The 576,716-nt window shown below is 39.7% G+C and overlaps 3 protein-coding genes and 1 pseudogene across 15 annotated transcripts; 3 read left to right on the top strand and 1 right to left on the bottom strand.

Annotated features, from left to right (window-relative positions):
- The first annotated feature begins 24,101 nt into the window (after positions 1–24,101).
- Positions 24,102–64,543, top strand: KANK4 (KN motif and ankyrin repeat domains 4). 2 transcript variants are annotated; one of them, XM_067726371.1, is made up of 10 exons: positions 24,102–24,236; positions 29,713–29,800; positions 36,063–37,970; positions 39,275–39,386; positions 42,366–42,584; positions 44,055–44,142; positions 46,478–46,697; positions 53,408–53,550; positions 56,996–57,196; positions 62,644–64,543. In XM_067726371.1, the coding sequence occupies exons 2-10, from the start codon at positions 29,785–29,787 to the stop codon at positions 62,746–62,748; spliced, it is 3,012 nt and encodes a 1,003-aa protein (XP_067582472.1). In that variant the 5' UTR covers positions 24,102–24,236; positions 29,713–29,784; the 3' UTR covers positions 62,749–64,543. The 2 variants fall into 2 exon arrangements, with proteins under 2 accessions (XP_067582472.1, XP_067582473.1); XM_067726372.1 differs by having other exon boundaries at positions 24,204–24,240.
- Positions 64,544–133,366: 68,823 nt separating this feature from the next.
- On the bottom strand, positions 133,367–489,697 carry PATJ (PATJ crumbs cell polarity complex component). Of its 12 annotated transcripts, none has more exons than XM_067726362.1 (46): positions 489,554–489,697; positions 477,857–477,913; positions 477,592–477,758; positions 475,527–475,721; positions 474,071–474,210; positions 467,936–468,131; positions 465,814–465,942; positions 447,344–447,562; positions 445,036–445,138; positions 442,625–442,716; positions 440,781–440,922; positions 436,466–436,609; positions 432,963–433,039; positions 430,876–430,932; positions 411,216–411,350; positions 406,413–406,574; positions 403,041–403,172; positions 382,145–382,354; positions 378,138–378,254; positions 375,958–376,353; positions 370,839–370,962; positions 365,217–365,391; positions 354,259–354,330; positions 352,796–352,973; positions 339,254–339,364; positions 334,641–334,718; positions 330,574–330,673; positions 282,224–282,420; positions 252,847–252,938; positions 235,194–235,266; positions 225,870–225,950; positions 207,834–207,908; positions 202,544–202,658; positions 199,321–199,454; positions 179,794–179,877; positions 174,957–175,150; positions 172,280–172,427; positions 171,087–171,173; positions 167,355–167,460; positions 166,571–166,608; positions 163,354–163,476; positions 162,295–162,399; positions 143,022–143,128; positions 139,704–139,827; positions 135,717–135,774; positions 133,367–133,592 (listed from the first exon to the last, which is right to left on the bottom strand). In XM_067726362.1, exons 2-46 carry the CDS (start codon positions 477,876–477,878, stop codon positions 133,552–133,554), a joined length of 5,655 nt encoding a protein of 1,884 aa, XP_067582463.1. In that variant the 5' UTR covers positions 477,879–477,913; positions 489,554–489,697; the 3' UTR covers positions 133,367–133,551. The 12 variants fall into 12 exon arrangements, with proteins under 12 accessions (XP_067582463.1, XP_067582464.1, XP_067582459.1 ...); XM_067726363.1 differs by lacking the exon at positions 133,367–133,592 and adding an exon at positions 133,791–134,944; XM_067726358.1 differs by lacking the exon at positions 133,367–133,592 and having other exon boundaries at positions 133,791–135,774.
- On the top strand, positions 150,259–150,738 carry LOC137212466 (uncharacterized; annotated as a pseudogene).
- A 6,502-nt stretch (positions 489,698–496,199) lies between the features above and the next one.
- On the top strand, positions 496,200–551,200 carry TM2D1 (TM2 domain containing 1). Its single transcript, XM_067726357.1, has 7 exons — positions 496,200–496,410; positions 498,345–498,418; positions 508,345–508,453; positions 518,466–518,557; positions 533,683–533,756; positions 546,327–546,456; positions 548,352–551,200. The coding sequence occupies exons 1-6, from the start codon at positions 496,229–496,231 to the stop codon at positions 546,435–546,437; spliced, it is 642 nt and encodes a 213-aa protein (XP_067582458.1). The 5' UTR covers positions 496,200–496,228; the 3' UTR covers positions 546,438–546,456; positions 548,352–551,200.
- The last annotated feature ends 25,516 nt before the right edge of the window (positions 551,201–576,716 follow it).

Genomic DNA, 576,716 nt, shown 5'->3' with positions numbered 1-576,716 from the left:
AATTCAGAGGAGTCTGTGAACTTGGGTGGGGAAAATAATACATCTTTATTTAGCATTTTCTTCGATTATGAATGTAGGCAACAAACCACAGTGTATTTGCAGTATCTGTGACATTGTCACCAGTAGAAATCACGGATATTTTCATATCAAATTTCAGTTGCTGCATATATCTGGAACATGATTTATGCCCATCACAGCTTTGAAATTACAGCAGTTATTATACCTGCTGCTAGAGCTTATTATTTACTGCATTAATAAGGAACATATACTACTATATTACACACTCATTTGAAAAAGTAATAATTATATTTCAATGTAATTGGTTTTCTTTGTAGTCAAGCTATGTATTTTATTTTATATATTTTAAAACATTCTGAGAAAGGGTCCATAGACTTAATCAGTCTGCTAAAGAGGTCCATGGCACAAAAAGGGTTAAGACCCCCCCCCGAAAGTCAGTGAGCTTTAGTTCCCAATTTCCCACCGTCCCTCGCCCTAATCTTTCATATACCCATCTTCCTCTGTCCAATTAGTGCAAGACATTCTTGAGCAGTAGTAAATTTCATTTAATAGTTTGGCAAATTTGCAAAAGCACATAATTTGTAGTTTGGGTAGAAGGTTTTAACATATATCGAGAAGTAAATTTACAAATTACGGGCACACACGGGCAACTGGTTCGGTAACTCCTATCAGCCTGCAAACCCATCAGCTTCTGCGTTGATTGCCAATCCCATGCAAACCAGTCCAACGAAACAGCCACAGAATAGGCAGTTATGTTCTTGAGAGGTTAAGGAGCTTGTGTAGATTACGTGATGAATCACTTGATCAAATGCAAGCTAGAATCCTAGGAGGGAAGAGAACCACAGGGAAAAATAGCTTTGAAGTGGGTTCTGAAATGGCGGGAGTGAAAAGGAGGCTGAACGGAGGAGGGAGGGAGTCAGTGAGGATGTGGGGGAACTGGCCAGATGTTGATTTTGAGGAGGATGCCTGGAGAGATGAGAGCCCCCCCGGAGCAGCACTAGAATAGTGGTTAAATATAGCAGTGATATAATCTTTACCGAGTACCCAATAAGGGATAATTGCTATCATTCCCATTGTATTGGTGAGTAAAGTGAGGCTCCAAGAGGTTAAATACTTGCTCTAGGTCACAGAGGTATTAAATGGTGCAGCCAGGGGCTCAGCCCAGACCTGCCTGATCCCAGAACCCCGTGCTCTTAAAAACCATGATAGGCAACCACAGGAGAGTCTGTCTAGAAAAACTGTGGCTGCCAATTTGTTTTGGTAAGAAAGTGCTTACTATCCATTCCTGTCTTCCCCACCCTTCTCTCCAGCCTTTCTGCCTGTTCTCACACCTCCTTCCTTCCCCTCTCCACCCTGAATCCACTCACAGGCACACATGCTGCAGGAGTGAGGACAGGATAAAAATTAAGAGCGAAAGCTGTGGGGTCAGGCAGGATGGGGTCCTAACTCCGGCTCTGTCACCTGGCTCTGACCATGCCCATTACTCCAGAGGTAATGACGCGCCCTTCCTAAATTTGCATGTCCTCTCTCTAGTGCTTTGTTTTGGATAAGTGCCTCCACTCTTTGCTTACAGAGAGTCATCGTCCCCATCTTCTTCACACACACGGGCTGCTCTGGGAGGGCTTCCCTGAACCCCCCGCAAACCTGGCCCGTGGGCAGCAGGCATCACTCCTCTTAGTGGAGGATTCATGAGCATTACTCGGGAGGCTGTCCTCTCTTGGGTATAAGCTCCCGTCCTTATCCCCCGTGCTTAGTGCAGCATCTGGTGTGGAGTGCTTTTCAGTAGAGCCTTGATAAAAACCAATGAACAGTGTCCTTTCAGGCCCCCATTGCCCATCCTTGGCACCCATTCTGGGTCCCATCACCTAGAGTTTGTCTCTAGGAAACCTCACTGGTTACCTAGACACGGGCGCCTGCTCCAGTCTCACAGATGAGTATACTGAGGATAGGTGGCAGGTCCTGGTGGCCTGGGAGTAGGTAACTGAGCTGGAACGGGAACCCAGGCCTCTTGCACCAGCACGCTGCCTGGTCCTGACACTAATGCTGGGAGTGCCTCTTCCACACTGGTAAGCAGGCTGATACTTTTGCATCAGGGGACATACGTGGAGCACCTGGAATCACGTGCTTCCGCAGTTGCTCGCTTGCTCCACTCTTGTGCCTGCCTCGGGGCTAGCCTTCTGACCCACTCTTCTCTCTCATTCTAACCCCATGCCCTGGGCTTTGCCAGCTGCTGAATGGAGCCCTGTGTTAGCCGGGCCCGTGGGTGGCCACCTTCGGGTGATGCCCGGTGGTGCCAGAGGTTCTTGCCCTAAGAACTCTGCCCACAGGCAGAGCCGAGGCCTGAAATTCCTGGCATTAGAGTCATTTCATTCCTTTGGGTTACTTTGTCTTCTCCAGAGAGCTATTGTTAAAATGCAAATATGTTTGTATATGTCCATGACTCTCTCTCGCCCTGTCACAGCTCACCCTTCCCCCTCCCCATAACCTCAAGTCCGTTCTCTAGGAGGTCTGCGTCTTTATTCCTGCCTTACCCCTAGGTTCTTCATGACATTTTTTTTTTCTTAAATTCCATATATATGTGTTAGCATACGGTATTTGTCTTTTTCTTTCTGACTTACTTCACTCTGTATGACAGACTCTAGGTCTATCCACCTCATTACAAATAGCTCGATTTCGTTTCTTTTTATGGCTGAGTAATATTCCATTGTATATATGTGCCACATCTTCTTTATCCATTCATCCGATGATGGGCACTTAGGTTGTTTCCATCTCCGGGCTATTGTAAATAGAGCTGCAATGAACATTTTGGTACATGACTCTTTTTGAATTTCGGTTTTCTCAGGGTATATGCCCAGTAGTGGGATTGCTGGGTCATATGGTAGTTCTATTTGTAGCTTTTTAAGGAACCTCCATACTGTTCTCCATAGTGGCTGAACCAATTCACGGACATATACACACTAACAAACGTAGTAAGGTAGATAGCTGGTTGGAAGCAGCCGCATGGCACAGGGATATTGGCTTGGTGCTTTGTGACAGCCTGGAGGGGTGGGATAGGGAGGGTGGGAGGGAGGGAGACGCAAGAGGGAAGAGATATGGGAACATATGTATATGTATAACTGATTCACTTTGTTATAAAGCAGAAACTAACACACCATTGTAAAGCAATTATACCCCAATAAAGCTGTTAAAAAAAAATGCAAATATGTTACCCCACACGGTAACCTGTTACCCCAGTACTGTGGCCCCTTGGAAGAGAAGAATGTCTGGGCTTTGGTTAAGTCACACCACCTCCCTGGCCCTCAGTTTCTTATCTGTAAAATGGAGATAATAAGAGACTGCATTATGGGGTTACCCCAAGGACGAAATGAGATAGTGCACATGAAGCGCTGGACATATAATAAGTAGTCAATAAAATTAGCTCTTTTTTTCTTTTTAAAACTGTAGGATTATTTGGTCAGTTCTCTAGCTGAAGTTCTGGGTCTTCTTAGTTTGTTTATTTAAGTATTTTGTTTTAATGTCATCTCCTTTTGTTTTAAGATTTTTTTTCCTTTCTAATTATAAGATGGTTTTGACCTTCATCTTCTTACTTTTAAAATAGGGTAAAAGATCCTACCTTATTGGTTTATTGAGGATTTACGGAGCCTGAAGGGCTGACTGTGGATGCCGGGCCTGCCCAAGGCGCTCACAGAGAGCCTGCTCTCCTGAGCTAACCTGGAGGTGGGGATCGAAAGCCCTTGGGGAGTTGGGGGGAGGTTCTGGGTGGGTCCCAGGGAGGAAATAGGGGATGAGGAGGGAGGAGAAAGGGGAAATGAGGGGAACCCTGCTTCCTCTGCCCCAGCTGCTTGGATGTCGAGTCTGGGTGGGAGGGGACCTGGGAATCCTGCCCCACCCCTGGGAGAGGTTGGACCCTGTGACCCTTCCCCAGATCGTTTGCCTTCTAGGTGAGTTCTCTGAGGTTCTGAATTCCCTGTAGGAATGGTGTCCTTGGCCTCCCTCCCTAGCTTGACTTTGGTCGAGTAGTGGTGAGGAGCCTCTGGGGAAGACTCAGCCCCACCATCATCCATCATAACTGAAGTTATCCTTCCCAAGCAGAGCCTGACTAATGCAGAAGATCACATTCCCTAGAGCTGGAGGCCTGGAACAAAGAGTGGAGGTGAATGCTGGTTCCTGGCACCCCGCAGCCAAGCAGCAACCTGCCACCTGCCTGCCCGACTCTGGGGGTGGAGAAGAAGGGGGTGCAGTGGGAGTCTTCCCAGTCATCTGCTTTGGGGTGGAGCACAAAAGGGCCAGCGTCATTTTCACCCCAGAAGTGGGGCTTGGAGCCCTGCAGTTCATTATACCTCACGTTCGTTGATTGCCTATGGGCTGTTACTATCCTTTTTTCTCTCTTTCCCTCTTTCCTCCTTCCCTGCATCATTCCCTCCCTCCCTTCCCTCCTGCCATCCAATAAATACTGACTGATCACTTGCTCTGGGCCAGGTACCAGGCTAGATAAGGAGCTTTCAGCTCAACAGAGACAAGAATCAGATAGCTAATGACAGGATAGTTTGATGAGTGTGCTGACAGGTGTCCTTACAGGGTGCTGTGGGAACACAGAATGTGGGGGAGGGAGACCCATCCTGATTGGTGTGTAGAGAAGGGGAAGACACTGGTAGGTAAAGCATCTTGAGGGCTGAGCAGGAGTTACCAGTTGGAGAAGGAAGGAGTAGGATCCTGGGTAGCGGGAGCAGAAGGAAGTCCAGAAGATGCACAGCTAGAGGATATACAGAAAGCTCAAGAAGATCACTTATTCACTGAGTTTTGGTTATCTCTCCTGTAAAATGAGAATAGGACCAAAGTCATAGCTATCACACACACATATACACACAATCCTTCCTTCCTTTTTTCCAATGTATTTTATTTTTTACCGGAAAGATTTAACCATGTGGAAATAATGGCAATGAGAGGCAGAACGTGCAAAGTGCTGGAGTCAACGGAAATACGATGGCGGGTTATAGCTTTTTGGAGGATGGGCAATACTAATTAAGATTGATATTGAGAATTAGGAATTGTTGGCACAATTTAAGAAGATCCTGGAAGGGTGGGAAAGACTCTGGTAGAGAAGACAGAAAAGGGCATCTTAAGGGGCTGGTACAGTGAGCAAAGGCAAAGCGAGGTGTGGCTGCATTTGTCAGGGCCAGAGGAGTTGCGGGTGAGGCTGGAAAGGTGGGCTGAGACCACTTCGATGCCTAACTGGTGGGCACACGGGCAACATTTGGTGTGCATGTGGGTTTATTGGACCTGCGCACTGTTAAAAAAGAAAAAAAGAATTAAGTCGACATTAAAAGATCAGATTTTACATAAATCCACATTCCTGGCTTCTTTTGAAGAAAATCAGGTCTGGCAATACTAACCTTGAATTAATCCCCACATGGCAGCAGCTGGCTGGAAGGTGAGTGGTGGACATTCAGGATGTCACTGTAGCCCACAGTCACAGGTTGCATCTCCCACTGGCGAATTAGCTTGACTTCTCCACTGTTCAAATCACTCTCGAGTTAATACAGTTATGTTCAGAAAGCTCCTAATAAAATGCTAATACATTACAAGGAAGCAGAAAGAAAATTCTAAGCCATTAACATTGTAGTTCCTTTATTAGATTAGGGGATGAATTTTACTACTCCTTGGGTAAATTTTAACCGGGGAGTAGCAGTTAGGGGGAGAAAATGGGATGCTTGATGCATGATGGTTTGAGATGGAAACTCTAAGAAGTGAAGGGTGGGAGTGGACACCTGGAAAGATGAAGATGGCGGGGCCCTGTGGTGAGTCATTGTGCCCACTCCTCTCAGCTGTGGCGTCTGCCGTCTGCTGGGGAAGGACACCAAAACACCTGTCCTTTTAATTTATTTTATAAATAAAAATACTTATTGCATTGTAAGACATTTGCTACCTATTTTGTTGACTTTTAAGCTTAAAAAATTGGACTCTTGGGCTTCCCTGGTGGCGCAGTGGCTGAGAGTCCGCCTGCCGATGCAGGGGACGCGGGTTCGTGCCCTGGTCCGGGAAGATCCCACATGCTGCGGATCGGCTGGGCCCGTGAGCCATGGCCGCTGAGCCTGCGCGTCCGGAGCCTGTGCTCCGCAACGGGTGAGGCCACAACAGTGAGAGGCCCGCGTACCGCAAAAAAAAAAAAAAAAAAAAAAAAAATATTGGACTCTTGAAGGACAAGGTGAAATTTGTGTGGTTTTTTTAATTGATAAGGAAAATAATGGTAAGGAGAAAAGTTCTTCTATTTTTTGAATAATTTTTGGAGTGTGTGTGTATGTGTGAGTGGCTGGTCTTTTGAAAGGCTCAATAAACCTGACTGGGAAATTTTAAATTAATTATTTAAAATATTATACCAGTTAGTAGCAAACATTCAGAATAATATAAGAATGTATGAAGGAGTAAACCCCACAAACTGTCAAGAATTGGTGTTTAGGGCATATGGGAGAGTTTGGAGTGTATTGTTCTAGACTTGGCACTATACCTAAATGAGATATAGCTATATCCTTGCATAGACCTAGGTATACGCTCACATATATATCTGGATAGAAATTTTTTAATAAAAATGAGGTTTTGCATACTGTTCCGCTATGTTTTTCTCCTAATCCTCTATCTTGCACATATTACAGGTCATTACATCACCTCTGGGCCTATGTAAGGAGAGTACAATGAAAAAGACTGCTGGATAGAAAGGGCTAGTTTTGAGCTCTCCCTGCTCTCTTCCTAGCCTCAAGTACTCTCCTCTGTAAAATGGGGATAATTCTTCCTTCGTTAGAATTAGGGTTAAATTAGGGTTAAATAGAATGCAAATGTACTCAGCACAGCTTATTGGATATTGGGTGATCAGAGCCCATTATACCATCGAGAAAATGTTTTCACTCCTTGGATTCTTCATTCTCCACCCTTCATCCCGTTGGGAAAGGAGTGGTGGGGGGTTGGGGGGTGAGGGTGAATCTGGGGCAAATTACAGCTTTTCTCAATGGAGTTTAAAACCCTCTTTTCAGTGCTGAGTATCATTAAAATCTCGAGCAGTTCATTAACAGATGCATTCAGTTTTGTTTAGGACATTTTCTCCGGACCCACGTTTATTTATTCAGCTGCAGGAAAATTCCTGAAGTCAGGTATGTGAGCAGGAAGGTATGTCTGATAGAAAGGCTGTGACCTGTGCCTGCCCTTCGTAGAGGCGCCCTCTTGCCAGTGGGGAAAGTCTGCCCCTCTTAGTACAAGGGGGGATTCATACCTCATCTTTGCAAATGGCATCCCCTCCTGCTAGAACCTTCCCTTTTCCACTTCTCTCCTTCCCTTTCTGGTGCTAGAGTACCATGTTCTCTTTCTTTTGTGTAACACGTCTTTAACAAAGACCTCTTACTCCAATATCTCATTGAACCCTCCAACAAGTCAATAGATTTAGGTCCGTTATAATATGACAGATGAAGCAGCTGAGGCCCAGATGAGCTGTGATAGGAGTCAAACTCGCAGCAAAACTCGGACAGATCTGGATTTCTTGGCTCGCAAGCCATGCTAGTCGTGCTGTATCATGTTGCCTCCTTTTCTGATTGTTGGCAGGAAGCTCCTGAAAGGGAGGGCTACAGGAGGGCCCCTCGTTCTGGCCAGTGGGGAAGACTGTTTGGAATGCGTGAGGTTGTAGGGCTTAGGGTGCTGGGAGAGACTGGTGAGAGCAGACGAAGGGGACGGGTTTGGAGGTCACCCCAAGGTCAGTGGAGGGGGCAGCCGGGAGCTGGGGAGGTTGAGAATGGCCTGGTGCAGAGCTTGGACACCAAAAGGGAGGCTGGCCTTTGTGGTCACTGGCAGGTTTGTGGGCTTTTCCAACATTTGGTCTCATTTTGAATGTTCGGCCCTTTTTTTGCCTCAATTAGTAGCACGCTGTAAAACCCTCTCCCATACCCCACAGAGGAACCCTTTCCTAATTCAGGCCACGTCTCCCTGGGCCTCTATTTCCACATCCAACAAATCAAAACTTACCAGTTCTGTTTCCCATTCTCTCAGAGAACAGCTGAGAGAGCTATTCAGATAACCTTATTTGCTTTAATGAGCTGCTGGCAGGATACATTTATCTAGCACACGTGTAATATCACAGTAGCCTTACAGACCAGCTCTTCTCAATAGACACATAACGCGGGTCACATTTAAAACGTTCTAGCAGCACATTAAATAAAATAAAAAGGAAACGGGTGACATTAATAATATATTTTTATTTAACCCAATTTATCATTATTTTAACATTTTAACAAAAAAAAGAATGAGATTTTTTTCCATTGGTTTTCTCATCGTAAGTCTTCGAAATCCATTGCACATTTTACACTCACAGCACATTTTAATTCAGACGAGCCGCATTTCAAATGCTCAGTAGCCACATGTGTTGAATAGTTTGTGGCGATGGTTTTGGCCAGTGTAGTTATGAGGCTTCGTTCACTGTTAAACCGAGAAGGCTTATTTGGGGATGGGTAATGGGGTGCTTCTGGGCCCCTTTGTGATCAGGGTGTCTTTGGGCGGGACGGCCCATCAGCAGACCTTGGTTACAGCACATCGTGGCTGCTTGCCCTGTCCTCACCTTTGTGCTTGTTGTCATGGGTGACATGATGCTGAAAATATTCCCCTCGCCCACTGTGCCACCACCCACACTATTTGTGTCCTCCCTTGCCCTCTCCCGTCTTCCCCCTTGACACCTTTGACTTTTGTAAACCCCAATCCTAGATTTAACTCTACTGTGCCCTTTCTCTGATCCTGCCTTGGGACTGCTGGATTCATTTTAAATCCATGCCCTTTGACCTCAGCTGCTACTTGTCACCCTCACGTTTGTCTCAGTTGTCTCTCATCCCCCTCGCTGACTGTTGCAAACCTCACCTGCTCCCTTGAGCTCTCAAATCCATCCACACGTCCTCGTTCTCAGCACGGGGGCAGTTCCTCCCTTACTGAAAAGGTGGAGGTCATGTGGCTTGAGTGCTTTCATCTCCACCTCGCCGTTTCTCTTCATCTGTGCTCTTCTCTCCCTGGCCAGAGCCTTAAAAACCTTCCCTTCCCACCTCCAGAAACACTCTGCTTCAAACTGGCCATGAAGCTCTGACTTCAGATCCTTCAAATCTCAGGTCTGCCTACTGCTAACCTGGGTAAGTTGTTTAAGTGCTCTGTGCCTGGTTTCTTCATCGCAAAATACGACTAATATGACTCAGAAGATCGCCTAGTGCCTATGGTGGTGGCGAAGGTGAAATTCAGTTTCGTGGCATGTTTTAACACAGAGCCTGGAGTAAATGTTGACTCTTATGTCCCCTTCTCTTTCTGGTGTCTCAGTCCATCCCTCTCCCCTGGCTTCTCCCCTTGGCCTGCAAACACACTCCCTGTCCTAGCAGTTCACCTTATCCCTCCCTCCCTTGAGCGGCTGCCCGTCTCTCTCCTGAATTCCACTGAAGTATCGAAGAGTAGCCCCACCTGTTGCCTCTACCCTCTTGTCAGCCCCAGGCATCTTCCCCCTGCGCTACTGACACTGTGCTCACTGGTTTTCTCCACTCACCCTCCTTTGGATTTCTGGGCTGCGAGCCACACTGGTTCTTCTTCCCCGCCCCCCGCTCCCCGCTATGACTTTCCCCACACTCCTCTAATGTCGCTCTAGCTTCTCACTGCCCCCCTCACCTCTGCATGACTCTAGATGACTCTAGAATCTACACTCTCGTCTTCAGGCTTCTCCTCTGCCCCAGGCCCACCTTTTCTACTGTCTGCTGGGCCACCCTCACAGGATAAACCCCTCTCTGTGGGTGAACCCCTAGGCAGGCACACTCGTGCCCGAGGACACTAACAGTCCAGTCTCCTACTCTCAGATCTCTTCTCCCTCCTGACCTCCCTAACTCGGCTGTGGTTCCCGCCACTCTCTAGATACCCAGGTCTGAAACCCTGCAGTTTTTGACACTTCCTTCTCCTCCCAAATCCAGTGCCTGAACTAAAGTACAGAAAGTCCCCTACACATGAACCTTCAAGTGGTGAACTTTCAAAGGTGCAAACATGCCCCTGGATGCCAGCCGTTGTACTGTACTACTGTACTTTTCAAGGTACTGTACTGTAAAATTAAAAGTGTTTTCTTTTTTGTTTGTTTGTTTGTTTTTTATGTATTATTTTTGTGAAAAGTATTATAAACCTATTACAGTACAGTACTATACAGCCAATTGTGTTAGTTGGGTACCTAGGCTAACTTTGTTGGACTTAACGAACAAATTGGACTTCCAAACGTGCTCTTGGAATGGAACTTGTTCGTATGTAGGGGACTTACCATAAGTGTTTAGTAACCAAAGGTTATAATCAGTGAATCCCATTGGTGGCCAAGTCCTGCCCTTTTCTTACTTTCTCTCTAGTTCATCACTTTTCAATTCCCATTATAGGCCCTATGGTAAGCATTTGCTATACTGAAGTATATGATGAACAAATTCATCTGTTCAACCCTGTAAGGAAGAAGTTGTGTTTTTTTCTGTTTTATGTACGTGGACACTGGGGCTGGCAGAGTTTAGGGAATTTGCTAAACATATGCTGGTAAGCGGCAGAGCTGGGATTCGGACTCAAGCCTGCCTTTCTCCAAAGCCCACCTTCCTATTATGCTCTCTTGCCTCTAGCAGTTCCTGTACCAGGCTATGCTCTTTTCAGAATCGAATATGTATTGTGTATGTACATGAACACAACCTTCTGTGCCTGTATTGTTTGCGTGTTGGTGTTCTATATACCCTGCTGTTACCCAGGCTCATCGCCGGTTTATTTCAGAGTCTGTGCCTTGACCCTCAGTGTCAGCACTTGAAAGCCTTCACTGAGCCCAGGTCCCCACCATGAAACGCCAGAGCCTAGAAGTAGGAATGTGAACACATCTTCCAACAGGACATATGTTTCCCTTTCTTGGGTCTCAGGCTCCCCATCTGTAAAATGAGAGAGTTGCACAAGTTAATTGCAAGAGCCTGTCCTGCTCTTAGGCTCCATGAATCTGTTTCGTGTTTCTGCTTACCTGGGGCCTACTGTATGCTCAGCACATGATAGATGCTGTGGGCAATGCAGAGAGAGCACAGGAGGCATTGCCCCAGCTGTCAAGGAGCTGACAAAATTACTCCGGAAAACAAGCCAACATTCAGGAAACTACCAGCAGTATAAGACATTATGTAATTATGCCTGCAATCTCAGATTATTGAACCATTGGTGATGGTTCAATAAAGGAGAAGAAAAACTGCTGTTCTTTTAAAAGAAAAAAAAAATACATAAAAGGAGCCGTTAGTGAAAAGCATTGTCTGGCCAGACTTCTCGTCAGATTTGCGACTCTCTCTCCCCTCTCGAAATCAGTCCATAAATACTTACTGTCTACTGATGAGCCAGGCCCTTGGGACACACACACTCCCTCATTGCAGCCAGAGCTGTATCCCAAACCCAGCCTTCATCTGGTTCCTCTCCTGCTGAAGAACCTTTGTGGGTTTCCTACTCTATAGAATAAAATGAGCTGACTTCCAGCTCCTGCCTTCTCCCTCCTGGGCCCCCCAACCTGCATGCTAGGCCTGGTGCACTGGTCATTCCTCAAGCCCACTGTACCTGTTTTCATCTCTTGGCTAGAGGACTGCTTTACCCAGCCTGCCTAGTGAACTTCTGTGCATCCTTCAAAGCCCAGCTCAGATACCACACTGTGATGCTTTCGTGGTCTTCTATCATGCCTTTGCCCACCCCTATGACACCATGTGTCCTTGTTTAGGTCTCTACCTCCTGTTTTGAACCATGAGTTCCTTAAAGGGGCTTTATCCCCTGTCTTCATCATCCACGAAGCCACAGAACCTAGCCCTGAGCATGAACAATAGTTTCTGATGAATGGCTGATCTTTGAACAGGAAGCTCCCTTGCTTTCTCTCAAGCTGCTGGGCTGTTTAACTCCATGCCTCATGGCCTGCGAAGGAGACTGGATGGTTGAGAAAGCATCACTGTTTCCTCTTTCCACACAGTAGTGGGGACACACCGCCACAAGAGCCTCACTGTAGCCCTGGAGGGGGGACTTTCAAAATCAGCGGCCGCTGACACCATACCTAGCAGGGGCTGTGCTGAAGGAGGCCTTTGTGTTGGGCTTGGCAGGCAGGGGGCTCTGTGTTCCAGAGCACAAGTGTGTAAGTATGTCGGGCAGGCTCCGGGCTGCACACACCCGCCGAGGGCCTGGGCCCCTAACGGCTCCTGCCCTGGAAAGAAAAGGAGGCATTGTGTGCGCTGGCTGCGCTCCAAGGGAAATATTCCTGTTGTTCTTCTGTTTTGAACTGCTCCCTTTTTAAAGGGGAAAAGTCCAGAAGTGCAAATCTCTCTCCCACTCCAACACATCCTGTCCACCAATTCCAAATCATTTGCTGCCTTCGAAATATTAATCAATCTGCGAATCCATCAATTCATTCGTGTGACTGCTGTGTCTTCAAGGAGCACTGCTAGGGGTCAGCACTGTACTGGGCACGGGGGAGACAGCCCTTGTCCCTTTGAGGCTCAGTTCGGGATTGCTGGGTGTCCAGATCCTTGTGGACCCTGGCCCTGCTCCTTCTCTGGGGCTCGATGTCCCTCTGCAACTCAAGACTCTGCCTTGAGGCCTCTGCCCCTGCCTGTCCTCCACCTCCACGACCTGGCCCTGCATTGTATCACCTCCCAGAGGCACGTGTTATCAGGCCACCACCCTACCCTCACCCAGGCCTTTCAGGCAGGTGTGGTCAGAACCATGGCCCAGTCTGGACGGTTAGAAACTTAAGCAGGAAGACCTGATTCAACCCTCGCTCTGCCTTTCACTATCTTTGTGACTTGCACCAAGTTACTCAAGCCCTCTGGGCTTCGGCTTCCTAATCTGCAAACCAGAACAAATGATACCTGGCCTCACACACAGAGCCATTGGGAGGAGGAAATGGCACTGTACTGCCTGGCACCAGGCCTCTCCTGCCACACGGCAGCTCCCAATTAATAATAACCAAACAATGAACAACTATTGAGCACTTACTAGTCTCATCCTTCCCTCAGAAACAACAGCAACCACGGCTTCTGTTTGAGTGTTTTCTACATGCCAAGTTTTGTGTTAAGTCCAGGCATAGCGCCGTCAGAACAGCCTCTAAAGTGCTTGGTTCTTTCTTATACCCTTTCATAGCTGGGGAAACTGGCTCCGAGATAGAGTGACGTGGCCAAGGTCACACAGCTTGCAAGCACCGGAATGAGGAATTGTGCCTAGGTCTGTTGGACCCCTTCCCATCCCTTCCCAACCAGACAGATGCCCATCACAGGCCTGGCTTCTTGGTTCTGGGACCTGAAGCATCAGCATCTCCTGACAGCTCATTGGAAATGCAGATTCTCAGGCCCCGCCCCACACCCACTGAAGCAGCATCTACATTTTATCAAGATCTTTGGGCGCTGTGTGTGCATAATGCAATTTGAGAAGCACTGAACTGAGTTTCTAAAGTGTTTTTAAAAGTAAGTTAGAAAAGGACTTCTCAAACTATAGCATGCATAAAAATCTCCGGGAGGGCTCGTTAAAACACTGATTCCTGCCCCGGAGATTCTGATTTTTGTATCCATTGCTCCTTCCATTCTTATCTATTGCCTTCACTTCGTGGGTTCCTCGGTGTAGGTGTAGCGGATGTGAGTAGGATCCAGGCAAACTTCTGGCTCAAGTCTTGGCACAAGGATGCTCATGGGTTATGTATGCAGAGCCATTAAGGGAAATCTGGGCTGGACTTGGGGCCTGCACGGAGTCACTGGCAGCGGCATCCCTCTGCTTTGGGGGAAACTGCCCCACTGGCAGGGAGGTACATCTCTCTCCTGAGTTATACGAGGAAGGAGCCATGGGTCCCTGCAGCAGCCACACCACCCTCCCTGCCCCTTTGAACAACAAAGAAAGGAAATTAACTTGTAACCTCTTTGAACAACAAAGAAAGGAAATTAACTTGTAACCTAAAAGCCTGAAAAATACATCTTTCTAATGGAAAATTTGACAGAGCGATAGATCTGCAAAGAGCATTTTCTCTAAAATTCACATCTCTGTGACTTGACTGCTGCTATCTGGTTAAATAGCAATTAAACAGCTCAAGCCGCCTTGGAACTTTCAAAGATTATTTGAAAAGTAATTGTGTTGTATTGATTAAATAATTTTAAGTTAATCAGAAAGCCACTGCATTCCTTAGTCTATTCCTTTGCAAATAAATTTACCTTATTTATAGTCCTATTGCATGCCTCCCAAATGTTGTTTATATGTTGATAATCATCTGATATTTAACGAGCATGGCTGGTGATGGAATTTAACGGTAAATTAGTTCCTTTGCTAAATCCTGTCTCATTCCTTCTCTTTCTGTTCTGACTCCACTGGCAACTTACTTCATAGACAGTTGCAGAACTAGAACCTGAGAGACAGAGAACACCGTAGTTAAGAGGTTGGTCTCTGGAGTGAGACACACCTCAATTTGAATTCCAGTCCTGCAGCTGACTAGCCTGTGCCCTGAGCCTATCATCTGTGAAGAGGGTATAATAGTACCTACCCAGTATGATCATTGTGAAATTAAACGTCATCATTGTACAATACTGGAGAGTGTCTGGCTAACAATTATATCATTATTATAACAATATGCGTAGTCACTGTTATGATGATGCCACCTCAGTTTTCTAATCTGTAAAATGGGTGTGACGGGGAATAAAAGCATAAACACATGAGTATTCAAAACTTCTCTGCCCGTAGAGCCTTCGAGTAATTCCCTTCTAGGAAAATTTCTGGCATAGCTTGCTTGGCTGTTACCCCTCCACTATTATGCCGACTGGGGTCATCCAGTGATGGGAAAGCTCTGGACAAAGGGAGCCAATATTGGGATTGTGATGAGGATAGAGAGATGGCAGAGGATGGGTGCGTAGATGCCAGAGGTGAGGGAGTGAAGATCCGGGCAGAAGGGATTGCATAAGGGATGTTGGGGATCAGAGCACGCTGCTTCTGGAGCAGTTACTTTGCTGGAAATAGATACTGAGAGTAGCAGAGATAGGAAAGGAAAAATTGAAGACTTTTGCTTTGTGCTAAGAATGCACTTCCTCTTTTGTGTTTTCTCTAGAGACTGCAGTGAAGCTTTGGACTGCCTCCAATTCATTTTTTTCTACTTAAATGCTGTTTCTTTGAACACAACCCTGAGCTGTGGCTGGGCCATAAGGTGGCCATCTTTACCTCATTTACAGGGAAATCGTGATAGGACCATCCCAGGGCTGAGTGAGGATGGGTAAAGGACTCAGTACAGAAGACGTGCTTAATTGCCATTGGCAACTATTTCCATTGCTGTGCATCATACTTTGTCTGTTTCCAGAAGCTGCAAGCAAAGGTCACCATTAGGAGAATGAGCAGTTCTCTGGCTCTCTTTACCAACATCAGGCTATTATCCCACATATAAACTAGGGACACCAGCCACATTGTTTTCAAAGAAGCCATCAGTTTGGTGCTCTCCAATGCCTACTGCAGACCAGGGCCATCAGCATGAAATTTATAAAGGAAAGCAGGAGTCTAGAAAGCAGAATCTGACCTTGGCCCTGCTGTATGGTATGGGCAACTCATTGAGCTGCAGTTTCCCCATTAGTAAGTGAAGATAAGGTCCAAAGTCCTGTGTTATGTTTCCCTGCTCCCAACTGTAGATAATCAGCAGGACTGATTGAACATTCGCCACCTGCAAGGCCATGGGCTGGTGACCTAAAGGATACCCCAAAGCATGAAACAGGGGCCTCAACTTGAAAAAAAAAAAAGCCCTAAAATCTGGCTGGAAGAAAAGATGTGAGCAGGGAAAAGAATCTGAAAAAGAATACACACACACACACACATAACTGAATCATTTTGCTGTACACGTGAAACTAACACAACATTGTTAATCAACTCTACTTAAATAAAACAATAAAATAAAATATAAAAAAAGAAAGAAAAGATGTGAGCATCTTTATTTTTTTTATTGGAGTTACCTAATGAAAGCCTGCCTGTCCTCTGCTACCAATTCGCAACCACTATGGGGTGATACAAACATGGGATGTCAGTTTTGGAAACATCTTTTCTTAGTGACTTTACTCACATTAAAACAAAACAAGACAAAACCCAAACCACAATAGTGTATGACCTTCCTTGTATTGCCATGTGGTACACTGACAGCGAACCCTATCTCTAAGGGAATTTGAGGTTGATAGAAGTCTCTAGAGACCTTCGTCTCTCACTGCCTCTCTCTGGTTCATCTCTAAAGATGCCCGACCTTCCCTCAGTCGCATGCTGCTGAGGCTGAGTGTTCACCATCTTGTCTGACCCACATCACCTATGCCCGCTCCTCTCTGGACTGTGCTTGCTAGAGGGCCAGGCGGGGCCTTGTAAAATAATAATAAAAAGCTTTCCAACTTGCCTGAAAAATCTGGAAACATCACTGGCTTCACCCAGGTGTCTGGAGATGACTTATCAGGTTCGGTTTGGTTTAACTGACTTCCCTGCGCCAAGAAAAATCTTCCTCCCAACCCAGAAGGCAGATGCCACAGCCCACGCAAGCCCTAAAGTGTCTGCACCTGCAGCCGTGTTCCAAAGCCAGCCTGATGCCTGTGAAGGCTTCCGCTGGACTCTGACCGGGACCATGATGCTGGGACCAGGGGCTGCCCAAAGAGGGTGGGTGCAGGGGTGCCCCAAGGCAGAGGGTGTGTATGTGCTTACCCTTAAGATGCTTTCACTGAACTGACCCAGGAGGGAGGAGGGGAGGCTGAATTCCTTGGTTTACTCCAAGTTGTGGTTCCCAAGCTCTTTGGACTGTGGCCCAGTTCAACCAAGCAAAAGACCTTGTGGCCCACCGAGCCCACGGATTCCCACTTTCCGGTGAGAAAGAATTTGGTAATAACAAAGGATAAAGGGGAAGAGAAAAATAATCGAAATGGTCATGCAGCAAATCCTCAGGACACAGCAATCAACAGAAACTCCAGAGAGTAATTCTGCAAGTAATGTAAATTCATGGAATAGAGCAATTAAAAACCAAGCCGACGCTGATGCTGCAGCGTAGCAGTCCAGGGTCACAGTTGCAGACAATAGAACCGATTCTAGCAAGCTTACGTAAAAGAGGAATTTGTCAGAGGGTGTCAGGTCACTCCACCACCCTCCTCAGAATCACTTGCCTGCAGCCCTTCCTTTTCCAGGGCACTTTCTTCCAATCTGAGGTCTGGCCCGGGTGCCTCTGCCTGCTGAGTGCAGGTCCCACGACTGGGTCCTAGCTGTAAAGGAGTCTGGCACTATAAATTCTGTTTTCAACCTTGAGGAGGTGGAACTCCTAAGGAAGGAAATAACCCAGACATAGGAAGGGTGTTCACATGGCTCTGGGTAGCCCAAAATAGCAGGACAGATGTCTTTTGCAGTAATAACAAAGCACCCTTCCTGAGAATTGTGGGAATTCCTGCCCTAGTTCTGCAGTGTTGTTTACCAGTGGATGGAGGCCACACATTTTTATAGAACAGAGACTTAATATTCTCAGTAAACTCTAATAAACGAATTTTTGTTTATGAATGCCAAGGTTTATTAATTCTCAATAACTCATTACGTTCCTAATTCCTTATAAAAATGAAATCCCATGTATGAAGTTTCCTTTGAGGGTGATGAAAATGTTCTAAAATCTGATTGTGGACTTTTCAATAACTGATTCTGGGAATAGTCACATGCAAAAGAATGGAGCTGGCCTTTATCTTAAACCAAATGACCTCAAAATGGTTCAAAGTCCTAGACTTAAAAGCTAAAACTGTAAAGTTCTTAGAAGAAAACATTGAAGAAAATTTTTATGACATTGAATTTGGCAACAATTTCATGGATATGATACCAAAGCACAGGCAACAACAACAAAAATAGATAAATTGGACTTCATCAAATAACCTTTGTGCATCAAAGGACACTGTCAAGAAAGCAAAAAGACATACTACAGAATGGGAGAAAATATTTGCAAATCACGTATCTAATAATGGGTTAATATCCACAATATATAAAGAACTCTGACAACTCAACAACAACAAAAACAAACAACCCTATTCAAAAATGGACAAAGAACCGATTTGCAAGGCAGAAATGGAGACACAGATGTTGAGAACAAATGTGTAGACACCAAGGGGGGAAGCGGGGGCGGGTGTTGCTGGTGGTGGTGGTGGGATGGATTGGGAGATTGGGACTGACATAGATACACTAATATGTATAAAATAGATAACTAATAAGAACCTGCTGTATAAAAAAAAGTGACGGTGATTTTAGGGAAATTATTTTGTCTCCATTTTCTCATGTATGAAATTAAAACTAGGATCACTTAGATGATCTCATTAGATGGATGATGTTTACAGACAAATATCTGATACTTTTTCATCCTAATAAATAAGAACCAAACAAATTTTTTTAAAAAATGGACAAAGAACTTAGACATTTCTCCAAAGAAGATATACAGATGGTCAATAAGCACGTGAAAAGATGCTCAATAATCATTAGTCACTAGGGAAATACAAAACAAAACCACAATGAGATAATACTACACACCTACTATACTTACTAGTAAGTATATACTTATACTTACTATACTTACACACCTACTATACTTACTAGGATGTCTAAAATGATTTTTTTTAATGAGAAAATAACAAATGTTGGTGAAGCTATGGAGAAACTGGGATCTTCATGTATTACTGGTGGGAATGTAGAATGGTGCGGCTGTTTTGGAAATAGTTTGGCAGTTCCTCAGAAAGTTAAACATAGGGGACTTCCCTGGTGGTGCAGTGGTTAAGAATCCGCCTGCCAATGCATGGGACATGGGTTCGAGCCCTGGTCCGGGAAGATCCCACATCCTGCTGAGCAACTAAGCCTGTGCGCCACAACTACTGAGCCTGTGCTCTAGAGCCCGTGAGCCACAACTACTGAGCCCGCATGCCACAACTATTGAAGCCCATGTGCCTAGAGCCCGTGCTTCACAATGAGAGAAGCCACTGCAATGAGAAGCTCACGCACCGCAACGAAGAGTAGCTCCCGCTTGCCGCAACTAGAGAAAGCCCATGCGTAGCAACGAAGACCCAATGCAGCCAAATAAACAAATAAATAAGTAAATAAATTTATATATAAAAAAAAGTTGAACATAAAATTACCATATAACCCAGCAATTTCACTCCTAGATATATATCCAAAATAAATGAAAGCAGGAACTCAAACAGATACTTGCACAGCAATGTTCACAGCAGCATTATTTGCAATGGCCAAAAGATGGAAGCAACCCAAGTGTCAATTGATAGATAAATGAATAAACCAGATGTGATACTTACATATGATGGAATATCACTCAACCATAAAAAGAAATGAAAATTTTGATGTATGCTACAACTTGGATGGATCTTGAAAACATGCTAAGTGAAATAAGCCAGACATAGGAGGACCAATATTGCATAATTCCACTTATAGAAGGTACCTAGAATAGGTAAGTTTATAGAGACAGAAAGTAGAATAGATGTTACCAGGGCTGGGAGCAAAGGGGAATGGGGAGCTATTGTTTTATAGGTTACAGAGTTATGTTGGAGATGATGAAAACGTTTGGGGTATAGATGGTAGTGATGGTTACACAGCATTGTGAATACCACTGAATTCTACACCTACCAATGGTTAAAATGGTAAATTTTATGTTATGTATATTTTACCACAATTTAAAAAATTAGGTTGTGGCAATGTTTGCACAACTCTGAGTATATTACAGCTATTGAATTGTACAATTTGTATGGGTAAATTGTATGGTATATAGATTATATCTAAATAAGGCTGTTAAAAAATCCTTTCCAGCTCTAGCAGTCTCTATGATCTATCTATTAATCCGTTTATTTATTCATTAATTCAACATATTTTTGTTGCATTTCTACCACGCCAACAGTTAGGAATAAGGTGATAAATAAAATAAATGCAATCCCTAGCCTTTCCTTGCTTAAAAAACTGTGGGTTTTAAGAAGTAATCATAGCTAGCATTTACTGAGTGTTCATTACATACTGAGCATTGGCACAAGCACTTACTGTACCTTATCTCGTGCGGTTCTCACAACCGAGTCCTGAGCTGGGCTCTTCTTGAATAAGGAAATTTGCTCAAGGTCACACAGCCAGGATTTGAACCTGGTCTATCTTACCTTGAAATCTTTGCTCTTAATCATTCATCGTTATATGTGGTAGCTGGGTTCCAGCACCTGGAATTGGGGTATTCCCTGGAGACCTGCCCAGAGACCTGTCTGTCAGGCTGGCTGATCTAGTAGCATTACAGGGAGAGTTCAACTTGAGATGAAATGACCTCTAGGAGGGATTGGGTTTGGAAAATAAGGCCTAAGTCCATGGAATCTTGCACAGCCATTTATAGTAATCATTATAAAGCAGGTATATTTTCTAAGTGTTATGTGATTAGAATTTTAAATACAAAATTGAATTCAAAGTTGAATTTGTATCATTATGTTACTAGCTAATGTATCTATTATTTATTGAACACAGACTGCATACCAGCCTCTGTTCTAAGTTGTTGACATGTATTGTCATCTTATGTAATTCTCCTGACAGATCCATGGTGTGTAAGGCATATTACTATTCCTATTTTACCAGTGAGGCAGCTAAGGCACAGAGAGGTTAAATAATTTGTCCAAGGTTACGGAGTCACTGGCAGAGCTGGGATTCTAGCTTCTTGACTTGGAGTCCAGACTCTTAGCCACTCTAGAACGTGCTCTTCAATTATGTTAAAATATGCAAAATAGATGGACATGACTCTGCTGCGACTTTCTGCGGAGGGTGTGTCCCCTTATCACATTCTTATCAACCCTGAGGACCTTTCTTTTAAAAAATCTGTGTTTTCTAACTTGTAAGAGAGTCTGTGTCATACCATGGTTAAGAGCAGCACGTTACCTGGATTTGAATCTTGGCACTGATGGTCTCAGTAACTGGGCAACTGCTCTGAGCCTCGGCTTTGTCCTCAGATAATGGACATAACAATACTCCTTTATAGGGTCATTGTGGGAATTAAATTGGCTGGTTTTGGAATGGACCTATAGTGCCTGGTGCAGTGTAGGGTAAATAACTAGTATGGCATTTCGATGTTTTCTAGCATCTTTTTTATTATTAATTCATGCAGTTAAACTTTTCTTTTAATATTAACCATTGGTATTTCTTCTTTCCTGAATTGCCTGCTTGTGCCCCTTCATCATTTGTCTATTGGCATCTTTATTTAACAGAGTGTTTGAGTCAAAGACTAAGAGCATTCTGGAAGGGTCTAAGTGAAGGGAGGGATGAGGATTAGAGGTCTTTTTCCCCGTGGGCCTGATGCCTTTCTTTTTCTCCAAGGAGCATTTTTCACTGGTTAGTGCAGGCTCCTCTCTCCCTGCAACTGGCCCTGTTTCGTGCCTGAGAAATTTTCATCTGCCTTAAAGGGTCAATCATTTGAATAGCTCATTCCCACTGGACACCTACACCCACAGATCTCCCATGTGTGGTTTCTTTCTCTGTCCAGTGAAGTTGCATTTGGTCAGAATGGCTGTAACCAGTCTGCTCTGAGAGGCTGTTTCAGCAGCACGTGTACCTAAGCAGCGCACTGCTCCCCGGCGCTGCGTAATAGCTGACCTCCCTGAGCAAAGTGCAAAAGCCTCAGGGGCCGCTTAGATAAAGGGCACATTCTTCAGATAGTTCCACCTTTTCTCCCTCTTGCCTGGCGCCATCTTGCCTGAATTAGGTGGTCCACCTTTTTCCCATCATGGGCAGAAGGGACCTGGGCCATAAAAGTTGGAGGTTTCTAAATTGCGAAAGGAGTCAAACCTCCCCTCGGCTAAATGATTCCTGCCAAAAAAGTTCTGGTGGATAAGTGTGTTTGGTCCAGGAGAATTTTCTGGGTATATAGGTGGTAACATGAAATTGGCTACTAATATTAAGACATGTGCATGAGTGAGTTGTAAGGGTAGAGACATGCCAGTATCCCCGCATGGCAAGGGCCAGAGGCTATGGAGGGGATCGCCCCCAAAGAAGCTCAGACTCCCCTAGAGAAAGTTGTTGGTGTTTCTCATGGAGACCTTCCCTAAATGTGAGGTCACCTTCTGCCTGGACAGCACCAGCATTGAAGCTTACGTCCCGGAGTTTGTGTGTCTCCTGCATTCACCTGCATGCCCAGTTCAGGCTGCGTGGTTTAGAGGAAAGGGTATTAGACTGGGAGACAGAACATCTGGGTTTGAGTTGAGCCTTTGCCTTTTCTTAGCTTTATACCCTTGGGAACCAACTTTGTTTTTTCATCTGGAAGATGGTGGGTAACATTCTCGGTTCTGCTCACCTCCCTGCTTGACCATGGAGTTAATTGAGAGTACCGGGTAAGTGCAAAGACAGAAAAGACAGAAGAATCTCTCCACCTATTAGAGACATAGGCAGTCAGCACAGTGCCCGAACCTTCATCTCACATGGAGCTCAGAGAACTGAAAATGCTACCCATCTTCAGAAAGAGAGCTGAAGAAGGAGGGTTAGAGGGGTGTGTGTGTGTGTGTGTGTGTGTGTGTGTGTGTGTGTGTGTATCTTCTGTCCTGGCATCTGAGCCAAGCTGATCTATGGCACTGCTAGGGGCTAGTATTTCCTTCCCTCATTCTGCTTGCTGTCTTTTTCAATCTGATGAGAGGCCTGGCACCTGTTGGAAAGGAGAGGTGCTTTCTTGGTACCTAAGGGAGTATCTGGAGAGGTCACTTGTGTTTGGAGTCGTCGGTATTGTGGATAAGTTCAGTTTCACAAACTTTACTGAACATCTAGCCTGTGATCCTGGTCAGGGAGACACAGTGGCAGCAATTAGAATTTAGGTGACACCTGCGGCGGTTGAGGGCTGACAGGAGCAGTGTAAGCAGGAAGGCTGGCCACTGCACTTGGAGGGGATGCTGAGTGGAGCTTGGGGGACAGGCGGGAGCTGGCCAGTGTTCCTGGAAGAACGTTGGGTGTTTCAAGAAAGGCTCAGCTCTGCAAGGAAGCCTCTCACCATTTTGTCTTGGATAAGGAAGAACTTATCCTGCGAGAGGAAATGAGAAGGCTTACCTCTATCATATAGATAAAGCAGAGAGGAAAAGTGGGTGGCTAGAAGGTCACGGGACCTGGTGAAATGGAGAGTTCTTTTTCACTCAGCTTCCTGGTGAAATGTCTTATGCTTCTATCCGTTCTCTAGCCAATTCAGAGGGGATGGTCAATGATCATTTAGAATCTAACAGAAAGACAGTTTGCTCCTCAGTATATTTTAAAATATAACCTCAGAGTTCAAGGTACATTTCTGATTTTTTTTTAAAAATTCTGGTGGTTTGGTCTGTGTACTAGTTAAATACTTTTAGCAGTTGAGAAAAGTGAATGTTGGTGTTCCATCGTCTTGTTCATCACATCACCCCATGCCTTTCGGTAAATTTGTTAACCTCCGTCTTGAGCAAGATGCTCTGGAGTCTTCCAAGGAAAATAAGAAATTTGATCCAGTGTAGTGGGAAGAACACAGAATTCTACCCCCTGAAGTCTTCATTTGAATCCAGATTCACTCCTGGGTGAGCCAAGGGAATTCGCTGAGTCTGTCTCATTTTCTTCACCTGGACAATGGGGATGCTCAGCCCTGCCTGGCTGCCTTAAGCTGGTGTGAGGCTCTGGATGTGAAGTGTTTCCAATGTCCCGGGCTGGATGCAGTCAGCACTTCAGGGTGACACTCAGCTCTGGCATCAATTTCAGTGCGGGTTAGACAGGAATCTGCCCTCGCCTCTGAGAGCACATCTCAACAGGCAGTGTCTGTAAAGGTCAGAGCTGCTTCGACATGTCTTGCTGATGGGGCTTCATTTCCTAGGACAGCCTCGTTTGGCTAGAGCCACAGAAGGTCAAGGGGATAAGGTCCTTGCATCCTTTTGCTGAGCCTGCATACAGGAGCCCAGATGCTCTCCTGGCCCCGTTTTGATTGCACCCACCCCCTGTATCTCCTTCAGGTCTAGTAGTGCTGCTGGATCTGCAGAGCCTGGAGCCTCTGTGCCTGCACCTCACACCTGCCTCTGTTCCAAAGAGCTGTGGCTGCAGTGGGCTGGCTGAGACACTTCACGGCGCCTGCCTGGGATACTCTGGGACCGTCCTCCTCCACAGCTGCCTTCTCCCCGGCTCCTGCACCTGCCCTTCGGAAGTCACTGGTCTGCTCTGCAGTCAGAAGCCCTGCCTGGAGCTGGATCCTTACAGTAGGTACTTCCTTGCTTTTCTCTTTCTCCCAGAATTGGGTGCGTTTTGGTGCTGGGGCATCAGATTCACATAGCGGCAGGAAGCAGGAGCTGCCAGTCTGGCCCCGGGAACTCACCGGTCATTGTTTCTTCTAGCTCTGCCCCGACAGACTTGCAGTCACTGATTGATCAGGGCAGCGAGCAGTCTGGGGATCACTCACAGAAGCTTTGCTTGGCCGTGGGACCCAGGAGGCAGCCGGGGGGAGGACGTTTCTAAGGCAGAACCTGGAAGAAGGAGATGCACCACTGGAGGGTTTCAGCTCCTTAGGACGCTGAGTTCTCTTTAGGAGCAAATTTATTAATGAGCCACTCAGCTGCAGGGAAGGAGGGGGAAAAGCATAATTAATTATGACCCCCCCCCACACCCCAGATAAGCGCCTAGCTTTGGGGGAGTGTGCAGAGGAAGGCGTGCACCGTTTCAGCATCTTTAGATGCGTCCCTCTGAACTGGGAGCAGCTCTGGGAACTAACTTTCCGACTGAATGATTTGAGCTTTCTTCCTCTTTCTGCAAGATCCAGTATCAGGTTACTGAGCACTGAATTCCTTCCTGACCCCAGTTTCCTCTTCCCGGGAGCGAAAGGGAAGTCAGTATTTGCTTTTCCAGCAAGGTCACGGATCACCTGACCAAATCTTTAACAGCTGGGGAGCCAGTGCTGCTGTGCTGGACTCACGAGCCATCAGCTCGGGTCCAGCAGCAGAACCCCGCTTTCCGGGAGGAGGTGACTCCCCCCGCTCCAGGCTATGGCAGGGGGAGGATGCCAAGGGAAGGTAATGTGGTCCCAGCTTTCCTTCCGACGGTTTTCTCTTCTTCACGAAACTCCAGATTCAGCTGCTGCAGTGCAGGCAAAAATGACAGACACTTGCAGAAAAATGTGGGAACGGAGTTAATGAGATTGTGTTAATGTGTCATTTATCGAGCATGAGTTATCTCTTTGTTTCCTGGGTTGGTGGGAAATGAGCTGGCTGGAGAACTCGGTTGATGGAATCCTTTTCGGGAGTGCATCTCACTTCCCCAGTGCCTGGACTTCAGCCCTCTTAACGTTAAGCAGTGCCGTCAGATGCCTCTTGCTGTTTAGCACAGGGGACGTTCCCACTTGGAGGCATGGGGCCCTGGAGTGGGGAAATGGGAAGCTCTCATCATCTGGGGAGATCAGTATGAGGTATAAGTAATGTTTTTCCTCTCTTTCCGAAAGAGCGTTTTGTCTTTGCAAGAGGTCTTGCAGGGATTGACAGTTGGCTGTTTGGTGTGCTACCTGGCTAAATATTTGACTTTGTAAGGTTGAATTCTCCAAGAATTCTCATGGCAATAAGGCTGTGCTTTGAGCCAAGCTTTCTTTTTAAGGAAATCCAAGGTGCTATTTATTTTGGCATGCAGCCTGTTCTGGGATGAAATATGGCATTTTTATTATTGCAGAATAAAGAGAGGTTTGAAGAGGACAAACGTACAGAACTAGGTTTCAGTTTCAGGGCTAAGTAGAGGAAGGTTTCTTTGTATTTGGACTTGAGGTTAAAAGTGAGATTGAAAATGGCATCATAAAAAGAATAACTGGGGAGAGAGAGAGGGTAGGGGTATATATTGCCGGAGTTGGTCTGGCCCAGGGAAATCCACGCTCCTGGGCATGCACCCTGCTGGAACCGTTCCTAACGTGGCCTGGTAGTTACATATGGGCTAACACTGCTGTCTGCCCAGCAACTGCCTCTTTGGTGGATTTGTGCTGGCAGCCTCAGTCCTCACCTCTTCACTGCCCATTGGCTTTGAGAAGCAGTGTGGAGTGATGGAGTCACACAAACTGTCCTGCCCCTAATTAACTGGGTAACTTTAGATTGGCCACATAGCCTCTTTGTGTCTTTGTTCCTCATTTGGAACTTGAAGATGATCTGCCACATGTTAGGATGTAGCTGGGCAGTGGGTGAGGGTGACACGTGGCCACAGAAATGAGTCCTGTAGGAGTTCTGACCTTCGCAAGCTTAATAGGGGAGAAGAACTAGAGAAAGCTCCAGCTATGTATACTCAAAACATCTAGAATATGATGAGCTCACGAGAGAGGTTGGGACCTAATGGGGCATTCTTGATCCTGGGATAGGCCATAAACAAATGAAAAGTTACATAGCACCACCAGGTATTACAATTCTGAACACTGGGGATACGGCTTAACAGAACGAGTCATAAATTGCTTCTAAGTCAAAATTTTAAATGCTCCAGGAGGCTGCAAAATTCCATTTTAAAGGGAAATTGTGTCCAACAAAGCTATTTTTCATATTCTGTTGTATCGCAAACAAAGTAGCATGTGTCAATGTAGCATTTCGTCTTTGATTCCACTCCCCTAAACACATCAAACGTCCACCCACTCGCGCGAAGGACCCCGGGCCAAGGTGGAGAAGGCTGGGGTGCGTGGAGCTGGAAGTGGCATAACTTGGGCATGATAGTTCCCCCTTTCCTGCAGAGCCCTTTACAGTGAAATCTTGCTTGGCCCTCTCAGAGAGTTGGCGTATCAACTAATTAATTTCTGTAGCCTTGGAAAAATTCATTTTAGAAAAATTCAAGTCTAAGAGAACGATTAGAGGTCTCTATAGAGTTCTTTTTAATGAACTTTGACCCCAAGGGTGCTGCAGAATTATTTGAAGCTCTATGATCTGATATATGAAGGGCTGAACTGTAACTCTAACCAAGGGCAGTGGGTGTGATTGAACTCCCTGAGGTGACGGTGAGTTCGTGCAGCCAGAGGCCCATCTGCACCCAGGGGGCTGCCTCCTGCTTAGGAGAAGCTTTCTTGCTTGGTGTCCAGCCCCGGAGAAGCAGATCGCACTTTGGTCAGGAGGACTGACTTACAAAAGGAGCGGTTCTCCTGCTGCACGCCCGGAAGATGCATCACATGTACTGGGGGGAAAAGCAGAGAAGCATCGGAGTCAGAAACGTTTCCCCTCACAAAGAGAGCTGGGGATCAGTCACAGCACCAGTCTTGTTTACAGGGGTGGAAAAATGTTTACAAATCAGTTCTGTTCCCAGCACAGTCTTGGAGTCAACTAGACTTGAGAGCAAATCCTGCTCTAATACTTGCTTGTTATATGATTTGGGGCAGGCCTTCAAACTCTCTCAGCCTCAGTCTCCCTACCTGGAAAATGGGGACAATAATAATCCTCTTGGGGTTATGGTGAGACTTGCGCGTGGTAATTCGAGTGTGTCAAGTGCTCCGAGCTCTGCCTGTTATTCAGTGATGTTTTGAGGGGGGCGGAGGAAGGGAGCAGAAGGAGAGGAGAGGCCGTGATGATGGAGGGGCCATGTGTAGGATTTGCATCCTCACCTTTTTCTTCCCCAGTGTTCACCTTGAAGCTGCCGGGCCTCTCCTGCCTGCCAGCGCCTGGGAGGCCCCACACCTGGCTGCAGACTGCAGACCTGGGGCACTGAGATCGGCAGCTGTGTCCTCTGCCCAGGAACCCTCTCTTTCTTTTCTTTTTTTTTCCAATTGAGTTATAATTGACCTATAACATTGTGTTAGTTTCAGATGTCCAACGTAATGATTTGATATTTGTATATGTTGTGAAATGACGGCACAACATCCACTGTGTCCCACAGTTACAGGTTTCTTTCTTGTGACGAGAACTTTTAAGATCTACTCTCTTAGCAACTTTCAAAAACATAATACAGTATTGTTATCTATAGTCACCAGGCTGTACCTTACATCCCCAGGACTTTTTATCTTAAAACGGGCGATTTGTACCTTTTGATGCCCTTCACCCATTTTGCCCAGCCGTCACCCCCCAACCCCTGCCTCTGACAGCCACTGATCTGTTCTCTATATCTATGAGTTCTCTTTTGTTTAATAAAGATTTCACATACAGTGTTTGTCTTTGACTTATTTCACTTAGCATAATGCCCTTAGGGTCCGTGCGTGTTATCACGAATGGCAATATTTCCTTCTTTTTTATGACTGAGTAATATTCCATTATGTATATATACTATGTACCACATCTTCTTTATCCGTTCTTCCGTCAATGGACACTTAGGTTGTTTCAGAACCTCCTCTTTCTAACAAGGGCGACCCACCCTCACCCCTGATTAGAAGCTTCCATGCCTCTCCGCTGTCGGCCTCCTCAGTGGCCGCTTTTAGCCTCCAGGACCATCCACATTCACCCTCCTTCTCCCTAACTTCTTCTCTGCTCCAGTTCCAAACTCAAGTACTTGTTGCCACAAAGGTAAGTGAGGTATTTAGCGTCTGTGATCTTTCTGCAAGGAGTGTCTCTGCCTATAGAAACCCTGCCTGCCCTTCCAGGCTCTGCCACTCCTGCATAGGCAAAGGCCGCTGCGTGGAACGTGGTTATGGGGGAACCGAGACAGGAGCAGGGTGCTAGCTTTGGAGGCGGCAGCAACACTCCCAGAAAGAGGGTACACCAAACTTTCTGTCGGGCAGACTTCAGACTTCCTCTTATTTGGCAGGCCTGATATTTCCCAGGCCTCTTCCCTAGTTTGCTTGTTTTTTCCCCATTTTCCATCCCAGGTTGCTGGGGGCCACCCCTTGTCCTTCTCTCACTCCCACGTCCTCCCAACCTTTCCCTCATCCCTGGTACGCTTCTCTGATCTGGAGTGCGTGGTCGAGCACATTGGAATTCCTAAAACGACTCCGCTTCCACTGCTGCGGTGTCACAGATGATTTATTATTCTGATGTGTGTGGAGTTAAATCATAAAAACCAATTTCCTGGGTGATTTACTGGACTGGGGGCAGGATCCAGGGTGTTTACCATTTGAAGAAATAGTGCTGGAAAAGGATTGAAACTTTGGGGAGAATTTATGATCAAACCTCAAGGCACCCTAATTCAGAGTCAGGAGAGTACACTGCTTGCATAGTTACTGACGTCTTCTGGCTCCCAGGTTTGAGCTCCCCCTTGTTCTGCCCCTGGTTAGAAATCACCCCAGACTATTAGCTCCTAGTCAGTCCTTCCAATTAGCTCATCTTTTTCTTGAATCTGATTGGGATGTCACAGATCACTTATAGGTACTCTGATTCCAGCTTTTCCAAAAACGTGAATTATGATTCTTTTACCATGACGGGAAGTGAGTAGATTTCAGCTCTTGATATTATGGAAAGAGCACCATGCTGCTTGTCAGAGCCCTGGGTCCAGTTCCTTCACGAATGTGCTGAGAGGCCTTGCACAGAACAATTAACTTCTAAGCCTTAGTTTTCTCATCTGTCTAGTTGGACCAGAGGCTTCCTTTGGTGTCAACCACTGCTAACATTCCATGAAGACACACCCAAGATTATACTCTAGGAGTGTGTATAGGCTTTTAATTTCCCTCCTTGGAGAGCTACGACCACATGGGCACCCTGGGAGAAAGGCAAGGAGGGGTGTTACTTTTTTTTTTTTTCTTGGTGCTATGTTCCCTCCGTACTTATTCTAATTGTAATGAGACTCTCCACTTTTCCATCCTCTTTCTTTCAGAACACTCCAACAAATTTTGCAGGCTTATCGGAAGAAGAGTGCCCAAGAGACTGGCGGTCAGCATTCTCTAAGATGGAGAAGACAGACGGTAGGCAGGATCCCTTGTATTCCCTGTTCTACAGTGAGCACTTGGGTTGGAAAGAAATTATTACCATAAATCCTGGAAATAGCTCAGGGGAGGCCTATGGGAGACCGTCCCCAAATAGGCGGTGCTGGGAAACCCAAACTGTGTGTTTCAGACATGAACAAGAGAAGGTAGTAGGGAATGAAAATGAAGGCTTATGTTTATATTGGAGTTGTGTAATTTTTGTAGTGTTTCTCATCCCTTCCAAGCACCAAGAAGGGAGCAGGATGATCTCACTCATTAAGCTCTTTTTAGAGATGAGGAGCTAGAGGTCTAAAAAAGAGGCAAACGGGGCTTCCCTGGTGGCGCAGTGGTTGATAGTCCACCTGCCGATGCAGGGGACGCGGGTTCATGCCCCGGTCCGGGAAGATCCCACATGCCGCGGAGCGGCTGGGCCTGTAAGCCATGGCTGCTGAGCCTGCACGTCCGGAGCCTGTGCTCCACAACGGGAGAGGCCACAGCAGTGAGAGGCCCGCGTACTGCAAAAAAAAAAAAAAAAAAAAGAGGCACGATTTGGTAAAAGAGCCTACATTCATACCTGTGTGATTTTCCAAGGCATTTCACTTCTTTGAGCTTCACTTCCCTCCTATATCAGTTAGATTTGCTGTGTAACAAATCACTCAAAAATGTATTGACTTAAAGATATTTATTATTTCTTAAAAGATTCTGTGGGTTGGCTAAGCCATTATTCTGGGCTGGGCCAGCTTGACTGATCTCTGCTGGACTTGTTCACATGTCTGTGGTCTTCTGGGTGACTTGTCCTGATGGTTTAGAATGGTTACACTCACACGTCTGGTGGTTGACTCCATGTCACCTAGGGCATCGGTGATGATTTGGCCATGTGTCTTTTGTTGCCCAGCAGGCTAGTTGGGGTTTGTTCACATGATGACAGAAGGGTTCCAAGCACAGCAGGAACAGACAAACTCCAATATGCAAGCAACTTTCAAATCTCTGCATATGTCACATTTGCTGTTGACCAAGTCACAAGGCCAAGCCTAGGGTCAGTGTGGGAGGGAAGTACATAAGGGTGGGTTATAATGGTGGCTATTTTTGCAAACAGTCTGCCACACCTCGTCTATAAGCAGGTATTAATACCTACTTCGCAGGATTGGTAAAGGATTAAATGAGATAATGCATGTAAGCTTGTCGAGTAATAACTATCTAGCCCAACGAATGTCTCGATGACTGTTCCCCTTTCCCTTCCCAGGAAGTTTGCCAAGCATCATTGACTAGACCCCGATCCCCTGACTTCTAATGAAATGCTTTTTCCAGATTTACCAAATGTCAGGAAACAGGAGAGCCTATATGGCCCTTCACTGGGACAGGACTCAAGGACTGGACAGCAGCTCCAGCCCTGCCTTATCCTTCTTTCCAAATGCGGTTACCATATATTTCAAAAGTCTGCCTCTCTCCCCAGGGAGCTGCCTTTTCAGCGCTTCCCTGAATGTGGTCCCACAGAACACCAGCTAATTCCCTTAATGCCCCGGGGGCCTGTCATTCCTGCTTGCCTCATTTGTCCCCGCTCAGCATCCTTGACACGGCTGCTTTCCACGTGATCACCCACAACTAGCTAAGAAAGGCACCCCTCCCTTCAAGCACACACATCTCACAAAATAAAGGCAGAGGAGGGAAAAGACAGCTTCCACTGTCTTGGCCTTTTGAAGAGATTCATTTAATTCCCCTTCTTTCTGGTTGTAATTTTGGCCACTTTCTCTCTAGTTTCTGTTTTTCCCATTTCCTTCAGAAACTGAGTATAGGCTTTTGGACTTTTTTCCTCATTTTAAATGCCTCTGATGGGTTCCCTTACCTGCCCCCCACTTCACTTTTTCCCTCAGGGTAATGACTGTGGCCCCTTCCTCCTTCCCTTGTCTCCTTCTAATCCCTTTTCTACGCCTACCTGTAAGTCTTAGGCTCATGACTGTGTTTGCAGGTCCTTTCCAAGGGTCTAGTGATCTGGGGTGCTTTCAGACCGAGACTCTGTAGGGAATTCTAGGTAGCTCTGAGCCTCATATATCCTACTTTTTTCTTCTCCCCTGACTCGTTTTTCCCAGTTTCTCCAGAATTATTTTCTTGGACTCTCACTCCCCCTTGATGCTGTAGTCCTAACACAGAGTTAAATATTCAAGAAAGAGCACATTCTCCGTGAATCTCCTCCTGCCCCGTTCAGAGCTAGCCCATCCTCATCTTTTGGCCCCTTTGTTCAGTACCTATGCCATGTTCTCTACTGCGTCGGTGCTAATAATCACAACTCTGTGAGTTAGGTATTCTTATCACCACGTTACAAATGAAGAGACTGCGGCATAGGGAATTTAAATAATTTGCCCAGAATCACAGAGGCAGGAGGTAACAGAGGCAGGATTCAACTCCAGCCAGTTATGTGTTGGTTTGTCAGATCTGAAGTTCATTTTGAGCAGAGACAGTCCTCCTAATTAATTCTCACCCTGGCCCAATGCCTGGAATCCTGAGCTCCTGCATACCTATCACCAGGTAGAATTAAAAGGAGCAGAACTTAATGTGAGCATAGATCTCCCAGCATATCAGATCAAGCTCCCTCATTCAAGGTCCAGCATTCCTCTTGCACTGGGAGAAAGAGAAGGAATGCAGAACGGTGGGTGGCAGGCACAGCAGCACACTGTGTGTGTGTGTGTGTGTGTGTGTGTGAGAGAGAGAGAGAGAGAGAGAGAGAGAGAGAGTGTGAGAGAGAGAGACCCCATAGTGTAGCTTAGGAAAGCACCTATTAAACCCATCATCCTGGATAACTGCTCAGTTTCACAGACTTCTTTGATTCACCTCAGTCTCCCTTGTGGAATATTTTCCCTTGGAACCTGCTGTTCCTCATTTGATGCTATTATTGTATTTGTGCTCTGGACCTGCTCTCAGAGGCTGATGGGCAAATCAGTTCATTTCTACCGAATTGAGGCAATAGGCAGATAAATAATGCAGTCTCTCCTTTGGAGTGTTCTTTGCCTTCTGGATCATAAATCTGCTCCCTATTTAACTTTAGACAAATACCTCCTCTCTGATTTGGCTTGTTCCTATAATCCAGGAGGCTGCTGAACCGGCCAGTAGGCCTAAGAGTATAGCCAAGTGCAGCTGGGAAACTAACAGAGAACAATTGCTGTCATTGAGACTACCAGTGTGCCTCTTTGGGAGAAAGCAGGTTTGTAAAAAATCTTGTGGGTGAATGGAAACTTATTGGAGTTTTTTGGGTGCTGGAGGAGTGTTTACGCCTTATCTGCCTGGAGTCCAGGTATCTGCACAGAAGCTCTGGAACCCAACTTGGACCAACCCTGTGGATCTGCACCAATGTCTTGCTGTGTTCCCTGCTGAGGCTGTGACTTAGCTCACCCACAGGCCCTGCAACTTTACTTAGCACTGAGGCTGGTAGGGTCGATTGTGTCAGTGTTCAAGGGTTCAGCCTTTATGTGTCTACTTGGCTTCTTTAGTTCTTTGGAGATAACTGTACTTCCCTAAGTACAGTTCCTGTGCCCCAAGCATGTAGCACTGGCCAGAAGGATAGATCAGACAGGCAAGTAGGAAGAGCTCAGTCCAAATATGTCATCACTCTTAGGGAAAAAGCAGCCCTATATGTGCCCCAGGTAACGCCATCATTTGCACCTCTTCTTGAACCTGCCCCTTCCTTCCATTCCCTTAGCTTCTTTCACCTTGACCATGTCAGCAATCTCCCAACTGGTCTTCAGGCCTCTGGTTTGTTCTTCTTCTAATCCTCTGTAAGAATGCTCACTGTGAAATCACATTTGACCAAGTCACTCCCTTGTGTAAAACCCTTTGATGACTCCCACTGCCTAGAGAGTAAAGTCAAAGCTTGTTGGCATGCATACAAGTGGCTCCCTGATCTGGCTCTTGCTGACCTTTCCAATTTTGTCTTTTTCTACTCCACACTTTAAGTTCCAACCGTATCAACTGTGTTTACAGAACCCTGAATTACTGTGGATGGTCACACCTTAATGCATCTGCCCATCCTCTGACATATATCTGATCTGTCCTGGCTGTCTATTGCTGCATAACAAACCGCCCCAAAACTTAGTGGCTTAAAACAATCATGCCTTATTAACACAAGTTCAGCTGAGTGGTTCTCATTTGGAGTCCCTCCTGTCATTGAAATCAGATGATGGCTGAGGCTGGAGTCATCTGAAGTTCTTTTATTTATGCCTGGCACCTGGGCTAGGATGTCTGGAACAGCTCAGGCTGGCGAGGCATCTCTCACCGTCTCTTCACATGACCTCTCTCTGGAGCTACTTGGGCTTCCTCACAGTATGGCAGTCTCGGGGAAGTTGGACTCCTTATATGGCATCTGGCTTCCCCCTGAGTGTGCACTCTAAGAGACGCAGGTAGAACTTAGAGGCTTCTTATGACCTAGTCTTGGCATTCTCTCAGTGTCATTTCTGCCATTTTCTTTTGGTCAAAGCAGTCACAGGCCAGCTGAGATTCAAAAGCATAGAGAAATGGACCCCACCTCTCAATACAAGATTCCCTTGCCTGTCTAGAGAAGGTGGGAATTGATAATGGCCATCTTGGAGATAAACAGCTACAATGTCTTTCACCCTCTTGTATTCTCCTGGCAAACTGCTATTTATTCATTTAACACCCAGTTATATGTCGCTTTTATGAAGTCATCCCTCTCCAACCAAGGCAGAATTAGCCTCTAAGTCCAAGGAAGTTTTTCTGAGAAACTAGGAAAATAAGTCAAGAAGGAACACTGGTCCTTGAGCATGTATCTGTTACCATCCTTGTCACACTGCATTGTACCTGTTGGTGTTTCTCCTACTTGACCATACTTTTTTTTTGAGGGCAGAGCTATACCTGATTCATCTCTGTGTCCTTAAGATCTATCTTAGCAACCAACAGAGGTGCTCAATAAATAGTGGTTGAGGTAAGTGAACTCAATTACTGCTATATTGTCATTTTTTCCCCCAGGGCCTATTACTCTTGGAGTCAAGCAATAAGTCAGACACAAAGAATTTGCGGATCCCCTCCTATGTACCCAGCAAGTCAGCTTCCATCAGGGGGCTTCAGTTCTCTGTAATTTGGACTTCCACGGAGATAATAACTATAATATTGAGTGTGTATTGAATGTTCATCACGTGCTAGGCATTGTTCTAAGCACTTCATATGTATTAATCAGTCCTCACCATCTCATCTTACCTGTTATTATTGCTATCTTACGGATGATGAGACACAGGGAGGCTAAGTAATTTTCCCAAGGTCACAGAGCTGAAATACAGACCGGGCTCCAGGCTCTGTATTCTTGGCCTCTGTGCTCTCCACTAATGTCCTCTCCTGAACTCAACATTTTCAGAGCATGTTTGGCAGAATGTCACAGAGATCATAAAGGGTGTCACCTTAGGAACATGAAAACAACAAAGATGATTTAACCTGAGGAAGGCGCTAATTGGATTCAAATAATCAAAGGACTGACTTGTTCTCAGCATCCTCTGCTGGGGTCAGGATCAGTGGTGCCCTGGTGTGATGGAGAACTTTCTCATCGTGATATTCTCCTGATACTTTGGGCTGCTCTGAAAAATCATGAGTCCCATACCTCTTGGAGGAATGTTTGCCGATGTCCCTTTTGACATGGATTGTCCCATTTTCCTCCACCACCTTTTTTTCCAGTTTGTGAAAAAAGTGGTATTTCCTTACCTGGCATGAGTTTTTGAGAGTGAAACTTGTTTGTTAAGCACTACACAGTTTTCCAGTGGAAAAGAGCATAGGCTGTGCGTGATTATGGCTGCCCGTTCTGAGCTTCACGTACCTAGAGGCTCAGCCATCAGAGGAAGCTTAAATGATGCAGGAGGCACGGCTCCTTGATATCTCTGGATTTAGCAAGATTTACTAGGACCTATTTCAATAATGCAAGGTCCTTGTTTAATATCGAGACAATCGTGTATCTCATCCTTTGGAAACGTCCATATTCATAATTACCAATTAGTACCCTGATTTGGCAAATTCCTGGCCACAGTGGTAACTGAAATGCCATACTGCAAATTGGAAACTATTCCCTCTACCTATTTCCTTGGAGACATTGGCTAAGTCCACATTGATTTAATAACAGGATTTCTCAGCCCAGCCAAAAGACGGTGAGCATCTCAGCATAATTCAGAGGCTGGAACATTTAGGAGAACGCTTGTGCGAGAGATATTAGGTCTCACCGCCTGTCTTTCTCATTAACGTTGTGCTTCTTTTTCACATGTCTTATGTCTCCCAGCCAAAGACCAGTCCTCTCAGGGGGATGAAGAGAAAGACACTCCAAAGAGCCACCCCTACTCCGTGGAGACCCCATATGGCTTCCATTTAGACCTGGACTTCCTCAAGTATGTGGATGACATCGAGAAGGGAAACACCATCAAAAGGATTCCTATCCACAGACGGGCCAAGCAGGCCAAGTTTAGCACTTTGCCCCGAAACTTCAGCCTTCCCGACAGCGGCGCTCGCCCCCACGCTGCTCTTTCCCACCCGAACTGGCCCCCAGTGGTGCCAAGTAAGGTGTCGCTCGGGACAGAGGCGCGAGCCCAGCCACTGCCGCTCGGTGATCACCCCCAAGCCGCTGGCGGGAGCGAGGCGAGCTACCACCGGAAGGCCCTGCTGACGGAGACCGCCAGACAGCTGGAGGCTGAGGTCGCCTCCGGGACTGGACGGCCCCAGCTCTTGAGAGCATCCAGCATGCCGGCCACGCTGCTGCAGAACAGGGCCTCAGAGGACCCAAGCCTAAACTCGGGGCCCCCTACCCCGCCCGCCCTCCCCCCACTTCAGGGCGAAGGTGGTGTCTGTGATGGCGCCTTTGGTCCTGCGGAAGGATTTGCAGGTTTTTCCAACTCCACCCAGGGAGCGGCGGCCCAACTAGAAGTCAGAGAGTCTGGAGACCTGGTGCCAGGAATACCGGAGCTGATCCTGAAGGGGCCTGAGCCTCCAGAGGGTGAAGAAGCAGCTGCAAATCACCTCCCTTTCTCAAGTCCTCCTTTCTCATCACTTGTAGTTCTAGAGGATGCAGAAGACCAACAGGAAAGCAGACAAGCCGAGGTGGCGGTCACGCCCCCCGGTTCCCCAACATCAAGCCCCCCACCTCTGCCATCACCCGTCCCTGAGAATGAGCTCCCCCTCGAAGAAATCGAGCTCAACATCATCGAGATCCCACCGCCGCCACCTGTAGAAGTAGACGTGAGAAGCATCGGTATCCGGGTCACGGAGGAAAGCCTGGGCCTTACCTCCGTGGATCCTGGCAGCATCTCCAGCCTGAAGCAGCAGCTCTCGGGCCTCGAGGGCGAGTTGTCTGGAAGAACTGAGGAACTAGCCCAAGTCAGAGCTGCCCTCCAGCGGCAGGAGGAGGAAATCAAGGCTAGGGGGCAGAGGATTCGAGAGCTAGAGTGCACTGTAGCTCAACTGACAGAAAAGCTTAGCCACGAGAACACCAAAGATGCTCAGGGCCAGACTGATGCCATGGTCAACACTGACCCTCTGCACGGACTCTTGACCAGGGAGTCGTGTGACAAGAGCATTGGGGTCAACCTTATGGGCAGCACAAGATCTGAAAGCTGGGGGGCCTGGGGAAAGGGGAATGGCGTCCTGTGGAGGCAGGAGAGTCACAAATGGGGGGATCGGAGCCCAGCAGAATTTGTGTCACCATCCCAGCTGTCACTGCCACAGGGATCCAAGATGGTCCTCACCCCCTCTTTACATAGCTGCCTCTCCACTGAGCTCAGGATCGAAGAAGGACGCTCTGACCAGGAGGGAGGCCATCAGGTGGGAGTCGAGGGTCCAGTCAGGGGAGCAAGAGGCTCTCCAAGGAGCAGCGAGAGAAAGGCTCCCTCAGCAGGGAGGAAGGAGGCCGGTTCAGAGCTCCCGGGGAAGGAGCGCCCAGGAAGGCCACCGAGCTCGCCCACCACCGATGCCACTATTGGGCAGTACGTTAAGAAGATCCAGGAGCTCCTGCAGGAGCAGTGGAGCTGCCTGGAGCATGGGTACCCGGAGCTGGCCCATGCCATCAAGCAGCCCGCCTCCAAGCTCAGCAGCATTCAGAGCCAGCTGCAGAGCTCCCTCAACCTGCTGCTGTCCGCCTACTCGGCCCACGCTGCACCCCAGAGGGAGCCCCCGGGCCCCTCTTCCTCCCCGCCGACGGGTAAATCCTGGTGCCTGCGACGGGAAACCATTGCTCCTTGACGAGTCAAAGGGGAAAAGGGTTTTAATTGCATGCATATGTTTTTTTAAAAGGTTTAAGCACATCCAGGAACCCGGTGGAATAAAAACTGATCTCTGCGACAGTGGAGGCTTGGAACCTCTGCTCTTGTCCTTGCTCTAACGTTGGGACCGACTGCAGGGCCACCACATACAGCCGTTCACATAGCACAGGGCACAAAGATGCCAGAGGGTGAACGGGAGCTGAAACCCAGCCCACACTTGCCAAGCCTGCAGCACTGTGTGTCTGCCCAGAGAGGTGCCTCTTTCTCATTTGCATTGTGCAAAGGCGATGTCTAGGGTGGCTGGCTGTGAGTGCTTTAAACCTCTGCCTCCCTTAATTGTTTCTTGGGCTCTTGCATTCCTGTAGTCCTGCCCAGTTCTTGCACATTAAGAGGTTTTTTTGTAGCCTTGTTTTGGAGGATCATTATATTGAGAGCTGAGATATTTTACTGAATTATTTTCTCTCTCCCTCTCTCTCCCTCTGTGTCTGTGTGTGTGTGAGAGAGAGAGAGAGAGAGAGAAATTGGGCGATACATGTGGAAGTCGACCCTTTGGCGGAGCGGCTCTTCCTCCTACAACAGATCACACACTCTGGAGTTAAGTGGAACCATATTTTGCTTTGCTCAACGGGCAGCAGCGTGTGAGTCTGCTTCCTGCCGCAGCTCACAAATTGGCTGTTTTCTCGTTATTTCGGTGCTAGTTTTAGTCGTACTCATTGTGAATTGCCTCCTGTAACTTTGAGCCCAGCAAAGCCCAGCAAAAGAAGACTCGTGCTCTCGCTCGTGTGTTTTCCGCGGCTACCCCACATCACAAGTGTCATCTGGCTTGTGAGTCAGGAAGGACCGCTGGGGTGCCCTCGAGCAGAAGTGGGTGCCGGACCAGGGGTCGGGAGGCCCAAGTTCTACTCCTGCTCTGCCATTCCCTGAGCACACCTGAGCCTCAGTTTTCCCCAGACTGAGATAGGGACAACAGTGGCACTCACACCACATGGTTCAAGAATGCTCCAATAACTCTACTCTGTAATCCACACGTAGAGGGTTTGTGAACCGGAACAATTTGGCTGGCATTGACCAGAAGGTTGGGGCACCTCAAAGACCCTCAGTATATTTGAGTTAAATTATCTAGTTCCCTTTCTGCCCCTTCACACACCTTCAGCCCGTGTGCCCTCAAAGCAAGAGTCCCAGTTCTGCTGCATTCTGGGGCATCCCCAAGATCATGCTAACCTGTGATGTTGTGTCTGCCTAGAGATCTCCCCGTCGACCAGCCTTAAATCCATAATGAAAAAGAAAGACTATGGCTTCCGTGCAGGAGGTAATGGGACCAAAAAGAACCTTCAGTTTGTTGGGGTTAACGGTGGGTAAGCATCGCTCATGAAGCCCAGCCTACCCTCCACACTACCTCTCCTGCTGTTGTCCCGAGCACTCTCTTTTCCTAGGGGAAGCATCTGGTTTTCATTCTTCTTCAAGGGAATTAATCTCAACGGCCCTTTAAAACTCCCTCTCGGGTTTGCATGTGTTTGGCTTCTTGCCAGCTGTGGTAGTCTGTTGGATCCTGTGCTTTTAATATGTCTTGGCTTTGGTGTTCCCTGGGGCCAGGATTCTGGTGCCTTCTGCTAGTTTGGGGACACATGAGCCCTTTAAGGAAGGCGTTTAATCTGAACCATAACACTGAACCTAGGACAAATTCTTAATTTGTAGAACTTCAGATTTCATCCTTTTAATTTTTTCCTTCCTTTAACTAACTTTCGGCAAACCAGACCAAATTTTTTAGGATGAAGGAAAACGATCAATGTCTATTGACTCAGAACGTGAACCAGACCTTATATAGTGTAGAGAGTAAATCACTGGATTTAGAATATTTTCTAAGTCAGTCATTCAACAAACATTTATTAAGTACCGATGATGTGTTTGGTGGTAGGGATAAAAAAGTCAAATAAATCATTGTCCCTGCCTTTAACTCACAGTTTGGACATGGGCAGAGATAAGACAGAAGTAAAGGGAGAATGCTGACAGGGTGAGATGAACTCTAGTAGAGAAAGAAGTGGAGGATGGTGGGAAAGCCCAAAGCAGGAGCACCAGGCCCAGCCAGGGGTGGGCCCAGGAGGCTGCCCGGAACAGGTCAGAACCCCTGCTAATTTGGGTGAGACCAGAAGGAAGACACCCAATTCAGACAAGGGTGACGTCACTACTGTGGCAGGTTCTGTGAGGGAAACGTCAGACAGATTGAAATGCGATGTTATAGGAGGGTTGCTGTTCTTACGCCTGCTGACGCCAGACACTGTGGCCAGAGGAGAAACCATTTTTTTCTGAGCTTTCCCCAGTTTGTGGACAGAAAGCAGAATCAGACTAACCTCAAAGTCTAAAGCAGGTCCCGTCTCTCCCCTGCTTAAATACTTGCAAAAGTTCCAGGTTTGTTTTTTGTTTTTTTAATATTTATTTATTGGCTGCGTCGGGTCTTAGTTGCGGCACGGGCTCTTCCTTGCGCTATGCAGGCTCCAGGGCGCCTGTGCTGTGTAGTTGCGGCACACGGGCTCAGTTGCCCCATGGCACGTGGATTCTTAGTTCCCCAATGAGGGATCGAACTGGCGTCCCCTGGATTGCAAGATGGATTCTTAACCACTGGACCACCAGGGAAGTCCCCCAAAGTGCCAGCTTTGTACCAAAACCTGGAGGTCCATCTCGTGACTACAGCCGGCCTCATCCCCCATCACTGGCTCTGGGCTTTCTTCCCTTAAACATGCTCAGTCAGGCTATCTTGGGGCCTTTGCATTTGCTGTTTCCTCCACTTAAAGTTCTCTCCCAGAGATCCCTCAGTATCTGTCAGTCTGGTGCAGTGGTTCTCAACCTCGACTGCACCTTGGAAACCCTGGGGGAGCCTTAAAAATACTGACGCCTGGCTCCCCCTCCTGGAGGACTCTGGTTTAATTAGTCTCGGGTGCAGTACAGGTATCGGGAACTTTAAACACCCTCAGGTGATGCTAACATGCAGCCAACGTTAAAAACTTCTGCTCTAATGAAAGTAGCCCCTCCTCGCATCACGCTCTCCCATGGCCCGTTATTAGTTTACTCATTGCTCTTATCATTGTCTGAATATATTGTTTACGTCTTTATTTTCTGCCTTTCCCTACTTAGAGTTTAAGCTCAGTTACGATAGGGACTTTGGTTATAACATTTAGAACAGTGCCTGGCACATAGTAGGTATTCAATAAATGTCTGTTGAATGAATGAATGAACTTCCAGGTGGAGCTTTTATGAAGCAATTCTAAGATAAGAACTCTTTGGTAAACTTAATATGTCCCGTTTTCTTAATCACAAAAGCAAAATGTTGTGCCAAGCACAGTAGAGGAAGAAATATCTGGGGTTTGAACAAGACAGAATGTGAGCATACCAGGGAGCAGTCTGGGTTTGCAAATCCAGTGAGCACAGGGCCTTTACATAGGGACCACCATTCAGATAAAGGGCATGAGGGGGTTCAGTAGAAGCTGTGGCCACTGGTCTCCCCTGGTCTCTGTGGCAGTGCCAGTAGGCCAAGAACCCGAAATCTTCATCTTAACTGGAGCATCCTCCATCGGAGGTCTCCTGTTGACCATCAGCAGAGGGATCAATACATCTTCCAGAACTTTCCTCTCTGGTCTCTGGTCTGCCACCTCAATAGAGTTGCATATGACTGAACATAAGGATCATTGCTGGGGAGGGAAGGCCATTCAAGTGGCCCACGCCCTCACTTTTGCTGTTTTAAACCGTGGTTGAAACAGCAACTGAGAAAGGCAGGTGCTAGGTTCAAGTATCCCAACTGTTCACGTGTCCCATGGAACCCTGCCAGGAGTGAACACAGATGGTTCCTCCCTTGTCAGCTGTAAGCTGGGATAGAACAGGGCGGCCAAAGGGAGGCTTCACAGTCACCCAGAGATGTGAAGATTTGTTAGGCAATTCAGAGAACTCAGGGTGGGGGACGTTTGCCTAGATCTGGGTCTCTCTCAGGACAGGACATTAGGGTTCCAGAATCAAACTCTTCCATGAGAGCCTTGGATACCTGGATCATCTGAATGCATCGACCAGTTAGGCCATGGGCTGTTCCTGTGTTTGTTGCAAAGAGCTTAGTTAATTACCCTTTTCCCCAAATGGCCTCCAGCGTTAAAGGTACAGAGCTCTTAAAAGCATGTTCCTCTGACAGTAGGTTTCCTGGGAGTCCCCTTGCCCAGCACTGCAAGTGTAGAGAATGGAGGACGAGGTTAGCAAGCACGGAAGTGTCGTTTAAAGCCCACCGAGTTCTCATTAGTGTTGACACGAGCATCAGGCAGGAAGCACGGAACGAGTGACCTTGTCTCCTTTCCCAGCTATGAGACCACCTCGAGTGAGGAGACCAGCAGTGAGGACACCTCCCCAGAAGATTTGTCTGACAGCGAGGCCGAGAAGAAATGTGATGGCCCAGAATCTAGGCGGGGCAAGGATGCCCACCTCAGCTACAAGGCGGGGCAGGGCATTCCCGAGGGCACTCGTGACACAGACCAGCAAAGCGGGCCTGGGGAAGAGCTTCCCCATCCCAAGGCTGAGAGGTGAGTCAGATGGGGACAGATGGGGCACTTGATCCTCTGAGAAAGAGCAAGGGCATTTATTCACCCTTTCATCTGGTTGTTTGTTAATTCATTTATCTATCCATTCACCAATATTTATTGAGTTTCCAATCTATGCCAGGTACAGTGCATTGGTTAAACTAAACAGATCTAACTTCTGCCTTCATGGGATATACTGTCATAGACAGAGCTCTGCATATGAAGCTAATATGGCCTTAGCACTGAAAATGTGAAGGACTCTACAGGTATTCTCTTGATGTAATCCTTCTAACAATCTGTAAGGTAGAAATTATTATAAGCCCCACTTTACAGATGTGGAAACAGAGGCTTTGAGAAGTTAGTGACGCAGCTAGCAGAGATGGTGTTTCAACGCACGTCTTTTGTGATTCTCCCACCTGTTTTTCTGCCTCTCCCTTTGGCCATACTGACATAACCCTGTTTTTGAAAGTGATGACAGGTCACGTGGCATGATGAAGAGAGTACTGACTTTGGGGTTGGACACACTTGGATTCAAATCCTACGTCTGCCACGGTGTGTTTTAGCTGCGTTCGCCTCAGTTTCCTCATCTGTAAAATGCGGATAGTAGCAACCCGATAGATTTGATCTGAGGACTGGATGAGAAAAAGTAGGTCAAAAAGTATGCAAAATGCCTTCTGCGGTGCCTGCCACATAGTAGGCTCTTGATAAATGGGAGAAATGAGAATAACAAGTACCATTCATTATCGTTACCATCATCCCCAGCCTGGTTGCTGAAGGAGTGATGAGCAGTGAATGGCAGCTCATTGTCCAGCAGTGCCGCAGGGCTGCTCCGAAATAGCAGCGCTGTAAGGACGCGATGAGAGCGGAGCTTCTCGGTGACCAATGCCATTGACTCCCAACCTAGGCCTCTCAGTGCTGAGTCTGCCCTTATACTAGCACAGGAGGAGTGCGTATCATTGAGAGCGCCCCCAGCTTAATCGATTTTCATTTCATTGACTCAATTAGCACTTACTGTATCCTTCATGGAAGAGTAACCGGAAGAAATTTGCTGCTGTGCATTGAGTCCTTTGGATTTGTCAAGTCACTCAGGCAGAAAATGTTGGCTCCAAAGTCGGAAAGATAACTCTCCCTTTCCCAGCGTGTCAGGAATGGCATTTGGGCCCGTGGCCCCCAAAATGCTTTGGTGGTCTGCTCCTGCCCCCCGAAAACAGCAGGATCCAAGGGGCAATGCGCTTAGCTCACTCTTCAGAAGAGCTCAGAAGCCAAGCCTCCTTGTCAGGAGGCTGTGTTCACCCAGTATTTCTGAGGAATGCCCCTGACCCTGGGAAGTTGCCCAGTTTGGGTGTTTGAGTCGCTGAGAGGTAAAAGATGAGAGTGAAAGTCAAGGTAGGGGACTTTTTTTTTATCCACATGGAGACTGATATACTATATATATATATATACACATACATACATATATTTTTTTTTCTTTAGATATAAACCCTCAGAGGAATTCCTTAATGCCTGCCGGGCATTGAGCCAACATCTGCCAGAAACCGGGACGACCACTGACCAGCTCTTGGTACTCTGATTTTTCATCATCATATAAAGATTTCTATACTGTTTAAGTTTCACCTGGGTGACTTGGGTGCCGTGCCTGAGGCAGCGGTGTGGGTGTGCACGGGTCCCTGTCCGCTGGCTGTTCTCTCATTTGCCCAAACTCTGCTACCCAAGGTGATGGATTTTGCTGAGAAAGCGGAACCCATGCCTGTGCACAGGAACCAGGCCTGCGGCGCAGAGGCACTTACCAAGTGTTATTAGGCGTCCCAACCTGAATGTGTCATAGAACTTTTGTGGCTTAGGCTCAAAATTGCCTTGCAGTTTGAGAGAACCGTGAGTAGAGCGGAAAAGAGCGGGTGGAATGGGAACCGTGGTTCTATTCCCAGGACCGCTAGATAGCGGTGAGATATTGGGTGAGTCAGTTCAACGCTCAGGGCCGTGTTTTCCTCATTAATAAAAGGAAGGTGGTGGACCGCATGTCTCCACTACCCTCAAGCCCTGGCATTTCATTCTGTAGTCTTTACTGTTTTTCTTGAAAGTGCATCTATGGGTCAAGAGACCAAAAGCAAGAAAATACACCTGTTTGTTCCTTAACACCATCATGGACCATGGAGATTTAAACATGTAAGGATTAGTTTCTGCTGGAATCAAGAGATACTGGCACAGACACATTTTCCCAAGTCGTGAGAGCAACTGATAAGACCCAACGTGTAACAGCTTGTAAGCATTTTTAAAGCCCATTTTGTTCTCCTTTGCGGAAGAGCCTTAGGAGTAAAAACGATTGATTAGCCCATTTTCATGAGTATTTTATCTTCGCTGATTTGGCAAATAACTTGTTCCCAGATTGTTAAAGAACCAAGATGTGAGGTGGATGTTGATTAAAGCTCCTGCTTCTTATTCTTAAATGAATTACAGAGCTAAGTTGTTTCTTAGATCTTCATTTAAAATCTACCACTATGTTCCTTAATATTAGGAACTTTCTCCAGATTCTCCTGAAGACTCCATGGTAAAGGAGATATTCTGATATATAAGAAGTGTTTCAGCCACAAAAGTTTCCGCTGTTTCTGCCTAGAAGATCGATCGGAGGACATACAAACCTGACATCACACCCACTTTAGGATCAAAGCACAGGACACCCCCTCTCCACCTTAGAGACAAAGCTGGTTGTGCAAGGACCTCACTCTGTAGAGCATGGGAAGTTAGGGACCCAGCCGTTTTTTCACTGCCATTTTATAGACCAGACAGGAAAGATTCAGAAAGGTTATAGGACTTCCAAGGTCGCACAGCTGAGCCAGGACTTATGCCTGGCCCCTAGGGTGTAGTGACTCCTAATTCAGTGCCCTTTCCAGAATGAATATGGAATCATCTCTAATAGTCACAGCCTCATCGTTTCTCCTCCCCTTTAGAAAAATAATCTAGTCAGGTTCCATTTTAAACACTTAGGTCATGTCACATGCAGAGTTGGTATCATTTGCGTTCATGGTTATAAAGGAGCTGAATACTGCAGATGGTGCGGTCCTGCCATGGGTTGTTACACCATCTTCTCTGAAGGTCCTCGCAAAACTTAAAAGCCAAAAATAATTCAAGCACATCTGTTTGGGTTTTACTTCAAGCATAAATTGGGCATGTTGGGCTTCCCTGGTGGCGCAGTGGTTGAGAGTCCGCCTGCCAATGCAGGGGACGCGGGTTCGTGCCCCGGTCCGGGAAGATCCCACATGCCGCGGAGCGGCTGGGCCCGTGAGCCATGGCCGCTGAGCCTGCGCGTCCGGAGCCTGTGCTCCGCGACGGGAGAGGCCACAGCGGTGAGAGGCCCGCGTACCGCAAAAAAAAAATAAAATAAAATAAAATAAATAAATAAATAAATAAATTGGGCATGTTGTTTGTCTTAGCTTTCAGTGTGCATTTTTCCCAGTAGTAAAATGTTGTGACTTTCCAGCTATGCCTGTTAAAAACATGCACATGCCCTGGTGGAGTCTGGGCTAGGGTCACATAGGCTGGTGTAGATGCGTGAAAGAGGGGGTCATGGTTATCCTGTGCATATGGGGGATGTGATCGAAACGTACAGTAGACTCAAACTGTCCCCGAGTAATGTGCTGTGTTACTGGCTACTGTGTTGCTCTCCCAATCCTCCTGTCTACCTCATATGTGGGACCGATCCCACGGGTTCAAAGTGTGCTGCTGCATGGGGACCCCACTAGCTCTGAGCCCTCTAGGAGTTAATCACACGGAGATTTGGAGGGAGCTGAAGGGATAGAAGTGGAAGCATCCTAAGCTGACCTTTCCTAGTGGAAATTAACACCCCAGCTGGAGCACCCAGGTAGGTAACCTCCTGGAACTGGAATCTGTTGATCTTTCAGAAGCAGAGCTTAAATACCATCAGTCAAGAGTGGTTCCGGGTCTCCAGCCGGAAGTCATCCAGCCCTGCTGTGGTGGCCACCTACCTCCGCGGGGTCCAGCCTCACTCCCCACACTTGCTAAAGCTGCTTGTCAACCTGGCTGATGGCAATGGCAACACAGCTCTTCACTACAGCGTATCCCACTCCAGCTTCTCCATCGTGAGGCTGCTGCTGGAAACAGGTCAGAAATGGCTGCATCTGTGCCGCCTGGGTCCCTCTGTGACAGGCACTTCTTGTTCCCACTTCTTTCCAGGAGGGGATTCTTCACTGTTCTGAGTTCGTCCTGTGTTCTAGGAGCTGGGCTAGACCATTTTTTCCTTTATTATGTCATTTATTCTTCACAACACTCTTGTGATGTAGGTATTATTGTTCTCATGTTACAGTTGAGGAAACTGAGGCTGAGAGAGTTATAAAACTTGCTCAGGTCACAATGCTGGTAAGTGGTAGAGTCACACTTCATGTTCAGTTTGTCCAGCTCCAGATCTATACCACGCTGCCTCTAGGAAAGGTCACATTTTCCATCTTCATAAGTACCTTGTAACAAGAGTCATGACTCCATTTGATCAGTTTGACTCAATTGATTCATTCACCCTTCATCAGAGATTTGTGAACTACGTATGAGGTCCATACTGACTACCACCAGAGGTGCAAAGGTGAGCTAGTCCTCCTCCCCAGGAGCTTACAGCCTGACAGTCAGGATGGATGGCATGATGGCTCCCCAGAGAGAGGCGCAGAATGGGATTTCAGGGCTCAAAAGAAGTGAGATAATACCCTGTTTAGAGAGCAGGAAATGTGCACTGCAGCATGTAGGTTCTGGCAGACAGAGAAAAGTCCCAGGCCATTGAAGAAGAAAATGTCAGGAAGAAAGAAGATTGTCCACTGGGTCAAATACTGTACTGTAGTGTCCCTGAAGGATGATGCCTGGGGTTGGTTGGCAGATTTGGGAAGGGGTCACTGATGACTTCGGAAACAATTGTTTCAGGGGCCTGTTGGGAGGAAACCAGATTTCAGAAGTGAAAGGAGTGACGTTCATGGGCTAGGGAAGGCAGTGATGTAGCATGATAGCTGGAGGAAGCAGGAGAGGATGGGGAGAGTTATTTTTGAGTGAATGGGGATGGAGGAGACCTGAATATGTCTGTTGGCTGAGAAGAAGAATCCGAGAGAGACAGAGAGACAGAGAGAGACAGAGAGAGACAGAGAGAGAGAAAGGGGCAGACAGAGAGAGACAAAGAGAGACAGAGAGAGATTAAAGATACAAAGGAGAGAAGATGCTTGATGGAGCAAGGTTTTCGAGGAGCTGGAAAAACCTGGAATCCACAGCAGAGGCAGACGAGGTCAGCATAGGCAAGCTGCTGGGATATTTATTCCTCCGAGATGGAAGCAAAAGGAAGGGAGAGTGGGTGAAGGTCCAGAGGGATTTGAGGAGGAGAGAAGGGAAGTGAGCATTAGGTTCTTAATTGTTGGAAGTCTGGAGGAAGGGAAGACTCTTCCCTCTGGTGGAGAATCATTGCAAATGGCCTTGCTCGTCTTAGGGGCTGGAAAGGGTGGTTAATAGTCAAACAAAGAACTCTACGTCTGCTGAGACCACCTCACAGGGCTTAGAGTGGACTTTCTGCAGAGTGTGTGACAGCACCAAGCAGCCTAGGAGTGCCTGTGTGGACAGGCGGGGGATGGGACCGACTGAAGGTGTGTGGGTCCCAGTCGAATGTCATCAGTGAGCTTAGGAGGGCTGTATGAGGGATATATAGGAGGGTACCTACAAGAGGTATAAAACCGCAAATGATCTACACGGATTAGGCCCTCTGCTAAGCACCTGGCCCCTGAGATGTCATTTAATCGTCATAACGATCCTGTTATTAGGACGATTATTCCTGTTTTATAGGTGATGAAAGTGACACTCTGAAAAGTCAACATACTTGCTCTAGATCATGCAACGACTAAGTGTGTTGCTGGGATTTGAAGTCGATACCGTGGCAACCAGGAGTTAGAGCGCATGCTAGAACAGTACACCCTTACTTAGGAAGCTGGAGGGGGAGTTTAAACAGGCATCAGGAAGTCTGAAGTTTGGATCCAACAGCTTCCCCCCAACTTGTATCTTGTCCTCCCCACCCCCCCCCCCGCCCCTGCTTAAATCCCTCCCACGGCTTCGCCTTGCTCTTGGCCTTCAGGAATCCCAGATGGCCTGGGCCTGCCTGCCTTTGCTCTCTCCGCCACCACCATGCACCCTCCTTCCCTCCACTCCAGCCACGTGTGGGTCTCAAACTCACCACGCTCATTCCCTCCTTAGGACGTTTGCATTTTCTTTCCATCTGGATCCTTTACCCTGAAACTATTCTCATAACTGGCTTCTTCTCATCATTCAAGTCACAGCTCAGACGGCACCGCAGAAGGCTTCTTGGTGATCCGTCTGAAGTGGCTGTCGCATCTCCCTCTAGCAGTACACCAAGTTCTTCTTCAGGTGACCTTTGCTTGTCACTTCTCTCTGAGTCTAACAGAACGCAGTTAACCCGAGGGAGGCTCTTGTCTGTCCCCTTCCTTTCAGTATCCCCAGCACCTAGACCAGTTCCTGGCTCATGGTGGGTGTCGAGTGAAAATATCTGTTAGATGAACGAGTGGACGGATGATTCCTGGGAGCTAGGTTAAATCCCAGTAAACTTTCATTCTCCAAAATTCCATTAAGCAGACTTGAGGCTCCTTACCTGCATGGAAAGGTGATGTACATAATGACAGCCTGAAGTTCTTTCTGCATCATCAGACGAAGACGAAGTTACAATTCTAACATTCTTCAGGGATTCATGGATACCCTAAAAATGGTAGCTCTGTTGAGAAAGGCACATCATTAAAGGAGCATGCCTCTGGGTTGCATTTACTGTGTTCAATCTTAGGGCCTTTCATTATAGAAGGTGAATAACAACACCACCTACTGTTTGTTGAGTGCCTTCCCCAGCCCAGACACAGTGCAATACTGCCATATGCAGTCCTTGCGGGGATTGTGAAGCAGATATTTAATGCATTTTCCAAGTGAGACAACTGAGGCTCAGAGAGGTCAAGTTCTGTGGTCAAGGTCACAGAGCCAGTAGGTAACTAAGCCAGAATTCTAACCATGATCTGTCATCCTCCCAACCTGGGCATTTTTCTACTACCCGAAGCTAGGTTCCAGGGACACTGTGAGACCTTAGGCGCACCTATTATGTGCACAAAAACTCTAAAGATCCGTAATGTAGCACCTTCATCTCTAAGTAGCTCACAGGCTTGCAGCCTGTTAGAAGTCCTCTGGTTGGGCCAGGCCAGGCTGGAGAACAGACAGCCTTTGATTTGTTTGTTATAAATTTCTGCTGATGTTGTCTGAGGTCCAGTCAATACTCATCAACCCTAAAGTGGTTTGGAAGCTTTCCCCTTTAACATGCTGAAATAGCACAACAGCCACAAGCATAAAGAATGAAGGGGGCTGGGGAGACGGTCTGAAAGCGCCATTCCTTTCCCTCACTGTAGTCGGGGTGTTGAGGAGGGCAGATCTGTCCCACTCCAAACTGGGCTCCCTTCCCAGCCATTTGTGAAACATCTGGAAAGCACATTACAAACTGTAAAGGGCTGCACAGAAGTGACTCATCATTATTGAGAAGAGAGCCATGGGTGCACCTCCACCCCTTTAGTCCGTTGTGATCTGTCCTCTATTTCGCCAGGACGCCTCTGCAGAAGAAGAAGCTGGCCGAGTTGGAGGATGTTCAGTCAAGAGCCTTCTCCTCGCCTCCGGGGAGGTTGGTTTGCTCCCTGGAGCTGCTCAGAAACATCTGCTGTGAAAGCCAGGGGTCCTCAGCCCCTTTTCAGAGCCCCTGGGTAGGAGTTAGTTCTCACTCTACTGAGTTATAGGTCACGTTTCTGAAGAGAGTATAGAGAATCGTAACCTGAGGCTCATTTATGCATCTTAAAAGCAAACATAAAATAGTCACGGGGTAAAAATTTTAAAGTCATTAAGGTGGCAACGCAGATATTCCCGTCTTTATCAGAACAGAGTCGTGAGGCGATGCATGGAGTTATTATTCGGCTTTCATAGCCCAGCTTGTCATGACAGTGGTCAGAGAGGCTTCAGGCGAGGAAATTGCTGATACGTGAGCCCAACTGTATCCATTGGCATTCTGGTTCACTATGACACGTTTCTGAAAAATTGTTTGGGGTGGAGTGGAGGGAATGTCAAACAAATATTGTTGGGGTTTTTTTCCCTTGCACAGAACTTTTTTTTTACATCTTTATTGGAGTATAATTGGTTTACAATGGTGTGTTAGTTTCTGCTTTATAACAAAGTGAATCAGTTATACATATACATATGTTCCCATATCTCTTCCCTCTTGCGTCTCCCTCCCTCCCACCCTCCGTATCCCACCCCTCTAGGTGGTCACAAAGCACTGAGCTGATCTCCCTGTGCTATGCAGCTGCTTCCCACTAGCTATCTATTTTACGTTTGGTAGTGTATATATGTCCATGCCACTCTCTCACTTTGTCACAGCTTACCCTTCCACCTCCCCATATCCTCAAGTCCATTCTCTAGTAGGTCTGTGTCTTTATTCCTGTCTTACCCCTAGGTTCTTCATGACATTTTTCTTTTTTCTTAAATTCCATATATATATGTGTTAGCATACGGTATTTGTCTTTCTCTTTCTGACTTACTTCACTCTGTATGACAGACTCTAGGTCCATCCACCTCATTACAAATAGCTCAATTTCGTTTCTTTTTATGGCTGAGTAATACTCCATTGTATATATGTGCCACATCTTCTTTATCCATTCATCCGATGATGGACACTTAGGTTGTTTCCATCTCCAGGCTATCGTAAATAGAGCTGCAATGAACATTTTGGTACATGACTCTTTTTGAATTTCGGTTTTCTCAGGGTATATGCCCAGTAGTGGGATTGCTGGGTCATATGGTAGTTCTATTTGTAGTTTTTTAAGGAACCTCCATACTGTTCTCCATAGTGGCTGTACCAATTCACATTCCCACCAGCAGTGCAAGAGGGTTCCCTTTTCTCCACACCTTCTCCAGCATTTATTGTTTCTAGTTTTTTTGATGATGGCCATTCTGACTGGTGTGAGATGATATCTCATTGTAGTTTTGATTTGCATTTCTCTAATGATTAATGATGTTGAGCATTCTTTCACGTGTTTGTTGGCAGTCTGTATATCTTCTTTGGAGAAATGTCTATTTAGGTCTTCTGCCCATTTTTGGATTGGGTTGTTCGTTTTTTTGTTATTGAGCTGCATGAGCTGCTTGTAAATTTTGGAGATGAATCCTTTGTCAGTTGCTTCATTTGCAAATATTTTCTCCCATTCTGAGGGTTGTCTTTTGGTCTTGTTTATGGTTTCCTTTGCTGTGCAAAAGCTTTGCAGTTTCATTAGGTCCCATTTGTTTATTTTTGTTTTTATTTCCATTACTCTAGGAGGTGGGTCAGAAAGGATCTTGCTGTGATTTATATCATAGAGTGTTCTGCCTATGTTTTCCTCTAAGAGTTTGATAGTTTCTGGCCTTACATTTAGGTTTTTAATCCATTTTGAGCTTATTTTTGTGTATGGTGTTAGGGAGTGATCTAATCTCATACTTTTACATGTACCTGTCCAGTTTTCCCAGCACCACTTATTGAAGAGGCTGTCCTTTCTCCACTGTACATTCCTGCCTCCTTTATCAAAGATAAGTCCTTGCACAGAACTTGTAAGTAACCCTGACATTTTGTCGTAAACCAGATTTGTTACAATGAAGCTCTAAGTCTTCAAGAGCAAGTAGCAAGGATGTAAAGACAAAAATAACCTTCTGGACAATGATAGTAATAACAGCTAACACTTATTGAGTGTTTATTATGTGCTAGGCGCTGTTCTAAGTGCTTTTAATACATTAACTCATTAACTTTCACAGTAACCTTATAGGTCCTGTTATTATCCCCATTTTACAGAAGAAATGCTAAGAAAATCTCAGACTTGCCTTACTGAGATAGTTTTATTATTGTCCCAAAGAGACACGTAGATTTTTTGCATGAGCAACAGTACAGGGAAGATTTGGTTTTCCACACTGTACCGCCCTTATGAAGTGGGAGCCTTCAGACAACAGATAACAGGCTGAAGATCTCCTATGTCTCCTTTGGTGAGAAGGGATATGAATGCATATCCCCAGGGTTACAAAGCAGAAATTTCTTTTGAGTTCTCATTTAATACTTCATCTTAAAAATATGCCAGTGTTTCATTCTATTATGAAATGTGTATTCTTAATTGCTTTAATATAAAAATTTGTGGAGTGTTTTATTTTCCACTCTGCTTTTCAAATGAAAATGGTTATTCCCGGAAGATTTCCCATGTTTATCCTGGGGTGTTTTTCATGTCCCCTGGTCCATTGCACAAGATATCACTAGCCTTTGAAAAGACCTACAACCATAGACAGCTGCTTAAGAGTTACACATAGACATAGAACCAGACCTGAAATACACACCTGTGGGTGACGTGAGGCCATGTGAGTGATGGGCTCTAGCGCCGGATAGACCTGAGTCCTGGTCTCACTTCTCCTTCACTTGGGCAGTTGATATAGCTTCACTGACTTTCAGGGTCCTCATCTGTAAAATAGGAATAATGTTTGTCCTCCACTTTAGGAAATAAAGTCAAGGTCATTGGCCCCCTTGGCCACCTCTGACTCTCCTGTGGACCTTTCTTGCTGGGTATCCTCAGAAAACTTGTAAAGAAAAGTGGCCCCTGTTAAAGGCTGTTAAAAAATGTAGAACATAGATTCCACCACTGGGAAAGGATTGCTCTATCCTGTGGCCCTTTAACCAGCTGGCAGCATCCTGTTGAACAGGCTAAAGCCTGGCTTCCAGCCTCTCGGGAGCTGTTCCAGCTTTGGTGTTTCTCTTGCAGGCGTTTGCAACGTGGACCATCAGAACAAAGCTGGCTACACTGCCGTGATGATCACTCCCCTGGCTTCTGCAGAGACCGATGAAGACATGGCTGTTGTCTGGAAACTCTTACGAGAAGGAGATGTGAACATCCAAGCTACTCAGGTAGGAGGTGTGAACATGATCTCCTCTTTAATGAACACGGGCACCTCCCAGTTTTATTCTGCCACTGGGGTGAGAAACTCCATGCAGATCCATGTAGAATTTTTAACCCGAGAAGTCTGGGCCCTCCAAATGGCATCTGTCCGAAGACTGGACATTCAGTTTCCTCAGAGCCTCCTGAGACCCAGACAGGCTGGGACAGAGGTCATGAGCTGGTAATCTATGTCCCCGTCTGAAACTGGGCAAATTCCATCTGGGTCTGACTCCTCAAACCGAATGTTAGCACCTTGAGAAGGCGTTTGCTAGTTGTGCTCTAGAAAGCCCCTGCAGGAGATCCACCTCGATCATAAATTACAAAGCAGTCCAGAGGGTTGGGATGTCTCTGTTCAGCTTCTGGGCCCGTCCACTTGAGAACACAGAGTAGGGGTGTGGCCCTTAGCCAGTAGACAAAGCTCCATATGGAACAGTGGGCATTCCTCGAAAGGCCACTTGTCCATCTTTGACCAATAGAAGAACAAGCAGAGTGCATTCCACTCTCCATTTCCCCCCAGAGTGATCATCAGTGTAGCCTAACTCTCAAGAAGTGTAAAGGGGGCTTCCCTGGTGGCGCAGTGGTTGAGAGTCCACCTGCCAATGCAGGGGACACGGGTTCGTGCCCCAGTCCGGGAGGATCTCACATGCCGTGGAGCAGCTGGACCCGTGAGCCATGGCCGCCGCTGAGCGGCATGTCCGGAGTCTGTGATCTGCAACGGGAGAGGCCACAACAGTGAGGCCCGCGTACCGCAAAAAAAAAAAAAAAGAAGTGTAAAGGGTCTGAGTTTTTACTCTACCTTAAAGCTAACATGTGTCATGGATGCTGGCAGACGACCCAGGACTCTTGTGCAAGAGACAAAGGACAGTGTGTTACTGACAGCAGTAACAGTAGTCAGAGCATTGGTATTTATACCAGTTCCCCAAGTCCCAATTCCCACTTCGCACAGGGCGGTGTGAGGAGGGCCAAATCCCTGCACACAGAGTAGATTGTGTTACTGGGGAAGAACCCTGAGCTTAGGGAACCTGAATCTTTCATACTGGATAGTAAGCGTGTCTGCCCTCTGTTCTGGACGGGACACTGTCTCTAAGTTCCAACGCTGTTCATTGTACATTCATCCTTAAAAAGATAGTCTAGAACAAAAGGTCACATACTGCCTGACTCACTAAATATGCAGAAAGCCAAGAGACCCATAGAAAATAGAAAATTGTCTCCCAACCACCTGTTTAACTCTGCTCACCACCCCGACCCCAAAGTGATGGCAGACAGTAGCCTAACCTGATGGCAAAGTCTCTTTGCACATGTCACATACTAGCAATTCTATTGGTGGCAAGAAACAGACATTTGTAGCTTACTCTCTAGTTTTCAAAGTATCTTCACCCACCTACTCCATAGGACTCAGTAAAGCTGTTTTCATTTTAAATAATATGTTTTCCAGAAACATATCAAATCTTTTTTTTCTAAATTGGTCCTCTTGAAGGGGGAGTGCTCACTAATGATCAAAATCCATGCCCTTCTTATACAGGAGAAACCAATGCTCTAGGAGAGTAAGGGACCCATCCCAGGTCACCAAGGGAGGGATGGGAATTCGTAGTGCAGCTGCACCCTTCAGCACCCTCTGGGGCTTTACGTATGAGGGGAGCTGCAGGTACCAGGTTAAATAGGAGTGAGCTGGGAGGCCAGGAGTCTCCCGGGCTAAACTACTTATTTCTCTCTGTATCTCCAGGGTCAGCGCTGCACCGGGCCATAGCAGTGATCTGTAAATGGTGGTTGAAATAAATTGTATGGAGCCAGACCAGGAGGGAGGGGGCCCCAAGTCAGGCAGGAGGCAGACAGGAAGACATCTGCATATGTCATCTGGCATTAATACCACTCAAAGAGAGGGGTCTGGAGGGAAACCTATGGTCTGGTTAGTACAGTAAACAAGCATTACCTCAGGGCTGAGCATAAGCAAACCAAAGAGCAAACAAGCTTCTCTGGAAAGATCTGTCTGGGTTCCAGAGAAATGGGGAACCAGGACACCTAACGATGCATTCACACGTCCCAGGCGATGGTCAGACCTCATCTCTAATGCTCCTAAATGCAATAATAGCTGACGTGTACACAGCATCTGTGCCGCGCTCAGGCCTCACACCAGCCCCAGAAGGGAGGTAATGTCGTTAAGCATTCCTGCTTTACCAGATCAGGAAGAGTCACCGAGAGGTGAACTCGTCCAGATTCACATAAGTACAGAATGCGGCAAAGCCAGGATTTTTCTGATTGCAACCCCCTTTCTTTGCTCTAAGCCCCAGCCTTCCGGGCAGGGAAGCATAATCCATCAGTGACTGCAGATCGGAGCTTTAATCAGTGAACTCATCAGCCAACATATTTTACGTGTAAGACACTGTGTTCAGAGCCACAGGGGATCTGAGAGGAAAGAAACCAGTCCTTACCTCTTCTCACATCCCTACAAAGCCTGACAGTCAGAGAGACATGCCTGAGCTGCCTGGAACCCAGGAGAGAACCACGAGGGCAAAATATATAATCAAGTCGCATAAGAGGACTATGTATATACAGGAAAATCCAGGAAAAATGATGATCAATTTGTAATCAGAAAAGTTACTGCCACACATTTTTATATTTATACCCTTTATCTCATTTGATTTTCACAAAAGCCCTGTGAGGTATACAGGATGGATCATAATTATATTAATTTTTAAGAAAGAAAGACCAAGGTTCAGGGACACGAAGGGACGTGGCCAGGGTCACGCAGTAGGAAACAGCAGAACCAGAGCTTGGTCTTACTTTCTGACTCTAATCCGTTGCCATGTGCATTGATGATTACAGGGTTGTGAAAGATTGTTGTCAATGGCTGTGGATTAGAAATGACCACAGGACCATGTAAACAGAGAGCTTCTTGAGAAAAGAGGCTTCTGGGTATCATTCAACTGAAAATACCAGAGGTGTTCAGAGCAGCCCAAGACTTCCTGTAGGAAGTTAGGCTGGGGCGGGGAGTCAGAAGCCATGGTCCTGAAGTATTCAACCCTTCAGTTATTCCATCATTCAGCACTTATCAGCATGTACTTGGTGCTAGGCACTGGAGAGACAGAGATGAAAAAGACTTAGCTCCTGCCATCAAAGATGTCACAGTCTATGAGAAAGAGACAGGTTGACCGGTTGAAATGCCAAGTGGTAAATGCTGTGTTATGAACCCTGTGCCTGGGGTGTTAGTAGAGGGCTTTAGAGAGGATGCAGCATTTGACTCGTGTCTTGGAAGAGGAGTAGAAGTTTACCAGGCCAAGGACGACGTGTCCCTTACCACAGAGATTCAGGTCAACTGTCATTTTCCAGAGAAGTCTCTCCTGACTATACCCAGGCTGCGGAGGGGATCCTTCCCATCAGCCCCAGCCTCACCACGCCCCTGCTCTCTGTGTGCAGGGAGGCCAGACTGCGCTGATGCTGGGAGTCAGCCACGACCGGGAGGACATGGTCCAAGCGCTACTGAGCTGCCAGGCAGATGTCAACCTCCAGGACCATGATGGATCGTCAGCCCTTATGCTGGCCTGTCGCCATGGCAACGTCGACATGGTCCGGCTGCTCCTGGCACACCCGGCCTGTGACAGCAGCCTGACTGACAAGGTGAGACTTATAGGCAATTAACAAGTGGGTGTTCCACTTCCCTTCCTGAAAAGTACCTTGCCAGCCGGCAAAATTCAAGGGACCATATGGCACTAGGAACAGAATTGACTTCATAAGGCCGTTGTTGGATTTAAATGAGATGACCCATGTAAATGCTGGGAGACTTGGAGCTGAGAAACCCCAAACCCTAGCCTTTCACACCATGCTGAGGGATTGCGCTCAGGCCTGGTCTTGACCCTGAACCGCATCTGGTCATGGCAGCATGTGGGCTTTTGAGGCGGCAGCTTGAGTAGGGAGGCTATGCTGTCCATGGGGCTCCCAAAGGCGGGATGAAGGAACCAAGTACAAATTGTGTCCACTCTTGGACAGTGACCTACCTTACAGAGTGGCCCATTTCATCAAGCCACCCTGCTTGAAGTTGCATTGCCAGATACATGCTTCTTGTGAGGCGACGGCGTTGATGATGATGATGGTGATGATGGTGGTGGTCGTGGTGGTGACAGTGACGAGATAACAATAGTTATAAAAGCTAACCTGTATCACATGCTGGCTTGGTGCCAGGTACTGTACCAAGCAGTTACCACGGACTCTCTAGTTTAAATCCCGCAACAATCCTATTAGATTGACTCTGTTGCTCATGGGGGAACGGAGGCCCTGAGTGGTTAAGTAACATACCCAAGATCACACAGCTAGTGGAACCAGCTCCATCAAACTCCTAAGAACACTCCCAGGAACTAACTCTTTCCATGCATTACCTCACGAATCCTCTCAGTAATCCAGGGAGGTAGATACTGCCGTCCCCGTTTTGTATTGATAAGGAAGCAGAGGCCTAGAGCGGTTATACAGCCGTCATAAGGTCACAAGCTGCTGATTCTTGAAGCAAGAATTCGAGCCCAGGTCTGACTTAATGCTGACACTGTAATTTAATGCTTCAAACAGACTTCTCTGTACTTTCTTAACATCCACATTTCAAAAGGAACAAAGGCCTGAGGGGGGAAAGAGGGGCCCCTCCCCGCCCAGGGACAGCCCCTCTTACCAAGCCACATCTGAAAACGCCCTGCCACTGTCCCATCACTGATTCAAGCTGCTGGGTCCCTTGTACCGCACCCAGGCCCAGTATCTTCAGGTCCCACGAACTCCAGCTCTGCCCAAAGCCATTTCCGTGATCATTAGAGAGCACAGACCCTCTTGAAATGCTTGTGGGAACAGTGGTGGGCTCCGGAAGTAAGAGCCTCCTTTTCCAAATGTGATACAGTCAGATAAAGGCTCTATGTTAATGCGCTCCCTGCAGGGTCACCCTGGGGCAGAAGGAGGTGGCCCCTTAATCTGGGACAGACCCAGGGCCCTCTTAGGAGTGAGCAGTGCAATTGGCCAGGGGAGGCCTGAGAGGACAGGCCTGTGGGATGGGGGCAGGAGCTTTGGAAGTCCCTGGTTAGTGGGGGTCATCAGGCAGTGAGACTGAGTCTCCCGCCACAGATTAGAGAGCTCAGTAGCTGCTTTCAGTAGGTGGAGGTAGGGCTCTGTTGAACTTTGGACAGATCAAGTGATTGTTAGAAGCATGGACTTTATTTTTTTTTTAATTTTTTATTTTATTTTATTTTTTAATCAGTTATACATATACATATGTTCCCATATCTCTTCTCTCTTGCGTCTAGAAGCATGGACTTTAGAATGAAACACTCATGAGTTTGAAACAGCGTTCTGTGACTGTGTGCCTTTGGGCAGGTCACTTAACCATTCTGAGCCTCTGCATGCTCGTCTGTAAATGAGGATAGTAATAGACCAGACCTCAATACGGTACATTTGTAAAGCCCCTGTGTGACATCTAGGAGATACTCAGTTGATGGCAACTGTTATTGTTGGGAATTGGTGAACCACAACAGCAAATACGAGGCAGCCACCACGTGAATGAGTAGGGACCTGGGCATTTGCAGGCAGTGTCTGGAGGGAGTAGGGAGGATGAAGGTCTGGAGTTAGAGGAGCCATTCAGAGGAGGCTGGAGCCCAAAGGGAGAAGTACTCCCATCGGGGAGTGATTGCGCCCTCTAGGGGAGATTCAGCAGTGTCTGGAGACATCTTTATCTGTCATAAGTATGTGTGTGGGGCAGTCCTGGCATCTAGTGGGTAGAGGCCGGGGTAGCTGCTAAACATCCTACAAAGTACAGGAACAGTGAAGAATTACAGATTATCTGGCCCAACATGGCAGTAGTGCCTCCGCTGAGAAACCCTGGTATAGGTGAGTGCTGAAATCCAGGTGGGATGAAATGCTGTCCCAGTGAAGTGCTGGAGGTTGAGGACAGGCTGGTTGCAGTTTGGGGCAGCCTGAGAAGAAGGTACTAGGCAGCTAAACCGGAGATGGTAGCGGAAGCCTGTCTTAGGGGAAGGTGGAGAGCGTTAGGGGATGCCCAGTGAGCACAGGGGTGCCCAAGCGATACAGGTGGCAGGCCCACAGAAGTTTCTAGACCTTGCTCATGGCCCAATCACCTGCTGCCTGCTGGGGACAGGGTTGACTCAGGAGTCACACCCAAATTTCCCAAAGGTGACTTGGGTGAAAAGTTTCAGTGGGAGATGGGGACCGATGACTGGGTCTTGGCAAGCACCCAGCCCTGTGCCTCCAGCTTTGCATTGAAGGGTGGAGTCCAGCCCTTATCATGATCACCGTCTCGTTTCAGCGTTCACTTTCCTATGGAGACTTAGGTGCTCCCTTGGAAAACCGAAAGAGAAGTCATGTCCTGAAATTGGTTTCTCTCATCCTACCAACATGTAAAGGTTGCTATAAATACAGAACCCCCAGAGCAGCCCGCAAGGCACCTTCCCCACGTTTAGAAGGTGATTCGGGAAATTGGTCACCCAGTCTATTGGGACCCCCAGAGTGACGAGAACGAGGAGGTGGTGGTGAGACCTGATCCCTGGCCCCCAAGGCTTACCCTTTGAAGGACTTGTCTGGGCAGTGACTCCAAAGCATGCGTCAAAGCGAAAGCTTCTTGAAGGCATAGACTATGCCTTGCTCATCTTTGCCTGATGTGTGGTGGCTTCTTGGTGAGTTTTTGTCATATTGAGAGATAACCCCCTACCACACACACACACACACACACACACACACACACACCCTCACACACAAGGTGTGCTGGCTGCCTGACCCCTTCGGGCTCTCCGGGCCTGCAGTGCTGCCGAGCAGGGACTTGCCGTGCTTGGCTTCCACCGGAGCCGCGGGCCGAGGGCTTGTTCCCAGGGCTCGGGCAGAAGCATCTCGGGGGCACACCCTCCCTAGGTGGTCACTCTGGCCACACTTTCTGAAATGAATGGCGCCCCCCGCTTTCCACGTGTGTAGTTGAAGAGCCCACAGATGCAGGCTGTCATCTCCAGGTGGGCCCTGTTCAAGGGTGCAATGTCCCCTGGGACTGGCCCTGTGGCTCTTTCCCATAATAATGTTAATCACACTGTCTCCTTGTTTACGTGGAGCGTCAGGGTTGACAAAGTGCAGCAGGGGACAGGCCTAAATAAACCCAGGCCCCTCCGGTGGGGCTTTCGCAAGAATCTTCTGTGGAAAATCTTTGCTTTCTTCCAGACTTGGCCAATCTGAGAACATGCTCATTAAGATTTAGGGGCTCAGGTTCTTCATCAACTTGAAATGAATACTCTGTTATCATCCAGCATTCCCTCTTTCAACAGTGCTTATTGAGGGTTGACCAGACTACAGGCACGGAGCCAGGGGCTAGGCCAGCAGAACAGGCCAGATCCAGTGTCTGACCTTGTGGACACTGAGATTTATCAAATAACCCCACAAATACCAACTTACAAAGACGGGTAAAAGGCGGGTACAAGGAATCATGGGGCCTTTTCAGGGCAAGAACTTCATCTGTTTTGTGAAGCCTGTCTGCTGAAATGCCACTTCCTTCCTCTCCCCACCCCCTGCCCTCCCCCCATATACACAGGGTGGTCATCCCGTCCCTTGAGCTCACTCTGTTCCTTTGCTGGCTTGTTTGGCCTTCGGCCGTACATTATAGTTATTTACATGTGTGTGGAGCCCCGATGGCAGCTGGACTCCATCCTGGAGCACAGAGAAGAGACTGAAGGGTTTTTAGCTGAGCGTGAACACTTCCCACCTGCTTCTTTGGAGTTTCCACATTTTAGAAAGTAATTTCCCCCATCGGCAGTAGAGTGGAGAACACTCTAGCGGGGTCTTGGGTGGCCCCATGTGTCAAACCCATTCATATTTATACAGCAAAATGTAAAAGTATTGATACTTAAATGAGCTAAGTAAGGACCAGAGATAACCTCACGTTTTGCCTCAAAATGAGTTGCCTAAAAAGTGGTTTTCAGAGCTGTTTAGATGTCAGAATTCTGGGTTCGGGATTGAGCCCTCGGAGCTCAGCGTCCACTGCATCATGGCGGTCCTTCCCCTCATCTCTGGGTAGAGAATGGTTGGTGCTTCCTGCTGAGAGCTGCTCTGTTTGCAGCTTCTTTAGACAGCGGAATGGGAAGCTTCTTGCACAGCAGCCATGGTGAGAAAAGCAGCGTGGTATCACGCATCGGGAAGTAAAAATGAGTGTGTCCTTCTGGGCTGCAAGCCCACTTCAAAGAATTTGTCCTTAGGAAATAGGAATGGGAGGATGCTTTCTGCACTAAGTTTATCATGGTGAAGACTTGGAAACAACCTAAATCTCCAATAAAAGGAAAATAGTTCAGTAAATAATGGAATATTATACAGCCAGTAAGAAAAACCTTTATGTCCTGATGACTATGTAAGAGCAGGGAAAGTCTTAGAGCATATCATGGTGAGTTAAAAATAAAAGTACATGCAGAATTGATACACATTATCATTCCTCTATTTAAAAACCAACAACAGGGCTTCCCTGGTGGCACAGTGGTTGAGAGTCCGCCTGCCAATGCAGGGGACACGGGTTCATGCCCCGGTCCGGGAAGATCCCACATGCCGCGGAGCGGCTGGACCCGTGAGCCATGGCCGCTGAGCCTGTGCTTCTGGAGCCTGTGCTCCGCAACGGGAGAGGCCACAGCAGTGAGAGGCCTGCGTACCACAAAAAAACAACAAAAAAAAAAACAAAGAAAAAAACCACATTTGCACAGGAGAAAAGACTGGAGGGAAACTTACCGAAATCCTAACTCTCATTTAGGTCTGTGTAATGGAATAATGGAAGAGTTGTTTTCATTCCTCTGTTTTCCAATTTTTTAAAAAATGTATTAAAAACCAAGCAACACTTCTTTATTTTCATTGGCACAGATTTCCCAGGAGTGAATGATGTTTCCGTGGAAGGGGGCCCATTTCTCTGATCCTCATGCCATTTGAGTTTCCTCCTCTCCTCTGTGAATGGTTGGAATAGACTTCTATGTCCCATGCGTACCCCTTTCTCCCAACTCACCCTTCCTTTCTGCGGTGGGAGGCAAATGGGATAAAAATTTGTTTTTCCTTTTCTTTCTCCCCTGTAGGCTGGCCGAACGGCTTTGTCCATCGTTCTGAAATCGCCCGCCCATGTGGAAATTGCAGGGCTGCTACGGGCCCACGCGAAGCAGGGCAGGTCCCTGGGACCGTAGGGGCTGCAGAAGAGCTGGCAGCAGGGAACAGAAGGGGCCTTCTCTGGACTCCTCCCTCGCCCTCGGAGAGGGCACGGGTCATAGCCAGGGGGCCGCCCCGCAAGAGAAGAAACTATGTCAAATACGCACATACATTCCTCTTGTATAATTCTGCTCGTTAGGATGCTTTGTAGTTTTTGCCTCAGGCCAAGCCCCAAAACTGCGGGCTGCAGAGGGGTGCAAGGTACAAAGTGCATTGGTGTTGGCTAAAAAATCCCGGCTATCTTCAGCCTCGAGTTCCTTGCGACTACCCTTTGTAGCACCGTGCAGAGACCAGGCAGGCAGGAGCACAGTAGCAAAGCAATACTTTTCACGTGGAATTTTAAAGTGCGCCATCTTTCTGTTTTATAATCAATTATATATGAATATATCCCATTGAATATGCATGTCTAGAGAGGAGGGGGTGGGGAAGGGGTGGGATTTAAGCAGCTTCCCTGGCAGTCATTCTCTGTAGGACCCTAGGAGAATCACCACGCAGGCAGGTGAAACTGGACAAACCCCTCTGGGGCCTTTGTTTAGTTGGCGTTGACAGAGAAATCTGAAACTCAGACGAGGTAGGAAGAAGCACATTGGCATCAATGCCAGATATACGGTCTTGACCATTTCCGAGTCACCAAGTGGCTCTGCTTTGCTCTAGGGAATTGGAATTAATCAGGAAGTTATCCAATCCAGTGAAGCACACCACATGTATGTAGGCAGAGTTCAGTTACGTCAGCTCTTCTGAATCTGTGAAAGAAACAAATGAATCAGAGTGAGCATACTTCTTGGGATGGGTTTTTATCATCCAGAAGCCACCACTGTTCCTTTGTAGCAGTACCCGTGGACTCACGGTAATCCTGGCTCCTTTCCCCTCCACCCTTACGAGCAGACTATGAGCCTTCATGTGGCTCTGAGGTTTCTGAGGCTCCTAGCAGCAGAGCTTGTCAGCCTGCAGCAGGAATGTGGAAGCTGGGCTGGGCAGGGCCTGCTCTGCACTGACATATCTGTCTACTGGAAAGTTAGTTCTTAAACTTCCACAATCCCAGGGGCCCACATGTGCATGGCTTTGTCTATGAATTTGTTCTTTCTTAAAAATCTCTTATGCAAAAAAAATCTCTCATGTATAAAAAGGAAAGACATCAAAGCTGGGTGAGCCTCACCCTGGTAACTCAAAAGCTCGAGTTCTCATTTGACTCAGATATCAATTTGCTTGGTGCCCCTTGGGTGAGTCATGGAACCTTGGGTGAGTCACTGGGCCCCCTTTCATCATCTCTAAAAATGAAGATCATCATACAACGTTTGTCCTGGGGGTGCTGGGCAAGGAACAGCTGATGCAAGTTTTGGAATCCAATTTGTAATCCATAAAGACTGTCTGCTGAAATGGCACAGCAAACTTCAGTACAACTTTGTGATGCATGAGAGAGGCTCTAAGTCCCAGAGCAGGACAGTGATGTGTGATGGTGTTGCTCAGAGAGAATGCAGCAAATAATGATCTAAAATGCTTTAAGTGGGTTTATTTTGACTTCATAGCACATTTTAAGAGCAGAACCCCACATTAATAAATGTTCTAGCCGGGTGCTTCTCAAACTTTGACGTGCATACAAGTCACCTGGAGAGCTTGTTGGAACGCAGTCAGTCTGCGAGGGAAGGGGCTGGAGAGTCTACATTTCTAACCAGTTCCCAGGGGATGCTGACGCTGCAGGGCCACGCCACACGTGCAGTAGCAAGACTCTGGCCCATCCTGATCATTTATATATTAAAATGCTGCCTCTCGATATTCTGTCTCAAAGTTTCTTTGCATTTCTCTGCTCTCAGATCTTGGGAATTTGCAATGTGGGTCTTATTTTCTATTGTGTTTCTGCAGAGAGCAGTAAGGGGGTCCGTGTCCTGTGTTGCCAATTTAGGGTCTGTTTCTGCATCTCATATTGGAGTGGCAACTTTTATTTGGCCGTATTTCTTATAATTATCTCATTCGAATCCAGCTATAAAAAAATTGCTTATTGACCAGAGAAGGCAAACTGGTTTTCCTAGAGTTTGAAGCCACTGAGTCATTATCAGAAAGACTTTTCCCCCCTTTCTGAGATTTTAAATATTTCTTTTCATGTTGAGTTTGGAACGTGAATACATGAGCTCATCACTTAACCATTCCATTCCTTTGGAATGTCTGAGCCCAGAGCATGGTGAGATGAACAAGCACAGCCTGCCTCCCTGTCATTGTCGCTGCTCTAGAATTCATTCCACAAAAATCTGCTGAAACCGGCCCTGTGCCTGACACTGTTCCCAGCGCTGGCTTTTGGAAAGCAGCTGTGGTCCCCTCTAGAAAACCAGTGTCTAAGGTTACCATGATCCCAATCCCAGGCTTTCCAGGACTTGAAGCCAAGGTTCCACTGATTAATACATTTATCAAGTGTCTGACAGCACAGCCTCCAAGCAACATAAGTCAGGCTCACTGGAGACAGGAATTAAGCTCAGGCCTGGGGAGAGACCCACAGGTATTTTAGCTTCCCTCACTGCCTGCATGGGAGCTTGCAATCGGCTTTGGAAGACAGGACACATGTGCTAATAGTAAAGAATAAAACCAGACAACATAGTTTATTCCACAAATATTTCTGGAGTGCCCACTGTGTGCAAGTGCTGGGCTTGAATTAGAGACATCATAGTGACACAGTTCAGACGGCCACTTCATCTACTTGGGGAAACAGAATGTGAGAAGGAACCCTAGAACACTACAGGGGTACCAATAAAGGGCACTAGAGCGGGCCTTAGGAAGTCAAGGGAGGCTTCTAGAGAAAGAGGGGTCTAATTGAAAATGTAAAGATTAGTGGATGTTAGCCAGAAAAGGAAGAGTACTGAGAGGTGAGGAGAGGACAGAGTGTGTCAGGCAGAGAGACCAGTGTTGCCAAGGCTGAAAGATTTGAGGGCTGGCATTTGGGGACCTTCATTCAGTTTGATAGAACTGCCATGTAGAGTTTGAGAGGGATGCTGAGATCAAAGGGTGGATTTGGAAGAGATGAGACTGAAAATACCTGAGGACCAGATCAAAAAGGGCCTGAAATCTGTGATAACTCTTTGTTCTAAAGGCAATGAAAGTCTACTGATTTATGACTGAGAAATTCATTCACCTAACCTTCATTTAACACAGATTTGTAGGGACTTACTCCCTTCCAAGTCCTGTGTTTGGGGCTGGGGACATGCTGGTAGACAAGTTAGGCAAGGAACTCACAGTTTAGCAGGGAAGAAAGACAAACAAGTCCTCTTGGCCCAGAATGATGCACATTGCAACTGGGAAAGTACAAGGTGTGACGGGGACACATAGGTGGGACCCTCAGCCTAGTCGGAAGGTGGGGAGGGAGTCGAGGAAGGCTTCCCAAGGAATGTTTAAGCTCTCTGAAGGATGACTAGGCAGTAGCCAGGCAAAGAGGAGCTGAGGAAGCATGCATAGAGCCTCAAGACAAGGGAGAACACGGACTTGGAGCATTAGAAGAACTCCAGTGCTCCTGGAATAGAAAAAAGGAAGGATGGCAAGATGAGACCAGACAGAAAGCCACTGTAACAAGACTTGAAGGAAATAGGAATATAGTAAGCGATGCTCAGATTTACATTCCAGAAATAACACTAGAGTTCTGGGGGGCATGAGTGACATTTATTCAACAAACGTCTGTGGACTATCTATTCCGGGTCCTAGGTTCCAGAGTTCATGGTTTGGTGGAGGAGACAGACATAGGCTGACAGCAGCTATGCGATAGGATGAATAATGGAAGTCTGAGTCATGCTGAAGAGACTGACTCGGCCAGAGGGAGTCAGGGAAGCCTCCAGAGGAGGTGGCTTTTGAGCTAAGCCAGCAGGATGCCTAGGAGTTTGCCCAGGCATTCCAGATAGAACAGCGGGTGTAAAGATGTGGAGTGTGAAAGAGCACGGCCTGCTCTTTCAGAGTCATTTCACGATGACTTGGGTTTAGGGTGCACAGGGGAATGACTGGAGAGGAGATTTGAGAAGAAGGTCGGTGGACACATCTCACTTGTTGACATGTATGTTGACATTAGGGATTTGAACTTGAGCCTGTAACTTGAGGGGAAATCACAGAGTCCTTGGACACTCTGAAGCTCTCTTTGGAAAAACGCACATATGTGCCAAATATGCATGTAATTTCAGGGATTCAGAAATCTGCAGTTAAGATCTCACTGCTCTGGGCAGTGGGGAGCCACTGAGGAATTTCTAAACCGTGGAGCCACGTGATCAGATGTGCACTTTACAGGGGGAGGGTGGAAAGAGACTGGAGGCAAAAAGATCTGCTAAAAGTTCTCATAAGACACGAGGTATAAAGCCGTAAGTGTCGTTTGTCCTGGTGTCAGTAGGGATAAAGAATAGGGCCCTATGGGAAAGGCATCAGGGGTGGGCATGGGCCAGGATGTGATGACAAACTGGATGGTGGAGAATGCTCTAAAATGAGTGACAGGAAAATGATGGTGTCGCTGTCCCTAATATCTGTTCTTCCCATCATCCTTAGTAATAGAATCCCCAATTTTTAGCTGGACACATCACTACCCAGAGTAGAGACTCCATCTCCCAGCCTCCCTTACAGCTTGATGAGCCACGTAACTAAGTTCTGGCTACTAAGACGTGAGTGAAGCGATGTGTGCAAACTCTGGCTCCTGCATTTAAATGCATTTCTCCCTTCCCACTGGCTGGAAAGTGGTAGCGATACATCTTGATCAATGAAGATGAGGCCAGCTCTCTAGGGATCATAGAATAAGAAGTCAGAAAGAGCTTAGGCCCCCAACACTGTAAAGCCATCGAATCTGCCCCTGGTTGTTTATTCCTCATTTGATATGTGAGCAAGAAATCATTCTTTAGCTTGTTTACACCATTGCACATTTGCGATCTCTGTTGCAGGAGGAGCTGGACAAATGTACTCAGCATCCCATGGCAGTCTCAAGGGTCGAAAGCTGAGGTTATATGGGCTGGGAGAAAATATTTGCAAATGATATGACCCACAAGGGCTTAATTTCCAAAATATACAAATAGCTCTACAACTCAATAACAAAAAACAGAAAAACCAATTGAAAAATGGGCAGAAGACCTAAATAGACTTTTCTCCAAAGAAGACATACAGATGGCCAATACGGACATGTTAAGATGCTCATCATTGCTAATTATTAGAGAAATGCAAATCAAAACTACAATGAGGTACCACCTCACACCAGTCAGAATTGCCATCATTAAAAAGTCTACGAATAACAAATGCTGGAGAGGGTGTGGAGAAAAGGGAACCCTCTTACACTGTGGGTGGGAATATAAATTGGTGCAGCCACTGTGGAGAACAGTATGCAGGTTCCTCAAACATCTAAAAATAGAGTTGCCATATGATCCAGCAATCCCAATCCTGGGCATATATCCAGAGAAAACTATAATTCAAAAAGATGCATGCACCCTTATGTTCATAGCAGCATTATTTACAACAGGCAAGACATGGAAGCAACCTAAATGTACATTGACAGGTGAATGGATAAAGAAGATGTGGTATATACGTATATGTGTGTGTGTGTGTGTGTATATATATATATATATATATATATATATATATATATATATATATATATACACACACACACACACACACACACAATGGAATACTACTCAGGCATAGAAAAGAATGAAATAATGCCATCTACAGCAACATGGATGGACCTAGAGATTATCATCCTAAGTGAAGTAAGTCAGAAAGAGAAAGACAAATACCATATGATATCCCTTATATGTGGAATCTAAAATATGACACGAATGAAACTATCTAAGAAACAGAAACAGACTCACACACATAGAGAACAGATTTGTGGTTGCCAAGGGGGAGGGGGTGGGGGAGGGAAGGATTGAGAGTTTGGGATTAGCAGGTGCAAACTATTACATATAGGATGCATAAACAACAAGATCCTACTGTATAGCCCAAGGAACTACATTCAATATCTTGCGATAAACCATAATGGAAAAGAATATGAAAAAGAATACATATATGTAAAACTGAATCACTTTGCTGTACAGCAGAAATTAACACAACATTGTAAAGCAACTATGCTTCAATAAAATTAAAAAATACGAATAAATAAAGCTGAGGTTAGTGGATTTCAGGGGGAAAAGCTCAGGAAGGCCTTCAGAACGAGCATCCTCTCAATGGCTAAGTATAAAGGATATGTCCTCAAGATACAGGCCCCTGTTCCATGCCCACAGTAAAAACACCCCACCCACAGTCTTGCAGGTGAGGCCTCGTATCACTATAGCAGATTCCTAAACACGGGCTCTGGGCCACAGGGCAGCCAGTCCTTAAGCAAGACAGTGCCTTAAGCAAGACTGGCCTGGTGTGGAAATATAGGCAAGACCACTGAATTATCTGAGAAATTTGAATGAAGAAACATGTAGAGTTTTATCGACGAGTAGAAGGTCATGTTGGGGAGTGAGAAGAGAGAGAAGCTATGAGGTGGAGTGAGGTGTGAGGACAGGCAGAATTTGCACGCACAGAGGTCAAGCCAGGCAACAAGTATGAGCAACAGGGAGCTACGAGTAGAGAAGAGTTGGAGAGCAAAGTCTATCAAGTAGACACCTATGGCTTGTCTGCCAGGTCCTCCTGTCCTAGGAACCTCCCCTTCCCAGCCCCATCCAGCATCCACATGACTGTAGCAGGAGCAGCCTCGTTCCTACATGAAATCTTGGCCCCTGGCCACTGAAGGGTGGACAGTGGAACTGACTGGGCCAATCAGGCCTCCTCCAAGGAATTTTGGAGCTGGGATTTAGGAGAGAAATTCAGTCTCCTTCTGGGTGTCTGGGTTATAACATGTTGATCTCAGAAGCTGCTGGTGGCCAGGGTCAGCCTTGTGCACTGAGGAGAAAAAGGTGACTCTTCAGACAGAAAGACTGAAACAGACTTCCTGGCTTCACCAGAGCAGCGCTTGTTCCTTCCAAAGACCCCAGTAGACAACTACCCTACTTGCTTTCTTTCCCAGTCTCCCCTCGGGGCTGTGGAGCATGGTGGGAGGCTAGCCAGACCATGGTGTCTGGAATTGGCTGTCTCTGGTGCTGAAGCCCAGCTAGACCACTTGGCCACTCAGGCTCCTGATCTGTGAACTGGGGGATGATAGTTCCCCCTCTGTTCTCGTAAGAGGTTAATTAGATTAGGCATCCTCTTAACGCTTGGCCCCAGTGACAGAACTCAATATACAGAAGAGTACTTCCCCTTTCCACTGGCCATTTGATCTTTTCCTCTAGACCTGGCCCCATAAACATAGAAGCTTGCCTTCACTGACTACTTAGAAATACCCAGGCATCAGTCTTAAGGGTGTTGTATGAAATCATTTACTCTCACAATAACCCTTTGAGGTTGGCATTAATATTATCCTTGCTGAATATATGAAGAAACTGAAGCACAGAGAGGTTAAGTAACTCATCCAAGGCCACACAGCTACTAAATGGCAGATCTGGGATTTCAAGCAGTGGATTTGGCTCTGTGACTCCACTCCACCACCTGCCATATATCTGGAGCTCTCCTTGCTCCCTTGCCAGTGACCCAGGCTGGGGACGGGTGCCAAGCAGCAGTCAGTGGGTGACCTGCAGGTCCTGCTGGGTGGTTCCAAGACAGAGGAGACAAACAGGCAGAGTGTTTGGGACTGGAACAGCTGAGGGGTCAGGACCCCCAGGCACTCAGCATTCCTGGGGAAGAAAGCAGCCTTCTGTGCAGGGTACAGATAGTCTGAACTCACGTTGCCTCAATTGCCCCCTCAGTAGAGAACTCCCTATGATTCCAAATCAGTTCCTTCACCCCTTGTCCCATCCCAGAGAGGGGTGGTCCTGGAACAGAGGAGCCCAGCCAGTGATGGAGGGGATCCCACCTGCCTTCCTCTCCACCTCAACTCCACATCCAGACGCAGTGAAGCAAACAGAGCCACCCTACTGCTGAGTAGGGAGCGGGGAAATATTCTTCAATCCTCATTTGCCTTAGAAGTGAGGAAATTTCCACTCTTCTCCCCAGAAGGGAAAGCTATGAGAAGAAACTAGATACCCTCCTCCAGTGTCATTGCAGTCAGATCCGGAGCAGGATGGGAGCAAAGCCCAGGCCCTGTCTGTGCTCTGCCTGCCCACAGAGAGAATGCACGCAGGTCTGCTTTCCACCCCGCTGTTGGCTCAGCAGGACAGGCCTGGCCATGCCTCATTAGGGGACTGAGATTCTGATCACCAATTCCAGTGTGGGCGGTTTTCCCCTCATCTAAGCCATTCTTGCATACCAGCTGGGCATCCTACCTTTCAACTTAATTCCAATGTTATGTACCTGGAAACAACATCAGATTCCACAAGTTAAGGGCTCAGTCCCACAATACTGCCCTGCGCTTCAGTTGCCAATCACAAGCCCAAGCTGGCACCTGTGCTTTTGATGGACAGGCTATAGATTAGAGTTTCCCATGACCTCCTCCTTGGGTTTGATTAATTTTCTAGAGCAGCTCACAGAACTCACGGAAACACTTACTTACTAGGTCATGGGTTTATCATAAAAGGATATAACTCAGGAACAACCAGATGGAAGAGATGCATAGGGTAAGGTGTGGGAAAAGGGGGCAGAGCTTCCTCATCCTCCCAGAGCATGCAACTCTCTGCATTTCCACGTGTTCACCAACAGGAAAGCTCTCTGAACCCTGGTCCTTGGGTTTTTATGGAGGCTTCACTACACAGCCATGACTGATTAAATCACTGGCCACTGGTGATTGATCTCAATCTCCAGGCCCTCTCGCCTCCTTGGAGGTCAGAGGAGTGAGACTGAAAGTTCCAACCCTTTAATCCCATGGTCGGTTCTTCTGGTAATCAGTCCCCAACCTTAGGTGCTGTCCCAGGTCAGTCATCAACAAAACAAAAGACACCTTTATGGCTCTCATCGCTTAGGAGATTCCAAGGGTTTTAGGAACTCTGTGCCAGAAATGGGACAAAGTCCAGATATATATTTTTTATTATTAATCACAATATCACAGGGACACTGCAGGGGGCACTGTGGCTCTGCCTGTGACCAGAGTGAACCTGTGATTCTGGGCTCAGGTGTGAGATACTCGCTGTGTACATTTAAGCCACGTCCTTCTTTCCAACTGTGATCAGCAATAAAGTTGACATCTCTGGTGTCTCATCTCGCAGTGGTTTCCCAGCTTTGGAAATGAGAAAAGTAACGGTGTTTATTGTCCCCGAACTCCTCCCCCGGGTCCCCCACACTCCCTGGTCAGCACATTGATCCTGTGGATGAGGCCCAGCCTGGCCTTATTGGTGAAGTGGGGTGGAAAAGGGGGGGGGGCGGACACAGGCAGACGAAGGGATCTTGCCTGAAGGGGGCACTGCCAGACCCAAAGTCTGTCTGAGCCTGCAGTGATACTAGTCGCTTCACTTGCACAACTCCAGGGGGCGCCATCTCACTGCATTCTCATGAATATCACCTTCTGCTGTTGTGTCCAGGAGCTGCCATTCACAGATGGCACAATGGTGCCCCTGATAGGTCTGGAACAGGGTGCCCTGGGTCAGGGTGAGGTAGGACAGGACCTCACTGGGGGGAAATCTGGGGCATCCAGGTCTCACGGTTCAGAGGTCTGGTCAGGCAGGCAGGTGGACGGACATGCAAGTAAATAAGACCGTACCAAGGGGCAAGGTGTGCACACCAGGAGCCCATCCAGGAATCAGGAGGAGGGAGTCAGTGGTCCAAGGAGGGGCCCAGCCAGGGAGGATGGAGCGTGACAATTCAGGATGGCACAATTATAAAGCCTCCCGAGTGCCACCCCCAATCGACACGATCTAGGCTTAAAAGCACTCACAGCCCAGCAGGGAGCAGACATGGGGCCTGAGGGATCAGCTCAGCTGGGGCCTCTCTGCATCTCCTGGTGGCCCCAGGCACTTCTTGGCCTGTGGCAGCATAACTGCAGTCGCTGCCTCCACCTTCGCGTGGCCGCCTTCTCCCTGTGTGTGTCTTCACATCGTCTTCCTTCTGTGCATGTCTATCTCTGCGTCCAGATATCTTCTTTTAGGACTTCCCTGGTGGCACAGTGGTTAAGAATCTGCCTGCCAATGCAGGGGACACGAGTTCAAGCCCTGATCCGCGAACTTCCTACATTCCACAGAGTTACTAAGCCCATGCGCCACAACTACTGAGCCTGTGTGCCACAACTACTGAAGCTCACGTGCCTAGAGCCTGTGCTATGGAACAAGAGAAGCCACTGCAATGAGAAGCCTGCGCACAGCAACGAAGAGTAGCCCCCACTCGCCGCAACTAGGGAAAGCCCAAACCAGCAACAAAGACCCAATGCAGCCAAAAATAAACAAATAAATAAATTTATAAACAAAACACAACAAATTTTTTCTTTCATAAGGATGCCAGTCATGTTGGATTAGGGGCCCCCCTAAGTACCTTATTTTAACTGGATTACCTCTGTAAAGACTATTTCCAAATAAGGTCACATTCTGAAGTACTAGGGGTTAGGACTTCAATATATCTTTACTGGGGGAAAGGGGGACACGATTCAACACATATCACGTGCTTTTGTTCCTCTCTTCTTAAGATGCTCTTCCCTCTAGCTCTCACCCTTCCTCACAGCTAATGCCTAGCTTTTCTTAAAGTTGCAACCCAGTGTAAACTTCTCTGGGAAGCCTTCTGTGACCTCTGCCCCCAGCACCACTACAGATACCCACACAGCTGGAGGGATGGTGTGCAGCCCTGGTACACTCCACGTCAGTGCCACTCAAAGTGTGGCTAGGAACTTTACAGTAGTTTGACATTTTGCAATCAGTGGGCTTCTATTGTGTTTAATTTCATTTTCCAACTTATTCATTTTTATGGATGTTGTGGGTTGAATGGCGGTCCTCAAAGAGATGTCCTTGTCCTATTCCCTTGAAACCTATGAATGTGACCTTATTTGGAAAAAGAGTCTTTGCAGATGTAATTAAATTAGGATGGCAAGATGAGACCATCCTGGATTATCCAGGTGAACCCTAAACCCAATGTTGAGAGTCCTTAAAAGAGTCACACAGAGATGGAGGCAGAGATTAAAATGATGCGACCACAAGCCAAGGAGCACCTGGAGCCACAAGAAGCTGGAAGGAGCAAGAACTATCCTCCCCTAAAGCCCCCAAAGGAGTGTATCCCTGCCAATATCTTGGTTTCAGACTTCTGGTCTCCAGAACTGCAAGAGAATACATTTCTGTTGATTTAAGCTACTCAATTTGCGCTAATTTGTTGCAGCAGCCAAAGAACCTGAATACAATGGCATTTTACAAATGCATTGATCCACAGTAGATTTGGTAGGAAAAATCGATTCTTAACCACATATTGTTTAAGAAGCACTATTCTGCATAATATCATTGCACACGATACAATGTACTTTATCTGTTTAAATGTCTCTCTCCCGACTAAGCTGTAGACTGAAGGCAGACAGGGTGACTCCATATTTCTTCAGCTTTTAATTCCCATCGCCTAGCTTCTGAACTCACAAATAGACAATAATACATTGAATTTACATGTAGGCCCAGGCAGATCACCTAGGGCCATGTGTGTTGAACATAAGACTAGGGCCTTTGTCCTACTGGACCAGAGTCCCTCTAACCCATAACCTCTTTGTCTGAAGTCCGAATGGGTTCCAGAACTCGGGGAAGGCTGAGATGACAGATGAAATTGTCGTTGAATGCTGCCTTCCCCGCAAATAGCACCAGGACAACCTGTTGTTAAGACAAGACTGTGTTCATTCTTCTCTCAGTAAGATGGAGTCTTAGTAGTGTCTTGGAGAGGGGAAGGCAAAGTTAGGAGATCTACAAGGTTTTGGAGTCTGGTTTCAGAAGCTCTTTCAATGAGGGGCTTGATTAGGATTGGGTAAGGATCATGAATTACGAGTTTGAGATTGATGGCCACTAAGGGAAGCAGCAAGGGTTCAAAGAATCTTGGGGAGTAAATTGTCAGTTGATGTTTTCTGTTGAAGGGTTAAACAACTGAATGATCATTTCAATAGTTTCTTGGAAACTTCCAGGAGTAAACAACAGTTACTTCAACTTTCGTCCTCTGGGCAAGAGTTTCCTGAAATAGTCAACTTATGTTGAAGCAGAGAGTGGAATAGGAAAGTCAGGTTAATATAAATAGTTACTTTGTGGGTGTAGATGGTTTCACTTCTCTTGAGTCAGGTGGCCCAACTGACGGAGGAGAGCTCAGGGGATGCTCAGACCTGGTGGGCACAGACACATATCAATTGCTTATCAGGATGCTAAAAAATAATCTTGCAATGAGAAACTCCTGTCCCTCATAACCACATAGCAAAAAAACGTCATTTGTATGCACGCTCACTGTTCTCTTGGCATTGACTTTACGTCATTGATCCCAGGGGAAGCCCTTTGGTCTTTCTCCTCCATCTTCCCTCTCCTTCTGGCCCTGGCATAGCCTTGACTCAATCATGGGGCTAGACTAGGTGCCGAAAATCTGGTTAGGCTCCCCTTTCCTCCCAGAGCCCACCATGGCCAGTGTGAGCACTTGCTGGTAGGCCAGTCACATATGTCTGCATGGGTGACCTTTTCCACACCCCTCTGGAAGCAGGAGACCTGCCCAGCAGCTTCCAAAGTGATTATCCTATTGCAGACACCCGGAAAAATGAGCAGGCCTAGTGCGAGTGAATGCTGATGCATGTCGGAAAGGTCAAGCAATGCTGGCGGGCACACAGTCTCTGGCTGGGAAAGAGAGGCACGGCTGGCCCCAGACAAGAAGATCTAATTTCTAAGCAGGAAGAACATAGCTCCCTGTGATGGAACACCAGATCTGATTTGCCTAGAAATGTATTGGGAGTGGGAGGTGGGGAATGATAACTAACATTTATTGAGGGCCTGCAAGGCATTTTTTACACATCATTTCATGGGAAAGGTCAGCATATCCTCAATCTTAGCAAATTGAATAATATTTTCAGTACTCTAAGACAGACCTCTCTTTAAAAGAAATTTGTAGCAAATCTTCTCTAAAATGAAGGCTACGTCCCCTGTTTTTGTTTTGTCCTCTAGTGGACTTCTCTTTGACAAAAGCTGTTATCTGAAAAAAGGCACCAGTTAATATTTTCCGCTGAATACATGCTACCCAGATAGATAAGATTAAATTTGATCTCCCGGTCCCAACAACAGAAACCAAAATTGTCTAATATTTTGTTTGTTAATTGTGAATAACATGAAAAGATCTGAAGGGTGAAGAGCCCATTCTCTCCAGAACCTACGTCCCATCAGCGCTTCCATTCTGCTCTGTAACACTCACTAGTTTAGTATTAGCAATGAGGGCGCCCTCTAGATCGAGGAGTCTTCACCGAGGTTCGCCCCTCCTCCACCTGCTGGCAGCTTTTCGCCCTCGTGATTCCCTGTAGCTCAGCGTGGCTCTGCCCCTTGGCTCGTATGACTGCTCTCCCTGGTTCTCCTCTCCAGATCCCTATGCCAGGCTCCGCTCTTTAAATCCCTTTATATAAAGATTCATCCGCGACTCTTCCTCTCTTCCCCCCTCTCCCTTAGAACACTCAGAACTTCTATGATTACTTCCATGCGAACCACTTCCATCCTGCATGACTGCCCTGACCCCCTCGAGCTTCATTCATCCCACCTGACTTGAGTTCAGATCGTGCAGGTGTGTCTGGTGTCCTGCCCTGTTCACTGTGTCTGACACCCTGGTCCTGGCATCTGCCAGAACCCCTTCTGAGCTCATGGCATTCTACCCTAAAAGAGCCCATCAAGGGCTCCCCAGAGCCTATAGAAGTTCTCTAAACTTTAGCCTTGGATTCAAGAACCAGTGTTTTCTGGCTTCCAAACGTCTACCACCACCCTATTTGTCATACCCTCCAACTAGAAAATACCCCTATTCTTTCCCTACATCTGAGAACTACTTACAGTTTTTCCTCAGCTATTACAATCTTTTCATGCCCAATTTCTACATATTCAGATCTCACCTAGGGGTCTTATCTAGTCCTTTGGGTTTAAGGTTCCAAAATATCTTGGAAAGTATATACATCCCAAAAGGCCATCTCTAGTGGGTGTAATATCCTGGAAGGTCGATAGATGGCGCATGTCAGCTACCTCAGAGGAAAATCCAGGTACATTAACCGCCATTACAGAAAAAATACCTGAGGAGTCACCTCAATATCTCAAGAAGTTAGAAAAACAGTAAAATAAACCCAAAGAAATTAGAATAAGGAAGCAATAAAGTTAAAATCAGAAAATAATGATTAAGAAAACAAAGAAACAGATTTGTAAGTCTAAAAGCTGGATTACTGAACAATAAGGGTGTCCATAGCTAGCTTTAAAGAAGAAACAGAAGGAGGAGAAAGCACAAAAAACAAAATTAGGATAAAGGGAAACTTGCCCTATATACAGAGGAAATATAGATAGGTTTGAGACTATTGTATACTATTATAATTAATATATTTGAAAACCCAAATAAAATTGATGCTCTTTTATAAAAATATATATTACCAAAATCAGATTGGAAAGAGATGGAAAACCTAAAGAAGTTAATAACATGGAAGACATTAAGAAAATTCTTCTCAAAAACTCTAGTCCCAGATCATTTCACATGTCAATTTTTCAAATATTGAACAAACAGATATTTCTGTTGCTGTCTAAACTATTCAAGAGCAGAGACACATAGGAAACAATCTTAATTCATTTTTTAAAAGTAGATTAATAGTAGAAAAGTGGATTAATCTAGTAGCCTAATAAAGACAAAGCTACAAACTAATTTTACTTGTGATTAGAAATTAAAACTTTTTAAAAAAGTGTTAAAAAATATATATCTCCACATATAAATTATATGTATCAAATCAAACCTGAAATACATTAAAAGAATAACACACGAAGACCAAGTGGGGTTCATTTCAGGAATCAAGAAATTAACGATGGTTACATATTAGGAAATTTAAATATATAAATTAATTTTAAATAAGTAAAAAGAGCAAAACCATTATGAATGAACCTTTATGAATATTGAAAATGCATTTAGTAAAATTCCTACACCTATTTCTTATAAACCTCTTAATAAAATGAAAATGTAGAGGTATTTCCTTATCTTAAGGAAAACATTTCTCAAAGCCAGGATGTGTGGTTTTTTTTGCTTTTTTTGTTTTTTTTGTTTTTTGTTTTTTTTGCGGTACGCAGGCCTCTCACTGCTGTGGACTCTCCCGTTGCGGAGCACAGGCTCAGCAGCCATGGCTCACAGGCCCAGCCGCTCCGCGGCATGTGGGATCTTCCCGAACCGGGGCACAAACCCGTGTCCCCTGCATCGGCAGGCGGACTATCAACAACTGCGTCACCAGGGAAGCCCCAGGATGTGTTTAATGCTAAAACACTATAAGTATTTCTAATAAAGTCAGACACAAGAGGGGACCTGATAGTACCACCATTATTGGATATTATTCTAGAAGTTCCTGCTAATGCAACTGGACTGAATTAAAATGTAATTGCAAAGGACTGATGTAAAGTATGTAATTAATAGAAAGGAGGTTGAAAAACTGTCATTATTTACAGATCATATGACTGTACATCTAAAAAAAAAAGCAAACCCCAGAAACAGCTTAAATCTGCTACAAAAATAAAAGAGGTGAGTAAAGAGATTATTTACAAAATTAAAATTAAAAACAAATATTTTACTAAAAATAACTTCTATTAAAATTTTAGGTCAAGATGGTAGATTGGGCACATTCTAAAACACTCACTTCCTTGCCTAAAACATAGAAATGCTTTACAAAATATTATTTAAAATATTTGAATATTAAAATAGTTTAAGAATACATGTCTCAAAGGCAAGAAAAGGGGATTTCCTAGGTGCTGGATATATATAGAGCAGTAGCTGAGGGTGTACAGCCCTCAAAAGCACCAGGGACAGAGACAGGCTGTAGGAGCTGGGATTAAAATGCCCACAGGCCTGGCATTTAATAAAGACCTGGAGCTGGAGCCAGGACCAAGCTGCCTATCCACAAACGGGAATCTGAATGTCCTTCCACTCACCCAAGTTCTCAGCAAGAAGATAGAGTTAGTCCTACCAGACTGGAATCATGAAATTGGAATAGTCGGTCTGCACCACATACACGTGGGACTTGCATTCTCACAGTAGCAAAATCCAAGCCAATCCACTAACATAAAAATTTATCTAGAGTCAGGGAACCCAGAATAGGACCCAAGCAGAGGCAACCAAATGGAGTTGCCCCAAATGGAGACCCCCACAAGACAAGTCACATGAGTAGAAATCTCTTGGGCAAGAATTATACATGTGAGGAAGCCCAAGGCCATTTAAGGACAATCTACACACTCCCGAAGAAGTAAAGCTACTAGAACAATCTAAAAGAGAAATTAAAATACACTTGAGATGTGTGGATAAAGAGAGAACAGCACCGTTACGCATAAATAGGAGGTGACGCTCTACCAGCATGACTCAAGCCAGTAAGGCTTCCAGCCTTAGTCACTTGCTCTGCCAGAATCTGTTCTCTCCGACAATCTCCTAGACGAGATCCCCGTGGACCCACCTCCACGGCCCCACCTCCCCCTGCCCATTTGATGCGATTTCCCCCTTGGGATGCCTGGATGTCAAGGTGCCATCAGGCACTCCAACAGCACTTCCTAAATATGAGTTTCTAATAGAAGGGGTTGTGGAGGGACCTCAATCCATTTCTACCTAGAAGACGGTTGTTTCCTTAGGCCATGCTGGTCCCTCCATCCAGAGCTCAGCAGATGAAGGGATAGCTGGAAGGGGTAGCGGCCCTCATGGAAGCACAGAAAAAGTTCTATTACGCCCTTCCCTCAAGGCTGCCCAGGGCCTTTTCCATGGTGACTTGCTTCCAGATTTGTCTGCTGTTTTAAAATTCCAACTCAACTGCCGTCTTTTACATTTTGTTTATAAATCCAAACATAATTCAGTATGCAGAATAATTTGCATATATGAGCTTATTTAATTTGGGCGCACCTTTCTGCCTACCAGGAACTGGGAAGACAAACTTATTTTAATTTTCTAGAAAAATATACAATAGTAAACCTAGTGCCTAAAACCTAAGCGTCTGCCTTGCAAAATCAAGAACAGTGGCGTGGTATTATCCACTGACCTGGGGGAGCCACAGTTCTGCTCCCAGCACTGGCACAAGGATCCAGCTACGCAGGCTGGGCTCAGACTCACTGTGCCCAAGCACTTTCCAATTCCTGGGAACCCACAGCCAGGCAAAGCCTGCCTCACTCCAACTTTACTGAATTGGGGGCTTTCTGCTGGAAAATTGTCTCGTTGCTTTCATTCAAGCCCAGGATGTCCAGCGCCCCCGATGTCATGTGTGTGCTGCTGGGTCAGCTTGACCTTTCCAGCATTCATTAGCGTTCACCCCAGCCAGGCCTGCTGGTTTCCCTGACAAGCAGCAGGTTTGGAAAAGGTCACCAGTGTCCCCGCCTACAACTGCCTCATCGGGCACACAGAGTACACAGATTCTGCTGTGACACTTTACTCTGAGTGAATCTGATTTTAGTTTCTTGCTCTGGCTCCGTGAGATGGAATTAAGGCTAAGCCGGGAGGTGGGGAGAGGGGCAAAGACACAGAAGCTGTGAGGGGAGTACACAGTCTCACGAGTCAGGGACAAAGTCATTGCTCAAGAAAACTGAGCACTCCCTGGACCTCCCAGGTGGTCCAGGGGTTAAGACTCTGTATTCCAGTGCAGGAGGCATGGGTTCGATCCCTAGGCAGGGAGCTAAAATCCCACATGCCTCAGAGCCCCAAACACATAAAACAGAAGCAATATTGTAACAAATTCAAAAAAAACCTTTAAAAAGAGTCCACATCAAAAAAAATTTTTGTTTTAAATTGAGCACTCCCTAAAACACCTCAGAATTTTGATTTTCTCATGGAATTTGGAGAAATCAGATTGGGAGTGTAGGTGAGAGTATGGACTTTCCATTTTCAGAATCTACATTTTTAAGTGCTTCTCTAGGAAATTGATAGCTTGTCACTACCAAACCGCACTTGGCTGGCAGGCTTTTGGTTGGGCCAACTGACTCTCACCTGCCATCTCAGCAACTTGCCAGGTTGAGGCCAATCCTGACCTCAGGCAGCATTAAGAAGCTCCAGGCAAGTACCCTGCTGTCTAAAAGGGACCGTCAATCTTTCATGGCTTGCCAACGTTGCCCTTCCATTACTGATGCCAGGGAAGGGGAAATTTTCCTTCCACTCTTCTTGAGTTCTTATAGCTGGGCGATTAATAAAATTGACACAAGACAGATTCACGGGAGAAAAAGAAACAAATTTTATTTCATGCACATGGAAGTCTCACAGAAAAGGGACCTAAGAAGTGGCCAAAGTAGGCAGCTTTCAGACTTTTCAGACAGAGAAACAAATTTGTGAGGAATTGACAGGACAAAGAAACAGGCTTTGGGTGCTTAATTAGTGAAGAATCTGAACAGAGTTTGGACTTGGGATAGTAAATTAAAAGAGGTAACAAGGTGTGTTTATACAAGCTTCTCAGCTATGTATTCCCTATCTCTGGTGATAAGGGTGTCCTCTTACCTCCAGATGCAGGGAGTACACCTTTCCCATGGGAGGTTTATCTCTTGCTTTTCAGGGAGACAGAGGAGGGTCAGAGATTCCTTCTTGCATCGGCTGCTTCTCAAGCAACTCCAATTCAAAATAATCAATATGCCATTGTGGCAGATTTTGGGTGGCCCACGCCGAGCCCCAAGCCTGAGTATTTGCCTCCAGCCTGGGGCTTAAAGAGAATGAAAGGGCCGTATGGTCTCAGGCCTTCGGCTACAGGTACAGCTTCCTGGAGGGGGCAAAGCTGACTGCTAAGTGGGACATGACAACAAGGAGAATACTTCTGTGTGAGTGGGGACAGCAGACGGATAGGCAGAGGAAAAGAGAACACAGCACATACAGAGAACTGCTGGTCCCGAGAGGTTGTGAGACAGAAAGGGGGCAGGGCACAACCTTTAAAGAATGACATAGGGCTTCCCTGGTGGCACAGTGGTTGAGAGTCCGACTGCCGATGCAGGGGACGTGGGTTCGTGCCCCCGTCCGGGAAGATCCCACATGCCGCGGAGCGGCTGGGCCCGTGAGCCATGGCCACTGAGCCTGCGCATCCGGAGCCTGTGCTCCGCAACGGGAGAGGCCACAGTGGTGCGAGGCCTGCGTACCGAAAAAAAAAAAAAAAAGAATGACATAGCCGTTGAAGACCAACATAAACTGGTTAGAACCAACTAGGTCCAAGATGGCAGACAAGTCAGCTTCCACTAGACCTTGAGCCTCAACATACGCTCACTGTAACACATCGGCATGCTAAGTGCCACACCCACAGGCACCATGACAGTTCCAAGACCCACCATAAAAGGTCAAAAAGTGGGCGATGGCCCAATTCCTGGAAATCCCTGCCCTTTCCCTCAAATAACTGGAATACTCCCCCCACTCATTAGCCTATGAAATTACCCACCCCTATAAAACCTGACAACCCCGAACCCTGGCACCTCTTCCCTTCTGAGATGGCCCACACTCTGCCTATGGAGCGTGGATCTCCCTGAATAAAACCTCTTTCGCTTTACTATGGCTCATTCTTGAATTTCTTCCTGCGTGAAGCCAAGAACCCACAACTGGTGGGAATCCCAGGGACTCGCCTGAGACCTGGGATGTGACCATCCTCTCACGCCCGACTTTCGTTCCTGTAACAGCTGGATGGAGAAGTGCAGGGAGAGAAGGGAGAGACCGGGTAGTCTCTTTAAATCTCTGTTGTCTTAATTTTTAAACTTCCTTTGGCTGTCTCTTCAGCACATAATTTTTTAAATTTCCCTAATCAGAACATAAATTCTTGGATGGCAGAGCGTTTGACATATATCTTTCTTCCCAGAAGAGCCCTATCCTGTCTGGAGAGACCTATTGCCAGGCAGCCATGCCCAAATTTGGAATCATCAGAAGGATGAACACATAATGATAAAAGTCCTAAAGACCTGTAAGCTTTCTGTCCCTGGTGTACATGGGCTTGGTTTGGAACACAGAGGCTTCTGCTCTTAAGTCCCTGGCAGAGAAGAGAGGGGCGATCGGGAGAGAGAGGGGAGAGCCCCAAACCCCTCACTCTGGGTGACACAGCAAGGATATTGCTTTTGAGAGGTCATTTCTTATGTCAGAAGTTGCTGTGTTAATTTTTTGAAAATTTGGCAGCAGAGTTCAGAATTTTTCAAACAATGTGTTTGGAGAAATCCATGTGGTCTCAGGAACAATTTGATTCTCTGTTTTAATTTGGAGAGGATAAGAACAAAGCTTGCTCTAAGCATCTTCTGGGTCTTTGCCTCACAGTGTCAGAGCTGCTTCTGCCTTGGCACCTGTGAGAAAGAAGGGACTCCAGTTGGTCTGAAGAGAGAAATGTCCTGTGAGGATTGTCTCCACAGAGCAGGTAGATTCAAGAGAGCCTGTTCTGCAGAGGGCGGGACCATCATCGTGCTGTGAGCAAGTACTCTATTCCGGAAAAACAACACCGTGGAAAGGGTTATATTAATGTTTTGAATTTCATTGGCTTTGCAGCTCTATTTGTAATTCAGATGTAAGTCTGTTTCCATTTTATACTTGTATAGGAGCTGTAAGCCCAAGGGGTTTAAATATGCACAAAGCTCGGCATAGGTAACTTTATAACAGGAAATTTTATAAAAATCTTTTTCTTGAAAAGAAGTCAGGCGTGTGAGGCCTTTGGCGTTGAGGAGGTGGGGGCTGCTGATCAGACCTCATGACACGCTGTTGGTTTGGGGGCCTGAGTCTAGGTGGCCACCTGGCCCTACCTTGCATGCCCACGTTACCTCAACTTCACCTTTTCCAAGGCCCAAATACGACAACCATCTCTAGAGGCTGATAGGGAAGTGTGTGCCCATGCAGGTCCCCTCCAAGAGAGGCCTCGGTGGGGATCCTGGGGTGGATGGCCCGAGACTCATGGTCTCCTTGTAGCCAGAACCCTGGAGAAGCAGAATCTGGCCCCAAACTCTGGGCTGCCCACACATTGTACCTTTCAAATTCCATTGTGGTTTTTTTGGTGAAATAGCTGATAATGGCTTAGTTACAAGCAGCCTGATTTTGAGCAGTGATGGATCACAAAGGCTGGGCCCAATCTTCCAGGATCTGGTTGTGAAAGAAAAGCCATTTTCTGCAGAAAGCCATTTCCACTTAGAAATGGACCAGTGCCTCTCCAAAGATGTCCACATTTTCCCCTCTGTTTTAAATGTTCTTCCTCATCCCCCATCTGCCCCTCAGCAATATTTTAGTATAAAAGCTCCATAGGTTCAAACTTAGCTCCATCCAACTATCAATCGAATGCGGGCCTCCGGGCACAGTTATGGGGCTGGGGGTGGGGCGTGGGGGGCCGGGCCGGCTGGCAAGGAAGCATGCCAGGTCTTCCAGGAGCAGCTCGCACCCAACGCACTGTTACAAGTAATAAGCTAGCTCTTTATCCCCCCACAAGGATACATGAATAATAATCTCGTTTTTGTTCTTTTTGTTTTTGTTTTTCCTGTGACATCCAAGGCCTTTCTCTTTTCAAAAGCAGAGTATCTGTACTTACATTGTTACCAATCCTCCTGAGTAGGCCCTCAATAAAGGTCCTTCTGCCTGGTGTCCCTCCCGCCAATAGAATGGTTCGGTTCAGAAGCAAAGGAAAGTTTTAATCTTCCATCAAAGCACAGAGAGGTGGGAGCTCAAGCTCTAGAGAACACCCTCTCCCTGAGGCTGTGGGCGGGGCTGCTTTATAGAGATCTGGTTGGGGCAGGGGGAAGAGCTCTCGAGGGGCGGGCGCGGCACAGCCCATCATCACCATCTTGATCTGAGGCGTCATGGGCGTTGCTTCCACACACGCACATGGCCTGCAGAGCTGAGGTCTCTGTGCAGGTGTCTTGAACCAGGAACTCTGGTCTGAAGTGCTGGGTGCAAGGCCTCTGCACGCAGCCCTCCATGAGCAAGTGACACCAGATGAAGCATAGAGAAAAAGCTTAGACCTTATTTTATTACCAGATTCTATTTTTATTTCCCGGGAATTGTTAATAGGCTTTATTGGTGACAGCATCATTGATAAGATGAACTCAAAATCTCACTAGCATATAAAACTTACTAGCAATACCTACCCTCCCCAGTGTTACATACTAAGACCTCGATTTTTACAGCAGCCTAAACCCTGTTAGGTCAGGTCACACAGTGGCTCAGGGAAAAGCTGGGTAGCTGGTGGATGGAACTCCAGGAAATGAGGGTACTTCACAGCGCATTACCTTGAAGCATTCCGCTATTTCTAACTCTATTTCAGTTGAACTTTGTCCTTTTTAAAAAGTTATTTCTTTCTTACCATTTTCAGGACAAAAAAATTTATTGTGATATTACATATGTGTCATTATATTTGTATAATGTGTATACAATATATGACATATACAATGTCATTATATCTATATATTGTGTATAAGTTTGTGTACATCTTTTTGTCCTCTTAATCTCTAAACCTCTACCTTTGTTTTCTTACTCTCTTTTTACCTCTAAAGGTAAAAATAATTGGTTTGTATTTTAATTTAATTAAAGGTAAAAGGACTTTGTATCTTTTTTATGGAGTCTGCTTCCCCTAAGTTTTAACCACCTCCTTCTTCATCCTGCCTGATAAATTCTCATTTGATCCCCTATTTTAAAAAATTTACCACCTAAATCTTTGAGCATAGCTTTCCTCATGACATTCCCCTGAAATAAGCCCTCCAAAGCTCCCAGGTTCCAGTAAAGCAGAATGGCTCATCCCTAACTCTGAAGCAAGAGTAAAAATGGAGGCCCACTATCCTACCTAAACACCTAAAAACTATAAAGCTAACAAACTACTACAAATGTGCCTTCATAAAGACGTAGAATGCCAAGTTCAAATTCAGAGTTCTCAGATCCCTCACAGTTCCATATTAGAATCTGGAGACAGGGAGAGGGTCATCTCTGGCCCGCAGCCCATCTCTTTCTCTTCCTACCCCATGTTCATTCTTCAATTTGGAGGATGCTCATAATACACTGGCGGACATCCAGACTCATCCACACGTCTCCCCAAGCAGCTCCACTCAGAAAGTCAGCCCTCAGCCAACTTTAGGGCCCAGGGATGCTCACACCGGCTGTCTATGCTCCAGAGGTTAGGTGGGTGAGTGATTCTGGAAAGCCCTAACAGGGGGATCCATGCTGCTTGGCCTGGAAATTCTTAGAGCTTGGCTACACAGTGGGGGGAGGGGCAGACTCTCTATGTGGGCCTCTCCCTCAGCTCCTTGGACTCCTCCTGTGGGTGGGAGGAGGATCCAAGGGGTGAGGAGCTTTGGAGAACCCAGTGGGACAGGGATTTAGATTAGGGGGAGTTTTAGGACAGTGGTGGCCTCCAAGTTTGCTTGTGAACACACTGGGTCCTCTCTATACTTCTTCCTTGGGTAACTGTTTCCCTAGCCCTTGCTCTAAACACAAACTAAAATGAAACACAGGAGAGCAAGGGAACAAACACATAATCAAATACAACTCTAAAGTGAAGTAGAGAATGAGGGTAAAAGGAAAGAAGTGACTTAAAAGTACATTAAGAATAAGAAAAAGGTAAATATTGGTAAGAGAAACAAAATTCAAAAATTAGCACTGGAAACCCCAAGGAGATATGATAAAGGATATTAACATAAGTGATTCAAAGGCTAAAACCAATACAAGGAGTGAAAAACACAAAACTAGAGGGGATAAAAGATTTAGTGGGTAGAAAGATAAGACGACTGCCCCAGCTCTTTAGTCCTACAAGGAGAAATGAGAAAAGAGCACTTAAATTTATAAAAGTAAAAGCACAGTCTACAAGGAGATAAATGGGTGCAGTGCCTGAACATAATACCCAGTGAAATAAGGCCAACAGAACTGTTGTTATCTCAGTAGATGTCAACATTGAAAGTTATGTTACAAGGCACAACTTTTTTCTTATTAAAATGTGTTTTTAATTACAATAGTCCTCCCCCCCACCCCTTAATCCATGGTTTCTCTTTCCACGGTTTTAGTTACCCATGGTCAACCTCAATCCAAAAAGATTAAATGGAAGTTTCCAGAAATAAACAATTCATAAATTTTAAATCGCACACTGTTCTGAGTAACGTGATGAAATCTTGTGCGTCCTGCTCTGTCATACTCGGGACAAGAATCATCCCTTTGTCCAGTGTATCCTGTCTGTTAGCCACTTAGAAGCTGTCTAGGTTATCAGACAGCTGGCTGCAGTATTGCAATGCTTGTGTTCAAGGGACCCTATTTTATGTAATAATGTCCCCCAAATTAGAGTGGTGCTGCTGGCCATTTGGATACGCCAAAGAGAAGTCATAAAGTGCTTCCTTTAAGTGAAAAGGTGAAAGTTCCTGACTTAATAAGGAAAGGAAAAAAATCCATACGCTGAAGTTCCTAAGATCTACAGTAAGAACGAATCTTTTATCCATGTAATTGTAAAGAAGGAAAGAGAAATTTGTGCTAGTTTGGCTTTTGCACCTCAAATTACAAAAGTTATAGCCACAGTGCATGGTAAGTGCATAGTTAAGATGGTAAAGGCATTAAATTTGTACAATAAAATATTTGGAGAGAGAAAAAAACCACGATCATATAACTTTTATTACAGTGTATTGTTATTGTTCTCTTTTATTATTATTTACTGTGCCTAAATTATAAATTAAACTTTATCATATCAAAAAAACAATGCAGTTGATCCTTGAATAACGTAGGGGTTAGGGGCACCTCCACATATTCGAAAATCAAAGTATAACTTGTAGTCAAGCCCTCTCTATCTGCAGTTCCTCCGTATCCACAGCTCCACATCCACAGATTCAAACCAACGACGATTGTGCAGTACTGTAGTATTTATTACTGAAAAAAATGTATAGGTGTATAGGTGGATCCGTGCAGCTCAAACCTGTGTTGTTTAAGGGTTAAGTGTATATATAGGGTTTAGTACTGTTGTTACCAAACCAGGTCAATTTACCCACCTTGCAGCAAGCCAAAAGCTGAGATGCTGAGGTTTACAGCCCAGAGAGTTATTCACAAGGCAGCCAAGCAAGGAGAAGGTAGAAATAATTCTCAAACCCGCTCCTGAAGGCAAAGGAGTTGGGGTGTTTATGGGATACTCATGATGGTGTTAGGTGAGAGGAAAGGTGATTGGAGGCAGGAAAAAGGCGAGGGAATCAGTGTTCTGTGCAGGTGCCTCTGGGTTACAACTTCTGAATATTCAAAATGGAGGCTCTCAGCTGACCTGAGGGTGGAGTTTTCTAGTCTTTGGACACCTGCGCAGGCCCAGTTTTAGGTTTGGTGGTCCGAACAAGCCCCAGCTGGCTCAAACTGGGCAGGAATTGACTCCAGGTTCCTGTAAAACAATTGAGCTGCATGAATCTGGGAAGGCAATTTACAAGCAAAGGAGTTTTAACAAGCTGTTCCCTTATATATTGTTCTGGAAGACAAGTTCAAGAATTCCTATTTGTTATCAGCTTCTGTTAACTCTACGGGGCACAGTTTCACTATCTGCAGTTTCAGGCGCCCACTGGGGGTCTTGGAACGTATTGCACATGGATGAGGGGGACTACTGTACACCTTTGTTGGCAGGCAGAGGCCAGAAACTGGCCCTCTCAGTCAAGGCAATCTAAATCATTAACAGTTTTTGAAGATCATGTGGGTAATATTTAGCAAAAGCCATAACATGACCATGATTTTTGATCCATTCATTCCGTTCCCGCTAGACTGTCCTATGGTAGGAGTTCTGTGATGAAGGGGGTAGGGTTGAACAAAGGACACATGCTGATTGATGGGGAGGAAGAAATTTCCTCTACCCTTCTAGGTGCTTCTGGCTCTTCTAAGAATTAAATTGACATGAGACAGATTAACAGGAGAAAATGAAACAGAAGTTTAACAAACCTATTAGCAGGGCAGGAATAGAGACGCAGACATAGACAATGGACATGTGGACACAGTGCGGGGAAGGGAGAGTAGGATGAATTGGGAGATTAGGTTTGGCATATATACACTACTGTGTATAAAATAGATAGCTAGTGGGAACCTGCTGTATAGCACAGGGAGCTCAGCTCTGTGCTCTATGGTGACCTAGAAGGGTGGGATGGAGGTGGGGTGGGAGGGAGGTCCAAAAGAGAGGGGATATATGAATACATATAGCTGATTCGCTTCATTGTACAGCAGAAACTAACGCTGTACACTGTACAGCAACATTGTAAAGCAACTATACCCCAATTAAAAAAAAATTTAGTGATATGTATACATGAGAGAAACCCAGAAAAACTGAGTAACTCACCAAAATGGCCAAAACCATCACATTAAATATCATCTTCAGCTGAAGACAAAAGAGGATGTTAGGGGTATCGGATTGGGATTTCAAAGGCGAGGAAGGCAATTTACATGGAGAAGGAAAGCAAATATTTGGTAAACAAATGTTTGCTGGGCCCTTTGGAGACAGTGGGACACAGAGCAAAATTTTAACAGAATTTACTAGGTTCCTCCCTGTCTTCACACTTAGTTCACACTATAGTTTTATGTATGGTGACAGCTCCCTTCCTGGAATAGTTCCCCTATCCACAATTTTTTTTTTTTTTTTTTAATCCACGTAACTTGTGGGATCTTAGTTCCCTGACCAGAGATTGAACCTGTGCCCCCTGAAATGGAAGGGCAGAATCCAAACCACTGGACCTCCAGGGAATTACCCTCTATCTACATAAGGCAGTCAGAGGAAAAGTCAAAGTGAGACAGGAAGGGGGCAGGGCAAAACCTTTAAAAGAATGACATAGAGGGCTTCCCTGGTGGTGCAGTGGTTGAGAGTCTGCCTGCCGATGCAGGGGACACGGGTTCGTGCCCTGGTCCGGGAAGATCCCACATGCCGCGGAGCGGCTGGGCCCGTGAGCCATGGCCGCTGATCCTGTGCGTCCGGAGTCTGTGCTCTGCAATGGGAGAGGCCACAACAGTGAGAGGCCTGCGTACCGCAAAAAAAAAAAAAAAGAAAAAAAGAAAAGAACGACATAGACCTTGAAGACACAACATAAACTGGTTAGAACCAACTAGGCCCAAGATGGTGGACAAGTCAACTTCCACTAGACCTTGAGCCTCAGTATACACTCATTGTAATACACCAGCTGCTAAATGACACACCCACAGGCACCATGACAGTTCCAAGGCTGACCAAAAAAGGTCAAAAAGTGGGTGGTGACCCAATTCCTGGAAATCTCCGGCCCTTCTCCAAAATAGTTGGAATAATCGTCCCACTCATTAGCCTATGAAGGTACCCAGCCCATAAAAACTAACCACCCCACCTTTCGGGGCCTCTCGCTTTCTGAGACGGTCCACACTCTTCCTGTGGAACAGGTTTCTCACAAGGCTGCTCTCACTCTGAGACTGACCGCATTCTATCTATGTAAAGTGTATCTCTCTAAACAACCTGCTTTCACTTTACTATGTCTTGCTCTTGAATTCTTTCCTGAGCAAAGCCAAGGACCCATCCTTGGCAGCCTGTTCAGGGACTCACCAGAGATCTGGGATGTGACCATCCTCACTTGCCCCACTTTTTCCTGTAACAAAAGTTCTTCCTGGTCTTTTGGACCTTAAAAGTAATCAGCCTAAATTAATCCTCATGCCCAAAAGAGACATTTTGCGGTGGCACAATTTGCTCCCCTACACTATCCATAAAATTTTCTGTCTTTGTATTTATGTTGGTTAGAAACTTAAAACAATCAAATGTCCACAGGTAGAATAAAGATTTAACACATCATGGTGCATTTATTTGAGGAATTATGCAGCAATTAAAATTATGGTTATAAAGTCTTTTAATGAAAAGATACCATTTTCTTTATTTATTTATTATTTATTTAATTTATTTTTATTTATTTGTTTTTGGCTGCGTTGGGTCTTCACTGCTGCATGGAGGCTTTCTCCAGTTGCAACAAGTAGGGCCTACTCTTCGTTGTGGTGCACAGGCTTCTCACTGCGGTGGCTTCTCTTGTTGCGGAGCACGGGCTCTAGGCGTACAGCCTTCAGTAATTGTGGCACATGGGCTCAGTAGTTGTGGCTCGTGGGCTCCAGAGCACAGGCTCAGTAGTTGTGGCGCACGGGATTAATTGCTCGGTGGCATGTGGGATCTTCCCGAATCAGGGCTCAAACCTGTGTCCCCTGCATTGGCAGGCAGATTCTTAACCACTGTACCACCAGGGAAGTCCCAAGATACCATTTATTAAGGGACATATGAAAAAATAAAATTCACTATGCTCTAAAATTATACAAGGTATATAAGGCAAATCATTTTTTAAAAACTTAATGTTCTAATAACAGCTGTGATGTTTCGGTGGTAAATAAGGGGTTGTTCCCCCTTCCCTTTGTTACCTCCAAAACTGGGTTTGCCTCTTGGTGGATTTCGAGCAAAAAGACACAACGAAACAGAGGTCAGGAGAAGGAAGGGTATGTTACTTCCAGCAAATAAGGAGAACACCATGGATCTTTCCCAAAGCAGTGTCTCCAGGAAAAGCAAAATTCGGGAAGGTTTAAGTAAGGGTACATGCATATTCATGAAGGGGATTGGACAGAGGAGAATTCGGCATAGAATTGGGGCAAAGGTTGACAGAGTCCCAGGCTTTAGTTGATTGAAGTCACAAAGGTCAGGAAAGGTCAACATCACCATCTCTTAGGTTCCTATGGATCTAGTGGTTGACCTCTGGAGGGGGGTTAAAATTCCACAACAAAGCTCAGGAAAGTGCTTCAGGCTAATCTTTACCATTGAAACACAACTGGGAGTCTTTAAAACTAATCTGTTGTCTTTGCTATTTTTACTTCTCTTGCCTGGTAATAGTAGTTTGTTTTGTTCCCCTAAAATCATTGTTACTGAGACCTGTTTAAGGGCAAGCACTGTGGTCAGCCTTCGATCACAAAATGGCTTATGCCCTAAAATGGCTTCTCATATGTCAGAAAGATTTACCAGGTTCTTTTCCTCTGAGGACCCCCTACCCTATCTGCCTCCATTTCTTCAGATAAACCTTCTGAGCCTCCTCTATCCCCTTTCTACAGGTTCCCAGAGCACACAGTATTTCCCTTTATATAACTCGCAATTCCTTTTTTAATGCCTGGCTTTCCCACTACGACCATAAACTCTATGAGGTCAAGGAGTGCCTCTTAGAGTAAAGAAGATGTTCAGACCCTTGGTATTCAGTTAACATCTTCTGTTGTTGCAATGAAAAGAAAGATGGACATGATGGTCTCTAACAGGCTGGCCTTTGCTGCCTGCCTGGGGCGATTACCACATAAAAAGTTTAAACGTCTGCACACTCCCAAAGAAAAACTAACAATTAAACAGAAAGTCAAAAATGCAGATTTTTATACGATCTCTAAGCCCCAGCTATACCGATGGGACAGGAATTCTCTGCATGAGTCCATTCCTCTCTTCCCTGGGTTTTTCCAGGCTGCGCTATCTACCTGAAAGCCCTTCTTCTTGTCTTGCCCCAGCTAACTCTTAGGACCCTTCATGGCTTAGTGTGGATATCACGTCCTTTAAGTCTTCTTTGACTCCCGAGACTGTGCAAATTTGAGGGGAACAATGAATTTCTGAGAATGGATGCAAACCATTCAATGATGCTCAGACCCACAGGTACCTTCTAACTCTCTTCATAAGCTTGTAAAGTCCTTATAAAGACAAGGACACCTTGTGTGTGGGGATTTAGCCCCTAAGGTGTTCATATTTCTTTAAAACTCTGGAGGTAGTTGGGAATGTAAAATGGTACACCTGCTATATAAAACAGTACCGAGCTTCCGGAAAAAATTTTTTAATACAATTACTATATTAACCAGCAATCCCACCTCTAGGTAGATATCCAAAAAAATTCAAAACAGTATCTCAAAGAGATATTTACACAGTAATATTCATTGCACATTATTCATAGCTAAGAGATATAAATAACCCAAATGTCCATTGACAGATGGATAAAGAATATGTGGTATATTACCTATTCATTCAGTGGAATATCATGCAGTCTTGAAAAGGGAGATCCTGTCATATGCTACGATATGGATGAACTTCAAGGATACTTTACTAAGTGAATTAAGCCAGTTACAAAAGGATAAATACTGATGATGTCACTCATATGACATGTTTTTTATTTTACAAGCACAGTAAACAAAATTTATGGATGGGAAATGAATATTTTCCTTTTATCAAATCTACAACAATGGAGGCATTTGTGTGTGTGTGTGTGTGTGTGTGTGTGTGTGTGTGTATATATACATATAGTGTGTGTGTGTGTATATATATATGTACAATAGATACACATATATATATATTTAAGAATAACATTGTTGTATTTAAGCTAACAACCTTCTAGGTCATAAATGTAACCATTACTAAGAGTCTACACATACTTCACTGCACACAAAAACAGAGAAATTGACGGACCTGCAGTTTTCCTGAATGGCTTAAGCCTTTGGAAATGGAGAGGAGCAGGGCAGTGGGTGACTTGGACCTGGCAGAGGCAAATCTCTCCCCAAGATGGCACAGCTAGAAGTTATTTGGGTGGTTCTTTATTTTCACAATACTAGAACCACTCTGAACAAACTGGCAATACTCAGCAGAATTAAACATAAGCTTACTTTAGGAGCCAACAGAGGGACTCTCACACAGGTCCCTAAAGGGACAGGGGTGAGAATGGTCATCGGCAGCATTGTTTGTAGTGGTGGGAAGTTGGAGGCAGCTTGGTGTTCATCACTAGAGAAACTGATAAATAAAATATGGTGGGTGCATATGGTGAAATTCACGTTGGAAACAATGAATTCTACGTGCATGACAACCTGCACAGATCTTTTAATAAAGGATGTTGAGTATAAATTGTAGAAAATAAATGAGGTCTAAAGCATAATTCTATTTATATAAACTAAGGACATAATCATCCACAAAATAATATATTTTAGAAGAAAAACATATATCCAAGGACTTACGTGACACACATTAGAGTGGGTGAATTCTGAGGATGGGGAGTACAAGTGAGGACAGTGGATAAAAGTGGAAATGGAGAGGGACCTTGTGTAGACTTGATGATAGAGAAGCAGAGACTAAAGGATACTATCAACTGTTTACTTTTTACAGTAGAGATTCTTACCTCTCCCCCAGCCTTGGAAAAAAACCACCTTAATTACTATCCCCAAGTAAATCCCACAGGACAGGGAGGCTTGAGTTTGTGTGGCTATATCAATGTAAGCGTCCCTGTTGGAGGACGCTGCAGAAGTGCAGGCTTGTCTCTCAATCTAGTCACTGTAAATAAATGTGTCAGCAGACTCCTGTGGCTTGACCTCCTCCAATCCTTCACCTCTCATATCTACACAGGAATGGGTTATTAGTCTAGGGGACAGCACTAACTTGGGAGCTGACATGGGTTCATGACTACTATATTAAGTTTCCTAGAGCTGTCATAACAAAGTACCACAAACTAGGTGGCTTAAAACAAAAACACATTCTCTCACAACTCTGCAGGGTAGAAGTCTGACATCAAGGTATAGGCAGGATCATGCTCCCTCCAAAGGATCTATGGAAGGATCTTTCCTTGTCTCCTCTAGCTTCTGATGGTTGCCAGAAATACATGGTCTTTCTTGGCACGTAGATGCATCACTCCAACCTCTGCCTTGTCTTCATATAGCCTTCCCACTGTGTGTGTGCCTATGTCCTCTGTTTTCTTATAAAGACACCAGTCATTCATTAGAGGCCATTTCATCAAAGACAGACTACATTATATCGTGGAAGTGAAATGCACGTTAGTAAGTGAAAGAAGCCAATCTGAAATGGCTACATACTGAATGATTCCAACTATATGATATTCTGGAAAAGACAAATCTGTGGAGACAGTAAAAAGATCAGTCCTTCACAGGGACTGTGGGGAGAGGAATGAATAGGCAGAGCACAGAAGATTTTTAGGACAGTGAAACCATTCTGTATGGTACAATGGTGGATACATGTCACACATTTGCCAAAACTCAGAATGTATAACATGAAGAGTGAGCACTAGTGTAAACTAGAGACTTTGGGTGATAAGATGTATCATGTAAGTTCACTGCTTGTAACGAACGTGATTCTTGTGTAGGATGGGCTGTGCTTGTGTAGGGACTTGGAGTATATGGGAATTCTCTATACTTTTCACTCAATTTGCTGTAAACCTAAGCTGCTCTAAAAAATTAACTTTATTAATTTTTTAAGAATCAGTATATCTTACCTGCAAAGCTGAAGCCTGGAAAATGGAACTTTAGAGACTACAGTGAGCCCCCTACATACGAAACTTCAAGTTGCTAACTTTCAAAGATATGAACGTGTATTCACATGTCCAATCACGTAAGTTAGTTCACATGTGTTGTGTACATTGTCACGTGCATGCACCCTCTACAAGTGGTTGTGCTTTGTGTACTTTACTGTACAGTACTGTATAGAGTACAGTAGCACAGTATCTTTATTTCAAGCTAGATCTGCAAGAGGACGACTTCATTGAACTCCTTGCCATGCAACACAAGGACCTTACTAATGAAGACCTGATGGAACTGGAGGCCCAGAGAAAGGACGAAGAGAGACAAGAGGAAGAAGAAGTAACTGAAGAACCAAAGAGATTCATGACACAAGAAAAGGCAAGGGGATTTTCTTTATTTGAGGAGGCACAGGACCCGAACATAGAATGGTACATGAAGGTTGAAGCAGCCATTCAGAATGCAATCCAGTGCTACTGTGTCATACATGATGAGAGAAAAAAAGAGCTACTACTCAGACATCATGGGATTGTTTTTTCAAGCAAGCAGACAGAATCAAATCCTGCAAGGAAACAGAACCTGTGCCATCAATGTCAGGTATGAGTGAAATTGCAGCTTGCCCTCCACCACTTACTGCTGATGATCCTTCAGCTCTACTATCTCCAACCTCCTCTCCTTCCTCCAGTCAGTAACTCTTCTTGCCTGTTTACTCGATGCCAGTCCCTGTATGCCAGCTGTTGTACTGTACTACTGTACAATTCCAGGTACTGTACTGTAAGATTAAAAATGTTTTCTTTATTTTTTGTGTTTGTTTTTTATGTATTATTTGTGTGAAAAGTATTATAAACCCATTACAGTACAGTACTATATAGCTGATTGTGTTAGTTGGGTACCTAGGCTAACTTGGTTGGACTTATGAACAAATTGGACTTAACAATGTGCTCTCGGAATGGAACTCGTTTGTATGTAGGGAACTTACTCTATTACAAAAAGATTGTGATTAAAGCAATTATACCCCAATAAAGATGTTAAAAAAAAAAGATTGTGATGTAAGACTCATAGGAACAGCTAACACAACATTAATGTGAGGGCAAAGGAAAGATGTATACTTACAATCAAGAAGTTCAAAATTTCTCATTGCATAAAAACTGAACCAGGAAAAATTAAGAGAGCACAAAATTAAAAGATAAAGGTTTCTATGTTTGGTATTTAAATATTAAAAGATACAGTTATTTAAATTCTACAATAACTCATCAGCCAAAACTAAGGGAAATTTGAAAATACTGGATATCAATCATAATAATTACTTGTGGTAAAAGTGGTAAAATAAGGGAAATTTATAGACTTAAAATATTAGAAAAGTAGAATAGGTGAAAATTGAGTTAAATAGCGAGAGAAACAAACAAACAAAATGGACCCAGAAAGTTGAAAACATTGAACCTCTGGGTGGCATTGACCTAGCTAGAAAAAAATGTACAAATAAATAACACTATGAACAAAAAGGGGAGGCACAGATAAACAAAACATGAATATTATCAAACTTTCATAATTAAACTTGAAAATTGAGACACAACTTTTATCTTAGTAGTACCCAGACTCCTCTAGAGAACAGCAAAAAAGGGAATATTTCAATATGCTCCAGAAGGCTAGCTAACTTCAATAACAAACCAGAGGACCATGGAAAACAACTCAGAAATATGTAGAGATGCAAAAATCTTTTAAAAATAATAGCAAATCAAACTCAACAGTTATTTAAAAAGATACACCAAGATTGAGTTGGTTTATTCAAGAGTGCAAAGAGAGTCACTATGGAAAATAAGGGAGTTCCTAAAAAAATTAACTATAAAATTGTCATATGTTCCAGCAATTCCACTTCTGGGTATATACTCCAAAGAATTTAAAACAGGGACTAAGTTATTTATTTGTACACCCATGTTCACAGCAGCATTATTCACATTAGCCAAAAGGTGGAAGCAACCCAAGTGTCCTTCACAGGATGAATGGATAAGCAAAATGTGTTATATACGTACAATGTATTATTCAGCCTTAAAAAGGAAGGAAAATATGACACATGCTGCCACATTGATGAACCTTGAAGACATTATGCTAGTGAAATAAGCCAGTCACAAAAGGACAAGTATTGTGTGAGTCCACTTATATGAGGTACCTAAAATAGTCAACTTCAGAGAGAAAGAAAATAGAATGGTATTACCAGGGGCTGGGGGGAGGAGGGGAATAGGGAGATAGTGTTTAATGGGTAGAGTTTCAGTTTGGAAAGATGGAAAACTTGTGAGATGGGTGGTGGTGATGGTTTCATGAATGGGAATATATTTATTGCCACTGAACTGTATACTTAAAAATAGTTGTGGTAAATTTTGTGTTATGTATACTTTACCACATTGAAAAAATGCAAGAAGTTTAAAAGCAAATAATTTATAAACATAATTCACTACATTAAAAACCTATAGTGGTTATTAAAAAGTCTTAAATTTAGCATTCATTTATGATAAAATAACTCAATTTATGAGTGACGGGAAGTGAAGAAAAAATGTACACTAAAGATCTTAAGTTAGAGAAAAAGTCAAAAGAGAAAGCATAAAAATGACTACTAATAAAAAAGTGATCAGTATTAGTTTTATCCCTCTAAATGGAACAAACTATTTAAAAACAGGAGTTGTACCTGAAGCTGTCCAGGTGACTATGAGGAAGCGACAGGAAAAGTCCACTGGATAGCACTTTCAACAGGGCTCCAATACTTTAATGCCTTGGGGAATAAGGTGTTGTTCTACTTTAGCAGATGGAGAGAATTGTGTGCCCCTTATTTAGATCCTGGATTGAATAAATCAGTTGTTGAAGAGCAAGAAATTTTGAATATGGACTGAGTATTAAATATTAGGGAATATGATATTCCCTAATATTATTAACTGGGATAATAATATTGTGATTATTTGAGAAAACATCCTTATGTTTTAAGAGATAGGTACTGAAGTTTTTAAGGGTGAAATGGCATGATGTCTGGGATTTACTTTAAAATATTTCAGCAAGGGCTTCCCTGGTGGCGCAGTGGTTGAGAGTCCGCCTGCCGATGCAGAGGACATGGGTTCGTGCCCCGGTCCGGGAGGATCCCACATGCCGCGGAGTGGCTGGGCCCGTGAGCCATGGCCGCTGAGCCTGCGCGTCTGGAGCCTGTGCTCTGCAATGGGAGAGGCCACAACAGTGAGAGTCCCACGTACGGCAAAAAAAAAAAAAAAAATTCAGCAAAAAAAAAAAAATACATGAGGTAAATGAAGAAGATGCTTGTTCTTGAATCTGTGTGATGGGTATGAGAGTTTACTCTTTTGTATGCTTGAAAGTGCTCCTAACATTCATAAAAACTGAAAAATCATTAAGAAAAACCACTGAGCTCTCCCAATTGAAACACAGGTTTTACTGAACCAAACTTTGGTTTGCTCACCTGAGGCACAGCAAAGTCAATCTCCTGACACAGGGTTGTGATGAAGGAAAGTACAGCATTTATTTGCAGGGTGCCAAGCAAGAAGAATGGGCAACTAATGCTTAAAGGACCTGAACTCCCTGATGGCTTTCAGGCAAGTGTTTTTAAAGACTAAAATTAAGGATAAGGGTCTTAAGCATGTAATTAGCTCATGGATTCTTCTGATTGGTTGGGTGTTAAGCAACAAAGTGATATCTGGCATCTTGATCATCTCTCTTCTGGCTCCAACTTGTCTAGGTCTCCTTAGCTGTGGTCATCAGGTTTCATCATGGGGTCTTGGTTTCTGTAAAACAACTCAGAGATACGTTGCATCAGATTGTTATCTATATCCCTTGAGGAGGAACTAGGAGTCCCATGATTCTGTTTTATGGCTGAGCTTTTCTTGCTTGATTGCTTTTCCTTTGTTTCTGCATTTCCTCACTTCTGTAATCATTAACTGCTTGAATCTGCTCTTTAGAACTCTGGGAAGGCCTCAAAAACTCAAGCTTTTTCTACAAACAAGAAGTGGGGACAAGAGGGGATTATACCCAGGAAGGCCCTGCAGGTTCCTACTCCGTTTCAGTTCCCTCTTCTCTTCGATAATCCTCAATCCTGAGGGGAATGGGGCGACGACCGCTCTGGCTACTTCCTGCTGAACAGGGGCGATGTCAATTCTTCAGGATTAGAGGAGAGAAAGACTTGGACCTTGTTTTCAAAGAATTCTCAAGTCCCAGGCCTAGCATAAGTATTTTGCATTATGAACACATTATCTCTCTCTTTGACCACTTTGCCATAGCATCTGGACAAATATTTGAAAATTAATAAACACATTGAAAAGAGGATGATGATCAAATGGAGCCTTGGAACACTACTCAAAAGAGTCCCCCTATTCCAGATAGTACCCAGGAAAATAAGTCCTGGTGCATGTCCTCTTTACGTACATCCTGTAACCAGGTAGCCTTTTGAATTATTCTGTTGGCTCGGGTTTCAACTTCTCCAGAGGTATTGACGTATGTACAGCATGTGGTATGAGCCACTGCACATACTCCTCCTTGTTTTGCCAACAGGAAGTCAAGGGCTATTCTATTATCCAGGACCACTCGAGCCAATGAGTTCAAAGATGTTTGTTGGGCTGCAATACTTTTAGCTATGTCCTCAGCAATTTGCCCAATTGTGTCAGATAGGTTATGAATCATATCTCTATTGACATAAAGTCTGGAAGATGGTATGGAGCTGCCAAAAATAATTTGTCCTATATTGTCCTCATACCCTTCCAATATCTCTCTTTTAAGATGTGTGTTTGATTTAGAGAGGGAAGTGATGCTCTCCACGCTGTGCAAGGAGAAAGGGATCCTAAAATATCCCAGTAGGCATGACCCTTCAATTTCCCAGCTGTCTAAGCAGCGAAATGCCCATCCTTGAGTTGGTGAGTCACTCCCTGTGCCACAGACAAAGATATATCCTGGAGGGGAGCAAGTTATACCTCCCATGGTAGTGTCATCAATTCTTTCATTTTTGGGGAGTTCAGAGATTATGTTATCAAGCCAGGGGTCAGTGCCACTGCAAGCCTTCCATATTCCGTTTACATGATATCCAACTTGTCTGGCTTTCTTGCATAAATTCGTGTCATTTTTAGCCCTTACACATTTGTCAAGTGTACAATTCACGGGATTTTGGTCATCACATTTTTTCAGGAGAAAATCGAGGGAACGCGGGGGACCTGTAGTAACTTGCCCTCCAACGGAAATTACTTCAGACAGGTTGAAGCAAGGTGTTGGCATATTCTGAATTGCCTGAATTAGATTAACTTGGAATGTGAGGCCTGAAGGAGGAAGATTATAGTAGGTTATGGGTTCTGGCACAGTATAAAACTCAGTTACAGGGATCACAAATGGGACATAGTTTTCCTGGATGGTTTCAGATTTCAAATGACATATCCAACAATTACTTAAATTACTACTTCTGGCTAAACTCTGAGACAACCTAATGAGAGTATTTTCCTCCCAGGAAGCAGCAGACACCAGTGGGATGAGACAGTAAAGAAAAGCAAGAGGCATCATTAGAGTTCGGGCCAACAGCTTGTCTGGGAAAATAGCAGTAACCCTAAACTTTGGTATTAACCCTATTATCACAAGGGTTAAATTAAAATAGAGCAAGCGTTATGTAATATCACAACAAATTACAGGTTTGATTGACTGCAATATAATCACAGGTACAATGATTACACGAATCAAGAAGCAAGCAAAGGGATCTAAGCAAATAATAAATCAGAAAAATGCTCCAGCCAATTACAAATGTTATTATGAATGGCCACAAGTCATTCACTACTTATCTAAGATACTTTCTTTAATTTTAACTGAAGCCCCAGTCTAGACTTGTAGGAAGGAGCACTGGCTTTCAGTCAGCATTGTGGTTGTCTTTTCTGTAACTGCCGAGGACTGTGGACTTGTAGTTGGGTCAGAAGCCAGCTTCAACCGTATGCAGCAGATCCACGGCTTGACTCCTGTTGATTTAACAGATGAGCAAGTTACTAGCAGAACCTGGTAAGGCCCCACCCACCGTGGCTGGAGTTGGTTCTTTGGGGATACGTCCTTCCACATTATGAAGAGCACCCAGTCTCCAGGTCTAAAACATTTGAGGCACTTCTGTCTTTCTGGCATTGTTCCCTATTAGTCTTCCCTTGTTCACTCTGGATTCCTTGATCTTTCTCCTGTTTAACAGGCACCTCCTGCTTGAGGACCTTGGCATTGGCCACCTGATCCACTAGAGGCAGATGCCATTATCTGTGCTCTTCCTTCAGACACCCACCTGGTTGTATGTGCACCTGCTTTAAACGTTTCCTTAAATATTGCTGTCTGAATAAAGCTCACCCAACTACCCTATTTAAAACCACAAACCACTTCCTGCTTCCCAATATTGCTGACTCTGCTGTTTTTTTTTCTGTAGCACTTATCACCATGTAGTATGTCATATATTTTACTTATTTGCTCTGTTTATTATTTATTGCCTGTCTTCCATCCATTCCACCAGTACAAATTCCAAGAATGCAAGGATTTATATGTACTTGTTTTGCTTACATATCCCATTTGTAGAATGAATAAATGGATGATATTCCTGGCCAGAAAAATAAATAAATAAATCAATTAATTAATTAATAAAAATAAATAAATAAAACACTGGAGGGGGACATCTGTGGGAATCATCATTTTTTTTAGTAGCAAATTTAAGAACAGCATTTAAAACTAACCCCAGTGTTTGCACGTATCTTACAGTGTCTACTTCTTTTACCTTTTGGTCAGATGTCTGGCCACCAAACTGCTCAGAATAGAGGAAGGGTCTCCCATACAATATTTCATAAAGACTCACTTGCAGTCTACTTCTAGGACCCATTCTAATTCTAAGCAGTTCAACCAGCAACACTCTATCCCAGGTTAAATTAGTTTCTTGGCAGATTTTAGCTATCATCATTTTTAAGGTGTGGTTCTTGTCGATCAAGGCCTCCAAGATGCATGCAAATTCCATTATATTCCACATATTTTAGATACCTCCTGAATCACATTATCAACAAAGGCTCCTCCATTCTCACTCTGAATTGAGCTGGGTAGCCCAAATCTAGGAATTATCTCCTGGAGCAAGACCTTTACTACCTCTGAATTTTTTTCACTCTAGCAAAGGAATGCTTTTAGCCAGCCTATAAAGGTGTCCGTCATCACTAGTACATAGTGAAAGTTTCCTTTAACTTTGGGCATGACTGTAAAGCCTACTTGCCAAACTTCTCTCAGGCTCTCCCCTCTAACTTGGACTCCATGCAGGGTGGGGGAGTGCCAGTGCTGGAATTATTTTTAGCACAAATCTTACATTTTCGTAATATTCTTTGAATTGTCCTTTGCATATTTGGTCTTTAAATGTAGTCCTGAATCCACTGGATACCCATAATCGGTGCTCAGGTATATTGATCCAATTATTTCCTCCATTAGATATTCAGGAATTGAAAACACTCTTTGATCATTTACCATTTGATCCTAGAAGGGTAAAATCAAATCCCAATTCTGTGAACTTTCAAAGTTCTCAGGTGGGTATGTCAGGCTAAATTGGGTGAGGTGTATACTTAGGAACAGAACTATAACCAAAGGTGTTTTTGTCCTGGCTGTACTGGGCAATGCACCACTGCCATCTCCTTTGGCTTGAGCACTGTGTCTAGCAGTTTCAAAACTTCTTGAGGGCATGTTTGATTTCTTTTATTTCAGAAGTGAGCAATCTCTCTTTCCAAATTGCCCCATGTTCATTCACAACTAAAAAGGCATATTTTGAGTCAGTATAGATGTTAACTTTCTTATCTTCATTGAGATGTAAAGGTCAAGTAAGGGCAATAATTTTAACCTATTGGGCCAAGGTACCTGATTACAAAGCTTCTGCTGCTAGGATCTCCTGAAGGGTTACCTATGAGTATCTGGTCTTTTAGTGTTGGTGGTCCATGAAGCTACTTCCATCTGTGAACACCTCCAAGTCTGGATCTCGCCAACATTAATCAAGTCTGAGCAGCTGCTCAATGACCTGCATAAATCGTACATGGGCCTGCAAGCATGGGCCACCCAAAGGGGTGGGGAGCAGTGTGGCTGGGTTCAAGGAAGACACAGTCTTTTGAATCACATTAGGATTATCAAGTAAAATGGCCTGATATCCTCCCAGGTGGCCTGATGTGAGCCAATATCCATCCTTTTGTTCTAATGGTGGCAGCACATAGTGGGACAAAGGCACCCTGCTTGGCTGTTCTAGAGTGAAATCCTCTGCGTCTTGCAACAAATCTCGAGGAGCAGCTATGACACTCAAATATGTTGACCATCTCTGGATTATAATGTCCAAAGTCTTTGAGAAATAGGATACTGGGCATTTTGTGCTTCTCAGATTCTGCGTCAATGCCTCCAGTCTCACTACTTGTTTTTCATGTTTAAAAAGATCAAATGGCTTTTTCAAATCTGGCAAACCCAGAACAGGGGCAGTCAGTAGTTTTTTCTTCATTGTTTGGAAGGTCTTTGACATTCTCCCGTCCCCACTAAGGGCTTATTGTCAGCCCCTTTCAGGGCCTCATACAGTGGCTTACCTATTAACTTAAGTTGGGGATCCAAATGCAGCAGAATCCTGCCATTCCAGGAACCCACGCAACTGTCTTTGGGTGGTGGGCACCGTCACCCAGGCTACTGTCTGCCGGCAGTCCTGGAGCAAATTCCTCTGGCCTTTTGTCAGTTTGAATCCTAGATATTTCACAGATGGTTGGGAAATTTGGGCTTGTTTCCCTGAGACTTTATAGTGTCATTTGGCCAGAGAGTTTAAGTAGTCCCAGTGTTTTTACCAGAGTTCTTCACCTTGCTAGTTGTGAAGGTATCCACATATGTGAGCAGAGTTCCCTCCTGTAGCTGGAGCTCCATTACGTTTTTAGCTAGCACTTTCATGAACAACAGGGGGTGGGGTGGGGTTTAAAGTCCTTGCGATATTGTTCAGCAGTATTGTTGCTTGCTTTTGTTTTCTAGATTTTCCCATTCAAGTGCAAATGACTCTTGGGATTTAGGACTCCCAGGGACACAGAAAGAGACTCTGTTGAGCCTAGCACAGTGAACCAACAAATGTCTCCGAGTAAGACAATGAGCAGAATATAGGGATTTGGGACAACAGGGTGAATATCTTCCACTATCTGATTTATAGATTGTAGGTCCTTAAAGGCAGGATGGGAGCATTATATGGTGACAGGGGGCAAATAAGGTTGCATTTCAAACAGGCAATTATAAAAGCCTGGATCACTCTTTTGCTTGCTCCTTTAAGGGGTATTGCCTTAAGCTCAGAGCCTGAGTGTCTGGCTTCAGTTTCACCTTTACTCTACAGCCCTAATGGCTCTCCCTGGCCTACAGTAACCCATGGTCCCAGGCTTCCCTGCTGCAAGATGTCTTCAGGAATGAATGCTGGTGGTGACTCCTCCATACCTTAACAGAAGAGCGCTGCCTGCAAGGCACAGGCTTGTTCCGGGGGTACCTCTATATCCAGTTGTCCAGGTGTGAAAGTCAATTTAGTATTTTATTTACTTAATAAGTCTCACCCCAGCAATGGGACTGGGCACTCTGGCATGTACAAAAAGCTGTGTTTTAAGTTAGTACCTCAATCTGACAGTCTAGAGGTTGCACAAGCAGTTTTTGGAGAGGCTTCCTGGACACTCCTCTCGCCATTGCGCTTTTTTGGGTTAACTAGTTAATCAAGTGTCCAAAGCAGAGCAAGTGGCTCCAGTATCAATCAGAAAGTCAATTTGTTAGTTTCCCACGAATGGGTTACTGGAGGCTCCTCTTGGGAAGTGAGATGGAGCCTGTTTCCCCAAGCAGACTCCCTGCCAGGCCTTCCTCACTCTGTCACTTTTGTTTATCCACAGCATGAACAATGCATTTTCCTCCTCCTCCAGTTTCTTTTTTGAGCTGGGGCAAATTTCCTTCTTGGCTTACAATAGGCACTGCTGGGGACCCACTTTAACATGTCCCCTTTTGGGGTCTCCTTTCTGGGGGTCACCCTTCACTCTCCTGGGATCTTACCCTCTGCTCAGATGTCTTGTTCTCCCTTTCTCCCATGAGTGTCACCTCCAAAAAGGCCATCTGCTGCTTCATTTAACGGGTCTCTTTTTGGTCTGTATTTCCTCCCGACTGTGAAAAACTGAAAGCAATTTCTACCAAATGAGATATGGGCCGGCCAAAAAGCCCTTCTACGTTCTGCAGCTGGGGCAGTCTGAGCCGTAAGGTCTGATTAACCAACGTGAAATTCTCTGGATTATCGGCATCCACATCTATACTTTGGCAATACGCCCTATACATTCTCTCCAAAGACTCAGGGGTTCTCCTGTGGCAGTTGGCACACTCCTTGCACCTTATGAAACCTCCTGTGTTGGCTCTCTCTTTCGGAGCCCTGCTAAGATGCACTCCGTGTAATGCTCATTCTGAGCTTTATCTCATCTATGTCATTCTCATCCCTTCCTGGACCTGTGGTGGGAATTGCATTTGCTGCTGGTGCTTGGATGGGTTTGTTAGGGGCAGAAGCATGCATTCTATCTGCCTCTTCTCTAGCCTTTTCTATCACCATCCTCCTCTCTTCCTCAGCCCACAGGGTAGCTAGCAAACTCTGAACGTCAGCCCAATTTGGGCTGTGGGTTGCCAAGATGGAGAATAGATTTTCCATCCTGGTAGTGTCTTCCCAATAGGTTGGTATATTATTTTTCCAATTAAACAAATCTGAGGTTGAAAAGGGAGAGTGTATCCACATGAATCCTGCTGGCTGATCTTGGGCATTTATTCCTCCAATAGGAATCTGCCTCAGTGGGAAATGCTTTGCCTGAACAATAGTAGTTCCTTGGCCAAAATTGGTGCCTTGTCAGGTACAAGAAGGACACCAGTCTGTTTTCCTCAGCTCCTGCCAGAGCAGGTGAGGGTGAGTGGGCTACTGTGGAATATAGGAGCCTGGTGGTTGTTTCCCCATTCTGCCTACCATACAGGGGTAGTGGTGGCAGAACTCTAGGAGCATTTATTTGATGAATTAATTCCTTGTCTCTTGATTTCTGAGAACCTGGTAAAGCTTCTAATATCATCTTACTGGAAGAAATTCCTTTGTGTATCATAATTCTATGCATGATACATTTTTCTCTGAATAGGTTCACTTTGATACAATAGTATAAAGGCTCTTCCTAAGAAACATCATCCCATTTTCACATTATATACTATACTCCCCCTTCACAGCATAGTTCTAGTTGAAAGGTAGTGTCATAATTTAGAGAGATTTTGGGGGCCAGTGTTCTCCAGATCCTAAAGAGTACTGAGGCCAACGAATGTTACTATAGAACACCATTATTTTTTTCTTTTCAGAGGTGCATAACTAAGTTCTGCTGAATATACCCTAACAGGCTACAAGATGGAACAGAGCTCTGATTACCCATCTTTAGTTGTTCACAGCTCTTGCTGTCAAATATCAAGGAGGCCAGCAAGCAAACACACACAAGGCAGCTCTCAAGGTTACAGATTCCTTAGTCCAATACAGAAAATCCCCAAAATCAATGCCCTGCCACAGACAGAGCCAAGCGCCTAAAGAAAAATTACCCTGATTCCATCACACATGAGCTCTGCTATTTAGCAGAGACATCTCAAGCAAGTGCCTTGTTTCCTTCACCATGAAAGCACTGAGGACCATCGACACCCAGGTGGTGGCAGATGCTAAGGGCTGTCCCTGAGACAAAGGTGCTCAGAAAGCTGTTGGACAGAATCTTAGAGCCACCTGTGTCAGGGACCAATGTGCCACAGTCAAGACACCGAGCTGGGATTGTGGTCCTTTCATGGTCACCAAAATTGTTACATAATTGAACTCAGGTTCGCTTACAACAAAGTCAATCTATTGACACCAGGCTGTGGTGAAGGAAAAGTAAAGTGTTTATTTGCAGGGTGCCAAGCAAGGAATTCAGGTCCTTTGAGCACTAGCTACCTAGAATACTCCTTGCTTGGTGCCCTGCAAATAAATGCTGTTCTTTCCTTCACCACAACCCAGTGTCAGTAGATTGACTGCTGTGTGTTAGGTGAATGAACCCAAGTTCCGTTCAGTAACAAGACTGCTTTATATGTCCTACAAATACTATTAAAGCAAAATACCAAGGAAAACTGAAAATAAGGGCAAAGTTGTACAGATAAATGCTGACAAAAATAAAGCACAAAGAAGGTAGTACTGACCAATAAAGCATAATTCAGGTCAAGAGTATGAAATGAAGCAAAGAAAAAATTTTCAGTTACAGTAATCTCCAAATATAAATATCTTTGTGCTCCAAACAACATGGCTAAGACAAAGAAAAGACAAAAGGTTGCGATAAAAGTAGAAATTTAAAAGAAAGCTGTAAAGAATAAAATCAAAAACCAAGTAAGAATTTTCCTTAAAGAGAAGAAAATTACAATGTGCAAAGTTAAGCATGAAAAAGGACCCAGTGTGAGGATTTTAAAAGATAAATTTGCAAATGTATAGTAATATAGAAAAAAATCTAGATGAAATAAATATCCTAGCAAAACTGTAAAATAATCAAATATTGATCCAAAAAGTAAAAACAAACACAAAGTCCTCGTCAGATGAGTATATAGAAAAGTCAATAAAATGCTCAACATTTAATAAAAGGTTCCATGTCCAGAACTTTCCATTTAATCATATAGAACAGACAGTTTTCATTAAAGAGTTGTGAACTGCAAAAAAGCTAAAACAGGGAAGTATTTCACAGAAGAGAGAATAACAAATTCTAAATCACCACAAAAATCATTAACGTTTCTTATAGTAAAAGTTTATGTAAATTGATAAACTAAAATTTAAAAAAGAGGGAATTGGAAAGCAACGAATACTAAACCTGAAGAGTTGCCCAAACCCAGAAACTGTGGCTATAATTGAAATAAATAGGATCATTTTACCCATCTGGAGTGGGAATGGTTATAACGTTTCAGGAACTTGGAACACCTATTAAAATCAGAAACAATACATATACTCTCCCCTCGAGAATCTACACCAGGAGTAAAACCACCTAGACTTAACAGTACACAAAAAAAGTTTAGCACTGAGCTTTTTGTGACAAAAACTCAGAAATCAATGCCCTTTAATAAGAGAAGGATTGAGCCAAAGAAGCCCTATGCCCACTGAGGAGTCAGAGGTAGGTGACTATTAGTGACTATACCAGAGACACAATGCACTGGTTAGGGATGTCCTGGATATAGCAGAGGAAAAACAAGCTGCAGAGAATGCAGATAGGACAGTCCCGTTTTTGTAAGTAGACACAAAACCACAGAAATGAGAATGGGCAGTAAACAGATAAAAACATGCTCAGTTTTAGCAGTCAAGGGAATGCTAACAAAACTGGTTCCAGTGTTGGAGAAAGCTGATGATGGCCAGTTCTGGGCCAAATATCCCCCCTGTCCACCTTGAGAGGGGCAGCAGGAACTGTTAGACCTTTTGGGTAATTAAAATGTGAAAAGTATACAGTAATGTCAAACGCTGGGTGGTCACAGAGAGCGGGGTGGGAAGATGAACTGTTCTTTCTCTCGAGAAAAGGGAGTCCACAAAACCGCCAGCAAATTCAGAAAAAAAACACATCACACTAAGAACAGGCTGCCTATTCTGAAAAGTTAATTCAGCATAGAGGAAATGCAAGTAGATAATAAACATATGAAGTGATGGCAGTCACAAGCCAAGAAAATCAGAGCAAGCTGTTTTCCACCCCTGATTAAGGGGAAATTGGTTTATGGTGGCCCGGCCTTGCAGGAAGGCCAGGTGAGTCCCGGAATTGGAGACTACGAAACACAGCCAAATTCAATTTATGATTTGCTCCATTTGAGGCAGGAGACAGATGGGCCCCCAGGGCAAACGGCTGGAGATTCTTTCCCTGTGGACCGATACTCCAAGAGGAGAATAACAGGACAATTGAGAGAGGAGGCCGGGCCCTGCCCAGAGAGAAGATAAGAGACCACATATTTCTCATTCTTGAAGTCAGGAGACCTTCCTGGCTACACATGTGCAGAAAGGCTCCCTGGAGGTCAAAAGGGAGGGGGCTCCACCCCATAGTAAGTGATGCCAAGTCTCCCCATAGGCCTCTTTGGTGAAATCCGTCTTGGCTAAGAGATGTGCACACATACATGGGAGGATCCTGAGATATACCAAATAGGGACTTTGAACAAGGCAAATCAAAATGATTAGCCAAAGGAAACCCGGAAGAAATCTCCCATATAAGTGATTTAAACGGCCACAAGGGGGCGACTCTCTCTCTCTCTGTCTCTGAGTCCGCCCGTGTGTCTATCCACAGGTACTGTACTCTTTTTCCTCCTAATAAATACTTCACTTGTTTCACTACTTTCCGTCTTTGTGGAAATTCTTTTTCTGCAAAGCCAAAAGGGCCAGGGCCTTGTCACTGACCACTGGTCTAGTGGCTCGGGTTCGGTGCTGTCACCGCTGCGACCTGACCTCAATCTCTGGCAGGGGACTGAAACCCCGCTTCAAGCCACTGCAGGTTGAGGCCACCCGAGATCACATTTATTGCACACAATCACACACGCACCATAAGTTAGTCATGCAAGTAAGACAGAAGAGGGATCCGGAAGGAGGCAGCACTCATGAGTGGCGCCCCCAAACAACGGGTCTTAAGACTAGGGTGAGCAGGAAGTCACAGAGCCTCCAGCCGCACAGACTCAGTCCCCAGACAGGAGCCTTCCAGCTGCTCAGCCCAGTGGTCTCATTTGTAAGGAGCAGCCAGTAGGGAGTACCAGTTAAGCCCTGGGTGGGGCTGAGGGGGTCTTAACTACATCAGTAGCTCCTGTTCCAGTGATGTCTCTCCTTGGACCTTACCAAACAAATTCCGTACCCACATTAACACTCCTAAAATGCCACACTTAAACACTCACAGTCTAACATCGACTGTTTAACAATAATCATCATGGAGTTGCCCATTGGCCACTGTGACTCCATTTCGAACTACTTAACACAGCCTAAAGTCGTACAAGATGAGTAAGAATCACACGATTAAAAGGCACATCAAAACATTAACCACCCGCCAGCCCTCCCCACCCGCAATGCCTTGGGTGTGTGAATTGCTCAGCGTTTCTCACCCTTCCTGATTCCTGCCTCCAAATTTCGCCCTCCTGCTGTATTTTGTTAGAGCATAAAGCCGCACTCATCACCGCACTGATTAAAAGCCTCTTGTCAAGTACAAATTGGCACTTGCCATCTACCTCTACAAGGATCAAATCATGTGCTGCTGGAGCTGCTGACTTTCAACACCCCCTGAAAGGAGTTCAAGGTGGAGAGCTAACATGAGGCACTCTGTGCTCTGGGAAAAACTAGCAGAACAGATCTTCAGACACTTGTGTATTTTCAGGAGCTCATTTTATAAGCCCAATTCTTTCATCTCCTCATATCTAGAAAAGCACAAAAATCCTTCATGGTAACGTCTGCTCCTCATGACTAGCAGAAACTTTCTGCAAAAAAAATATGTGCTTGATTGCATGTACTCCCCCTTCGCCAAAATCACATATATACTGACCCTCCCCCGCTACCTCTTTGGAGCAGTGTCTCAGAGCTCTCTGGAATGCTGTCTTCTGGGCTGCAGTCCTCATGTTGCCACAAATAAAACTTAACTCGCAACTCTCACGTTGTGCCTTTATTTTAGGTCGACACTCCGGAGTCTTCCTAAATGCGAACCCCCTTTTGATGATCCTGAAGCCTGGCCTGAAACTGGCCAAGTTTGGTCCAGCTTAATTTAGGGATTCTGAACCCGGAGTGGATAGAATTTCAGGGTGTCTAGGATCTTGGGTAGGAAAGAGACCACATTTGTTTTCATACATATCTGAATGGAATTTAGCATGACACAGTTATCAAAACAATAATTTGAGATATAGAATATGTGAGCTTCTTAACCTATTATTTAACAAGATTGAGTGGCAGATCTAAACTATATTTGAATTTTGACTTAGAGTATAAAACTTTGTTTCACGATACCTGCAAAACTGTAATATGAAAATACCTGTGATTTCTAGTGTTGACAAAGTCATGGATTCTGCTAATAATATCAGACTACCAAAGTTCCAGTTTAAGGGTTCCCACCCTAGAATCATTCCTCATGTGTTCAGAAGGTCAATTCCCCTGATTTCACTGTAAAATATGTGTGTTCCCACACCCCTCTCCACTCCTCCAGTTACCAAGCCACTCAACTACCAAGTCTTAGCTGCTGCTAAAGAAAAACCACAGGCCCCGAATGGCATCACTTATGCTAAAGCCCAGAACACCAAACCTAGACTCAATACTTGACTTACTTGCAGTTTCCACCTTCCCCAGAAATGCAATCTTAGCCAACCAGTTTGGAATTTTCTGACTGGCACCAAAGAGGTCGTCTGTCATGTGGGTCCTCTCTATAGCCTGACCCCCAGAGGAAGAAGCAGTCTGCATGATAAAACTGACATTCCCTTCTCCTCAAAAGATGATCTGGCCTAAAAATAATCTTTTCTTTCCCTAATGGCTGCCTTGTCCCACCCTTCTTATTTAAAAACCTTCCATTTTGTGTAATTGCTGGGAGCACCCTTCTAGTTGCTAGATGGGATGCTGTCCAATTCAACCTTCAAATTGGTTGAATTTTCTTTTTTACCACTGCTCACCCACTGAGGGTCCTTGTCCTGGAAGGAGGATGAGTTCTCTGCAGAGCAGGACTTGGTCTCCCGTGCAGCTGCGTTCAGAGCCTAGAATTCAAGCAAAGTCCATGATACAGAATTCGAAATTTAAGGTTTAGTATGTAGAAAAGTACCCCATTTTGCACTCACACACACACACACAAAGATACTTCTCTAGCTATGTGTTTGCTTAAATTTATATGATTATAACAGTAAACATGTTATTCCTTTTGTTGTTTAAAAAAGAAGTCCAATCAATTGTTCTAACAATGAAGGAAATGCAGAAAAAGTTACTACTTCCAAATCTATCCCCAGTCAGAAATACTCTTAAGAAATACTTTGGAGATAAAGTTCAAGACCTCACATCTAGGGAATGGAGGAGAAGGTCCCCTAAGACCTAAAGCTCTCACTTATACCATTGCTTCCAAAAGACACTGTCAATTTCACCTCCCGACTCCGTTTTGAAAGTTAGTACCTAAGACCTTCCTCATTTCCTCCTGGTCTTCATTTTCTTCTCATGGCACTACTATTTTAATGTCCCCAGTTTCAGGGTAAGGGATGCCTAGGAAGGTGCCTTTCTCACGGGCCAGTGAGGGACAGAGCAGGTTGTAAAGCTAGGGGGCCCCAGGACAGCGCCCACCCCGTGCCCCACGCTTCTGCCAGCCTTACCTGGAGAGGGGCTCCAGCCTGAGATGCAGCCCTGAGCAAAGTGAGGAAGGAGGCTGGAGGACTGACCCAATCTTTTGCTGGCTCCTCCCTCCCCTTGCAGAGTGTGCAAGTTCCTAGGCCCAATCCCTTTTCAATCTGCACCCCTTCGCTGCCTCTCCGAACATCTCATGCAGGCCTGAAGCCACCGCTGACTTCCGATCCAGTAACCTCCTGAGCTCCACCTCCAGCTCCGATTCTCAGGTGCCTCCGGCTGAGCATGTCTGACGCTCACCCCACCGCCACGACTCCAGGCTCTTGAGGCAATAAAGGCACCACTAATTGCCCTGTTATTCAGACATAACCCCAGGTGTCAACCTTGATTTCTCTCCTTCCTTCAATCCCCACATTTAATCATTCCCAAACCCTTGGATTTGTCCACTTCTTTCTCTCTCCGTGGCTCTGTAACCATGCTGGACTCTGTGCGGCCTTCCAGAAGAGAACCCTCGCAACTTGTCCTCTGCTTTTGTTCCTCTCTGAAGTACCTAGATAACAGTATTTGATGCACATTTCCTGAACTGTTTTACAGATGCTAAAACCCACACCAAATGGAAGAAGTGGTCAACTTAAAAAAAATGCATAATGTGAGAATTGCGAGTTAAGTTTTATTTGGGGCAAAATGAGGGCTGCAGCCCAGGAGACAGCATCTCAGATAGCTCTGAGACATTGCTCAAAGAGGTAGGGAGGAAGGTCAGTATATGTGATTTTGGTGAAGGGGGAGTTCATGCAATCAAGCACATATTTTTGCAGAAGGTTTCTGCTAGTCATGAGGAGCAGATGTCACCATGAAGGATTTTAGTTCTTTTCCAAATATGAGGAGATGCAAGAATTGGGCTCATATAATCAGCTCCTGAGGGCTTCCCTGGTGGCGCAGTGATTAAGAATCCACCTGCCAATGCAGGGGACTTGGGTTCAAGCCCTGGTCTGAGAAGATCCCACATGCCACGGAGCAACTAAGCCTGGGAGCCACAACTACTGAGCCTGCGCGCCTAGAGCCCGTGCTCCGCAACAAGAGAAGCCACCGCAATGAGAAGCCCGCACACCGCAACGAAGAGTAGCCCCCGCTCACCACAACTAGAGAAAGCCCACACAGCAACAAGGACCCAACACAGCCAAAAATAAATAAATAAATAAATTTATTAAAAAAAAAATCAGCTCCTGAAAATATCTATCTGAAGACCTGTTCTGCCAGTTCTTTCTCAGAGCACAGAGTGCCTCGTGTTAGCTCTCCACATTGAACTCCTTTCAGGGAGGTGTTGAAAATCAGCAGCTCAGTAGCAGCATATGATTTAATCGTTGTAGAGGTAGATGGCAAGTGTCAATTTGTAGTTGATAGGGCCCCCTCATGGGCATAATTTCGACGATGCTTTGGGAGCCATTTCATGACCATTTCATCCCTCGGTGGTAGGAAGGCTCATTCCTAGGTCTAATGAAGATTTTTCTGATAGCCCACTCAATGTGCTATTACTAGACTAGACCTTGTAAACAATAGTCAAAGGTCTCTGGACCACCTCTCTTATTTACTAGTCTGTTATGATCCAGGAAACAATTCCCTCTTGTTGCATCTTCCCATATCTAGAGCTACACTACTGCAATCATTGATCTCACACAGAACCATATATTTTTGTCAGTGGCTCAGTCACACATTTGGTAATGCAAGAAACAACAATCTTGTAAAATGGGCAAAATACAAATAACATAGCTAATAACATTAATAGAGTTATAAGTAAATATTTAAGCCAAGAGCTTCCTACGCCAAACCAGTTTTTGAAGAGTTCGTCAAGACTAGGGAGTGGGTCCCTTAAGGCAGAAATCTGATTTTTCATATGCTTCATTAAACGTGTTACATTAGAGGATCCATCAGGTATGAAAACACAGCATTCGGTTTGAATTATGGCACAGGTGCCTCCCTGAGATGCTGTAAGGATGTCAAGGGCCATGCAGTCTTGTAGCACTGCTCTTCTCATCATGGAGACCTCAGAATTCAGTAAGCTAATAGCCTGGTAACTATCATTTAAAGGCTGTTGAGTGAATTTTGTTAAGGCTTCAATATGGCCAATTACATTCTCCAATCCTCTTGAAGGCACAAAAATTGTTGTTAAATGGTCATGCCATCATAATACAGATCTCTTGACCCATTGGGCTCGTACCAATGGTAGATTGGCTGGGGTCATCTCTAAATTGTTACGTATATGACCCTGACTCCAAGGGAATCCCAGGGTACATTTTCCTATCCATCCTGGGGTAAGCCAAGGCCATAAATTAGCACCACAAATCCACTGAGTTCCATTAGGCGCAACCCGGTGAATCTCTGATCCTCTGACCCAGTCAGTTCCATACTAATCACTGTCTCTAAGGGTAAGAATAGGTAGGCCTTGTTCATAAGGCACCCAGCCTAATTTCCTAATGTTACTAGGCTGATCATCCTTAGTATGATTCATTTGGTCCCAACATAGAGGAGTTTTTAAACTTAAATGACCATAGCCTGGTGTTAACCACATAAATCCATCCCATAACTGTGGGAGGTTTTATTCCTTGGCTGAAATTTGCTTGTTGCTCTGATCGAGCTTGAGTAACTTTCAAGGAGAATTCATATTTATGGCCAGAGTCAGAGCAGGTATTATTAATTGGCCAGGTGAAATTATCCCATCTAGTAACATCAGTAGTGGCCTGAACAGGACTATAAACTTTTTCTTTTAAAATAAATTTCCCAAGGGCCAACCAATCAGAACCTTGGAGGGAAGAAATTCACCAAGGTAACCCAGAAGTACTAGACACAGGTACTTGGCTACAAACCCAAGAATTGGATTGATTTTTAAAACTAGCATAGGATTATGCCCATGATAGAAAAATATTTGATTTATATGCAAACGTCCAGGAAGTCCAGAAAACATTATAAATGATCATACGACTCAGGTCCAGGATCTTGGGCTAGCTGTCTACTTCTGATGTCGTCTTCTTCTCGTCCTGGTGTGAGTGTAGTTTTTCCTCTGTTTGAGTGTTGCTTTAACGTGATTTTGAGGTCAGCCGTCCTCTTTATAGGCCAATCCAGTGCAGGGGCCCTTTGTGAGCGGAAATTAATCCAAGGGTCAATTCCCTTCGGTTTCACTGTGCCTGAGCAAGTTAAAAGTACCTGATAAGGGTCCTTCCATCTAGGTTGGAGATAGTCCTTTAAATTATGTCTTTTCCAGTATGCATAATCCCCTGGTTGCAGATCATGGAGCATCTGATCTTCATCCAAAGATAGATTACTGAGATAAGCTTCAGGAACAAACTTACAGTGTCCTTTTAATAATTCAATTAAACTTTACATTAATATAATGTAACAGTAAGGAACTATCCAGGAAGTGAGCCTTAGTAAATACAGACCTCCATTAACAAAACTGGGATTTAACATTCATTGAAACATCTTTTTCTCTCTAAAATTATCCTCATTTCTACCAAATATAACCAAATTAAGACTAATTTGTTTGCAAAATAAATCTGGTCTCAAAAACTTGGCCTTGGCACACCATTGTAAAGCAATTATACTCCAATAAAGATGTAAAAAAACCAAACCAAAAAAACAAAAAAACTTGGCCTGATGATTTATGTGACTATAATTGATCACATAGACTTTTTTGCTTTGCTGAAATTTTTATAAGGAGTCCCAGACTGAACTTTTGAAAGACTTTTCAGGGCTTGGAAAGTCACGACAAGGGCTTATCACAGATTTATCTAGGTGAATTCCTCCCATATTTAGGTGAATTCTTCCCTTTTCAAGGTTCCCGAAATACCTTGAGATTTCTGTACCTGTTAGTGAGGTAGCCTTCCTAATTTATCTGATAAAGCTGCTGGGAACCAAAGAGTTTCCAGTCTCTGGAGGGAGCAGATAGAGAGAAAAGATAAATGTTTCAATTCTGCTTACAAAGGTATAATTTACCAAATTACTGTAAGTCATAATTAGTTTGAGGGGAAGATTTCCTTAGACCTGGAAAACACAGATTTAAACCAGTAATTTTCCAGATAGACCATAAGAATTATAACCATATTCAGCAATTCATTCAGTCCTATGTAACTAATCCTTTTTGTTAACAGTTTTATGAAGCCATCAGGTTTCCCATTAGAATTCTTTGATTTCTTACCCAGTTCAGCATTATGGTCTGAAAGTCAGAAATTTGTATTTATCCAAAGGTCCTTTCTATAAATCTTCTTGAAGAGGAAGCATTTTTGCAAAGGCCTCAGAATAAAACCACAACTGTCTATAATAACAAAAGACTTAAGAAGGCACGTTTAAAATCTGATTAAATGCAATTAACTGAGAAACTTGGTTGCTGTTAAGACATACAACACTTTAAGATAATAACTAGAATTATGACTGATAACATTTTACCAGGACATATCAGAACTTTAGGAACGCTATATAATTTCTAGGATATCTATATTAGTAACATTTACCATACAATATAACCTAAGAAGATTTATGACTCATTTGACAATAGTTCCCATGTAATTTAACACACCAAATGAACCTAATTAGTTTAATATCTCTCTTTGGGATGTTTCAGGGGCCCCTTGAAGCATTCCAAAGTTAGCTAGAAGTCAAGAGGACTTCATTAGAATTTGATTTAGGAAGTTTTGTCAAAAAAAATATATCAAACGGGTTTAGAACATTCAGTCAGATAGGATCACAGGTCACTGTGAAACAATAGTTATTCACTTAGCTAAAGTAACAGTAAAAGATTTCAAAGGCAAACACAGAACAGGTCGCTTAAAAGGTAAAGAAACTTGAAATCTGTTATCAAAGGCATTTCAACATTTTAAGAAATCTTGTTCTCTAGAGAGAAAAAGCCAAATTCAAGTTTTGTACCAGCTTACTTTTAAAATTCATTTACTCAATTAATTTTAAACTTAGTCAATCCTGACCATGCACAAAATTCTTTTCTTGGGGTCCACTTTCCATAAACCTTTCATGACGTTCTGTACCATCACTTTATTTTTTTTCCATCCAGAAACAGATAGCTGTGAATCAGACCTATATCCTTTTCCTTTGATAAACTGCAATTCCATTCCTCATGTGTTCTTTACTGAAAACACATATCCTACTTTCCTTAAGCAACCATGAACTGTCCTCTATATCAGCACTCTGTAGATTGGTAAACATAAATCCAAATAATAATTTCTTGAAAAATGTGCTTTCTTATAGAAAATACCTCAGTGTGGCTCCAAACGTATTTATTAATAGTTCTAAACCTTTTGTTTCTCTGTAAAAGGAAGCCAATGTTCAGTAATTAATGTTTCAGTATCTTATTTTATCTGGGAATGACCTAACTGTTCAACAAACTTCCATCACTTAACTTAGCACAACTCTAGAATTTCAAGTTACTAAAATCTGGAGAGACTATTTTAGACAGACATTCCTAAGACAAAATTATTCTTAACAGAGTTTATCTAAAAATCTCTTATCTCATTTACATTTTCTTTCCTTAAAAGTTTCTTCACATCAAGTTACTTTCCTTGCTGACAAATTTGCTACAGATATAACAAGATTTTATTTAACTTATATTAGACCTAAGTGCAATAAAAGTATTACATTTAATGTTGATGACTCTAAAGACATGTCTATGTTAATTAGATCAACAAACTTAAACATTAATACCAGGTATTAATTTAATACTGAATATTTCCCAGTTCACATGAAACTGAAACTAATTCTGGCCATTTACCTCCTGCATTTTTTTTTGAGAATTTATATAAACAATTTCCTTTAGTCCAATTAAGTAGAACTCACAATTTAATTCTGATAATACCATCCAAAGGTAAAAACAAAAATAATGCACACATAAACATATAGACAGGCACAATGAAAGATCTCATAACTTCATTTTCTAAACTGTCATGAACCAGATATCACAATATAAAACTCACTAGTTGTAAATAACAGTTGGAATAAGTTAAAGAATTTTTTCTATCCTTTTTTTTTTCCCTTCAGTCTCAGGAATTAGAGATGATCTAGAAAAGATAAGTAATCCTTAGAGCTCTGGTCTCAAGGCACAGGGAGAGAAAATCAGGTTCTCCTAGTAGGACTTATTCCCTCAGGGTTAGAATTCTGAAGGATTTTTTTAAAATTTAATTTTATTTATTTATCTTCTCCTTCAAGCTAGCTTTCTCTACTGGTTGGGAATTAAACAGGGGTCGGTTAAACTTCAACTGGCATTGGGTAGTTAATTGGCACAATTGAAGGTTCATAATTGTTGTAGATAGCCCCTTTTCTTTCTTCTTCTTTTTTTTTTTTTAATTTTTTTTACGGTCTTGAAAAGTTGGTCAGCCAGTGTAACAAGGGTGTTTGTGTGTAATGTGGACCAACCTAGATTGTGTCTTTTGACTAGAGTAGCTAAATCCTCATCTAAGCCTTCTAGAAAGGCAGAGTTAAGCAAAGGATCATTTTAGTCATTAGAGAATGACTCAGGTGTCAAGCCAGAATATTGCTTGAAAGAGTTTTTCTAACCTTTCATAACAGTCCAGAATTTATTCATCCGATCTTTGCTTGCACTGTTGAATCTCTGTCCAGTGTACGGTTTGTTTGGGAAAAGCTCTGGGATAACTTCGAGTTATTTCTGAGCTAATTCCTTGCATTCAGTGTGAGCCTATGATTCAAAATCCACTAAGGGGTGTTTGTTTCTATTCTGCTTTCTTTATTCATTCCCTTGCTTTGCTTTCAGAAACTAACAGCTGTATTAATTGACATAGACCTGAAAACTGAGCTTATATCTCCGATGGTTAACTCCATCAGAGATATAAATCCCAATGGATCCTGACTTGGATTGGGAAATTCCTTAGCCACAGCTCTAAGTTCTGCTTGGGTCCAAGGTGTGTACATAAACACCAAGGATGGTTCATCTCTCCCTGTAATAGGTTTCTCCTTAAAGGGAACTATAATCACTTCTGATTTTTTATCCTCCTTTGCTGGGGAAAGGGGAGCAGCTGGAAGCAGAAGAGTTGGGAGAGAAGAGATAGCATCTGGGCCAGGCGGTTCAGATAGAAGGGAAAGACAGAGTCAGAGAGCGCTAGCAGACTTTTTTTCGTTTAGAAGCTCCTAGTACCAATCAAAGTAAGCATTCCAGTCGGCTTTTTCTAACTGTGTGCACAAAAATAGCAATTTTGGAATATCAGAAGACCCCAATTTGGCCATTTTAGGTTGAGATCTCCTTTAGTATAATTTCCCCAATTAAGTAGGTATTTGCAAGTATAAACCTGACTGAGGTGTTGGTCAGAGGCTGGTTCTCTGACGTCCCTAGTTTCTGTGTTTGAGAGGCTCTATTCTCCATTTTAAAGTTGAATTTTTCAGGGATAAAATTTACTAGTGAAACTGTGTGGTGGGCCCGTGTGCTGCTAGTGAGCTTAACTCCTCTAGGCATCACCCTGGGGTCATTTCAGCCCTCTTAAGTGTCTCGGTTTCTCCCTTGGGGGGTCTAAGACCACCGTGGGTGCTCGGATTGCTGAATGGCCAATTCTTATCCACGACCCCCAGTCGAGCAAGTGTTTTAATTAACGCGTGGATTTCCCTATGGGACCACTCACTGCACGGTATGAGGACTCTGCCTTCACCACTCCCGTATATTTCTCAGTCGCCTGAGAAAGCCGTAAGCTGCGGGAGGAGTCTTTTCCCTGTCCTTCGGAGCAAAAGCTCTCATGTAATATCTTCACTTTTATCCCGACAAATTCTATTAAGGCAGCTGAAATGAGGAAAAGCATCAGATCTGCCTCTTACCTAACCACTCAGCGCAGACCACTCAGTCTCCTGCAACTGAGCAAACCCCAATATCTTTCAGCCAAGCCCTACATGTACATTTTTCCAAACTGGAAAATGAGTGGATTGCATAGACTCCTGAGATTGCATAGACTCCTGGGATTGCATAGACTCCTGGGATTCGCAGTGTCTCTCGTGCGCCCCCGCGTGCCCATCTGCGCTTTCGCAGGCTGCCGCCGGCTGAGGTGTGCACGGAGTTGGACAAGAGCAAGTTTGGGTGCACTTGGCCCGGAGCCAGGATTTCATTTCCAGCCTCTGCAGGTGAAAGAGAATCAATGTGCCAGGGAAGCGAGTCTCCTGTCCTCACCAGCGTGCGACAAACCAAACACCTGGCAAAGCTACCTGGTTAGAATCTTCACATGTCACTAGAAAACGAGTGATCAAGGAAGGGTTTGAAAGGATTATAATTATACTGGTATTTCAACTATGGACATACATTTTCGAAGCTGTGGGAGAGAAGTCACAGTAGTGTTTCAAGCCCTTGATCCCCTGCTGTGCTCTCTAAGCCACATTTAATTAATTCATCTTTGTCGTGTCAAGCGATCACACATAATGGCTTTGTGAAGCCTGCGCTGTGGCTGCAGAACTTTCAGGCAAGGTCCACTGAGCAGTCAGGACACTTCCGGGAAGGGGATCGGGGAAGGGAGTCTTCTAGCCCCTAAGGAAACAGGGAGCCCCAGCCCCACTCTCTGCCTTGGTCGGAAACAAGCATGTTGTGGCTTTCCCAGTCCTGGAAACCAAACACTTCTGTTTAATTTGTGGGTTGGTACTGGTCTATCTGGCCCTGGGATCCGCATTCTATTTGGCAGCCAGAAAGGGAGTCTGTCCCAGAGCAGATAGGTAGGTGGCTTGGAAGAGACAATGCGATTTTTGCTTGTGCCCCCCCAATCCCCGAACCCGTTGTGTGACCTTGAGCATATTTCTAATTTACTTGGTTAGTTTCCACCTTCTGTAAACAGTGGGGAGACAACAATACCTATCCTGAAGGACTATGAAGGTTCACTGGGTTCCCCCCCGGGAATATTTTATTATGCAAAATTTCAAACATACAGTAGAGTTGAAAAATTTCACAGAGAACATCCACCACCAAGATTGTCGTTAACATTTTACTAAAATGTTTTATCACACAGCTGTCCATGTATCCGTCCATCTATTCACCCATAAATCCATCTTTTCAAAAATGCATTTCAAAGTAAATTGCAGAGAGATTAAAAAAAATTGTATCTGGCACAGTGCCTGGATATTTCCATTCAACAAGTATTTGAACACTTATGTTGTGCCAGTACTGTGCTAGGTGCTGGGGATACAAGTCTGAAAGACACTGTTTCTGTCCTCAAGGTGTTCAGAATTTGGCATGAACAGAGATGGGTTAACAGATACCAACTCTCCCATAGTTGACATGACAGGGGAAGCTCAGTGTGAACCCCAAGCAGAGGAGAGAGACTTATCCTGGTCTGTGAGGTCCGGGAAGTCTTTCTGGAGGAAGTGACATTTCAAAGGAGACTTTATGATAGCCTCTACAACTACTGTAATACAGTGTAATGCACACATAAACTAGCTTTACTCTACACCTCAGGGTGGTTAATTAACACTGAAGTTGTACCCATAGTGGAAATCTTATGTCCAAAGATGGAGAATTAGTATTTGAAACACCATATATTTCTGGAATGGCTTCAACAGCAATGGAAAGATGATATACTTCCAGAATGGCTTCAAATATCATCATCTAAAAACTACACTAAAGAGTGCATTCATTACCTAGGGTTAATTTTTAAGTTAATGAAATGAATGTGTACAAGTCTGTGGTTGGTAGGAGGATGGAAGAGGCACCCCCTCTCCCCTTGCTTAAACAGGACCTAGTGATCTAAAGCCCAACACCTTCAGGAAAGCCTTCTAGGTCTGGAACCCTCAGTTCTGCATGTCCCTTCCCACCTCCACCCCCTCCTCAGGAAGGGTTTATCTGGTGGGACAGAAAGTCTGAATGTTGTTGCAATTGCCTGGGACTGAAACTTTTCAAACCAGGTGTTTGTGGGAGGACCTAAAACATTTGTTCTTAACCCTGTCTGCACATTAGAATCCTCTGGGAAGCTTTAAAAAAAATGTCTTGGATCTCACCCTTTCTCCACCCAGTCCCCATTTAATTGGTCTGGGGTGTAGCCCAGGCATTGGGCACTTAAAATATCCCCAGGTGATTTTAATGTACAGCCAAAGTTCGGAACCATTGGCTTAAAAAGAGAAGGCAGCTCACCGAGCTTTCTGGACAGGTGGGGCTGGGTGTTGTGTTGCCCGCCGGATGAATGTTTATACAGGTGGCCAGCTCACAGACTTGTCTCAGTGTAACATACCTCAGATAGCAAGGCGTGAGGGAGGAGGCCTGTCTTCCTGTCTGCTGGTAACAGTTGGAGGCCGCTGATATTTACCAAAAAGAACTTCGCAATTGTAACTGACCACAGATCAGAAGGAAAAGGGAGGTGAGTGCTCCAGCCTAGCCGGTTCTCTAACTTTAGTGTGTATCAGAGTCAAATGGAGAGTCCATTAAAACACAGGGTGCTGGGCCTCACCCCAGAGATCCTGATTCAGTTGGTCCAGGGCAGAGCACACATTTGCATCCCTCCCAGGCAATGCTATTGATGCCTGTCAGTGGTTAAACCTTGAGCAGCATTGCTCGCTGTGCTAATGAACACTGTGTGCAAAGGCCTAAGGGCGAGAGAGCTTGGCTTATCCTGGGAGGTATTTGGTGTCACTAGTGTTAATACTATTGCTGGACATTTAGATAGAAACTAAATCATGAAGTGCCTCAAAAACATGCTGAGTTTGGACTTTACCCTCACTGCAATGAGAAGCTACCTAATTAGGTATGAATACCTAGGGGGTCCCTGGTGGCAGGGTGGCAGGGGCAAGGCCTCAGCTGTCTGCTCCTGGGCTTCTGGGAAGGTGATAGTGGTGATGGCAATGGCACCACAGCTGTGGACACCAGAGGGGCAGGAGGCAGAAAAGGGTTGAGAACAAGGACGGAGAACACTACCGTGCTTACTGTAAGGCAAGGCAGTCCCTGGAGGAGTTGCAGTTCAGTGTCCCATAATGTCTGTGATAGTTATTGTTATGTACCAACTTTGAGGGTGTTTTTGGATGACTAACATTTTTTGTTGTTGTTGTTCAACAAATATATATATATATAACATCTTTATTGGAGTATAATTGCTTTACAATGGTGTGTTAGCTTCTGCTGTATAACAAAGTGAATCAGCTATACATACATATATCCCCATATCCCCTCCCTCTTGCGTCTCCCTCCCACCCTCCTCATCCCACCCCTCTAGGTGGTCACAAAGCACGAAGCTGATCTCCCCGTGTGATGCAGCTGCTTCCCACTAGCTATCTATTTTACATTTGGTAGTGTATATATACCAATGCTACTCTCTCACTTCGTCCCAGCTTACATTTCCCCTTCCCCGTGTCCTCAAGTCCATTCTCTACGTCTGCGTCTTTATTCCTGTCCTGCCCCTAGGTTCTTCAGAACGTTTTTTTTGTTTTTTTTAGATTCCATATATATCTGTTAGCATATGGTATTTGTTTTTCTCTTTCTGACTTACTTCACTCTGTATGACAGACTCTAGGTCCATCCACCTCACTACAAATAACTCAATTTCTTTTCTTTTTATGGCTGAGTAATATTCCATTGTATATATGTGCCACATCTTTATCCACTCACCTGTTAATGGACACTTAGGTTGCTTCCATATCCTGGCTATTGTAAAGAGTGCTGCAGTGAACGTTGTGGTACATGACTCTTTTTTTTTAATATATATATATATATATAAATTTATTTATTTATTTATTTATTTTTGGCTGCGTTGGGTCTTCGTTTCTGTGCGTGGGCTTTCTCCAGTTGCGGCGAGCGGGGACCACTCTTCATCGCAGTGCGCGGGCCTCTCACTGTCGTGGCCTCTTCCGTTGCGGAGCACAGGCTCCACACGCGCAAGCTCAGTAGTTGTGGCTCACGGGCCTAGCCGCTTCGCGGCATGTGGGATCTTCCCGGACCGGGGCAAGAACCCGTGTCCTCTGCACTGGCAGGCGGATTCTTAGTCACTGCGCCACCAGGGAAGCCCCTCATGACTCTTTTTGAATTATGGTTTTCTCTGGGTATATGCCCAGTAGTGGGATTGCTGGGTCATATGGTAGTTCTATTTTAGTTTTTTAAGGAATTTCCATACGGTTCTCCATAGTGGCTGTATCAATTTACATGCCCACAAACAATGCAAGAGGGTTCCCTTTTCTCCAAACCCTCTCCAGTATTTATTGTTTGTAGATTTTTTGGCAATGGCCATTCTGACTGGTGTGAGGTGATATCTCATTGTAGTTTTGATTTGCATTTCTCTAATGATGAATGATGTTGAGCATCCTTTCCTGTGTTTATTGGTAATCTGTATATCTTCTTTGGAGAAATGTCTATTTAGTTCTTCTGCCCATTTTTGGATTGGGTTGTTTATTTCTTTGGTATTGAGCTGCATGAGCTGCTTGTATATTTTGGAGATTAATCCTTTGTCAGTTGCTTCATTTGCAAATATTTTCTCCAGTTCTGAGGGTTGTCTTTTTGTCTTGCTTACGGTTTCCTTTGCTGTGCAAAAGTTTTTGTTTCATTAGGTCCCATTTGTTTATTTTTGTTTTTATTTCCATTTCTCTAGGAGGTGGGTCAAAAAGGATCTTGCTGTGGTTTATGTCATAGTGTTTTGCCTATGTTTTCCTCTAAGAGTTTAATAGTGTCTGGCCTTACACTTTGGTTTTTAATCCATTTTGAGTTTATTTTTGTGTATGGTGTTAGGGAGTGTTCTAATTTCATTCTTTTACATGTAGCTGTCCAGTTTTCCCAGAACCACTTATTGAAGAGGCTGTCTTTTCTCCATTGTATATTCTTGCCTCCTTTATCAAAGATAAGGTGACTATATGTGCATGGGTTTATCTCTGGGCTTTCTATCCTGATCCATTGATCTATATGTCTGTTTTTGTGCCAGTACCATACTGTCTTGATTACTGTAGCTTTGTAGTATAGTCTGAAGTCAGGGAGCCTGATTCCTCCAGCTCCATTTTTCTTTCTCAAGATGGCTTTGGCTATTTGGGGTCTTTTGTGTTTCCATACAAATTGTGAAATTTTTTGTTCTAGTTCTGTGAAAAATGCCATTGGTAGTTTGCCAGGGATTGCACTGAATCTGTAGATTTCTTTGGGTAGTAGAGTCATTTTCACAATGTTGATTCTTCCAATACAAGAACATGGTATATCTCTCCATCTGTTACTATCATCTTTGATTTCTTTCATCAGTGTCTTACAGTTTTCTGCATACAGGTCTTTTGTCTCCTTAGGTAGGTTTATTCCTAGGTATTTTATTCTTTTTGTTGCAGTGGTAAACAGGAGTGTTTCCTTAATTTCTGTTTCAGATTTTTCATCATTAGTGTATAGGAATGCAAGAGATTTCTGTGCATTAATTTTGTATCCTGCTACTCTACCAAATTCATTGATTAGCTCTAGTAGTTTTCTGGTAGCATCTTTAAGATTCTCTATGTATAATATCATGTCATCTGCAAACAGTGACAGTTTGACTTCTTTTCCAATTTGGATTCCTTTTATTTCTTTTCCATCTCTGATATGCTATGGCTAAAACTTCTGAAACTATGTTGAATAATAGTGGTGAGAGTGGGTATCTTTGTCTTGTTCCTGATCTTAGAGGAAATGGTTTCAGTTTTTCACCATTGAGAATGATGTTGGCTGTGGGTTTGTCATATATGGCCTTTATTATGTTGATGTAAATTCCCTGTGTGCCTACTTTCTGAAGAGTTTTTATCATAAATGGGTGTTAAATTTTGTCAAAAGCTTTTTCTGCATCTATTGAGATTATTATATGGTTTCTATCCTTCAGTTTGTTAATATGGTGTATCACATTGATTGATTTGCTTATATTGAGGAATCCTTGCATTCCTGGGATAAACCCCACTTGATCATGCCGTATGATCCTTTTAATGTGCTGTTGGATTCTGTTTGCTAGTATTTTGTTGAGGATTTTTGCATTTATGTTCATTAGTGATATTGGCCTGTAGTTTTCTTTCTTTGTGACACCTCTGTCTGGTTTTGGTATCAGAGTGATGGTGGCCTCGTAGAATGAGTTTGGGAGTGTTCCTCCCACTGCTATATTTTGAAAGAGTTTGAGAAGGATAGGTGTTAGCTTTTCTCTAAATGTTTGATAGAATTCACCTGTGAAGCCATCTGGTCCTGGGCTTTTGTTTGTTGGAACATTTTTAATCATAGTTTCACTTTCAGTGCTTGTGATTGGTCTGTTTATATTTTCTATTTCTTCTTGTTCAGTCTCAGAAGGTTGTGCTTTTCTAAGAATTTGTCCATTTCTTCCAGGTTGTCCATTTTATTGGCATAGAGTTGCTTGTAGTAATCTCTCATGATTTTTTTGTATTTTTGCAGTGCCAGTTGTTACTTCTTCATTTCTAATTTTATTGATTTGAGTCTTCTCCCTTTTTTGCTTGATGATTCTGGCAGGTGGTTTATCAATTTTGTTTATCTTCTCAAAGAGCCAGCTTTTAGTTTTATTGATCTTTGCTATTGCTTCCTTCATTTATTTCTGATCTGATATTTATGGTTTCTTTCCTTCTGCTAACTTTGGGTTTTTTTTTGGTTGTTGTTGTTCTTTTTTCTCTAATTGCTTTAGGTGTAGGGTTAGGTTGTTAATTTGAGATATTTCTTGTTTCTTGAGGTAGGATTGTATTGTTATGAACTTCCCTTTTAAAACTGCTTTTGCTGCATCCCATAGGTTTTGTGTCATCATGTTTTCATTATCATTTGTTCTAGCTATTTTTTGATTTCCTCTTTGATTTCTTCAGTGATCTCTTGGTTATTTAGTAGTGTATTGTTTAGCCTCCTTGTGTTTGTATTTTTTACAGTTTTTTTTTCCTGTAATTGATATCTAGTCTCGTAGTGTTGTGGTCAGAAAAGATACTTGATATGATTTCAATTTTCTTAAAGTTACCAAGGCTTGATTTGTGACCCAAGATATGATCTATCCTGGAGAATGTTCCATGAGCACTTGAGAAGAAAGTGCATTCTGTTGTTTTTGGATGGAATGTCTTATAAATATTAAGTCCGTCTTGTCTAACGTGTCATTTAAAGCTTGTTCTGCCTTATTTATTTTCATTTTGGATGATCTGTCCATTGGTGAAAGTGGGGTGTTAAAGTTCCCTACTATTATTGTGTTACTGTCAATTTCCCCTTTTATGGCTGTTAGCATTTGCCTTATGTATTGAGGTGCTCCTATGGTGGTTACATAAATATTTACCATTGTTATATCTTCTTCTTGGATTGATCCCTTGATCATTATGTAGTGTCTTTCTTATCTCTTGTAATAGTCCTTATTTTAAAGTCTATTTTGTTTGATATGAGAATTGCTACTCCAGCTTTCTTTTGATTTCCATTTGCATGGAATGTCTTTTTCCATCCCCTCACTTTCAGTCTGTATGTGTCCCTAGGTCTGAAGTGGGTCTCTTGTAGACAGCATATATATGGGTCTTGTTTTTGTATCCATTCAGCCAGTCTATGTCTTTTGGTTGGAGCATTTCATCGATTTACATCTAAGGCAGTTATCGACATTTATGTTCCTGTTACCGTTTTCTTAATTGCTTTGGGTTTGTTATTGTAGGTCTTTTCCTTCTCTTGTGTTTCTTGCCTAGAGAAGTTCCTTTAGCTTTTGTTGTAAAGCTGGTTTAGTGGTGGTGAATTCTCTTAATTTTTGCTTGTCTGTAAAGGTTTTAATTTCTCCATCAAATCTGAATGAGATCCTTGCTGGGTAGAGTAATCTTGGTTGTAGGTTGTTCCCTTTCATCACTTTAAATATGTCCTGCCACTCTCTTCTGGCTTGCAGAGTTTTTGCTGAAAGATCAGCTGTTAACCTTATGGGGATTCCCTTGTATGTTATTTGTTGCTTTTCCCTTGCTGCTTTTAATATTGTTTCTTTGAATTTAATTTTTGATAGTTTGATTAATATGTGTCTTGGTGTGTTTCTCTTTTGATTTACCCTGTATGGGACTCTCTGTGCTTCCTGGTCTTGATTGACTATTTCCTTTCCCATGTTAGGGAAAATTTCAACTATAATCCCTTCAAATATTTTCTCAGACCCCTTTTTCTCTTGTTCTTCTGGCACCCCTATAATTCGAATGTTGGTGTGTTTAATGTTGTCCCAGAGGTCCCTGAGACTGCCCTCAATTCTTTTAATTCTTTTTTCTTTATTCTGCTCTGTGATAGTTATTTCCACTATTTTATCTTCCAGGTCACTTATCTGTTCTTCTGCCTCAGCCATTCTGCTACTGATTCCTTCTAGAGAATTTTTAATTTCATTTATTGTGTTTTTCATTGTTTGCTTGCTCTTTAGTTCTTCTAGGTCCTTGTTAAACATTTCTTGTATTTTCTCCATTCTATTTCCAAGGTTTTGGATTATCTTTACTATCATTACTCTGAATTCTTTTTCAGGCAGACTGCCTATTTCCTCCTCATTTGTTTGGTCTGGTGGGTTTTTACCTTGCTCCTTCATCTGCTGCATATTTCTCTGTCTTCTCATTTTGCTTAACTCACTCTGTTTGGGGTCTCCTTTTTGCAGGCTGTAGGTTTGTAGTTCCCATTGGCTTTGGTGTCTGCCCCCAGTGGGTAGGATGTTTCAGTGGCTTGTGTAGGCTTTCTCGTGGAGGAGGCTGGTGCCTGTGTTCTGGTGGGTGGAGCTGGATCTTGTCTTTTTGGTGGGCAGGGCTGCATCCGGTGGTATGTTTTGGGGTGTCTGTGAACTTAGTATGATTTTAGGCAGCCTCTCCACTAATGGGTGAGGTTGTGCTCCTGTCTTGCTATTTGCTTGGCATGGGGTGTCCAGCACTGGAGCTTGCTGGCCGTTGGGTGGTGCTGGGTCTTAGCGTTGAGATGGAGATCTGTGGGAGAGCTCCTGCCAATTGATATTACATGGGGCTGGGAGGTCTCTTGTGGTCCAGTGTCATGAACTTGGCTCTCCTACCTCAGAGGCTCAGGCCTGACACAAGGCCAGAGCACCAAGACCCTGCCAGCCACACGGCTGCTGGTCTTGGAGAGTCTTTTAGGGAAGGGGGGGGGGCTGCTGCAGCTCACCCTGGGGGCATAGACACTGGCAGCATCCATCCCTAGGAGCTGATTCTACCGTGAGGAAGGTGGTGCTGGCAGGCGCCATAGTGTGGAGACTAACATTTAAATCAGTAGACTTTGAGTCAGCAGATTGTCTTCTGTAACGTGGGTGGGCTTCATCCAATCAGTTGAAGGCCTGACTAGAACAAAAAGACTGGCCTCTCTGAGCAGGAGGAAATTCTCCTGCAGCCTTCAGACCTCATCAGCACCATCAGCTCTCCTGGGTTGTGAGCCTGCCAGCCCACACTGAAGATTTTGGACTTGCCAGCTTCCATAATTGCATAAGCCATTTCCTTACAATAAATCTCTTTCCACACACATCCTATTGGTTCTATTTCTCTGGAGAACCCTGACCAATAAAATGTCAGACAGGAAATTTCTGCTCCTAACCTTTACAAACAGATGAATCCCATCCCTCAGGGTGTGGGGGTCCTTGGAATCTGTTTTCAAACAGCTATCCTGAAGTTCCCAGGAAATAAAATGTTTCTGGAGTGGCTGGTACCCCTTACTCCATCACATTTCTTCTGCTCTCCCAGGAGAGGAAAGCAGGGCACGTGCCCAGTCAAGACATTAGGCAGGAGGGGCAGGTGACACTGCACCTGTCATCAGCTATGGCTGCCTTGAGAAGAATGCCTAAACTGCTATGGGAATTCCTCCCAGAATGTAGAGCTGTATGGGGAGTTGACAGACTGCATCTTCTTTGTCAACATCCAAAAGATACGTCTATTTTTCTTGGTCTCCTAGCCTTTATTTTTGTCTTGCAAGTGCCTTGTGTTGTGGAGCTAAGTTAGGGAGAACTGAAATAAGCTTTAAAAATTTGGGGCTAATTTAGAAGCCATGTGTGGGCGCTCTACGACAGTTTGCTAAATTGATGAATTTCCACCGAGATTTACTGAAGACTCTTCTGCCTGCAAATTAGCTGAATGGACTGGGCAAGCCACTTACTCCCTCTGCCATGTTTTTCCCACCTGTGAAATGAGAGTGGCATTGTGGCAAGCAGGACAGACTCCAATTCTGAGGCTGTCACAATTTCTAAAATCTGATTCTAGAAGGAGGATCAGAAAAAATATTTGCTCCTATATAGCTTTGCCCAGCACAGGTCCTGATACTTGACAGCATCATTTCAGGGACTCAAGACCAAAGCAGCTTCTTCCTCCTTAAAGTGACTGGAAATGGAAGCACTGCTCAGAATGGGTGCAGGTTACAGACTCTTACACACACACACACACACACACACACACAGAGAACTCTTCCAAATTTCAGTTTATCTTGGTGTTATGCAGAGAGTGAAATGTTTCTTTTTTCATCTTTACTTAAATATAGAGAATTTGAAGTTTGAGAGTCAAGCTGTCAAAAATTTTACATTTGCAGGAGGCTGACATAAAACTGGAACTATTACCTAAATTTAAAATTGTGTGTTCAAAAAAGTCTCACTATTCCGATTGACTTTAATAGGAAAACAGAAGTATAAATAAAGTATAAAATTGGGAAGAGGAATTGGGGACAAAAAGTTTCAGTTTCTTATAAAGTTTGAAAACCAACACTAAGGAAAGGCAATGTGGCTCCATCTCCCAAGATAAGATGGTGGGAGTCCTCATCCTGAAAAAGTGTGTTCCTGAAGAGGGATATCCTCCCTAGGTCACCTGCGAAGGGGTGGCTGTGGGCAGGGGTGGGAGAAGGAGCCCAAGGACTGAGTCAAATGGGCTGTCAATTCCAGAAACTGGGAGAAACCAAGGGGGCTTACTGGGATAGTGCTTCTTTAAGTGCAAAATGCTTACAGAAAATTGAATCATCATATTGTGAGAAACTGATTCTTATTACCATCTCAAATCCTTTTGATTAGATCAAGAATAAAGGACTTTTGCTTCTGTCCATGAATTAAGTGCTATGGGAATTGCCCTTAGCACCTGCTGTAGTAAACAATGGAAGAGTGGATATAATATATGAAAGAACAGTTTTCAGACATTGGACAACAGGTAGCACAGGATTTTAAAGCCCAAAAGAAGGGAAACAAGGGAAGGTCTACAAGTGCCCCAGTTTACTGCCTGGAGGCAGTACCCAGGCTACAACCCAGGGAAGGGGAACCAAATAGACTCCATGAGTTGCAGAGAGAGATCAAAATTCAGGGGGGCCATGGTGGGTGAGCTGTAAGGCAGAGTGCTGGCCAGGAGGGAGCTGCATGGAGTAGGAGCTTAGAGCCCTGCAGCTATAGAGGCCCTTAAGTCTTGGTTGGAATATGAATCTGCACATGCACGAGAGGGAACTCTTCAAGGAAAGAATCACCTGGAGTTCAGACAGGGCTGTGGATGGTTTCCACCTGTCAGAGTGGAAAGACCTCATGATATACAGGCATTGGATAGAAATTTCAGAATGCCTTAACAGTGGGACAAAATTAGCTCTAAAGGCTGCATTAGATCTGCCCTAGGAAAGCCTGAGAACAAGAGTTGAAAGGATCAAACTGATTATGAGTTAACATAACTGCATGCCAGAACAGTCCACTACCATTTAAAGGAATACAATGGAATCCATCACCCAACAACGTAAATTTTACAATGCTTGCATCCAATAAAAAATTATCAGACATGCGAAGCCAAAAGATAAGACCCATCCATAATCAGGAAAGAAAATTCAATCAACAGAACACTCTAGGAATAGCAAAGATGGAATACTATAGTAGAAAAGGGTCTTAACTACTATAGTCTTAAAATATATTCACGTATATAAAGCAGGGGCAAAGTATAGCCTGTGGGCCAAAGTTGGCTCACTGCCTGTGTGTGAAAATAAAGCTTTATTAGAACACAGCCAGCTTGTTCATTTATGTTTTGTCTACCGCTGCTTGCACGCTACAATGGCAAAGTTGAGTACTTATGACGAAGGTTACAAAGGCCTGAAAAGCCTAAAATATGTATTATCTGGTTCTTCACATCAAAAGTTTGTTAACCTCTGATGTAAAGGAAAACATGGCCATGAGGAGGGAAATGGAAGATATTTTAAAAAGACCCAAATAAAACATCTAAAGATGGGACATACAGAATTTGAAAAGTACACTGGATGAAATTAACATGAAGGTGAATGTGACCTAGTCCCTGTTTTCAAAGAAGTGTCTCATCTGGTGGGGGTGGGGGTGGGGCTGACTTCTCTGACAGTGGATGGGTGTGAAGAAGGGAAGAAAGGGAGTGTGGCTGGGTTAATAAAACAACAGTTTACAATTCCAAATTCCTGGAATGTACCAGGTTAAAATTGCTTGCCGAGGGTTGATGGTTATTGAACTGCCTTGCCTGGTTCCGGAGGTGGGCAGCAGGCGTATGGAGTTGGTATTACCCCCATCCAGCTATATCCCAGTGGCATGGCTGACAATGGAAGCCTTGGTTTCAGCTTTTTGATAACACAAGCTCTAGTTACACAAGCTCACAGCATTTTAATCAGTTACACACTTTGTTATCTGACTTGGGGCAACAATTCAGAGCTAAGCCACTCTCGGAAATATTTTCTTTTTAAAGGTCATTACTGATTGAAACCACTAATCTCCAGCACGTGTCTAATTTCAGACCATCTCCATAAATGGAATAAGAGGTTTATTGTTAATATTTATTTATGTAGTACTTACTATGATCCAGGCACTAGACTAAGAGTTCTACTTGGATTTTATTCATTATAGTGCTTTGAACTCTCCTCTCCCCCCTTTCTGATTGAAGAAACTAAATAACTTGGACAAGGTCACATGGCTACTATATCAAGATTCAAACTCAGGCAGTGTGATGCCAAGACTCACCTTCTGGACTGCTATACCGCCTCCTTTGAAAAGCATCTCTTCTAATGCCTGACAACACAGCAGCAATTAATACGAGACAGCTATTAATGGATCCTAGATATTAATAGGATACTAGACTTTGTGAAAAGTTGATTCTTTTTCTATTAGGGAACAAAATAGCTGATGAAAACACAAAACAAGATGCAGAAATTAAACTTTTTCATATATAATAAAACTCCATTTGCTCCTTGGTAACTACATTTATTTAGAATTTTTGGAAATATCTTATACATACAAACTTTCAGCAGTTTTATCTTTCCTGGTTTACTTCCCTCTCATGCTAACTCGAATAAATGGTATCATTACTATACTTAAATGGCCCAAATGATGAGGCTAAAACAATATATGTGGCTACGAGAGAACTACTCCTTTCACAAATTCCCATCTTCATATCCTCTTAGCTTGGTAAGTTCTGATGCAAAAAAAAAAAAATGTTTTAGGGAAGGCACTTATTTACTAGTCATGCAAGCAGAGACAGAACCAGTTATGAGAAGCAATAGTTATATCAATTTACTGCAGCAAGGAGTATAAAGCACTGCAATTCCTTTATCAAGAGACTTGTTGTAGCATGTCCTAAAAGGATAATGTGTAAAGAAACAAAACAATGATATGTTACTTCAAAATGTGTATTTAATGGCCATTCCATCAAAATCAAGCAGAATCACATTTCAAAAGTATATATATATATAACGTATGTATGTTTTTTTAAGGTGCATTTTCAAGTTTTATTTGGGCTTTATTTCTTCTTGGCTGCTTGAGGTGTTCTTGCAGATACAATTAACAGAGAACGTTCTGAGGCTGATAGGCTCTCATGCATTGAAAAATAATTTCTAACAACACTGCGTATCTCAGGATACATCAGACATTTCAAAAGCCATGTGTAAATTCAGAAAACTTAATACCAGTAATGAAAGACATTTTCAACATGAAATTTAGGCACTCTACGCTTTGGAATAGCCATAAAATATTCCAACAAGAGTTAATGCACTTTGTGATTACATCTACTGAAAGATAGTTCTCAATTAAAATCTATACTTATTAAATAACATTTTAAATTGGAGCCCATTACATTTTGATAATTATTGTGAACCATTTGCAGCATTGTGTTTTAGTTAAATAATGCCACACTACTTCTATTACCCATTCTGGTACTCATCTTTTGTGGTGCATTTTTTCACAGAAGAACCTATAACATTCATTGATAAGCATCTCCCCCCACCCTTTTCCTGCTAATACCTGAATAAGAAGGCCCCTAACCAACTTTAAAGGTATTCTTTTATTTTCTGCTGTAGTTGCTTTCTTAGCATGAACGCTTCAGCGAACGGGAGGCTGCCTGGAGACCAGGAAACAGTCTCCAGGGAGCCATCACTGATTCCTAGGCTCAGTCCACTTGTTCAGTCACTCTGTGGCTAAGTGCGCTGCTCCATCTACGTTCCTACACTGCGTGCTGCTCGACGGACAGGCACGGAGCCAAGCGGAGGGATACTCAAATTTGTCACTCCACTTTGCACAATGCCAAGGCCATCCAGACCTTGGCTGTCTTTAGTAAAAACTTGCTGACCTCTGCAGTGTGGTTCTGGGGCTTCCACCTCCTCGTCTGAAGCCTGAGGTGTGGGAATGACGCCTGCCTACTGAAATGCTGTTAACTCCAGATGAACTTCCCAGACTTGAGCATAACTTAGCATTGTTAGAATTCAGAACATGGATGCTAATTGTTCTTGCTGAGAAGAAGGTGCATTTTCTCAGTGGTATGCACTTATGTAGCTAAGAAAACAATTAGAAAGCCATTCAGAATTTTTAGATTACAGTCTGCAAATTGACTCATCATAATCACCAATGACTAACTTATAAAGATCTACCCAGAGAAATGAATTTGAGGCTTATTTGACGATAAGTCGTACAGAAAAGAGCACAGTAATTTCCCACAGGAGAATCTGGTATTTCATCATGGGCATCACTGCTAAGTTAATTACACTGCTAATGTTTTCTGGTGTATCTGAAGAGACAATTAGCATACGTAAATCATGAGTGAGATGACAAGTTGCTTAACATTTGTTTCTGTTCATTGGATGTGCTCTGGTTGCTGCTTAGCCTCCATGAGTCGGGACGGGGAGAGAAGGACATAAGGAATGAGAGGTTGTTAACTTCCATTTCAGCAAATATAATCAGAACCACTTACTACTAGTTGATAAACATTGATGTTAAATGCAAAATGCATAAGACTCAGCTGTTAGAAATTAACCTCACCAAGAGGTGAGAGAATCTGGGAAACATTAGATTGTCAACTTGGGAAATTCACGTGAAACCTAGGCCATCTCTCCCAAGCAGAGAGGTTGAGATGGTAAGAATGAAGGTGGGTTTTAGTTGAGGCTGCTTTGCATCCTCAGAACTTTGTCTTCCTATGGATATTCTACAACCACATCTATCTTGTGATCAGGACCCAAGGCTCAGGACAGCACAGTTAAGACTACAGTTCCTCTCTGGTGTTTTAGAATGGCCACAGCTTCCTCATGTGTAACACCTTCCAGAGTCTCACCATTAACAGCTAAAATCTGATCACCTCGCTTCAATCGGCCGTCATCTGCAGCTGCTCCCTGCAAACAAGAAACATTCCAGTTTAATCTAGGATGATGCAATTAATATTCAAATAATATTAACATGATGGTGTGCATATTAAAAGAAAAACTTTTAAAACTACCAATTAAAGTTATTTCTAGGTAATACTTTTAAATTAAGAAAACTAAGAAAAATGTAGGATATGTTATTTGAATAATGGTTGAATAGTAATCATAATTATGCATTGTTTACATAACATACTAGTAGAAATGTCCTGACGTTCACATTTCTTTTAATACCAGTAGGACCTTATTTCAATATTCAGTACTGAATGGAATTTGAATGTCATATCACGTCACATTCATGAATATGTAGCATACAAAGGCAGAACTGAATCTGGTATTAGCTTTATCCTCTAAATGGGTGAATTTTATGGTATGTGAACATATCTCAATAAAGCTGTTCTATATACATATATATATAAATATAAAAATACACAGAAGTGGAGCATTTCTAAAATTTTGTAATATATTCAATAGCTTCAACTTTACCTTTGATCCATCTAAATAGGTTTCTAAATGACTACTTTCATTACATATTCATTCATGCATGGCTCTTCAGAATGGCACAAAGCAAGTGAAACTTGGGCTTTTCTTCCTTCTAAAGCTGAGTATCAAAAACGCCATGATATTACTAGAAATACTTTGGACGAGTAAGGAAATAAAAGACCTAGAAAATGATTCACAGGAAGCTTTCTCCATCTGTTGGAGTAATTGTGAGAACTCCTTGAAAAGTTAGTGCCAAAAGAGTCCTCTAAATGATGTGGAACTACTGGGGAAATTAACCAAGGCCCGTGGGCACCTGGTCGCTGATGGCCTCCTGCAGAAGCCGAGCTAAGAGGCACTAACACTCCAGAGACCTGTGTCCTACAGCATGGAGGTCCTGAGGTGGTGGGTGAATTATCTAGAATTTCAAAGCCGTGAAAAGGATGGAATTCCTGTAAAAAGATGTAATAAAGAATATTCAAAACCAGGACTATACTGGGGGGAAAATACCAAGATTAAATAATTTGCAGCTTTGTTCAAAAAAATTTTTTTCTTTTAAGAAAGTGTGTTAACTGCACCGAAGACAGGATTAAACACGTAGTGCTAATGGATAAATCTAACTTGATTTTAATAAATTTTACATGCTGAGATTTAAGCGTTTCAGTTAACCTCAGATACCTGTGTAATTAGTTCTTTAAAGAGCACATTAAGCTCTTCAAGTTTTCATTTTCACTAATGCAAAAAAGGTCGATTTTTTGGCTTTCTAGGATGTGTACACTATTTCAGGTATTGCCGTGCTTGCCTGATAATTACACTGACCTGAATCTCCTCTCCTACGTTATTAATGTGGCATCTGTAGACTAAACAAGGGAAGGAAGAAATAAATGGCTCACAGAGAGGCCTCCATCTAGCTTGGAAACGTGGCCTTATCCACTTGCTGTGTCCTAGTTTGGTCACTTCGCCTTCCCTACGCTGTTATATAGGCTCTATTATCTATCTTTCGCCCTGTTCCAAGGATTAAGTGTACACGGTATTTACTCAATCATGGCGGTAGTATAATATGATGAAATGAATGATGATCAAACTCATGTTTTCAGATTTCACAGGCTCCAAAAAACTGCTCCCTCAATTTTCAGGGCTGTCGAAGTCTTTAGGCCAATCTCTTGTTGGCTTATGGTAAAATTCGGCTGCTGAAGGGACTAAGATCTAAAGTTGGCTTTGATTCTGAAGCTTCCAACCAAACACCTGAAAGAAAATGGAAGGTCCTGCCGGCCAGTTAATCAGACGGATTAAGCCTCGCAAATCCTGCACACCCTAAGTGTCTGTGATGCTTCCTACTTCTGGAGGGGAAGAAAAGACCTGGATGGGCCACAGTCATTTCTTAGTTGAGCAAGAGAACTGTTAAAAGATGCTTAGGACACCAAAAAGGTCACGTAATAATCCACACCCTGTGTCCAGCCTGTGGACATCTGAGGTCCAGAAACCTGAATCAGAGATAAACATTTTAAAGAATGTATGTTCAGTGTTTAAAAAAAAAAAAAGAAAACATATAGCTGCAGTTCCTAGATCAAAACTCCTATGGGGGGAATCTTTAGCTTAGTGGGGGCTCACTTTGCAGCCATTCCACTGTCATTATCTCCATAGCTGGCTCTTTTAAATGCAAAGTATAACAATCCTCCCAAAGAATCATGATCACAGCTACTTATGGTGTTATCCTAGGAAAAGGAGGGTCTGTAGGTGGTTTATCCACCTTGGGAATTATCAGACTGGGGCAGCACTGTCATCCAGAATGTTTCTGATCTGCCTTTCCTTTCCCTGTTCATCCATCATCAGGTCAACAGATGTGTGTATGGGAATAACATGCCCCCTTGACAGGCATCCTAGCAAGATGGAAACAGGTGTGTAAATCTGTAGCTGCTTGGGCTTCCCTGGTGGCGCAGTGGTTGAGGGTCCGCCTGCCGATGCAGGGGACACGGGTTCGTGCCCCGGTCCGGGAAGATCCCACATGCCGCGGAGCGGCTGGGCCCGTGAGCCATGGCCGCTGAGCCTGCGCGTCTGGAGCCTGTGCTCCGCAACGGGAGAGGCCACAACAGTGGGAAGCCCGCGTACCGCAAAAAAAAAAAAAAAAATCTGTAGCTGCCTAATGTGTTCCAAAAGCAAACGCCAAACGACTTGAGGCTTATGTCAGGTCACGGTTACACCCAATTAACAGGTGATAAGTTCTGCACAGGTAAAAGCAAACTTGTATATAGTGTATAGTACAGCCTTCTGGAAAGAGAAAGAATCTGTCTTATTTCTTCTGTGGAAGGCCTTTATTTCTTTAGGAAAATAAAGCACTAGGAGGCAATTGGATCAATTAATAAACAAATGATTGTGATAAAAGCAATGAAGAATGAAGTTGTAGTATCAAAACTAAATACTTTCAGAGATCTTAAAAGTTTATAACAAATTTAAATTCCAACTTTAATAATGAAATTAAAAACTTATCTAAGAGCTATCTAGTGGCAGCAGTAGAAACCTACACTATGACCTGTGTATTAAGTAGGATGAATTGGACTACTTAATTCTTGAAAGATACCGTTATCCACCCCTTTTTTTTTCTTTTTATAAATTTATTTATTTAATTTTTGTCTGCGTTGGGTCTTCGTTGCTGTGCGTGGGCTTTCCTCTAGTTGCGGCAAGCAGGGGCTACTCTTCGTTGCGGTGCACAGGCTTCTCATTGCGGTGGCTTCTCTTGTTGTGGAGCATAGGCTCTAGGCGCACGGGCTTCAGTGGTTGTGGCATGCGGGCTTAGTTGCTCTGCAGCATGTGGGATCTTCCCATACCAGGGCTCAAACCCATGTCCCCTGCATTGGCAGGCGGATTCTTAACCACTGCGCTGCCAGGGAAGTCCCCTGTTATCCAGTCTTAGTCTAACTCACTGGGTTAATCCTGCAAGTACTTGGCAGACTATTGGAAGAGAGAAATCACCTTCAGCTAAAGCATCCTGAGGTTGGGCAGCCATTAATGCTGCACTAATCGCAGGCTTGTACAAAGCTTTATGCCATGGCCCTCTGCAATATCTTAAAGTAGAAAGCTAAATCTTTGTTCTCGCAAGAACAATACCTCCAAGGCCAAAGAGCTCTTGCAAAGAGCATTGCCATATTCCTTACACTGGTTGTTGAAAGAAGACACTCTTTAAAATCTGTTAGCATCTACTTTTGTAAAAGGGTCTAAAGAATATTACACTTCTTGTGACTCCACTTTTATAAAAGAACACTTCTTGCACTAGTGTGGTGTGGGAATTTCCTGTAAGATGAAAATGAAACAAGCATACGTGCACACATTCAGGTATCACCCAAAGTAAAGCAAAGCAAAACACAAAAAAATCTCACCTAAGTTTTATTTAAAAAAAAAAAGTACAGTAAAAAGGAAAAAAATACCTTTGCAAATATAGTCTTGACATAAATTGGCAGGTCTCCATGGGGACTTCCATAACCCCCTACAATACTAAACCCCAATCCTTCAGAGCCTTTCTCCAAAGTAATAATCTTAGGTGGAGGTGTTCTGAAAACACAATGCACGCTGTTTAATTCAAGAATAGATATTGAGAGGGAATTTCATTTTAATGGAAGAACACAGATTTGAGAGAGACTTTCATACTGCGAAATGATGATGGTCAGTTTATCAAATCAAACTGTCAGAAAGCAATCTAGAAACTTATTTTTGAATTTCCTGTATCATGCCAATATTTTTGATGTTTTAGAGGTTTCTCTTTCATAAAACCCACTGTTTTTTAACTGCAAATAAAGTCATGATGCTGAAGTTGTCAAAGCACTCTTTTTTTTGCTTAGTTTTTAACTTTTTAACTTACTGTCTAAAGCTGAACGGAACTGTCTTTACATCTTTGAAGAACATGCATGGAGATGGAGAGGCGGGGTATCACCTGAGCTTGGTGTCCACTGCAGCCCACAGGTGGACCTCTGAACAGAACAGGTGACAGCAGCCCTAGAGCTCAGTAATGGCTGCTGTTATTCTGCCTGAATATCCTCGCTGCACCTGATCCCCACTTCCACTGAGTGTGGGAACTCATTCTTCAAAACCCACCTCCAATCTCCAATGCGATGCTTTCCTGACTCCCTTGGAAGCATTCACCCGCACCTTCTCTGTGCTCCCTTTGTTCTTGGTCCAGATTTCCATACAGCACTTGTCATACTGTATCATGATTTCTTAACCATCTTTCTCCTCTACCAGATTATCAACTCCTTAAGCCTCCGCCCTCTGGGCATTCCCAGCACCAAGCGCTGTGCCTATCACACCCTCAGAATCACGACTACGTAAATGAGAACTGAAATCCAGGAGAGAAGAGAGAAACCAAGGTGAAGCAAAATGGATAAAGACAATTTGTTTCAAATGTATAATTTAGATTTTCAAAGCTTTGTCCAGTGTGGAAGTCATCTCTCTCAGAAACAACATGGGTAAAAATTAGATTACACGCGTGGGCTCAAGGAGTTAAAGCTAAGCTTAACTAACGCCAATTTCTTCTTCCCATACGTGGTTGTCCAAAGCGTAAAGGCCTAAGGGAACTCTGGTACCTGGGCCCTGTCGTCTCATCGGCAGGAGGTTTACATGAGTATCCCGGCAGGGCCACTTGTTCTGCGGCAGCATGCACGTCCGAGAGGCAGAGCCGCCTGATATAAATGCAGCCATTCGTGTACTCAGAGAAATTTGCAAAACTGGGATATGAGCAACCTTTGAATATGCTGTTCTGTCTGACTAGAATATTCTTCCCTCTCCTCCTCCTCGATTTTGCCTGGCTTATTTTAAGCTTGATTTTCAGCTGCTTCCCACTGATACCAGTTGTTTGCTAATGCACCTGCTGGTGGTTTACAGCAGGCATCCACAGTAATTGCTGAACGTCTATACTGTATATATTATTACCTCTTTTAAATGCCACTCCTGGTTTTTCCAATTATCTAAAAACTCAGGTTAAGCATTAGTGCCTCCAAGTACCCGCCCTAGCTGAGTTATGCCTCTCTTCCATGGACTCTGTGCTTACTTCTCTCTCTCACTGAACTAAGCTCTCCAACACTTACTAACTCTTTTATAACCATGGATTTATGGGTCTGTTTTTCCAATCCTCTGGCAGTTCTATGAGGACTGGGGCAATGCCTTCACCTACGTTTCTAAGTTTGAGTCCTCAGGACCCAGCACCTGTAGTGTCTAGCCTTAGGAAGGCACTCAATAAATATCTGCTGAAATAATGAAGTATTATCCCCTGTGGCTGAATGGTAATGATGTCATGAATAAGGCTCTACGTTTCATCACTTTGTGGCCTTATAAGCACTCTCAGTAATAGGCCACCGGCTAGGCATGAACTTGATTCATGTCTCCTCTTTCAAACACAGCCAGCCCTATTGCCAAGGATACTGAAATGGGAACCTAGATGTCCAAGGCCATTGTTTTAGAGCTAGCCCCTGGGGGCCACCAAATCATTAGAGACCGTCATAATTGTACCTATCACAATTAGAGTCTGTTTTCTCCGGGAGAGGGAGGAATGCAGCTTCACTCTTCCACTGGCATTTATCTCACACTTCCAGTTAGTTTTAATTTACTTTCGCTTAGAAGACTAGTAAAAAAAAAAAAAAAAAAAAAAAAAAACTCCAAATGTTAACAGTGGTCAGATTATAAGTCATTTTTAAATTCTTTTATCCTAGTAGTTCCCAACCTGCCAGGAGCTGTGGAATCATAGCAAAGGACCCAAGATCACAGGGCATCTCGGTAGTTCCATGGACACGTTAAAGGATGCTAAGTGTATACTATTCTTCATATAAGGGTCCTGATTTCTTTTTTTTTTTTTAAATATATGGCCATTCTAGCCTGAAAATGTTATACTTTCATGTATTTGTCCCATTTTAATAGCAAGTGTTCATTACTTTCATAATGAGAAAAAAGTAAAATGAGCCTAGTTTAATATTCTTTCCTCAAGAAAGACAAACTCAAAGCTGTCATTTAAGTTAATGAGCAATCAGGAAAAAGTTGGGAATGGCTGTGACCATCAGATCCTTCCAATAAAGGGTTCGGATCAGCCAACAAACATTTATTGAGCACCAGCTAGTGACCAGGCACTGGTAGAGTTGAGACGAATAGCTTTGGGCAGCATTTCTCAAAGTGTGGGTCCTCGGCTTATCTGCAGCAACACTGTCCTGGAGAACCCACCCTAGACCACCTACTCAGAATCTCTGAGAATGGGCCAGAGGAATTAGCATATTTCAATATGCTGTTTGGGTTATTCTTATGGACATCCTAGTTTGAGAAACACTGCTTTAATGAGCAACTTTAACTGCAGTGACAGGTTTTAGTAAAAAATGCCAGCAAGCATGACGAGAAGATTTAACCTCAGAACAAGATTTTAGCTTAGAAAACTGAGGAAACCTGGTTCCTTGTGTAATGAAGAAGGGCGCATCTGGGCTACTAATCTGAGGCTTCTGAGGGGAGAGGGCACAGGCACCAGTTCCAGCGGCCAGGTGCGGTGTGTGCAGGCCCTGTGGTAAAAGTCTGTGAAGAACTCACGTGGTGGAGCAAAGCCTTGGGAGAAGTAGGGCAACCCTGTTGCTTTCTTGGAGATTCCCTAGGAGTCAGAAAGGGTAACGTGTACTTTCCCATTCCTGTCCTTTAGGGAGCACACTCTACAATCTGGAAAAGGTCTCACTGAGCTTTGCCCACACACATAAGAGGCACTCTGCATCTAGAATACTCACTCTGTGTCCTCCAGATGGTGCTTGGCAGCGGGTGAACCAAGGGGGTAGCCCGTAGACATGTTCTCAAGCTGAGTTGCTATGCCACTTATATTGGTATCTGCCACAACCTGGGCGGGGGAGCGGGGGGAGTCAGAACAAGACAATCCATTATAAGTCAGGGAAGAATTAGAGAAACCATACTCTATCCAATGGTCAGTTCTCAGTCCTATTTAATCTATCTACAGAATTTGACACAATGGATTACTCTTTCTCAAACTATTTTCTTCATTTGGCTTCTATGACACTACACTTTACTAGTTTCCTTTCCACCTTCTGGCCATTTTTTTCATAGCTCCCCAAACTCTATCAGAGTGCCACAGGGCTCACTCCTGGAGCTTCTTATCTTTCCATCTCAACATCCTCTTAGTTATCTCACTTCATACCTCTTTATGAATTTAAATATCATCTATGTAATGATAATTCCTGAATCTGTCTCTCCAGCACCACCTCTTACTTAACTCCAGACCTACACACCCAATCACCAATTTGACATCCCTAATGGGATACCCAGCAGGTATCTCAAATCTAACCTGTCCAGCACTGAGCCACTCCCCCACCCCTCCTCTGCTCCCTGGCCTTCCTCATCTCAGGTAATGCAGCTTCATTCTTCCAGTCTCAGCAAACACCTTGGTGTCATCCTTGACGACTCTTCCTTTCACAACCCACTTTCAATCCTCAAAAAATTCAACTGGTCTTTCTATAAAATCATCTCTTTTTCTCTCTCTCTCTCTCTCTCTTTTTTTCTATTCTTTGGCCATGCCACGTGGCATGTAGGATCTTAGTTCCCCGACCAGGGATCAAAACCATGCCCCCTGCAGTGGAAGCGAAGTGTCTTAACCACTGGACCTCCAGGGAAGTCTCTATAAAATCATCTCTTGCTTGGAGTTTTACAAAAGCCTCCTTACTCATCTCCCTGCTTCAGCCCCTCCCCTACTCAGTCTATAGCAGCTAGAATGTTCCTGTTAAAATACAGAAGATTATTTCAGTCCTCTGCTTAAAACCATCCAAGGCAAATCTGGAGCCCCCTGGATCACATGCTGAAGTTCTTAGATGGTCTATAAGGTCATCTGTAGGTGATCTGCCCAGTTATGTTTCCACTTTCGTCTCCAAACATTCTCCCCTGTGTTCACCCTGCTCCAGCCATACTGGCCCCTGGCTGTTCCTCTAACATGCCAGAGACATCTGCACCTTGGCGCTTTGTGAGTGCTGTGCATTCTGCCTGGAATTCTCTGCCCGCAGCTCCTTCACTTCCCTCAGGTCTTTACTCTGAAGTCACCCTCCTTGGCCACCCTAACTAAAAGTCCCACACCAACACCCCAGCCCAACATTTTATATTGTTTACAAAGAAACAACAGGCCCCTAGCACAAAAACAGACGCATAGATCAATGGAACAGAATAGAGAAACCAGAAATAAACCCACACACTTATGGTCAATTAATCTATGACAAAGGAGGCAAAAATATGCAATGGGGAAGAGGCAGTGTCTTCAATAAGTGATGCTGTGAAAACTGGACAAGAACATGTAAAAGAATGAAAGTAGAACATTTTTTTCACACCCCACATACAAAAATAAACTCAGAATGAATTAAAGACCTAAATGCAAGACTGGAAACCATAAAACTCCTAGAGGAAAACATAAGCAGTAAACTCATTGACATAAGTCTTAGCAATATTTTTTTGAATCTGTCTCCTCAGGCAAGGGAAACAAAAAGCAAAAATAAACAAATGGGAAGTAATTAAAAAGTTTTTGCACAGTGAAGGAAACCATCAACAAAATAAAAAAAAACAACCTACTGAATGAGATATCACCTCATACCTGTCAGGCTGGCTATTGTTCAAAAAACCACAAATAATAAATTGGTAAGGATGTGGAGAAAAGGGAACCCTAGTACACTGCTGGTTGGAATGTAAATTGGTGCAGCCGTAAAGGAAAATAGTACAGAACAACACAAGTGTCCATCAACAGATGAATGGATAAAGAAGGTGTGGTGGCTATATACAGTGGAAGATTACTCAGCCATAAAAAGAAATTTGCCATTTGCAACAACATGGATGGAACTGGAGGGAATTATGCTGAGTGGAGTAAGCAGACAGAGAAAAAACAAATACTGTATGTTTTCACTTACATGTGGAATCTAAAAGATAAAGTAAATGAATGGATATAACAAAACAGAAACAGACTCATAGATACAGAGAACAAACTAGTGGTTATCAGTGGGGAGAGGGAAGTGGGAAGGGGCAAGATAGGGGAAGGGGATTAAGAAGCACACTCTACTGGGTACAAAATAAATAAGATACAAGGATGTAATGTACAGCACAGGGAATATAGTTAATATTATATAATAACTTTAAATGGAGTATAATCCATAAAATATTGACGTACTATGTTGTACACCTGAAACTAATATAACACTGTAAATCAACTATACTTTAATTAAAAAATTAATTAAGAAGAAAAGAAAAAGAAACAGGCCCAAAATAGTCATGTATGCTAAGCCCTACTAGGAATTAACACCTAACCTAACTGCAGTTTCAGCCCCTCCTTGGAGTGGAATTTTAAAACAATCAGTCTGGAATTTCCTCATCAACACCAGTGAGGGGATCTGCTTGATAAGACCCCCTGCCTTCCCAGGAAGGGAAGGTGACCTTGCCTGAAATAATCCACTTTTTAACTTCCTTGTCCCACCTTCCGTCTCCCTATAAAAGCCTTCTATATTGTATAGATCCTTGGAGTTCCATTCTACTTGTTAAATGGGATGCTGCCCAATTCATGAATCATTGGATAAAGCCAAACAGATCTTCAAACTCACTCAGTTGCATTTTGTTTAACAACATCTTCCTTCCCCGCTTTATATTTCCTTCTTACTACCATTACTATCTAATTAATTATATATCTTGCCTTATTTATTGTCTTACCACTTCATATTAGAATGTGAGGGCATGAGTTTGTCTGTTTTATTCACTACTGTATGCCCCTTATGTAGAACATGTCTAGCATATAGTAGGTGTTCAATTAATATTTGGTGAATGAAAGAAAGAATATCTCTTACTTCCTATGATTTGCCTTTTAGAGGGTCCCAGACAAAAGTATAGAACAACCAACATTTAAACATTCACTTATATTTCTATTCTGCAAAAACATTCCAAAGAATTAAGAAGAAATATGGTATAGCTCTGACAGAATGAAGATCTGAAGTTCAGTTTTTGTCACTTAAATGATACTGTGGCTTGAGTTTCAGTTTCTTCATCTGTTAAAGAGGAATCATGAATAGCCTGCCTTGTCTGCTTATCCTGGAGTTGTCTTCCACCTCAACTAGTTATCAGAGATTCTTTCTCAAGAACTCCTGGTCTTCCCCTGCTTCTGATGAACAGTTCTTCCAGATAAGAGCACTCAAGTACAGAGTGAAGGGACTTAGCTTGACAACAATGCAAGACCTTGATTTGATTGCAGTTTCAGAATAAGCCGACAGAGGGCATGACTACCTAAATAGTTAAGCTTAGTTGCATCTATTAATAGAGTATTTAGACAAGGAAAGCCACAGACTGGCCCTGACCCCAGCCCTGGCTGGATCAGAACACATTTTGGGTGAAGCATCCTATTCTGGGGGAAAACATTTCTATCTATAAGTTTTAGGATCTTCTGGAAATACTATAATATAAAGAATGAACAAATTGGGGGAATATTTAGGATAAACAACAAAAAAGAAAACGATAGACTCTCCTCTGCACTTACCACCAGTTTGTTTTTTTTTTCCTCTCCTCCCCAGCAAATGTAGTGGAGGAGTTGTCTCTGCATGTGACCTATGTAATCCTACCTACTCTCAGCCTACATCATTTTCAAAACCCCACTCCATTCCAGTTTCCATCCCTGTTGCCAGACCCAGACTCCCATGACCCACTCTCCGGCTTTTCTCCTGCAGCTTCCATCTCTGCTATTCTACTCACCCCTCGTGGCTCAGTCCTGGCCCACTTCTCACTTGCACACTCAGGGTCTAGGTCACAGCATACACATTCCCACAGCTTTAAATTCCAACAACGTGCTAACAATTCCCAGCTTAGTCTGTTATATCCAATTGCCAACTCAACATCTGCATTTTAATATCTCAAAGCCTAATTAACACAACCGAATCCAAATTCTTGATCCAACAACCAAATCCCTTCTATTCATTTTCCCTCTAGGTTTCCTCTTCTTAAGAGATGGCACCTCCAGCTGCCTAATTAGAAACCCACTAGGTATTATATTGAAAATACCCGATTGTTGGCTGGTGACTGCCCAGGTGGAAAGGTACTAGAATGCCAACCTAACTGACGCTTATTCTGAATAATCTACCACCAAATCCTCTGAACTCTACCTCCAATATACTTCTCAAGTTTGTTTCCTTTTCATCTCTCTGGTGACCATCCTAATTCAATCAATCATCATCAGCTGTCTTTTACCTGGAATCCCCACTCACCCTCTTCTAATCTTCCACACAACAGCCAGTTATCTTTTAAAATATAAAATGGATAATGGCCCTCCCCTGCTTAAAACCTTTCAGTGGTCTTTCTTTGTACCTGGAATAAAATTAAGACTCCCTAACTATACATACAAATGTCCTTCCTAGCCTACCCCTCTAATCCCATCTATGTCTTCCACTCCACCCCACATTCCACAGTTCTTTCTGCATGGAGTCCCGCCCCCTCCCCTCCACCAAACCAGTTGGTCACTTCCATTATACAAGCCTTCTTTGATTACCCATGTTCAAATTAATTTCCCGTTTTCCTTTCTGTAGCACTCTAAGTATTCCTTACAAATCGTCATGATATGTATTTGTGTGACTGTTAGCTGTCTTTCCCACCCAATCACAGGATTCATGAGGATAAGGACAGCTTCTCAATGTGAAGGTGCCTGGCACACAACTGCTTAATAAGCTTTTGTGGAATGAATAAATGAATGAACCTAAAACCTTCCTAAGGAATAGGGCGTACAGAGTTCAATATTCTGAATTTCCATGGAACAGAGTGAGATTGATAGAGGTTACAAGGAGATTGGTTCTGGGTCTTTTTAAGAAGAAAAAATCTAATAACTAAGGCAGTTACAGAATGGAATGGCTCAACTTGTTAGGACATGAGCCCCCCACAAAGCAAGGACTCAGAGACTCAAAACTCTACCGATTTGGGATATGGTGAGGGGGATTCCTATACTTGATGGGAATCTGGACATGTACTCTCAGCTGTCCATGAACCAGACCATCTGTTATGGGGCTGAAGAAGAAAGTCAGTAAAATATTACTTTTTCTAAGATACCTTCAAAAGCCAAGACTTGATGGCAACCTGCTCCTTTCTTTACTGGCTCATTTATTCAACATATAACAGCACCATGATACTGAATATAAACTGAGCACTTCCTCTATGCTAAGCACTCTTCTGAGTCCCTACAGACGTAGGTACCATCATTATTCCCATACTACAGACAGAGGAACCTGGAGCAGAGAGGTTAAGTAACTTTCTCACGTTCAGCGAAGGAGTGAAGGCTGGATTCAAACCCATGCCATTTTACTCTAGAATCCTGTGCTCTTAATTGAATTCAGTGTGAGGCAAATCACCTAGTGAGAGGGTACAGATCTGGTCTTGGACCCTCACACCTAGAGATCTGCTTCACCCTGCATATAATGAAGTACAGTCTAGACATGGAGCTGGGAAGAAAGAGGGGCAGAGAGTCAAACAAGCAGCTGCAAGTACAGGTGATCTTCATGGCTGTGCTTGGCAACAGGCGGGAAAAACGCATCCCTCCCCCCAGTACTACAAGGAGAGGGGTTGGGAGGTAGGAGATATACACCCCATGGATGTTCTAGGAAGAAAGCTTTTGAATTTTAATAAACTTTCAGGAGTCCATATAAACTGTAAAACCAAAGCCATAGTTCTATTTGGGTAAAAATTAAATTTCTTTATCTAGCTAGAAAATGTAAAAACACTAATATAGCACCACCTTACAGAAAAACTCATATCCTTCTAAAATCTGAAGGCCTCTTGCTCTCCCCCAACCCTGAAATAAGATGGGCCTCACAATAACGGACAATATTAAAACCTAGGATCCCTGAGCTCCTGCCTATTTTGTAGGAGTGGAATACAAAGGGCTGGATGGGAAATGTGAAGCATTTTCACTGATAGTTTGGTCTTTTGCAGGGAAGCAAGGAGACAAACCCATCACCCCCAGGATAACTCTACAGCCCCAAGGCATTTGCATCAACCTTCTTGGTCTCAGAGTTGATTGGCCTTCCTAGGCATGACTTGTGAAAGGGGATAATCCGATCTTGGAAGGGCATGTTCAGCTGGATACAAGTTTGAGGAGACAGAGCTGTGGTCTAGGAGTCTTGGCTCAGCCCTGCTCTTTGCCCAGCAATACCGGGGACTAGGCTTGGAGGTGAGGCTGGGAGAGGTCTATTTCTGTGTTTGAGGAAGGGGGAAGGCAAAAAGGCTAATGGGAAGTTTGGTCACTTTTTTTTAAAGTAAATTTTGAACTACTGGGTGCAAACTTCTGTGGTAGGTTCTGAGGACATGGGTGGGAGCAGAGGAAACCCAGGGAAAGCAAATGTGTTCCCCACTCTCCCACAAGCAGGCTTGCCATTGCTGTCACCTAACAGGGGAGGCAGATACGGACGCCATTCTACACGGAGAGGGGAGGGACGGACAGGGATTCCTGGGGAAGGCAGACAGCCTTTGACGTCCTGAGGTGATGGTACTAAGGTCTGTGCAACTTGAAAGAGCCATGGTGTCTGGAGTCCTTCCACCCGGCGAGGACCAGCTCCATCTCATGAGATCCACAGCCTACGGTCTGGCTTTATTACGTCACTCAGATCAGCAGCCCTTCCTCTCATGCCTCATCCCCAGGGCCTGGAGGCAGCAGATGTTGCACCTTGCCTCCCAATCACCCTTCAAAATCACTGATTCACTGGTTCAAAAGCTGTGTAAGGCTATGTTCCTCCTCATTGTTGCACACAGCACTGCGACAGGAATCCCGAGAGGTTCTTCAAGGTGGAGACCTAGATATGGAACTGCTGGGTGATGGGGACGCATGCAGTAAACTAACAGAGCTTCTTGAGCTGCCACGTGATTCATCAGTTTAGACTCACCAGACGCTGACTGAAAGAACTTTGTTTTCTCCTATCTCCCCAACCTTGTTATGATCAAACATTTAATAAGTGCCTCCCTGAGCAGATGCAGGCTGCTGACCCAAAGGGAGAGGAGGAGACCTCTGCCCCTGAGAAGCAGGAGACTTGTGAAATGAAAGAAGGGAAGGAGTAAAGTTCTCCACGCCAGGGCGAGGCTTGTGAAAACAAGGATGGGAAAGAAGCCTTATCCTTTAAGCCTAAGGAACAAGAGACCTTTGGATCCCTGGAAGAAGACAAACCAATAAGCGTGTTTTCCCCTCCAAGTGAATTTTACCCTCCCTCTGTGTTTCCCCCTCCAACTGCACCTACCCCTCCCTCTGTGCTTCCCCTCCAACTGCACCTACCCCCTCCCTGTGTTTCCCCCTCCAACTGCACCTATCCCCTCCCTCTGTGCTTCCCCTCCAACTGCACCTACCCCCTCCCTCTGTGCTTCCCCCTTCAACTGCACCTACCCTTCACTCTGTTTCCTCCTCCAAATGAATTTCCCCCTCCCAGAGTGTTTCCCCTTCAATATTTAATTCCTTAAATTTTGTCTTCTCCTTGGAAAGGTATCTGTTCTGATATACTCTCTCGTGCCTTGGCTCCTTGTGGCATTTAATAATTTACGTTAAAAGCAAAACTAAGTTCAATCAGATGTATATGTTCTATAATAGAACCATGTATATTAGGTAAATTTTCTAATTGAGTAATAAAGCACAGGTCTTTATTGCATGGACCCTAGGAAGAGTACCTTTCCTTAAAAATAGGTTTGGGAAATTATGTTTTTAAGAATTGAGAAGTCAAAATATTGTCCAGGTAAGTAGGACATTACAGTGCATAAAAGCTTGAGCTCCTTGCTTAGAACTTTCCTGACTTGCTGGTCTTGCAAAGGAATGAGATTAGCTTTTAGATTTGTTAGGACCCAAATCTTGTAGTACAAAATACAAACTCAGCACTCACACCCAGCCTGCATCCTAAATCCATAGTGCAGATACGCTGGAAACAGACAGGAAGAACTGTCACGTTAAGGTGACCCCTGAGAAAGTTGGCATCTTAAGATGAGAGCACATTGCAGAACAATCAGAAAAACCTTGCTTTGTCCCCATGCCTGGCATTTGGTGTAACTTAATGAACTAGAAAGCATATCTGATTAAAGTTTTTATTTAGAATCTAGGGACACTGATTCTAGTGACATCAGAATATTTTGATCTTAATTATCTGTTTTCAGAATATAATGGTCTGAAGTGTCAAATGTTTTAAGTTTGGAGTGAAGTAAGAAAAACCAAAGTGACCTAGACACATCATCATCTAGTGGCACACACCTCAAATGCCACCTGGAAAACCACCACACTACTAGGATTTTAAAAGGAATTTTAGCATCCTCTGACTTCAAGACTATGTTATTATAATGAGCGTAATAAAGTATAACTTATTTAATGCTTAACATTTTCAATCCAGTATTTTTATTAAGTGCTACACCGCATTTAACCCTCACGGCAACCTTGAAAGAAAGAAGCCGTGATCCAGTTTCCTACAGGAAACTTAAGAGTTAAAAGGATTCAAGATGCACAACTTTCTGACACTAAACCTTTCATGTCCTTCAGAACTTACCCCAGGTCTTCACTTCAACTTTCAAACCTTTAGCTCTTGATCCTTTTCCCGAAGCTTACCACCCTTTTTCTGGCATCACTTGGCTTTCTACCCATCATGAACCCTCACAGATCATCTGGTCTTATCCCTAACTACATAATAAATCACCTAGAAAGCTTTAAAATAGCCCAGTGTTCAGGCCACATCCCAGACCAATTAATTCCATGGGGTGAGACCCAGGAACTGATACTAGAGTCAGTGATTTTACTGGGCAACCAAGGTTAAGAACTACTCACATGTTGTACCTTTATAGAGAGGGGATACAGGTGGGGAGAGACAGGTATTCCAGGCATAGAGAATAGCATGTGCAAATCTTTGTTCATCCCTAAAGAATGCACTACTCCAGTGGGTCTCAGGTTGCTCTCTAACTAGCAGCATCAGTACCACCTGGCAGCTTGTTATAAATGGAAATTCCTGGATCCATCCCAGTCCTACACAATAAGAAGCTCTGGGGGTGGGACCCAGCAGTTTGTCTGTTTAACGAGCCCTCCAGATAGTTCTGGAACATGCTGAGGTTTGAAAAGCATTTCTCTCAAATGTCAAAATATTTTCTTTATTCATGCTTAGAAAATGACCATCCTAGAAGGAAAGCCATCCGACTCAAACTCCCCTGAAAACCTTCTTATCCTCTTTTTCAGAGGTAAAAACATCTCCATCTTTTTATCTATGTCCTTTGCTCCCAACTACTCCCTTGCTCTCTACTGACTTGCCACAAACTTTAAAGAGAGAAATCAATTCTTTTAAAGATTGCTAGCGGGACTTCCCTGGCAGTGCAGGGGGTGCGGGTTTGATCCCTGGCCAGGGAGCTAAGACCCCACATGCCCCAAGGCCAAAAAACCAAAAAACATAGAACAGAAGCAATATCGTAAAAAATTCAATAAAGACTTTAAAAAGTGTCAACATAAAAAAAAGCTAAAACAAAGATTGCCAGCGATTTATCTGCCAGCTGCAATGACTTTCCCACGGTTTTATTTTCTTCTGCCTCATTCGTAAGTGTGCTATTTTTTAAAAAAATATTTCAATATCCCCAATTGTTTAATCTTGAGATATAGTTTGGTTTGAGGTAGTTATTTTACAAATTTCTATAAATTTGTTTTTTTAAAAAAATTTTTAATTTTATTTTTATACAGCAGGCTCTTATTAATCATCCATTTTATACACATCAGTGTATACATGTCAATCCCAATCGCCCAATTCATCCCATCACCGTCCCCACCCCCCTGCCGCTTTCCCCCCTTGGTGTCCATACGTTTGTTCTCTACATCTGTGTCTCAATTTCTGCCCTGCAAACTGGTTCATCTGTACCATTTTTCTAGGTCCCACATATATGTGTTAAGATACTATATTTGTTTTTCTCTGACTTACTTCACTCTGTATGACAGTCGCTACATCCATCCACGTCTCAACAAATGACCCAATTTCGTCCCTTTTTATGGCTGAGTAATATTCCATTGTATATATGTATCACATCTTCTTTATCCATTCATCTGTCAATGGACATTTAGGTTGCTTCTATGACCTGGCTACTGTAAATAGTGCTGCAATGAACATTGGGGTGCATGTGTCATTTTTTTGGGGGGGGTGGGGTTACGCGGGCCTCTCACTGTTGTGGCCTCTCCCATTGCAGAGCACAGGCTCCGGATGCGCAGGCTCAGCGGCCATGGCTCACGGGCCTAGCCGCTCCGCGGCATGTGGGATCTTCCCGAACTGGGGAACGAACCCATGTCCCCTGCATTGGCAGGCGGACTCTCAACCACTGTGCCACCAGGGAAGCCCGCATGTGTCTTTTTGAATTATGGTTTCCTCTGGGTATATGCCCAGTAGTGGGATGGCTGGGTCATACAGTAATTCTATTTTTAGTTGTTTAAGGAACCTCCATACTGTTCTCCATAGTGGCTGTATCAATTTACATTCCCACCAACAGTGCAAGAGGGTTCCCTTTTCTCCACACCCTCTCCAGCATTAGTTGTTTGTAGATTTTCTGATGATACCCATTCTAACTGGTGTGAGGTGACACCTCATTGTAGCTTTGATCTGCATTTCTCTAATAATTAGTGATGTTGAGCAGCTTTTCATGTGCCTCTTGGCCATCTGTATGTCTTCTTTGGAGAAATGTTTACTTAGGTCTTCTGCCCATTTTTGGATTGGGTTGTTTGTTTTTTTAATATTGAGCTGCATGAGCTGTTTATATATTTGGGAGATTAATCCTTTCTGCATTGATTCATTTGCAAATATTATCTCCCATTCTGAGGGTTGTCTTTTCATCTTGTTTATGGTTTCCTTTGCTGTGCAAAAGCTTTGAAGTTTCATTAGGTCCCATTTGTTTATTTTTGGTTTTATTTCCAATACTCTAGGAGGTGGATCAAAAAAGATCTTGCTGTGATTTATGTCAAAGAGTGTTCTTCCTATGTTTTCCTCTAAGAGTTTAATAGCATCTGGCCTTACATTTTGGTTTTTAATCCATTTCGAGTTTATTTTTGTGTATGGTGTTAGGGAGTGTTCTAATTTCATTCTTTTACATGTAGCTGTCCAGTTTTCCCAGCACCACTTATTGAAGAGACTGTCTTTTCTCCACTGTATACCCTTGCCTCCTTTGTCATAGATGAGTTGACCATAGGTGCATGTGTTTATCTCTGGGCTTTCTATCTTGTTCCATTGATCTATGTTTCTGTTTTTGTGCCAGTACCATATTTTGATTACTGTAGCTTTGTAGTATAGTCTGAAGTCAGGGAGCCTGATTCCTCCAGCTCCGTTTTTTTCCCTCAAGACTGCTTTGGCTATTCGGGGGCTGTTGTGGCTCCATAGAAATTTTAAGATTTTTTGTTCTAGTTCTGTAAAAGATGCCATTGGTAATTTCACAGGGATTGCATTGAATCTGTAAATTGCTTTGGGTAGTATAGTCATTTTCACAATATTGATTCTTCCAATCCAAGAACATGGTATATCTCTCCATCTGTTGGTATCATCTTTAATTTCTTTCATTAGTGTCTTATAGTTTTCTGCATACAGCTCTTTTGTCTCCCTAGGTAGGTTTATTCCCAGATATTTTATTCTTTTTGTTGCAATGGTAAATGGGAGTGTTTCCTTAATTTCTCTTTCAGATTTTTCATCATTAGTGTATAGGAATGCAAGAGATTTCTGTGCATTAATTTTGTATCCTGCAACTTTACCAAATTCATTGATTAGCTCTAATAGTTTTCTGGTAGCATCTTTAGGATTCTCTATGTATATAGTATGTCATCTGCAAACAGTGACAGTTTTACTTCTTTTTTTCCAATGTGTATTCCTTTTATTTCTTTTTCTTTTCTGATTGCTGTGGCTAGGACTTCCAAAACTATGTTGAATAACAGTGGTGAGAGTGGACATCCTTGTCTTGTTCCTGATCTTAGAGGAAATTGTTTCAGTTTTTCACCATTGAGAATGATGTTTGCTGTGGGTTTGTTGTATATGGCCTTTATGATGTTGAGGTAGGTTCCTTCCATGCCCACCTTCTGGAGAGCTTTTACCCATAAGTGGGTGTTGAATTTTGTCAAAAAACTTTTTCTTCATCTATCAAGATGATCATATGGTTTTTCTTCTTCAATTTGTTAATATGGTGTATCATTGATTGATTTGTGTATATTGAAGAATCCTTGCATCCCTGGGATAAATCCCACTTGATCATGGTGTATGATCCTTTTAATGTATTGTTGGATTCTGTTTGCTTGTATTTTGTTGAGGATTTTTGCATCTATATTCATCAGTGATATTGTTCTGTAATTTTTTTTTTTGTAGTATCTTTGTCTGGTTTTGTTATCAGGGTGATGGTGGCCTCATAGAATGAGTTGGGAGTGTTCCTTCCTCTGCAATTTTTTGGAAGAGTTTGAGAAAGATGAGTGTTAGCTCTTCTCTAAATGTTTGATAGAATTCACCTGTGCAGCCATCTGGTCCTGGACTTTTGTTTGTTGGAAGATTTTTAATCACAGTTTCAATTTCATTACTTGTGATCAGTCTGTTCATAGTTTCTAATTTTCCTGGTTCAGTCTTGGAAGGTTATACCTTTCTAAGAATTTGTCCATTTCTTCCAGGTTGTCCATTGTATTGGCATAGAGTTGCTTGTAGTAGTCTCTTAGGATGCTTTGTATTTCTGTGGTGTCTGTTGTAACTTCTCCTTTTTCATTTCTAATTTTATTGATTTAAATCTTCTCCCTCTTTTTCTTGATGAGTCTGGCTAATGGTTTATCAATTTTATCTTCTCAAAGAACCAGCTTTTAGTTTTATTGATCTTTGCTATTGTTTTCTTTGTTTCTATTTATTTCTGCTCTGATCTTTATAATTTCTTTCCTTCTGCTAACTTTGGGTTTTGTTTGTTCTTCTTTCTCTATTTCCTTTAGGTGTAAGGTTACATTGTTTATTTGAGATTTTTCTTGTTTCCTGAGGTAGGCTTGCATAGCTATAAACTTCCCTCTTAGAACTGCTTTTGCTGCATCCCATAGGTTTTGGATCGTCGTGTTTTCATTGTCATTTGTCTCTAGGTAGTTTTTGATTTCCTCTTTGATTTCTTCAGTGATCTCTTGGTTATTTAGTAATGTATTGTTTAGCCTCCATGTGTTTGTGTTTTTTATGATTTATTCCCTGTAATTGATTTCTAATCTCATAGCATTGTAGTCAGAAAAGATGCTTGATGTGATTTCAATTTTCTTAAATTTACTGAGGCTTGATTTGTGACCCAAGATGTGATCTATCCTGGAGAATGTTCCATGCACACTTGAGAAGAAAGTGTAATCTGCTTTTTGGATGGAATGTCCTATAAATATCAATTAAATCTATCTGGTCTATTGTGTCATTTAAAGTTTCTGTTTCCTTATTTATTCTTATTTTGGATGATCTGTCCATTGGTGTAAGTGAGGTATTTAAAGTCCCCCACTATTATTGTGTTACTGTCGATTTCTTTTTTTATAGCTGTTAGCAGTTGCCTTATATATTGAGGTGCTCCTATGTTGGGTGCATTTATATTTATATTTGTTACATCTTCTTCTTGGATTGATCCCTTGATCATTATGTACTGTCCTTCCTTGTCCCTTGTAACATTCTTTATTTTAAAGTCTATTTTATCTGCTATGAGTATTGCTACTCCAGCTTTCTTTTGATTTCCATTTGCACGGAATATCTTTTTCTATCCCCTCACTTTCAGTCTGTATGTGTCCCTAGGTCTGAAGTGGGTCTCTTGTAGACAGCATATATATGGGTCTTGCTTTTGTATCCATTCAGCCAGTCTATGTCTTTTGGTTGGAGCATTTAATCCATTCATGTTTAAGGTAATTTTCAATATGTATGTTCCTATGACCATTTTCTTAATTGTTTTGGGTTTGTTTTGGTAGGTCCTTTTCTTCTCTTGTGTTTCCCATTTAGAGAAGTTCCTTTAGCATTTGTTGTAAAGCTGGTTTGGTGGTGCTGAATTCTCTTAGCTTTCATTTGTCTGTACAGCTTTTGATATCTCCATCGAATCTGAATAAGATCCGTGCTGGGTAGAGTAATCTTTGTTGTAGGTTCTTCCCTTTCATCACTTTAAGTATATCATGCCACTCCCTTCTGGCTTGTAGAGTTTCTGTTAACCTTATGGGAGTTCCCTTGTATGTTATTTGTCATTTTTCCCTTGCTGCTTTCAATAATTTTTCTTTGCCTTTAATTTTTGCCAATTTGATTACTATGTGTCTCGGCGTGTTTCTGTTTGGGTTTATCCTGTATGGGACTCGCTGCACTTCCTGGACTTGGGTGGCTATTTTGTTTGCTGTGTTAGGGAAGTTTTTGACTATAATCTCTTCAAATATTTTCTCAGGTCCTTTCTCTCTTTCTTCTCCTTCTGGGACCCCTATAATGAGAATATTGTTGCATTTAATGTTGTCCCAGAGGTCTCTTAGGCTGTCTTCATTTCTTTTCATTCTTTTTTCTTTATTCTGTTCCACAGCAGTGAATTCCACCATTCTGTCTTCCAGGTCACTTATCCATTCTGCCTCAGCTATTCTGCTATTGATTCCTTCTAGGGTAGTTTTCATTTCAGTTATTGTATTGTTCATCTCTGTTTGTTTGTTCTTTAATTCTTCTAGGTGTTTGTTAAACATTTCTTGCATCTTCTCAATCTTTGCCTCCATTCTTTTTCCGAGGTCCTGGATCATCTTCACTATCATTATTCTGAATTCTTTTTCTGGAAGGTTGCCTATCTCCACTTCATTTAGTTGTTTTTCTGGGGTTTTATCTTGTTCCTTCACCTGGTACATAGCCCTCTGCCTTTTCATCTTGTGTATCTTTCTGTGAATGTAGTTTTTGTTCCACAGGCTGCAGGATTGTAGTTCTTCTTGCTTCTGCTTAAGTGTGCTATTCTTAAAATTCTTTTCTCCTTTAGGGTCTAGTACCTGTATTCTTAACTCCTGGTTCTTTTCTATTAGATTTTCCTAGTATATTTCCTTTTGTGTTCACATGATGAAAAATTAAGTATTACAGTACATGATAAAAAAAATTCAACACTCTCATTCCCTAGATACACATTGAACATTTCTCTTTTCAATTCTAGAGGTGTAAGCTAAATAATACACTTCATAAAACTATTTTGAAATTTATCATCTTGATGACATCAATAGACTCCCTATTCCAACAGATGAAAATTTAGCTTGCCAAAATCTTACACTTAATTTTTATGTTTTTAAGTTCTACTTCTTTCTTATGTTTCTTTAGATATACTTAAACCTTTGTAGTTTTAATGATCTCTGAAACTCTTATTTCAACTTTAAAGATTTAACGCTCTTATATTTTCCTCTCCACGAACACATCACAAACTCTCATGCTACTAATATTTCATGCATTACGATGTTTCGTTCTATCAGTTTTATTATGACTTATGTTTATATAAATGTTATTCATACTGAGCCAACTACTATACTAGGATTACATTTCTCTCTCTCTCTTTTTTTGGTATAAGTTTATTGTCCTCAAGGTCAATAATGATCTTATTTTGTTTAATTTGTATATACTTATCACTAATTCAGCCCCAAACTTTCCAATTTAATTGGATCTTAAACCTCCAATTCAGTTAAATGTACAAGGTAATCTATCTGTTCCTCTTTTTTCCCTCTAATTCAGAGGCGTTTCCCTTAGAGCTCTCTTCTCCTGCTCCGATTTGGACAAGTTGTTCTCTCTGCCTGCTGCACAGCTGTCCTGGGACTTCCATGTTCCTTAGTGTTGGAACCACCTGCTTCCCTCTCTCTTACTTTCCTCTTTTGTTGGAGTATATCCTAAAGTAATTTTCTCAGAAATATATTGCTGAAAAAGAGTCAGGTGACATTTGAATCTCTTGTTCTTTTGTAAGTAGCTTATACTTTTCTCTTTGAAAGTTTTAGAATGTAGTATACAGGTATTATTCTTCTTTTATTTATTTTGCTCACTGATTAATGGATCTTAAGTTAAATTTATTTCATTTCTTTTTTATTTTTCTGCTTTTCCTTTTTAAACTCCTGGTTGTTGGATATTGGACCTCCTGAATTAATCCTGTGTCTTATTTTTTCTCTTCCATTTTCTAAAGAGGGCGCACAAGAGAAGTCACTGTTTTCTCTATATTATCCTGAACATGACACATCTCTCTCTCCTAACCAGCAGTGGGGCCCTCTTACATCAGGTTTTTTGTGTTTGGGAGGGTGTCCCCAAGGACCTCCAAACTACTTTATAGACAGACCCTTAGTTAATCTCCCTGACTTCAGACTCTCTTCTCCTGTTCTCCCTAGTTGCTGCTGACTCCAAGCCTTGATCCTCTGTCTTTGTCTCCACTGTTTACATTCACTTATTCAACCAATATCTATGAAGTATAATGTGCCAGGCAGTGGGGATGTTGACCCCAAGAAGCCTCAGATGGCTTTATTTATCCTGTTTCCAGCACTGAAGTCTCCCCGAGTATTGGCAGCCCATTTCCTCTGCCTGCTGGATATCTCCACCTGGATGCCTCAAAATACAATGTTCTCTCCCAACATGCCCTTCCTATATTCCCTGGTTTAGTTAGTGCTGCCTCCATCCACATTCTACATTCTAAAATGTTTGGATCCAGAACAAGCCCCACAAGTTCATTTAGTGACAAAAATCCCTGATGTGCTCTTTTTATCTTCTATATTGTCAAAGAAAGAGGTAAAAACGAAATTTTCTAGAAGAGAGTCTGGGTTACCTTATTTTGTCCAAAAAAGGTTTTGTGGTAGTTCATAGACAAAAGCACTAAACCAGGCAAACTATCAGACTACAGAAGCAAATATAGTTGAGAACATTTGAAATGACCCCTATACCCAAATCAATCCCCACTGACCAATCTATAATTGACAGTAAGAAACCATCAGACTTTAAGGGCAGAAATATCTACTTCCTTACTATACCTAGCAATAGCAAGTTAAACTATGGGGAGAAGCTTCCAGAAGTTGTCTCCTCGACTCTCTTCCCCTTCTGCACCCTCCAGTCCACTGACCCAGACCTAATCTTCCCTGTGCCATCAGCACTTGCTGACCGCTTCCCATGTGCACCGACAATAAGTCTTTTCCACATCATCAGACACAACTATCTGACCTTCTCTACTACTCTGACAATGGGCTGGCTCACCTGATAATAAAAATGATTACCTACTGACAACTCAGCTGTGATAATTGTATTGCTGGTACCATTCCATGCACATTGTTTTAATTAAAGTGAATACGACTATGCAACTGAAAGGCATCTGTTGCAGGGCGTAAGAAATTTCCTGAGTTCTGTGTTTAAAGCCTTTGAGAGCACATGTGCTCCATACCCAGAGTTGTGTAGATCACAACTGTCAAAATCCCAAAGGATTCCATTTTTAACATCACCTGTTACAAAATGACACCACCAACTAATGTGATTAACACGAGAACATTTTGAAACCAAAAGTCATTTTCTTAAAATGCAGAAATAGGAAAAATAAGGAATCCCTTCAAAAGTATGTGAATAGTGGCAAATTTGGCTGAATGAAGGGTTAATTCTTCATGGGAGAGCATGAGTTCATTTCCACTTAAAGTACTTTACGTAATGTTACACTTTTACACTGTGTCTTCTCAATTCTTTGTGAAGAAGGTGGAGCTGAACAAATTATATTGGTATATAAAAATGTTAATAATACTAGATTCTGCTAAGGGAAACACTTTTTTTTTCTTGACATAGTTATCATTTGATAACTTCCTGGTAAAATTCTGTATAACTAATGGGCCACAGCTCTGCGATTGAAGAGTTGCACTTGTACGGCCTCTAGGGGTCAGCATAACTCGAAGGAAGAGCAAGGGCTGCAAACAAGAAAAAGCAAGGATTTGCAGGTTCTGAGGATGACGAAGCAGTGGAAGGTGGAACAAGAGGTAACCCCTGAGGATGAGGACAAAGGAAGTCGACTCTACAGCCAGTCCACACAGCGTTCCTGTTTGTGTTCAACAGAAACTTGGGGACCCAGATCACTGAATAACATGTTGCCTACCACATAAACTCCCTTGAAACAACTGGCAGTACTTTACGATTCCCTTCCCACGTACTGAAAGCCATTGACTTTTTCTTAAATGTCTGTTTCAGCACTTTGGACTTAGACATTTGAGATGTGAGAGTTAAGCACCACAAATTGGTCCTCCCTAAAGTTATGGTTTTTCAATTCGAACTGATTATTTAAAGGCTAGAATGATTGGAGGGGCTGGCTTGCCCTCTCTCTGAGATACGAAATGGTGGGTTTTATTTTTTTTACCTATAAACCATTTAATACTACCCCTGCAGAAGTATGGTGACTATAAACATACATTTTGGGGGGAACTCACTAACAAAACTTGCTGCCAGTACGCTGCCTCTCACTCACTACACGATATCAATCTCAGAGATACTCAAAGTGCTGAAATCGAAGGAGGGGTGATTAACAGCACACCTCGTTTTTACTTCCTGGTATATTTCCCTGTGCCTCTGGACAATACTCTTGGGGACCACAGCTGAAACATGATTGTCTGCCTTAGTTGATGACTACTATGTGGTAAGCATTTAGCAGTGTTGGCAATCATTTATGCTACAGGAGAAAGAGCATAGTTACTTTTCCCTTCCTTTAAAAGGAGTGCACTTGGGCAGTTCAGACACAGTTTTGGGGCATAAGAAAAGAAATCATTTTCTATTCCTTGCAAACTTTGATTTACAAAAGAACACCAGAAGCTAAAAGCCTTGTTGATTTATCATGTGAAGCAAAGGGTAATTTTTCTCCCCTTGTTATGCTTTCATATAATCATGTTCACTGCCTGTATGGGTGGCATTAAAGAATTTCTGAATACAAATAATAATTTCTTGCTTTCAACCTTCATAATTCACATCGGCAGGCACCCTGCTGGGCGGTGATGCCTCCTGCCAGTGATGCTCAATCTTTTTTGCACACCACTTATCTGCCTCTCGCAGCTGCGAGTTCCATTGATCGCAATACCTGCAGGATAATGCGCCCGTAGGCGTTCTTCAGCAGATTAACCACGTCCGCGTGAGACAGCCCATCCAAAGGTTGCCCATTAATGCTGACAATCCGATCTCCAACCTGGAGGTACAAAAGTGGGAGAAAAATCACGATCATTAAGAAAAATTAAATTTGAGAAGAATGCTTAAAATTCTTTGTAAGTCATATTTCCCATTTGTGGCTATTGTGAAGATTCTGTGTCTCTACTGTGTATGCGTGTTACAGAAGCATGAGGAAGTTTTATGGCTTTCCCCAAATACAGACCAATCAGAGAAACAAGAAAGGGGTCAGATTTGATTATTAAAAGGCCTTTTGTACCTTGGTAATGGTAGTGTTGCATACATCCATTTGCCAGTAATAGTGGGGTGTACAAATTACCTGTTCAATAAAGCTCTACCGAGGAAGCCAAATGTTTTTTGCTTTATTTTTTCTACCTAAGTTAAGATTAAGGAGCGATGGGGGAAAAAATTCATAAGGATGTTGATTATTATTATTATTTTTTTTGCGGTATGCGGGTCTCTCACTGTTGTGGCCTCTCCTGTTGCGGAGCACAGGCTCCGGATGTGCAGGCTCAGCGGCCATGGCTCACGGGCCCAGCCACTCCGCGGCATGTGGGATCTTCCCGGACCGGGGCACGAACCCGTGTCCCCTGCATCGGCAGGTGGACTCTCAACCATTGCGCCACCAGGGAAGCCCATGTTGATTCTTTTGGTGGAAGGAAGAGTCTAAGGTCAAATCTCTCAGGTGAAAATCAATTTTGGGTGGAATGAGGTGCTAAAAATGATATGGGAGGCTTTGCAAATGAGCTGCAATTTCTTCTATCATTGAGAAGCTTTGACACAAACGATACTACTTTTATATGTTCAGGGACATAATGAATTTCAGGTATAAACTTTCTCCAATGCATTTTGCCCTCAGTGTGGGTCTCTGATAGCTGCTGGAATTCCAGTTCTAAACACAGCGCCCCTGGCTGCCTCATCCTCTCCCACCCACCGCATCACATGCTGAGAGCACTTCACCATCCCCTTTGTTTACTTTAAGCTTCTGTGTACGTGCGGCCACACCGCTGGCCTGAATCATGGCAATAAATATTGGGATATCTCCTAAGGGACTTCCTTTTCCTCCAGCAATACTGATTCCAAGGGCATCGCTGAGCTCCTAAAAAACAAAGGAAAACAAGGCTTATATGTTTAACAAAGAGCCACAACCTGACTGTCCCCAGATAGCTGTTGAATAAAATCCCTCCTGATGCAGGAGGCTACGGTACCACAGGAGTTAACCATAGCGCCTCTGAAGTCAGAAAGACCAGTGTTTCAGCTCTTAATTAGCTGGAGTACTTAATTAGCTGGGGGTGCTAAAGAAGTTCCTTAACGTCTTAGAGCTTCCATCCCTACGCATAAAGAGGGAAGAAAACCACCTACCTCACAGTGTTGATCTGAGGATTAAATGAGGTGATATAGTGCAGTCCTGGCCCACAGAAAGGGCTCAGTAAAAGGCAACAGGAGGAGTAAAAACAAAAAAAACAAAGAAAGACAACCCTATGCTACTGCTCAGTTTAGTGGCCAATTTTGATGCAGAACTTGGCAAGTATGTCCTCATATGGTGTTTACAATTAAATTACTGCACATCTCATGCTCTTCTGGGTGTGAACAAACACACTTGGCTCTGAAAGAGCTGCAGGACTATGCTAGAACAAAGGATCTTTGAAGACACCCACTGTAGTGAGTACAGAGTTTGGAGAGAGAAGTAACATGCGACCGAAAATGTTCTCTGAGATTGAGATGAGGCCGTTTGTTCACTCCAGCCCTGGTGAAGAGGTTCTGGTCTTTGTGCAGGTTTCCCCCACATTTATATCCCAGGGTTAACATTTTAAAAATCACTAAAAGAATAAGTGACAAGTTCCAGTTTCAGCACGGTGGCATGCACACTCTATAGCATCTTTCTCCTACTGATGAAAATGAAGACCTCTTGTCAAAATTTAAAGTACAACTACCTAAGACTTCTGAAAAGTAAAGAAACTCAAAGAAATTGTGGTGGAGAGCCAAAACTTGGAGAAACGACAGCAGAGGGTGTATCTCCCCGTTGTTTTCCTGGCAGCTTTGTCCTGAAGACAAGACCCAGTCAAGGAGCTGTAAAGGTGGGGCAAACTGCTAAAACTTTGATGTTAACTCCCACCTTTCTGGTCAGAGGAACCAGGAAAAGGAGCCCTGATGGCTGGAGAATGAAGGAAGAAAGCTAGAGTAGAGAGAGTCAGAGAAGGGGATCCTGTCCCTCTGTGAGTGCATCCACAGAATTCTCAGGTTCAGTCTAAGCCACGCATATGAGGGACAGACCCACACTCGGGAACTGAACTGAGTTTTGAACTACCACTTACAAAAGGTGACATAACTTTCAGTCTGAGCCTAACTGGGTGGATGCCTGCTAAAACATAAACACCAGCATTCTTCAGAGTCTACACAGCAATAACATTCACCAGGGCTGGGAAAAACCCCTAAGTTACTCAACATGCAAAGAACCAGTAAAATGCGATCAATTTCTTGTTAAGTTTTTTCAAATATGCAGGACAGTTTAAAGCCAAGATGATACCATTGTCTGGTGGGGTTCTCAATTTATGTAGATGTAAACATATGACAACAATGACATAAATGTTAGGGGAGTGGTTGCAGAAAAGGGACCTACAGGGTTGCAAGGCTTCTGCAGTTTTACCTGACCACTTAAAAATATACACAGGTTAGTGTGTTTCAATTTCACCTCGATAAAGTTGGACAAAGGAAAAAGAACAAAATGACAGCAACTTTAATATTCTGTTTTCCAAAGTGTTTGTGTCTAGCTTCTATTTTCTGAATGCATCAATAGTAAAACCCTACATGCAAATGGTAAGATGCGTTTCATTATGAAGTTTCTGCTCGGACCGTATGTGGGAGAACAGGGTGGGTAGGAGCAGGCCTTTTTATAAAAGCCTGTAAAAACAAGCAGCTGAAATGACTAAGGAAACATAAAATGATATGTTATAAATCTTGGAATGAGGAGAAATTTATGGAATAATTTGGCTTTGTTCAAATCCATTGTGATGTTTCCTTAGTTTATCCATAATTATGCACATGTTGGTACATTTAACTTCCCCATACGAGGAACATTTGAGTTGCCACGCTGGTGGAAAGATACTGGGAACAAATAAGGCAGATTTAGTCAAAGCTGTAGTTAATAATAATGAATTCCTGGACATTCATGATGAACTAGGTACTATGCTAAGTATACTGTATGCATTACACCTCATTTAATCCACACAACAAGATTTACCTTGGGAGGCAAGGGTTATCACCCCCAATCTACAGATAAGCAAATTGAGGCTAAGTAACTTGACAAAGGTCATAGAGCTAATAAATGGTACAGTGTCTTTAAACACAGCTATAATTGAGTCCAGAGAACTAAGTTAAGCTGGATATCACTTTACTGAAGTTGATCCATGATTACAACAAGGTCATAATTTTTTTCACTATTGCTTGAATCCCAAATTTAATGGGATTAAGAATAAGGAAAATAGAACTGCTTGCCAATATTCTGGATATCACACAGGAGTCTGAAAAATCTCACAGGATTATCAGGAGTCTGAAAATCAGGATTTGACAACTTTATGAAATGAAATGCATTTTGCACAATCTTCTCAGGAGGGCAATTTGGCATTATATATAAAAGCCTTTAAACAAGTATGGATTCTGACTCAACAATTCATTTCTAAGAATTAATCCTAAAGAAATCACCCATGATATGAGCCAAAAAGAAAATACAAAGACATTCTGCTATAAAAGATGGCGAAAGTTGAGAAATATGCTAATTGTTTAATAAGAGGACATTGGTTAAGAAAAATTACAGCACATTCATACAATGGAATACTATGTAACTGACAAAAATCATACCATCTGCTGTCAAAAAATAGTTATTCACACGGCTAAAAGTCCATGCTTTAAAGTAAAAAAGACAAGCTACAAGAGTATGTCTAATGTAATACCATTTTTTGTTTTTTAAAACGTAAACACAGTGCACAAAATGAAGTGAATGTGGTGCCCCAAAAAGTTCACAGTGGTCATGTATGTGCTTTACTATATTTTCCTAAGACTGCTTGTGTTACATAGACCATATATTGCCTTCAGTAACTTAAAAGAACACACTAACAATCCAATATATTGTATTGAGGGAAATATGTACATATTATGCAACACAAATTAGAAAAAAAGCAAAATAACTGACTTACCCTGATTATCTCAATGGTCCTTAGTCCCACATCTGTGCCTATGAAGAAACAGCAAATTAACTTTTTAAAAGTAAGAGACAATATATTTAGGATATAATATTGTCCCATGAAAATGGTATCATTTTCTAGGTCTTTCAGGAGGGAATACTGAGGCAAGCAGGCATTATACCCTTTCTCAAAATTCAAACTGGTGACCATCAATCAGGGGCTATGTCCTCTATTTTAAACAAGTCCTCTCTGTTTGAGATAGATGTGGCCATAATCATTTGGTCTGACAAAAGCTGATGGCCTGTAGCAGCCGCTGCCTGGAATACGGTGATTAAATGGCTTGGAGGGTGAGCCATTTTTGTTTCACTGAACATTTTTCCACCTTAATCAATGATAACCTTACCCAAGGAAAGGCTTAAAAAGATGCCTTCCCCACCCCACCCATGACGGGATATGCACTTCTGACCTTCCTCGAGGGACCTGTCATTTTAAAATTTTCTCTCTGGAAATGGTTTTACTTTATGAAGTACTTTAGCTTTCTGCTTTTCTCTTTTTCATCTGTAAAGTTAAAGGCATATTCCAAAAACGAATCTCTATGGCTTTCCTTCCTTTAGAACAGGCCTTTCAGAAAGCTTGGGGCTTATGTGGCCACGTTCAAAGACTTAAAAATATTTTTGCTGTACACCTGAAACTAACACAACATTGTAAATCAACTATACTCCAATAAAAATTTAAAAAAAAATTTTTTAAATTGGGTAACAGGATCGTTTTGCTGAGGGTGTGTCTCAAGTAATACCTGAGTTTTGTGGGGAAGGATCCAAAGCTCTTTTTGCGCCGACCAGGTTTTGCAGGCTGGTGATAACAGGAGCAAGAGAAGGATGAAGGCTGCTGTGCTGACTCTGCTGAAAAGCAAACTCAGTGGTCAGTCTTAGAAATTCATATTTATTATTACTATTTTACTTACTGAAGTAACCATAACCATGTAATAGAAAATTCTGTGGAGGCCAGAAAAGAAAACAAAAATTACTCACACTCCCTCTCTATCACCCTAAACAATCCCATTTAACATTTGCTCCACTGCTTTCTCCGTTGTATGTGCTTTTATATGTGGTTTCAATCATCAAGGTAGAAAACGTGCAGTAATTTAAGCTTTTTGTGCTCCACATGAAATCAGAAACATTTTCCTAGCCTGTTACACTGTTTACATATGATCAGTTAATGCCACTAAGTGTCATTTGGGACTACAGGCAAAATTTATTTTCTTTTTATCTAAATTACTGATCTATTTTGCTAAAACAAATATAATAAAATCTAGATTTATAGGAACTTCATTAAATAGAAAGAACCCTGAACTGTAAGAAAAAGCAGTAAATATCAGGGGAATATATTAGTTTAGGAATATTAAAATTTTTTTTCCTCGAGTTGGTAATAATTCAGCTCAATCTGCTATACCTTCATTACTATCATTTTAAAATAAATCTAACGTTTATTTAAATAAATTTAGATAATGTATAGTCATGGTTGGCTAGTGGCTATTCAATGAAAATCATATGCAATGAAAATCATATGCACAGTGAAGGATCTTTCCAATGCAGAAAACAATGACACCACTAATGAATAAAGAATTTTTTCTACCGAATTCTCACGGTTACGCTTTAACTGCCTCAAAATTTTGAGGTAAACCTAAGACCATAATTATTACCTGAAAAATTATAATTTGATCCATTTCCTTAGTATGATGAAAGTTGTTTAATATTTTAACATTCCTTAAATATGAAAAATTTCAAATATACAGAAAAGTTGAATGAGACAGTAGACACACCACCTAGATTCCACAATTAATATTTTACTATTTTTTTTGTTACATATCTATTCATCACTCAGTTTGCCTTAAAAAAAAATTCATTTCAGAGTAAGTTACAGACATCAGTGCACTTCACAGTGGATATATATATATATATATATAAAAAGGAGTGTTTTTATATTTTTCCTGAAAGGATATGATTTAAATCAATGGTGCTATAATAGATAACTACTCAGAAATGAGGAAGTATAGCATATTATAACCTTTGCCTAAACAAAATCTCAGAACATTGTGTTTGTCAAGGCCTTTAGAAATATGAACTTTGCCTGGAGGTACTCCCTCAGTTATCTGAGGAAAAGATTTCTCAAGTGTTTTAACCATTATACATTTTCCTCTACAGAGTAAAGATACTCTTTCCTGGTTGGTAGGAAAACACTTTTTTAAAAAAGAGGCTTGGTAGCCCCATGGCTAGAAGATCTCTCTTAATGAACCCACTTTCTCTAGGCCAAGTCAACGAGTTAAAATTCTCCTAGACCCTCAAAAGGAGGCATCTGTCTCCCTATCTTATAATTGCCCAGAAGGAAATCCGTGCCCCTAGAGAGTCCTGACTGCTTTAAAAAGGTTTGGAGGGGAGATGTTTGGGAATGGGTTCCTCTTTTTCTCCATCTGGGTCATGGGCTGATATTCAATTCTTGAAGATGGGGGACACTTCTTTTACAGTCTGCTACAAGCCTTCTTCCCATTAGCTACATATCAGTAGAGACTTTCATTATCACCTAGGTCATAATTTTAAGGACAAAGTAAGGATAAAATATATTTTCTGCTTTGCTTAAAATTGAATTAAACGTCTACCCTCTGAAATAAAAATTCTGTGCAAAGAGGTTAAAGAAAAGTGTTTGATACTTCGTTCCAGGTTTCTGAAATATGACAGCTCACATTTACATAACAGATAAATGGTCATGGAGGGTTTTTGACCTTTAATAATAGAGCCTCTAAATTTGTTAGTTTTGTATTTAACCTGAGTGTAAACTTTATTCATCACTAAGATGCACATATACATTCCTCAAGGACAGAAGTCCAGTTCTACCTACCACTTCACCTGTCAGTCCAAAATTTTCTTAAAACACTGGAATTCCTTATAACCCCTTTGTGCCTTTGCCTATGCTACACCCTCTGTCTGGAATACCTTTTTTTTTTTTTCTGTGGTAAGCAGGCCTCTCACTGTTGTGGCCTCTCCCATTGCAGAGCACAGGCTCCGGACACGCAGGCTCAGCGGCCATGGCTCACGGTCCCAGCCGCTCCGCGGCATGTGGGATCTTCCCGGACTGGGGCACGAACCTGTGTCCCCTGCATCGGCAGGTGGACTCTCAACCACTGCGCCACCAGGGAAGCCCTGGGATACCTTTTCTCTCTTTTCAATCTATCAAACTCCTTTTGGAGTGAGACCCAACTGAACCCCTTCTGTGTTGCCCTCCCATACTCTCCAGGAAGAAAAATTTCATCTCCAGTATTGTTCATTCTGCATTCTAAACCCTATGTACAATAGGGCTTCAATGAAATCACTCAGGTTGAATCGTCCTTTAAGGAAGAAGCCAAGACAACTATTTTGCATCTCAAGTTCCCACTTTTGATACAAGTCCGGTCAGAGTCCTCACCAACTATTGACCTCTAGAATCCTAATGCACCACTGTCTCTTAGTACACATGATATTTGCTGCCCATTACATAAACCAGAAATGCAAAAAAAAAAAAAAGTTCCAAACCTAACATGATGTTTATTGGGTTTGATTGTTCTGATGATTATCTAAAAGAAGCCAGCTAATCTGTGAACCTCTCTGAACAATGTTGTTTTTTCTTCACTCATTTTCTAACACCAAAGAGGCAAAAGGGGCAGCTAACTTAATTCCAGAAGCACCTGTGTGCTAACCATAAAATCAGAACATCATCTAAACAAAGGCCTTGGAGTGGCTTTAAGGAAATTAGGAAGGAGACCAAAAGTCATGCTTTTAACCTCAGACAAAGGCCCATCTAACAACCCACAAAACGGATTGGGGGTCACATGTAAGTTTCTATAGTTTCATTATGTACCAAATGGGACTTAACATATCCTCTACTGTCTCGATTTTGTCAGCCACTACAATGAAAAAAAAAAATACAGTGAAATATACTTCATTGAAAAAAAGTGGCATTTACCTCAACCTTGCAAATAAACATGAGATGTTTGCTAACCCACAAAATATCACCCACTAAGGCCTCCCTCCCACAGGAGAAATAACCCCCCACTTTGCTCTCCCAGGAATATACCATTAATTGCTCTCAGCATGTGTGAGTGGCTATTCACAAGTTAACTTTATAGCAATATTTAATTGAATGAATAGAACAATGTTGTGCTAATGAGGGTCAAATTGCCACCAGATGTTACGTCTTTCTTTTTTAAATAAACACAACTGTGTACATGCAATGCCTAGGTAATATAGAACTAATAGTGGGAGAGAAAAGGTGTTCTAAGAAAACATTTGCAGGCAATAAAGGAGAGAAAAATCTAGGGATTAATGAATTCCCACCCCACCTTTCACTTTTTATTTCAAACACATTGAAGTACACCGAACTTGGTGTTGTGAATATGCTGTATATTACACATTGTTTCCAAACAATCATTTAGGAAATGGGGAACTTTCTCCCAATTGGGACAGGTGAGCCAGTCTAACGGGGAGCCATCAACAACCTGACTGTTCTGTGATGTCTTCCTCGAGGATGTCCAGGAACCAGCTCGGAGTCTTCCAATCTCTAGCTGCACAAGCCCCTGTGCACACTTGGGAAGACAAGAAAAGAACAGAGGTGAAAAACAGTAGGATTTGTGTTCTAAATTCTCATGGCAGTGCCTCCACTCATCTCTCTGCAGCCAAGAACTGTAAATGGCTGATGAAGGCTGCAGGTAGAAAGGAAATTCAGTGATCAAAAAAATCACACAAGGTCCCAAAAATTTATCAGCTCAATGCTATTCATCTCATGATTTTGCGACTTCTTTAAACACGTTAAAAGGAATACATTTCAATTCACCTCCTTTCTCTTCCTTTTCCCTTCTGATGAAAGTATTTGCGAGCAGTGAAATGATTAAGAAAAGTGGTGAAAAGGAGGACAGAAAAATCAAACACAGAGGTAATCTAATACAATTCCTCTGTTGAGTAGTAACTGATAGTTGACTATTTTAGGAAAGCAGGATTTTAAAATAAAATTCATTTATCTTTGCAAAAGCTCCTACAGCTATAGTATTTGTGAAACAGAATAAGATACACCTGGTTATAGCTGAATGGCAATTTACAAGGATTTTTATTAACCAGTTTCTTTCAAGGGAGGTAGGGTCCATGTGGCAAAGACACTTGGAAGGGAACCTTGAGCCTTAGCCTCTCGGCAACTTCAGTGAGAGACAGTTTGGGTGGCAGGAAAACCCCTCAAGTGCAGCTCTGAGATCTTGGGCACGCCCTTCTACTTTCTCAGACTTCACTGTGAGATGAAGGACTTGGTCTTTAACAATCTTTAATGTTCCTTCAAGCAATAAATGCTGGATTTGATGAATTCATGTTAATATAGCCCAAGAGGGAGGAGGATACATTTTGTGACTCCAGGAGAATCTGTCCCATCAAATGCATTTAGAGGACAATTGAGGATACTTGGAATTCTCACAAGTATGAAAAACTAGCTTAAATCCCCAAATAGGGTTCCCTTCAATCCTGTTAGTCAGTATAATAGCTTTCTTTTAGGGCTATTCCTGATTGGTTAAAATAATCAGGTATTAGGTCTCTAGTAAAAAATTAGAATCAGCATAAAATTCAACACATTTTATAAACAAGCCAGATTAGAACCGTTCCCGGTGGACTTGAGTTATACCAGCCACACAGAAAGCAGCTAGGGACTCACCTTGAGGATAGTGGCCACTGTTTCCTGGGAGGCACTTCTCATGTCCTCCCCATTCACAGATAAGATCTGGTCTCCCTGAATCAATCTCCCATCAAGGTCTGCAGCTCCACCTTTCACGATGTCAGAAATAAACACTCCACTTCCATTTCTGTGAATACCATAAAGCAGTGTAGTGGCACAACCTAATATTTCTATATTAAATCTGAGACTACTGATATTCTTCCCAAACGATAAACCTCAGAGTGCTTGCCCCTTAAATAGCTTATACCTATTTACGCTGCCCGTAATATTCACTTTCATTGGCCCAAGGGCATAATTTCTGCAAGAGGATAATTTTAGTGAAATAAAATGGAAATACACTTTAAAAAGTAGAATTAAGTACTATTAAAATGTACAGGTTATTTCCTTAGAGATCAGCTCAATTATTATCATATGATCTATTTCTAGTCTCTTTCTCACTCTCCCTCTCTTTCCCTGCCTTCATTACTTTAAGGTTTTAATTATGTTTATTTATTTGATGAACAAATAAATGTCTCAAAATTCAAGAGGTTAAAAAGGGGTGGGGGGGAAGTTCACCTCTCACCTCTGTTCACCTGTCCACAAGTTTCCCTCTCAGAGGTAACCAATGTTACTCATTTCTTGGGTATCTCCAAGAGATATTCTGTGTATACGTAAGCAAATGCATGTGGGTATAGTACACATGCTTGTAAATGGATATACATGCACATACACTCCTTTTTTCCCTCCAGTTTTGTTTTCTTTAACTTTGCTTTTTTCACTTAATACCTTAGTAACTGGTCTTTATTAGCACTTGGAGCTTCCTCAATGTTTTCTTTCTATGGCTACATACTATTCTATGAATGTTCCTTAATTTCATTTATTAGTAAACTATTGGTGGACATATATCAGTAGGTTATTTCCATTCTTTAGCTACTGCAAACTATGTGCAGTGAATAACATATCTACAAGCATATGGTTAGGATAAATTCCTAGTCGTGGAACTGCTAGGCAAAGAATTGTGAATTTTGAGAGCTTATACATCTTATCTTTTTTTTGTTTTTTAAAGATGAACTCATTCTAGCTCAGATGGGTTTTTGTTTTTTTACTTTATTTATTTATTATTTTTGGCCGCTTTGGGTCTTCCTTGCTGCACGTGGGCTTTCTCTAGTTGCAGTGAGCAGGGGCTACTCTTCGTTGCAGTGCATGGGCTTCTCACTGCAGTGGCTTCTCTTGTTGTGGAGCTCGGGTTCTGGGCACACAGGCTTCAGTAGTTGTGGCATGCGGGCTCAGAAGTTGTGGCGCACGGGCCGCAGCATGTGGGATCTTCCTGGACCAGGGCTTAGAACCTGTGTTCCCTGCATTAGCAGGCAGATTCTTAACCACTGTACCACCAGGGAAGTCCCTACATCTTATCTTTTATAATGAAACCTTTTGTGCTAAGGAATGTAAATGTTCCTTACAAACTCAATCTAAAATGCTGGTATCGTATGAAGATTATTTCATCAATCCACTACGAGACAATAAAGGAAAAACCATTACTCAAAATGGAATCTCTCCAGGCACGTGTATGCATCACAGCAAGAAAGGAAACTTCAACATGGGCTCTGTCAGTTGCTCTGTACCCAGATGTCCACTGAGTTTGCTTAGAAATATGAGTCTCAGCTCCTTTGTTTCATAATGCATTTCCAAATTGACGGTTTTATGGTGCTGAAGTAAAAAAGAGATCATGAGAGCACAGTACGTGGCGCAAAAATCAGTGCTCAAAAATGGTAGCTAGTATCTTAGTAACAGCTTGGACTGCTGGAAAAAACCACTAGGCTAGTCATCAGAGGTCTGTGAGGGCACATGACACAACATATGTAAAACCAACTTCAATTCTTCCTAAGAATATGTTTGGTGCCATTTAAGGCTATATTGGGGTGTCACATGAAAATCCTGCAGCCCTGTTGGAATAAATACACACTAGATATCTAAAGCCAGTAAACTGTGGAAGCTAGAATTGCAGTTTCAAAATCTTACTTACTTCTCTAACCTGTTAATATTATTCTGGAGTAATTACTGCAATTCCTATCACACGGGTAAGCAGCAAAGATCTCAAAAGAGTAGCCTAGCCACGAGGATCTACCTACATTTTTGCTGCAAGCTATTATTTTGGGGACATCTGTCTTAACAGAAAACTGTAGTCATGAAGAATCTATGTCTGTCGACTATGTCAACTCAGCTAGTCTCAGGAACTACCCAACTAGTTTAAGAGAGTACGAAATTAACATGGTACTCTATGGCAAAGCAATTTTCCTAACCCAACATTGTATATATAAATCTCTTTCTTGATATCAGCTGTTTCTTGGGTACGGTTGCTTTAATTAACCCCTGCAAGCCACACATCTAAGTAACTCCAAGTTGAAAGAACCTTAGAAACTCTATTCTTACTCTCCATGGGGATAAAAGTCTGAACAGTCTGGGTCGACTGGGCTTAGAGTTCTATCTTTATAGGACACATTTTTGGGCTTGCTCAGAAACATGACCTATCTCGTTCGAGTATTCATAAAAATGTTAATCTTAGAAATCATATCATTAGTTTATACTAAGCTTTATCTTTCAGTGTTTATAGGCTTTAGCCCCTAAAACTCCGAAGGAAGGAGGTCAATCAATCCTGACCTTCACAGCATTTCCTTACCGCTTCCCAACGATGCTCAGGCCCAGGCCTCGGCCAGCCTTCTTCTGCAGATCCACGGGGAAAACCTCCAAGTTCTCCTCATCCCTGTAGTACGCCTCGTCCCTATACACCACCAATCGCACCTTCTGGGGGGTCTGCCTCAGGGCCGTGATGGCTTCTTCGTGGCTGGCACTCCGCAGGTCAATCCCATTAACCTGGAATGATGGGCATCCAAGATGCGCTGCTGACAGCAGAGGCCTCTCTGTCTGGGGGAGCTCCTTGACCCAACCAGTGAAAAACCTCCAGAAATGTCCAGCCATTCCCAAAGCACACAGGGAGTGACCACTAGCAGTCATAGCTGCTTCAGATACAAAGGCCGTAATCCTTACACACCTCCACCCCAAATAAGCATAGAGGGTGGGTTAGTACGCATGATAATGCAATTTTAGGTGGCTGTGAACTTTACTGTGAACTCAACATGAGACAGCAGGGACTACTTGGCTCATTTAATTGAGGTCAAAGGGGAAATAAACATTAGTATTTGGTCAGCATTTCTTGGACTCAGTTTGCTGATTGAATTTGACATCCTCACTCTTAATTGCTAACATCGTGACTACTTCAGAACAGGCCAGAAGGAAATGAGGGACTGGTATTTCTGACAGCGTCAAAGACTCCCTGAAGTCCACTCATCTGAATCTGTATCTGAGTGAGCATAGACAGGACCATGCATTAGACAGCAGACTATACTGGAAGCAGCACTGAGTAAAACCATGGTCCCGCTTCTAGAAAATCATGTGAATTTGGGCAGGTCATGTAAACTCTGTGAGCTTCCATTTCCTTGTCTGTTAAATGGCAAAATCATAGCCAACTTATTTATTTACTTAATAAATGCTTGTGTATTAGCCCTTTATTAGAATTTCCTCATTCAATCTTACACTAACTGTCTGATACTATTACCATTTTACAGATGAGGAAACTGAAGCATGGAGAGGTTAAGTGACTTGACCAAGGTTACAAAGCTAGTACATGGAAGAGCCACAATTTGAACCCAGATTATCTTTCCACCCTTAGCTTCTGTACCATGCTGCCTCATCTTATTCTTAGAATGGGTTTTTGGAGCTCCCTGACACAGCAAAAATCAAGTATTGATGTTGGTAACTCAATGACACAAGGGGGAAATTAAGAGGCAGAGTAGCCTAGGCTCAAATGAAGGGAATCATGGGTCACTTCTTCAAGGTCCCAGCTAGGAAAAGAGCCAAACCAAGGGAAGGATGGGCCTAGGCCATGGCCAGGTGGATGACAGAGTTCTCTCAAGATGTTGGTTTCAGTCTGTGTTTTGGTCCATCCCTGGGTGCCCTGGGCAGGTCAAGCCTACCTCTGGACCTCCATTCCTTCATCTGTACAATGAGGGGCTGGTCTAAGGCTCTTCCAGTTCTAACATTCCAAAGACTCAGGACTCATGCATAAAGAATGGTTACAGAGAAGGGAGAAGAGAAGAATAAGCCCTTCTTGGAGAAGGTGACTTTTGAGCTATTATTTAAAGCTGATGCTATGAGTCAAGAAATTGTTTAAAAGCCTAATTTTCAAGCTGCTCTTTCTTTTCTGGTATATCTTGGTGGGTCTGTGAACTCAGATTAACTACACCCAGAATAACAGTGTTTAAGCAGGGGTTTTGGATATAGATGGAATTCGGTTTGAGTGCTGATTTTAACTTACTATGTGAAACCTTACATAGATTACTCAAGGCCAGCTTCAACTCTGTCTTCCACAAATTGGAGATAATAATAATAACAATAATCATAATATCCATGTAGTGTTGTGAAGATTAAATGAAATAAACCCTGGAGTACATTCGGCACAGGCCTTGGCATACAGTTAAGCTTGACAGAAGTTAGGAACTGATATTTTTAAAAGGAACTGAAGTAACTGCAGTCAGGGCTGTATTTTCTCAGTACCAGCATTCACTGTTACTTTAGGCGCACGAATGCACTTCAGGCCCACGAATGCGCTTTCATTGTTTGTGAGGTAAACCCACAGACCAAGGGGGAAAGAATGTCTCCAGAAAATGTGGCCTGAGCTGATTATTTTCCTGTATTCAAACAGATGGCACACAAGACCACTTCTGCTACTCAACTGAAAAAAAGTTACCTCCATGATTGAAGGTGAATTCTCTAAGCCTCTAAAATACCCTTTGAAAGGCCCTAACAATTATGCTTTTAATTAAAAGCACTGTCATGAACTCTAATATTACAAAAGCAATTCACACTAAATGCCAGCATCAAGATGTCTGCTCAGATCAAAGTGATCTGTTCCAAGTTCACAGTTTTCATTTTCTCCTCTGCTTATCAAGAGACACCATTAAATGTACCAATAATTGTAAGAGAAATATTGCTGTGTGGCTAGAATATCGTGCAGTGATGTATTACCTTAAGTGCCTTACATAAGCACCAGATGCATTATCTAGAACATTGATTGTAGAGGGGTAGGAGTGGTAATAGCAGGGTTCCCTATTTGAGAAGGGCCATAGGGAGCCCCAGTTGTCAATGGGAGTATATCATGTCCCTTGGCGAGGACAGGCATTCGGGGAAATGGGTGAAGTGCTGCTTTGGAAGGAAAGAATAACCAAACTAGGGCAGCAGTTCTTATTATTTTACCCCACAGGGAAAACCAGGCATTAGCCCTCTACTCTTTCTTCTCCCACTTGCACAAAAATAGAAGGGGATAACGGGAATATGTGTAGGGTAAGAGGAGGGTCTGAACCTTAAAAAAGAACCAGAAAGAAGACAGTCCATGTTAATCATAGAATCATAAATCTTACCAGACTAAAAAATTATTTGACTATATCTTTGTAAGCAAAACCTGGCTTGTCCTCATTTAACATGAGGATAGTATAAAACCATGGAAGGCCAGCCTGCACCAGGCAGACTCTCATGAGCAGAAAAGCCATTGTTTGGAAAAAGTACAGTCTCGAAATGTATCACCAAAGCTGGCCTGTCTTCTTCTCGAGGCAACCTGCAGGCCCCAGGCTGACTATGCCTCATTATGCATCTGTACACAGCAGCCACAAGTGGAACAAGTTCAAATGTGGAATCTAAACCTGCTTAGAAGGGAAACATGTTCCTTGACCAACCTGAGAGCTACATTTCTTAACTAAACACACAGTATGCTTTTGTGGACAAGATCCTGTCTGGGGCAAGAGAAGAGCCTGTCTGGCTATCTTTAATGAGAAGTGTAGTGTAGACCATCCATCCACACTGGGTAATACAATTCGGCCAGATGCCAGGAAATGGTTTAGTTGACCTTTCAAATTCTCCTTGCAGTTAAAACAAATTTGCTTTCTTCATGCTTATCTGTCCTGAGTGTTCACTTATACATGAATATATTTTTTGGAAGACAGCAGCTACAGCTGAGGGTCTATTCAATACAGATAGATAAATTAAATTTTTTTTCTTTTATTGAGGTATAACTGCTATAAAATAAACACTACATATTTAAAGATTTATACTGTGAATTTATGTGAATTTATACCTGTGCAAACATCGCCATAAACAAGAAATGCACATATTAGATTTAGGTCCACGTGTCCATTACAGAAAAATCTGTGGGCTTACAAATTATGTTAACTATCAAGACATGTATGCATCTGTACTCTTCTGAATACTCAATCTATTCCTCTATAAAGCCAATTATGATAGCACCAGTTAATTAGAAAATCTAGGGAGGAAAAAAAACCCCTCAAAACTCCTGACCACTAAAAAATGATGTTGTATGCTAAAACAGTCAAGTCCATTCCCAAAGAGGTTACATTTATTTTTCTAACCTCGTACACTTGCACCTTAATGAATGTGCTGGGAATATGTCCTAATCCAATGATGAAGCACAGTAAAGGCCTGCAGAGAAACCCTATAACTTGCCCTGAATTTAATTTGCATTCAGCCTGGCCTCTCCTTTAACCCTTTCTTGTCTATGTTTTCTACCTTTAATTATAACTCTGGTTTCATCTTGGGAGGCAGACTTGAACCACCAAAGGGAAAAATAAAATTCTATGATGTCATTCATAATGTGCTACATTAAAGCTGCAAAGCAAAAATGCACATGCCCACCATAAAATGTTAACTATTCAATTAAATTCATCCAATGAAAGAAATAAATGTTGCCTAAAGGTTTCACACCATTGAAAAAGCTCTTTAGTTCCACCTACCAGAATGCCTGGCATTGACTTTCCATTCATCCGTTTCCTAGTTCAGACACTGCCTGCCTTGGCTCTTTTTAAAAGGCTTTAATACCTTTGCTTAAATGAGAGTCCTTTTAAAAGAGTCAAGTTAAGCATTTCAATTTTTAATAAGTACCATATATCACCTAAAGGAAGAAGAGTCTACGTTTTCATCAGCTAGGAAACAAAGGTACCATGGCGTGGACCTCCATTTGACATAAATATACTTATTAGGGATAAGAAAATAATACTTAAAGCTGCAATAAAGTCTTTTAAAATATCAGGTTTGCATGTTTATGTGTGTGTCTATACATATGTGTTTTTAGAAGGGCATTTAGTAAGGTGGAGAGGCAAAAAGATCAAATTGCAATATTATACAGTTTCGTTTGATTATAGAACCTTTAGTTGTACTTTCCCCTTTAATTAAAGAAAGTTTTCACAGACAGATTTAGGTTGGTAATCTGTCATGATTCTAATGAGTTATTTGATGTACATCAAAAAAAGAATAAAGGACATGTTTTGTTACACTGGGAAAGAAATAATAAGGATATAGTTGACTAGAAGACAGTGAATAGGTAAACTGTGGATCAAGGTCACTAAAGGAACCATATTTGCTGGTATAAAATAGAATTCATAATCACATACCTCTAATATCTGGTCACCAGCCCAAAGTCTTCCATCTCGGGCTGCTGCCCCTTCTTCATAGACTTCATGTATAACTATAGCATCCTATAAAAAACAAATCCTTCTTAATTTTTAACAACCATAAATGCTTCCTTAAGCCAGCAACCAAACCATAGGCAGCAACCCATAGTTTGCTATTTGTTAATAAAGCCATATTTTATTTGACCTAAACAAAATACACAGTTTTGGTATATTCAGAGGTATAATCGATTTTTCCTAAATTTATTATTTCATTCTTTTAGGACTGGTTTTGCCTAATATTTCAAGTTAAACTTCCCCATGTGTTTTCCTGTTAACTGTGTACACTGCTGCTGCGTATACACTTGAGGTGAACGCTGTCTCATTCTTATTTACATTTGATGGTATATTTTGAAACATGGTTTCAAGTATTTATTGGTATTCAAGGATTTGGCATCGAAGTGTGGCCTGATGAAGGGGGTTGGTCAGGCCTCATTACTTGGGCAATGAAAGGTAAGAACTTAGGGGAATGAACTGGCCCTGGAGGACAGAGCATGGAGTAGGGGAAAGGGCATTCACAGACCTAAGTGTAAGACACTGTGGTTTCAAATCCTGACTCTGGGGCTTCCCTGGTGGCGTAGTGGTTGAGAGTCCGCCTGCCGATGCAGGGGACATGGGTTCGTGCCCCGGTCCGGGAAGATCCCACATGCCGCGGAGCGGCTGGGCCCGTGAGCTGTGGCCGCTGAGCCTGCGCGTCCGGAGCCTGTGCTCCGCAACGGGAGAGGCCACAACAGTGAGAGGCCCGCGTACCGCAAAAAAAGCAAAAACAAAAAACAAAAACACTGAAGGGCACTGAAATGACGGTGGTAATGGAGATGCTAGGTGTCTTGGCGGGCCACTGGAGAGGAAAAGCGCTTTTGAATGGAGACTAGAAACAGAGATCTGTGGGTCCCTGAGAAGTGAGGATTTGAGCCCTGCACTGCCCAGTGCCCTTCCATTCCCTGCCCCTCCAGCCCACACACAGGTTGCAAGACCCTGCAGACAATGGTCAAGGGCTGCGGCCTACAGGTGTAATGGATCCCACCTTGAAAGAAGTCCTGAGTCCCAAGCATTGAGGCCTGGAAGCGGCAGGACTTCGGATGTGAAGAGATCATGCAGGCCTGGGTAAGCATGGGCTTGGTGATTACCAGGGTGGACTGATGACAATGACCACAGGGGCCGCAGTGTTGGGGAGCTTTGAGACAGAACCAGAACCCTGAGAGCCAATGAACCTCCAAAATGACTGAGGTTGATTCCACCTCAGTCCAGAAGCGTGGAGTCTCAGAATTAGAATTAAATTGACTTGAAGTAAATAAATGAAATATTTCTTGCAAAAATATAAGATAGGTAAAGACCTCCAAACCAAACCTACTTTTCAAAAAAAAAGTTTCCTATACAAATGCTCTAGTAGAGAAACAACCAAAGAAAATCAGAGGTCTTTAACCAGATGACCCATCTGGATTCCAAATATCTTCCCAATAATAAATGCTTTCATTTGATCACCACACAGTTCTGAAAACATTCTTTATTATTACAGCAATTAGAGAGGCAGCTGCAAAGAGCCGGGAAGGGTTCCTTGATCCAGACAATTTACATTTCAGATTCTGTACCAGCAATAGATTTTAGACCATTCTTTGCTTTAACTCTGACTTATGAAATTTCCAGACCCAGGGAGCATTTATACCGCCAAGAGTTTGTTTCTCTGCACTGTTTCAGGGGAATGATTTCAAGGAAATTTGCTGGGTCAGTGGCTTCAGGCGATCCCCAAAACACTGCCAAGATGACACTAAGGGCCATTTTCATGAAGCTAGTTCAGGGAGAAATTAATGCAAGCTCCTGGTTACACCCTCTGTAATGCTGGTTTTCAAAGCCTGGTGGCCAAATGCCCCGTTTTCACTGAAGTTGGGAGAGTCAGACTGAACTTATGCTACACATGGCTTTTACAGAGCTGAATTTTCAGCATAAACTCCTTTGATCTTGAAACATTACAAAAGTCAAATGGGAAATTTCTCTTCGTTCATACTCAAAGGAAAAGACCCACTGGAGTTCTTAATCAGTAAAAGTAGCCTGAATCCAAAACTCTTAGATACTTTCTGGGTGCTCAATGAACTATCATACATAAAATAAATATACTGTTAATAGGCTCAAATAAATGCTGAATTCACTGCCAATGATCTGCTTTTGGTCCATGAGTCTTTCTAGATGGAAAACTCCATTTCTTTCTTTCCTTTTACTCGACTACAGTTGTGGCTTCTCTTAAAGTCATCAGTGAAAATACAAGAAAATGTGAGGCACTCTGACCTGTCAATAGAAGAAGGTCACATTTCTTACCATGTGCCCTCATGTGCTCAAAGTGCTCTATGAAACTGTGGTTCTGGACAGTTGCATTAACTGGGGGTGATAGAGGTGCGAGGTAGGGACCAAATTAGAAATGTGGGCTAGTGAATTGGGAAAAAAAAAAGATTTATTTTTCAAAACTTATATAGTTCATAGCATAGAACAGGATAGTAAAAATAGACACTGGTTTGGGATATTTTAGACATCTATTTGACAAGGCTATATTAAAATTTTACTTCTTTCTTGGTTTGAAAAAAATTGCGATTAGATGAAATAGTGGGTCATTGATGAAAGACTGACCTTTACTATTTCAAATAAAAATTTGGAGTTGATTATATACATGATTCTCATCTGCTCATTGTGTCCTCCTAATTTTAATGCTCTTGAGCTATTTATTCAAGCAAAGTTGCTTGTTAGGGACTTCCCTGGTGGTCCAGTGATAAAGAATCCGCCTTACAATGCAGGGGACGCTGGTTCGATCCCTGGTCAGGGAACTAAGATCCCACATGCCGCAAGGCAACTAAGCCTGTGTGCCACAACTACTGAGCATACATGCCTCAACTAGAGCCCACGTGCCAGAAACTACAGAGCCCACACACCCTGGAGCCTGCACACCACAACTAGAGAAGAGAAAACCTGTATGCCACAACTAGAGAGAAACCCCCGCACCACAGTGAAGAGCTCGCGTACGATAACGAAGAGCCCGCACGCCGCAAGGCAAGATCCCGCACGCCTCAACGAAGATCCCATGTGCTTCAACTAAGACCCGATGCAGCCAAAAATGAATTACATAAAGAAATAAATAATAAATCTTTTTTTAAAAAAGCTGCTTGTTGGCACAGTTTTGAGTGCCTTCTCCTCCACCAACTCCCTCCCACATTCATACCTGTGTGTATTTAAATAACACTCGGGCTTCCCTGGTGGCGCAGTGGTTGAGAATCTGCCTGCCAGGATTCGAGCCCTGGTCTGGGAAGATCCCAAATGCCGCGGAGCAACTGGGCCTGTGAGCCACAGCTACTGAGCCTGCGTGTCTGGAGGCTCAGACTAATAAGAAAGTAATTTCCTCTTGGTAGTTGTGTCGAGAGGCCGCGACAGTGAGAGGCCTGCGCACCGCGATGAAGAGTGGCCCCCACTTGCCGCAACTGGAGAAAGCCCTCGCACAGAAATGAAGACCCAACACAGCAAGAAAGAAAAGAAAAGGAAAGAAAAGGAAAGAAAAGAAAAGAAAAGAAAAGAAAAGAAAAGAAAAGAAAAGAAAGAAAGAAGCTTTCATTTAAAAAATATAAATAAATAAATAAATAACACTCCACCCTGGATAACTCAGTGACTCTGTCTACCAGTACCAATGACTTCTTTTAAAACGCATCTCTTCTAGAAGCGATCTATTAATCATTTCCCTGTGGGTAGGTTGCTGGCTTATGCTGAACAGGGGCTGTAGAGAGAAATGATTATGAGCTAGGCTTCTGGAATCAGACTTCTCAATCCAAATCCTGGCCCTGCTACTTCTGGCCATGGGAAGACTGTTAACCTCTCAGCTGCCCCATCTTTATATGGTTCTAACAATATTATCTACACATAAAGCTTCATGTACAGTGCCAGCACATAGTAAGGAAGCGATAACATCTCACTTATTTAACATCTCTGTGCCAAAGAGGCCACATACTGCCCATTGGTGCCATTTAGTCCTCATAACAACTAAGCAAGTTCAGTGTTATTAGTCTCGTGTACAGTTAGGGAAAAGGTGGTTCAGAAGGGTCAGATTTGACCAGGTCTTTGCAGCTACTAAGTAGAAAAGATGAAATTCCAGCTCAGGGCTGTTTAACACCAAAGCCTGTGTTCCTATCACTATTGCAAGCTTCTCATCTGCTTTAAATATTTTATTTTGCACTTGTATAAAGGTAAGTGCAAAATAAAACTTGGGATTTTCCATATGGCATCAATTCTGTTGAAATACTGTCTCCTCAGCTCCACAGCAAAAACCTTGAGGGCATGAGCCGATCATTTTATAGACAGTGAACAGACAAGTGTTGAAGTAAAAATTGAAGCCTTAGGCTTTAGAGGTGGGGTGATGATCTATGGGTCTCAGCTGCTAGTGTTGGTACCTGATTAGGGGTTTGCACGACACAAAGCATGATGGGGAGGCCCTCTCCCCACCATATATAAAGTCTTCCTTAATTCCACTTGTTATTCTTATCTCCTTCTTTCCTTCCTTTCACCTTTTCAGTCCTCTTTCTGTGTACCCATACGATTCACTGAATGATTTTTTTTCTACAGGAGCAGAAATAGAACAACATTATATACAAGTGATAAACTGATGTTTAAAATAAAAAGTGTTCAATCCAAGAAAACAGATTAATTTCTCCTAATGGCAGACCTCAGACTCATTTATAGATGAACAAGACTGACATATAATAAAAAAGTAATTTCCTCTTGGTAGTTGTGTGACTTTCACTGGGACAATAGGAATCTGAGTAAGATGGTCTGTTTACTTACCGCCTGAGGTAAGACCAATAGTGTCCCCTAGAAACTCTAAATTACTCATTTTACTTGCCAACTCTAGAGCCAGAGAAGAATTTGATCAGTGAGTTGGAGAGTTTCTCAAACAATGGGTTTTCCCTAAGCAGAAGGGTAAGGCAGGATTTCAGAGATGTAGGAAAATCTTCTGCTTAAAAACTTCTCCCTCACCAGTCTATATCTGAAACATGTTTAACTTGAAAAAAATTTCTTTATTCCACAATTAAGGACAAGTAAAAAAAAATAGAGAGCCAGGAAGAAGTAGCTGGCTAGCCAATTCATCATATTGTTTAAGGAACCACTGTCTTAATGTCCGCATTCCTAAAAGAATAAGTATTTATTTATTTTAAGATATAGATAAAATATGCACATGGTATTAGACTCAAAACAGTATACACTGAGAAGTTTCTCTCCAGCACCTGTCCTTCACTCAATTTCCCTAATCAGAAACATACAGTATTAAGTTTCTTGTGTATTTTTACAGAGTTGGTCTATATATCTATATTTGGAAAGTACTAAGGGCACCAAATACTTGAAGGTCGTGCCTTCTTTTATCTGCTACCTACTTTGTTTCATGAAATTCTACTGGAGCCAGGTAAGCATCACCTCTTCTATGAAACCTTCTTTGACCCTCTTCCCTGGTAGAGTGGATCAACCTGTCCTGTGGGTCACTACTATATCTTAGCATTATTGAACTCACAGTATCACGATAGCTTGTTCATGGATCTAGCTCCTATACCACCTCCTGCCCTCAGTGGAACCCTTCCAGACAGGAACTGTTCCCAACTCCTCCTTGTATCCTGGTGCTGAGCAGGATACGTGTTTGCTCATGTATCCTGCTCAATAAATGTTTACTAAATGATCATCAAGAAATTTGCTGGAGATAGAAAAAGGCATCAAAATGACCCAGAAAGAGGAAGCTGGCAGGGTTAGTATGTCATAATCTTACCGTAATCAAAACAAGTTTCTGATGGTAAAAGTGATATACAACCAAAATACCCATCACACATGGATATTAAATCCATCTGAATTTCCAGAGGATTTACTTTAGCTTGGAGAGCAATTTTAAAAGGCCAAGTATGAGGGATTAATTATCATGGAGCCCCACAAAAATCACAAACACCTCCAGGGGGATTTAAACTCTGAATTGCTGGAAAAGAATTTCACAACACGTGGTAATGTATCCTTAGACAGTGTCAGAGTCATCAGACACTTTAGCCCATCAATCACCATTTTCTTTACTGTTCAAGCTGCCAACAAGTAGATAAAGTAACTCATAAACACACCAACCATTCAGCAAAAGGAAATTTTATTGCTGTCACAATAGGCCTATAACACTTTAAGAAGCCATGTGTTAGAAAAATTAACTAAGGATGCTCCTGTGGACCGAAGGACACCAATAAGCAGTGTGGGTGAACTATTTCCACAGAAAGAGATTTTATAGTTTTCATTTCTAGATATTCAGTGGATTGTTTTAACAAGCATTTTAGGGCAAAACTTTGATAAAGAATTGTATAATAGACATAAAGGACTACGTATATATGGCTTAATTTTACTGCTTGAAGGCACATTTTACTTAATTTGGATTTTGCTCTGGAATTAAATCCAATTTTTGTCCTACTCATAAAAGCCCCCGCACCCACTCCTAAGGGACATTTTAACCATATAAAAGTTTCCCATTAAATTTCACATTTAGGTGGAAAACACACTTACTGATGATCCAAAGAGTGTTACATCCTGTTTTCCTGCTTTACAGGAAAAAAAATCCCTCCTAACAAGAAAGACCTATGAGGACTAAAAGAAGAATTTAAAATGTCATATATAAAATGGGCATTTTTTGTCCCTGTGGAAGAAACCGTGGTTCAGATCTGCAGCCTTACAGGATTAATGCTACTTTTAAACGTCATTTAATAAAGTTCCCTCTATGGCTGTCACTGCTCAGAAATCATACAGACATGTCTTCTATACAGTAGACCACTTTCTCAGCAGGAAAGCCAAACCAATGAGAGGTGATAATACAGTGGGGGTAGTAAAATGTGCAAACCAAAACTACATTCAACTCTACGCTGAAAAACACATGCAGATGCATTAAGTTACTGCTTTGTGATGTCTACTGCCATTAGACAGTTTAAAAAGAAAGTGTGGGTTACAACTGCTAAAGTATATCTCACTTTTAGCAAAGTTGAAGGGCTCCAAACTGTATTTATATAAATAAATGGAGTGTCTTAGAATATGTTTTTTTTTCTATCCCAAATCCTTTGTGACCACATCTTTAAAAACCTAGCTTCCCCATTATATTTCAATTAGAATGTGATTTGCACTTTGATGCAAAAAGTGGTTTGAAAAAAAAAAAAGGCAGTAGGGTGTGGAAGAAGGACCCAGGACTAGGAGTGAGAGGGGTTCAATTTTCTGACAGCTCTGCAGTAGCCAATTCTACAAGGGGTTCTGCATGAACCCCTTTGTTCATGATACTTATCATCATCAGTAAAGCACAGAGCTGAACTATGTGACTTCTAAAGACATTCTAGCTCCAAAACTTTAGACCTTGATGAACCCATACCGTGTGCACAGCAAAGCAGAGAAAGCCTCTGTTTTACACAGATGCTTAGGCCCCGCCTAGGAATAAGACCTCCTTCTATTATTATTTTTTTAAATTTATTTTACTTATTTATATTTGGCTGCGTTAGGTCTTCGTTCCTGCATGGGCTTTCTCTAGTTGTGGTGAGCGGGGGCTACTCTTTGTTGCGGTGTGTGAGGTTCTCATTTCAGTGGCTTCTCTCGTTGTGGAGCACGGGCTCTAGGTGCGCGGGATCAGCGGTTGTGGCACATGGGCTCAGTAGTTGTGGCTCGCAGGCACTAGAGCACAGGGTCAGTAGTTGTGGCACACGGGCTTAGTTGCTCCGCAGCATGTGGGATCTTCCCAGACCAGGGCTTGAACCCGTGTCCCCTGTATTGGCAGGCGGGTTCCTAACCACCGTGCCACCAGGGAAGCCCAAGACCTCCTTCCAAATGACAGACCAGAAGAATAGCAACTCTCATAGGCTAAGAGAGATCAGAAAGATATGGGGGCGGGGTCGGACTGTATTAGTTATCTTTTGCTGCAAAATGTAGTGGCTTAAAACCATTTGTTTGTTCATAATTCTGTAGGGTGGCACTCTGGGCTGGCCTCAGCAGGGCAGTTCTTGCGCTCTACGCTGTGTCAGTTGGGCTCTCCTGTGAGGTTGCAGTTAGGTTGGCGGGGGCCTCAGCTGGGATGGCTGGGTCCCTCTCCCTCCAAGTGCTCTCTCCGTATGGTGTATGTCATCCTCCAGGAGACCACTCCCGGCTTGTTCTCAAGGTGGCAGTATTTCAAGAGGACAAGAGCTAAGCTGTAAGGCCTCTCGAAGCCACACAATGCCACTTTCACTACTATTGGTCAAAGCAAGTCAATGGGTCAGCTCAGATTCGAGGAATCTGAAAAAACTGCACAAAATTTATGGTCAATTTTTTTTTTTTTTTGCAGTACACGGGCCTCTCACTGTTGTGGCCTCTCCCGTTGCGGAGCACAGGCTCTGGATGCGCAGGCTCAGTGGCCATGGCTCACAGGCCCAGCCACTCCGCGGCATGTGGGATCCTCCCGGACCGGGGCACGAACCCGTGTCCCCTGCATCAGCAGGCGGACTCTCAACCACTGCGCCACCAGGGAAGCCCTATGGTCAATTTTAATCTACTACAGACTTTATCAAGTCAGCCAGAGGAACCTTCCAGCCTGTCAACAATGGAAGGCAGCAACACATGGTGGGAATGGTACTGGCTATGGCCACATAAACCTGTGTTCAGATTTTAGCTCTGCCACTTATAGGTTTGTGATATTTCTATCACAACTTAATATTTCTATTAAGTTAACACTGTCGGAACCAGTGTTTCTGTCTCTGTAAAACAGAACTCAGAAATCCTACCTGTTAGAGTTTGAGGATGAAATAAGATTATATATGTAATGTCAAACAAAGTGTCAGCCAAAGAGATTTTAAATAACTGCTAATGAGGGCTCCCAATACATATATATCTAAGGTTTAAGAGGCACATGTGGCACATAAAGGAAGGAACACATATATGTCAGAGCGATCAAAATTCACAACTCTAAGGATGAATGACACCAGTCTTGGTCCATTTTTTTAATTTCTAATTTTCCTGTTACAATGCTGATCCTACAATATAACTGATTGCTTCTTTTCAAGAAAGATTATGCAACAAGGACATTTTAGGTTATTTTTTCTCAAGTCATGGACTGTTCAGGGCTAAGTCCAACAGACCATCCAGATGCCAACAAGATGTAAACCAGACTACAAGAGTCCTGTTCCCAGATATTTTGATTTTTCTGTTTCAATCAAGTTGAAACATATTGTTTGTGGATTCTGTATTTGCAAATTCCCCTGCTTCCCCAAATCAATGCTCTTGGTGCATTCACGGTAATTTGCAGACGTGAGCAGAGTGGTGAAAAATTTGAGTTGCTTGATTCACTTGTTCCTAGCTGAGGTAGAACAAGGCAACATTATGCTTTCTTGTTTCAGCTCTCATACTGGAAACAAGCTTCCCTTAAAGGGTCTTCTTAGTGCCACATGTTTCGCATTTTTGTGCTGTTATGTGCCTTACCGAGAAATTACATGTGGTAGACAACCTTCATTCGATTATGAGTCATAGAGCTGTTGGCCATTCAATGTTAATGAGTCAACAATACGTACTGAATAAAGTATCTTTAATCAGAAACACACATAAAACAAGGTTATATATTTATCATCGGCTAAAAATGTTGTGACCAGAGGTTTGGAGGAGGAATCTAACCCTGTCTTTCCTCTAGAAGCAATGGTTTAGTATTCATTAATTCAGTGTTTGCTGCAACTTTATATAACGTAATTACCATGAATAAGAACTGACTGTACTTCCTCTTGTTGCTTTTCCCTGGTGTTACCTGACTACAACAAAACTGGGAAACCTAATGTGAAAGCTGATAAAGGTAGAAATGCAGACATATGCTATCTGTAATAGAGATGGCAGGACTCATGTGGCCCAAGGCAGCTCTTGGCTGTCCTTGGTACACTGAGGCAGTGGGTTGATTAACCCAGGGTGAGAAGAATCAACACATTTTTCTTATGCTGTGGCATGTGTTATTATGCTTATACTCAATGTGTTTTGTGGATCTATATTTTTTGAACCAATTACAAGGGTAAAATGCAAAGATGATCCAAGACAAGTTGCAAAGTAGCTAATCTTCCCTACTTTCAGACCAAGAATCTTCTTCCCCTTCTTTGATGCAAAAAGTATTTGGCATACCCTCATCGATTCATAAGAAGCAAAAGGTTAAGAGGTTACTTTCAATATTTCATAAGAACATGCAGGACCCAAGGCAGAATGTAGTCAATAATTATCTTATTTCCTTTGTTCTAAGATGATTTTTTTCTCATTTAACAATTTTATAATTTGGAGTACATTTAATGTACTGCTTTCCCACCATGAATACAATAAGATTATTACTTAAGAAGAAGTATAGTATTTATCAAATTGATGTAGTTTTGCTTGCCAACCTCATAGACTGAATATATAATTGTTTCTGTTCAGAAAACCTGAAGGGGCTATAGTTATAGAAGGGAAGTCAGCAAGAGTCAAAGGACCTTATCTATCACACTTGGAATCACAGTTTTTAAAATCTGGATTCTCTATTCTGCTCCCTTTTAAACAGAGTTCACAACACAGATTTTCTAAGAATCTCAGAACACAGTCAAGACTCCAATTAATCCCCATAAAACTCTGCTACAAAAGAAACAGAGTCTCTATATATCCTAATCTCAATTTATTCATCTATTCTAATATGCTTGGGGTAGGGTATGAAGACTTGCACCTACCAAACACTTCAAAGAGAAGGAAAAGGGATCACAGTGTTCAGTACCTATAATTTTGGAATACTGAAATATTCTCACGTAATAAACTATAGATAACATAAATAAGCATTAAATCAGCAATAGACATAGAGGCTCTTTTGACATAAAAGTAAAAGTAAGGATTAGGGACTTCCCTGGTGGCGCAGTGGTTAGGAATCCGCCTGCCAATGCAGGAGACATGGGTTCAAGTCTTGTCCGAGAAGATCCCACATGTCGCGGAGCAACTAAGCCCGTGCATCACAAGAGCCTGCGCTCTAGAGCCTGTGAGCCACAACTACTGAAGCCCACACGCCTAGAGCCTGTGCTCCTCAACAAAGACAAGCCATCCCAATGAGAAGCCGGTGCACCCCAACGAAGAGTAGCCCCCGCTCGCCGCAACTAGGGAAAGCCTGTGTGCAGCAACAAAGACCCAACGCAGCCAAAAAAATAAATAAATAAATTTTTTTAAAAAGTAAGGATTAAATGATCAGTTACACAGGAAGCAATCTCTCTCTCTCTCTGTGTGTGTGTGTGTGTGTGTGTGTCAAAGCAATGGACTAGGTAAGCTTTCCTAAAACTCAAACTCAGGGATTGCAAATTCTTGCACACTATTTATATGTAACTAAAACGTGGAATGAAAATCACAGCAATAAAACAGCTAATATAAGAATTGCTCTGAGGGCTTCCCTGGTGGCACAGTGGTTAAGAATCCTCCTGCCAATGCAGGGGACACGGGTTTGAGCCCTGGTCCAGAAAGATCCCACATGCCGCGGAGCAACTAAGCCCGTGCGCCACAACTACTGATCCTGTGCTCTAGAGCCCATGAGCCACAACTACTGAGCCCACGTGCCACAATTACTGAAGCCCGCGTGCCTAGAGCCTGTGTTCCATAACAAGAGAAGCCACCGCAATGAGAAGCCCGCGCACCACAACGAAGAGTAGCCCCCGCCTGCCACAACTAGAGAAAGCCCGCGTGCAGCCACAAAGACCCAACGCGGCCAAAAAAAAAAAAATTGCTCTGAATATATAAAAATGTTTCACATTTTAAGACTTTGAAAAGCTTTCTCTTCAAGCTCAGAAAAGAAACTGTTTTATATTTACTTAAAATGGAGTTCCTCTGCCAAGTCTGATTTAGCAAAAAGTTGATACTTATCAATATGAATATTATTTTTCATACTGAAATATAGGTTTAAGGAAATGGGATAATATTTGCATTATAGTTTATAAGTCCCTATAGTTCCATCTGGTACTTATTTATCTAAATTTTACTCAGCTTGCATAATATTTTTGCTTACAGTCATATCCTTTAAGATCAGAAATGCCCAGATCTGGAAATTCAGAGGTACTATTTGTTAACATTCTTTCAGTGTGATTCATGGACTTTTTGCAAACTCTACTTTGATTTAAAATAAAACTAAGGTAATAAGATGTTTTGTATAAAAATACATGACTTAAGCAATAACAGTAAAAGGAACTTGGCTTTGGGGGTTTACACGCCAAAGCAAACCACGCTCCTCATGAAACAAACGACTGTGCAAAGTTCATTTGAAGGAGAACAGCAAGATAAAACACTTAATCAAATGTAAAATAGTTTTCTACTCTGCTTACTTTAAAAAATATCTAGTGCTTTAAGTTGCCACAGTCCTACAGTTAAATGGTCAGAAGCTGTAACAGCTAAACAATGGTATGTAGCATGGTGAAGTGTTAAATCAGGTCACCTCAGAACCTGACACATGGTTATAGCTAAAGGACAGATATTCTTCACGTCAATTTCTAGATGGAAGAACTTCACCACATAGTGTCCAAATGGGAGAGTCCTTCTATCTTGATGCTTCTTGCAAATGGACCTGCCCTAGAGAACTTCTGTTAAATAAGAATGAATTAAACTGGTACTAAATCAGGTGGTGAAAAAGTTACAGGTGTGCAACTTGGAGAGAAATGACAAGATTCTGAATATGACATTCCCAGGCCTTTTTAATACTACGAATATCTAAATTTTACAATCTATCCAGGGAATCCACTGACCTCATTTACAACAGGATGGTACCAAGAATATAAAGATAAAACAATTGCCCTAAGTCTAACTGTATTCCTCTTGCAAAGAGATAAGCTTGTCTCCGGACCCAGAAGAACACCAGTATAGCAACTAGGACTTATATTTATGAACTTTCCTTTCCAAAAGTGATAACAATTAATAGCTTCCCTAAAACAAAACAACAGAACAATAATTATGCCTTATTGTCTAGTTTAAAAAACTCAGGACTTTGAAGTTTTAAGAAATTTGTGAGATAGGAAGGCAAAGGGGGTGGGAGGAGAATGAATTTTCTTATACTATCATTTTGCAAAAGAGATTTATAAATGTAAATGTTGCTCCTTGATTAAAAAACAAAGTCTAATAATAATAATATCCTTGCAGAGTGGCTGCCTGCCTTTGTCAAAATATTTCCTGAGATGGGGCACTCACTATCTCCAGGCAGTTCATGCCATCTTTGCTCAGCTGATGTTTAGGAAGTTCTTCCTTAAAATAATGTGAAACCTGTTTTTCACTGGGCACCTTGGGAGCACCTGAATTGTTCTCATCCTTCATCCGCAAGAAGATAACCTTACATGCTTGCAGAAAGTCATTGTTGTCCTTCCTGGTCTTCCCTTTTCCAGTCTGTTCAATTCTTCCTGAGATAATGTGGTTCCAACAATGTTCTTGTCAACCACATAGTTATGCCCAGAAATGAACAGAATACTCTAGCTATAGCTAAAACCGGTCAGAGAAGCACTCCAGACAGATCTAACGGCATGTGCCAAAGCCTTGCATCAGGTGGGAACAAGGCTCATTAAAGGAACTGCAAAAGGCTGGCATGGCTGGAATTCAGAGTGAGTACAACGAGGCTGGTTAGAGTCATATTTTTAAGTGTGCAAGGCTCTATATGGGGTACCAAAGACACAAAATAAACAGGTCTGTTCTCAAGAAGCTTAGGGTCTGGTGGGTGAGATGGATAACTCCCTTTCCCAGGTGCAGGTTGACGACACAGAGTGGTAGTGCTAGAAAAGGGGTCCCAACAGTGCGGCTTTTGAGTCAGACTGTCTAATTAAACTCCAAACGGACCAACTGCTAGTATTGTGTCCTTGGAGAAGTTACCTCGCTTACCTGTGTCTCGGTTTCCTCACTTATAAAATGGGGATAACGCTACTACTTCTCCTATAGGATTGTTGTGAAGGTTAAATGAGATGATGTTTATCAATTATGTATTAAGAACAGTACCTGCGTCACTTTTTAAAAGTTTGATGCTGAAAAACAAATGGCTAATTATCTAGAAACAGAGTCATGTTTCTCAATATGCAGGAAACATACTAAAGACACACAGATGAAGGGAGCAAAGGATCTACTTTAAGACGAATGTTTAACGATAATTAATAATAACTGAACTCAGTGTAGACAGGCACTGAGAAAAGTCCTTAATATTCTTTATCTTAATTAATCTCCATGCCAACCTTCCAACCTTAAGAGGTAGATTTGGTGGTCATCACCACTGTTTTACAAAGGAAGAAGCAGATTTAACTCAGAAGGGTTAAGTCTCTTGTCCAAGGTCCCACCACAGTTAAAGATCTGGGATTCTGATACTGCAGAATCAGCATCATTACTCTGCTATGCTGCCTGTTAGGTTTAATAGAAACACTGTCTATAGTCTGGGACCTTTGACAATGGTACTCAGAGAAAGGAAAATGCAGAGTGAGGGTTCTGGAGCAACTCTCCTCATTCTTTCTTCACTTCATTTGCTCAATCCCAAGAACAGTTCAAGTCTGCCAATATGCTTAAATAAAACATTTAAGTTTTTCTTTCTCTTCTCTAGAATTCCCAAGACTGATACTAAAATAACCCCCATAAATGACACTGGAGACCTATATTTTAGTTCTTCTGAGGACACTGCAAATAAAACTTCTAATCAGTAAGCAAACATTTCTGAGAAGGGGGCACTGAGGGATTCCAGGACAGGTGTAAGAAATATGATGCAAGCATCATAAGAGGTAAGAGTCCATGGTCTTCCATTTGGCAGAATATGCCAAGTCTTCTGAGTCACAGGATTTCATGCAAATTACCACTCCACGACCAAACAGGGGGCGGAGGGAGACAGGATGAAAAGATGGCTAGATAGATGGATGGAAGGAAAATTTAAAAATATTAATTAATATACGATCTCTTTTATGTAATGTGCCTTATCTGGTTTCCTGGCTGCGTGCCTCCCTCAAATGCAATTGTTGAAATCCTAGTGCCCCTGCTCAAAGGAGGCAGGGTCTTTGAGAGGTGATAAGGTCATGAGGGCAAAGCCCTCATGAATGGGATGAGTTCCCTTATAAAAGAGGCCCCCTGGGCTTCCCTGGTGGCGCAGTGGTTGAGGGTCCGCCTGCCGATGCAGGGGACACGGGTTCGTGCCCCGGTCCGGGAAGATCCCACATGCCGCGGAGAGGCTGGGCCCGTGAGCCATGGCCGCTAAGCCTGCGCGTCCGGAGCCTGTGCTCCGCAACGGGAGAGGCCACAGCAGTGAGAGGCCCGCGTATCACCAAAAAAAAAAAAAAAAAAACGCAAAAAAGAAAAGAGGCCCCCTTGCAGAGCTCCCTTGCTCCTTTCACCATGGAAGGATACAAGAAACCTGCAACCCAGAAGAGGGCCTTCATCCGACCATGCTGGCACCCTGACCTTGGACTTCCAGCCTCCGGAACTGTGAGAAATAAATTTCTGTTGTTTGTAAGCCACTCAGTCTGTGGTATTTTGTTACAGCAGCCTGAACAGACTAAGACACCTGCTTATAAGAAACACATAAAAATTAGCCTGTATTAATTAAATCTAGAAAGTTCATACTACAGATTTACTTTTTTCCACTTTCCAGAGAAATTCCCTATTTTAACAGATTTTTCATTGGTTGATCCCCTATATAGACCACAAACATTAAAGGCAGTAGAATCAACTTAAATGAGTGTGTGAGCTCTTTAAGGGCAGGGTTATTTCATTCAATTTTGTATCCTCAGCACTAAGCAAAGGGCAGCCTTTGAGCAAACACATGCTTCCTATCAGAGGAGCCACACTCACCAAAAGCAGACCTGGGGATACATCATATGGTTAAAACAACAGAAGAAAAGGTTGTCACTGAGGATTGGGTCCAGGTGTGCTCCTCAACCTTCCCAAGGGGGTCACCCTCAGCATTACCTTGGTATTTTAAGAGGTCTATTTTAGATGACTGGGTGCAAATACAATGAGATGCTAAGTGAGATCTCCCTCTGTGATCTCAGAAACCACCTGTCTTGGATCCAGAGAAACTATTTATAGCAGATAGAACTTATGTGGTGTCAAGACCAAGTCCCAGAGGCTTAATTCCTCTAAAGATGGCAAAAAAATATCTGTTGGACACACAACAAAGAGGGCACAGAAACCCTAACTGGGCGTGGGGAAGGGGGGTGGTGGTTTGGGGCAAATGTTTAAGAAGGATCACCAGCCCTTAGAATGTGCTCTTTCCCAGCACCAGAGCTAAAATAAGGATGCATATCAGGATGCAAATAAGCAAGTGCAAAGGTGCTTCTGTCAGTGGATCTCAACATTGTCCACGATTTCCTTTAATATGCTCTCATCTTTGTTTGCTAACTTCCTGCTGGCTGGATGCACTCCCAGGACCCGATTGGATAAAGTGACCTGGAGTGTCAATTAGGCTATGTGTCCCATATCAGAATTTGGAGCCAGGCGGGGGGAAAAGGAAAAAAGAAAGACCCTCACTGTGGTAAACAGTGGTTTCATTTGTTAAAGCCCCTTCCACCCACCTCCTGTTCAGCCTCACCAAAATATCATGCCTATATATTGTGAGTCTAACTTACAGCTTTTGATGAGCTACCTGAGGTTAGGAAACAAAAGCTGTGTCTCATTTCTCATTTTTAAGTGGTGCTTCCAAGGACAATGGGATTTGCACTCTCAAAAGGCAGAACCATATATTATGAATCTCAAGACGCTCTTAAAGAATTTTTTTTGGCTGCCTCATGGTAGCAAGAGAAGCAGAGCATGGTATTTCTCAAACAGCCTCTCATGCAGGATGCAGAAGGTGATGTCAAGCAGTGGAAGCCCTCAAGCTGGTGGCCAGCAGCACAAATGTACACAGTATTAAAGACCCAAGAGCAGACAAGGCATATCTAACCAACCCACACAAAGCAAAAATCAAATCGATAACAACGAAAGGAAAAAAAACAATCAGCCAACAAACTCATTCAGCTAGGCCAGACATGCTGATTGAAGTCTTCCAATTCCCTCTGGGAAATCTAATGCTCTCTTATTTTAACCAGTTATTAAGAGACGTATATTTACAACAAATAAATCAGAGGGTGACTTTTTCTTTATGAAAGAATTCACTGAAGAATTTCCTTAAAGCGTAACTTCTCTGGTTCATTTCAAACAGAACTTTATACAAATTCAATTTATTTACTATTCAAGAACATCTCTTTGGGAAAATGAGGCAACAGGCTATGGGAGGCAGACATCTCTAATGTTCAAGGTCAACCAGCAGTCTCTGAAAACTACCCCGATGGCCTTCGCAGAACAATGATATATATGTATATACAGAAAATCTTCTACTGTTTACAAAGTCTCTGATCCTCACCACAACCAAGTGAGTTGGGATTATTGGGCTTACTTAGTATATGTGGAAACTGAGGCTTGGAGAAGGTACATGTCTTGTGCAGTTGCTTACCATGTACTAGGCACCAGGCTAAGGTCATCTCTTTGATCCTCCTGGTAACTCTACAAGGTGTTACAGTCCCCTTTAATAGATCAGGAAATTGAGAGGTTAAGGAACCTGCCCCAGCTGGGAATGGTAGAGAGGAAGTATGGCTGAGAGCTAAAGGAGAGGGATGGTCAGCCATCAGCTCCCAGATCAGCTGAGGAGAGATCATGGAGGCTGGAGAAGCAAGGGAAGATGTGGGGCGGGGGCTGGAGGAGGTACAGAATCTTGATGGGCGGGTAGGTGGTGCAAGAAGAGAGCAGTTTGAGGGGAGGTGAGAGAGTCTAAGAGGCTGGGATGCATGTGGGTCTGGGTACCACTGCTCTGGTCCTCTACTGGTGGTATATTACCTCCTGGTACAGTAGGAGCTTGCTGGATGGCTGAAGTGATTCTATGAACTGTTTGAAGGCCAGCTCACATATAATTAGAAGGCATTATTAAAAGCACAATTTGAAAATATAACCTAGACCAAACCACTTGAAGGGAAGCTTCTAAGGAAGAGTTTGCCCCTTTCCTCAATGACAAAAGCTGAACAGAGAGCATTCCAAGCCAGACAACAAACAAAGTAGAAAAGTTCTGGGACCTTAAGGAGCCAAAGACCCATGAAAGGGCTGGGAGCTAAAACTGGCTGAGCTGGCTGACTCCAGGTGTTCCCAGTTCCACCCAACCTGATGAAAACGTCACAGTGCACACTGGACGCTACACACAGCAGTTCCTGCCTGCACAGGCCAAGGCAGAGTAATTCAGGAAATAAATTATTCTAAACCCTGGAGAAAAGTTTTAACAATACTTTAATTGAGCTGAAGGAAATAAAATCCTTTAATAAATAAACACCAGCCTCTGTGCACATTCAGGTTCAGGTGGCTCACTAGTAGGGTCAAACTAAACATAGGTTTCTCTAGATCAGTCCGGATAGCGGGAGAGAGGGGGAACATGACAAGGAAACATGTAGAAGGCGGTAAGACCCTGGTTTCTGCAGCCTATGCTGTTCTTGAGTTGCCTAGTGCCTTAGGGGACTAATATTCATTACAGAAAAATAGAACAGGATTCCCTGCCCCCTCCAACAGTACTAACACAGAAACATATTTCTGTCAAAAATGGAAAGAATTATTTTGATACTATACTTGTTTTAACTGTAAATATGGCATATACAATTTAGTTCTTACCAAATAAAATGAGCAAAAGAAATACCAAAATGTTCATTTAAAAGCATATTCATTAGTAAGAGTGGTTGTCTCTAGGGGGAGGCCCTGGTTGGGATCGGGGGTGGGGCTGAAGGGCAAGGCTAGGGCAAAAGGATAGGAGGGAGATTTACCATTCACTTTATATCCTCTGTGTCAGTTTAGCTTTGAATAATGTGCATGTATTACTTATTCAAGTAATACATGCACATTGATTCATCACATTTTTGTAAATCAAAACCCAGGAACTTTTACATTTTAAGGGCACTGTTGATCAGTGACAATCAAAATACTGAATAATCAAAGATCCATAATTCAAGTAAAAATTAACGTTCTAGACCAATTAAAAAGAATTACGAGTAGACGTGAACATGGTCAAAATGAAGCCAAGCCGGGCTTCCCCGGTGGCGCAGTGGTTGAGAGTCCGCCTGCCGATGCAGGGGACACGGGTTCGTGCCCCGGTCCGGGAAGATCCCACGTGCCACGGAACGGCTGGGCCCGTGAGCCATGGCCGCTGAGCCTGCGCATCCGGAGCCTGTGCTCCGCAACGGGAGAGGCCACAACAGTGAGAGGCCCGCCTACTGCAATAAATAAATAAAATAAAGCCAAGCCTAAATTTGGGGAGTGGAGTAAGTGATGTACACTTTTATGTAGCAGTCCACTATATAATAATGATGATAATGATCATAATAACAGTAGTTCATATACTTACGTACTATGAAAAAGCGAAGTCTTCCACAGAAGTGACCCAAGGCCATAATAAGGCTCAGCATCTAACTCTGTGCCAGTGGATATAGTTCACTTCTAGAAACTTACCAAGGGTGTGTCTTTTCCTCCCACAATGCTGAGACCAAGCCCTGAACGCCCCTTGGATATTTCTATAATCATTTCCTGGCCAGGAACAATGGGACACGTGGCAGGGTCCACTGACATAGGAGCATGGAAACCACCTGAAGAAGGAGTGAACACAAGAATGACTGGCAAGTAGGAGATGCAGCTCAGCTTGCACACTCCACTGCTCGGGGAGTGCAGCGTTTACGTGTGTTTATCATTTCACTCTTTTCCTCCCAAGCACCATGAAGTGAAAAGCTGGGTCACTACTGCCCATTCACCCGGGGATGAAACATGACGGTCCTATGACACTTTTGAGATGAAAACAATAGCTACCACCAACCCACACGATCAACCATTTTAGTTATACTTGAAATTTTTAAAATCTTAATATATACCATGAAAACTGGTATGGAAAAATTTAAGTTGATTAAATGATTAAGTACATATAGGTAGATGTTATAATGAGAATAAAGACTGGTATAAATGCTGAGCTACAGTTATAAAATACTAATTAAGAAATAGTGCTTAAGTACTTTCAGTTAGAGCATATCATATGAATTAAAATGTATAAAGTATCTAATCAATGAAGTATGGCACAACTGAAAATAACATCACCTAAAAATGATCCCCAAATATAAATATACATAGTAAAAAATAAAAGTGTTATAAACACAACACTGTAGAATTAATTGCTGGGTCCATAACTGAAAAGCTTGTGAAAAGAGTTATTGCTCTTTTACTTTTAAAAATCATTGTTTTAGACTGGGATTTTCTAAAAACTGGGGGAAAAAAATATTAACACATATGCATCTTCAGTCAAACCTAGCCCACTGAAAAATCCAAACATTCAAAATGTTAGTTTCAAGAGACTCTTATACAAATAATATTTTCTAGAGAACGTCATCTTTTTTGATAACTGGTCTTGATCATCATGAGTACTGATTCTTACACAGTGATATAATTTGGTAAAGGTCTGATAATAAAGGGCCCCATCTGCTGGTCAGCTGCTGCTAGTGCACAGGGGCTAAGCTGAGATTCACAGACCTCTGTACAAGTTGGGGCCAGCACACTATGGCCCGAGGATCAAGAATGGTTTTTATTTCAGAAGGTTGAAAAACAAAAATCCAAGGAAAAATAACATTTCAACACATGTGAAAATTATAAGAAATTTAAATTTTAATGTCTCTAAATGAAGTTTTACTGGAACACAGCCCTGCTAATTCATTTACATTTAGTCTACGGCTGCTAACAGCAGAGCTGAGTAGCTGCAACAGAGAGACCACGTGGCCCGCAAGCCTTATATTTACTCCTTGACGCCTTACAGAAGAAGTTTGCTGACACTTGGTAGAAAACAAAAGAACACAGGCCCTAAATAAGCCTGTGAGGGCTCTGCTCTGACTCAGCGATAATCACTGTCTTCAGGACCAAAGGGCACAAGTTCCGGGGTGGTACAGAAGTGGATGTGAGTTCCCAAGAAGGAAATTAATAGTGGGTGCAGCTGAGGATCATTCGTCATCAGAAAAATGCACGTAATCATTATCCAGGAGGCTGTCTGAGGAATTAAAGAAACAATGTGCCTGAGGTGCCCAGCCCAGGGACTGGCACTGTGTGGCTTTCATACAGGTACCGCTCCTGACCACGTGGAATTTATTAATCGAATGGCCTCTTGTGTAACAACGACACAACCTCGCAACAATTTAAAAAGGCCATATCAGAAGGCTAGTAAATCGTAAACCTAATTTGACTCGAGATCTTTTGGCAACATACGTATTTCATGCTACATTGTTAACTAATTTCCAATAAAAACAATGTATGACAGTGTCATAGTTTCATGGATGCTTTAAATAGTTTATACTCCTTGTGTAAATCACTAGCTTAGTCTCTTGAGTGAGGAGAGAAAACATAGTAAGAGATACTGGAGGAGGCATTTCTTTCCCTCCTCTGCTTCTGCCTCTGGCTACCCTATAGCCAGTCCTGAGTCAGTCTTGGTATTTATTTCTCTCATAGAATCCGGCCCAAAGCCTGACTCCTACCAAGCCCCCAATCACTGTTTGGAAAGTGGATGGCTGAATGAATACAATTTCCACAGATTAAATTGTGGGATGATTAATTTCTGCTATAGAGGTAAAGATACGGGATATATATTATCAAAACTCAATTGGTCTACATTGGAGTCATCAAGCTTTTTTGGTAAGAGGCCACATGGTAAATATCTGGAACTTCACAGGCCATACAGGCTCTGGTGCCGCTACTCAACTCTACCCTTATGGTGTGAAAGCAGCCATAGACAATACCTAAACAAATGAGTATTCCAATAAAATTTTATTTATGGACACTGAAGTCTGAATTTCATATAATTTTCATGAAACATTCTTTTGATTTTTTTCAACCTTTTAAAAATGTGAAAACCATTTTTAGCTTGCAGACCATATAAAAACAGATGGTGGGCCAACTGTGACCCAGGGGTCATAGTTTGCTGACCACATCCATCAAGTATTTTAGTAAAAAATCTAGTGCTTTAGAATAATACCTGCTCATAAATTTTTTATGAGTTAATATTCATGAAAAAATATGTAAAATGCAGATACCATAAAGGTGTCAGGTCTGCTAAATTCATGCAGGGTTATGCTTTACCATTGGTGAGCATGTGTTTTAAATAGTCCTTCTTTTAAAACTGACTTACATTGCATAAAAGCAAAATGGAAATACTCATTATTCATTTTGAAGGTCTATTTTCAACCATTAGTCAGCATAATTCAATCCAGGAATTCAAAGAGAGAAAGTGATTATCAATTTCTTTAAGCACTGAAAATCAAGTCTTTAAATAGCTTACATCGACATACGCAAGGCTACAATTTGGTTCAATGTGATTTTTAAGAGACATTACTCATAAACTAAACACAATATTTTGGAGAGACTAGAGAATAATCTGCAAGACTCAGATTCAAGTAGCATTAACTGAGGGCCTTTTTTGTGCTACTACTTTTATATTCAATAAGTAATAGGCAATCCCACTAGTGGAGATGAGAAAAAATGATTTTGGAAGTAAAGTGACCTGCCCAAGTCCCAAAGCCCAGGAAGTAGAGCAGGGATGCCAGCCAGGCTTCCTGACTCTTGGTCCAGTGCTCTCTTCAGGACATCACAATCCCTTCTTTTTCTAAGGTTTGATGAGTGGATTCAATTCTGCTCAGAGAAAGATTCATACCATAGCCTGTGAAGTCTGCATCTGCTGAATGGTATGAAGATGGTGCTAAAGGGATCTCTTGTGAACTGAAGGAGACTTTCGTTGAATATTTTTGCTGTTTCATTTGGCTGCCGGCCTACAAACGAAAGGAAAATTAGATGAATGTCAGAGAGGAGAAAGGTAACAAGAGGAGAAGACTTTAAAATTGGTGTATTGTTACCAAAACAATGGTGCACTCCAATAATGCCTCTTGGAAATTTGGAGTTGGAGAGGTGGCATGGGGAAGTTAGGATGATTTTTGTCCCATTCCCCATGCTTCCCTATTTAACTTTATATCTAAAATGCTTCGGTGAAGGATGGATCAAGGAAGGGAAGAAGGATAGAAGCTATCTTTGTGGTTTGTGTATGAAGCTGGGGCCAGGAAGCATTTTTACATGATGAAATCAGTGTGAAGTCTGTATATCTGTGCTGTGCTTAGTGAAAAACATCTGTGCTGCAGATGTTCTCAGCACATGACACTGCCCAACTTTCCTGGACATATTAACATAGTCAAAGATGCCTGAGGTAGGTTAATTGAGCATTAGGGTTAGGAAGAGACAACAAACCCAGGTACATCATTACACTTCAATTCACCTAAAAGAATGCTTATTCACCTTTGATTCCCAGTGCCTGGAACATAGTAGGGCCTCAATAAATGTTTGATGAATGAATGAATGAATGCAGAGAGAAAAACTGAAGACATGGAAACTCAGAGTAGGAAATAAATCTGTAATTCATTGAAGGTACAGAGACCTTTGCTGTGCAAGCTTTGGAAAATTAACTTGTAATTCTGAATTTTTGTTGATAATATCTCTAATGAATATTAGTATTAGAAAACTAAGAAAAACCAAAAGGACTCCATGCTTGCTTAACAGGCAGTTAAGAAATATAGGTAGTGACCTGGCCTGCCTTCTGGATCTGTAGTTAGCCAGGAAACCCATCCCCAGCTGGAAGATACAGATAAAGAAACCAAGACACAAACGTCAAGTGACATCTGAAATCATACAGCTAATTAGAGGAAGAAGTAGGACTAAAAGTCGGCATTTGAAGAATGCTGCAAGTTTAAAGCGTTTATCAAACAGTTGCTAGGTTATGATTCTACTGATGTTCTTTTTTTTTCTCTGCAGTTTTTCTATCACCATCATTTAATAATGACCGTTCACTTATTTAAAAAGACTTTTTTGAATATATATTTTCAGTGATTTTAAAAAGAAGAAAGTGAAACAATGACAAACTAGGGGTTACTACGAGAAAACTGAACAATGGAACCACCTAAATATCCAATTACTCTAAAGACCACACTTCCCAGCCTCCTTGAAGCCAGACATGACCACAGACTAGTCTATGATCAATGGTATGTAAACAAACATGAACTGTACAATTTTCAGGTCATTTTCTCAAGGAGAACAATCTTGCCTTCCCCTTCTTTAGACGAAATGTGGATGCAATGGTAATAACTGGAGCAGCAGTCTTAGACCAAAAAAATGGATGCTACAGTTTGAGGATGGTAGAGTAATCAAATAATGGTACAGTAATCAGATAAGAGGTGCTTGGGTCCGTGACACCATGGAGATACCATGTCATCCTCAAACTGATCACAGCCACACCGTTAGGTAAAAGAGAAACTTCTTGCAGCAACTGAACATAATCTTAACTCACAGTACTTATGTCACCTTTCCTTTGTATAATCTCAAGAAAGAAAATTGATAATAAAGCTAAACGCCAGCTACAGAGCTCTTTTATGAAAAATGGTGTGAATTTTAAAACAGAAAAGCACAAGAGACAGTCATCACTACATCATGACTTTTATTAACAGCAGAGAATGTTTGTTGCTCATCTTTATTTCCCAGTTCATGTAGCATCCATTTCATTGTGCATACTAGGTAGGTTTCTAATAGATATGGGTTGAAAAAATACGGGAGTAGTCCATAGAAACCAAGTGAAACAAACATATGTTTAGAGGCAGACCACTTGTTGGTAGATGTGGTGATGGAGGAACATAGCTCCCACGACTCATCCATTGACATAAAACCAAACTACCAAGTATGAAAGATTAGAAAACTTGGATTTGTGGACTGTAACCTTTAAAAATTATGTAAAAAAAATTTTTTTAATTGGGTCATTTGTAAAGACGTGGATGGATCTAGAGACTATCATACTGAATGAAGTAAGTCAGAAAGAGAAAAACAAATGTCATATATTAACGCATATATGTGGAACCTAGAAAAATGGTACAGATGAACCAGTTTGCAGGGCAGAAATTGAGACACAGATGTAGAGAACAAACGTATGGACACCAAGGGGGGAAAGCGGCAGGGGTTGGGGGTGGTGATGTGATGAATTGGGCAATTGGGATTGACATGTATACACTGATGTGTATAAAATGGATAACTAATAAGAACCTGCTGTATAAAAAAAAAATTAAATAAATATTAAAATAGATAACTAATAAGAACCTGCTGTATAAAAAAGTAAATAAAATAAAATTCAAAAAAAATTTTTTTTAAAAAGAAGACAGTTTGGATTTGCTGTTGAATGTTACTGTATTTGAACATCAGAGTTGGAGTGGACTTTATAAGTCATCCAGCCTAACTAAACCAGGGGTTCTCAACCCTGTCTTCATAACAGAAACTGCTAGGGAGCCTTTAAAATTTATGAATGCTGGAACCCCCATTCTAGACCAAAGAAATTGGCACTAGGGGTGTGGAGCTCAGTCAAGTGTGTTTTTCTTTTGGGGGGGGTGTTTGTTTTTTTAAGTTGAAACTTATTTTTTAGTTAAATCATGGATTCTTAACACAAGATAAATGGGTTTCTAAGAGATTTATAGAGGGAATTCCAGGAACTATAAAACCGCTGCGGTTGTATCAAAGTTATACTTACCAGTGTTTTTCTGGGGAAAGAGTCTACACTTCATCAGATCTTCATGGTAAGAAAAAAAAATCACTACTCAAAAGAAGACAGACTGAGTTTTCTATTACTAATTAGCTGTGTGATCACAGGCAAGCCACTCAACCTCCTAAATGTCCTCATCTGTAAATTGGTGGTGATACCTCTACTAATGTTTTTATGTCCTTTGATAACATATTAATAAATGATCAGCTAGCTTCTGACTGAAAACCTTCAGGGATGAAAAATTCCATTTCCACAAGGAATCTCATTCCTTTTGTCATAGCTCAAATGGTTGGGAAGTTGTTTATGATGAGCTGACACAGCTTCACTGCAGATGTTGCCCAATGATCTCCGGGCCATTTCTCTTCTGCAGCTATAGAAAAGGGTAATAATCACTTTCTGAAAGGAGAATGAGTTAGATATTTAAGTGCTCACTTTTCAGCAGGGAAAAGAAAGGCCAGAGAATGTTTGGATTCACCCCAGTTCTAAAATTCTATGGTTATAAAATTTTAGAGATGTTTGATATATGTCTTGAGATAAGTGGCAGTATGTAAAGTACTAGCACATTAATACTATTTGCAAATATATTACATAAAGTAAAAAAAAATATGGTTCTAAATTTTTAAAAATTGCTTACAACTTTCAGTTGAAGTGAATTGTTTTCAGTTGAACCTTATTTTTAAGGTTCTTTCTACACCTACTTGTTTTTATTTAGGTTTTTAGCATATAATTTAGGATACTTTACAAAGGCATTTTCTTTTTTTTTTTTTAACATCTTTATTGGGGTATAATTGCTTTACAATGGTGTGTTAGTTTCTGCTTTATAACAAAGTGAATCAGTCATACATATACATATGTTCCCATATCTCTTCCCTCTTGCGTCTCCCTCCCTCCCACCCTCCCTATCCCACCCCTCCAGGCGGTCACAAAGCACCGAGCTGATATTCCTGTGCTATGCGACTACTTCCCACTAGCTATCTACCTTACGTTTGGTAGTGTATATATGTCCATGCCTCTCTCTCACTTTGTCACAGCTCACCCTTCCCCCTCCCCGTCTCCTCAAGTCCCTTCTCCAGTAGGTCTGTGTCTTTATTCCTGTCTTACCCCTAGGTTCTTCATGACATTTTTTTCCCTTAAATTCCATATATATGTGTTAGCATACGGTATTTGTCTTTCTCTTTCTGACTTACTTCACTCTGTATGACAGACTCTAGGTCTATCCACCTCATTACAAATAGCTCAATTTCGTTTCTTTTTATGGCTGAGTAATATTCCATTGTATATATGTGCCACATCTTCGTTATCCATTCATCCGATGATGGACACTTAGGTTGCTTCCATCTCCGGGCTATTGTAAATAGAGCTGCAATGAACATTTTGGTACATGACTCTTTTTGAATTATGGTTTTCTCAGGGTATATGCCCAGTAGTGGGATTGCTGGGTCATATGGTAGTTCTATTTGTAGTTTTTTAAGGAACCTCCATACTGTTCTCCATAGTGGCTGTACCAATTCACATTCCCACAAGCAGTGCAGGAGTGTTCCCTTTTCTCCACACCCTCTCTAGCATTTATTGTTTCTAGATTTTTTGATGATGGCCACTCTGACTGGTGTGAGATGATATCTCATTGTGGTTTTGATTTGCATTTCTCTAATGATTAATGATGTTGAGAATTCTTTCATGTGTCTGTTGGCAGTCTGTATATCTTCTTTGGAGAAATGTCTATTTAGGTCTTCTGCCCATTTTTGGATTGGGTTGTTTGTTTTTTTGTTATTGAGCTGCATGAGCTGCTTGTAAATTTTGGAAATTAATTACAAAGGCATTTTCTTTGGCAATGTTTGAAATATATATTTCCTGTAAGCTCTAGTAATCTATAGTTCCTTAAACATAAAAATAGTTAATATAGTAATAATATAAATTTTAGCAGCACAAAAAAAAGTTCAACGGCAAAAATAGGACAAAAATTCGACAGATAGAAATTTATAGTTTTTTAAGAAGAAAAACTATATAAATACAAGGAACACTTGTTATTGCATTTATAATTCTATAAAACTACAAACTCTCCTTCTTAAAATTTTTATTCATGACATTATGTAAGGCATGGGGCTCTCAGAATTTAGGTGCAAGTGTGTTTTCAGAGATGCCTCACTTTTAAACACCTGCTTAGGGTGTTGGTACAGGAAGACATACAAAGGATATTTCCACACATCCTGCACAGGATCGGTGATACAGTTGTGGGTTGACTTCAGGTTGAAAGACATACCTTAACTTCCTGCCAAGTAATAAAGGATCAGAATTCATTGCAACCATCTCCTTTTTTTCTGGAACCCATTTATAACACACACCATCCGAGTAGAGCAAACATAAAGGGTCAGTTACATACGCTGTCAGTTGGACATTCCAGTGCCTTCTGCTGACCTGCCACCACACCTTGACCAACCACTTGGGAGATGACTTCCTAAAATGTAAAAGATACAGCCAGTTATCGGTATTACAACTGTAGGCTCAACTGTACTCTCCAAATTCAGCAGTCAAGCACCATTTAATGGGGCTTGAAGCTACTACATAAATGACCAACACAGCAGGCAGGAGAGTTCTATTCATCCACCTGGACTAACTCTCAGAAAAGAACACAGGCTTGTCATTTCCAAATGCTTTTTTGCCCTTTCAGGTCTGTCAGGCTTTAAGCCTATCAGATATCTTTTGATGGTCATTTCAGCCAGAGTTTTTTCTTCTTGAACCTTTCAGGGTTCAAGTCCTGATATTAGAATTTCTTTCCCCTTAAAATATCCAATTAGAGGCAAAAATGTACACTCACTAAAGACACTGGGAGATAAAAGTTAGGCTGAACTCCATGGAGAAGTGCAGACTTCAGACTTAGGAGAGACGCAAACTATCAAAACACATGTGAAACTGATGCATAGTTAAAGGACAGTTAGTTGAAATAAATGATGACAGTGATAAATTGACCAGAACGCTTGTCTGCCTTCCACCATATCCCATCCTTTTTTACAGGCAATTTACAGGGGAAATTATTATATGATGGTTTACTCTAAGGCATGAACTCATGCATTTTACTTGGACAAGGCAGGGAACACAGAGAGAGACTGATCTGGATAGGATAGGAGAAAGGATGGGTTTACTTGGCCATTGGTAAATGTCTGAGAGACACCCAGGCAGAGGGTCTAGTACACAGTTGGCAGATAGGTAATCTATCTCAAGGTGAGAGGAAAGGTGTGACTTGTATAGTAGAGTGTTAGTTTGCTCCTAAACAGATTATGTGACATAAAAAGAATTTTAAAATTACCTCTTCCCTTAATTCTTCCCTGAGCCCCTGGGTGGTGCCCCTTCACAGCATGACCAATTTATTTTATCGCTATTTTTTGTAACATTATATATATTTAAAAATCTTATGTGTTTGTCTCTCACATACTAATATCATTGATTTTGTCTTATTTGTTTCTTAAACATATGGCAGAATAGAATATAAGCTTGATAAAGGGCTAGTGCTAAATGAATCAAAGTTCGGGAACTTAAATCTTAAATGCACCTGGATGGATTTCAGAGCCAGCCATGAAAGGAAGGGCACACAGTGAAGGTGACCCTGTGGCCTCTATTTTAAAGGATCACAGCTGAAAACAGAGAAGAAAGACATGGGAAAGTCAGTAAATGGTGCTCATGGGAATTTTCAGAATAAGCTCTAAACTACCTTATAAACAGAAACCACTGTTGTTGTTCCCTCTAGTGTGGATCAAATGGCCTTAGGAAGAGCAAAAAGTGCCTCTATTTGAAAATGATACTGCAGAGGTCTGCAATTCTACCTTTGTTTAAACCCAGATTAACCAGCAATGTGACAGAAGAGCTGACTTCCCCAGCTAAACACTTTAAAACCCAATTTGCATATGACACAGGGTACTACTAATTGTAGAACTTGTCCTCATCATTTGCACTTGTAAATGAAAAGGGCACTGGAATAGCAGCGAGAAAAATCTGGGTTCAGATTGGTTCCACTACTTACTAGCAGCAGTAGTGCTTAGAAACCTTCATTTCTCCCAACAGTGAGAATGCAGTAACCGCTACCTGAATGAAGCGTTGCCATCAAAGTTGAGTTCAACATATGCTTGCTGAGCACCTGCTCTGTGCTGTGAGAAGACTAATGGAGCCTTGCACTTATGACATGTACATATCTGGTGAGACAGAAACTAGAGAAATAATTATGGAAATATTGAACTACAACTGAATGATATATGTGTGAAGGTATGTGGCAGAGAACAGGTGCCCAAGAGGTATTAATTTCCTTCCCTTTCTCTTATCTTGTCCTCAAAAATGTGGAAGGATGAAATCAGAGCTCTGAAAAGCATCTGGCCCACCACAATGTCCCATCTCTTATACTGATAACCCTTAAACCTCTGGTCCAAGGGACGGAGCCAGTACATGATGGTGATAAAACAATCGCTAGAACTTACGGAGCATGGTTGCCAGTTACCAAGCCAGGTAGGTTACATTTTTTTTTTTTCCAATTTTCTGGATTTTTAAAAAATTTATTTATTTTTGGCTGCGTTGGATCTTCATTGCTGCATGCGGGTTTTCTCTAGTTGCAGCAAGCGGGGTCTACTCTTCGTTGCGGTGCGCAGTCTTCTCATTGCGGTGGCTTCTCTTGTTGCGGAGCATGGGCTCTAGACGCGCGGGCTTCGGTAGTTGTGGCACATGGGCTTAGTTGCTCCGCGGCATGTGGGGCCTTCCCAGACCAGGGCTCGAACCCATATCCCCTGCATTGGCAGGCAGATTCCAAACCACTGCACCACCAGGGAAGCCCAGGTTACATATTTTAGATATCGATGTACACTACAGACCTATGTGTTAGGTACTTCTATCATCCTCATTTTAGAGTTGAAGTAACGGAGGCACAGAGAATCCAAAGTATATGCCAGGGGGCTTCTCTGGTGGCGCAGTGGTTAAGAATCCACCTGCCAATGCAGGGGACATGGGTTTGAGCCCTGGTCCGGGAAGATCCCACATGCCACGGAGCAACTAAGCCCGTACACCACACTACTGAGCCTGAACTCTAGAGGCCGTGAGCCACAAGAACTGAGCCCATGCGCCACAAGTATTGAGCCTGTGTGCCACAACTACTGAAGCCCATGTGCCTAGAGCCCATGCTCCCAACAAGAGAAGCCACCACAATGAGAAGCCTGCGCACCGCAATGAAGAGTAGCCCCCGCTCGCCTCAACTAGAGAAAGCCCACACGCAGCAACAACGAAGACCCAACACGGCCAAAAGTAAAAATAAATAAAATTAAAATAAAATTTTAAAAAAAACAAAACAAAGTATACGCCAGGCCAGAACTTAACACAGACACATCTTGTTCCAAAGTCCCTGCCCTTAACCGAGGGGTAAACCACAGGGGCAGGGAAAGGCTCACTTCCTCCCAACAATTCATACAAGATTCCCAGGAGTTGGCCTCAACATAATGATTCCATTTTTAGATTCAACAAGTCGGAACAAGGCATGTCTGCTTATTTCGAGCCTGGGCAGGAAAAACAAAATTCATGGCACTTGACACTGCAGTGACCTTGGGTGAGTCACTTTCCTTCGTGTTTACAATTAAATTTAGAACTTACTAATCTCTCAGCTATTGCTCCAAGGGAGCTCTTAGTGCCTTCAAAGATGAGGTTCTGGGACATTTTAAGGTGTTGACTTTGCACAGGGGACCTCTAAATAAGAAGACTGAGGAAGGAGTGTGGAAAGATCTTCTCATTTCATGAAACATACTGATATGACACATTCTGTGTGCATTATGTTATAATCCTCAGCGCAGCACTATGAGCCGCTGAAAGAAAATGCTTGGCGGGCCAGGCAAATTACTCTGATCAAGAGAAGGAGCTTCAGAGGACTGGACATAAAAGGCAACACTGGGAATGTTCTTTATAATAGATAATAATGGATTGATATCCAGCTTACAATCACCAAAGCTGGCTGACTTCTGTCCCAAAGCTGGGTACTCAACATGTCTGTCTGTCTGGCCACGGTAACTGGTCCAAGTGTGGACACCTGAACCGCACAAGAACATCCTATAGATTTTCCACAGTGGACCCAAGGGCAGAGAGCCAGCCCCTTTCTGGCAGAGAGGCTTAGGAGCCATGGACAGCCATGCTCATACCGTGCTGAGGAAGCCAGTGTGAAGTAGAAGAGAGTCAGACAAATGTGCAGAGTCACCTCTGCCAGCACCAGGTCTCTGGTTCCAACTGTCCCTTCCTGCAATTATGTAAGAAGAACCTGTAGCCTATCAGTGAATTTCCCCTTCTGTCTATAAGATCAAGTTGAGGTTTTATCGCTTGCCACCAAGAGACTTCTGATTAAAATGAGGTGGAGCCCAGAAACGATCAGAATAACAAACTCACTGGAGTTGAGTCTGTAAATAGAGATGAAGTGAACTGAGTACAAGACAACAAACTAAAGAAAGCTGCTCAGCCTAAAAGTAGTCAAAGGACAACTTTTGCCTAGATCAGTCCCACCCTAATTCTTTTTTTTTTTTTCTGTGGTACGCGGGCCTCTCACTGCTGTGGCCTCTCCCATTGCAGGCTCAGCGGCCTTGGCTCAGGGGCCCAGCCGCTCCGCAGCATGTGGGATCTTCCGGGACCGGGGCACGAACCCGTGTCCCCTGCATCGGCAGGCGGACTCTCAACCACTGCGCCACCAGGGAAGCCCCCACCCTAATTCTTACTCACTCATCTACCCACCTGGATCAGGTGAAATCACATTAGCAAAAGCTCCCACAGCATCTTTACTTTCCCTTCAACAGTACTCATCAACACTAAGTCATTTATTTAAAGTCAGATTCAAGTCCAGGCTGTGACACTTATTAGTTGAGTGTCTCTGTGCCTCAGTTTCCTAATCCATAAAATGAGGATAATAATAGGCTTGATCTCATATAAAATATGAATTAATACACTTAGAATGATGCCTTTTGGAGCACATAGTAAATGCAGTGACAGAGTTAGCTGCCATTATTCTCAGCAGTTCTGGAAGCTTTCTGAAGGGAAGACTTATGTCTCACACTCACTGTGATATGCCCTGTGGCTTGCACAGTGCTGGGGATATAACAGGCCTTCAATATAAAGTCACTTATTTTCTGCTTTCTTTGAAAGATAAGATAATCAACATAGGTTTTAGGTTATATGATCTTAAAATTATGTCAGCAAATAAGCCCTTCCCAGAGAAGTGAAAACTTTACAGATGCAAAGAACATCGTAACATTTCTGAGAAGCTCTGGGATTCAGATCATGGGGCACCAAACATAGGTAAGAAAGTATGAGTTCAGGGCTCTGAGCTGTCACAACTAAGGGCTTCTCTGGGCCCATCATGCTTGCTGAATAATTATAAGATTACTTTCTCAATTTAGAACTATCTGGTAAGCAACAGCTTCCTTCTAGGCAAGATGAAATTCCAAGTTGAATAACAAGTCTCCACGGCAGGCCATTAAATTGGTTGGGAGTGAAAGAAAGCTAGCAGACGTCCAAGATGTGAATTTGTATTAAAAATGTGTACCTATATTTCTGCTGTCTTTGAGTTCATGAGGTTACTTTACTGGGTACCCTCACATCTCTATATTATCTTCATTATGATGCAGAGGGGAAGAGAATGGAAGGAAGAGCCAAAAGCTTTTCTCTCGTGACTTTCGTGAAGGAAGTAGACTTGACTGTAGATCTACTGTCTTTTTTTATGACTGGGAAAGGGAAATTTATCATGTAGGCAAATCTCAAGTGATTTTCAGAAATACAAGACATAAAGTACAATGAGCTGTGAAAAATGGCACATATTTCAATGTGATTGAACTCTGCCATTGGCAATGTGCACACTGTCACAAAAGAGAGGCCAGCGCTGACTCAGACACATTCTTCTGTAGGGAACGCCTACACTCCTGCTATAGATGCTATTTTCACATTGGATCTGAAATATTGGATTTGAAACAGAAAGTAATATTCACACAGTGGCATCGGCTTCCGTAGCTGAACCAGAAATCCTACAGTTCTTGATGGACAGCAAACTGGGGATAAAAATGGATTTTAAGCACACAGTTCAGGACCTTGTTTTAAAAATGAGCAGGAGGGCTTCCCTGGTGGCGCGGTGGTTGAGAGTCCGCCTGCCGATGCAGGGGACACGGGTTCGTGCCCCGGTCTGAGAAGATCCCACGTGCCGCGGAGCGGCTGGGCCCGTGAGCCATGGCCGCTGAGCCTGCGCGTCCGGAGCCTGTGCTCCGCAACGGGAGAGGCCACAGCAGTGAGAGGCCTGCGTACCGAAAAAAAAAAAAAAAAAAAAAAAAAATGAGCAGGATATTACACCTGAGAATTCCAGCCTGGATGTAAGACTTAACAAGAAGCCTGTAATCATCAGAAACACATTTTAAACTATTTTTTCCCCCAAACTTGGATGCCAGCACTTTAAAAACACTTAGGAATAATTTTTAATCAAGCACAGCAGTCAAAATTGATAAACTGAACCTGTATCAGAAGTCGTGTGGTATATTATTCCTTTAAAATTCTACACTGAACTCACTATCTTCTCCCATAGATGTTTTTTTTTTCTCTCTTTTTTTAAATTAGTGACAGTATCAGCCTCCCAGTTAACAGGTTTAAAATCACAGCCAGGGACTTCCCTGGTGGCGCGTTGGTTAAGAATCCGCCTGCCAATGCAGGGGACATGTGTTCGAGCCCTGGTCTGGGAAGATCCCACATGCTGTGGAGCAATTAAGCCCGTGCGTCACAACTACTGAGCCCGCGTGCTGCAACTACTGAAGCCTGCTCACCTAGAGTCCATGCTCCGCAACAAGAGAAGTCACCGCAATGAGAAGCCCTCGCGTGACAACAAAGAATAGCCCCCGCTCGCTGCAACTAGAGAAAACCCACACACAGCAACGAAGACCCAACACAGCCAAAAATAAATAAATTACTTAATAAATAAATAAATAAAACCACAGGCAGCCTTTATTAATCTCTGTCTTTGCCTGCTTTCATCTAATCATTTCCAAAGTACTCCTGATTCTAGGATCACAACATGAAGCAAAATAGATTTTTCTTAGACTTTGGGATTTCAAAGACCAGAAATTTTTCAAAAGGACTTTGAGGTTATAGAGTTACCTTTTTTTCTGGCCAGGTAATTGAGAGCAAGGGAATATTAGGTTGGAGTATATGAATTTGCTAATTTATGAGTCAAGAAATGGTCAAATATCAGCGATTTAAGAGGGGTCAACCTATTAGAGTCCTCTCCCCACAACTATCACCATATATTACCACCACAATGTCATGTAGGAAGAGCCATTTTAACACGAAAAAGTTAGGTAGGACACACTCTTAAAGGACAGTCTTTTAAATTGAATAAACTTAGCTTTATGAAGAACTCTCCACATGGCTATTATTTTTCATATTTCCCACTGACCAGTGAGAACCGTCACAGATCCACATGGGTCTAATTAATAACTCTTTAGTATTATCTGGACAAAGAAGAAAGCTTGGACTTTGGTGTCTGACAGTGGTCATGTCCTGGTTTTTCTACTTATAGGTTACAAGCTCTATGACAAATTAGACTTCCTAAACTTCAGCTTCTTTATGGGTTAATACCAAATACCTCTTGGAGAGGCAGTCTGGCACGAGTCAGGCATGTAAGGTTATGAGTCAAACATAAGGTTTTGAATCCTTACTGTGGCACTTACTGCCCCTAAGCCTTTGAGCAAGTGCATCAACTGGAATACTCAGGTCCCTCGTCTGCCAAATGGAGGGAATAATGCTCCATGATGGGGAGGATGGAGATAATACACTGTGTTCAGTTCCTAACAAATGATAAGTGCTCAATAAATGGTGGATGGTATTATTATTACTATTGTTACTACTACTGTTTTTGTTGGGATAAATAAGATAATCTTTTAAAGTGCCTACTACAGGGACAGGTACCTAATAAGTAGTCATTAAATAATGGTTTCGGGCTTCCCTGGTGGCTCAGTGGTTGAGAGTCCGCCTGCCGATGCAGGGGACACGGGTTCGTGCCCCGGTCCGGGAAGATCCCACGTGCCGCGGAGCGGCTGGGCCTGTGAGCCATGGCCGCTGAGCCTGCGCGTCCGGAGCCTGTGCTCCGCAACGGGAGAGGCCACAACAGTGAGAGCACCACGTACCGCAAAAAAATAAATAAATAAAATAAAATAAAATAAAATAAATAAATAACAGTTTCCTCTCTTCCAGAGACACCTAAAACTCAGTAGACAAGAAGGAACAAATCATCCTTCCCCACAAACCTGCTTTTCCTCCTGGTTTTTTGGTTTGTTTGTTTTTTGTTTTGTTTTGGCCACTCCAAGTGGCTTGCGGGATCTTAGTTCCCTGGCCAGGGACTGAACCCGGGTCCACAGCAGTGAAAGCGCCAAGTCCTAACCATTGAACCACCAGGGAATTCCCTTCCTCCTCATTATTTTATCAGTGAATGGCATCAACCAACCAGGCAGTCAGCCAGCTACCCATGATGTAATCCGAGAATCCTTGCCTCACCCTGCCTCTTCTTCAACTTTGACATTCACACAATCATCAAGTCTACCAATTCTAACTCCTGTATTTATTGAAAATCTGCACTCACTGACAGACCCCCTAGTTTAGGTCACTGTCAACTTTCATCTCATTTCCTCTAGCAGCTTTTTAAACTCCCTGCCTTCAGTTTTGACATCTGGTAGCAGATTCTTCACAGGGAGCTCAAAAGGATCTTATCAACAGGCTAATCTCATCATTATAATCCCCCTATAAAAACCATTCCAAAGGCTTCTGTTGGTATAAAGACCTTTCTCCTGGTCCACAAGGCCCTCCACTACCCAGTTCCTGTCTACTGCTCGGCTTTCACCTTCTGCCAGGCCCACCTGCATGGCCACAGCTAGTAGACCTGGGATGCAGCCGCAGGTACTCACAGGTGATGGGGATGATGTAGGTACTCAAGTACTTACAGGTGATGGGGAAGCAGGCATTCTCTAAGCAGGGGTTAGAGAATGGTGGAAAGGTAGGGACTGAAATAAACTATAAGTACATAGTTGATGAAAGGGGCAGCTTGGAATGCTGGTCTGTTTTCAGTAGAAAATAGAAACCAGGATTTTTAATGTAAAAATCTCCTGACAACCAGTTTGTAACCTTTGCATTAGACCTAATGTGGTGAACTCCTAGATGAAAGATGTCTTATTTATCTTTACATTCCTAGAGCTTGATACATCACAAGTTCTCGGGAAATGTGTACTGAATAACGAGAGTTCTAGCACACGCTGATTTTATATAGACAAAATCTGGTGTTAACAATAGCTACAGTTACTGAGCCCTTACTGCATTCCAAGCACTATTAAGAGTTTCACGTGCAAAATCACACTTCATCTTCACAGAAAATAGGAGGGTCTCCTCCTCCCCCATTTTTGGGTGGAGAAATGAAGGCAGACAGGATAAGTCACTTTCTAGGTCAGAGCTAGTGACGGCAGGGGGGATGTTTATGTCCATTCAGATATCAGAGCCCACGATTTATATCTGACAGCCTTTTTCATCTGAGAAAGCAAGTACTATCAGACCATTTGGAGATACAGGTATTATTTGTAACTTAACACTGATTTTTCAGTAAGTACGTTTGAAAACTTTATGTGGATCAAGTGTATGAAGGGAAAGAGTAAAAAGTGTTCCTAAAATGTTGCTATTCTGGCTGGTGGGGACTCAAATGGTAAAACGCACTGTCAGCTGCCGCGTGAATTTCCATGTCACAGCCCGTTTAAGTTAATGATAGTTAATTCAGAAACAATTCATGCTTCCCCAGGCATCTTGCTACCCTGTAAATTCTAAAATCTCCACAAAGAAACTACAGGTTGAATGCCACCTCGAGCTGACTGGAATACTCTCATTTTTCTATTGTTGCCCTAAGGGTCAGAAATTACGTTTCATAATGAAAGACAACAGTAAAGACAAACACGGCAGACTGTGTGAAAAAACCTAAACATTTTGAAAAATTTTGAAAAGTCTAAATGTTCTTGAGGCTGCTGCACACGAAGTAGGTCTGTAATGACAGGGATCACTTGATACAGACTGCATGCACTGTTGCTAAGCAGTGTCATAGAGTGGGGCTAGAATGACGGGCACATCTGCTGGGGGCATTTCCTAGCAAGGTTATCTTGGGCTGCTGGCCAAGCCTTGGGATGATGCTTGTTCTCAAGACCCAGATGGTGTAACAACTGCCATTTTAATAGCTCCAAACCTGCGTTCAGAGGAAAGCTTTAAAGCACGTGTCCAGCAGAAGGTTTGCATACTGGGAGCAAGAAAGGTAAATTCTCTGACTGGCAACTGTCTGTGGAACTTACCAGGTAAACGCATATATTACCTTGCTGTTTATTTTATTATAATTTTTGCAAAGACAGAATATGAGAATATATCCTGCCACCGCCATCTCTTGCAGACTGCCGTTGCCTCTGCCGCAGTAAACTCCCAGGGAGCCCATCAGTATCCACTCTGGCCCCTGTCCAACCTGATCGCTACATTACAGCTACAGTTTAGAGTCACCTCCGAAAGGCCTCCATGGCTTCCCACTACCGTTAGCATAGAGTCCATCTCATCAGCGTGGCCTGGCCCCTGTCAACCACTCCAGTTTAGTTCCCATCTCACCAGTTCTGGCGACCGTGAACATTCAGAATTTCAGTTCCCCAAACTCCCGGAGGCTCTAAGGTTGCCCAGCTCCCTCCTTTGTTTCTTCTTTGCCCCACTGCCTGGTAGCGCCAGCTTCTTCAGATCTCAGTTCAGTTTTCACTGGGAGAGCCCTCCCTGATAAGGTCAAAGCCCCCTATTCTGTGCTCTCTTAGCACCAAGCGCCTCTAGTTCTTAGCTTTTATCAAAGTTGAGATTTCAAGCTATATGTAACATTACACGATGTCACTCTCCCATGAAGACTGTAAGCAACACAAGAAGAGAGACTATGTCTGTTTACCTTTGGTAGCATCTTCCCAGGAACTAGCACAGAGTGTAGCAACAGGCTGAACACAGGAATTTATAAGGTAAAGTCAAGCTTTAATTGTGATGGACAAAGAAGTGGGGCTTTTTTTCTTGAGTGCAGATTATATTAAACACTTGCAAAAAGATTCCAAAATGTGGAGAGACTACATTAAAAGTTCCTCGCATAGGATCATATTATAGTTCTTTAACAGAATCACAGAATTTCCAGTGTAGAGGTTACCTAGAATCAAATTTCTGATTTGGTTTCAGTTTGTGGATTGTCTATATTCTGTCTTCCCCTCTTTCTTCTTCCTCCTGTAATTTTTTAAAACATCTTTACTGAGATATAATTAACATATCATAACATCCATCCATCTAAAGTGTACAATACAATGGTTTTACCATTCAGAATTATACAAGTGTCATCACAATTGAAGTTTAGAGCATTTCATAATCTCTGAAAGAAAGCTTGTACCCATTAGGGTCACTTTCTATCCCCCAGTCATAGGCAACCACTAATTTACTTTCTGTCTCTATAGATTTTGGTTCTGTTTTTTTTTTGGGGGGGGTAACATCTGGCTTTTTATTGATTCAATCAATACATTGGGAATTTAGTAGCAAGTTAATGGCAACCACTTACAAAATCTGTTTTTCTACTTTTAAAATAAGCTGTCTTAAACAATCTACAGCAACCTGAAATCACAAGAACACACATGAGTGGCTGAAGCACTTCTGCTGTTATGTCTGTGGCAAGCTTATTAGTAATTTCCTAACAAGTCTTCTAGTGCAAAGTGCACATAATCATTTGGAACCTCCATTACCATATTTGGCTCTCAGTTTCCCCTATAAATAATGGTGCTTAAATGTAAGAAATTGAAGTAAAACTGGGCAAGTGTGCCCATATTAACAGAATTACCGTATGACCCAGCAGTTTTACTCCTAGGTACATACCCAAGAGAAATGAAAATACACATCACACAAGAACTTGTGCACAACTGTTTACAGCAGCATTATTAATAATAGCCCTATTAATAGGAGTGAAGCCATGCTGCAGATTTTGATTCTTATAGTATCATGTATCGGTACTTCTTTATCTTTCATTGCTAAATAATATTCTACTGTATGGATAGACCATATTTTACTTATTCGTTCATCCATTGGTGGACATTTAGGTTGTTTCCATTTGGGGCCTATTATTAATAATGCTTCTGTAAACAATTGTTTACAAGTTTTTGTGTGATGTGTATTTTCACTTCTCTTGGGTATATACCTAGGAGTAAAACTGCTAGGTCTTATGGTAATTCTGTTAATATTTTGAGGAACTGCAAACTGTTTTCCAAACTGGCTGTAGCAGCAATGTATGAGAGTTCCAATCTCTCCATATCCTTGTCAGCACTTACATTATCTGTGTATTTGATTATAATCTCCTAGCAGGTATGAAGTGGTACCTCATTGTGGTTTTGATGTGCATTTCTCTAATGGTTAATGAGGTTGACCATCTTTTTATGTGCTTATTGGCCATTTGTATGGAGAAATGCCTGTTCAGATCCCTACCCATCTTTTAATTGAGTTATTTGTCCTTTTATTATTTTGTTGTAAGCTAGTAGCTCTGAAATTATTTTACTGGCTATTAGTATCTATAACAACATGGAGGAGGAGACAGACAAGAACCAAAGAAAACATAAATTGGTTTTACATCAAGGCAGAAAACTATAGAATCAGACAAGGTTAGAGATCCAAAGGTGGCAGCAAGAACAGAGGTTAGATATTTATAAGAACAACACAGGGGCTTCCCTGGTGGCGCAGTGGTTGAGAGTCCGCCTGCCAATGCAGGGGACACGGGTTCGTGCCCCGGTCCGGGAAGATCCCACATGCCGCGGAGTGGCTGGGCCCGTGAGCCATGGCCGCTGAGCCTGCGCGTCCGGAGCCTGTGCTCCGCAACGGGAGAAGCCACAACAGTGAGAGGCCCACGTACCGGAAAAAAAAAAAAAGGAACAACACAGTACTACCTCTTCCTTTCCTTCTCTTGCTCCTTCCTCCCCACCTAAATACTGAGCTTCTAAAGACAGCAAGCTGATGTGAACACCTGTCCTTGAACATCTCAAGCCCTTTAAGAAGTGCTAATAGTTTTGCTCATCACTGAATCCCCTGTACATAACGTTGTCTGACATGCAAGAGATACTCAATTAATATCTGTTGTTTGAACAAATAGATCACACGGTGATACTTCTGACAGTCCAAGAAAGGCTGTCTATGTGAACTGCACAATGAAGAGAAGATGGGGTTTAGAGGCAAAGAGAACTGGGTTTGAGTCCCAGCCATAGCACCCACCAGCTGTGAGACCTTAGGAACAGACTTGACATCTCCTAGCCTCAGTACCTTATCAGTAAAGTAGGGCTAAAAACATGTGCATCATTGGGTTAAATAAGATAACCAGTATGAAAATGCCTGGCACAGCTTAGCTTCTTGAAACGTTTAGTTTCCTTCATTTTATGAAACGTCGGTTTGGAGGCCTATATCACTTCATTTACCAATCTGAAAGGTAAATTTCAGGATCTACCCGTTTCTATGTTATAATTTTCTATCTTGGAGTTCAAGGTTTAGGGAATGAAAATCACAAAGTTCAGATCCCAGTGTAACTCTCTTGCTGTCCCTTGACTTCAGTTTTGTTCTATATCTGTATCTCTCCGAGAAGCAGTACCGCATAGTGGTTTAGAGTGCAGCCTCCAGCCTCACAGTGCATGGACCTGGATCCTGGCTTCACCGGGTGATTATTTAGGCAACTTACTTAACATTTCAGTATCTCAGTTTCCTCATCTCTTAAATGGAGATAATACTAGTACTAACTTCATAGGATTGTTATGTGAATGATGTTAGAATAATGCCTGGCACACAGGCATTCAATAGATGCTATCTATTATCAGCAGTTGCATTTTGGGGTTTGAAAAACTTCACTTCAGTTTTCCAAGTTACACGTAATGCTTCACTCAGAACAGCTAATCCTCATCTGGCGGACGCTTAATGCTTTAATCAGCATAACATCATCATCATCATTAACAACAACTCCCCCTTACACAGTCATTCCGGGTACTCTGGCATGGTTCTACCTAGTACTTTATAGTTATTAACTCCTTTCTCTCACAATAACCTTTTGTTTCTTTCTCCCATTTTATAGATGCAAAAATTGAGGCACAGAGAGGTTAAGCTGTTTGCCTAAGGTTATATGGCTAGTAAATGGTGGAACCAGGATTTGAATCTAAGTAGAATGGCTCCAATCTTTGCACGCTTAATAATTTAGCTATACTGCCCCAAAAGAGTGTATTATATTAACACAGATATCCCCAGCATGATAAAAACATAGGTTTATACCCAAAAGATTAAAATACTTATTTTAGGGATTCATGCTCTTCTATGTCAAGATACCAGGGAGACAAGGACCCTTCAGGATGAGGTGCAGCTCTTCTAATTTCTAGTTTTGTGGTCTTTCACTAAGCAGCTTGAGATCTCATCTGTAAGTCAGTGATTAAATAACTCCTGCCCTACTTCTTACATAGGGTTATTTTGGGGATAAAATTGAATAAAATTATGAACTAATATCATGTTAGAAAAAATAGATATTAAAATATTTAAGCTAACGAGATAATAGGTGAGGCAGTTTTGCAAATTGCAAAGCTCTGTGCAAAAATTTTTTTTTAAGTTCCTTTCAAAAGGCTTAAAAAACAGTCTTAACAGGCTCTCACCTAGACTTCTGAAATAGATTCCAGACACTTCCCTGTCTCCAGTCTCTCACAATTGGAATCTATGCTTCACCAACCATCACCTGATCAGTTGTCTAAAAACAAGTCATTCTCCTTTCAAAAAATATTTTAGAGAAATCTAATATCTACTGAAGTTATTATAAACTCCTTGGCTGTGAATCTGGGGACTCCTGAGATATGGACGAAAGCCAATCATCACTGGACAGTGGAAATAAGCACTGGAATATATGTAAACTCATGGCTTAGTCTAGCTCGGAAAACAGGTAATCTTGGAGAAGCACTTTAATAGCCCTTTGGAGTATAGTTTCTCATAGGTAGCGCCTTGTATATATGTGTATCCATGTAGTTAAGGAGACATTTATTGAGCACTGAACATAAAAAGATGAATATGTTAATCTATAATTCAAAGCATACAGTCCCTTCAGTTGATTCTACTGTTCAACTTCTATCTGATGCTACTGTTCAACTTTGCACACTGTACATCACCCACACTGTTTGATTCACCTGGTGAACCCCTCAGTAGTCAATCGCTTTCTCATCTTTAAAGGTTCACCTTAAAGGCCAAGAGTCTAAGAAACCGTCCTTAATCCCTGAACGAGACGGTTTTCCTTTCACTTTTGAACTCCTGTAACATTTTTTTTCTCTCTCTTTAATACACTTCTGCCTGGTCTGATTTTCCAGGTACAAATTCTGTTATCCTCACTGACGCTTGAGGGTAAGCTGCTTAAGAGCAAGACCTGTGCTTTTCTCCTGGTCTCTCCTGTAGGGGCCAGCAGTGTCTGATGAGATATATGCTCCCACAGGAAGCAAGAAATTCAACCTTTAAAGGGTTAGAGCTTACTGTTTCCAACGGACATAAACTAAGGTAACAGGAGTCAAGGCCCATACAGATCACATGCTGTCCTCTGACGAGGTGCATCAGCAACCATCCTAGAACGGTGCAGCAAAGCAGGGGAGCTGGTGCCAAACTCATAACAGAAACAAGCAAATGACGACTAGTGATGAGGAACTGTTATTAATACAGTTGACCCTTAAACTACATTGGTTTGAACCATGTGGGTCCACTTACACACGGATTTTTTTCAATAGTAAATACAATAATACTACACAATCCGCCATCTGAGGTTGGTTGGAGCCGTGGATGTGGAGGAACCCAGAACACAGGGGGCCTTATAAGCTATACATGGATTTTCCACTGTGCAGGTCAGCATCCCTAACCAATGCATTTTTCAAGGGTCAACTGTACTTTATGATGAGACAGTAATGAATATGTTAGGTTGAGCCAGATGAAATTTTTACCCCAAGAACAGCAATTTCATGATTTAATATAATTTGCTAATTTATGCATTATCTATCTCCCTTCCCCCATCTACCCATGAATGAGTCTCCATGAAGGCACGCGTTCTGGTACATTTTGTTCCCTACTGTATCTCCAGTGCCTGGAACATAGTGTCATTTGGCAAATATTTTCTGAATTAATGCATGAACTTGCTAAGCACCAACTATGTACCTTATACTCTACTACATGTTTATACTTTATTGCCTATTTGTTTCTCATAACATCCTGGTCACTCCCATCCTTCAGATGAGTAAACTGAGGCTTGGTGAGGTCTAACTTGCTCAAGTTAGACACACTCTTAAGCAATGCTAGGCCACTTATATTTATATTTATGCTATAAAAGTTCAAATTTGGCTATCTTTCCTCAGTTGACTAGACCATGGATATTCTATTGGAAATGGTGACAAAGAAATTGTAGAATACCAAAAAGAGAAGGAGGTGGGGGGGGGGGAGAAAGAAAAATACCAGTCAATGGGTTTGGGGAAGCTTTTATTCTATTAAAATGCAGTATGAAAGAATCTAAACATTATCCTTAGTCTTTGAGGTCCTCTGCCTGAGGGTAGGGCTCTCCAATTATTTTGGCACTTGGAGCCCCATCACTGGTGTTGCCTTCTTGGGAACAGAGGGTGGATGACGGGTGGCTTTTGCCTGCAGCCTGTAAGTGAGCCTCTGTGGGACTACCTGCCTCTCCCAACAAGCAAGGGAGTGTTCTCACTCTTTTTACCATTTCCTCTGTGGATGAAATCAGGGGCCTCTACTTGCAAAGTCCTGTTGCTTTAAAAGATTTTTCCTTAATCTATCTTTGGAGAAACAGTGCCAAAAAGAACCAGTTAGTAGGGTTTTTAAAATTTTTTTTTTAATTAATTAATTAATTTATTTTTGGCTGCGTTGGGTCTTCATTGCTGCGCTCGGGCTTTTCTAGTTGCGGTGAGCGGGGGCTACTCTTTGTTACAGTGTGCGGGCTTCTCATTGCGGTGGCATCCCTTGTTGCGGAGCACGGGCTCTAGGCGTGTGGGCTTCAGTAGTTGCGGCACGTGGGCTCAGTAGTTGTGGCTCGTGGGCTCTAGAGCGCAGGCTCAGTAGTTGTGGCGCACGGGCTTAGTTGCTCCGCGGCTTGTGGGATCTTCCCGGACCAGGGCTCGAACCCGCGTCCACTGCGTTGGCAGGCGGATTCTTAACCACTGCACCAACAGGGAAGTCTCAGTAGTATTTTTAAATGAACGAAGGAGCTGGAGTTTGAAATTCGTTGATGTTCCTCATTCCTCTTCAGTGCAAAGATGCAGTTTGTCTTTTGGAAAGGGAACAGTGTAACTTTGGCACGTCTTGTTCAAGAACAATGGTCATAATCTGTTGGTCCCACTATTCTTGATGCCTCACATAGGGTTTGTATAAGAGCGGACCATTATAATTTCCACTCTTGCCTAAATGTCCTTTTCCTTCAGCCTGAAAGAATCAGTTCATTTTCTAGGATATGGAATCTAAGCCAGTCCTGATATATATAAAAGTTGAAAGAAGATAAATGGATGATTTTTCAAACTCCCTGAAGTAAAATGAACAACTCTGTGCTGTCATAAAATCACAGTGACCCACCTAAGTGATTAATTCTTTGAGACTCATAAGATATTTTGAAACAGAGGGGAAAAAAAAGCCCACATTTCTTTCTAGAACTTGCAGGCTAACCCTGGAAGTGCTAGGCTGCAAAACAGAAAGGTAGATTATGAGCAAAGGCTTGGGAGTCAGACCGAATGAGATCAATCTCCAGGTCTAGAACATACTAGTGAGTGGCTTTTCGCAAGTTAGTTAACATATCTAAGCAACCCTTCAGTTTCCACACACGTAAAAGAAAAATATCGCCACCCACAGCTGTGAGGATCAGAAAATGAATGTAGAACACAGGACAGCACGCGGTACCCAGTAAAAGTTCCATAAATATTAAATAACAAGATATGAAACGTTAGGACACATAAGGAGGAAGAGTTCTCTAAAACTGCCTCTCTCCTAATGCTCTAGCCCTTGGGTAAGTTTAAGTATCTTTTATTATGAACACAGGAATCCATTTAACATCTCTTTTCGTGCCTCTAGAACTAATTCAGCACCACCCTAGCCTTAAAGAAACCCAATATTAAACAAGATTTAAAAGAGATTGCTTCTTTAGTCCCAGACAGCACAATTCAAATATGAAGAAAGTAGGAGAATACACTGTTCTTTGGGTCATTTGCTATATGGAATAGCTTCCCCTGTCTCAGAGCTCAAGATTCCTAGAGAAGCAAACACAACTGATCCAAAATATATACAGTTCATCCCTAAAAAGAACATTGGATGAAACACCCAGTATTCTCACCAGTTTGGAGCTTTCACTTTTAGGCAATTGTTTGATACAAGCTTCGAGACTGCTGTCTTCCTCACTGGTGCCACTCTGATCCTATGAGACATTAAAAAGAAAATGGCAAAGATGTCATTCTTCACTCGCACTGACTTGAACTGTAGTACAGATACTCAATCATAGTTGCTTGTTTTATTGTTGTAGTGGATATTGTTTCTTCTTTTCTTCCTTTCCAGTAGGTCTTTTTTTTTCCCCCCCCATGGTATCTACAATAACCTGTTGCTCAGAGATACACCTTAGAGAAAGCTGATTCCTACTCTCCGCCCCAAGAGAAGGCCTGATTGCCTTAAGGCTACTCTTATTCTTTTTGCCAATGATTTTGTCAGGAATGGGTACGTGATCCAGTTCTGGTCAATGAGACACCAAGAGAGGTTTGCTGGACCTTCTGGAAAGGTCCTTCATAGATCTTAAAAGAACCACAAGAAGTCCCCATACCTCCCAAGTTAACAAGAGAGCATGAAGTGCAAATAGCCATGGGCAGCCATCCCACAACCAGAAGGAAAGCAGCCTGTGAATGACAGAGCAGAGGCAGAGATGGAAGAACTGGTTCTCTGATGACAAAATGGGGCCACTGGACCAACCAAACCTGAAGCCCAGCCTTATTCTTAGCAATCTTCTAAGGAGAGCTAATCTACTTACTTATTTTTTCAGTCAGTCTGAGTTAGCTGCTCGGTTCCCTCCAGCCAAAACTTTCTCAGACGTTTGTTTATCTTCTGCACAAGGTTAAACTGTTTGATGGGAGACTATGTTTATCTTGTTTATTTGTGAAACTCAGGTACCTAGCACCCTGCCTGGCACATGGAAAACACTTGATAAATACTGGCCGAACCAATAAATGCAGTACTTGCTTTCTTGATGACTTTTTTCCTGCGGATTCCTAAAAATATTTATTTAATGTAAATGAGACATCTGGTAATAATAAGCCACATTAAAATTCCAAAACACATTAGGCATCTCCTCAATTGAATTATGATATATTATAGTTACTTTCTTTGCTTTCTGAGGACACATAGAGGAGAATAAGGATAATAAATGGAGTATTTGCATTGTATTTATATGGATTTTTATTTTCAAACATCACCATCTGGGATTAGTACAAATTCAGGTGGGGTTGTTAGTAGAGAAATGGTTTTGATTTTGAGACATTAAATCTGGTAATTTAAGAAGTGCAAATTAAAGCAAAGATACAGCATTTTTTCATCTATCAAATGGACAAAAGAATAGAAAGATAACATTCAGTATTGATAACGTTGTAGGGAAACAGGAATTTTCACACACCATTGAAAAATGTAAATTAGCAAAATCTTTTCAGAAAAAAGCCCCATACATCATGTAGATATAAATGCAGGGAAAATACGTGCAAGCACATAGAACAAACTTTTTAAGTTGCATACTTCTGGAGAGTAGGACGAGGGATTAGGGAGTTTTTGCGTTAGTTATTTCTACAGTGTTCAATTATAGAAGAGTTAGTGTGTATTACTGCATGTTAAAAACAATAAAGGAGAGACACGAGAAATATCTAGAAGGAAAAAAATCCAAGAAAGTAAGTAGCATGGGCTTTAGAATTGGTCAGATCTGAACTCAAATCTCAACTTTGACATTAGAATTAGAATTATGAGATTTTCTGCAAATTACTTTCTAAATCTGAGTACAGTTGACCCTAATGTGAGGATTAGGGGCACAGATCCTCCCCACAGTTGAAAATCTGTGTATAATTTATAGCTGGCCCTCTGTATCTGTGGTCCCTTGGCATCCAACCGCAGATTGGGTAGTACTGTAGTATTTACTATCGAAAGAAATCTGCATATAGGTGGATCCATACAGGTAAACCATGTTTTACAAGGGTCAACTTGTGCTTGTTTCTAAAGTACAGATAAAAATATCAAATTAAAAATACTACCCCATCAGGTTGCCTTGAAGATTAATGCACTAACATGTAAAATGTCTATCAGCACACTAGGTACAGTTAATTTTGTTTCTAGCTTTTTGTTGAGACAGGTTCTTTGTCCATGACCTGTTTCATGTAGTCACCATAAAAAGGCTAAATAAGTGTGTACCACTGTGATCCCAATTCAAGGATGATAAAAATGATACATTTAAAATAACCTGTTAAAGAACTCCTAGCCAGTAAGAGGCGGATCCAGGATTCACAGCTAGGTAAGAGTACCATCAAAGGCCATGCTCTTGGTAACTATGCTCCAGGCCCTAAGTAAATGATTCTCTTGTTTCTCTCTTATTCTTTCTTTTCAGTACTCAGTGTTGGTAACTAATCTTATGGAAGACAGGATTCATAATCTTAAAAAAAAAAAAATCACTGTCATTAGACCACGGTTTTAACAAAAAGCATTTTAGCATTTGTTAACCAGAAAATTTCAGTAGATACATCCTCCTCTCCATGAATTTTGGGTAATCAAGAAATTACCATATAATATAAACATGCCGAAGTTAAAAAACAAAGCTTGAAAATATATAGATTTTCAGTGTTTTAGACAGTGGGTAAGTTCTAGAGACAGAAAAATTCTGAAGAAACAAATTATACTTTTAAAAATCAGTATATAATAGATGAAAAACCTTTAATGCCTTGATTACTTAGTATGTCTAGTTCTGTAAGCTGTGGGAAGCCCTGAAGAGGCCCTGGGGAGGCTATGCTATCTAACTGGAGGATATAATGGAAACAATGCTTGTAACTGTAGCACTGGATTGTAAAACAAATCCACAGGTGGCTTCTCTAGTAACACTGCAAATGGCCAACTCCTCTGTCCCAGATGAGAGGAGCTTTTTCACCAGGATGGTGGTTAGCTGATGCCATTCAACTAATTAAATATATGTCTCCTTGGGGAAAGGAAAGTGATGTTTAAAAAATCAGAGAAGTCGTTACAGTTCTCAGCAAAGTGAGTAAAAGAGATGAGATCTTCTTGGTCTTTATAAAATGAATACAAAAGAGGGAAAGAAAAGAGCTGTTTGATGCTTTAACTTAGAAAATTTAAGAAAACATGGGGAAGGCAGTCTAGGTTACACATGATCTACAGATCCTTTAAGATCTGAATAAAAACAAAAAAAGAATACCCTTTACATCTACATCCACAGAATTTATCATACAAAGCCATGTCTCAAATGCCCCTTACTCCATAAATCCTTTCCTTCTTCTTAGCTGGAAGATGTCTCTTCTTCCTCTAAGCTTACCTAACAGTTTACCTGAATTCCTTATGTCACATACATCATCTCATTTGTATCCTAATTATGTATGTACAGAATTGATCTCCGTGATGAGATGGAAAGATGCCTGACACTGCCATCTGAGCCTCATTCATCTCCTTGGTCTGATTCATTTTTATATTCATCCTAGGTCTGTCTCATTTCAAAGTTGATGCTCTTTTTAACTGTACCTTGAGACCCTTCTAAAGCATTTCTTCTGTTTTTAGTTACTTGTTTAGTCTGAGATAGCTCCATAAGGAGGGTTTAAAGTCAAAATCTAGATGGAGAGAAGAGTCAGGTAAAAAGGAAGCTGGACTTGAAAGAGGTTAGTGATAATGTATTTACTTTCCTAGGAGAGCCAACGTTTATAAAAGAGTTTTCACGCTTAAATGAAGCACTGAACAAAAACAATGTGGGTTCTGTTCTGAGAACAGAATGGCTCATATATATAAAATACCCTGCTGACTAGAAGCTTAAAAAACAGGAATCAGTCAGATGGAAAGGGAAAAACAGGTCAGCAGGCATGATTTCCAAAGCACAATTGCATCATGGTGGTTTGAAGACCATCTGGCTGATGGACGGTGGCCCACTGACACCCAAGATGATTCAGCTAATCTGGATGGCTGGGTTCCCTTCCTCTGTTGCTGATCTTCAAACCACCTGTCCAAAGCTGCCAGCCCAGCCAAGGCTGCTCAAAGAGAATGACCTTTCCTCATGAAGACTGTGGTCAGTACATTCCACAGTGAATTACGCTTTACAGATGAATGAAAGGAAAAGGCATGGCTCATGATTGTACATTGAACACAGACTTTACCGCCTTCTCCCCCACAAAAGGACTGATAAGAAATGCTACTCAATCCCTACTGAGAAGTCTCTTCCAAACCCTCTGAAAGTTTTAAACTTCCTCTGCTGGGTTCCTCCAACATCTTCAACATAAGGTGGTAATAAATTTTATTTTATTTTCGTGCTACTTTATTGTTTTCATACCCAGTATTTGTCTACAGTTTTCTCCAACTAGACAGTGAGAACGTTGACAGTAGGAATTTAGGTTTTACTTGAGAGTGGGCTATAAATAAAAGTTAAATTAGTTAAGGATGTTATTGTGGTTTGGAAAAACACTTCTGATCAGATAAATATTCCATAGTGTGGTTCCCTACCCTCTCTCCTCATTTAACATGACAAAAGAGTAAATACAACTGTTTTCCTTTTAAGATTTTACTAAGCAAAATTAATAACAAAAAACCCCCAGCAACTATACCTCTCTGACATAATTGAAAATTCTTTTTCAAAATAAAACTTATGTTGGTTTAAATTTTGTCATCCCCATATGTCGTAAAACCGACACTCTCTTCAAAAAACCACAAAATGGGGCTTCCCTGGTGGCGCAGTGGTTGAAAGTCCGCCTGCCGATGCAGGGGACACGGGTTCGTGCCCCGGTCCGGGAAGATCCCACATGCCACGGAGCAGCTGGGCCCGTGAGCCATGGCTACTGAGCCTGCGCGTCCGGAGCCTGTGCTCCGCAACGGGAGAGGCCACAACAGTGAGAGGCCGGCGTAACCACCCCCGCCCCGGCAAAAAAAAAAAAAAAAAATCACAAAATGATTTATTAGTTTCATTGCCAGCCTAAGTTCACAAATATTTCTTTCTGCAAAGTCATGTTTACTTGATGTGACAAATTAAATTTCTTTCTCCTACTCCCAATTATCAGCATATCTTCAAGGCTATTCAGAATTCCAGAAAGGCAATGCACAATTAAAGATAAAATGGAAATTATGCTAATAGGAATCCTTGGGTAATCAACCTCTCCATTCTGTATGAGGCCTGCTCCATTTCACTTAGTATTCAAAAAAACCCAACTTCTGAAAAAAGAAAAAAATGACCATTCTTACTTCTATAAAGATATTCTAAAAGATTCAGCCTGCCTTGTCGAGTAATGGAATAAATATCTTGCCTCCCAAGTATACTTGAGCCCTCGTACCTCTCAGGAGATACCATAGCAGTAACTTCCTAATTGGGTTTCCAACTTCAAGACATTTTTGACTTTGCTATTACACTAATCTACGTGAAGTAGAGCCCTGATCACACAATTTCATTATTCAAAATGCCTTCAACAGCTCCAAGTGCCTAATGCGTGACATCCAAACCTTCCGAGATTTAAATTCAAGATTCTCTCATTTGACCTCAATTTATTTTTCCAACCCCATCTTCTATTACTCTCTTTCACATACCCATTATATTCTTCTCCCCATCCCACACCCAGATTTTTCTTACTTCTGTGCTTTTGTTTGTGCTATTCCTACATTCTTATCTAACCGTATTCATATTTTAAAATACAATATATCCATCAGAAATAGCTGTTCCACTAGGAAATACTATTCACCTTCTGTGAACTCCTCCTAAAGCTTTATCTCTTAGGACACCTTGTTTTAGTAACATACATGTCTTATTTCCCCTATAAGACTACAAGCTCTTGAGGGTAAAGACTATGTGCAATTAATCTTTTTACGTTTTGCAAAGCAGGTATTTGGTAAATAATGGCAGAATGAACTGAATCAATAAGAAGTAAGTATGCAACCGTAAAATCAAGGATACAGCAGAAAAGCCATTCACTTATTCCACAAGTATTTATTAAGCAAGTACTATATGCTAAGCACTGAGGACTCAGTGGTCAGGAGGACAGTAAGTCTGGCCCTATAAAAGCATACAATTTAGTGTGGTGTTTACAGTCCTACATTATTAAAACATGGAGATAACGAGGGAAGGAAAAGTGACAGAATCCTAGTTCATAACCCCATTTAGAAATGGGTCCCTCTTTTTCTACAGGCCCAAGTGATATCACATACAGGCCAAAGGGCAATTTTCACTTTTTAAATGAATCATGAGTATTATTTAACTACGAAGAGAGTAAAGATTATTAAAGGGAACAGTGTAGGATGAAGTTGGTCATAAGAATAGTATCTCACATTTTTGAGCACTTGTATTTCAGGCGCTACACTTATTAATCTGTATACGTTATTTTATTCATTTTGAGTCATAGCAAACTTGGAGGAGGCTTCCAAAAAGCAATCCTCCATGGACTTAGTGGTTATGAATTAACAAAGAGGAAGTGGGGAGGCAACCCAAGTGGAAGAAACAATAGGAACAAAGGCATAAGGGGGAAAATCAACAGATGTATGTGGAGCGCACAGCACGTTAATACACTGTAATGCTGAATAACACAGCTGCCTCTGGGCATATGCGTATGCTACATAGCCGCTCTAGACCCCAATCTCTTCTGTAAAGTGGAAATAAAAATACTGTCTCTCAGAGGTATGGATGTAAATAGGACTTGGGACAATGCATCCAAGATAGTGGACACAGTAGATACTGTATTCAATCATCCTTTTCTAAGTTGCTGTCCTGTCAGCAGAAAGGCAGCGGAAACCAGCTGGCTGGGTATAAACTAGAGAAAATACACGGTTAATACTAGAAGTCACTCCTGACAGAAAGTAAACAAAAGAAACCAAACAGGACCCCAGAAATGGTCTTCTCAAACTAAATGCTGACACCAACCTACACCTTTACTCACTCTAAAACACAAAAGCGGGATCTCATAGCAGATTTACAATTCGATGCCAGGCTAGTTTTGCTGCTCACTGCACTGAGAAAAAATATGGGCAATGAAAGAAAAATTCAGTTCCAAGTGGATGCTATTTTGATGGGAACATTCATAACTAACAGTACTATAGAAAAAATTATTCTAAAATACTGACCCCCACCCATCCAAAACAAAAAGGATTTATATGACATTCTATAAATGCAAAAGAATTAGGAATTAAGTACTAACACTTATTGGGGAGCTACCATGTGCCCGGCACAAGATAGCTAGATCTAGATAGATATAGATATCTTCTCCTCTCCCTCTCTCATTTAATCTTAACAACCTTACGAAGTAGGAACTATTGTTATCTCCCTACAGTAGGAATTATTGTTATCTCCCTACAGATAAGTGGGGACAGAAGTTACTGTAACTATCCAAGTTCACATGTCTGGTGTATGGCTGTGCTAGGATTTGAACTGAAGTAGCACCCCTCTGGGGCCCCTCATTTCCACCACTGCTAACTGCCTACTCTGGTCTCAGTTAGAATGAAAATACCCAGTGCCAGCAAAGCTGTGGCTAAATGGCTATCAGTGGGGAGCCAACATCACTACAATCTTTTCTGATAGTAACTAGTAAATACAGATTAAAATTTCGAACTTGTGTAGTTTTTGCCTCAGCAATTGTACATTGGGGAAATCTACGCTATAGAAATAAAAGCACCAGTACCAAATGACTGACATACACATGTGTGCAGGTGCGCACATCACACATGTATATTTTGGTATTCTTTTACTGGCAAAAAATTGGAAAGTAATCTGAATGTCTGTCAATTGGAAAAAATATATAATACAGCATATTAAATATGACTATTAGATTAAGCAAAATAAAGCACCTTTTCTCTTTTTAATGAATAGAATCTATTCCAGAAGAATGCAGAATATGCACCTCAAACTTAACCAGTCTACAATGACCTCTTAATTTCTGCCTAAATGTAAATGGTACCACCATCTACCTAGTTGCTCAAGCCAAAAATCTAGGTCTATCCACGATTCTCTAGTTCCCTTCGGCTCCCACATTTAATCAAGTCTGATTCAACATCCAAAACATCAAGAATCATCAACTCACTTTTCTTTGCTTCCAACCCCAAAACCTCATCTAACCACAATCAGGTCTTGCCTGGGCTTCTGCCGTCTAGTGTATTACTTTTACCTTCCTTTAGTCCATTCTCCACCTGGTAGACTATATTATCAGGTCACCTCACTCCCCTGTTAAAAACCTTCCAGTGGCTTCTACTGCACACAGACTAAAACCTGAACTTCTTACTCTGACTCACAAAGCTCCTCTCTCCCGCCCACGTCACATTCCCTCCCTCTCTCTTGCATTTTATCCCACTACTCTCCAGGGCTCCCAATATGCGCCCCCAGCTTATTCTTGCTTGAGAGCTATTTTTGTCCTCTCTGCAGAGAAAGCTCTTCCCCCTTATTTTTGCATGTCTGGCTCCTTCTTATCATTTTGATCTTGTTTAAATTTCACCTTGTCCAAGAGGCTTTCCCTGTAACCAATCAAAGTAGTCACAAGCCACATTCCCTATTTTAATTATCTGTAAGACACTGAACACTACTGATAATTCTCTTAGTTTATTTATGCATTCGCTAGTTAATTTCCTCATTAGAAGGTAAGCTGAACCATGTCAGGGAGACTTATCTGTTTTATTCATGCCTATTTCTTTAAATACCCAAAATAGTACCTGGCGCGTAATATGCATTCATCGAATACTTGTTGAATGGAAAGAATAAGTATCACATGATCAAATATTTACTAAAAGAGACGCTATTCAAATAGTTTATTTTTGTTATAGAAGCAAAGGAAAAAGTATAGAAAGATACTAAACAATAAAACTTAACTTGAGGAGGTACGGAAAGGAAAATAAAATTTTCTAATAACTGCATTGTTTGATTAGTTTTAATAAATGCGTATTTTAGGGAATTAAAAATAATTTAATAAGTAAAAAATGAGAAGAGAATGTAACGTTCCTCAGCTGGGAATCCCTCAGCTGATTATTTATAGAGCCAGCTACCTATCTATCTACCCATCCATCTCTAGAAGCATATTACTATGTTAGCAATCTTGTTGTACTAGTAATTTCTTCATCAATAGATGAAAATATTTAAAGACACCAGCAATCATAGTACTAAAGTGTTTTTAAACCACAAAGAAAGGTACGATTCAGTCATTAAAAAAGAGAATTTTCTAATAAATTCTGAAATGCCTAGTTAGGACAAATTGCATATCTAGAATGAACCTTAAGGAACTTTGAAAAAGGCAGTACTCATATGGTTAAGTTCTAATGTGTTTGTTTAACATTGTTATATTACTTTACAATCAGTGCCTCAAATACTTCCTATTTTCATTAGGGAAATACCCTAGCTAATAAATTCTGAGTTTGGAATACCAGATACTGAAAATCCATGTAATTCATTCACTAAGCTAATTAGCAGTCATCTTACCTCAGTAGAAGATGGGGAACTTGATGGTAATGGAAAGGGAGTAACGGCCATCTGATTGACCGCATCTTCATTTCTGTGGATGTTAAAATAGGCAGAATCAGCACACAGTAAAAGGCAGTATCAGTACACGGTAAACGCTAAGTTCTTGGCTCAAATTAGAATCACTTCCTCAGTTCTCAGTTGAAAATGCACTCACAGCACCACAGAATTAAAAAAAAAATGTAAATATACACTGGTTTTGAGCATGCAAAGCCACTAGGTACAAAAACAGATGTATTACTCAAGGGATACCAAGATACAATTATTAGTGACAAAGAGTGATGATGCTACAAGTTGGCCAACTTCTGCTTAGTAAGTCAGGTGCTGCAGAGGATACTTTTGGAAAGGCATCAACTCTTTCAACACCGAGGAGTATAAATTTTTCATATGGGGTGTGCAACCTCTAGGCCCCATTAATGTCTGAAGCATTTTGTTCTTTGAACTGGAAAGGTTCCCAGCCTCCTCATTTGGCTTCTAAATTTGTTCTGCCAGATGAAGGATGATGGGATGTATATGACAGTTCCCGCATGGGCGGACTGTGTGAGAAGGAGTCTAATTGGAGCACAGGAGGTGGGAGCTAAAACTTCATTACCAGGAAGACAGGCACAGAACAGCTCCTAGAATACCAGTTCTGGTGATTTGGGCTATTTCCACTATGTTACTAGCAAATGGTAGGTAAGCAGTGGTTCTGTGGGAAATCTATCCTTTACTGTTCATTCGTGACACACAACCAAAATAGTTATCTCAAGATTTATGTGAAGTTGGACTTTAGGTTTCACAATATAAACCAAAGAAGCTTCTTACTGGTGTGCAAAGATTTAAGACTGTTCACAGATCTCTTGTCCAGTGTACATAGGATAGCCACTATCTGACTTAGGAGGGCACTCAAATCCATTTTATCCCATTTTATTTTTTATGTCTCACCAATTGGAAAAAGATCCATCAGTCGATGTCTTTCCTACTTTGAGGCTTTAATCATATCACTGCCTTTACCTGAAATGCCTTTCTTTTTAAAATTTATACCCCACTCATCCTTCTCCTCCAGTGTGAGTTCAATAACCTCAACGACATGAATTATTCCCTTGAGTTCAAAGACTATATATTGATGTCTTCCAAATTCACAGTTAGCCTGCATCTTTTTCTGAGCCTAGGATCTGCATATCCAACTCCCACTTTACATCTCCACTAGATGTCTTAGATGCATCTCAAATAAAATAAAGCTCTTTATCCCGCTCAGTTCCCAGAGGGTTCCACAGTCAACTTCCTCTCCACCTTAGTAAATATCAACAGTATTCACCCAGTTGTTTAACCAGGAACCTAAAAGTCATTCTTGAAACCTCTCACTGCTCAATTGTATACCTAATCCATCAAGAAGTCTTATTGATCCCATCTTCAAAACGTATCTTGAATCTTTGCACTTCTTTCCTTCCTATCCTAGTACAAGTGATCATCATTTCTCACCTGAATTAATATATTTAAGAACATCCTATTTGGTCTCCCTACTTACACTCTTCATCCTCTGTTCAATCCATTCTTCACCCAGCAGTTATTATGGTTCTAAAACATAAATCTGATTATATTTCTTTCTCCTGCTTAAAATCCTCCTATGGCTCCTTACTGCACTTAGGATCAAGTTCAAAATTGTTAGGGAGGCTATAAGGCCTTGAGCAATCTGGCCCCAGCTCCCACCTCTGGCCTTTTCTTGTTCCCCCTTCTCTTCCTCACTCTGATCCAACCCAATTACACAGGCCTCCTCTCCATTTCTCAGCTGAGCCAAGCTCCATCCACCTCATGGCCTTCTCTCATCTTCTCTTCTGCTCTGCATGCTTCATGCCCAAATCTTTTGTCTGATTTTTTCCTATTTCTCCTTCATAGCTCACCATAAATGTCATTTCCTGAAACAAGCTTTCCAGGACCTCCACTATATGCTCACAGCACCTGTCAATGATCATAAATCTGTTTTCTTTCAAAATGTACCTGATTTGTACGCACACCTGCTTCAAATCTGTCTTCCCCTCAAATGTAAGCACTCCAAGGACAGAACTCATGTCCTTCCTACTCTCTATTACATCATCTAGGGCAAACACATTGCCTGGAAAATAGTCTGTACTTAACATAGTTATTTTTAAAAATGTAATGATCACTCACTTCATTAAAGAGACAGAGGCAGTTTCAGTTCTAGAACTACCATTAAACTAGCTGTGGGATTTGGGGGAAATCACTTCCAAGAGAATCCGTCTCCTGATCTCTTAAGTAATAAGTAGGTTGAACTGTAAGAATTCTAAGTTGATAAAAATTCTTGTGGAATAAGGCAGAGTATAAATTAAGAGATGAAGTCTAGGTACCATTTCTTGCTCTAACCTTCTTAAATCCTTAGATTATCTAGCACGCCAGCCAAACCAAAGCAAAGGGAGAAAAACTAAAATCACAAAGTGACACAGAGCATGAAGAACATGTCTGTTTCTTCTGACATTATTATAGATTCCCTGAGCATGCACTATTATGTTAAGAGATGGCTATAGTTTTTCAGGGAGTACAATCCATTCCTCAGCAATTTGCTCATACACAGAAGAAGTAATCAATTACCCATGGGTAAGTAACAGCATCTTCCCAGTGGTAATTCCCTTTCCCATTCAATCTCCCCCATGGAATAACACAATAGAGCTCAGCTCTAGCTTAGAGCTGAAAGCCAATAGGACATATCTGCTCCAGATTCAGAGCCCGTGGGGCAGAGCGTATTTGGCAGTAATTAAGCAGATGGCTTTTCATATCTCTTTCAAAGGTTACCGGCATTAAAAAACGTAGCTACACGTAAATTCTTATTGAGAAATTATGATTAGCTGGACCAAGTTATCCCTTCATAATTTAACAATTTTCCCCAAATTAGTATGACTTTACTGGCCTTTAAAGTCCATATTAATTTTTTAAAAACAGAACAGTACAGAAAACCTCAGTGGAGTGAAGAAAGCTGCTATAAAAATTTACAGTTCATAATCCGTTATAATCCACTAGTGAGTGAGTGTTCACACACCTCGGCATTAAGCAAGTGGAGACCTGACAGGGCAGCAATTTTAAAGAGAAAGAAATGGGAAGAGGGAAATCAAAGGAGAGAAGATAATTACACTTCACACAAACAGTTAACCTGAAAGACTTCTGGGGACCCTCTGACCCCTCAGAGTCCATGATTCTCATAAGGAATGAAATCTGTTTGCTTCATAATTAACCTTTTCTTCCCAGTACAATCAACATAAGTTTCTTAGGTCCTGGTGCCCCACACGGTATACAATCAGGAATTGTAATTGTTTGTTGGTGTTTTTGTAATTCTTTTTAACAGCTGTTGGGAGAGAGAGAGTGGAATTCTACCATGGATAAATGTGAGGTTTCCAGGGTACCTTGGAACACTGTATAGGTATGTCCTTATCACTGGACTTGCTGTGCTCTATTAAGATTATTTGTGGGCTCCCCTGGTGGCGCAGTGGTTGAGAGTCCGCCTGCCAATGCAGGGGACACGGGTTCGTGCCCCGGTCCGGGAAGATCCCACATGCCGCGGAGCGGCTGGGCCCGTGAGCCATGGCCGCTGAGCCTGCGCGTCCGGAGCCTGTGCTCCGCAACGGGAGAGGCCACGACAGCAAGAGGCCCGCGTACCGCAAAAAAAAAAAAAAAAAAAAAAAAAGGATTATTTGTGCTGCTCTTTCTCCCTCTCTAAACACAGAGATGGGATCTTATTTCTTTATATCCCCAGCTTGTAGCAGGATACCTCAGCGAGAGTAGGTGTACTATAAATGTCTGTTGAGTGAAAGGGGTCTTAACAAAGCAGGAAAAAGATATGAAGTAGAACTATCAAGAGTGTGCTCTATGCTTTCCAAGCTACTTCACGAGTTAGAGAAGATGTGCTGCCTGCAGTCAGCCAGCTATTGGTATTTACCACATTAATGGACATTTCTCGGAGTGTCTGCCCAGCTCACAGTGATTACATGGATGGGCTATACTGTGTAACACCGACAGCTGGCCTCAACCCCAGTGGATGTAGGGGGCAGATGCCAGCCACATTTTGAGCCCATCAGTTCTCTCTCCCAGGGACTCAAAATCTAGAACAGACTCATAGAGATCAAGAGTGTGGTATCTAGACAATACTAATGGAAATGCTCAAGGCTAAACAGGGGCTTCAGAACTCCCTTCTGCTGACGTCTCTGAAGTCACCCTACTTCCTTCTTTTCAGAGTCTTAGCTGTATGGCTTCTTCTTAAGAGTCCACAAGATATCCCTGTATTCTTACAATACATTCTCCTTTTAATTTAAGCTGGCTAGAGTTTACTTCAATTGGTAATTGAAGTAACTTCTAATTACTTCAATTAGAGTTTACTTCAATAATATAGCTCTGATTTCATTTTGAATATATTCATTTGTTTAACAAATATTTATACTATGAATACAAAAATGAATAAAACATGATTCCTGCCTTTGATGATATTAGCAATTAGTGAGGAACACAGCTAGGGTAAACAGACAATCACAATAGTGGAATTTCTATCTAGGGACTGTCAATTTAGTTTTTCTCCAAAAGGATGCTAGAACACACCCAATTCAGTTTTTTTGTTTGTAGAATATTTATATTTATGACAAAGACACACTCTGGATCCACATTTCAATTCAATCTTGTTATAAAAATATATTCATATTGGTAAAAATCGTGCAAAACATGTGTTAGGCAGAATTCTAAGAAGGCTCCCAAGATTCCTGCTCCCTGGTTTACAGGTTGTGAGTAGGATGAATTCCCTTCCATGATTAGGTTAAATTATACAGCATAGCTGACCTTAAGATAAAGGCAGATTACCAGGTTGGGCAAGACCTAATCACACGGGCCCTTTAAATCTGGAGATTTCACTTCTTAGAGCCTCATTGTCCTGATCTCTGAAATTAGTAGGTTGACCTACATGAATTTTAAGGAATGCCTGGAGGTCAGAGATAGAAAGTCAGAGATTAGAAGTACCATCTCTGGCTTGAGCATGAAAGGGGCCTCATGGTAAAGGATGTGAATGGCCTCTAAAAGCTAAGAAAAGTCTCCATCTAAGAACCAACAAGGAAATAGACTTTAACAAGAATGAGCTTGGAAGTAGATTTTTACCCAAGGCTCCAGAAAAGCGCTCAGCCTGGCCAACATCTTGATTTCTGTCTCATGATATCCTAAGCAGAGAGCCCAGCCCCTCTGTGCCAGACTTCTGACCTACAGAACTGTCAGCTAATACACGGGTGTTGTTCTAAGCCATTATATTTGTGGTAGTTTGTTACACAGCAAGAGAAAAATAATAGCTAACAAAACTTTTTGATTTGGAAAACACGATCACCAGAAACATAACTTTTGAGTTCTTACCATGTATTGCTGTTTTGATGCTTTTTATGTGTTAACTCATTTAACCTTCATAACAATTCTACGTAGTAGTTATAATTATTTTCTTCATTTTACACAGAGGTTAAGCTACCTGACCAAAGGCACAAAGCTAATAAATAGCAAGCTCAGATTAAAATCCAGCCATCTGGCTTCAAAACCTACTCTTTTAACTATTATATTACAGTGTTTTCCATTTCAATAGCCTGACCCAAAGCCACAAATATCTTCTCTCATATATGCAAGCTAATATCCCCAGATCCATCTTGGGGAAAAGTTCTACTAGGTCACAATTTACTCTTTTTTTTTTCTTGCGGTATGCGGGCCTCTCACTGTTGTGGCCTCTCCCGTTGTGGAGCACAGGCTCCGGATGCGCAGGCTCAGCGGCCATGACCCATGGGCCCATCCGCTCCGCGGCATGTGGGATCCTCCCGAACCGGGGCACGAACCCGCGTCCCCTGCATCGGCAGGCGGACTCTCAACCACTGCGCCACCAGGGAAGCCCTGTCACAATTTACTCTTAAAGCTATTTCACAATTTTCCTCAGGGTAAAGATGCATGCAGGGTTCTAAGTTTGCGCACTCTGACTCGATCAACTTTTCATAATTAAGTTCGGAGTATCACAGCTACATTACTCATCCCTCAAATAAATATAATGACTGTAAAATGCTTTAAAATACTCATTGTGCTTGATAGTGCAGGTAGGATGGTGAATAGTGTGATGGGGTGTAATTCCCTCAGTACTCTTCTCTGACAGTGAGTAGGGCTGTTCCTAAATCCTCTGGCTGGTAGTTTTCTTCACCTTTAAAGTTGAGCCAGTTCTCCATTAACTACGTTTCCTTTTCTGCCTTGGTGATCATGGAAACACAGGCTGAGATGGAACCTCTGTTGCCTGGGTACCTAACTGACCATAGGGAGCAGAGAGGCCCCCTTGCTGAGCCCCGGTAGACCTGTACAATGAGAAAGAAAGAAACCCTGTGTCGTTTTAAGCGACTGACATTTGGGCTGTTAGTTAATGTTTGAAGCATTATTGAGTCTATCCTGACTCAAAGATGTTCTAAACAAGTTTATTCTATAATAATTTTTTTCCGAAAAGTCATGCTTGTACCTTAATCAGAATAGCTAAAAACTGGAAACAACCCAAATGTCCACCTTCAGGAGAATGGATCAAAAAATTGTGGTATCTTCATAGATTGGAATATTCCTCAGTAATTAAAGGAACTATTGATATATAGGACAACAAGGATAAATCTCAAAAAAATTATGTAAAATGAAAGAAACCAGACACAGAATGATAGATCTTGCTTGATTCTATTTACACGAAGCTCAAGAATAGTTAAAACTAATCTGTGGTGACAGAAATCAGACGTGTTGGCTCTGCAGGGAGGGACTGACTGGAAAGGAGCACCAGGAAGCTTTCCGGGTGAATGAATTTCTTACATTTTTGTTTTGGGTGATGGCTACACAGGTGTATGCTTTGTATTATCAAAACTCAACAAACTGAACACTTAAAATCTATTGCATTGAGTATAAATCATACTCCAGTTTAAAAATGAATTCATGATTATATAATGTGTAAGACGTCTATGTGCTCTTCTGGAAAGAAATCCAGTCCTAAGCAGACCTAGGTAAATGTACAGTTCCATCTGCAGTTCTACCAGTAAGATGTAAGCAAGATACTATGCAACTTTTAAAAAATCTTGCTTCTTAATCTATAAAATTAGGATAATATCTTCTAACAGAATTGAGAGATAACATAAATGTCATAACACTAAAGCATAGGAACAATAGTTAACATTTAATGTTTTATGATGTTCAGTCTCAGATGCTTACATTTTCAGGTGCTAAGTCCTCAGTTACTCTTGATTCATTCACCCATCAACTCTTAGACCCAAAGAAAGCATTCAGTCTAAAGGTCTCATTCTAAAGATTTCATTCTTTTTTCTCTTTTCTTCTAGTTCAATGTCCCCATCCTAATTCATGCACTTTTCACATCGTCTATACTGTGACAACAGCTTTCTCTGTGTCTCAGTCAATCCAAATCACTCCCGTCTCAACTGTGAAATCCCCTCTCTGTGACCAAGCCTGCAAATGCACTCTGAATAACCCAACATCATAGAGTTCCCTCTACGGGTGTTAGTTTTGCCTGATGTATAGTTATTTATCTGCATGTATTGGAAGTTCTTGAATAACTTCTTACTTAACTCCGTGGTCTTATATAGTATCTGAGATACAGTAGGTACTCAATAAATACTTGAATTAAATTTGTTCATGCAGTTTAGACTTAATTTTTTCCTATGTAGATCTACCCAGGTAGCATTAACTAGCTCTTGCTGTACCACTGTCACAACAGCAATCTCTCTCTCTTCTGAATTTCTAAACTACTAACATGGCTTTTCTCAGCAACTTCTTTCTAGTCTTCTAAGAATACTTCACTGCATTCTTAGAAGCACATACATGTCACATACAGGGATTTGTTGATAAAACCCTTTATGTTTATTCCTTACCCATCAAAGTTGTAACCATAATTAAGTTGTAGTAAGAGATTTCAATAACATGTTATTTAAAGCATCAGTCCAATAATTATTGACTAATTCCTTAGGATTAAATATGAGATTCTCTCTCTGATGTAAACTCTAAAAGAATGCTACAAATTGTGGTTAAAAGAAAGATTAGTGAGATATGAGGAGAACATACTTATCTTCAGGAAAGCACACAGAGCCCATGACAACAGTTTCTGAATGAGGAAAAAAAAAAGACATCTGATGTAATGGGCTGTGTGTATGTGTGTGTGTGTGTATTTGTAGAATTCCACAATTTTTCATTTATCAGGGTCTGAGATATCTCCAAGGAGAATTTCTCCTTCTTTTAAAAGTGAAAGTGTGTTTCATCCTAAAATTTATACGGAATAGCCAAAACAATCTTGAAAAAGAAGAACAAAGTTGGAGGTCTCACCCTTCCTGATTTCGCAATGTACTACAATGCTATAGCAATCAAAACAATGTTGTATTAGCTTAAGAACAGACATATAGACCAATGGAATAGAATAGAAAGCCCTGAAATAAACCCTCAGTGTAGGGTCAAATGATTTCAACAAGGGTGCCAAGACCATTCAATGGGGGAAAGGATGATCTTTTCAACAAATTGTACAGGGAAACCTGGATATCCACATGCAAAAGAATGAAGTTGGATCCTTCCCCTATACCACATACAGAAATTAACTCAAAATAGATCAAAGACTTGAACATAAGAGCTAAAACTATAAAACTGTTAAAGAAAACATAGGGGACAAACTTCATGACATTGGATTTGGCAATGATATCTTGGATTTGACACCAAAAGCCCAAGCAACAACAAATAGATAAATTGGACTATATTAAAATGAAAAACTTCCGTGGATCAAAGGACACAATCAACAGAGTGAAAGGCAACCTATGGAATGGGAGAAAACTTTTGCAAATCGTATATCTGATAATGAGTTAATATCCAGAATACGTAAAGAATTCCTGCCACTCAACAACAAAACAAACAACCTGATTAAAAAACAGGAAAAAGACTTGAAAAGACACAAATGGCCAATAAACACATCAAAAAATGCTCAATATCACTAATCATCAGAGAAATGCACATCAAAACCACAATGAGATACCATCTCATACCCAATAGGATAAGTACTATCAAAAAAATGGAAAACAATAAGAGTTGGTGAGGTTGTAGAGAAACTGGAACCCTTGTCCACTGTTGGTAGGAATGTAATATGGTGTAGCTGCTATGGAAACTATAGTGGTTCTTCAAAAAACTGAAAATAGAATTGCCATATAATTCAGCAATTCCACTTCCGGGTATATATGGAAAAGAATTGAGAGTCTCAAACAGACATTTGTACACTCATGTTCATACTAACATTATTCACAATAGTCAAAAGGTAGAAGCAACCCAAGTGTTTCTCAACAGATGAATGGATAAACATACAATGGAATATCATTCAATTTTAAAAAGGAAGGCAATTCTGACACATGTTACAACATGGATGAACCTTGAAAACATTATGGTAAGCGAAATAAGCCAGTAACAAAAGGACAAATACTGTATGAGTCCACTTTTATGAGATACCTAGTGTAGTTAAATTGAGAGAGAGAAAGTAGAAAGATAGTTGCCAGGAGCTTGGAGGTGGGTGCGGAGAGGACAGAATGGGGTATTATTTGTCAATGAGTATAGAGTTGCAGTTCTGCAAGATGTAAAAAGTTTTGGAGATAGATGGTGGTGATGGCTGTACAACAATGTGAATATACTTAATTCTACTTTAACTGTACACTTAAAAATGGTTAATAAGGTAGATTTTATGTTATGCATATTTTACCACAATTTAAAAAATTAACTAAGACCAAACAAAGTACAAGTGTGATGAGAATACATTTGAATTATTTAGAATATCACTTAAAACCATTTTGTCTTCAGGACTGCTCTGGTCTTACCACTTGGAAATTCACTTTCACTAAACCCATAAATCTTATTTTATGTCCACAAAACAGCATTATATCAAAAGTAGAAGTTATGTGCCTGAATTCAACCAGGAGTACTGAGTACGTTGATTTAATTTTTTGCAACCTGTTCTAAAATGATTATAACTACAATCTAGTGGCTAGCACATTGTTTAGGTGTACACATACAAAAAGCTGAATAAATGAACACATGAACACAACTAAACAGGCCTAGATAATTTTTTCTGACTGTATTATCAATAAATACAGTGATGTGAGACACCTGAAAATAAACTCTACATTTGCTATATTAATTGGAACATGACATTGAATTAACATTCAGCCAGGAAACCTCCATGTAAATGAACCAGAAGTAACATATAAAACAAAGCAAATCATTATATCTCAGTGGGAGCAAAACTCCTTCCTGAAAAGATTCCAGGAGGTATTTCTAACTATATGAATACACTAAATAGTTTCCAATTTCCAACTGGAAAAACCACCAAAATAGCTAAATATGCTGAATCTGAAATAAATGCCTAGTGAGTGGAATTATGAACTCCATTTACGGCATTCCTAACAATGTCAATCACTAACTGAGGGCTGCTGGGAGTGACTCAGCATCTAGACCCACATTTTACAAAGGTGGCCCCAGGTAAGTTCTAAATAATGGCTGCAATTTGTACAGAGAAAAGTTGACTCATAAAATATTTGGCAGTGAAGGTTGGCAGGAGAGTTAATATGGGGAGCTTTAGGACTGGATGGGATAAACGACAGCCTACCAAGTTTCTCATAGAGACTCTTTCTAAAGCTAGTACAGTAGATATCCACAGCCATTCTCCTCTTTATTCCGGCTGGCAAAGCCCAAATGTTGTTCAGATATCCAGCCCTCACTGGAAGGCCATGTGCTAGGAAAGGTGACTCTTCCTGCAGGTATAAGTCTGGGAAAAATCTTGCCTGATTTCTCTGAAATCATCGTGGTAATCTCATTTCAAGAGCCAATGGCAATGGAAACCTGTCATACTGGAGATCCTCAGTAGAGACTTGTTCAGAGGTCTTGTGCTCTGCTAAAGAAGTCTGAAAAATAAAACCTTCTCAGGATCAAGGCTTAGAGCCTACATGTGACAAGCATATGTGCAGAGAGAACTCGCTCTGGTTGCTCATGATTTGTTCAGAGAGCTCTACTTTTAGCATCCTTCCCATTCATTAGGATTCTTTGGCAGCAAGCAATAGAAATGAATTTAGGCCACCTTAAGCAAAAGGTAATTTATTAGAGGGATATTGGAATCTTACAAAACATAGGCAGGCTATATGATCAGACTTGGAACAGACCAGGAACTAAGAGACTTCCAGAGGACAAGGAAGCAGGATGCAGAATGATGTCATAGCAGGAGCCTCTGATCAAGGCCCTGTGGCTCCATGAATAAACACCATACATACAAAGTCACTCACATTACTTGCTTCCTGTTCTAAGCCTAAGGTATCATACTGTCCAAACTTAGGTTGCATGACCACCCACGGGCCACACCTTGGCAGTGAAAGAGAGATCTATTTCAGCGCCTACAGAGGGAGACAGGTATCTAGATTTACTGTTTTTACCGTTCCATCATACTATATACATTGTGTGCATGTGTGTGTGTGTTTGGGGGAGAGGAGTCTATCAAAGGAAACAGGCATTCTACTGTGTAGACAGGTGTAAAAATACTGCCAAAAAAAAAATAAATCCCATCATCCCTGTGACTATCACAACTAGCTGTTTCTGAGTGCCAAAAGAAGTGAAACAAATATAGTCATGATTCCCACAAGCTGGTGTTAAGAAATAGGAGCAGCAAAGAAAAAGTTAGCAATTCTATTCATGCAATAATAACAGTGGTTTTCAAAGATACTTCACAAGTCATACAAGAAAGATGGTCTTGTTTGGTAGCAGCACTTTACCTAATTGACTAAATTCATCTGAATTCACGAATGGCCCTGTAAAATATTTGGTTACTTCAGACTACCTAGCTACAGCCACCCTCAAAAGAGAAAAATTTACGGCTACTGTGGATATGCAAAAGAATATGTCATAGGCTGTCAAGATGTTTCCAGAAATGTATGCCCCGATGGAATGATAACTGGATTAAATATACAGCTTCCCAAGGTTACCACAGTCTGTCAAAGGGAGCAATATATAAATTCCAATGTTTTTGACAAAAGATCAAAACACAAAACACTCTAATTTCACCTTGTTCTTGAACCAAAAGTCTTATAAATTCTACTTATGAATTTAAAATTACTATTTAAAATGGATAGTACAGGAAACAAGTATGGAAGAAATAAGCAAGAGTCAGCATTTCAGAGCACCTGAGAGACTTATATGGCTCTACCACACGGTCCAACTAAACAAAGAAACAGAAGAGCCTTGAAACTACAGGAGAGTCTCTACTTCCTACAACTGCTAACATGGTTCAGTGCTAATGACAGGCCTCCTCCTCAAAACTTCTTGTCATATATGCCCTGGATGATATTTTATTGTGCACTTGAAAAGGGGCCTTGCATTCTTTAATGGTCTATGAGAGTGAGAAAGATGCTTGCTTACAGAAATCAAATCAAATGACACACATAGCTGTGTTCATCCAATGATACTTTCCTAAAGAAGGACTGCTTTTCTTCTAGAAGTAATGTTCAGGTATATTGGGCATAACATCCAATTCTAGAAATCTTTGGGTTTCTATACATACTATGACTTTGCTTACTTATCCTTCTGGTCTGAGGTTAAACGTCTTTCTCTGTGACACCCTCCCACAGGCTTCAAAGACCAGGTTAGATGTGTCTCTTATATGTTCCTATAGTATCACAGCATTTACACCACTGGATAAGGTACTGGACTGTTTTACTCTCTGTGTCCTCTCTTAGAGCAGAGACTGTGTTCTCTGTGTCACTCGCTCCACAACACTTGCACAAGTAGGCACTGTGCAAATACTTGTCAAACAAATGCATGAATGTTTCTTAAGTCAAATTCATACTTGTTCCCACAATCTTTTTTCCCTCCTATTAATCAAAACTAGATGTAAAGAATCAAGAGCACAATAAAGGTCTTAAAAACAGGCATTCAATTTGTTTATTCAGATGGACTTACTCTGACATTCACATTAATTTCAAATCAACTTCATCTTTTAGGGATGTGGCTAGAGGATAACAGGCCACACCATATTTTTAATTATAAAAACAAGACATGTTCAGTGGATACAGTAAGGTGGATCCCATGGCGAGTCCACTTTCACTTGTTAGGGCTTGACAGCTAGCACTAAATCTTTCCAAGGGTTTCAGTTTCATTTGGCCTCCTTTAGCCCCAGCAGTTTTTAACAGGACACATTTTCCACATGTAATTAAGTAATGGAGAGTGAGTTGTTATACATGACATTTAATTTTCGATAGTGGGGGAAGGTATGACAAGAGCTGCAGGCAAGATCATTCGTCTTCTTGGATCCCTGCACTGCCAAATACAGCAATTCATTCTTGATCGTATTAATACAGTGTTCCTCCCGTACTGAAATCGGAGCGCTTGTGTAGAGGGGCTCATGTAGAACAGGAAAACTCACAGAATTGAATGTATGGTACACAGTAAGCCCCCAGATTGTAATATATATCTAGATGATCTAGAGTAGAATAATTTAGTATACCAGAGTCTATATGTGCCATTGGGCACAATTACATGATTACAGGATTGTCCAAAATCTAGCAATGTAGGGAGCTAAGGGCAAAAAGTGATTATGTAAGTCATATATACACAGCAGCAACTTGCTAATTTTCCTTGATGACTCACACACCCCTTTTGTGAATTATAGATCAATTAGTATATGAATAAAGACAAGTGTTAAAAGACTATAAGGACGTGATCACACAAATGTACATCACTACAGACTAAAGACCCTAGTTAATTAAAATGTTGCCTGCAGCATATTTTAACAGCTTTCTGTGATTACTACTAATCATTCTCCCAAACCTGTGGCCAGTTCCCATTTTTATCTCAATTGTCAATAAATTTGAAAAAGAGTTGCTCAGGTATAAAAGCCAAAATTTTCCGTACAATGGAAATGCACAGGGAATCACTAATTTCAACTAAGGAAGGAAATACTGCCAAAGAAAAGCACTAATCAAAGAAATACAATTTATAAAAATCAGTTTTTAAAGTAACATTATATCACACAAAGCAGTTATGCCGTTTTAAGGAAAAGTACAATTGCGTCTGTTGTACTGAGATGATTTAAGTGCTAAATTCCTGAAACTTGGTAACAAATCAGTATTTAATTGTTTCAGGATTTGGTTCCAAACTAGGCAAAATTAGAGTTCTTGTAACAACAGCCTGAAAGAGGTAATTTATAGGCAGAGGCTGAAAGATGTATCTAAATGAGTAATGAACTAGACAATCAGCCTGAAGAAGTGAGGATGATGTGTTGGATAGCACCTCAAATGCACAGGTTACTACACACGAATAGGACACCAATCTACCATGATACCCTTATTGGTGATGTAAAGAGCTGATGAGCAATAAAGTATTTTCTTTTTTGATTTCCTTAAGTGCTTTAAATTCCGACCCTACTTGATATCACTTACCTCAGTAAAATCTATTATAATACATTTTATTGACATGGGGATTAATTGATGTTAATTAGAGTTCTCTTTATACAGTCCTCAATTAAAGAGTGTTCCACTCCTTGTTGGAGGATCAGGTCATCATTTAAAAAAGAAGACCACGGAGAAGAAACAGAAGCAGAAGCAGCAGCAGCTCAACAACAGGAGACAGGGAAATAAAAAGCATTTTAGGCAGGCTGTGTCCTTGTCTCTTATTCTAACATTTGCCAGAAATGGTTGTATATAATGTCCGTACCTATCTCTTCCAGGGCTTAATCATTATGATGTGAATTAAAGCATTCTAAAACTGTGAATGCGCTTCACTCAAAAATTGGTCAAGATTCTGGAATGAGACAAAGTATATATGAGAAGTGGTTCTTCTTTTCACCCCTCCTCTTCCCTTCTCCCTAACTGCTTCTTTCCTTCTCTTTTACCTCTGTCCTCCCTCCCTCCCCACCTTCTTCTGCCATCAACATCATCTCCAGCATCTTCATCACTATAGCAGCCACCATTGTTGAGTCCATATTGCCAGGCAATTTACATGTATAAATACATTAGACATGTATAAATACATTATAAATATAGAGATAGCTACATTATCCCCATACTAAAGCTCAGGAAATGGACCAAGCTCACAAATCTGGGATATCACAGAGTAGGTTTCAAGCCCAGGCAGGGTGAACTGCGGTTTCTTTTTTTAATCACTAAGCCTTAGAGTTCAGTCTTGTTTTAGAAAACAAGGTAAGAGTTCTTAGTCAAATGACTAGTTCCTTCCCTATGGAAACTGAAGCATGAATTAATTAATAAAATGCTGGCACACAAATTATTAGATACATATCTATTGAATAAAACAAAAGGTTGTAAGCAGTGTGTACATCTCTCTTGATACAATTCAAGCTCATTTCCCTTTAGATAGTCTAAAAGTGGATATGATAGATTGTTCAGAATCAAGCCCACATCATTTTCCCCCCTATAGAAGAAGATATAGAAAATATCCCTAAGTTAGATTATTTGAGAAAGTAGTAGGGAGAGGGACTAAAGTATGAGGAATTTTGTAAAATATGAGTTATATGTCTATATGCATTTTTGAATCCACAAAATAAGTCAAACTAACTTACTATGATTGTTGCCTTTGGAGAATAAATAATCTGGATTGCTCAGTAGGAGCTGAAAGGAAATTTATTCAATAAAGCTTTCTGAATGCCCACTATGGGCTAGGCACTATAATGTAATGACCATGTAAGAAAGGCTCATAATCAGATGACATATTTTGAATGTAGTTTGATCCTTCTAAGTTTCTTAAAATCACTTCCAGTAAATAAGTATTCAGCAGCATCCTCAATCACGCTTACACCATTAATTTCCTGAACAAATTTTTTTCTTGATTCTGAACAATCAAAATTGAAACCACCAGACACTAAATTAATGGGAGTATATTACTATTATTAAAATTCTACTCAGCTTTCTCTTCTGTACTCTAAATAATTTCAGTTCGTTTAACCTTTCTTTCTTGAAGGAGGGGGGTTCTATTTCCCAACTACTTAATTGCATTAAATGATTTCCTTTGGATCCTACTCAATTTTCTTTTGCTCTCTTTAAAATGGGATGACACGGCATGAGTCATAAAGGCCCCACAAATGCTGAAGAGGTAACAGTAATGTTTATCATTAATAATGTCCCTTGCAGCAGTTGCCACCATGTGCCAAGCACTGATGTGCAAACTCTACTGAGTGCTATGTAACGTCTTCTCATGTGATCCTCACACAGCTTCACACAAAGTTCTAAAGCCTAAATGGCTTCACCTCTTTACTTGTATGCACTTCTCTTGATGGACATCTTAAATTTTTGAGGGGCTGACCTTTCCTCAAGTCTGTTCATGTTTTCATCATCTAACTCTAATTTTGTAACCTCTGGCAACAGCAAGGGCCAAGAAACCCCAAAAAAGAGATTGGTGTCTGACAGAGGACTTCAAGGTGAGTAAGCCAGAGGTGGTCGTCTTAATAAATACATAAAGACAGATGAGAGGAGGAAGGTTTCTCCCCCTAGAAAAAAGGGTAAAAACCCCTGGAAATCCAGAAAGTGTTACTGAGCAAGAGAAAAGGGCATCGATGTAGGATTTCTTCAGGAGCAAAGCACCAACGCCTGTGAGGCTGAAGTGATGGCATGGAAAGGAATATTTCAATCACCTACATTAGTGCCCATATCTGGGAATAAAACTCCCCCTTAATCCCAGCCATCTTCTGGGAGTGGATGGGTCTTACTAACAGGTAACTATAGAGAAGGGGGAGAAAAACAATGATCATCACCATCATAAAGGACCAGCTAACATTTTTTCAAGCCTTTACTCCATGCTGGACACTGTGGTAAGCATTTCTAATTTTTGAAACACCACAATGAGTGAGGTAAGTGCTTTATAGCCCCCATTTTACAGATAATAACTGAGGCCCAAAGCAAAAAGAAACAGCATGACTGTTAACATACAGGGTTAGTTACATCCCCAAGAATAATTCAGACTCATCTGTCATTTCAGTCCAATAACAGGGAATCAAGCTTCCTTCCACTGCTGGTGATGGCCACCACCAATGAGGAGTCCCAATTCTGACTCATTTAAGCCAAAAGGGCTCAGTCAGCTAGCAGATGAGGTGCGGGCAAATGTGGAGCCCCAAACGGACCACACGACTCCAGACAGCAGAGCTCACATCTCCTCCCCTCTGTATTTCTCACCAGCACTCTTAATATGAAGCTTCTAAAATTTTCCTGGGTTCTTTTTTTCCTGCATATTCTTTGATGAAGGCATTAATGATTCAGCAAATTACCAAATGATGGTGACAGTAGGATGAGAAGCTAGAATATTCTATCATATTTATAAAGAGGATAATCAGGAAGAATTTTTTTTAATGGAAATAAAAGTACAAGCCTCAATGACCACTTCTATCACGTGAAACGTAAGTAACAAGAACACATCACAATCGAAACGATCTATACTTTTCTCGAAGTGACAGTCACAAGAGGGAAATATATTTTTAGAATACAGTGATTTTGTTAAACAAACGAAAGATGAAATAGTCTTACACAAATGATAACATCTCAAGAGGTGATCTTAAGTTTTAGAAAACCAGATGTATCTATCCTACCTGATGAAAACAAGCTTGACCTTTGACGGGGCAGTCTTAATAATGGCAGATGCATTTTGATGACTTCTTCCATACAGGATCTGATTGTTTATCTGTGGGGTAAAAAATCAAATGCACTTGTAAAATTGTAATATATATATATTTTGTATGAAAATATATATGTATATATACATGTATACAAGTATATGTGTATGTACTTGGAATTAAAAAATGAAGTTCATTCATTTTTAAGTAGGTAGATGTAGGACTCTTTAATGCTAAAAATCTTAACATTCTTCACAGTATAGATTCAAACACTAATTCTAAGCAGCTGCTAAAATCTCTTAAATTCTAATTTGAATGCAGTTAATAAAGAACATACAGTTTTTGACCCTTTTGCTAAACTTGACAGCAGCAGTTGAGCTAGATGCAAAAACCTTATGATAGATATTTCATTTCCTACAGCTTTTCCAGACTCCTAAAAAATGCGGAAAACAGACCAAACTGTGGTATTCATCAGAGCTCTGGAGTGTCCATTACATATGATTCTGTAAACGTGTCAAGGTTATTACATAGCATAAATTTTGTTACTCCAGAGGATGTAAATATTACATCCCCATTTTAAGTCAAATATTAGAGCAATTGCACTGAAACATTTTACTGTACCCAATCAATGAGGCATCCACTCTTATCCAAGATGTGGTGGGATTTTTAATTTGATTGAATTCACCTAAATATGACCTAAAAACATTTATATTCTAAATTTTTTCACTCCAGATTTTCCCACTGCTAAAGTATGATGATAGTCATAATCAATCTTTTATTTTATTTCAGCCATTTGATAAGAGCTCACACAGTTTTGGCTTTTTCTCTCTTGTCTCTTCAATAAGTAATGATCTATGTCATACTGTCCCTTTTTAACTGAGGCCTTGATAATTTCTATTATTTAAGGGATAGTATAGAACACTATATAAGGAATAGTAAAAAGGAATTTATGCTTTATGCAATTAGCATCTAATTTGTCTGTCCTTGATGTCTCTGAACTTTTGCATTTGAAGACATCTGGAAAAGGTATCATTTTTGTCATAACAGCTATAATGAGAAAGTATTTGGAAATAAACACTTCAAAGGATGGAATGAAAATATAATATTTTTAACTGTCTAAAATGAAGCTCATCCACCACCTCAAAGTGATAAAGCTGGTACTCCTATCACAGGCTACTGCAAAGACTAAATTTGAACCACTGCTTCACTATGCCTCTCATTTTATCAGCTTTTGTTCTTCACCAAGATAATCAATCTCCCAGAAATCCACTGATCTCCACACTGTCATTTCTCTGCGTCTCAGTTTCTTCTTCTTTAAAAGGAATCTAAGCACCTATTTCATAAAACTATTGTGAGAATTAAATAATGTCTTTAAATTTTATTTACAGTAATCTTGATACCCAAATGATTTTTAATTTTTATGTGTTAAAACTACTCATTTTTCTGTTAAGATTTCTGCCTTTTTAACATGATGTATTTAAAAATGTGCCCACCCTCTGTACGGTACTATGATGATGGATACATGCCATTATACATTTGTCCAAACCTACAGAATGTACAACACCCAGAGTGAGCGCTAATGTAAACTTACGGACTTCGAGTGATTACGATGGGTCAATATAGGTTCATCAGTTGTAACGAATGCACCACTCTGGAAGCGGATGTTGGTAATGAGGGAGGCTGTGCATGTTTGGGGATAGGGGGGTCCCTAGGAAATCTCTTTACCTTCCTCTCAATTTTCCTGCTCTAAAAAAAAAAATCATTTTTTAAGCGCCCACCCTCTAGATAACATATTTTCTCCTAATACTTTTATGGTTTTATTTTTCTTATATTTACATCTTCTTACCTAATTTAGTTATAAGGGAAATAGTTAGTCATGTAGTCATTAAGAGTGATGTGAAAAAGCATACTTAATGACATAAGAAATATCAAAAATGTATTAAGTGACAAAGCCTGGCTACAACATAGTATGTCTAGCATGATCACCTTTTTTGCTAACCATAGTTTTCAATCTCTTTAACGGATAATGAACTGCAAATCAGAAAGTTTAAATCACAATTTTAAAATGAGACGATGCATGGACTATGCTTGATCCAACGCCTGGCACTCAGGTGATTATGTGTGAATATCTTCCCCACAGTGCCTGGCCTCTGCTTTAAGAAAGTCTTTCCTAAACCACGACCTATCAAACCTTCTTGTCTTTGAATTCTATGGCACTAGGTTTAAAATAATTCCTCTTATTCCATTTGCACCTCACCTGCATGGTAAAGTCAACCCCTGTCAGGTGGAAAGCATCCATGCAGGCATATAACATTTATTGAACAGAGCTAAACTCCTTGAGGGCAGGAACTGGTGTCCTTTTCTTGGTATTCCCCACCCTTCATACACAGCTTGCATACAATGGTGCTCAGTGAGGATGCACTGAATCACAGAGCCCTGAATGGAAGTAACACTTCCATTAATCAACTGCTGGTATGCTTTCTCTGAGGTGGGCTCCAGCTTTCAAAGTGATTGAAGTTTAAAAAAAAAAAAAAAGTTTTTTTGGTTAGCAAAAGCTTGAGCATATAGAAAATTGAGCTGTTTCATGTTTATGGATATGCCTGTCTTTTAGCTGTGATGCTCCATTTTGATAGAATAGAATCCATGGCAGTATTATTCTAAGAGGAAAAAAATCATAGCCCAAATGAAGAAAGCAAGTCATTAATTTCAATTTACCTAAGAGTAAAGCTAAAGTTATAAGTCTTTCCTGGTGCTGTTTCTGAATATTCAGAGGCCCTGGCAGTAGAAAGGCGAGGCAGCTTGCTTGCTGGCAATGTTTTTTCCAGTGCCAACAACTGTGGCATTTACTGCTAAGGCAGCTGCTCCCTGCCAATGATCAGGGGCCTCTAGAGAGACTCTGCTACTCAGTGGAAAACTGGGAACAGAACAGGAAACTCAAGATAGAGTGAAACCTTATTTTACTGGATTAAATCTAAAAGGAAAAATGCAGATCTCCGGATAAAAATAATCCAAGACAAAGTCTCTTTTCTGGCTTCAGAAATGTCACATTAGCAGCCCTCTGAGTTTCAGGAGAGGAAGATCTCTTCTGTGTTTTCTTAGATCTTATTGTATACAAAACAATTTCACTATTTAAACAAAAGGTATATAGCTTCCAATGACATAAGCAGGTTTTTTATATTTCTTCATTTCTAAGGACACCCATTCCAGAGAAAATTCAGTAAGTAATTAGAAAGAATATGATGCATTTTATGCAAATTAACTTCAGACTGTCACTTTTCCTATTTCTGAGAAGGTGCTGTTTTCTGAGGGCACTATTGTTTAAACAACAGATGGAGGACGTCTTCTAAGTATAGCATAGACAGAAAGAAAGCATATTGTACCTCCTGGAAGTTTTTCAGGTTAATTCTAATTAATAATAACTACCAGCCACTGAGTGCTTTCTCCATGCCAAACACTCTGCAAAGCTCTTGACGCATAGGATCTCAGTTAAATCTCAGAATAACCAGGTGTTATGTACTTTCACCAGATTATGAAACTGGTACTCCAAGACCTTGAGTAATTTGCCCAAGGTGATTTAGCTATTAGTTGAAAACCCTGTTTTCCTAAGGCACACCTAGAGGTATTATCATCCGTATGGTGCACATAAAAATCAGCTGATTTCGGGCTTCCCTGGTGGTGCAGTGGTTGACAGTCCGCCTGCCGATGCAGGGGACACAGGTTCGTGCCCCGGTCCAGGAAGATCCCACATGCCGCGGAGCCACTGGGCCCGTGAGCCATGGCCGCTGAGCCTGCGTGTCCGGAGCCTGTGCTACGCAACGGGAGAGGCCACAACAGTGAGAGGGCCGCGTATCACAAAAAAAAAAAAAAAAAAAAAAAATCAGCTGATTTCTAAAGTCATCTTTGTAAAGGTGTCTATTAAATAAACTCTGAGCTGAACACCTACCATCTTAGGTCCTGGAATTTTGAGATACACAAGTCAGAATCAAGCATTTTACCACAATGCATAGAGGCAAGACCTGATAGGCTTTTGAAATCCCTAATGCAGTATGCAGTTCTGTAAGACTGCACCTTTCCTTTTGAGCAAACAAGCTACACCCTGAACAGTAATATATACTTATTTCACTTTTGCTTCATTATACAAATAGACAAAGATTGACTAACTTTTAAGTATTTTTCTGACCCAAGCCAAAGGAAAACAGTTAAAATATTTCATCCTTTCAGAATATGTGATCACTCAGATTATCTAGAGATTGGAAAACACATTATTATTTTCCATATACTTCCAGTAAACTGAGAATTAGAGAAACTAAGTGCTTGCCCAAAGTTTCTCCTTTCAAAGGCAACTCAATGATATACAGAAAAAATAATAAATTATTTAGGTATATCCTTATCTTTGATACTATCTAATAATTGCAAGAAGAACTATCCTTAGTCCTGACTTGTTATTCCAACTCCCCCCAAATAGTCTATTTATTATCTTAAAATCTGAGATGTACAACTCTTCCATTAAAGGGTAACCATATATTCTAAGTCTGGGACAGTCCAGTTTATGCACGTTGTTCCCATTATTTATAACGCTCCCTCTCAAAAGTAACCAAGTTTGGGTGATAAATAATATCTTTTCCCACGTTCACCCAGCCATGACTATGGGAGGTGTATTTTATGATACTCCATCTTGATTTCCATATTACTAAATGAGAAAAGATGTAGTAGAGACTTTGGGGATTGTTGCTAGCACACAACCACTTCCTTTGCCAGGGATGGTCCTTCCAACCTTCCCATCACAAACGCCATCCATAATGGTTGACAGCCAAGTTAGTATTGTTTGTCGTGCCACTCCAGGCTGAAGCTGGAGGACATATGACACAGACTGGGACCATCAAGATTCTCTCTTTTCTGGGGGTTTAAAGGAGCTTTATATACTTTATATACTTTCTGTATGAAGGAGCTTTTTATACTCTTGATCTACAATTCTGGTTTTCTTATCTGTGTTTGGCTTCCTCTTCTGATTACTGACAAAAAAAGGCCTTTCTGAGATCCTCCACAAGGTCAGTAACTTCTATCTCAGCTCTATGATCTCTGGTCCCGAATGACACTAATATTTTATCATGGGTAAGTTAGCTCATCTTTTCCTAAGTTCTGAATTTCCAACTGAATGAAATGTCATTCAGGAGCAACTTATAGCAGTTCTACATACTGAAGACAATAGCTCCAAATAAGAAACATCTGTATTTGGAAAACTTACATCATATTATAATGGGTTTTCACTTTGATCCATATTTCCCCTCAGGGGTTGGTTTCTGCTACTCAGGGCAGGGGGGGCAACAAAAAACACAAAACACTGATTTGAGGTAATCCCTCTATATTCAGGTACAGAGATGGAATATTTAATTGCAATATTTTATAGTTTGTAGAAGAAGTAGAATTAGGTTAATCCAGCAATGATTCAGCAAAAGTAAACAGATATAAATCCTTTTGTTACACTACATAAACTTTCACTTTAGAAGTCCTTAATGAGATTTGTTTCAATAAAATTAATTATTCAAAAATATCATGAAGAGGTAGCTTTTCAACTATTCTTAATTTTCCATAGTTAAACTGAACATGAATATAAATTTATGCTGGAGAGCAGCTCAATTAAATCTACTCAAAAATGTACCAAATTGGAAGTAAAAGATAATTAACTTAAGCTTAAATTAGAAATATTAATTCTACAAAAATTAAAATTTAGTTCAAGCAACAGATTTGCCTGAGGTTTGAATATGTTAAAATATATTATGCTCAAAAACACACCCTTGGCCCATGCTTTTATTAAATAGGATGATTTATTATGAACAGTAATAAATTATTATTAAAAAATTGAGTTAGAATTCAGGTAACTGAAATTGCTGATGAAATCTGAGAGTCTTCCCTAATTCACTTGTAAATATATTCTAAACTTTACATTTCAAGACATTAGAATCTACAGGTTAACGTTTTTCTTAAATTAACTCTCACTGACTACAACACACATGTAGAGAAATAAAAAACAAATCATAAGTTTTATAACTTGATGGATCTTCTTACACTTTATTTTTTAATCTAAAAATTCCAAGGACTTCCCTGGTGGTGCAGTGGTTAAGAATCCTCCTGCCAATGCAGGGGACGTGGGTTCGAGCCCTGGTCCAGGAAGATCCCACATGCCATGGAACCAAGCCCGTGTGCCACAACTACTGAGCCTGTGGCCCACAACTACTGAGCCCACGTGCCTAGAGCCCATGCTTCGCAACAAGAGAAGCCACCACAATGAGAAGCCACCACAATGAGAAGCCTGCACACCTCAACAAAGAGTAGCCCCCACTCACTGCAACTAGAGAAAGCCCACGAGCAGCAACAAAGACCCAATGCAACCAAAAAAAAAAAAAATTTAATTACAATTCCACTTCTAAGAATTTATCCTAAAAAGATTAAAAATCAAGGTGTGGGCTTCCCTGGTGGCACAGTGGTTGAGAGTCTGCCTGCCGATGCAGGGGACACAGGTTCGTGCCCCGGTCTGGGAAGATCCCACATGTCACGGAGCGGCTGGGCCCATGAACCATGGCCGCTGAGCCTGTGCGTCCGGGGTCTATGCTCCACAGTGGGAAAGGTCACAACAGTGACAGGCCAGCGTACCGCAAAAAAAAAAAAAAAAAAAGAAAGAAATCAAGGTGTCAAAATGCCTATCGTGGCTATAACTTATAATGGAAAAACATAGAAAAAACTATACATTTATCAACAAAACGTTTATTATAGTTGTCTTAATACATCAATAAATGGAAAACTGTGCTATTAAAAGGTGAAGGAGGGCTTCCCTGGTAGCGCAGTGGTTGACAGTCTGCCTGCCGATGCAGGGGACACGGGTTCGTGCCCCGGTCCGGGAGGGTCCCACATGCCGCAGAGCGGCTGGGCCCGTGAGCCATGGCCGCTGAGTCTGCGTGTCCAGAGCCTGTGCTCCACAATGGGAGAGGCCACAACAGTGAGAGGCCCGCGTACCGCCAAAAAAAAAAAAAAAAAAAAAAAAAGGTGGAGGATGATACAGATCTAAATCCACTGCCATAAAAAGATAACATTATTGAGTGCAAAAAGTAAGTGACAAAATACAATGTAATCTATTTTTCACATTGTTTTCATTTATGTAAAAGCTTCTGAGTCTAAAGAAAGCTCTATGAGTATCTCTACTAAATATCAACAATGATGGTATCTTTGGTGGGATTTAAGGTGATTTCCATTTTGTTTTTTTTATATTGATATTTTATGACTACTTTGTAACAATACCATTTATAAATGTTCACAACATACAAGGCATATACACTACACACAAACATACATATATGCCTTAAATACATTATTTCACACAAATCAGTAGAGGAATGCATTATTACCTCATTATACAGATGGAGAAACTGGGGATTAATGAGTTTAAGGAATTTGACCAATATATTTACAGCCAGTATTTATAACCAAATCTGTTTAAGTCCAAAAGCCTTTCCTATTAATAATTAGAAACCATTATTAAGGATATGGGGATGTAGGGGGAAAGCCATAGGGTAAGTAACTTATTTTTGATCCTATGCAATTTTAAATCCAATTAACAGGGCTTCACAAAATAGAATCCCCAGACCAAGAACTACTCCAGTAAAAGTATAATAGCTATGTGTTATATCTATCAATTTATTCACTTATTCAGCAGTCATTGTGCAACTGATGAGGAAACAGGAATTTTCATTACCATCATCACCACAGCTGCCATGTACTGAGCACCAACTATGTTCCAGATACCCATTCTCTGAAAGTCACTTTACTAGTATTATTTTTATTTAGTCAGATTTGGCTCCTGCACTCAAGCACATGGAACTCTAATAAGTGACATAGTCTTGGAAACAAATAACCGCATTGCTGTATGATGGATGTAGGCATAAAGCAAAACGTGATCATCTCTTCTTGGAGATGGGTGGGTGGGTCTAGAGGAGTAGACAGAAGCTTAGCAGGCACAGATTTAACTGAGTGGCAGGAAGGGCACTGGCACTGGGGAAAAGTTATTTTCATATATGAAAAGATATGTACAGAGCAACAGCCAGCTCTACCCAACACCAGTCCCTCCCATCAAGAAACTTGTACAAGGGCTTCCCTGGTGGCGCAGTGGTTGAGAGTCCGCCTGCCGATGCAGGGGACACGGGGTCGTGCCCCAGTCTAGGAAGATCCCACACGCCATGGAGCGGCTGGGCCCGTGAGCCATGGCCGCTGAGCCTGCGCATCCGGAGCTTGTGCTCTGCAACGGGAGAGGCCAAACAGTGAGAGGCCCGGGTACCGCAAGAAAAAAAGAAACTTGTACAAGACTCTTAGATAGCCTCATCCACCAGAGGTCAGACAGCAGAAGCAAGAAGTACTACAATCCTGCAGCCCATGGAACGAAAACCACATTCACAGAAGGACAGACAAGATGACAAGGCAGAGGGCTATGTACCAGATGAAGGAACAAGATAAAACCCCAGAAAAACAACTAAATGAAGTGGAGATAGGCAACCTTCCAGAAAAAGAATTCAGAATAACGACAGTGAAGATGATCCAGGACCTCGGAAAAAGAATGGAGACAAAGATCAAGAAGATGCAAGAGGGCTTCCTTGGTGGCACAGTGGTTGAGAATCTGCCTGCCAATGCAGGGAACACGGATTTGGGCCTGGTCTGTGAGGATCCCACATGCCGCGAAGCAACTAGGCCCATGAGCCACAACTACTGAGCCTGTGTGTCTGGAGCTTGTGCTCCACAACAAGAGAGGCCGTGACAGTGAGAGGCCCGCACACCACAATGAAGAGTGGCCCCCGCTTGCCACAACTAGAGAAAGCCCTCGAACAGAAACGAAGACCCAACACAGCCAAAAATAAATAAATAAATAAATTTAAAAAAAGAAGATGCAAGAAATGTTTAAAAAAGACCTAGAAGAATTAAAGAACAAACAAACAGAGATGAACAATACAATAACTGAAATGAAAACTACCCTAGAGGAATCAATAGCAGAATAACTGAGGCAGAAGGATGGATAAATGACCTAGAAGACAGAACGGTGGAATTCACTGCTGCGGAACAGAATAAAGAAAAAAGAATGAAAAGAAATGAAGACAGCCGAAGAGAGCTCTCAGACAACATTAAATGCAACAACATTTGCAATATAGTGGTCGCAGAAGGAGAAGAGAGAGAAAGGACCCAGGTAAACATTGGAAGAGATTATAGTTGAAAACTTCCCTAACATGGGAAAGGAAATAGCCACCCAAATCCAGGAAGTGCAGAGAGTCCCATACAGGATAAACCCAAGGAGAAACAGGCCAAGACACATAGTAATCAAATTGGCAAAAATTAAAGACAAAGAAAAATAATTGAAAGCAGCAAGGGAAAAATGACAAGTAACATACAAGGGAACTCTCATAAGGTTAACAGCTGATTTCTCAGCTGAAACTCTACAAGCCAGAAGGGAGTGGCATGACATATTTAAAGTGATGAAAGGGAAGAACCTGCAACCAAGATTACTCTACCCAGCAAAGATCTCATCCAGATTCGATGGAGAAATCAAAAGCTTTACAGACAGGCAAAAGCTAAAAGAATTCAGCACCACCAAACCAGCTCTACAACAAATGCTAAAGGAACTTCTCTAAGTGGGAAGCACAAGAGAAGAAAAGGACCTACAAAAACAAACCCAAAACAACTAAGAAAATGGTAACAGGAACATACATATTGATAATTACCTTAAATGTGAATGGATTAAATGCTCCAACCAAAAGACACAGACTCACTGAATGGATACAAAAACAAGACCCATATATATGCTGTCTACAGGAGACCCACTTCAGACCCAGGGACACATGCACACTGAAAGTGAGGGGATGGAAAAAGATATTCCATTCAAATGGAAATCAAAAGAAAGCTGGAGTAGCAATACTCATATCAGATAAAATAGACTTTAAAATAAAGAATGTTACAAGAGACAAGGAAGGACACTACATAATGATCAAGGGATCAATCCAAGAAGAAGATATAACAATTATAAATATAAAAGCACTCAACACAGGAGAACCTCAATACATAAGGCAGCCGCTAACAGCTATAAAAGAGGATATCGACAATAACACAATGATATTGGGGGACTTTAACACCTCACTTACATCAATGGACAGATCATCCAAACAGAAAATTCCTAAGGAAACAGAAGCTTTAAATGACACAATAGACCAGATAGATTTAATTGATATTTATAGGACATTCCATCCAAAAACAGCAGATTACACTTTCTTCTCAAGTGCGCACAGGACATTCTCCAGGATAGATCACATCTTGGGTCACAAATCAAGCCTCAGTAAATCTAAGAAAACTGAAATCATATCAAGCATCTCTTCTGACTGCAACGCTATGACATTAGAAATCAACCACAGGGGAAAAAAAGTAAAAAACACATACACATGGAGGCTAAACAATACGTTACTAATAACCAAGAGATCATGGAAGAAATCAAAGAGGAAATCAAAAAATACCTAGAGGCAAATGACAATGAAAATATGGTGATCCAAAACCTATGGGACGCAGCCAAAGCAGTCATAAGAGGGAAGTTTATAGCTATACAAGCCTACCTCAAGAAACAAGAAAAATCCCAAATAAACAATCTAACCTTACACCTAAAGGAGCTAGAGAAAGAAGAACAAACAAAAACCTAAGTTAGCAGAAGGAAAGAAATCATAAAGATCAGAGCACAAAACAATGAAATAGAAACAAAGAAAACATAGCAAAGATCAATAAAAGTAAAAGCTGGTTCTTTGAGAAGATAAAATTGATAAACCATTAGCCACACTTATCAAGAAAAAGAGGGAGAGGACTCAAATCAATAAAATTAGAAGTGAAAAAGGAGAAGTTACAAGAGACACTGCAGAAATACAAAGCATCCTAAGACTACTACAAGCAACTCTATGCCAATAAAATAGACACAACCTGGAAGAAATGGACAAATTCTTAGAAAGGTATAAACTTCCAAGACTGAACCAGGAAGAAGTGGGAAATATGAACAGAACAATAACAAGTAATGAAATTGAAACTATGATTAAAAATCTTCCAACAAACAAAAGTCCAGGACCAGGTGGCTTCACAGGCGAATTCAATCAAACATTTAGAGAAGAGCTAACACCCATCCTTCTCAAACTCTTCCAAAAAATTGCAGAGGAAGGAACATTCCCAAACTCATTCTACAAGGCCACCATCACCCTGATACCAAAACCAGACAAAGAAACTACAAAAAAAGAAAATTACAGACCAATATCACTGATGAATATAGATGCAAAAATCCTCAACAAAATACTAGCAAACAGAATCCAACAACACACTAAAAGGATCATACACCATGATCAAGTGGGATTTATGCCAGGGATGTAGGGATTCTTCAATATATGCAAACCAATCAATGTGACACACCATATTAACAAACTGAAGAAGAAAAACCATATGATCATCTCAATAGAGGCAGAAAAAGCTTTTGACAAAATTCTACACCCATTTATGATAAAAACTCTCCAGAAGGTGGGCATAGAGGGAAACTACCTCAACATAATAAGGCTATATATGACAAACCCACAGTCAACATCATTCTCAATGGTGAAAAACTGAAACCATTTCCTCTAAGATCAGGAACAAGACAAGGGTGTCCACTCTCACCACTCTTATTCAACATAGTTTTGGAAGTCCTAGCCACAACAATCAGAGAAGAAATAAAAGGAATACAAACTGGAAAAGAAGTAGTAAAACTGTCACTGCTTGCAGATGACATGATACTATACATAGAGAATCCTAAAGATGTCACCAGAAAACTAGAGCTAATCAATGAATTTGGTAAAGTTTCAGGATACAAAATTAATGCACAGAAATCTCTTGCATTCTTATATACTAATAATGAAAAATCTGAAAGAGAAATTAAGGAAACACTCCCATTTACCACTGCAACAAAAAGAATAAAATACTTAGGAATTAACCTACCTAGGGAGACAAAAGACCTGTATGCAGAAAACTATAAGACACTGATGAAAGAAATTAAAGATGATACCAACAGATGGAGAGATATACCATGTTCTTGGGTTGGAAGAAACAATATTGTGAAAATGACTATACTATGCAAAGCCATCAATACGTTCAGTGCAATCCCTATCAAATTACCAATGGCATTTTTTACAGAACTAGAACAAAAAATCTTAAAATTTGTATGGAGACACAAAAGACCCTGAATAGCCAAAGTGGTCTTGAGAGAAAAAAATGGAGCTGGAGGAATCAGACTCCCTGACTTCAGACTATAGTACAAAGCTACAGTAATCAAGACAATATGGTACTGGCACAAAAACAGAAATATAGATCAAAAGAACAGGATAGAAAGCCCAGAGATAAACCCACGCACCTATGGTCAACTCATCTATGACAAAGGAGGCAAGGATATACAATGGAGAAAAGATAGTCTCTTCAATAAGTGGTACTGGGAAAACTGGACAGCTAAATGTAAAAGAATGAAATTAGAACACTCCCTAACTCCATACACGAAAATAAACCCAAAATGGATTAGAGACCTAAATGTAAGACCGGACACTATAAAACTCTTAGAGGAAAACATAGGAAGAACACTCTTTGCCACAAATGACAGCAAGATCTTTTCTGATCCACCTCCTAGAGTAATGGAAATAAAAACAAAAATAAACAAATGGTTCCTAATGAAACTTCAAAGCTTTTGCACAGCAAAGGAAACCATAAACAAGACGAAAGGACAACCCTCAGAATGGGAGAAAATATTTGCAAATGAATCAACCAACAAAGGGGTAATCTTCAAAATATATAAACAGCTCATGCAGCTCAATATTAAAAAAACAAACAACCCAATCCAAAAGTGGGCAGAAGACCTAAATAGACATTTCTCCAAAGAAGACATACAGATGGTGATGAAGCACATGAAAAGCTGCTCAACATCACTAATTATTAGAGAAATGCAAATCAAAACTACAATGAGGTATCACCTCACACCAGTTAGAATGGGCATCACCAGAAAATCTACAGACAACAAATACTGGAGAGGGTATGGAGAAAATGGAACCCTCTTGCACTGTTGGTAGGAATGTAAATTGATACAGCCACTATGGAGAACAGTACGGAGGTTCCTTAAAAAACTAAAAATAGAACTACCATATGACCCAGCAATCCCACTACTGGGCATATACCCAGAGAAAACCATAATTCAAAAATACACATGCACCCTATTTTCATTGCAGCACTATTTACAATAGCCAGGTCATGGAAGCAACCTAAATGCCCATCGAGAGATGAATGGATAAAGAAGATGTGGTACATATATATAATGAAATATTACTCAGCCATAAAAAGGAATGAAATTGAGTCATTTGTAGAGACGTGAATGGATCTAGAGACTGTCATACAGAGTGAAGTAAGTCAGATAGAGAAAAACAAATATCGTATATTAACGCATACATGTGGAACCTAGAAAAATAGTACAGATGAACCGGTTTGCAGGTCAGAAATTGAGATACAGATGTAGAGAACAAACGTATGGACACCAAGGTGGGGGGAAGTGGTGGTGGTGGTGTGTGTGTGTGTGTGTGTGTGTGTGTGTGTGTGGTGAATTGGGAGATTGGGATTGACATGTGTACACTAATACGTATAAAATGGATAACTAATAAGAACCTGCTGTATAAAAAAATAAATAAAATTAAATTAAAAAAAAAAGATATGTAGGTAGGAAACTGCAGCTCTCTTCCTAGGAGCCACAGGTATAGCTTTGGGGGGCAGAGTATAGACTAACAGAATAAAGATACCCAGATCCTGTTCAAAGAAGACTTTGTAGAATATTTTCCCTTTCCAAAAATCTTGGGCACCAGCCCCCATGAAAAACAATCCTCACTTTCCAAACCTCTGCCTTCAGTTCTGCACATCGGAGAAATGAAGGGAAGAAAGAGGCACCAAGGCAGAGATGGAACAGGGAAGATGACTGAAACTCACATGAAAACAAAATTTCACTATAACAAAAAGGTATTTCTGGATAAATTTTCACATTAATTTTTTTCTCGAAAGACAAAATAATATACTTCAACCTCTAATAACTTAATAGTTGTGTAAAAGAGGTTTTAAGAACTAAATTTAATAAACAGTGTTGAAATAAGGTCTTCTGCAACTTCATTTATTTCTTGTGAAATACATTGTTCCCAAAGGAACACATTAATTTACAAGGTTTAAGCGTGAGGGATGTATTTTCTCTCAAACAAAATGAATTAAACTGAAATACCTTCTGAAGGCAAAGTATGAGTATGCAGCTCACATCTCTCCAAATTTGATATATTAGGAAAATAGTAAGATATTCCTTTGAATTCTAAACCCTGACACTATTGAAAAATATCAACTTCAAGGAAGTGAGCAGAGAAATATGTTCTTATGTTGCTCTGATTCTTAGTGTTTCTGTGGAAATAGCCCCAACTGCTATAGGTTGGTTCACTTGACCAAATGAAATAGGGTGTCTGTGGAGTTTCCTATTACATGCAGGGAATAGAAAGGAATAAGTGAATGGAGTCATAAGTATAATCTACCTCTGAACAGCTCATTAATATTGCAGAGGAATCATGCTTTCCTAGGAGGTTGAGGCATTACAGCCTACCTCTATTAATGGTATTGTTACTCAAATAAGTAAATAAGATCTCAGGTGAATAGTGACCTGGAATTCCTCTTCTAAGAACATCGATACATACTAGGAGTCAAGACTTCCCCCCAGACTAGTAAGACTCAGATTAATAGTTGCTTCTTTCAAACAAATGATCTGATTAGCACTCTACTCCAATTCCCTCTGCTACCAGAATTTTTTTCTCTTGACTTCAAAACATTTTTCTTGCTGTGTCTACAGCCACAAAATCAGTCATCAAAGGACCTTATCAAAGTCCCCAACTCTCCTCCTTCAAGCCACAGTTTCTTTTTTTTTTTTTTCGTTTTTTAAACACAAGTCTCATCAGCGAATCAGTGTTGTAGAGGCAGGATTCCATCATACACATTTTATCGCTTTTGAAGCATACCTCATACAGAGTGCTCCTGTACTTTTTTAACGAGGACACTGAGACTCACAAGCTCAGTAACTAGTGCAAGGGTTCTAGGTGAGGTAGTGGCAGAGTTCACAATCCAAACTCAAGTCTTCCGATCCCAAAGCCTCTTTCTAGTGAGGATGCAGCCTTTGGTATGGGTGAAATGTACATTCAACTTGATGCCATGGGACTCCTGCTACTTTACTTAATACTCATCTTAATCACCCATATGCCATCCCCAACCACCTCCCTCCTTGTCCAAAATAATTCCCAGCACCCAATTCTCATTCTAAACTCTGTACAGTGGTGAAGGCCTAGAAAAATCCAGTTCAAGTGTCAACTTTAAAAACTCTGTCTCACCAGAGTATAGGACTATCTTCTCAGTCACTTCCTTATGTGTATGATATATGTGTGAAGAATTTTTTCAATGAAAAAAACTGCACCTGGCAGGTTGGCTAAGGTCTGATTATATTCAATGTTTTGCCAGATTTGGGGGGTGGGAAACACTCTCTCACATACTGGTAGTGGGGTGGAAAATTTGTATAACACTAAAGAAAGATGATTTGATATATTTATGCCACAGGAATTGCACAAAGACATATACACCAGTATGTTATAGTATTATTTGTACTGATATGGAAAATGATACATCATTCATTAAAAAAGGTATGTACAATATGATTCTATTTGTGGTTATTAACTATAAAATCTATATTTGCACAAATGTGTATGAGCATGCATGAGACCAGTAGGAAGGATGGTAAACTGACAGTGGTTTCTTCTGGAGGAGTAGTATTACAGAGGAAAAAGAGGGAAGATTATTACTTTTACCTGTACAATTACAATTTTTTATGATTACATGTTACTTTAAAAACATGTCAAAAAGTTAAGTTTCTCTAAGTTAAAAAAGAGAAAAACAACAATAAGAAGCAAAACCTTTACAACAACTCAGTACGTTAGGGAATCCATTAGAGTTTTTTCTATTTTTTAGTATTTGCTAACCTAATACTTTTGACTCGTAGCCAGAAACAAGGATGGGCAATAAAATTTAGTCAAAATAATTTTAAATTATATTTAAATATTGTGCAAAATTTTGAGCCTTCAGCTCTCCTGCCCTCATTTTTCCAGCCACAGCCCCTATGTCTAGATCAGTCCTGCTTCTCTTGGCATTTAGAGTAAATGGATGGAGACAGAGACTCAAAATGAAGGGCAGGAAGTACTATGGACCATGTAGGGATCTCTCCTTTGTCCTTTGCAGATTCAAGGACACATTCAATGCTACTTGAATTGGTTGTCGAAATTGCTAGTCCCATCACTGAGTACACCATTTTATTTCATGCAACTGGTACGGAATCTGAACTGAGGAGCAAATGGTTATATTTTCTACAGTGAGGTTACAGAGGTTCCTGGTATTTTGTCAGTGTTCTATAAGAAGAGCAAAAATTCACATCTAGACTCCTGATTACATTTATACCATATATCAATTAGGTAACTTACAAAAAGCACACCTAGGCCTTCAACATCAGAGATTCTCATCTAGTAGGCTGGGGTGAAGGGTTGTTATTTAGGTGAAACTGTCCCATGATTCTGATACACAACCTCAGTTGAGAGCAACTTATATAGTTAAAGAGATTTATTTTGCAAACCTTTTGAGAAGGGATTTACAGCTTTCTTTTTTTTTTTTTGCTTTACAGCTTTTATGTTCCCCAGAATAGAGATAAGAAATACCTTAGGCTAAATTATATGCTGAAATTTGAGAAGCAAAAATTTAGATCCCAGAATCACAAAACATTAAGTTTGAAAGTTTCTCGATGATATTATTGACTCTCCTTCTAGTTAAGTGATGATCAGAGATTAAGGGACTTATACAAGAAAGAGAGTTACTTAAAAATATATCTAGTACTAGAAGCCATCTCTCATAAAAAAAAAAAGGTACATTTTCAACAAATAATAACTAATAATATCTGTTTCTCCATTCTGTAATCTTTACCATTGAATTTCAAGCCAATTACCTAAAGTTAAAAAATTTTAAAATAAAAACCCTCTATATTAAGAAGAGATATCAGATCTAAAGGTGTTTTTTTCTTTTTAAAAATTTTATTTATTTATTTTTGGCTGAGTTGGGTCTTCATTGCTGCGCGCGGGATTCCTCTAGCTGTGGCAAGCAGGGGCTACTCTTTGTTGCAGTACGCGGGCTTCTCATTGTGGTGGCTTCTCTTGTTGCGGAGCATGGGCTCTAGGCTCACAGGCTTCAGTAGTTGTGGCACGTGGGCTCCATAGTTGTAGCTCGCGGGCTCTAGAGTGCAGGCTCAGTAGTTGTGGCATGCAGGCTTAGTTGCTCCGCGGCATGTGGGATCTTTCTGGACGAGGGCTCGAACCCGTGTCCCCTGCATTGGCAGGCGATTTTTATTTAGGATAATAACAAAAATAATTTCATAAGCTTATGCTAAAACAGTTGAGCTAGGTCTTAAAAATGCCAAAGTATACTGAATAAAATACATGGGCAAAAGAATGGAATGAGAGAAATGCACATCTGTACTGAGAACTTATTTAAATGGTTCAATGTAGTGGGATCATAGAATGATGAAGTAGTGGCAGAAGCTGGAAAGGTAGGTTAAAGATATCTTTTTTTTTTTTTTTTTTTTGTGGTATGCAGGCCTCTCCCGTTGCGGAGCACAGGCTCCGGACACGCAGGCTCAGCGGCCATGGCTCACGGGCCCAGCCGCTCCACGGCATGTGGGATCCTCCTGGATCTGGGCACGAACCCATGCCCCCTGCATCAGCAGGCAGACTCTCAACTACTGCGCCACCAGGGAAGCCCTAAAGATATCTTTTGAAAGACTTTGAATATTATGGTAAAGAGTTTTGACTATCCCACAAGTGTGTCCTTTTGTGTTATATTTAAATATCATTTTAAAACATGCACAAATAAGTTAAATAGGTGCAGAAAAAGTAATTGACAAAAAAAAATGTCAAATTGTGATTTAAAAAGGAAAAAGAGGAGGAGAGGTTGGGGAAGGAGGAGGGAAAGGAATGAAACGCAGGCAGGAAGGAAAGAAGGAAAAATAAAAGATCATAAAGATTGAAAAGGAAGAAATAAAACTCCCTATACACAGATGGCACGATTGTTTACCTCTAGAAAATGCTAAGATAGCCATAAAAACTACTACAATAAGTTAGTTAAGCATGATTATAGGATACAAGGTCAATATACAGATATATGAAAATCAATTGTATTTCTATATATGTACTAGCAATAAGAGAACTGGAGAATATAAAATACATAAGAATACACTTAACTGAAAATGGAAAGGTTCTACACCAAAATTTATGCAACACTGCAGATAAGTAATTAAATGGAGAGATATCACGTTCATAATTTGGAAGACTCAGTATTGTTAAGATGTCTAGTGCTTCTAAATTAAACTATAGATTCAATATAATCTCAATAAAAATTCTAGTTGGCTTTTTTTTAAAATAAAAATTTACAAGTTGGCTCTAAGATTCACATGGAAATTCAAATGACCTAGAGTAGCCAAAATCAATTTTGATGAATAAGAACAAAGTGAAGTATGGACAAAATTATTGAAATAATTCAAAAAGACACATTCACCCCTATGTTCATAGCAGTACTATTCACAATAGCCAAAACATGGAAACAACCTAAATGTCCATCAACAGATGAATGGATAAAGAAGATGTGGCACATATATATAAAATGGAATACTACTCAGCCATAAAAAATTCCAAAGTAATGCCATTTGCAGCAACATGGATGCAACGAGAGATTATCATACTAAGTAAAGTAAGTCAGAAACAGAAAGACAAACACCATATAATATCACTTAAATGTGGAATCTAAAATATGACATGAATGAACCTATCTACAAAACAGAAACAGAGTCACAGACATAGAAATCAGACTTGTAGTTGCCAAGGGGGGTGGGGGAGGGAGAGGGATGGACTGAGAATTTGGGGTTGGTACATGCAAACTCTTACATTTAGAATAATAAATGGATAAACAACATTTGTCCTACTGTACAGCACAGGGAACTATATCCATTCTCTTGGGATAAACCATAATGGAAAGGAATATTTAAAAAAGAATGTACCTATGTGTAAAACTGAGTCACTCTGCTGTACAGCAGAGATTGGCATAATATTGTAAATCAACTATACTTCAATAAAAATAATTCAATAAATAAATAATTTAAAAGAAAACAACAAAGTCAAGTATCACCTCAAATCTGTCAGAATGGCTATCATCAAATAGAACACAAATAACAAACATTGGCAAGGATGTGGAGAAAATGGAACCCTCAAATACTGTTGGTGGGAATGTAAACTGGTGCAGCCACCATGGAAAATCATACGTAGATTTCTCGAAAAACCTAAAATAGAATTACTATATGACCCAGCAGTTCCACTCCTGGGTATATACCTGAAAGAAACAAAACACTAATCTGAAAAGATACATACACCCGAATGTTCATAGTAGCACTATTTACAACTGCCAAGATATGGAAGCAACCTAAGTGTCCATCAACAGATGAATGGAAAAGAAGATGTGATATATATACACAATGGAATACTATTCAACCATAAAGAAAAGAAATTTTGCCATTTGCAGCAACATGGATGGACATGGATGGTATCATGCTAAGTGAAATAAGTCAGAGAGACAAATATGGTATGATATCACTTATATGTGGAATCTAAAGGATACAACAAACTAGTAAATATAACAAAAAAGAAGTGCACTCACAGATATAGAAAACAAACTAGTGGTTACCAGTGGGGAGAGGGAAAGGGGGGGGTGATATGGAGATAGGGGATTAAGAGGTACAAACTATTAGGTATAAAATAAGCTACTGGGCTCCCCTGGTGGCGCAGTGGTTGAGAATCCGCCTGCTGATTCAGGGGACATGGTTTCGAGCCCTGGCCCGGGAGGATCCCACATGCTGCAGAGCAACTAAGCCTGTGCGCCACAACTACTGAGCCTGCGCTCTAGAGCTTACATGCCACAACTACTGAAGCCCACGTGCCTGGAGCCTGTTCTCTGCAACAAGAGAAGCCACCGCAATGAGAAGCCCGTGCACCACAACGAAGAGTAGCCCCCACTCACCTCAACCGGAGAAAGCCTGCGCGCAACAAGGACCCAACGCAGCCAAAAATTAAAAATAAAATAAAATAAGCTACCAGTATATATTACACAGCACAGTGAATATAGCCAGTACTTTATATAATAACTATAGAGTATAACCTTTAAAACTGTGAATCATTATATTGTACACCTGTACGTATGTAATATTTTACAATCGACTATAATTTTACATCAACTATAAAAAATTTTAAAAAAGAACAAAGGATTTAGCACAACCTGAATTAAAGACTTGCTATAAAGATACATTTTAATCAAGGCAATGCAGTAATGGCATAAATGATAAACAGATTAATAGAAGAGAACTGAGAGCCTGAAAATATACGTATAGTTACATGGTCATCTCATTCTTGACAAAGGTGCAAAGGAATTCGATGGGAAAGAAAAGTCTTTCACAAATGGTGCCGAAACAACTGGATATTCAGCTGGGGAAAAAATAAGCCCCATCCCCTATCTCACACCACATACACAGAATAACTCAAGCTGAATCATAGAACTAAATATAAAAGCTAAAATTATAAAGCCTATATAGGACAATAGTGTTGCAACCTGAAGGATGGCAAAGATTCTTAGCTAGGACAACAACTATAAAAGAAAAAAATGAATGAAGATTTTATCAAAACTAAGAACTTCTATACATATAAAGATACCATTAAGAATATAAGTAGGCAAGCCACAGATTGAGAAAAGATCCATAAACCATATATCTGATAAAGAACTAGTATCCAGAATATATTCCAGAATATATAAGGAACTCCTACATTCAATTCAATTATAAAAAGACAAATAATTAAAAATGAGGAGAAGAATTGATACTCCACAAAAGTTTCTGGGGAGATGGAAATGATAGGTGTTTGGGTTATAGAGGTGTACACAGTCGTCAAAATTGTACAGATAAAATCTGTGCATTTCATTTTATGTAAATTATAACACACATACATATACACACAGGACTATAAAAATAATATTTTCTGAGTAGGGGTGGGTATATGGAGGTACAGGTGATATACAAATGACAGTATTGGTAATTGTTGATCAATGTGATGGCTAACAAGAGAATTTCATTATGTTATTCTGTTTATTTTGTAGATTAAAAAAAACCCTCCATAATAAAGCTTTTTTAAAAGGGCAGAAAACATATAAGGGTATACCTCCCCAGTTAACATTTTCCCATACCTTTTGATTTTTAATACTCAAACTTCATAGAATCTACATCTCTCTCAATACAATATTTTTCAATAAATGCTTATAAAGGAAAAATTTATATCTATACTCCCAATACAAAGCAAAAGATTTTAAACAAAACATTGTGAGGGAAAAAGTCAGAGCTGTATTTCAAGTACAGGATCACAGGAAGATATTTTGAGACACAAACTCAGTGTCAACAAGGAGGATGTACAGCTTAGATGCTGGCAGAGTTAACAGAAGCCATGTTACTGCATACAAAGCAACTGTGTGTTAGCATCATATTATTTTGTGATTCTGAAGCAATATCAGACACTTTACATCTTAACATAATTACGTGTTACCTACATACAATATCTTTACTGTGTCTTAGTTGCATTTTAGGAAACTGATGTCTGGTCTGGGGTTGACATGTAATGCATAATTTTTCCTGACTTAATGAGAAATTGGCATATGCTTACTGCTTTGGGTGGAACACCTGCTTTTCTGGTTGGATTACTGATTTTAGGCCTGTCTCTTAAAAACTATAATTAAAACACACATACAGGACCCATGTTTGTGATGAGTTCAAGCAGGTGTTTGATACTGTTAGTAAGTCAAACTTGGAATAAGAATTTCATTAACACTTTTCTTTCAGGCTTTGTGTCTTAAGATTGCATGGTGACTGTAAGAAATTTCTATTGTGCAAATAAAGCAAAATACAGAAATAAATTATATGATGAGGCTGACATAAGGAAACACTCTTCCATAACCGAAGAGCATGTCTTTCCAGCCTGCATTTCAGTATGACAATGAGTGGGGCTGGAAGGGAGTGGGCAAGAAATTGGAAAAAGGAGAGACCAGAGGCCTGGACAACTATCCCAATATGTCATGTAAGGGTCCGAGGGAAAACTGCATTAAGGAGAGTCTTGAGAGGCACTGCTGAAATCCACTGATTCCTTCCAAATGGCATGTTTCTTCCCCTGCATACATTCCTATGCTTATTTTTTTATAATCTTCCACCGTAATTGAGTTCCTTCGAATATCCTCATTTTTACTTTCTCTTTCATGCCACTTTCTCGCCATGATTTTAAGACAACGTGGCTCACTGTAGCGATCCCATAAAAAGCTTTTGGGGAGCAATAACGAGGACTGCAATAATAAAAATTAAGTGATTGCCGTTCCTCCAAAAGATCAGTAACAAAATAGATTTTTAGCCTAAATATTTCAGCAGCATAAAGATAATGACATGTGACCGAATAATTCAAAACACTTCCCCCGACAAGCCAAAGACAGAAACAGAAATGGCCAAGAGTAGAGCTCAAAGACTTCACTCCGGGAAACACAGAAAAGAATCAGGCCAAACTATATGAGCAAGGTTTTCCATAATATTTCCTACGGCCTGAAATAAAATCTGAACTCTATAATGGCACTGAAGGGGAAAGCTCTCAACTTGGGCAAGAACAATCTCAAAACAAAAAAAACATTCTTCTTCTTCTTTGGTTCTTAAGAGATGCCTATAACTTCACTGACTGCATTCTTCTTTTAATGAATCCAAGTGGCATTAAATTTGAAGATAAAAAGACTAACAGGGTATTGCACTGTGAGAAACGATCTCAGTTTTTTTTTTTTTTAGTTTTTAATAGAAAATTTATTTGTTTATTTTATCTTTTTTTTCTTTTGGCCGCGCTGCACGGCAGGTGGGGTCCTAGTTCCCCAGACCAGGGATCGAACCCGCGCCCCCTGCAGTAGAAACGTGGAGTCTTAACCGCTGCACCACCAAGTCCTATCTCAGATATTTTAAACTGGCATTGGATTAACTGCATTAATCTAAATCTACCAAAACTACAAAATGATGAGAAATTCACTGGTTATTGTCTAGAATCATTATCAATCCAGAACTAAACTCAAGAACATAGCCTTTAGAGCCAGAAAAGCCAGTGTCTACATGTTGATTCTGCCCCTCAAGTTTCAGTTTCCTTATCTGTAAAATGGGTATTAAAATAGCACCTACTTTTGTTATAAAAGAGAATGCATGTAAAGAATTTAGCACTGCCTAGCAAATAGTAAGTGTTCAATGTTAGCTCAATTCCCAATAGAGCTCCCCTACCCGTGATTTCTTTTAATAATCTCATCTTTTTGTAACTCAAATTGAATGTAATGCAATGGATTACTTAGGGAAGATGATTCAGCAAAACGCAGACAGCTATTGGTTATAATGCTGTAATGACCAGGGAGACTGCACTTGGAAGAAAGGAAAAATGTATACACATCAGGGGTCCCAGGACAGTTTTCTGTGTGAGGCTGACCACTCAGCCAGCACCACATTCTTCTTTTGACTTTCAGAGCTGTGAATTAGGCTGGAGACTATTTTGAGAGTCAGAAAATGGGGTGACTTTAGCTTTGTATATAGGAAGGTCATATTCAGGACCTGCTCATGGTTTTTGTCAGGTTTGATCAACTCATTTTTTAGCAGCTTTATTGAGATATAATAGACATACAATAAATCACTTATTTAAAATGTAAAATTTGATATGTTTTGACACCACGGACACAATAAAAAAATTTGGTCAATCAATTTATTTTTGCACTTTTAGCTATTATAAACCTATTTTGTTAATAAAACATAGGAAAAATAATTTTATTGCAATTTTGAAATCCTTTACTGTTCTTTCTTCTCCTCAAACTAGTGTTTCCACAATGGAATATTTTATTCCATGAGGTCTCTTGGGGAATAATTACTTCATTAAGAAGCGTACTTTATAAAATTACATCCATGTATGGTAATCTAAAAGAGCCAATCTAAGATGATAGAAACGTTTGACTGTAAATTAGAATCTTATCTATGGATGCCTAAGAGCTGGTGATTTATTCACTACTGTAGTGTACTTCTAAATCGCATCTAAGTCTTCCAAATATAATTCACTGGCAACAAGCAGAGAGTGAAGGCTCAACCTTTGGGACTGGTGTGGTGGCAGGGACCCTCAGACAGGAGTTTTGTCTTAAAGCAGCTACAGCTACCTGGGTCAGTCATTTAATTTTTACGGTTTCAGTTTTTTCCTCTTATAAAATAAGTATTACTAGACAAAAAGATCTGAGTTTACCTGTAGTTCTAGGTCTTTATCCCTGGCAAATATGGAAAGTATTCATACTTTTAATTTTTAATGGTTCTTAAATAAACCTATTATACACGCGCAAAATTAACAAGATTTAATTTAGACTATGCCGCAGGTAAATATTATAAAGGGAACGAACTTCCTCCTCTGTCTTGAAGGGTGTGGGAGCCAGACATGCTAGCCCCATCCACTGTGCACTTCTTGTGCCACCACACTGTTCCTTCTGGCTGCCTCTGTCACCTGACAAGTCACACCAATTCCCCACAGGGCGCGATCAGCTCTCTATCCCCACACTTTCACTGTAGGGAAGACTATAAATAAATCCTATATTCATATGAAAGCACCATGCCCAGGCCTGTGTATTTTCTGGGACTAATTGCTGAGGGAAAGCCAATAATCTACTGAAAGTCTCATTCCAGTCTACATGGTAATTATATGTTAATGCCTTTTGAAATTAATTCAGAACCCCTACACCAGCATCACACTAAAGGGGAAAGAAGCTGAGATTTAATCACATTGTCTTCTGGGAGCTCAATGTAAGATTTCTTTTATACATGAGTCATAAATCGACAGAACTCGCGGACTGCTCTAGCACTGTAACGATGCAGTCCCACAGCAACAAAACTGCTGGCGGGTGTCATGCCAAAAATCAGTCACGGATGGGGCTCGAGTAGAGATGCAGAGTTTCTCACTTCAGAGAAGCTACAGTGTATGTTTGACCATTCTCGTTTCTACTTTCTATAAATTAGCCTCATCTGAGGGTCTAAAAGTAGTTAGATCAACTATAAATAAAAGAAGCTGTGAGCAAAGTAATAACATAATGATAAAACAAAAGCAATTATGAGAAACAACATGAGCACAATGGTGGAGTTGGAAGAATAATGAAGACATGGATAACTTTACCTCATTTGACAAAATTAAATGGAGTGTGAATGGGTAAGCAAATACAAAAGGTTTGCTCTAGCCCAGAAATCTCGTAAGCATAATCTAAAAGCCCATTGTAAATGCCTCCTTCGTGATGCAGTGTCCTTCTGCAATCTAATACACTGCTTATCCAAAGAACAACTATTGTAACACTGCTTCCAGCTTTCCTGGTACTCATCGTTAAATCGATGTCTTATTCTCAGTTCAGAAGCACACTGGATTTGATATTATGCTATATACAAATTCTTCACATATCATAGAGAAATGATTGAAAGTTTTTCTCAGCCCTAAATAAACCAGAAAAAATATTTCCCACATGAGTTTTTTCCTTTCATCCCTGACCTAGAGCCAGAAGCATATGAGAAGATGACTTATAACTGCATAAGAATTCAGTATGTGCACTGTTCTACTCTCTCAGCTTTTCAATATGCTGCATGGAGCTATGGAAGAAAAAGAAGGTGGCTTCCCTCTGGAACATACTTTCATAGACAAATGTATTAATATAAACAAGCTAAAAGGAACCAAAATACACAAATCCACATGAAAATATTATTTTATAAATATTATCATCTGAAATTCATTATGGTATTACCAGGTGCCAGATACTGTGGCAAAACTTGACATATCTTCTCTCATTAATTCTCATAACATCCTCTGAGGTTGAGGCTATACCATCACTAGACTGTAAGCTCTATGAGAACAGGACCATGGATTTTGTTCACCAATGAAAAAATCGCACCGTGTTCACATACTTCTTCCTACACAACAGATGCACAGTAAAGTTCTTGCTGAATAAATGAAGAATGTCCAATTGATAAAGGAGGTAACTGAGGGTTAGAGAAAATAAATAACTAGCCAAAGGTCTGTGATGCTAGAATCTGTGTTCCAACATATTTTATTTTATTTTATTTTATTTAAATAAGAGACTCAGTGGAGAGTGCAGGGCGATTAACTTATTACCATATTTAATCTTGTTCTTTTCATCTCTGAACAAAGATGAAGTTACTGAATAGCAACAAAAGACCAAATCCAGAAAGTCAAAGGAAGGAATAGGAGGGCCCTGAAATAGCAAGATGTTAATATTCTTTTTCAGTCAGGAGAGCTCTTCTAGCCTCTAGCCTAGAAAACAAATACCTAAAGTTTCTGTCTTTAAGGAAGGAAATGTGATCTAATTAACAGTCAACCACGTGCCATGTACTTTAAGCCCCTTCTGAAATGCAACTAATAACTGAAAGAACTGGGATAAGATAAAGTAGGGGGCTTCCCTGGTGGCACAGTGGTTGAGAGTCCGCCTGCCAGATGCAGGGGATATGGGTTCATGCCCTGGTCTGGGAAGATCCCACATGCCGCGGAGCGGCTGGGCCCGTGAGCCACGGCCGCTGAGCCTGCGCGTCCGGAGCCTGTGCTCCGCAGCGGGAGAAGCCACAACACAACAGTGAGAGGCCCGCGTACCGCAAAAAGAAAAAAAAAAAAAAAAAAGATAAAGTAGGTCTTCCTAGTCCAGTGCTTACTGCCCTGCATACTTTTCTGTATGGTCTGTAAAACACTCTCAGTGCAGCCACAGCTCATCTGTTACCTCTATCTAATAAAATGTCAGACAGAGAAATAAAATACCAGCTCTCCTGTTGGTCTGGATCACATCGGCCATTCCATCTTGAGTCTTGAGAGAATAGAACTAGAGAGAGAATAGAACTAGAATCTTCATGTTCCAAAGTATAGCTTTTGGAACATTTCCATGTACCACATGAGACAGGAAGTACGTGTTTAGGTACATATAATACAAGAGAATGATTTAATATACATGATTTCCTAAAGCCTAGGGCATCATAAATCAGGATTCTCGTGGATCTAAACAGATTGGGTTTGGTTGAAGCACCATGGGGAACGCGGTATACTTCAGTGGCTAGAGCATAGTTCTTGGAGCCTGGCAAGCCTGGGTTCTTAGTAACTTATTTCTGTAAGTTACTTATGCAGTTTTCTTATCCACAGAATGGGGATAACAACAGTACATACCATATAGGGCTCTTAAGAATACTGAATACAAATGTGCGAGCACATAGGTAAAATGCTAGGAATAACTCAGTAAATTAGCTTTTACTTTCATCTTATTACCACCACTATCACTTCAGTTTCGTTTATGAAGAAATCTCTAAACATGAGCCAAAGGAAATGAACGTGAAGCAATGAATTATATTGGTTAATACACACTGTCACCTTTGATTTTTATTTACATAATGATTATGCTAATCAGTGCTACTACCCCATGTGGGTCCCTTTCATGATGCTATATTACAAAAGAACAAGCAAAGAAAAGTAATTCCATAAGTGACTTCTTTGTGAAAACAGGTTTTAGATGGGGAGAAACTACTGGGGCTTAGAAGACAGAGGGCGATACTAGCGTCCCCACAGTTGTGTCTGATCAGCTTTAGCTGTAGATATTATTAGGCAAGTCACACTGTGGATGACTATGAATTCTATTCTGAGTCTGAAGAGGAAACTGTAAAATGAAAAATTAGTAAAGCCCTCATTTTAAGTAAGCAGTCTGACACTCGGTACCTCTGTGATTCAGCTCCCCCAAATGTCCAAGTGTTGGAGCATTTTATCCAAGAGGCCTTAGAGCACGCTGGTTAACAAGGAGCTAAGAAGTCAAACTGCCTGATACTGAATCCCAGCACCTCATTTACTTTGTGACTTCAGCAGTAAAGCTATGTCTGGTACCAAGTACAGATTGCTCTTGTTACGATTGTTTTTATAATTTTTTTTTTCATTTTTGTTATGCGACAATCTTTTTATGTCTCTTTTCTTCCTCGAGAATGTGAGCTATTTGAATGAAGGGACTGGATGTATTCATCTCTTTGTGTTCAGTCTTAAGAGACGCTCAAAAAACTGTTAGCTGAATGAGGAACAGGCAAACAAATATCAAACTAAGATAAATTCAGAGCAGAAGCCCTGACTTTAAGCTTAGAAAATGAGGATAACCTTTTCAGACTACTGATGAACTCATCCAGAGCAGTAGCAGAGGATCAGTCATCTTCTGAACTTCTCTTATCTTTCTCCTATTCCTAAATAAGAAATCTTATTCCTTAACCTGTGGCCTTAACCACATCACCAACTTCACAGATATTAACCAATCCTTGACAACCAGTTCATAAAGTTTTGTCGGCTATAACACCTTCACAAAAAACTGACAACAATAACAAAAAGAAATGTCATACTTAACGGTTAATTCAGAAGCTGAAGAGGATTTTGATAAACACTAGTAACATCAGATTAATCACAAATTAGTTTTGAACCTTTTGGAATTTATATTTAAAAACAAGCCCTATTCTTTTAATGTGTTTCCATGAGATTTTACTTAAGGACCCCTAAATTATTTTGTGAGATTAGTTTTTTTGTTTTTGTTTGTTTTGGTTTTGGTTTGGTTTTTGGCCATGCCACACAGCATGCAGTTCCCTGACCAGGGATCGAACCTGTGCTCCCTGCAGTGGAAGCATTAAGTCTTAACCACTGGACCGCCAGGCAAGTCCCTGTGAGATTAGTTTTTACTCAAGCAGCAAACAGCAACTGTAAGCAACAATATGATTTTTGTTCTCGCTTAGGAAAATGATAATAAATAGTTGACAAAAATGTAATTTATAACATTCTTCCCCTTCACTTCATTTTCCTATACAATATCCTCTATACCCCTTCATCTCACCAGAACAGAAACTCAGGATATATGCCCCTAGATGGATGGACATATTAGATACAGAGTATATATAAATATATGGATGGATTTTGCCCTTATGTGATCATTATAATGAAAGTAACTGGACAGATTTTATTAGAAGAATCAAATGAGCCTAATAGGAAAAAAAAAAAAAAAAAGAATATATGCCCCTCACCTCCAACAGTTCATCTCCAATACGCATTCGCCCGTCCGTGGCAGCGGGTCCTTCGGGGTTAATTCCCACCACAAATATGCTCATGCGTGACCTGTCTTTGTTACCAGCAAGGCTGAGTCCAAGTCCATTCTTATCCTTTTCAAGTTCAATAATGTGCAATTCTCCAGGCAGGTCTGCATATCTTTGCCTGATTTTTTCTATTAAAAAAAAAAAAAGGTAAAAAAAATTTAAATAGAGCACTTGAATCTATATTAGCAAGATACTGGCATTTCCCCATCTTTGATGATGCCTCTACAAAGAACTGTCCCTTCTTGAGAGCGAAGTACTTGATGTCATTCAAAGCCTTATATATAGGTTACAGTTAAAAATTATTTTATCTCCATCTAACAAGGTTGGCTCACCCATAAAACCTTCCCTGATTGTTCAGGTTCACACTGGCCTAGACTTTCTACATATTATTTTCTTACCTAAGAGAGTCAACACAATGTGGTGGAAACCCTAGCCTCCCTGCACTACCCCGCCACCCCCCAACTTCCAAAAAAAGAAAAAGGGAAACAAAGAATATATACTGATCACCAGCTGTGTTAACAAGCAAAGTGTTTGGTCTTGGAGATATCGTGCTGAACAAAACAGACATGGTTCTATTCTCATGGACTTGCAGTCCAGTAGGAAAGAAAATCAACAATTAATTCTAAATAATTACATTTCTTTAAAGTATACAAAGGGTACAAAACAATATTGGGTGCTATGTGAGTAAAAACAAGGGGAACTAAGGATGTTGATTTACTTGTCAGATCTGAATTCAATACACAAATCTACCACTTACTCAATGTCCAATAATTAATACATTATATTACCTCTATGGAATTCCACTTTTTTCCTCTTTAAAATGGGTATGATAATACCCACTTCATGGAAGTTGGGTAAATTAAATAAAATACACGTTAAAGAACTTAACGGCTCATGACTTACAGGTATTTTATAATTCTTTTATTTGATCTTCTGTCTCACCTTGCAATCTCCACTTTATGCTCTAAATTACCTATTTTAGGATTTGGCTGGTTATACTTCACTTGTGTCGATTCTGTGCAACGAAACCACACTGGCAGGTCAGTGTTGGGAATGATACTGCTTTAGACATGCCTTGTACCCCACACAGCACCAGCTCAGGCCAGGTGTGCTGCCAGGGCTCAGAGGTTTGCTGACTAATCCATCGTGTGATGTAATCATCTTATCAGCTGAATAACCAAGCAGTAGCTTGTGACTATTCTGAAACTCTCTACGCTCTAACACTTGACTTAAGTTCATTGTCCTTAGAAGGAACCTTCCAAGTTGAAAACTTAACTTGAATAATTAGTGTTAAGGGGTAGGGGAAGGAAGACAGCCTAGTGCATTTCATCACTTTACCAGATATAACACTGCCTTATAAGAGAAGATAAATTTAAACCCATAAAAGCTATTTTATGCAAAAATTTATATTGAAAGAATGATAAATGACTGCTTATTTATTCATTTATTTATTTTTTAATGACTGCTTATTTTATAAAGAGGTTAAATCTGCCGGCTTTACAAGGAATTTGAAGAGAATCTTAAAGAACTTTCACTGATAATGCTTATTATTAATAATAAAGAACACATTTAGCGAAATACAATAAAACAAAGAAATTGCAATGTAATAAAACTGTCCTCTAATTAGAAATAAAATTATTCATATCAACACTGAAGTAAATAAACTCGAAGTATTTTTGTTGGTCAACTACTAAGAACAAGCCACTATGTGGGTACCTTAACAGAGCATACAAAACACATGGTACCCTCAAGATGCTTTTACAGCAAAATAGGGGAAGCAAACAAATACAACAAATATTAAACAACTACAGTTATGTAAATAGAAATTCCAACCACTACAAGTGCTGGTCACTGAATAAATACTAAATGATTAGTGAATTAGGTCAGTGAATAAACATTAAATTAATTGCACTAGAAATAATTGCTTTTAGAGTTCTAAGAATTGATATGGCTAGAAGAGATTTTATGGAAGAAGCAGAATTTGAGAATGTTTTTTTCTCTTATTTTTTAAATTAAAGTATAGTTGACATACAATATTATATTAGCTTCAGGTGTACAACACAGTGATTCAACATTTATATACATTACAAATTGATCACCATAATAAGTCTGGTAACCACCTGTCACCACACAAAGATATTACAATATTATTGACCATATTCCCTATGCTGTACATTGCGTCCCATGACTTACTTATAACTGGAAGTTCGTACCTCTTAATCCCCTTCACCTATTTTGCCCAACCACCACCCACCTCTGGCAACCACCAGTTTATTCTCTGTATCTATGAGTCTGCTTCTGTTTTATTTAGTTTGTTCATTTGTTTTATTTTTTAGATTCCACGTTTATGGGAAATCATACAGTATTTATCTTTCTCTATCTGACTTGGTGTAATACCTTCCAGGTCCACCTGTGTTGTCACAAATGGCAAGATCTTCTTTTTTATGGCTGAGTAGTATTCCACTGTGTATATATATACCACACCTCTTTTACCCATTCATCTATGGATGGACACTTAGGTTGTTTGGCTATTGTAAATAATGCTTCTATGAACACTGGGTTGTGTATATCTTTTCGAGTTACTGTTTTCAGTGTTTACATAAACAAGAAGGGTTTTGAATAAGGTACAGAGTTTGGTTATGTGAAGAAGAGTCCTGGTAGATGTAATGACAAGGGGAAAAGCATCTATGCAGGTGGGTGAGGAAGAGAACGTGAAAGCCCATCTGGCTTTGAACGGAAAATTGTTTGGGTTAGTGGGTGGGTGACAAGAAATAAGAGTACAAGGTTAAAAGATTAATTGACAGTTTGTTTACAGAAATAATATTCCAGGGCTTCCCTGGTGGTGCAGTGGTTAAGAATCCGCCTGCCAATGCAGGGGACATGGGTTTGAGCCCTGGTCCGGGAAGATCCCACATGCTATGGAGCAACTAAGCCTGTGCACCACAACTACTGAGACTGTGCTCTAGAGCCCGTGAGCCACAACTACTGAGCCCGTGTGCCACAACTACTGAAGCCCGCGCACCTAGAGCCCGTGCTCCACAACAAGAAAAGCCACGGCAGTGAGAAGCCCACACAATGAAGAGTAGCCTCCGCTTGCTGCTACTAGAGAAAGCCCGCATGCAGCAACAAAGACCCAATGAAGCCAAAAATAAATAAATTTTAAAAAAAAGAAATAATATTCCAGTTTATGGACTCTGCAGAAGTGCCTTGAGGTACTCTGGGGATGGGGCCTTGGGGGGACACTCGATTTAAGACCTGTTCTCCCAGATTCAACCAGAGCAGTTATACTTTCACCTGTATTGTTTACAGGATTTATAGGGTAAGATGGTTAAGAAATGATACCACAGTTAATGAAACAAATAAAACAAAATTTTAACGCATACTTCTCAGAAAATAATAAAGCAGCAAAAGATTAAAAAAAAAAGAAACTGAAGACTAACAACATAATAAGCTCAAGGTATTATATGTAAGAGACTGTGACATATGACAGACAGAAAGTACACATTTTGGGGGAGGCACACACAGAACAATTACAGAAACAGACTGTGTATTGGATCATAAAAGAAACTTCAATATGTCTCAAAAAAATCAATATCATACAGGCTGTGCCTTTGGACATAGTGCAATAAAACTATGAAAAACTATAATGACAAAAAATAACTTTAGGGCTTCCCTGGTGGCACAGTGGTTGGGAGTCCACCTGCCGATGCAGTGGGCATAGTTCGTGCCCCGGTCCGGGAGGATCCCGCGTGCCGTGGAGCGGCTGGGCCCGTGAGCCATGGCCGCTGAGCCTGCGCGTCCAGAGCTTGTGCTCCGTGGCGGGAGAGGCCGCAACAGTGAGAGGCCCGCGTACCGCAAAAATAAATAAAATAAAATAACTTTAAAGCTCTCTTGTGTTTGACATAAATTAATAGTTAATAATAAATTAATGTTAGTATTAACATAAAGATATTTTCAAAATAGTGCTGAATGAAATGGGGAAAAAACAGAATGGGGTCAACATCATTATGTAATAATATTTATGCGAATTAACATTCTGCACAAAAACCACAACACATATTTTGCAAGTGCACATACAAAAACACAAATATTTAACACATTAGTATGGTTAATTATACTGGGTGTAAACAGACAGGAATACAAGGGAGCAAAGAAAACCAAACAAGGACTCTCAGATGGCCAGTGATGGTAACATGCTATGAAGGATTATATTTAGTGCAATCTTCTGCCCCTGGGGACTGAAAAAAAGAATGAGCTGAGAAAGGTTTTAGTGTTAAATTAATATAAAAAGACTTCCAGGTTCCAAAATGTGTCTGACTTGTTCAACCTTCAGAGAAAAAAAATAACCTTTATGGCCATTAACTATACATTCAACTGCTTAGACATGTAAATGATTAATGACACGAGGGATCCTCCTTTGGTAAAATGTGGCTCTATCACAAATGATGAACAACTCAAATTGCGCTACCAAAGGTGAATCTCTATCAATGCATTCTTGTGGCTGAATAGAAACAGCAAGGGCTAAAGGGTCAGAATTTGGTTCAAGTCCTAGCTGAGGCACTTAACACCACTGGTTCCTTGGACCAAATACTGAACCTCTACTAACTTATTTGTAAAATAAGGTTGTTACCTTAAAATGGATGTTAACTAAAAATTCCTAGGACATACGGTCCAAATGTTAGGGGAACAACACAACCATGATTTCATTTTCATCATTTAGTTATATTGAGGTTTTAAGTTAAAATTGGTGACAAAGCAACTTTTTTCTTCTTTAACCTTGTCTATCTTGAGGAAAACTGAGACTTGTGAAAGGAAACAGTGGTTCCCCATGATGGCATGAAGGAAGCAGGCACACAGTCCTCCAGTGGGAATCAGGAGGGGAAGGGGCTCTAGCATCATTATTCCCCGGATTCCCTTCTTTGAGTTACTTATATTGAGGAGTCCCAAGGACAACTTCTTGAGGAGCAAAGGAACAACAACACTGTTTCAAGTGATTGTCCCATGGTTCATAGGTCATTGAGGTGGCTTTAAAATTGTGTGCCAGCCAAGTGTGGAATTAAAACCCTTTCCACAGTTTCAGTTTGGGAAGATGAAAAAGTTTTGGAGGTAGATGGTGGTCACAGTTGCACAACAATGTGAATGTACTTAATGCCACTGAACTGTACGCTTAAAAGTAGTTAAGGGGCTTCCCTGGTGGCGCAGTGGCAGAGAGTCCGCCTGCCGATTCAGGGGACACGTGTACGTGCCCTGGTCCGGGAAGATCCCACATGCCGCGAGTGGCTGGGCCCGTGAGCCATGGCAGCTGAGCCTGCGTGTCTGGAGCCTGTGCTCCGCAACGGGAGAGGCCACAACGGTGAGAGGCCCGCATACCGGAAAAAAAAAAAAAAAGTAGTTAAAATGGTGTATTTGTTATGTATATTTTATGACAATTATTTTAAAAAAAACAAAAACAAGACCCTATCTCTAGGCTTAAAAGACCCTTCAAAAAATTGGTTCCCTTATCAACATTCCACCAAGGGACTAAGTTGTAGATTTGTTACCCCAAACTTTTGAAACCTCCAGCCCTATTTTTCTGGCCAATTGTTTTGTTATGACACTGGCATATTCCCATTTTTTCAATTAACAAATATTGATTGAATCCAAATTCATGTCAGGCTTGTGATGTGAAGGGCACACTACTGAATTTGTTTTCAAGAACCTTAAAATCTATCATTGAAGACAAGCATACATATCAATAATTCTAATTCAGAGAGAGAAAAACTATGAGAAAAATACCAGCAGCTGAAGTCACCCATCCATTTCACTGTGTCGTCAGGAAAACCAATTAATGTCTGCAAACTACACTGAATATCATAGATACTCTAGCCAACTCGCATTCTACTGGTCATATATAACTTCTCCTGCATAATGCTCAAAACTCATTTTAGCTGACATTTCCAATAATCCTGCATCCAACTTCTTCCAACTTTATTTACCTAAACATGGGTTATTCAGCTTTCCTTGACTTTTAAAATTATCTTTTTTTTTTTTTTTAAATAGGAGAAGGGGGTAAGCTCAACAAAACAGAGCTCAGCAAAGAAGCAAATCCTAGGACAATTAAGAGCTGAGTATCCTTGAATAGTTATGAAGTTTCAGTAATAATTTATTGGGGACCTGCTAAGTTGCAGAAACTGCACTAAAATCGTCCAATAAATTTTCTCCATTTATGCTAAAAATCCACCCTATCAGGTAGAAATTATCATCACTGCATCTAGATGTGGGAAATAAGACTCGGACCTTGCCAAAGGTCACCCAGCTAGAAACTGATATAATAAGGATGCAAACCCAGTTTTGTCTGTCTTCACAGTACTATCTGAAAGTATCTTTTTAGATTTCTGCTTTCTTTCTATTGCCCTATCCTATAATATAAACTCCACGAAGTTCCTTGTACATGTAGCACACTGCTGTCTTCTGCACTTAACAGTGCCTGACATATATTAGGTGGTTAACATATACAATATACACCTGTTGGAAGCATAGACAGATGATTTCTAAGGTCTTCTTCAATTGCTCTGCCTACATTTCTGCCAAAACCCCAAACAATGCTACATAAAAGCCATCTGAGACCTAAAACCATTAGACACATGCAATTTGTTTCAAAGACAATGCATTCTTTCAGTTAAAGGAAGTAGAAAAATGGTTTGTTTCTTCTTTGGATTTGTATTCAAAAGTAACAAAATCCATTAGGACTATGTATACAATATATTTTAAAAATCAACTCTATTAAACTGAAGAAACTCAAAAAGCAAAGAGATTGATACTTTATCTTTTCTTTCTTTCTCTCTCTCTCTTTTTTTTTTTTTTTTTGGTGCATCATGAAACAGGAAGAGCAGTAAGACAATAAAAATGCCAGATACCACATATATACAATGGAATATTACTCAGCCATAAAAAGAAATGAAATTGAGTTATTTGCAGTGAGGTGGATGGACCGAGAGTCTGTCATACAGAGTGAAGTAAGTCAGAAAGCGAAAAACAAATACTGTATGCTAACACATATATGGAATCTAAAAAAAAAAAAAATGGTTCTGAAGAACCTAGGGGCAGGACAGGAATAAAGACGCAGACCTAGAGAATGGACTTGAGGACACAGAGAGGGGGAAGCATAAGCTGGGACGAAGTGAGAGTGGCATGGACATATATACACTACCAAATGTAAAACAGATGGCTAGTAGGAAGCAGCCGCATAGCACAGGGAGATCAGCTCAGTTCTTTGTGAGCACCTAGAAGGGTGGGATAGGGAGGGTGGGAGGGAGACGCAAGAGGGAGGGGATATGGGGATATATGTATACGTATAGCTGATTCACTTTGTCATACAGCAGAAACTAACACAGCATTGTAAAGCAATTATACCCCAATAAAGATGTTAAAAAATAATAATAATATATGTTAGTAACGAAGACAACTTTGCATTCCAGTTTCAATATGATGTAGAAGCAGAGTGCAGAGGATTTTTAGAACAGCGAAAGTACTCTGTGTGATACTATACTGATACATACATGTCATTATACATTTTTCCAAACTCTTAGAATATACAACACCAAGAGTGAATGCTAAGGTAAACTACTGACTTTGGGTGAATATGATGCGTCAATCTGGGTTAATCAATTGTGACAAATGTACCACTTTGGTGGGAGATTTTTATGACAGTGGAGGCTATGTATGTGTAGGGCAGGGGGTATATGGAAAATTCTGTACCTCCTTTTCAATTTTGCTATGAACCTAAACTACTCTAAAAAAATGAAGTCTTAAGAAAATGTTGTGGACAAGTATTTTATTTGTAAGTGTAACAAAGGAGATTGTGGTCATGCACACACAAAAAATGCCAAATGCTCTGTAACACATATGATCATTAATTTTCAGTTAAATTTGTATTATGATTTTCAGGCCTCAGAATCTGAGTTATCCTACAATGTTGATTCAAACCCATAACTACAAGGGACTTGAAAGATGACAGGTCCAGCTCTTCAGATAAATTAAATGCCACGTTTTCACCATATCATAAAACCAGAGACTTTTAAATCAAGCGAAAGAAACTAAGGTATCGTGTAAAGCTACCTTCTCTTACAGCACGCACCGCCTCCCCAATTTATAAACAAAAATAAGACTGAAGAAATGAATATAATGCTATAATGCTAATTTATAGCTAGAAACTAAGGTCTTCTAGTTTGTAGTTCAATTTTTCTTTACCAAATCATGTTAAATTTCCCCAATAACACCTCAAAGAACAAAAATGATTTCCAATTTTTCCCTCAGTAAAAGAAGCTATCTTTAGAATTCTCATATTATCGTTTATCTCCTTACATGAAAAAAAACATTTCGCAGTTCATCATGTCATTGAATCCTTCCCATCTTTGTAAACACCTCCTTTTGCAGGTGAGTGGACTGACAGAGAGTTAAGGTGATTTGGCCAGTGTTTGGGCCAGGTCTGCTGAACCTAAGAGCTTTGTACTCTCACATCACAGCTATCTCTTAGACTGGTAGAATTTTCAATAATAAGTTCACTTAGGGGAACTCAAAACAGTGGTTCCCAGGCTTAGTCTCCTTAGATCACCTGCCAGGCTGGCTACCTAAAAATTACCCTTAGAGCCTACAAAACAGAATCATGACTGGGCTCCACCAGCAGATCCTGAGCCAGTAAGTCTGGGGAAAAATTTAGAAACAGGGTAAAGTTTTCTTTGTAACAAGGTCCTTAGATTATTCTCACGGGCAGCTGGGTCTGTAAATAACAGACTAATCTCCCATGCAATGCAAAAACTTTTTTCTACAGCGGACATGACAGTCAACCATAAAGTTCACAGATACCAAATTTAAGGCAGCCTTTAAATATGCCTGACACAAAACTAATCTGATATGGAGATTATATCTGGCTCCATAATCATACCTCAGGATTAAATAAGAGATTTATCTTGACTATACAATAGATGACTTTGAAATCTCAATCTCAGTCTTTCTCCCTCTATCTCCCTTCCTCCTAGGCTGCACCTCTCCTTCTCCAATTTCAGATGTTTTCCGTAACTTCCATTACCAATTGCTTCTACTCTGTGGGTATAAAAAAAAAGGTGATCTAGAATTTCAAAAGGGGAGAAGGAAAACAAAATTAGTGTGTGCGGGGAAAGCAGACCTGAATTCTCATCTTTGGAAAAATCAAGACACCACAAGCAAGTTTGCTCACTCAGCATTTAAGAGAGAAATCATAGCTGAGGTCATCCTGTGCATGGCTGAGTCAGCACAAACTGCTCTACAGCCTCAGACATGTGATCCCACTACAGGGGAAACCCACACTGCCTGGCATTTGCTCTAAGAGCTGCAGGGAGTTGTTTCCATGGCAACCAGTGAGTGAGGAAAAGGATATGTGGGGGGAAAAGGTATAAAGAGAACAATTTTCCTAAAACTTATTTTGATTTCACTAAAAAAAATTGAAGAGGTGGGTAAAGAGTAAAATAATACTACTATTAAAAATAATAAAATAATATTTGAAGCCAATGAGTTTCTTCTCTAAAATTAAGAAAAAAAAATACAAAGAACCCATACTTTGTTTCCTATACACAAACACCCGCCCCCCTCCACACACACACACAAATCATGTAAGTACTAGCTTTTAGTAACATACCTGTTACCGGTATTTCCTAGGAATATTTGTAACAAACAGCCAACCTTTATATTGACTTTCATTGACTTCCACAGTGTGTTAGTCACGTGGTAGTAGTTCCTATCCCAAATAACCTAGATGCCTTCCATTTCTAAATACAGAGATTAGGAGATAAGTAACCCACTTCTTTTGGCACCAGGCTTTACTGAAGTACCTCTGAATGAACATCAGACTAGAATAACTAGAGAGGGAGAACAGTCTTTTGACTCAGCTGAATAGGCACACTTGCTTTAAACATGGATTTTCCAGCCCTGTGACAATGTTATCTGAAGAAAGGAATCCCAATTTGCTCATAATTCTGTATCAAAGCATCAGTGTTTCTCCTTGTCCACAAAAGCCAATAAGATTTCTGCAGTATGGTCTCAGGGTGTTTTCGTATCATCATAGGATATCAGGTGTTGCTAAGTAACGGAGCCTTTCTCCCAAGAAAGAAACAATTCAAGTCAATGCCCAGTGTTTTAATAACAAATGTTCAACGCACCAGAATAATGACCCAATACAATTTTAGAAGAATTTAGTTACCTGGTCTGTTTCCAAACAACACAAAATAATTTAATACAGAGGAAATACTTAAATATGTTTCTTATACATTAAATACAACCTTTCCACTTTTAAATAATCAGGTTATGAGAAGCATCTCTTAATCTAATTTTCTTACACAGTAACCAACTTTCAGTTCTCTGTTAGTACATGCAGATTTAAGAAGTAAAAACATATGGAAAAAAACTCATAACCAATCAGAAGAAACAGCACGTGAACTCTAGCAGGAAGGAGCAAATCTCAAGTGAAATTCCAGACCAAATAAAGAAAATAATGAAAATGTGTCAGCGTAAAGAAACCATATTTGACGTGACAAATAAACAAACTTTCCTCTTAAATATAGATGTTTTTGCCAGTATATAAATTTGATAATATCATGTGGACCTACACTTAGAAATTAATTGAGACACAAAACATGAGAACTACAGTTAAGTATGAAAATAACAGCTAGACATTGTTCTAAGCACTTTACTATAGTTTAACTCATTTAATTTTTATGAAAACCCTGTAATATAGGTATTATTATCCCCAAATTTACAGATGAGGAAACAAAGGCACAGAGAGGATAGGTAACCTGCACAGTAACACAGCTAGTGAGTGGTAAAATAGGGATCTGAAACTAAAGACTTCGGCTCTGGAGTCAATAATCTCAGGTGAGAGTCAGGGCTAGAATTAAACAAAAAGTATATACAGAACTCGGAAGGAAAACAGAGAAGTTAAGTCATTTCCTTCCTTTCATTCACAAAAATTCAATCCATTTTAGATACAAGAATGGAAAAGGAAAGCAACCATAATTTTAAAGTGACATAATTCAGGCTGTCAATTGGAACAAGAATCATTACAATTATTTCCTTAAGAGACCATAGTGTGAGAAAAAAAATACTCGATAGTGAAAATCGAAAATGTTCCCATTAGATGAAACAAAATTCAAATGAAGCAATATGCAATGAGCAAATTTTAAACATAAGGCACTGTATTAATATCAATTGAACTTTCTCTGTTAGACACTATGTTGATCCCTTTGTGTATGTGGTATTATGAAATATAGTCCTCAAGACATCCATTCTCAGTAAATTGGATAAACAAATTGTGGCATGTCCATACAGTGGAACTTTATTCAATAATGAAAACAAACAAGTACTGCTATAGGCAACAACATGTTTGAATATTAGAAACATACTGTTGAGTGAAAGAAACCAAGAAAGGAAAGTGTATACACCACACGATTCCATTTTTATCAAATTTAAAAACAGGCAAAGCTAATCTATGGTTTTAGAAGTCAAGACAGTGACAGTGTTGACCTTTGGGGAAGAGAGAAGAAACTGAATCAAAGGGGGGCATGAAGTGATTCTGGGTGGTAGTAATGTTCTGTTTGGTGGGAAGAGACTTAATAAAATAATGTAATGTGAGAATCTTGTTTGAATTCTGATTTGAACAAGCCAACTACATTTTGAGACAATAAAGAACTATGATTATGGATTATATATTAGATAAAACCAAACAAGTATTGGGTTATACTGTGTGTATATGTATTGTATATATACACAATTATACATATTGTATAATATACATTGCACAATATTATAGTTGTACTTTTAGAGATGTATATGTATGAATGAAATGACAAATCTGAGAATGGTTTTAAACTATTTCAATAAAGAAAAATAAATGATAGGTAAAACAAATACTACAGCAAAACTTGGTTAATTACTAAGTCCAGGAGAACAATATATGGGAATTCACTCACTGTTCTCCTTCAGGTTTGCAAATGTTTGAAAATTTTCACAACTACAAGAAAAGCAAAATAAAACCCTCCTAACAATCCTATAAGGTATAATCATCCCATCTTACAGATGATGAAACTGAGGATCATGGAGGTTATGGAACTTGCCCAAACTCGCATTTAGGGATTGGCAGACCTAGAGTTCAGATTCAGGTCTGCCTCACTCCAAATCCCATATGCTTACCCACCACATAAGAAAGATCGAGAAGCATGTTGTGTCCACATGTGGTACAGTGGCAAAAGTGAACTCTGAAACCTGCCTCAGTCCTTTTGGAATTCATGATTTAGGGGGAGACCTAGAACACACACAGGCAATCCCCATAGTCTAGCCTTTGGAAGATTAATTTGCAGCAGTACACATAGGACAACTTGAAGAGGAGAGATGAGAAAAGAGGAAGACCAAGAGAAAGACTATTAAAAAAAAAATGGTGGAGAAAAAATTAGAATTCAGCTCGCATGTGGTGGTAGGAAATAATTCGAAAGAAAAAATCAATAAGGCTTATGAACTGTTTGGATATCTGAGGTAAAGGAAGGTTAAGAGGAACAAGGAAAACTAAGGTCCGATCCTTGAAGACAAGGAGTGAGGCACAAGGAGGTGACGATTTAGTTTAAATGGGCTGGTTTGTGGTATCAACAACAGAGAGCAGCTGAATTCGGCCTGGAGCTCAAGAATGAATGGGAAGTAAGCCTGGAACTGCTGCTAGATAAGGCAGAGAGGGACGAAACACTTTGAGCGCTCTTTGAGGATGAAGTAGCACTCAACTCTGGGGAGGATGGCTCAGAGGAGAGGAATGGGGAACCTGACCATTTAGGAGGCCATTACTATGCAACCCAAGAGTGATAGGAAATGGATATAAACTGGGTTAAGGTGCCAGCTGGAATAGAAAAGGGAACTTAAGGAATCAGAGAAAGGAGCGACTCCACTCTATTCATTCCTAAAGAAAAAAAAATATATTGAATGCCTGCTCTGGGCCAGGCCTTAGGCTACCTGCTAAGGATAAAAGGGTGAATTAAAAGAGAAAGGAATAAAGACTGAATTAGGTACCATCAAAAGCATAAGAAATTCCAAATATGATTGGGCTGTTTCTTTCCGTCACTTAACAGCAGGCAAAGAAAGATCCTGTAATTGCTATCTAAACTCTTAAGAAACACATTTAGTTTGGAGAAGGAAACAAACCAGAACAGGGCATTCATGATCAAGGACACCAAGGATGAGAGAGGTCAATTGGAAACAAACAGCAAAACCAGGAATGGAATCCAAAGTCCTCATTAATTAGGCCAGATTCTCTATTCTAAGTCTCAGATACTGGGGCAATTAGGCCAGGTTTAAACTGAAGTTGTAGGTGGGCTATCTTTGCCTCTCATTTTCACAAATCTCATCCCAATTCCTTATTTCATGCTATGATAAAACTGACCAGTCTGCTAAATCCCTCTGATAATGAGGGATGTGGGGCAAGGCAATCATTCAGGGAGGCAGATGCAGTTGACAAATGATCTATCTACAAAGGCAAAGTGCAAGCTCACTGACTACCTTTAGGCTTAAAATATAAAATGAAATTAGCATGCAGGAAAGTTAATACACCCTAATTAAGGAAGATGGTTACATTTGCACCCATGCTCAAACATATAGGTTCACATCATCAGTCTTTTTTTTTTAACATCTTTATTAGAGTATTATTGTTTTACAACGGTGTGTCAGTTTCTGCTTTATAACAAAGTGAATCAGTTATACATATACATATGTCCCCATATCTCCTCCCTCTTGCGTTTCCCTCCCACCCTTCCTATCCCACCCCTCTAGGTGGTCACAAAGCACTGAGCTGATCTCCCTGTGCTACGCGGCTGCTTCCCACTAGCTATCTATTTTACATTTGGTAGTGTATATATGTCCATGCTACTCTCTCACTTTGTCCCAGCTTACCCTTCCCCCTCCCCATATCCTCAAGTCCAATCTCTAGTAGGTCTGCATCTTTATTCCCGTCTTGCCCCTAGGTTCTTCTGACCATTTTTTTTCTTTTTTTTTTTTAGATTCCATATATATGTGTTAGCATACGGTATTTGTTTTTCTCTTTCTGACTTACTTCACACTGTATGACAGTCTCTAGGTCCATTCACCTCATTACAAATAACTGTTTCGTTCCTTTTTATGGCTGAGTAATATTCCATTGTATATATGTGCCACATCTTCTTTATCCATTCATCCGATGATGGACACTTAGGTTGCTTCCATCTCCTGGCTATTGTAAATAGAACTGCAATGAACATTTTGGTACATGACTCTTTTTGAATTATGGTTTTCTCAGGGTATATGCCCAGTAGTGGGATTGCTGGGTCGTATGGTAGTTCTATTTGTAGTTTTTTAAGGAACCTTCGTACTGTTCTCCATAGTGGCTGGATCACACATCATCAGTCTTGATGGATATGCCCAGTGAGACCTTTCTGCAACAGCACCATTACACCCAAACCAGTGTTTCCCAAAGTGTGGTCCACAGATCACCCAAGGTAGTTGTGTATAAAATGCAGTTGACTGGGCTCCATGTCACATCTACAAAATCTAAGTCTTGTGATACAGCCAAGGAGTCATCACTTTTTTTTTTATAAACATATCTCTATGTAATTCTTAAACACATTAAAGAAAAATGTCTAAAAACCAAGAGAAGTCTCCAACCAAGCTCAAAACGCCTTAATGACCCTTAGAGATGCTGGAAAACAAGGTATAAAAAGAGATTGTTACTGACCTCAGATTTTTACTAAGTCTTGAGACAAATCAGTAATGTTTTGATTTTGAAAACAGCACTGAGAAAAGCCAAAAGTAATTTAAAAATAAGTCTGTAAACAATAAATTCTGGAGAGGGTGTGGAGAAAAGGGAAACCCTCTTGCTCTGTTTGTGGGAATGTAAATTGATACAGCCACTAGGGAGAACAGTATGGAGGTTCCTTAAAAAACTAAAAACAGAACTACCATATTACCCAGCAATCCCACTACTGGACATATACCCAGAGAAAAACATAATTCAAAGAGACACATGCACCCCAATGTTCACTGCAGCACTATTTACAATAGCCAGGACAGGGAAGCAACCTAAATACCCATCAACAGAGGAATGGATAAAGAAGATATGGTACATATATGCAGTGGAATATTACTCAGCCATAAAAAGGAACGAAATTGGTTCATTTGTAGAGATGTGGATTCACCTAGAGACTGCCATACAGAGTGAAGTAAGTCAGAAAGAGAAAAACAAATATTAACGCATATAGGTGGAATCTAGAAAAATGGTATAGATGATTTTATTTGCAAAGCAGAAATAGAGACAGAGACATAGAGAACAAACGTATGGATACACGGGGGAAAGAAGGGTGGGATGAATTGGGAGATTGGGATTGACATATATATACTGATACTATGTAAAAAATAGATAACTAATGAGAACCTACTGTATAGCACAGGGAACTCTACTCATTGCTCTGTGGCAACCTAAATGGGAAGGAAATCCAAAAAAGAGGGGATAAATGTATATGTATAGCTGATTCACTTTGCTGTACAGTAAAAACTAACACAACATTGTAAAGCAACTATACTCCAATAAAAATTAATTTTAAAAAAAGCACTCTTGGGTTTCCCTGGTGGCGCAGTGGTTGAGAGTCCACCTGCCGATGCAGGGGACACGGGTTCGTGCCCCAGTCCGGGAATATCCCACATGCCGCGGAGCGGCTGGGCCCGTGAGCCATGGCCGCTGGGCCTGCGTGTCTGGAGCCTGTGCTCCGCAACGGGAGAGACCACAACAGTGAGAGGCCTGCATACCGCAAAAAAAAAAAAAAAAAAAAAAAAAGCACTCTTTACAATCATTTGTTGTACATTTTAAATATCAAGAGAACATAGAATATGGTTCTTTAATCACTATAAAAGCTCAGAGTTGCAAGTTCATTATGGTTATAGCATGGTAGAACTGTGTTAGAGTTGGGCTGATTTTGCTTCTTGGTCGTTACCTAGTCATGCAATAATGCTCAACAAAAGTTCCACACTGGCAACAGATCACAGTGATCAACAGTGGCACTGACAGCATTAAAGTGTTTAATAATATTTTCTGGGGGGGGGGGCAATGGGTTTCCAATAATTAAAGCAAACTGTAGTAGAATGCAGAAAAAGGGATATAACAAAGTATTTGCCAAGTTTACCTGGCCCCCTTAGGAACTGATACTTTGGAAGCAAATTTCCCTCTGCTTACCTGCTTAGGAAACCATCTGGTTATGTTTGCCCAAGGCCCTGTACATACATATTAGTTCCAATAACCATCAGAGCAAGATTCAGGGAAGAAGTGGAATTCTAGCTGAGATTTGACAGTATTTTGTGTAGGTGTCTTCAGTTGTTTATTGTTTGTGCCCTCTGCTATCATAAGGGGAGAAACTACCTATTTTGTCGAGTTAGAGTTACTGGCCCAGAGGAGGTGCAGCATAAACGTATGAATAAATTATGGAAACACAAACTTACAAATTCTTCATTATCTGAATTAGTCAAGAAACAGGTTATTTAGGTTAATCAAAATTTCTAATAAACACACTTTTATTTTCCCTAAGAATTAAACTGTAATAAAAGACTCCAAAATTAAGCTGAGAACAACTTTTTTGGGTAATTCATGTTTTAATATTATTAGAAACACTATCTTTTAGGTATATGGAGCCAGAGTCAATCAAAAAACAAGTACACAAGCTTTAGAAAGATCTTCACATGGTGAAGTCAAAAAAGAAGTACTGTTCGAATTCCACTAATGCCACATTGCATCTGTTGACCTTCTGCAAGTCACTCAACTTCACATTCCCATCTTTAAAAAAAGAACAATCACTTGTCCCATGAATTTGAGAAGGTAGAATTAAAGAGTACATATAAAGTGGCTAGCTTAATGTAATAGTAGGAATTGTACCTTTGTTCCCTAACCAGCTACAACTTTCCTCCCTTAGCTCTTGCAGTTGGAGAGCTCCTTAAAGTACCACACAAACCAGTTTTAATTACATAGCATTGCTTTCTAAAATTATTATCATTGTCTTTATTTTAAAAATAAAGAAACAGGCTAAGAGAGTTTAAGTAACAGGCATAAGGTTGCAAAGTACATTGTATATTTTAATATTTAATTTTTAAATAATGACAAGATAGTATCCCATGACACTTTCAGAGGTTTTATGAGAAAGAAGACTAATTCTATAATTTGTCATAATGATTTATACATAATTAATTTTGCTCATGTAATTTTAAACAATAGCAAAACTTTTGTTTAAAAATTTCATCCCAGGGGCTTCCCTGGTGGCGCAGTGGTTGAGAGTCCGCCTGCCAATGCAGGGGACACGGGTTCGCGCCCCGGTCCGGGAAGATCCCACATGCCGCGGAGCGGCTGGGCCCGTGAGCCGTGGCCGCTGAGCCTGCGCGTCCACAACGGGAGAGGCCACAGCAGTGAGAGCCCCGCGTACCGCAAAAAAAAAAAAAAAAAAAAAAAAAAAATTTCATCCCAGAGCATGTCAGATGCTGTGATGTTTTAAACAGAGTTTAGGCAAAGAAACCAGTCACTAGAAAGATTTCACTTACTTCTGCAATAGGCTGATAGCATATTCACATTCGTTTCCAAGTCCAAGAGGAGAGGCAACATGGTGTAGTGGAGAGAAAAATCAGACCTTGGGTTAAGAACCTGGACTCTGCTTTCTTTCTTTTTTTTTTTCCCTTTGGCTGTGCCGCACAGCCTGTGGGACTTAGTTCCCTGACCAGGGATTGAACCCAGGCCCTTGGCAGCAAAAGCGAGGAGTCCTAACCACTGGACCGCCAGGGAATTCCCAGGACTCTACTTTCTAACCATGAAATCTTGGGCGAATCACTTACCTTTGTCCAGCCTCAGTCTGGTCATGAGTTAAATGAAAATAATCTTGCCTGCCTTAACTGTCTCACAGTATCTTTAAAATGATCAAATAAAGAGTACTTGTGAAACTACCCTAAAAAAGTGTCATCCTCTAAAATAATGTAAAGAAGTTTTAGCTCTTAAAGTTTTTAGCTTTGAAGCTCTTGTTAATAAAGATTTATTGACAAAAAGGGAACACTGTCCTGATTAAATTCTTACGTCAATGACTACTAAACCAGGTGACTGAAAATTTCATCAGTGTCTTGTAGTTCTGCAGTTTGGACAATGAATACTTTGATGGTGGTATCTTCTGAACAGTTCAAAATTTTCCTGATTAAAAGGTAACTCCTTACTGGGGAGGGTGAGATAAATGTGTAGAGCACAGAGAATTTTTTAGGGAAGTGAAACTATTCTGTGTGATACTATAATGATGGATACATGTCATCATACATTTGCCCAAAGCCAGAGAATGCACAACTCCAGGAGTGAACCCTAATGTAAATTACAGACTTTGTGTGATAATGACATGTCAGTGTAGGTTCATCAATTGTAACAAATGTTATCACTCTGGTGGAGGATGTTGATAGTGCAGGAAGTTGTACGTGGAGGGGGGGCATGGGTCATGCAGGAAGCATATGGTAACTGTTAACTTCCTGCTCAATTATGCTGTGAACCTAAAACTGCTCTGAATTAAAAAGTCTTAAACAAATACATACAAAAGTATTTTATCAAAAACTACAAAAGTTCTAGAAGAAAACACAAGGGAAAGCTTCATGACTCTGGATTTGTCAATGACTTCTTGGATATAACACCAAAAGCACAGGTAACAAAAACAAAAATAGACAAATGGCACTGCATCAAAATTTAAAACTTTTGTTCATCAAAGGACACAATCAACAATCTGGAAAGGCAAGCTATGAAATGGGAGAAAATATTTGCAAATCATAAATCTGATAAGGGATTCATATTCAGAATATATAAAGAACTCCTACAACCCAACAACAAGAAATTAAATAACCCAGTTTAAAAATGGACAAAGGACTTGAATAGACTTTTCTCCAAAGATGATACACAAATGGCCAACGAGCATATGAAAAGATGTTCGACATCACCAATCATCTCAGAGAACTGAAAATCAAACCTACAATGAAATATCACTTCACACCCATTAGGATGGTTACTATCAAAAACCACAAATAAGAAGTGTCAGCAAGGATGTGAATAAGTTGGAAGCCTGTCCACTGTCGGTGGGACTGTAAAATGGAGCAACCGATATGGAAAACAGTACAGAGCTTCTTCAAAAACTTAAAAATAAAACTACCATATGATCCAACAATCCCACTCCTGCCAGAAGGATTTAAACTAGAGTACTGAAGAGATATTTGTATACCCATGTTCGTAGCAGCACTATACACAATACTTTTTTACTACAATAAAAAATAAATAAATAAGATAGTCTATTTTTTAAAAAAAGTTAGCCTGTGAAAATTTATTCAAGGTTATGTTGTGATCGAGATCTGCATTTGCCAAAACAACACCTGAGATTTAGGAAGGAAACCACATAAATATTCTGTAGGAAAGCTGCTGATGAAAGGAAGCATGTATTCCACATACCTGAAGACGCCAACAAAAAAGTTTAAGTTCTAGGATTTCCCCGGTGTTGCAGTGGTTAAGAATCCGCCTGCCAATGCAGGGGGCACAGGTGTGATCCCTGGTCTGGGAAGTTCCCACATGCCACAGAACAACTAAGCCCGTGCGCCACAACTACTGAGCCTGAGCCTTAAAGCCTGCGAGCCACAATAAGAGAAGCCACTGCAGTAAGACGCCCGCGCACCGCAAGGAAGAGCAGCCCCCGCTCGCCGCAATTAGAGAAAGCCCGCGCACAGCAATGAAGACCCAACACAGCCATAAGTAAATAAATAAATAAATTTAAAACCAAAAAGATTAAGTTCTAAAAAACTGGTAGCTAAGATGATTATAAAAAATACAGGAAAGATACCAGAGACTGTCAAAATAAACTGACAACATTTGCCATTCATCTCCTTCCCACAGAGGAATTGATACCTGTTTCTTTCTCTGGTGCTGGTATTTCTGCACCATTTTATACTTTACCCCTTGGGCTTTGATATCTTTTTGGCTCTTTTTCAGGCAGTGAAGATGATAACATGAAAAAGGAACTGTTTCAAGCATTGTAGCCAGTCTGTTCCCATGTGTCTCGTCTTTAGACTGATCACACTCTGAAAGCAGCTGACAGAACCTGGATGGGATCTTGCACGTCACTGAGCAATTGCCTTCTCACAAGATAAAAGATAAATGAGAGGGGACAGACCTGCTAAGTAAGAAACAAGAATAATAGAAAAGTAAAAGCAATGGCACAGGAGGAAAGCAAGCAAGGAAACATCTGCTGAAGACTAATCTAAAATCTCTTAAGAGCAATTCTGAACTCAAATTTATAACAATAACAAACGCTGCCCTTTGAGGGACAGTTACCTCCAAATAAATGGTCTTGTTTAACACTTTGATTGTCCTTTCTAGAAATAAGAGGCACTGAAACTTGGGGGGATTAATTGAACTGCCCAAAAACATTAGCTAGCAAAGGGCAGAGTCAATATTTTAACATAAATCACTATCTCTTTTATAAATTATAAACCACCATGTTTCTTTAAAAGGTAATATGAAACTGTATCTAATACTCAACTTTTTTCTAATGTGTAGTCAAGTCAACCCTATAAAGAGCAGGTACTGAATGCTTGTTAAAGTTTCTTTCCTTGAACAGGAAGTTCAACTCTTCAGAGATAATTTAAGGTAAAATTAGTAATACAAAAAATATCAAAAGTTTAGAAAAAAATTCTAAAAAAATAGATTTTAGGACTAAAAGGAGAGTTCTTAATTTAGCATAGCCAGCTAAAAATAAAATGACCCCTTATATTTTCGATAGCCTTATTAACACAGGGTAGTCCACAACACATGAAAAAGCTCAGTAAATACTCCTGTGGAGCTCCATTTTCTGCCATGCTCCCTTGCAGGATGCACCCTAGTCATGGCTCCTCTGTCTTTCCATGCCTTAGGGACTTTGCACAATGCTCAGAGAAGCATTCTATGACTCCTCAGGCAGGATTTCCTTTTCTTATTTCCAAGGTACTTTGAGCCTTCCTCTATCAAAGCTCTCCCTCCACTGTGAAAACTGACTGACTTCATCTTCCTCATAGGACTGGGGCTCCTTGAGAACCAGACCTGTGTTTGACTCATTTTTGTACCCAACACCTATCATGGAATCTGACACATAGCACTCAGTTAAATGATTAATACTTGACTTTCAGCCTCAAAGAACTTAAGGATGAGAGACTGAGTATTTTCTCAGGTTTGTCTTTCCTGGCAATTCACTTTTGCTTAAATCTTGATGGAGTTCTTTGGCCCTAAGAGATTATCATTCAAAAATAAAGACAGGGCTTCCCTGGTGGCACAGTGGTTGCGAGTCCGCCTGCCGATGCAGGGGACACGGGTTCGTGCCCCGGTCCGGGAAGATCCCACATGCCGCGGAGAGGCTGGACCCATGAGCCATGGCCGCTGAGCCTGCGCGTCCGGAGCCTGTGCTATGCAACGGAGAGGCCACAACAGTGAGAGGCTCGCATACCGCAAAATAAATAAATAAATAAATAAATAAATAAAGACAATGGGGCACTGGCAGGAGAAAATCCAAGCGACCTGGTACAAAGGGCACCGAAAATGCACTTTAAACCCTATAAAACAGTTTCCTGGGTGAATTCTCAGGTGAGCGCTCCTGGGGAGCTGGCATCTTCCTGTGTCACTCTCCCAAACTCTCCTGGTACAAATCCCTGGTACTCTGACTATGCAAAGCAATGCCTCCTCAGTAAATTGGGCAATAAAACCTAGTGACTAAGAGTGTGGGCTCTGGAATCAGACTGTGCATTCCGATCCTGCTTCTGTCACTTGCAGTTGGGAAACCTTGGGCTGCTTAACCTCCTACTTCTCTCAGTCACCTCATGCATAAAGTGAAAATAATTATGGTAACCACGTGTTTGAGCCGTTTGGGGGACTATGTAAGATAATGCATTTGAAGCATAACACAACACCTGGTCCTACTTCCCACTTTCACTCCACTTTCTTTACTTTGCAGAATCCCAGAGCGTCCCACATCTGCAATTTTTCCACATGAAAATAAGGCTACCTATAGCCCACAGACTGCTGTGCCCTTTCTACTCCTCAATTTCTGCCCTTGTCACTAGTTTACTCTGCCCCTGGTCAACTGAACTCCTTAACTCCCAGGTCCCCAATTCTATCCCATGAGATAGAAGAATAGAAAAAAAAAGTTTCCATTGACTGACATGCAGAGGGGGTGGCGGTGGGGGGTTGCACTCTCAGAACCACTGGGTTCACTTAAATAATTATGTGACTTTTAGCTTAGAGCTATCAAAAACAGTTATGATGAACACAGACGATAATAACGACTAATTATACTCCAATGCAAATAATATTTACTGAGAATGAGTTTTACATTAGGCACTGAAACAGGCTCCTTCATATATGTTTTATTCATTTAATCCTCAAACTAATATTCAAGGTAGGCATTAGCTGTGTATATTGAAGAAGAATAACCTGAAGTCCAGAAAGTTTAAGTGGCTTGACTGAGACAGCACAACTAGAGAGGGATTGAGCTCAAATTTGAATACAGATCTTCTGACTCTATATAAAAAGGTGCTTTTGATTACACTATATGGGTTTTTTAATTCCAAAGATAAGAGTGAGTTAAATTTATGTATTTTTCTTGATTAGAATCAGTAATATAAAAGTGAACTTAGCTTAGGTCTCCAGTACGAAGTATAAAGGCTGAAAATTATGCTTACTCATTCACTCACTCGAAAAAGTTTTCAGTGATACTTATCACTTGACAAGCATGGTGCTAGGTGCTGATGGACCGTGGAGACCCGGCCTGGAAAGTTATCACCTAGTGGAAGAGAAAGAATTAATCTAATAATCATAAGACAAACTCAGGTAAAAGGTATAAAGAAAAAGCATCACAGGGCATGTATAGTAAAAGTATCTGTATCTGAACTGGACATCAAGGAGGTCTTCCTTAAGGAAGTAAGGTCTGAGTTAAGAGAATGGAGAAAGTATTATTAGGCAGGGGAAAACTGTGTGCAAAGGTTCTGAGGCAAGGAAGAGGATGGCGTTCTGGAGGAACTACCACTACAGGGGGAACCCAGAGGGTAAGGGGCACAGAAGACATCAGGGGGATGTGTAAAGAGATCGGGGCAAGACCATGAGAACCCTTAGACAATTACAATGGGAAGTCACCGAACTGGGGGCAGGGATTGTCAGCCAAACAGGATGAATGACTTATCTACGAAGGTATCCAAATGAAGAACCATGTCATAAGTGAAAGTGAAAGCTTTCTTAAAGACTACAGTTAAATTAAATATAAAAAACACTATAATGTTAACTTCCAAAGAAGCAGGCAAATGTAGATTTTGCAGCAGACAAAAAACAAACAAACAACAACAAACAAACGAACGGAAGAAGAAAAAAGGAAAAAAGAATTCACCAGCACAGCACGTTTTAATACTCAGGGAAAGATATAAAACCCTATTTATACATATAACCACAGAGTAGAGGTTTTTAAATTTTTTTAAATTATAAAATTAAGTTTTCTAATATCCTATTCATTTTTATAGGATTCTAAGGATATATAATCAGATGATCAGGTAGTGTATGTAAGTAGGGGGTTTATACAGGATTTGCTTTTAGCTCTAACTTACCAACTCCCTTAAGAGTAAATGCTACCTTATTTTCTTTTCAAATTACAACTTAGGCAGAATTTAAATACCTTTTCTATATGTCAAAGAAATCTCTGGAAGTTTCAATCAGCCAATATATCACATTTTTATATTACTGGCTATTTTAAGAATAGTCAAGAACACATAAGAAATCATATTGCTTTTTAATATACCTTAATATAAACTATAATAAACAATAATGAAATACATATTACCTTTAGAAATCATTATATTAGAATAAACAACATTCAACTAAAATCATAAACCTTTAGAAATAGCTCCAAGAGATATAAAATACTATACAGGCCAGGGACTTCCCTAGCAGTGCAGTGGTTAAGACTCCGTGCTTCCAATGCAGGGGGCACGGGTTCAATCCATAGTTGGGGAACTAAGATCCCACAGGCTGTGTGCAGCATGGCCAAAAAAGAAAAAAATCTACAGCCAATGTGGATGAGGACTAACACCTGATTATAAAATAAATTATAGAACCACAAAAATGAAAGCTTTAAAAAACATACTATACAGGCCAAAATTTTCACTCTCTTCTAGTTTGTATAGATAAGTACAAGCAAGCAAATAAACACATTTTAAAAAGGGATAAGGTATGCTGCTTTTCATTCTATTCTTAAAGCTCTTCAAGTACTAAGTAGAAAGTATATTTGGGTTGCATTCTACAAATATGAAAGTGTGCAGAGGAAACATAATATTATACCATAGACTCTTCCCTGCTCTGATTTCCAAAGTTTTAAATCTATAACGTACACATAAAATGATGGTTAAGGCCAGAATGGAACAGAAAAGAAGTTATTATAAGGCTGATGGGGCAGAAGAGTGAAGGTGCTGGGCTCTCTCTGAGGTGTCCACAGGCCTAAGGTCTTTAGTTTCTCTTGTGAAACTGAAAGAGGTGCTTTGCATCTTACCTAAGGTTAAACGCTCCACCTCTCCCGCACTGCCTGGGCACTGCTCTTAAAGGTTCCTTCTGATGGTCCTCAGGGGTCTTGTGCCAGGCCTTTACACTCGCTCCCTGACCATCACAGCTGATCTCACAGCTTTGATCACTGACTCACACCGATAACTCCCTTTACACCTTGAACTACTCTAGGCTCTCAGGACAACTCTCAATAAATGCTTGTTGAATAACTGAATGCAAGCATCACTTATCTTCTAAGAAGAGTTCTACTTACACTAGCTTATGGCTTTCTCTCCATATTTCCTAGAATATTAAAAAACCCTCACCATTAAAAACTCTGTTAATAAGGTCTGATATCCATTATTCCTTTCTTTTTGAATAACAGAAGCAAATACTTTTAGCTATTTGTCTAGAATAAAAATAACATTTCTCAGCCTCATTTGTAGCTAGTTGTACTACTAAGCTCTGGATAATGAAATATAAGCTGTAAGTGTAACTTTCTAGAAATTATCATTAAAAGGAAGAAGGTTGCCCTTCCCTTCTCTTTTCTCCTTCCTGGCAGCTGGAATGAGCTCTGATAGCTGAAGTTAGTGTCCCCCAGGCCCTGAAGTGATGCACCGAATGGAGCTCCCACATTGAAGAGCAACAACAGGAAAGGAGCTTGGGTCCAAGACACCAGGCAGTGCCCATTTCCAGATGCAGACCTGTGAGAAAAATAAACTTCTTTCCTCTAGAATAACTGTTATTTGGGGGGTTTCTTTGCTCACAGTTGGAACTTCATACAGACTAATGTATCTTCTAAGTAGTTCTCTATCTTCTTTCATTGTAAACTATCAAGTTAATTCTCCTTTAACATTATGGTCAGAAGATTTTTTCTCGGCCTTAATAGCTTTAACAGTCCTCTCCTGACTATAAGCACAAGTCTCTCCTCATCCCAAGCCCTGCAGCATCACACCACAAACCTTATCCAATTCCTCTACACATGCAGGTTGATTTGCCTTGTAACTGCTTTGTCAACTGTAAAATTGTTTTGTACCAGTAACTCAAAACTAAACTCCAGACAGGGTATTTGAAATGAATATTTCAAGAAGAGAAAAATATTAAAAAAATAGAATATAGTCAATGCCCAAACCCTTTTCATTCACATGCCTTCTGAATAATTTTACATATTCTGATGTTTACCCATTCACTCGTTCAGTTAAGATTTATTGAGTGTCCTTTGTCCAAGGCATGGACAAGACATCCTGAATTAAACGTACATCAAGACATGCTATTCTCTTGAAGCTATAAATACATGAATAACCATATATGAATAACTATAATATCACTGTAGGTTGTGAAAATAAACGTGAAATAAGAGAAGAACCAATAGAAATAGCTATAGAAGACAACACTTTCAGCAGAGACGATCAGGAAAGGTTTCCCAACAAGAAGAAAAGACAGTAAGTAGGGTTTGAGCTTTGGTGTGAAAGGCTGCTTGCTGTCCAATTAAATAGAGTCTGCTGTATTCATATTTCTTGGATCTTTAGTTTTTCTACCTCTTTTGCTGTCAGGTTGATACTTTTTATTTGTGAATCCTGCAATCAGCAGGCCTGTCTAAAGTCTCTTTGCCAAGTAGTTTTTGTCTCATTCTATATGAATGCAAAATATGATAGGTTGTAAGTTAAAATTTTATCTGCAAATTGGTAGCTAACAAGATCTTCAAGTCACGGATTCATTTTTGAGTACAGAAAATGAGCTGAGTGCAAATGTACTCATATTCATTTTGGCCTCTGGAAACCACTTCTAATCATTTCTTTCATGGCTTTGTGCTTAGGCTAGGAATCGTCAGGATGCCAGAAAGCTAAGTTTCAGAAACTTTAGTGACAGAACCATCCATGTTTCATTGTACAGTATGTGCACTGCACAAGAGTGCCCAAGACAGTAAGTAGAGGTTGATTTCTGATCCGTGCACCACTCATGGAGTTCCCATCCTGTGAGAGATTGTATACAAAGTATTAAGGGGTTCCTTTTTCCTTTGCTCAAAGGCCTTCACCTTGCTAAGTCATCTGCCTGCTTCTAAGCCAGTGTTTTCCCAAAAGGAAGGGCTATTCCCAATTCACACAAAGGCATACAGAGTTCTAGATGTTCCACATGACAGGAAAGAGAACTTTAGTCTTCTTTTCAGGCCCATTTTGAGAGCTTAACCATATCCTTGGACCCTCATTTATCTTTCCATCTTTTTTCATCTGAATGTTTAGGTATTGCTAACAAGATATCAATGCTTCCATCTTTAACTCTGCCCCCTTCAGTGAAGATCCATCCTGTTAAAACCAAAACATCAGAAATCAGTGTCTCCCCCATCTGGAACTGTGAATGAAACCAAGAACACTGAGAAAAATGCTCCATAAAATTACCTTTTCTAGAGTACTAATTGGCATCAAGATTTGGAGACATTTTTAAAGAATCAAGAGGTATGTGAAATGTTCTCCATAAAAATTATACTAAAACAATTTTTTATGATGAGCTTAGATTTATATAATAGGATGGCACAAGGGAAAGGATGATCACGATGATAAAAACTACCATGTGCAGGATATCTGCTCCATGCAGGCAGGATGCTATGCATTTTATATACATGATGTCACTTAGTCTTATAAACAATCCAATGAGGTAGGTGCATTTGTCTTCAGTTTATAGTTAAGGAAAGAGTTTCAGAGAGATTAATAATGAGTTGGGACTAAAATTATGACGCTCCAAATCCCAGGTTCTCAACCACTAACTTATGGGTTATATAAAATTATATATGGTCGAAGATATTAGACTTTCATAACAATATACAACTAACATTGATATTGAATAAATAACTTCAAAACATTATTATTTCACAGAACATTAAGCAATTATTACGTGCAAAGGACTATGTTGGGACCCTAATGACAGAAGCACCATTTACCAGAAGAATTAGGGCCATGTTTTAACTGCAAGTTAATTTAAGGTTTGTACAGTTGACTTTTTTACAGCATGGGAAAAATCTAAATAACTAACTTGGTTGACAAAATTTATGCCATCAAGTACAGAGAGTTAGAAATAGTGAGTATATCACCAATTGTATCTATAAGATAAAAATATAACACAATAAGCATGTAAACAATTTTTTCACAGTTAGAGTGTACCACAGTAAAGTTAACTTTCAATCTTGCACAAAGGAAAAATAATGTACAAATACATATTTTTTATATGTAGCTAACTTTTTCAGAGTGCTTACCGGTTAAAAATCAGCACATTAAAAACTTTATATATTTTATGCCATATAATCACCAGGCAAAACATATGGGGTAGGTGTTATCATCCTCATTTATAAAAAAGGAAATCAAAGCTCAAACAATTTTGTAATAAGTAATTTGCTCAAGGCTACACAGGTAGCAAGCTGTAAGGCAGGATTTGAATCCACACCTGATTCAAAGCTTTAACTTCTATGGAGTAAGTTGAGGTTTGGCAAACTTTCTGGAAAGAGCTAGACAGTAAAAATTTTATGCTTTGTGGGCCATGTGTCTCTGTTACAACTGATCAACTCTGCTGGGTTTTGTATTTCAAAAGTGCTAGAGACAGTATATAAATAAATGGGTACGTCTGTGTTCCAATAAAACTTTATTTACAGAAAAATGCAGCAGGCCAAATCTGGTGCAAGGCTATAGTTTGCTGAATCCTGGAATAAATGATTAATTTAAAATTAGCTCACCCTGCACCAAAGCTTTGCTGGTTACAAAATGGAAAAGTTGCTACTTTTTCCTGCTTGACCAGGAAACTATTCTGTTACTTGCCCTGAACACATTACAATGCATAAATCATATTACCGATTTATTCAGAAACCACTGAAGAAGCAAACACGATGGATTGATCAATTAAAAGAAAAAAAGACTGACAGTAGGAAAATAAACTGGTCCGCTCATTACTCTTGTGCCCATCCTAAGAACTTCTTTATGATTATTAAAAAAATTTTTTCAAGAAAATCCATTGTTCCACTGGGTGAAAATGTCCTTTTCTTATATACTATCATTGCACTATGCGGCCCATAAAAAGAACCTTCTAGTAATACATGTAGATGGTAGAATTATTTCATTTTCTTTAGTGATTCACGGTTCCAGGAGAATGCCCACTTTACAAATTGCATAGATCTGGCCATTCTTTCATGCATATTCATTAGGTTACATGCAAAAATGGCTTTTCTACATCAGTTCAAAAAGCATTTACTGAACATCAACAATGACCTAAGCATTGGCTATGGAGGAGATTAACACCTAAACACCTAATCTCAACACAGCACTGTAAATGCATTAAGAGCCATATTCATATGGGGCAAGTGATATTATTTAAGCACAAACTGAATGAAATAAGAGCACACGCATATTATGAAGGTTATAGACTCCATAGGAACTGAAGAGTTGGAAGTTAGTTTTTGTAGGTTCTGTGATCTGTGAAAACACAGATTATCTATCTGCCAAAAACAAGCCTTCTTGAAGAACAATCAAAACAGGAGACTAAACAACTTGCAAAGTATTATATAAATGTGCCTTGGCAATCAATCAAATGCAACGTCTGTCATTTGAGGAACCAAAGCATTTAACTTAATTTTGCACAGAAGCAGAGAGCTATTGTCAGAGATTTCGCATGGCATGGATGAACAGCCATAACCAATATAATTTTGTTTGTTATTAGACTATCACTATGTACGTGTTTTATCCCTGCAGGTATAATCAAAATGTTTCCAAGAAACATCAGATATATCCAAGGAAACACCTAGATGGGAAGCTCGTAAACTGTCCATTAAATGTAAATTTTTTTTTTTTAACCTTTTAAACCTCATGATATTTTGCTTCATGAAGCTAAAAAATGCTACCCTCTCATTCCCAGCGCGCTTTTATATCTGTATTGGCTTTTGAAAGACTTGAGAGAGCAAATATTGAAAACCTGAAACAGGTACAGGCAACACTGAACCAAAACCCAAATGCAATTCAAAACATTTACCAAAATGCTAATACATTCCCATCTCACCTAGGATGAACATGAAAATACTGAACGACTCATAAATTTTTTAAAATTTCATCTAAACATCTGATTAACCTTACTTACCCATTCCCTTCTTGTCAGCATCAGGAGACTTGCTATTTCTTCTCCAAATGTAGAAATTTTTCAGTAATGGAAAAGAAATTTGTTTACGCTGAGAAGCCTGATTCATGCCGTGCTGTGTGTGATACCATGGTGAGGTATACCCTGAAGACTAATGGCACGCCTCCATTACTGTATTTTTCCCCAATTCAGCTTCATTTGGTTTGTGACTTTTTCTTTTAAATTGGAACTTTCAACATTAAAATGTGGTTTGCTGAAGAATACAATAAACATTTTTAAGAATTTGGAACTTCTTTTTTATTTTTTTTAGAATTCTAATTACATGTCTTTTGCCCAATCACTGAAAAGAATGATAGTAATCAATTTGTCTTTGCCAATGCAATGGGTTACTTGAGAAGATCCTCGAAAATATGTAAAGTTAAAACTTGTTGGGCTTCCCTGGTGGCGCAGTGGTTGAGAGTCCGCCTGCTGATGCAGAGGACACAGGTTCGTGCCCCGGTCCGGGAAGATCCCACATGCCGTGGAGCGGCTGGGCCCGTGAGCCATGGCCACGGGCCCAGCCGCCTGCACGTCCGGAGCCTGTGCTCCGCAGCGGGAGAGGCCACAACAGTGAGAGGCCCGCGTACCACAAAAAAAAAACCAACCAACAAACAAAAACTTGTTAAAAGTACAGGATTTGCACTTCATCTATAAAATGAGACTTCGGAAAAGAAACTCATAAAAGTATATGGATTGAAGAAAATAATATATGTAAAGCATTCAGAACAGTGCCTAGAACTTAAGTATGCAAAAAAAAGTAAATAAATAAAATGAAATTTTATGTCACCATTCTGAAATGTAGTCTCCATGGGTTAGCTATCACTATAATTCACACTTCAGAAAACAGCAAATTCTTGTGCTTTAAGTTTTAGCACTCTTATTCCTCTAACATCTGATCTTGATTCACCCATTCTGCTTTCCTGCGTGTATCCCCTCTTGGTACAGATCGTCTTTGCCCTCTCCCTCCTACGCACCTGGCTTGGAATACTTCTTCGCCTTTTAGTGGACTCTCAAGTCTGCAGCTGCCACACTCCTGCCAATCCTACCCACTTCTCAAGCTCAGTCTCTTCCTGAGGGCCTTCCAATACACCTGCTTCTGCACCTATCCACATTTTCTTTTTTTAGGAAGATCATAAACTTCTTGAGGGCAGAGATCAGATTAGTGTGTTTCTCCCCATAGGCTTAGGACTGAATTGGGCTCCATAATTTTTTAATGTTATATCATCATAGTAACTGAGGTTATGTCATACTTCTACCAACCCATGGATAAACCACTCCAAGCCTTCTTTTAAAAAGAGTTTTACTATCTATAAAATGGGAATAATAAGACTAACTGACTTGGGCTATGTTCAGAATATACAAAATGAATCCTTCACACTATGTAAATATCTTAAGAGTCTTGACATATCGTAAATGTAAAGGAAAAGAGATAAATGTGACATAAAAAAAAACACACATAACATAACTATCTAAAGAGAATATAATAGAAACCTAAGAGTAATATTTCTTAGCTTCCCTCCCCATTATATTCACCAAAACAGAGGCAGTCTCTCAAGGAAATAACTTTAAATACTACTTAATTTTTGACACACTCTCTCTCTAATTAAAATTATAATACTTTCTTTGTTCAACACTGGATCGATTAAAAGGATGAGTATATAACCTAAATTCATATATACAAACTTGAAATATTTTAAAGCAACGTGAAACCACTGATATCAAAGCAGCACAAACCCATTTAAAATAACGTTTCTACGTAAGTACAAAAGAAAAAGTAAATTCTCTACAGACTGAGGCCTCATCCTTTATTTATCATCCTAGGTATAACTTTTTGTAGAACATGTCAAAAGAGACATGAAATAGAAAGATGCTTTTGAAATTAACTGAATGCTGAGCAGTGAAAGTAATATAAAGACTATTACAAAGCAGTAAAATACTTTGGAGTTAAAAGTGTATACAGAAATAGGAACCTTTAATAAATGCTGAATATATTTATTATGAAAATCAAGAACAGTTAATCCTGGGCAGGAACCCTGGAAAAGTAACACATATAACACAAACATATGTCTATTTATAAGACATATTTATAGTGAATAACATTCTTTAAAAATTGAGTTATATATTTTTTGAATAAAATGCAAAAGACACAGAAATTCCTACTGACTAGATGTACTCTATTCGATTTCTGGAAAACCCACTGTGGGGAATCCCGAGGGTTCTACTGGGGTTTATGAAGCCTGGACAGTGGCAACTTCACAATGATGAGATAGAAATTAAGGAAATTATCAGGGATAGCAGGTTACACTGAGAAAACTAAAGCACTCATGTATTTTCAATCTGGAGAAATAAGAGTTTGGGATTAACATATACACACTACTATATATAAAATAGATCATCAACAAGGACCTACTGCATAGCACAGGGAACTCTACTCAATATTCCATAATAACCTAAATGGGAAAAAAATTTGAAAAGGAACAGATATATGTATATGTATAACTGAATCACTTTGCTGTATACCTGAAATTAACACAACATTGTAAATCAACTGTACTCCAATATAAAATAAAAATTTTAAAAAAATGAAATAAAGAAACATCCTAAAACAAAAGGAAAATGAACAAACTGCTCTAGGGACTCTGATGAAAAGCAGGGAGGGTCCACAGATATTCAGGATCATTCCTACAGCTGCCTTGTCAATACAAGTTTGAGAAATAGTATTAAAAAGATGACATTTAGATACTTGAAAGGAATTCCAACTACAGAATGGGAAGAAACACACTATGGACAGTTGTCACTACAAGGAATCTGTGACGCATCCATTTAAGAGCTATAACCTTTCCTCTAAACCAAAATCACAAAATTGGATACTAAATAGCTCAGGACTTCAACACTAAATTATATTTTAGACAAAAGAAAAGTTATGGCTCAGTTATTCTGACAGCATAGCCAGGAATAAGGCTTGCTAGCTTACATCAGGAATATAGCACGTATCCTGCTGTTGCAGTAGAAATAACCTAATTTGCATGTGCACTGCTGAAAAGAAAAAGGCTACAATGTAATGTCTAATGTTTTGAGTTTACAACTGCCTCCCTTAGGCGATAAACGCTTAGACAAGAAGACCCCTATTATGTCTAAACAGTCCATATCTTACTTGGATAAAAAAAGGAGCTCTGATATTAATAAATTAATTTTCAAAAGTCAGGACAAAAGCATACACTAAAGAGAGCATGTTACTGCATGTAATTATATTACCAACCTAGCAATGGCTCCAAGAACCATATGCTAACAAGGAAGTTCCTGATAATACTTCCAAGTGCTAAGCCCCCACCCCTATGAATTTGAATTTGTACGTTTCGATGAATGGGACCTCAATCACAATTAGCAAATAATACTTATTTAAGGTGCTAGCTTACAATTAAGAAAAAGCAGCCTTCTGTTTACTACTGGGATTTCTTAATGATATTTTGCTTTTATCTATAACAAAATGCTGAATGATCAGCTTTTTAAAAATTAATCAGAATAACCTTGTTCTAATGTAAAGCATCCCCTCTGATTATGGTGAAGTCACAAATAACAACAACAATAATTAATGTCCACAAGATCTACTTCTCAGTTACAATTCTGAGAGGATACTGCATGAACACAGTGTTAAGAATTTTGGCACTGAAACTACTAGTATATTCCTGACAGTCTGACAAATTGTTCCACTTTTCAAAAACATTATAGGGACGATTCCAGTTACAACACACATGAAAGGAAATTTTTAAAGGTTTGTTTCTAATAGACAATTGCTTTGCACATGCATATGTACCCTCACTCTCTGACTGAAGATAAATGCCTTAGCTTGCGGTTGTTCAAACCTTTAAAACAACATTCTGCATCAACACCAAAACGGCTGAAGACTGCATTCCAAAAGACCCCAGATCACAGAGGCACAGATCTCTTACCTGGGAAACCCCCTTGGACCATTGCTGCACCCGTGTTCCCTTCAGGGTATCTGCATTCCTGATAAACATTCAGTGCTGGAAGCAGCTCAAATCCTCACCACGGACTCTGTGCTCTCTCTTCTGTCGACCTTGGGCCTATTTTCTTTTCCCCCTCAGATTTTATTCTCCTTCAGGGCAAGTTGTCAGTCTATTTCTATCACGAGAAGCAATCAATTAAGCTAATTTCCAGCTACCCCTCAAGCTAACAGTCACATCTGTCAAGCAGGTGAGCTGCCTAGGAAAGTCTGCCGGGAGAAGCAAAATCCCGGGTTTCCAACATCTGACCCTCGGATGCTTCACGCTGTCGACTGTGGCACTCGGTTACCCTGTTCGCATCAGGATGATAGCTCTATTCCAGAGCAGGAGGCAATATAAACGCAACCATTTATTTTGTGGCCAGCTTCAATTAATATCATTTTAATGACCCGGTTTTCCTGCTGAGAAATAGTTCTTCACATTAGTTGCATCTTTCTAATGCAGATTAAAAGGAAACAGCAGTCGATTTAGCCTTTCTGAAGTGAAGGGAAGAGTCGGTCATCAACTTTCTCCTATTGCTCACAGCACCGAATCATTTTTATAACAAAGAAACTGGTGAACCACATTGAACACGCATATCCCCTAGCGAGATTCATTTGTGTCTCAGTAACATTCTAAACGTGCAGTAAAGATTCTATTTAAGCAGTCAAGTCTTCAAGTTAGCTTTCTGAGGAAAAAAAAAAATTATGGGGGAAAAAAAAAACCCAGAAGCTTCAGAGAAATCACTAGAGAAATGGTTGAGGTTTCTTCAACTTCACTTAAAATGCTACACTGCATCGCCTGTCCCACCCCAACTCCAGCAGACCTTAATAGAATCATATAACCAACCGCAATTGCTTCAGGATTACCTTTCTATCAATCACTACAGTATCTTCTGACCTTTCTTTGTAAAATGTGGAATAAGAAGTCATCTATCTGATCACTGATTAAATAAATGGATGGGTAATATAAGGTCAAGAACACCTGAACATAATTTAAATGGTTTTCAAGAGATCTTAAAACAATACATTTCTTTAATTATAGTTCCCATAAATGCATCCAAATTATTTCAAGGACTGAAGCTTCAGAAGTTTTCAGAATAAAAAATCAACTGAAATAGAAAGCAGTATTCACCAGTCTCCAATTATGGGGCTAGAATAAGAATTCTACTTATTTTACTTAATTATAAAGAGGAGGGTCCAGAAAAGGATAATTAATTATAGGAAATGAGAAAAATAATTTATAGAAAACAGAAAAATTAAATTTTAGCTTTTATGTCTTAATCTTTCCCATCCTACTTTGCAGTGTCAAAAAAAAAAAGAGAGAGCAAATACATTCATATATTTAGCAGTAAAATGAACATGGAAAGACCACTAGAAGCCACTAATGAACGCTGTTTGCTTATGAGGTGAGTATTCTTAACATTCTTTAAATCCTTGGTAATAACTGCTGTTGACTGTAGTGACATCTATAGGCCAGGTAGAGATCAACTACAGAGCCCACAAGGAAACGAACAAAAAAATTTTTTTAAACAGAAAGAATGACTAGTTGATCAACAAATCTTCATTAATCATGAGTATACTTCATGTTAAAAATTAGCATGGGGACTTCCCTGGTGGCACAGCGGTTAAGAATCTGCCTACCAATGCAGGGGACGTGGGTTCGAGCCTTGGTCCAGGAAGATGCCACATGCCGCAGAGCAACTAAGTCCATGCGCCACAACTACTGAGCCCGCGCTCTAGAACCCACGAGCCACAACTACTGAAGCCCACGTGCCTAAAGCCTGTGCTCTGCAACAAGAGAAGCCACCGCAATGAGAAGCCCACACACCACAGCAAAGAGTAGCCGCTGCTCGCCGCAGCTAGAGAAAGCCCGCGCACAGCAATGAAGACCCAGCACAGCCAAAATAATAATAACAAATAAATAAATAATTTTAAAAATTAGCATGGTGCACATAGGAAGGCACTGAAGGGAGAGCCTAAATGTGGCCTGGAAATAAGACCTAGATTCCAGTACTGACCTCAACAATAACTAATTCTGTGACCCGGGGCAAATTAATTGCTCTGGGTCTTAGGATTCTGGACTGTAAAATTAGTTAGACCAGTTGAACTTGATGGTTCTTAAACGCCATCACCATCAAGGAACCCACTGATTAAGATACCTCTGCTCCCTTCTTTATAGTAATTTGCTATTTGTTTGCCCTCTTCCTTTAACAGAGACCTTTTTATAATTACTAAGTTTTAACTATCCTTTACAGACGTGGTTCTTTAGTATAAGATGATGCTTAACTTTGAAATAATTTTAACGGCTTTATTTAGTATAATTTACACAACATAAAATTCACTCAAGCACACAATTCAATGTTTTTAGTAAACTTATAGAGCTGTGCAACCATCACCACAATCCAGTTTCAGAACATTCTACTAAAAAATTCCTTCAAGCCCAAACACAACTCAAACTCTAGGCAACCACTGGCCTGCTTTCTGTCCTAAAAATTTGTTTATTTTATAGAAATGTAATCATATAGTATGTAGTCTTCTGCATCAGGCTTCCTTTACTTAGGATAATGAGCATGTATCAGTATTTTGCTCCTTTTTATTACTGAAGAGTATATTCCACGGTATATGGATATACAACATTTTGTTTCTCCATTCACCAGTTGACGGACATTTGGCGATTTGCAGTTCTTGGCTTCTATGAATGATGTTGCTGTGAACATTCATGTAGGAGTCTTTGCGTGGACATAGGTTTTCATCTTAGGTGTATACCTGGAAGTAGAATTGCTGGGTTCTATGGTAAACTTATGTTCAACTTTTTAAGAAAGTGTCAAACCATTTTCCAAAGTGGCTGTATCAATTTACATTTCCACCAGCAGTGTATGAGGGTTCTAGCTGTATGTCTGTTTTTTTTAACTAAAATCCTTCTGGTGGATGTGTAGTGGCTTAACTTGCATTTCCCTAATAAATTAATGATGCTGAGCACCTTTTCGAGTGCTTATTAGCCATTTATATATCTTCTTTGGTGAAATGTCATTTCAAGTTTTGCCCATTTTTAAAAATTGGGTTGCTTGTTTTCTTATTACTGAGCTGTACGACAAAATGCTTTTTTTCTTCCAAATAAACATATTTTGTTATACAAAATTCAAGTGGATCAAATAAATAGTAGAAGCTTCTTCTCAAAACTCCCCTCTCGAAGCAGTTTGGCCTGCATGCTTCTGGACTTTTTTCGATGAAAAAATACTAGGGATTCTATAAAGTTCAGCTTTGGCCTTAGAATTTGACTGAAATCTGCGATTTGGCTTTGCTTCCAGAAGGCCAAAGATCTGAGAGACACTTGGGTATCATTCAGGCACCTCTGAACCAGTGATAGATCAATAATCCTGGGGCAACATGGATTAACAATAAAAAACTATGTATTAATGGCAGTGATTCAAACAAGGCTATTCACTAGAATAGAAATGCTAGGTTCGCATTCTTGATGTAAGTTGGAATGAAAAATTTCTTTATATGCTTGACATGTTGAAATTTTATCAGCTTACCAAAGTATAAATGTTTGTTTACTATTACAAGAGTAAAATACCACAAATAAAGATAAGGATAAAAGCTGATTTTTGTATTAAAATTATTGAATTTTTTAAAAGGTTAAGTAGAAAAATATATTGACAGTTATATGAATATTGAGCATTACCTCTACAAAGATTATAACCTTTGTGAATCAACAAATGTTGATATTGTTGATTTTTAAAATATTTAAATACTACAAAGCATGAGATTAAATTATGTCATAAACTTTGTAGGATTGTTCAGCAAACTAGCACTCATATTAAACAAAGTAACCTTTAAAACTGTATTTTTAGGGACTTCCCTGGTGGCGCACTGGTTAAGAATCTGCCTGCCAATGCAGAGGACACGGATTCAATCCCTGGTCCAGGAAGATCCCACATGCCGCGGAGCAACTAAGCCCATGCACCACAACTACTGAGCCTGCACTCTAGAGCTCGAGAGCCACAACTACTGAGCCCATGTGTGACAACTACTGAAGCCCGCGTGCCTAGAGCCCATGCTCCGCAACAAGAAAAGCCTCCGCAATGAGAAGCTCGCGCACCTCAAGGAAGAGTAGCCCCTGATCGCCGCAACTAGAGAAAGTCCGCACGCAGCAACGAAAGACCCAATGCAGCCAAAAATAAATAAATAAATTTATTTTAAAAATAAATAAATAAAAGTTGTATTTTTAGTTTTTAAATTCTATTTGACCATGAATTTTAAAAAAAATTTATTGAAGTATAGTTGATTTACAATATTCTATTAGTTTCAGGTGTACAACATAGTGATTCAATATTCTTATAGATTATACTCTACTTAAAGTTAATAAAAATACTGGCTATATTTCCTGTGCTGTACAGTATATCCTTGTAACAGCTTATTTATTTTATATCTATTAGTTTGTACCTCTTAATACCCTACCCTTATCTTTCCTCTCCCCACTGGGAACCACTAGTTTGTTGTCTATATCTGTGAGTCTGTTTCTGTTTTGTTATATTCATTCATTTTGGACCATGAATTTTTCTCAAAAATTTCTCCTGTGTATTCTTCCCACACTGTGAGGAATGAAATGAAAGTAAAATGCCAACCTCACCACACTGAAATTCCATGGGAAGGAAAAATTACAACATCAGAAATAAATCCTTCTATGATAATTCCACCTTTGGTCCAGGGAAAATAAAGAATAAGATGACAAAAAGTATCAAAGAAAAATGAAGTACTCCAAAATATCTTTCTCTTCTAATGACCTCCATTGAAAGTGAAAGTATAACATGTCACAATGGTCAACAATGATCAAGGAACCGTCAGTAGTAGACAGTGTTAATAAAGTAATGTTCAGACATAATAATGTTAAACTTCAAAAGACTGATTTCTAAAATTAAAAAAACTTATAAAAACTTCTGGATAAAATTTTTAATATATACTTATGCCAGAATTTCATTCTGTAATGGCAATATTTGGCAAACACTGAAGAATGTTGTATTGATAATAATAAAAGGTAGCAGCTAACATTCTGGAGTATCTCCTATGTATGTGTCACTTCCCATATAAGCATGTTATATACATCATTTCTTCCAGTCTCTCACAAGCACCCAGTGAAAGGAGTACTATTATCATCCCCATCTTACGAATGAGGAAACTAAGGGAAAGATATGCAACTTGTTCCAGGTCAAATGGCTAGAAATGCTTAGAGATTTTATAGTATGTATTAATTTCATATAACATGTACTGATCTAATTGCTACTAGTGAAAATTGCAGCAGCAAACTTCTTTGTAGGTATATGTACACACAGACACACATTCACATGGGCAACAAATTCCTTAAGATATATCACTGGAAGTTAGATTATTCAAAGAATATGCACATTTAAATTTTTTATATGTGCCGCCAAATGAGTCTCTAGAAAGAGATAACATGAATTCAAATTCCTATCAACAGTATAAAAGAACTCCTTTTTTCTACAACCTCTCCAACAATGAGCAACAGTAATTTTTAAAATCTTAAGTAATTTGATGGGATAAAAAAATCTGATTTTTTATTAATTTTCATATCCCTCATTGTTAGTGAGGCTGAACACTTTTTGTACTTGTTGCTCAAATCTATTACACAATGGTTGATATTTGCTTGTTTTTCTGTTGTTTTTCTATTGTTGTTCTATTGTTTCTATTATTTTCTATTTCTATTGTTGTTCTATTGTCCTCTGAATATATATGTATACAAAAATATGGGTGTATATATTTTAATTTTTATATAAGCCAGCTTACTATTTTCTTTTACAGTGTTATTATAATAATATGGAAACCCTTTCCCTGTACCAAGAGTATATTTTTTAAAATCTTAGACTTTCTATAAGACACCTGGGTCTATTTCAGGATTATTTCAAATGCAAATACTAAACTGATTTAATTACTGTAGTTTTAAAGAATATTTCTAATCTGAAGTGCTACTGGTACTCTGAGCAGGAGAATTCTTTACTGTACAAGATTATCCCATAAAATGCAGTGCCCTTGGCACCTCAACTAATAAATAACAGTAGAATATCCCATCCATTTAGACCAGGGGACACTTGGCAATGTGTGAAGGCATTTTTGGTTGTCACAACTGGGGTGGGAGGAAGAGGCTACTAGCGTCTAGTGAGTAGAGATCAAGGATGCTGTTAAACATCCTACAAGGCAAGGGTCAGTCCCCCACAGCAAAGAATTAAAGGTTAAAATGTCAGTAATCAAGGTTGAGAAAAACTGTTTCAGACAGGTCAAAACTCTCCCACTCATTTCTAAAAGCTCCAGATTGAGTTTGAAAAACACCAGTTTAGAATATATTCAGATACTAGGGAAGTATGTGTCCCCCTCCTCTCAATATTTTTCTTTTCCAAAATTGACTAGCATTTCATTTCCAAATCAGTGTTCAATGAAATTCTCATATTTAAGAAAAATGCCTATACACTCTTAGGATTTAGATTCGAATTACCTTAAATGGGCTTCAGGACTTGCACTAAATAGGCAAAATGATGCCTATTTAAAATTGTGTGTGCGGGGCGGCGGGGGGGGGCGGGGAGGGGTTGTGGGTGACAATGTTTCTGTGTATCTGCATACATATTTCTTGAGGGTAGGTTTATAGCTTTTATCACATTGCCAAACAGTAAATGACTCAAAAGTTATGGGTCATTGCCATGATTTGCATTTCTAATTGTATTATTACTGGGTTTTTAAAAAGTTTCTCTGTTATTTCTATTAGGAAATTTCTATCACATTTCCTAAGTAGATAATACTGATTAGAAGATTTTTTTCATATGCACAATTAATATATAGCCTGACTTACTCTTGCTAAAAGATTATTTTAGGTTTTGAATTTTTGAGATTGACAACTGTATTATCTGTGAATAATATTGTTTTTCTCTTTCTGGTTTTGTTTTTTTGTTTGTTTTTTGAGCTGGGAAGAAGAGGTGATCTTACTGCACTGCTAGATTCTTGAGGACAGTGGGACTAGCAGGCAGCTTTGTCTTCTTCCAAATTTAAATGCAGTTTTGGGGGCATTTTTTGTAAGAGGAAGAGAGGTTTGGGACAGGTTCCCCAGACCACTCCATGGGAACACAGGAAGATTATTTATGAAGTCTTTTTAAAAAATTAAAATATGAGTTTGTGTATTTTATACATGAATGTAAGGAATTTTTGAATAAATACGGTAAAGAAGAGTGACGTCCAATGAGCAGGGTTTGGGGGGTGGCTGATAGTGGTGATGGTTCAACAACTCTAAATATACGACAAGCTACTGAATTGGACACTTTAAGTAGATGTATGGTAATGTGGATTATATCTCAATAAAGTTGCTGTTTTTTAAAAAGCTCTAAACTTACACATAGTGTGACTCTGAGCGATTTGCTAATAAGTCACATTTCAGAAGGTCTTAGCTAGTATCCTATCCTTAAAAACAACTGAAATAAAAACAAAAAGAATTAAAGTAAAACACAAAGATGCAAGGTATCTGTAATCTAATTTTTATCTGCATGGTGTGGTTCATGGGCTAATTTTATTATGTTTCATAACCCAAATATATTTCTTATACCAAATATTATATTATGACATATAATTGGGGGGAGGGAGGAATCTGAGCAAAATGCCATAAAGATGTATCACTGTCATAATTAAACCAGATCCTTATTGAGGAAAAAAAAAAGGTGGAAAAACAAAATACCTCAGGAGAGTATGCTATTCTGGAATTAAAGGATAAAAAAAAGGGCTTTAAGAGACCGTCCGCATGAGGTTCCATTCACATCTCTGTTACAGCACTAAAAAGCCAGGTGTCAAATAAGTCAATTATATTCTGAATTCCGAGGATTTTTTTAATAGACATTAAGAGACATGTCTGGGCTTCCCTGGTGGCGCAGTGGTTGAGAGTCTGCCTGCCGATGCAGGGGACACGGGTTCGTGCCCCGGTCTGGGAAGATTCCACATGCCGTGGAGCGGCTGGGCCCGTGAGCCATGGCCGCTGAGCCTGCGCGTCCGGAACCCGCGTGTCCGGAGCCTGTGCTCCGCAGCGGGAGAGGCCACAACAGTGAGAGGCCCGCATACCGCAAAAAAAAAAAGAGACATATCTATTGTATGATTCTCATTGCTTCACTCTCTTATGTTACAGAAAGTCATTCCAAACCTTCTGCTCCCTGCAGTTTAAAACCATAATTGAAAGAGTGAACGCCAACAGGTTAGAATCACCCAAGTGACATAAAAGTATTTAACTTCTGGGATCGAAGGTGAACAAAGCAAGACTTTCTGGAGACTGTGGCAAATCCCCCTGGGGATCGAAACTTTTTGATAAAGTAATGGGTGGCATTTGAGAAAGAGATGTCAAGCTGCTCTGGACAGAATGCTCTGAAACTGCGATGGTACAGTTCAGGAGAAAGGGTACCTCCGAGGCACCAGGAGCACACCCGGGTTTTCAGTGCACCCCCATGTAACTATGTGAGTCACCTACCTTCTTTCATTAATTTGCCCCAAATACTGAATTGCTATAATGTGCCAGGCCAAAACAGAGGGTAACTAGCCTCATGGAACTTAGAGATTTGGTGGGGGAGACAGATTAATCTAATAAATATATAAATAATTACATTTTGTTAATACGATGAAAGAAAAATACAGGAATAAGTATTAGAAGAAGGAGTCGGGCAAGGTTTTCCAAATAATGTGACATGAAGCTGAAATCAGCAGAAGAGATATCTCCTTTCAAAGGCTCTTCTGAGAATGCACTTAAAGATCTGGGGAGAATTTATGGAGAATTTAGTAACTACTACCATATAGTTACTAAAATTGTGGTAATAAAAATACAAAGGAAACTACAAATATGAGAAGAGATTGGGAAAGAAGATTCATCTACATTTGTTGATCCATTGTAGAAAGAACGATAAGAAAGATATGGCATCTTTCCAACAGCCAACTGAAAATTTGGGTCAGGATATCAGAGTGAGTTTAAGGCCAGAAACAAAGATTAGAAAGTCACCATGTGATAGTGAACTGAGTGATCATTTCATGCACTCAATGATCTTAAACCTCTGACAGGGCAATCAAGCTTTAAATTTAGGTATTAAAGACTATACCATAAAGTAAAAAGTTCTGCACCACTGATATCTCCCTTTGACAAATCCTGCAGGTCTGACAATAGTAGTTTGGTCAACAGCTAAGCGTTTATGTGGATATTGTTTCTTAATTTTTAACTGTTTCATAATTCTTAATTAAAGTTCAAGAAATTTTCATTATTAAGATGGTTGTAAGACTTCTCATGGAAATTAGACACTAGAATGCCATATGTTCAACTATGCAAGATGAGTGATCTATAATATAAATGCCTGTTATGTAACACCCTGCCTATACGGGTATACGTGGGAGACGTCACGTGTTCAGTTCCAGATCACTGCAATAAAGTGAGTCACACCAATCTTTTGGTTTCCCAATGCATATAAAAGTTATGTTTACACTACACCGCAATCTACGAAGTAAGCAATAGCATTATGTCTAAAAAGCAATGTACATACTTTAATTAAAAAACACTTTATTGCTAAAAAATGCTAACTATCATCTGACAATGCAGGGCTGCCACAAACCAATTAGTAAGAGACACAATCATTTGTGAAGGGCAATCAAGCGAATCACAATAAAAGGAGGCATGTCTGCATTGGCTGTAACACTGAATTCTCACAACCTGAACAATAACTCCCTTGGTTATTTTACCAAGTATCCTCTTTCTGTTCTTTCTCAGCAACCCCATGTTGCTAAGTTCAGCGGTTACTATTTTGTCTCCAACCTCTCGGAATCATTCCACAGTTGACCACTGAGGTTCAGTGACAGAACCTTTCTTGAAACACATTCTCTTAAACTACTTAATTCTACAATCTCCTCAGAGTATTCTGATGCTAGGATGCTCTTATGCTAGGCATGTGCTGGGTTCCCTTCTTGCTGCTGTCTACACACACTTCTCTACCTCACCTGCTCCCGAGTTTAATACCATCCAGATCAGCAGTTTTCAGAAGGTCGGCCCTGAATCAGAAGTATCAGCGTCACCTAGAAATGCAAATTACTGGGTGCTCCCAGATGTAAGAACTTAGAAACTGGGGGTAGGGGACAGCAATCAGTGTTTGAACAAGCTCAACAGGTGCTTCTGAGGTACACTGAAGTTTGAAAACCACAGATTTGTGGTTTTCATAAGGCAGGTTGTGACTAATTAGTCGATCAAGAAAAAAAACGAGTTGCAAACAGCATTTTAAAAAGTGAAAGAAAATAGTACAGAGGGAATTCCCTGGTGGTCCAGTGGTTAGGACTCAGCGCTTTCAATGCCATGGGCCCAGGTTCTAACCCCTGGTCAGGGAACTAAGATCCGACAAGCCACGTGGTGCGGCCAAAAAAAAAAATAGTATAGAAAAAGAATAATTTCTTCATATGTTATAAAGGTAAGTTATATTTCATGAAACTTTTGTTTCAGTTATATACGCATGTTAGTGTGTGTGTCCGTGTGTACGTGCACATCTATATTCGGTTGTTAAATAAAATATATATTACTGTGGATCACAGTCTGAAAAAAAATCTGATCGATATGATGACTAGAAAGGTCAGCTCTGTGGTTCCTTCTTGTCACTTGGGTCCTACCTTGCTTGGCCTTCCTTACCCATTCCACTTAATGTTGCCTCCTCCAAGGGATTTATTCTCACACTACCTTGCTTTATTTAGTTATTTACAGTACTTATCAATATTTAAACTATCTTATTGTTTATAAGCTTTCTCCCCCTCTAGAATATAAGTTAATGAGAGATCTTGTTCCCGACACCTAAAACAGTGTCTGCCCACCTAAAATACCCACTCAATAAATATTTCTTGACCAGATGAACTTTGTAAATGAGTAACTTGCCAAAGCTCACCTAAGTTAGATTAAACTACACTTTAGAATCATGAGTATCTCACGTCGGTGATCTCTCTAACATAATCATCACTTCCCGGTAGGCCTACAGCTTGGATTCCAGCCTTCCACTTCCTAGTCCTGGACCATAGGAAAGTTACGTAATCATACTTTCACCACTGTAAAAAGAAATGCTTAGTTTTGGGACAATAAGAATCTGATAAAACAGTGAACGAATTTGCTTTTAGTTTTGGAAAGATGAGCGGAGTATTCATTTAATAAGAGTTTAGGAGCAAAGAAAAATTCACCAGATCCATATCAGGAGAAATACAGGAAAGCTAGAGGCTTTAGGTTCACCTACATTTTAAATGTGAACCATCTCATAGCTCCATACGGTTCAAACCCTTCTGGAGAAGGTTAACAGATAATTCAATGGGAAGGGAAAAAATAGGGAGCAAAATGAATGGGAAGTCATATTCACAGCCCAGATTTGCTGGAGAATTTGTGAAATGTCATAGTTAGGAGATGAATTTGATACTAGAAGTCTATACAGTAAGTCCCCTACATATGAACCTTCAAGCTGCCAGCTTTCAAAGATGTGAACGTGCATTTGCATGTCCAATCACGTAAGTTAGTTCACGTGTGTTGTGTACACTGTCACGTGTGTGCATCCTCCACAAGTGGTTGTGCTTTTGTGTACTTTACTGAAAGGTACTGTATAGACTACAGTAGTACAGTATCTGTATTTCAAACTAGATCTGTAAGAGGACGACTTCTTTGAATTCCTTGCTGTGAAACACAAGGAGTTTACTAATGAAGACCTGATGGAATTGGAGGCCCAGAGAAAGGATGAAGAGAGACAAGAGGAAGAAGTAACTGAAGAACCGAAGAGATTCACGACGCAGGAAATGGCAAGGAGATTTTCTTTATTTGAGGAGGCACTGTTAGTTTTGATGCACAGGACCCGAACGTAGAATGGTACACGAAGGTTGCAACAGTTGTTCAGAATGCAATCCAGTGCTACTGTGTCATCTATGACGAGAAAAAAAGAGCTACTACCCAGACATCACTGGATCTTTTTTCAAGAGGTTAGATAGAATTGAATCAAGAGGTTAGATAGAATTGAATCCAGCAAGGAACCAGAACCTGTGCCGTCAACATAAGGGCTGAGTGAAATTGCAGCTTGCCCTCTGTCTCCTATCGCTGACGATCCTTCAGCTCTACCATCTCCCACCTCTTCTCCCTCCTCCAGTCAGTAACTCTTCTTGCCTGTTCACTCGATGCCAGCCCCTGTATGCCGGCTGTTGTACTGTACTACTGTACTTTTCAAGGTACTGTACTGTAAGATTAAAAATGTTTATTTTTTGTGTTTGTTTTTTATGTATTATTTGTGTGAAAAGTATTATAAACCTATTACAGTACAGTACTTTATAAGCTGATTGTTTTAGTTGGGTACCTAGGCTAACTTTGCTGTACTTAACGAACAAATTGGACTTAACGAATGTGCTCTGAGAATGGAACTCATTTGTATGTAGGGGACTTACTGTATCAGCTTTCAGTGTAAATCAATGTCCTTCCTGAACCCCTCTAACGCTGTGAATGTGTGCTGTGAACACACATGAACACATGGTCTTGGAACTCCGGGGAACTGCTCTGCTTATCTAATGGTATCAAAGTGATATTCACTAGATAACCCCAAGTCACTTTGTTCCTATTTCTGGGATAGTAATGTTTTAAGTAATGAGAAGAGTAGATGACAGACAGTACCAACTCTGGAGTCAGAGTGCCTGGATTTAAACTCCATGTCCACTATTTATTAGCTGTGTAATTTTTGACATATTCCTTAATTTCTCTGAGCCTGTTTCTTTATTTGTACATTTAGAGACCTCACAAAGTTATTACGTTGATAGAGTTATTAACACATATGAAGACCTGGCACATGGTAAACCAGAGTGTTTACTAGGTATCACAATCTTTATACTAAGTTCTTTAAATGCTTTCTCCTCTAATGCTCATAGCGATCCTGTGAGGCAGATTATTATAAGACATCCCCTCTCCTCCATATTGATAGGAAAGTGTGAGCCATGAAGAGGTTAAGAAACTTATCCATGTATTCACAACTAAGTGGTAGAGCTAGGATTAGAATGTAATCTTAGTCACATGCTTAAACCAGGTTTCCTAACAACCATGCAAATATAGGCATTCTAGTATCCCAGAAATTATGAATAATCAACAAGCTATTTCCACTCTGCTGCAGCTGCCCTAATAACTATATCAAAACAAGGGATTACATTACACAAACACACACATGTATCAATCGTATCCATCACGTGTTGCTCTTCCAAAGAGGTTGAGAACCAAGGCACTGCAAGTACCTTTATGAAATTTTGTTTCCATGCCTTTGTATCCTCCCTTCCAGGCTGGTGACCCCACAGAGAAAACAAGGAGCTATGTTTCATTTATCTCACAAAAGACTCACTTGGCACTGTTAGTGAAAAGCAGTTGGTTTTCAACAGAGATTGTTGAACAAATAAAAATGCATGAGAAAGCATTCTGTAAAATCACAAAGTACAAACCAAGTTTTTATAAAGTCAACTTAATTGTTATATAGTTATATTTATTTTTATATTTCATTTATCTATTACTATATTTAGAAAAATATAAAGTTATAGTCAACTTTATAATACTTGTTGAAGATTCACAATACGCCAGGCTAAAGTCCTTATCGCCTTATTTTAATCTTCATCACAACCCCTTTGAAGTAGGTACCATTATTTTCATAGAAGAGGGCATGCTTAAGGTCACACATTAGGAAGTAGTGGAGCCAGAATTTTAACTCTTTCAATTTCTGTATCAGACTCCTTTTCTATATTATAGAAAGAAAAATATTATTTTAAAATATGTAAATTTCAAAAACCATGAAATTCACCCATTCAAATGTATAATCCTGTAGGTTTCAGTATAGCCACAAATTGTGCAACCATCATCACAATCTAATTTTAGAACATTTTCATCATCCCCAAAATAAATTCCACACACAACAGCAATCAGATCTAAACTACATATACTTTACATACATAAAAGATATGTAAATTATTTTAAATAAAGCCTCCATTAAATATATGTGTGAATGTATATTTGATACAACTAATGTAAAAGGATGTCATGAAATGACATCTAAAGGAAAAATTATGACTTCGTTGGCCCTCTGTAATTTTGCATTGGCAATATCACCATCCACTTGAGTAGGGCACATAATCAAGGCCTAAAATCTACATTCAACTCTTATTACTATGGGTCAAACTCCAATTTCAAGGACTTCTTAGCATTTGTGTAATCATAACCAAATAGAAGACTAGGAGGGAATGTACATAAAAGTTTACCACCCAGCTGCCTTTGATACTCACTCTGTTATATTAGTGTCAAAGACAAAAACTTAGGAAAATAAAGTCACAGAAGTTTTGGAGACGTAAACTTTCTTTTTCAGCAAGATATGTTCATGCACATTTTCTAAGAAGCTATACCACTGTATTTGACAATTTACAACAATCATTAAAGCATAATATAATAAATTCTGCATCCACCCCAAATAATGAAAAGGAACTCACTGTTGGTAAATGCATATTCTTCTTCAGTTTCATCACTGTCATCAGATGGAGCTTTATAAGGAGGCGGCAGTTTCATTGGAGGTGGAGCAGTTCCTCGCCTCTGAAGATGCAAAATTTGAGAGAAGCGTTAATTGTCTTTGTATAACCTCCTCCTCAATGACAAACAGGATAAAAAAGATAATCTGTAAATATTTTACTCTATCCAACTTCCATCACATCACTAGGATTGTAAAATAAATACAATTCATTCTCTTATGTTTACGTTATTATGTAAAAGTGACTCTGTGATGTAAACACACCAATACAGAAAACAGGAATTCAAAGGCACAGCTTTTAAGACTGTTAACCTGCCCAGAAGAATGAGTTCCTTTCTCCAGTGAGAAAGTCAATTATATGTACTTTCTTTACACTGTTGAGGCTTAGTTTTCTTTATTTCTGACCAAATAACTCAAATGAAAAACATTTCAAAATTAAGTCTAAATGTAAAAACTACCTAACGTGTTAATCCTACAATTATTTAAACTTTTTATTCAACTGTAGAAGGTACAGATTTCATTCTTTAAAAACTACTTGAAATACCAAGATTTTCTAACCAAAGAGGTATTCATCTACAACTTATAAAGAGTCAACACACATTTTAATGTTTTAAAAAAGAAAGAGAAAGCTTTATGATGAATATTTTTTGTATTTCTGCATAAGTATTCTTTAAATTTACACACCAAATGATACAGCACATCAATATTTGGTTCAAATAGGCTTAATTAAAGTAGACTTTATGATCAGATTACCTTCACAGAATGTTGACATTTTCTTGAACGCTGGGAAAAATAAAACATGCCCAACTATGGAGAGATCCAAGCTGCTGGAAAGAATGGGAGCCGATACACACAAGCACTCCACAAAAGCCAAAATAACCAGATTAAGATTTGTTTTGCTACAGGATTTCAATAAAGCAATTATTCTTTATAGGACAAAGCCACTAATGGCAGGATACACTTCAGTAAATGGACAATGACTGGTCCATTACAGAAAGCAGGCATGTAATAAATTCCTCCAAAATAGAAAACAATATTTGGGATCCATAAAGAAAAACACACACTCAAATTTATTTAAGATAATGTCTAACCAAAACAGTACTTTGTACATTTATAGAAAATCCAAAAATCAATAAAATGCAAGAGTGATGAAGGAAGAGAAGATGCCAAATACAAAGTACTTGTTAAGCAACAAAAGAATTCAGAAATGTGATCATGGTGTCTCTTTAATTCTTGTTTGAAAAAACTTAAAAGTGAGTTAAATGAAGAATAATAAAGGCAAATGAATTTTCAGCAAACGTTTTCCTCAGACCAGATCATTCTAAGTGAAAGACAATGCTCAGAACAAGGACAGCCAGCTTTTAAAATAGTATTAAGAGGGCTTCCCTGGTGGTGCAGTGGTTGAGAGTCCATCTGCCGTTGCAGGGGACACGGGTTCGTGCCCCGGTCCGGGAAGATCCCACATGCCGCGGAGCGGCTGGGCCCGTGAGCCATGGCCACAGAGCCTGCACGTCCGGAGCCTGTGCTCTGCAACGGGAGAGGCCACAACAGTGAGAGGCCCGCGTATGGCCAAAAAAAAAAAGAGGACCTTAGAAGGAAATTTATGGTCTGAAATGACTATTTTAGAAAAAAAGAATGGTTAAAAATTAATAAATTTTACAACTATCTAAAGATTATTAGGTGGGGGGAAGGAAATAAACCCAAATAAGACAATATAAAAATGAGAACAAAATTAATTAAGCAGAATAAAGATATAACAGAGAAGACTAACAGCTCAAAACTTAATTCTTCAAAATGAGGAATTAAATGAAAAATTACTTTCAAGATTAATAAAAAATAAACTATATTCATAATGAAAAAGAACTACTTTGAAGAGAACACAGATAATACACATTAAGAGAATAAACAACTTTATACCAACAAATGCAAAAATTAGGTGATATCAATATTCCTAGAAAAGAGTCAGTAATCACAACTGACTCTAAAAGGAACAGAAAATCTGAATAGCTCAGTAACACAGGCCCTTGATGGCTTCATAAGCTAATCTGACCAAACATGTAAGGCATGGATAATCAGTATCTTACACAAACTCTCAGAGAACTGAAAAGAAGAAGTACTCCTACTATTCATTTTAGTAGTCTTCTATAACCAAAACCAGACAGGATAGTATATAAACGGAAAATTCCAGGCCAAACTTGTTCAAAATCACAGATGTAAAAATTCTAAAAGGAATAATACTAGCAAACGGGCAAAAAAGATCATGACCAAATTAATTTAAGATTGGTTTAACATTACAGAATCTATTAATATAATTCACCACATTAAGGAATTCAAGGAGAAAAAAAAATCACATACAAATTATTTCAGTGAATGTAGATAATACATTTGATAAAATTCAATGTCAATCCCATTCGTGATAAAAATTCTTAGCAAAATAAGAATGAAAGGGAATACTTCCATAACCAAAGGATAATCTATAAAAACTTACAGCACACATCATATTTAATGGTTAAATATTGAAAGCAATTTCCTAACTACCAGGAGGTAAAACAATAAGAATGTTAGCTCTTATTACCTCCATTAAACACCACAGAGGTGTTAGCAGATATAATAAAGCAAGGGATAAAATACTGGAAAGGGAAGAAGAAAACTGCCTTTATCCAAAGTGGTTATTATTATCCATATAGAAAATTCAGAAATGAAAATCTACATAGTACTAGAGTTTGGGATTCATATTCTTATTAAAAATTATATATATATATATATATGTATATGTGAAGTACATACACCAAGACACTAAAAGCTTCTACATAAAATATTTAATAAGTTTATCTTTAGGTGGTGGGTTTATGAGAGATTTTAACTTTTTTATTTTAGCATTTTGGTTTTCCCAGTGTCCTGAACCAGATTATTTTGTAAAAGAATAAGAGAATAATGTTACAAGATGTCAAAAGATATGTAAAATTCAATTTCATATCTACATACTAGCAACAGAAAATGCAATTTAAAAATATTTAAAAGCAACACAAAATATAAGGATTTCTAGGAATAAACCAAAGATTTACAATGCCTTTCTGAAGAAAATGATAACAATTAATTGTAAGAAATAAAAGAGGAAGTTAATAAATAGAAAGACATACCAGGTTAATGGTTAAGAAGGCTCAATATCATAAAGATGTAAATTCTTTACAATTTATAGATCTGACACAACTCCAGTCAAAATTGTCAAAGAGATTTTTTGGTAGAATTTGACAAGCTAATTATAAAATTAAGTGGAAAAGAAAAAGGACACAAATAGGTAATACACTTCTAAAGAAAAAGAAATATGTAAAGGAGATTGCTCTACTAGAAAACAAGATTTATTATTAGACTTTAATAATTTAGGCAGGGCAGCATTTGTGCTGTGATAAACAAATGGAACAAAGAGAAAGCTCAGAAACAATCTTCCCCTGATAACCTGAGATATGATAGAGGTTGTGGTGCAAAGGAGGGCCTATTTAAAAGAGTGGGATAATTATTTAGCTTTATGGGGAAAAATGAAAATCTATCCTACCTGACACCATACCCTAAGATAAACTTTATATCAACTAATTCTACTAGAATAGAGGTGGGGAAACAGGAGTGGAGGATTAACTGTGATTGACAGTAAGAAACGTTTTCTCAGGAGAGATGACCTTTGACCTGCTCCTTCGAGAATGAAAAGGAAGAGCAATGTGGAAAATGGACTTCCAGGCTGAGGGAGCAGCAAGATCAAAGTCTGAGAAACTTTCTGGGAATAGACAGACAACCAGCCCAGCTGAACAGGAAAGACAGAGAAAGATGATGATGGCTTACTGGTGCGTCATGACACTTTTACACCTATACTCCACTAGGCCTTCATCCAGGCCAGAATCAGTCATGTTCACAGAAGGGAAATATTATAACTACAGTACTTCTATCCTGATACTCATCAAAAAAACACTTACTAATTGCAGCTCAGATATGCAAAAAGAAACCAGAAACATTTTTTAAAAGCTTGCGAGGTTAGGTTACCTTTTCTTTTTTTTCTTGGGTGTCTTGGTCCTCGTTATTAGTGATCTTTTTGGCCTTGTTATGTGCACTAGGAATGACCTACCACCACAAAAACAAGGAAGGGGGAAAAGGAAAACATTTAAATGTCACAATCATTACGTGGCTTTAATTTTTTTAAAAAACAATTAAAATCCTACTTAACTCTCTAACTTCGCCTAAAAGTAAAGACACGAGAAGTACAATTCAAGGCAAGCAATACTACTTGGGAAATCTAACAAGCTATAAAACCCAAAATGTGCGTGCGTGCGTGCGTGCGTGCGTGCGTGTGTGTGTGTGTGTGTGTGTGTGTGTAGCATCCAGGGGCAATAAATTCACAGGCTTGTGTAGATCCAGAAAGTGAAGATGAAGACTAAGAAGGTCACAATACTTACTGTCATCCAAACATCTCATTTTGCGAAATACACTTTTAAGGGTAAGCAAAGTTAATTCCTAGAACGCTGAATCCAACATTTATTTCATAGATCTACCTTATTCATCACTGTACCCCAGTTCAAGTATGATATCTAGCACACTGTGCACATTCAATAAATATTTCACTATCACTGCTAGCATATAAATAAATTACAAAGCTATTTACACTCCTGGATAAAAGGTCAATGAGAGCTGGAATTTAGTGTTATTTATCACTATAACCCTGTTGCTCAGAAAAAGCCTAATACATAGTAGTGTTGAATAAATGTTTATAAATGAGTCAAACAGTTCAATTTCATAGAAATAATTTTAATTCTTAATGGTGCCAACATCATAGATTACTTTTTGACTCATTTCTTTTTGTAAAAGTATCTATAAAACATCTTAGGAAAATACAAAACTGTTAGTGATTTTTTTTAAAAGGATCCTTAAATAGTTAACACAAATAATGTTGGCATGAAATCTGATGACAGACATGCAAATTAAAAGGAAAAATAAATATTCTTTCTCAGAAAATTAAAGGAACTTCCTGCCTAGGGATAATTTAGAAAACAAAACCAAAAAAAAACCACTTCTCTCTAAAGGCAATTTAAGGGACTTCCCTGGCAGTCCAGTGGTTAAGACTTCACCTTCCAATGCAGGGGGTGAGGGTTCAATCCCTGGTCAGGGAGCTAAGATCCAACATGCTTCATGGCCAAAAAATCAAAACAAAAAACAGAAGCAATATTGTAACAAATTCAATAAAGACTTTAAATATGGTCCACATCAAAAAAAATCTTTAAAAAAATAAAAAAATAAAGGCAATTTAAGATTAATTCTTCTTTACTTTTAACTTAGAGTCTAAGGAAATTAATTTTGGAATAAATAAAGTCTCAGGAATGTTTCACTTAAGTAAAAACCAACAGTAGTGATAAAGCAACATGTTTTTGGTGCTTCCTATGTAAATAGACACTGTACTTAATATTTATTTCTCTATTTATTTATTTTTAATATCTATTTGGCTGCGCCAGGTCTTAGTTGCGGCACACAGGATGTTCTATGCAGCATGCGGGATCAGTTGTGGCATGCGGACTCCTTTAGTTGCAGCAAGACAGATCTAGTTTCCCGACCAGGGATCGAACCTGGGCCCCCTGCACTGGGAGTGTGGAGTCTTAGCCACTGGACCATCAGGGAAGTTCTCTGCTTGATATATACAACAACCTAAGTCAGAGTTCAAAAACTAGTGGGTCTACAGGTATATGTTTCTTGTCCTAAAGAATTTTAAAACAGGAGCTTCCCTTGTGGCGCAGTGGTTAAGAATCCACCTGCCAATGCAGGGTACATGGGTTCGAGCCCTGGTCCGGGAAGATCCCACGTGCTGTGGAGCAACTAAGCCCGTGCACCACAACTACTGAGCCTGCGCTCTAGAGGCCACGAGCCACAACTACTGAGCCCGCGTGCCACAACTACTGAAGCCCACGCGCCTAGAGCCTGTGCTCTGCAACAAGAGAAGCCACTGCGATGAGAAGCCCATGCACCGCAACAAAGAGTAGCCCCCGCTCACAGCAACTAGAGCAAGCCCACACGCAGCAACGAAGACCCAACGCAGCCATAGATAAATAAATAAATAGAATTTTAAAACAAATACTTTGTCTCTCTAGAAAGTTATAACATCTGCCTACACTGGACCTACTTTCTCCTCTGAAAAAAACAGCTGAAACTGAATGGCAGAAGCTTCGTGATGGGACAAAATGTTAGCTGCCATTCACAAAGTTTGCAATGTTTGCTTTTCAAAGAGCAGAGAAATATCTTTCTGTATGCATACCATTAGCAAAATTTGGAAGACAAAAGGCCCACCAAAAAGACTATATCTTTAAGAAAAGTAGGACAGCACATGTTTCTTATGAAAGTAAAAAATATATTTCTATACGACTAATACACAAAATGTACACGTGTCCAAAAAATTTAGGTGCCATTATGAAACAATGACATTAGGGAAATACAAATGGAATACAGGAAAAAATAAAACGACACATGATAATAAATTTAATGAACTGAAGGCATGATGCCAATTTCAAAAGGGTTTGTTTTTTAATATATAAAACAAAAACCCTAATGCTACTGTGAAATGCAATTTTAACTGGAAAAAGTTACCTTGGCATAAAAACTTTCTATAGAGGTGTACAGTATAAATCATGAATTTTGCTCTCAAATAAGCATTTACCAAGTAAATCTAAGCAGATACACACATTTCTTTCTAGCAGGCTGAAAAAATAGTTGAGAAATTCAGGAGGAAAAGCTTAAAAAAGTAATGTGTTGTTGATCCTCCTAAACCACCTGCTAAAAGCACAAATATAAAAAAATAAAATACAACTCAAAAAAAAGGTACAAATATAAACACCACTGCTCAATTCATGGTGTTGATGAGAATTTCCATGTAACCAAGGCATGTTTAGACACAGAGCCTTGATGGAAATGACTTATTTGGGGGTTTTGAAGAAAGTCTCAAAGTTTAATGTAAATTGATCAAGAATAATTAAGAATTTGGCTATATTTTCTATTCCTGTGATGACCAATATAACTTGCAAGAATAAGTAAGCCGAAGAGAGCACCATTTGGCAAAGATTTGAAATTTGATTCCTTTCATTTCCTTATTCAACTGGAATCACTTTGTTCTTAAAAAAAAAAAAAAAAAGGAACAAATCATGGACATTAGTATCATCTCCATCCCTTGGCTAGAATCACAGATAGTTCAATGCTTGATGAACCCAATGCACAATGTAACAGTCTGTGATGCTGCCTGAGGGTTAAGTAACTTGAACATCGGGCGATGCTGAAGACATTTTCCCTTTTTTGAACAGTTGAAAGAAATTGTACTGTTTATGTCCTCCAAATGAAAATTTCAACCTCAGCTCACCAACAAAGGCTGGATTAAAATCTTGGCCATTTTGGCTGACTTTATAACCTATTAAAATGCTCTGAATATTTTTCAGAGGGGCATTTGCAAGTGGCCACATAAATGTATAATCTGATTGGTTCATTCTCACTCAAAACTATTTCTTTGGAAGTGTCATTTGGCAGGGAATAATCTGGCCAATTTTCCTACAGAATTCAGTTTCCAGAAATACAAGTGATGGCCTCAATGACTTTCTCAATATTATAAGAGTTAAAAGGTGGATTCCAAGAAATCTAGAATTTCAAGTTGTATAAAAATGTGAAGACCTTATTCAGTTTACCTCTCTCAATTAGTCTTGATGGTATAAATGGAGCACTAAGACTAGAAGGGACTGTGCTGCAGTGCAGTGCACCACAGCAGAGCTGCCCAGGTGGGGTGAAGCTGCAACCCACTGTGTGCAGGCAGGCTACAAGCGTGCTGAAATAGCATGTTGATGCCTTCGCCCTTGGGACAGCCAGACATCTGTTTACACAGTTTGCCATACAAATATTATTTTCTGTATTCCCTGACATAAAAAAAGGTTGAAAGGCACTGCATTAGCGAGTTGAAAAGCAAATTTTTAAAAAATATGCAGTTTTTCTACTGTTCATAAGTGTCTATGTTTTGAACAGCTGTCTTCCATTACAAAATAAAGAAAAATAAACATTGCTTCCAGGTACAGGGCTTACGGGGCTGCATATTGCAATATAAAATACACATCCTGCCACTAACATCTGTGTATCAGAGTTCTAATTCCATACCAAATAAGTAATTTATTATAGAAAAAAAATTCTATGATTAAATACTGCTCTTTGCGAATTCAGAATCTTTGACAGAACATACAACAATGCAACACGTCTGAATTTTTACATACCTGTAAAAATACCATTTGGTGGTCCCTCTAGAATGTTTTTAACCCTGACCTACTCTGTATTCAAAGTATTTTATAAACAAAGTAACTGGTTCAGAAAGGTTAGGTAACTTGCCTCCAAATTAGCAAAAATGGTAAACAGGCAATCAAGGAATCAAAAATGGGTCTGTTAGACTCCACTGCACACTGGAGTAACTCAAATTTGACCAGGAAATCAAAATCAGAGGAAAAAAGGGAAAATTGAGGTTAATAACTAAATTTTAATGAAGTTAATGCTTCCTTTACGTAATAGTAGAATAAGAGTAAAAATATATTGAAAAATACTTCGAGGCAAAACCTTGGTCCACAGATATAGAGAATATTTTTTAAGTAGCTTACTCTTGGAGTGGATGACAAGCTCTGAACAACAAACACCACAGGGTTTCCTGCATTCTTAATGGCCTCAACCGCTTCTCTGTGAGAGGCATTCTGCAAATCTACTCCAGACACCTAAAAGCACAGAAGCAATTTATTTCAATTAGAAGGGCAGCAGATCTTGTGGATAGGTTAATTCAAAGTTCATGCGTATTATCTAGTTACAAGAAGAGCCAGAGTCGAATGAATTATACCAAAGCCAGAAAAAAATAAGATTGACCCAAACAAGCTTTGCTGTTTTAGGAGATCATGTTTAAGGATATTAATGTTTCACCTTCAAGAAAAGTAAATAAGGTAGATATCTTAATAACAATGGCCCTGATTAAATATAATTATCCAAAATAGGTAGCTCAGTCAGTAACAGAACCTTAAAAAGCTTCTGAACTTGTAATGTCACCTCTGCCACTAACACAGTACACAATTCTGAGTGAGGGCAGGGGGTGGGGATCTCTCTGGACTCACCTTCTCTCAAGTAAACTGAGATGACATTTTAAGCAAATTGCCCATTATCACAGTTGAGAAGCTGAACATTTCTCAAATTATATCAAAAAAGAAGTATGAAAACACCCATAGGTTCTTTCTAAAAGAGTTCTGTGTTCAACAAATTTGAGTATGTGGAATCTAGAAAAATGGTAGAGATGAACTTATTTGCAAAGCAGAAATCGAGTCACAGATGTAGAGAACAAATTTACAGTTACCAAGGGGGGAAGGGAGGGGGGTTGGATGAATTGGGATATTGGGACTGACATATATACACTACTATGCATAAAATAGATAACTAATGAGAACCTACTGTATAGCACAGGGAACTCTACTCAATGCTCTGTGGTGATCTAAATGGGAAGGAAATCTAAAAAAGAGTGGATATATGTATACATATAACTGATTCACTTTGCTGTACAGCAAGAAACTAACCAACATTGTAAAGCAACTATACTCCAATAAAAATTAATTTTAAAAACTGGGGCAAGTGTAAACATCTCCTTATTATATAAATCTGGGAGAACATAACTTGTGAACATGCCCATAATCTCAAAGAGCATTCCGTATTTATCAAACATATTTACAAGAACCAACTTTTGAAACTGATAATGTAAGGAAGCCTTGGTAAAAGTTGAGGTGGTTTACAGTCAGTTGATAGCGACAATTGGTGAATATTGTTTTGCCTTAAGGGGATCAAAGAAATAGGAATGTAAGTGAAGAGGGATGTGGGATCAAGTTTGGTTTTTGTTTTTAAGATGGGATAGATTACAGTAATAATGATGCAGTGGAGAGGAAAAATGAAGGGTAGAGAGGAGTGATGACCGTGGAAGCAAATCCTTGGACAGTGAAGAGGGAATGACTTCCACTGTACAAGTTAGACTGGCTCTGGATAGAAGAAACATAAATAGTTCATTTGCTGTGCCAAATACAGTCAGAAAAAAGCTTTGGTATGCAGTGGGAGCAAGGGGAAACTCTCTTTTGACTGCTTCTATTTTCTCAATGAAATAAGAAACAAGGAACTTAGAGATTAAGACTGTGGCAGGAGGTATAGGAGGTTTGAAGTAGTTACCTCTGAAAGTAGAAGAATGGAACAACTCGGGAAATATTACAGGGCTACAGGGCAGAATTAAAGACCCACTTGAGGGGGTGGTCATGAATTTAAAATGAGACCAGATAGCATGGGTGGTTATTTTCTCCAGCCGTGCTAGAGATCTGAAATAAGCAAAAAGTTGCACTTAACTAGGATGTGGTTGGTTCTCCCAGGCAAGTTCAGTGAAAGGAAAGAGGATCAAAGGAGTTGGAAGTATATGCAAGGGAGTGATAGGATGATAAGTCACTGAATTTGAGCAGAGTGAGGAAGAAAGTGAGCATGCCAGAAGCCGAGAGACAGAAGCGAGGGTCCTAAGGTAGGAGATACGAGCCCAGTGTGTTAGAGGGGTTTAAAGCCAGGTTGAGTCTAAAGTACAGAGAAAGAGGAGAGAGCGGAAAGAGGTGAGGCCAGGGAGGCAGCCGAAGCCACCTGCAAAATCCAAAAGGCCATGGCAAGAACTTTGGCTTTTTATTCTAATAGGTATCAATGAAGATTTTAATGCTCTGTGAAAGCTCTTTTCCCATATGAGTTGAGGAAGGATACAAATAATAGTAAATGAAAAAAATACAGACAAAAATTAAAGTGACACATAAAAGCTGTCACAACAGTTTGATGAAGCTTCTTTCAAATAACCTGATCCCCAAAATATTCCACAGTAAGAGAAGGAGAGGCTATATGAGAACTACTTCCTCCTCTAGTAATAATCAGTTTTTGTTTCCCTAACAGAGATTTCCACATTGCTAAATGCGAATCACCGAAGTCGGGTAGGTAGGAAAAAAACAGTATTCTGTCATATTACAACACAAAAATAATCTTAGTTTTTCTCAGCTTTAAAATTATAACTTAACAGTATGTTCATTCACACAGATGAAGACCCATTTCTAAAAATTACATTAAATTCTAACTTCCTAGTTTAAAAAACTCTTCTTTATACGGACCTAAACCTTTCATGCAATTGTTTCAAGACAAAGAGAAATGATTATTAAACTTCACTAACAAAACAAACAAGTAATGCTTTTCATAGAAAAAAGTAAACAAATGACTCATTATGCTTCACAAAATATGTATTAGAGTGTAACATTTCAGGGCTGTTGTGAATTTGAAGAAATATAAATTATTAAATATGAGATAAAACAGTGGACTCTTATTAGTATGTGTATGAGCGATGATGATTAAATGAGAGAATACTTTATATTCAACTGAGCACAGAGAAAGATGAGAAAAAGAAACAAAATTCAAAAAGATTTAAAAAGTAAACAATCCAATTAGAAAACAGGCAAAAACACAAACAAACATTTCACCAAAGAGGGTATTGGATGGCAATCAAGTACATGAAAAGTTCTTTCTCATTAGCCATTAGGGAACCGCAAATTAAAACAACAATGATATCACTATATACCTATCAAGAATGGCTAAAATTAAAAACAGTGACAACACCAAATGTTGATGAGGATGCAGAGAAACTGAATCACTCATACATTGCTGGTGGAAATACAAACTAGTACAGCCATTCTGGAAAATAGTTTGACAGTTTCTTAAAACTAAAAATGAACTTAACATACAACCCAGCAATTACACTCTTGGGCATCTATCCCAGAGACACAAAGACTTATTTTCACTCAGGAACTTGTATACAAATGTTTATAGGATCTTTATTCATAATAGCCAAGAACTGGAAACTACCAAAGTGTCTTTCAATGGGTGAATGGTTAAACGGTGGTACCTCCATACCATGGAATACTACTACTCATCCATAAAAAGGGATGAACGAGGAGGCGCCTTCAAGTTGGGAGAGGAGTAAGACGCGGAGATCACCTTCCTCCCCACAAATATATCAAAACTACATCTACATGTGAAACAACCCTTACAGAACACCTACTGAACACTGGCAGAAAACCTCAGACTTCCCAAAAGGCAAGAAACTCCCCACGTACCTGGGTAGGGCAAAAGAAAAAAGAATAAACAGAGACAAAAGAATAGGGACGAGACCTGCACCACTGGGAGGGAGCTGTGAAGGAGGAAAAGTTTCCACACACTGGGAAGCTCCTTCACCGGTGGAGATGGGGGCTGGGCAGAGGGGAAGCTTCAGAGCCAAGGAGGAGAGCGCAGGAACAGGGGTGCAGAGCGCAAAGCGGAGAGATTCCCGTACAGAGGATCGGTGCTGACCGGCACTCACCAGCCCGAGAGGCTTGTCTGCTCAGCCGCCGGGGCGGGCGGGGGCTGGGAGCTGAGGCTCGGGTTTCGGAGGTCGGATCCCAGGGAGAGGACTGGGGTTGGCTGAGTGAACACGGCCTGAAGGGGGCTAGTGCGCCACAGCTAGACGGGAGGGAGTCCGGGAAAAAGTCTGGAACTGCCTAAGAGGCAAGAGGCAATTTTTTTCGGGGTGCACAAGGAGACGGGATTCAGAGCACCGCCTAAATGAGCTCCAGAGACGGGCATGAGCTGTGGCTATCAGCGTGGACCCCAGAGATAGGCATGAGACGCTAAAGCTGCTCCTGCAGCCAGCAAGAATCCTGTGTGCAAGCACAGGTCACTATCCACACCTCCCCTCCTGGGAGCCTGTGCCGCCCACCACTGCCAGGATCCTGAGATCCAGGGACAACTTCCACGGGAGAACATATGGAACGCCGCAGGCTGTTGCAACATCACATCGGCCTCTGCCACGGCAGGCTCACCCCGCATTCTGTACCCCTCCGTCCCCCCGACTGAGTGAGCCAGAGTTCCCCAATCAACTGCTACTTTAACCCTGTCCTGTCTGGGCAGGGAACAGATGCCCTCAGGCGACCTACACACAGAGGCGGGGTCAAATCCAAAGCTGAACCCCAGGAGCTATGCAAACAAAGAAGGGTAAGGGAAATCTCTCCCAGCAGCCTCAGGAGCAGCAGATTAAATCTCCACAATAAACGTGATATACCCTATATCTCTGGAATACCTGAATAGACAACGAATCATCCCAAAATTCAGGCAGTGGACGTTAGGAGCAACTGTAGCCTTAGGGTTTGCTTTCTGCGTCTAATTTGTTTCTGGTTTTACGTTTATCTTGGTTTAGTATTTACAGCTAATTACCAATAGTAGATTTCTTTTATTGATTGGGCTGCTCTCTTCCTTTTTATATATATATATTTTTTTCTTTTTCCTTTTTCTCTTTTTGTGAGTGTATATGTGTATGCTTCTTTGTGTGATTTAGTCTGTATAGCTTTGCTTTTCCCATTTGCCTAGGGTTCTGTCTGTACGTGTTTTTGGTTTTTTGTTTTTTTTGTTAGTATAGTGTTTAGCGCTTGTTATCATTGGTAGATTTGTTTCTTGGTTTGGTTGCTCTCTCTCTTTCTTAATTACTTTTTATTTTTTAAATTGTTAGTAATTTTTATTTTAATAACTATATTTTCTTTTCTTTCTTTCTTTTTTTTCTCCCTTTTCTTCTGAGCCATGTGGCTGACAGGGTCTTGGTGCTCTGGCCAGGTGTCAAGCCTGAGCCTCTGAGGTGGGAGAGCCGAGTTGAGGACACTGGTCCACCACAGACCTCCCGGCCCCACATAATATCAAATGGCAAACGCGCTCCCAGAGATCTCCATCTCAATGCTAAGACCCAGCTCCACTCAACGACCAGCAAGCTACAGTGCTGGACATCCTATGTCAAACAACTAGCAAGACAGGAACACAACCCCACCCATTAGCAGAGAGGCAGCTAAAATCATACTAAGGTCATAGACACCCCAAAACACACCACCAGACGTGGTCCTGCCCACCAGAAAGACAAGATCCAACCTTATCCACCAGAACACAGGCACAAGTACCCTCCACCAGGAAACCTACACAACCCACTGAACCAACCTTACCCACTGTGAGAACACCAAAAACAACGGGAACTACAAACCTGCAGCCTGTGAAAAGGAGACCCCAAACACAGTAAGTTAAGAAAAATGAGAAGGCAGAGAAATACACAGCAGATGAAGGAGCAAGGGGAAAACCCACTGGACCAAACAAATGAAGAGGAAAGACGCAGTCGACCTGAAAAAGCATTCAGAGTAATCATAGTAAAGATGATCAAAAACCTTGGAAACATAATGGAGAAAATAAAAGAAATGTTTACAAAGACCTCGAAGAACTAAAGAGCAAACGAACAATGATGAACAACACAAAAAATGAAATTAAAAACTCTCTGGAAGGAATCAATAGCAGAATAACTGAGGCATAAGAATGGATAAGTGACCTGGAAGATAAAATAGTGAAAATAAATACTGCAGAGCAGAATAAAGAAAAAAGAATGAAAAGAATTGAGGACAGTCTCGGAGACGGCTGGGACAACATTAAACTCACCAACATTCGAATTACAGGGCTCCCAGAAGAAGAAGAGAAAAAAAAAGGACTGAGAAAATATATGAAGAGATTAGAGTTGAAAATTACTCTAATATGGGAAAGGAAATACTCAAGTCCAGGAAGCACAGAGAGTCCCATACATAATAAATCCAAGGAGAAACATGCCAAGACACATATTAATCAAACTATCAAAAATTAAATACCAAGAAAAAATATTAAAAGCAGCAAGGGAAAAGCAACAAATAACACACAAGGGAATCCCCATAATGTTAACAGCTGATCTTTCAGCAGAAACTCTCCAAGCCAGAAGAGAGTGGCAGGACATATTTAAAGTCATTAAAGGGAAACACCTATAACCAAGATCACTTGACCCAGCAAGGATCTCGTTCAGACTTGCCAGAGAAATTAAAACATTTACAGACAAGCAAAAACTACGAGAATCCAGCACCACCAAATGAGCTTTACAACAAATGCTAAAGGAACTTCTCTAGGCAGGAAACACAAAAGAAGGAAAAGATCTACAATAACAAACCCAAAACAATTAAGAAAATGGTAAAAGGAACATACATATTGATAACTGCCTTAAATGTAAATGAATTAAATACTCCAACCAAATGACACAGACTGGCTGAATGGATACTAAAACAAGACCCATATATATGCTGTCTACAAGAGACCCACTTCAGATCTAGGGACACATACAGACTGAAAGTGAGGGGATGGAAAAAGATATTCCATGCAAATGAAAATCAAAAGAAAGCTGGAGCAGCAATTCAAATATCAGACAAAATAGACTTCAAAATAAAGACTATTACAACAGACAAAGAAGGACACTACATAATGATGAAGGGATCAATCCAAGAAGAAGGTATAACAATTGTAAATATTTATGCACCCAGCATAGGAGCACCTCAATACATAAGGCAAATGCTAACAGCCATAAAAGGGGAAATCAACAGTAACACAGTCATAGTAGCGGACTTTAACACCCCACTCTCACCAATAGACAGATCAACCAAAATGAAAATAAATAAGGAAGATTTAAATGATACATTAAACAAGATGGACTTAATTGATATTTACAGGACATTCCATCCAAAAACAACAGAATACACTTTCTTCTCAAGTGCTCATGGAACATTCTTCAGGACAGATCATATCTTGGATCACAAATCAAGCCTTGGTAAATTTAAGGAAACTGAAATCGTATCAAGTATCTTCACGGACCACAACGCTATGAGAGTAGATATAATTACAGGAAAAAATCTGTATAAAATACAAACACATAGAGGCTAAACAATACACTACAAAATAACCAAGGGATCATTGAAGAAATCAAAGAGGAAATCAAAAAATACCTAGAAACAAATGAAAATGAAAACACAAAGACCCAAAACTTACGGGAAGCAGCAAAAGCAGTTCTAACAGGGAAGTTTACAGCAATACAATCCAACCTCAAGAAACAAGAAACATCTCAAATAAACAACCTAACCTTACACCTAAAGCAATTTGAGAAAGGAGAACAAAAAACCCATAGTTAGCAGAAGGAAAGAAATCATAAAAATCAGATCAGAAATAAATGAAAAAGAAATGAAGGAAACGATACCAAAGATCAATAAAAGTAAAAGCTGGTTCTTTGAGAAGATAAACAAAATTGAAATACCATTAGCCAGACTCATCAAGAAAAAAAGGGAGAAGACTCGCATAAATAGAATTAGAACTGAAAAAGAAGTAACAACTGACTGCAGAAATACAAAGGATCATGAGCAATTACTACAAGCAACTATGTGCTTATTGGACAACCAAGAAAAAATGCACAAATTCTTAGGAAAGCACAACTTTCTGAGACTGGAAGGAAGAAATAGAAAATATAAGCAGACCAATCACAAGCACTGAAATTGAAACTGGAATTAAAAATCTTCCAACAAACAAAAGCCCAGGACCAGATGGCTTCACAGGCAAATTCTATCAAACATTTACAGAAGAACTAACACCTATCCTTCTGAAACTCTTCCAAAATATAACAGAGGAAGGAAAACTCCCAAACTCAACCTACGAGGCCACCATCACCCTGATACCAAAACCAGACAAAGACGTCACAAAACAAGAAAACTATAAGCCAGTATCACTGATGAACATAGATGCAAAAATCCTCAACAAAATACTGGCAAACGGAATCCAACAGCACAATAAAAGGATCATACACCATGATCAAGTGAGGTTTATCCCAGGAATGCAAGGATTCTTCAATATATGAAAATTAATCAATGTGATACACCATATTAACAAATTGAAGGATAAAAACCATATGATCATCTCAATAGATGCAGAAAAAGCTTTTGACAAAATTCAACACCCATTTATGAAAAAAACCCTCTAGAAAGTAGGCATAGAGGGAACTTACCTCAACATAATAAAGGCCATATATGTGAAACCTACAGCCAACATCATTCTCAATTGTGAAAAACTGAAACCATTTCCATTAAGATCACGAACAAGACAAGGTTGCCCACTCTCTCCACTGTTATGCAAAATAGATTTGGAAGTTTTAAGCACAGCAATCAGAGAAGAAAAGAAATAAAAGTAATCCAAATTGGAAAAGAAGTAAAACTGTCACTGTTTGCAGATGACACGATACTATACATAGAGAATCCTAAAGACTCTACCAGAAAACTACTAGAGCTAATCAATGAATTTGGTAAAGTAGCAGGATACAAAATTAATGCACAGAAATCTCTCGCATTCCTATACACTAATGATGAAAAATCTTAAAGAGAAACTAAGGAAACAGTCCCATTAACTAGTGCAACAGAAAGAATAAAATACTTAGGAATAAATCTACCTAAGGAGACAAAAGACCTGTATGCAGAAAACTATAAGACACTGATGAAAGAAATTAAAGATGATATAGACAGATGGAGAGATATACCATGTTCTTGGATTGGAAGAATCAACATTCTGAAAATGACTATACTACCCAAAGCAATTTACAGATTCAATGCAATCCCTATCAAACTACCAATGTAATTTTCCCAAAACTAGAACGAAAAATTTCACAATTTGTATCGAAACACAAAAGACCCCGAATAGCCAAAGCAATCTTGAGAAACAAAAATGGAGCTGGAGGAATCAGGCTTCCTGACTTCAGACTACACTACAAAGCTACAGTAATCAAGACAGCATTGTGCTGGCACAAAAACAGAAATATAGATCAATGGAACAGGATACAGAGCCCAGAGAAAAACCCATGCACATATGGTCACCTTATCTTTGATAGAGGAGGCAGGAATGTACAGTGGAGAAAGGACAGCCTCTTCAATAAGTGGTGCTGGGAAAACTGGACAGGTACATGTAAAAGTATGAGATTAGAACACTCCTTAACACCATATAGAAAAATAAACTCAAAATGGATTAAAGACCTAAATCTAAGGCCAGACACTGTAAAACTCTTAGAGGAAAACATAGGCAGAACACTCTGACATAAATCACAGCAAGATCCTTTTTGACCCACCTCCTAGAGGAGTGGAAGTAAAAATAAAAGTAAACAAATAGGACCTAAGGAAACTTAAAAGCTTTTGCACAGCAAAGGAAACCATAAACAAGACCAAAACACAACCCTCAGAATGAGAGAAAATATTTGCGAATGGAGCCACTGACAAAGGATTAGTCTCCAAAATATACAAGCAGCTCATGCAGCTCAATATCAAATAAACAAACAACCCAATCCAAAAATGGGCAGAAGACCTAAATAGACATTTCTCCAAAGAAGATATAGATTGCAAAGAAACACATGAAAGGATGCTCAACATTACTAATCATTAGAGAAATGCATTCAAAACTACAATGAGGTATCACCTCACACTGGTCAGAATGGCCATCATCAAAAAATCTACAAACAATAAATGCTGGAGAGTGTGTGGAGAAAACAGAAACCTCTTGCACTGTTGGTGGGAATGTAAATTGATATAGCCACTATGGAGAACAGTATGGAGGTTCTTTAAAAAACTAAAAATAGGGCTTCCCTGGTGGCACAGTGGTTAAGAATCCACCTGCAATGCAGGAGACACGGGTTCGAGACCTGGTCTGGGAAGATCCCACATGCCGCGGAGCAACTAAGCCCATGTGCCACAACTAATGAGCCTGCGATCTAGAGCCCGTACCCACAACTACTGAGCCCATGTGCCACAACTACTGAAGCCTGTGGGCCACAGAGTCTGTGCTCTGCAACAAGAGAAGCCACTGCAATGAGACACCTGCGCACTGCAATGAAGAGTAGCCCCCTCTCACTGCAACTAGAGAAAGCCCACGTGCAGCAACAAAGAGCCAACCCAGCCAAAAATAAATAAAATTAATTAATTTAAAAATAAAAAGTATAGGGCTTCCCTGGTGGCGCACTGGTTGAGAGTCCGCCTGCCAATGCAAGGGACACGGGTTCGTGCCCCAGTCTGGGAAGATCCCACATGCCGCGGAGCGGCTAGGCCCGTGAGCCATGGTCACTGAGCCTGCGCGCCCGGAGCCTGTGCTCCGCAACGGGAGAGGCCACAACAGTGAGAGGCCCGCATACCGCAAAAAAAATTTTTTTAAAATAAATAAAAAATAAAAAGTATAACTACCATATGACCCAGCAATCCCACTACTGGGCATATACCCTGAGCAAACCATACGTCAAAAAGAGTCATGTACACTATGTCCATTGCAACACTATTTACAATAGCCAGAACATGGAAGCAACCTAAGTGTCCATCGAGAGATGAATGGATAAAGAAGATGTGGCACATATATATACAATGGAATATTACTCAGCCATAAAGAATCGAAATTGAGTTATTTGTAGTGAGGTGGATGGACCTAGAGACTGTCATACAGAGTGAAGTAAGTCAGAAAGAGAAAAACAAATACTGTATGCTAACACATATATATGGAATCTAAAAAAACAAACAATGGTTCTGAAGAATTTAGGGGCAGGACAGGAATAAAGACACGGACATATAGAATGGACTTCAGGACACAAGGAGGGGGAACGGTAAGCTGGGACAAAATGAGAGAGTGGCAGGGACATATATACACTTTCAAATGTAAAATAGGTAGCTAGTGGGAAGCAGCCGCATAGCACAGGGAGATCAGCTCGGTGCTTGTGACCACGTGGAGGGATGAGATAGGGATGGTGGGAGGGATACGCAAGAGGGAGGAGATATGGGGATATATGTATATATATAGCTGATTCACTTTGTCATACAGCAGAAACAAACACACCATTTTAAAGCAATTATACTCCAATAAAGATGTTAAGAATAAATAAAGTTTTTAAAAGCGATGAACTATTGATAGACACAAGAAATTGAATGAACTTCAATGAAATTACGCTGAGTGAAGAAAACCAATGTCAAAAAAGATACAGGGCTTCCCTGGTGGTGCAGTGGTTGAGAGTCCGCCTGCCGATGCAGGGGATGTGGGTTCATGCCCCGGTCCGGGAAGATCCCACATGCCGAGGAGCAGCTGGGCCCGTGAGCCATGGCCGCTGAGCCTGCGCATCCGGAGCCTGTGCTCCGCAACGGGAGAGGCCACAACAGTGAGAGGCCCGCGTACCGCAAAAAAAAAGATACAAAATGCATAATTCCATTTATGTAACAATTTGTAAAATAACATAAGTATAAATATGGAGAAACAGAATAGTGGTGGCCAGAGGCTAGGGATGGGGGTGGAGGGGATGGGAGAGGAGTGGCTATAAAGGGGTCAGACAAGGGAGTCTTGTGGTGATGATTCAATTGAGTTTCTCGATTGCTGTGTGGGTTATGCAAGGCTACACATGTGATAAAACTGTAGAGCTATAATCACACACACACAAATGGTACATGTATAACTCGTGAAATCTTAATAAGGTCTATGAATTGTGCCAATATCAGTATTTTGATTTTGCTATTGAACTACAGTTGTATAAGATGTTAACACTGGGTGAGGCTGAGGGAAGGGTAAGCGGGACTTCCTTGTACATTTGTTTGCAACGTCCTATGAACCTACAGCTATTTCAAAATATAAAGAAAAATATATAATTTTAAATATGTCTTTTGTTCTAAGTTTCAAATGTATCAGTAATCAAAATAAAAATTAAATGATTCTTATTTATTAGAAGAAGATACTCAATTTAGATTTTTAAAAGGCAGTATCCAGTTATTATTTGCTTAAAATACAACTAAAACAAAATCACAAATAAGGGTGAAAAAGAAGGAAAGAAAAAAAAACAATGTACCATGCAAATGCTAAGTAAAAGAAACCACACCTGCCCCAGAAGCCAGAATAATCCTTTTCAAAAATGTACGCGTTCAGAATTCTCTAATGGACTCTCATCCGTTCAGAGTAGACAACCTTCTAATCTCTATATGATGTGGCTTCCCATTACCTCTCAGACCTTTTCTCTTTCACCCTCTCTCTTGTTCACTCTACCTATATTAGCAGTGCTGGATTTCTTTCTGTTCCTTCAACACATCCAGGCAAGCTCCCACCTCAGAGCTTTCACACTTCAGTTCACTCTGTCTGGAGCCCTCTTCCCCCATGTGTCCATATTGCTCAGTCTCTCATTTCTTATATTTGTCCCAATATCATCTTCCATAACAAATCTATTCATTGCAACTACTGCCGTCACCACACATCATTCCTTATCCTCCTCCCTGTCATTTTTCTCCATAGTTACTTATAACAATCTAACATTCTATATATTACTTATTTTGTGCATTGTCTATCTACCCCGCTGTCGTATAAACGCCATAAGGGAAGGGATTTTTGGTCATTTGCTTCATTGCCATATCCCTAGTATGTTTAAAAATTTTTTTTTAATTTCACAAACAAATATAACCTCAAGTTTGTATACACAGAGTAGTTTTATGCAATTCTTTGATTTAATCCTCACAATGATTCTATGGATTTTGAAATCTCATTTCCATTTTATTTGGAAACTGAAAATAGGTTTCATAATTTGTCCAAGAACAAGGAAAAAACAAACAGGACAATCTAGACTTTAACCCATGATCTCCAGAGCTCTTTTCATTCTTTCAGAGCTAAAACACCACAGCTGATGTTTAGCATCATAAAGCATGAATCACCAAGCAGATTCTGGGATTTAAAATATTCAATATGATGTCATCCAATAAACCTAATGCAAAGAAATGTATCAGATTCAGACCTCTTAGTGTCTTGATGTGCCCTTAAAACTCCACTCTGCAAAGCCTGCCATGTATAAAGGATGGATTCACCTCTCCCCCAATACAGTCTTCCACTTTCAGGGTCAACTCTGGGAGGACAGCACGGCTATCCCACTGACATATACAATTCAGAGTCTGTTAAAGACTGTGGGAGAAGCATGATGTCCCCCATCTGCCTCATTCTGTCAAATTGTGTTTTTTCAGTCAGCCGAGGCTTTTTGTTTTATCATTTTATATGCTATCAACTCAGCTTTAGAATCCCATTAAATTGTGCAAACATGCAAACTAAAGCATCTGAATAAAATACACCAATTGTACACACATATACCCCAACACATAAAGGAAGGACTTCCGGTTAAATGATCATTTTACTGTCTTACAGTACATTTCAAACAAAAACAAAATTTTAACACTATTTACCTCAAGTATTTTATCTCCAGTTTTAAGAGCATTTGTTTTTCCTGCTGGACTGTCTTCCAAAACTTGTTTGATAAATATACCCTTAAGCTCTTCTCCATTCTTCAGGCGTTTTATAACAGTTTGTCCACCAACAATACTAATACCAAGAGATACATCTGGTTCTCTAAAAATCTCAACACTGTAAAAACAAAAAAACAAAATTCACTCATGAACAAGGTAATCTGTTGTACTGTCACTGTGTTTTATGTGTACCATATCCTTGTGACTCATATCCTAATAAATATATTTTCACAAATGTTATAGAAGTTATACCTAGCTCCAAAATTATAAGGTTCTATCAATAATTCATGGCATATGTGAAAGTGTAAATTCTGAAAAAGATTTCCAAAACAACAAATACAACTCTTAATATTGAGAGATTTAGCAAGGACTTAATGTTCTCATCTCCCACCACCATATATTTTCTGTGATGAGTCCCTTTCATCTATATCATAACATTAGCAAAGAATGAATTAAGGAAATAACTAATGGATGGGAAAAAAAAAACAAGAAAGTTACAGGTATCATTTTGGCAAAAAGCAGAAACCTTTAGAAAAAAATAAACTTGCCACTGACAGGCTCACTGCCCATACTGCTTTTCCCAGTCACCCGTTTTAACCTGTGGTTCTCTACATGGAGGACAGATTTAATAGTTCCAAAGGTTGGAAAGTTTTTCTCTTCTTCCTACATCCACATCATTTTCATAAAGTATAGAATAAAACTTGCCCCTCAAAATATTATGAATTTTGTTCAAACTGCACAGACATGGCCAATAATTAATTCCAAAAAGTAATTCAGAAAACAGCTCCCAAGAGTTTTTAAGACAAAACTCAAAAGTGCAAGAAAAGAACAATTTGGGTGGCATGGTGGAATTAATAATGCATGAAGATAGAGACAGCAGCTAAAGGAAGACTTTTATAACCTTAATAAAGTGCAGCCCTGGTGACTACCTAAAACCGTGAGAGTATCCAAGGGAGCATGGGCCCAACACACTCTGTTAGTGCAAACGAGGCATAAACTTGGACTAACACAAGAGGAGGAGGGTGCTATGTGACAGAAGCCTTAACTATTGTTGTTTGAAAAAAAGAGCTTCTTTACTGCATTCAAGGCAGGCCTACCTGCTTTGCTTAGTGATACAGTGAGAAAGTATACTTAATCCATCACAGATGGACATTTGTAAGTTGTTTCTCTGAAAGAGTACGACAAAGATTTTCCTAATATTGGTTTCAGTCATTTTGCCTGGCTAAAAATCTCTAGATAAGACAAAATGAAACTAAAATTTAGGCCAGCGTACGTGTGAACTATGTTCACAACTACGTGTGAACATTCTCATTAGAGAATGACTGAATGACACTATGAAGTTAAAGAAAAGAGCAACTAATTGCTTTGTCCTATTGAGAAAGCCAATAATGTCATCAACATACATTCTTGGTGGTCCCCAGTGGCTGAAGTTTGGAGTTTCTTCTCCTTCACCTTCTTCTCTCTCAGGTAATTCACTGAGGAGAAAAAAAGGAAAAAACACACACACATATAACTTACAACACACTTATTATTAAAGATTCTTGAAAAGTTTTACATTACACAATCTATATGTAGTTAAATTGTTCATAATTTCTAAGCTTTAAAAATATTTACATCAGGGCTTCCCTGGTGGCGCAGTGGTTGGGAGTTTGCCTGCCGATGCAGGGGACACGGGTTTGTGCCCCGGTCCAGGAAGATCCCACAGGCCGCGGGGCGGCTGGGCCCGTGAGCCATGGCTGCTGGGCCTGCGCGTCCGGAGCCTGTGCTCCGCAACGGGAGAGGCCACAGCAGTGAGAGGCCCGCGTACCGCAAAAAAAAAAATTTACATCAATAATTAACTATCCATACAAAGATATATTGCTTTAGCATTCAACTTAACAAATATCTACCCAGCACCAGAAAATCATTGATTATAAACACTTTTATTGTTGACACTCTAGATGTTATTTTCTAAAAATCTGTGTTTGAATTTGTATGATTTCACATGTTTCTATAACAGCATTTAAATATTATAAAATATATTTTTTAAAATTTGGTGTGATTGACCAGCTAATAGTCCAGTATAAACTTACACAAACTGCTGAAATGATTAAACAGTCAGTAAACATGATCGTTCTTTCTAGATTTTTCTGTCTCTCTAACCCTAAATAATTTCCCTGTCATCTGTATTCCATAAATATCTTGTGTAGCTACACAGCACTTTTCAGTTTACAGAGATTTCTTAAACAATGTGATTCTGTCACCTACCACCACCATACTTTCACCCATCAAGTTATGTTAATATGGAACTGCCTAGCGGGATACTGTAAAATGCTGAATTACAGAGTAGTTATAAAAGTAACGTTATCTAATAGGGTAGAGACACTACCATCTATTATCTGGAAGAGGAGTCAGGATTTCTAAGCTCCAGTCCAACCTGAACCACAAAATAGGTGTGTGCCTTTGGACCACCAAATGAAATGGCTTATGTGATACTGTCAGTTGTATTACTCTACACAAAAATGTAGGGAATACCTCTTCCATTTCATTTTCACAAAAACCCTGTGAAGTAAGCACAACAGGTCATATTACTATATTTTCCCCATGAGGCTCAGATGTACTACACAATCTCTCCACAGTATCCGAATCTTTCTTTCAGCATGAAGTTTCAATGCTCCATTCTCCTCTGAACTCTCAAATAAGTCCTATAAAAAGTATAAAACTCCAGCTACTTGCCACTCTACAACTTTCCAGGATATAATGGTTTAAGGCTGTGTGAAAAGGAGAAAGTGAAAAAATTTGGACAATCTAAAAATCAGTTAAGGAATTGAGATCATTAGGGATCACTGACATCTCACCCACTGCAGACAGCCTTCTTGCCTTAGCCAGTCTATTTTCTATGATTAAAAGCATCATAGAATTCAAGGAAAAACAATTTGGCAGATACTTGCCAGTTACTTATCTAATGTCTTCTCTCCCCATCTTCCTTACCCAACAACATAACCCCCCTTTATTCCAGGTGGCACTATGCCCAGCTTTAAAAAAATAAATTTTCTGGACTTCCCTTCAGCTAATGATAACTGTGTGCCATAGCTCTGATCAGCAACAAGGAAGCAAAAGTCCCCAGATGAGATTTCCAGGAAAACTCACTAAATGGAGGGAGAATCAGCTGACAGGGAGCTTTTTGCTCTATACTCTTCCCCTTCTTCTTGCCTAGAAGGCAGAGGTGATTATTGGTGGTGAAGCATTCACCTTAAAATCATGAAGAAACCATGAGGGCTAAAGCAATACATTGACGACAGCAGAGCAGAAAGAAGATGTCTAAGACCCTGACAGGGCTTCTTCAGGACTTTTTTACATGAAAAAAATTAAGCCCTAGTTGAGTTAAGCCATACTAAAAGTGTGTGTGGGGAGATGGGGGCAGGGGATTCAGTTTATAAGCAGCTAAATGCCATCGCTAAATGATACACACGATTCCACCAATTTAAGTGAAGTCTTCACTTTATCATATCACATTATTATTCTTGGCACGTATGCATATATGTTCATTGGATAATTGTAATCGTAGCATAAACTTTCATATTTTGATTATCTTATAATAGTAACAAGGATTAAATGAGATACGACTGGCATTTAACTGAGGCTCAACCAATATGTATTTCCTTAACAATTTTTTCACTTGAATTTAAATCAAAAATTTCCCCAAGATTATCATAATCTTCATCATTTCTTATTTAATAGCATCTTAATCCATGGTATTGATGTAATTTGTCTGCTATCCCAAAATACGATGCACTTAGGTTATGTCTTATTTATATGGAATATAGACATTAATGCAAGGAATACCTTCATGCTCTGTTGTATTTTAATATTCTCCTTTAAGTACATATTAATTGAAGTAAGATTGAAAGCTAAAAACAAACCAACACTGAAACCTTCCTCCTCTCCATTTTCTACTTTTCTGTACCCTAGTTGTGACAGGTGTGATAATATGAAATAAATATTTGGTCCTTGTCCCTGGTTCCTGCCACAGAGCTTCTAAAACCCTTGGAGTTTTCCAAACAACAGGGGTGACAGGAGCATTTTTTGTTATTCATAACAAGCCCCTCTCAACCGTACCTGAGTTGATGTTAATAAAGTGTCTCTAGGTAGGACTACAGACAGTTTCAGGATGGGGGTTGATTGCCAGAGAAGCAACTGTGTGATTAGAGTTAGAACTTTCAGCCCTATCCCCACCTCTGGGAAGGGGAAAGGGGCTAGAGATGGAGCTCAGTCACCAATGGCCAATGATGTAATCAATCATGCCTGCATAATGGAGCCGCCATAAACCACCCCCTCACCACCACCCCGGCCCCTCCAAGCAACAGGGTTGAGAGAGCCTGCAGGTTGGAGGACACATTAAAGTGCTGGGAGGGTAATGTGACCCAAGAGAGCATGGAAGCTCTTGCATCCCACACACCCCCTTCCCTGGCTTATGCATCTCTTCCACTTGGCTATTCCAGAGTTGCACCCTTTGTAATAAACCAGTAATAGTGAAGCACTTTCCTGAGTTCTGTGAGCCATCCTAGCAAATTCTCAAACCTTAGGAAGGTGTTATGGGAACCCTCAATTTATAGCCACTTGGTCAGAAGTAGAGTTGGCAACCTGGAATTTGTGACTGGCATCAGAGGTTGGGGCAGTCTTACGGTAGTTAGACTAACTACCAGGTAGTTATGTCAGAATTGAAATGAATTTTAGGGTACACAGTGTCCAGAGAATCAGAGAATTGGTTGTTGGGTGGAGGAAAAAACTCATACATTTGGTCAGCAGTTTGTGAACAAAGAGAGTTCATGATAGGTATTAAGAAAAAAAAAGTATTATTATTATGGCACATGTATAATATCATTATAAGAATTAAATTCTTAAATTTAAAATTACCTAAAATAGAATGGAAACCAAGCTTTAACATTAGTATGGGCTATATGCTTTTCTATTAAAAAAATTAAAATAAAAAATATCCTAAACTGCTGGCTTTCACATACAATATTAAGCAAAGGGGGAAAAATTTTGTCTAAAATATGGACAATTTTAGTTTTCTTTAAGAAAATGTATGACAAAAGGATTTATTCTGTTAGAAGAGACTTTTTCAAAGCATATTATCCTTTTTCAGGAAATTGATAAACACATATTTTGTTTACATTACTTCATACCTAAAGAGGAATAAAACTTTCAAAAACATAGTGTGATTAGTTTTAGAAATAAAGTCACAGGAGACAAGCAACTATACAAAATAATGTAGTCACTTTACACTGATAAATGCATATACCTTTCAACCCAAATTGAAATTTAACGGAGAAAGTAAAATACTTTTACTGCACATATTAAGGTGTAAATTTGCACAAATGTACTTGAATCTTTCACAAGAGAATTCTAACCTCTAATTTTATAATTTGCACTTTGATTAGACATGGTCAATAGCTCAATCAGTTAGAATCTCAAATCTTAAAATAACTGAACTTTTGCCTTTTACATTTAACCAGACTTTTATAACCACTTTTTCCCTAAAGGAATTAACCATCTAATAGAAACAATGCTTTTTATTTTTAGTTCAGTCCTTTATAACAAATGCCCAAAGTTATAATTCATTACAGATTTGGGAGGAAAGATGGAGTGCCCCATTAATGAACAAGTGGATATTAATAGTAAGACTTCATCATAATATACAATGTCTTTGAGAATAAAATTTTCAACATTATACAAAAATCAGATGAATCTAGATGGCCAAGGTGACCTTTCCTTTATTTTTCCACAAATGATAAAATTTTATTGTAGAAAAAGCATCCCAAATATAGGATTTCGTAAACACTGGTAGGTGAACAAGTGCAACTTTAAAAGTAAATACAAAGTAAAGAGGCAAAACCTACAAGCATTTTGCCTTTATGAGAAAATGTACTGTTCTCCTGCAGAGGTGATCCCACCCAGAGCACGAATGTGGCTCCACCTCCCATAAAGGCATCAGGTTTGCTTTCTGAACTATGCCCAGTTTAACAATTTCAAAATGATGGCAAGAATATACCTTTTTTTCATGTGAAACTTCTATACACTAAACCATATGAGGGTCAAGCAAACTTGGCACCCCAAAATGATGTAAGCAGGAAGGGTTATGGTTGTACCTATCTCAAGATTTCTTTTTCCTCTTAAAATATAGATTCTATATGGCAATTTTCTGTGACACACCACAGGGAATGTGAGCATTTGGAACCAGGCAGAATAGGCACTAGTGTTTTCCAAACTAGTAGGGCTAGTTATACAAATGTTACACTATGACTTTGAAATTACAAAGCAAATTATTACCTGATACCAGCATACATAAAAAATTAGGCATTCTTGTACATGAAAGTTTAAAATGACACAGACATGGTGCTCAATAAAAGAAGCCATATACAAAAAGGTACCTACTGCATGATAACATTTACATGAGTTCTAGAACAGAAAAAATAATTTACAGTATTAGAAGTCAGGGGCAAGAGGGAACTTTCTGGGTGGATGGAAATGTTCAATATCTTGATTGGGGTGTTGGTAACATGAATGTATACATTTATCAAAATTTAAAAAATTGTCCTGTAAACTTGCGTTTAAGACATTTGCTAAGAAATAGAAGTTTAGGGCTTCCCTGGTGGCGCAGTGATTGGGAATCTGCCTGCCAATGCAGGGGACACGGGTTCAAGCCCTCGTCCGGGAAGATCCCACATGCCGCGGAGCAACTAAGCCTGTGTGCCACAACTGCTGAGCCTGCATTCTGGAGCCCACGAGCTGCAACTACTGAAGCTCTTGAGCCTGGAGCCTGTGCTCCGCTACAAGAGAAGCCACGGCAGGGAGAAGCCTGTGCGCCGCAGTGAAGAGTGGCCCCCGCTCGTCACAACTGGAGAAAGCCCGCGCACAGCAGCGAAGACCCAACACAGCCAAAAATAAATAAATAAAATAAATAAAAAATTAAAAAAAGAAATAGAAGTTTAAGCCATAAAGGGTAAGTTACTTCCTTAGGTCTCTCCCTTTTCTCTTCTGACCTGTAGAGCCTGGGTGAGCAATCAAATATCTAATTATATTTTCATAGGCATTAATGTAATATTCCTATGTGCCTCTTGTCCTAATTTCTCACATTCATCTTCACCTGCAGTGACTGGCGTCTGCAACAGCATGCAACAGCATGGTAAAAACAGGAAAGTGTCACATACATGAGGCCACAAACTCCTTGGAAACTTCCCCTTTTTACTCCCAACTCAAACATTCCAGAGTAGTCCTCTCTCAAATGAACACATTTATTCTCTCCCTTACTCTCAGTCTTCTACCAGTATTCTGAATTTACACATAGTTTTTGGCAGTAGCACTCAAAGGTAAAACTATTAGATACTCACCGTTTACTTAGAAGGCACTAAATGCCAGGCAGTGCTGGGGACTTAAAATAGCACATTAACTCACTTAATCCTTTCCCCAGCTATGATGCTCTGCCTCCTATTTCACCTCCCACTGTTCAAAACAAAGTATCCAATACCTGAAAGTATTTCTTTTCATTTGCATTGTATTATACCTACAACATGATTTTTTTTTTTCAATTTAGAATTTTTTTTTCACCTTTCACCTCAAGTTCATCATCCTACCAGGCTTTAGCCTCTGACACTTTCCTTGTTTTACTTACTGTGACTTGATTCTATTTTATTTCTTTAAAAAAAAAAACAAAAAACCTCTACAATCTCCTTGAGTGTTTTAATAAACTCAGCAACAATGAATACCCTAGATACACCTCAGGGCCCATGATCCTATCACTGTCATCCAGCATCACTGCCAGCCGCCTTTCATTAAACATTTACTATGTTCAAGGCATTATACGAAGCCCTTTATATTCACTCTAACTGAACCTTAGAACTACCTACTTTACAAGTGAGGAAATACAGACACAAGGGAAACCCTCTCAGGCTCACGAAGTCATAAATAAAAAAGAGCATATTTGAACAGCACCAAAATATATCTATACTGCAAATCTCCTATTAGTCTGAGAAATTCCATGCCCGCCACTGATGGGCACACCCATGTCTTCAGGCAGCAGGTGATGACAGAAGTGAGTTAGAAAAAGACTAAAACAAGGTGAATTCTGAAAACTTGATCTCAAGTGACGTTATGAAGAAAGAAGGATACTCAGAACAAGATCACTTAGATCCCTCTCAGAGTTATCATGCTCTGCCTGCCCACCGTCCTCCCTTCCTAGAGATCCCCAGTTTCAGGGTGCATCTAACCTCTTAACATCAGTCCTGCCTCCAAAGGTAAGGAGAAATTGTCTTGATGCAAAAGCACAGTGCACACTGAATAACTCTGCTGGGCCCTACACAAAAATTATTGCAAAGAAGAAACTGTAAAAGAACATATAGCATTTAGCACTAGATGACACCCTGATGATCTGAAAGACTATATTCTGAAAAGAATCTATGCATTACTCAGGAAGTCTCCTGAGTAGCAATAAATATTCACCTATGAACCTAACTCCATGGGGCATATCCTGAAAGATTAAAATGGGGAGTATGATTTACAGGAACTCTTCTGAAGCCCGCTGAGATTTAAATGTATCCTACATCTATGACAGCAAGCCAAAAAAACAGCATTCAAATGCAAGACTGATCTCCCAAGACAAAGATTAGGCTGGAGCCCTTAAATGTCTGCGCCAGCACAAGAAAACAGCCTGTCAAAGTACTCACTTCAGGAGTAAAGTGTTATCTGCTCTCTCTGAAGCTGGGACAATTGAGTAAGACACCACTGATAGAATGTTTCACTTTCTGCAGAAGGAAGGAGGGGGTGGGCTTGGAAATTTGTCTAAATCTTTTCCAATCTACAGTTACAGTTCTATAGCCTGAAAAGCAGCCTCATTTCTGAATTCTTTGGCCAGATTCAATTATTAACACTCAGCACAAGAGAAATTTAAAAAATAAAAGTGTCTCATTTGAAAAGTAATTTGATCACATAAAAAAGTGGAAACATGTTCCTAACTCCTCCAGCACTTCCACTGCCAAGGCTTTCTCTTAAAAAAACAAACCCTAGGGGCTTCCGGTCTTCTCTGGTGGCGCAGTGGTTGAGAGTCCGCCTGCCGATGCAGGGGACGCGGGTTCGTGCCCTGGTCCGGAAGGATCCCACGCGCCGCAGAGCGGCTGGGCCCGTGGGCCGTGGCCGCTGGGCCTGCGCGTCTGGGGTCTGTGCTGCGCAGCGGGAGAGGCCGCAGAGGTGGGAAGCCCGCATACCGCAAAAAACAAAAAAACAAAACAAAACAAAAAACCCTGGGGCTTCCCTGGTGGCGCAGTGGTTGAGAACCTGCCTGCTAATGCAGGGCACATGGGTTCGAGCCCTGGCCTGGGAAGATCCCACATGCCGCGTAGCAACTAGGCCCGTAAGCCACAACTACTGAACCTGCACGTCTGGAGCCTGTGCTCCGCAACAAGAGAGGCCGCGATAGTGAGAGGCCCGCGCACCGCGATGAAGAGTGGCCCCCACTTGCCACAACTAGAAAAAGCCCTCGCACAGAAACGAAGATCCAACACAGCCAAAAATAAATAAATTAATTAATTAATTAAAGTACCCTTAATTTTTAAAAAAAGTATTAAAAAACAAACCCTGGCTGTTTGACACTGCGTTCCGTTCCTCTGGGAGCTGCTTAGATCCCTCGCATGAGGACCCTGGGCCTGTCAGCTCCTCCCCTCTATACCCTGGTCCAGGTCTGCTGAGTGAAAAGCCACCGGATTCCTCCAACTAGTTGGGCCTATGGGTCTTCCCTTTCCACTCAGAGATGAGCTACACAGAAGCCAGACAACTTTTTACTGAAGTTCTATCTAAAACTCTAGGCAAAGGCCACAGGTCGCTGAACAGAGAAGTGATATAAGTCTGAGACACTTCATATAACACAAAATCTTTCTTGGACTAAGGTTTCAATAAAAGCATTAAGATTCTTTTCCCATATAGGTTATTACAGAACATTGAGTAGAGTTTCCTGGGCTATATAGTAGGTCCCTATTAGTTATCTATTCTATGCATATGTTAATACCAGTCTCCCAATTTATCACTTCCCCCTCAACGTTTCCCCTTTGGTAACCATAAGTTTGATTTCAAGATCTGTGAGTCTGTTTCTGTTTTGTAAATAAGTTCATTTGTATCATTTTTTAAATTAGATTCCACAAATAAGTGATATCCTATGATATTTGTCTTTCTCTGTCTGACTTACTTTACTTAGGACGATATATATCTATATATGTATAACTGATTCACCTGTTGTACACCTGAAACTAACACAACATTGTAAGTGAGCTATACTCCAATAAAAATAAATAAATAAATAAAGCAATAAGGCCAATTAATCCCACCCCTTTCTCATCTCTGTTATGCTTTGCAACACCTCCAACTCCTTCGTTTGCCTCTCCTGTCCTGTACTCACAGTGCTACACGGTTCTGGTGTTTCTTTCAGAGGTTCTTCTGTTCCCATACCCCCCCAAGGCCCCCCCCCCAGCCAAACTACCTGTCACACTCCAAGGAATCTCCTTGAATTGTAAAGAAGCCACCCCACATGCTAACTTCTTCCCTCAGTGTTCTCTCAACCTCCTCTGTTCTCTCAACAGCTTCCGCTTCTCTGCCATGGATGCCACACTTGAGTGGGTGACACTCACTCTCTCACTCCCTGCCAAGCTGGGAAAACGGAGTCAATATTTTTCTAAATTCCTTCTCACCACTAGGCCATTACTCTCCTACCCTTGTTTCTAAAGCTAATCTCTACTCTCACACCTCTCCTTTTATGGCCCACTTGACTAGCACCCCATCATTCTGAGTAAATAACCTTTCTCCTAAATGACAGAAAAAAAAAATCAAGGTCATTGGACAAGAACCTCCTTGGATTCCAGTCCTCAAGGTACTAATAGTACTGCATTTGTACCTTCCTTTCATTCCTGGCACCTGTGTCCATGCAGGAGATGAGCTTCCTCCTATCAAACTATTAGAAGTTAATCTCTCTAGGTGTGCAGTGTCCTCTCCCTCCACCCTCTCCAGGGACTACACTTAATCACCCACTTTCTAGCATCTACATATTCCTTTTCTGGATCTTTCACAATCTATGTGTGTGTGCATGTGTGTGTGTGTATGTGTATATATATATATATGTAGATGCATATATAGATGCATATGTAGATGTATATATATATATCTGCCCCCTTGTCGCATTTCCACAGTGCCCTTCAGTTGTCTAGGTAACATGTGTTCTTTCTGCCTCTTTTCATGATCAGGTTCCTCAAAACATTACTCTGCTCTTACTTTGTCCAATATCTGACCTGTTCAATTCTCAACTCACTACTCTCTGATTTCCACTCTAATGAAACTGTTCTAAGTTTACCAAGGGCAACCATGTGATCAAGCCCCACGAAAACTCTTCCATTTTATCTACCTTGACCTCTCCGTAGCATGTAACAATAGTCTGCAATGATCCTTTTGTTAAAATGCTCTCTTCCCTTGGTTTCGATATCAACCTCTAGTTCATCAATTTCCTTCTACCTTTTGTTCATTCCACTTCATTATTTTCTTCCTCAGTTCATGCCCTTAATATTGCTGCTTTGCAGGACTCCAATTTTGGCCCTGTTCTTTTATCACTTGAGCCTCCCCTGGATGACTATTCAAATCCAGAAGTTTCACCTACACTTGATCTTGTTCCCAATTATCCATATCAGGATAGACCACAACACTAGTCCCCAGAGTCATGTATTTAATTAACTCCATTTCACTTTATTGTCCTATGGATACCTGAACCCTCAACATGTCCCAAACAGAACTCATCATTTTCCTCTTCAACCTGTTCATGCTCTTATAATCTTATGCCAAAGAATTAATGGTCCCACTATCCATCTAGTTGCCCCATTCAGACACACAGATCGTCCTCCTACTCCTTCTCACTCCCAGCATGTTATCAGTCACCAATTCCTACAGCTGCTCTAACTCTTAAGTCCAGTCCCTCCCTAATTTGTCCTTGAGTACTTCTTGCTTGAGTTGTTAAATTCTTAATTAACCTTCCATTCTCTAAGTAAATACTCCCATAATCTATTTTGCAGACAACTGCAAGAATACAAAATTGTATATATATAAAAGAAATTATATATATGGTACAATTTTAAGTATGTGAAATTCTCACAGTAATTGTTTTGTATGGTGGGTTTTATTCATAATATTTCCTTGCATTTTCCAAATGTTCCACCATAATCATGCCCGGTTGTTTTCGTTTTTTTTTTAAACATCTTTATTGGAGTATAATTGCTTTACAATGTTTTTTTTTTAATAGAAGCAAAAAGAAAGCTATTTTACAATGTGAAAACAAAGAGAAATAATATCATACCATGCATCAGTGGCATGTCTAGAAGACAACATTCCTATGTATGCCGAGGCCTTGGAAACAGCTAGAGCCCTGGGGAGCTGGTATAGAGGCAAGTCTTCTTGCTCCCTTGTTTGAGCCACAGCAGGAAGTTCAACAAGCAAGCCAGGACCTTGAACATCACTTGGAATCATCATGCCTAAAGAGTAAACCCAGATGATAGTGAGCACACGATATACTCATTCATTCTTCATTATACTCATTCATTCTTCATTAATTCAATAAATAGTCATGGATATCTACTACAGGCAGGCCCCTTCCAGAGAGAAGACTTATTTATACTAAACTAAATAAGTAAAACATTTAATATGTCAGATGGTGACAGTACTATGGTAAAAAAAATTCTGCAAGGAAGGGGGATAGGGGTTGCTCAGTGAAAGAGGGTTACAATTTTAAGCATGGTCTCACTGAAAAGATGTTATTTTAGCAATATGAATCTTTTATCAAAAGAATCCCCCTTATAAGTCAGAAAGAGAAAGACAAATACTATATGATATCACTTATATGTGGAATCTAAAAAATACAACAAACTAGTGAATAAAACAAAAAAGAAACAGACTTACAGATACAGAGAACAATCTAGTGGTTACCAGTGGGGAGAGGGAAGTGGGGAAGGGTAATATAGGGGTAGGGAGAAAAAAAAGTTATTATGGGCTTATATGAAATCATGTATGTGAAACGTCTGAAAATCATAAAGCACTGCAGAATTTAAAGAATCTTTCATTCAATTAAGAATCCCCTCTACGATGGTATTCTTACTTTACTAAATTTTCCCTTTATCAACCTAGGCTGTCTCAATTACAGGCATACTGACATTTCACTGATTAAAAAAAAATAATTCCACAGAATAACAAATAACCAAATAAAAACACTTACATTTTTAAAGGGGCTTTGTTTATAAATTCCAGGATTCTTTTCCATTTGTTACCTTATTTAATTCTCACATTAAACTATGAGTTAGAAAAGATAATAGCAACCATATTTTATAGGTGGGGAATTCCAGGTCAAGGAATTTTTACTAATTAGAATGAACAAATTGGGACTTCCCTGGAGGTCCAATGGTTAAGACTCCATGCTTCCACTGCAGGGGGCATGGGTCTGATCCCTGGTCAGGGAACTAAGATCCCGCATGCCACGTGGCACAGCCAAAACAAAAAAGAATGTACAAATTTACCTGACACATCACCTGTGTCATTTTCCCATTTACTGAAAAAAGGAGTAAAAAGAGCAGAGCTGTGCATGCAGTCCTACAGCACATGTTTAGAGACCTGCACCCAGACTGGCATAAACCCATTAATTACTCTTAAGATATACCTCAGTATCCATTATATCTCATCCATTATAAATTCCCAGCCAATCTTTCTTCATCATGTTATACAAATATAATGAATAGTGAATCAAATGCCTCCCTTAAATCCATACATTTATGGTATATTTTTGAGACTTGGCTCATCAGAATATTGGAAATGATCACTAAGAGATATAGACACTCTTCTAAACCTTTTCCTATAAGCATCACCTAAACTTTCCCTTTCTTCATATTGAACAAATTTTCTAGTAAACTCACTTCTACTTCTGCTTTTTGTCTTGTCTAGACACACTGGAATCAGGATCTAATCAGCAGAGAATCTGAAGAGGGGGTGAAAGTAACTGTAATGCTCAGGTGGTATTAAAGGAAGTCTCCGGTACCTCAGACATGCTTCACTCCCATCCCCTGGGCCTACATTCCTGCACAGTCAAATCCATACCAGTGCCGCACTGCTCTAGCTTTGCCTGTGTCTACCTTCTCCCCCTTGAGAAGGAGCCAGGGATGGGATGGAAATTCTGGCACGAATGGCCTAACACAGGAGTTGAAAGAACAGAGAACCGGCTCTATTTGCAGAGCTATTTCCCATCCAGCTATGCTGCTAAAGCAGCCTATTAAATTGCGGCACTGGGTTTCATAGGTTGCTTCAGTTTCTTTAAAACTTTTCATTACCTGCTCCACACAAGGCTGCCCATACCCTTTGCCCACTCCTCCTCCACGGACACCTTGGCAGTGCTCAGATACACATCTCTCCTCTCTCACCGTGCTTGACACAGGCAGACTTACAGAGCTGTTCATCAAGTGCACCACGGTACCCGGGAGCCCATAAAATAAATCGCATCCTTCGGGGCCTATGCAGTTGTTAGGTAACAGCCACAACAGAAGCACACAGGTTAGGTAAACAGGGAAGTTTACTTATTTACTTTTTTAAATATTTATTTATTTATTTGACTGCATCGGGTCTTAGCTGCGGGATCTTCATTGCGGTATGCGCAATCTTTCATTGCGGCACACGGGTTCCTTTCTAGTTGTGGTGCGCGGGCTCTAGAGCGTGCAGGCTTAGTTGCCTCGTGGCACATGAGATCTTAGTTCCCCAACCGGGGATCGAACCTGCAACCCCTGCTTTGGAAAGCGATTCTTAACCACTGGACCACGAAAGAAGTCCCCAGGGAAGTTTAAAAAAAAGGTTCCTAGACAAATGGAAGTTAAAGCTTATAGGAGAGAAATGGGGGAAATTTCCAAAAGGTTTATACTTAGTGAGGTGCAGGAATAGAAAGATAAACAAAATAAAGGCAAGAAGAATGCAAGTAGAGAAGAGAGGGCGTTACGGCACAACTAAGCAACTGGAAAAAAACAAGTAGGGAATCGGTATGCTTTTAAATCACCACACAGGAGCAGCACATCACCTTCTCATTCAAGAAATATTTCTTGAGCACCCACTATGGTAACATAATCAGGCATAAGCCTTGACCTCCAGAAGCTCATGGTTATAGACAGGCATGCAAATACGCGAGTGTGCCTGACGCTGTGTGCAATGACAGAAATTCATCCAGGTTCACTGGAGGCCCATTCCAGGCTGGGCCAGTCAAAGACTGGGAAACAGAACTACTTTCTGTCTGAAATCTTCTGAAATCTCTTAACACTAAATGTATTACTGATTTGACATTTATCTTGTATGCTTTACATTATTAATTATGCTAATTTCTAGGTTTAGTTTCACAGCCCGTGAAGGGCATAGGCTCTTAGAGGAAACCTACTTTTAGATTAAGTACAGGGTCAAAAATAGCCCTTTACACATAGGTTCTCAAAAATAATTTTTAATGTAATTGCTCATAAGTAAATCTAAAATTGTCTGTTACTAACAGAGTGGTCAAAGGGCTACAGACGTGAAAGAGGCCTCACAGAACACTTAGCCCAATTCCATCATTTTACAGCTGAAGAAGTGGAGGGGCTTGGAGAAGCGGGAGGCTCGCCTGGTGACACAGCAGGTTAATGGCTTAGTACTCAGGGGCCTGGGACTGAAATTATACTGACTCTGTACCAATAATTTCTTAGTCCGCCCATGGTTAGCACTAACCCAAGTACTCACGCCTGCCACACAGCATTCTGGCAGCTCTCAAAAATTTTTCCAAACAGCATGTCGTTATGAACACTCTTCTAGTGAGGACAGGCCTAAGGTATACAAGTGTAGCTTAATTCCTAAAGCTATAATCTCCAAAACTAAATTCCCAGGGCCTTGTCAAATATTAGATTAAGGCAGTATGGTGGGTTGAATGGTGGCCCAACTAAAATATGTATATCTCTGCCACAGAACCTATAAATGAGAACTTATATGGAGAAAAGGGCTTTGCAGATGTAATTAAATTAAGTATCTTGAAATGAGACCATCCTGATTATCCAAGTGGGCCCTAAATCCAACAGCAGGTGTCCTTATAAGAGAGAGAAGAGAAGACATGGATAGGGAGAAGGGGAGAGGGCCACGTGAGGACGGAGGCAGAAATTAGAATGATGCAGCCGCAAGCCAAAGGACGCTGGAGCCACCTGAAGCTGGACAAGGAAAAGAACAGATTCTTCCCTAGAGCTCTCAGAAGGAGCACAGAATCTTCATTTAGGACTTCTGGACTCCAGAACAGTGAGAGAATTAACTTCTGCTGTTGTAAGCCACCGAGTTTGTGGCTCTTTGTGACAACAGCCCTAGGAAACTCATACAGGCAGCAGAAGGCAGAGGAAATAACTTTGGAGTCACTTAGATGATATCCAGAGCAGGGCTCAGAGGAAGATTAAATCATCCCATGAGGACAAAAGCCCTTTCCCTATCTTTTTCCCAACTCCACTGCCCTTCCTCACAAACACCCACCCCATATTTCTAGTCTATTCCTTTCAATCCTGATAGTATAAAACAGTGAATGGTTCTCAACCAGGGCAATTTTGTCTCCCAAGGGACATTTGCCAATGTCTGAAAACATTTTGATTTTGATCATGACTGGGAATACCACTGAATCTAGGGTTAGAAGGCAGGGAGGCTGCGAACATCTTACAATGCACAGGTAAGCCCTCTACAACAGAATTATGTGGCCCAAAATAGTGCTTATATGGCTATAAAGTGTCAACTGTAATCAAACAGATATGGACCATTAATTCATTTATGAATTCATTTGTGCCATAAATCTCTAAGTATTTAATAGTCAGAGGATACAGAAATGTGGTGAATTTAAAAAAAAAATAGTATACCAGGGGAGTTTTGGTGAAAAATCCCATTTTTCTCCTAGTCACAATCAGTTATACATTATGAAAAATTGAATAGACTCATTTAATCTTAGATACTCAAAATCGACTATCCTAATTTTCTTTTTAAATTAACCATTCATGATGTGTTCTGACCTGCAGGGAACTGGCAACTGTTATCATCTCATAGATGCCTTCAATCTTTAACCACATTAAGAATTCCATTCTTTAGATTTTTACCTGACAGAATGTTGAATTCATAAAAAACAGTTATATAACTTTTCTATAGCTATCTCTCTCTCCTAATAGCATATTACCATACAACACAAAAACTGCCCACAGAGAAAGACTTTTCCTATAAGTAGAGTCAAAACAGGTGAAGGACAGCATAAATCCTGAACAATGGCTCTATAAATCCCAATGCTATGAAAGAACTTACCAGGTTCACCTAAGGATCTTAATATTACGACATTAAATATTGCAGTGTTAGATGAGGAAAGATTATTTTTTAAAGTCAAGTTTTCAAAAATATATAAGAATCAATATGGGAAGAGGCAAGGAGAAGCACTATACTTTTAGGATTCTTTAATGGAAACTAAGTTATTAATGTACCAAAATTGACTGTAATATATGGCTATAAAAATGTTTCATAAATGTTTAAAATATGTCTCTCTTTATTAATATTTAACAACCCCATTCAATGAGCTAACAGTATCACTTAATAGCATCAGAGATTTTAATATATATTACTAGAGACTTATTTCAGATTTGGCATAAGGCAGTAGTTTTAGTTTTAATCCATGAAGCTAATAAAAAGCAAAATGAGGCAGGGAAAATGCAGCTCTCTCAGAAAACAGAATCTGAAAGCTCTAAGTTGAAATATGACTCACGTTATTTTTCCAGATATTTTGAAGCAGATTAATTAATAAGCAGATTTCAATTCAAAACATTATAATGAATGAAAATGTGACAGTAAAATTCATCATATATACCAATAAAACTGAAAGATTGCAAAATAATGTAATTTGTGTTTATGAGAAACGAAAATCACAAACCTAAATCCAGACTACTTTCCGTTAACGAATTAAGATTTTCCAGATCATCAAATCTGCTTTGTTGACTGTTTCCTTCAGCTGAGGGTATGGAGGATAGGGAATCGATGCCAAAGTTTTCTTTCATCTCAAGAGGAAGAAAACAGAAATGCATTAGTACTTTATGACAAAATGTGGAACACCATAATGTTGTTCAATCCAGATCATAATGATAGCGGAAAACTGGCCCTGCAAACAAGCCTTCTCAAGTAACGGTTTATACTGTGGTAAGCAGTAACAAATGTTAGTAACTTAATATCTGTAAGAGTATAGGCTAGTAAAATCTGTTTTTTCCAAACAGTGGATTTTTTACCAAAAAAAAAATTGTTTTATAAACATTAATAAGTAGATTTAAATAAACATTCACCAAGGCAGAGGAATAAAAGATCTATCAAGTTAAGCAAGGTCAACAGTTGATACTCATTATGTCCTGGATCATGCTGGATCACAACTTAAATAGCTTCATTGCTGATCTGGAAACACCTAGTGAATTTTCATAGCTCTAAGCCTTTGCTCTGCCCTCCCTGACACTCTTATCTGCCTAGTGAACAACCTGTTCCCCAAACCTAAAACCTACAGGTAAGCACAGTCAAAAGTTATTACACTTTCCTTGTCTTCCTTTTACACACGTCTTTTACGGTTTTCCAAAGTTACAATCTTCCAGAACATACAATTTTCATTGATGTATTTTATTATGATATTTAAAAAGCATTTATATGCATGAAATTAAATGACAACATTATGGTCACCGTAGGCATTTACCTTAACTCATTTAAGGTGAATAACACTATGTTATTCTCTATTGTTGGAAATTTAGGTTGTTCGAAACAAAAAAATGAATTATATTTTTTACAACAGTCCATGTTTTTTCATGGTTATACTGGTCATACGTCAATGATAAGAAAAGGACCTCTCATAAACTGATGTACCAAATACTGCTAGGTTTTATCAAATAGATTATGAATATAATTGAGTATATAACTGTATCAGATACCCAAAGAAGGTTACAGTACAAAGAATTCAACTCAAATATTAAAAAAGAGGTGAGAAAGGAAATATGACTACTTAGTTGCCTAGAATAAAATAAGAAGAACTTATTAGAGAAGGGAGTCAGGAGGAGATGGCAGCCACTGACTACTTAAAAAGAAGAAATTTTACAACAATTTTTGAACTGTCTGGATTTTTTTTTTAAGTGAATGGCAATTATGGAACTGAGGAATAAGAATTGATGCCTAAATCTGAGATTTCAATACAGCGGGTATGAAAGGTTAAATCTTTAGAAAAATCAATTCAGTTTTTTTCTAAATAGAGAAAAAAATAAAAACATAAAATTATTCTCAGGTAACTAATCCTCAGGCAAAAAGAATCAGATATTTTTAAAAAGGGCAAAGGACTTAGACATTTCTCCAAAGGATATTTGAAGATCGCCAATAAGCATATGAAAAGCTGCTCAAGGTCACTAATAGAGAAATACAAATCAAAACCACAGTGAGCTATCACTTCACACCTATTTAAAAAACAGAAAACAAGTGTTGGTGAGCATGTAGAGAAATTAGAAAACTTGTACATTGCCAGCAGAAATGAAAATGGTACCGTTTCTATGGAAAACAGTACAATGATTCCTAAAAAAATTAAACAGAATTACATATGATCTTGCAATTTCACTTCTGGGTGTAAAGCACCCAAAATCTGGTTTTTGAACAAATATTTGTATACCAGTGTCCACAGCAGCATTGTTCACAATAGCCAAAGATAGAAACAGTCCAGATGTCCATCAGCTGATGAATGAGTAAACAAAAGGTGGTATATATACCTTCAGTGGAATGTTATTCAGCCTCAAAAAGTGAGAAAACGCTGACACGATATATGTATGAACCTTGAAGACATCATGCTAAGTGAAATAAGCCAGACACAAAAGGATAAATATTGTATGATTCCGCTTACATGAGGTGCTTTGAGTAGTCAAATTTTGAGAGACAGAAAGTAGAATTGTGGTTGGTTGCCAGAGGAGGAGGGAAGGTGAGAATGAGAAGTTATTGCTTAGTGTGTACAGAGTTTCAATTTGGGAAGATGAAAAAGTTCTGGAGATGGATGGTGGTAATGGTTGTACAATAGTGTGAGTGTATTAATGCCACAGGAACTATAAGCCTAAAAATGCTTAAAAGGTCAACTTTATGTAATGTGTATTTTATCACAATTAAAAATAAAGAACCAGATCTATAAATCTTGATGGCTTCACCCTTCAACTAAAATGGAGTAACAGGGTGGTAGAGAATGATAAACTTATACGTCGTTGGGTACTATTTCCACTCCACAAATATAGCTATATCTGTAACCCAAAATGGATATTACAATGAAGACAGAAGTGATAATTAATGTTCCTCTACCTTTTTGGAGGGCACCCTCTAAATAGAAGAGCATTGGGAATTACATATTTGTAAGGTATTTCACTGTGTTTTTAAAATCCACCCACTCAGGGCTTATTATATTAGATAATAAAGTATCGTCACTGGATCCACCATAATGAGAGAAAGGCAAATAAAGATCCAAGCCCATCCTGATCATGTGGGTACAGCTGTTACAGGGGATCAGAATATTCCACCCAGAAATATGCCACTTTGGCATAAGGATTATTTTGAACTGAAGAAAAAGAGTGAACTCAGAAAAGCTTTCTATCCTCCCCTGATTCTCAATCACCAGAGACAACTCTAGACTCTTCAGCTCAGAGATGGCACTAAGAGAGATGTACATGACAAACCTTACTACAACAATCCTTATCTTCCATCAATTCCCCCCCATATATTTCCCTTCCCACAGTCTGCTGACCCTAAAAGCCCAAATCCCTTTTCCTTTGTCTTGTTACTTCTCTACAAATTCACTGTTCTTTGTTAAGATGCTGTATAAGCCCAAGTTCTAACCCCTCCTTTCAGTGAATCATCACTGAGTTTCTCCTGTGTATATGCATGATGCAGGTGTTAATAAATGGTTTTTCTTTTCTTAACCTGTCTTTTGTCAGTTTAATTTCCAGGGCCTCAGCCAGAAGAACCTAGGAGGGTAGAGGAAAAAGGGTTTTTCCTCCCATACATTGTCATCACTGCTGGGTGTGGGGAAGGGAGGAAAAGAGCTAATGACCATATATCCGGGCAAAACTCTAATTCAAAAAGATACATGAACCCCTATGTTCACAGCAGCACTATTCACAGTAGCCAAGACATGGAAACAACCTAAATGTCTATCAACAGATGAATGGATAGAGAAGATGTGGCATATATATACAATGGAATGTTAGTCAGCCATAAAAAAGAATGAAATAATGCCATCTGCAGCAACATGGATGGACCTAGAGATTATCATACTAAGTGAACTAAGTCAGAAAGAGAAAGACAAATACCGTATGATATCACTTATATGTGGAATCTAAAATATGACACAAATGAACCTATCTACGAAACAGAAACAGAATCACGGACATAGAGAACAGACTCGTGGTTGCCAAAGGGGAGGGGTTTGGGGGAGAGATGGAGTAGAAGGCGGGGGTTAGCAGACATAAGCTTTTATATATAGAATGGGTAAACAACAAGGTCCCACTGTATAGCACAGAGAACTAGAGTCAATATCTTATGATGATATTTTATATTCTTTTCCATAATGGAAAAGAATATTTAAAAAATGTGTATATGGGCTTCCCTGGTGGCGCAGTGGTTGAGAGTCCGCCTGCCGATGCAGGGGACACAGGGTCGTGCCCCGGTCCAGGAAGATCCCACATGCCGCGGAGCGGCTGGGCCCGTAAGCCATGGCCGTGAGCCATGGCCGCTGAGCCTGTGCATCCGGAGCCTGTGCTCCGCAACGGGAGAGGCCACAACAGTGAGAGGCCCGCGTACCGCAAAAAAAAAAAAAAAATAGAAAAATTCATTTTTATGGAAGAAAACACCATAACAAGGCAGTATTTATGAATATTCAATAATCTGCAATTACTAACTTGCTCCATATAACTATTGTTTGAGGTCAAGCACTTACAGACATAGGAGTGGGACTGGCAGAAGTAGAAAGAACCAATGTCAGTGGCAACATACCAGGTGATTCGATGTCACCTCTTCCCACATTAGTCACATAATCCCAAATATCTGTTCGCTTGTAGACTGCCCAGAGTCCACTACCAGGGGTAATCCTCTGGGGTTCCTTAAATATATAAATACAGCATCTTGCATAGCAGAGGGACCCACAGGCATTTGCAAAAAGGATAAATGTAGGAAGATCTAAGGGAGGCAAGGAAAAAATCCAGCTCTATCTGCCTGTGAGAGAGCAAATGAAGGCTACTTTGCACATCACTGCAGGGAAGTTGCTGACTCAGTGAGGAGGGCACCGTACTGCACCTGAACACACTGCTATGTACCCCATACAAAAACTTTCTTTTCATTTGCTTGGAAGTTAATTTGGGGAAAGAAATAAACAAACAAAAATAAAACATTAAAAATATCCCTAATGAAAGATTCCAACTGGTGACCAGTTAACTCTAATTTGATTTTTAAAAAAACTTATTGGTGATTTAATAGCAAGGGCAAACCTATTAAAATATAATGCTTTCCTGCAAAGTTGTCAACAGGTAGTATCACAAATGTAAAGATAATCTTCTAGAGTTCAGTGACTTTCTATTTAGTATCATATATAATACAGAGAACAGTGTGGATAAGCAAGTCAGAAACAACAATAAATCTTTAATCAATTTTGCCTTGATTTTCCTTGACAAATACGTGATGTGAGAAATACAGAGCTGTGTCTCCCTGAGAGAATTTTTTTTAAAAAAAATCACAAATGGCAAAAGAACTCTTCCTTGAAATCGGTAATTAGGAGAAAAACATCACTAAAACATCAAGGTAAAAAAAATAAAACCCACCATAAAAGCAAGGCAACTACAGCTTATTGACTCCAGCCAGAAGTTACATAATACAGAAATGATGAGGTTTGCTTAAAGCAACACACTGTATGGTACATTTTGGAAAAAATGATTAATGATGAAAAGATCCATTGAATTTTGTTCAGGGGGAGTCAGGGAGGATGTGGAAGATGTGTTCTAATCCCTTACCATCTTTTCAGTGCTATAGCCACACTGCTGCATCTCCTGGGAATACACGCTCATCATGGACCTGGCTTCTTGAGGCTCAGGCAGTTCACAATCCCGGTACCACTGTGTACCAAAGTGAAGCTCCTTCATGGATGGAACAGGAGCAGCCTCTTGAATGTGAGATGAGGGATACGATTCCATGGACTGAAAGTGGTTTTGATAGAGCTCATATTCTTCATCAACAAGCATTTCTCTTTCTTCACCCATTTCCTGCAATCTAGGCGCCATAAATTCAAGCATTTCCCAGGCCTCCTTACTATCGTCTATCTCTTTTTGTTGGGACTGGAAAGCCTTTCCCAAATCTAGAAATGGCTCATCCACAAGCTCTTCTTTAAAATAGGGCTCATCTCTAAATCCCTGTGAATAAAAATTGTAAAAAAAAAAACCTTTAAACTACGTCTGTATTAAAGCTGCACCCTACACATTAACTGGAAAATTAACCGCTGACATAACTGCAACGACGGTATTACATGACAATGCATGGTTAACCTGACAGCTCTCCATTACAAATGAGAAGAAATACAATCTCACTGCCACACAAGCCTCAAGCCTCAACCCTGAAAAGAAACAAACGACAAGAGGCAAAAATCTGCCTTTGGCAAGGTGACTGACTAGTCTGAAAGGTTCACTATACATCAACTGCCTTAAAATTTTCAGTCAGAAATAGGAATTTTGTTAAATTGCTACATTGAATATTTAACTCCTGCATCTCATATAAAAACTAATACATAAACATGGATGCGCTTCCTACTATCACTTAAGAAAGCAAAGACTTAAAAGGTCAGGATTTTCAGGTTTATGTAACTAAAAAGAAATTAATGGTTATTTGAATGTCTACAAAACATTCTCTATAAACTGAAGATATGGGGAATATGTCTCAACTACTTTGAGTATGACTCTTTTATAATATACCACTTAATAGAAATTTATTTTCGCATCTGCATTAATAATATAAAACAAAAGGAATGAATACAGTATGCTCTTCAATTAATTCATACTTCACTAATCAGAAAAGCAAGTACATAAAACTGAAGCTAGACAGTCATGCATGAGCAGAAACTCTGTTGAGTTCCTAGGTAACGCTTGAGGAATATATGGATCTGCTGAGCCTTTGACCTAACTCCAAGGCACCTTAGGGTGCTGGGCACAATGAGGCCCAATTCCCTCTAAGGGATCAACGACATTTCCTATTTTAAGTCCTATTCATTAAGTATCAATAAATGCAAATTCCTGAAATGAATCTACTCCTTCCCATTGCTTCCTCACTTGCAGCTAGACAACATTGCAGTGACACTTTTAAATTAATATACTATACCAAATACTGTAATCTAGTTATTTCAAAAAAAGAAAAAAAACTGCATTTAGAAGGCATATTTAAACATGTCACACAGTTATGAAACTGTAACAAAAAATGTTTAAACTACAAAAATATAATGGACATTATAGGACTACATATCAGTTTTAGACACTGTCAACAAACTATGTAAAGAATATCAAAAGACAGTTGTTATCAAGTAAAGCAAAACCATATTCTAACTCAAGAAGCAAAATAAACACAATTCATTTTAAGAATAAAAAGGGAAAAGCTTCAAAATATACTTTCTAATATTAAAGCATAAAGTAAGGTTTGACTAAATAACTCTTTTCTTTAGAAAGTATTCAATAAGAAGCTCTGTATAGCTCTTATTCTACAGCATTTTTTTTTAATGCAGGTCTATTTTCAAAAATATGTTCTACCCTCAAAATTTTAAGAGTATATTAGTGATATAAAATGAGGTACGTTTGTTCTTTGAAAATGCCTTATACCTGGGCTATGTCATTTATGGAGGCAATGTGATACAAGAGAGAAAAGATTTCAGTTTAAAAAAAATTAATAGGGACTTCCCTGGTGGTCCAGGGGTTAAGAATCTGCACTTCCACTGCAGGGGACACGGGTTTGACCCCGGTCAGGGATCTAAGATCCAGCGTGTCACGCACTGCAGCCATAAATAAATAAATAAATAAATACCTGCGATTAAAAAAATTAATAAGGGGGGGATTATTTGATTTGTATCTATTTAGCCAAGAAATGAGAGCGAGAACAAGCTTTTGTCTTCTTTATAATAGCAACTGTTTACTTGGGAAATAAATGTACTAAATACCTTGGGTGCTTCAAGTATTAAAGATGAATTTATATAGTGAACTGTTCCTGAAATGTCAGTCTTGTCTTCATTATTGTTTGAATGTAAAATATGATTTTCTTCCTCTTTATCACCTTCCTGAAAATAGAAGCACTTTTAATTTTTAATTATTTTAGCATGACTGAAGAACTGTTTTTGTCAACCATGAAACTTTTTTTTTATTGAGTTCTAATTGACATAAAACATTATATTAGTTTTAAGTGTACAACATAATGATTTGGCAGATGTATATGTTGCAAAATAATCACCACGATAAGTTTAGTTAATAACTCAAATTTCAAATATACAATACAGTGTTGTTAACTATAGTCACCATGCTATACCTTACATCCTTAGGACTTATAACTGGAGATTTGTATCTTTTGACCACCTTAACCTATTTTGCCCACCCCCAGCCCCCAACTCTGGCAACCAAAGAAGTACTTTTGTAATGAAGAAAATATCTTAGTTTCAAACGCTTTTCAGATTAATTCTTATCTTTCCATTAAATGCAAGTACACAATAAAATTTATGTAAATTGTTTTATTAGACCAAATTTTTCTTTAATAACCAAAAAAAGCCATGTTCAGGTCAAAGCTTCTCAAACTTTTTATTCTTTTTAGGTATTCCTTAAAGAAAAAATCACTTTCCCAGGAAGAGACCTTAATATTAAGAAACACCTAAGTTTATACAGGGTGATACTCAAAATATTTAACAATGGTACAGGGTAGCCACTCTCCGTCAGAAGAGAGACAATCATCACGGTTCCTACCAGCTCAGCATCAGTCCTAGGTAATAATACAGCTACAATTTATCAAGTCCTAGCTATATATCAAAATCTATGGTAAACACTTTTACGTGCTTTGTCTCAGCTTAATCTTTACAGCAATTCTATTAGGTCAGGATTTTTATATTTACATGAAAATAACATCAAATAGATATATATCTCACAGGCACAGGTTTTAGCACTTTAAATATATCAATTCATTTAATATATTTATTAATATATTAATACATATTCTAAGAAGTAGGTGCTCTTATTAACCTCATTTTACAGATGAGTAACACAGGCACAGTAATTTGCTCAAAGGTACATAACTAGTCAGTTACACACCCAGAATGTGAGCCCTGGCTGTCTGGCTCTAGAGCCTGTGATCTCGGCTACCATGATCTGTGATCCCAAGTGGGAGCTGGTGAGGTTAAATAACTGGCCCAAGGACACACAGCTTTGCAAATCACAGAACTAAGCAAAATCCCACAGATGTCTGGCTCAAGAACTCCATTGCCAGCTCTGTCCTGTGCGTTCTGAAGATACAATGTACTTTTTAAAGTCAGTTCACTCATTTTTTATCTGTGACATCTGAGGTGAGTTTGTGGAAAAGAGAAAGTCAAGTCACATTTCTGGTTAACATGAAACTATACAGATAATAACTTTCTACATAAGACTATAATGCAAGATTATAGAATACCTATATTATATAGATAGTATATATCTATATGGTACAAGACTTAATAAAAAAGAATTCTATTCTCCTGTTACATATTCATAGTCTTTTTGCTCCAACTTGACTTTTGACCGTCTTATTCATACTCTCTCTCCGGTTCTCCTGAGGACTGAGCAAATGCTCAGCAAACATTAAGTGATGAGATAAGTGGCCACCAACTGGACCATGAGAGAGAGAGACAGAGAAATAGAGAGACCTCAGAGAATATCCATGCATCACTATTTACAGCTCACAGACAGTTTTGCTAAAAGAACCCAGATGTTAAAGAAGGAATTACTTAGAAATTTTTAGTGGAATCATCACTAAGTCTTGAAAGTGACCTTTTCTCGAATTCCTTCACTGGCCTCCCAACTCCCCAGCATCCTGGCAGCCTTCTACTCACTGAGGGAAGCCTAGGCAAAGGTCCACCTCACAATTACGGCGTTCCAAAATCCTCTCAGAGCAAGGCTCCAAGGTCCTGAGGTTTGTGCAGCTCTACCTCTGCCAGAAATAGCACAGGAATCCACAGCCAGTTGTTACTAAGTTCTGTTCTTTACACTGCCTGAGACTTCCTTCAATTGCTTCAAAGTAAAGTCACACTGCTTAGGTCCTATAGATCATGAATAGTTGGGACTTTCTCTGGTAACCCAAATAATCAGGCAAATAATCATCAGGGAAAATCTAGACAAAGCTCTTGCCACAATCCAAAATACCAAGATGAGGTCCCATAAAAATATTAAGTTTCCCCTCCTTAATTTGTCCAAAAATCAAACTGGGTATCTCATGGTATATACTGACTATGGCAACACTCACACCCCAAATACACAGTATAAAGTCAAGAACTTGACTTAGCTATGTGCTATATTCCATTTCAAAATGTTTAAAGTATCTGATAGGTGTAATATATAGATCTTGATGTATAATATGTGAAGAATAATAAAGTAATATATGAAGGTCACGTGAGGTTCCCCAATGCAAAAATACTATGTGTAATACATGACTCTATCTATGTCTATAAATGAACATATGTAACAATATCTATATAGACAGATCTCTATCTATATACCTATTTATCTATATGAACACTTGTAGTGTGCTAATATATTTCACAGAATAAAAGAATTTTAGAGTTAAGAAAGATCTTATGAATTCTCTAGTCTTTTTTAGTCTTTTCAGAAATGAAAAAGTAGGCTCAGAAAAGTGCTGTACCTATGATCGAATTACTGGTATAGTGCTTCTCAAAGGGCAAAACTTCTGCATCAGAACTACGCCAGTGACTCACTGAAGAGGCAGATTCCTGAACAGCACACGAGAATCACTAAGTCAGAATCTCCGAGAGTAGGACCTGGGAAACTGCATTTTAACCATCTCCAAGGTGATTCTTACGTCTATCACATATCATTGAATTTGAGACCCACTGGGCTAACTTGTAGCAAAGTTAGAAACAGAGCCCAGATTTCTTGAAATCCAGTCCAACACTCTACTACAACCATGCTATCTGTTTCAGACATGCGGCATGAAACTAAACTTGTGACAACAAATTAGAATAGGAACATATAGCATTGTGGCTAAGAGTACAGGGTCTGAAGCCACTCTGCTGAGTTTATATTCCAACTCTCCCCCTTACTAGTTATATTACCTTGCATAAGTTACTCAGCTCTGTGTCTTGACTAACTCAATACATAGTAGTGGTAATAAGAGGATTACCTCCTCTTAAAGTTCCTGTGATGACTAAATTAGTGCATGTAAAGAGCTTAAAATACTGAGTGACATATATAAGCACTCAATAATACTTTAATGCCACTTGAAAATTATCATCAAGTATTTTTTTTACATTGGGGAACCTCAATAGCACCATAACTAATAATACTTCAGTCAGAAAGAGTGATCTAGGGAAGTTGCAGGAAAAAAGAAAAAGAAAAAGAAAAACAAACAGTGATCTGACATAGCACATGAGATTAAACAATAAGATGACTTCAGGATGGCTTGACCATATCGGAGTTTAGATGCTCGGGGTTACAAGGCACATTGATGGTCAGAAAAGCATAATAAAATCTTACTGAGATATGGTTAACTAGATTTCAACTTACCAAGCCATCTCAACATCATGCCCAAATGAAAGTTAAAACACATAAACATACTTATTTTAATTTATAACATAAGGAATGTAATGAGAACTTAGAAGTCTGTGTTAAAAGTATAAAGATAAAAGTAGTAGCAGTAGGACTAGTAATGTTGGCAGCTAGCACTGATGTAGTAATGTGCTAATAAGCACTTAACAAATATCATCTTTAATCCTCAAAATCCTATGGGGTAGACATTTTTTTTCTGAAAATTAAGGACGTTAAGAAACTTGCACAGACACATGTATAGTAAGCAGTGGAACAGGGATTCGAAGCCAGGTGTATTTGTCTGCAAAATCCATGTTCTTAACTACTGATACTATCAATATCCTATAATGATATAGTATTATCATTTCCTATATTAACGAAATTCGACACTTACCACCAAAGGCTTACAGATGCCAAGGTGTACAATGCCTGGTGGCACAGCTTTCAACACTTCCACAGCTTCAGCAAGTGTGGTGTTGTCCAAACAGTATTCATTGACTGAGACCAGGCGGTCTCCAGGTAATAGTTCTCTGCCTCTTTCTGCCACACCATCTGCCACCAGGGAGCGAATCACAATCACTGATCTTGTGGGATCTAAGGGGTCCTAAGGATCAAGCAAAAAAGAAAGATGAGTCAGTTCCCTAAAAACAAATATATAGCCTTAAGACAAGTATGTGGACAGTTATACCTCTGCGATACTGTGGGTTTGGTTCCAGACAACTACAATAAAGCGAATATTACAATAAAGTGAGTCACATAAGTTTTTTGGTTTCCCCAGTGCATATAACAGTTATGTTTACACTATACTGTAGTCTACAAAGTGTGCAATAACATTATGTCTAAAAAAACAATGTCATACCTTAATTTAAAAATATCTTATTACTAAAAAATGCTAACCATCATCTAATAACACAGGGTTGCTGCAAACCTTCAATCTGTAAAAAATGCAATATCTGCGAAGTGCAAATAAAGATAAGCACAATAGAAAAGGGTATGTCTGACTCATGAATCTCATTTGACTATTTACGTTATGTGTCCAGTATTCTGGTAGTATTCTTCCAAAAACAAAATCTATTAAAATATCACTCTAGGGCTTCCCTGGTGGCGCAGTGGTTGAGAGTCCGCCTGCCAATGCAGCGGACACGGGTTCGTGCCCCGGTGCGGGAAGATCCCACATGCCGCGGAGCGGCTGGGCCCGTGAGCCATGGCCGCTGAGCCTGCGCGTCCGGAGCCTGTGCTCCACAACGGGAGAGGCCACAACAGTGAGAGGCCCGCGTACCGCAAAAAAAAAAAAAAAAAATTACTCTATACATACACACAAATATCAGCTTGTATCAAGATAAAGACATAACCTTAACAACTTCAGTTGCATGTCTGAGTGCTCAATACATATAAATTTCTTTTTTAAAGTTTTGATGATCGATATTTTGTTGGACCACAAGAGATCTGGGGAGAGTTGGAAAAGAATCTCTGACATCCTTAAGCACAGTCATACTATGGACCGAAGACAAGCCCATCTATTATTGCGCTTGGGCAATAAGTAGGCTCCAAAAGCAGTGTACTATGGGAAATGATACTGCATTCTTAGGCATTTCACCAGTATAAAATCTTCTTGCTAAATCACTTAAGTTCCAAAAACACATGGAAACCATGGCATATACCACTGCCTTTAAAAAGTATGTTTAAAAATAACATAACCTAAAATTATGACATGGTATAGGTACCCCTAGGTGAGAATTATTCTAATACAGAGGAACTGAGTATTAATTCATGAACAAAATCATTGTGCAAACCCCTCTCATCCACTGGGAGGGCCCCATATTTCTCTTCATTAAGCACGGAAGATAACACTGACACTCTATAAATACATTTGGCTAATAAAAACCAATTTATAGCCACACTATTATTTTTTATTTTATTCACCCAACACTGATATATAGCACTTACTATGTGTCAGGCTCTGTTCTAAGTGCTTGACAATCAGTAATTCAGCTAATCCTTACAACAAATTCCAGGATGTGGGTAGATTTATTGTCTGTATTTTACAAATGAGGAAGCTGAAGGTCAGAAAGTTAAGGAAACTTGCCAAGATCACCCAGCTGGTGAGTGGCAGAGCCAGGATTCAAACTCAGTCTGGCTCCTAAGCCCTTCTCTTAACCATTGTGCTCTGCACCATAATAATAATCAGAACAAATTGGAAATAAAGAGTTATGAATGGAAAAGAAACATCCATGTGGAAATCTTACGGTTGAGTAGCATCTCTTATTTGTCCTAATGGTGGAGGTATATGATACAATTACTAAACCTCAAACTTCGTAAGGGAGAGAAAAAAAATAAATCTCACCCTTAACATCACTCGCTTGGTTTGTCTATTTTGCTCCTACTGTTTCATTATGTACATACTGTTCCATAAAGGCAAAATGTAGTAGCACGAGATTCTACTACTGTTAGTTTCTATTAAACCCTTCCTGAGAAAGTAGAAACTACCACGTTTTGTGTTAGAATGGTAAGACTTTGGAATTAGTAAAGTGAGAATTTGCCAAGTTCCAGGCTATGTCTGTTTGAAGTGGCTGATGGTTCTTCTGAAGGTTTCTGCTGCAGTTTTCTATACCTCTATGTTGTAGACATCAAGGCTTATTTTCAATACTGCATGGAATCTTAACCAAATATACCATATTTAAATCAACAAAGGCTATAGAGCAAATTCCTTGAAAAATGCCTTCAAACAACTTATTTTACTTTCCTTAACTAAATCTTGCTTTTCCACTACCAAGTCAAGAGATTCTTGGTAAATTTCTAACATGCTCTGTTGTAATAACACCACATACTAATAAAGAGGATTGAAAGTAAAAACAGTCATGGGAACTCACTAATAAAGTACCGTGTTAAACTATAATTACACCAATATTTTCAAGTAGAGGGAGCTATTGCATAGGAAGAGAACAATAAGGGACCCCCCCCCAAAAAAAAGAGTACAGTGGGATATCAGCAGCGATCAGTGCAGTAATATAAAAGAGCTGTCTATTTTGTCACCAGCAACCATGAATCACAACACACTTTTTCATTCTGAAATATGAAACCATTACATTTGAAGTTTGACACACTAATAAATAAGCTGTACAATTATGTCCTTCATTTAGGCTGTCAGGTTCTGATGGAAGGTTTTTTTATTGGGGGGGAAGGGAAACTATAAAATAGCTTATTCCCTTCATGAAATGCAGAGAAAGCAGCTAGCATTACTTCATATTAGTAATTACTAAACTTTCTTAGAGAAAACTGCAACAGTGAAATACACCAAAAGCAAATAAATGATTTCACTGGGTGGGTGTGAGCCATCTCTGCAGTTTCATATAACACCTAAGCAAAAAGTACTATTTTTTTACCCAAATAAATAGTGAATTGGTTTTCAAAATGCAACCAGTTGAAATGATAATTAGAAACATTTCAAAGAAAGATTACCAGGAAATAATGGCAATAGAAAATAGATTAATAGATTTCCCTTATTATAGAAAAATCATGGTGAGCATTTATTTATACAAAATGCAACCTTCTTTAGACCGCAAACTAGTACCAGGTGTGCCTGCTTACTAAAATTTATTCAGGCTTGGGCTTCCTAGTTATTCTAAACACTAAATCCAATCTACCATCCCTTTTCCTGGAGGAAAAAAGCCAACGGCAGCTTCTTTGTCACTTAAAAAAAGACAAACCACCCACTACTGAAGATACCCCATTATGGATAATTACCACTGCATTTTCTATGATGACTTTTCTGACCAGGTAATCTCTCACGTAGCTAAATGGAGTTGCTTTAATGAGTAACAGTCATTTCCTTTCATGGTCATCACATGTAGTAGCCACCCTATGGAAGAACAGCAGCTGCTACTGCCTACCAGGGCGGCTACTATTCTTGAGGCTTTGCCACATACGACATGCTTAAAAACCAGGCTGCTTCTCATCAGAAAAGTCTGTTTTCTGAAAATGTAGTCTATAATATCATACCCATGTTAAATCCAACAAAATGTTATAAAGATATTTCTCGAGACCTCTACCCAACTTCTAGACCCTATCCAGATTTTTACAAGTCCCCATCAGTTTTTATCAACTTTTACCATAATTTTAAAATCTCTAATTTTTCTTGTTTTGGTAAACAACACTGTAAGGAACATTGTATTCAAGAATCAAGATGTTGTTTTAGACTAAACAGCCAACAGGGGGTACTAAGTACCAACCACAGAACACAAGATATATCATCTTTTACTATTCAAGCCATTCTCCTCTTCTGAAAGATGTTTTTTCCTATTTATTCAAAATCCTTATATTCTTACACATGTTCTAACAGTATCCTGTATGTCTGCTTTAACTCAACCATTTATGAAAGTCATTCCCTATAGCTCTTAAAAACTCCTACAATCCATTAGGCACAGCCAACTTTCATCAGAATGCTACGTGGGAAGACAGGAGCTCTAAACCTGAATTCTCCTCGCTACTTAGCTATGAAATCCGAAGAGAACCAATCGAACTGCTCTGTCTCACAGGTGAATAAAATGCCTGAAGAAAAGCTCACATGAGGATTTTTGAGGTCTCTTGAAGTGATACTAATGTTTGATAGTTATTATAAACACAGGAAGTTTCAATGTTGGGGGAAATCCAAGGTGACAAACAGACTTCTCTCCTCCCATAGTCCCTGAGTGGCACTGCCATACACCCAAGCACTCACTCGCTCTCTCTCACCTTTTCACTGGGTTGCTGGCTAAGGCATGTCAACTGACCTTCTGTCTCTTCTATCCGATCCTTTCTCTCCATTCCTGCCTCATTATTCCTCTCCTATGCAACTGCTTCAGTCTTCCCAAAGGTCTACCTGTCTCCAATCTTACCCTCTTCAGTCTATTGTCTACAGAGAGAAAATAATGATTTTTAAAGATAAAAATGGGATTGCAATTCCTCCCCTGTATAAAATATTTCAGTGACACCCACTGTCTTCATGATAAAGTGCTCTTTGGCAGAAAAATTCCTTCAGATCTGCAGTTTAGTCTCATCTCCCCTTGCTCTTCCCACATGTACCACTGCTCACCCCCAATCTGCCCCACACATTGTCCCAACAATCCAGAACTACTGAAGTTCAGGACTGTGGAAGGCTTTGGTATGCTTCACGATATTCTACAAACCATTCCATCTGCCAGGAATGTTCTTCCTGCCACTTATCTGTATCTTTGCCACCAGAGTCAACTCACATGTTTCCTCCAATGAGAAGTTTTCCCTGACTTCCCGAAGAAGACTCAAGCACTTTCTACTCTGTGGTTATCTCTAAACCTAAAAAAAGACCTTCCATTATAGCATTTGTCATAATATAGTTTCCTCACTGTCCTTGACCTTTTAGAATAAGTTAGGCCCTCCTGCTAGATGTATACACAGCAATGTTGCATTTTTCCTATTACAACTTTTTTGACATTCTACTGAAATTATTTTAACCATCTTCCCTACTAAAACTAAGCTTCATGAGAGCAAGGATATGTTTGCTTATTTGCTACTTTATTTCCAGGGCCGACTACAGTGCCTGCCACAGAGAAGGGACTGAATAATAGCTGAAATATCAAATGACTGAATCTATTTAGGTTCTCTCTCCTTGCTGGACTATAAGTACACCTATAAGGCAAAGGCTACATCCCGTCATATGTGAATAACAACAACAACTGTTAACACTTACTGAGGTCTTGCCATGCCAGGCATGACCTAAATATCTTACTTCATTGAACCTATTTAATTAATCCTCACACCAACATGAGATAGGTTCCATTATTATCCCTAATTTCCAGATGAGAAAACTAAGGCAGAGGAAAATTAAATAACTTAACCAAAACACACAGTTGATAAGTAGTACAACCAGAATTTAAACCAGCCAGTTAAGCCCCAGAGTTCATGCTGTTAGCCACTATGTCATGCAGCTTCTTAAGGTATTTGCTAAATGAATGAATATTGAAAGAAGGCAAATTGTTAGAATATATATTTATTACCTTGCCAAAGTGTATAAAACTGAGTCCCTAAAGTACCATACTTGGCCACTAGAGGTTTATATGTTGGTACCTAGTTGATGAAAGTTAGAACAGAATGTGCAGCGTGCCTCCATGGACAGCTAAAACATGCATTTGTTTGCCAGGTTTTAATTCACACTTAACGTTCTCAAGAATCCATTCCTTTGGTGTCCTTTGGACACCTTCACATGAACACATACAAACATGTGACAACCCTTATTCCCAAATGGATGGAATTCAAAGTTCAGAAGTGTCTATAAAATGTATTATATGAAAAAAAAATGTATTATATGAATATTTGTGTACATTCCCACAGACCAAAGAGACGAAGGTTCACATAAACTAAAGCACAGTACAGCGGTGTCACCTGGGGCAGAGAGGTGGTTCAGTTGAAACTGGGCTCTCTCAGAGGCAAGGATATCAACCAGAAGACGTAGAGAGCTCTAGTCTCAAAGCTGCTCCAAAACTAAAACTACAAATACAGGTAAGCAACCATGGCAAACTCAGTGGAAAGGCATGAAGCAGAAAATGTTACATAAAGAGGAGACAGAGGAAATGAACATGAAGTGCTCACATGTAATAAACTGGCCAATGCCTCAGTAAAAGGCATTCTTTAAAATAAGAGGAATATGAGACATACACCAAGGACAATTCTGACATTCAACATTTATATGTTTGCAGTATTACTCCAATAAAGGAAAACAAAAATCAAGGTGTTACGAGGACTTGACTACATGGATTCAAAATAAAGGATAACTGGGACTTCCCTGGCGGTCCGGTGGTTAAGACTCCACGCTTCCACTACAGGGGGTGTGGGTTCGATCTCTGGTCAGGGAACTAAGATCCCGCATGCCGCATGGCACAGCCAAAAAATAAAGATAAAAAATTTTTTAAACTAAAATTTAAAAAAATAAAGACAAACAAAAAATAAAATAAAGGATAACTTTCGGGTTGTTCTTGTTTTAAAAATCTATTCTATCACCCAAACTTTTAAAAACGTTAAATAATGGAATAAGAGGACTTCCCTGGTGGCACAGTGGTTAAGAATCCACCTGCCAATGCAGGGGACACGGGTTCGATCCCTGGTCCAGGAAGATCCCACATGCCTCGGAGCAACTAAGCCCGTGTGCCACAACTACTTAGCCTGCACTCTAGAGTCCACAAGTCACAACTACTGAAGCCCAAGTGTCAAGAGCCCGTGCTCCGCAACAAGAGAAGCCACCACAATGAGAAACCCGTGCACCACAACGAAGAGAAGTCCCTGCCTGCAGCAACTAGAGAAAGCCCACACGCAACAATGAAGACCCAATGCAGCCAAAAATATTTTTAATAAATTAATTAATTTTTAAAAAGGCTTATTTTCACTTTAAAAAAAAATAATGGAATAAGAATGTAGTGACCACAATAGGATGGCAAAGAGATAGACAATAGTTTATTTCAGATAAAAACTTGGGTACAAATTATTTACCTTTGATAATGTTGACACTTATTGACAAGTGAGTACAATAAAACAAAGTTGGCCTACAGTAAACTCATGAGAGGAAATACGGTTCATTCATACAGCCTTAATTCTATGTCATTAAAGTTCTGTGCTGTTAGACAGCTCACCACACCAAAATACCTGCTCTCCTGTATTGCAGGAGTCCTTCCCCAAAGTGAAATGATTCCAAAGAATGACTAGACAAACAACTTCAAACAACTGTGAAACAGAAAGCGCTCTACAAATCAGATCTCCTAACCAATGAATTCAATGTTGTGGTGACATTATTACAGAACTGGGCTACTGAGCTTCACTCCACAAACAGTTATTCACATTAGTGTGAGGAATTGTGTTTCAAAGATAATTTGAAAGATCTACATAAATTTCTGGACAACGTGAGGCAGCTAGCACATACTATTTGATAAGAGAATGGCTCCAACTGAATAATGGTCAACTGAGAGAAAACTATGAAAGCAGCAAAGAGCCCAATATAACAAAACTTACCATTTTTACCGTGTATTTTTGAATTTTATTTTATTTTTTATACAGCAGGTTCTTATTACATTTTAACCATTTTTAAGCGTACAGTTCACTGGCAAGTACATTCACATTGTTGTACTACCGTCACCACTTTTTTTTTTTTTTTTTTGGCTGCGCTGCGCAGCTTGCAGGATCTTAGTTCCCCGACCAGGGATTGAACCCAGGCCACCGCAGAGAAAGCGCCAAGTCCTAACTGCTGGACTGCCAGGGAATTCCCCCATTTCACTATTCATCTCCAGAAATTTTTCATCCTCCCATACTGAAACTCTGTATTCATTAAGTGAGTCCCCATTTCCCCCCAACGACTATTTTGCTTTCTGTCTCTATGAATTTGTTCTAGGTTTGAAGAGTATACTCTTAAATGTGGCAATTACTTTTTGAACTAAAGAGTAGTAAGTTAAAATCTAAATGAATTAACAGCTAAATAATTTTTAAAATAAGATCCCAAGGAAGTTACTGAAATGGAGAACACAGAAAGAAACCATTAAGTTTAAAAGGGAGACAGCTAGCTATTTCATCCTGGAGGTAGGCAGAAGAAGGAATTGAGTACAAAGAAGAGCAAAGCAAATGTTCTTTTACACACACACACACAGAGACGTACACATGTTAAGGAAAAAACAATGATCTGCAGAAGGACTGATGCACAGCTGGCATGAATTAAAATGTCCACTGTGAACGATGTCAGTCAGAAAACAGGAATCCAAAGATTTTTCTAAAAAGAAGAAAATATACATAAGAGAGAGAGACAAGGAAGACAGCCATTCAATCCACTAGTGGTAGGATGGGTGTCGATTAGAAGTCAAGGAACAAGTTTTGAGCCCCCAGCCTGACTCTGTACAGTTTCACAAGTTCTTCATTTTTCTGAGTCAGTTTCTTCAGTTGTAAAATGAGAAAGTTGGATACATGACAGTTGTGATCTGTTCCCCTAACTCCAAAATTCTGTAACTAGATTTGACAGAATATCTTGAGTCAAATTTCTACCAAAACATTCACAAAACCACTATAAAAAGTAGGGAATGACAGAAGTTAATTCAAAACACAGCATCAGCAATGAAAAAGACTACACTTTGGTCACAAACATGGTATAATTTTAGTTAGTGATATCTTTTAAGAACTCATAAAAATGCCACTAACTACACAGTATCTAACTTCTGAGTATTCTACCATCAAAACAAAAGATATTACAAAATATATACATGTACTCTTTTTCATGAAAGGAATATTAAAACAACTTTTTTTTTGCCATTTTTAGACAGCAACAAAGACAAGTCAGAGACTATTACTTGAATTTAAATCACTAGAATAGTTCTGGTTTAAGAATGCAGGATGTAATTATTTATACTAAAACACCATCTTCTGATTTGACCAACAAGCTAACCATTTACTTTTAGGAAAGAGAAATAAATGTATTTATAGTGAATGCAAGGCAATAAGTAAATGATTCTAATGAATAATGACTAAGCTATCTTATCAGAATCTAACCCCATTTTTTACTATTTTATAATATAGCCAAGTTTTACACAAATCATACCAAGTACCACACCACCATCACGTTCAAAGTAAGTGCCCACAAAATACTTTCAGTGCACTCAAGATAAATTGAACTGATATGGTTCCTAGCTCCTTGTGTCTTATTACTTCCTTAATACTATCAGACATTAAGAATAGATTTTTCCACACATCATACATAGAATGAAACAGTCTCTGAGTAGCACAGTAAGTACAGCACACAAGACAATTAAAGGTGCAATGGAGGGCTTCCCTGGTGGCACAGTGGTTAAGAACCCACCTGCCAATGCAGGGGACACAGGCTCGAGCCCTGGTCCGGGAAGATCCCACATGCCGTGGAGCAACTAAGCCCACGCCACAACTACTGAGCCTGTGCTTTAGAGCCCACGAGCCACAACTACTGAGCCCACATGCCACAACTACTGAAGCCTGCACACCTAGAGCCCGTGCTCCACAACAAGAGAAGCCACTACAATGAGAAGCCTGCACACCACAACAGAGTACCCCCGCTCGCCGCAACTAGAAAAGCCCATGCACAGCAATGAAGACCCAACACAGCCAAAAATAAATAAATTTAAATAAATAAAATTTTAAAAGTACAATGGAATAAAAGGTGCACAGAGAAACCTGCTAAAAGATCAAAATATAGTCTAAAATGGAGGAAAAAATACATAAGCTTGCACATAATTTTATTCTGTATAATTTCATACTTTAAAAATCTATTTTAAACATCATAATAATATAATTGGTTCAAGCACAGGCCCACGACTTTCTCTCATCCCCTTCTAGTCTCCTAGTTGACATTCTCCTTGGATACTAAACATTATCTTTGGATGTTTCATCTCCTGAAAATTTTATGTCATGCTGTAATTGTTTACGTACTTACTGTTCACTCCTGGTCCAGGACTTTCGCTAGTTGTGAGGAAAACAAAACAAAACAAACCACACAATTGTCCTTTATCTCAAAGTCCCATCACCTGGCTGAAATGGCTGGGGTTCCATCAGGCTGATGGTAGTACTCAAGGACAAAGTCACACTCTCTATTAAAATTACATTAGTTGAAATGTGAATATACCCAACACGACCAAACTATGCACTTAAAAATTAAGATGGTAAATTCTGTGTTATGTGTATTTTACCCAAAAAAATTGTAAGAAGAAAATGAATTTATAAATAAGAAATATCCCATTATCTTCCAGAAAAAAACTATATTAGTTGAAAGTTATTATGATGATGCAAGGAAAGTATAGACACACAAAACTTTTAAAAGCTTTTTAAATATTAGTTCTGGAATTTATTTTAATTTTCCAAAGAAATCACTCTCAACTTAAGCTAAACAGTTACAAATACCAGCTGAGCGAGTTCCCTGGTGGCGCAGTGGTTGAGAATCTGCCTGCCAACGCAGGGGACACGGGTTCAAGCCCTGGTCCGGGAAGATCCCACAAGCCACGGAGCAACTGAGCCGGTGTGCCACAACTACTGAGCCTGTGCTCTAGAGCCCGCGAGCCACAGCTACCGAGCCCTTGTGCCACAACTACTGAAGCCTGCGTGCCTAGAACCCATGCTCCACCACAAGAGAAGCCACCGCAATAAGAAGCACGTGCACCGTAATAAAGAGTAGCCCCTGCTCACCGCAACTAGAGAAAGCCCACGTGCAACAACCAAGACCCAATGCAGCCAAAAATGAATTAAAAAAAAAAAAAAACCAGCTGAGTGGTACTGTTCAAGTTGTTTAATCTCTGAGACTCGAGTTTCTCATTGTAAGTGGAAATAACAATAATACAGATTTTGTAAAGTTGTTAAAAGCATTAAATGAGATAAGGCATGATAAGTACTTGGAAAGCCCATAGTAATGACTCCATAAGTGCTTTTACTCTTATTCTTGCTATTACTCCTTCTGTTTCTGTTACTATGAAGATAATGGAAAAGAATTTGATAGGACATATGTGTTTGAGGAGTTAATTCAACTGAGCATGTGTAATTTAGACCAACAGTGCTATCAATTGCTAAACCATCCCTGATATTACACATAAGTGTTAACACATGACAATGAAGTGCTGACCCTCTACTCTCCAGATACGTGCCTCTGCACCTGAAGAGAGGCTCAAAGCAGCATGGTGTCCTCAGTTCTCACTCCCCCTTAAAGCCGACACTAAGGGACAGGAGCCATCTCTACACCGGAAACTCCTCTGACAACCACGGCCGTATCAAGGACATAGGACGTGCTTCATTCTTCTGAAAAGATTCTGTGACTTTTTTTTTTTTTCAATCCTTGAAAGGGCAAGGAATACTCTGTGATACGTAGCACACAAAATGCAGAACAAAACTTTTCCAGCTTTGAAACTGCACAGGAAAAAGGCTAAGGAGTCCTGCTGGGAAATGTAAGGTAAAATACACATAGTTTCTACTCTCTGGCAGTGAAAAGGCCATCAGGTCTCTACAGAGCTTTGACTAGGTGGGAGAGGTTAAGGCAAGGGACCATAAGGATTCAGGAAAATATGAAGTAAATTTTTTAGAACTGTAGTAAGTGTTTCTCTCTGGAAAGATAATCAGAAATTTTTATCCTCTTTCACTAGAGCCACAATTATGAAGAATCAGTGTTGTTTCTGGTCTGTACTTCCACTCTACGTGACCACAGACTTAGGAGCCCAGTTCCACTACTTAACAATTGGATAATCCTGAGCAAATTCCTTAACCTCTTATCATCAGGTTCCTCATCTATAAAATGAAGATGATTATAGGACCTACCTCATGAGGTTGTAGAGATAATTAAACCAGTGTGTGTGAGCAGTACATAATTACTAGCTATTATTATCATGGGAAATGGTGGTCATATTTTATAAATGTTAGAACCGAAAATTTCTCAAAGGATTTTTCATTAAAAGGAATAAAATATGAAAGCTTAGATAGATTAATATTAAACAGTTCACAGCTACTAAAGAAAGTCAAGACATAAAATCAGGGCCAAGTTATCAATTCCAGGACACTTCCGTTCCTGGAATGTCCACTACCTGTTTGTGTGCAAGTCATGCCTCAGTTCCCCATCAGGACTCTCTGGGTCTTAAGAATCAATCAACACGAAATCTCGTAGTCTTACTTCTACCACCGCTAAAATCATAATGTATTATAGAGAGTTGTTCCCAAGTCTGTTTCATCTATTATATTTTAACATATGCTTATTTATCCACTGTCTCTCTACTCCGAATTGAATTTAAATTCCATGAGGACACAGGGTCTATTGTCTATTTTGTTTATTGCTATATTCCCAGTGTCTGGAACAGTGCCTGACACAGAAGATGCCCAATATACATTTGTTAAATATACACTTGAAAGGTAGTATATCTTTTCATCTTTAATCCCGCATACTAGCTCGCAAGTGAACAATAATTTTTTGGAAGGAAATAATGAATAACAGGTATAGCAAGTCTGTGCTCAGATTCTATTTTTAAAAATCATCATCATCATCATCATCATCATTTTTCAGTAACTAGTAACACATTATTTTATGCCCAGAAAAGGGCATTTATATACATCTTTTATTTAGTCTTTATAACTTTATAAGGAAAGTATTATTTCTATTTTAGAGATTATTATATAAGAAAGACTAATAGGCTTGTCCAAAGTCCAAGTAGGGTGTCACAGCCAGAAGGCAAATCCTGGTCCTTTCTGACTCTCTGTTCAAAGTGCCATATTGGTGAACAAAATATCTGATTAAAATAAAACAGAGGGAAGAGCTGAAAGGGGAACCTGAGCCCTAGAAAGTGGTGTGTCCAGATCAGGCAGCCAATCTCCTTTCATGCATCGTTAACAAATTAGGCCTTTGGTACCAGAAGGAGGCAACACCACTTCCTGGCGCTCACTGGGGAAAGCAGGGCCCCTCTGGATCACTGCCTGGCTCCAAATGACACCCACAAACAGGTCAGAACCGTACAAAAAACCACGCCTTAGGAAAACAGGCTCTCAATACCTGTCGGTGGATCTGATTCCATCTTTCTGCCGTACTCTAGGAAGGGCTATGACTTTCATTTACTAGCACGGTTCTCAACGCTGACACCAGAATCCAGTGGGAACTTTCAAAACACACCCACACCTAGAGATAGAGGAACACGGGTGATGAAACACCTCTGGAGACTGTTTCCTCTTTAGACCAACTCCTTTTATTAAAAAAAAAAAAAAGTTATTGTTCTGTTTTTCCTTACATGGGAGACAGATGCCTAGCCGGCCTGACATTCACTAACTTCCTGGAATATCCTGAGCATTTCATAGGAGAGACAGAAGTACCGGTATTGCAGTATACTTGAGCACCTTTATGCCTATATTTTAGCTCTCCATGGTCGTTTCACAAACACTAGTATATACTGTTTGGCCAGCTCTGGAATACTCACTAAAGGTAATATAACAAATATATCATTTTCAGACTCTCCTCCTCAGCAATGCCTTCTAGTGTGATGCAGAAACAGTCCTTACGAAACATTTGTGAAAAGGAGAGCTACCCTAGGAGAAAGCACCACCCGGCTGACAAGCATTTGCCGCTTGCCCTCTATTCTTTCTCTCCCCTCATTAGACACAATGGGATTTTTTTGCCAAATTCGTATTCCAGAGGAGCCATGAAATTCCCTCAAAGTTCAACATCAGGCCTGACTTAAGATCTCTGAGGCCTCCTGCTAATATCATCCCCCTGCAGCTGCCTCGCTAAGGAGAGCTTTTGATCTGTACTATCTGGATTTCAAGCTGATATACACACAGCCTCTTTGATCTCTTATTAAGTGGCTTCTGGTCTCCTGATGCCTTTAGTCTTGCTGCACCGCGGTGTTTGGAAGTCAGTCATCATCCTACAAACTCCACACACCAGGAGCGGGCCCCCTTCATTCACCCACTTCGCAGGCTTGAAAAGCAACCTTTAAGCCATGAGAGAATTTCCCCGGTAGCCACAATCAATCCAGTCCATGAACACACTACTAAGAATTATTTTTCAAATGAAGCAGCTTAAAATGATTTAAAGGATACAGAACTTTCCCATAGAGGGAAAGGAAGCAAATCCTCTGTGAAAAGAAATCTTCAGCCCAGTTGGCACTGGAGCTTACAGTACTTTGATGTTAATAAAAATAAATGTGGATAGGATTCAGGGATGGGCAAAGATTGGGACTTTATCAGTCCCAAGTTCCATTAAACAAAAGTGACCTTTAAATGCAGCTGTGTGGTTTGTACAGAATATATTTCCAAGAACACAGATACTGCCATTAGTAGCAGACTGACTACATTTTGCTCAGTACCGATATCTTAATCATACACGGATGAACTGGAACCAGAGCTCCTTTAAAACAAAAAAGAAGAAGAAAAAGAAGAAGATAAAAGCAGCAACAAAAGAAAAGAACAGATACTGGTGGCCATGTTATGAGATCCCATGAGCATTAAAGTGGAACTATATCATAACTTACAATATATTACTGTCCTGTAGATCTTAGATTCTGAACCCAACTTAATAATGTTAATAATATAGGTACTACTACATGTTAAAATTATATCAATACCTATCAAATTCTATATCCCAGATTCTATAAACTAATCAGTTGGCATGAACGTAAAGATACTGGGCTTCCACAAGTTACTAAAGACTATATAATGATAGTAGCATTCACCCAAAATCTCATATCTTGTGGCAAAATTAGAGTCCTTAATTTCTTCCATTTTTAAACTCAATCTTCTGATAAAGAAGATTAAAACTGGTGGAAAAAATAGGAATAGATTTTGGGGCACTAATATCATAGTCTTAATATAAACAGTTTATGCCCTCTCTTAACTATAAAGGTCAATAAATTAATTACTGACAATATAAAGTTGAAACAAAGTTGATAGTTGTATATTGCTATCACTTAATCTGTCTATATCATGGAAAACCATTAGCAAATCCATGAATTATGCACTTACTTACACTTTATTTTTCAGGAGAAGTATCTAAACAAGGAAATTACATAAGAAGGCAACAATTTTAAGTAGTCTAAATACATGAGTCTCACAAACATTTATGTGCAAGCAGTTTGGTAAAAATGTACCAAAATTTCAAAGATAAATGCTCTTTTGATGAGCAATTCCTCTTCTAGGAAGTTATCACAAGATTTATTCGTACCTTTTTATAAAAGAGTATGACAAGGATATCCAATACAGCCTCATTTGAAATACCCACCAACTGGGTACAGGAGCTTGGTTAAATAAATTATTGTACAACAACAATAATATACTATGCAGTCATTAAAAAGAACTAGCTAGCTCTATAAATACCACAATGAAAGAACATATAATTGAGGGGAAAAAAGCAATATGCTGAAAGCGTGTATGACATATTCCATTTATGTATTAAAAAATAAACAACCAGCAAACTACCACTTATATAATCATGTCTGTATAAAATATCTCTGGGATGATAGACAAGAAAAACAGGAGTTTTTATCTGGGAGATAAAAAATGAGGGATTATGGTCAGAGGTAGATATACTCATCACAGGATACCATTATGTACCTTTGAATTTTTATGCCCTATGTATATATTACTTATTTTTAAAGCATTTCTAATGTGCACAGAAAGTCATTCTGTTGCACATGATAAGAAAAAAGTCAACTCAAACCACATGCATGAAACGTATACACTCCCTTCATATGATGTTTAAAAATCTTTTAAGCAGAATTCCATTTAACAGAGTAGTCAGGCAGAAACTGCACACTAGGTTCTTCTCACAAATACTGAGGCATAACATATCCAAGACTCAGCAATACTGCAATTTTTTATATTCATACTATTTAAGTTTTATAACCCATTTCTTCTAAGAAAAATTCATCACTGTTAATTTTTATAGGGAGGAATATTTTCACTATTATTTTTAATCAGCCATCTTTTGCCTTTGGTCTTTCAAACAGCTTTTTAAAGTGTTACTAAGAGTATTTATATATGAATCACCTCTCAATGGCTGTGCTATTATGCTTTCTATTTTTATCTCTCTCAGTGTCTGAGATAAACCCAAAGCCTTTCAAAAATATCTGCTTTGACAAAAATTGAGTTCAGTCCCCATATCGGGAAGGGAGAGAACTGAGGAATGGGATGTGGGAGGGAGGAGAATTACTGGTTAATAAATTTTACCTGCTAAATCACTGAAATTCAAAAGTATCAAGAATGGCAATATCATGGCTAATGTTCAAAAACTGGATAACGTTAAACATTTCCAGTGAATTATAATCATGAGGGGTTATTCAAAGTTCAACATAAATCAAAACACCAGAAAATAATCCACTTGCGATGTTTAACTTAAAAGGTCAAATGAAGGTAAAATCCACATAGTTAAAAATTTATTTCAAGCTTTTTGGTAGGAATTAAAAATTACAGACTATCAGACTACCTAATAATTGCTTCATTACTGAACATTAGCCCACAACAAATTACTTGCACTAATTTAGGACTCAAATTTGTAATTATTTTCATTTAAAGCAATAAACACTAGCTCTTACACAGTGCATATAAGCAAACTATATTAATTTTTAATACTTACTAAACTTTCATATAAGCATTTGAAAATGAGATAGTATCTAGCAGCTTGTCTTTAAGATATGAAATTGTTCTGCAAGCTGACAAAACAGGAAGATCTGCTGCAATAAATTTATTACAGGGACTCACTGTAATAAAATACCCAAGGAAATACCACTCATAAGTAAAGAAGCAGTATGTGTGGTGGTTAAAAGCCTAGATTCTGGCAGCTGACTGCTTGAGTTCAAACTCTATTTCTGCCATATACTAGCTGTGTGAATTTGGATGAGTTAATTAACCTCTCTGTGCCTCAGGTTCCTCACTTCTAAAATGAGGATAATGATAGTACATATTTCATATGGTTCTTGTGAGGAAAACATTAAGTAATTAGAAGAGTGCCTAGCAAACAGCAGACACTCACTATATGTTAGCTATTATTGGATTTGTATTAATTATTTGGATTAATATTAGGATTAGTATCAATATGAGCATTAGTGATATTCCAAGGAATAAAGACATTACACATAAATAATGGGGAATCAAGACAAAGATAACTAGGGCACAGTATGTAATCATACCTAGAAACTGGCAAAAAACTATACTAATAAAAGTTATAACCAAATTTCTGAAGAGTTCTATATTGCTTAGAAACAGAGTACACAATTAAGCCATAATAGTCATGCTTTTGACAAACTATGCACACCTCTGTTTTCTATGATATGATCTTATAAGGCATGACGTTACAGTGACCAAGGACTCTTCTAATATGGTATACTTACAGGGCCAGATTTTAACGAGCCATGACATGAAGCAATGCCTAGGCACAGTTGAGACTAACAAATATCCTACCTCCTTTCAAATCACAGCCAAAAAAGCTACAATCACTTCACCCTAAAATTTAATGAGACTAACAACCTGAATCATATTTACTAAGTCTTCCCTGTCGCTTTCTCCTCTTCCTTTCCCCCAGTTTATTTAAAATGCCTTTCATGAAAATGAATTGCCACACATTCCTCTTTGGCCATACGACTGAGCTGTAGAACTGTATATCAGATTCAGCTCTTTCATTGCAGGTACAGAGACCTGCTTATTTTCTCTGCTCAACTACACAATTTCCATCACTGGTGGATCACTGAATCCCCTATCCAGACTGCCATCCCATCGTTCCATGGCCAATTCAAGATCCTTTATGTTCTCACTCATTTCTTCCTAAAGCTTGGCTCAATTTACGTAAAAAGCAAATTTCTGGCCAATAATCCACAAATGGGTAATTCACATATGGCTCATCAAGAGTTGGCTGCATTTTAGAACGTAATTTTACAATTAAATTTAGACTTCACTAAACATCTACTAATTAAAAGCATCTACTTATTAATTTTCCTAATCTAACTAGTTAAAAATTGATAGAACACAAACATATTGTAGTATGGCTCCATCTTTGAGGACAATATCAAGACTTTTTGTGTTTATTTTCTAAATTAGATTATTACTAATAATACATTTCCATAATAATCTAACATTTCCCACTTCTTCACATGTTAATTTACTTAAACCATAGTAATCCTTTGAGCTAAACATTATTATCCCCATTTTATAGATGAAGAAATTGTAAAAGCACCTACAAAATATATATTGTGTATAATTTTGTCAGGCTCTTGACAGAGTTCTTATTTTTCTAGAGAAAAACTCAGTAGTGAGAAAAGTGGTTAACTGAAATTAAAATACCAAAGTAAATTTTCAATCTCTTCAATACTGCTAATACAGGTCCTTTATAACCTGGAAACTCTCCCACTATACTAAAATCTTTTCGCTGTGGCTAAGATGTTTCTACAGCACTTCTTATACAAACTATTCTAAGCTTGGGGGTGAGCGTGAAGCTCTGCATCAGCCTTATTCAGATGCCTAATAAATTCATACAAGAAGCATCAAATTCAATAATAACCAGGAACGTGGCCTTTCATGGCTTCTGCTAAAACTTCACCTGGCCTTGAAAAAAATATTTCTGAACTTTAGAATTTATTACCTAATTACAACAAGAGGTGGTATAACCAATTAATTAACTTGCCCAAAACCAAATTTTAAATTGTGTTTACGTGTCATCTAAATGTCACGGGGATAACAGTTCTACATACCACTGACAAATGGTGAAAACGTGCTGTGTACAACTATAAGTGTATTTAAGATTGACTTAAGAAAAACATTCAGTTTAAGACTGAATGTTTTTCCTTCCAAGATTTAGCTGCAGAAATAAATAAGCTGAGTCCTTTAATGTAAATCAAAGTAGCATTTAGAAAATGAAGTTTTTTTCTATCAGTTCTCCAATAAGCACAAAAGCAAGAAGAATATCTAACACTTCTTTTGCAGCAAAATTACTTCATATAATCTGTGCAGAAATAAACATCAGTATGTGTGATGGTGATTGTGAGGAAGATGGGATAGGGGGACATCTAGAATTTTACAAATAAAAATAAGATCCAAAAAAAACCAAAGGTATGTTACAATGCATATATATATATATTTTTTTTAAGTGTAAAACTCAGAACTGATAAAGGAATTTTTCTCTTAAGCAGGGATTACACTGTTAAAGACTATCAAGTTTTTCTTTCCATCTTTTACTGAACTTTTTGTTTATCTTTTTAATTTCTGAAGCACTTCTCTAACATGTACAATATTCAAAATATAAAACTTGCAGATAATGTTTTTTTAAGAGGGTAAGAGCAATCATTATGATATATTTATAAGAATGCAAAAACATATAGATTCCAATGATAATGAAAATGTAGCTGAATATCTAAAACCACATCTGAAAGTGTTTTCTAAACTAAATCCCAGTTTTCAACATGTTAACAAAAAAAACCCACTGAATATGTTCATTTAGTCCCAATTAATTTTGGCTAACCTAAACTTTATTCAATCATTCTGCAAATGTTTATCAATCACCTACTATGTGCTAGGTAATAGAGCAACACTGGAGAGGGGAAAAAAAGTATCAATACATGCCATTTGCTTTATATTTATATGCCCTAATAGTTAACCAATACATAAACTTCCAGAATCTTACAGTATTAATATTTCTTGAAAAAGATATTTCCCAAAATATGCATTTTTTGGAATCAACAACTCATAATTCAATAATATTCCAAAGAGAACTTCCAATAACGAAGAGGGTTATCTGGCACAGAAATATGCCAGCAAAAATAAAATAGATATAATCTATTTCAGTAATCTTAAAGCACACTGCCAAAATATGGAATTTAATGTTCTTACATAATGCTCAAAGTATTTTTCTTTCAATCTATTCCTGATTGCCTTATTAAAAAAAATTGATTTTTATATCACTTGGCATTTTATGTGCTTTGATAGAGTACATTTTGCTTTATTAAACCACAGTGTCTTTAGGCAGCACTAATGTATTAAAATATGCATCTTAAAAGTGAAGAGATTTCTTGCCAACAGTTTTAATTCCCCATGATAGTCAGATGGTCTAAAAATACTTTAACTGGTAAACTGGTATAACATATAGATGTCTTGCTGTGACCTTTCACATTGCCACCCCCAAACCAAATGCATCAGTAACTTTACCGTAGTTATAATTGGGGTACATATAAACACATAAATATTATACGTTCTATATTAAATATAAATATAAACTTCACCAAGAACATTTCTACTCAGTTACACTCATTGAGATTAATAGGTGAGCAAAACTATAAAAACCTTCACGTTAAGGGAAGGGAGAAGAGAGTGAGAATTGGGAATGACTGCTAATATGTATGGGGTTTCTTTTTTGGGGTGATGAAAATGTTCTTAAATTAGACTGTGGTGATGGTTGCACAACTCCAAATATACTGAAAACAACCGAACTGTATGCTTTAAATGAGTGAACTTTATGGTATGTGAAATATACCTCAATAAAGCTGGAGGAAAAAATCCTCCATATAAAAAAGTTCATCAAGTTCCAGTCTCTAAAAGCATCCATGGGTATAAAACTATTCCTTCCCTTATGTCCACTTATTACATCATCTATCATTTTATTCACTAAGGGAGCTATCAATTGTAATGGTAACAATGGAAATTATAACACCCCACCTTTGGACAGTAGCATTATACATCAAATAATTCAGTTTTGCCTAAGTCAGTGGATGTCTTAAACAATTACTACTTCATATAACTTTAATACAAACTAATTGCTCCAAAAAGCTCTGAACAGGTTCTTATACCTGGTAATCCAAAATGCTGAATCCCAAGCCTTTATGATCTTTTACTAGTTCAACAATCTTGACTTCAGGAGACCACAGGGCTAATTCCCCATCATCATCTTCTTCAGTATTGACATCTATATTGTGGTCAGCCTGAAATACCAAAGAACATAAATGCTTCAATACACTGTCCTTTCAAGTTTGAAAAGAATTAATGTATCAGGAATCTCATAGTTTCTTCTCAAAATGAGGATACTCTTTGGCATGCATAGTTTTTCTTTTTAATCTTTTTAAAAGGGGCATGCACTGGGGCACATATACTTTAGTGTAAAACCTTCATGAAAATTCAAGCACTTAAAAAAACAGGTTGTTCATACAGTTTTTTTTTTTTTTTTTTTTACGTTAAAGTGTCTGTTTCATTCAAAGTATTAACACTGACCTCTTATACTAAAATGAGTTCTGTCATCCCAGTAGAAGCATAAAAGGAAAAATACGCAATTTAAGAAGATATGAAAACATCACACAAAATCAAAGCTTTTAAGATATTTAAGTAGCAATACCTGAATTCATAATTACAGTGAGAGACAGACAGAAAGACACCGACACAGAGGCCAGGACAGGACAGAGAGATACCACTTCTGTTGGCTCCTAGTTTTCAAGAAAAACTTTACTAGAAAAATAAGGTGAAAAAAAATCCAAGTCTTTGGAAATCATGTAAGTCTAAAAACAGGTAAAAATCAGAGTTGAAATAATGAAAACCTGATCTTGGAGGAAGGAGGTCAACACAACTACTCAGTACACAGATCCTCAGCTGCTTTCCCTGACTCCACACCCGCACATCCCCTATTCCAAGCTCCCTCCTTTCAGGGAAAAGAGTCACTGACACATGGAATTCTAGGAAGCTAAACGACAGACGGTCAATGAGTCGACTACGCAGAAGGAGAATAGCTGCTCCAACCTTCTGCTTTTATACTATTTATAGTGTTGGATTATATTCATGTGATTTATCTTCCCCAAACACTCTGAACTTCCATCTGAGGCTCAAGAATTATCTTCTTTTTCTTTGTGGCCCTAACAATTAACAAAATGCCTGGCTTCTAGGCTAGAATGGTGTGGGCTGCCATAGAGTTTACCATGGTTATCCCCTCAACCCGCAACAGTGCGCAGCTTATAGTAGGCGCTCATAAATGTTTGTTCAATACATAATGAATCAATCACCCACCTTTGAGTGGCCTTCCCTTGAAACTCTTTTTAAATAAAGCTATAGACTAAATAATAGTCTTTAAGAAGTCTACTTCTAAAAACTTTGAACGATCTTAGTAAATAAAATGGAAGTAAATAAAATAAAATGATGTACTTCCTATGAATATAATTTTGAGTGACCTGTATAAGAAAACCCATTTAACGGAATCAAAGCTGGCAGATGTGGCAGGCAGAGGGACCCCTCTATTATGGAAGAGTAAGGCACCATAGCTAATACAAAAACATCGTGAAATGAGGGCTGGACCAGATCTCAAACTGTCCCTGCAGGACATGGTGGATTAAATCTAAACATGGGAACGATTTCCTGGTTCTTGAATTACAGAACTTGAAATTAGTGGGAACGTTCTGGATCAATAAACATCTGTTTATATCAGTCTGATGTGAGGAACTGATAGATTTAAAAAGAAAACACATACTTTCCAATAAAAAGTAAAGTTACAATGGTAATACAATACGATTGATGTTCTACTGAGGCATTTAATACCTTTACTGATTAATAAGCATTAGAATTTTGTCTGAGCTGCTTAACAATATAGGGTCTAAGAGCCTAAGATCATATTGAGATAAATGAAAAAAGAGAGACAGAAAAGAGAGCCAGGATTTTAAGAAACCACATATAATTTTAAAACCCAAGTTTATAGAAATTTCAAGGCATCCAACATATATAAGATATTATACTCCAACCAGAAATATATCACTTTGATACAATCAATTCTGCATAAATCCTGTATTTACAGAATAGAAAGCAATCAACTAATGGGCAGCAAGGATGACATTGAGCATAATTCAAAGCTGTTGTTTACCCATTGTGGTAAAGTATGACAGATGGGAGCACAGAGTCAGCAAGCGGAGTTGGTGATTTACACACCCTGTAAGATTAGATTAACGGCATTTTTATCAATAGAGGTAAGCTATCACCCACATTTAATTTTAGTAAAGATTGCAAGAATCATAAAAGTGTGGCATTTGAGTCCCTTCCTTGAAACATGTTTACCAAAGATAAGCATTAAAAAAAATTATCAATCAACAATCAATAATTTACTAAGCACTTTGTATATGTGCAGTAAAGAATAAAAACACCAAGAGATACAAAATAATTCTAAGATTTGGCCTCTGCCCACAGGAGCAGACAGTCCTCTTGGAAAAACAAACTTAATATACACTGAAGTATCTGTGACTACAGGACAGTGCTACACTCTTGTATTTTAGGAAATCACAAAAAAGGACAGGTGGACAGGAGGAGTTGAGAACAGCCACAGCTAATTTTTACTGAGCACCGTCCTTATGCAAGGCATTGTGCTAAGAACTTTGCACACATTACTTCATTTCCTTCTCTCACCACAGATGAGGTAAGTACAATAAGTATCTTCATTTTTCAGAGGAAGAAGATCAACAGAAAGTCAAGTTATTTGCTCAATCATTCAAATCATTAAGTGGCAGAGGCAACATTAGGGTCTATGTACCTTGAAAATCAGACCGTAGGTAAGCAAAAGGGAAGCCCCTGTGTATCAAAACTGGTGTTAATGGAATTATAATCTAAAAGAGTCTGGAAAAGTGACATAAAAGTTACAAAAACATAACTTAGAAAAGCATGTGCTTAAATCTGTTTTCATAATTACAATGCTCTTTAAAAAAAAAAAAAAAAAAAAAAAAACTACCGGGAGCACAGAGAGTGTTACTTTATTCTCTGACCTTCTGAAGGCTCTTACAGCAATTTTTACTCATTTCAAAATTGGTCATAGATCTTCATGTTTTTAAAGCTCTGAAAAAGGGAAGCCCATTAGCTATTCAATACTTACCAACATCTTAAACTTGTTAAGATGAACTGAGTTGAACTGGGAGCCAAAAGTAAGGAGCTCAGATAATTACTAAAAAAAGGTTTTCTAAAATCAAAGTGCATGCACATTAATGTTACCAACCTTTCAAGTTACCAAAAAAAAGAGTAAAGTTTCATGACATTAAAGAATAGTAACAATTTGAAAAGCTATGCATTGTTGCCTTTGAGAGCTACTGTTGTCAAACAAAAGAGGAAGGTTTTTCCCTCCCCCTTCATATCACAATACACTCTCAGGACATCCCTGATGAAGGGGCATGCCTATGGGAACCACAGTGCGAGTATTCATTTAGTACCTCCATTTCAGGAAGAGAGGTTTCAGTGGTCCTTGGTTCATCTACAGAGGCTTCATCATCAAACAACCGTCGACAGCAAACCAAGGTAAAGGGGGGCGGCACTTCTTTAAGAAAGGAGACTGCTTCTCGGCGAGATTTCCCGTAGAGCTGCACTCCATTGACCTAGAAAGATAAGGGATAAGTCAGAATTGAGGAGGCCCCAAATGAAAAAAAAAACAAAAATCTCTTGCTTACGTCAATCTATCAAAGTGAAAACAGGATAATCGTTTTATTTTCCCTGTAAACAAAGGGCCTAAATTTAATCATTTTAGTAGTACAAAAAAACAGAAATCCCTAAAATTTATAAAAATTAAGGCTAAAGTTTTACTGAAATTGGGTGAATAAAGTACAAAATGTGCTCAGAGTACAACTATTACTGGGTATGTGATTTGCCTAATTTTTCACACCTCCCTGCTTTGTCCTTTCTATACCACAATGTTGTTATTCTCTCATCTACTCCCCATCTCTCCTTAAACACACTAAATATCAATGATAGCCTTCTTAAGACCGCTTTTTTTTGCTTTTCATTTTGTAAGCATATCAATAGAGATATTAACACTAATTTTTAAGGCTGTTAAAAACTGCTCAACTTACAATGTGTAGGTAACAAAATCTAGGATACTTGGCCGTCAAAATTTAGCATCAGTTCACAATTTTCTTTCACATCCCATAAACTCTTAATACCATCCTAGAAAAATCACCTCTGTAGAAAAGAAATACACATAACTTTGCCTCAGATCCATTCTTACGTACTCTGCTGACACAGCCATCAAGTGTAAGAAGTGTGTCAGATTTTCAAATTGTTTTATACAAGGTTCCCACATGTTTAGAAAAACAAAAAGATAATCAACTATTCCTTATTAACGATTAATGCTTATCACCAAAAGATTATCTAAATTTCATGTTATATATAGTACATAGTAACAATTCTTTGCACCAAAGATGATTTAGAAACGTCTATTCTAATTTTTTATATATATGACTTTAGCTCAAGGAGCTCTCTCATCTGTCTGCCACTCCCAAAAAGCTGAGGCATAAACACAATCCAGGCAACAAATAATCTTTTCACTTCTGACTCCTACCTTCCTGGCAGGGTTCAGCAGCATTATTAGTTTTAAAAGTATTTCCGGTCTGGCCTTAATTTCTGACAGGTGCAATGCTAATGTCCAGATAACTGGCAGGGTTGACTTTCCTGGGAGGAACGTTTCCACTAAATCTGTCAAAATTGCTCAGAGAATAAGAGCACAGTGGGTTTTTGGAAGCATCCCATCAACAGTGGTCTGAGCCCAGAGTCATTCATCCCTTGGAACCACTCTCACCTGTAACATACCCAGCACTTAGCCATCAGACCAGACATAATCTGCCTGCCTTTTAATTATTTACAAAGAAATCACCACATAGTAAAGAGGCCCACATGTGTTTCAGGGAGCTAGTCCTAAAAAGTAAACATTGTCTCCCAGGACTTTATGACTGAGGAAGGAGTCCAGCAGATAGCAAGTTCAGCAGCACATGAAAGGTTCTTCCTGGAAGAACTGCAAGTCAATCTTCACACAAAAATGGGGAGGGAGGTACTTGCCACTGGTCACACCATGTCCATGGTGCCAACCAGTGCCATGAGCACAGAAAGTTCTAAAATCAACCAAATGGGGAGTGACATACTGAAAATAAAGCAAGCGGATAGATACAATCAAAGCAGGAATGCTACTCACGCACAAGTATTTTAGCTTCTGTTTCACATTACTTCAACAAATTTGAAAATCACTTTTCAGGTTTTTATCTTGGTGTACATTTAAATATTTATTTAGCTCATTATTTATTCATTTGAATTGTCTCCAATTATTATAGCAATGCCTGGTAGTCCCCCTCACCACTCTATATGGCTAAAGGGATTGGTCACATTTCCCATTAGCAACTCCTATCTAAGGGGATTTATGGCTGCTGTAAATAGCTGCTCTGGGCTGAGACTTGGCACAATGTTCTAACCCTGAAGCATATTTGTGTTCCTAGTTTTAAGCTCTAAGGAGTACATAAGACAGACAGACAGACAGACAGACAGACAGACACACACACACACACACACACACACACAGTTCAGGAGTTTATTTGGCTAACTTTACAGAGACTTTTTAATTTCTGTATTCAGTTGCTCAGAAGCAGCCAATTTTTTTTAACATCTTTATTGGAATATAATTGCTTTACATTGTTGTGTTAGTTTCTGCTGTATAACAAAGCAAATCAGCTATGCATATACATATATCCCCATATCCCCTCCCACTTGCGTCTCCCTCCCTCCCTCCCTATGCCACCCCTCTAGGTGGTCACAAAGCACCATGCTGATCTCCCTATGCTATGTGGCTGGAAGAAGCCAATTTTTATTTTAGAGTTCACAATATTTTTCTAGACTCTTCAAACCTCTTAAGTACTGTCAAGTCTCAATTATTCAGACTTTGTGACTAGAAAGCTCATACACATGTATTCATCTGCAAAGTACATAATACTAGACAAGTATTGTCCCACTACTTCATTCAATCCCCATTCAATCCTATCCTATAAAGGTTGCTTATGTCTTTTCATGGTGGTCATGTTGCCAGTATCTCACAGTGAGATAATGTGTAAAGCATTATCTTCACATGGACAATATTCCATTAGATCCTCACAAACATAGAGTAAAGTAGGCATTTACTGATGAAGAAAATGTTCTCAAAAAAACTGACATGCTAGGACATACAGTTCAGCTGTGGCAAACTCAGAACCAAAAGCAGCTCTGACTTGCAAACCTGTGCTTCTTTCCCCATCCCAAGTTCTTTCACTAGAAATCTATACTTGTGAATTCAACCAGTCTTCATGCTACCTCATTACATCACATTCTATTACAAGGGAGAAGGCCCATGGAATTCCAATCTCGGCTAAGGCACAAAGGACTCAGCTGATGGCTGAGATCACCTACACTTGCTCTACTCAGATCCAGCCAACATTTCTTTATCACCTACCAGGTACTAGTAGCGAATTATACTTAATGTTACTGAGCTGTAGACTAAAAATGCTTTAAATGATACAGTTTATGTTATGTTTATTTACCACAAAAAAGTAAACTAAACTGGTTTTTACTCATATTTCCATATCTCTCAAATAAATATATCTCATTTCTCAATACCTAATAGCTACATGTTATGGCAATGTTTTCCAAATGGTCTCCAATCTGCAGATTATCATGTGTGGCACCACAAAGTCATGTCATATACTCTGCAAATAAGAAGAGAAAGACATGATTCGGCACCAAAAAACCCGTAAGTGACAGCGTAAATTCTAGGGCATTAATCCACAATAAGCATTCCAATATCGTTACTTGAACACCTCTAAAAATAAGCCATTTACTACATCTTAAAACAGGACCTGGCCTCCCATGCTTATGATAAAATTTGCCAATAGTCACAGCATTTTTCTCTCCGACCTCAAAATTCAACTCGGAATTCTCAACATACTCCTCCAGGTGACTGAACACTACTTAAAAAACCCAACAAGAAACCTATTTGCTATTCTTGCCATCCCACTTTAAGCAAATATAAATTTTAGAAAGAAATCTCTACTTCAAGGCCCATGGGATTCTAATCTTGGCTCAAGCAACTAGGTTGACTCTATTAAACCCAACCCAGGACTTCCTGTGGATCTAACACTTGAGAGAACCCTCTTCTACACAGCCTTCTCAAAGTTGGACCATTCCGTGTATCTTTTTTAGAAGCTTAGAAAGTAGTGTGATGTATTGAAAAACCAGTGAAATGGGAGTTAGAAAACATGAACTAAAGTCATCACTCTACCAGTGTATAAAGTTAGGGGAAATCAATGTCTTGTTTTCTTATCTGTAAAATTAAGGGTTGTTGCTTGGTTTGTCTGCTGTGTTGGCTATAGAACTTTCCAATCTAACAAAATCTCTCAAGGCAGTCATGTCACAGCAGAAGTGCTCTAGAATTGCTCTGACTGAAGAGAGGCTGAGAAGCCTGAGTGAGCCCGGTAGAGGCTGCCATCATGGCGGGGAGGGAGTCCCAAGGAGACAGTCTGAAAGCTAGTCAGTAACACATAAGCCTGAGGTTATCCAGCTCTAATCCTTACTAGAAATAACCAACAAAACCTGCAAATAAATATGACTACATGTTCCAAACAAGGGTCAGGGGTTAGATTCTTAAAAAGAATTTTGAAGAAAAAAATACTAATTATGCTCACACACTAAAACAGGACATTAGCATCTTTCTCAGTTAATCATTTAAATAAGCACTCAAAAGGACATCTCAGGAGTCCCAAAAGATGGGGAAAATGAACTGAAAGTACGTTATCTACTTCACTTATCATTACATAAGTTGTTAGTATTTTTCCTCATCTTTATTTTATTTTTCCCAGCTTTACTGAAATATAATTGACATATAACATGTAAAAGTTTAAGGTGTACAGTGTGATGATTTGATATATATATTGTGAAATCATTACCACAATGAGGTTAGTTAACACTTCTATCACCTCACATAGTTACCATAGTTTGTGTGTGTGTGTGTCTGTTTATGTGTGTGGTAAGAACACTTAAGATCTACTCTTTCAGCAACTTTCAAGTACACAACACAGTTTTGTTAAGTACAGTCACCAATTATTTTCCAATATAAGTAGCTCACATTACATTGGTATTGATGATGTAACTCTGTGGATTTCTGGTGAGAACACATTCTCCTACAACTTAAAAATTCCTGCCCTGTGTCTTTTTCCCCTCAAAAATTTTACCTCAAGGAGCTCATCTTCTGGCTGTAGGAGGTTCAGTGTATCAAGAGGACCACCTGGAGCAATCGAAGAGATATAATGGTGCCCATCAAAGGAATCCACCTCCATGCCAAGCCTCAGAGTGTGAATGGGCAGCAGCTGCAACAAAACACAGAACAGTAATATAAACACAACAAGGACACATCTGGCTGTTAATCCTCTATCAAGTATTTTTTTGACACAGAAGCCCCATCCCCTGAATCAGATCACCAAAATCCCAAAAGAGACAATAAGGGGAAAACTAGCCTCAAGTAAAACATGAAGTCATTTGTCATCTTGTTCTCACTCTTGTCCACTCAGATTCCTTGGGAATGGAGAGACAGACGTACAAAGTCTCCAGTTCTAAGCTCCAAACTTCCTATAGTTCCCAGTATGTATTCTGTGTTCCACTTTTCTGCAGGGTTTCCCATCCCTCAGGACATCTAGTTCCTTTATATTAACTAAGTTTCACTCACACTTCAATACTAAAGCAGTATCACTTCCAGGAAGCCCTTCCTGATATCTGAGCTAATCTGCTTCCATCTGCAGTCCAAGATCACACTGTACACATCCCCATCACAGCTCACAATACACTGCTTTTAAAATTCCTATTTTCTGGGCTTCCCTGGTGGCGCAGTGGTTGGGAGTCCACCTGCCGATGCAGGGGACACGGGTTCGTGGCCCGGTCCAGGAAGATCCCACATGCCGCGGAGCGGCTGGGCCCGTAAGCCATGGCCGCTGGACCTGCACGTCCAGAGCCTGTGCTCCGCAACGGGAGAGGCCACAACAGTGAGAGGACCGCATACTACAAAAAAAAAAAAAAAAAATTCCTATTTTCTTAACTGCCCCCCGACTGCTTGAGGGTATCTTTTCTCTCTATAGCCTCAGGCCCTAGAATAGTACCCAGCATCTGAACACGGGCTCATTACATGTTATCTGAACTAATCCATGAAAGATGGTACCTCTTTCAAGATGTCTTTTTCCATCTCACCAGCTTAAGAGAGAACAATTTCTGATTTGGGGGAGGTATGGGTGTATAATAAGAAAGGCAATCATTATTCCACTCTAGGATTGGTTCTGTTGACTTAGAAGGATTCATATAGGTTCAGATATGAGCCAAGCATTAAGAAATTCCAGCCAATGTCAAGGTAAAAAGATGAGTGTCTTAGTGTTGTTGGCTCTAAAAGTCAAAGGCATTCACCAAACTCCATTCCCCTGATTTTCAAAATTGGAATTAATGATTTCTCATTGTGGATATATAAACTCAAACATGGTAAATGATACTACAATAGTCTGTTTATCCAAAATACCAGGCCCATCTCTAACTGTATATTTGCTAAGGAGAAAACCCTACACAAGGTGGCAATGCATCCACAACATGGCTCTTTCCCTATTTCCTTTCCTCTGCGATCACTTATCCTGGAGCTTGTCACCTCCCCTTAGTCATCTGCTCTGAGTCCTCAGAGTTCCACAGGCCTGGCTTCAGACAACACCTGGGGCTCATTTCCATCCCACTACAGACAAACAGACAAATGTGAAGTGGCAAGGCATCCAGCTGACTAAGGCCTCAATGGCTTAAAACAGGCAGGAGGGATTCCTGGCCTTGGGCTAATTTTCTGAAAATTAAGTGCTCTTGACCACCAAGCACTTCAGGATCTACAGCCATCTCTGGCAATAAGATATTCTAGCAACGCGAGGGTAAGACTGCTTTTACTCTTGTTGCCTCTCTGTGATCTCTTTATTTCTCACTGTTGCCACCTCATTCTGTTTAGTCATTGTACCAAATCCTGTATATCAAGCTAGGAGACATTAGGATCAGTTTCTTTGGCACCAAAAGGTGAATAAAAACTCTGAGAAATGTTTCTGTAATAACACTTTACCCATCCGTCTCTGCCAACTCTCTTCCTTCCTTTGTTTATGAGCCAAACACTAGGGCAGGGAGTGGTCAGTGGGTCCACCTGTAGGTCATCCCCAGTGCTGTGCTAAAGTATGCTTGCAAGAGCAGATTTTTCAATTTTCAGGAATTCTGCAAGCCAGTTGTTAATGACAGCCATTATTAAATATGAAATTATAAGATTACAATTAAATAAATAATATTAAAAATAAATGTAGTGGGCTTCCCTGGTGGCGCAGTGGTTGGGAGTCCGCCTGCCGATGCAGGGGACACGGGTTCGTGGCCCGGTCCAGGAAGATCCCACATGCCGTGGAGCGGCTGGGCCCATAAGCCATGGCCACTGGACCTGTGCGTCCGGAGCCTGTGCTCCGCAATGGGAGAGGCCACAACGGTGAGAGGCCCGCGTACCACAAAAAATAATAATAATAATAAAAAAATAAATGTAGTAAGTACTGAAAATCCATCGCTTCCTAATTATTTTGACCACATTTTATCTATGTTCTTGAAGTGACTTTTATCTGTTATACATGTATGGTGGAAACACTCTCTATCTAAGAATTTAGGGAATACCAAAGGGATGAACAACTGAAAAAGACAGATGAAATGGTTGATTTGTCTAGCGCTAAATGCAGGTAGGTCAGGTAACAATATAGTCCTGCTCCCATGGAGAAACCTGCATCAATGAAGTGCAACTGTGAATCATTACCTAACTCAGTGTTCACTGCTGTCATTTTGGTTGCTTGAAATCTGCCACGGTGGAACTATTTATACCACGGGTATTGGTAAATGCTACAAATTAGGGTTGCCTTTTTTTCTTTTTTTTTGAGGGCTAGACATTTCCCAGCATATCACTGATCTACAATCTAGTTTGGACATGATACCCAGCATATATTTATAGAGTGTAAAACTATGTGCACGGATTTGAGCTTTGGGCTGGAATTACAGGATGAAAAAAAGAAACAGTTTCTACCCTCTGGAAGTAACATCTAGGATGGAAGACAGACAATATAAACAAGCAAGAGAGCGAGAAGAGACAAGCAAAACAAATAAGCCAATAAACAATGCACCAACAAACAAGTGAAAGATAAACCCCAAGTTACCAACTGTGATAAGTGCTATGAAGGAGCTAATCAGGGTCAGGACATCAGACACAACTGTGGAGGCTGTTTGAAAAGTTGGTCAGAGTAGGTTTCACAGAGATGGGGACATTTAAGGTGAGAACATATATATATGGAATATAAAAGAAAAAAACATGGTCATGAAGAACCTAGGGGCAAGACGGGAATAAAGATGCAGACCTACTAGAGAATGGACTTGAGGATACGGGGAGGGGGAAGGGTAAGCCGGGACGAAGTGACAGAGTGGCATGGACATATATACACTACCAAATGTAAAATAGATAGCTAGCGGGAAGCAGCCGCATAGCACAGGGAGATCAGCTCGGTGCTTTGTGACCACCTAGAGGGGTGGGATAGGGAGGGTGGGAGGGAGGGAGACGCAAGAGGGAAGAGATATGGAAACATATGTATAACTGATTCACTTTGTTATAAAGCAGAAACTAACACACCATTATAAAGCAATTATACTCCAATAGGGCTCCCCTGGTGGCGCAGTGGTTGAGAATCCGTCTGCTAATGCAGGGGACACGGGTTCGAGCCCTGGTCTGGGAAGATCCCACATACCATGGAGCAACTAGGCCCGTGAGCCACAACTACTGAGCCTGCGCGTCTGGAGCCTGTGCCCCGCAACAAGAGAGGCCGTGATAGTGAGAGGCCCGCGCACCGCGATGAAGAGTGGCTCCCGCTTGCCACAACTAGAGAAAGCCCTCGCACAGAAATGAAGACCCAACACAGCCAAAAATAAATAAGTAAATAAATAAAAAGCCAAGTATTTGAAGCCCTTTAAAAAAAAATTATACTCCAATAAAGATGTTAAAAAAAGATGCAGATGGAAAATAAGCATATGAAAAGTAATAATTAAAAATTTTTTTTTAATTAAGGGGAAAAAGTTCATCTCTACTGATATAAAGTGAACAAAGATTAAAAAAAAAAAAGAGTGAGTCAGCCCTACAAAGAGCCTGCTTGGGGACTGCTTGTGGGAGGTTAGTGAAAAAGGTAATTGCAAAATTTTTGGTTTGAGCAACTGAGTAGATGGTAGCAATTTCTGCATCGAAATAAGTGCCCAAATTAAAAGACATTGCTGTACACACAATTTTCTACTTATATAATAGCACGTCCTCATAAAAAAATAAAAGGATTAAGGAGGGAACTGATCCCAGTCTCCCCTGCCAGCCCCTTACTAATCAATCCTGCTCTATTCCCCACATCTATGGAACAGCTGATGTCAGGAACAGGTTGGAGCACTGAAGAGCAGCAGAGGCTCACCCATGGAATCCCTTGCGCACCAGATACAGGATGCCCTTCTAGGCTATTCCCCCCGATATCTAAAACACCACATGCTCCCTAGAAATGTGCGCCATGAATGGAACACACGTGCCCCATCTTCAATCACACTGAACAAATAAACCAGAAATGATGTTTACAAAATCTGTCAATCTAAAAGACGCCTACCTAATATTCATTCTGCATCTAAATCTGAATACAGCTGGGTTTCTGAGACTTCATGTTACATGACTGCAGGTTTCTCTGTGGGAGCAGGACTGTTTAATTACCTGTCCCAGCTGCATTTTGCAACTAAACAAATCAACCGTTTCATCTGTCTCTTTCGGTTTTCCACTCTTTCGGAATTCTGAGAGCAGAAAGGGCTAAAATGACAGGAGTGGGTGCAACAGACAGATGACTGATGCCTTCACACACAGAGCACGTTATGCTTTTTGATGCTTATTCAATATGCTTTGCAAGGGGTCCTATTTAAATCTACAAAGTTAATGAGAAGCGGGATTTTCATGATCCTGATGTGACAAGTAAAGGATACAAGGAAATATATCCAAGGAAAGTGTGACCACTGTGTGATTTACTATCAGCACTAAAATGATGAAGATCAAATGAGATCAAGAAAGCTACAGGAGGACATCCCTGACAGCACAGTGGTTAAAAATCTGCCTGCCAATGCAGGCAACACAGGTTCGAGCCCTGGTTTGGGAAGATCCCACATGCCATGGAGCAACTAAGCCCGAGCGCCACAACTACTGAAGCCCATGCACCTAGAGCCTGTGCTCTGCAACGAGAGGCCACTGCAATGAGAAGCACGCACAGTGCAAGGAAGAGTAGCCCTCGTTCGCCACAACTAGAGAGGGCCCACGTGCAGCAACAAAGACTCAACGCAGCCAAAATAAATAAATTTATTCATTTATTTTTTTAAAAAACAAAGAACGCTAGAGGCCTTGAACCTATGAGTGGAGAGACCTGTCAGGAAACAAGCTGCAGCTCATTCATTTCACTAGAAGCTCTACTTTTAGGTCCCTCTAACAAGATATCAAAATGCTCAAGTAGGAATATAAATGATGTTGCTTCAGGGGGAAAAAAACTTCCGGAGAGGAATAGCTATGTCAGTGGGATGGGGGAGGATGCTTCCAAAAAATCTGAACAAAAAATAAAACACAACAGAAAGAACCCTATAACTGGTTCTTAAAACACACACACACACACACACACACACACACACACACATCCTCTCTGTCTCTCTCTCTGTCAATGGAGATATTAAATAATCATTTAAGTTTAAAGATTAGGTACAAAGAGTTACTACATTTACCACAAATAAAAAACAAACTTTTCAAGAATGAGGCTACAACTTTTAAACTAATGGTAAAACACAGGATAGTACCCTCAAAAGTTAGGTATGTTCACGCAGAGGTTATGCAAGACAATCAAACAATCTAGTAAAGCTTGATTTATATTAGTTTTTCTCACCCAACTAAAATTTTATTTCTGGGAAATTCCCTGGTGGTCCAGTGGTTAGGACTCCACGCTTTCACTGCTGAGGGCCCAGGTCCAGTTCCTGGTGGGGGAACTAGATCCCACAAGCCTCAAGGCACATCCAAAAAAAAATAAAAATAAAATTTTAATTCTGAATGTTTAAAAAACACACATTACGGGCTTCCCTGGTGGCACAGTGGTTGAGAGTCTGCCTGCCGATGCAGGGGACACGGGTTTGGGACACGGGTTTGTGCCCCGGTCCGGGAAGATCCCACATGCCGCGGAGCGGCTGGGCCCGTGAGCTATGGCCACTTAGCCTGTGCGTCCGGAGCCTGTGCTCCGCAACGGGAGAGGCCACAACAGTGAGAGGCCTGCGTACCGCAAAAAACTAAAAAAAAAATAAAACACACATTACACACTCTGTTGTACAGAAATATCTTGAAGGATCGCTTCAGCTACCTAACACCAAGGTCAAGCATCAGTTGTCATTTTTTCATTTCGGATATCATTGATGTTACCTGTCTGGCCCATGTGATACTTGAGCTTTTTTTTTTTAACATCTTTAATGGAGTATAATTGCTTTACAATGGTGTGTTAGTTGCTACTGTATAACAAAGTGCATCAGCTATACGTATATATATATCCCCATGTCTCCTCCCTCTTGCGTCTCCCTCCCATCCTCCCTATCCCACCCCTCTAGGTGGTCACAAAGCACCGAGCTGATCTCCCTGTGCCATGCGGCTGCTTCCCACTAGCTATCTATTTTACATTTGAGAGTGTATATTATGTCCATGCCACTCTCTCACTTCGTCCCAGCTTACCCTTCCCCCTTCCTGTGTCTTCAAGTCCATTCTCTATGTCTGCATCTTTATTCCTGTCCTACCCCTAGGTTCCTCAGAACCTTTTTTTTTTTCTTTTAGATTCCATACATATGTGTTAGCATACGGTATTTGTTCTTTTTCTGACCTACTTCACTCTGTATAACAGTCTCTAGGTCCATCCACCTCACTACAAATGATTCAATTTAGTTTCTTTTTATGGCTGAGTAATATTTCATTGTATATATGTGCCACATCCTTTTATCCATTCATCTGTCGATGGACACCTAGGTTGCTTCCATGTCCTGGATAATGTAAATAGTGCTGCAATGAACACTGTGTTACATAACTCTTTTTGAATTATGGTTTTCTCAGGGTATATGCCCAGTAGTGGGAATGCTGAGTCATATGGTAGCTCTATTTTTAGCTTCTTAAGGAACCTCCATACTGTTCTCCACAGTGATTGTAGCAATTTACATTCCCACCAACAGTGCAAGAGGATTCCCCCACACCCTCTCCAGCATTTACTGTTTGTATATTTCTTGATGATACCCATTCTGACTGGTGTGAGGTGATACCTCATTCTTTTTTTGAATTTATTTAATTTATTCATTTTTTGCTGCATCGGGTCTTCACTGCTTCACGCAGGCTTTCTCTAGTTGCAGCGAGAGGGGTCTACTCTTCGTTGCAGTGCATGGGCTTCTCACTGCTGTGGCTTCTCTTGTTGCAGATCACGGGTTCTAGGTGCACGGGCTTCAGTAGTTGTGGCATGCCGGCTCAGTAGTTGTGGCTCGCAGGCTCTAGAGCACAGGCTCAGTAGTTGTGGTGAACGGGCTTAGTTGATCCGAGGCATGTGGGATCTTCCCAGACCAGGGCTCGAACCTGTTTCCCCTGGATTGGCAGGCAGATTCTTAACCACTGCTCCACCAGGGAAGCTCGAGGTGATACCTCATTGTAGTTTTGATTTGCATTGCTCTAGTGATTAGTGATGTTGAGCATCTTTTCATGTGTTTGTTGACAATCTGTATATCTTCTTTGGAGAAATGTCTATTTAGGTCTTCTGCCCATTTTTGGATTGGGTTGTTTGTTTCTTTGATATTGAGCTGCATGAGCTGCTTGTATATTTTAGAGACTAATCCTTTGTCAGTGGCTATGTTTGCAAGTATTTTCTCTCATTCTGAGGGCTGTCTTTTCATCTTGTTTATGGTTTACTTTGCTATGCAAAAGCTTTTAAGTTTCATTAGGTCCCATTTGTTTATTTTTGTTTTTACTTCCACTTCTCTAGGAGGTGGGTCAAAAAGGATCTTGCTGTGATTTATGTCAGAGTGTTCTGCCTATGTTTTCCTCTAAGAGTTTTATAGTCTCTGGCCTTACATTTAGGTCTTTAATCCATTTTGAGTTTACTTTTGTGTATGGTGTTAGGGAGTGTTCTAATTTCATTCTTCTACATGTAGCTGTCCAGTTTTCTCAGCATCACTTATTGAAGAGGCTGTCTTTTCTCCATTGTATATTCTTGCCTCCTTTCTCAAAGATTAGGTAACCATTGGTGCGTGGATTTATCTATGGGCTTTCTATCCTGTTCCACTGATCTATAGTTCTGTTTTTGTGCCAATACCATACTGTCTTGATTACTGTAGCTTTGTAGTACAGTCTGAAGTCACGGAGCCTGATTCCTCCAGCTCCAATTTCCTTTCTCAAGATTGCTTTGGCTATTCGGGGTCTTTTGGGTCTGTCTCCATACAAACTGGGCAATTTTTTTGTTCTAGTTCTGCAAAAAATGCCATTGGTAGTTTCATAGGGATTGCACTGAATCTGTAGATTGCTTTGGGTAGTATAGTCATTTTTACAATGTTCATTCTTCCAATCCAAGAACATGGTATATCGCTCCACCTGTTTGTATCATCTTTAATTCTTTCATCACTGTCTTATAGTTTTCGGCATACAGGTCTTTTGTCTCCTTAGATAGGTTTATTCCTAGGTATTTTATTCCTTTTGTTGCAATGGTAAATGCGAGTGTTTCCTTAATTTCTTTTTCAACATTAGTGTATAGGAATGCAAGAGATTTCTGTGCATTACTTTTGTATCCTGCTACTTTACCAAATTCATTGTTTAGCTCTAGTAGTTTTCTGGTAGCATCTTTAGGATTCTCTATGTATAGTATCATGTCATCTGCAAACAGTGACAGGTTTACTTCTTCTTTCCCTGTTTGCATTCCTTTTATTTCTTTTCTTCTCTGATTGCTGTGGATAAAACTTCCAAATCTATCTTGCATAACAGTGGTGAGAGTGGGCAACCTTGTCTTGTTCCTGATCTTACTGGAAATGATTTCAGTTTTTCACCATTGAGAATGATGTTGGCTGTGGGTTTCTCACTTATGGCCTTTATTATGTTGAGGTAAGTTCCCTCTATGTCTACTTTCTGGAGGGTTTTTATCATACATGGTGTTGAATTTTGTCAAAAGCTTTTTCTGCATCTATTGAGATGATCATATGCTTTTTCTCCTTCAATTTGTTAATATGGTGTATCACATTGATTGATTTGCATATATTGAAGAATCCTTGCATTCCTGGGATAAACCCCATTTGATCATGGTGTATGATCCTTTTAATGTGCTGTTGGATTCTGTTTGCTGGTATTTTGTTGAGGATTTTTGCATCTATGTTCATCAGTGATACTGGCTTGTCAGTTTCTTGTTTTGTGATATCTTTGTCTGGTTTTGGTATCAGGGTGATGATGGCCTCGTAGGTTGAGTTTGGGAGTGTTCCCCCCTCTGCTATATTTTGGAAGAGTTTGAGAAGGATAGGTATCAGCTCTTCTGTAAATATTTGATAGAATTTGCCTGTGAAGCCATCTGGTCCTGGGATTTTGTTTGTTGGAAGATTTTTAATCCCAGTTTCAATTTCAGTGCTTGTGATTGGTCTGTTTATATTTTCTATGTCTTCCTGGTTCAGCCTCAGAAGGTTGTGCTTTCCTAAGAATTTGTCCATTTCTTCCTGGTTGTCCAATAAGCATATAGTTGCTTGTAGTAATGACTCATGATCTTTTGTATTTCTGCAGTGTCACTTGTTACTTCTCCTTTTTCATTTCTAATTCTATTGAGTTGAGTCTTCTCCCTTTTTTTCTTGATGAGTCTGGCTAATGGTTTATCAATTTTGTTTATCTTCTCAAAGAACCAGCTTTTAGTTTTATTGATATTTGCTATCATTTCCTTCATTTCTTTTTCATTTATTTCTGATCTGATCTTTATGATTTCTTCTGTTAACTTTGGGATTTTTTGTTCTTCTTTCTCAACTTGATTTAGGTGTAAGGTTAGGTTGTTTATTTGAGATGTTTCTTGTTTCTTGAGGTAGGATTGTATTGCTATAAACTTCCCTCTTAGAACTGCTTTTGTTCCATCCCATAGGTTTTGGGTCGTCGTGTTTTCATTGTCATTTGTTTCTAGGTATTTTTTTATTTCCTCTTTGATCCCTTCAGTGATCTCTTGGTTATTAGTGCATTATTTAACCTCCATGTGTTTGTATTTTTTTACGGTGTTTTTCCTGTAATTGATATCTAGTCTCATAGCATTGTGGTCGGAAAAGATACTTGATACAATTTCAATTATCTTAAATTTACCAAAGCTTGATTTGTGACCCAAGATATGGTCTATCCTGGAGAATGTTCCATGAGCACTTGAGAAGAAAGTGTATTCTGTTGGTTTTGGACGGAATGTCATTTAAATATCAATTAAGTCCGTCTGTTTAATGTGTCATTTAAAGCTTGTGTTTCCTTATTTATTTTCATTTTGGATGATCTGTCCATTGGTGAAAGTGGGGTGTTAAAGTCCCCTACTATGATTGTTACTGTCAATTTCCCCTTTTATGGCTTTTAGCATTTACCTTATGCATTGAGGTGCCCCTATGTTGGGTGCATAAATATTTACAATTGTTATATCTTCCTCTTGGATTAATCCCTTGATCATTATGTAGTGTCCTTCTTTGTCTCTTGTAATAGTCTTTATTTTAAAGTCTATTTTGTCTGATATGAGACTTGCTACTCCAGCTGTCTTTTGATTTCCATTTGTATGGAATATCTTTTTCCATCCCCTCACTTTCAGTCTGTATGTGTCCCTAGGTCTGAAGTGGGTCTCCTGTAGACAGCATATATACGGGTCTTATTTTTGTATCCATTCAGTCAGTCTATGTCTTTTGGTTGGAGCATTTAATGCATTTACACTTAAGGTAGTTATCAATATGTATGTTCATATTACCATTTGCTTAGTTGTTTTGGGTGTGTTTTTCCTTCTTTTGTGTTTCCTGCCTAGAGAAGTTCCTTTAGCATTTGTTGTAAAGCTGGTTTGGTGGTGCTGAATTCTCTTAGCTTTTGCTTGTCTGTAAAGGTTTTAATTTCTCTGTCGAATCTGAATGAGATCCTTGCCGGGTAGAGTAATCTTGGTTGTAGGTTTTTCCCTTTCATCACTTTAAATATGTCCTGCCACTCCCTTCTGGCTTGCAGAGTTTCTGCTGAAAGATCAGCTGTTAACCTTATGGGGATTCCCTTGTATGTTATTTTTTTGCTTTTCCCTTGCTGCTTTTAATATGTTTTCTTTGTATTTAATTTTTGATAGTTTGATTAATATGTGTCTTGGCGTGTTTCCCCTTGGATTTATCCTGTATGGGACTCTCTGAGCTTCCTGGACTTGATTGACTATTTCCTCTCCCATATTAGGGAAGTTTTCAATTATAATCTCTTCAAATATTTTCTCAGTCCTTTTGATTTCTCTTCTTCTTCTGGGACTCCTATAGTTCGAATATGGGTGCTTTTAATGTTGTCCCTGAGTTCTCTAAGACGGTTCTCAATTCTTTTCATTATTTTTTCTTTATTCTGCTCTGCGGTTGTTATTTCCACTATTTTATCTTCCAGGTCACTTATCTGTTCTTCCGCCTCAGGTATTCTGCTATTGATTCCTTCTAGAGAATTTTTAATTTCATTATTGTGTTGTTCATCATTGTTTGTTTGCTCTTTAGTTCTTCTAGGTCCTCGTTAAACATTTCTTGTATTTTCTCCATTCTATTTCCAAGATTTTGGATCATCTTTACTATGATTACTCTGAATTCTTTTTCAGGTAGACTGCCTATTTCCTCTTCATTTGTTTGGTCTGGTGGGTTTTTACCTTGCTCCTTCACCTGCTGTTTGTTTCTCTGTCTTCTCATTTTGCTTGAGTTACTGTATCTGGGGTCTCCTTTTCACAGGCTGCAGGTTCATAGTTCCTATTATTTTTGGTGTCTGCCCCCAGTGGTAAGGTTGGTTCACTGGGTGTGTAGGCTTCCTGGTGGAGGGGACTGGTGCCTGTGTTCTGGATGAGGCTGGATCTTGTCTTTCTGGTGGGCAGGACCGCAGCCAGTGGTGCGTTTTGGAGTGTCTGTGAACTTACTATGATTTTAGGCAGCCTCTCTGCTAATGGGTGGGGTTGTGTTCCTGTCTTGCTAGTTGTTTGGCATAGCATGTCCAGCACTGTGGCTTGCTGGTCATTGAGAGGAGCTGGGTCTTAGCACTGAGATGGAGATCTCTGGGTGAGCTTTCACCATTTGGTATTATGTGAGGCTGGGAAGTCTCTGGTGGAGCAATGTCCTGAACTCAGCTCTCCCACCTCAGAGGGTCAGGCCTGACACCTGGCTGGAGCACCAAGATCCTGTCAGCCACACGGCATGGGAGATGTTCCCAAATTTTAGGAGTCAACCTGAGAATGAGGAGAAAAAGAATGGAGAGAGCTGGGTATGGTAACAACAGTCCTTTAAGAGAAGCTGACGGAAGCCTCTAGCATCATCACAGAAGTATAGCACTGCAAGGATTACTGAAGCAGAGGCACTTTACAAACCTGTTGCATAATCCTCAGGTTTCTCTGAGTACAGCATTTTCATTTTCTCATTCTTCCCATTAAAATTCTATCCTCTTCATTCACAAAGGTGGGCATTATCTCCAACAAATGAAAAATAATAACAACTTTTGAGATCACTTCAGGTCTCTTGTTTCTACACAGAAGCATCTTCAGGTATTGCTAAGGAAACATCCTGGTACAGTCCTTTTCCGTGGGGCTCTGAGACAGTCTTCTTTGTGCGATTCTCAATCTTTGGCAGGTGGCTGATGAAAGAGCCTTCAGGCAGAAATCAGAATAAACTACCTTAAGGTTCAAGCCATCACACCCCTGCACAGCCTTTGGACCAGAGCTCCATTCCCCAACCTGGCCAGGCCTCTGGAGCTAGGCACCGCTTCACTGTGACTCTGAGCAGGGAAGGTAGGGGGACTGGTGTCACACTGAGGAGGTTTGGGATTTGCTTGATAGGTGACGTGAGCCACACTCGTCACAGAGAACTCTGAGACCCCAGGATGTGGGCAGCGACAGCAGCCCTGACTTTCTCTTTCCAGGATTCCCCTGCCGGCTCCCTGAGAGCTCCTTAGATCCCTACTTGAGCTTCTGACACCTAACCTAACACTTTGCACTTATGACTCTTTCTCTACCTTTCCTCATTGTATTTCCTCCACCTGGAATATCCACTGTTCTTATTTCTCCAATAAGAGTATATAGTTCATCCTCCCAATAAGCCTCCTTCATCTGTCTTGAGGAAGGAACCCCTCCCTCCTTGAATACAGTTGACCATTTATAATTCAGGGTTAGAGGCACTGACCCTCCACAGTCAAAAATCTGGGTATAACTTATAGTCAGCCCTCCATATCTGAGGTTCCTCCGTATCTGAGGATGGTGTAGTACTGTAGTATCTACTACTGAAAAAAATCTGTGTATAAGTGCACCCATGCAGTCCAAACCCATGTTGTTCAAGGGTCAACTGTACATATAAGGCATGTTAGCAATACCAGAACAGTAATTCTCAATGAAGCGAGGCAAGGAAGCAATCACAGTTTCCTTTAGAAACCTCACCCCAAACCTACAGAATCAGAATATTAGTCAGGAGGAACAAAATAGGGCATGTGTATTTTGAAAAGGCTCCTCTGATATTTCTGAAAAGCCATCTGCCCTAGTGGATAACCACTGTCACTACAGTTATTTGATTCTGTATCTTATGTTCTCCACTCAAAAGAGAGACCAGAAAAGTATAAAATTATACACTGAAGAATTGGTGACTGTGGTTGGTTGCCACTGGGGAGGAGAACAAAGGGACTGGGGTGGGAGGGAAACTTATTTTTTGCAGTACTTCTTTTTGTAACTTTTAAATTTTGTGTCTTGTCCATGTATTATCTATTCAAAAGGAAAAACATAAAGAATGGCACAGACTTAAGAGTCAGATAACACTGATTTGCTTCCTAAATTTTGTCACTTACTAGCTGTGTATGATCTTGGGCAAGTCACTTTAGCTACCTGACACTCAGTTTTCACGTATTAAAAATGGAGAGTTGGAAGTAGCTGCTGACAAATAGGGTTATTGTGGGAAATAAAGGAGAAAATGTCTTTAACGCAAAGCACTGACCCTGGTCGCTGAGTGGGGGCCCAGTACATCCCACTGCCTTCACAATTCTACTTGCTGAAACAGAGTGAGAGGCGAACTCACATCTTAATGCCCTTTGGCTCAGAGAATGTAATTCAGGAAGGAAATAAAGTGAAATTTGTCAGTCTGTCTTGTCAAAACCAGAGAACAGGGCCTGGTCTTTTGTTTCCCACACCACAGATCTTACTAATGCTCACTTCATATTACAGTTGACGGCCAGCAGAAAGGTCACTGGCATGAGCATAATGCTTCTCCCTCATAGTGTCTTGATTATCTTAATAGTAAACACTTGCCAAGAAAGCCACCCCTCAAAGTGCAAGTCTCCCCAGATGCGGGGAAACTTCTTGTGTCATGATTAACAGCTTCCTAGAAGCAGTGCAGCTAATGTTCAAACCACTGTAAATTGTTTTCACCTCTCTCTTTCTGTACAACTGCATCCACCTCAAAAGGAAATCTTGTCTATTAACACTGGCTTGTCATATAGGAAGATGCTTCTTGAATCAGCATCTCTTCAAGAGAAGCAGCTATGAGGTGGGAACTGGAGTGACCAACTAGAGACAGTTAAACCCTTAGAAACACCAGCTATAGCTGTGAAACATGATTTTCCTAATCAGAAATCTGTCGGGACAGAGGAAAAACCTACAGTCTTGGGACTTCCCTGGTGGTGCAGTGGTTAAGACTCCACGCTCCCAATGCTGGGGGCCCGGGTTTGATCCCTGGTCAGGGAACTAGATCCCACATGCATGCCGCAACCAAGGAGCCCAGAAGCCACAGCTAAGACCTGGCACAACCAAATAGATAAATATTTTAAGGCAAACAAACAAACAAAAACCCTACATCCTTGACCTCAGAGCATGACACTATCCTGCTTAGAACCTTCCACCAGTATTACGTGGCACTGAGAATAAAACCCAGGCTTACCAGCATGGATCTCGAGGCCCTGTAAGCACCTGGTCTTCCTCACCTAACAACATCCTACTCTTCATTTAGTTTGACTGAGACACTCTGAACAAACAACTTCCATTCCTCCCACAGGACAGCTCTTTTCCACCTGTACCTGCCGTTCACCACATTCTTATCCTTCAAGCCTAAACTCGGAAAGGCTTTCCCCAGCTCTCTCTCTAAGGTGCCCCCCAGTTATATTCTCATCACCCTGTTTATGCTTCTTGAATCATCATCACTTCTTACAAGCACTTCTTTGCATCACTTTTTACAGTTTATAACTATCTTCTCAGGTTATTTTTTACTTGTTTATTATCATGCCCTGACCAAAGCCCAGAACCCAGACTCTAGGAGAGCAAGGACCTTTTCTATTTTGCTTCCCACAGTTGGTAGTGCAGTGTCTGGCGTAGAGTAGGAGCTCTGTAAATATTTCAGGAAGGAAAGAAAGCTCTCTAATCTGCAAGCTGCCTCTGCTACTATCCAGTTGTGTAATTTAAGGTGATTCATTCGACCTATGCAAACTTCAGCATCCTCACGTGTGAAATGGGTTTGGACAGGCCAGTCTTCTTTACATATTGTAGGGAGAAATTAGAAGCTACTGAATTAAGAACTAAACTTCCAATTTTAAGAGGATTTTTAAAAATTATAGTTCATCAAAATAATCAATCTGTGCAGTCCAGTGGTTAGGACTCGGCACTTTCACTGCCATGACCCGGGTTCAATCCCTGGTTGGGGAACGAAGATCCCACAAGCTGCACAGCATGGCTCAAAAAAACACAACAACAAATCAATCTGTGGACATTTGTAATTAAGAAATCAATGTACAAAAGAGTAAATATGGGGCTTCCCTGGTGGCGCAGTGGTTGAGAGTCCGCCTGCTGATGCAGGGGACACGGGTTCGTGCCCCGGTCCGGGAAGATCCCACAGGCCACAGAGCAGCTGGGCCCATGAGCCATGGCCGCTGAGCCTGCGTGTCCGGAGCCTGTGCTCCGCAACAGGAGAGGCCACAACAGTAGAGGCCTGTGTACCGCCAAAAAAAAAAAAAAGAGTAAATAAGTGTGATAATTTTACATAGAAAAAGCATACATCCCTCCTCTGACATGTATGTTACACAAAAGAATGGGTATACCAACTACAGATATGTAAACATATACAGGCAACAACTAAATATGAAAAGAGAATACTGCAATTATGGCTGACTCTTCTAGTGCAAAAAATTTAAAAAAAAAACTTTTGCTACAACAAAATTTCAATTAAATGTTTTAAAATAGCTTTTCTTTTTTTAAAGGAGCCTTTAGAAGGTCAGAGACTAAAAGTACTAGAAGTATACAACTGGGAAACAAAACCACCATTTATCAAACGGTTCTTACATGTTGGCATTGTGCTATATTAATTAGGGCATGTATTAAATATATTTATATTTAACCTTCTACAACATAGGTATTATTGTTCCTATTATGTAGAAGAAAAATTAGGCTGCTTATTTCACCTCCTAAAGTATTTCCTCAAATGTTACCTTCTTAAGGAGGCTTTTCCTGGTCAACCTATCTAAAATTGCAAACCCACACTCTCTCCTGAATTCCTTATCCATTTTCCCTGCATGGCACACATCATCTGTACTACAGAAATTATGACTTATTTTGTATCTCCCCCTACTAAAATGTCAGTTCTACAGGACAGCGATTTTTTTTTTCCTGTTCTCTTCTGAAACCCCAGCACCCAGTAGAGGACTTGGCACTGAGTAGATATCAATAAATAATTGATGAATGGATGAACAGTTGAATGTACTGGTGAGGTGGTTCTGAAAGTCTGTTTGACTCGAAGACTTTCCACATCATTACACCAGTGTAACTGAGTACAAGTAGACATAATTCATAGAAGCTGATCAGGAAGAAGATAAAGTTAGACTGGTGGCAAGGAACTAGGGATGAAGGTGAAAGAGAACATGTTCTGCCTGGAGAAAAACAATGACATTCTTTAAGATGTACCGTGTGGGGTTATGATCCTTTTTTCTCATTATAGAATCGATGATACAGGGTCTTACGGCTTTGAACATGTAAGGACAACTAAAGCTGAACTGCACGATGAACTGAGCCTGAGCAAGGGCATGTTTTCCTCCAAGGACGTCTCTGGAGTTCTAACGGGCAAGGAGGCTAAAAGTTCCTCAGGAAACCTCTGAAGAGCTAAGCAAAGATTTCTACAGTCCCAAAGTACTAAGGGAGAATTGGAGTTCAGGTCCCACCAGGGAGAAGGGATTGGTAAACACCGCAGACTCACTGGAATACCTGGAAGGCCATGTGTTAGGAGCAAAGGCAACAAGAGAGTCTGAACCTTACCCGAAAGGTACCTCTGCCTCGCCTCAGAGATGATCGCCCACCTGTACCCCCCCCACACACACACAGAGTATCTCCTTATTAGAAGAAACAGTGACTCTTCTGGATGGAGATGACATCACCTGACGCCTTTCGTAGCTGGCGTACATAATATCGAACATTCAGTCAAATTATGGCATGACGAGATATACAACCAAATAACTATAACGAGAGAAAAACATCAAATCACAGAAACACATCTAAAGTTGATCCACATATTGGAATTAATTATTTTAAGTCCTTATAAGCTATGATTAATATGTTCAAGAAATACAGAAAAAGATGGCAACTACAGATTTTTTAAAATTGAGAACTCCTCCAAAAGAATTACGATCTAAAAAGGGATAAAATAAATTCTAGAATAGAAAAATATAACAACTAAAATTAAGGACTCAATAGACGGGCAGATTAGGCACAGGAAATTCAGTTAAGTGGAAGACTGGTAAATAGAAAATATCTACTATCTAAGAGTTTAGCGTAAATTAAAGAACAATTTTCAGGAAAAGCATCATTGATTTTTATGAATGACAGTAAAAATATTAACAATATCCTATGTGCTTGCAACTACTCTAGGCACATTAAATTTAATTCCTATACAACCCATGAGATAGGTACTAATCTATTAATATCTTCCTTTTACAGACAACAAAACTGAAACATAGAGTCTAGATAATTTTACAAGCTAGTAAATGGATAAGCCAGAATCTGAACCCAGGCAGTTTGACGCCAGAGTCCATGTCACCAGTAAACTATACTGCGGTAATTAATAACATGTGAAGTTTGATGAGGGATTTATATTTCTTACTCTTATTTTGAATTAAACTCCTCTCAACAAATTTAGATGGAATTAGTAATCAGTGACTAATCTAACCTAAATATGGTATTGTAAATAGTTTTAAGTACAAGCTGTGCGTGTTCCTTCATATTGCACATCTGAGGAAAGCCTGGTCAGTTGGCCCACACAGCCCAGCAAGGAAGTGACTCCAAATGCAGGCTAGCTTACAAGGAAAGAAATACTCCCCACAGCATCGGCTGTGAAAATTCCAACCTAAAAATAACAGCACATGTAACATAAAATTTTAGAAGGAAAATATTCATCACAAATACCCAAAGAAGGAAATGGTAGAACTATCTAAAGAGAGGACTTCTTACCAAACCCACATGGGACACAGAAAACTCATTCTGAATACTGCATATGACAGTTTAAGCTGGGCTTAGCTCATATACCTCAGGTGGGATTACGGTATAATTTCTGAAACTATTCGGACACGAAAACCTTTCCTTTCTCATTATTTATTGAGAAAGCCACCTGGAAGGCTTCTCTAAGTTTCAATTACCCTGGCCTTTGATTATCCAGAGTGGGGACTATGAAATTAATTTGCAGTGAGAGGTCACTAAAAATGTTAGGAAAAACTGTAAAAGTTACCTTCTGGCATTTTTTCATTAGAAATAAAGGTCTCAATACAAAATTTTTTAAGTCCAAGAAAAAGCATTGCCTATCTCAAAAGATAAGCCACTTTTTTGTTCTTAAACATCTGGACTGGGAAGATTTTTTTTTTTAAGTCTATATCATGGTCTTGAATTTTAGGAAACATTTTAAAAGGACTTACAATATCTGAAAAGTTAACATGCTCTGCACAAGGCCGCTCTGCATACTACCTTTAAGGTTGGCAAAGCAGTCACACCAGGGATTTTGGCTTCTGGAAGTGGCCCACGTTCTTCCCAGGCATATCTAACCATCACGTTTCATAACAGTCAGAAACTACTACATTTCCAGAAAACCTCTAAAACTAAATTCTGAAAACTTTAGATCATAGCACTAATCTAGCTTCTTTGACAAGAACTTAGAGAAAGTTCTTCAAACAACAAAAAACTGGCAACAGTTTAAAAAACAGGGACTTCCCTGGTGGCGCAGTGGTTAAGGATCCGCCTGCCAATGCAGGGGACACGGCTTGGGGCCCTGGTCCGGGAAGATACCACGTGCTTCAGAGCAACTAAGCCCATGTGCCACAACTACTGAGCCTGTTCTCTAGAGCCCATGAGCTACAACTACTGAGCTCAGGTGCCACAACGACTGAAGCCCGTGCGCCTAGAGCCCGTGCTCCACAGCAAGAAAAGCCACCGCAATCAGAAGCATGCGCAGCACAAGGAAGACTAGCCCCCGCTCGCTGCAACTAGAGAAGCCCGCGCGCAGCAACAAAGACCCAACGCAGCCAAAAATAAATAAATAAATTTATAAAAAATAAAAAATAATGCTTACCTTTGAATATTTCTGTAACTCAGCATCGTCTGCAATCTGTGTGTCCAAAGTAGCAATCTAAATTCACAAGAAAGAATATTTCCAATATTTGTAAAAGCATAACTTTATTTCTTCCTAGGCTTTCTGAAAAAAATCTGTATAAAACCTATACGTTGATAACTCCATCTAAAGTCTTTTCCACGTTTCTGAAATCCATAACACATAATGTAAAATTTCAGAGTATATTCGCTTTTGTGTTGTTATTGTTCTCCACAGCAATCTTTTTTCATAAATTATGCAAAAGTTGAACTAGAAGGTGATGGACAAATACATGTACTATTTTTAAAAATCCATAGCCCCTAAAATTTTAATATAATCCTCCATTGTATTAAAGCCATAAAAATTTTATTCTTTTGACAAAACCAAGAGTATGGTCATTTTTACTTCTAAACCCAGGCCTTGAAACAAACTTTTCAAGGTCAGAAAAATCAGAGAAGTTTGGAAAAACTGAAGCATCTGACTTTCTACAGCAAGCTCAAACCATTTCCCTAGGAGAAAGAGCTGGCAAGGACACAAACAAAAGACCTGGACTGGTGGAAAGATCGTGGAATACTGAAAGCTTTTAATCCTGGCCTAAAACTATTGTTCTGAGCTTCAATGGTGGACACCCACAGAAGTGAATTCCGTGCAAGCAAAATACTGCACTGATGATTTGCATCTGTAAGTTGTTAATAGAATATGGTGCATCTGGAGGGAGGGGATAAGTTAAACCGTGGTCCAACTAAGGCTTCTAAAAGTACTGCACTTCAGATAAGTAGATTCTGGAAGAAAATAAAGTAAGAAACACTGGAGCACATGCATGAATGTATATACGCATATTTGCATGTATGCATTCATTCATCCGTCTTGCCTGGCTTCTCCTTTTGTCGCCTCGTCCCTCAGAACATGTTACAACTCTTAATGAATAAACTGTCACTTTAAATTTCCAACTTCAAATTCTGTCTCCTCTTTCTAGCCCCTCTGTTATGACCTCACCACATGATAAATAAAATTTGGAAAGGTGGTTATAAAGAGGATAAATTTTTAACCGAAAAGAGATCATCGCAAAACTGACCATTTAAAAATACTGGTACACCAAGCTACTTTAAATATCAACCACTCAGGATAGCAGAAAAGGTCACTTGCTAGGTGATAACCTGATGAAAAAACAGCTTTGAAATCTATGAAGTAAAGAAGCAGCAGTTCATGAGGACCGACATGCAAGTACAAAACAAGTAAGAAGAGGAAGTATGCACTGTTTTGACTCATCTTAATGACACTGGAAAATGTCTAACAATAGATAGTGGCTAGAAGAGAAAAAAAAAAATCTCCAACCAGCCAACAAGTACTAATGACAAACATATGTAAGAAAACGTGAAAGACAAAAGAAATTTAATAGAATACTTTATTACTAACACATTTAGTGAACACTGTAGAGGCTTTTCTAAGTGCAGCTTTCTGTTTTCATGTGGATTCATATGGGGAAATGTAATCAATCCCTTACTCAGTGAATCTAATAACAGGTGAAAGGAAGCCTAAGGGACCACTGGCATATAAACTTATACCTAACCTAAATTACTTCCTGTCCTCCCAAATACATTTGATAAGCATTCTTTCATTTTTCTCATAAAACTGTAAGATTCTTCGTGAAACACAGGACTAATATCCACAGCCCTTTCAGTGTATAATAAAACAAACAGATCATAAAAGCAATCATAAAAATGCCAGCAATTTTAAGCAGCTGATACAGGTTATAAATTTAAAGGCAAGTCCTTTCTCTCCTAACATTTTTCTGCCTATTGTTGACTTAAATTGTTTCCACATGAACTGAGTGTCTGCTAATTGTAACTGAAACTTATCTGCAGTCCTTAACTGTCCTTGCAGCTTAAAATGAAAAAAAAAAAAAATCAATTAATTGATCCAGTACGGAAGAAACACAGGAGGAAAAAATAAAGGCCGGACCGGCTATTCTTCGACTCTCCCATTTCTTTCAATTGTAGCATTCAGAGCTACATTTCATTGACATGAGATGAGACATGAGTGTTTTTTAGTAAAAGATTTTAACATACCATTACTTCATAATCAGGGCCCAGTAGGTTTTCCCATCTGGATTTCAGCTCATTTTCTAAAGAGGCTGGGACTCCTTCTGGATTAAAAAAATCAATAAACAAAACATTGAAACTACTGTGAGCTAAACACACTAAACTACTAAATTCTTCCATAACAGCACAGCTTCAGTAAGTAAAAGGGAAATAAATAAAAAGGAAAGTGCATTAACTTAGGTCTATTAGGTAAAGTAAATCAGAGGTGACTCGTAAGACTAATGTAGAATGTAAATTTGGTCTGTGACCAAATTATGATGGGGCTTTTGCTGTTAAGGAATATTTTAAAGGGAAGAGGAAATGATGAGTTATAAATGAAATTTGAATTATATAGTTTGTATACAAACATCCTGTGGCTTACAAGTAAAATGCATCTGGCTTTGGTTTATGCTATGTTAGGACAAACAAGGATTTAAGGTGAATGTTAATCACTTCAGAGTAGTACCTTCCACTCACCCACAGGAAAAGTAAAAACTTATCAAAATATCTTTACTATAAACAAGGCATATCAACATGACCCAATCAAATTTTCACTTGGGCAGATATAAAAGCTTTTCTGGTTTAATTCAACCAGTGAGTTGCATGAGCTTTAATACAATAGAAATTTTGTTTTACTTGGGTCTTTTGTGGCTACGTGGTTATCTTTTTTTTTTTTTTTTTTTTTTTACTTTTTGCGGTACGAGGGCCTCTCACTGCTGTGGCCTTTCCCGTTGCAGAGCACAGGCTCCGGACGCACAGGCTCAGCGGCCATGGCTCACGGGCCCAGCCGCTCCACGGCACGTGGGATCTTCCCCGACCAGGTCACAAACTCGCGTCCCCTGCATCGGCAGGCGGACCCTCAACCACTGCGCCACCAGGGAAGCCCTGTCATATCTTTATAACTTTCTTACTTAAGGGTAATATTGCCTTTTTTGCATGGGTCAGATGATTTTAAAGAGCGCAGACAGATTTTAAGTATCCTGCCTGTCCTCCGTATGATCTTAGCCAGAAGTCTGTAGTCTGAATGATGCCTAATAGACAAAAATCAAAGTACTAAAACTGTAATTTCAATTTAGATCCACAGTAGCAGCAGAAAATAAACAAACCTCCACCTTTTTTAAGAAAAACTCAGTTTTGTCACAAGATTGGACAAGTCACAAAACACCACAACTGATATAACCATCTGCCTAAAATCAAACATAACTTGCAATATCAGTTTTTTCAAGCCTTCAGCAGACATCTAATCTCGGATGCATATCATGCTTAATTACAGAATACAAATCATTAAGTAAAACAGGCTAACCTCAAAAATCAGAGACTAAGACTAATGAACACTAAAGGACTTAAAATTACTAGATTTACAAAAGCATATCCATAAAGTAACTATGTTAACTGATATGCTAGATTACATTTCGAGGATAACTAACTGAAGATCCTATTAAAAACAAAATATCATTCAGGTAGGCTCTGCACCTTTGTTCCTACTCTGTTAACATTTCCGTAAGAAATCACATTAAGAGTTCTATTAAATTTCTTACAGGCAGCAGTTTCCTATGTGGTAGGCTAATTTGAATAAAATTTGCAATGTATTGGTTGAACTGTAAGCTTAAAAACATGACATTTAAAGATATTTTATACACGTATAAAATAATGTCGATATTTCACCTACAATTCTTTTGACTATATTTTTACCTTTCAGTCATACAATGAAATCACAGTCATGAGTTTTAAAGCACAGCACAAAGGCCTAAGTACCAGAGGAAAGAGATTTATTTTAAGCAGCTCAATAAATCCTTGGCTACACAAAATGATCACACACAAAAATGAATATTATGATGCTCTGAAACGACTATTCCAACGGCAATGAAGGGGAGCAGAATATGCCACCCCCAAATATTGCCACTTTGGCATGTGGATTATTTTCAGCTGAAGGCAATCAAGACGGAGCAGACTCAGGAAAAACTTTCACCTCTCCCTTAACTACCTAAAAGAATTTAGATAGGGAACCTGTACCAGAAAGACAGTTATTACCAGAGATAACTTTTTTATTTGAAAGGCCTATCTGCATGGCTGGGCAAATTTCTAATTACCAAACATCTGCTCTTCTTATCATCCTGTAAATTACTCTCCTCCCCTTGGAAGGCCCAGGCCCCTATCCCATTCCTTAACTCAGGATAGCACAGAAGCTTCAATTGCCCAACTTGCCCTTGGGGCTCATATTTTTATGGGACTCTTACACATAGGAAATTAGTTTTTCTCCTGTGTTAATCTGTCTTATGTCGATTTAATCATTAGACCAGCCAAAAGAACTAGACGAGAAGAAGGGAAAACAGTTCTGCCCCTACAGCAAAAAGAGAGTTAACTTCGTAACAGTTGGAAGAATTTGGTCTAACTCTCTAGCTGAAATTATATAAACTCATGGGAAAAAAAAAAAAAAAAGGTAGTGAGGTTGATCCAAAAAGAGCAGATATTTCTAAAAATATTTCTAACTTTAGAATGTATTTGATTTTCACCTGATAGTTCATTGTACATCTCTCTGGGTTCACATGAATTTAAAGAGCAAAAATTAACTGCAATCTACTTGGGTCAAAAAGAACAAGTTAAATTTCCAAACTATAGGAAATTTTAAAACTTGAATGAGGGGTTTACTCCTTCCTTCAGGCCATTCTTTCCCAAGAGAAGGCAATCAAAGCCAAAAGCCAACGTGGACATGGATGAAGTTTTAGTCCATTTCATCCAACTGGCAAGGCTTCCCTGAGTGCCTCTGTATAGGAAACTGTGTGAGACTGTTACTCAACATGCTTACAGAATACAGTCAACTAGAGTAGACAAGGTATCAAAGAACAAAGCACAAGGACAAAGCTGCACATCAATTAAAAAGAAAATTAAACAATAAATATATAGCAACCTGGAAATTTGATAAAATATATAAAAATGTATACATTATTGTAATGGTGAAAAGGAAATACTGCTATATGTTTACAGACAGCTGTATATCTATAGCTATATCGATGATAATAATACAAGCTAAAGTATGCAGTAATTAAAAATGCCGACAAGATTAAAAGTTATCACACTAATAAAATGTATTCAAAATCAACATAATTGGGCTTCCCTGGTGGTGCAGTGGTTGAGAGTCCACCTGCCAATGCAGGGGACATGGGTTCGTGCCCCAGTCCGGGAGGATCCCACATGCCGCGGAGCGGCTGGGCCCGTGAGCCATGGCCACTAAGCCTGTGCGTCCGGAGCCTGTGCTCCGCAATGGGAGAGGCCACAACAGTGAGAGGCCCGTGTACCGCAAAAAAAAAAAAAAAAATCAACATAATTAAACAATGATTAAACCACAGTATGCTCGATTCTCAACTGCCACAAGTGTTAAGATGTTGATATTAAGAATATCTTATTTTATATCTCTAAAAATGCCTCTAAAATTCCTCATATTATATTAACTATAAAGAGAGAAAGCTTTGAATTGAATGCTTCGTGCCTACCCAATTTTTCTGAGGTTTGTATATTGCCATTTTTTAGATTATCCATTCTTCCTTCAGTTTCCTCATCTTCACTGAAATTAGTTTCCTTTTCCACTGCTCCAGTTAGAAAGAGGGCTGGTGTTTTTGGTGGTTCTACCACAGTTCCTAAAATAAGAATTGTTAATTTGAATCACTATCAGATGAAGGCCATATTTAAGTAAGCTTATGCCACTCTACTGTCCCATTTCACAACCTCCTTATAAACTTTTCAGGTAACTTACACATATGATTCCTTTAGTTAAAATGCCACTTGTGATAACCACTCAATTCATTAAAAAATACACTTGTAGTATTATTGAAAAGAATAAGGAACTAGGCAATGGGAAGAGAAAAGCAAGGTAAAGTCAATGACAAAGCAGGAGGAGATGCTTTTCAATATAGCCTTGGGGGGTGGGGGGAAGGAGGAGAACACTGGGGGCCATATGTTCCTGCTGCTGTGGTGGGCAGGGAGCAAGATATGCAGAAGAAGCCGGTTCCGTTGCTCTGGGCAGTCCTAGGTTCTGGCATGACATCATCATGAGTTTCACAAACAACTCTACATAAGTAACCTTGTGAATGGGAAGGAAAGGGAAGAGTATTCTCCTGGTTGCAGAGTTTCCTTCCTTAGCTAAATTGAGTTAAGTAAGCGTTCAATCTCAAGCATGCCAGTCATTATGTATCTCTTAAACACAAGAAAGGTTGAACAAGAATCATTTTACGTTATTTTTAAATAACCACATGTAACTTATAAAGTATTCTTATCAAAAATATTGAACCTGGGCTTCCCTGGTGGCGCAGCGGTTGAGAGTCCGCCTGCCGATGCAGGGGACACGGGTTCGTGCCCCGGTCTGGGAAGATCCCACATGCAGCGGAGTGGCTGGGCCCGTGAGCCGTGGCCGCTGGGCCTGCGCGTCCGGAGCCTGTGGTCCGCAACAGGAGAGGCCACAGCAGTGAGAGGCCCGCGTACCGCAAAAAAAAAAAAAAATACTGAACCTGAATTTAAGGCTCTAGCTCCTAGCTCACAAGAAACATAGGGGATAGAGGAACAAGTCAAATGACACCACAGGAAACAATCAAATTCTGAATGTACCATTCTAGTGACAAATGGCCAAATCCCTTCAAAAAGTCTATGCTATGGAGGCAGGGGCAAGGGATTCTTCTAGATTAAGAAACCAAAGAAGCATAATACAATGCAATAGGCTCAATGCATAAAAATCAATGATCTTGATTTTATGAGGCTTTCGAGGGGAAGAAAGGGAAGTGGAAAAAGGAGCTACAAAAGACATTTGGGAGCAATTGGGAAAATTTAAGTATGTGTTGGGTATTTGATATTAGGGACTTACTATTAATTTTCTTTGGTGTGATAATGATATCATGACTATTTTTAGAAGCTACAACTGATGTAGGGCTAAATTGTCATGATATCTACTACTCACTCTTAAATGGTTCAGAGAAAGTTAAACAGATGATGCAAACATGGCAAAATGTTAACTGCTGAATCTAAATGGTGGGTTTTTGGGTATCTGTTACATTAGTTTTCAATTTTTCTGTATGTTCAAAAAATTTTATAATAAAAAGTTTAAAAATATAACCAGTTAAAAGTTCCTATGATCTTCACATCACATTTTAAACCACACAGGATTTTTTAGAAGATTAATCTCTTGATACAAACTAAATGCACAGCCCAGTGCCAGCAAGACAAATGCCAGCCAGAAGCTGCTAATGTAGCTTGGGGAGAAGAGTTACACACTAAACAGTGTGCAGAGTACAAAGCAATACATGATTGGTTGTACGCTACAAGTAGTATACAAATTGGTACACAAATAAGTATATACAAGGTATGCAAATAAGAGTTTAGAGGAGAAAAAGACAGTAAGATTTTGAATGGCAGAGGAAGGTACTGCACAAGAGCTAGAAGCCAAGCAGTTTGTTTCAGTAAAACAAACTTAAATGCTGACTAGGAGGAAGGCACACAGAGATGTGTTCAATGGGGCAGGGGACACAGGCATAACCACTCCCCTACATTATAGTGGCCACACACAAAACAGGTGATTACAACACGGTGTGAAAAATGCTACAGTAGAGTGCTCTTCAAAGGGTGCTAGTGAAACACACAGGAGGGACACCCAAACCATGGAAGAAGTGCAGATCTAGAGTCAGAACCTATCCCAATACAAATTTAAAATGTAGGCACGCTCAGTAAAGAATTGCTAATTCGCAGATGACATAGTTCATCTGATACAGCAGACTAAAGCCAAAGGCTCTATCACAGCTACTAAAAACCATTATAATGGTATAAATATTTATGTAAATCTTTAAGGTCAATACAGCATTTGTACATTCTGTACTATTTAGGCAATTTTAAATTTCATACACACAATGCAGTTGACAGGGCATCTATCTTTCAGCAGCAGAATTTCCACTACCACATAAAACTTAAAAAGTTCCAACATAGGGACTTCCCTGGTGGCGAGGTTGTTAAGACTCCGTGCTCCCAATGCAGGGGGCCCAGGTTTGATCCCTGGTTGGGGAACTAGATCCCACATGAATGCCGTGACTAAGCGTTCGCATACCACAACTAAGGAACTGATGAGCCGTAACTAAGGAGCCCACAAGCTGCAACTGAGGAGCCCACCTGCCACAACTAAGACCCTGTGCAACCAAATAAATAAATGAAAAATAAAATTTAAAAAGTTCCAATGTAAATACAATTTAATATCAGTTGAAAGCAAACATTTCTAGGCTCATTATATCTTCAGAGGAGGGGGAAAACTAGGTACTCAACGTTTGACAAATTCTAATGGAATTATTTCTTACCCACTAGTTATAAAATTAGTCATTCATTTTATTTTTTTTGAACCATACTTTAATTTATTGGCATTGTCAATCTATGAACAAGACAGGTTTTTTTTCTTTCCATGAAGGGAGATCGTTTCCAATCTGCCATAACACGTGCCCACACATCTTCACCTTGAACATGCAACATTTCAAGCTGTAGTCAGAGTAAATTATTCCTTTTACGCTTTCACAATTTTTATGCTGCTGCCAGAAGTCTTCTTGGCATTTGCTTTGAATCCTGTCTTCAATGCATCCCTCACTGCTTTTGTACAGATCTGGGAGTATCGGATGTAGCTGAGTCCAGCTTGTCGCCAGTATGCCACCATGATTTCACGGGAGGGGGCACGTCCGGCCACATCACGAGGACCTGTCAATGTTGGCTCAGCGTGCAGCCCAGCTGCCAGAAGGTCAGTCCTGAGAAGTGTAAGGGGCGGGGCCCCAGACCTGCCAGTCATTCTTTTTTTTTTTTTAATAAATTTATTTATTTATTTTTGGCTGTGTTGGGTCCTCGTTGCTGTGCACAGGCTTTCTTTTTAGTTGCGGCAAGCAGGAGCTACTCTTCACCATGGTGTGCCGGCCTCTCATTAAGGTGGCTTCTCTTGTTGTGGAGCACGGGCTCCAGGTTCGTGGGCCTCAGTAGTTGTGGCACATGGGATCAGTAATTGCGGCTCAAGGTCTCTAGAGTGCAGGCTCAGTAGTTGTGGCACACGGGCCCAGCCGCTCCGTGGCATGTGGGATCTTCCCGGACCAGGGCTCAAACCCATGTTCCCGCATTGGCAGGCGGATTCTTAACCACTGTGCCACAAGGGAAGCCCCAGTCATTCATTTTAAATTGAATGTGTTCCCATGATTGCCAAATTTTGTTGATCTATCTACATTTGTAAGTTGAGAATTAAAAATTGTCATGCATACAATTTTGCATTTGTTCCATAATGAAAATTTACTATTCTTATAATCAAAGTAACAAATATTATTTTATAAATAAAAGTGTCCTTAATAGAAATCCATATTTTATTTTCTCTTGCTATAGTTCACAAAGTAAATCAAGAAATATTAGAATCAAATACATCATTAGAGGTAATATGAAACCTGAAGTTTGCAAAACGTCAAAGCATTAGACAACTGAGAGCCCCTGGAACAAAATGTGGCAAAGCTTTATTACTCAAATATAAGAAATAAATGAAATTTGGAAGGTTTTTGGGAAAATGATTTCCATCTCCATTTAGAGAAGCTCTCAGAGCTTAATGCATGTCAGTGTTCACATTCTAACATTTGGACTGGCACGTTACAATAGGCAAAGGAAACTCTTCAAGGCATAAATGAATTGATTTCACTTCTCCACTGCTACTTTTCACAAGGTGGGCAGTTTTTCCTTCCCAGACTTATAGAACAACTTCCGTAAATGAGTTGATCTTCCAAACCCAGACAAGGTAGGCGGAGGGACAGAGGAATTAATTACCTCTGTCAGAGGGCCCTTCATGTGGAGAAGCAGATGAGGATGTTTTCCTTCGAACTAGGGTTAGGTGTACCACTTGCCCTGCATTTCTTAACACTTCAACAACATCCTGGTTGGCAAAACCCTGAATATTCACACCATCGACCTAAAACATTAAAAGATACATTAAACAGAAGTTCCAAGTTAGCTACCACTTTTAATTCTGGCAAGGCAGTATAAAGTTAGGCAATTCATTTCATCCCCAAAATAATTTGTATTAGACCTAAGAAAGTATTTTTGAATAAGGATGAAAAATTAGTAGTCAAACATGCTGACAAATTTTCTGAGAAACTAGAAAGCAAACTGAAACTTGTATTCCTAAGGCATACACTTAACTTATAGCCTGAGAAAGGTAGAGGGTCTTAATCTCTGATGCTATTCAAAATTCAAAGTGCCATAAAAGGTGGTCAGTTGTTATACAGAGCTCTCAAGACGTATTACTAGAAGCCATTATTACTAAAAGTGAACAGGCCATCCAATACTTCACCCCTCTACTATATATCATTATGTGATATTTTCCAGAAGAAACTGATCTCCCTCCATTAGGTTTTCTAGTATTCTGAAAAAGCACATGCAAGAAAGGTATTTGCTAATATCAGTCAAGTCCAATCACACATTCTTATTAAGTCCATCATGACCAACAGGCCTCCTCGCTCAATCTTCTTCAAGCTAGCCAAACCACTGCTATAGCTTTCCCCCTAATATCTTCTCCAAAATTTTATCACTCATCTCCAAACTGCCAATCACAAGACATTTCCTAAGCCCAATAACGGAAAAGCCAAGGGTCATGAAAGGTGCTTCCTTAGATGGACCTGAAGGACAAACATTCAAATTATACCAACAAACATTTGTTTCTGTATAAATCAATAAATTAAATGTGTGTGTATACATGCTTCAAAATTATTATGAAAATAAACTGTAGGGCTTCCCTGCTGGTGCAGTGGTTAAGAATCCACCTGCCAAACAGTAGCCCCCGATCGCCGCAACCAGAGAAAAACCCGTGCACAGCAACGAAGACCCAATGGAGCCAAAAATAAAATAAATTTATAAAAGAAAAAGAAAATAAACTGCAAAATTTAACTAATTTCTACTAAATGGAGGAAATACCAATTACAATCCGAATTAATAAAAGGCAATGATTGCATTCTCAAAAACAAAAAGTATCTCAATTTTGTATATACTCAAAATTACTATTAATAGAAAAACTACTTTCACAAAGATAAATAGTTCTAGTAAATGGCCTATTAATTGCATATAAAATTGATGAATTTAAAGAACACAAAGAGGTGCTTGAAATGTTTTATAAGAGAATGCTAGAGCATCTTTTAAATATATGTGTATGTATATTATAATATACATATGTATACAGTATTTTTTTTCCTGCCAATATCATTAGTGACTCCTTTCTTCACAGGCAGTTAAAAAAAAAAAATTAGAATGGACAAACAACAAGGTCCTGCTGCATGGCACAGGGAACTATATCCAATCTCCTGGGATAAACCATAATGGAAAAGAATACTAAAAAATGAAGGTATATACATGTAAAACTGAGTCACTTTACTGTACAGCAGAGATTGGCACAATGTTGTAAATCAACTTATATTTCAATTAAAAAAAATTTCTTTTTAATTAAAAAAAATTTAGGACCATGAGAGTCCAAATTAATGAGATTTCACTGCACTAACAAACTTAATTTTTTAAAAACATTATGAGACTATATTAAGCCATTCCCATTGCATATATATTATAATAATGATAACTTTTTCCCCCAACTTGATTCAGTTCTAAAACAGAGGGCAGTTACTTACAGCAACTATTTGGTCATTCACTTGAATTTGACCATTGTGGTATGCAGCGCTGCCAGGTATTATACTTTTCACATAAATCCCTGAAGCTTCTCCTACGGTGCACAAAACATATGGAAAAAGGAAGAAAGCTCTAATTAGGCCTTGATTGCAAAATTCATATCAAGAGGTTAATCAGCTAAAGGGGCTGACTGAAGGCTTGATAAATACTATTCTGAATGCAAGCAGAGAAACTGATGGATTATTTCAAACTGTCACCATAACAAGTGACCCAAATTTGAAATGATTTGATTGATGCCTATTTTTGGAAAAATAATCAGTAATGGAACCTTGATGAAATGCATTCCAGTATCAGCTGGAATTCAGGAGAGCTCAGGTTAAGTCTTACTCTCTTCTCTTGGTCCATCTCCCTTCTCACTGCTGACTTGCCATAAACCTTCATCATTTCTCAGCAGCACTAAGACAAGAGGGCCCTAACAGGTCTTCCTACATTTAGTTCACTGCTCATGTTAGCTTCTATATATATCATAAAATGTATATAAAAATTACAACTATATAAAAAGTATGCATGCCTATGGGCAAGGGCTGGAAGAAAAGTTAGAAAAAGAAAGACCATAGCTCTGGAAGATTTTATATTTTTATCTCAATTTCAAATGAACTTAAAATATTGTCTGTAGAAGGAATATAAACAACAATGGATTCCTACAGCCTACATGATAAAATGTAAATTTCATAGAATCACATTCAAGGACCTCCATAATTTGCCCCAAACTTCTTGTTTTACTTCATCTTCCAACTACCGCTCCAATAAGACAAAAGTCCAGACACACAAGACTCATGATGTTCCACCAAAACACCAAGGATTTTCTATATTCTATCCCTTTTCTCATTTTTTATTCCTGTCGACCTCAACCCTTCTATCTAAATCCTTCTCCTTTTCCATGCTTAGTACAAATGCCTCTTTCTTTGTGAATTCTCCATTTCCCTCTGTCATAATGAGTCTTTCATCTGCTGTATGATGATAGTTTGCTTGCATTTCTGATAACACATACGTTTCATTTATCCTCAAACAACTGACAGTTATTTACATGTTTATCTCCCTGAATAGACTTTTCTTATATTCATTTTTCTACTCCCTCTAAAACTAAGCAAAGCAACTGCTCAAAAGTTCCAATGAATGGAATAAAGCGAAAACTATTTTGAAAGACTACATGTTTAAAAGCATATTGAGTTATAAAATGTTCTAGGGTTTGGATTCAACACTGCTCCCCCAGCCCTTGCTCCAGTCCCAAAAGCTTCTTTTGAGGGTAAAGAAGTAAAATGATTCTTTTCCTATTCAGTAACATAAACATCAAATTTTCTGTTATCTATCATTCACTTCATTTTACTCTGCATGTATATCACTAGGTTTACAACTTGAAAACTTAATGTAATAAAGGTTCATAAACCACAAGTTTATGATTTCTCTAACCAGACAGCATATTAAGAGCTACTCAGTACATTTTTTTTTTTGCAACATTATTATACAATCCATACTTAGCTCTTTAGAACTCATTTAAATTCTGAACCTAAAAATGGTGGCACTTAGAAAAATCTAAAGGGAAAACAGTTATTTCATTAGGCTAAAATAGCACAAGGTGGTCTGACATGAATTTCATTCAGGACTTTGAATATATTAGCACTTTTAATCTTTCCACCTGCTGTAAATATGCAAAATAATAACTTAAAAAAATTAACTCTGTAACCTTGCAATTTTTAAAAAACTAGAACATTTCATAACTTTAACTTTTCATCTTACTAGCAAATATTTGTGAAAAAGATTTATTTTTCCTTACTAGTGATAGTGATTTCTTATCATAATAGAGTAACTCTTACAGTGAAAGTTACCAAAGCTTTGCATGTTGGAGTTCAGGGAGTATTATTCAGAGATACTTGGGCCATGCATTTATTCTTACAATGTATTCCCTTTATATGAAAGAAAAATAATTCTAATTAAAGCATTTGTTTTACCTTCTTTTGATAATTAAACATAATAATAATACTTTTTTGACATTCACAATATGAAATATACACAGTAATCATTTTACTTTATCACATGTAAAATGTCATAATATGCAACAGTCTCAATATTCAAAATATATCTATCTTAGAAACAAGAGGAGGTACAATTCAAATGTTATACACTATGTTGGATAAATTAAATTCTTTTGTTAATGACTATTGAGCCAGCTATAAAACTACTGAGATAAAACTGTGATTCTCTAATCATTTTTTGTAATTGGTTGCTATTACAGATTCATGGTTTTATTGTTCAATGTTTAAATTAAAATCTGCAGATATTTAATTTTACTCTCTAGAAACCTTAACATCCTTTACAATTATTTCCAAATGTAAAATAGAAATGATTCATTTACCTGTCTGAGCGGTTCCAACATAACCAACAATTCTAATTCCAAGACTTTGTCCATCTTTTTTAATGAGTTCAACATCGTAAGTTTCAAAAAGAGTAGAATTGTCCTGAAAGGAAAAAAATAATTTTAATTATATATAACGTTTAGTTATCTAGCTTGTGTACACAGTCAATTTGTGCATGGTTTGTCGAGTATTTTCTGAGCGCCTGTGGTACGCAGAATTTTAAGATTGTCTCTATGACTTTTGATCCCTGGTGCCATTCCTGTGTTTATATCATGAAAAGGGAGATTATCCAGGTAAGCCTAATCTAAGCAGGCACCCTTCAAAAGCAGAGAGTTTTCTCCTATTGATGGCAGAAAGGGAAGTGAAAAAGATTTGAAGCATAAGGACTGGACTTGTGGTTTGAAGAAGGAAGGGTCATGTGAGAAGGAACACAGGGGGACTTAAGGAGCTGAAAGAGGTCCTTAGCTGACAGCTATTAATACAGAGACTTCAGTCCTATGGCTACAAGAAACTATTCTGCCAACAATATGATAGAGCTTGGAAATGGACTGTTCCCAGAGCATCCAGATAAGAGCCCAGCCAGGCCAACACCTTGATTTAGGCTTTGTAAGACTCTAAGAAGAGCCCAACAGAGCTCACCCAGACTTCAGACCTACAGAACTGTGGACCAACAAAGGGTACTGCTTCAAGCCACAATGTTTGTGATCATTTGTTATACAACAAGAGAAAACTAATACAGCCACTTAGAAAAAACTCAGCGTAAATTTGTATCTGAAAGAATTTAAAGAAAAAGTTAGAAACAAATGGTAAGCCTAACCATTGTAAGCAAAAAATATTGACCTAAAACTGATTATCATTCTTGTCTTCTAATTTAAAATATTTCTGTAAAAGACTAAGGTGTCTAAAAACATAATACCTTGCTTTCAATTCAAAACATTAATAATAGAAAGTAAATAACTGATTGCATCAAATTCTCACTTATCACACAGCTACATTGGTTCCTCACTACAAAGTAGAAGGCTTCAGCAAACCAGAAGAATGGATGGAAAAGAAAATGGTTCTAACTAGTTTGGAGAAGAAAAGAAAAATGATTCTAATATCTCCGACAGAAAACTTCCACTCACATGGTTCCAAGTAGGGAAAGGCTTTCCAGAAGCCACCGAATGGTTCCTCAAATGAATGTGAAAGGTGGCTTCCCACCCCCTTCTCACCATAATCACTTCTCTTTTCTTCTTCCTGGCTTGTCCTTTTAAAAACTATTTCTTTCCTTTTGCCTTATTATCTCTTGATTCAGAGCCTGTGAGATGGATGGAAAGAACTTGGGACTGAGGGATGGGGGGACCAGACTGAGGCAGTCAAAAGGTACAAACTTCCATTTGTACCTTGTATTATAAGATGAATATGTACTAGAGATGTAATATACAACATGATAAATATAATTAGCACTGTATGTTATGTATGAAAGTTAAGAGAATAAATCCTGGGTTCTCATCACAAGAAAAATTTTTTTTCTATTTCTTGAATTGTATATGAGGTGATGGATGCTCACGAAACTTATTTTTGATAATCACTTCATGATGTATGTAAATTAAATCAGAAGGCTGTACACCTTAAACTTATAAAGTGCTGTATGTCGATTTTATCTTAATAAGACTGAAAGACAAAAACCAAGAAAAGAACTTGGAATGGACCAGAAAGATCTAAATTCAAACCCCAGCTTTGCAAATTACTACCTATATGACCTTTAAAACAAGTTATTTGGACTTCCATTTCCTCATCTATTAAGTGGATGATAAGACCTATCTTGCAGAATTCTTATGAAAAATTCAGATGACTTAGACAATTCCAGGTGCTTGATAATGATTAATGGTAATGATTATTATATAACTGTAATGATTGTTAATAATCAAAATAAAAATTATTATTATTAATGTCTATTCCCTTTGGCCAGTCTGTTCTTATCAGTGATAATACACATACGCTGACCGGTATTTACAGTTTCCCCTCCACTATCTGGATATCTGTTCACCAATCTTATGAAATAGAAATGCAGGTATTATTATTCTCCAATTTACAGATGAGTAGCTGAGGCTCAGGGAAGTTGAATGACTTAACCCTGAGAAATGGCAAAAAAAAGAAAATCAAACTTGTCTAGTGTCTACAAATTGGGCTCTACTCTGCTTCCCTGTTGAGCACTGAGACACAACTCACACGCATGCGACACTTGGGAGTGGAAAACATTTCTAATCCTGCAGTAAATCACACCCAGTACTGAATTTACCATGAAAGAGTAATTTGTATACTCACAGAACTAGGGCTCCTGTTGGCCACAGCAGGCAGGGCAACAGGTAAGGCTGCAGGGGTAGGAGGGGCTATGGAAATTTCACCGACTGGGTCTCTTGCAACAAGCATCCTGACAGAATTCCCACAGTTCCTCAGCACTTGTGCAACTTGCTCACTGGTCATTCCCTGCACATTTGTGCTACCAATCTTCAAGATGTGATCCCCTGTCTGGAGTCTTCCATCCTTTAATCCAAGGAAAAAAAAAAATTATTATGAGAAATCATTGGTCTAACTTCACTAGTTAATAACAATTCATCAGACCTTGAGTCGTGGCAAAATGGCTGATAAAGAAGCCATCTAAAAATGCTGAATAAAATATAATACTTTTAATGAACAGCTGAATTGGCAACAGAGAAAAGGAAGTCCTTGTAAAACAAAAAAAGAAGGGGAGGGGGCACAGGAGGAGAGTTCAAAAGGAAAAGAGCAACCAGATTTTTAAAATGGCCATTTGCTTGAGGGTATCACTTCATGCCTAATGGCCTAGAACCAGGTAAAAATAGCCACATACATAAGGAAGTGACCTGAAAGCCCTGGGCATTAGGAAAGGAAGAAAGTCAGATCAGAGGCCACCCACAAAAAGTGAAGAACCCTAAGGGCCGACAAGCCCAGTGACACATTTGAGGAACAGCAAGATGTCAGTATGGCTGGAAGAGAATGAGCAAAGAGGAGAGTAGTCAAGAACCGATGGGAGGGCTTCCCTCGTGGCACAGTGGTTAAGAATCTGCCTGCCAATGCAAGGAACACAGATTCGTGCCCTGTCCCGGGAAGATCCCACATGCCTCGGAGCAACTAAGCCCGTGCATCAAAACTACTAAGCTTGAGCTCTAGAGCCTGCGAGCCACAACTACTCAGCCCATGTGCCACAACTACTGAAGCCTGCATGCCTAGAGCCCGTGCTCCGCAACAAGAGAAGCCACGACAATGAGAAGCCCATGCACTGCAATGAAGAGTAGCCCTCTTCAACTAGAGAAAGCCCGCACACAGCAACAAAGAGCCAACACAGCCAAAAATAAATAAATAAATAAATAAATTTATTTTTTAAAAAAAGAACCGATGGGAGCATTACCAGGGGATCAGCAGTATACAGCATCTGCTCTGAGCCAGGGGGAAGGGAAGTCATTGGAGGGTTCTGAGCAGTGGAGTGACATGATCTGACTTATTTTTAACAAGATAACTCCAGCCTTTAAGCTGAAAATAGACTAAAGGAGAGAAAACAACAGAAGCAGAGATACCAGTTGGGAGGCTAATGCAATAATCCAGAAAGAGACAACAAGAGCCTGGACAAGGTTAGCAGTTGGGGTGTTGAGAAGTGAGATTCTAGATGTATTTCTAATGAACTGTCAACAGGCTCTGCTGATAGCTTCTACATGGGGTGTGAGGGGAAAATGGAATCAAAACTCTAAGGTTTTAGCCTAAGCAGCTGGAAAGATAGAGTTGCTATTGAGATTGAAAAAAAAAAAAAAGATTACAGAGGAATAGGTGTGTGGGAACAGAAATCAGGAGTTCAGTTTTAGAGATGTCTAGTCTGAGATGCCTATTAGACACTGCAAGTGGATATATCAGATACGCAGCTGGATATACAAGTCTGGAGTTCAGGAGAGAAGTCCAGACTACACATTTAAATTTGGGAGTCATGAGCATATAGAAGGTATTTAATATCATGACTCTGGATGAGTATAGAGGAAGGATATGCAATCTTCTGTTTCTTAAGCTGGTGATAGATAGATATATATATATATATATATATGGGTAATCATTATTATTATTATTTAACACGATCTATTTCATAAACTGGATTATAGGTACATTGGTGATTATTATTTAAAATGTGCACAGACATTATATATACTTTTATATGTTTGTATATTTCACTCATTGTAAAGTTTAAAACATAATACATCAAAAAGTATATCAGGGAGGAGGAAGAAGATGGCGGAAGAGTAAAACACGGAGATCACCTTCCTCCCCACAGATACACCAGAAATACATCTACACGTGGAACAACTCCTACAGAACACCTACTGAACACTGGCAGAAGACCTCAGACCTCCCAAAAGGCAAGAAACTCCACACGTACCTCGGTAGGGCAAAAGAAAAAAGAATAAACAGAGAAAAAAGAATAGGGACGGGACCTGCACCAGTGGGAGGGAGCTGTGAAGGAGGAAAGGTTTCCACACACTAGAAGCCCCTTCGCGGGCGGAGACTGCAGGTGGCGGAGTGGGGGAGCTTCGGGGCTGTGGATGAGAGCGCAGCAACAGAGGTGCAGAGGGAAAAGCGGAGAGTTTCCCGCACAGAGGATCAGTGCCAACCGGCACTCACCAGCCCCAGAGGTTTGTCTGCTCACCGGGCGGGGCGGGCGGGGCTGGGAGCTGAGGCTCAGGCTTCTGTCAGAGCGCAGGGAGAGAACTGGGGTTGGCGGACTGGGGTTGGCGGCGTGAACACAGCCTGAAGGGGTTGGTGCACCACAGCTAGCCGGAAGGGGTTCCAGGGAAAATTCTGGACCTGCCGAAGAGGCAAGAGACTTTTTCTTCCCTCTGCTTCCTGGTGCGTGAGGAGAGGGGATTAAGAGCGCTGCTTAAAGGAACTCCAGAGACGGGCGTGAGCCGCGGCTATCAGCACAGACCCCAGAGACGGGCATGAGACGCTAAAGACGCTGCTGCCGCCACCAAGAACCCTGTGTGCAAGCACAGGTCACTATCCACACCTCCCTTCCGGGGAGCCTGTGCAGCCTGCCACTGCCAGGGTCCCGGGATTCAGGGACAACTTCCCCGGGAGAACGCACGGCGCACCTCAGGCTGGTGCAAAGTCACGACGTCTGCCGCTGCAGGCTTGCCCCACATCCGCACCCCTCCCTACCCCCAGCCTGAGTGAACAAGAGCCACCGAAGCAGTGGCTCCTTTAACCCTATCCTGTCTGAGCGAAGAACAGACGCCCTCCTGCGACCTACACGCAGAGGCGGGGCCAAATCCAAAGCTCAGCCGCAGGAGTTGTGCGAACAAAGAGAAAGAGAAATCCCTCCCAGCAGCCTCAGAAGCAGCGGATTAAATCTCCACAATCAACTTGATGTACCCTGCATTGGTGGAATACATGAATAGACAACGAATCATCCCAAATGAGGAGGAGGACCTTGAGAGCAAGATTTATTATTTTTTCCCCTTTTCATCTTTCTGTGAGTGTGTATGTGTATGCTTCTATGTGAGATTTTGTCTGTATAGCTTTGCTTTCACCATTTGTCCTAGGGTTCTGTCCGTCCATGTTTTTTTTGTTTTGTTTTCTTTAAAAAATTTTTTTTCTTAATAGTTATTTTTTATTTTAATAAATTTATTTTATTTTATCTTACTTTATTTTATTTTATTTTATCCTCTTCCTTTCTTTCTACTTTTTCTCCCTTTTATTCTGAGCCATGTGGATGAAAGGCTCTTGGTGCTGCAGCCAAGAGTCAGTGCTGTACCTCTGAGGTGGGAGAGCCAACTTCAGGACACAGGTCCACAACAGACCTCCCAGCTCCATGTAATATCAAACGGAGAAAATCTCCCAGAGATCTCCATCTCAACACCAACACCCAGCTTCACTCAACAACCAGTAAGCTACACTGCTGGACACCCTATGCCAAATAACCAGCAAGACAGGAACACAACCCCACCCATTAGCAGAGAGGCTGCCTAAAATCATAGTAAGTCCACAGACACCCCAAAACACACCACCACACGTGGACCTGCCCACCAGAAAGACAAGATACAGCCTCATCCACCAGAACACAGGCACTAGTCCCCTCCACCAGGAAGCCTACAGAACCCACTGGACCAACCTTAGCCACTGGGGACAGACACCAAAAACAACGGGAACTACGAAGCTGCAGCCTGCAAAAAGGAGACCCCAAACACAGTAAGATAAGCAAAATGAGAAGACAGAAAAACACACAGCAGATGAAGGAGCAAGATAAAAACCCACCAGACCTAACAAATGAAGAGGAAATAGGCAGTCTACCTGAAAAATAATTCAGAATAATGATAGTAAAGATAATTCAAAATCTTGGAAATAGAATAGACAAAATGCAAGAAAAATTTAACGAGGACCCAGAAGAACTAAAGTTGGAACAAGCAACGATGAACAACACAATAAATGAAATTAAAAATACTGTAGAAGTGATAAATAGCAAAATAACTGAGGCAGAAAAACGGATAAGTGACCTGGAAGATAAAATAGTGGAAATAACTACTGCAGAGCAGAATAAAGAAAAAAGAATGAAAAGAACTGAGGACAGTCTCAGAGACCTCTGGGACAACATTAAACACACCAACATTCGAATTATAGTGGTCCCAGAAGAACAAGAGAAAAAGAAAGGGACTGAGAAAATATGTGAAGAGATTATACTTGAAAACTTCCCTAATATGGAAAAGGAAATAGTTAATCAAGTCCAGGAACCACAGAGAGTCCCATACATGATAAATCCAAGGAGAAACACGCCAAGATACATATTAATCAAACTGTCAAAAATTAAATACAAAGAAAACATATTAAAAGCAGCAAGGGAAAAACAACAAATAACACACAAGGGAATCCCCATAAGGTTAACAGCTGATCTTTCAGCAGAAACTCTGCAAGCCAGAGGGACTGGCAGGACATATTTAAAGTGATGAAGGAGAAAAACCTACAACCAAGATTACTCTACACAGCAAGGATCTCATTCAGATTTAATGGAGAAATTAAAACCTTTACAGACAAGCAAAAGCTGAGAGAGTTCAGCACCACCAAACCAGCTTTACAACAAATGCTAAAGGAACTTCTCTAGCCAAGAAACACAAGAGAAGGAAAACACCTACAATAACAAACCCAAAACAATTAAGAAAATGGGAATAGGAACATACATATCAATAATTACCTTAAATGTAAATGGATTAAATGCTCCCACCAAAAGACACAGACTGGCTGAATGGATACAAAAACAAGACCCATATATATGCTGTCTACAAGAGACCCATTTCAGACCTAGGGACACATACAGACTGAAAGTAAGGGGATGGAAGAAGATATTCCTTGCAAATGAAAATCAGAAGAAATAAAGGTGGAGTAGCAATTCTCATATCAGACAAAATAGACTTTAAAATAAAGACTATTACAAGAGACAAAGAAGGACACTACATAATGATCAAGGGATCGATCCAAGAGGAAGATATAACAATTGTAAATATTTATGCACCCAACACAGGAGTACCTCAATATATAAGGCAAATACTAACAGCCATAAAAGGGGAAATCAACAGTAACACATTCATAGTAGGGGACATTAACATCCCACTTTCACCAATGGACAGACCATCCAAAATGAACATGCATAAGGAAACACAAGCTTTAAATGATACATTAAACAAGATGCACTTAATTGATATTTATAGGACATTCCATCCAAAAACAACAGAATACACATTTTTCTCAAGTGCTCATGGAACATTCTCCAGGATAAATCATATCTTGGGTCACAAATCAAGGCTTGGTAAATTTAAGAAAATTGAAATCGTATCAAGTATCTTTTCTGACCACAATGCTATGAGACTAGATGTCAATTACAGGAAAAGACCTGTAAAAAATACAAACACATAGAGGCTAAACAATACACTACTTAATAAGGAAGTGATCACTGAAGAAATCAAAGAGGAAATCAAAAAATACCTAGAAACAAATGACAATGGAGACATGATGACCCAAAACCTATGGGATACAGCAAAAGCAGTTCTAACAGGGAAAGTTATAGCAATACATTCCTACCTTAAGAAACAGGAAACATCTTGAATAAACAACCTAACCTTGCACCTAAAGCAATTACAGAAAGAAGAACAAAAAAACTCCAAACTTAGCAGAAGTAAAGAAATCATAAAGATCAGATCAGAAAAAAATGAAAAAGAAATGAAGGAAACGATAGCAAAGATCAATAAAACAAAAAGCTGGTTCTTTGAGAAGATAAACAAAATTGATAAACCATTAGCCAGACTCATCAAGAAAAAAAGGAAGAAGACTCAAATCAATAGAATTAGAAGTGAAAAAGGAGAAGTAACAACTGACAGTGCAGAAACACAAAAGATCATGAGATTACTACAAGCAACTCTATGCCAATAAAATGGACAACCTGGAAGAAATGGACAAATTCTTAGAAATTGCCAAGTCTCGCCAACCTGCCAAGACTGAATCAGGAAGAAATAGAAAATATGAACACACCAATCACAAGCACTGAAATTGAAACTGTGATTAAAAATCTTCCAACAAACAAAAGCCCAGGACCAGATGGCTTCACAGGCGAATTCTATCAAACATTTAGAGAAGAGCTAACACCTATCCTTCTCAAACTTCCAAAATATAGCAGAGGGAGGAACACTCCCAAACTCATTCTACGAGGCCACCATTACCCTGATACCAAACCAGACAAGGATGTCACAAAGAAAGAAAACTACAGGCCAATATCACTGATGAACATAGATGCAAAAATCCTCAGCAAAATACTAGCAAACAGAATCCAGCAGCACATTAAGAGGATCATACACCATGATCAAGTGGTGTTTATTCCAGGAATGCAAGGATTCTTCAATATACACAAATCAATCAACGTGATACACCATATTAACAAACTGAAGGAGAAAAACCATATGATCATCTCAATAGATGCAGAGAAAGCTTTCAACAAAATTCAGCACCCATTTGTGATAAAAACCCTGCAGAAAGTAGGCATAGAGGGAACTTCCTCAACATAATAATAAAGGCCATATATGACAAACTCACAGCCAACATCGTCCTCAATGGTGAAAAACTGAAAGCATTTCCACTAAGATCACGAACAAGACAAGGTTGCACATTCTCATCACTCTTATTCAACATAGTTTTGGAAGTTTTAGCCACAGCAATCAGAGAAGAAAAGGAAATAAAAGGAATCCAAATCAGAAAAGAAGAAGTAAAGCTGTCACTGTTTGCAGATGACATGATACTATACATAGAGAATGCTAAAGATGCTACCAGAAAACTACTAGAGCTAATCATGAATTTGGTAAAGTAGCAAGATACAAAATTAACCCACAGAAATCTCTGGCATTCCTATACGCTAATGATGAAAAATCTGAAAGTGAAATTAAGAAAACACTCCCATTTACCACTGCAACAAAAAGAATAAAATATCTAGGAATAAACCTAAGGAGACAAAAGACCTGTATGCAGAAAACTATAAGACACTGATGAAAGAAATTAAAGATGATGCAAATAGATGGAGAGATATACCATGTTCTTGGATTGGAAGAATCAACATTGTGAAAATGACTCTACTACACAAAGCAATCTACAGATTCAGTGCAATCCCTATCAAACTACCACTGGCATTTTTCACACAACTCAAACAAAAAATTTCACAATTTGTATGGAAACACAAAAGACGCTGAATAGGCAAAGCAAACTTGAGAACGAGAAACGGAGATGGAGGAATCAGGCTCCCTGACTTCAGACTATTCTACAAAGCTACAGTAATCAAGACAGTATGGCACTGGCACAAAAACAGAAATACAGATCAATGGAACAGGATAGAAAGCCCAGAGATAAACCCAGGCACATATGGTCACCTTATCTTTGACAGAGGAGGCAGGAATGTACAGTGGAGAAAGGACAGCATCTTCAAAGTGGTGCTGGGAAAACTGGACAGGTACATGTAGAAGTATGAGATTAGAACACTCCCTAACACCATACACAATAGTAAGCTCAGAATAGATTAAAGACTTAAATGTAAGGCCAGAAACTGTCAAACTGTTACAGGAAAACATAGGCAGAACACTCTATGACATAAATCACAGCAAGGTCCTTTTTGACCCACCTCCTAGAGAAATGGAAATAAAAACAAAAATAAACAAATGAGACCTAATGAAACTTCAAAGCTTTTGCATAGCAAAGGAAACTATAAACAAGACCAAAAGACAACCCTCAGAATGGGAGAAAATATTTGCAAATGAAGAAACTGACAAAGGATTAATCTCCAGAATTTACAAGCAGCTCACGCAGCACAATAACAAAAAAACAAAAAACCCAATCCAAAAATGGGCAGAAGACCTAAACAGATGTTTCTCCAAAGAAGAAATAAAGTTTGCCAACAAACACATGAAAGAATGCTCAACATCATTAATCATTAGAGAAATGCAAATCATCTCACACCGGACAGAATGGCCATTATCAAAAAATCTACAAACAATAAATGCTGGAGAGGGTGTGGAGAAAAAGGAACCCTCTTGCACTGCTGGTGGGAATGTGAATTGGTACAGCCACTATGGAGAACAGTATGGAGGTTCCTTAAAAAACCACAAATAGAACTACCATATGAGCCAGCAATCCCACTACTGGGCATATACCCTGAGAAAACCATAATTCAAAAAGAGTCATGTACCAAAAGGATCATTGCAGCTCTATTTACAATAGCCAGGAGATGGAAGCAACCCAAGTGTCCATCATCGGATAAATGGATAAAGAAGATGTGGCACATATATACAATGGAATATTACTCAGCCATAAAAAGAAACGAAATTGAGTTATTTGTAGTGAGGTGGATGGACCCAGAGTCTGTCATACAGAGTGAAGTAAGTCAGAAAGAGAAAAACAAATACCGTATGCTAACACATATATATGGAATCTAAGGAAAAAAAAGGTCATGAAGAACCTAGGGGTAAGACAGGAATAAAGACACAGACCTACTAGAGAATGGACTTGAGGATATGGGGAGGGGGAAGGATAAGCTGTGACAAAGTGAGAGAGTGGCATGGACATATATACACTACCAAAGGTGAAACAGCTAGTGGAAAGCAGCCGCATAGCACAGAGAGATCAGCTTGGTGCTTTGTGACCACCTAGAGGGGTGGGAGGGAGGGAGGGAGACGCAAGACGGAAGAGATATGGGAACATATGTATATGTATAATTGATTCACTTTGTTATAAAGCAGAAACTAACACACCACTGTAAAGCAATTATACTCCAATAAAGATTAAAAAAAAAACAACCAGAAAGAAATTAAAGGCATATAGATTAGATAAAAGAAAAAAAAAAAGTATATCAGGGCTTCCCTGGTGGCACAGTGGTTGAGAGTCTGCCTGCCAATGCAGGGGACACGGATTCAAGCCCTGGTCTGGGAAGATCCCACATGCCGCGGAGCAACTAGGCCCGTGAGCCACAACTACTGAGCCTGCGCGTCTGGAGCTTGTGCTCCGCAACAAGAGAGGCCACGACAGTGAGAGGCCCGCGCACCGCGATGAAGAGTGGCCCCCACTTGCCGCAACTAGAGAAAGCCCTCGCACAGAAACGAAGAACCAACAGAGCCAACAATAAATTAATTAATTAATTAATTAATTTAAAAAATAAAAATTTTTTTCAAAGTATATCAGTTCCATTCTACCTTCGTTTGTGAAATTTTTGAATAGTTGATCCACTTCATTTTCACTAAATTTGTTTCATCAGAAGGTCTGAATTCTCTTTACTTATCTTTACTACAATATATTAAAGATTCCAAAATGTAAACAGAACCAGTTATGAAAAATTACACCACCAGAGAACTTTACAGGATGAAAAAATCACTTTTCATGTATCATCTCTTTCAGTGAAGAACAGCTTTAAAATGAGAAAACCGAGATTCAAAAAGGTTGACTGAACTGACCAAGATCACAAAGCTAATAAGTGGCAGGGCCAAAGTTCAACCCAAGTTGTCTCACTGAAGACCTGTTCTTATTAATCATTTGTCTTATACTTTGATATCTCCAAAGTAATATCAGTAGATAATAAATATACTGTTTCCTATTCTCTAAGAAATTTCCTATAACTGTCAAAAAGCTTGAAATAAAATGAAGATGAAAATAGATATTTTGCACCTGGGACAGAAGGACAACCTGAGAATAGAGCCATGACCACTGGGCTAGTACAGTTCTAAGCGTCATACTCCTGGCTCCAGGAGGCACCATCTGTAAGTTCCAGATGGAACTCAGAAGAAAAAAAGTGGAAAGGAAGGGAGGGAGGGAGGGAGGGATAGAAAAGAGCAAAAAAGAGAGGGCCTTAAAACTAAAAGTCTATTCCCCAACCTTCCTTTTCTCCAATTTTGCAGAAACCTGTATGAAAGAAGGTGTTAGATCAAAACAGCGAGTAGAAAACTATATGCTTTGTTGTGAATTCTGCAGAAGGCACTAGAAGCTACTGCAAGCAAAGAGGAGCAGTGAAACAGAAAAGCAATTCAAGTCAGAAACATTTGGAAAGACTTAGAAAAGAAATAGATGCAAGGAAGAAATTACTGTGGAAAAAGGAACAAAGAATTGCTGGATTTCTACTTTAAGCACTGATAATTTGATGTTCTATTTTTTATCAATGCAACAAACTTGAAACAAAACAAGCAACTACTTAAGAGACAGTCAAGTGTTCATGATGAAAAATAAGGGTAAGATGCCTCTGTGAATAAACCATTCTTGAACAGAATTTTGGCCTGACCACAGAATAAAGAATATGGTGAGTGTTTTCACACTTGGCTTGGACAAAGGACATTTCACTGTAAGTACAGTCACCTCCTAAGCACTATTGTTTTCCTATATTACCTGAACTCGATTTTAAATGATGTAGATAATTTGCACCTGTCACTGAAAGTCAAACATTTTCTTGTTCCAGATAAACAGGTGTTCTAAGGAATTCATAAGTGCAAAACAACCATAATCAGATTGATAGGAAAGACACCAAAATGACAGCTAGCTTTTACAAGTCCAGCAGCCCCAAACATTGCATTTTACTGATACTTTCTGATCAATATTCTCCTTTCATAACCTGTCTACCGTGGAAGGAAACTAAAAGGTATAGAGTCCTTTTTGTTCTTTAACAGAAATCATAAGTCAATGATAGCCAACAAATAGCTATGTCAAGATTCAAAGTCATGGCATGCTAATCTAACAGTGAAATATGAAAGTTTATTAACCCATAGAGTCTTTCAAAAGAGAGAAAAAATTATACATACAGGAAAAGATAGTATGGAAGGCAAAAAATTAAAATAGCTGATGTAACAGGGTAACACACTGTTACAGTGAAAACACTAACAGTATCACTCATATAGTTTTTTTTTTTAAGAAAAAATACTTTAATCCAAGTTAGCAGTTATTGGCTAAAAAAACATTTAGCACTCTGCACTTTTAAGTTCTCTGATAGGCTGTTGTAGATGATAAATTTCAATTCAAAAGATATTTGAAAACCTAAAGGATTTCAGGCTTGAGCTACAAAAGAAAGAAATCAAATTTGTTTCTCTGAAAATTAAAAAATGGCACCAAATACTTCCACAACTCAGAAAATGAAATTATTACCACTTCTGATTCCAGGACATTTCTATCATTGGTCTTTAATCAAAAGGCAAAAGAGAAAAACAAATACCGTATGCTAACACATGTATATGGAATCTAAAAAAAAATAAAAAATAAAAAAATGGTTCTAATGAACCTAGGGGCAGGACAGAATAAAGACTCAGATGTAGAGAATGGACTTGAGGACATGGGAGGGGGAAGGGTAAGCTGGGACGAAGTGAGAGAGTAGCACTGACATATATACTCTACCAGTGTAAAATAGATAGCTAGTGGGAAGCAGCTGCATTGCAGGGGGAGATCAGCTCGGTGCTTTGTGACCACCTAGAGGGGTGGGATAGGGAGGGTGGGAGGAAGATGTAAGAGGGAGGAGATATGGGGATGTATGCCTATATATAGCTGATTCACTTTGTTATACAGCAGAAACTAACACTGTAAAGCAATTATACTCCAATAAAGATGTTAAATAAATAAACAAATAATAAGAATGCACATTAAAAAAAAAGAAAAGAAAAAAATAAATAAATGTCAACCTCATGGCAAGTGTCTCAGGTTTGAATCTCCAAAGGAAAATCATCTTAATCCTGTATTTTGACCAAAAATCAGTAGATGGATAACTTAGATCCTTGGCTAGTTTGATTTGGTATTCTTTTATCTTGACTTTTAGTAAGAATATTGCAAGCCTTTTATAAAGATATAATTTATATTACTAGAACCATAAAAAAATGCTCTTTCCCTCAAGGAATTAAAGGTACTAAGTGTAAGTACATCTACCCTATCCTTCTCATATTTCCAGAGCCCTCATCAATGATTTTTAAGGATAAGGAAACTACCAGTTTACAGACACACTCAAAGCAAAATTACTGGGAATAACGAACTGTTCAGTGTCCTCAAGCTGGGCCTTTATTATTCTAGACTAAAAATTCCTCATAGTCCACACCTACTTCTCCAATCCTTGGTTGGTTCCATTCCTTCTTAGTATTAAAGGTTACTAGATAGGTAATAGGACTCATATTACAATTGCCTGATACCAAAAAGTCAATAATTCATGACAACTTTTAAGTAGGTTGTGCTTTAATAATCACCTTTGGGAGACAACGGGGTAACTCAATGTACCTGGTTTCCCTAGAATTCCTCCAGACCACATAAAAGAGATTTCTGCAAAACAAAAAAGTTTTACACTGCCCATATCAATTTATTTAAAAACAAACAAACAAAAAAACAAAACAAAAAACAAAACTTCTAACTGCTGAAAAATTCTGAAATTTTTTCCATAGCTGAACAGAATTCTCAGAAGATGTTTCAGGCACTGTGAATTTTGGAGAGTACCTAAGGATTACAGGTAGATAGGTCTTTTAGCTCCCCTTACACGATACCATATAATTTCCCTATTCAGGGAATTGGCCCTGATTACATTTACTGATTGCTCACTGTAATTAGGTCTCAATAAACATTTCTAAAAAACCCGTATAAGTCAATATTTTTCCACTTCATTTACTTTACAACAGTAGAGGCAGTAGACAGCAGAATGACAAGGCTTTGTAGTCAGACACACCCAAGTTCAAATGCTGGCACTACTTTGATCAAGCTGTAGGGCCATAGGTCAGTTACTGATCCTACCTAAATCTCAGATCCCTCTTAAGTAAGATGAGGATAAATTCCTCTCTCATTGAGTTGTGAGCACTAAACTCAATACTATATGTTTGGTACTTCCCTAGTGGCACGGTGGTTAAGAATCCACCTGTCAATGCAGGGGACACAGCTTCGATCCCTGGTCCGGGAAGATCCCACAGACTGCGAAGCAACTAAGCCCGTGTGCCACAACTACTGAGCCTGTGCTCTAGAGCCCGCGAGCCACAACTACTGAAGCCTGCGAGCCACAACTACTGAAGCCCACGCACCTACAGCCCATGCTCCACAAGAGAAGCCACCGCAATGAGAAGCCCACGCACTGCAAGGAAGAGTAGCCCCTGCTCGCCACAACTAGAGAAAGCCCACGTGCAGCAACAAAGACCGAATGCAGTCAAAAATAAAGTCCGTAAATATAATAAATAAATAAATAGCTTAAAAAAATACTATATGTAAAAGCTTTAGCCTAGTGCCTTCCTTACAGCAAGTCCTCAAATGCATCCATTTCTGATACTTCTTTAGGCTCAGTTAGGTATTCTTTGCCCCCTCAACTCTACCCCATATTGACTTATCTGTACACAAAAGAAAATACAAGCGGCTATTTTATGAAACCCTTTTAAATAAGAAATACTGACTTGCTTTTCTAACTTTCTGTTATACAATTTTATAGTCTTTAGAGAAAGTAGTATTAGTTAACCCCTTTAGCAGAATGTAGGTATCACTTTATGATCAATCTAAATCACATCTAACTAATGACCTAAGACATCCATATTCCCTTACCATGAAGATTGCCATGGTCGACAGTGAGCATTAACAGTCAAAATATGAGTACATTTTAATGAAAAGCAATATTCCCTTTAATAATTTTAAAGCTATGATCAGGCTACGTGAGCAACAACTCTAAAGATTTAGCAACAAAGCAGAGTTAGCTGAAGAGATTTTATCTGCCATTTGGCTGGGATGAGGGGAAGAGAGAAGTGAATACTGCTCTGTCCCCTATGTTTAGGTCTCATCATATTCCCTACAGGAAAGGACCAATAGCAATGTTGCTGTTAGAGCTGGCAATTCCCTCATAGGCCTGACCAACCCTGGACAGGTGTACACCAGGAAAATGAAAACATCGGGATCAACCTTGTATAAGTAGATTTAAGCAGTACATCTAACAGATGTAGGCTCAATCCTGACTTTGTCATTTCTTAGTTGCATAGCCTTGGGCAATTTCTTAAGTTCCCATACCTATGATTTGTGAATAAAATTTATGACTGTTCTGAGGATTACACGAGAATAATGTGTATTAGGCAGATGACCATATCTGGCATAAACACTCGCTTCTCCATTATGACTCTGACAGGCACATGCCCCCCATCCTGAAGACCTGAAACAGTGACAATCCCTTCCAGGAAAGGGTGAAAATCAGACATGGGCTTTTACCAAGTGTCACAAAGGGAAACTCTGCACATCATATTCTTCTTGTGAAAATTCATAATGTACATTAATGTACAGTAATCTATTTGATTTTGTTTAACTTGGTGCTTTCCAAATTTATTTGACCCTTTGTTCTTCATAATAACTACTCCACTTTGCATCTTGAAAAATGCTACTATAGCAAATAAGTTTATTAAAATTGCTAAAGGAGGCGGGTTGGGGTGAGAAAAAACGCCAAAATACTCCACAATATCTCATCCCTTTCCAGGTTTCAAAATTTTTCAAAAAAATCCGTAAAGATTATTACTTGTTTTGTGCTGAAGATGTCTTTTGAAGAACCTATAACGAGCATTCTCAACCTTTTTGGTCTCAGAACTCCTTTACATTCTTAAAAATAATTGAGGATGGAGGAATAGGGATTACAAAAGGGCACAGAAAATCTTTGTGGGTCATGAATATGTTCTTGACTGTAGTGATAGATGGTATCATGGTTAAATTTTATGTGTCACCTTGGCTAAGCTCTGGTGCCCAGTTGTTTGGTCAAACACTAGTTTAGATGTTACTGTGAAGGTATTTTGTCGATGTAATTAATATCTACAATCAGTTGACTTTAAGAATGTTACTCTTGATAACATGGATAGGCTCCATCTAATCAGCTGAAGACTTTATGAGCAAAAACTGAGGTTTCCTGGAAAAGCAATTCTGCCTTAAAACTATAACAAAACCCTGCCAATTTGCCATACAAATTTCAGAGTCCAGACTTTTTTTTTCTTTTTTCTTTTTTTTTTTTGCGGTATGCGGGCCTCTCACTGTTGTGGCCTCTCCCATTGCAGAGCACAGGCTCTGGACGCACAGGCTCCGCGGCATGTGGGATCTTCCCGGACCGGGGCACGAACCCGTGTCCCCTGCATCGGCAGGCGGACTCTCAACCACTGCACCACCAGGGAAGCCCAGAGTCCAGACTTTAATGTCAACTCTTGCCTGAGTTTCCAGCCTGCTGGTCTGCCCTACAGATTTCAGACTCGCCAGCAAACACGTCAAATTGTATTCTTTACATATGTGCAATTTATTGTCTGTCAATTATATCTCAAAAGTTACTGAGATCTCAGAGTTTTTGTTTATGTAGTTCTCTCTGTTGTTATCTGCTGATATCAACTGAATTGGGAAACAATACTGAGAAACTTTTTAAATATTTAAGATATGTAATATATTAATATATACTTTTTACACATTGGTATTTTTTTATTTTAAAAAGTTATGTTTTCTAAAACAAAAAAATTGTGAGAAGAGTTGTATTCTTAAAGAAATTGTTACAAATCTCTTTAATATCTGACTTAAAAGAAGACAGCTGAATTTTCATATCTGCTTCAGCATTCAGTGTATTGCAATATGTTGCTTTGGTTGAAGTATATAAAGAAAATCTGGTCTTAATCAGATATATATTTGGAAAATGGGGGAGTATTTTAATAGCCCTTTCAGCCCATTCTTTGATAACACACCAAAATTTGACAAGTGGTGATTTCTTAAAGATCAGTTGCAATGTGGAATCTGAAACAACATCAATAAACTTTCAGATACTGTTTCATTAAAATCTATTGATCAATCTTGAATTCTGAATGGATTTTTTACCTATATATTATTTTGCCACACTACACATTGATCTTCAGAAAATACTGATTCCTAGAGTTATGCAGATTTTCTAAATATTGACATATAACATTATACAATATTAAAAAAATCATATTTATTAACATCACCAACAATCTAATCAGAGAAGTATTTAAATATTGGAAAATTTCAAGCTTATGGTAAAACACAAATTTTTCCAAAATTCTAATTTTTGCTTGAAAGTTCAAATTTTATCATCAGCAACAAATGCTGTCAGTTGTTTTTCCTTGAGGTAACAGGTTCACTTCATTCATTTCAAGGAACTGTCTACCAAATAACCAAGTCTGAATAATCATAATTTTTCTGTCAGTTATCCTTTCAAAAATAAAAATGGTATTCTAGATTGGTGGCTGCCAGAGGCAGGGGTGTGGCGGGCGGGCAAAATGGGTGAAGAAGATCAAAAGGTACAAATTTTCAGCTATAAAATAGTAAATCATAGGGATATAAACCACAGCATGGTGACTGGAGTTAACAGTACTGTACTGTATACCTGAAAGTTGCTAAGAGAGATTTCAAAAGTTCTTATCACAAGAAAAAAAAATTTCTAACTATGAGGTAATAGATGTTAACTAGACACATTGTGGTGATCATTTCATAATATATGGAAATATCAAATCATTATGCTGTAATCCTGAAACTAAAATAATGCATTTCCAAAAAATTAGGTCTCAGAAACTTTGGGGAAAAAAGCAAAAAATTAAAAAATAAATTAAAAAAATTAAAATGCTGTTTCCTATTAAAACGCTGTTCCATATTACAACGTGGCTAGTTTGTCTCACAAATGTTTCCCCTCAAGAAAACCGCCGTACTTCCGTACATGACAGAAGTGCTATACAGTACATCTGATTTTGTCACATGGTATTAAAAAGACATGCACTTACTTAAATTCGTTTTTATTGCACTTTCTTAAGTGAGACTGGCATTGTTGCTGTTGCAGTGGCAAGCACACGTGGAGAAGAATGCAATGACTACTAGTACAGTTGTGTGCCCCTGCCCTGTTTCACATGAAGGCACCAGCAGGTTTAGCCTACCACTGCTTGCATGTCATCAGTGCAAACGCCAACATAGTGAAAGGGCTAATACATTTTAGTATTATTATGTAAGTTGTTTTGATCTTGTATACCCCCTGCAAAAGACTCAGGGACCCACAGACAAAACTCTGAGAGGCATTATGCTAAATAAATACACTTAGCTGCTGAAAGGATAATAGGAATATTAATAGCTCCACAATTCGTATAAGGTAGAGCAACCTTTTTTTTTCTTTTTTTCTTGGCCTGGCCGCATGGCTTGCGGAATCTTAGTTCCCTGACCAGGGATCGAACCTGTGCTCCCTGAAATGGAAGCACGGAGTTCTAACCCAAGGTGGAGCAATCTTGACTAGAAATAGAGAGCTGAGGAACTTGCCTCAAAGCTGCATGTGCACAGCAAGTTCATTTTTACTTTATATGTTTTTTAGAAGGGATAAATTTTTACATGTGACTAGACATTAATCAGTAAAATTTACAAATCATTCTGATTATCATGGACAGTCTATATAATATGAACTCATTACTGTATTAAGTAGCTTCAAATTTCTAAACTACTTTTTAAAAACTCAATGTAGTATTTAACATTTTCTTCAACGTAAAACTAAGCAGAAACAGTTGATAAGTTTTAAAATGGCCCACTTTCAGTTTGAACACTGCTAAAAAATGAAGGGTAGTATTTTTACTTATAATGCCAGAAATTTGTAATTCTAGTGAAATTTACCACAAACAATACTGAGATAAAAGTTTGTAATCGCTGTACCATCTGATTTTAACATTTAGGACCTTGAAAGATACACTGGGAGAAAATAATATAGATATTCAGAATACAATACCCATTAATGATTCCTTTCAATAAAAAATATTGTCGGGCTTCCCTGGTGGCGCAGTGGTTGAGAGTCCGCCTGCCGATGCAGGGGACACGGGTTCGTGCCCCGGTCTGGGAAGATCCCACATGCCGCGGAGCGGCTGGGCCCGTGAGCCATGGCCGCTGAGCCTGCGCGTCCGGACCCTGTGCTCCACAACGGGAGAGGCCACAACAGTGAGAGGCCCGCATACCGCAAAAAAAAAAAAAAAAAAAAAAAATTGTCTTTTGATAGAATCAAGATGACTGTCAATCACAGGCCAAAAAAAAAAAAAAAAGAAAACCACCCCAAAAAACGTTGATTTAGGAGCTTTTTAAAATAAAGCAGAGTGAGTGTATATTAACAGTTATAGAAAAAAACATTTTTAGCTATACTTAAATTCTGGTCATGGAAACATATATCCTAGTAACCCATGTTATAAAATTAACATTTCAAGCCATACAATTAAAATTGTATAAAACCAAAATTAAATCAAAGAAGGTCAACTTACTCGATCTGCTAATCCTCCAGGAACTATAGTCCTCACAACTACACCACTCGATTTTCCTCCAACTATTCCAAAACCTAATCCAGAGCCATCATTAATAAGCTCAACATCTTCAATATGGCCCCAACTAACCTACAAATTAATAGCAAGTAAGAAGCAAAGTGTTAGCAAAGCATATACATTCATCACTTACCAATACAGAAATTACTAAGGTAACAGGTAGACAAAATATTTAATATTCATACAATTAATCAAGTCAACTTTCTAGAGGCTCAGAGATACATAAAGATGATCATATGGTCCCTGCCTTTACAGATTTTATAATCTGGTAGAGAGATAAACTAAAACATAAACAATTAAAATATAAGACAAAATATTGGACCATAGGACACTGTAGCTCTAAGAGGATAGAAACACACTGTCTCATTCCCCAGTCTATGCCTGATACCTAGCACAGTGCCAAGCACCTAGTAGGAAACAATAAATATGTGTTTATCTGAATTAAAAGAGAATCATAAAATATTATAAAGATGGGAGGAATGTAGAGACAAGAGGTCAAATCCAATGAAAACTTATGGAAAGCTTCAAGGAAAAGGTAGCATTTTAATTGCTCTACAGAGAAAAAAGACATTCAAGCAAAAGGGAAATTTAAGAGCAAAGCTAGGCTCAGATAAGTGGGAATAACTGAAGGTTTTAGAAGAGGGAATGACAGGAACAAAGCAGTGGTTTAGAAAGATTAATCTAGCAGCAATGTGAAGCATGCGATTGTGAGGACACAGAGTGACCAGAATAAATGAAGAGACTCTGATGAAGGAGAGGAAAGGTAGGCCTAACTGAAGATATTAGCAACAGGATTATACAAATCAGACTAAGAGACATAAGCATTTTTCCTCTAATAGCAGGCTCCATCAGAAGTATGCATTAAATTCACATAATGCGCCTGCAGAGCAAAAGTCTCCCCCTCAAGACATTAGGGCATACTTATTACTTAGTTCTGCTATTACACTAAATTGGAAAGTTACTATGCAATGTTAAAATAACCAGAGATATTGGGACTATTTAATAAATTCACACCTGGAACAATACCTAGTATACAGGAAGCAACGTTTGCTAAAAATGCCTAAATTAGGGACAGCAATTAATATTCATAGAGTATTTATTCTGCCCTAGGCACTGTGTTTAGCTCTTCACATGCATTCTCAATCCTCACAACATCTCTGTGAACTAGAAACTGTTATTAGTTCCAAGCAACAGATGAGAAAACTGAGGTATGGAGAAGTCAAGGCATCTGCCCAGTAAGACTCACCTACGAAGTAAGAAGTGGACCTGAACCCACCTTAGCCTGACTCCAGAGCCCTTGTTCTGAACCACTATGCTAAGCAACTTCCCACTTTGTTCATTCTATTTATTATATAAATTGTGCTATATAAATATTACTGATTACAACAGGGAAAATGTCTATACATTAGTGTTGTGACCTTGTACTGTACCCAGTCTATTTTTTCTTTTGTCCAATGAATGGAAATTAAATAAATCAGCTACCACTTAGTGTTATAAGAAAATAAGATTTATTAGCTTGCATTTTGAAATGCAGGCCAAAATCTGTAAAATGTTACAAAGCAAGTTTAAAGACTCCCAAAGGAACATAAACTTTTACTCTTTTAAATTGTTCAGTATACATCCTTACATGAAAAGAAAAACTTCTATAATTGTGCAGTATCCATAATCTAGTCATAAACACCCAATATAATTTTAAAAAATGTTTTTGAAACAAATAACCAAATCTTAATTTAAAAACTCAATAGTAAATCTCTAATAAAAACTCCCAGCTTAATTAAGTGGTTACATCACCAAAGAATTCCTTCCTTCACCAAATTATACCCAAGACTACAATTTGCCCTCTATATTAAATAATAATCTTAAACAAGGAGAATCATAGGACATTGAAAAAACAAAACAAAAACCCCCATGAAATATCTTGTTTAACATGCTAATGCTGCATTTGGAGATATAATCATCTTTCCTGAACTACAACAAATAAAACGACATTTTCTAAATATCTTTACACTTCTTAAAATCAAAGGCATAATTCAAAATTAAGTGTTTTTCCAAATTTGCAACTCACTGTTTCAGGCAGACTTGCGTCAGTTAGGCTGGTAGAAGTGCTGCTTTTTGTGTGGACTGGTTCCCTGGCCACAACCAGATGCAAAGATCCAGTGGTTTGTTGTAACAATGCAATTGCTTGCTGGTGGGAAATGTTCTGATCCAGTGGTGTGTGATTAATAGCCAATATTTGGTCATTTTCCTTTAACCTTTGATCCCTTGATGAAATAAGAAAATTTTAAGTGACATAATAGCCTGATTCTTAAAATCTACTATTCAGGTAGCTTATATATTATGGTATTATTTCACTTAGTACATTTATTGAAATATTTAATTGTATAATATAAAAGAGCTCTTCAGACTTCTTTTCATTAAAGCACTTATTAACTAATTAACCAATTAAGTAGTGCATCCCTACACACACACATTTTTTTTTTAACTTTTTTTTTTTTTTTTTTTTTGCGTTACGCGGGCCTCTCGCTGTTGTGGCCTCTCCCATTGCGGAGCACAGGCTCCGGACGCGCAGGCTCAGCGGCCAAGGCTCACGGGCCCAGCCGCTCCGTGGCATGTGGGATCTTCCCGGACCGGGGCACGAACCCATGTCCCCTGCATCGGCAGGCGGACTCTCAACCACTGCGCCACCAGGGAAGCCCCACACACACATTTTAAAAGCCATATGGCTAGAAAAATAAGCAAAAACAATGTATAGGGCCCCACTGCTAAGGTTTTGCAAGTATGGACATTGTCCTCATTGTGGCACCAAACCCTGTACTCCTGAACCCCTTCCAATCTGACTTCTGCATGGACCATACAGGGCTATATGTTCACCAATAATCTCCTCTCTAACAGATTCATCCCATCCCCATTGTCCTTTACTTCTCCAACATTTGTCAACAGAGGCCGAACTCTCCATGGAAATCAATAGAGATTATTTCCAAATCTGTATCTGAGCCCTTCTCTCTGTCCCAGTCACAAATTTCCCAACTGCTAACCAATGTAAAAAGGATTTTTTAAAGAAATTAGCAAAATCTTCAGAAAAAAAAGTACTATTATAGTTAATATTTACTGAGCACTTATTATGAGCTAGGAACTGTGCTAAATGCTTTATAGGCATTATCTCCTTTATTCCTCACAATCACCTTTTAAAGTACTTAGTTAAGGGCTTCCCTGGTGGCACAGTGGTTGCGAGTCCGCCTGCCGATGCAGGGGACACGGGTTCGTGCCCCGGTATGGGAAGATCCCACATGCCGCGGAGCGGCTGGGCTCCTGAGCCATGGTCGCTGAGCCTGCGCGTCCGGAGCCTCCGCAACGGGAGAGGCCACAACAGTGAGAGGCCCGCGCGTACCTCCGAAAAAAATAAATAAAGTACTTAGTTAAATTTGACCTGCAAGAAATTAAAGCAAGCTTAGCATCTTATCTAAGTAGTCTGACTCTAAACCATACTCTTTAACTTCTTAAAGTGCATACTAAGAGTAGGATTTACTCTGGTTTGCTGTATTTGACTTCATTATCTCCTATACACCCCTCCTGCTCTTCCTGTTTCTTCATTATCACAATTCTTTCTTATCTTTCTTTATCTCTCTTGCACCACACATCTCCTCCTTTCTATTCCCAATGTCAACCATCCAATTGAGATCCTTATCGAATACCTCAAACCTAACTTGTAAAATTCCTCAAGGTTTATTTTTCTAGGCTCTCTTCATGCTAGTATCCCCCAACTCGAAAGTATAAAATGATTATCTATAGTTGTTGACCAATAAGGAAAGAGTCAAAGGGAAGTAAACAAACTCTTGTCATGACTATTTTATAAAAGAATATCTTTAACCTTCAATATAAAAAAATCTCCCTGAGAAGGGATTCATCTCAGAACAGCCTAACTCATAAATTTAGAATTATGAAAATTCCATTATATTGCCCTTATTTTTTCTCAGGTCACAGCAGATTCAGCAAAACTTTATCATGGACCAGAATTTGGTTAACTTCTGACCTCTAGGACACAATGTAAACTTGGTTGGTATTCAAAGGTCTCTACATTTGGCCCCAAAGTACTCTTCCAACTTGGCTTCCTCCCTATATAAACCTCTTTTCCAACTATCCTGATTTACTCTTTCCCTCTCAAACATGTCTGGTATTTCCTGCTTTTGTGTACATGGTTTTCTCCATCTCTAATGCCCTTCCACTCTGCTCAGCCAAATTCAATCCACCCTCCACGTTGCAACTGAGTGTCTCGTCTGTCTCTCTCTCCCTTCATCACTTACCTCATTATCATGGTGCTGAGCCACTTGTTTATCACTCACTGAACATCCATTTATACTAAGTATGCTGTCCACAGAGCTAACTATATCCTTCACTGTTAGATTTTAAGTTTTCTGAGGACAGGGATTCAGACATTTTAGATTCTCCTTTGGAACTAACAAGTTGGATATTTCAATTTTTTATGCCAAAATTGTGGGTGGCTCTCACAATAGATCATGTTGCATTAAAAATGTTGCTTATATATCTTTTTATGACTATTAGGAAAGGCTTACGTTATACAAGAAAATAAAGAATGATATAAAATTGCATATATTCTAAGATGTTGTCTTTATGAAAAGAAAACATTCTAGGGAATTCCCTGGCTGTCTAGTGCTTAGGACTCCGCGCTTTCACTGCTGTGGCCCAGGTTCAGTTCCTGGTTGGGGAATTAAGATCCCACAAGCTGCACGGCACGGCCAAAAAAAAAAAAGAAGAAAAGAAAAGAAAACTTTCTAGCGACTTCCCTGGTGGCACAGTGGTTAAGACACCACACTCCCAATGCAGGGGGCCCAGGTTCGATCCCTGGCATGGGAACTAGATCCCACATGCATGCCGCAACTAAGAGTTCACATGCCACAACTAAGGAACCCACCTGCCGCGACTAAGACCTGATGCAACCAAATAAACAAACAAAGAAACTTTCTAATGTATTTCCTATAGTTGTCTCAGGGTGGTCAAAGTCCAAGAGCTTTTTTTTTTGGGTGGGGGGGCAGGGTAATTATATTTCTGTATTTTATATTATAGGCATGTATTATTTTCATAATGATTTTCATCATTTTGAAATATATATTTTTAAAATTGCAAATGTTGCTTGTGAACTTTTCCCTAGTCCTAAAGAAACTGCTTTTTTTTTTTTTTTTTTTTTAAGAAACATTATTTTTTTAAAGGAGGAAAGAGAAAGAGTAGCTGTATTCTTTGCCAGGCAAAGAGGGAACACAGGAGGCTAGCGCCTTCAAAAACTGTGCCAAGAAACATTTTTTTTGTTTTGTTTTGCTTTTTTGTTTTTGCGTTACGCGGGCCTCTCACTGTTGTGGCCTCTACTGTTGTGGAGCACAGGCTCCGGACGCGCAGGCTCAGTGGCCATGGTTCACAGGCCCAGCCACTCCACAGCATGTGGAATCTTCGCGGACCGGGGCACGAACCCGTGTCCCCTGCATCGGCAGGCAGACTCTCAACCACTGCGCCACCAGGGAAGCCCAGAAACATTTATTTTTAAATGTGACCACTACAGGACAATATCCAGGAATACCTTCCATTTTCCCATCTCCTACATTGTCCTTTCTCTAACTTCATCACCTAAATTCCTATTCACAGCTTGTTCATTAAGGGAAATTTCTTAATTAATCAAAAATGAATAAGTTACTCTTAAAACTTTTTAACCTTGATATAACTCATTTTGCATAAGTCAGACCTTAATTTACTCACCTTAATTTACTCACACTCAAATTTTCTATTTTCTGGGAATCAATCTATTTTAATCTACCTTTCCCTCTACCCAGTAGACTTCCAGAACATCTAATTTCTTTCCAGTTAGTATCTGCCTAGAAAATATAAACTCAACCCAAAATAAACAAGCTGCAGAGGAGAAGTCTCCTGGAAAATATGATTTTGATGCATTCTAAAGTTGAATAGTATTCATTTTACTGCTACTATTACTTCTAATTTAACTCTCTCATACTATATATATAATTGAATTCACACTTTCCATTCAAGGGGAAAACAGCTCATCTCTCCATTGCAACATTCAGAAATGATGGATTTCCATGACTTTGAGAGCCAACAGGGGTTAGGCAAGCTCATAAAATAACACAGTTCTATGTGGAAAGTCCTCAGAAGAAAGGAAGACCATTTAAGATGATCTGGAAGGTCCTGCATGGCTGGCCCCTTCCTCTCTCCAGCCCCTTCTTGTACTGCCTTGCACTAAGCTCCCACACCAGGTAAATACCAGACATACTCCAAAGATGGAGTTTACCAGGGCTACCAGTAAAGCGTCTATTCCTCTCCCTGACACCTTCTGCCCTCTGCGGACTCCACTATCACCTCTCAAATTTCCCTTCAAGCACCACTGCCTATGGGAAGCCACCTGAGTCCTTAGCCTTGGTCAAGGATCTTTACATACTCAAATATGAAACTCCTCTTTTTGGAAGTGCTCATCTCAATTTGTACTTACAGAACAATTAGTACAGAGTAACTGAGACATAAGAATGGACCACAAAAAGGTTGAAACATTGAAAATACACTAAAAACTACTGAATTGTACACCTTAAAATGGTGACATTTATGTCATGTGAATTATATCCCAATAATGATTTTTAAGGTAAAAAAATTAAAAAGAAAATTTGGGCCAATCAGAGTCAAATAGGCTTTTTGTCAAGGGACTTCATAGTCTTAAAGAAGCTAATAAGTGTCTCTAAGTCCAGGTTTACCCTGGATTGTCTAGGTTTGCCAGAATAGTCCTAGTTTATACCTGCTGTCTTAGTGTCATTATTAATGGCACACCCTCTCACCCCAAAACTGTCCCAACTTGGACAGTAAATTATATGATTACCCTAAGTATGTATAACCAATCTCCAAGAACAGGAGTTTCTCAGATATAGTTGACCATTGCTATGGTTCCTCAGAACAAACTTGAGGAAATGCTACATTAGATGGTAGAGTAATACAAAGTCATGGAAATCCATTATTTCTGAACTTTCAATTGGGGAGACTATAACTCTGATCCCCATGAATGGATAATGTGAATTCAAAAATATATTATTAACTGAGAAATTTTTTGTAATAGTTATGCTACTGCTGCTAGTTTTCTAACAGGTAACAGTAATATAATGAATACTATGCTTTTTAAATGAGTAATAAACTAAAGATCTGAAATCAAATAGAAACAAAATACAAGTCTTGCACACAACCCTTAAAAAATACAGCCCAGACACAAGTGCAATGGGCTGGGGGTGGAGATGGGGGGGGGGGTGTCACATAGACTTGAGAGGGATTTTCATTGACAATAAGTGAAATAATCAACAGTGTGTTATGACCACCAAAAAACTGTTGTAATATCAAGTTTAATAAACAATATAGGACTTCCCTGGTGGCACGGTGATTAATAATCCACCTGCCAGTGCCAGGGACATGGCTTCAAGCCCTAGTCCGGGAAGATTCCACATGCTGCGGAGCAACAAAGCCCATGCGCCACAACTACTGAGCCTGCGCTCTAGAGCCCGCAAGCCACAACTGCTGAGCCCATGCACCACAACTACTGAAACCCACGGGCCTAGAGCCCATGCTCCGCAACAAGAGAAGCCACCACGAGAAGCCCGCGCACTGCAATGAAGAGTAGTCCCCGCTTGCTGCAACTAGAGAAAGCCCGTGCGCAGCAATGAAGACCCAACACAGCCAAAAATAAATAAATAATAAATTTAAAAAAAAATTTTAATAAGTAAATAATATAGTATGCAGAACGTGAATTTCAATATGCCTATCTTATTGATCAGACCATAGCTAAAATATCATGTTCAATTGTGAGAGTGTGTGATGGAGTAGAAAGAACACTAGCTTTGCCATTAGACAGTCTTGGAATCACATCATGGTTCCAGCATTAATAGCTCTGTGACTAGAGGTAAACCACTGAAACTCTGAAACTCGGCATTCTCATCCATAAAATGGACTAATGATACTACTAGCTAGACTGCTGCCACAAGTATATGTGAGAATACCTACAAAAGGCCTAAAAACTGCATAGGAAGAGAAAATGTTAGCTGCTATTGTTAACTGTTTTGTATGACTTGTTTCTTATTCTCTTTATAAGAATGTTTTCAGAATTGTCAGAAAAAAATTAGCAAAACACAAAATGAACATCCTTCCTCACCTGCTAGCTATACTCCCTGGCTGCACTTCCTTCACGAAAATGTCGACTTCTCCCAGATTTTGACCTCTGAAGGCCACCACACTGAATCCAAGGCCTCCAGTTGAGGGCCGTTCTATATCTATATATTCAACTTGCCGGCCCTAATGAAGGGGAATTTAAAAAAAATAAAAGTCAGAGAAGTTTACATTTAACCAACACACTTTTTCTGAAGAACTGAAGTTTCTATTTTGTGAATAGCCCCAAAATAACTTCTCCTAAGTCATTTCTAGAAAACCAAATAAACTCAGCATTTCAGTAATAAATTATTTATGGAAATCCTCTCACTTGATTATTTTCAGGAGAACATAAGAGGGCATGGGCAGTGTTCTGCAACCTCAGGGAATTGGAGAGGTATTTTCACACTTCATTCACAGTATGAGATGAATTCCTAGCTGGATGAAAATTCCTGAGAAAAATGTCTTTTCCCACAGTAAATTCTAAATTACTTTGTACACGGAACTTCTCAAATTCTCTGGAAGCAAAATAAATTTTTAAACGAGGAAAATAAATTAGATTTATCAAAAATATACTAGTGTTGATCCCTAAGTCAGAAGAAGATGCATTTTTTTTAGGGTTCTGTTTTTAATTCTATCATAATAAATTAATATTCCATTTTATTAGGTTAATTCAAAAGATTATGGAAAGGCCACCATTCAAATGGGTTTACCTGTGACAAACAAGTATTTTATTACTTTGGCTAATAATTGCACTTATGACATGAAAACATCATAAATGTTATCAACTAATAAAAGCATCACATAAAAATAATTATTAGTCAAATTAAGGGTATAGAGCAGTAAGATCAAAAAAGGAATTAGGTATAGAACATTATTTAACTATTACACCTTAAACAGATTCTTTTTAACTTTCAAACTCAAGTTTTATTTTTTTGGATACTTGTTAGAAGGTATGGTGAACAAATAGAAAAACATCCAAAAATTCAACTATTATTTAATTTTTAATAGGTATTAAGAATAAAATGGATTGCTCTTTCAAATGTTTCCCCAGATTTTCCAAATTATGTTAGTTCTAACTCCCATTAATTCTTTTTTACATAAAATTTAAAATAGTTTCAAAGGAGTTACACCACTTCTGGTAGACATTAATTTTCCTCCTATGAGCAAAACCGTAAGAATCTTTTTCCTTACAAGTGTACAGATGTGTCAAATTGGAGTCCGTGTCTTGAAATCTCTCCTCAACACACACATGGATATTTTCCTTATGTAATTTTAAACAAATAAATTTCCAACACACATATTAGAAAATAGTATCAATTCCTCCTAACAATATAAAACCACAAGCAAACAAAACACAGACTAACACATTTTAAAGGCAAAAAGAGTGAGCGTAGGTTTCTTTTTTAACCTATAATAGGAGAAATAAAACTAAATATTCCCATGACAAGATATAACTTTACCTGAGCCATCTGTTGCATGACTGAGTTAAAATCTTCATTTCCCAACATTGGGGTCCAAGGAAACAACCCAGATACAGTCAAGTTATTAGAGGACCTATGGGCATTCCCATTAGTAATGGCACCATCCGTGAACACCAATAAACCTTTCCTAGAAAAATCAAAGTTGGCTGAACAATCTGAGGGTAGATGGCTGAGCTGTTGGAGAAAAAAAGGAGAGAGAAAATTATCAACAGAAACCTACAGACAAAAAATATTTCTATTTATTAAATATTATTTTTGTTCATCACATGAATAATGGCATGCTAAATACATACACACGAAAGAAATAAGATACAGATACATGAATCTGTGTTTATAAGGCTATAAATTTTTTATTTAGTATTACACAAAATGTTTAATTTGTTCTCATTTCCTGCCTTCTACGATTACCTCAAGTTAATAGCACGTTCAACAACTTATTACACTTCAGATACACAGACACATTCAGTCATATAAACATGCATGTAAGACACTGAGCCCTTTTGCATTCATCTATACATTTCCATGTGGAGAGGCACAAAAGATCTTCAGGTGGTATATAACAAAAATAACTCAGTATTTATTAAGTGCTTGCTATAAGCAAAGTACTATACCAAAACTCTTTCTTACGTAATATCTCATTTAATCCTTACAATAGCCCTAGGAGATATTCTTATTTCATTTTGTGAACATGAGAACTGAGGCACACAGGGATTAAGTAACTTGCCCAAGATTAGTAGATGAATTTCAGAGCCACTTAAACACTAATTAAAAAAAAAAAAATGGGAGGAGAATCCAGTAATTATGGAAAAAGGAAAACAGAAGTTAATTTTTAAAATATCATTGGCTGAAACAAGTGCCAACACAATGGAACAAAGGTAACATCAAGAACAAATGTCAACAGGACTTCATAGAAAAACTCAACACCCGTAGAAACTCTACAAAAACAATGACAGGAAAAAAATCACGGAGATTTTATAATTGAATGAATACGATATGATTATTTACATAACAATTGCAAGCTATATAAATGATTGTTATTATGATGAAGAGGCTGGTTAAGTCCACTCTTAGTCCAGTAACAGTGATTGATTTGTAGTGATCTTTCCCAATTTCTATTCCTACCAACAGCATTCATTGCTGTGATGTACTCATTCCATGATCAGAGAATACAGAAATCTAAACTTCAATATGGGGAGTGCTAAAATTCTGGTATAAATTTTGATCTAAAGACAGAAATTCACAGTAAGACATACGTGCAGAATTTAATCCTTAGTTAGTTATACAAAAATCACTTGCTAAATATTTATGGATAGGCATTTTGGTTTATCGGCAAAAAGCATTTTTTCCAAATTTTAATTTTCACATAACAACTCTGCTACATTATCTTCAATTACATTTAAAATTCTGCCCAAATTTAATCTATAAGATAGCTACTATTCAAGTTCAGCTTCTAGAATAGACGATTTAAAATCAATTTGCCAGCCCTGACCCCAAAAGAGAACAACCAAGAGGACAGTTAAAACTCTTAATTTAGGTCACTCTAAGCAGAGGTGCTATGAGTCCTGTAATTTTGAAGAAAATGTTGAGAATTCTCAAAGCATCTGACCTTTACATAAATAAGTACAAAAACCATATTCCAAAGCCAAACACAAAATTTATTACCAAAATTTTTAAACTATCCATGCCAATGCTACCCACAGGTCACAAGTCCCAATACAGTCTCTTTGCTGAATTATGAGTAGACAGGGCTTCCCTGGTGGCGCAGTGGTTGAGAGTCCGTCTGCCGACTCAGGGGACGCGGGTTCGCGCCCCGGTCCGGGAAGATTGCACATGCCGCAGTGCAGCAGGGCCCATGAGCCATGGCCGCTGAGCCTGCGCGTCCGGAGCCTGTGCTCCACAGCAGGAGATGCCACAACAGTGAGAGGCCCGCGTACCGCAAATAAGAAGGAAAAAAAAAAAGAGTAGACAGTTTGCACCTATCTCCTTCTATATTTCTTTGCTGGTTTGAATATATCAACATGTAAAACCCTGATGGGTAACTTACTTGCCCCTTCAGTTGCTTGATGGACTGTTGAAGAGTGAGTATCTGGTTGAAAAGAGGGCTCTTTAGTGTCTCATAAAACATAGAGAGCTTCTCATTCTGCGAAGTGTCACCCTTCTCCTGCAATTTTATTTTCAAGCGATCAAGAACTTGCAGGACCTGCAATTTATCTTGTTTGAAGAAGGATAATAAGAGTACAAGTTAAATCCCATCTTATATTCCATTTTTGAATAATTAATTTAGTGATAGAAGTATATAACTAGTTTACCTGTAGCAGGATTTTCAGGCATTTTGAATTACTGTCTTCAATCACTTTTAAAGAAATCTAAAGAAAAAATTTTAAATTAAAAAAGAAAAGATTTCCCATTAGTGTATACAAGTCTATAGCCCTATAGAAAAATTAAAGAAAACCTCAAGAACATTCTCCATCAAAAGACTTCACTCAGGGCTTCCCTGGTGCCATAGTGGTTAAGAATCCGCCTGCCAATACAGGGGACATGGGTTTGAGCTCTGATCCGGGAAGATCCCACATGCCGCAGAGCAACTAAGCCTGTGCGCCACAACTACCAAGCCTACGCTCTAGAGCCTGTGAGCTACAACTACTGAAACCCACGTGCTGCAACTACTGAAGCCCGTGCGCCTAGAGCCCATGCTCTGCAACGAGAAGCCACTGCAATGAGAAGCCCCTGCACCACAACAAAGAGTTGCCTCCGCTCACTGCAACCAGAGAAAGCCCGGGCACAGCAACGAGGACCCAACGCAGCCACCCAAAAAAAAAAAACAACAAAAAACTTCATTCAGGAAATTCAGATTAAAAGCTACTACACAGCCACTAAGATGGCTAAAAACCAAAACAACATCTAATACTAGGCGTTGACCAAGATGTGAAGCAACTGGAATTCTGATACGCTGCTAGTAGGAATGTAAAATGGCACAAACACTTTGAATAATTGTTTGCCAGTTTTTTGAAAGTTAAAACTACACTTACTATATGACCCAGCACTTCCACTCCTACATACATACCCAAGAGAAATGAAAATATATGCCTGCAAAAGACTTATAAAAGAATGCTCAGGGAATTCACTGGAGGTCCAGTGGTTAGGACTTGGAGCTTTCACTGCCGAGAGCCTGAGTTCAATCTCTGGTCAGGGAACTAAGATCCAGTAAGCCACAGGGTTTGGCCAAAAAAACAAAAGGAAAAAAAACAAAAAAGTGGGCTTCCCTGGTGGCGCAGTGGTTGAGAGTCCGTCTGACGACTCAGGGGACGCGGGTTCGTGCCCCGGTCCGGGAAGATCGCACATGCCGCGGAGCGGCTGGGCCCGTGAGCCATGGCCGCCGAGCCTGCGCGACCGGAGCCTGTGCTCCGCAACGGGAGACACCACAACAGTGAGAGGCCCGCGTACCGCAAAAAAAAAAGAATGTTCACAGAATTTTTATTTATAAAAGCCCAAAACTAGAAAAACCCAAATGTCTAATAATAGATGAATGGATAAATCAGTTATGGTATGTAAACATAATAAAATACCCAGAAATAAAAAGGGAAAACATTACTGACACACACAACATGGGTGAATCTCAAAAACTATGTTGAGGGAAAGAAAACAGACAAAATGGATGTAAGTTGTATGATTCCATTCATATGAAGTTGAATATACAGTTATAGATTAGTTTACCTGGGCAGGGTGGAAAGGAGTTGACTGGGAAGACATTTGAGGGAGATTTTTGGGGTGATGGGAATGTTCTATGTTTTGAAAGGAGTATTGTTTACACAGATGTACACATTTGTACTTCATTGAACTGTATATTTTTAATTGTTTTATCGTATGTAAGTTATACTTTAATAAAGTTAATTTTTTTAAAAAAAGATTCTAGACTGGAAAGGAATATACAAATAAGGGATCAAGAAGATATTAGAGAGATTAGGGGAAAAAAACCCTCAAACTAGTCATCTGAGAAAGTCTCCAAAAGGTAATCACCCAATATGGCATTTTCCATGGATAATTTTTTTTTTAATTCCAGTGATTTGCTGAAAACTAGCCTAAAATGTAATCAAAACTCAAAAAGCTGCGACTTCCCTGGTGACGCAGTGGTTAAGAATCCACCTGCCAATGCAGGGGACACAGGTTCAAGCCCTGGTCCGGGAAGACCCCACATGCCACGGAGCAACTAAGCCCGTGCACCACAACTGCTGAGCCTGCACTTGAGCTAACGTGCCTATAGCCCGTGCTCCACAACAAGAGAAGCCACTGCAATGAGAAGCCTGCACACCACCATGAAGAGTAGCCCCCGTTCACCGCAGCTAAAGCTTGCGTGCAGCAACAAAGACAGAACACAGCCAAAAATATATAAATAAATAAATTCATTTTAAAAAAAACTCAAAAAGCTAGCAAACCCTTTGCTGTATCAAAAATGGCACTTTTACAGTGGTCATTTTCACTAGTGGTACACTGTTATAATAAACCATCTAAGAAATATGAGCACTGTAGTCAAAATGTACTTACATCATCTCTGGATACAGTTGCTAAACACAATCTTTACCTTCTAATTCAAGGTCATTAAGTAAGAAAGCATATTAAAAACCAGTAAGGAATACCTTTGGCGTTGATAAAAGGTTCATGTATTCCATCAAAATATTCACGGGATTCCATGAGAACTACCAAAAGAACTGCTGAATAGAGCATCACAGAAACACTTCTGATGTGCTCAGCATCTCAACTGTGAAACCCTTAAAACTACCCATTGACAGGTAACTGTGAATAATGGAAGGGCAGTCACAATGTCACTGTCCTTTTCTGTAGCAGCACTAGACTAAAAGGACTGACAAGCGCAGTTTTGTGATCATTAATACATCAGCCTCTCTAAATCAAAGAAGGTAAGCTAAAACTATGAGGTGCTATTTTTTATTGTTAGATTGGCATTTTTTCCTAATAATCGACTGTACTCCAGATGTCACAGAAAAACAGGTGGGAATATAAATTTGCACATTCTTTTAGGAGAGCAACTGAGCAATATCTATCAATATATTAAATTTATATTCTCTTCTGCCCAGAATCTCTCTTCTGAGTGTCTCTCCTAAAGAAGAATTTGCAAAAAGGCACACAGATGTGTGTACAAGCATATTTACTGCATTGTTTTTAATAACAAAACTCCTGGAAAAATTCAACTATCAAACGTAATCAGCCATTAAAATAATAAAGTTGGTCGGAAAGTACTGAAACAGGAACGGGTAGGAAACGGTTAACAGCAAGCCTGTGGCTCAATCCTTCACTGGGGATTCCCAGCTTGATACCAGACCTCCATGCAAATAAGCTAAAGGTTTTTAATAGATAACAGAGTCCTCATTTTAAAATGTCAGGAAATACCTGATCTATCTTAATTGCTTTTGTAAATAATCTGAGAACATATGGATTTATAGAGCTTGGCTGGCTGGAACATGGGAGGTAATCACAAAGACATTTTCTATTTGGGTAACTAATGGAGTACAAACCTTGGGATTCCCCAAACAGAAGAGGCTTCCTTTAAGAAAATGTTTCTGTATATATTGTTCACAACTTGTCTGATAACCCGAAACAAACAAAAATGTGTCCCAAGGTTGAATTTTGCTCCTGTAAACACACTAAAAATCACAGTAAAAGTCTGTTATGAATATGTTTATAAGTGACTTAACGTCAGTCTATATATAAGTAGGTATTTTAAGCATGCTGATAATATGTCCTATATGAGAAAGTGACATTCTTTGGAAGCTGTGTCTACTGGCTGGGGGCCCCTCCGGCAAGGAATGTTGGTGCCTAGCTCCCGTGTTAGCCTCCTGCCTGTAACATTCAAGTAATGACTAAGGTTGGTGTTGGGTAAGATCTCTCACTTACAGGAGGATGCTTTGGCAATCCAAACCTTTGTGTTAATACAGGGACATTATCTAATATGTACAACCAAACAGGGAAGACAGCAAGTTTCAGGATATATGCATTATTTGCCCCTTTTTGCAAGGAAAAAAATACATATTTGTGTGTGCATTACGTTTCTAGATTTAGAAAGATAGTCAATTTAATAATACTGCTAACTTACAGGAAGTAGAAGTGGGGATGGGGAAATAAAAAATTAGACTTTTACTTTGTAGATACTAGTGTTTGAATTTTATTTAAAAGGCATGTATTATGTTTATAACTTGAAAGCTAAAAGGGACAAAAAGATAATGGCCAAGATGGCCTAATGAGAGAGCAAGACTGATATACAGCAAGATAATGACAACACAATAGGATAATTATATTGTAAGGCACATACATACAATGGCAAAGGTGTGTACCATGTGCTCAGAGAAATCATAAAAGCAGAGTGACTCCCCTGCCTGGGGAAGTTTGGGAATGCTGGAATGAGAACACAGTAGAGACATCTCTCGTAAAAGAAAAAGAATGGAGTGTAAAAGCAGAGTGACCATTTGTCCTCATTTGCCTAAAATAGTCTCAGATTACCCAGCATCCTTATTAATAGTGCTCCACTTCACTCTCAAAAGTGCTCTAGTTTGAATGACATATAGGGCTGCCCTAAGTTAGTGCTTCTCAAATTTTAGTGTGCATCAGAATCACCTTGAGGACTTGCTAAAACACAAATTGCAGGGCCCACTCCCAATGTTTCTGATTCTGTACTTCTAAGGTGAACCCTGAGAACCTCATCTCTAACAAAGTTCCCCTGTGATCCTGGTGCATCTAGTCTAGAGACCACAATTTGAGAACTGCTGCATAAAGGCTAAAAGTGCACGACTGTCAGTGAAACTAGTAACTAGCTCTAAATGAACTGTTGTAAGGTCTCTAAAAGCAACAGAAAGGGCAAAAAAGTAATTCAGACCAGTGTTACTACAAGTGTGGACTGGATTGATGCTTGACCCACAAAGAGATAAGTACCAAAACTGGGAATAAGCATTTAGAAATCGTGGAATGCGGCAGAGTCATGTAGATCTATTAAATTTAGGAATACAAAGCACAACTTACATTGTACTTATTTTTGTAATTTCATTTTTCCAGCAATTCATTTTTCTAATAATTTTATAAAAATGTCAGTCCTTGAAAGACTGAGGGAGGGGAACCATAATCTTTTACCACCAACAGTTTGAGAAACACTGGTTTAGATAGACTATTTTGAGAGGGTTCTTATCAACAACGCTAAGTAGACTGGTCTTTATCCTGTAAGCAGCAGGAAGTAATCAAAGGCTTTTAAGTAGGGAAGTATTGAGTCCAGATTTCTATTTTAAAAGGTGGGGCTTCCCTGGTGGCACAGTGGTTGAGAATCTGCCTGCCGATACAGGGGACACGGGTTCGAGCCCTGGTCTGGGAAGATCCCACATGCCGCGGAGCAGCTAGGCCCGTGAGCCACAACTACTGAGCTTGCACGTCTGGAGCCTGTGCTCTGCAACGAGAGGCCACGACCGTGAGAGGCCCGCGCACAGCGAGGAAGAGTGGCCCCTGCTTGCCGCAACTGGAGAAAGCCCTCATACAGAAACGAAGACCCAACACAGACAATAAATAAATAAATAAATAAATAAATAAATAATTTTAAATGAATATATGCTTATTAAAAAAAGAAAATGCAAATTGTTTAAAAAAAATAAAAAGGTGATTCTGGTAACAGGATAGATTAGTGGTCTTCAAACATTTTTAAACATACATTCCTATCAGTAAAAATGTATGTTGACCACTCACCTTATTTTTTATAACTATAAACATATTAATATATTTATATGTCATATGTGTTTTAAAACATATATAAAATAGAAACATCATGAGAGTAAGGTAAAAACTAAAAAGCAAGATTTTATTGTCATTCTCCTACTCTCCCAGTAGATTGTCCTGCACATTTTGGAAACCATAGTAGTAGATGTCTCTCAGTAAGGGTTAAGGTTAGAAACTGGTTGGCCATCCAACCCTATGACTCATATTTAATAAAAGCTAAACTATGTCCACAAAGCAGGCCTGGAAAAGTACTACAATTTCCCGGCATTGGGTAATATCTAGGGAAGGGCACTAAGGCCTTCAGAGTATATGAGGACAGAAGAAGAAATGCAATTAACTCTATAGCTGAACATCCAGGAAGTAACACGTACACTAAAAGGAACCTATGTTTCACTCATTTTATGGTCATAGGAAATCTTCAACCAAACAATTTTGACCTGTTCGGCCTGACTAAGAAACTAACAGGGCTTACAGCAAGGAATTTCAAGTTTGTTTAAACATGGTAAAGCTCAGTCTACCTTGTCATAGATAGGCTACCTACAATCAGTCAGAGCCTAGACATTAAAATGCCAGTGTGCCACTGTCCTCATAGTTGCACAGCCTCCAGAGAACCAGTAGTTTTTTATGTTTAACAGCTTCCACTCCATCATTGATCAAGAGAGTTTGTGCCATGAATTTTTCATGTCTGGTTCACTGCGGTATTTGATTGAAGGAAATTATTATAATATTGTGGCTTTTAAAAAATACCCATGCCCTTAGCCATCACCAATTAAGGCAATATTTGAGAAAAGCTGATGCAGGGTTAGAAATTTAATTTGATTCAAATTTCTAGGTGGAGGAAACTTATTGAAAAGATTTATTAACCTCCTCAGTTCAAGAATGTAGGCCAATTAAGGACCCTGAGAAACACACTCTTCAGACTCCCAGTAGCACACAAAAATGTAACTCCCTAAGACATCTTATGTTTCTTTCTTGAACTGAACAAGATACCTTATACCTTGAAAATTTGGTTTAACAAGACATCTTATACTTCTATTTTAAAAAATTGAGAGAAAAGATTACTGGCAATCTGTTTGGGGAAGTACAGGTAGTCAGCCTGTAACTGCAGGTGTGAATTGGGCAGATCACAATTAGACTACATGTAACTCCTCAAGGGCAATTCCCCAGAGCTCAAGGGAACTAGGGACTCTGAACAATCTAAATGCTATTAACTGTAGATGAAGTCATGATTTCAGAAGTTATTCAAAAATTGAAGTCCATGACCAACTTTAAATTTCTTTTGCTTCCTTTGGAGTGCAAAGCTCAGATTGTGTTTACTTACCATGGCTTTGTCCTCAAAGCTCAGCATTTATGAGGTACTGATTAAACGGAACACAGACTCACCTTGCCAGAGAGTAAATGGTGGCTCTTCACTCAAACTCCACATAAACACATCTGCTGTCATCCTAATGTATAGTCAAGACAGGTGTCCTGGCCTTGTGTCCCTATCAAATGGCAAGGCCTTTTCTAAACCCCTTAGATGTGAAAAATACTATATTTTTGGCTGCTGCCGAAACACTGTACTCCTGGAATTTTGGAAAAAGATATATATAAGTTCCAAAACCATCCTGCTATTTTGGGGCCATGTGCCTAAGCCATAGGCAACTTTTAAGTCCACTTAATGTTGGACATTTAGGACATCAAAGCTGAAAGACACCATGTTAAACTCAGAATCAGAACTGAAAATTGAGTCACTTCACCAGAATAATCCAATTAGCTAAATACAAATTTTTCTCATTGAACTATTCAAAGTTAACCAATGCATATCAGTTTCTGCCTGTAACTTGGCCACTGTGTATGAACAAAGTTAAACTGTTTTATGATATGCTCTTGTTTTCCTGTTGGTGGCAGTTTTCTCCAATGATCAGCAAAAAATACAAACCTGGGCAATTTTCACACTTAGGGATCTCTGATGTGTAGCCAGTCACTCACTGAAAGAACCAGGCATTCATACTCCTCACTAATGATCAGTTTCCACCTCAGATATTCTGTTCAATTCTCCCCACATTGCAGAATGTGTGCCCTTAGCTTCTCTCCAGAAATAGAGTCATGCCACTTTTGGCATGCTTGTGATATTCAAAACAATCCTAACAAATTGCAAAATAGGCCAAACTCTGCTTTGGACACCCTTCCCACTAATGTTCACCATTCTTCCTTCTCTTGGTCTTTTCCCAGAATCCATTTTATCTGTCACTAATTCAAGTAACTAGTTTTTTGGTGTCTACTGTGAGCATTGCAGGACCATTCTGTATAATATCTCACTTATCTTCTTAACAAATGTCTAATCTCCATTTCACAAATGCATTAAACTTCTTACAATTTCAAAAAAAACAAAAGCACTTTGAAAATGGTAATGACAGGAAGACAGTGCAACTGAGTGAAATTAATTTCACCTTGGGGGGAGGGATGGTAAACGGTTAAAGACATTTTTAGCAGGTAACTACTTTAAAAATGAGAGTCAGATATTACAAATTTTCAATAGAGAGGGAATGAATGTTTGTAAACCTGACTGTCAACATCTACTTAACTCATCTTCCTCTTCTACCACACTCTGCCCTGGAGCTTCAAGTTTCAGAAAATAATACGGAGAGGGACTGCCTTTCTCAAGGCAGAAGCCTTACCCAGCCCCAATTATCAAAGTCACGCCCATCAATTAAAGGTTAAAGCTAAATGAAAACAGGACAGTCCCAGAAAGGCTGCAGACCTGGGCTTCAAAGCTATCTACCAACCAGACACCGTGGGCACAGCATCAAAGCAAAGAACAAGACCAGTTTGGTTTTGTTCTTTTAAGAGTAAGAGCAACATTAGAGAATGCTCATTTCACAGAGATTTTACTAACTTCATTCAATCACAAGGCAGCTTCACAAATGCATGCAATCAATATAGACAGAATTCAAATCTGAAATTCTTAAAACACACTATCTTTGTTTACAATATTGTTTGGCAGGTTTTTAAACTATATAAATGGTAATTATACTGTATATTTATCCTTCAGCAATTTTTTTTAACTCAACTTTACATTTTTAAGATTTAGTCATGATGACATACACAGCTAATCTCCTGTTGATTAGCATTTCCTATTGGTCACTAACACAAAAACAGGATTAGAACTAAATATCTACTTTGATAACCAACATTTTTCCAGTTGGTTCAATAACCAATTCTCGAAATATGGCAGAATCTATAGCTTACAAGCTGTGAAATCATAGAGAGCTGGGTTCTACTCCTGGGACCAGCTCTGTGTTGTTGCGGTCAATTGTTTAAATCTCCCTATATTTTAGTTACCTCATTTATAAAATAGTTAATAAAAAATATTAAATATTTACAGTTGAAGGGACTAAATAAGATATAAAGCAGCCTGGCATACAGTGAACATTCAATACATGGTAGCTACTATTATCATTAATAACTCTTTTCAATCAAAATTATTTAAGATATTTGGGGGCTTCAAAAGAGCTAATAATTATTTTAGCAGAGATTTTCCCTTTGTAATCAATAGTGGTTGCTTCTCAAAAGACTGAACAACAAAAAATTTCACCAGTGCAATGAATACAAGGGAGGTGGGAGTGGGGAGGCATAAAGCTGGGAGTTTTAAAAAAAACAATTGGTTTATAAATAGAAATGTAAGGGCTTCAGTAAACCAAACCCTCTTAAGGATAAATATACACTGAATCCTAACCCAGTGCTATTCAATAGAAATAAAATGTGAGCCACATATGTAATTTAAAATGTTTCTAGTAGCCACATGAAAAGTAAAAAGAAACAAGTAAAATTAATTTAAATAATATATTTTAATTATCCTTATATAAACTATCATTTCAATATGTAAGTAATATAAAAAATAACAAGGTATTTAGATTTTTAAACTAAATCTTCAAAATTTGATGTGTATTTACATTTACAGCACATCTCAATCCCAACTAGCCCTATTTCAAATACCTAGTCACAGGGGCAACTGGCTAACCATGTTGACAGTGCAGTTTTAACCTAGGCCTTTTCAGAAATAGCCCTGTACAGTGTTTTTAGCAAAACACTGTTCTGTTTATCAGCTAATGCAGCCTCTATGCCTTTTATCAAAGTAACTATCAGTATGAGACCATTCCCAAATCTGAGTTCTTCCCAATAAAAACAGCAAAGCTCCATAGTTTTATCAGAATTAAACATCTCAGTGAACCGAGCAAAAAGTGCGCGAAGAGTGGCTTACAGTTTACAAGACTCATCCTTGAACATTATTTCGTTTTGACTTCCCCAAACTCAGTGAGGTAGATCATTTACAAATGGGAAAACAGAAGCAGAGTCAAGTGACTTGCCAAGAGTTACACAGTAGGTGGACCTAATCCCATGTCTCCAAACTCCACAGGCTACACAGTTGTACAAATGCAAAAAATAAGCAGGCTTTCCATCTTCTCTCTCCATTTGCACCAGAACCTAGAATGAATACTTTGATAAAAGGCAACCAAGTCTACTAAAAAACATCAGAGTACGGGAAAAAAAACCAGAGCAATGGTCAAGTGATCCCAAAAATTAAGGTGGAATAGTCCTGTTTCTCAAAATTTTACTCTACTACCAAGGTGAGCAAAATCTTAAGTAAACAAATTAAACCCCACTTTAGTTTCCCCAAACTAATGTATTTTTGTTAAAGTTTAACAAAGCAAGGAAATTCCGACTGCTTGGTTGTTTAGTTTAAGGATAATTATTAAGTGCTTTTAAATAAAAATGCAATTACAAGGATTACTGAATGCTGAGCCTCTGTCTCAGTCACAAGGTTCTAAAAGTGAACTCATCATGGGAAAATATACAGGATTTTCTTTTTAAGAACACTAACTGAAAGGCAAGATACCATAATTTTATTAGTGATTATTTTCAATGGTAGGTGGGTCTGGGTGTGCTTTTAGTTCCTTTTCTGGAAATTCTCTCCAATTTTTCTACAATGAATATGTTAGTTTTATAGTTATAAAAAATATGAATACATGACTTGAACTTATTAAAGCATCTTTAAACACAAATGAGGGATTCATACAATTTACCTTCAACCTTAAACACAACTATTATTGATATACCAAGCTCACCTTATGTGACCGTTAATAGGACCTCAATTAGCAAAGGGCAAACTCAAAAACCAATTTGAGTTTTTACCTCCATTCCTCCCTAGCTTTACTTTTAAAAAGTTATGCGCAAATGAACTGGCAACCAATAGGAGCTTAGACGGCCTAGTAGTATTACCATACTCGGAGTAACAGATTTTTCTTCTAGGTCTCCAGAAGGCTTCTTCGTTCTTTTAAGAAACACTTGTTTATTGCACACCTACCCATGGCCAGACTCTCAATGCAGTTGAGAAGCAACCTAGGGAAATAAGGTCCTTTAAAGGCCACCCTCTCAATCGCGCAAACCAGTAAACAACTAATTCGAATCCAAAGTGATAAGAGCCATCTGGAGATAATGTCAGACTGCCAAGAGAACACTCCAGGGGGAGATTAATTCGGCCTTCTAGGTGTCCCAGGAGGGCTGAGGCGCTTTGGAGGGGGTGGGGGGAAAGGATTTGAAAATGCTTTCCTGAGCGTGACATAAAGCAGGAATCCAGCGATTTCCCCAAAGCCTGGAGCCAGAGCACTCTCCGCCTGGTCGTCCCCATCTATAAAGTGAGGCTAGCAGAGCCCAGGCCTGATAGTCGGCCTGGGAACTCGTCTACGTGACCACCAAGCTCCCAGATGGGGTTGGGGCCAAGTGGCCCCTCAACTGGGATCTGAGTACCCCCTCCTCCGGGACCCCGAACAGGCCACCACCTGGTCACTCCTTTCACCGTCACCAGTTGGGGAAAGACTCCGCCCAGCTCTGGGGGCGAAGAACAGGCACCCACTTGGGTGCAAAGTTTGATCCCGGCCACTCCTGGTACAGACCCGGGCCGAGATTTGAGTGCCGCCAGGGCCTGCCGAAGAGGGGCGGCTCCGTGGCCCGCGGCCTCCGGCAAGCCCTGCACCGAGGGGCGGGGACCACGGTGGGGTCACCGGGCCCGAAGCAGACGAACGGCGCCCCGCACCCTCCGCGGGCCCGGCCGAGCGCCCGGCGGCGTCCTGGGTCTCCCGTGCCCACTCCTCTCGGAGGGCGGGCGGAGAGCGCGCCGGGGCAGCGGCGGAGGCTCTGGACGCGGGGCGAGGGGTCCCCGCCGCGCAGCGCACGCCCGCACTCCCGGCCCCCTGCTTTACCTGGTCCGGCGACGGCGCCGGTGGGAGCCCGGAGCGGGCGGGCGGACTCGGCGTCAGCCCTCCCTCACCTGGGCGGAAGTGAGAGGCCCAGGAGGACCGCGCCTCACCTGGCAGGCCCTCCCCTCCCTCCTACCCTCTCCGCCGGGGCGGGGCGCCGAGGTGGCACGGGAGGGGCGGGCGGGGGAGCCTGGGCCCGCGGGAGGCCGACTCGAGGGGGGGCGGGCGCGGGCGCGGTGGGCTTCTCCACTTTCTGCAGGTAAAGTTCTACTGGGCGAGGGAAGGTTAAAGAGGCAGAAAAAGGTGGGATCTGAGGGCCAATTAGGCAGAAGAAAAGCCAAGTGGTGGGGAGATCCGGCTGGACAGGTGTAGGATGGCTGGGCTGAGAGGAGACCTGAAATCATGGAAATTGAAGGAGGATATTGATAAAAGGATTTCGTCAAATCTGCTTGGTCTGTCTTTGTCCCTTACCTTTCCCGTTCTGTCATCCCTCCTTGTGTCGTCTTCATCCGCTGACCCCACATTAAATTCTAAGTATAACTGGGGGTTATTTTTTGCTCATTTAGTTGAGGAAAGGAAAGAAACCAATCTAGCAGTATTTGCCTGCGATATGCCGGGCGCTAGCTTATATACATTACCTCATTTGCCCTGTGAAAAAAATGATGAAGAAACTGCGCACCTAAGGGTTAAGTAATTTGCCCAAAATTTGGGACCCAGATGGGATCTTCTGACTATAAGTCCAGTGTTGACTTCCGTATATGTTTTAACATTTTTGTTCTTGATATCATAACTTGACTTTGAGAAAGATTGTGTAGAACCTACAACAGCTCTAATGTAACTAAATAGGGTTTTGATGATAGGCGTTTTATTTTGTCTAATACAGTCCACACATTAACGGTAAACAGAATCAATCTTCAAGTTTGTGTTCATTAAATATAGTATTTGTTAAGCACTGTGATTGACTTTGTAAAATGTTAAACATGAGGGTTACCTGTCCTCAAGGAAGATGGTATGTACAAGACAGGGGCAATGTAAGGACATCTGTTGTAAGATCATGCACTTGACACCTCTTAGTGTTATCGTTAGTTGTTTTTTTGTTTGCTTGTTTTTAAGAAATTATCACTTGTTAGGCCTGGTAAAAGGATACACAGGATACAAAATTTCAGCATGGACTCTACCTCTTAAGAATGAACAAACTATTGAAGGAAATAAACTTATACAACAACTTAAATTACCAAATATGTATAATGAAGCCAGAACTTTCAGAAAATAAAGAGATCTATTACGCTTGCTGAAAGCATCTCTTAGGATTTAAACAAGTCTAACAGGTGTTTGGGATTTGCTTAAGGTAAAATGGAGAAGGAAATGCTTCCTAAATTGGGGTGGGGGAGGGGCAGCATACAGGTGGAGACCAATTATCTGAAAGCATCACCTTGCAAACATAGAGTAAGGTCTCTTCTTACTCTAACATTTGATGATGGTCATGAACATATTCCCCCTTTCTCAAAAAATAATGTGACTTTGGGGAATTCCCTGGTGGTCCAGTGGCGCTTTCACTGCAGTGGCCTAGTTTGATCCCTGGTTGGGGAACTAAGATCCCACAGGCTAAGTGGCTTGGGTAAAAATAATGACAACAAGAACAATGTGACTTTTAATTGACTGTGAAACAAAGTTCAAACTCCTTTTCTTAGTGTCCAAGGCCCTCTAAACTCTCTCCTTGCTGCCTCTTCAACCTACTCTTCCATTTCACTCTCCAAGATCTGATGCTGGCCAAATGGTCTGGTCTACTCTATGCCCTTGAAATGACGACACCATGACTTTTCCGTTGGTTACTCATCCCCTTTTCCATGCTTGGAATGTCCTATGAGCCCTACCCTTCCCCCAGGGCCTCAATGATCATTCCCAGAAAACATCCCTCTCCACCACATTTAATCCCATTTTCTCCATATTTTAGTATGGTTATTTTAATTTCTGCTTTCCTCTGGCTCTTACCTGGAATTTTAAAAAATGTTTGACTTATTCAGTACATTTTTTAAGGCACATACTCTGTGGTAAACATTTTCTGGCACAGAGTTTTTTTGGTTTTTTGTTTTCTCAACCTCTGAGAACCCTCAAGAGTATTTTATTCACAGAATGATGAAGATGAACACAGTTTTTAAGAACACATCTCTGAAGTCAGACGGTCTGAGCTTGAATTCTAATTCCACCATTTCTTAAAATATGCAACTTTGACAAGTTATTTAAACCTTCTAACTCCCATTAGTGAAATTTCAGTGCCAGTACTTACAATACTTCATATGGTAGTTTTTAAGGTTAAATGAAGAAATTACATGTATTGCATACACCTGGCACATAGAAAGTACTGAATAAATGAAGCAGCACATAGATGGGCATGAACATGACAGATACTTGTGACAGCAAAGAGAAAGCCAAGAGTAGTCCTAAATAAAGTGAGGCCAGAGCAGATGGTGGAGGACCTGAAAATACTACGGAGAACTTTAGGTTATAAGACTTTATCCTTTATCTCTAAGAAATTAAAGAGCCACTGAAAATTTCTGAATAGGATTTTTATTTTTTGCTTTTTAAAAAAACATTTAATGATTGGTGTTTATTTTTAAAAATGCTTGATTTCTTTAGAGCAGTTTTAGGGTCTATACTGAACAGAAGTTACAGGTTTCCTATGTACCCCCTTCTCCCACATATTCATAGCCCCCCTCTTTACCAACAGCCCCCACCAGAGTGGTACATGTCTTACAACTAATGAACCTATATTGACACATAATCACCCAAAGTCCATGGTTTACATTATGGTTCACTCTTGGTGTTGTACATTCTATGGGTTTGGATAAATGTATAATGACATGTATTCACCATTATAGTATCATGCAGAATACTTTCACTGCCCTAAAAACCCTCTGTGCTCTGCCTATGCATCCCCCTGCTGCTGCCCTCCCTCCCCAACTCCTGGCAACCACTTATGTTTTGTTAACTCCATATTTTCATCTTTTCCAGAAGGTCAGATAGTTGGAATCATACAGTATGTAGCTTTTTCAGATTGGCTTTTTAGTAAGATGCATTTAAGCTTCCGCCATGTCTTCTCACGGTTTAAGAGCTCAATTCTTTTAGCACTGAAAAATATTCCATTTTCTGGATGTACCACAGATTACTTATCTGTTCACCTACTAGAAGACATCTTATGCTTCCCAGTCTGGTCAATTATGAATAAAGCTGTTATGACCATGTGTGCAGGTTTTATCTGGACAAACTCCTTTGGGTAAAATACAAGGAGCTTATAGGATTTTGAATAAAATTTTGGATATGATACAGGTTTTATGTTTTCCTAAATGAAAGATTAATCTGGAAGCAGTGTGAAAACTAGATTGACAAAGTTGGGGAGAAGGCCTAGAATCAGAAAGAGGAAGTAAGAAGTTGCTATAGCAAGGTACCTAGGAAATGACATATACCTGAAATAGGGTAAAAATATAGGATTTTAAAAATGAGCACTTAAAAATATCAGTTGCTTAGTGATTAGAAAAAGGGATAAAGAAGAACAAGGAGAAAACTGAAGTGCAAAGATGATTCTAAGCTCTGAAACTGATAAAATGGATGTTGGTGTTGAAACTTAGAAAAGCCAATTTATTCTGTTTTGTTTTTTTAAGAAGTAGGACTCTGATAAAGTCAGTTTTAGATCCTACATTTGACATTCACGATGAAATATACTTGGCATAGAGTAGGCCTTATTAAGTGATGAGTCAATTGAATTGGATGGCAGTTAGACTGGTGCACCAAAGAGAGGACACAGAAATACCTGAGAGACAGCATGGATGTAGAAAAATTCCCAATGTGCAGAAGACTATAATAAAGATTTACCAGGACCTGATACTATGAATTTACCACCAGAGGAAAAAAAATGCCCATCTCAAATAAAAAAGAAATTTGGGGAGAGTAACCATCTTTTATCTCTTAATGATTCTGTTCTAATCGTGGAAACACGGATCAGATTGCTCAGGACAAAACCATCTATTAATGTAATTAGGTGTATACTAGAATTTTAGGAATGAAAAGATCCAATGTTCAGAGCCTTTGAATCCCAGAGGAAGCTTTGCTTCAGGCTTCACTGGCAAACCTCTTTCTAATGTTTCTACATAGCAATTTCCGTACTGGGCTGTGCTATTCATATCCTTTACTTTCTATAGAATTTGCATAGAATCCTATAGAATTTTTATGAGACAAAGAAACTTTGCATTGAAAACATGCCTAAGATTGAGATTTAACGTTCTTACTAAAATTAGACAATGTAGTATCTTGTTATCAGAGACTATAATTGCAAAGATATAAAGTAATATATGTTACTGAGCCATGAGAAAATAGATTAAGGGGCAGTAAGAAGAGAAAGTGAACGTGAATCACTTCAAGAGTCAAATATTTTGTATTTCTTTACTTTCACAGGAAGACTCTTGTTCTTTTCAGTTTATACATTGTAGGAGAGAACAAAGATAATCAGTAGAACCATAAAAACAGATTTTGTAGTGCGATTAATCAGCAAAGCACAAGCATTTTCAAATAGTTAATTTTTCAAAATCTATATGAAAAATGACACAAATATCAACAATATTCCTGCAGTCAGCAGGAAAATACCTAATTTTGTCATAATTTCAATAAACTCAAACTAGAAAGTTGCTTCCTTTCACCTTCTGATTTTCTTTAGATTGTATTTTGAAAATCAAACCAGAACTTTTTGAAAGTGCCAAAATGGTAGTCAAAATGCAAAGTCACTATCTTTTATCACCAGATACTACGTGTAACAGATATTCCAATCCTTATCCCTGGAGTTTACCTAATCCTTGGCCCCAACCCCTTTCCTAAATTTCATCTCAGGATGAGGATGAAGGATGGTGTTGAGCTGTATGTTATACACATTATTGGTAATTTTTAAAACTCAAAGTTAATGGTTAATTTTCTAGGTTGTACATTTTTAGGCGGTCATGCATCCTATGAAGAACCAACTCTGTTCCTCCAGTTTGGCCTGGATTTTGAATTATTTTGATGTCAGTGACAAAATATTGTGTTCCAAATACTGTTTGGGGGATTATCTTATCAAAACCCTTGTCCTACTACAGCAACTAATACATGCTTCTATTGTGACAATTACCAAGCAGTATTTTAACAGTTTGTCTTTTCCCCCAGCAAACACAAAGTGTTTAACTACTGGGTTCTTGCCTCTTTATTTTTTGAGGCTGTAGGGTCTCATCTTATGTTGGGTACAAAGCAAATGCTTGATAAATATCTTTATGGAAGGGAAGGAGGGAAAGAGAGAGAAAAGAAAAGGAAGGAAAGGAGGGAGGAAGGAAGGAAAGGAGGGCGGGAGAGGGAGGAAGGGAGGGAGGAAAAAGGGGAAAAAGGAGAGAAGGTGCAAGTCCAATTAAAACGGGAAGTTTAACAATTGAACTAGTAAATTTCAAATTTCTTATCACTTAAGTCTTTAAGCATAAATGTTTTAATTTTAAAATAGCATACTAATGTTGCAAAATTGGTTTAAGAAAAATTTTAAATGTAGTTACAATACTAAGATATTATTGCAAATAGTTTCATGCCTTCTCATTCAAAAATGATACATCTTGTAATACATTATCTCAGGGTTGTCAAAGTGTGGTCTCTGGACCAGCAATATCAGCATCACTTGGCAATTCATTAGAAACGAAAATTATCCTGCCCTATCCTAGATCTTCAGAATCAGAACCTGAGGCTCAACCATCTGAGTTTCAATACTCCAGGTGGTACTGATGCTCCCTAAAGTTTGAGAACCACTGCACAGCACAATTGTTCAAAATTAGTCCTACTGTGGATGAAGAGGCACCACTCAAACTCAAATATTTTTACGTTAGAGAAAAACAACTAAAATTTCACTAAAAAATAGTACACATTTTGTTCCGTATAAAAGATACCCCCATTACTTTAGAATCCATAGAAATTTAGAAATAAGAGATGGAGGAAAAACCCTCCAACCTTTCACTTAGTTTAGTCGTAAACTCTTTGGTCTCCTCTTGTTTTAGGCCCTTTCCTTCACCTAAATTTTCACTGTTAAAAATAAAGGTGTAAAAATGAATAAATTAAAAAATATATATATATAATTTTTTAAAAGAAAAAAATTAGAAGAAAAAAGGTGTAATGCTTATTTTTGTGATGCAGTCCTCAAGATCAATTTGTACCAGCCTTCCAAAAAGTTCTTCTCTAAGACAACAAGGAGGCCATCATATCATAGTAAGAGCACAGTTTCTGAAATCGGGCAAACATCAATTTTATTCCAACTCAGTAACTAAGGCCAACACGTTTTTTAGCGTCTTTGAGTCTGGTTCGTTATCTGTAAACCCAAATCCTACCAGACTAACAGATAATGTTTATAAAGGGTTTATCGAATTGCCGGGCGCCGCTGGCACTTCTGCTGATGGAAAAGCCACAGCAGGATTAGCTTGGGAGGAAGCCGTGGACGTAGGTCAGCTGATTCTCCAAGCGAGCTGCCTCCTTCTGATTCTCAAAGACCAATCGAAGCTCTCCCAGGTGATTCCGCAGGCCTAGAGAGATGACCTGCCTCCAACTGATGCACGGTCCCTTTAAGAGCCTCACTCCCGCCGCCGCCAGACTCCCAGCTTCGCCTAGGCGAAGGCGGAACCGGAAGTTATGGGGGATGCGCCGGTCCCCAGCATGGCGGCTTGTCGGCCCTCCGGGCCGGTTGCTTCTGAGACTGCTGCTGCTCGGCTCCTGGCTGTACTGTGGGTCGTGTCAGTAACCACGGGACCTTGGGGAGCTGCCGCCGGCGGTGGCGAAGAGTCACTTAAGTGCGAGGACCTCCGAGTGGGACAATATCCTCTGTGAGGAGCCCCCCCCCCATGGGGCGAGGTAGATTCGGGGTCGAGAGTGGGTCGCGGCTCTCAACACGGGCTAAGGTTTTACTGAAAGGAAAGGTGACCTGTGTCCTTTAATGACCGAGGGACCCCAGGCGGTGAAGAGAGATGTGGGGCTGGGACGGACAGAGGCTATCCTGTGTGATTTCCTTGGGATTTTACTGATCGTTGATGCTTCCTCTTGTGATCCCCCTTTCTTTTTTAAAAATTCATTTTTTTAACCGGTGGGTTTATTTGTTCAAACACATTGATACTGAAGTTAGGCCATGTTTGTAAGCATTGGAATTAAGTTAAAAGGTTGATGGACCCTACCCTGGAAATTTGCCGACTTCGGGGAAGACAAGTACAGTAATTAATAACGATATAGCCAATGTATGTTGCCCATTTATTGTTAACTTTACATTTATTACCTTATACTGTCTCGACCTACATGAGATCCCAGACTGCAAGGGGGCAAATTCCTGCTCCACTTTGTAACAGTGGACAAATTATTTGAACTGTGTTTTATCATGAGTAAAAATATAGATAACAGTGCTACCAACTTAAAGGTCTGTTGTGATAAATTAGTACAGGTAAGTCACTTAGAACAATGCCTGGCACATAGTAGGGGCTATATGTGTTAGCTGTTTGTTTACTGATGAGAAAACAGGCTGGAGGAGTTAAGTAGATCTGTTCATTGCAGCAGCTCTGATAAGTGGAGGAGGATATGAAATGGGAGTTATATTCAAATTAAAATAGGTAATTTTGTACAAAATTAGACAGTTTTATACAAGTTGTAGAACAGAAAAATTAATAGAAGCCAGAGATATAAAAAAGATTCTATGAGAAGAAATCTTAAAATTAAGAAAATTCGATAGTATTTTTAAGAGTTGAGGAGAGGCCGCCATTATTAAATTTTTACAGAATAGCTCTAATTTGCTGATTACCATTATGCTAGGAGTTTGAGAATCACTGACCTAGTAAGTTGAGCCCCTTTCTTGGCAAAAATGTCGGGGTGATTATTTCTAATAAAATAATTGAGCAGTATGAAGAGCTGTGCTATTTGAAACTTAGAAGTACCTGAGCATACAAGATGATGTTAACTGGAAAATGTTTTTCCTCGCATAAAGATGAGATGTCCAGTAGTGATTCAGAAACCCTAAAGAGGTGTCAGACTCTGTCTCCAGAGACATCCTGTGAGTACCTTACTTATCTCATATTAGTGTCAATAAAATTTTTAGGAAACAGAACCCCGACCCCAAGTGTTGTGAACATCTATGAGAAGATAATTATTATATCCATTTACAAAAGCTTAAAATCCTGTTGGGGAGACCATGTAGACCCGCCTAAAACAACCATCTTCCTCACAGTCTGATGGAAAGCACCCTCGGCTTGGAATCAGGAAATCTGATTTTACTACCTATCACTCATACCACTTTGGATAAATCACTCAAACCTTGAGCATCAGTTTGCTTCAGTAATGTGGGGATAATAGTATCTACATCACAGGATTATTTGTGTTACATGAAATTATGTATATGGTAATACTTGGGGCCTGTAAATAATTTCAGTCAGATATCTGGAAACTGATTTTTTTAACTTGAAGTTCTCGTGTATAATTTGGTAAAGATTTTTATTTTCTTTTTTTTTGTGTGCTTTGTGCTTAAACCCTGACTGATGTTCCATAAGCATAGCACCCTCTGCTAGAGTTTTTAATACAATTTTCCTGTAATAAGTTAATATTCAGGTATTATTTAGTGACACTAGAAGTATACCTGTGCTTGTTGACTTGGACAAACTAACAGCCTCTTTTCACATGTGAATATAATCATAAATATATAAGATGACATGTTAAAGACAAGATGATAATGTTTTATATTGGAATGTAGTTCATATTTCCTTAACTTTTCTACATATATTTGTAAAGATCCAAAAATAAATGATGCTACACAAGAACCAGTTAACTGTACAAACTACACAGCTCATGGTAAGACTTGCAGAAACATTTTAAATAATTTTTAAAACATTATTTCATAGATGAATGTGTGATCGCTAACAGTAATTAATAAATGTGTTTTTTCTTGATTTACAACATTATTATTATTCAGTTTTCAGAACAACTTAATATTGGAGAACTGGCTAGGGGTTGTTAATATTTAATTTAAAAAATAATCTTATTCTATTAATTATATAAACTGAGTTTTTTATTTTCATTCATTTTTTTAAAAAACCTTTAGAATAATTTATATAGCTTTCTTGTTGCCCTTTATTTATCAAGTTATGTTTTACAAAGATGCTTCTTTAGACTTTTAATTACTCAAAGAGAACTTGAAATGAGACTTTTAGTCCAATAAGGTACGGTGAGGAGCTTTATCACCCATATCATGCACTTGTAAAATATACTTAGGTACATCCTAAGTGTGAAAAGAATACGGTAAGGATTTGAAGTGTGCATTAGTTTTTTCTTAGACGTTTTGGTAATGGATAACACCCTCAACCTAAGGATTTGGGGGAGCTTCTGTTATTCCAAAAAATACGTAATGCTAGATAAAAATTAATAAGTTGTTTAGCCTTCTAAAGGGTTATATGTTGGAAAGGAGGCAGATAGATGTAAGTTGGAGCTATTTGGATTTGGCATTCTTATTTGACATGGTACATAATGATGGTCAATACCTAGTATTATTTTGAGAAAAGAACACCTATTGAATATATACTGATTGTTTTATTCTTTAGACAGGAAATAAGGCAATAATTGATGTTTTCTTTATAAATGAAAGCTACTAAACAGATTCATTTTGGAAATCAGATTAAAGGGATTTTTTTTAACTGCAAAAAACTTTCAGTTTTTCAAAATTATCTTATAGTCAAATAACTGACCTCTTGATTATGAATTTGTATATATTTTTAAAAGATGTCCCTTCTCTTTTTTATTCCTTTATATTTTGACACACTGTTAGCCCTATTCTATTCAGCAGAGATATTTGAAAGTAAATTGTGTTAAACTTTTATAACAGACGTTTTGCTACTATTCTGGAGTAATGAAATTTTATCATATAAACAGTAATAGGTTATATATATGATTTTTATAGTAAATATTGCTCAATATATGTACATTTATTTAATTAAGATGTGTTAGACTTAAAGGAACTTTGCACGGAATCCCCTCCTTTTTAAATTGCTTTATAAGTATATTCTGATTTGCCTGTGTTACAGTTCAGTCTTTTATATTGTGCTCTCAGAATACAGAGAATAGTGTTAACACACATAAAGAACAATGAGCTTTCAGATATTCAACCACGTATATGAAATATGTTGGAAATCTGTGAATACTATTGTGACTGAGGTCACTTTAAACTAGGAATCAGGCAGCCAGCCATCTCAAAAAAGCCTTTTCTAGTCTGCAGAATTCTTTGTACGTATGAGGATTTTGAAGGAAATTATACAACTAAAAAGAATAGTTTCTGACCAAAAAGAGCTCTGCCCTCCAGTTAGGTGTCTCTTTTGTAAAATAAGTTTGAATCCACTTAAGTAATTATTGCTAAATAAGTTTATAAACAACTACAAAATCAAATGATCAGACTGCTAGGAAGTATAAAAGGACTTGGAGGTGTTATGGTCACGTTGTGACCTGTCAGGTAAGTTATCATAGATGATGTAAGTGGAGAGCTGCAGAAAAATAAAAGGAAGGCTTTCTATGTACAGGAATGGTATGGTTATTCATTTGGAGAGAATAAACCATAAGTGCCTAACAATCTGGAAACACACATAAAATGTTACAAATTAATAAATAAATGACTTTAGATTATTATTATGACTTTAAAAAGAAAATAAAGTTTCGGAGACAAATATGAGTTACAGGGCTTCTGCATGTGGATTATAATTTATGCATGACCCAGAAGTGTTCAGCCAAGATCTGGGATAGGTTCTACCAGCCCATCCCTCATGAGGCTATGTCTGTCCACAGGATGCTTCTTTTAATTGTCCTTTTTAAAACACGCAAGACGAGTGGAGTGGCTGTGGTGAGTCACTTCTGAGTGCTGATCAGAGAGGACATCAAAATAACCCTTGAAACATGCTTTTTGGTCCTGACGTAGGAATATATTAGAGTTGTGAAAAGTGTGATCTCTCTCGTTTCTCGAGCCAAAATTTTTCTTCTGTTTTTTTGAATATATGAAGGACTATTGCAGAATCCTCAAACTAAGTTTAATTTTCTTAAACTATACTTTTTAGTAAGGAATGAGTGGGTGGAGTGTTTTACGGAGAGGGGAGTTTGGAGGTAGAGAGTAAGAATTGGGACCAAAGGCAAAGGAGATTCAACTATGACAATAAACTGTGTGGTCTTAAAATGGTTACCAGTTAGCCCAACCAGTTAACACGCATCTTTATTTATTCAGAAATTATTTGTAATAGTTTAATAATTAAATTAAAATAAGTAAATGGATCAAAACAGCTAACAGTGAACATTTGTATTATAAACTATTTATTATTGAGAAATTTATTTATTGAGAAGTTATTATATGGCAGGCTTCTGCTAAATGGTATAGATGATACATAAAAGAAGACAATCTCTGCCCTCAAGGAGTGTTCTGTTTAGAACATATATATACATAAAGACATACATAAGCAAGTGTTTTTAATTTTCTGAGTAGTGAAATACAAAAGTATTTAAACTCCATTTCCAGAAATTTTGCTCTGGTCCTTTGGCAGAAGGTCTTTTTCATTTAGATGTTATTGAAGTATATGTACAGAAGAGTACACTTAAATATAACTCAAATAAACTTTCACAAACTGAACACACCTGTGAATGCTTCCAGATTAAGAGACAACCTTATCAACATGCTAGGACTCTGCCCCATGCTCTCTTATAGCCACTACCCTGCCTTAATGATAATTATTATCCTAACTTCTAATAGCATAAATTAGTTATGCAAAGGGTGTGTTATTTTTAAACTTTTTATTTGGAGATAATTTCAAGCTTACAGAAAAATTGCAAGAATAGTACAAAGAACACCCATACACCCTCTCCCCAGATTCACCCATTGTTAAACATTATCCTTCTGGCTTTATCATTGTGCACTCATGCATGCTCTCTGTCTCTCTCTGAATTTGTGTATATATGTTTTGTCCCTAAATATGTTTGTGTGTGTTTTCTAAGAATAGAGATATTCTCTTGACATAACCACAGTTCAGTTGTAAAACTTGAGTAAATTCAGTGTTAATGCACATACTTTACCATCCACATTCTGATTTTGTCAAATAACCCAAATAAAGCCTTTATAGCATTTTCCCCCAGTACAGGATCCCAAGATCAGGTTTTGCCTTTAGTTTTCCTTAACTTGGAATATTTCCACAGCTTTGTCTTTCATGATACTGACAAGTTTGAAGACTACAGTCCCCTTTATTTTAATAGAATATTCCTCATTTGGGATTGTCTGATATTTCCTTACAACTAGATTTAGGTTCTGCATCCCAGGATGGAAAATTACATAAATGATGGCGTGTCCTCTGCATCTCACAGCTGAGGGACGTGATATCCATCTGCCTCTCATTGATGATGTTAAGTGTTGATCACTCAGTCTTTTCAGTTAAATATTTTTTCCTTTGCAACTAATAAACAGTCTTTGGGGAGACTCATTTAGACTATGCAAATATCCTATCCCTCATCAAAAATTTCCCCTAGACTTTCCCCTAGACTAGCATCCATGATGATTCTAGCCCGAATCATTTTTTTGTTTTTTTTTTTTTGGCTGTGCCGCAAGGCATGCAGGATCTTAGTTCCCTGACCAGGAGTTGAACCCATGCCCCCTGCAGTGGAAGCACGGAGTTTTAACCACTGGACCGCCAAGGAAGTCCTCCGAATCATTCTTTACTCTGATAGTTGCAAAATGATGATTTTCCAACTCCAGCACTTCCAGAGGAGAGGTGTCTTTTAACAGTAGAAATATGAAGATAGGGTTGGCTCTTTCCAGCTTTATCTTTTGCTTTCACCCAAATTCTAGATTGACACATTTAATTATCCGGTGATTATGCAGTATAACCTGTTACAGAAATCATAAATAAAAGAGTCTGACCCTCTTATATGACAGATCAGATCAGAGTGCAGAGGCATGATGTTAACTGGAGTAGGGTCCCAAACCACCTCCTCTCTAGGTCAGTCCATTTTACTGTGATGAAACTTCATTGATTATTTTATTTCTAGTTTAGCTTTTTTGTATTTAAAAAACGGTGCTGCTTTTTATAATTGAGAAATAACAGTGTACCATGCTTAAATTGATGCCATCTAAATCCTAGACATTAGCCAGAGCCAAACATTTTGCAAGAAAACTGCAAATGGAATAGTTTTCAAGCTTCTGGCATGTTGCTTAATTTTGTCAACTAGTTAACATTTATTGGTAACTGGCTTCCTTAATCTCATCATATTGATTTATTTTTGTTTGTTCCTGATATCAGTGTAAGCATGGCATTATCATGGTGTAATGAAAAGAGTACTGATTAAAAGTGATGAGTTAGTCTAGGACTTGTAGAATATTACCTATTTATGACACTTCGGTGAGCTCATTTAATTTCTTGGCACCTCAGTTTTTCTGTTTGCAAAAGAAAGAAAAGAAAAGAGCATATTACTAGTTCTGCCTACTTAATAGTTTTTTTAATAAATAAGGGTCGGGCTTCCCTGGTGGCGCGGTGGTTAAGAGTCCGCCTGCCAATGCAGGGGACACGGGTTCAAGTCCTGGTTCGGGAAGATCCCACATGCCGCGGAGCAGCTAAGTCCGTGTGCCACAACTACTGAGCCTGTGCTCTAGAGCCTGCAAGCCACAACTACTAAGCCCACATGCCACAATTACTGAAGCCCGCACCCACCTAGAGCCCACTCACCACAACAAAGAGCAGCCCTTACTCGCCGCAACTAGAGAAAGCCCACACACAGCAACGAAGACCCAACGCAGCCGGGAAGGAAGGAAGGACTCCTTTAAAAAAAATAAAATAAGTGTCAAATGAAGTCATTATAAAATATGTAAAAATGAATAAATTCTAGGGTTGTAGGCATCTATTGAATAGATTAATTTCATTTCACAAAATCTATTAAATTTACAGCCACTCACGTGTTATATTCATTCCTCATGTCAGGTTCATTCTCTTAGTCTTCTCAGTGTTGAAGTTCTCTAATTTCCTAGAGTAAGGAAGTTGAACACTTTCTCTAGCCAAGCATCATGCTTTACATACCATATGCTTTTAATATGTGTATAATAGCATTACAAGGGTCTTATCCCATTTCACAGATTACAAAACAAGGTTCAATGAGGTTTTGTAACTTGCCCAGAAGAACATACTAGTTAAGTGACAGAGTTTGGACTTAAGCACAAATTTGTCCCATTCTAAAGTATTGCTTTTTGGAGTTTTCTATCAGTTGAAACAAATCAGATCAGTCTCAATGTTGCTCTTTAATATTTTCTCATGTTATCTCGCTATACTGGGAGCGACAGCTCATCCATCCTCATTAAAGTACGTAATTTTCATCCCTTGAAATAATTAGCTCATACTTCTGTCAAACTTCTCCAGAATTATTGTAGCAATGTGGTTTCCCCTTCACTCTGGTACTTCCACTATTTTTATCTTTCCTGAGGTTCTAAGCCTAGATCGTTGGGCATTTTTCTCTCCTTTATCTGTCTCATTAAATACAAAGCAGCTCATATTGAATACAAATCATTTCTTATATTAGAAATGATACAATAGCATTGAAAGCTAAAATTGTCAAAATATAGGAGTTTGAACAATTAATAGTATCCAACCAAAAAATAGGTATGATTTCTTAGTTTTTAATATTTTTATAAAGCATTTTTACAACTCACCTATAAATGTTTGATCTTCCAAATTTTGTACAGGAACCTGTAATCTCAAAAAATATTATATTTCTGTTAGGCAAGGTATATTGGACAATAACCCCAATGGGAATCATAGTGTTTTGTATTGCAACTATCTCTTTAAGATCTAATTTTAGATAGTCTGCAGGAAGATCTAACAAGGCAATAAGGCAGGAAAGTGACAGCTTCAAACTGAACAAGTACAAGGTAGTAATACATTTAGAGGAAAATTACCCAAAATTTAGTAATAGAATTCTGTTTTATTGCACAATTTTCCAATCCAGAACTTACTACTTTGAGGATTTGAAAAAAAATTAAAGGTGTTATTTGAAGAAAAACTTGCGTCTATCTATAGATCTTCCTGCAGGTCACTTCTTTGTGGAGGTGGAGTGGTCCTCACCAAGGCAAAAAACTTTAATTTTTTAAACCAGACATTGCTTTGACTTATTTACATGCCTGATGCCTTAACTGGAGTACATGTACTCCTGGGGGTGGACAAAGCTTTCCAAGAGGTAAACAGATATAGATGAATAAGTTTTCTAGGGCTGTTAGTAATAGTGTTACAAACTGGATGGCCTAAAACAGTAGATGTTTACTGTCTCTGGAGGCTAGAAGTCTGAAATCAAGGTGTTGGCAAGGCCATGTTCCCTCTCAAACTCTGGGTAGAATTTTTTGTTTCCTCTTTTGAGCTGCTAGGGGTGGCTGGCAATCCTTGGCAGTCCTCGGATTGTAACCTAATCAGTCCTAGTTTCTCTCTCTCTTTTTTTTTTTTTTTGGCCATGCTGCATAGCTTGTGAGATCTTAGTTCCCGACCAGTGATTGAACCTGGGCGCTCGTCAGTGAAAGCCTCGAGTCCTAACGACTGGACCACCAGGGAATGCCCCACGTTAGTCTAATCTCTGCTTCTGTCTTCACATTGCATTCTGCCTGTATGTCTTCACATCATCTTCTCCCTGTGTATGTTCAGTTTTCCCTTTTTTAAGGATACCAGTCTTATTGCATTAGGGCCCACCCTAATGACCTCATCTTAACTTGGTTAAATTTGCAAAGACTATTTCTAAGCAAGGTAACATTCTGAGGTACTGAGGGTTAGGACTTCAACATATCTTTTTGGAAGGGTACAATTCAGCCCACAATGTGTCTTTAAAATAATCAATTTCCAGATCCTCAGTTTTTATATGTGTATTTTTTCCTACAGTTGATGTAGAATTTCTGAATTTTAAAGAAGAGCCCTTTCACATTCTTGGTTGGATCATAGTGGCTATCAAATTGCTGTGGTATTTAGATTCCATTTTAAAGAATGCTATAATATTTCAATACTAAGGGCAGTATTTACAGTATGCTGGAAATAATATTTTTCCCAACAATTTAAACCCATGGTGAAAAATTTTAGAAGTCAAGTTAAAAATGTGTGAGGGAGTATATGGTTTTAAAAAGTTATTTTAGGGAGCGTGTGAGCCACATTTTTTGAAGACCACTGATCTACAGCAGTTTTTCAACCTTAGTACTATTAATGTTTGGGACTAGATAATTCTTTATTGTGAGAAGGCTGTCTTGTGCATTGTAGGATGTTTAGGAGCATCCCTGGCCTCTACCCACTAGATGCCAGTAGCAGCTTCCCAGTAGTGACAACCAAAAATGTTTCCAGACGTTGCCAAATATCCCCTGGAAAGCAAAATTACTTTCCATCATTCCCTCATCATAGAAATAGAGCATACTGATCTCCTTTCAATTGGTAACATAGAATATATATTAGCATTTCAGACGTATGTTAATCTCGGTTTTGAGTTGTCTACTATATAGCTCCAGTCAAAAGCATGACCTAAGATGGCAGATTGAGAGATATAACTTAAGGGACATGATAATAATTCATTCACAAAAGTCAGTAAGTTTTATCTCTATATCAAGGCAGATGGCAAAACAACTGCATATAAATCATGTGTTAACTTTTTCTCCATCTCTGTAGATCTTAACATTATAAGCTCTTGCTTATATCTGGAGTCAGTGTGAGAAATGGCTATGTGGAAAACTTTTCTCTATTCTAATAAAGTTCTAGTTGAGGACCTTCTCTATTACATTCTCTTACCCTTGTGTCATGAACCAAACCAAATTCCCACAGTGGTTTAGAGGTGAATTGGTATGCTTTCTTTCAGTTATATCACGGTAGCTCTGTAAAGCTTTTTGCCTTAACTACCAGGAACCTCTGAGCTACATTGGTGGTCGGTTATACTGTCTTCCCTTAGTTGTTTCCCAGTATAATTATTTCTTCACTCTCCCTCTTCCCTTAATCTTATTACTTTTTTTCTTGTTTAAATGGTTCTCAGTTGTATTGAACCTATCTATGCCTTTTAGCATAAGCACCTCCTTGTGTTGGAAATGTAAATACATTAAATAAATAAAGTTTATGGGACGGTATAGTTTGAACTATCAATAACACACAGAAGGGTGCAAAGTCATTATAGAGTTTTTTTCCTGGCCTCATTCTCTCAGTGTGCTACTCTGGCATAAAAAAAGGACAGTGATTTCTTGAAAATCTTAAGATAATTATAGACAGAAAATAAATACCATTTTTCTCTCATAATAAAACTCTGGAGTCTGTGGGGGTTTTTTTGTTTGTTTGTTTTAGACTATTAGACCAAGTTCTGTTTTCATTTTCTCAAAAAAAACCCCACTGTAATTATTGTTGCTAAACATAGAGATAAACATTTACTGAAACTAGCCTAAAAACATTAGTACCTTTTAGTCAGAAACAATGAAGGAGGAAAAGGCACTAACATTTATTGAATGCCTACTAAATGCTGGCCTTACACTAGGTATTTTGTATCACATTTAATCCCCACAATAGTCTTATTATGATCTTAGTGCTATTTTTATCTACAAGGAATCCAAGGTTCTGAAACAGGCAATGCACAGATAGGTCATTCTCATTCCAAAGTTCTAGCTCTTTCTTTTTTAAATAAATTTGTTTATTTTTGTCTGCGTCGGGTCTTTGTTGCTGCGCGTGGGCTTTCTCAGTTGCGGTGAGCGGGGGCTACTCTTCGTTGCAATACATGGTCTTCTCATTGCGGTGGCTTCTCTTGTTGCGGGGCATGGACTCTCAGCACACGGGCTATGGTAGTTGTGGCACGCGGGCCCAGCAGCTGTGGCTCGCGGGCTCTAGAGCACAGGCTCAGCAGTTGTGGCGTGTGGGCTTAGTTGCTCTGCGGCATGTGGGATCTTCCCGGACCAGGGGTTGAACCCGTGTCCCCTGCATTGGCAGGCGGATTCTTAACCACTGCGCCACCAGGGAAGTCCCCAGAGTTCTAGCTCTTTACATGATGTGCCATAAAGACTTCAGGACAGTGCCTGCCTAGCACATAGTAAGCTCTATAAGTGTTACTGCCTCGTATTATCATATCATTTGGGGTATGAATAAAGATCAAAATTACTAAATGCTGAGATAATACACTACATCAAATCCTAGAAGGAATAGAGAAACAAAAAACAAATTCTATACATTCAGAATAAATGAAAGTAATTTATTTAGAATAAAGAGGAATCAGTTTATTGTAGCCATCATCTATAAGAACTTTATAAACTGAAAATATAAAATCAGACTATGTTACATTTAATGAATTACCTAATGAGATACCAACAAAAATTCGAGAAGTATTCTTTATCCTAGAGATAAAGTAAAGCATAGTAATGTGCAATTCTTCCCTTGTTACCTTTGTCAGAGGCAGGAGATTGAACTTGATGGGTCATGCATCTAACTCAGTGTGGCAATTGTTATGCTTTTGTGTTCAGACTACTCTATCATATTACCTGTATCTTTTTTTGTTTTTATTTTTTTATCTGTATCTTGTACATGAGTGTGTGTGTGTGTGTATATATATATATATGTATATAAAATGTAGCTTTTCCTATCTAAATTAAAGTATATCATGTTATATTGGAGGTGGTTTGTTTTAACATTATATTTTCTTGTGTGTATTGCTAGCCTTAGGAAAAAACATAATTACATACTTTTCCACAAGAAAAAAAATAATGGATTTTTGCTTTTTTCTGCCTTTAGTTCCATGTTTTCCAGCACCTAACATAACTTGTAAGGATTCTGGTGGCAATGAAACACATTTTACTGGAAACGAAATTGGTTTTCTCAAGCCCATATCTTGCCGAAATGTGTAAGTACCTACCTTACTGAAGCTAAATTTTCAGATTACTTGCCTATGTTGTATCTTGACTGAATGGAGTGAAGAGGAAAAGAGTTAATTTGTAAGGAGAATCCTGCACTAATATAATTTATACCTTTTTGCTTTTGTCAGAAAATCTCTATTTTAAGTGTGCATATCGTTTTATATATATATATATATATATATATATATATATATATATATATATATATATATGCAGTTTACCAACCAAGTAAAGCTCAGTAATTCACTATGTGGGATAAATAGAATGAATGGCTTCATGCCATGTCAGTTCAGCCAGTTTTTGCTACCAAATGGCTTATGAAAAAATTCTGTTTTCAAAATTTGGGGGCTTTCTCGAGTGCAAATAAGGGATTGTGTACCTATAGTATTAAAAGAATGCTAATTAGTAATCATTTGCATTTTGAAACTTGGTTTCATTATTTGTAATAGGTTTGGATGATAAATGGTAATGTTAAACAGAATTCAAAAGTTAGTTTGGTATATTAAGACAAATGGTTTTATTTTGTTGGGAGTATTGTTTGTTTAAAGGACTTTTAAGTTTGCTATTTATTTTTGCTCCAGTAAAGCTAACAGTTTATTCTTATGTTAATGCTTTGTCCTGAAAACATGATTTAATTTTACCCATTTTTGTTAATTGTTGGCATTCTATTTTTATCTTTTACTGTACGTTGTTGCATTTTATATGATGGCACCTATTCTGCAGTTATATCAAAAAACAACCACTATTTGACTGTTTCTGCAAGTTCTATTAGAATTCTTAGAAATTACTATTAGAGTCTTTTTTTTTTTTTTTTTGACCCTACTTCACTGAGTTAATGAGGGGCTTTAGATTCTTTCTTGCTGTGTAATCCAATCACTTTAAGCTTCTTGGGTTCCAAGATTGCTCATAAGTAAAGTAAAAATTGTTAAAGGGAATTATTTCCAAAGTACTTAGATATGGTTTAGTCAGTTCTTAGATTTATAGATTGATGTTTCCAAATGACAAATAATTTGTTAAGTGTTGGTCCAAGGTTATAATACAACAACTAAGAAAATCATCCATTAAGAACAGCTAACCATTCAGGTTGGACGTTGCAGGTTCATATTACCTATAATGGTCATACCACAATGATCTGCCACTTAATTTCCAAATCAACTCTGCTTTTCCTTTTACTGTCTCTGAGTAGTTAGGCTCAATGCAAGTGAGCTGTACTAATCATGCTCACAAGACATTGATTTCAATTGTGATAGGAAATATAACTATCAAGGAAACTAGATACTCCAAGTCTACTGGCCAACTTATTCCCCTCCTGTAGTAAAGTCTACAGTTCCAAAATAGAATTTGCTTGATGAGCATTGAATCAGAACAACGGGAGTTAGATTGATGGATAATTTTAATAAGGCACAAAAGTAACATAACCTGATGTATCACTTTCCTTTATCAGGATATTCAGTACATGCCTACCAAACAGCCAGCTGCTAGTTAGCTACTGAGTAAAGACTCACTGACAAATTCTTAATTCATTGAGTGTCCCTTTTCCAGTTTACATATTTTCCTTCTCCTGTAGGCATATCCTTTTATAATATTGATACTTGACTAGAACTCCATCTCAATATTGCAGATATAGCCATTCTATAATGTATTCTTCAGCAACTGAAGTCTAAACTATGTCTGATTGGTTACCAAGTCACACACCTATTTATACTGGCCATCTGCATTAGTTGGAGCAGCCTGTTGTAACAAATGTCTTAAGAATTTCAGTGACTTAACACAGTAAAAGTTATTTCTCACTCACATCATAGTCCAATTTGTGTTGCCTTGGGGGTCTGGATGGGGTGAAGGGAGTGGTAGTTGCTCCATGCAGTCATGCGGGCTCTTGTGCTTTCATCTTGTAGCTTTGCTTCCTCTAGTCCTTAGAGTCCTTTCCATTCAGCCAGCAGATGGAAAGTGGAGAAAAAACCCCTTCAGGAATGTTTTATTGGCCAGACATAAAATGATGGCATACATCACTTCTGTCCTCATTCCATTGGCCAAAACTCAGTGATGGCTGCACTTAACTGCAAAGTTAGCTACAGTAAACAAAGGCATATCTCAGAGATATCGTGAGTTTGGTTGCAGACCAGTGCAATAAAGCAAGTCACATGAATCATTTGGTTTCCCTGTGTACATAAAAGTTATGTTTATACTATATGTAGTCTATTAAGTGTGCGATAGCATTGTGTCTAAGAAAACCATACCTTAATTTTAAAATAATGCTGTTGGAAAAATGGTGCCAATAGACTTGCTTGATGCAGGGTTGCCACAAACCTTCAACTTGTAAAAAACACAGTTTATCTGTAAAGCACAATAATGCAAAGCACACCAAACAAGGTCTGCCTGTTGTTTCGTTGTATGTACATGAGAAAAAGAGAAATGATTTGGTAAACAATTAGACAGATCTCTTCTACACCACCAGTTTTTAGATTATCCTTTAGGGTGATTTATTTATGTAGGTAACTGCTTTTCTGATTTCATTCCCCTTACCAGCCAAGATTTTTGAGAGGCTTGTTTCTATAATATTTATCTTTTATGAATTTTTCAGTCTAATGCAGTATGGCTTTTGGCCATACTGAAATTCACTAGCCATCTTTGTTGCTATATCAAATGGATATTTATAGTCTATATCTTGATCCTTCTACAGCATTTGGCATTCCCTTTTCTTAAAATACTTTCTTTCCTTAACTTCCAGTATAAAACACACTTCTATTTCTTTTGATTCCTATTCCTTTCCTTCTTCCTTAAATCTTGATATTCCCAAGATTATGTCCTTGGTCCTTTTCTCTGCTTCATTCATCCACCCCTTTGGTTTCTCTCACCATCTTTATATAAAGGTCCTTTCCTTCAAATCATTTCCTCCTTTGTATTAGTGAATGCAGCTGTTTTACCCAGTTTCTTAAGCAGAAACTTTTGGAGTCATTCTCCTATTCTCTCATTCCCCACATTTCTTCTGGCTGCTTCTGCCTTCTTAGTATTTCCTAATTTTGTTTCCTTTTCTCTCCCACTGCTACTATCCAGTAGGTTATAGCTTGAGTTTCTACAAAGTCTCCCAATTTATTTCTCTACTTCTAGTCTGGTGACCCATTGCAATGTAGAAGGGGCACTACTGCCCTCAGTGTAAAATCTGACGTTCTTATAATATTAGATGCATAGACAGAATCTCTGGGTTGTTTACCATCTTCCCTAACTCCCTGAAAATGTCCTGATTGTGAGTCAATGCAAAAAACAGGATCGTAAGCAGGAGACTGACATAATCAGATTTGACTTTAAAATGATAACTCCAGCTACCTTTTTATTTCTTTACTCCTCTTTGCAGCAACTCCTTGAAAGAGTTATCTAATACTTCTTTTCTTTAATTTTGTCCAACCTTTTTTTTTAATTGAGTTAACATAGGTTTGTAACATATAAGTTTCATGTGTACATTATAATTCAACTTCTGTATACACTGCAGGGTGCTTCTCACCACATCTAGTTTCCATCCATCATCATACAATTGATCCCTTTTACCCATTTCGCCTACCTCCCACCCCCCTTCACCTCTGTGTCTACCAGTCTGTTCTCAGTTTCTATGTGTTTGTTTTTGTTATTTTTTTGTTGTTCATTTACTTTTTTTTTATATTCCACATATGAGTGAAATCATATGGTATTTGTCATATTTGTCTTTTTCCATCTGACTTATTTCACTTAGCACATGGCACTTAGCACATAGACCTCAAGGTCTATGCATGTTGTCACAAGTAGTAAGATTTTGTCTTTTTTTTTTTAATGGCTGACTAGTATTCTTGTATATATATACACCATATCTTTATCCACTCAGTCATTGGTGGGCACTTAGGTTGTTTCCATATCTTGGCTATTGTTAATAATGCTGCAGTGAACATTGGGATGCATATATCTTTTTGAATTAGTGTTTTCTTATTCTTTGGATAAATACCCAGAAGTGGAATAGCTGGATCATATGGTAGTTTTCTCCATACTGTTTTTCTTTTCTTTTCTTTTTTAAAAATAAATAAATTTATTTATTTATTTACTTTTGGCTGTGTTGGGTGTTCATTGCTGCACGGGCTTTTTCTAGTTGTGGCGAGCAGGGGCTACTCTTCATTGCGGTTCATGGGCTTCTCATTGCGGTGGCTTCTCTTGTTGTGAAGCACAGGCTCTAAGTGCATGGGCTTCAGTAGTCGTGGCACGCGGGCTCAGTAGTTGTGGCTCACGAGCTCAGTAGTTGTGGCTCGCAGGCTTTAGAGTGCAGGCTCAGTAGTTGTGGCACATGGGCTTAGTTGCTCCGCGGCATGTGGGATCTTCCCAGACCAGCATTGGCAGGCAGATTCTTAACCACTGCACCACCAGGGAAGTCCATCCATACTGTTTTTCATAGTGGCTGCTCTAATTTACATTTCCACCAACAATATATGAGGGTTCCCTTTTCTCCACATCCTCTCCAACATCTTGTCTTTTCTTGTTTTTATGATAATAGCCATTCTAATGTGTGAGGTGATATCTCATTGTGGTTTTAATTTGCATCTCTCTGATGATTGAACATCTTTTCAAGTGCCTGTTGACCATGTCTTAAATGGAAAAATGTCTGTTTAGATCCTCTGTCCATTTTTTAATCAGGTTGTTTGTTTTGTTTTTATTGAGTTGTATGATAGGAATTGCACTGAATCTGTAAATTGCTTTAGGTAATGTGTATTTTAACAATGTTAATTCTTCCAATCCATGAGCATGGGATATTTTCACATTTCTTTGTGTTTTCTTCAATTTATTTCAATAATGTCTTACAGTTTTTAGTATACAGGTCTTTCATCTCCTTGGTTAAACTTATTCCTAGGTATTTTATTATTTTTGTTGCAATTATAAATAGGATTGTTTTCTTAATTTCTTTTTCTGCTAGTTTGTTAGTGTATAGAAACACAACAGATTTTTGCATATTGATTTTTTTACCCTGCTGTTTTACTGTATTTGTTTATTATTTCTAATAGTTTTTGATGGAGTCTTTAGGGTTTTCTATATATAAAATTATGTCATCCACAAATAGTGACAGTTTTACTTCTTTCTTGCCTTTTATTTCTTTTTCTTGCCTAATTACTCTGGCTAGGACTTCCAATATTATGTTGAATAAGAGTGATGAGAGTGGGCATCCTTGTCTTGTTCCTGATCTTAAAGGGATAGCTTTCAATTTGTCACTGTTGAATATGATGATAGCTGTGGGTTTGTTACATATGGCCTTTACTATGTAGAGGTACATTCCTTCTGTACTCATTTTATTGAAAGTTTTTTATCATAAATGGATTTTGAATCTTGTCATATGTTTTTCTGAGTCTTTTGAGGTGATCATATGGTTTTTATTCATTTTGTTAATATGGTGTGTCACATTGATTGATTTGTGGATGAATCATCCTTGCATCCCTGCAATAAATCCCATTTGATTATGGCATATAATCCTTTTAATGTATTGTTGTATTTGGTTTACTAATATTTTGTTAGGGATGTTTGCATCTATGTTCATCAGAGATATTGGGTTGTAATTTTCTCCTCTTGTGGTGTCCTTGTCTGGTTTTGGTAATGCTGGTTTTGCAAAATAAGTTAGGAAGCATCCCCTCCTCTTCAGTTTTTTGAAAGAGGTTGAGAAAGATAGGTATTAAATCTTTGAATGTTTGGTAGAATTCACCAGTGAAGCCATCTGGTCCTGGACTTTTGTTTTGGGGGAGGTTTTTGGTTAATGTTTCATCTCTTTACTAGTGATAGGTCTATTCAGATTTTCTATTTCTTACTGATTCAGTCTTGGAAAGTGGTATGATTCTAAGAATTTATCCATTTCTTCTAAGTTGTCCAATTTACTGGCATACAGCCATTCATAATAGTCACTTATAATCCTTCATGTTTCTTTGGTATCCATTGTAACTTCTCCTCTTTCATTTCTGCTTTTATTTATCTGAGTTGTCTTTTTTTTTGTTGTGAGTCTAGCTAAAGGTTTGTCAACTTTGTTTATCTTTTCAGAGAACCAACTCTTAGTTTCATTGATCTTTCTATCTTTTCTATTTTCTTTTTAGTCTCTATTTCATTTATTTCCACTCTTGATTTTTATGTTTTCCTTCCTTCTGCTGACTTTGGGCTTTGTTTTTTCTCCTTTTTCTAGTTACTTTAGGTGTATGGTTACATTATTTGTGGTGTTTCTTGAGGTAGACCTGTATTTCTATAAACTGTCCTGTTAGTACTGATTTTGCAGTGTGTTTCCCTTAGATTTTCAGTATGTCATATTTTCATTTTCATTTCTCTTCAGGTACTTCTAAAATTTCTCCTTTAATTTTTTTCATTGATGCATTAGTTATTCAGTAGCATGTTGTTTAGTTTCCACATGTTTGTGATTTCTCCAGCTTTCTTCTTATAATTGATTTCTAGTTTCATACCATTGTGGTCAGAAAAGATGCTTGATATGATTTCAGTTTTCTTAAACTTATTGAGACTTGTTTTGTGTCCCAGCATATGGTTTATCCTTGAGAACATTCTGTGTGCACTTAAGTATGTGTATTCTGCAGATTTTGAATGGAATATTCTGTATACATACATCTGTTATTAAGTCTCTTTGGTCTAGTGTTTCATTTAAGACCGACTTTTCCTTCTTCTCTTTCTGTCTAGATGATCTGTCTGTTGATGTACAGGGGGTGTTAAAGTTCTTATTCTGTTGCTGTCAGTTTCTCCCTTTAGGTCTGTTAATAACGCTTTATATATATTTTGGTGCTATTTTGTTAGGTGCATATATATTAATAAATGTTATATCTTCTTGATGGGTTGTACCCTTTATCATTAGTATATAATGTCCATCCTTGCCTCTTATTAACTTTTTTGGTTTGAAGTCTGTTTTGTCTGATATGAGTATGGCTACACCTGCTTTCTTTTGGCTGCCATTTGCTTAGAGTATCATTTTACAGCCCTTTACTTTGCACTTAATATTTATCTTTAGAACTGAGATGTGTCTCCTGGAGGCAGCATATAGTTGGGTCTTATTTTTTAATCCATCCAGCCACTCTGTGTCTTTTGATTGGTGAATTCAATCCATTTACATTTATTGTGATTTTTTTTTTTTTGGCCACACCCTGCAGCATGTGTGATCTTAGTTCCCCAACCTGGGATCAAACCCATGCCCCCTGAAGTGGAAACGTGGAGTCTTAACCACTGGACCACCAGGAAAGTCCCCATTTAGTGTGATTATTGATATATGAGGACTTGGTATTGACATTTTATCTTTTCTCTTCTGGTTGTTCTATAGTTCCATTGTTTCTTTTTCCTTGCATTTCTGTCTGCTGTTTTAGTTTGGTGGTTTTCTATGATGTTTTTCTTAGTTTTCTCTTTTTTTATGTTTTGTGTCTCTGCACTAGATTTTTGTTTTGTTATCATGAGGTATGTATAAATGTTTTAAATTTAAAATAGTCCTTTTTCTGCTGGTAGTATCTTATCCTAATATGCCTCTACAGGTTTCATCCTTTTCCTCTTCTCCTTTTATGTTTTTGTTGTCACAAGTATGTCTCAACACAAAATGCTGTGAGTTTGTTACCAAATTGACATAGCTGTAGTTATTTTTAGTGCTTTTTTTCCCACCCTTTAACCTTTGCTGTAATTGTTTAACAACCTATTCTGATATACAGTTGCAATTTTCTGATTCTGTCTATTTATTACCTTACTCAGTGTTTTGTGTACTTTTGCCTTTTCATTTCAGGTAGAAGAGCTGCTTTCAACATTTCTTGTTAGGCAGGTGTAGTGGTGATAAACTCCTCAACTTTTGTTTGTCTGGGAATGCCTTTATTTCTCCTTTCTGTCTGAATGATACCTTTGCTGTATAGAGTATTCTTGGCTGACAGTTTTAATCTTTCAATATTCTGAGTTTGTCATTCAACTCTCTTCTGGCCTGTAGAGTTTCTGCTGAGAAATCTGCTGATAGCCTCATGTGGGTACCTTTGTAGGTTATTGTCTTCTTCTTTTTCTTTTTTTTTTTCCTGGCTGCCTGTAAAATTCTTTCTTTGTCATTGACTTTTGACAATTTTAATATAATGTGTCTTGGAGAAGGTCTTCCTGTTTTGAGATAAGTAGGTGTTCTATTAGCTTCATGGGCTCATATTTCTAGTTCCATTCCCAGATTTCGGAAGTTCTCAGCTATTATTTCCTTAAATAGGCTCTCTGTTCCCTTCTCCCTCTCTTTTCTTTCTGGGATACGCATTGTCCTTATGTTGCCTTTCTAATGGAGTTGGATAGTTCTTGTAGAGTTTCTTCAGTTAAAACAAAAATCTTAGCTCTCTCCTCTTTTACCTGAATCGTTTCTCAATTTCTGTCTTTGAGTTCGCTAATTCTCTCTTCCATGTGTTCTACTCTATTTCCAATGCTTTCTAATGCCATTCTTCATGTTGTTTATTGAGTTCTTCAGCTCCATAACTTCTGTTTGGATCTTTTTTAGAGTTTCAATCTCTTTGATAAAGTATTCCTTCTGTTCATTAATTTTATTCCTTAGTTCACTGAACCGTCTTTTCTGTTTTCTTATATATAGCTTGTTGAGTTTCTTTCTGATACCTGTTTTGAATTCTCTTGTCAGTTAGACCACAGTCTTCTGTGACTTTAGGTTCTGGAGAACTGTCATTTTCTTTTTCTGATACTGTGTTACTGTGTTTTTTCATAGTGCTTGGTGAGTTGTTCCTTTGCTGGCGCGTTTGAAGTAGTGAATACCTTTCTTATTTAGGTAAACCTTTATTTACTTTGATTCTAACAGTTCAACAGGTTGGTAATTAGAGTCCTTTCTTTTGTTTTTCAGTAGGTGGCGCTATAGCATAAGTTATAGCTTAGTTTATCTTACCTGAGTGCTTCTGGCTATATTTGAGAATTGGCACTTTCCACCCTCCATCACCTTTGCCAGAGATGTCGTCAGTGCCCTCATCATCACTGCTTGTTCCTCTGGGGTTACTGGTGCCTTGAGATGGCGGGTGCCTCTGCCATATGTGGGGTTGCCTGGGTTGTGGGCACTGCTGTAGCGGTGAGGGAAGGGGGAATGGGGGGAAGGAGCCAGGTTTGGGTGTGCTGTGGGGGAGAGCAGAGTCACAGGTACCACTATGGCCCTTCCAGTCTTTCTTAAGCCTGTTCTGTTCTGTCTTTTACCCTCATCGTTACCAGAATTGCTCTTGCTGAGGTCACTAAAGATCTCCTCTTGGTTAAATTTAGTAGTAAATTCTCAGGCATTCTTACGTCATTCATCAGTCACATTTGGCACAGTTGATCACTCTGTTCTTAATACACTGTCTTCACTTGACTTTCCAAGATACCACACTCTTTTGGTTTTACTTCTTCCTCACTGTTAGCTCCTTCATGGTTTCTTCTCTGCTTGATATGGAAAGGTTTGTTGTACATTATTGTGACAATAGCTCACAAATGCTCCCCTACAGTCTATCTTCAGCACAGCAGCTAGAGTGATTATTTTAAAATCTAAATCAGATCACACTCCACACCTCTACTTACCTCTGCAGTAGCTTCACATATATCTCAGAGTAAAAGACAGAGTTTTTACTTAATGATGATATTCAAGGCCTTGTGTGATTTGCCTTCTTTGCCCCCTATTATCTCTCTGACCTCGTCTCTTACTATTCTTCCCCTCTCTTACTCCACTCCTGCTGCACTGTCAGGTATGCTGCCTTTGCAACAGCAATATTTTTGGCTGGAACACTCTTCCCTCAGAGGTATGGCATGGTTAAGTCACTTACTCTAGATTATAAGCTCTTTAGGCATCAGGGATCTTTGTCTCTTTTGTTCATTAATATATTCCAATAGCCTAAGATAGTGCCTGGCACTCAGTAGCCACCCAAAAGGCATTAATTGAGTGGATGAATGAACCAGTTAACAACTAATAATAATTAACAGTTTTATTTTCTAAAATGTTTGCATGTTGGAAATATATGAATGTGACATTCATGTTCCAATTCTGTGCAGAAATGGCTATTCATACAAGGTGGCGGTTGCACTGTCTCTTTTTCTTGGATGGTTGGGAGCAGATCGATTTTACCTTGGATACCCTGCCTTGGGTGAGTATGTTTCATTTAAAAAAAATTCTTGTGAAACTTGTAGGTTAATGTACCTACTCTTATAGATTAAATCTCTGCATACTATTAATAGGTACAAGTTCCATGTAGCTGGAGTTGAAAGGTCAGTGTTCTTCTGTGAGTATAGAGCTAGCAATTAGCTCTGTAGTTAACTTGGATAAGAAATTGACTTTTCTTGTGTTTTCATCTTTATGAAAACACACACTCAAGATAGTGTAGTCACTAATTAAAACAGTAGACTTGAGCTGTCATTACTAGTGCTGGGCACACAGTGGATGTTCAATAAATGTTTTATGAATAAATGCATATCTTTTCCTGTCCCTCCAAAAAATGTTTGCCTTCTACCTGAACCTCTATAAGTGTTGATTTTGGAATAGAAACTACTTCTTTCAGGAGAAGTTGGTGTTGGAACTACAGCAGCCAGCATGAGCTAGTGTGGAGCCTGGTTATTACCCTTAGCATCCCTCCCCATACCTTCCTCCTAGCTATAATCTTTACATTTACCATAGTTGCTAATGCTTATGAAAACTACTTACATTTGATGATAGCTTTTGTTTAAATAATACTTTCACATGCCTGCCCTTATTTACGCCTGAAAACTCTCTGAGTTTATCATCCAGTTTAAATCTTCTCTAACAGGTAGGGAAATTGTCACCAGAGAGGTTAAGGGATTTACTGACTCGGGAGGCCTTGCTTTATACTGTAACATATTTGTTGTTATCATCACTGTTTCATGGATAGCGAAATTGTCATGAGATTCAGAGATTTACCCAAGGACACTCAGCTAGTGACCTGACTTTGAACCCAAATATTCTGGCTCAAGAGATCATGCTTTATTTACTGTAGTACTTTGCTTCTGTATTAGCCCTTCACTGAGCAAATTTAAAGTTTCTGAATGCTCTGCTTTCTAGCTAGCAAAGCTAATCTTATTCTTTCCATGTTGCTACCCACCAGAGATCAAAGAGGAATTTTCACTGTGGGGTTGGTGGGAATTATATTTCTGTTAACCTTAACTGGAACTCAGTGTTATAAGGTCATAAATAGAAGTCATAGTTTAAAATACTGTATACCTGAAATTTTTTCAGTTAACAAACATTTATTCAAAATTTACTTGCTGTTAAGTAGGTAATGAAGTTCTCTGGAAATAACGATGGAGATCACAGTTCATACTGGTTAGACGAAAATAAGTAATAAATGGTAGGCCAATTTGTGCTACAGCACTGTTACAGAAGTGTAGTAAAGTGCTATGAGAGCAGAGGAAAAAAGACTGATTTAGTCAGCCTTAGGATGTGAGGGAAAACTTGTTGGATGAGGGGACATTTGCACTAGGTTTTTAAGGATGAACAGATTAGAGATTTAGGGCATTACAGGGAACAGCATGTGCAAAAGCATAGGGTGTGAAAGAGCATATGTGCAGTGTTGAGAAAATGGTGGGTAATTTAGCCTATGGTGTAGGAAGAAACGTGGCAGAACATGAAAAGTGATTGCAGAGGTAGCCTGTGGTCAGATTATAAAAGGCTTTGAGAAAGAATTCCCTGGTAGTCTAGTGGTTAGGATTCGGCGATTTCATTGTTGTGGGCCCCGGTTCGATCCCTGGTCAGGGAACTAAGATCCCACAAGCCGTGCAGTGTGGCCAAAAAAAAAAAAAGGCTTTGAGTGTCTTGTTCTGGAGTTTGGACTTTACCCTTTAAACATCAGAAGGCATAAAAGTTTTTAATCAGAGGAGTGTCATGGTCAGGTTTATATTTCAGGAAGATGATACTGGAGAAATTGTGGGAAATGGCTTAGAATGGAGAAAGACTGGTGGCAGAGGAAGCTAAAAAGAGATGGATGCAGTAGTCCTGGCCTGAGGGAAGGAGAAATACTATTTCTTTGAACAGTTTATTCTATGATGATTTTGAATAGTAAATATATTTTAAATATTTGGTTTAATGAGTGACTTTTTAGCTTCCTGTGATGTGTGTCAAATGAGCTGTCATGTCATATGGTCTAAGTTAATTTTTTTGACTTATTGCAGCACATAATAACATGTTGGTTTGTATATTATGATTTTCTTTTCCTACAAAATAAAACTCTAGGTTATAAAGCTCTGTATAGTGACTCTGGTTCGTGAATGTTAGTTCCCTGCCAGGAGCTCCCTTTCTCCAACCACTGCTACTCCAATCTATTAATTAATTTCAGTCAAAGAGAACCTTTCAGTTTGAGGCTGAGATTCTCTAAATTTGCAAATGTAATTTTTACATTTGACTTTATTTCTTAGTGTAAAAATCTTTAAGTAACTTTATTATTACAACAACCTTTGGATGTTCATTAATTCAACAAGTTTTTTGACTGTTGGCTTAAGATACAACTTTCTCAAGATTGTTAAGTCTGTCACTTCTCATTCATCTGCTTCTGAATTTTCTTCCATTCTCTTTATTCTGCTGGGTTTATGGCTTTAAAAATCCCTTTACTATCCTTTAATGGGGTCCTGGAGTGAGAGGAGTTAAGAGGACATGTCAAATACATTATTTTTAACTGAAAGTTCTTATATCTCTTCAGGCATTCAAATATTTTTATCCCTATCTTACTGACATTTAAGCTATATAAATGTGAAGGATTTTGATGTTTTATCAATTTAATCTAATCTAATATGTAAAATTACCGTGTTTGTAAACTTAAAACATTTAAATGTTTTTAATTAAGTTTTAATTTTTACTAAGAATCCAAGGTTAAAGAATTTTGGTATTCAATTAAAATGATTGCTGCCATTTAAAAAAATTCTTAAATGGAGAATGCAATGTTGACTGGTATGAAAATAGTTACAGGTAGAGCCTAAAACTATTTTTCTTATAATCTTATTTAATCTTTCTTCATGGTAATGAAAAGCAGTGATAGTATATTTATAGATAACTTTTTTTTTAACATCTTTGTTGGAGTATAATTGCTTTACAGTGGTGTGTTACTTTCTGCTGTATAACAAAGTGAATCAGCTATGTGCATACGTATATCCTCATATCCCCTCCCTCTTGTGTCTCCCTTCCACCCTCCCTATCCCACCACTTTAGGTGGTCACAAAGCACTAGATGATCTCCGTGTGCTATGCAGCTGCTTCCCACTAGCTATCTGTTTTACATTTGGTAGCGTATATATTGTCAGTGCTACTCTCTCACTTTGTCCCAGCTTACCCTTCCCCTTCCCTGTGTCCTCAAGTCCATTCTCTATGTCTGCATCTTTATTCTTGTCCTGACGCTAGGTTCTTCAGAACCATTTTTTTTTTAGATTCCATACATATGTGTTAGCATACGGTATTTGTTTTTCTCTTTCTGACTTAACTCACTCTGTATGACAGACTCTAGGTCCATCCACCTCACTACAAATAACTCAATTTCTTCTCTTTTTATGCTTGAGTAATTTTCCATTGTATATATGTGCCACATCTTCTTTATCCATTCATCTGTCCATGAACACTTAGGTTGCTTCCATGTCCTGGCTATTGTAAATAGTGCTACAGTGAACATTGTGGCACATGTCTCTTTTTGAATTGTGGTTTTCTCAGGGCATCTGCCCAGTAGTGGGATTGCTGGGTCAATGGTAGTTCTATTTTTAGTTTTTTAAGGAACCTCCATACTGTTCTTCGTAGTGGCTGTATCAATTTACATTCCCACCAACAGCGCAAGAGGGTTCCTTTTTCTCCACAACCTCTCCAGCATTTATTGTTTGTAGATTTTTTGGTGATGGCCATTCTGACCAGTGTGAGGTGATACCTCACTGTAGTTTTGATTTGCATTTCTCTAATGATTAGTAATGTCGAGCATCTTTTCATGTGTTTGTTGGCAATCTGTATATCTTCTTTGGAGAAATGTCTATTTAGGTCTTCTGCCCATTTTTGGATTGGGTCATTTGGTTTTTCCATATTCAGCTGCATGAGCTGCTTATATATTTTGGAGATTAATCCTTTGTCAGTTACATTGTTTGCAAATATTTTCTCCAATTCTGAGGGTTGTCTTTTCATCTTGTTTGTGGTTTCCTTTGCTGGGCAAAAGCTTTTAAGTTTCATTAGGCCCATTTGTTTATTTTTGTTTTTATTTCCATTTCTCTAGGGTGTGGGCCAAAAAATCTTGATGTGGGCTTCCCTGGTGGCGCAGTGGTTGAGAGTCCACCTGCCGATACAGGGGACATGGGTTCGTGACATGGTCCGGGAAGATGCCGCAGAGCGGCTGGGCCCGTGAGCCATGGCTGCTGAGCCTGTGCGTCCGGAGCCTGTGCTCTGCAACGGGAGAGGCCACAATAGTGAGAGGCCCGTGTACCGCAAAAAAAAAAAAAAAAAGGTCTTGCTGTGATTTATGTCATAGAGTGTTCTTCCTATGTTTTCCTCTAAGAGTTTTATAGTGTCTGGCTTTACATTTAGGTCTTTAATCCATTTTGAGTTTATTTTTGTGTATGGTGTAAGGAAGTGTTCTAGTTTCATTCTTTTACATGTAGCTGTCCAGTTTTCCCAGTACTACTTATTGAAGGGGCTGTCTTTTCTCCATTGTATATTCTTGCCTCCTTTATCAAAGATAAGGTGACCATATGTGCATGGGATTATCTCTGGGTTTCTGTCCTATTCCATTGATTTCTATTTCTGTTTTTGTGCCAGTACCATACTGTCTTGATTACTGTAGCTTTGTAGTATAGTCTGAAGTCAGGAAGCCTGATTCCTCCAGCTCCATTTTTCTTCCTCAAGATTGCTTTGTCTATTCGGGGTCTTTTGTGTTTCCATACAAATTGTGAAATTTTTTGTTCTTGTTCTATGAAAAATGCCAGTGGTAGTTTGATGGGGAGTGCATTGAATGTGTAGACTGCTTTGAGTAGTATAGTCATTTTCACAATGTTGATTCTTCCAATCCAAGAACATGGTATATCTCTCCATCTGTTTGTATCATCTTTAATCTCTTTCATCACTGTCTTATAGTTTTCTGCATACAGGTCTTCTGTCTCCTTAGGTAGGTTTATTCCTAGGTATTTTATTCTTTTTGTTGCACAGGTAAATGGGAGTGTTTCCTTAATTTCTCTTTCAGATTTTTCATCATTAGTGTATAGGAATGCAACAGATTTCTGTGCATTAATTTTGTATCCTGCTACTTTACCAAATTCATTGATTAGCTCTAGTAGTTTTCTGGTAGCATCTTTAGGATTCTCTCTATGTATAGTATCATGTCATATGCAAAGTGACAGTTTTACTTCTTTTCCGATTTGGATTCCTTTTATTTCTTTTTCTTCTCTGATTGCTGTGGCTGAGACTTCCAAAACTATGTTGAATAATAGCGGTGAGAGTGGACAACCTTGTCTTGTTCCTGATCTTAGAGGAAATGCTTTCAGTTTTTCACCATTCAGATTGATGTTGGCTGTGGGTTTGCCATATATGGCCTTTCTTAATGTTGAGGTGGGTTCCCTTTATGCCTTCTTTCTGGAGAGTTTTTATCATAAATGAGTTTTGAATTTTGTCAAAAGCATTTTCTACATCTATTGAGATGATCATATGGTTTTTATCCTCCAATATGTTAATATGGTTTATCACATTAATTGACTTGCGTATATTGAAGAATCCTTGCATTCCTGTGATAAACCCCACTTGATCGTGGTATAGGATCCTTTTAATGTGCTGTTGGATTCTGTTTGCTAGTATTTTGTTGAGGTTTTTTGCATCTATGTTCATCAGAGATAGTGGCCTGTAGTTTTCTTTTTTTGTGACATCTTTGTCTGGCTTTGGTATCAGGGTGATGGTGGCCTCGTAGAATGTGTTTGGGGGTGTTCCTCCCTCTGCTATATTTTGGAAGAGTTTGAGAAGGATAGGTGTTAGCTCTTCTCTAAATGTTTGATAGAATTCACCTGTGAAGCTATCTGGTCCTGGGCTTTTGTTTGTTGGAAGCTTTTTAATCACAGTTTCAATTTCAGTGCTTGTGACTGGTTTGTTTTTATTTTCTGTTTCTTCCTGGTTCAGTCTCGGAAGGTTGTGCTTTTCTAAGAATTTGTCCATTTCTTCCAGATTGTCCATTTTATCGGCATATAGTTGCTTGTAGTAATCTCTCATGGTCCTTTGTGTTTCTGCAGTGTCAGTTCTCCATTTTCATTTCTACTTCCATTGATTTGTCTTCTCCCTTTTTTCTTGATGAGTTTGGCTAATGGTTTATCAATTTTGTTTATCTTCTCAAAGAGCTAGCTTTTAGTTTTATTGATCTTTGCTACTGTTTCCTTCATTTCTTTTTCATTTATTTCTGATCTGATCTCTATGATTTCTTTCCTTCTAACTTTGGGGGTTTTTTGTTCTTCTTTCTCTAATTGCTTTAGGTGTAAGGTTATGTTGTTTATTTGAGATGTTTCTTCTTTCTTGAGGTAGGATTGTATTGCTATAAACTTCCCCTTAGAACTGCTTTTGCCGCATCCCATAGGTTTTGGGTCATTGTGTTTTCATTGTCATTTGTTTCTAGGTATTTTTTTGATTTCTTCAGTGATCTCTTGGTTATTTAGTAGCATGTTGTTTAGCCTCCATTTGTTTGTATTTCTTATAGTTTTTTTCCTGTAATTGATATCTAGTCTCATAGCACTGTGGTCAGAAAAGATACTTGATACGATTTCAATTATCTTAAATTTACCGAGGCTTGATTTGTGGCCCAAGATACGGTCTATCCTGGAGAATGTTCCATGAGCACTTGAGAAGAATGTGTATTCTGTTGTTTTTGGATGGAATGTCCTATAAATATCAATTAAGTCCATCTGTTTAATGTGTCATTTAAAGCTTGTGTTTCCTTATTTATTTTCATTTTGGATGATCTGTCCTTTGGTGAAAATAGGGTGTTAAAATCCCCTACTATGATTGTTAGTGTCGATTTCCCCTTTTATGGCTGTTAGCATTTGCCTTATGTATTGAGGTGCTCCTGTGTTGGGTGTGTAAATATTTACAATTGTTATATCATCTTGGATTGACCCCTTGATCATTATGTAGTGTCCTTCTTTGTCTCTTGTAATAGTCTTTATTTTGAAGTCTATTTTGTCTGATATGAGACTTGCTACTCCAGCTTTCTTTGATTTCTATTTGCATGGAATATCTTTTTCCATCCCCTCACTTTCAGTCTGTATGTGTCCCTAGGTCTGAAGTGGGTCTCTTGTAGACAGCATATATATGGGTCTTGTTTTTGTATCCCTTCAGCAAGCCTGTGTCTTTTGGTTGGAGCATTTAATCCATTCACATTGAAGGTAATTATCGATATGTATGTTCCTGTGACCATTTTCTTAATTGTTTTGGGGATTTTTGGGTAGGTCCTTTTCTTCTCTTGTGTTTCCCACTTAGAGAAGTTCCTTTAGCATTTGTTGTAGAGCTGGTTTGGTGGTGCTGAATTCTCTTAGCTTTTGCTTGTCTGTAAAGCCTTTGATTTCTGCATCGAATCTGAATGAGATCCTTGTGGGGTAGAGTACTCTTGGTTGTAGGTTCTTACCTTTCATCACTTTAAGTATATCATGCCACTCCCTTCTGGCTTGTAGAGTTTCTGCTGAGAAATCAGCTCTTAACTGTATGGGAGTTCCATTGTATGTTATTTGTCATTTTTCCCTTGCTGCTTTCAATCATTTTTCTTTGTCTTTAATTTTTGCCAATTTGATTACTATGTGTCTCGTCGTGTTTCTCCTTGGATTTATCCTGTATGGGATTCACTGCGCTTCCTGGACTTGGGTGGCTATTTCCTTTCCCATGTTAGGGAAGTTTTCGACTATAATCTCTTCAAATATTTTCTCGTACCCTTTCTTTTTCTCTTCTTCTTCTGGGACCCATATAAGTCGAATGTTGCTGCATTTAATGTTGTCCCAGAGGTCTCTGAGACTGTCCTCAATTCCTTTCATTCTTTTTTCTTTATACTGCTCCCTGGCAGTTATTTCCATTATTTTATCTCCCAGCTCACTTATCCATTCTTCTGCCTCAGTTATTCTGTTATTGATTCCTTCTAGAGCATTTTTAATTTCAGTAATTGTTTTGTTCATCATTGTTTGTTTGCTCTTTAGTTCTTCTAGATCCTTGTTAAATGTTTCTTTTATTTTCTCCATTCTGTTTCCGAGATTTTGGCCCATCTTTACTGTCATTACTCTGAATTCTTTTTCAGGTCGGTTGCGTATTTTGTCTTCATTTATTTGGTCTTGTAGGTTTTTGCCTTGCTCCTTCGTCTGTGACATATTTGTTGTCATTTCATACTTTTTTTAATGGGTTGTGCTGTATTCCTGTCTTCCTGTTTGCATGGCCTGAGACGTACAGCACTGGAGCTTGCTGACAGTTGGATAGAGCCAGGTCTTGTTGCTGAGATGAGGACCTCTGGTAGGCCTCACTCTGATTGATATTCTCTGGTGTCTGAGATTCTCTGTTATTCCAGCAATTTGGACTCGGAGCTCCCACCACAGGAGCTCAGGCCTGACCTCCAGCCTGGGAACCAAGATTCCGCAAGCTTTGTGGCATGGTTAAAAAAATAAATAAATGAAAAAGAAAGAAAAAAAGGAGCAGTATAATATCAAAGAATAAAAAACAAAATGAAATTAGAAAGATAAAATATATATTAGCAAAATAAAACTATAATTGAAACAACAAATTAAAAGCACAACAGAAAAAGAAAGAAAAAAAAGGGTGGAGTGGGGAAATAAGCCAAAAAGAGAGAACAATAACAAAGTATAAAGGATAAAATAAAATTAGAAAAATAAAAGATTTATTATGAAAAATAAAAATATAAAAGAATCAACAACAGTGAATCAACAAGGTAAAACAGACCCCAGTCCGGTCACTGGGGTTCCTCCAGTCCCCTTAGGTTTCCGTGGTCCCCCACCGGTACCTGGTAGGTGCCCTAGATGTGAGGAGGCACAAATTCCACGTCCTCCTAGTACACCACCTTGACACCACCCCTTTATAGATAGCTTTTTAAAATCCTTTTCGATACCATTTATGATCACTGGAATTTTATAAGAACCAAATAAATAATGCAGATATGATGAAGCTTGCTCTTAAGTAATTTCTTTTTTTTCTTTTTTTTTAACTGAAGTATAGTTGATTTACAATGTTTCAGATGTACAGCAACGTGATTCAGTCATTTATATATGTATATGTATAAATATATATGTATTTTTTTCTTTTAAAGATTCTTTTCCATTATAGGTTATTACAAGATATTGAATATAGTTCCCTATGCTATACAGTAGGTTTCTTTTTAAGTAATTTAGTGTTGAATGTGATACTTCGTTATAAATTTTACTTTAGGATTAAGTAAGGGAAATGTGTTGAGGGTGAGATTAAATTAAATTTGATAAGATCCAAACATTCCTTTAAGAAAAATTTTCTTTCTAGGTATTTCAAATTTCTTTTTAGCCCAGAACTATTACTTTATGTATAGCTTTATTTCCTTTAATTGACTTCTTATTCCAGTGCTGCTTTAGCTGGAAGCCTTTTTTCACCATGAAGCCTTATTTTTCTAATATTCCATCTTTGTGTTTTTAACCATGTTAACATCTGTGATTTTTTTTTTTTTTTTTTTTTTTTTTGCGGTACGTGGGCCTCTCACTGTTGTGGTCTCTCCCGTTGCGGAGCACAGGCTCCGGACGCGCAGGCTCAGCAGCCATGGCTCATGGGCCTAGCCACTCCGCAGCATGTGGGATCTTCCCGGACCGGGGCAAGAACCCATGTCCCCTGCATCGGCAGGCAGACTCTCAACCACTGCGCCACCAGGGAAGCCCTGTGATTTTTTTAATATGCAGTAACTGGTATATTATGTTTTGTCCATTGTAGCATTAAAAGATTATGGATTCTCAAAGATAATAGCTCTTTTGGAGCAGTTAATGGGGGAGAGATACTCTTTTCATAGTGGTATTACTTTTAAGTGTAAATGTTTTCTTATTACGAGAATAACAAAATGTTGCATGTTTTTAAGCCCCAAACATATAAGTCTTTGGTTATATTATTATTGTTTTCTTTTTGAGTTTGGAGTTACTAGTTTGCACTGGCGTATTATATCCACAGATTGTAGGACAAATAAAGGTAAAGGGATTTGTAGGTTAAACTCTTCTAAGATTTGAAAGCTCTCGTTTATAGTTATAGATACAAAAAGAATAGTGATAACTAATTACCAAATCGTTATAGAATGCTTGGGATTTGGCAAACAGCAACTTCAGTATGAAATAATCATCTGCATTCTCTAACATAGTTATACAGAAACAAAAGTATTTGCAAGATTCAACCTGCAATAAAACAAAAAATACCAAAATTTTTTAGAATACCAAAAATGAATCTCTGTTCTTTTTATTTTATACCCAAATAAATTCTTTTATTGAATTTGTGTACTGTTTTTTTTTCTTTTTATTTTTTTCGGTACGCGGGCCTCTCACTGTTGTGGCCTCTCCCGTTGCGGAGCACAGGCTCCGGACGCGCAGGCTCAGCGGCCATGGCTCATGGGCCCAGCCGCTCCGCGGCACGTGGGATCTTCCTGGACCGGGGCACGAACCCGTGTCCCCTGCATCAGCAGGCGGACTCTCAACCACTGCGCCACCAGGGAAGCCCTGAATTTGTGTACTTTTAAATGTAAAGTTTAAGTTACTGAAGTATAAAGTACACTAAAAACATGAGGTTTATTAATGTCATCTGGCAGCAGAATCTTTTTGGAAAAATATATCTACAATAGTAATGGTTCAAGATAAAAATGGATCCTTCTTGATTGGAAACATTGTTAATTGGAATTTGAAAACAATCTCTAAAATCTAAATATAATATTTCTTTCCACAATAAGATAAGTAAATAGGGTCTGTACAAAGAGCCCTAACAAGTTTTTACTTGGACAAAAAAGTCAGTCTACTTTTGGTAGTTCACTAATACCTCCCCATCTTTTAAAAACTGGTATTGGTGCTCAAAATAATGAAATCTGTAAGAGTAACGGTTTGCATTGTTTTTTGCCGAAACCTTGGCCTCTGTGCACTGGTGCCAAATTGAGTCTCGGCGACAGAGTTTTGGGTGAAGTAGAAAAGAATAGCTTTATTGCTTTGCCAGCCAAAGGGGGACACAGTGGGCTCCTGCAGTGGAAAACTATGTGTCCCAACCCAGGAGGATTTGATGAGGTGTTTTATAGCAATAGTTCGAGGGTGGGGTTGCTGACAAGATTAGGGTGTGTACAGGGCCTGCACTTCTCTAATCTGGTCTCAGATAATCTTGATGAGCTTCTCTGGTTCCTGGCCTCAGGTAGTTTCTTGGCTGCTCCTCCCTTGATTAGCAGCTGTTTGAGTCTGCCCTTTGGAACTCAGAGAAGGTCATGGAGACTGGATCCTCTTCCCTACAAACAAGAAAACGGGGGACAGAAAGACTTCTGTGCCCAGGGGCCCCACAGGGTTCTGATCGTTTTCAGTTTTAATAAATGCTGTTTAGAATGTATGCTACTTTGTGTTTTTCAAGTTGCTCAATGTTTGTTTACAAATAAGATAATTTACTATTGATATATTTTATTCCTTCAGTAGCCATATTGACTAGGCACAGAAATGACACAGCCCTGACTTCAAGTTGCTTGTGGAAGGAAGGATATAGGGGAAGTCAGACAAATAAATATATAATAAATCATACCATGGGATATGTGCTCTGCTGAAAGTTAAGGGCAGGGTGCTAGGGAGCATCTAGGGATGGCATTAAATTCATCCTGGGAGCATTAGAGAAAACTTTCCAGAAGTTTTAAGAAAGACTATTAAAAGTTAGCTAGGGGGCTTCCCTGGTGGCGCAGTGGTTGAGAGTCCGCCTGCCGATGCGGGGGACACGGGTTCGTGTCCTGGTCCGGGAAGATCCCACATGCCGCGGAGCGGCTGGGCCCGTGAGCCATGGCCACTGAGCCTGTGCGTCTGGAGTCTGTGCTCCGCAACGGGAGAGGCTGCAGCAGTGAGAGGCCCAAAAAGAGTTAGCTAGATGATTGGGAATAGTGGGGGGCAGCAGAAGAGGCAAGGCAGAAGACAGCATAGCACATATAAATGCAGGTATGAGAGCACAGCCCATTGGAAGAGAACTTCGGGTAGTTTGACTGTAACACAGACAGAAGGAATTTGCAAGAGGAGGCTAGGTTAGATGATGCTACTGTAAATGATGTGGGTTTATGCTGTATAAATTTCTCAATTGTAATAATAATTGTAACATAGTAGAAATAGTGGTAGCACAAGTAGCAGCTGGGCTAACATTTATCATATGTTTGCCATGTACCATGTACTATTCTAAGTTTTTACTTCGACTCATTATCCCTTAAAGTGCACATATTTAAAATGTACAGTTTTATAAGTTAGACATGTATACACCTGTGAAACAACCACCATGATCAAGATAATGACCATATCTGTCACTCCCCAAAGTGTCCTCATGCCTATTTGTAATCCCTGCCTCTTGGCCCTCCTTGTCCTGCTTTTTCCCAAGCAAGCACTCACCTGCTTTCCATCATTGATTAGTTTGCAGATTCCTTAAATGCTTAAATATCATCTTGGATCTGTTCTATAGTTTCTGAAAAGTGTTACTCCAGGAGTAGGTAAAATTTACCAAAGTTCCAAATACATGTATCTAACATTTTATCTAATATTTATCTAATTTATCTAATATTTTATCTGAACAGGAACCTGTCGTGTTCAATCTTCTGAAACATCCTTACAGAAGGGGTTTAGCAACTGAATATCTAGACTTTAATTGACTCACATCTTTCTCTGTTTTGTGTGTTATCGTTACTTTGCCAGTAAATATACTTCTATATCATTGTTTTAAAATGACTTCATAGTATTTTCTCCTATTGTTAGGTCTATCTTAATTTCTTGAGACAATTTCTCCCTGTTAGATACTTAGATTGTTTCTAATTTTTTGGTAGTCTTACAGCAGATATTTATTAAACTCTTACTTTCTGTCACGTACTGTTCCAGGAATTGACTTGAATAAGACAGATAAGAACCCTGCCTTTAAGAGTTTACATGGCATAGGAAGAAAGAGAATGAATGAAGAAACCAATGAATGATTTCTGATCAGCACCATGACGGAAATAAATAGGGGAGATGTGATAACAGTGCTGGGGCTGCTACGGGGAGCAGCATGCTAGGTTACAAAGACTTCTCTGAAGAAGTAGCCTGAGATGAGAAGAGCTACAGGAAGAACATCACTGGAAGATGGGATGACAAGGGCAAAGGCTCTGACATGGTTACATTTTTTTCATAGAGTAGCAGTTCATTAAAGACAAACTTTTTTTGACCATTCTTAATATTCTTTTTGTAAACAAGTTGAAGGAAGGGAAACTCTGTGGTATTTCCAAAATGCTCTGTGAAGAGGGATACATTTCAGAAATAAAATAAGTGAGTGAATGGATATAGTACATATACTGAGTGAGTGGATAAAGTTCCTTGGGCAACTATAGTAAAATGCAATGAATGAAAAAAATAATTAAAGGAGTTGTTATGTAAGATAGTGGATAAAAAGTTAGGGGTCTTTAGGAGACAGAAAAGCTGAGAAAATTTATCTATTCAACAAATATTGAGCATCTACCATGTGCCAGGCAATGTTGTAGGTGATAAGGACACAGAATTGAACAAGACATATAAAAGACTCTCCCCTAACAGGGCTTCCATGAGACAGATAGTAAACAATATAAAATATTAGGTAGGTAATAAGTATTTTGAAGAAAACTAAGTGCATAATTTTATATAGTATCTATATTTTAAGTTTTAATATCATTTCCAACATGTGTTATCGCAGTACTTAAAACATTGTTCTACTGTATATCTAATACTAATAAGGGGTGGTGGGGTGGGTGGAAATCATCTAATTTACCTACATATTTCAGTCTTTTTTATGTATTTCCAAATGTGTGCAAGAGGTGATCTCATCCAGTCTTACAATTTTAGCTGATATATATTTGTAGTTGATGCTTAGAACTACCCTTTCACGAACAGTCTTGCTTCATACCATTTTTATATCTCAAATGGGATATCTGGAAAGCAGCTCAAGTTTAAATATAGAAGAGAGATTACTCATCCCACCCCCACCCCCAATCTGCCTCTTCTAATTTCATCATTATATTTTTGTGTTATATCATTGTATATGTCCTAGATTCTATGCTCTATTATCATCTATTTTAGTACCTTAACTTTATGGTTGGAACCAAGGACAGGTGTATATAGCTCACAGAATTGTTGATTTTGACTATTGGGCTAATAAAAAACATAAGATGCTTAGGGAAAAAGTACAGTATAGGATAACTTCAAGATAATTGGGTTACTGATAGAATTTTGCTGTTTAACTACAAGATCAGTGTTTTTTTCTGATTATTTTTTCTGTGTCTTGACAGTCTGTCTATTTGAACTTCCTACTGTAAATGCATATTAAAATTTGGATCCATAATGTATTAAGTCTAAATAAATAAATAAGGATTTTAAGACTAAAAGATGTGCTGTAACTCTGGTGTAATGAGATTTAAAGGTTTATTTTCTTAGAAGTTTTGTAAGATTACAAAACTTTTCTCTTAAGTTTTGTAAGATTACATTGAGTTTTTATTTCAGTTCTTATTATTTATTTAAGTGAATTAATTTTTTTTGGCTTTTCCATGTAGAGGGCCCTTTAAACTTTTCTCATATTTTTAGGTGAAGATTTGATTTTTTTTAATAGTGTTTGTTTATTTTTACTTGTTGACAGTTTGCTTTATTTATTTATTTATTTATTTATTTATGGCTGTGTTGGGTCTTCGTCTCTGTGTGAGGGCTTTCTCTAGTTGTGGCAAGCGGGAGCTGCTCTTCATCACGGTGCGCGGGCTTCTCACTATCGCGGCCTCTCTTGTTGCAGAGCACGGGCTCCAGACACGCAGGCTCAGTAGTTGTGGCTCATGGGCCTAGTGCCCTGCGGCATGTGGGATCTTCCCAGACCAGGGCTCGAACCCACATCCCCTGCATTGGCAGGCAGATTCTCAACCACTGCGCCACCAGGGAAGCTCAAGATTTGATTTTTTTTAAGTGTTATTTTTATATTGTCGATATAAAGCATTTGTGTTATATGTAATGGTTTATTGGGAAATGGAAAAGTTTATTAATATTTATAAGACTTTCCAGGTTGTAAATGACTTTACCTTCTTTTCTAGGTTTGTTAAAGTTTTGCACTGTAGGATTTTGTGGAATTGGGAGCCTAATTGATTTCATTCTTATTTCAATGCAGGTAAGTTAGTTTCAATCTAGAAGATGAACTACTTTTACATTCAAATTTGTGTTCTGTGATATGTATGTTAGAAAGCAGTTAGGAATGCTTTTTCAATGTTTCTTCAGATGCTAGATCTAAAGGATCACGGCCATGTTTTCAAGTTGCATTTCCCAACCTGTGCCAATTAGCAGTTCTAAAAGACATAAGAGCTTCATTAACAAGGATTCTGTGCTCTAATATGATTTGTAAATGTGAGTTCAGCTGAGTTATAGAGATTTCTTTACTGGAGAACTCAGAATCTTTATAGTTTGTATTATGAATCTCTAAGTGGGATTGAGGTTATATTTCAGGCTTATTGTTTCTTTTCCTGTTACAGCCACATTGTCAATTACTATAATAGGATACTGATGGGAATCTGATATTTACATATGAATATGTGGAGGCAGAAACAAGATTTTTTTTGCACTGGAAAGGTACTCTATACTAGCGTTCTCTTGGTTGCAAATTGTAGAAACTGAAATGCAGCTAGCTTAAGCCAAAAAGAGAAAAGGAATTTCTGGGCACTCTGTGGAAAATCTAGGAGAGGGGCTGGTCTCAGGCAAGACCCAATTCATATAATCAAATGATGTGTTCAGGACTCTCCTGCTCTTCATCTCTGCTTCTCTGTGTTAGCCTCGTTTTCTCCTGCTGCAGTGGTTTGTGAAATGCTCTTCTTACGCGTTTAAAAGTGCCACCAGATGTTTTCTATTAAATTATACTGAACTGGTTGTGGTTAATTCATGAGGTTTCTTAAAGAGATGAATTTATCACAACAAATGTCACAAAACAGCATTTCAGTAAGCATTTATGGAGCACCTAATGTCTTCAGTAAATGTGTCAGTATGTATTTAGATTATCATCAGTTTTGCTCTTCTTTCTCAGACAGTATTTCCACTCCTCAATTCTGTCTGCTTGATGTTATCCTTATGCTTTAAAAGAAAGTCAAAATCTAGATTTTTGGTAACATACTGTGAGGAGGGGACCATACTGTGAGGAGGAGGCAACATATGGACCAATAAGATATCAGAATTAAACAAGGAAAATATTTGGTTTTAAAGTTGGAATTTTCCTGTCTTTATTCATAAACATATGCCTAACCAAATATCCTGCCTTCTCTGACTGTGGTACAGGCAAGCAGGCATGAAGAGGCTAAGGTACTTGTGCACATATGCTTGGAAATGGGTTTCTCTGAGGATCCAAGGAATTTAATGTATTATTGGGATTCTTTGAGATATACAGAATTCCACATCTTTAAAACCCAACCATTTAGTTAATATTTCACACTACGTTCTTTCTTTGATGATGTCAGTGCTTTGTAGCTTTATTTATGTCAAATTACAGAGCTTATTTGATTCAGCCACTATTTTCTAGTACATGTATACCTAAACTTTTCAGAACTAATAGTTCTTAAAGATCTAGAATTGAGACTATTATATCAACAAATTATTGAGGTAGAATTAGAATGTTTGAATTTCTACAGTATATTTCCCTAAATAAGACATTTTAATAGGGATGGCTACCTTAGACTGCTTTCAGATTAGGGGAACAATAAATCATTTTTCAAAAGTAGCCAAATAAGACATGTATCCTTATTCTACATGTTGTTTAATATACTTAACATGTGATGTTGACTACATTAATTTTAGAGAATTTTTTTCAGCCAAATAAGTTTTTACTATAAATATCATAAACTATGTTAATATTTTTGTCCTAAATATATTTTTCAATTTCTCATAAACCTTTTACATTCTATCATCTTTTTGTTTATTCTTCTTTCCTTACTCATTCTCTCCATCCCCAGTTTTTTTTTCTTTTTGCCATTAAATATTATTCCCCAGTGAGTTGCAATGTTTTTCTTTTGGGCTGTGATCCCAGAAACATATTGTGCATGAACTCAAGACCTATAAAAACATACTTTGCTTCACAGTGTTTATAACAAAAATCCAGGAAAATCCTCTTTTAAAAAATAGGCCTAGTTATTTCTTTTATATATATATATATATATATATATATATTTTTTTTTTTTTTTTTTTTTTTTTTTTTTTTTTAACGGTACACGGGCCTCTCACTGTTGTGGCCTCTCCTGTTGCGGAGCACAGGCTCCGGACGCGCAGGCCCAGCGGCCATGGCTCCCGGGACCAGCCGCTCCGCGGCATGTGGGATCTTCCCGGACCGGGGCACAAACCCATGTTCCCTGCATCGGCAGGCGGACTCTCAACCACTGTGCCACCAGGAAAGCCCCTATAATTTTTTTCTAAATTTATTTATTTGTTCTTTTTGTTTTGTTTTGTTTTGGCTGCATTGGGTCTTTGTTGCTTCGCCGAGCTTTCTCTAGTTGTGGTGAGCAGGGACTGCTCTTCATTGCGGTGCGTGGCTTCTCATCGTCTTGGCTTCTCTTATTGCGGAGCACGGGCTCTAGAGCACAGGCTCAGTAGCTGTGGCGCATGGGCTTAGTTGCTCCACGGCATGTGGGATCTTCCTGGACTAGGGCTCGAATCCATGTCCCCTGCATTGACAGGCGGATTTTTAACCACTGCTCCACCAGGGAAGCTGTAGTTATTTCATCTTTGAACTGAAACAATATAAAGTGTAACACATATATTACTAAAGTAAGTAAGCTTTAAATGTAGCTATATTTACTAAAAACACTTTCATGAATTTATCTGTTAGTAAACTTTTGAAGTTTCTTCTGTTTGTTTTTTGTTCTTAAAAAATATGCGGATGGCACTGTGTGAATGAATGGTATAAAACAATACATAGAATTAATTCTTTTGTATATTCAACAAAATCTAAATCAGTGATGCATGGATAGCATACAGTTTTTCAATCATAGGCAACCATTGTATATAACTATATATAGTTGCTGTATATATAGTTATTCATAAGGCAGGTCTGAAGATTTTAAAATACTCATTGTTTTGTGCTTATATTTATATATATCATGAAGGATAGATTAGATAATTTGGTCTTTTATCAGGAAAAATATGAGAATATTTGATTTCATTTAAATCTCTTTTCTCACTCACACAATGAATAGTTTTAATTATACCAAAACAATTGATGTGTATTCCACCAACAAAAAGGAAAGAAAATTGATTGTGTTCAGTGGAGACAAGACAGCCACAAATCAGAAACATGAAGATGGGTATGGGGAAAATGGAAATATGCATTGGAATGTAGCAAGTTTTTGAAGGAAGTATGTCAGGGTTCTTCGTGACAATTTTTAAAAATTCTATGCATTGTGGAAGAAATTACTTTTATTTTCATTCCTATTAACATTGCAGACACAACATTGTAAAACAACTATACCACAATTTAAAAAAAAAAAATTGCAGAGTAGATTCCTTAAAGAACTAATAACTATATAAGCAGCAAAATACACAAAGCCATGTAATCTCCAAGACATTTTTTAAATTTTATAAATAAATTTATTAAATATCTCATTAGTTTGGCATTTAATATATGTAACTCATTTTAGCCCTGGGTTATATACTGCTTTTGTATTTTTTTTTAACTTTTACACACCAGGTTTGATTTTTCACAAATAAATTTCTTGAGAAAAAAAGATTTTTATTAATCTCCTATAGCACTAATAGTATGCTCAACATAGAGTATGCTCTCAAAATTTTGCTGATTTAAGCTGAATGCAGTATACCTTGTGAAAAGTGTGGCTTTGTGCCAATTACAGGGAAGATGAGAGGCTGAAAATCATAGTTTAAAAAAAATGATTGCTCTTCTTTAGGGCTTTAAAGTTCTAAATTTCGTGGGTCACTTGAGAGGTAATGAACAAAAATAAAAGTTGGTATGATAAAGTAGAAATAGGTATAAGTTGGGGTCCTTGCCCTGAAGGAACTTAGAATCTTACCCTCCCCAAAGTGGTGTGAGAATAACATCCCACTTATAATCAGAAATATGTCCTTTGGAACTGCAAGCTGAAAATAAAAAGTTATCTTGATTTTATCTTGTTTAAATTCTTGAATTTTACTAAAAATTTTAAAAGCCTAGGCTTTTCAGTTTAGAGCATAAATAAGGCTCAGGTTAATAGGTTCACTTCTGTGTAAGCCAGTTTGTTTTGTCAAAGGCATATCCTATGCCCTTGCTCCGTGAAATACATGCCATTGATCAAAAGTACTAAACATGTAATCACCCTAAATCTATTTCCATTACTGCAAAAGTTGGTCAAAGTCCTTGATAGTTCACTAGGTGTAGGACAGCAATATATAAAAACTAGATATCAAGTCTTTCAAATAGTTCTCTGTATTATTTATTTAACCCTGGTGTGATTTACTGGGGAAATGAACTGGAAAACGGAGGGGAATGATAATTTGGGTAGTCTCTGCTTTGTCACATCATCTCAATTAAGTATCAGTAGATTTCACTTAGTTCACTTACCTGTGGGCAGATTTTTATTTAGTGAATTAAAGAAATGTTCAAAAAACAAAGTAGTCCTGAAACTGAGCCCAGCGCTGTGTTTCCCTGAGGAGATATGATGCTGAATCCTATTCATTTCTTGAGGAATGATGTTTATATCGGTCATTAAGGATTAATACTAACCAGTCTTTAAATCAAATGAAGTCAGGGGATCTGAATGTGTAACTTCTGGCATTGTGTGGGAATTTTGGTGCTTAATTAAAATGTGACAAATTAGATGTTTTTAATGGTTTTATGTTAAAATTAACGACATACAGAAGTCAGCTCTGGACACAAACATGTAATTTGACTTTTAAGAGAATATGAATTTACTTCTTTGGGGAACTGGGGTGGACACAGGTTGCATCATTATCCTCTAATTGGAGGCAGCTGTGTCATTTTACTTTTTACCAAGTCTTCAGGAGATATGATCTTGCATTCTTTTTAATTTAATATTTGCATTCTTTATATGGAGAAACTCATAAGTGGATTAGATAGAAAAATGGTACATTGATAGAGTTGCATAAAATGTTAGCTTTTGCCCTTCACTCCTGAATTCATTCATAACGTTTTAAATGTATAAGATATTTGAGTTACTTAAGCAGTCTGACTTCAACAACAAGGCAGTGCCAGTAAATGAGGGATCACATCTGTTGATAAAGTTTAGGTGTTAAAGTAGTTACTGGTAACCATCTTTTTTCCTTTAATTTATTGTTACTAGAGTGATACTTAAATATATACAAACAAAAATACATTTTCCACTAACAAAATCAAAAGTTTATATATTACAAACGAAACTACAACACTGTTAAAGTTCAAATAAGGTAAGCTCTTTTTTGTGTGGTAAAGTATATATATAATACAAAATTTGCCATTTTAACCTTTTTTAAGTATACAGTTCATTGGCATTAATTACATTCAGAATGTTGTGCAACTGTCACCCCTACTTCGAAAACTTTTTCATCACGCAAAACAGAAACTCTGTACCAATTAGGCAGTAACTCCCTATTTTGCTCTCCCCCAGTCCCTGGTAACCTCTAATCTACTCTGTCCTGAAGAATTTGCCTACTTTATAGATATTTCATATAGTTGGAATCGTACAATATTTGTCTTTTTATGTCTGGTTTATTTCACTTTGCATAATGTTTTCAAGGTTCATTGATATTGTGGCATGTTTCAGAATTTCATTCCTTTTTATGGATGAATAATAATGTTCCACTGTATGTATGTACCACGTTTCTTTTACCCATTCATCTGTTGATGGACACTTGGGCTGTTTGCCCGTTTTGGCTATTGTTAATAACGCTGCTGTGAATATTTGTGTATAAGTATCTGTTTAAGCCCCTGTTCAATTCTTTGGGGTATGTATCTAGGAGAAGAAAACTTTTACAGAAAGCTAATTGAAGAAAATATTTTCATGACCTTAGATGGGTTAAGTCTTCTTAACCAAGATCTCAAAAACATAAACCATAAAGGAAAAAAAAATCATTGAATTTGATACATTAAAATTAAGAAATTCTTTTCTAAAAAGAATATCATAGACCAAGTTAACAGTTAATAGACTGAGTTAAAGAATACTAGCAACAGGAATTGATATGTGGAATATACAAATCAACAAGAAAATGATAGGGAACTTAATAGTTAAATGAGCGCCATAAACTAAAGATGATTCACAAAATCACCGAAATAACTAATGTGTAAATAAAGAGATACTTCTGGGCACTTACCCCAAAATACTCATACTCCTGTCCACAAGGGGACATTGTACAAATATGTCTCTTATAGCACTGTTTGTGGTAGCAGGAAGTTGGAATTAACCTAGATGTGTACACTAATTGGAGAATGGATGTATCTTCTGTAACACTAGGCAACAATTACAGGCACTTTCCTAGATGTACATACAGCTACATGGAAATGTCTTAAAATCTTAGTGTACTGTGAAAATTGTTTGAAATTGAACAAGATCCACAACAGTATCACTTGGATAAATTTAAAATGCATATTTATTCAAAGAACATCACATGTTTTTCAAGAATAAATATGTTTCCAAGTCATATACCCAGTTAAGTATATGCCCATTATTTGTGTGGTGCCTGTGGGTGGGTGAGTGGGATTATGGAGAATTATAGTGGAGATCAAAGATTAAGAACAGGAAAACAGGAAATTTGATGATCACTGCTTAACATTCTTGACTTTAATGTGTACTTCTAAAGTTTTCTGATTTACTTTTCTTGCTATAGACTTTGCACCTATAGAAAAGCCTACTCCTTTAAGTAAACAATTCAAGATTTTTTGCATTTAGGCTGCAAATAAAATTTCATGGTGAAAACAATCAGAAATGACAGGAAAGGAGAAATTAAATTTCACCCAGTTCCTCCAAACCACCACCAACCATCTTCACAGAACAAAGGTGTGGTAGGACAAAAGATACGTCAAATCCCTGGAACCTGTGAATATTATCTTACTTGGAAAAAGGGTCTTTGCAGATGTGATTAAATTAAGTATCTTGATATGAAGAGATTATTCTAGATTATCTGGATGGGCCCTAAATCCAATGACAAGTATCCTTATAGGAGACAAAAGATTAGACACAAACACCCACACAGAAAACAAGGTGGTGTGAAGACAAAGGCAGAGATTGGGGTGACGTGGCCATAAGCCAAGCAATGCCAAAGGAGCACCTTAGAATGGATTCTCCCCTAGAGTCTCTGTAGGTCATATGACTGCACTGATAACCTTGATTCTAGACTTCTGGCATCCAAAACTGTGAGAGTAAATTTCTAGTTTTAATCCACTAAATTTGTGGTAATTTGTTACAGTAGCTGCAGGAAACTAATGTAGACAAATATGAAGTTGTTTTCTTGTGGTTTTAGGGCTTCTCACACAAGAGATGTTGACACCCTTTGTACAAAATAGCTTCCCACAATGTAGTGGCCCTCCTGTTTTCCCTCTTGAAGACCTGTAGTAACCTCTTGGTCCATTAATTGTTAAGTGGTCTTTCTTTTCCCAATAGATTTAAAAAAATCTGCCCTAGCTTATCAAACAAATACTTCATGCTATAGAATTTGGCTTCAGGCTATTTCGTAGGAGAGAAATAAACACATAATTTTAGGTTTCATACTCTATTGTCAATGAACAAGTGGACATAGGCATATTTAACTGAGTAAAATATTTCTCAGTATGAGATATTTTTTAAAATTTGTAGTTTTATATTTAACAGTACAATAGTATACTTGTAATAATTTATATATCGTATATTAACGCATATATGTGGAACCTAGAAAAATGGTACAGATGAACCGGTTTGCAGGGCAGAAATAGAGACACAGATGTAGAGAACAAACATATGGACACCAATGGGAGAAAGTGGGGGGAGTGGGGGTGGTGGTGTGATGAATTGGGAGACTGGGATTGACATGTATACACTGATGTATATAAAATTGATGACTAATAAGAACCTGCTGTATAAAAAATAAATAAAATAAAATTCAAAAATAAAGTAATTTATAACTGGCACTGTATTATACATAAGTGTATAATATAGATGCTTAAAAACAGGTTTAATTTTTAATTTTGGTGAGGGAATATGGACTTAAATATTGAAACCTTTACAGCTGATAGTTTTCTTAAAAATTAAGTAGGGAGAGCAGTTTCTTCTTTGCTGGGATAGTTGATAGAAAAGGATGTTGACAATACCTTGTAGAGTTGTTTGCATTTAAATATCAGTCAAACAAGATATAAAATTTTAAAAGTACCATACAGATTCGTTTATTCTATTCCTCAATTTACAGCTAAGAAAAATGGAGATCCGGAGAGGATTAATCCTATACAACTAGTTATCGACAGTTTTCTCTTCAAGATTTCCTTTCTGTCTAATGCTTTACCACACTGACTTAATTTGGTTGTCTTTGGAGCAGGTCTTCAAATTGTTTTAGCAGAGAATAGCAACTAGTGCTATGCTTTGGTGATCTGGCAGTGGTGTGTAGGAGGCATTGAAGACAAGTGCATTATCTGGAGTTTTGGCTATGAGTAACAGAAACCTCAATTTAAATTGGCTTTAATAACGTGATAGTTTATTATATTATATACCAAGGATCTGGAGATATGGTAGTTCTAAGATTTGTTAATTTAGAGCTTAAAGACAAAGTGAAAGATCCAAATTCATTATTCCCTCCTTCCCTTCCTTCTTTCCCTCCTTTCTTCCCTTCTTCCTTCCTTCTCTTTGCCATCTTCAGTTCCTTTGGTTAGCACCACTTGCTATGTAGTTACTTTCAGAGGCGGAAAAACATCTCTTTTTCTCTCACACATATCTTCTTAAAAGCAGATAAGCCTCCCATTGAACTTGTCTCATAGATTATTATCTCATTGGTGATTGATTACATGCCCAGGCTGAACCAAACCCGTGGAAAGAGGATGGAATTACCACCATAGAACTAGGTGTTGAGGAGCCAGAATTACATAATTTGAGGGGAAAGAAATGCTGTAATAAGATTGCTAAATTAGATACAAAATTGGATCATGTATTAATAGGTAATTAAACTATAATCTTTGGGGCTATTTTCTCTACAGGACAGGGGAAACAAGACTAAAAGGACACCCTATCATTTTTCTATATGTTAACTGGTAATGTGACAAGATTGTAAATCATCTGGGTCCTAATCAATTTTTAGTTAAATAGTTCTGTTTCCTGAGAGTCAAATGAGCTGCAGGTGGGCTTATTAGAAATGCATGATATTAAAAGGCCATCCAATCTTATATTTTCCTTATTTCCAACTTCTGAATACTTTTTTTTTCAACAGGGATAAGTGAGATTGTCAGAGGAGATGGCATAGGAAGAAAAAAATAATAGGACAAAAGGCCCAGTTCCAATCTGTGCACATATTCCAAATTAGGCAAGTTTTTACCATATGACTTAACTTACTTCTACTGGCTGGGCTTTCCTTTTTCTTTGTTTCCTTTATATGGTCTCAAAACATGTAAATTCTAGTCATCCATTCTTTTCTTTCTTTGCTTAATACTCATAGTAGTTTCGTCTGTGACGTTACCATTAAAAAGGTTTTAATTTATACTTAAATTCATAAATAACATTCATAAATGCCAAGACAAAGCAATTTGATCTTCGGAGGAAATCCCCAAGTGCATGACAGCACCTAGCATGGTATCTAGAACATAAGTGCTTTGTAAGTGTTATTTGAACATTAACATTTATAGTTCACTAGAATAAACTCCCTGTTGGCAGATTGTATCTTATTCCCTGTTCTGTGTATAATGCCTAGCACAGTGCATAGACTGTAGGAATTAAGTATTTGTTGAATAGTTTTTAAAACCAAATTTATTTTTAAAGTGAAGAATGCGCTACAGCAGTGTTCTTCAAACTCTTGGTTGCATAACCCGTAAAAGAAAATTTTTTTTAATCCCTACCCTTTGCATGTTTTAAGTTGACATTTAAGTTTTGTCATAAGTTTAAATAGTTGCAAAGGATATAATTTCTAGTTTGCAAATATTGACATATTTAAATAAAACTGTTACATCAATTTTAAAATGTATCCAACAGAGTATAAATACCATAGAATTTAAAATATCATTGACTTTAAAAAGACATGAATGAACCCTTCACTATTATAATTTTTACATTGTTTCTTTTTCTCCTTGAATTTTTATTTCTATTCCCATTCTCCAACAGAATTTTACCCCAATATGTTTCTTTTAATCTTTTTTTAAAATTTAATTTAATTTATATTTGGCTGTGTTGGGTCTTTGTTGCTGCACGCGGGCTTTCTCTAGTTGCGGCGAGCGGGGGCTACTCTTCGTTGCGGTGCGCGGGCTTCTCATTGCGGTGGCTTCTCTTTTGCGGAGCACAGGCTCTAGGTGCACGGGCTTCAGTAGTTGTGTCATGAGGGCTCAGTAGTTGTGGCTTGCGGGCTTAGTTGCTCCGTGCCATGTGAGATCCTCCTGGACCAGGGCTCGAACCCATGTCCCCTGCATTGGCAGGTGGATTCCTAACCACTGCACCACCAGGGAAGTACCCCCAATATGTTTTTTTTTTCGTTTTTTTTTTTGGTTCTTCATTGTTCTACTCGGTATATTATACACTTTAAATTTTATTAGTATTGCCTCTACTGAAATTTTCACAAACTCATACAAAATATAAATTTCCTTAAAATCATCTATTTTTATCATTAAAATAACCTCTCTACAATGTCTTGAGATGTTCAATACCATGAGAGTTGCTCAACCAAGAGCAAAGAATCAAATAACCTCTCTTCTGTTAGAATGCAACATGGCCAGTCGACTGGTTTCCTATGTCAGGTCTTCTTTAGAAAAAAAAAATGATGAATGTTAGCTTATTTTAAATATAATTTCAGGGCATAGTTTTGCTACACATTATTCTATTCAAGTTGAAGAAAGAAGAAACTTTAAATAGAAGTAACTCAGATTTTAAACAATGCACATTCATTACATACAAATTAGAAATATATTTCTTTTTTTTTTTTTTTTTGCGGTACGCGAGCCTCTCACTGTTGTGGCCTCTCCCGTTGTGGAGCACAGGCTCTGGACACGTAGGCTCAGCGGCCGTGGCCCTCGGGCCCAGCCGCTCCGCGGCATGTGGGATCCTCCCGGACCGGGGCACGAACCTGTGTCCCCTGCATCGGCAGGCGGACTCTCAACCACTGCGCCACCAGGGAAGTCCCTTCTTTGGTTTTTTGTTTTTTTTTAACATCTTTACTGGAGTATAATTGCTTTACAATGGTGTGTTAATTTCTGCTTTAAAACAAAGTGAATCTGTTATACATATACATATGTCCCCATATCTCTTCCCCCTTGCGTCTGCCTCCCTCCCTCCCACCCTCCTTACCCCCAATATGTTTTTATGCTTGAAAATCTTCTACTGATCATATTATTCATTAAAATATTAAAAAATGTTCCGTGATTTCTGGATTGAGTTGTCATTATAATTACTGATATACAGTTGATCAAAATAGCATAAACATGTTACAAATATTAGCAAATTATTTTTAAGCTAAAAGTAAAATTTTACTAGGGCTGCATCTTTTGAACAAGATGTGACAGAGCATATTTTTGGACTCTTGATTACAAGAGATTTCCTGAAATCCAGTATTTTGAATTATCCCCTTCTTTGACACATCAGAGACTTTTATACCTCATGGCAATGTGCCATCATAAGATTCAGGGTGTGCCTTACTGTAGGTATGCTTTACTGTTGTCAAGTTGGAGAAGGGACCACAGTGAAAGCAAAGAAGTGGGCAGGGGACCTAGCATGCTGCTTTTAAGCCTAGTGTGGTATCAGGTGGATCAGTTTTACAAAGAGTATTTACTTGAATTAAGGATCTCAAAATGAATTCCCTTGAAACTATCTGGGTCTACATATACCTTAGTAAATCCTTGTGTACCCCTAAGGCTACAGTGTGAAGATTATTATCTTAAAGGATAATAGAGAGATCATGTTAAGTGAATTGTCACAAATGTGATTAAACGGACAAGATTATTGTGATTAGCTGTGATTAGCATGGATGAGCTTTTTTTTTTTTTTTTTTTTTTTTTTTTTAAACTCTTCCTTTTCCATTCCATGTGGTTCTGGTAGGACTGTCAGTCATCCTGTCTCATCTCCCAGAGGGATCCTGGCCTGGCCAATATTAATCCTATTACCCTGGATTCAGTAATTTGTTCTGCAACAGGTGTAAAAACCAAGCAGATCAATGAATGTTCTTCCCTGAAATTGTTATATAAACACTGAGGAAGAAAATTTAACTTTCCTTCTGTTGGGAGCTACTGAGCTGCGAAGATGTGTATCTGGAACTGTTGGCAACCAATTGAGGGTGCCTGTCTGTAGAAGGAAGGCAGGCAGAGCTACACGAAGAGGCAGGGCTGCCAAACCAAGGGCCTTGTGGGGCATGGAGTTTCAGTCATTGAGGCCCTTAGTTCTGCAGCCCTCTTGATTCTGTGAGCTTCCCCAGTGTGCTTTTCAGCTACATGAGCCACAATTACTTTTTATTGCTTGAGTGAGTTGTATTTCTGGTGCTACTGAAATAATTGTATTAACACCTAAGAAAAGTAAACTCAAAGTATTTTTAAAGTATCTTTTGTAAAATGGGTAATTTGGAAAATTTTCTCTTCTAGATTGTTGGACCTTCAGATGGAAGTAGTTACATTATAGATTATTATGGAACCAGACTTACAAGACTGAGTATTACCAATGAGACATTTAGAAAAACGCAGTTATATCCATGAATATTGTTTAAAAGAAACAGTAAGTGATATGTAATCTTAATTACAGTATATTATCTGTATAAAATTATGATAATTTGAGAACCAGGGGAAATTTAAGAGATCATCTAGTATTGTAAACCTGTCTTTTTGCTTATCAGGAAAGGCAGGTCTCTAATCTTTTTTTATTGTTTTTTAAAATTTTTATTGGAGTATAGTTGCTTTACAATGTTGTGTTAGTTTCTACTGTACAACACAGTGAATCAGCTATACATATACATATATCCCCTCTTTTTTGGATTTCCTTCCCATTTAGGTCACCACAGAGCATTGAGTAGAGTTCCCTGTGCTATACAGTAGGTTCTCATTAATTATCTATTTTATACATAGTATTAATAGTGTATATATGTCAATCCCAGTCTCGCGATTCATCGCACCCCCCCTTCCCCCTTGGTATCCATACGTTTGTTCTCTATGTCTCTGTCTCTATTTTTGCTTTGCAGATAAGATCATCTATACCATTTTTCTAGATTCCACACATATGTGTTAATATACGATACTTGTTTTTCTCTTTCTGACTTGCTTCACTCTGTATGACAGTCTATAGGTCCATCCATGTCCTGCAGGTCTCTAATCTTCTATAAAGCATTTTTGTATATGCTCATTGCTCCTGCAGTTCTCAATTCAGACTGTTTCTTTGCAGTGAATATAGTTAAAGGACAAGGTTCACAAGAAAAAAAACAACATCAAAGCAAAAAGATATCCCATAGTTTTATATAATGGTTATGATGAAAGTATGTGTTATAGGTGATAAAGCATATCTTTTCTACTGTCCATCCTTCTTAGGGTCAGTATGATCCTTAAACCTCCTTCTCTTTTCCTAAATCTGAAAGTTGATAGAGTTTCAACCCTGAACTACTATAAGTACTTATTTTAAGCTGAAGTTTGGCCCTGCCCACGAGAATTATTAATTGGCCTTAGAACTGTCTAGCAGCTTTCAGGGAAGACAGAGAGAAACATAGGCTGAATGTTTTGGCCACAATCATAATCCTAGGATTTTTAGTTGACTCTATCTCAGAGAGTGCTTCTAGAGTCCAGGAAGGGACTAGGCATTCATTTTCTATGTTTAATATATAAATAGGATATGAAGTATAATTTTGCCCTTAGGGTAGATTTTTTTCTTTTCTCACAGTAAAATTATGGGATATGCTTTATAGTTATTGCCATGAGAGTTGAATGGTGACAGGCCCTTCCTGTTAAGATCTGAGGAATGTATTCAACTCGTTGTCCAAAAAGTTCTTCAGATCTTTTCTTACAAACTATAAGAGTCTCTGTGTTTAAAATTGAAATGAAGCATAGAGATCCATCTGCCTCTTCTTACTAGGGAAGAAATTAAGACCTAAGGAAGTTGAGACTAAGGTACACAATCAGTGCAAAACTGAATCTAGAACCTAGGTCTTCTGTGCACTCCACTGGTTCTCTTCTACCCCCACCCCACTAACTGCTTTGTTTTTTATTAAGTATCTTCATTTTGGAAATTGTCACTGCTACTTTATGAGAAGGGTTGTGTAGTTTTACATAACCTTATTTTCACACTGTAAATTGTTGTTTCTCTTTTTAAAGTATATAGATTGTTTTAAAACTATAATGTATAAAAAATAAGCCAATGTAATTTAAAAAACAATATCTGTAGCCTATTATATAAACATTTAATTAGGATTCCAGACTCAGATTTAAAATTTAAAACTAGAAGGGCCTATTGAGAAGGCATCTCTCAGCATTGTCATTCATATAATCTCCTACAATACATGCAGAAGTGCTCCCAGTGTAAGAAAAAAATGTCTTGAATAAATGAAGCATTAATATGTTTATCTATAAAAACCTCATTGGATTCTTTTAAAAGATTGTGTTTTAACATATTTCTTTTTTCTGTTTTAGGATTTGGGCCTCCTTGATTTTAATAGAGAACTCTCAGTGTGTAGATTTCCAGATTTTCCTTTTTCCATCTTCATATACCACTTTACAGATTCTGTTTAATTTTTTGTTGTTGCTGATGTTTTTGTTTTGTTGTCTTAGTTAAAAACATTATTCTGAGATTTATTTAATAGAACTTTGAGATTTATATGATAATAGTCTTTCTTAGGCTACTGTCTCTATGAGATAGATAGCTTATTACTCTGATATTAATGTGTTTTCCAAAGGCAAGTTGCCACTTGTCCTTTTCGCTTCTGAAAAATGAAAGTATGACTTATTCACATTTTTTAGTGCTTTATTATTAAGAAAACTGTCTTAAATGTTGAATGTTTCTGTCTTCTGCATTTTGATCCTTCAAAGCAATTAATCCATGGTGCGAACAAATACCATCTATATTGCCTGGGGCTGCAGTCTTGTATATGACAACCTACCTGTTTTTTGGAGCTTTCAGATCTGTCTTTGCCTTGGTATCCAGGGAGCTAAAGGTCATCAGAGAGTCTGAAACCTTGAGGCAACGCAGATACTCTTGGCATTGATTCAGGATTCTGAAGTGTGAACTTTCTCCTTTTTGCTTTGGGAGTGATGCACTAGCTTTTGGTGGACCAGATGCTGACTCATCTAGCTCAGTGCAGTTATATTTGAAGCTGGATGGACAAAGTGGGAACACCAACCAGATGATTAATGTCTTCCATCTGTTAGCACTGCCTGGCAGATGCCGGCACAAGTGTCTTAAGTGATGCACCAGTGTCTGGAGGAAGCAGCACCTGTATGTTAGCACTAGTTTTTCTTGCCGTGTTTTGAAGGGTTTTAAGAAGATGGAAATACATGAAATGCTATGTCCCCAAAATACTGTCATACTCTTACTTTAGTAACAGGCATACCAATTTCAAAATTACTGGGATCTGGGCTTTTCAAAAGTAAAAAACATAATTTTTCATCACTCATTTCACTCAAAAATATACAGTATAGTACAGTTAGCTTCATAGTATGTTAGTCATTCAGTAACAGCTTCTCCAGTTGATGGGAGATTATTAAGTATTGATATAAGAAGTGAATTTGGATTGATTCCTAATATACACCAGGAAGGGTCTCTGATTTGTTCATTAGTGAAAATACTGAGTGTCTATCATTTGGGAGGCACTGTTCTAGATTCTAGGATGCAGCAGTGGACAAAACACTAACATATCTGTCCTTAAGGAGCTTATATTTCTTTGGGATCCACTTTTTCACGGTGATATTTTTGGCCTCAGTTAAGCTAGATGCCCATTTTCTAGTATTCCCTAGTTCCTTTTGGTTGCTCACAGTGCTTTGAAGTTTACTTACCTAAGCTCAGATTTAAAAGTCTGTAAGTTTCCACAGCTATGTAACTTCAATTACATGAGAAGTACCTGCAGTCACATCTTGAAACAAATCTTGCTTCCTATGTAATTGTTACAGTTACCTTGACCAGGTGGGAAGTCTGTTTCCAAGCAGGTGCTTCTCAAAAGTATTTATTCAAATAAGCTGTACTCTGAAAGAGTTTTTGGTAAAATCTAGAAATAAAGTCCCTTCACAGTACACTCTTAAACCTTTAGACTTAATTTTCACTATAATTTCCTAAATTCCTAAAAATGCTTTCATTTTTCCAATTTGTGTAATTCCCTGTTGCCTAATACATGTAATTCTTTTACAGATGGTTTTTTGTGTCTTTTTATTTATTTATTATGGGAATACATTTAAAGCGTGTGAATACAGTTTTGTTTTGGTTTTGTTTTTTAGTTTCATAGAGCACTATATTATTATGGCTATTTGTTAGTAGTGTGTGTAGGAATTATATGTTAAGGCCTCTGTATGAGATGTTTTATATGATAACCCTGATTTTAGAACAGTGGCCAAAATTGTAAGATGGATTAGCTCAGTCATTCCTGGGATTACTCCTAAACCCTCTAGAGTAAAATGGAAAGGATTCTTTCAGTTCTATAGAAACAGTTAGTGTTCTACAGAAGCATTTATAAATGGTACTACTTTAGCCTGAAAGGATTAATACAATTTCCAGAAGTACCTCTTTACCCAGGAAGATTTCTTACCTCCACTGTATTAAACTAAAGGACCTCTTTAAAATTTCAGAGATTCTGTCATGTCTATGGCCAGCAATTGTTCATGGGACCACTAGGACTCTAAGAAATATTAGTTTGGGGGTATTTTTTGTTTTTGTTTTGTTTTACAAAAACTTTCTATGTCTTTTTCCCTTATTTTAACCTAGATGCTTAAGGCTTAGTTAAGTATTATTATACTGATAGGCAGCTAGGAAGCTAAAATAGATAGAAACTAGCAAAAGAGAAAGGTTAGTTCTTAAAAAGTGCAAGTCTAAGATGTTGGTTCCTCTTTCTCATTCAAATACCTTAAATGTAGATATTCCCCAGGGTTCTGGCACCTTCCTTCTTCCTTTCTCTCATTAAATCAGCATTCATTTTGCTTTTTTCTATTTACAAAATTAATACAAGCTTAATGCATAAATTTTGGGGAAACACCAAAAAGTACAAAGAAAAAAAATTTATTCCACAGCTCTAAGATAACATTGTTAATATTTTATTGTATGTCCTAGTAGTTTTTCCTTGCGTGTATTTTCATTTTTCTTCACAAAAATGATATATTCTCCATACTGTTTTGTAGCCTGCTTCACATTGTAAATGTTTTTCTATTTCAATAATCTTTTACAAAATTATTTTTAATGGCTGCTGAGTATTCCAGTTCTGTATCATCATTTATGTAATGATAAATAATGTTATGTGGTATTTAAGTTATTTTAATAAATGAACAATATACATTTCTGATTTTTTTCTCTAGAATCGTCATTCTTAGTCAAAAAGTAATCATATGTTAAAGTTTTTGCTACATACATACAGTCTTAGTTAACCAGGGTAATAGAGAAAGAATGAAATATAATAGCCCAAACCCAAACAAAACCACAGTCAACTCTTAATTATTCCAGTGCAGATGAACTGCGGATAAAATGCTGCAGGGACCTGCAACTACCCCTTGCTCTGCAGTTAGACCACTGCTTACCATGCTGTTTCCTGCTCCTCACATCCCACAGGCTGGAGAAGAAAAACCAAACTTTGAGAACAGGATAGCTGCTAGAGAAAGGATGCTGGCTGTGGGTATCGGGGAATGATAGCGTATCTGTTAGTTGGCACAGTGTCAAATAGTTTAATTATCTAACTTCCATCTTTTAGATGAGAGGAGGAGTGCTTTAAGGAGTACATCGGAAGCTCATTCATAATGGTATTTATTCTGAGCTGCTGAGAGGGAAAGAGGGAGATAAATTTGGAAAATAAGAAAAGTTGCTGATTAGAAATGAATAAAAATGCTATACAGCTCTGAGTACCCAATGGAGTCCTAGAATAGTACATTTGTAGTTGAGTTAATCATCATGGTACTCATTCCCATATCTTTTAAAATAGAGCCTAATATCTTAATTCTTAGTAAATGTAGCAATGCTCTTAAAGCTAGTCATTGTCTGATGATGAAACATTGGTATTTGCTATCTTAGAAAACAGATTTTTTTTTTTTTTTTTTTTTTGCAGTACGCGGGCCTCTCACTGTTGTGGCCTCTCCCGTTGCAGAGCACAGGCTCCGGATGCGCAGGCTCAGTGGCCATGGCGCACGGGCCCAGCCGCTCCGCAGCATGTGGGATCTTCCTGGACTGGGGCACGAACCCGTGTCCCCTGCATCGGCAGGCGGACTCTCAACCACTGCGCCACCAGGGAAGCCCAGAAAATAGATTTTTTAAGAAAAAATATTTATTAAAAAATTAAGGCTTAAAATCTTAAATTTTCAAGATTTGAACTTGTTAAAATTTCCTTTTACTGCTCTTCATGTACATGATGTTAAGCTCTATAGCATCTTCCTAAAGAGTCACTATCATTATCCCCACTTTACAGATAAGTAAATTGAGTCCCACAAAGATTGAGTCACTTGCCCAAAGGTCATGAAATAAGTGGTGAAGCTAGGATTTAAACCCAGGTCTATTAACTGCTATACTCCTGCATTGTGATAGTTAGAATCATCTCATTCTTTGAAATATACTGCTAATGATTGTGTACTAGAGATTTTTTTTAGTATGTTGTTTAATGTTTTCAGTAAAGATGGAATTATCTGCCTATACTGAGTCTTTTTACTTAACAAATAGTTTGCTGGTTTAAAAAGAAAAGAATTTATTTATTCAAACTTCTCAACTTTACATCATGTAAATGCCAAAATGTTTTATGAATATTAAAATGAGACTATGATAGAGCAGTGAGTATTGTCAGAAGCTAAAGACTTTTCTGCTGTTACCTCATCTGACATTTGCAGCACTTTCTAGACCAAAGTCTGATTATGTTTGTGTGACAAGAGGAGAGATGTTAGGTAGGATGATACTGTCATGCTCTGCTTCGTCTTGCTGAGGTCAAATGAAGCTAGAGACACCTGTGCTGTGGGGTGGTGGGATTGCAGGTGATTTTTATTTGATGAGTTTTTCTTTCAGTTTATTTATCTGAACTTTCTAATTTTTCCACAATAAACATGCATGTATTTGACACCATAAATAATAGTATGGGTTAAATTAGAACAAAGAACCCAAGAAAATTTTATTCTCCCCTGCCCTCCTCTTCAAGATACACTTATCCCGATTTCTGACATGATTCTGACTTTAAAGGATAGATGCATTTAAAAGAAAAAGGCAGATCTAACGCATGATATCAAAGGTTTTTCATCCAGGCAGCACAGTTTGATGGGAAAAGCACAGACTTTGGAATGAGATCTGAGTTTGTCTCCTGTCTTTGCCACTTGTTTTGTTACTGTAACTGTTCTGAGCCCTTCTGTCTTCATATAAATGGGGATAATAATATCAGTTAATGTTGAGAGGTTAAGATGACATAGATAATAGTCACCATTTATTAAACATTTTAAAGGAATGGAATGATGGCATTAGGCATTGAGGAGTGCCGTCTGGAATTTGCAAGGGGTTACTCACACCATCTGGGATTTGCAAGGGGTTCCTCACACTGGGGTTGTAGTGTGGTTACACCTTCAGTAAAATTCCAGTAGACTCAAAAATTCCTTTTACAGAAGGAAGGTAGGATGTGTTCTTCGGACATTGTTTACCTACATTTTTCTTATCTCTGTTATCGTTATCTCTCGCTACCCTGTGTAATAAGGGCCCAAAATGTCACTTTTCTCAAGAAAGTAGTTTTATTGGTACCTGCAATGCTTTAAGACTCTCCTTACTAAGGGAAGGCTGCAATGTTGCAGATTTTGTTTTTGTTGCTCTTTAATCTGAAGTTTTCTGGAGATATTTATCTAATAAATTTAGAAATGTTACTATGAAGCAGCTGTTCAATCTACTTTCAGCCTAAATTAAGGTTAATTGCAAGGAATCGCTATGCATACAACAGAATGTTGCTTTTAACCTGTCAATGTTATCAGAATATGCCAAACGTGGAGATTAAAACTTGAAAAATGATTAAGGCTAGAGCTATTTGCACTGCATATGCCAAAGAAAAATGTTTTAGCAGAACACTTTAGAAAGTGTGTAGTGTTTGAACTTTTAATCATGTGAGCTAATTTTATATTTAAGAGGGTACGATTATGAAGGCTCACAGTCCCATCTTTGATTTTCAGATATACCTCAAAATTTGATGACTTATTTGAATGAATTATGAAATTCACTTTTATAGCACAAGAAAGAATGGCATGTCTTCTTTATATGATTTATGATTGAGTGGTCTGCGTGAGACACGACACAAATTGCTTTAAATAAGCGTAGCACGTCTTTAAAAAGGTGTTCAAAAATGAATTTATTGTTTATTAATTCTTAATTATTTATTGACCTACTGTGTCCCCCTTCTGCTCTTGCCTTCCTGCCTTCCTACTATATATTCTTCACACAGCAGCCAAATGATAAAAGTAAATCAGAACATGTCACTTTTCTGCCAAATCTCCAGTGGCTTCCTGTTGTGCCTCAAATATGCCAAATTGGTTCCCACCTCAAGATTTTTATGCTGACTCTTCCCTTTGCCTGGAGTGCTCTTTCCCAGTTCTTTGCATGACTTGGTTCCTCACTCGTTCAGGTCTCTGCTCAAGTATTGTCCCTGACCATCCCTTCTAAAATACTACCCCAGCCCTCCACTGGTCACTCTCTGAATCCTGATCCTGCTTCATTCTCTTCACAGCATTTATTGCTACTGGAAATTACGTATGTTTATGTATTCTCCCTTTCCCTCCCCTACTCGAATGTAAGCTTGGTGAGGGCAGGGACTTTATTTCATCTATTACTGTATCCTCAGTGCTTAGAACAGTCCCTGGAACATAAAAGTCGCTTTAAAAAATGTTTTTTGAGTGAATGGGAACACTAGATGGGTTAACAGGAGTATAAATTAACCTGAGATTAAATAACCGTCTGCTTTAGATCATTTACTTTAGGAGTTGTCATGCAAGCATGGTTCTAACCCTAACTCTTGTCTCAGGAGGTGGGTGAGGAAATGAGTCTATGCTGATTTATTCATGTCCTCAGTGGTCCCAGTGCTTAGAACAGTGCCTGGCACCACATAAGAATTATATAAACATTGAATTCTTACCTTGGAATGGGTAATTACTGGAGGTAGTTCTCAAAAAAAGACCAGCCAGGAGATTATTAGAAAGAATAGGGAGGAGTGGGCAGGGGCGGGCTACTCAATCACCTAATATGTGTCATATTATGATGTGTCATTATGTATCAATATTTTCCTGACCTGATTATCTCAGTTAACCCTCATAGTCACCCTGTAAGGAATTAGCTTCCCTTACAGTGATAAAGGTCTTTTATGCTATAGGTATAGATTGCCAGCCTTTAAGATATTAACAGGACGCTTTAGCTAAATAGTGTGCTCCTCTGCAGAACTGGGGCTAGTTTCTGATTCAACTTTTCACTATCCACCCACCATCCAATTATACCAATGGCTACATAGGGTAATGCTTTAAGCTCATGGACTTCAGGATCAGATAAATCTGCCACGTATTATGGACAAGCTCTTAGGATCTTAGTTTCCTTATTCTTAAAATGGAGATATTATCTTCCTCATATGATTGTTGTAGGGTATTTCATAGTGTGTGGTGCATAGTATGTATTTAATAAATGACAGATGATTGTTTAAGATTTTTATATTTCTTATCTCCTGTAGTACTTATAACACTTCTGTAAGGTTAGTACTCATTTTATGCATAATGAGACTGAGGGCTAGAGAGATTAAATGGCTTGACTATCCTTACACAGCTAGTAAGCTTGAAACCAAGTCTGTGATTCCTAAGCCCGTTGCCCGTTCTAATCACTACACCTTCTACCTCCTTATTAATCCCATGTGAGTGGACAACTGACCATAGATCTATTTCTTTTATAACTGCCCCCCTGGAGCCTTTTTTTTTTTAACCAAAAAAGAAGAAACAAAATTACAAGGGTCTAATGACTTCATTTTTACAATATTCTATTGAGGTATACACAGAATGCCCAAATCTTAAGTATAAAACTTGATGAATTTTTACATGTGTATACACCCACTTAACCACCACCCAGTTGAAGATAAAGAATATTCCTAGCCCTCCAGAAGGTTCCCTTTTACTCCTTCCCAGTCAGTATCTACCCCTTACAGGTAACCATGCTTCTGTGATTCTGTCACCATAGATTAATTTTGCCTGTTTTTCAACTTCATATGAATGGAGTCATATAGTATGCCCTTTTCTGTGATCGGTTTCTTTTACTCATCGTTATTATGGTGTAGTGTTACATTGTATGAATATGCCAAAAATTATTTATCCTACTGTTGTCAGTTTGTTTCCAGTTTGGGGCTATTATAAATAGAGCTGAGACGGACACTCTTACATTCTTACACATGTCTTTTGTTAGAGATATATTTAAAGCAATATGCCCTTACTTCTCTTGTGTATATGTGCAGAAGTGGAATCTTTGGCTTACAGTATAGGCACGTCTTTAACTTGAGTAGATGCTGTCTAACAGATTTCCAAAGTGGTTGTACCAGTTGACACTCCCATCAGCAAAACATGAGAACTCCAGTTGTTCCATATCCTCTCCAACACTTGATATTGTTGTTCTTTTTTACATTAACTGGCTTCTACTTTTAAAGAAGATGGAATGTAGCTATCAGTGAAGCTTAAAGAGGAAAACAAGACTAACTGGTCTGGAGAATAATTTCAGTTCAGCATAGAAGACCCCTCTTACCATGAGGTGGCCCATAAAATAGATAGATAGGTTCTCTCTCTTAAGCAGAGGCCAGAGGTCCATTTGTTGTGGTCCATTTAGGGAGGTTCCCTGGCATCAAGAAAGTTTGGTTTATAAGACTTCTGTGGGCCCATCCAAATGTAACACTTTTTTTAAAATTATTTATTTATTTTATTTTTGGCTCTGTTGGGTCTTCATTTCTGTGCGAGGGCTTTCTCTAGTTGCGGCAAGCAGGGGCCACTCTTCATCACGGTGCGCAGGCCTCTCACTGTCACCGCCTCTCTTGTTGCGGAGCACAGGCTCCAGACGCGCAGGCTCAGTAGCTCATGGGCCTAGTCGCTCCACGGCATGTGGGATCTTCCCAGACCAGGGCTCGAACCCGTATCCCCTGCATTGGCAGGCAGACTCCCAACCACTGCACCACCCGCGAAGCCCCAAATGTAACACTATTTTGACTCTGAGCTTGGACTAGTAGAACCTTGAGCTGGAAGAAATGTGTAAGTCAGCCTTCTTCCTTGTTTCATACAAGTTATTGATGCCTAGCCTTGTACTTCCATAATACCCTTCACTGTATGAAAAGCATTTTTTTCCCTAAAGGAGAGTTTAGACAGAGTTTCCTCTGAGAGGTCAAAATGACCTGTTGGCCTAGCTGACTCCTAGATTAGCCTCCTATGGAAAGATTAGTTTGTGGTTTCCAAAGTGAGTTATTTCATGTTCTGAGTTGCATATATGTGGTGTCATTTGATTTATTTGTTTGTTGTTTTGCTGTTGCTCAACTTAAATTCTTATGGACTTTTCCCCACACTGGAATTTTCCATAGAGCCTTTTAGGAATATCTGACAAGCATCCTTTTCAGATTTTCCCCATCTCTGTCCATTCACATTAAATTTAGGAATATTAGCCTCTGCTTGCATCTGCCACCTGTAGTAAAACCTGCCATTTGCAGGTCCAACCCCACCCAAACCCTGGGTCAATACAAACCAGACCTGGAAAGCAGAGTGGCCTCTCCCTAAGAAACAGTGGAATCTGGAAATGTCCATTATTTACATCCCCAGGGAACACTGGTCCTTAGGAAGGATTTAGCCCCGGGAGGGTCTAATGACACATCAGGCTACAGCCTTCTTACTGAGCCTGTATTTGTGAAAGAATCATCTGCCTGTCTTTTCTGCCTAGAGACTTGGGGAAGGCAGAATACTAGCCCCCCCCCCCAAGATGTCCATGTCCTGATCCCCAGAATCTTGCATGACAACAAAGACTTTGCATATGTGATTAAAGTAAGGATCTTTATTTTTTTAATATTTGTTATTTGGTTGTGCTGTGTCTTAGTTGCAGTAGGTGGTCTCCTTAGTTGTGGCTCGTGGGCTTCTTAGTTACAGCTCACTGGCTCCTTAGTTGCAGCACACGGACTCCTTAGTTGTGGCATGCAAACTCTTAGTTGTGGCATGCATGTGGGATCTAGTTCCCTGACCGGGGATCAAACCCGGGCCCCCTGCATTGGGAGCATGGAGTCTTAATCACTGCGGCACCCGGAAAGTCCCTAAAGTAAGGATCTTTAGATGGGAAGATTATCTTGGATTATCTGAATGGGCTCAATACAATCACAAGAGTCCTTATAAGGGAAAGAGGGAGGCAGGAAGGCCAAAGATGAGACGACTGAAGCAGAGGTCAGAGAGGAGAGATATTTGAAGATTCTATGCCACTGGCTTTGAAGATGGAGGAAGGGGCCATGAGCCAAGGAATACAGATGGACTCTAGAAGCTGGAAAAAGAAGGAAAGGGATCCTACCCTGGGGCCTCCAGAGGAACATGACTCTGCTGATACCTTGGTTTTAGCCTGGTAAGACCGACTGCAGACAAATAACATCCAGAACTGTAAGATTATAAGTGTGGGTTGCTTTAGGCCACTAAGTTTATGGTAATTTGTTACAGCAGCAATAGGAAACTAATAAGTTGTTATGTTTAAAGTGTCATGGGCTTCCCTGGTGGCACAGTGGTTGAGAGTCCGCCTGCCGATGCAGGGGACACGGGTTCGTGCCCCGGTATGGGAAGATCCCACATGCCGCAGAGCGGCTGGGCCCGTGAGCCATGGCTGCTAAGCCTGCGCATCCGAAGCCTGTGCTCCGCAATGGGAGAGGCCACAACAGTGAGAGGCTCGCGTACCGCAAACAAAAAAAAAAAAAAAAAAAAGTGTCTTACTTACAGCCTGCATATTGTTGGATCGTACCTTTTTTCCATTCTGCTAATCGTTGTCTTTTTTTTTTTTTAATTTGTTTTTGGCTGTATTGGGTCTTCATTGCCGCACACGGGCTTTCTCTAGTTGTGGCGAGCGGGGGCTACTCTTTGTTGCGATACATGGGCTTCTCATTGTAGTGGCTTCTCTTGTTGCAGAGCATGGGCTCTAGGCACGCGGGCTTCAATAGTTGTGGCACATGGGCTCAGTAGTTGTGGCTCAGAGGCTCTAGAGCACAGGCTCAGTAGTTGTGGTGCATGGGCTTAGTTGTTCTGCAGCATGTGAGATCTTCTGGGACCAGGGATCGAACCCGTGTCCCCTGCATTGGCAGGCGGATTCTTAACCACTGCACCACCAGGGAAGTCCCTAATCTTTGTCTTTTAATTGGAGTATTTAGACCATTTGCATTAAACTTAATTATTGATATGTTAGGGCTTACTTCTGCCATTTTATCATTTGTTTTCTGTTTTCTCCCTCTGTTTCTCATTTTGTCTTTTATGCCTCTGAGTGTTACCTGAACTTTTTTAAAAATCAATTTTCCTGTATTTTCAATGTTTTTGAATACATCACCCTGCATAATTTTCTTTAGTGGTTGCTATTGGTGTTATAATATACATACACACACATATACGTGCACATGTATACATACATGTGCATACACACATATCATATAACATGCATACACATATAATACATGCATATACACTCATGTACATGTGTGCCCGCATGCGTGTATACACATGCAGGCATATACATATAACACACACATACACATATGTGTATGCTTATAGACATATATACATGACATACGTGTGCTGTGTACGTGTATACACATACATATACATATAACATATATGTATAACATACATACATAACTTATCATGGTCTATTGGTATCAACAGTTTACCCCTTTAAGTAAAGTATTGAAAGCTTACTTCCATTTAGGTCCCTTTACTGTTCCCACTTTTAAAATGGTACAACAGCAATAAGAAACTAAGATAGGCCTCAAACCTCATTTCACAATGGCTACCCATGTGAGCTTGGGAGTTAAACTGTTCAAATTCTACCTTCTGCACTTAATGTGCTGCTTGACCTTGAGCAAGATTCTTTACCCCTCTGAGCCTCAGTTTCCTCCTATAAATTGAGGATGAAGTAATAATACTAAACTACCCATTAAAACCTTTCTACTTATATATTCTCAGGACTTATATGCAACATTCTCAAAATTGTTCCCATTTTCATTTTTTTAAAAATGTAATAGGCTTTATTTTTTAGAGCAGGTTCACAGCAAAATTGACCAGAAGGTATAGAGAGTTCCCATACACTCCCTGCCACCACACATGCATAGCCTCCCCCATTATCAACATCCCTTACCACAGTGGTATATTTGTTACAATTGATGAACCTACCCTGACACATCATTATCACATAAAGTCCATAGTTTACATTAGGGTTCAGTCTTGGTGTTGTGCATTCTATGAGTTTAGACAAATGTATAATGGCATGTATCCACCATTATGGTATCACATAGAGTATTTTCACAGACCTAAAAATCCTCTGTGCTCCACTTATTCATCCCTCCCTCCCCTCTAACCCCTGGAAACCACTGATCTTTTTACTCCCTCCATAGTTTTGCCTTTTCCAGAATGTTATACAATTGGAATCATACAGTATGTAGATTTTTCATATTGGCTTCTTTCACTTAGTAATATGCATTTAAGGTTCCTCCATGTCTTTTCATTACTTTATAGCTTATTTCTTTTTTAGGGCTGAATAATATTCCATTGCCTGGATATGCCACAATTTATTTAACCATTCACCTACTGAAGGATACCGTGGTTGTTTCTAAGTTTTGGCAATTATGAATAAAGCTGCTATAAACATATGTGTGAAGGTTTTTGTGTGGACATATGTTTTCAGCACCTTTAGGTAAACACCAAAGTGCATGATCGCTGGACTTTGTAGTAAGAGTATGTTTAGTTTTGCAAGAAGTTGTTCAACTGTCTTCCAAAGTGGATGTATCATTTTACATTTTCACCAGTAATGAATAAGAGTTCCTGTTGCTGCACATCCTCACCAGCATTTGGTGTTGTCGGTGTTTTAGATTGTGGCTATTCTAATAGGTGTATAGTTGTATCTTATTGTTTTAATTTGCATTTCCTTGATGAGATATGATATGGAGCACCTTTTAGTATGGTTAGTTGCCATATGTATGTCTTATTTGGTGAAGTATCTGTTAAGGTCGTTGGCCCATTTTTTTAATGAGGTTTTATTTTTCTTACTGTTGAGTTTTAAGAGTTCATATTTTAGATAACAGTCCTATATCAGATATGACTTACACAAATATTTTCTCCTAGTGTGTGGCTTGTCTTCTCATTCTCTTGAAAGTGTTTTTTTTTAAATTTATTTATTTTTGGCTGCACTGGGTCTTCATTGCTGTGTGTGGGCTTTCTCTAGTTGCAGCAAGCAGGGGCTACTCTCCGTTGTGGTGTGCAGGCTTCTCATTGCAGTGGCTTCTCTTGTTGTGGAGCACAGGCTCTAGGCACGCAGGCTTCAGTAATTGTGGCACTTGGGCTCAGTAGTAGTGGCTCGCGGGCTCTAGAATGCAGGCTTAGTAGTTGTGGCGCATGGGCTTAGTTGCTCCATGGCATGTGGGATCTTCCCGGACAAGGGCTCGAACCTGTGTCCCCTGCATTGGCAGGCAGATTCTTAACTGCTGCGCTACCAGGGAAGTCCCTTGAAAGTGTCTTTTGCAGAGCAGAAATTTTTAATTTTAATGAAGTCCAGCTTATCATTATTTCCTTCATGGATCATGCCTTTGGTGTTTTATCTAAAAAGTCATCACCAAACTCAAGGTCATCTAGATGTTCTCCTATGTTATCTTCTAGGAGTTTTATTTTGAATTTTACATTTAGCTCTGTGATCTATTTTATGTTAATTTTTGTGAAAGATGTAGGTTCTGTGTCAAGATTCACTTTTTTGCACATGAATGTCTAGTCTTTCCAGCACCATTTGTAGAAAATTCATCTTCATTTAAAAAAATTATTTCTCCTGTGTTCCTTATGGCAGAAAATAGCAGCACATCTACCAGGAAAGAGACTCGGAAGTTACCTTCGATGCTCTCTCCTCCCTACATCTGATGGATCACCAAATTCTTAAATTCCGCCTCATAAATACTCTGTAAACATTACTTCATCCTTACTGCAACTTTGTTATTTCAGAGCCCTGGACATCTAGGATCTTGTGATGAACTCCTGCCTGGCCTACCTGGTTGAGTCCCACCTTCCTCTCAGTTTACCTTCTCATTCCCATCAGAATGATCTTTTTGAAAAGCAAATCTGATCATCTCTATCTGGCTTAAAACTCCCCAGAAACTCCGTATTTCATTTACCATAAAACCCGAATTCCTTTTCTTGGCTTCAAAGGTTTATCCTGATTGAGTCCCAGCCATCATCGATCCCCTTCCCTCCCCTCTCCCTGCCCAGTCAGGACTTGTGAGCTGACCCCTGGAGGTCACAGGAATGTGCCCTGCTCTCCCTTACTCTGAGAAGTCTGGTTACTGCTGTTCCTCGTTTGGAAACACTCTGATCGCACACTTCCAAGTATCTCTTACAGGTTCTTGAAGACACAGCTGAGGTCAGAAGTCTCATCAGGTCTCACTAAGCTAAAAGGAAAGTATTCACAGGGATGTGTCCTACTGGAGGCTCTAGGGGAGAATCCATTTTCTTGGCTTTTCCAGCTTCTTTTTAAATTGGGTTAGATGCCCCTCTGTTGTCCTTCTGTAGTAACCTATGCTTCCCACTAGCATGGCACTGATGATTTATGATTATGATGATCTGTTTTAAAAACAATACTTCTTAAGTTCATTGATTTGAGCCTTATTGTGACACATTACAAACTAATGAAGAAAAGTAATGTGACAGATATCTGTGTACTCAGCACTGAGATTAAATACATGTTAGTAATTTGCCAAACATGTTTCAGATTTCTCTTTTTTCTTTTATGAAATAAGAAGTTATGATATAACTAAAGCTCCACCCCTCCCAAACCCTTCCTAAAAGTAAATACTAACCTCAAGTTGGTGTGGAAAAGTCTTTTTACTCTTCTGTTTCCCTTGCTAAATATAAGGCCAGGCAGGGTAGATGTGTGTCGTTTTGCTGTGATCTCTCTATTGTCCTTGCTTAACCCAAGGATTGTGAATAATGCTCTAATGCTCATTTAACAGCTGCCTGGATAAAACTAGCCTCAGCTTGATTGCCCTTAACTTGCCACCTTCCGAAGCAGCTCTTTCCATTTTTCAAGACAGCTCTCTGCCTGTCATTCTCACTTCAATGGAAATTTGCTCCTCTGAGAAGGGCTGAGATTACTGGGGGCAGAAAGAAACAAAGGACAGAGCATGAATTTTGGAATGAAACTTACTGGGTACTTGCCTCTCAGCAATTACTTAATCTCTCTGGATGTTTAATTTCCTCTTTTGTAAAAATGAGGTTAACAGTACTCATTTAGCAGAGGTTTTGTGAGGATTAAATACAATAACAAATGTGAATGTTCCCTTTAGGGTGGAATAGGTGTTCAATAAGTGGTACCATTCCCATAAAAATAATTAAGTATTTTATCTTCTTGTTTTTCTTTCTCAGATTTGCCCCCTTGAGGGCTTTCCATTTTCTTTCCCCATTTCCGAGCTCACATGCATCACTGTTCCTTTTTTCATTCCGTTTCCCCAGACTGGAAGGAAACTCCACCATGTACTGCCTGACATGGTCCAGGTGCCCTACAAGGTACAGCTGTATCCAATCCTGAATATTCCAGCTTTCTTGTCCTCTTTACTTTCTTAAATGTAGGTCATAAATCCTTTAGCATCTGTGATATACTCTCTCTAACATGGCATCTGTGTTGGAATCGTCCTTCCCATTCTATCTATAAGTTACTTGAAGGTTGGGGCTATGTCTTATGGTTCTCTATCATTTCCCACACTTCTCAGCATGAGCATGCAAGATGGTATTGTTCTTGGAGGGACAGTAGTCTTGAAGGAGGATCTTATTTCCCTGTCCAGGGATTGAACATAGCCACCAGTCTACCAGGGGCTAGAGGCTAGAAGCAAAGTTCCCTGATTCTAACCCCCTTTGAAAGCAAGAATGTTTCAAGGAGGCAAAAACTGCAAAAATAGGTACAAAATGTATTATTAGAGACACAGCACACAGAGAAACAGTTTGTTTATTTAAGTCAGAAGGAGGACAGAAATACACACCCGGAGAGGAGTGGGGACATCCTGAATGAGGAGCGCAGTAAGGAGGTGATTTTAAGGAGGTGATTTAAATCACTTACATAGGATAGTCCTTCCAGGTCTTTGTTTACATTTAGCCAATTATCTTGTTTCTTTTTTCACACCTGACTGGTCCTAGGACCCTCCCCAAGATGCGTGCACAACTTTTTGCTAAGTTGGATCCCACTGCAGAGGATCCTGTGGGTGCATGTCCACACTTATTAATGGGATGGGGGGCTCCCTCCTTTTTTGAGCCCCAAGGAGACTTCCTGCACATGTGCAGACAGGGAAGTCCTCCTTGACCTCAGGAGTGAGCACCTTATCTCTTTACTTCAGCAGAGCTCAGCTTCTGCCACCAGCTTTGTCTTTGGAGTGCCTAGGTGCGAACAAAGCTTCAATTTTACTCCATTTGACAAACACCGGCTGTCCATCCCAGGGGCCCATCTATCTCCTACCTCAGTATGACATGGACTCAGATTGCCTGAGTTCAACTCCTTGTTCTGCCACTTGCTAACTATGTGATCTTGATCAAGTAACTTCACTTTTTTAGGCCTCCATTTCCTTAGCTGTAAATTGAGTGGAATTTAATACCTACCTTATGAGATATTTCTGAGAATTAATAAGATATGTCTAGAAAGTATCTTGTACTGTGGTTCTCCCTAAGTGCTCAATAAATGCTGGCTGTCATTATGATTATTGTCCATTAAATAGTACAATGTTATATGTCAATTATATCTCAATTTAAAAAAAGACTGCTGTGGTTTATTCATGTTAATGCTAATACATTAGTTTCCTATTGCCACTGTAGCAAAGCATCACGAACTCCTGGCTTAAAACAATGCACATTTACTATCTTATCGCTCTGGAGGTCAGAAGTCCAAACTGGGTCTCACTGGACTAAAATGAAAGTACCCGCATGACTGTGTCCTTCTGGAGGATCTAGGGGAGAATCTGTCTCCTTGCCTTTTCCATCTTCAAGAGTTTGTTCACATTCCTTGGCTCATAGCCCTCCATCACTCTGACCTCTGCTTTTGTCGTCCCATCACCTTCTCTGGCGCTGACTTTCCCTTCTCCCTCTTTCCCTTATGAGAACCCTTGTGAGTACCCTGGGCCCCACGCATATAATCCAGGATAATCTCCCCATCCCAAAGTCTTAACTTTAAAATTATTTATTTATTTATTTGGCTGTGCTGGGTCTTAGTTGCGACGGGTGGGATCGTCCTTGCGGCATGCGGGAGCTTCGTTGCAGCCTGCGGGATCTTTAGTTGCAGCATGCAGGCTCTTAGTTGAGGCGTGTGGGATCCAGTTCCCTGACCAGAGATCGAACCTGAGGCCTCCTGCACTGGGAGTGCAAAGTCTTAACCACTGGACCACCAGGGAAGTCCCACAAGATTCTTAACTTAATCATACCTGCAAAGTCCCTTCTGCAGTAAGATAATAAAAAGGTTCTGGGAATTACGATGGAGACATCTTTGGGGCGCATTTATTTTGCCTGCCACACCAATATAGTAAAACTCATTCATTCATTCAGCACATATGTACTCATCACATACTCTATGCCAGGCCTTGTTTCAGTCCCTGGGGTTGCAAACAAATAAAAACAATATCTATTCTTCACACGGCTTTTAGTCTAGGGAAACCTTGAAGGCGGTGGATCTATCTTATGATGGTACTTCCCAAAATGTGGAGGGGAAATGAGAATGTCTCACATTTAACAGTTACCCAAAACTTAGTGCCATTTTGATTGATGGAGAAGCAGAAAATGGATGTAGCATGTTACTTGTTAGGTTATGCATTCCCTAGGTTTGGGTGTGTGAATCCATGTCAATTAAGTTGAGGTCGTCTTGAAATTGCTCTCCTAATGAGAAACCAATGGGAATCAGGCACACAGTTTTCAAGTGAGAAAAAGAATGTGGAAGGACAATATTGCATTTTGTTTTCCGCTTAGCACCAAGGCTTTATGTGTACATTGCAAAGATTAGGGATAAAAATTTGCTTTGGACATTGTCTATCCAATAGAGTAAGCTTATTTCATTTACCTTCTCACCCATTGGAATAAACACACTGCTGATTTTGTTTTTGTTTCTTTCACATCTATGCTTTCAATTATTGATTGCCAGGATGACCAGGGACATCATCACATCCTATACACAGAAATAGAAAATGGAATGGGAAGAATGAGTACAGGGATGGAAAGTACCTGCCAGAATTCTTAGAGATATGGGCCTTGGTTGTAGCCTGGAACCAAGGCAAAGCCAGGAAAACAGAAAAAAACAAAAATAATATTTCCAAGGGTCAAGTCAATCATGTCCTTATTTTGATTCCCTTATCAGAAATGTACAAGAAATATTCCTCTCTAGACCCTATATTTCCTGTCTAATAATTCTGCCTGACTCCTTTGAACCCATGCTTTCTCTCCAGACTTCTTTTCTCTTATGTAGTCTTCTATGGCTACTAAGAAGTGAACTAATCATACCAGGAGGACAGAAGCTAGAACGGTTTTCCTTCTTTTCAAGTACTTAACAGCATGTTACATGTTTTTGTTGGTTGCGGCCTGGGCTTGTTTGTATTTTGTCTTCTTTAGCTCTGAAAGTACCATAAATGGTGGGAGTGGCCTTCTTAAAATGCAGGAAGTTCACTCTAGCTGCCCTTTTATTTATTCATTATTTTAAAAGGTTAGATATGTGTGAGTTGCTTTGGTTTGTAGAGATCATACAGCTTATTTTGTGAAGGTTGCACTGACATTCTCTGATTCGACAAATATTTATTGGGTACCTACTGTGTGAAAGACAGGTGCAGTGGGGCAGGAGGTAGGGAAGGGAATTCACATGTACTGAGCTGAGTATGTGCATGCACTGCAACCTTCTATGCTTATTTAATTTGCCTAAGAAGTATAAGTCATTATCCTCAAAGGTTTCAGTATGGCAGATAGGTTTCTTCTTCTAGGCCAGCTCCAGTTGTCCATCTGTAGCACTGCATAGAGAAGGTTTGTGAGGCTAAGCTCAAGCATGATGAGAAAGCATAGTAAGATCAATTAATAATGTCTGCTGTGAGTGTGAGAGGAGAATGGTGACACATATGCCGTGTCAACTTTCATTTACTCATTAAACTATTACTGAATACCAGCCATGTTCTGAGCACCATGAAGGCATATGTGGATGTAAATGCAATACAAAGCAATGTGTGAGTAATGCCAGTGGAGGACCACAAACACATTGAACCAGAGAAATGTAGAGGAAATGCTCTGGATGGTCAAGAAGTCATCAAGGAACAGCTGTTACATGAACTGAGCCTTGTGTGTCAGTCAGGGTTTCATCAGAGAAGCAGAACCACTATGAGTGTTATGGAATAAGGGATTTATTATAGCAATTAAGACATTACATAATTGTGGGAGGATCTGGGGAAGTAAAATCCAGAAAGTGGAGCTGGAGGAGAGATAAAGTCACTAACTAATCTTCCTGAAACACTGGCACTGGTAGATAAGTAGGAATTGAAAGGGAAATCTGGGAAGCCAGGATACATCTAGCTGCTGAGATGGGACCACCAAGGGGAACTGATGGAGAAGCCCATGGAGGTGGTTGACTCTGCATCTGGTGGTGGGCTGGTGGTCATCAGGGCCAGCAGTTGGGAAGAAGAGCTGGTCATGGAGCAGGGGAAATAAGACAAATTTGAACCTGCTAGCACCACTGTTTTTGACTCTTGCTGCATCTAATCAAGACTTTAATCTTCTAGAACTCTTGCAAATTCCTCTTTTGGTCAACTCTAACCTGGAAACATACAGGAAAAGAGATCCTGGGAAATGTTATTCTAGCTTAGCCAAGTTTACACAGTTCAAAATATCACATCTCAAAAAGTGGGACAAATCTGCATAAGAGAAGGAGTGAACATTGCTTGTGGGGAAGGTTTGTGAGCAAAGTTTTGGAGGTAGGAATGAGTAAGTTAGTGTTTAGGAAATCACTAGTAGATCAGCCTGGTTATAGTGAAGGGCTCATGCTGGAAGATAGTGGAAGATGAGGCTAGAAAGAAACATTGAAATCATTAATTAACAAACTCATTAATGTATTCAACCATTATTTATTGAGCACATATTATCTGCCAGGCACTGTACTAGGTGCTAAGACTACAGTGATGAATAAAAGAGTCAGATTTTGGAAGGTTTTGAATGTTAGACTAAAACGCTTGTTCAGTTTTTGACCCATCTCTTGAGAAATAGTAGCTTCGAATTGGAACAACTGGTCAGTTGAAGTTCTGCCCTTAATTCAACTCAGCCAACACTTTAAGCGCCTTCTCTGGGCAAGCTCCTCGCAGGCACAGTATCATTGTCCTCTCAAACTGTGAAATGTGCCTGCACCTGATGATATTGATCAGAGTAGAAGTGTGAGTCACTTCCTTCCCTGGTAATTTTCTAGAATCATTCGTGCTCACATTTTACTTTATGATGTCCTCATTCCACGGCAAAAATACTTTATTAGGCACTTAAGTAAGACAAAAACCTGCAGATTAAATTGCCTAAAACCACTACATGTTTGTTAAAATAAATGTTATTTCAGAATTCTGTAAAGACGTTGATGCATAATTCACATTAGCTTATCTTGAGTAATCCGCGGGCCGTGTGCTAATAAAGTGTAGCACAGCTTAGCGTTGTACCTTTTCTTGGCATACAGGATCTCATTTCACCCTCACAGAAGCCCTGAAAGGTGGGTGCTTCTATTAGCTCAATTTTGCAGAAAAGGAAAGCAAGACTTAATGAGATTAAGTTCCGTTCCCAGGATAATATAACTAGTAAGGGGCTAAGCTAAGCATCCCCTCCTCTTAACCACTCCACGGTCAGCAAAGGAGCCACCCACTACTCTAGAGTTTGGCAACTGTTGACTTAAAGACTCCTCCCGGTGACTCAGGACCATTTTACATGCAGGAAAGACGGCTAAGAAATATCTCTCATAGTCTTAACAGATACAAGTTGCAGATAAAACATCTACGGAAGGAAATCTGCAAAGAGCAAAGGAGACCTTTGAAGTCTCTGGGCTGCCCTCCAATCACAAGCTGGCATGTGAGCATTTCCTCTAGATTCCAAGATGTAGCCACCTGCAGGTCAAACTCCTCCTTGTGATAGTTGGATAGGTTTGAGCATTGTGTGATGGGTGCTTTGTTTCTTTACAACTAGACCCTATAGTTATTCCTGCATAATGTGGATATGCTGCCATTTCTGCTAAACAGTCAATGTAACGAGGATCTCATTGCATGGCGTGTGTACCCATGTATGAGAAAGAGCTCTGAATCTTTACAGAGTAAGAACAGAACTGAAACCAAGGACAATGTCTGACCCTTGAAGGGTTTGCCATGGAGTCGGTAGCATTTTCTTCTTTTCATTTTTATTTTACCACTTTCTGCCGCCCTGGATCCTTACTGAAGATTTCTGTCAGCTTGATAGACTCTCTGCATTTCTTGATACAAAGCCCATTCTCCTCCCTCTGCTGCATCTAGTAATAGAATCCCACATTACTTTGTAGGTCACCAAGCAGCGTTGCATTTAACACTCGTAACAGCTTACTGAGGCTGACAAGGTTAGTAATACTCTTTCTGTAATACGGAACAGGAAACTGAGGCCAAGAGAGACGAAAAGACTTGCCCAGCTAGTTAATGGCAGAATTAAGACTAGTCCCTGCTTTTTCTGCTCTGCCATGTAAATAGCATCAATCTTGGGAAGGAGAGCACCATAGTTATGAGTCAGATATTTTGTTTTTTAATCACATTTTCACATGCTGACATCCTGTTTTCTTTTGGACGCATTTAAAATTAATTTTTGGATGGGGACATGAGGTTCTGTTGTGATGGAGAGGGGGTGGACAGGAATCCAAAGTACATAGCCCTATGACTAGTGGGCAGCCTTGTTTACAGCACAGACTCTCCAAACCAAATGTGACAAATGGGCAGAATCTCATAAGTATTCCAGCTCTTCACTTCCCTAGTTTGATTATATTGTACCGGATGGCATTTGGAACTCGCTTCAGGGTGCATATAGCTGAATTTTGCAATTTGCTGATACTCAATTAACTGGAGTAGCAACACATTCAGTCTAATGGGGGCCAGACAGAGACTGCATAATTCTTGGGAGCACAAACTGATTATGCAGTTAAGTGATATGCACTTAAGAGAAGTGCATCACATCTATCTGATCCCATTTCTTCCAGTAGATTCTTCATGGCACTTTCCTCCAGCCTTTCCACTTTTATGGTCAAATGTATTCTAACCTGTATCCACTTGAAATGAGAACCTTACAGTTCATACGGAGATTTGGGATTCATTTCTTTTAAAAATCAACCTTTAAAAATCTTAACTATTGGATGCAGAAATGGATAAGTATATGAGAAAGGAAAGGGGAGAATCTGAGGCTCAGTATGCGTGGGTGTTAAAGATAGGGAACAAAGCCTGAATTGTACAATTTAGGATGCTTCATTTTTAGTTTCTTTCCCTTTTTTTTTTCTTGGTTAGGAAGTTGTATTTCAAATGCAAACGTGAGATGCATGAAAAGATTTCTTTTTAAAAGCAAAGGTCTTTGCAGTCAGTATTTTTTTTTTAACTTGAAAATGGATATTATAGAAAGTGGACCCTTTTACGAGAAGCTCCAATTAAATGACAGTTCATTGCGTATAGCCAGTTTTAAGTTACTCTGATGATGATGGATTGTTAATTTAATTTGGCAGGTTTTACTGGTTTACTGTGTGCTCGCTGTATGCCCTGGATTGACCTAACTCCTTTGGGGGACCCCCAGAAGTATAAAATATGGCTGGCTGTCCTCAGCCTCCTGGGAGGTCATGACTCATGCATACAAAGTAATTGAGAAACAATAAAATGATTAGGTGTTCAAAATGGCTGGTAAAGAGACTAAAAGAAATCAGAAAAGGGAGAAAGTGAACTGAGCCGGGGTTTTTCATCACTAGAGGGAGACAGAGAGAGAAGCAAGGGTTAGCGCTTCACATGTATTAGACCAACCAAAACAACTCTGTAAAGGTATACTATTCCCAGTTTACAGATGAAGAAACTGAGGCTCAGGGAGGTTGAGAAACTTGTCCATGATCAACAGGTAGTAGGAAACAGGGTGAGAATTTGGAATCAGTTTTGTCTCCACACTTCCTCCTTGGAGGTATTCAAGCAGAAGGCCATGGCAGACAGGCTGTGGAGGATTCAGACATCTGCTGGGAGAATTAACTGCATGACCAACACTCTCTCTCCCAACCCTGGGGTCCTCTGGTCTGGGAGGATTTCAAGAAGTAGGTAGGTGTTGTGGTCTCAGTTTTGAGGGAACTCCTTATTCCTATAGCAGAAGAGATGCCAGCCTTATAGATACAGCTTTTTCTGAGTTTAAATTTCTGCAAGTTCAGCAAAACCAAATGTGGTGATTGAACAAAGAATAGAGTAATTCAATGAGACTGGGAGACTGTTGTTATAGGCAAGGAAGAGAGGATGATGAAGATTAATTATCAAATTATCATCAAATCCCCTTTCCCTAAAGGTGAAAGTGCTCATGGCCCAGGAATGGGGAGCCAGGTGTGACTGGGCCCAGCTGGGATCAAATTTGTCCCTGTCTTTTAGGTTTATATCAACAGCACTTTGGGGCTTTCTGCCAGTCGATAATTTACTCTTCACCTGTATTAGCTTCCTCTTGCTGTGTAACAAATTATCATGAGCTTAGTGGCTTGAAAAAACACCATTTGTTATCTCACAGTTTCTGTGGGTTTGGAGTACATGCATGGGTTAGTAGATCCCCTTGCTCAGGATCTCACAAGACTGCAATCAAGATGGCGTCAGGGCTTCATTCTCATCTGGAGGCTGGACCAGGGAAGAATCTACTTCCAAGCTTATTCAGGTTGTCGACAGAATTCGGTTCCTTGCAGCTGTAGGACTCATGGTGGCTTCTTTCTTCAGTGTCAGCTTGCTTTTGGAAAGCACTTTGTAGTTTGCAAATGCTTTTCCATTCTAAAATTAACCACAAATATGCTCTTCTCAGCTAAGGGTTTTATCATTCAAACAGTTGCCCAAACCAAAATCCTGAAGGACACCCTTGATTTCTCAATTCATCAGCAAGTCCTATGGCCTATACCTCCAAAATAAATCCTGAATCCAATAACTAGTTTCCATTTCACTGTTACCATCATTGTCTAAGCCACTGGCATCTCTCACCAAGCCTACTGCAATGCCCTTCTCACTGCCCTTCCTGCTTCCCCTCTAGACTTCCCCAAATCCATTCTCCACTAAGCAGCCAGGATGGTCTATTAAAGGTGAAAATAAGGTCATGTCACTTCCTTACTCAAAATCTTCCCATGACTTCTCACTGTTATTGAAATAAAATCCAAATTCCTATCCTTCCATGATCTGGCCCCTGCTAACTTCTGATTTTATTTCCTACCACTCTTCCTCCTGGTCATGAACTTTTGGCCACACTGACTTCCCCGAGTGAACTCACTGTGCCTGGACCTGCACATGACTGCCTGCTTTTTATTATTCAGGTCTCAGTTCCATGTCATCACTTTACAAAGAACATCCCTGACCACGTTTTGCAAAATAACAACCACCCCTCAGTCTAAAATCATCCTTCATCTCATTACTCGATTTCCTTTTTCTCATAGCCCTTATTACTATACAAAATATCACCTCCCTTCCTCCCTCCCTCCCACCCTTCCTTCCTTCCTTCCTTCTTTCCTTCCTTCCTTCTTTCCTTCCTTCCTACCTTCCCACCCACCCTCCCTCCCTCTCCTTCCCTCTACCTCTCTCTCTCGTTACTTACGTATCTGTTTTTTACATAATTATTACTTTCTCTTCCTTCTAAAATATAAGCTTCATGAGAGACTTTGAGCACTATGCCTGGCACATAATAGATGTTCAGTAAAAATTTTTAGAATAAATGAACCTTGTAATGAGAGCAAGAAAGGGATTATTAATTCCTATTTTAATGATAAATATTAGGTCACTTGCCCAAAGTGAAAGTATTGTCCAGTGTTTACCCATGAGCTCTCCAAAGGTCAGGACCATGTTTTATACATTTTTGTATAAATGTATACACAGTCTCTGGCATATAGTCCCTGGGAATAGGACAGAGTAGTGGTTAGTGAGTTTGAGTCCTGACTCTGCCATTTACTGTGTGACCCTGGGCAGGATATTTAACCTCTTTGAGGCATGATTTCCTCATGTGTGAAGTAGAAATAAAAATAGTACATACTTCATAGGATTATGAAGATCAACTCAATTAATACAGGCAAAGCTGGTAGCTCGGTGTTTGACACATATTGAGGGCTACACACTTTCTGCATTTCTTCTTTTACTTTGTCTCCTTTCTCTCTTTGTAAGCATTGAATTAATTTTGAGCTAAATCATTAAACTTTCTACACTTTTCAGACTGTTTCAAATGAGTCATCTTACTTGTTTTCAGTTTCTCTAATCCCAAGCACGGCTTTTTTCTTGACTTCAGACACAAATGTGAGTGGCATTTGCTCCATGCAAAATAGCAATGCCGACCCAACTGAAAAGGTGCTCCCCCTCCTGGCTTTCTGTGAGCTTCATGGTTGAGAGGTGCAGCCCAGATGAAGAGGGAAGGAACTGCCAAGGCTGGATAAGGTTTTGCCTTCAATTGTGAGCAGAAATGTTTCAGGCCTTAGGCGGTTTCCAGGGAGTCCAGCTTCGTGCTGGATCTTCAGACTCCTTCTTATTCTGTCAAAGTGGAGAGAATGCTCCTTTCCCTCCTCTCCTTTTATCCTCTTTCCTCTTTCTTTTCTCTCTTTACCCAGTCACTGCCATCTTCCCTCTTCTGCTTCCCCCATCTAGGTCAATACAATACCTCAACCCAAAATCTGTCTGCCTTTGAGTCTATTTACCAAGCCTCCTGCCAGAGATGCAGCAACGAGAAGCAGGGTTGCAGAGCATCAGATGGGAGTCAGGCAGTTCTGTGTGCAAATTCCTGGTTTTGCTGCTTAGTCGCTCTGTGACCTTGGGCAAGTTCTTTAACTTCTTGGTGCCTCTATTTCCTTATTAGTAAAATAAGAATAATAGCTACCTCACGGTGTAGTGTGCTTGTGAAGATTTAAGAGGTAATCTGTGCATATTAATAAGCACTTAGTAGGTGTCTAAGATATATTAGTTTTATCTCCCATCCCTATGCCCCAACCAAATGGACAGATATTAATTTCAAATCAGTTTCAAATCAGATTTGAAGGGTTTTTGGTTGTCTATTCATTTTTTAATGTAAAGTTGATTATTTTATTGCTAATTTGAAAACAAATGACTTTATATTGGAAAAAAAACACCCCTTACTTACTGCAAAAGTAAGAGTCAGCCTAATGTTCACAGCAACTTTCTTCATAATAGCCAAAGACTAGAAGTAATCAAAATGTTCTTCAATAGGTGAATGGATAAACTGTTGTTATAGTGTAGCCAGACAATGGAACACAGTGGAAATCAGCAATTAAAAGGAATGAACTATAAAAAAAAAAAGGAATGAACTATAAATGCACACAGTAAGATGGGTGAATCTCAAAAACATTATGTTGAGTGAAAGAAGACACACACACAAAAGGGTACATACTGTATGATTCTATTTATATGAAATGTTAGAGAAGACAAATATAATCTGTAATGATAGAAGCAGATGAGTGGCTGTCCGGAGCCAGAGGTGGGAGTGGGGATTGACCGGCACAAAGAAATGTTTTTGGATGATGGAACCTCATCCAAAATGGATTTTGGAGGTGGTTATGAGTGTATTACTTGTCAAAACTCATGGATATGTAAAATTAAAGTGGTTGCATTTTACCTTATGTCAACTCTACCTCAATAAAACTGATTTAGAGAAATAAGAATCGAGAGAAACCAACAATTTGGCTAACTCACACTTGATAAGTACCTGGTAACAGTGATTTTACCTTTCACATCTATCATCTAAGGAAAAAGGAAAAACAAATCCTTTGTTGTACAGATATTCTAGTAAGAGGTATTAGCCACTCCTTGGAATGAGGAGTTTTGGGTGTAGAGTGTTATGCTTTCATGGTTTGGGAAGAACATCTGTTGTCTCCCATCAGCTTTGTTCCTTTGTTCCCAGAGGGTATGGGGTGTGTTGTATTACTTTATAAAGCCTTCTCAAGTTCTGCCCATCTTCTTTCGCTCCCCCCCAACTTTGCCCCTTTCCTTTTCTTCCTTTCTTTGTATTTCTTTGCCTGCCAAGTTCTGTGAGGTTCTGAATCACAGAAAAACAGATCACCTCACATTAGTCTGAAAAGCCAGGTTCAAACAGGAAAAATAAGCAGGAAAATTTCAGGCAGTTGTCTCGAGATAATCCAAGACAAAGTTCTGCTTTTTGCCTTGTTCTCATAATAATCTGGGTTTCTTTGCCTGAATAATTAAAGCTAGTTCTTCATTACTCTCCTCATCTGTGCCAGTGGAGAAACATGGTGAGTTCATGGGTTTTGGAATTTGTAGATCAGAAAAAATGCTTACAAAATATAGAAACACTTTGGAATTACTTGTGGTAAACATATTTTTAAAAGAAATTATAAAGAAAATTCTCATTGTAAAAGGCCCAGAAATAATCATGTTAACTCTTTGGTGAGTATCTCTAGTTTATTTTCTATATTTTTGTTTCTTATATTTTAACATAAATACATCATGCTTTGCAACTTGCCTTTTTCAGTTTCTAATATGCTTAGAAATTGTTCATATCTGTACATAGATGAAGTTGAACCATGTGAAATTGCTATTTCTGTAGATCTAAACAGGAAGGAATTGGCAGCTTCATATAGTTAACCTAATACATCTACTCCAGTATTTTAATGTCTACATAGTATTGCATTGTATGGTTGTATCATAATTTTAAAAAATCATTCGCCTATTGATGGACATTTAGGTTGTCTCCATTTTATTTTCCTAATACAAACAGAACTGTAATGAATGTGCACTCACAAGTATAAATGTATATATATATACACATGTATCTTTGTGTGTATATATATATGTTTGCAAATAAATGTATATGTCTTTGTGTGTATATATATATGTATCTTTGCAAATAAATGTATGTATGCATACATACATAAATATCTTTGCATTTATATGTATATCTTTGTATGTGTGTACACACACATAATCTTTTTACATATGTATCAGTATTTCTATAGAATAGCTTGAATAGATTCCTAGATGTATAGCTGTGGTCAAGGGTTTACACATTTCACATTTTGATCATTGTTTCCAAAGTGTCCTCTAAAATGACTTGTAACAATTTATACCCCCCCAGAATGTCCTTTTCCCCTACAGTCTCAATAATCTGATGGGTGAATTGGTTTTTGAAGCATTCTGAAATCAGTTATTATTTTTTAATATTTTTATTGGAGTATAATTGCTTTACAATATTTTGTTAGTTTCTGCTGTATAACAAAGTGAATCAGCTATATGTATACATATATCCCCATATCCCCTCCCTCTTGCATATCCCTCCCACCCTCCCTAACCCACCCCTCTAGGTGGTCACAAAGCACCGAGCTGATCTCCCTGTGCTATGCAGCTGATTCCCATTAGCTATCTATTTTACATTTGGGAGTGTATATATGTTAATGCTACTCTC

Source organism: Pseudorca crassidens, chromosome 2 (assembly GCF_039906515.1).
Source record: "Pseudorca crassidens isolate mPseCra1 chromosome 2, mPseCra1.hap1, whole genome shotgun sequence".
Taxonomy (NCBI): domain Eukaryota; kingdom Metazoa; phylum Chordata; class Mammalia; order Artiodactyla; family Delphinidae; genus Pseudorca; species Pseudorca crassidens.
This window is presented reverse-complemented; position numbering and strand designations above follow the sequence as displayed.

Excerpts from the sequence above, each read along its gene's own strand:
- KANK4 (XM_067726371.1), top strand. Across the intron at positions 46,698-53,407 it reads GAGGCTGCTGCTGGAAACAG|GCGTTTGCAACGTGGACCAT; the intron begins GTCAGAAATGGC and ends TTTCTCTTGCAG. Across the intron at positions 57,197-62,643 it reads ACAGCAGCCTGACTGACAAG|GCTGGCCGAACGGCTTTGTC; the intron begins GTGAGACTTATA and ends TCTCCCCTGTAG.
- PATJ (XM_067726358.1), bottom strand. The coding sequence starts at position 477,878 with ATGCCTGAAAATCCTGCTACAG. Across the intron at positions 378,255-382,144 it reads GCATCTGTAAGCCTTTGGTG|GAAGGTGATAAAGAGGAAGA; the intron begins GTAAGTGTCGAA and ends TTCTATTTTCAG. Across the intron at positions 365,392-370,838 it reads GGAAAGTAGTCTGGATTTAG|GCATGATGATTCCAAGTGAT; the intron begins GTTTGTGATTTT and ends TTTACTCTTTAG.
- TM2D1 (XM_067726357.1), top strand. The coding sequence starts at position 496,229 with ATGGGGGATGCGCCGGTCCCCAGCATGGCGGCTTGTCGGCCCTCCGGG. Across the intron at positions 496,411-498,344 it reads GAGGACCTCCGAGTGGGACA|ATATATTTGTAAAGATCCAA; the intron begins ATATCCTCTGTG and ends TAACTTTTCTAC. Across the intron at positions 508,454-518,465 it reads CCCATATCTTGCCGAAATGT|AAATGGCTATTCATACAAGG; the intron begins GTAAGTACCTAC and ends AATTCTGTGCAG.